Source organism: Schistocerca piceifrons, chromosome 4 (genome assembly GCF_021461385.2).
Source record: "Schistocerca piceifrons isolate TAMUIC-IGC-003096 chromosome 4, iqSchPice1.1, whole genome shotgun sequence".
Taxonomy (NCBI): domain Eukaryota; kingdom Metazoa; phylum Arthropoda; class Insecta; order Orthoptera; family Acrididae; genus Schistocerca; species Schistocerca piceifrons.
Window position 1 is genome coordinate 133,246,390 of NC_060141.1, and position 439,237 is coordinate 133,685,626.

At 42.6% G+C, this 439,237-nt stretch overlaps 1 protein-coding gene across 3 annotated transcripts; it reads right to left on the reverse strand.

Moving 5' to 3' along the window:
- Window positions 1–4,825: 4,825 nt before the first annotated feature.
- Window positions 4,826–318,703, reverse strand: LOC124794852. 3 transcript variants are annotated; one of them, XM_047258519.1, is made up of 3 exons: window positions 318,576–318,703; window positions 294,417–294,511; window positions 4,826–7,323 (listed from the first exon to the last, which is right to left on the reverse strand). In XM_047258519.1, the coding sequence occupies exons 2-3, from the start codon at window positions 294,426–294,428 to the stop codon at window positions 7,048–7,050; spliced, it is 288 nt and encodes a 95-aa protein (XP_047114475.1). In that variant the 5' UTR covers window positions 294,429–294,511; window positions 318,576–318,703; the 3' UTR covers window positions 4,826–7,047. The 3 variants fall into 3 exon arrangements, with proteins under 3 accessions (XP_047114475.1, XP_047114473.1, XP_047114474.1); XM_047258517.1 differs by lacking the exons at window positions 294,417–294,511; window positions 318,576–318,703 and adding an exon at window positions 175,799–175,914; XM_047258518.1 differs by lacking the exons at window positions 294,417–294,511; window positions 318,576–318,703 and adding an exon at window positions 151,458–151,621.
- Between the last annotated feature and the right edge of the window lie 120,534 nt (window positions 318,704–439,237).

The following is a 439,237-nucleotide window of genomic DNA, read 5'->3' on the forward strand; positions in this document are numbered from 1 at the left end:
AACAAGAGAATCGAGGGGTTTGAGACGTTGTCGTGTAGAAGGATGTTGAAAATTGGGTGATAAGAAATGAAGAGGTTCTCCGCAGAATCTGCGAGCATGAAAATATGTGGGAAAAATTGACAAGAGGATGGGACAAGATGAAACGACATCAAGAAATAAAAGAAATACTGCAATATCTGAAATTAAAAAAAAGAAGCCTGAGTAGTGTCAGCCTGCTACGAAAGGAAATTGTTTCTGTCGTCGAATCTGGAGCCAGAACGCCTCAAGCCTCACTCGTTTCCGGATGTGTCTGTAGGTAGGCAGTGGAGTTACTCACCTGGAAGCTAGTGATATGTAGCTGGCTCCTTTGTTGCTGGGTCCCTGGTTCACTTACCTGCGAGGGCGTCTGCTCACCAGTTACCCGCCGTTCGCCTTCTACATGTTGTTCTTGTTGTTGTTGTGGTCTTCAGGCCAGAGGCTGGTTTGATGCAACTCTCCAAGCTACTCTATCCTGTGCAAGCTTCTTCATCTCCCGGTACCTACTGCAACCTACATCCTTCTGAATCTGTTTAGTGTATTCATCTCTTGGTCTCCTTCTACGATTTTTACCCTCCACGCTGCCCTCCAGTAATAAATTGGCCATCCCTTGATGCCTCAGAACATGTCCTACCAACCGATCCATTCTCCTAGCCAAGTTGTGCCACAAATTTATCTTCTCCCCAATTCTATTCAATACCTCCTCATTAGTTATGTGATCTACCCATCTAATCTTCAGCATTCTTCTGTAGCACCACATTTCGAAAACTTCTATTCTCTTCTTGTCTAAACTATTTATCGTCCACGTTTCACTTCCATATATGGCAACACTCCATACAAATACTATCAGAAACGACTTCTTGACACTTAAATCTATACTGGATGTTAACAAACTTCTCTTCTTCAGAAACGCTTTCCTTGCCATTGCCAGTCTACATTTTATATCCTCTCTATTTCCACCGCCATCAGTTATTTAGCTCCCTAAATAGCAAAACTCATTTACTGCTTTAAGTGTCTCATTTCGTAATCTAATTCCCTCAGTATCACCCGATTTAATTCGACTACATTCCATTATCCTCGTTTTGCTTTTGTTGATGTTCATCTTATATCCACCTTTCAAGACACTGTCCATTCCGTCCAACTGCTCTTCCAGGTCCTTTGTTGTCTCTGACAGAATTACAATATCATGGGCGAACCTCAAAGTTTTTATTTCTTCTCCGTGGATTTTAATTCCTACTCCGAAATTTTCTTTTGTTTCCTTTACTGCTTGCTCAATATACAGATTGAATAACATCGGGGATAGGCTACAGCCCTGTTTCACTCACTTCACAAACACTGCTTCCCCTTCATGCCCCTCGACTCTTATAACTGCCATCTGATTTCTGTACAAATTGTAAATAGCCTTTCGCTTCCTGTATTTTACTCCTGCCACCTTAAGAATTTGAAAGCGAGTATTCCAGTCAACATTGTCCAAAGCTTTCTCTAAGTCTACAAATGCTAGAAACTTAGGTTTGCTTTTCCTTAATCTGTCTTCGAAGATAAGTCGTGGGGTCAGTATTGCCTCACGTGTTCCAACATTTCTACGGAATCGAAACTGATCTTCCCCGAGGTCAGCTTCTACCAGTTTTTCCATTCGTGTGTAAAGAATTCATGTTAGTAGTTTGCAGCCGTGACTTATTAAACTGATAGTTCGGTAATTTTCGCATCTGTCAACACCTGCTTTCTTTGCGATTGGACTGAAAGGAAATCATCACAATCATCCACTGACTTGGAAAGAGATCATGTCCGTTTATCAAATCAGTTTCTGAATTCAACAATATCAGAACTAACGAAACCCATGTTACCTTCAATTGTTATTAATGAGCGCTCACTGGCAAAAAAGGTAAGCACATAGAAGGAGAGGAGAGCGTGAAACGCTACTTCATTACAAATGCAAGTTAAATGAACAAGGAAATTCTCAATACGAATAGATTCCCGACCCCTCTGGGCATGGATGCGTGCACTCATTTTGTTGGGAAAATGGCCTACGTTTGTTGTAAATGACCACTGGTATCCTGGATTTTGTCCCTGGGCTGAAGCTGACGTCGTAACTGGTCCCACATACGTACTGTTGGGAACAGATCGGTTAATCTTGTTGCCTGAAGGGCGCCTCGCAACAGCTTGCAAGTAGAACATGGCGACATGTGCTGTACACGGGTGGGCGTTACTCTGTTGTAAAACAGTAGTATGATAAAGTCTCATGGGGACGGAAGATGTCTGTGAGTTAGAGCTGTACCATCAGAGTCCTCAGTACCAGAGGTGATGTGTTCGATCATACCATCACTACACTACGGGTAACACCTGTGTCTCTCTCCAAACCATCTGTAGAATCTCCTTCCATAGGATCCACCCTACCTGACGATTATGGTCATTCAAGGTAGAAGAAAATGACGTTGTATGGCATGAATGGCTAGGAGACACCGAAGGGCAGCTTCAGGCGGCTAATTGGAACGGTTTTCCTTACCTTTCGTGTCTGCAGACAGCTTTCCTTCGCGACGTCTGAGAGCTGTGTGTGGAAATATAGATGACTGTAATAGTGTGTAGAAAGGATAGGGTGAAACCCGGTGCTGGCACATAACCTATTCCTACCAACGAGCTTAGAGAGGACCACCAATCTTAAAGTCTCCACCCAGCGGACGAATCACCATCAGCAGTGTCGCACGCCCTCACTTCGTGAGACACTGAAGGAGAGGGATTTAATCCAGGAGACAGCTGCAAAGTCTGGCGATCAGGGACTTTACGCCACCCCTCCTCCTGTCACGTCTACCCCAAAGGCAAATGGAAAATTATCAACAGCAGGCGGCATACAAGGCCGGTCACCCACCCAATACTGCCGACGCTTAATTTATCGCACGATTGGACCGGGCAGTGGCATGCAGAATCAGAATGATGCTTCTGTTGTGAATTGCTTATAACTTTGTTTCTGGCGAGCACGCAAGATTCACCGTGGCCCTTCACAATATGTACTAATTCATTCTACGCTCATTACATACACTACTTGCCATTAAAATTGCTACACCACGAAGATGACGTGCTACAGACGCGAAATTTAACCGACAGGAAGAAGATGCTGTGATATGGAAATGATTAGCTTTTCAGAGCATTCACACAAGGTTGGCGCCGGTGGCGACACTTACAACATGCTGACGTGAGGAAAGTTTCCAACCGATTTCTCATACACAAACAGCACTTGACCGGCGTTACCTGGTGAAAAGTTGTTGTGATGCCTCGTGTAAGGAGGAGAAATCAGTACCATCACGTTTCCGACTTTGATAAAGGTCGGATTGTAGCCTATCGCGATTGCGGTTTATCGTATCGCGACATTGCTGCTCGCGTTGGTCGAGATCCAGTGACTGTTAGCAGAATATGGTATCGGTGGGTTCAGGAGGGTAATACGGAACGCCGTGCTGGATCAGAACAGCCTCGTATCACTAGCAGTCGAGATGACAGGCATCTTATCCGCATGGCTGTAACGGATCGTGCAGCCACGTCTCGATCCCTGAGTCAACAGATGGGGACGTTTGCAAGACAACAACCATCTGCACGAACAGTTCGACGACGTTTGCAGCAGCATGGGCTATCAGCTCGGAGAACATGGCTGCGGCTACCCTTGACGTTGCATCACAGACAGAGCGCGCTGTGATGGTGTACTCAACGACGAACCTGGGTGCACGAATGGTAAAACGTCATTTTTTCGGATGAATCCGGGTTCTGTTTATAGCATCACGATGGTCGCATCCGTGTTTGACGACATCGCGGTGAACGCACATCGGAAGCGTGTATTTGTCATCGCCATAGTGGCGTATCACCCGGCGTGATGGTATGGGGTGCCATTGGTTACACGTCTCGCTCACCCCTTGTTTGCATTGACGGCACTTTGAACAGTGGACGTTACATTTCAGATGTGTTACGACCCGTGGCTCTACCTTTCATTCGATCCCTGCGAAACCCTACATCTCAGCAGGATAATGCACGAGCGCATGTTGCAGGTCCTGTACGTGCCTTTCTGGCCAGCACATTCTCCAGATCTCTGACCAATTGCAAACGTCTGGTCAATGGTGGCCGAGCAACTGGCTCGTCACAATACGCCAGTCACTACTCTTAATGAACTGTGGTATCGTGCTGAAGCTGCTTGGGCAGCTGTACCTGTACACGCCATCCAAGTTCTGTTGACTCAATGCCCAGGCGTATCAAGGCCGTTATTACGGCCAGAGGTGGTTGTTCTGGGTACTGATTTTTCAGAATCTATGCACCCAAATTGCGTGAAAATGTAATCACATGTCAGTTCTAGTATAATATATTTGTCCAGTTAAAACCCGTTTCTCATCTGCATTTCTTCTTGGTGTAGCAATTTTAATGGCCAGTAGTGTACTCTCGAAACCTAATAACAAGTTCACGAGGTAGCAACGGTGACACACTCCGGTGGTCATTACAGCCGTCACAGAATGCAGTTCTAGTAAACTGTATGCACACTGAAGGAATGCAGAATTGTGTACACATCGGTCCTTTCGTTGTAGGTGTTTATGCTCAATACCTTGCCGGCGTTTATGAGAAGGTTCGAGCATAAGTTCACTAGATCTGTTACCCTCATTACGAATCTGTTATTAGAGACGGAGCACAAACTGTGATTGAGAAAGGAAATCGGCCTCGCGCTTTCAGAGGAACCAAATCGAAATTCACCCTACAAAATTTTAATAAACGTATTCCGTAATATCTGTTTTGCTCATTTTCAGTCAGGCATCTATCAAACTGTAAACAATAATTGAATGAGTACTGTGCATATAAAACAGCTTTATTCAAACAACATACAATATATTAAATTTTCCATATTAAAACAAAGTTTATAAAGTTTCAAACGTCTTTGTGGCAAAAGAGTATTGTACGTTACGCGGATTTATGCCGAATTCCAAGCAGTACGTCTAGAATGTGTGCTGTCATAAAGTAAGATTATCACATTAATCATTACGTTATTTTATCTTACAACGACTTAGCACTATAGAAATGTCTTTCTCTCAGTCTTTTGATATTTGTGTTTCATAGAGGTAAAACCAACGTCCACGAAGAAAGCACATACAAATCTTATGCAAAAAAGTAATAACACGGAATGTAAGCACCATTACAATAACGAAAACATTAACAATAACAAACAATACAACAGTGTTCAAAGTCAGTTTGGTCCCTTCGGAGTAGCTGCCAGATTGGAACGCAAGCTCAGACGCGAGTTGAGAAACGAGACGTGGGTTGTGTGATTTCGCTAGCCTCATATTCCAGTAAGAGAGATCTCAACCGGCTCCGATTAATTTTTCCATGATAGCTGTAATGTAATCCAATTTGCTTCCATCTGCAACATTCCACTATACAGCACCTTCCGATCAGGCTTCCTCTACTACCAGCACAACATGAGATGGTTAAGCAGCAGGAACTAGTTGCAATAAACTGCATCATGTGTGCTCAACCAGCTCTGTGAGGAAGCGAACAGAAGAGACAAGAACAAATAAAAACCTCAGATTAGCAACCACATTTGACGACTAAAACAGACAGCAAATCAGCTGCTGTACCACGGAGCGGCTAGCGGAACGATGTGCTTTGCGTAATAGATGGAGAGTTATTGACAGAAAAAAGGTGAGGAAACAGAGAAGACGAAAATCAGGGAGAAGGCCGAGACGAATGAAAAGGAGGAGAAATGGTAGAACGTCTTCCATAGAGAAAAGCTTAGGCAATAGTTACTGTTTGGTAAATGCAGCGAGGAATGCCATTCATCTTCCATTTAACATCGTTGTGATGTTGGTAGGCGAGAGAGAAACATACAGTTCCTATAGGTGAAATAAAATGACCAATACAACACGAAAAGATCTATTGCTGCACTGACCTGACAAGCAGAAAGAAGTGCTGCAATTTTGTACGAAAGAAAAACATAATTACCATGATCGGACGACGATGCAGTGAAAAAATAAAAGCATGAGAAAAATACGGAAAGCGACGAATGAAAATAGTAAATAACTAGCGTTTGCGCCGAATTTGAAGAAAGTCATATTTAAGAGGTGGCCTGGTGGTCTAGCTTGTAGATCACTAGGTTCCGGCCCTAGATGTCCTGGGTTCGATACTGAATTGGGGGTGGAGATTTTGGATCTTTCCCATGAATAAATGATGTTCGATAAGATGGCCTAATGCCGCGGCGAATAAATGGTGCTCTGCCTGCAGTCAAGCCAGTACCCTGGTCATGCACTTTATTTTTTACCTCATTTAAAAACCACCGTGAGCTGTTGACGAAGTATACTTTTATTTACTATCATTTTCAATCAGCCGATTATCATCAAGTAACATAAAGTTATTTACATAAGGCTCTGGCGTCGAAAAGCAGAACAAAAAACAATCCTGTGTCACGAACTGTCTTTATAATGAAATGAATTTATAGAACTCATAGCATGTATCAGTGTCAGCAGTTTCAGTGACACGGGATTTTTCTTTTTTACGGCACCCTAATGTCGATATCATACAGGCTCAGGTAGACATTTTTTTATATTATTGATCATAATGGAAAGTCTGTTTCATCAGCAGCTCTTGGTGGGTCTTAAATACAACTTTCTTCAAATGTTTACGAGTTTTGGGCACCAGCTGCACAAAATATACTTGCACTGAATGTCTGATCCAACAGTTTTACCTGTAAATTAATTGGAATGTCTCTAACTAGTACCAATGACATCCAACAGTGTTCAAAGCCCATTTCATTTCCTGATTTAGTATGACGGAGTCAACGGATGCTTAGCGAGGTGAATATCGCAGCTTAGACTCTCTGTTGATTGATACTGTGGCTTGTGGAATTAGAATGTTCAGTATTGCTGAAAGCCTGACATGACACCCAGTTCATCTTGCTGATGCCAGCGTCGATGGAGGAAGTGCAGCTTCTCCTCCTGACGCGGAGGAGGATCCCGACTGTTCCGTGAGCTGTGGAGCGACAGATGCAGACGTAAGCCGGGGACAGAGGGCCCGCCGCTAGAAGTAGCCTAGCTGGCTGAGGGTGGTGAAGACGATGACCCAGACGACGAGTATGGCGATGATGGTGGCGAGGAAGACGGTCTTGAGGCGGTTCCAGGGGCTGGGCGGCTGTTTGTGCGGCAGCGGCGGCAGCTGCGTGCGGCACAAGTCGGTGCAGACGACGCCGTTGCTCGGGGGCGGCGCCTCCACGGCCCCCAGCTCCACGCTGCGCACCGCCGCGACGCCGCTGCTTCCGGCTACCGACCCATCCCGCTCGAAAGCCGGGTTCTCCATCTGCGGACACAGCGAGAGCACACCATCAGAACATTAAGCTCGCCACAAAACTCGGAAAAGATCCAGCACTTCAAATGTGCCGTGCTTATCACAACATAAAGGATATATCGTAACAAATTTCTAAACGTAAGATATAAACTGAAGTAATGAATTAAAATTTGTGCCAAGGCTGCGACTTGAACCCAGTTCTCCTGCTCACTAGGCAGATGTGCTAACCAGTACACCATTGTGGCACTGTGACTACCACAGCTGCACGCACTGCCCTGGTCCGATTTCCGCGATGGATGAACTGTCTGTATACATAATTAAGTTCGTACGGAACCCTCAATGTGTGAGTGCTACTCGCACTTGGCCAATGTTTGTCATGCACCTCTTTTTTTTTTCTTTATTGTTATTTCACTCCCCAAAAAGGAGCGGGCTGGCAACGGCACAATACGCCACTCTTCAGCCAAGAGAGTTACAGAGAAAACATAGGCAAATGAGAAAATAATACATAACATAGAATGGTATAAAGTGATGAGTAGAAACGGTAGATTTACAAACAACATAGACGAAAGCGGTCTTGAGGCGGTTCCAGGGGCTGGGCGGCTGTTTGTGCGGCAGCGGCGGCAACTGCGTGCGGCACATGCTGAGAATGAACACTGTGACTCGACACGAAAACAAAGAAGCATCACAGTGGGAACACAAATGAATGACGCTGGCGACACTGCCGGTGCTGGTGGAACGTAGCACTGCACATGGCACTGGAATAACACTGACACCACAATGAAAACGTTAAAAATCACTGCACTGAATGGGACCTACCACCAGGTGAAGGGAGGAGGGGGGGAAGAAATGGGAGGACAGACGGTAGGGGGAAACCAGGAGGGGGGTAGGAGGGGGGCAGTGGAGGGGAGAAGGAAAGGATATGCCCGGGGCAGAGGGGGGGGGGGGTGGAAAGGTAAAAGAAGGGGTGTTCGGCAGGGGAAAAGGAGGAAGAAGGGAAGGGGGAAGAGGGAGGGAGAAAGGGAGCCCTGAGGGGGGGGGGGGGGGAGGCCCGTCTCGTTTTCACTTGACTGATTTATAGAAACAAAAACATACCAGCAATGATGGGTCCATTTACAAGATAACTGCAAATGTGTGATTACGTACAAAAGCGATTAAAGTACAAGGGTTTATACAGGATGTTTAGAGAGAGTCACACAGTCCTAGAGGGGGCTGTTTGGCCAAAACTAGTTCTTATAGTGATACGCAGTCCAGTCGCATTAATGCGACAACCTTCTATGTTCGATGCCAACGTACAATAACCGCTCACAGACAGCAGTTGGCAGCACTAGCAGTCGAGGGAATATAAAGTGTGTCAGACAGACGCGGGAAACAATGCGGTCATTGTCGTAATGGGTAACGAAGCGATTATTTGACGTCCGGGCGGGCATGATCAATGACTTACTGGCCAAGTGTGGAAGCATTTCCGAAACGGCTAAGTTTGGAGAAACTGTTCGTGTGCCACTGTGGTTAAAGTATACCGTGCACGACAAAGGGGCACTATCCAAAATCGGCGCCGAGGGAACTGTGGTGCACCATGGCCCACAGATGAAAAAATTCATGGCAATACCAGCAATCGAACGGCGCTCCTCTGCATAACACCCAGACGCGCTGATCACTGAGCTACAGAGGCGGACAGACATGTTTCGCAAATTCTATTTTTGAAGAATGCTGACTGACCTATGATACTTATTTTTTCTTACTATATGCATATACCGGATAAGTGATGGAACAATTCTGAATTTATTTCTGGCTCATAGTTTATTGGCTTATAAGTTAAAAACAACTTCTTGGGACACAAGCTGCTCTAACTGTTTCACTGTTTTTCTTTCCAATTACGATTGCGTGCGGTCCTTTTAACATTATGCACCGCACCACAATGGATTGCAGTTGTGTGTGTGTCGGGGGGGGGGGGGGGGGAGGGGGGGGGCGCGTGTACACACACTCTCACCTCCCTCTCTCTCTCTCTCTCTCTCTCACACAGACACACACACACACATACATATCTACATCTACATCTATTCTCTGCAAGCCACTGTGAAACACATCGCTAAGGGTAATTCTCTTGCACCACTTATACGGAGCGCGGGAAGAACGATTGCCTAGGCCTCTGTAGCCGCTGTAATTACCCTAATCTAGAGTTCGTGGTTCCTAGGAGAGCGATACGTGGGGTTGTAGTATATTCCTAGATTCTTCACTTAATGCTGCTTCGTAAAACTCTAAGCTGGCTTTTCCGGGACAGGTTTTTCTTATCTTCAGGTGTCTGCCAGTTTAGCTTTTCCAGCCTCTTATGACGCTCTGCCATGGGTCAAACAAACATGTGGCCATTCGTGGTGCTCTTCTATGTATACTTTCAGTATCCTCTGTTACTACTATTTGGTGAGTGTTCCAAACACTTCAACAATATTCTAGGGTGGATCGAGTGGGTTTTTTGATAGCAACAGCAATTGTAATCTCACTGCACTTTCCCTGTATCCTGCCAATCAACCGAAATTTGCTACCTGCTATACCTACGTGTGACCTTGTGTGATCATTTCATTTCATACTCCATCTTACTGTCACAATCATGTATTTGTATCAGTTGACTTATTCTAGTTGTGGCTCATCGAACTGCAGTCATGGAACAGAAATTTTTGGATTTCTTGAATTGCACAATTTTACAGTTCTGAACATTCAAAGAAAGAGGCCAATCTTTGCACTGTCGTGAAATTTTATGTAGAAGTGACTGCACATTTGTGCAACTTTTTATAGATAACAGTACTTCATTATATATAACATTACCTGCAAAATGTCTGATTAATACTATCTGTCAGGTCACGAGTATATATCATGCGCAGCAAGCGTTCCCACGCACGTCTCTGAGGTTTTCCTGAAGTTACTTCAACTTCTTTCGGTGGTTCTCAGTCCAAAATACACTCCTGGAAATTGAAATAAGAACACCGTGAATTCATTGTCCCAGGAAGGGGAAACTTTATTGACACATTCCTGGGGTCAGATACATCACATGATCACACTGACAGAACCACAGGCACATAGACACAGGCAACAGAGCATGCACAATGTCGGCACTAGTACAGTGTATATCCACCTTTCGCAGCAGTGCAGGCTGCTATTCTCCCATGGAGACGATCGTTGAGATGCTGGATGTAGTCCTGTGGAACGGCTTGCCATGCCATTTCCACCTGGCGCCTTAGTTGGACCAGCGTTCGTGCTGGACGTGCAGACAGCGTGAGACGACGCTTCATCCAGTCTCAAACATGCTCAATGGGGGACAGATTCGGAGATCTTTCTGGCCAGGGTAGTTGACTTACAGCTTCTAGAGCACGTTGGGTGGCACGGGATACATGCGGACGTGCATTGTCCTGTTGGAACAGCAAGTTCCCTTGCCGGTCTAGGAATGGTAGAACGATGGGTTCGATGACGGTTTGGATGTACCGTGCACTATTCAGTGTCCCCTCGACGATCACCAGTGGTGTACGGCCAGTGTAGGAGATCGCTCCCCACACCATGATGCCGGGTGTTGGCCCTGTGTGCCTCGGTCGTATGCAGTCCTGATTGTGGCGCTCACCTGCACGGCGCCAAACACGCATACGACCATCATTGGCACCAAGGCAGAAGCGACTCTCATCGCTGAAGACGACACGTCTCCATTCGTCCCTCCATTCACGCCTGTCGCGACACCACTGGAGGCGGGCTGCACGATGTTGGGGCGTGAGCGGAAGACGGCCTAACGGTGTGCGGGACCGTAGCCCAGCTTCATGGAGACGGTTGCGAATGGTCCTCGCCGATACCCCAGGAGCAACAGTGTCCCTAATTTGCTGGGAAGTGGCGGTGCGGTCCCCTACGGCACTGCGTAGGATCCTACGGTCTTGGCGTGCATCCGTGCGTCGCTGCGGTCCGGTCCCAGGTCGACGGGCACGTGCACCTTCCGCCGACCACTGGCGACAACATCGATGTACTGTGGAGACCTCACGCCCCAAGTGTTGAGCAATTCGGCGGTACGTCCACCCGGCCTCCCGCATGCCCACTATACGCCCTCGCTCAAAGTCCGTCAACTGCACATACGGTTCACGTCCACGCTGTCGCGGCATGCTACCAGTGTTAAAGACTGCGATGGAGCTCCGTATGCCACGGCAAACTGGCTGACACTGACGGCGGCGGTGCACAAATGCTGCGCAGCTAGCGCCCTTCGACGGCCAACACCGCGGTTCCTGGTGTGTCCGCTGTGCCGTGCGTGTGATCATTGCTTGTACAGCCCTCTCGCAGTGTCCGGAGCAAGTATGGTGGGTCTGACACACCGGTGTCAATGTGTTCTTTTTTCCATTTCCAGGAGTGTAGCTTGCTGCGTCCTCCCTACCAAGGAATCCTCACTCACTCCTTTCACAAACTTCGTTCGCTACTCGATATCACGTAATGGCGTTAATAACGTTGTTTTGTTACTAATTCAAACAATGTTCAGAAGAATGGAAATATTGCATCTACTTGACTGACTTCGTCCAAGCTTTTCTAGTCAAATGAGAACAGTGCACGGCCGATATTTTTGGAATCTGTACTGGATGGTATGATGGAGGGATACTGTTTCAGATTCCTCATTACGCCTAAGCTCAGAACCTTTTTCCTTCAACAGAAGGATGTCAGTGTGTTGGAGAGTTGGTGAATCTTCCGTTCTTGTAGACAGATGGGGCCTGCGACTTCTTCCAACGACTGGGATTTTTTTTTAGATATTAATAATTTACTGTGGTTAAGGCTGTAGATTCTGTATAGAATTAGATAGGGACTTTATAGGGCTGTGAGGTTTGGTTCTCGATACGAATATATACAGTTTATTACAATGCTGCATACTGTAAATACCACAGGTTGTTACTACAGGGCCGGCCGCGGTGGTCTAGCGGTTCTAGGCGCTCAGTCCGGAGCCGCGTGACTGCTACGGTCGCAGGTTCGAATCCTGCCTCGGGCATGGATGTGGGTGATGTCCTTAGGTTAGCTAGGTTTAAGTAGTTCTAAGTTCTAGGGGACTGATGACCACAGATGTTAAGTCCCATAGTGCTCAGAGCCATTTGAACCATTTTGTTACTACAGGTACAGTCACTGCAGAACTGAATCAACAAAAACGTCACAATAAGCGGCAGACAGGTGGCAAGGAGCCCATCGATAGGTACAAAAATCCCCAACAGCAGTAACAAGTAGTGATGCCAGATACGAAAACTGCCCGTACAGATCAAGTACGGCAGATGCTTCTGCGACAGTGGAAGCTCAGTCATATGGTCCTCGTGCTCAACAGTAATGGTTATGCAAGAGCAGTGTGATCTAAAAGTAGATCATCTATTGAAGAAAGGAATACGTTCATGAGTCTGTGTATGTATTTTCCGCGCAGGTGTTGCATTGCCAGTGCTGTACTTCGTGTTAATCTCGTAAGCATTTTGATACAGCATCATAATCACCGGATTCTCTGATCTACGAAGTCGCTCTTTGCGCTGTTTCACTCGCAGACGCAGGGACAAAGTGCGGGAGTAATCCCAAGCACTGGCTCCGGACACTTGCCTCTTAACGAGATCTTATTGTGCAAAACCGTATCTTATCTTTATTTTCAAACATTCGCAGCAGAATTCGTTAGATCCAATATCTCTCTCGCCGATCAGTTCATCAGAGATAAGAAATAGCTCATGTCAGAATTCACAAGTGCAGTGCTATTTATTGCTCATGAGTGACATCTGTTGCAACAATTGGTACGGAGGCATCAGTAGTGCTACGTTTGTTAGTAAAAAAGAAAAAAAATAATTGGAAGGATAGTTAAGGTATAATATCCCGTCTACGACGAGGTCATTACAGTCTCAGCACAAAATCGGATAGGGTAAGGATGACGAAGGAAGTCCGGTCGTCCGCTTTTCAAAGGGAGCATTCTGGTTAGTTGGTTGATTTGGGGGAGGGGACCAAACAGCGAGGTCATCGATCCCATCGGATTAGGGAAGGATGGGGAAGGAAGTCGCCCCGTGCCCTTTCAAAAAAAACCATCCCGGCATTTGCTTGAAGCGATTTAGGGAAATCACGGGAAACCTAAATCAGGATGGCCGGACCGGGTTTGAACAGCCTTTCTCCCCAATGCGAGTCCCGTGTGGTAACCACTGCGCCACTTCGCACTGTGAAGCGTTCTGCATTTACAGTGCCTAAGTAAGGGAAAACAAGAGAAACTTGCAGGCGTTTACAAATGCACAGCGGTAGCTTGTTATTTCAAAACATTGACGGAATATGTAACGTTGTTCTCGCTCTTGTTTAATGCGACGTTTACGTATTAAAATGGCAAATGTGTATCTGTATACACATGTTACTTGTCTGATTCCTGTGTATTTTATTAACATTGCCAACCCCTTTGCTTTTTGTTTTAACTTTCCGCATTTTTCCGCCATTTTACACTTTAAGTCACCGTTTTATCGCCTGTTTTTCTTGTTTCTTTTCTTCTTCCGTTTTTAAAAAAGTCTGTAGGCTGTAGAGCAGCGTACTAAGCTGCTGCCAGCCCGCCCCCTTCGGGGGGAATTGAAAATCAATAAAGGAAAAAAAAATCTGTATACACCCTCAACGCGTGACGATTTAAATTTATAAATATAATTAATAGTATGTACTTGAAAATGGCAAATAGCCGAAATCAGCTGTAGTGGTTTAAATGACAGTGGTTTTATAAGAGCCAGTGTGAAAATTGTATTGTCTTCTAATAAATTTGTGACTGTATTACCCACACGAAAAAGCCTGTTCTTCGTTGCTGAGTAATGAATATTTCCTTCTTCTAAATATGATGTCGCAAGATATATAGGACCGAAAGTGGCCAAAATAAGTAAGCACTTTTGGTATTCCTCTCACAAAGTCTGTTATTATTCACACTGTAAAGGAAGCGGTTGTTTCAGTGAGCGACGTGTCGCAGTGCTTAAGACACTGAACTCGAGTCCTCAAGGCTTATACTTGAGATCCCTGTTCGACTGTCAAATTGTTAATTTTTCACGTTTCATGTCATTTTTCAATTACTGGGTGCATTGTTACAGATAATTATCGTGTTTGAAATTACCTGGAAATGTCTTTCCAGTTCTCTTTTATCTCGCGGTGCGCTGCAGTGCTTAAGATTTACGATGTTGATCCTCCTGTCTTCCTTCGCACTGCTTTCGGTGCATGAGAGACATAATTAGCGCGTAAATTTGTCGGCGATACTTCAAGCACAAGACAGCGATAACAGTGGCATGGTTCTGTGCTCTGAAATGGGCGTGAAATAAATTTGGGTGACAGGAATTGTACTGTTATTCACTGACAAAGCACACGAACGGAAACGTTTTATTTTGAGACTGAAGTATGGCACACAGGAGATCACGCGAACTAGAGCAACCGTTAAATCTATGAAGTACAGGAAATACATCTACGCTAAGTTTTCCGTTTTGAGTATCAATGCAGATCAAATATATACGTTATTTTGTCCAACATTTTTTCTTGGACACAGGGAATCTGCAAAAATATTACATCAGTATTTATGTCATTTGCAGACTATTAACTGTAGCCATTACAAGTCGTATGTGTTTAGGTTGGCTAGTACCTCTACGTACATGGAACAAAACCAAGCCATAAATGCTTATTTTCCCCTTGGCAGCAGGTTCGGTGTTGAAGTGTGGACGCATGGACCCCAAACGGTTAGTCTATACCGGCACATAGTTCAGCTAGTGGTGCAGTACAACGGTGCAGAAAACAACAGCTCGTAAAGTTTGCCTGAAAGACTGTTCAACGCAGACAAAAACAACCACCATAATGATTTGTATGCATATTAATATACTTACGTACCACATATAAAAATATCTGCTTTTATACCACGTTACACCCGATACACACACACACACACACACACACACACACACACACACACACACACACACCGAAAAATCACAATGGGCACAACGAACTTCATGTGAGTATAAAAACAAATTGAAGAATGTTCTGCCAACGTAATGTGGAAAGAAATTTCTATCAGAAATGCGCGTTATATATCGGAAACTTCATTTGAAACATTCAACAAAATTTTAAAAAATATCATACTGGTATATTTAAAAAAGGAAATAACATTGAAAATTTGCAGGATGGTATCATAAATGTCATTCAATTTTCATAAGTGATCTGAAGATTCTTAAACCGCTGGAGTAGTAAAAAAAAATGTCTTATTCAAGAAAAATGGCAGGAATCACAAACAAAACTTACCATTCAGCGAACGTATGCTTATGAAGTAATCTATCGAAAACTTAAGTGATAAGAGATGCACAATGCAGCAAACATCTCTGTCTCTCATGAGCTATGACGTCATGTGCCAAAGAAGATAAACGTTATAGTACTTTTCCAAATGATTCCGCATGTTACGCTTGGACAGCAGAATAATGGGGTGTGTTCTGTTGCATGCTTCATCGGTATTACACTCAAACATTAATGTGATTAGTAGGACATCGACATGGAATAAATCGTAGTTTCAATGACGCTCAGTAATGGTGAACGAGGCTTAATGAAAAAAAGCAACTAATCACGAAATCCTATTATTGCTTTACAGCGAGGACTATTTTCCTCTTACCTTGCTTGTGAGCTAATCTATTCACGAGTCCCACTGTAAAATAGTATCAGTACTACTACTACTACTACTACTACTACTACTACTACCACTAACAATAACAATAATAATAATAATAATAATAAGATAGGTGGTTGATTGATTAATTCATTCATCTTATTGCCTTGACATCAACATGAAGCAGAGTCTTTATGGATGCGAAAAGAGTCTGCGGCGATTAACTGCATAGCACATTATCCAGTGGACCTATTCTCAATGCACGGCACATCAGGAAATTCACTAGTTCCTCATAAACTGCGAACTGAGTACGACACTGTCCGAAGAAGTGAAAATGATCAAACTGTTTCATAAATTAGGAATCATAAAATGCTATAGATGTTCTCTAAATAATGTTTTTTCCAACGATAAGTGTACAAGGAAACTTGTCGCTGTTACCGTGAGGAATTTCAAAAAAGAAAAGGGTTATTTTAGGGCTGTTCTTTTTCCTCTGCTGTGTTTACGACACATGTCTCGCACTCTTTTTCGAACTGAAAAGGAAAAGTCATGGAGTCGACTTGCGGACACGTGACTTGTTTCTCTACTCATCTGCGACTGTTAACGAAAATGAGGTAATCATGACTGTTTTGACGATGCTAACTCCACAATATGGAAACTTACATAAGTAACATGGAATGGAATTAAAATGTGAATTTAGAAGCGACATAACACCTGATCACTGGATCCGGCGTCGAGGATTTAGGTTTTAAATGCGGAATACCGGGTTAACCAGAGACTAATGCCATGCAGCACCTCAATGGCGTAATAAAACATAGCTCTACAAGCATATATTATACGATTATTTGCGGAATCGTTCGATGCACTTCAGAAGTACAGGAGAATCGCATAAAATAAAACAAGGTACCGATAACTAAAGAAGGACATCACGTATGTAGGTAGCATATCGGATATTCTCGTAAATTTGTTGAACACGGTTAACCATTTCGGTGAATATCAAGGTGAGTTTCGAGATAGCAAATCTTTTTCAAAGCAGATATTCAATGTGAAATCAATAATTTACGACAGGTTACTAAACTCCAAGCATATAGTTGTAGGTACATTTGATTTTAAAAAGGTTTTTGACGTCGTTGACATGATACTTAAAAGAAAAAAAATAGTTCGCGAATTCGAAATTAAATTTAAACTACCAAACCGTTTTAAAATAAATACATGAATAAGGTAAGGTGAGGGTTTATTTCCAGTTCAGTTATATTCTAAGAGAAACATAAGAGTCTGAAGTGATGTAAAATTGTAACAAACCTCCATCAATAATAGTAGGGATGCAAAAGTAAATTTCCTGGCTTTTAATGATGGTTTTGCAGTACTTTCTGAAAATGTAATAAATACAGCGACGCAATTCAATCTCATGGAGGAGGTAGCCAAGAAAACATACTGAAGAACATGTCTGGAAAAATCAGTATTACGAACATAAGAGACTGTCCAAAATTTTTCAGTAATAAATACTGGTCAAATAGAAAGAATGCAAACTGAAATATTACGCAGGAATAATCCATGAAGCTGTTTTAGGAGAATATGATGTAAACGATAGGATGTAAAGGCTGGAAAGAGCTTATGCCAACACATGCAGTGTTAACAACAAAAAATATTTATTCTACACCTTTAATACTAAGCATGACAACACAGTGCAGAAACTAGAATGCCTACATGCAAATGTATGGCTAGTACTGAATTATAATTTAAATGAACTGGAAATATTAGAAAGAAGGACTGTAAGGGAAATACTATTCCTGAAAACTGAGAAATGATGCTGAAATGTATAAGAACATAGAAAATATATCAAAAATAATTAGAAGGAGGAAACACGCTCTTTGGTCGTTTATACCGAATGGGTTACAGCAGATTGAATAAACTGATCTTCAGGAATCTACGTAAAAGAAATCAACGACAAACTGGATTCAATTAGCGGGAAAAGGATTTGCTAAGAAATATACAGGGTGTTAAAAAACTATCCAGTATTTCAGGGAATGATAGTACACATCAAAACAAGACAAAAATATCTTATGACCACGCGTCCTCCAAAGCGTACGTTCTGACGTATGAACACGTGTTCATAGGAGGTGCTCTTGCGATGTCATCCGTGGGAATGCATTACTTGTCCTACTACAGACGACTACCCAATAATTAACTTTAATTTGAACCCCTAGTATGGAATACTGCGAGGTAGGACGGCATCACGAACGCGTGGTTGCTGATATGAGCACCGTTGTTGCATTGGCGCTCCGTGTCGTACCAGGGTCAACAGGGTTCTGGGATACTGGCGAGCAGTATCGATGTAAACATTAGTTGGCTCAGTGGTCTGCAGTGAGTTGTTCCGTTTACGTTGTGCGATTTTACTGTAGTCTTGTAACATCTGTTTACGTTCGCGTACATTTCTCCTAACTCCGGGAGCGTACTTTGATGTTCGCATACAGACTGCTCATGTTTGAAATACATGTTATGTGATGTTTGTGGTGTAGTATAACGAGTTTTCTCTCTTGCAGATACTCTGACACAACACAGTACTGGAGGCCTTTTATTCCACAAGGGAGATGGCAGACATGATTTACTGCTATGGTTAATCTGAGAGCCCGTAACCTGTACACTGAACGATTTCTAGCGCCCAGGGTACAATTTGTTTAGCTGTTCAGCCGATTGTTCCAGCACCCATCGAAGTAGGCAGTGGAAGGCCTCAAAGGTTCAAATGGTTCTGAGCACTATGGTTCAAATGGCTCTGAGCACTATGGGACTTAACATCTGAGGTCATCAGTCCCCTAGAACTTAGAACTACTTAAACCTAACTAACCTAAGGACATCACACACATCCATGCCCGAGGCAGGATTCGAACCTGCGACCGTAGCAGTCGCACGGTTCCAGACTGAAGCGCCTAGAAGCGCTCGGCCACCCCGCCGGCTGTCTCCTGGTGTTTTCCAAGTATACCGCCGTCTCTTGTAATTCTTGAACAAAGTATTCGCTATTACTAGCTGAAATTTATAGCAAAACTAAACTTGTGTTTCTCCTCTCTCATTCCTTTTCCAGTCCCTATTCTCTCGTAGCCCTTTCCTCTATTCGTTCCCTACAACCGCGTTCTAGTTCAAGATAACCATTAGATTTTCAAATCTCATTAGATACTGAATTACTCGTTCAGTATCCTCCTTTGCTTTCTCTATTTCTTCATCTGCTGCTTGCGACGTTCGCACGTATATCTGAAATATCGTTGTCCGCGCTGGTTTGCTGTCGAATCTAATGACAACAACTCTATCACTGAACTATTAACAGTAGCTCACTCTCTGCCCTACATTTCTATTCATAACGAATCCTCCTCCCGCTATACCATTTTTTGGCTGTTGATATTGTCCTATATTCATTAGACCAGAAATCCTTACCTTTTTTCTATTTTGCTGCACGGATCCCCACTACATCTAGACTGCTTTGCATTTTCATTTTTTTCAGATATCGCAGGCCAACGAAAAATTTTTTTGAAAATCTTTTTGTTACTTAGATAGCTGATCATTATAGATTTTTTAGGAGCTGAATCCAAATCTAGCCTTAGTTTTTTTTTGTATCACCCATAGTTTTCGAGCAATATGCTTTTTATTATATAGTATAAAAATCCTATTCTATACGGTAAACGGGGAAATTAATGAAACGCTTTGTTACGACATAAGCATGGTTGGTATTTACAGTAAGATACTTAAAACAATGATATGTGTTAATAGAGGTTTCACTTGTCAGCTGGATTTGTTTCGTATTTTCTTTCTCCTTTTTGGTTTAAAGCTTCTTGTGTAGATTTTTCTACGATAAGTCGCTTGCTGATCTTCTCGGTGATGTGACCAACAGTAGTCCCCCATCATGTTGGTGTTCCAGCGGCCTTAGAAGCGTTTTTTAATCACTCTGATGTCCTGGTGAAAACGCTCTCCTTGCTCCTCACTAACATTTCCCACATTGTCCGGGAAGTAATCAAGGTGACTTTCAAAAAGTGAACTTTCAGGCTCATTAAAAATCTAAAGTTTCAAACTTCTTTCACATTGTAGCTATAATAGAAACATATTCTGGATCTTTCTTGAATAATACCCATGCTTCTTTCTCATTTAAGGTCATTGTGGATTCAAAGTTAACATCAAGCATCAATTTTCTAATGTCAGGTCCGACAAGGACGCCTTCTTTTAGTTTAGCTTCTGAAAGGTGTGGAAACTTTTGGCAGAGATACTTAAAAACATGGTCCATCTTTAGGCAAAGCCTTTACAAACTGTTGCATTAGACCTAATTTTATATGTAGAGGTGGTAGGAGTACGTCCTTTGGATCTACAAGGTTTTTGCGTAGGATGTTCTTCTCACCAGGTTTCAAAGACTCTCTCGCAAGCCAGTTCTTTCTGCACCAGTGTTGATCCCTAGCTCTACTGTCTCATTCACACGAGAAACCTGGAAATTTGGTAAAGCCGCCTTGCTGACCAAGAAGCATGCATGTTACTTTTAGATCGCCTCATATCATCCAACCATAAGCAGAATAACCTATTTTATTTAGCGCTACTTCTAGTTTTCATAACTATCTTTCATATGTATGGAATGTCTAATAGGCATAGATGCATACATGTTACCATTGTGTAATAAAACAGCCTTTAAACTAGTTTCGGATGAAACAATAAACAGCCTCCAGTCTTCCTTTTTTATTCAATACCAAACTCATTCATCAGACCGGGAATGTCTGAACAGTACACTAAATCACCTTCTTGTTGAAAATACTTGGAAAATTGCTTCTCTCTCTTTCTATACATGCGTATGCTGCTTCCAACTGCCAATAAGTTCTTTTCTTTTAATATAGAGCCAAGCAATTCAGCTTTTTCTTTCGTTAAGGCCAGATCCCTAACCAAATCGTTAAGCTCTGTCTGAGTAAACAATTTGGGCTCTAGACTTCATGCATTACAGTGGAATTCATCATCATCTGGTTCCTGTAAATCAGATTGTACATCAGAAAATAGTTCTGTTGGAAGAGAATTTAAATTATCTGGTGGTTCAGGAATTGGCAAATTTGTACCACGCCCTACTGATCGGATGGCGGACGGAAGGTTAGGGTAGCTTATTACCTTCTTGTTTTTCGAATTATGACCAGTAATATCAACACTGCAAAAAAAGCAATCATCAGAATGATTTATTGGCTCCCTCCATATCATAGGAACAGCAAATCTAAAGGCTTTTTTTCTCCTTTTTGGACCATTTTCAACACACACACAACATACCTTATGCGGCGCCCAACATTTATCTTGATCACTAAGTTTAGATCCAAAGTAAACCTTTTTCACAAAGTCGGTAATGTTTCTTTGGTGTTTTTTAATCACAAATTCACCACAAATATAACAAAAACTGTCAGCAGAGTTTTTACAACCACGATTAGACATTGTACTGAGCACATGTACAGTAAATGGGAAAGTGAGGTTAGGTTGACAGTAAACAAAACACCATCTGTTAACACGAAAATAGAATCGGACTTTTTCTGCCAGCAAATGTTTTTCAACAGTGCTACCAATTACACCTACTTTTAAAATTATTTCAACTATTTAAAAGCTGTTAAATTCTTTAAAAATCGCTTAATTTAATAAATTTAACTGTAAAATAAAATGTGAAGAAATGGTGGGTGATACTGTCTCTTAAGTATCACATTTGAATTTCCCCCCTAAAAAACATAAGAATAGTGTATTTTCAGCGAAAAGTTTTTCCATCGTTGGCCTGTGTTTTATGGCTTCCCTACCACGTTCAAACTTCTGACGGTCAGTATTCCGACACGTAGAATGTTATCACGTAGTAAGTTATGCTATTTTTTTCTCATGATCACCTCTCCCTTGGAAGTCCCCTCCTGGAGATCCGAAAGAGGAACTATTCCGGAATCTTTTGCCAGTGGAGAGATCATGACGACGCTTGTCCCGTAGATACACATTGTATGTCTTTAATGCAGTCGCTTCCATTGCCTTCTGCATTCTCATGCCGTTGATCATAGCTCATTCTTCTGCGTCTTATGGGCAGTTCGCAGCCCAAACACAAGAGAGTTCCCTGAGCCTTCGTCCGCTCCTCCGTCCTCTCTGACAAGGCCATTGGCAGCATGAGGGTGACTTCTCATGCCAGAAGTCTTAGGCCGCCGCCACGGCTGAAGATTTTTATTCAAAGTCTAAGCAGTGGCGAGTTTCGAACTCGAGACCCAGGACGTTTTGATTAGTAGTCAAAGACCATACGGTCCTACCACTAAAGTATGAGGAAGAAAATTGGTCGTGTCCTCTTCAAAGGAATAATCGTAGTATTAGCCTTAAGTAATTTAGGGAAACCTCGCAAACCTAATTCTGGATGGGCGGACGAGGATTTGAGTCCTGCTCCTCCAGAAAACGAGGAAGATAAGACTGTGTAAAGACGGCTGTTCATTTCAATTGGATATCTCTGAAGAATATAGGATATCTTAAAATGTGGAACTGTAATTTCCCGGTCCGCTCCTCTAGTCGTAAGAAGGACAGGTAAGGCAGAGAACAACAAGTAAAGCAGTGAAAGAACTCGTTGTTCGTGGGGAGATGTCGAGGAACCACCCCACGATAGTTTTGGCGTGACGGATGTGAGAAAAAATATGTAAACGATATGAATATTTCAGAGCACGCTGAACACTGCAGTTAAGCCGAGGAAGGTCAGTTTTCCGTGCGGAGAGCGTTGCTACCTTATCGCTGTCGGCACATACCGGAAGTCATGGCTGACCTTGTGTGTCCTTTACTTATCTCTACCTGCTCACTGGTACGAAGACAGTGGGAAGACAGGGGGAAGATAAAAAAAACACACACACACATCACACCGCATCGCATCGCAGCGGAGCGTAGCGTAGCATACACGCCGCATGCAATTATTTGACAGTTTTATACGTAACGAATAGTATTTGTATTAGGTCTTGTCTTTGTACCTATGTGATTCTCAACCGCCTTCACTACATTATCTCTCAATGCTACCCATTCGTTTACTTCTGTATTCTTTTCCCACGTTTCAATTCAGCGTTACCTAACGCTCCCTCTACAACTCTGAACAACCTCTGCTCCCTTCAATCTATCCAGGTCCCATCTCCTTAGCTTCCTACCTTTTGGCAATTTCTTCAGTTTTAATCTGCAGTTCACAACCAAGAGAGATAAGAGTTCACTGTGATAAGAGTCCACATCTGCTTTACCAAAAAACCTTCCAAAATTCACAGAAGCTCTCCTGTGAAATTCGCAGAACTAGCACTCCTGGAAGAAAAGAGATGGCGGAGGTATTTCTGAGCCACAGCCTGGGTGATACTTCCAGAACGAAATGCTTGGGTAGCTCATTAGACAGAGTACTTGCCCACGAAAAGCAGAGGTCTCGAGTTCGAGTCTAGCTCCGGCACACAGTTTTAATCTGCCAGGAAGTATTCATAAACATGGAGTTTTTTCGACATTTTTGGCGATAGTAATGTTTTTAAATTTTATTATCGTTTCTGTTCCATTAGTTATGATTTAAAACTGAAGTAATCACTGCATAAAACAAAGTTGTCCTATATTTTGAAAGTTTTACTAGCCATCGAAATGAGCAACGTATTCCATTGAAGCAACAGGATTCTCAGTGTTTCGTCAGAAGAAAAGTTTGGGAACCCCTGCACTAGATTCCCGTTCTCTCTGAGGGCACTACCCCTCATCAAGATGAGATGTCACCCAATACCATCTCCGCCTCCCACTCCGCACACACATAAAGTAGAATGAATAATATTTCGTTTAAATAATTTCACGTGTTATTGTACTTTTTTGATTAAAGCAAGAAAGATTAATTAATGAGACAGTTGGCACGATTTATTTCTAACTACAGTTTTGTTTTTATTTGGCTTGACGTCGGGTAACAGCCAGCGGCCTTGCCGCAGTGGTAACACTGGTTCCCGTCAGATCACCAAAGATAAGCGCTGTCGGGCTTGACTAACACTTGCATGGCTCACTCTCCGGGTCTGCGAGTGCTGTTGGCAAGTGGGACGCACTCAGCCCTTGCGAGCCCAATTGAGGAGCTACTCGGTTGGAAAGTAGCGGCATCGGTCACGAAAACTGACAACGGCCGGGAGAGCGGTGTGCTGATCACATGCCCCTCTGCACCCGCATCCGGTGACGCCTAAGGGCTGTGGAAGACATGGCGGCCGGTCGGTATCGTTGGGCCTTCAACGCCTGTTAGTTTTGTTTGGTGTCGGATAATGCCTCGGTACGTTATGCTGCTCCTAGTGCATTAGGTTCTCGCATTCTTTCACATTGCCACCATAATCGAAAATCTACTTTCTCACCTGTGAGTTCTGGCGAATTAAACTCGTATTTGTACATCTTGCCTTGATTATAAGGGATATTCGTCACCAACCTGTCGCTAAAATTTTTCAAATTTTGTTTTATCAAAATCTAAGTGTCTTCGCAGAGTCCAAGAAATTGCCCTTACAACCGAGACAAAATACTCGTGAATCTTTATTAATGAAGAGTAGTGCTGGAGACTAAGACAGAACGAGCAGTAAAAGAAATAAATGGAAGGAAACAAAGGCTAGCTGTGATTCTGGTAAAATAAACAGGGTTTTCAAAACTAAGCTATCGATAGTCTCATCTGATTGCAATCAGAAGAATATAATAATTCCAATCCCAAAGAAAGCAGGTGTTGACAGATGTTAAAATTACCGAACTATCAGTATAATAAGTCGCAGCTGGAAAATAATAACCTTAATTCTATACAGACGAATGTAAAAACTGGTAGAAGCCGATCTCGGGGTAGATCAGTTTGGATTCCGTAGAAATATTGCAACACGTGAGGCAATACTGACCCTACGACTTATCTTAGAAGAAAGATTAAGGAAAGGCAAACCTACGTTTCTACCATTTGTAGACTTAGAGAAAGCTTTTGACAATGTTGACTGGAATACTCTCTCTCAAATTCTGAAGGTGGCAGGGGTAAAACACAGGGAGCGAAGGCTATTTACAGTTTGTACAGAAACCAGCTGGCAGTTATAAGAGTCGAGGGGCATGAAAGGGAAGCAGTGGTTGGGACGGGAGTGAGACAGGGTTGTAGCCTACCCCTGATGTTATTCAATCTGTACATTGAGCAAGCAGTAAAGGAAACAAAAGAAAAATTCGAAATAGGAATTATAATCCATGGACAAGAAATAAAAACTTTGAGGTTTGCCGATGACATTGTAATTCTATCAGAGACAGCAAAGGACCTGGAAGAGCAGTTGAACGGAATGCAGAGTGTCTAGAAAGGAGGATATAAGATGAACATCATCAAAAGCAAAACGAGGATAATGGAATGTAGTCGAATTAAGTCGAGTAATGCTAAGGGAATTGGATTGCGAAACGAGACACTTAAAGTAGTAGATGAGTTTTGCTATTTGGGGAGCAAAATAACTGATGATGGAAGAAGTAGAGAGGACATATAATGTAGACTGCCTATGGCAAGGAAAGCGTTTCTGGAGAAGAGAAATTTGTTAACATCGAGTATAGATTTAAGTGTCTGAAGGCGTTTCTGAAAATATTTGTATGGAGTGTAGCCATGTATGAAAGTGAAACATGGACGATAAATAGTCTGGACAAGAAGAGAATAGGAACTTTCGAAATGTGGTGCTACAGAAGAATGTTGAAGATTAGATGGGTAGATCACATAACTAATGAGGAGGTATTGAATAGAACTGGGGAGAAGAGAAATTTGTGGCACAACTTGACTAGAAGAAGGGATGGATTCATAGGACATGTTCTGAGGCATCAAGGGATCATCAATTTAGTATTGGAGGGCAGCGTGGAGGGTAAAAATCGTAGAGGGAGACCAAGAGATGATTACACTAAGCAGATTCAGAAGGATATAGGTTGCAGTAGGTACTGAGAGATGAAGAAGCTTGCACACGATAGAGTAGCATGGAGAACTGCATCAAACCAGTCTCTGGCCTGAAGATCACAACAACAACAACATGTATTAGTATCTCTGACTCAAGGAAGCGGGACATGGATTTCAGGGGCGGAAACGAATCAAAAAGTTAAGTTATGTTCTGTTTACTTGCGTCCACAGTCCTGCAATACTTTAAAATAACAATATTTTCCGCCTATTATGCTGTTCCTGCATCAACTGTTTTTTATTTCCATTCTGTGTACCAGACGATTCGACTTGGTAGCCGTTCTCAAGCAAATGTTTAACTCATAATACATATGTTTTCGGTTACAGTCATGTAATTTCATGGGTAAGTACGTAATTGGCCTGGCTTGATAACTGTAGTATGATATTCGGTGCAGTGTAAACAGTAGTACACAGCGGAGCCATTTACTGTTGTGCGAGGGCCCTTAACCGCGTGCAGCTATAGCTCGTGGCAAACAAGTCAAAGTTAAAACCACATAATAGTAAATGGCTTGGCTGACAGCTACTGTTTGTACTGCATCGAATATCATACCTGTAGCTCTCAAGCCGGACCAACTACGGACTGCTCACGGAGTTATATGGCTCTGACCCAAAACACGTGATGTTAAAGAGGTTCAACGTCTGCTTGATAAAGGTTATACAGCCGAAAGGTCATAGCACACAAAATAAAAATAAAATGGGAATGAAAAACAGCCGATACAGTATATTTATTTCTTGAAAGAAGTTCGTCACGGCTGTGGATCGTGTTGCAACTAAATTATTATGACATTATCAACTGACAGCTCACTCTGACGTGTGTTACAGTGTAACAGTTCCGGTGGGAAATAGTGTCTGTTCAAAAAGTGAGGCTTGTTCAGTGACCAATGGAGAGATACACGATGGGAATTATTTACAGAAAGACAAACAAATGGTCCAGAAAACAGACTCTGCAGTCAGGGACTGTGCGGCTGGTCCCGGCGGAGGTTCGAGTCCTCCCTCGGGCATAGGTGCGTGTGTTTGTCCTTAGGATAATTTACGTTAAGTAGTGTGTAAGCTTAGGGACTGATGACCTTAGCAGTTAAGTCCCATAAGATTTCACACACATAATAAAGAAAACAGACTGGAGTTGAAGTCGTAATTATGGCTGTACTGCAAATTAAACGGAAATGGGGGGGGGGGGGGGGGGGGCGGCACGTGTTGTCGGGCTACTAGACTGCAGATGGAGAAACGAATTTCTTGGCTGGACGGAAAGAGATACGGCAACACCGAAACAACGACCTGACGAGAGGTGTGGGGAGGAAATCAGGACAGGGGTAACCTGGATGCGAACAGTTAAAAACCTCTATGACTGAAAATGTCTGGAAGAGTGGACGTTTAATGCCTGATGGCGATCAAGTGTCGCCTCGTAAACGTTTGTGAATACTTACTGTTAATATCAAGGAAAGGAAGGAAGAAAGGGAGAGTCTAGTTCACTATCTCCTAGACAACGACTTCATTAAAGCTGAACGACAGGCTCTGATGGTGGAACCACACAAAACTTAAGTCAGGAGCGCTAGATATGGATTTGAACCTCTGCTCTCCCGAATACGAGTCTAGTGACACTGTACCACCTGGCTTCATGTCAGTCTGTGGTCCTACACACAAAAATAGAAAGCGGCGAAGCAACAACATTTACGCCTCCGGATTGTGGTTCACAGCTTATCATGCTGCAAATGTTGTGAAATACTGGCCCGCACGTGTCACTGATAAACTGCAGACAATGATATTTCACTCTGGATATTGCGTCTCTTCGCGTTCGATAGATAACCGACTCCTGCAATCGCAAGACATGTCTCCGTGCTGGCAGAAAAAGATGTTGTCGATGACCCTCCACGTGCATCTGCAAGAGCGAAGTCCGCCGCTGGCTATTTTCAACATTCACCGTGTACAACTTCTCATTCTGAGCTATATTGTTTCCTGCCCCATTGCCTGCATACGAATCGTGCATGAGAAAACCAACTACCAGTAAACGGCCGTATGAGCTCAAATTTCTCCGGTTTCCTCGTCAGTATCATTTTGGACACATATGTCGAGGAAGTAATATGTTACCTCAACAGTACAACACCGATAAGCAGTACTCAAGAATGAATCTTTCAAGTGTTTTGTAAGTCACATCTTTCGTGGATGAATTACATTTCCATAAGATGAAGGAGAAACAGGAATTAAAATAGCTAGAATACAAATAAATAACGTTATACATGCAGATAATACCATCCTGATGGCAGAAAATGAAGAGAAGTTAAAGATGTTCTTACTGAAGATCAAAGAAGGAGGTGTAAAGTTTGGTCCAGTGCTCAATGTCAAGAAAGCGAAATTTATGGCAACTAAACCTCTCACTCTTGGAATTTAGAGGAGAAACTATGGAAATAGTTTCTATCTTCAATTAGCTCCCAGATTTCTGGTGATAGTGACTGCAGCCATGAAATCAAGAGCTGCTTGTTACGTGATAGTAAGGTACTGTCCAACCTTGACAAAGTTTTCTAGAGTAGAGACATAACCACAACAACAAGGATCCTAAGGTAAGGGCTACAGTCTTTCCATTTGAAATATAATGATGTGGCCGGCCGCGGTGGTCTCGCGGTTCTAGGCGCTCAGTCAGGAACCGCGCGACTGCTACGGTCGCAGGTTCGAATCCTGCCTCGGGCATGGATGTGTGTGATGTCCTTAGGTTAGTTAGGTTTAATTAGTTCTAAGTTCTAGGGGCCTGATGGCCACAGATGTTAAGTCCCATAGTGCTCAGAGCCATTAGAACCATTTGTAATGATGTGAGACTGGGGTCATAAGAAAGGCTGAATGGCGTAGAATGGACACCTTTGAATTTCGGTGTTGGAAGCATCTATGGACCGCAAACAGAACAAATAGGTCAGTATCACAAAAGTAATGGATTCCCATCCGGAACGTCTGCAGGAGAAAGTGCGGTACAGAAAAAATTGGCGTGCTTTAGTTCATGGGGTTACAGAGAGTCGGAATCAACTAAACGAATAGAGAGAGAAATGGGGAGGGAGGGTCGGTTGGAGGGAGGGGGGAGTGAGGTGGAGAGAGAGAGAGAGAGAGAGCAAGAGCGAGAGAGAGATATTCTCTCAGTGAATCTCAAAAAAATGGTTCAAATGGCTCTGAGCACTATGGGACTCAACTGCTGAGGTCATTAGTCCCCTAGAACTTAGAACTAGTTAAACCTAACTAACCTAAGGACATCACAAACATCCATGCCCGAGGCAGGATTCGAACCTGCGACCGTAGCGGTCTTGCGGTTCCAGACTGCAGCGCCTTTAACCGCACGGCCACTTCGGCCGGCTAGTGAATCTCAGCTAGGCGTCTGATTTTCTTGCAATTACCTCTATGTGAGCATTTCTGCTTAGGTAGCTCTGGACGGTAGCTCCCAGATTTTAACTCCTGTTACTGTTTCCCGTTTGTTACTGTTTACTACTGTATAAGCAAGGCGAAACTATAAGCGCTATATTTCCCGAGAACATGCAGCTCCAGGTGTACAGCTTAATGCTGATGGCACCCTCTTGGGTAAAATTTTCCGGCGGTAAAATAGAGCTTTACTCGGATCTCCGAGGGCGACTACACAGAAGGATGTTGTCATAAGAAAAAACAAAATTGCCGTTCTCCAGGTGTGAGCGTGGAATGTTAGATCCCTTAATCGCGTGGTGGGTTAGCGAATTTAGAAAGGGAAATGGCTAAACTGAACTATGTAGTGTTAATTAGTGAAGTGCGTTGGCAAGAAGAACAGAACTTCTGATCAGACGAGTACAGGGTAATCAACACAAAATCAAGTAAGGGTAATACAGGAGTAGATCTAATAATGAATAGGAAAATAGGAATGCGAATAAGCTACCATGAACAGCATAGTGAATGCATTACCGTAGCCAAGATAAACACGAAGCCAAAATTAACCGCGTTAGTATAAATTTAATGCTAACTAGTTCCATAGATGACAAAAAGAACAAAAGAATGTATGGTAAGATAAAGGAAATTATTCAGATCATTAAGGGAGACGAAAATGTGACTGTGATTGGCGACTCGATTTCGATAGTAGGAAAAGGAAGAGATAGAAAAGTAGTAGGAAAACAATCCCTGGGGAAACGCATTAAGTAAGGAGCTGCCTGGTAGAATTTTGCACAGAGCATAATTTAACAGCAGTTAACACTTTTTTTAAGAACTATGAAAGAAGGTTGTATACGTGGAAGAGTCGTGGCGGCAATGTGGGGTTTCAGACTGGCTATATATTCGTAACATTTATAATCCAAATTTTAAACTGTACGATGTTTCCAAGAGCAAATCTTGACTCTTGTCACAAATTATTGGTTATGATCTGCAGATTAAAACTGAAGAAATTGCCAAAAAGTAAGGTACTATGGAGATGGGACCTGGATAAGTTGAAGGAAACAGAGGTTGCTGAGAGTTCAAGAGTTAGCTATAGGTAACGCTGAAATGAAACGGGGGCAAGGAATACAATAGACAGCAAATTGATAGCTTTGAGAGATAACGTAGTGACAGCTGTTGAGGATCACATAGGTAAAAATACAACATCTAATAGTAATACTTGCGTGACACAGAAGATATTGCTTTTAATTGACTAAAGGAGAAAGTATAAAAATGCAGCAAACGAAACAGGCTTTAGGAAATACATACGACTAAAAGCTGACAGGAAATGCAAAACGGCTAAGTAGGAATGGCCAGAGAACAAATGCATGGCCATAGAAACGTGCATGATTGGGGAAAAAAATAAATTTTCCCCACACGAAAATTAAAGAGGCTGTTGGCTACAAGAGAAGCAACTTTATGCACAGTTAACATTTCGAAATGCACTAATTCACGGAAAAATGTTGGTAGAGAGTTAAGACTTGACACTCGTACCTGAAATGGCATTAGGTTTTATTGAAACCAAAAACGAGTGCAGAAACTGGCTAACATATGGGACTGGACAGCAGGGTGCTGCTTTTCAAACTGTCGGCCTGACGGTGCGAGGTACTCCGATATGTAACAGAATCTCATCATCCCTAGCCTCGTTGAGAAACTCCTGCCGGAAGGTACGTCTTTTATGCAGGATGGTGCTCGCCCCATATTGCTACACGCGTGAAAGATCTCCTGCGTGCTGAGTCGCCACTTTCGTCTTTCTTTGCCCCCAGGTCCCCAGACAATCTGTGTGATTATTTTTTGTGGGGTTGCCTGAAGTAGTAAGAGTACCGCGGTCGTTCGACCTCATCTAGGATAGTAAAAGATAAAATCCGATGGTAGTTTGTCACCATACCTAATGATATGCTGTACAGTGCTGTTTACAACACTGTCCCTCGTCTACAGATATTGTTGATGAATGACGGCCGACATGTTGAGCACTTGTCTTCGCTAAAATTCACTTGTTATGCTAACCATCGCTTTTGTATCATATGATGCTCCATCAGTTGGTCATTTTGCGAACTTTCTTTGGTTTCAATAAATCCCCGTATCATATCTCAAGCACTGTATTAATTTATAAATCTCTATCTACATTATTCTGTGAAGTATTGAATTTTCGAATGTTTGCGGACTTCTGGCTGACCCTGCTTATCAAGAGCTTAGATGGCAAACGAGTACTAAGCAAAGAAGGGAAAGCTGAAAGGTGGATGAAATATCTAGAGATATCTGTAGGGTAAACAAACTTGAGGACTGGAGGAGGAATCGGTCAAGGATGAGACAGGAGATATGATATTACGAGTAGATATTGAAAGAACACTGAAAGAACTAAGTGAAGACACGACCCCTGGAGTAGACGACATTCTTTCACGGTTATTGAGATCCTTGGGACAGCTAGCCATGAGAAAAGTACCTTCACATTTCAAGAAGAATGTAATAACTGTGACCAAAGTAGAAGGAAATAAAATGCAAACTGGCAATAGCAAGATAAGAATTTCTGAAAAAGAGGGATTTGTTAGTATGTAATATAAATTCAAGTGTTAGTAAGTCTTTTTGACGGTACACTGAAGATGCAAAGAAACTGGTACACCTGCCTAATATCGTGTAGGGCCCTCGCAAGTGCCGCAACACGATATGACATGGACTCGACTATTGTCTGAAGTAGTGCTGGAGGGAACTGACATCATGAACCGTGCAGGGCTGTCCTCAAATCCGTATGAGTTCGAGGTGTGGAGATCTCTTCTGAGCAGCATGTTGCAAGGCATCCCAGATATGCTCAATAATGTTCACTTCTGGGGAGTTTGGTAAACAGCGGGGTGTTTAAACTCAGAAGAGTGTTCTGGATCCACTCTGTAGCAATTCTGCATATGCGGGGCGTCGCTTTGTCCTGATGGAATTGCCCTAGTCTTTCGGAATGCTCAATGATATGAATGGATGCGGGTGATCAGACTCAATGCTTACGTGCGTGTCACCCGTCAGAGTCGTATCTAGACGCATCAGGTTTCCCATATGACTCCAATTGCACGCGCCCCACACTATTACACAGCTTCCACCATCTTGAACAGCCCCCTGCTGATATGCAGGGGACATGGATTCATGAGGTTGTTTCCATATCCGTAAACGTCTATCCGCTTGAAACAGTTTGAAACGAGACTCGACCGACCAGGCAACATGTTCCCAGCCATCAGCAGTACAATGTCGGTGTTGACGGGCCCAGGCGAGGAGTGAAACTTTGTGTCGCGCAGTCAAGGGAACACGAGTGGATCTTCGGCTCCGAAAGCCCATATCGATGATGTTTCGTTGAATGGTTCGCACGCTGACACTTCTTGATGGCCCAGCATTGGAACCTGCAGGTTTGCGGAACGGTTGTACTTCTGTCACGTTGAATGATTCTCTTTAGTCGTCGTTGGTCCCATTCTTGCAGGATCTTCATCCGGTCGCAGCGATGTCGAAGATTTGATGTTTTACTGGATTCCTAATATTCACGGTAAAATGGTCGTACGGGAAAATGTCCACTTCATAACTAACTCGGAGATGTTGTGTCCCATCGTTTGTGCGCCGACTATAACACCACGTTCAAACTCACTTAAATCTTGATAATGTGCCATCGTAGCAACAATGACCGATCAAACAACTGCGCCAGACACTTTTTGTGTTATATAGGCGCTGCCGACTGCAGCGCCGTATACTGCCCTGTTTACATATCTCTGTATTTCAATAAGCATGCCTACACCAGTTTCTTTGATGCTTCCGTGCATTTGTCTGGATCGTACACTTATACGGTTGTGGAACGTGGAGGAGAAGTAGAAAAGGAAAGAAGATTAGAGTTTAACATACCGTCAACAGCGCGGTCATTAGAGACAGAGCACAAGCTCGAAATACGAAAAGGTGGGGAAGGAAATCGTCCGTACCTTTTGCAAAGGAACCATCGTGACATTAGCCTTCACCGATTTAGGGTCGTTGCGGAAAATCTAAACAGGGGGATTTGAATCGTAGTCCTCCCGAATACGAGTCCAGTGTGCTAACCACTGCGCCATCTCGGTCGGTGACGACAAGCGAGTCAGACAAGAAGAGAACAAAAGCTTTTGAAATGTGGTGCTACACAAGAGTGTTAAGGATTTTATGTGTAATAATGGAAATGTACTGAATCGAATTCGGGGAAAAAAGAGATTTATGGAACAACTTGACTAATAGAAGGGATAAGCTGCTAGGACACATCCTGATGCATCATGGAATTGCCAGTTTAGTAACGCCAAGTGCACGACGAGGATAAAACTTGTAGGGACAGACATGGGCATGAGAGCGGTAGTCAGGCTCAAATCGAAGTAGGGTACAGCAGTTAGCTCAGAGATGAAGAGGCTTTCATAGGACAGACTTGCATGGAGAGCTGCAGTCTTCGGATTGAAGATAACAACAACAACAGCAACAACAGCAGCAGAAACTGTTTGTCAATAGCGCAACAGAAAATTAATGCAGCTCCTCGCATTTGTATATGCAACTTGCTACGTTTATTTACGTGTCATTCACTGCACAGTTCGCCGAACCTCTGCAAATCTTTCAGCATTTCGCTGCAGTCTTCTGGCGTCGCCACCTTATTTATAGAAGACAGTATCGTCTGCGAACAGTTTCATACATCCGGGGGTTCAGCCAAGTTGTGTTTCCATATTACGCACAATATTTAAACGATCTTCCCAGTTTTCTTCAGGTGCTACGAGTTTTGTTGTTATGTGTTCTAGCAATTTATACATACATAAACAATAGTTTTGCATCACCCTTTTATTTCGCAGTTCAGGGCACAGAAAACAAAAATTGGCTCTGAGGCATGCGTATGTTCACTCACAACACGTCCAGATCACCATATCACAATAATTTAAAAATGTGTAATGACAGAATCGTTTGTATCCCATGAGGTTTTCTGACAGCAGTCCTGAGCAATTTCAACAACGTTGGAACGTCCTCTTGCACGGATTCAGGCTTCAATCCGTCGTGTCATACCATCGATGAGATCATCAAGCCAGCCCAGATACTAATTGTTTCACTCTCCAAAGGCGACTGTACGTTAAGTTGCGCAGAGTATGTGGTCGTTGTCGATGTTTTGAAACAGCTCATTTAAATCCATCTCATACATCGATTTGGTTCATCTCTGGGGAACAGGCAGGCTACTCCATTCTGGTGACCCTAGTATGCAGAAGGGACGTGTTCACGAGAACAGTACGATGAGGACGCTTATTACTATTCATCAAAATGAAATTCTCACCAAATGTTGATGATACGATCCTACTATCGATTGCACGATCTTGTCCCTACATCGTAGAGCAGCGAGACTACCATCAACAACCACGAGAAGTGTACGGTTGTCTCACGTGATGCCAACACAGAACGTCGCTCCTCTAGTACCTTGTTGCACATCTGGGACGCAGTATTGGAGGTATTCGATGTTACCAGGTTGTCTCGAAACACGTTGTCTGCGATTACCATGTTACAAACAGATCCTACTTTCTTCTGTAAACAATATCCGAAACCAATAATGCAGCTCCCCTTGTGCACGATTTCTTGCCCATCTGTGACGGAGTCCATGATATTGCTGTGTAAGACCTAATGCTCACCACGGCCGTCGGAGATCCGCATGATGCAGTCATCTCTTAACAATTTTATGCGATGTATGACGTCCTGTCCCTCTTCGAACGCCGAATTCAGTTCTCAAGCACCTAGTCCATGGTTTTTCTGACTCAAAAGTCGTAGGTATCTTCTATCTTGCGCATTTGTTAAACGTGGACAGCCTGCTTGGTGTAAGTCCTCCAAATTTCCTGTGAACTGGAACCGATTCCATGTCCTCGCCGGAGCACTTCGACTCTGGTGCACAGGTCGAGCAACTTTCGTGGCTGACAAGCCTTCTGCGGGTAAAGTGATGATGCCGATTGATCAGTGGTCGCGATTGTCCTTCGCGGCATGATCGATATTGACTCGACTGTTCCACAGAGGTCTCTAATGCGCCCCTACTGGTGCTTTACTTTCAGCTGAAATACTGCGGTCCATTCGAGTGCGGCGTTCTGCCTGTAGGTAGCGCTCATGCCGAATCAGGCGTCCTGGATCAACTCAACGTCTCGCCCTTTTCTTCTATAAGCACAACATTTAAACGCAAATGCTTTCCCACCTAGAGAATAGGGCCTCTGCAAACAAACAGTGGGATAGGGAGCCGCCTCTGCGTGCAAGTCGAGCATGTGGGAGGAAACACCGAGTGACATTAACAATTTTGGATGTGTACTTGGCTAACTTAATGGAAAGGCGATTGCTCGCGGAGAACATCAAGTCCAGGTTCTACATCTACATATATACTACGCTAGCTACCAAGCGGTGTGTGGAGGTCGTGACTATTAGCGCTAAAGTCATATTTACCCCCTCTGTTCCACTCGCAGATCGCGTGAGGGAAAAACGACTGTCTGAACGCCTCAGTACGAGCTCTAATTTCCCTTATCTTTGAATGGTGATCATTGCACGATCTGAAAGTTGGTGTCAACAATATATGCTCTACATCCTCGGCGAAGATCGGATTTTTTAATTTAGTGAGCAGCCCCTTTCGTTTAGCGCATAGTCTATCTGCAAGTGTGTCCCACTTCCAAGTGTGTCCCACTTCAAACTTGCTATGAGATAACGTAACGCTCACGCGATGGCTAAATGTACCAGTCACGAATCTTGCCGCTCTTCTTTGGAACTTCTCAATCTCTTGAAACAGACCCTACTGGTAATGGTCCCATACAGGTAAACAGTACTCTAAGACTGATTCAAATGACTCTGAGCACTATGGGACTCAACTGCTGTGGTCATCAGTCCCCTAGAACTTAGAACTACTTAAACCTAACTAACCTAAGGACATCACACACACCCATGCCCGAGGCAGGATTCGAACCTGCGACCGTAGCAGCTGCGCGGCTCCGGACTGGAGCGCCTAGAACCGCACGGCCACCGCGGCCGGCTCTCTAAGACTGGACGAACTAAAGTATTGTAAGCAATTTCCTTTGCTGAAGGACTGTATCGTTTCAGGTTTCTACGAATAAACTGAAATCTAGAGTTCGCCTTACTCGTTACTTGTGTGATCTGATCGTTCCATTTGAGATCATTTCGAATAGTCACACCCAGATACTTGATGGATGTTACCGCTTCCAAAGACTGGGCATTTATTTTGTACTCGTGCATTTATTTTGAACTCGTGCATTAATGGGGATTTTCGGTTTGTTATGCGCAGTAGGTTACACTTACTAATATTGAGGGATAACTGCCAGTCGTTACACCACGCATTTATTTTCTGCAGTGTGTGTCAGGGCGCTGATGACCTCGACGTTGAGCGCCCGTAAGCCCCAACACAAACACACACACACACACACACATATACACTGATTTGTTCACAACTTTCGTGTGATACTACTTTCCTGTAGACTACAGCATCATCGGCTAACAGTCTAACGACGCTGTCAGTACCATCAACCAGATCGTTTATGAAAATCGCAAAAAGCAGAGGACCTATTACGCTGCCCTGGAGCACGCCTGATGATACGCTTGTTTCTGTTGAGGTCTCCCCATTCAGGACGACATACTGCTCTCTGTCTGTTAGAAAACTTTCTGTCCAACCGCATATGTCATCGCATAGACCGTAAGCGCGCACTTTTTGAAGCAAGCGAACTGGGTCGAACGCGTTCCGAAAGTCGGGGAATATGGCATCAGCCTGGGAGCCGGTTTCTAGAGCCTGTTGTATATCATGCACAAAGAGGGCCAACTGTGTCTCGCATGACCACTGTTTCCTAAAACAGTGCTGGTTTCTGCAGATGAGCTTCTCAGAGTCTAGGAAGGTCATTATGTCCCTGAGATCATTGATTCAGAGGTCACTCTAGATATAACCACAAACTGCCTGAAATTTCTGAAAGGTCGCCCCTTTGCACATGCCTCCCCCCGCCCCTCGCCTGTCTTTTAGAAGTTTAGATTAACTTCACGTACAGGGATTGGACAAATGCTTGGACATAAACGCAGATGCTGCAGGTGGCGCTGTTGTATTTGACCGAGAACGACACCTGTGCAATGTCCTCCGTATATTGCAAATGTCAGTCGTGGTCAGGAGAGTGTTCTGTGTAGTTGTGAGTGCATTGTGTCGGATCTAAGGGAATTCGAAAGGGGACGAGTTGTTGCTCGCATGGTGCGTGCTGCTGAAGCCAAGGTAGTCGAAATGTTTGGTGTTTCAAGAGGCGCCGTATGGAAGATTTACACGGCATAGAGAGAAATCGGAAGAACATAATCCACTAAGTCACAACAATGACGAAAGTATGTGCTGAGTAATCGTGACACACGGTCACTGAAGAGGACTGCGACAAAAAATAAAAAGACGACAACCGCAAAAGTCAGTGCTGAACTGAATGTCGAACTCGAGAATCCTGTCAGTACCAAAACGACCCAAAGGCAGCTCCAAAAGCTGGCAGTTACGGGGTGAGCTGGAACTCCGAAACCACATATCAGTGATGGTAATGCCCATAGAAGGAAAACGTGGTACTGAAGTCAAAAAACCTGGATTATGGAGAAATACAAGAATAATTTGGTCAGATGAGTCTTGCTTCACACTGTTTCCAGCTTCCTGGTGTGCACTAGGTTGTTACGTTGCGATCATCGAATAGTCTCACAGATTTATTAATTATTGGAAACCACTTCGTGATTACCGTCGATAAGGCGCAGGGAAGATTTGTATTCCAGGGTGACTCCTCAGTCTGAGCTGGTCTCGTGGTTAAGACTTTCTAGAGGCGGGAACATCAGAGAAGACGCCTCGTAGAGTGCCTGTCGTTCGTCACATGTTCCACTTGGCGGCGACTGATAACCGACAAGTGGTTGCTGCTGATCAGAGAGATAGTGCAACAAAGTAAGCAGATGGGCGCAGCCGCTGGCTCCCTTGGAGCGCTTGCCACCCTGCGGGCACCTCTGGCTGACCTCTGACCCGTGGCGCACTCACTCCCGGAACAGAGAGGCTCCTTCTACGTGCCTTTAGGTTTCCACAGACCGCTGCCAATAAGTTATTTACACCAATGAACAAAATCATAGCGACACGAGACTGAAATCTAGGAAGAGGCCTGCAATTATTCTGTTCAGCACTTAAGTATTTACGATATTGTCGTCACCTTACGCGGCTCGGTGCGTTCATCGTCATTAGCGATATTTTAATTCTGTGAAATTCTATCCATGTTTATGACAATGACCACATGAATCGCTTGTTTTTTCGGAGTCATCTGTTGTATGTTTGTTTTACAGATTGAGAAGAATGTCCTTTCTATATGATCATTAAGTAGTTTATTTTTAACAGTTTGTATTATTCTCTAACGGCATGTTTTGCAGTTGCACTGTTTGCTTCACAGTTGTATTTGTTCGTGCACGTTTTTCTTCCGTGCTTCGTGTCTTGCTAAGGTCATTTTCTGTACTTACTAATTACAAATATTTTACACTCGTGAACTATTTTTCGTGTGCAGCGAGTTTCACAATTTATAGCCATCTCGCGAACGTTAGGGTGCTTATTTTACGGTATGGCTGATTTTCGTAACCTTCTTTATCTACTTCGACAAAGAGACAAGCTATATTGTACTTTTAGCTCACCTTATGTAATTCTTAGAAAGTGGAATATTTGGTAACATACCTGTCAATCGTCGGAGTGAAATGAAATGACTGTTTGGAATTACTGACCGAGAGACTCGTCTGGGGTTGTTCGGCCGCCTGCTGCAAAGAAAAGTCTTTCTGTTTGGCGCCACTTCGGCAACTTGCGCCTCGATGAAGATGAGATGAAATGATTAGGACGTCACAAACACCCAGTTCACGAGCGAAAAAAATCTCCGACATGGCTGGGTATCGAACGCGGTACCCTACGACCTAGGGGCAGCGGCAGTAACCACCAGACCATCAACTACGGATACCTGGAGTGAAAGGTTATAAAAGAAAAAAAACCTAGAAGGTCAAGGGCATGGTGCAGTTTTACATCGAATAGCAGGACTAATGTGATGGTAGACTGTGACCTCACAGAACAGTTCTCGGATTTCGAAAAATGGCTCTGAGCACTATGGGTCTTAACTTCTGAGGTCATCAGTCCCCTAGAACCTAGAACTACTTACACCTAACTAACCTAAGGACATCACACACATCCATGCCCGAGGCAGGATTCGAACCTGCGACCGTAGCGGTCGCGCGGTTCCAGACTGTAGCGCCTGGAACCGCTCGGCCACCACGGCCGGCGTTCTCGGATTTGTTTACGTCATTTTTCACTATAAACACTATCTTTTGTATGTGGCTTTGCAAGTTCTGCGACGTTTAGAAGTAACTGGCGGAAGTAAAGCTGTGAAAGTGAGCAGTATCTGGATAGCTCAGTCGACAGAGCATTTGCCTACGAAATACAAAGGATTCGAATCTGGTACAATGTTTTCGACTGCAGCTGAAAGACTAAGAATTTCCCATGAAGAAAAAAAATATAGTTTTTCAAAGTCTCTGTAGATAAAAACGTTTCGAGCATTAACAACACCCCAAAATATTTTCATACAATCATTTTTTGAAAACTATGTTCCTACGTTCTGAACCGTTTTATAAAAGTTGAGGTATTATTGGTACAGACAGACGTGTTTCCAAGCTACAAAGAATTTTGCTATTTAATATATGTATCTAAAGTTTCCTAAAACTAGTCAGTGTGCATACAATTTATTATCAGATATACGCGATCACAGCCTCCGCTAAAACATCCGTTCTCCAGGTCTGAAACGAGACTGTGTTCTGTTTGCGTCACAAGCTACGTCAGATTATCTTGGCCTCCTCTGACTGCGGGAGCCATCTTGTGAGGAACCGAGGAACCTAATGAAACAAAATCTTGCCTCTGTATAAGCTCCTCACCCTGACCTAGGCATCTATTTTAACAGAATGAAAGACTACCATTTGTCACACTTTATTTTACACGTGATAGATAAGTAACTACGTAAGTGTCTCAGTTATGACCTGATTAAACAAAGACAGCCATCAGTCAAATTTGTGTACTGTGTATTTGTCACACCGCGCATGGGCTCCAGGTACTTTAGCGTCCTTTCAGTGTACTTGGCACCCCTATCTCAGTCGTTCAACCTGTCCCCCTTTCTCTAAAAAAATTTCTAAACTCTAGATTATGTTGATGGGTAAGACGATTATAGTGTATTAAAGTTGGTTAAGTAAGAATTTTTAAGGTTTAGTTACAGAAAAAAACAGTAGAGTAATGACTAATGGTATTAAAATTATTGGGAGTCAAGAAATGTTAGTGAATATCAATCTGCGCACCTTTTTGTGTGTTTACAGGCTGAGTCAAGAGGAAAGGTATATGCTTACAGTATTAGTGTTTGTGATTCTGAACAAAAAAACGTCATATTCACACATGCCCTATTCCTAATTGTTTCCAAGCTAGAGCACTTATAACGTACACTGTTATTTATTTTTTATATTGTGCAAATATTGTCATTGTTAAGAAACGTACCACAGTAGTGTAAAGGAGGCTGAGATGAACAATTTCGTACCGGACGCTTATGATCTATTTATTCGGGAAACTACCTCCAACTGGCCTCCAAAAACTACCAAATCTACAGCGCATTCGTGTCACGGGTGGTTTTCAATAGTCTCGCTCTCTTCGTGCAAACTATTAATCCTAAAGAAAAATGAACAGGGTTTTTGTAGCAAATTTCATGTAGTTTAAATTTGTACTGCAACACGTTTTCGCGGGAGGGTGCGGTTTACGAGTTATTCCAGAAAAACGTACAACGATGATATTAAACGTGTTCCATCTCTGAAACCATTCAGAATAGGTTGTATGTCCATGTGAAATTCGTTGTTCAGAGTTACTAATACTATCACCCCTCGACACACGTATCTCTCCTCCTGACTCACTCTGTACAACAACAGTGTATAATTCATGTGCAGAGGGAAGCAACAGCGATTCTCAGCGACAGAATCACAATGCGGCACAAATACCTCTCCACTTGCACTTACAGATAACATCATAATTTCCTGTCTCACTTGCTGCTGCACAAAATCTCCATTGCTTTCCACCAACAACAACCAGGTGGAAGACACCTTCCACCTGATAATGATGGTTAACTATTGAAACGCACAAATGTGTTTCCATTCGGAGGTAATAAAAATAGTTTTACATATTATTTTGAATCTGTGTGACTATATTGATGTACGTTAGGAAAAACTTGCAGAGTCAGCAGCCGCTTTTCTTTAATCAAGCCATATTTGCTTTGAGACAAATGCATCAGTTCTTAGGTCGTTGCACTCACATAATATGGCTTCAATGAAGAAGTAAATCTTCATAATTTAGTGACTATTGGCTTTTAATTTTCTTCCAGTATGTAAAAGTAACATTGTTGATGGGCCTTCGAATTGCAGATGGAACTGGACAGTTTTTCATCAATTGTATTACCACACCAGCGTCATTAGTAACAAGTTTAGAGCGAAATACAAGATTTATAAGCCTAATTATCCGGGATAGCACTAAAGCTATTCCGTCATTCATTTAGATGATGTATTTTTGTGCGACATGGCATATAATCGAGTTTTGACTGTCGGAAGAAAACAGCAATCTACCTCAATAGGGTCTGAACCCGTGTAATGGGATACGGGAAACAAGATAATAGTCCATCCATAACAACAGTGATAATAATTATAACCGTTTAATTACTAATATTAAGGTTGGAGGAAATACGGAATCATTACAGGAACTGGAAGCGTTATGCCATGTTATTTAAGATAAGACCAGAAGTGAAGAGGATATTCATCAACTACCTGACGAAGAGGTACTAAATCGAACTGGAGAGAAAAGCTCTTTATCGCACAACTTTACTGAAAAGAAGGTGTAGGGTGATAGGACACAACCTGAGGTAGCAAGGAATTTAATTTGATAATGGGTGGAAGTATGGAGTAAAGACTGTATTTAGACACGAGGACTTGACTGCAGCAAGCAGGTTGAAGTCTTCATGCAGAGATGAAGAGACTTGCAGCGGACAGTCTAGCGTGAATAACTGCATCAAACCAATCTTCGGAATAAAGACCACAACAGCTTGAAGATCAATAAAAGGAGGAGGAGATTAGTGTTTAACGTCCCGTCGACAACGAGGTCATTAGAGACGGAGCACAAGCTCGGGTGAGGGAAGGATGGGGAATGAAATCGGCCGTGCCCTTTCAAAGGAACCATCCCGGCATTTGCCTGAAGCGATTTAGGGAAATCACGGAAAACCTAAATCAGGATGGCCGGAGACGGGATTGAACCGTCGTCCTCCCGAATGCGAGTCCAAAGATCAATAAAAAATGATCTTAATCTGTACGTATTATTTTTCGATGTTCTGTTGACAGTTGTGCATACATGACCGATGCCTGCGAAGCGACAACAAATGGTTTGGTATTATTCTTGTTAGCGTGGAAATTTGGAAATTTGTGGTAAGGTCTAATGGGACCAAACTGCAGAGGTCATCGGTCCCTAAGCCTACACACTACTTAATCTAACTTAAACGAACTTACACTATTGTCAACACACACACCCATGCCCGAGGGAGGACTCGAACCTCAGATGGGGGGAACAGCACGGACCGTGACAAGGCGCCCCAGACCGCGCGGCTACCCCGCGCGGCTTTGTTAGCGTGCTAAGCTGTTAGCCAGAATAGCAAACGTCTATTTGTTAAAATGAAACCCAAAATTTAGTAACCTCCAAGTTTACTTACTCTAAGCCGCTGCCTATTTAGCATGCATGGTGAAGCCGGCCCTGAATGTACGGTTAATGTCTTTGGGCTTTGCTCATCTTCACTAAGCTTTTACTGCATTTCGTAAAGTGAATTTTTGTTATAAGGAACCTCTCTGCTTTTATGTCGAAACATATTATAAAGCTAAAAATGAGGCGCATGTTCCTTCTTCTGTAAAGGCAGAGTGATTGCTGAACGGTAGTTGTAAGAACATGTGACGCTGGGCGTGAGATAAATATTCCCCTTTTTGTATAAAGCAGACCAAAACTAACGTACCGTACATCACCTTCTGAAGTTGGACAAATCCTGTAGCAGATAATGATGTAATCACCTGAAGTGTGGTTGGTTGCTGCCTTATATATAGTGAAGATGCATCTAGACACAACCCTTTTTCAGTTGCACGGACGGTAATACAAATACTAATGGAGAGGACGGAGAGGGACAGCAAGTAAAATGAACTAGTGGTTTTAGTTACATATGATCTTCGCTCCGACATTTAACAGAAAGACAATAAATCTTTAATCTCGTCTCATGTAACTTTGTAGATGTTATACTAATTACTTTCGAAACGATACAGAGATGACTGATGCGGATCAAACACATCTTCTGTCGTAAATTACAGGATTTGTAATTGGTCCTTCAGTTGAAGATCAGTATTTACTCATAATATTAAATAGGTAACACTTTCCTGATATTCTGAAAAATCTTAGTTTTTTTTATCACGAACTGGCTTCCGCTCCTTTGGTCATCTCCAGGTGACAACTGAATGTTGCAACCGCAGATAAAATGACGTGCGATGTGATAAACCTTTTGCATTTATTTTATGTTTTCGTCTTCTTTAAAGGCAAAGAGAAAAGATGAAGCGGTAGCCCATCATAGAGCCTATGCCTACCATGTATTTTTGACTTTCAGTTATTAAAAAACAGAGGACTTTTTCTGGTACCAGTAGGAAGAAGGAAGGATTCGCGCTCAGCTAGTGAACGAGTGAGAAGCACGTCATTTTTAGCGAGTAATTGTAGACCGCCATTTTGGGGTCGCTATGAATAAGTGAGGAGTATGTATTTCATATGTGCACCGTTTAGAAAAATACAGTATTGTTTTATTAACAGAAAGGTCGTGTGAGTTGATATTTCAAATAGTACAATAATTACAATAACTGAAGCCCACCTGTGTACTTCGGAAAGATCCGATAAGTTTAATGGGAACACGGTCAAGACTTCAAAGGTGCACACGGCGACCAAACGTAGCATTATAAAGAATGGTAAGCACAAATCTACAGCGGAGAAAGAAACTACTTCGCCCTGCAAAATAATATGAACTAATACGAACTTATTTCCAGGCATATCAGCTTATTGTGCTTGTCATTCATGCCGAAAAATTAATCTCATTAATTCAATACATTTTAAAAAAGCCATGCATTTCAACGTTTTATTATCATCTATTCCATTATTTTATTATATTATAGCGACTTGCGCAGATCTTACTGGAGAAAATACTGAAAATATATAAAACGAGGGGACACGAAGTGTTTAGAAAGGAACTGATATCTTCTTTATTTTCAGCAGAAACATAAAAAAGTAAAAAGTAATTATTTCTTTTGGAAACGCACTGTATGCCATCGTTTTATGTATCTTGTGCATCTGAGCCAATGATGTGTGTGTAAGTCATGGAGGGACAGTAAAGGCAGACTTACGCTGTACGTTGCTTTGAAGCAGACGCCGCCAAGTTAGAGTCCCAACACATAAGAAGTCTACTATTTAAGACTGCTTTTAGTGTACGCAGCACTTGCTTTAAATAGTAAATGTTTCAGTGTATTCGTTAATAACACAGTGACAGGAAGGCAATTGCAGACATTTTACTGGGCTTGCAAGTCTATACGATTCAGTAATACGTTTTAGGCCTCGTTAACCAACTTCCATTTTGTTACACGTTTCAAATAACCAAGAAGAGAAGAATCGTTATCCAACATTTTTCTTAATGTGGGCTGACGAAATTATTGTTCGGTCTATGTGCTCTTCCCGAAAATGCTGAGAACATATTTTGTTATGTTTGGTCAATTCCCAGTCTTTCCTTCTCACAGCGTTCACCCAAAGAGATTTTAGAGTTTGGCTGAAATGAAATCTAAGGTCAAATGACATTATAAAACTACTACAGTAAAAGTAAACAGCACAATCAAAATTCATATATATATGCTTGAAGAAGTCCACTTACGCACGAAATGTGATTCCAATATACTACAGACTATAAGCAGAACCATTAGTATCCCCGTGAACGACGCCGCCGACATTTTTGATCAATGCACTTCCACCGGAAGCTAATGTTTGCGGCAAGTAACGTCGCGAATGTCGGCTTGATGTATGTGACGTCGTGATGACTCCTCTTATTACACTTCCACGGTGTAAGTAACACACACACACACACACACACACACACATACACACACACTCACTGGTCATACCGGACTCGAGAGTCCATTACCACAGCAACGTATTTTCGCCATCTGTCCCTGTCTTGGGCTATTTCATTCCATTCACCTTCAATACCTAGGCTCCTCAAATCAGCCTTCACATTGTCCTCCCATCTACGCCTCGGTCTCCCCACAGGACGTTTTCCCTCTAAGCGCCCTACCAGTACTCTGCGCGCTGTCCTGCCCTCATCTATTCGAGCTACGTGACCAGCCCATCGCAGCCTACATCATTTAATAATACTGATTATGTCAAGGCTTGAATAGAGTTCGTGAACCTCTTCGTTATGCAGTTTTCGCCGCTCTCCGCTAATGTCATCCCTTTTTGCTAAGAAAATTTTCCTCAAAATTTTGTTTTCAAATACTCGAAACGGCTTTTCATTTTGCACAGTGAGAGACCAAGTCTCACACCCACACAGCACAACTGGTAGAATAATAGTTTTGTATATTCTAATCTTTAAATTCCTAGACAATATCCGTGATGAAAGTAATCTATTCAGTGAGAAGTAGCACGCATTTCCCGCCCGTAATATCTTCTTCAGTTCGGATTCAATCTCATTTCTCGACGTGATGACCACGACTAGATACTTAAATGTGTTCACTTTTTCAAACTGCATGTCTCCAACTCTTAACATTTCCTGATCTATTGCTGTTGACATTCTAGTAGTAAACAGGTATTTAGTTTTGTCTTCACTTATCCTTAGACCCACATCTTCACTAGCCTTGATTAACGCATTTGCTGTTACAGATTCTTTCCTATCGCTAATGATATTTAGGTCATCTGCATACCCTAATATCTTAATATTTCCAATTAACTCCACACCCTCTGAATTATCTGCTGCCATTCGTACAATATATTCTAGGACTAAATTAAAAAGTAGCGGAGAGAGGGCATCTCCCTGCTTACTGCTGTTACAACATTCAGTTGGTATATAACTATGGACTAAGAAGTGGAAAGTTGGTTCGCCATCAAATGAACATTATTTTGCAGAAAATCAGGGAAATGTTTCGTATTTAATATTATTCTCATGTTATGTCAAGCACCGACGGAAAATTCAGTTTAAGCGTCCAGTATTAAGTAAATAAATTTGGACTTCGTCCGGTAGGTAGATACTTGACAAAAGGTTTGACATTAAGCGGATACCACGTTTAAAATTCAGTCTCTGATAGATAGAATGATACTCTGCGCATGCCAGACGGTTGAGCATTGGCCTAAATTTAAACGTTACCACGCTCGTGCCGGGTTGTCCTGCGTACTGACAATCTTCCAGAAAATGATTCACGTGAGAGGCATCCACCCACGTATTGCTGGACCGCTTCCAAGGCGATATAACAGCCTTCGCGCTCTGGTTTGCGACTACTGATGAGACTAGGCTAAAATAGCTGCGTGACGCCTCTTTCCCACACCAGAGCTCTAGAGGCACCGTGATAGTCTTCGTTGAGATGAGGATCTGAGGCACCATCTCAGCACGCCCTACACCGTACCTCACAGTGGACCAAGTTACTGGAACGAATACAACGCTTATACTTGTATCATCGTCACGTCCTGTGTTTAATTGGTGTGGTGTACAGAGAGGTTAAACGTAATACTAGAGAAGCAAAAAGCTGTTAATTTAGGAGATATGGATGAGAAAATACTTTTAACTGCAGAATATTTAGTACCTAGATGGCAGGAGCCTATTAAAGGTGTACGTCATGGAGAACCGCAGTCCAGCAGTAAGACAAAAGTAGAAGAAGTTGATACGGAAAAAATGATTGTCCAGTAATGCATCAGTGCTTGTCATTCCAGTGAATGACATGAGCTGAAAGAAGCAGAAGTCGATGAAATACGAATGGATTTACTAAAGTCAGTGGAAGCTACAAGGACAAAACGACTGTCTGAGATAATGTACACAATATGCAAAACCAGTGACTTAGATTTCCAGCAAACTAGCACTATCAGCAAGCTAATGAAGACTGAATAAATGAGAAAACTATCAGCGGGCCAGACTGGTATCTCACGCTAGTAAACTGCAGAAGAACACAAACAATAATCGAAGTTACGGCGTTAAAGATAAATTCGGTTTCAATTAAGGGAAACATGGCAAATAATCAATTCTGACAAATCGCTCAGTAATGGGAGAAAGAACAGAGACAATTTGAATCTACACTAGCATCTGTGTAAATAAAGGTATACTGACTGGAATGGATATCATTTCTAGCACAGGCAACAATAATAAAATCTAAGACTAAAGTTGTTTATTTATTTAAAACTAACAAAGTGATGAAGCGCAGTAGGAAAGAGAATAGAGGCACTATTAATACCAAAATAAGTAGTTGAAGCATTACCATGTGTCAGAAAAAGGAAGATAGGAGTATGTAAGTGGGCACAGGCGAATAAAACTATCTTCAACAAAACGGCTACACCGGTGTCAAATATTGACGAGGAATTCAGGAATGCATTCCAGTCAGGAGTGTTAGTTATAGGTGTGTGTAGATTCAGGCACTATTTCATTACAACCAGTTCTACATGTATGTATAGTTCGGTAGCTACATGCGTATCAGATTGCAAATCCAATGGTCTGGAGCTCAGTTCCCGGAATTATAGAGTTATTTCTCTTTCTTATCGTTTCATTCACATCTGGCAGAGATTTGATTCACACCTGGCAAAGATATATTAAAACTAAAATGTGCCAAGCTGCACATTGGTTTGAAATCCACATTAAACTGTAGGTTCCCTTTTATTTGTTTGATAAGATTTTGACAATAAGTTCCCTCACATGAACCACAGCCCTTGCCGAGGTGGGGTGGCTTGCGTGCCTCAGCGATACATATAGCATAACTGAAGGTACAACCGCAATGAAAGAGTGCCCGAACAGGTCAGACAAACATGTGGTTCCTGAAGAGGGGCAACAACCTTTTCAGCAGTTGCAGGGGCAACAGTCTGGATGGTTGATCTGGCCTTGTGATATGGGCCCGCCGTGCTGGTACTGCGAACGGCTGAAAGCTAGGGCAAATTGCAGATGTTATTTTTCCCGACGGCATGCAGCTCTACTGTGTGCTTACAATAAGCAGATTCAAATGGATTTAGGTTGCAGTAGTTATTCGTAGATGAAGAGCCTTGCACAGGATGGAGTGGCGTGGAGAGCTGTATCAAACTAGTCTTCGAAATGAAGACCACAACACCAACAACAAAGGGGTTGGGGGTAAAGCAAGGGTTAACGAGCTCCAATACGAGGTGTGGCTAGAAAAAAACCGGACTAGTACTGGTGAAACAATAAAACGAATGCAATAAGGCTGAAAGTCGCGTGGCCTGTCACGTGACTCTCGCTCCGCCTACTGCTCGAGTTTCATCTGCCTCCTGCACTCAGTCTGCCCGTGGCGTCTGTTTTAAGTAGTTGACGTTTTGTCTGTGCGTCGGAAAATGTTGAGTGTACAGTAAGAACAGCGTGTTAACATCAAATTTTGTTTCAAACTAGGAAAATCTGCAAGTGAAACGTTTGTAATGTTACAACAAGTGTACGGCGATGATTGTTTATCGCGAACACAAGTGTTTGAGTGGTTTAAACGATTTAAAGATGGCCGCGAAGACACCAGTGATGACACTCGCACTGGCAGACCATTGTCAGCAAAAACTGATGCAAACATTGAAAAAATCGGTAAACTTGTTCGACAAGACAACAAGTCAACTCCTGTTAACTCAGACACTACTCTGATTGTTATACTATTCCGTATATTTAAAGATGGCCGCGAAGACACCAGTGATGACACTCGCACTGGCAGACCATTGTCAGCAAAAACTGATGCAAACATTGAAAAAAAACGGTAAACTTGTTCGACAAGACAACAAGTCAACTCCTGTTAACTCAGACACTACTCTGATTGTTAAACGGCGATCTTGTCGAACAAGTTTACCGATTTTTTCAATGTTTGCATCAGTTTTTGCTGACAATGGTCTGCCAGTGCGAGTGTCATCACTGGTGTCTTCGCGGCCATCTTTAAATCGTTTAAACCACTCAAACACTTGTGTTCGCGATAAACAATCATCGCCGTACACTTGTTGTAACATTACAAACGTTTCATTTGCAGATTTTCCTAGTTTGAAACAAAATTTGATGTTAACACGCTGTTCTTTCTGTACACTCAACATTTTCCGACGCACAGACAAAACGTCAACTACTTAAAACAGACGCCACGGGCAGACTGAGTGCAGGAGGCAGATGAAACTCGAGCAGTAGGCGGAGCGAGAGTCACGTGACGGGCCACGCGACTTTCAGCCTTATTGCATTCGTTTTATTGTTTCACCAGTACTAGTCCGGTTTTTTTCTAGCCACACCTCGTAGGTGCTTGCCTAAGAAAGCACCACGGTTTTCAAAGCAACCTACAGGTTGAGGAGAAATGTGCTTTATATATACGGATTGTAAGAGATTACATGAAGTAAGCGTTCATTATCTCAGCAAAGGAAAAACGCATATATGGATTGGTACCGATGATGAACCGACTTAATGGTGCGTAGATAAAATGTGTCATTAAGCATACTTGAACGATATTTCCTCACGAATAATAAGATTACTGATTTATTTATTTATTTATTTGCTGGCCACAGCTTTGCCAGTTCATTAGACTTAAAGCATGATGATGGTACAATTACTGTATGAAAATTAAATGGAGATGATTGGGACTTGTAGCAAGAAGAATGCGTGGGAGAAGGATCAAGGAAGTTCTTTGCTGGATTACGAGACGTAAGAAAAAATCGAGGCGGCGAGGTAACTATAAAGAGAAGAGATAACATTAGTTACGTGGATGCGTGTATCTGGAGATCGGAATGCACGTAATGATGATGATGATGATGATGATGATGATGACGACGACGACGACGTTGAAATCTGACGATTCGATTAAGAAACCCTCACTAAGTAGCGGAGGGTATGTTGTAATCAAACAACTGTGCAACGGACTGGGACTCGAACCCAGCAAATTCCTTTCATGGGCATGGGGAGGTAAATTCAACCGCCAGAACGTCAGCACCAGTCAGTTTGCTCTAAATAGCGCTTTGTGTCGCTCTGACGTAAGCGAAACGCAAAACCGCAGTCTGTTTTAACGCCTCATGTTTGTTTCCAAATGTACACGCTTACGCTACATTCTATTTGAGACTAGCGAGACTAGCATCTCTCTCTCTCTCTCTCTCTCTCTCTCTCTCTCTCTCTACTCCCTCTCTCTCTCTCTCTCTCTCTCTCTCTCTCTCTCTCTCTCTCTCTCTCTCTCTCTCTCTCTGTGTGTGTGTGTGTGTGTGTGTGTGTGTGTGTGTGTGTGTGTGTGTGTGTGGTTTGAGGGGGGGGGGGGGGGAGAGAGAGAGAGAGAGAGAGAGAGAGAGAGAGAAATTATATCAACAGCCGAATTCCTAGGGACTGCCTTGAGAGGGGCCGTGCGCTTCATTCTCGAATCATCATTTTCGACTCAATTACAGTTTGGCAGAGCGAGGGTAGCGGTGCTTTACGCTGCTGGTGCCCACGCTCCTAGTCCCCTGGTACCGGCGGCCCCACTGTTCCAGAGAAGCAACACCTCCGCCTAGTGCTGCCACCTAACGGCCAGCCCCGCGTCACTTTAATTTACACACGTAAGCTACGGAATGGAAATACCCTGGCTCTTACGTTCTATTTCGGAAACTTCAAATTTAGGCCGCTATAAACAAACTCCATCAAGTTTCACAGCTCCGCTTGCGCTTTGCGGCAGATGGTGACTCTTAACAGACTTGGCCTACGGAGCGCTGGATTCCAGCGTGTTTTTAGTACCAAAACGAAGCAGAAACACTACGTTACAGTTTGACGGCAATCTCAGTAGAGGAAGCAGCGTTTATTGCAATAACTCCACTCTATACACGTTCTAACTTTGCTTCGCCAAGAAAAACATCAGGGTCAACCACACACGTCTTACAAACTCTTGTCTGTGATATGTTTTTTCGAACGTTCTCGTCTCCTGTCATCTACTATTCCGTATATTTCAAAGCTTTTATTCTCTTTTCAGCCCTTGACTTCTGCTGGCTTTCTTGCAGATATGCTCATTTTCTTTTTTTTCTTTCATAGTTAAAGCCTAATGTCTTCTCTTGAAGAGGTCTGAACTCTGTGATCAACTGCAAACACTACGCCGCGTTATAAACCTGATATCCCTCCTAAGCGTCGCTTTTTAAAGGCGCTTTTATTCTAGCGTTTCGGCAGATACTTGCAATTTCGCTGCTACAATATGTAACTGGAGTCAGCCGAAACAAATGCTGCTCATCACGTCTTTCATGGTATGCCCAGTGCCAACAGAATGAGTCGGTTTGTTCTCAGTTACAAATAGAACGATTTCTCAAGCGCAGTTTTACGCGCTCATTCGATACAGCGGTCCAAAATTAGACCAGTGTGATATTCGTTTCATAGATATTTATAAACAGGAAAACTGAAATAGAAAGAATAACCAGTACGTCAGTAGCGGCTCTCGTGCCGCCTTAGTTCGAGCTGTCCTCCTGCCGCCATGCATCAGCACTACCCCGCGAGGTTTGAGGCGTCATGTCACGGACTACGCGGCCCTTCCCGCCGGGGGTTCGAGTCCTCCCTCGGGCATGGGTGTGTGCGCTGTTCTTAGCGTAAGTTAGTTTAAGTAGTGTGTAAGTCTAGGCACCGATGACCTAAGCAGTTTGGTCCCTTAGGAATTCACACACATTTGAACATTTTTTCAGCGCTACTCAGTCATGACTGAAGTACTGGTTATTCTTTCTGTTTTAATGTCCCTATTAATACAAATCGATAAAACGAATATTGCACTAGACTAATTTGGGACCACTCTATCGAATAGACACATACAATTACGCTTTAAAAAACCATTCTGTTTGTAACGGGATACAACCTACGCTTTCCTTTGACACTGGCCTTCACATGCAAGACGTCATAAGTACTATTTGCCTGGTGTGACTCTATCCACACACTGAAAAAATTAAATTGCTAGTATCTACCGAAACCCCTGACGAATCTTAGGACAGAGACCCTTTGCAGCGCAACGGTTAGGACAAAGTCACCCGACTAGCGGACAGGTCGCCTTACGAAGACTGCATACCTAGGGAATCGGAAACAAACATTCTGTCCCATACAAAATACCCACTCAACGAAAAATTGTAGAAGCACTCAGGCAGTCCACCAGTCTTTAATGCAAATCGTAAAAATGTCCTCAGTTCACTCACCGAGCCTACACAACACAAAAACACTGATACCTTCGTTTCGAGATACATTAAACGTAAATCATATCTCCAATCAAGGTATATACAGGGTGATTCAAAAAGAGTACCACAACTTTAGGAATTTAAAACTCTGCAACGACAAAAGGCAGAGCTAAGCACTATCTGTCGGCGAATTAAGGGAGCTATAAAGTTTCATTTAGTTGTACATTTGTTCGCTTGAGGCGCTGTTGACTAGGCGTCAGCGTCAGTTGATGCTAAGATGGCGACCGCTCAACAGAAAGCCTTTTGTGTTATTGAGTACGGCAGAAGTGAATCGACGACAGTTGTTCAGCGTGCATTTCGAACGAAGTATGGTGTTAAACCTCCTGACAGGTGGTGTATTAAACGTTGGTATAAACAGTTTACAGAGGATGGGTGTTTGTGCAAACGGAAAAGTTCTGGACGGTATCTGGAGATGTTAGAGAATTGGCTGTTCCCTCAGCTCGAACAAGAAGCACAACAATTCATATTTCAGCAGGATGGAGCGCCACCACATTGGCACTTATCTGTCCGTAACTACCTGAACGTCAACTACCCGAGGCGATGGATCGGCCGCCAGGCAGCCCGTGACAGGGCATTTCATCACTGGCCTCCAAGAAGCCCTGATCTTACCCCCTGCGATTTTTTCTTATGGGGGTATGTTAAGGATATGGTGTTTCGGCCACCTCTCCCAGCCACCATAGATGATTTGAAACGAGAAATAACAGCAGCTATCCAAACTTTTACGCCTGATATGCTACAGAGAGTGTGGAACGAGTTGGAGTATCGGGTTGATATTGCTCGAGTGTCTGGAGGGGGCCATATTGAACATCTCTGAACTTGTTTTTGAGTGAAAAAACCTTTTTAAATACTCTTTGTAATGATGTATAACAGAAGGTTATATTATGTTTCTTTCATTAAATACACATTTTTAAAGTTGTGGTATTCTTTTTGAATCACCCTGTATTTTGGTTACTGTCGTTATAGTAACGAAGTACTAATGATTCTTTCACATATTCGGGACCGTGCTGAAAGGTACTGCCTTCGAATTTTTTACGTGAAACTCTTAAAGCTTTTTAAATAAAACGTTATTAGCATTCAGCATATTTATTTTCCATGTCTACACATTTATTCCTGAACACAGTCACTCTGGCAACGAACGCTTCTCTCCCAACGAGACATTCGTTTTTTGATACCATCACTGTAGAACGTTTGGCTCACTGTAGAATGTATGGCTTTCTTGATAGTGCCACAATCTCACCTCTGTTTGCACTGTCAAAGTGAAGTCCTCGAAGGTGTTCTTTAGTGTCGGAAAAGGTGCAATTCGGTTGCCGCCAGGTCGAGACAGTATGGAGGATGATCGGTGACAGTGAACCGGAGGCGTCGAATTGTTGCAGATGTCGCAGCGCTCATGTCTCCTCTGGCATTGTTAGTCTCAAGGAGAGGGTGCTCCCTGGGTGGATAAACTTTCACAATTCGAAATTCCAATAAAACGGCGGTTTGTTGGAAATCGTTATCCTAATGGAAAACCCTCTGAATTACTGTTCATAAATGGCATTCGGAGTGCGAAGGACAGCTGCGAGAGTTGTAAAATCGCTTGGCTCAAGCTGGTCGAAGAATATTATCGCTTCAATGATCTGCTTATGGAATACGGTTTAAAGAGAATATATATCGCGAGATGGTGCGTTTCGCTGCGCGAGTGAAATAATTATTCTGTAAAGTCGCTTTGCTCCATGGCGAGAGAAGTAAGGCAAGAAAATCGGAATGTGACTGGACTTTGTTACGAGACACGATAACGAGAGGATGTGTAGGAAGGGTTTACAATGAAACAGTCACTGTTAGCCGCCATATTATATAATTTGTGTTTTTAAGATTCACAAACAGTATGTAGTGTTAATGTGGAGTTTAGTAACGGCCAGAATACAGTCTGTTGCATTTTAAAGGTAACTGCGCGCATTTAATTTTTATCCGAGGATTCTGTCAGGAACCATTATGCGCTATAAGCTTGTATAGGACTTCGAACATTTGGTGGTCAATGTTTGCGGTAGAACCGGCTTCTATCACACGGTCAAAGCATAGAGAAAATTTTCTCTGATGAAAGGAAATCATTTTACTCGCAGACAATAATCGAATGACCAAATGCGAATGGCAGCGTTCCAATTCGAGAAGATTCTGTAGAAGTTTTCTTTCTTTTACATTTCAAGAATTTTATAGGCAAACGTCGGAGTCGGCAGCTGCTTCTACACTACGAGAGTAACTTGTCTACGTGTACGAAGTTACGTACGCTTTGGAGATCAAGAAAAAAAAATGGCTCTGAGCACTATGGGACTTCTGAGGTCATCATTCCCCTAGAACTTGGAACTACTTAAACCTAACTAACCTAAGGACATCACACACATCTACGCCCGAGACAGGATTCGAACCTGCGACCGTAGCGGTCGCGCGGTTCCAAACTGAAGCGCCTACAACCGTTCGGCCACCCCGGCCGACTGCTGTGGGGATCGTCGACGCCGATAGAATAATGTTCTTCACAGACATATAAGCCGGCCGCGGTGGTCTCGCGGTTCTAGGCGCGCAGTCCGGAACCGTGCGACTGCTACAGTCGCAGGTTCGAATCCTGCCTCGGGCATGGATGTGTGTGATGTCCTTAGGTTAGTTAGGTTTAAGTAGTTCTAAGTTCTAGGGGACTGATGACCACAGCTGTTAAGTCCCATAGTGCTCAGAGCCATTTGAACCAGACATATAAACAGAATACTACACACACTAGTTCAGTAACAACGAGTTTAATATTACCAGCTTGAAAACATTAATTCTTCCTTTGAGCAGAAATATAATAGTCTCTCCTGCTCGCATCCAGGACCATATTCCAGGTGTAGGTGTAGCACACAGACCAGTTGACTGCAGGCCATCACCTTGCCTCCCTTCTAAACAACGAGAACCAGTTTTCATCAAACCTCGATCCTGCCTCCCCCTCCCCCCTCCCCAAATGAACTCCCTATCGGCACCATTGAGGTCGCAAATGACAATGGTGTCAAGCGAGCGTTCATTGGACGGCATGATGGAGATTCGATGAAAGCTGGTTCTGGTTGTTTGTAACGGTGGCCAGCTGAGGGTCTGCAATCAACCGGTCAGTGTGCTAGACACACCGGACGTACACCTGGAATATGGTCTTGGATCCGACTTCGTGTGTCAGCAGAAGTACTCTCGTGGAAATCTCTCGCATCCTCACTGCCATTCATGAAGAGCATTTCAGAGGGTGCTTTCCAACTGGATAACGATTGCCCACAAACAGCTGTTGTAGCCCATCATGTTCTACAGAGTGTCGACATGTTGCACTGGCGTGCTCGATCGCCAGATCTGTCTCCAATCGAGCTCATATCGGATGTCATCGGAAGACGTCTCCTGTGTCATCCACAAACAGCATTAACCGTCCCTGTATTGACCGCCCAAGTGCAACAGGCACGGAACTTCATCCCACAAACTGACATCCGGCATCTATATAACACAACGCATTCACGTTTGCCTGCTTGCATTCAACATTCTGGCGCTTGCAATGGTTATTAATGCACCAGCATTTCACATCTGCAATGGCTTATCCTGCGCTTACGTTAACTTGTGATCTCGCAATGTTAATCACTTAAATGTGTTACCTACACAAATGCATTCCCGAAATTTCATTACTCTACATTAATTATTTTTTGGTCTTGCGATTTCTTTTCCATCAGTGTACGTAGCGAGTTTACCTGGTGTCCCGCCATAGTTTGGTGCACGCAGTGTCGTCATGATACAATGTTGTTCAGTTGATCCACGGGATACCTTCTTAACTTACGGATATGGATGAATGTACTAATGGCTACTACGTTAGACTTACATCTGTAAGTAGGCTGTTTAGGTTTTTATGTTGGTAACGTCACGTAGCGCTCTGTATGAAAATCACTGACTGTGCTGTGTGCAGTCTGTGGCTGGTTTGCATTGTTGTAATTTGTTTTTGTAGTGTTGGGCAGTTGGCTGTTAACAGCGCGTAGCGTTGCGCAGTTGGAGGTGAGCCGCCAGCAGTGGTGGATGTGTGGGGAGAAATGGCGGCGGAGTTTTGAGAGCGGATGACCTGGACGTGTGTCCATCACAGACAGTAAATTTGTAAGACTGGATGTCATGAACTTATATATAATGACTTTTGAGCGCTATTAAGGTAAATACATTGTTTGTTCTCTATGAAAATCTTTCATTTGCTAACTATGCCTATCAGTAGTTAGTGCCTTCAGTAGTCTGAATCTTATTTAGCTGGCAGTAGTGGCGCTCGCTGTATTGCAGTAGTTCGAGTAACGAAGATTTTTGTGAGGTAAGTGATTCGTGAAAGGCATAGGTTATTGTTAGTTGGTTCAAATGGCTCTGAGCACTATGGGACTTAACATCTGTGGTCATCAGTCCCCTAGAACTTAGAACTACTTAAACCTAACTAACCTAAGGACATCACACACATCCATGCCCGAGGCAGGATTCGAACCTGCGACCGTAGCAGTTGCGCAGTTCCGGACTGCGCTCCTAGAACTGCTAGACCACCGCGGCCGGCTATTGTTAGTCAGGGCCATTCTTTTGTAGGGATTTTTGAAAGTCAGATTGCGTTGCGCTAAAAATATTGGCTGTCAGTTTAGTGTTGATCAGAATAGGTAAAGAGTGAAATGTCTGAGTACATTCAGTTCTGCTCAGCTGTTTGAAAATCAAATAATGTAAGAGGTTTATCAGCACAGTAATTCATTAATTTTTCTAAGGGGACGTTTCACATCATATAATTCACAATGCTTCATTCGCATTATGCAGTGAAATCTATCAGTAATCATAGTTCAATGGCGGTTCAAATGGCTCTGAGCACTACGCGACTTAACTTCTGAGGTCATCAGTCGCCTAGAACTTAGAACTAATTAAACCTAACTAACCTAAGGGCATCACACACATCCATGCCCGACGCAGGATTCTAACCTGCGACCTTAGCGGTCGCTCGGCTACAGACTGTAGCGCCTAGAACCGCACGGCCACTTCGGCCGGCTCAATGGCGGTGAAACTGTATTTTTGTAGCCATTTTACTCCACTGCCACACAAAAAGAAACAACAATACAAGATTATCGCGCATGAAGGATCTATGTAGGCCACTGTGAAACCGTACTGCACAGTAAAATAACATTCTGTAGCTAACCGGACTAAACTTTTGCGAGGTGGTTCTTATTTTTCTTATTCATTTCTGGTCATCTATTTCGGCGTCACCATTTTCCCAAGAAATATATGAAGATACAGTCTAGGAAGTTCACTGAAATAAAATCTTCAGAGGTTAAGTCTATCCGCGTTGTCGCACGTATACCCATAGCTCACTTTTCGCATTAAGAAGTAAGAGGAGAGGTGATTCATCACGACGTTTTTGTTCCCATCCAAAAATAGATTTCTGGCTTCTTCAGGACCCCAAACATCAGTGATTAATCGCTGTCAGTGTCAACAGAAATATCGCTGGCAGTGGGTCACTCTCTTCGACTCCGCCACACACGACCGAGTTACCAAGCACTTTCAGCCAGTATTTCGGACGTCACTGTGTCGTGAAGTTCTGCTTTGGGAAATGATCTGTCATGTTCAGCAGTGGTGGTAGTTGATAAGTATTCAGAATAACGCTCGTAAAAAGAAGAAGACTGGGAGCAGAGATTTATCAACATTCTTTCGCATTATTTTTCTTGGGAAGTGTAGGCGATGTTACAGAATCCATTACATTTTTCACTAACGCCAGATGTGTTGTACACATTTTTCCAGTCAGTATTTCGCAAATGCGTTCTAAAATCCTCAATTCTTTTTCTCAGCCTCCTAGTTTAATGATGCATATTTATACTATGCGCTGCAGTCGCGATGTGTCTCTAAAATGTTTTAAGCAGAAGAGCTGCTGGTTGCCTCAACTGTTGTTCTAAATTGTATAAGAGAGAGTTAGATTACAAGAAATGGCAAGAGACTTAAGCATAGCTTTAGAACGAAAATGAGATAAAAAATTTAAATTAAAATCTCCAGTTAATGTTACCTCATTCTGCTTAGACATTTAAAAACATAGATTAAGAATGAATACCTACAAATCACCAGCTTTAGACTTGTATATTGTGATTATTACTATTAAGTCCCCATGAGTATCTATTTTTATGACCTAAGCTTCAAAATGATGATCACCGCAAAATGTGTGGCTGTCTACAGCTACATCTACATCCATACTCCGCAAGCCACCTGACGGTGTGTGGCGGAGGGTACATTGAGTACCTCTATCGTCCTCCTTTCTATTCCAGTCTCGTATTGTTCGTGGAAAGAAAGATTGTCGGTATACCTCTGTGTGGGCTCTAATCTATCTGATTTTATCCTCATGGTCTCTTCGCGAGATATACGTAGAAGGGAGCAATGTACTGCTTGACTCCTCGGTGAAGGTATGTTCTCGAAAGCCGGCCGCGGTGGCCGTGCGGTTCCGGCGCTGCAGTCCGGAACCGCGGGACTGCTACGGTCGCAGGTTCGAATCCTGCCTCAGGCATGGGTGTGTATGATGTCCTCAGGTTAGTTAGGTTTAAGTAGTTCTAAGTTCTAGGGGACTTATGACCTAAGATGTTGAGTCCCATAGTGCTCAGAGCCATTTGTTCTCGAAACTTCAACAAAAGCCCGTACCGAGCTATTGAGCGTCTCTCTTGCAGAGTCTTCCACTGGAGTTTATCTATCATCTCCTAACGATTTCGCGATTACCGAATGATCCTGTAACGAAGCCGCTGCTCTCCGCTGGATATTCTCTATCTCTTCTATCAACCCTATCTGGTACGGATCCCACACCGGTGAGCAGTATTCAAGCAGTGGGCGAACAAGTGTACTGTAACCTACTTCCTTTGTTTTCGGACTGCATTTCCTTAGGATTCTTCCAATGAATCTCAGTCTAGCATCTGCTTTACCGACGATTAATTTTATGTGGTCATTCCATTTTCAATCACTCCTAATGCCTACTCCCAGATAACTGCTTCCAGTTGCTGACCTGCTATATTGCAGCTAAATGATAAAGGATCTTTCTTTCTGTGTTTTTGCAGCACATTGCACTTGTCTACATTGAGATTCAATTGCCATTCCCTGCACAATGCGTCAATTCGTTGCAGCTCCTCCTGTTTCAGTACAATTTTCCATTGTTACAACTTCTCGATATACTACAGCATCATCCGCAAAAAGCCCCAGTGAACTTCCGATGTTATCCACAAGGTCATTTATATATATTATGAATAGCAACGGCCCTACGACACTCCCCTGCGGCACACCTGAAATCACTCTTACTTTTTTAATATTTGTATCCCTTCTTAATTTATGTGGCAACTCATGCTCCTGTTTCACTTTTCAGAGGGGTTCGTGATCATGGCAAAAGTTTATAAATTCTAACGTTAAGTCCTTAGTAAGTGTGACCGTTGCGAAAGAAAACCAAACTGCTCAGGCAAGCGTGATTGCTAGGCTAGAAGGTCGCAGTCAGTCATATTGACACTCATGAGTAATTCATCGGATTAGTTGGTAAATACGAGAGATCAGCGATCCATTGCTGCGATCTGCTATTTGTGTCCTATCGTGCGGTCGAGGGACGGACCGCGCTACTTCTGCAAGCCATAGCTGCGATCCCTCGGTCGTGTGTGGAGCCTTTTAGGCCCTCATCGGCTCACAACAAATACATGAAATAAGCGTACGACAGACAAAGATATTAGATGTAGTTGAATATAAGACACTTCCAACCAGATAATTCATCTCATAGACATTTTATGTAAACAGAAACTGTTACATCAAAATAAAATAAAAAAACTTTAGCTTTGTAATTTAGGCGCTAACAATTTTGCTTTTAACAGAAGGGACAAATGGAAATATTTATGGTCATCCAAAATTAATCTCATGTTTCCACCATTCTTAGCCGGAGAACATTACATTTTACATCATATGGATGGTGTATACTCAGAAAACGTCCATGAAAGGTTCGCAGTTTCTCAGTGTCTAACAACGTAAAGCGAAACTTGAGACTCCAACGCTGTTGTGCAACACATTTCGCAAGCTTCCACAGCTGTGGACGCAGCTTATTATCCTCTCAGCTTACAGTCACAACAGCCAGCTCTATTTTCCATATTTCTTTTTCCATAATTTTCTCTTTTTCTCTTCCCCTCCCTCACTGTCTAGCTTACATTGTAGTTCGTCCTTGCAGCGTTGTTACGTGCTTACATCTTTCGCATTATGCCTTATGCTCACACCCATACCCATGTTCCCAAGAAAGAATTCGTGCACGTTGTAAATGTTTGATTTTTTGGGTGGTAGACTTGGATTCAGCATTTCTACTTCAGATTTACAGTACTTCAGTTAAATTTATCTCTAGATTGTTCTAAGCATTGTAACGTGCATGACTACGGGTATAATTTTCCCTGACCCATTCCTGCTTCCGTATCGAATGCCACTAACGTATACTCAGAGGTAGCCGATTTGAATCCTGATGGTGATAACAGTTTTATCCGGATTTGGCCGGAAAGGAGGGCGAGGTGATGGCGTAAAATTCCTGATCACCAGGCTGCTCTAAAGTCCTTAGTCGAACGTCAAACTTCTCCATGCGCCACGCGGCCATGGCATGTAACATTGTCGACTATGATTACTTCGATGGTTGAGGACATCTAGCTTGACGTTCTCCTAGGTGTCACTCAAGAGCAGCATGCAGTGAATCGGCATCGGGTACTACCCTCTTCCCTCTCTCATCCTCATCAAAAGCACACAAACGCCATTATATTCTACACACACCCATTGCAGTCACTTACATAAAAAAAACAGTTATAATTGATGTACCTGTCATATAAGCTGCAGATACACCATCATCTAGAAAAGGCTTAAAGAGCCCTTGGGCAAACACAAAATCACACAAACTGAACACTGTTGTGTAGGAGGCATGACAATTTATTTGCCTCAGTTATGCGTTAAGGTTATCTTCAGAACCCCTGCATGTGTCGAAGTGAGGAGTTTTCGTAGATGTATGTGTTCGAAATCCATTGTTCCCATTAGCTAATATGCAAAACTCGCTCTCTATTGATATTCAAATAACAGCCGCGCAAATGTGACACACTTCAGTTTCCTTGTATGCTACCAATGAATTAAGGCCTGTCACTCACTTTATCTGCTATTGAGACCAAGTGATTGTTCCGCTTAAGATCCCAGCTAATTGTTAGCACCAAGTAACATGACTTGATTAACTCCCATTGTGACTCATCAATTCTTTACTCTAGGGGTTTCCAACCCGTGTGGTCTGCAGCTCATGGCCTAGGGGCTAGCGTTGCTACCTCTGGATCATGGGGTCCAGGGTTCGATGCCCGCCCGCGGCTGGGATTTTCTCTGCCCCGGGACTGGATATTTGTGTTGTTCTCATCATTTCATCATCATCATCATCATTATACGTTACAGTGGCTAGATTGGACTGAGTACACATAAAATGTCTAATTGTCGTTTTTTTAGAAAAATGAATCATAAATTACAAATTGCTTAAATGTGTCAATTATATACCTCCAACCGATTTTTTTTCCCTCAGTGGATATTGTTAGTGTTAAGTATATTATGTATGGTCCAAAAATTAATCGTCTTCTTGCAATATGGTCCAGGTAAGCTAAAAGGTTGGACACCTGTACTTTAGCCCAAGTCTGCCTCAGTAATGGAGTGCCTACGTTCTATTTTCAAACTTCATTATTTTTCTGATCATCAGTCTTCCTACAGAACGAGCGAGAATTCTGCGCCAGGAAGACAATGGATACCACTAGTAACGCTCGTGTTTCCTTGAAAATTGTAAAAAATACATCACGCCTTCTCAATGGCGATCCGTTTCAAAGGCGACAGGAACTGCTGTTGTCAATGGACGCAGGTCCGGTTCAACCAGTTTCCGAGCCAACATCTGGAGTCGTGTACAGCTGCACGTCTTTAGTGGAGAAAATAACACAGAACATGGACAATTGCCACCTGAAATTCGATTAGACGAGTCGTGATTTTGTCTCCTTTTCGAATGACAGAAAGTGTCGAGTATACCAATGGTCCAATGATTCGTTTAGCCAGCAGCTGATGGTTTATTTCCGTACATAGGTGATGCTGTGTTCCAATCATGACTGGGGCCCACTCATTTAGGTCACCGTGAACAAGAGCCACGAACATTTCCTGTCACCAAATGTTGTCCCTTCTTCTGCATGAGTATACTATGGACACTCTCGTTTTCCAAGATGACAACAGCCGTGTTAGTAGGACTGCACGGATATGTTCCTGTTTTGACGAACACCCAGGCATCTTGACTGGTCCGCTATGTGACCCGATCGCAATCCAGCTAAAAATATCTGGGACTGTTTGGAACAGAGGAATCAAGGTCCCCTTAATTTGACAGCTCTACGGAAGACAATTATCAAGGAGCGTCTTCAGCTGATACGATGTATGTGCTGAACGTTGTTGAATCTCTCCCTCATTGAGATGAAGCCAACATCAAGGCTAGAGGCGGTGTCACTTGGTATCAGCATCATGTCTCGTGGGAGTTACGCATTTTTTGGCTGGTGTGCTTACATTGTCGTAGACTTTCATTTAAATTGCTAGTAGTAGGTTATGGAAAGAAAGATAAGTCTCTGATGTTCCTTTACATTGACTGAGCTGCACACAGCGTAAGATAGAAAAACAGTCACGCACTAATACATTACGTCAGCTCGACCCACGGTTTTACAAATATGAGATACTCTAGAAAGATTGAAGGATTACAGTCCTCACACCGCCTTCATTGGTGACCTTCAGGAAACATTATACCAGCAATGGAGAACGTGCAAACTAAGCTACGTGGCTTGATATAAACAAAGGGGAGTCGTTGTGCACCCTATAACGGCATACACCGTCCGTCGCTTATACGTCAGGAATAAAATCGATCCCGGAACTTTTTGAACGGACATTTGCGCAAAATAAATAAATACAAACCTACAGTCCAATGGCGGAATTTCTTTGAATAAGTTATATATCGTGGTCCCCCACGTACAAAAAATCTAAATTAAATGTTCAAGTCATTGTCCAGAATGTTCTAAAGAAGAGAAAATTTTGTATTAAGTTTATCCCGCACACCTTCACCCCCGAACAAAAACAACGTCGCGACGCTTGCCGCAACTCGATTGAAATTAAACCGCAGACAGTTCTTTCCTAGAAAAAACATCACAACTGACGAGACTTGGTGTTATCAATATTAACTTACCACAAAATGAAAAAGTGCAGAATGGTTCTCTGATGGTTCGCCAAGACCGAAGAAGGTGCAGATGTGGCGCGTGAGTTGAACAACAACCCGAAGGAGGACTTTTCTGGAAGTTGTTCTAATTTATCTTGAAAATTTGGACACCCGGGGTAAGAGGGCGTTTGTGACGACCTTATGCCATCGGCAGGGAAGCACATACAGAAAATGCCGCCCAAGGCCTTCGTACACCTAACACCACCCGTAGCATAGCGTCACTAGTCACAGGGAACTACACTCCTGGAAATGCAAAAAAGAACACATTGACACCGGTGTGTCAGACCCACCATACTTGCTCCGTACACTGCGAGAGGGCTGTACAAGCAATGATCACACGCACGGCACAGCGGACACACCAGGAACCGCGGTGTTGGCCGTCGAATGGCGCTAGCTGCGCACCATTTGTGCACCGCCGCCGTCAGTGTCAGACAGTTTGCCGTGGCATACGGAGCTCCATCGCAGTCTTTAACACTGGTAGCATGCCGCGACAGCGTGGACGTGAACCGTATGTGCAGTTGACGGACTTTGGGCGAGGGCGTATAGTGGGCATGCGGGAGGCCGGGTGGACGTACCGCCGAATTGCTCAACACGTGAGGCGTGAGGTCTCCACAGTACATCGATGTTGTCGCCAGTGATCGGCGGAAGGTGCACGTGCCCGTCGACCTGGGACCGGACCGCAGCGACGCACGGATGCACGCCAAGACCGTAGGATCCTACGCAGTGCCGTAGGGGACCGCACCGCCACTTCCCAGCAAATTAGGGACACTGTTGCTCCTGTGGTATCGGCGAGGACCATTCGCAACCGTCTCCATGAAGCTGGGCTACGGTCCCGCACACCGTTAGGCCGTCTTCCGCTCACGCCCCAACATCGTGCAGCCCGCCTCCAGTGGTGTCGCGACAGGCGTGAATGGAGGGACGAATGGAGACGTGTCGTCTTCAGCGATGAGAGTCGCTTCTGCCTTGGTGCCAATGATGGTCGTATGCGTGTTTGGCGCCGTGCAGGTGAGCGCCACAATCAGGACTGCATACGACCGAGGCGCACAGGGCCAACACCAGGCATCATGGTGTGGGGAGCGATCTCCTACACTGGCCGTACACCACTGGTGATCGTCGAGGGGACACTGAATAGTGCACGGTACATCCAAACCGTCATCGAACCCATCGTTCTACCATTCCTAGACCGGCAAGGGAACTTGCTGTTCCAACAGGACAATGCACGTCCGCATGTATCCCGTGCCACCCAACGTGCTCTAGAAGGTGTAAGTCAACTACCCTGGCCAGCAAGATCTCCGGATCTGTCCCCCATTGAGCATGTTTGGGACTGGATGAAGCGTCGTCTCACGCGGTCTGCACGTCCAGCACGAACGCTGGTCCAACTGAGGAGCCAGGTTGAAATGGCATGGCAAGCCGTTCCTCAGGACTACATCCAGCATCTCTACGATCGTCTCCATGGGAGAATAGCAGCCTGCATTCCTGCGAACGGTGGATATACACTGTACTAGTGCCGACATTGTGCATGCTCTGTTGCCTGTGTCTATGTGCCTGTGGTTCTGTCAGTGTGATCATGTGATGTATCTGACCCCAGGAATGTGTCAATAAAGTTTCCCCTTCCTGGGACAATGAATTCACGGTGTTCTTATTTCAATTTCCAGGAGTGTATTTAGTGCGTTCTTCTCGCTGTGTCTCATGACCTCGAAGATCTTTACTTTACGGAACTGCGTAATATAAACCAACGTCGAGTTCTGAACAATTGTGATGACCTCCTGTGTAGAATTACCACAACATACCTCAATTTTTACAGCGGTATCAGTCGGACTGAATTTGTCACGATATCCCTAAAGAGTGCATCCGGCAACTACCAGTCAGTGCCAAGCCGAATGACTGCTCAATTTATGAAGCTCTTTCTCTTGAATGAAGTATTCATTTTTTCTGAAATTTTAATCATTTGTTTGTCTGTACATGTACTACATCACGTCTACCAATTTCCGTCCCTTTCGAATAATTCTTGCGTGATGTGTCTTTTTTTTGTCTGAAGAGGTATTTGTACTTTTGTGTAAGATTTGTAAACATCGTAGCTCCTAAGGAGCATACCCTTTAGAACTGATATTGTATAGTTTTTAAGATAAAACCGCTTACAGGACACTACTCTACTGTACGAGGTACAGTTGTACAATTTTAAAACGTTTATGCAGTTCTGTTGGGGGACGTTTATGCACTATTTCGCATTAACATTCTAACTCATATACCAGTCGACGAAACTAAGGCAATAGTAGTTGGGAAAGCAATCTAAAAAAATGAAGGCACATGAGAATGAAAGGTAGAAACTGCTAAAAAACCTATTTGAACCTAATTAATGTCAAGTAGAAAGAATTAATTCTATGAAAGCAAGGACTAGTAAGTGGAACAAAGTGCTGAAGGCAAGAAGAAGGACAAATGTGGACAGACCTATTTCCGATACGGTTAACGTTCTGCCCAAAGGCAGGTTTTCATACGATAATTGCCGCCCAGGGTAGCCGTGCGGTCTGAGGCGCCTCGCCACAGTCCGCGCGGCTCCTCCAGTCGGAGGTTCGAGTCCTCCCTCAGGCATGTGTTGTGTGTTGTCCTTAGCGTAAGTTAGTTTAAGTTAGATTAAGTAGTAAGTAAGCTTAGGGTCCGATGACCTTAGCAGTTTGGTCCCATAAAACCTTACCACAAATATCCAAATATCACACGGTAATTCTCCATGCTCTCCTGTGTTCTGCCATCCATTTCAGGTGCGCATAATTTCTGCTTCACTTTATGTCATCTATCATCGTTTTTATCCTTCTTTCCCTCAATCTCTTCTCACGAATTAGTCCCACCAAAGCGTCTGTTGACAGGCATTGCCGTCTCAACGAATGTCCCATCCAGTCCTCCTTGGTTTCTCTTATAACCTCCAAAGTCTGATGAAGAGGATGAAAATTGCCTTTGTATGTACTGCTTGAGACGATACAAACAACCAAAAATAAATCAAGAATGGGTTCAGTGCCTTAAATGTGAAAAGTGGGCTTACGGCGACTGCGCCACAGTACAAAACATTTTCTTGTGTGCATAAATTGCAACTCTGACAATGATGATAAATAAACTGATGTGTTGGTAAATGTGCCAACACCTTGTGGGTAAAGGAGGCCGAAAGGTAAGCTATCTAACGCAGACGGGCGTGAATTCTGGAACAGGATAAGTAGTGAATGGTAGCAAGAAAAGTACGTAGCTGCTATTCTTAACTTTTATATCTTCATCGGTTTACAACGTTCTTGTAGAGACATGCCTTATACGGTAAGTATCAAACTATGTAAGGCTAATGGCGCCTTGCTAGGTCGTAGCCATGGACTTAGCTGAGGGCTATTCTAACTGTCTCTCGGCAAATGAGAGAAAAGCTTCGTCAGTGTAGTCGCTAGCAAAGTCGTCGTACAACGGGGGCGAGTGCTATTCCGTATCTCGAGACCTGCCTTGTGGTGGCGCTCGGTCTGCTATCACTGACAGTGGCGACACGCGGGTCCGACGTATACTAATGGACCGCGGCCGATTTAAGCTACCACCTAGCAAGTGTGGTGTCTGGCGGTGACACCACATAAACCTTTCAAAAATTGCTCTGAGCACTATGGGACTTAACATCGGAGGTCATCAGTCCCCTAGAACTTAGAACTACTTAAACCTAACTAACCTAATGACATCACACACATCCATGCCCGAGGCAGGATTCGAACCTCCGACCGTAGCGGTCGCGTGGTTCCAGACTGAAGCGCCAGAACCGCTCGGTCACAACGGCCGGCCTAAATTTAAGTAGGGCCTATTACGAAGTTTTTTGTTAAGGTATTTGTCTAGAGTGTTGGCATGGAAGTGATATGTCTACGATAAACAGTTGAGTCAAGAAGTATATAGAACATTTGTAATGTGGTGCTACAAAAGAATACTGGAGATTATATGTATATGTAGGAAAACTAATGAAGACGTACTAAATCGATTTTGGGCGAAATGTCATTCACATCACAACTTGACTAAAAGAAGAGATCGCTGGATGAGACACATCCTGAGGCATGAGGGATTCGTTAATTTGGTAATGGAGCGATTGGTCTTTGTAGATTCAAACCGGGGACTGACTACTATAAGCACATAAGCATCTGTTTATCATGTAGATTAAATATTATTGATCTTTTGCAACTGAATATTTATTTTGTTTCTGATCAGACATATTTCACCTTCTTATATTAGGCTTCATCTATGATTTTTCCTAATATTCTCTAAAGGAAACAAAAAAAAAATCAATGATGCACCAAGAAGGAATTGTGCGAATGGGACAGCAGTCGGTAGACGTGATGTACATGTACAGACAAACAAATCAGTACAATTTTAGAAAAGCTGAATGACTTGTTCAAGAGAAAGAGCTTACAAATTTAGCAAGTCAATAACTCGTTGATTCACCTATGGCCCCTATGCAAGCTGTTATTGGGTTTGGCATTGATTGGTAGAGTCGTTGGATGCACTCCTGAGGGATATTGCGCCAAATTCTGTCCAACTGGCGCGTTAGATCTCAAAATCTCGAGATGGGTGGAGGGTGCTGACCATAAAGCTCCAAACGTTCTCAGTTGGGGAGAGATCCGGCGACCCTGCTGGCTAGGATGGTGTTTGGCAAGCACGAAGACAAGCGGTAGAAACTATCACCGTCTGCGGGCGGGCATTATCTTGCTGAAATGTAAGGCCAGGATGGCTTGCCAAAAATGGCAGCCAAACGGATCGTAGACTATCGCCCACTTACCGCTGTTACTAATCTATCACTCTTACCGACGGGCAGTGTGGTGGGTGACAGTCAGGCGGTACCCCATAGCTGCCCAGAGCGTCTCCAGACACGTCTTTGCTGGTCATCGGGCCCTGGAATCTCGTTGAATGGCGTAGAATTGTCTTCAGTGATAAGTCCTACCTCGAACCGAGCCCAAACTACCGGTGAAGACTTCCCGGAGAGCGCAGAGATACCAACCTTACTGTCGCCCTCCATACGGTTCGACAACCAGGAGTGATGGTCTGGGCTGCCACTTTTTTCATAGCAGGACCTCTTTTGTTCTGTTCCGCGACAGCACAGCTGTACATCGACGATACCCTATGCTCCGTTTTGTTGCCCTTCATGGCAAACCATCCTGTCATCACATTTCAGCAAGATAATGCCCGCCTGTACACGAAGAGTTTCTAGTGGTTGTCTTTGTGCTCGCGAAACCATACCTGGGCCAGCAAGGTTGCCGGATCTCTCCCCAACTGACGACGTTCGGAGCATTATGGGCAGTGCCCACCTCTCCTACTGAAATTAGGAAAATAATAAATTCACTCAAAAGTAAAAGCTCACTGGATTTGATGGCATTTCCAACAGAGTACTAAAAGCTTGCTCCCAACAGATACAGTCAGTAGGATTTTCAGCCACATATGCAGTAACTCACTGAAACAGGGCATTTTCGTAGACAGACTGAAATAAGCTGTTGTTTAACCATTGCATGAAAAAGCATATAGGTCTGATGCTAACAACCACCACCCGGTCTCACTTCTGATTGCTTTATGCAAAATTTTTGAAAAAGTAATGTATTCAAGAGAAGCGTCACATATTTGTAGAAATGAAGTACTAACAAAATGCCAGTTTGGTTTTTAGAAAGGCTTTTCAACAGAAAATGCTATGCGTGCTTTCACTGGTCAAACATTAAATGCTGTGAATAACCGAACATCACCCATTGGCATATTTTGTGATGTCTCAAAGGCTTTTGACTGTGTGGATCATGAAATTCTTCTAGATAAGCTTAAGTACTGGGGGGGCAGTGCACAGAAGGATTAATTCATATTTAAATGGTGCGGGAGGATGAAATTAACAGTACAGATAGTCTTAATACATATTAATGACTTGCCTCTCTATATTCATGAAGATGCAAAGCTAGTTCTTTATGCTAATGATACAAGTATAGTAATCACATCCAAAAAAACAGAATTAGCTGAGGGAGTTGTAAATAATGTCTTTCAGAAAATTATTAAGTGGTTCTCAGCAAATGGACTCTCACTACATTTTGAGAAAACACAGTATACACAATTCTGTAGTGTAAAGGGCATAATACAATTGGTAGACTTCGAGCAGAACTCTGCTGCTAAGGCAGAATATTCTAAATTTATGGGTGTGTGCATTGATGAGAAATAGAATTGGAGAAACACTTTGATAATCTGCTGAAACGATTAGATTCAACTAATTATGCTATTAGTATTATTGAAAATTTTGGCGATAAACATGTCAGTAAATTAGTCTACCACGCCTATTTTGATTCACTGCTTTCATATGCCATCATATTTTGGAGTAATTCACCATTAAGAGAAAAAGTTTTCAATACACAAAAGCGTGTCATCAGAATAATAGCCTGACCCCACCCAAGATCACCTTGCAGACATTTATTTAAGGAACTCGGGATATTCACAGTACCTTCGTAATACATATATTCATTTACGAAATTTGTATTAATAATCCTTTCCAACCCAAAAATAAAGCAAAGTACATAGCTACAACACTAGAAGAAAGGATTGCCTTCACTGTTCTAGGTTAAAACTGACTTTGACACAGAAAGGGGCAAATTATGCGGCCATAAAAATCTCTGGTCATTTGCCAAATAGCATTAAAATTCTGACAGACAGCCAACCAACCAACATTTAAAAACAAAAGTTAACCCCTTCTATTCAGTAGATGAATTTTTAGATATAAAGTAGTAACTATATATATATTCTGTATAGATAACTTATATTAAACGGACACATTCCACATCATTAGGAAATGTCGTATTCCTGATCTATGGAACAAGTATTAATGTAATGTAATGACCATATCGGGATTTTGACGATCTAACGCGCCAGACATGTGGAACAAAAATGGAAAAAATTCAGAAACATCGTCCAGTACGCCTTAGATAAGTTCGTACCGACTAAGGTCCAAAGCGAGGGGAAAGATCCACCGTGGTATAACAATCATGTACGAAAGGTATTACGGAAACAAAGAAAGCTTCATCATAGGTTTAAGAGTAGTCGAATCATAGCTGATAAGGAAAAGCTGAACGAAGCGAAAAAGAGCGTAAAGAGAGCAATGAGAGAAGCATTCAACGAATTCGAACATAAAACATTGGCAAACAATCTAAACACGAACCCTAAAAAGTTTTGGTCATATGTAAAATCGGTAAGCGGATCTAAATCCCCTATTCAGTCACTCGTTGACCACGATGGCACCGAAACAGAGGACGACCGAAGAAAGGCAGAAATACTGAATTCAGTGTTCCGAAACTGTTTCACTGCGGAAAATCGTAACAAGGTCCCTGACTTCAGCCGTCGCACGGACGCCAAAATGGAAAATATTGAAATAAACGATATCGGAATTGAAAAACAACTGCTATCACTTAGTAGCGGAAAAGCATCCGGACCAGACGAGATACCCTTAAGATTCTACAGTGATTATGCTAAAGAACTTGCCCCCTTTCTATCAGCAATTTATCGTAGATCGCTGGAAGAACGTAAAGTACCTAGCGACTGGAAGAAAGCGCAGGTCGTTCCCATTTTCAAGAAGGGTCATAAATCAGATGCGAATAATTATAGGCCTATTTCGCTTACGTCAATCTGTTGTAGAATAATGGAACATGTTTTGTGTTCTCGTATTATGACGTTCTTAGATAATACAAATCTCCTTCATCATAACCAACATGGATTCCGCAAACAGAGATCATGTGAAACTCAGCTCGCCCTATTTGCCCAAGAAATTCACAGTGCCGTAGACACTGGCGAGCAGATTGATGCCGTATTCCTGGACTTCAGGAAGGCATTTGATACGGTTCCGCACTTACGTTTAGTGAAAAAAATACGAGCTTACGGAATATCGGACCAGGTTTGTGATTGGATTCAGGATTTCCTAGAAGAAAGAACACAACATGTCATTCTTAACGGTTCAAAATCTGCAGATGTAGAGGTAATTTCGGGAGTACCGCAAGGAAGCGTGATAGGACCTTTATTGTTTACAATATACATAAATGACTTAGTTGACAACATCGGTAGCTCCGTGAGGCTATTTGCAGATGACACGGTTGTCTACAAGAAAGTAGCAACATCAGGAGACTCGTACGTACTCCAGGAAGACCTGCAGAGGATTAATGCATGGTGCGACAGCTGGCAGCTTTCCCTAAACGTAGATAAATGTAATATAATGCGCATACATAGGGGCAGAAATCCATTCCAGTACGATTATGCCATAGGTGGTAAATCATTGGAAGCGGTAACGACCGTAAAATACTTAGGAGTTACTATCCGGAGCGATCTGAAGTGGAATGATCACATAAAACAAATAGTGGGAAAAGCAGGCGCCAGGTTGAGATTCATAGGAAGAATTCTAAGAAAATGTGACTCATCGACGAAAGAAGTAGCTTACAAAACGCTTGTTCGTCCGATTCTTGAGTATTGCTCATCAGTATGGGACCCTTACCAGGTTGGATTAATAGAAGAGATAGACATGATCCAGCGAAAAGCAGCGCGATTCGTCATGGGGACATTTAGTCAGCGCGAGAGCGTTACGGAGATGCTGAACAAGCTCCAGTGGCGGACACTTCAAGAAAGGCGTTACGCAATACGGAGAGGTTTATTATCGAAATTACGAGAGAGCACATTCCGGGAAGAGATGGGCAACATATTACTACCGCCCACATATATCTCGCGTAATGATCACAACGAAAAGATCCGAGAAATTAGAGCAAATACGGAGACTTACAAGCAGTCGTTCTTCCCACGCACAATTCGTGAATGGAACAGGGAAGGGGGGATCAGATAGTGGTACAATAAGTACCCTCCGCCACACACCGTAAGGTGGCTCGCGGAGTATAGATGTAGATGTAGATGTAGATGTAGAACTGGAGAGAATTGGCATGACATCCATCAGACGCGCGTCCAACAATTATCAATCAATCAAAGTCAAGCCGAATTTACTGCTTGCACAAGGGCCACGGGTGGATCAACCCGTTATTGACTTGCTCAATTTGTGCAACTCTTTCTCTCGAATAAATCATCAATTTTTCTGAAATTGTAACAATTTGCCTGTCTGTGCATATACATCACACCTACCGATTCGGACCCTTCCCCCCTCCCCTTTGAACCAACCTAACAACCATCTACCGATTTCCGTTTCATTCGGATAACTCCTTCGTGGTGCGTCTCCTTTTTCTCTTATAGTGTACATTTCCTGATATGAGTAGGTGAAACATATCTCGTTAAAAACAAAATGAGCATTCAGTTGCAAAAGAGGGATGCTGTTTATTCTTATCTAAATAATAAACCTAACTGAAACAGCAACTGAGGAAGAATGGTAATAAATAGCAACACTAATACTATAAGTAGGGGTTCAAACACAAGAAGGTTGCGGAGATGAAGAGCCTTGCATAAGATAGGCTAGCGTGGAGACCTGTGCCAAACCACTCTTCCGACCGAAGACCACGAAAAATCCCAGGAGGGAACATATACGAGTCGATTACAAAAATCTCTAGGCGCTGGAGCAGCGGTCTAAGCGAAGTACGGAAACTGACACCTCATATCGGTCTGACTGGCCAATCATGAGCTTCTCATATCGGTCTGACTGGCCAATCATGAGCTTCTATTCTTACTGACGTTTCAGAGACTAGTGTCGATGGATATAACAGAATGAAAAGAAGCACAGATTGTTACCTTTCGTGTGTCAGTGAGAGTGGAAAGTATTACGACAGCGAAGACACCAACTCACAGTATCTGCATAGCATCCTGGATGATGAAATGTCAGGTTATGTTCCTATCCATTTTCAGTAACTTCAGATTTTCGAATACACTGAATGTTTTTACCATGTGGCGATAAAAAAATGCCGTTTTTACAAGAATTCTGCACCCTGTGTTGCAATTAACAGACATTCTATTTTCAGTACACCACGTGCTGTCTTTAGCCACTATTTTATTACATCATTCACATTCTATTAGTCGTCTTACACAGTGCCCTTTCCTCTGGTACGCATATGTATTATTGGTGGCTAAGCTAGTTGGTCTCCATGTGATCCACTTTAGTTCCCTAAAAGAAGCAGCGCAAACTGGAAATCAGAATCTCTGGATCTCCTGCCTCCAGACTACGTAAAGGTGTCCTCAGGGCTAAGGATGGTTTCAATATTCCAGCGCATAACTAGGTATGGTTCTATTGGAAGTTGTAGGCACTTTCTTACTTCGAACTTTCAAAGTAACTTAGCAAGTCAGTTATAGGGGTAGCTACAATTTAACTTCGACTCTGAACCAAAGTACAACCTGACATTTTTCACATGAGTAAATCATTGCCAGAAGTGATAGATACGATAAATGACAAAGAAAATTCTTGGGCAAATTGTTTATTGGACACTATATTCTTTTATTTGTAATCTCTCACTTATCTGCTTAGCTACCTAGTGACAAGATTCCTGATAGACAGACATCAATTAGGGATAAAAAGATGGCAACAACGGAAGTATATATATCACATTCAACGGTTTTGCATTAGTGACAGTTACATAATGTAAAGAGCATTAACGTTGCAAATCGTGACAACATATGGTCTTACATTCATAGATCTCAGAGCGTGGATATAATGAATACCAATCATGAGGCCAGATGTGTCTGGTCTCATTATTGTGATGTATAAACCAGAACAGCTTATGTAAGTCATAACAGCTGTGCGTAACAAGAAGAGACAGTTGGGTTGCTATCGTTAAAAGTGAGGATGGGAAGATGATGGCTTGTAAAAATAATTTATCGACACTATTGACGGATCCATATTCTTTTGGTCCACTAAGTTGATCAATAACAGATCCAGTAACACGAAAATACACGATCAGTTAAGTAGAATGAATAGAGCTCTTTACAATTTTTTAAATATAATTACACAAAGTGGTAGTTTTAATTATCAGACGGTCACTGGCAAGAGGAGTACCACAGCTCGTACGGCTAAAATCGATTAAAAATGATTTTATGATACGGAGATGCGTGTGTTTTACAACCCATCAAGGTTATTTATCTGTTAAACTCTGCATTTATATACAATCGATCTTCGAAGCTTGACGCATCCACAGATTGCAGAAGACGAAGTCATGAAAAAACAACACTGTGTAACAGACAATCATGAGCAGTAGGATCACAAGAATCATAAACGTAGTATTTGGTGAGAAGCTAAATATTTGCGTGAAACAGTGTGTTCACACATGTAGCATTTGCAGAGTTATGTTTCTCAAAGTAAAAGTTGCTGTGTTGTAGTACCTTCTTCCTTTATTCGTCATCGAAGTGCAAGATCTAGAGTCCCAGCGGCGTGATTAAAACATGGCGCAATTGAACAATGTGCACACCTTACACGCTACATCATTTCAGGTGTATTCCAACTGCAGTAGTCCAACGTCAAAGGCCACAGTGATCACGTAATCTACATCTTTGCTACTAGCTGTTCCAGTCTGTTGTGTTTTTGTCACTTCAAATGAAAATCCACATTTGCACTTCGACGAAGAATACCGGAAGAGCACACGCCAACGGAATAAGTTCTATATTCGGACTTTGTAGTTACGGCATGTGTTGACACACATTATTTCAAGTACATGTTCACCTCTTTGGTAAATTATACATAAATGAGAAGTATGAATATCTGTGAAGGAACGGCAGCCCCTTCTTCCTCAAGAACCGATACCAGATGGGTCTGGAGTGAAGTCGACGTTCTAACTCACCCCAAAGGTGTTCCATCCGTTTCAAACTGGGATGCTGGATAGGCCAGCTTATTGTCTCAAAATGCTGCTTTATGACGGGGTACATTACTATATAGATACTACTGCTACAACTACTACTACTACTACGTGATCAGGCCCAGTGGACCGCACGCATCTACAAGTTTCCTCCTCCACTGTATTCTGTCCATTGCTGCTATCCGCCATCCGTTCACATCTGTTGACACTTGGTTTAAATCTTCATGGAGTCCATCCCTCCAACGCTTCTTGGGTCTCCCTGGCGGTCTCTTTCCTGTAGGTGTGAATTCCATGAGCTTCTGAGGCCATCTGTGATCCTCCATCCGGGCCACATGGCTGGCCCACTGCATTCGTTTGACTTTGACAGTTCCTACTATGTTGGGCTGCTGGTGTAGTTCCTCAAGCTCTTGGTTGTGTCTGATCCTCCATTTCCCTGTATCTGCATCCAGAACCGGACCGAAGATCTTCCAAAGCACTTTTCTCTCAAAAACAAGGAGCTTATGGAAGTCCTGTTTCCGGATACTGCTTGTCTCACAGCCATATAGAACAACAGGCTGGATCAGGGTTTTGTACAGTCGAATCTTGAACTGTCTGGAGAGATATCTGGACCGAAGCAGTTGTGCTAGGCTGTGGTAAGATCGGTTTCCTGCTTGTATTCTGGCATTGGTCTCTGTTTCACATGACGAGTTCTCAGTGAAAAGTGCCCCTAGGACTGGTCCCCAACTTGCAGTGATTGTAGATGATCAGCAGTCTGGCAATGACCACGCGTCAGAACGAGGTACTCTGTCTTGGCTTCGTTTATGTTTAGCCCAAATTTGCTGGCAGCCTCCTTAGTGCTTTGGTCATTTCTCCAACTCCTCTTCCGACCTAGAGAGTAAACAGATGTCGTCTGCATAGGCTAAGTATGCCAGTCTTTTTCCTTCAATTCAGTCCCTTCGTTCCCTTGGAAGGTCTCGCGTACGATCTTCTCGAGGGCAAAGTTGAACAGGATAGGGGACAACCCATCTCCTTGCCTGAGTCCTGTCACAATTTCAAACTCCTCAGTTACGCGATTTCCCATCTTCACCTTTGCACGTGTTTCGTTCAGACAGATCTTTATCTTTATATGTACTATATATATACAATTAGTAATCATCTCCGAACTGTTCCTCTGCTATAAGCAGTACACGAAGCTGTAAAATCCTTCCGCATTTAGCGTTTTCTTAAGAGTAATAAAGGGGACACCCTAACCGCGAAAGAACACCCCATATTGTAAAGCCATATGCTCCGTGCTTCACTGTTGGCGCTACACCTGAAGACAGGTAACGTTCTCCAGCAGTTCGACAAACTCAAACGCTTCCATCGGTTTGCTACAGCTGATTCACCGCTCCACATCATTCGTTTCCAGTCATCCATTGTCTAGTGGTGTCGCTCTCTTACCACCTCTAGCTTCACTTGGCACTGTGACTTGTGAGAAGCTGCTCGACAATGGTACCCCATTCCTTTTAACTCCCTACGCACAGCCGTTGTACAAGCTGGAATGCTGGTAGGACTTTGGAATCACGAATGATTTCTTCCACTGATTCCATGCGATTTTTTACAATCGACCTCCGCAACGTTCGACGGTCCCTGTCCTTCACTACATCAAGCCTGCTTCGTCTTCGTTTAGCTGAGGTCGTTTCTGCGTGCTCCCAGTTCACAGTCCTCCACCATCAGCCAAGTTGGGCAGCTTTAGAAGGGCTGAAATGTCCCTGATGGATTTGTTACTCAGGTGCCATCCAGTTCGAAGTCACTGAACTTTCTTGACCAGTGCATTATGCTGTTACTGCTTCTGTTTCCCCCGTCTCCTTTAATATCCCTTTTCTTGTCACATCTGGTGGTGAAATCCGCATTATACAGACTGAAAAGTATTTAAAAAAGTATTTAAAAAAAGTATTTAAACCGACAAACTCTGGGCGGTTGTAAGGGTCATCAAAACAAATATTCTTCCCTAATGTCATTTTTTCCTATGAGGAGTATTTAAACCGGTAGAGGAAGATTTCTCTGGCAGAAAATTAATTAAACCAACAAACACTTTTCCATTTTTTATGACCAAGAGACAACACATTAACACAACCCAATTTCAATTACAGTAGACTTACAAAAATGCCTCCATTGACACGTAAACAAAGGTCACACCGTCGGATCATGTTCTGTCTGAAACGGGCAAAAACCCCAGGAGTATCCTGAATTGTTTCTGCTGCTACTACTATCCGGGCAACCAGATCCTCTTCTGATGCAACAGGAGTTGCGTAAACAAGGTTGCGCATCTCTCCCCACACAAAAAAGTCCAGTGGGGACATATCTGGGGATCGAGCAGGTCATGGTAAAGGACCACCTCTGCCAATCCACGTTTCTGGAAACAGTCGGTCCAGGAATCGACGCACATGACGACTGAAATGTGTCGGCGCCCCGCCATGTTGGAACCACATGCGTTGTCTTGTAGGGAGCGGGACGTCTTCCAGCAATTCTGGCAATGCTCTGGCGAGAAAATTGTAATAGTGCCTGCCATTTAATGGCCTAGGTAGCAGATGCGGCCCAATTAAACGGTCTCCAACAACACCGACCCACACATTAACGAAGAACTGCACTTGATGAGCGCTAGTAACTGTGGCGTGTGGGTTATTCTCACTCCAAACATGCGAATTGTGCATGTTGAAGACTCCATCACGCCCGAACGTTGCTTCATCGGTAAACAACACAGAGGATGGAAATGTAGGATACATTTCACACTCTTCCAGGTACCACTGCGAAAACTGTGCTCTGGGTGAATTCTCAACTGGTTCCAGGTTGTGGTCACGCTCTAAGTGAAATGGACGTAACAACTGCTCTCGAAGGACTGTTCTTAAATTCGTCTGATTCGTCCCCATGTTACGTGCAGTTGCACCAGTGCTGATTGAAGGATCCCGCTCCACATGCTGCAAGACAGCTTCCTCAAATTGCAGCGTTCTTACCGTGCGACGGCGCCCCTGTCCACGTAATCTGCTAAATGACCCGGTCTCACGCAGACGATGGTACACACAGCAAAGGTCGTATGATGCGGGATACGGCGATTAGGATATTGTTGTTGATAAACCCGCTGTGCAGCTCTTTCGTTGTGGTGCGCTACGTAGTATCCACCAACCATATCAGTGCACTCACTCCAGGTGTATCGCTCCATTAGTAAATAGAGACAATCCACTACTACATTGGTGGACAGCAGTTGCCTACAACTGAAGAGCGTAATACGCCGTCTAACAACTGAAGATCGTAATACGGCCTCTAACAACTGAGGAGCGTAATACGGCCTCCACCGGTTTAAATAATTCTCATAGGAAAAAATGACATTAGGGAAAAATATTTGTTTTGATGTCCCCTACAACTTCCCAGAGTTTGTCGGTTTAAATACTTTTCACCCTGTATACGTGTGTTCGGATTCTTTTGATCATATAGTGTATAAACGACTTCGATGGGTGGTAGAACACACACATTTCCATATTTTAAAATCATTCTTGTTCGGACTTAGCGGCTCGAGCTGCGGTACTATTTAAGTGGGTTATTGAGGCCTCCTGCAACATTGGAATCATTTTAGTTCGTTTACGAAAACGTTTTAAGCATTTCACGCTCTATTGCTCTTTCCAGTGCCAAGTTTATTGTTCCTGGATTCCGTAACCAATGTCCCTTCTCCCGCTAAGTGTATTCCATATACTTACTTTCCTCACCTATTCGTTTTACTACAACTTCATTTAGTACATTTGTCCGCTAAAGCCTCCAATTTTTCCACAGTGTCCTTTCAGTTCCTTCTTCTCCGGATTTCCGAAGTTCACGTTACACCTCTATGTAACGCTAAGCTACAGGCGTACACGTTTATGAACTTATTCCTCACTTAACTATCAATATCTGGTACCAATAGAGCTCTCTTATTGAAAACAGTTCCTTCCGATGTCTTGCTTACTCCTGCTATCCTGTGTAATCTTACTCCCTAAGAAGGAGAAATCGTTCCCTTCTTCGTCTACTACCCCGTTCTTAGGTTTGAAGCTAAGCAAGTCGTTAGTCTTTTTTTCGCCACTCTTTGTCGCCTCCGTCTTTGATTCGCTTATTCTTATGTTGTATTCTGAACTAAGAAATGCTGCCCATTCTTTTCAACACACCTACCTTACTACTAACCCCTGCCAAAACGGCGCCTGCTTTTGCCAGTTTTTTTTCAGTTCCAGAACTTTCTTTCACTTCCTGTACTCCTTCTTCGATATGCAGTTAACAGTGGAGGTGAGCTGTAAGCCTGCCCCACATCCTCCTTAACGCGAACTGGCCTTGTTCAACTTGTACTTCTATTACCCCCTCTTGCGTTCTACAGATATTGTAATTATTTGTCTTTAACCTCGGTCTTCTGGGGAATGTGATCATCTTATTCCACCTCATATTATCAAAAACTTCTCTAGATCCAAATGCTACGATAATAACCTGATTTTTTGTCAGTCGACCTTCCATTACAAACTGAAACGTCAAAATAGTTTCTCTGGTACCTTTCGTCTTCTTGTAACCGGCCTGACGTCTTAAAATTTTATTTCTGTTCTTCTGTATGTTATTCTGGTCTGACTTGTCAGACTAATCAACCTATAGTTTTCACATTTATCGCCTTGTGCCTTCTTTTCTTTGAGAACATGATCATTTTTTTTAAAGTTTGACGCTAATTCGCCTATTTAACAGGTTTTTATCACTAACTTAAATAACCTACTAGTTCCTATACCTACCACAGATTTCATCAACTGCGAAGGAGTATCATCGTTTAGTGCTCAGTCAAACTCTGCCTGCATCACTGTCTCGCTTATTTCTTCCACATTAGCTTCCTCCTCCTTATCTACTTTACCTTCTGTTGCACTTACGGACAGTTTGTCTCCATCTTAGATGCGCTCTGCCACCTGTCGGACTCATTTTTTCGTATTCCATAGAGGTTCTTCATCTGCACCTGACACACTAAAAACGTTTCATTTTAGTAACATTTAACTTTTCTGTGACCCCTGTCGACTTTTCCTGTAATCATCCCTTTCTGAATATACTTACTAGGAGGTAGTTAATATGTAACATCCTGCCAGTTAAATCTGTGCGCCAGCCAGAGACTCGAACCCGGAAACTTGACTTCCAGATACAACTCAGGACCCACCTCCCCAGCTTTACATCCGCCAGTATCTCTCTTCTACCATCCAAAATTTACTGACTTTCTCCCGCAAAAGCAGAGCGCACTCCGCTGCAGAGTGAAAATCCATTCTAGAAACAGTTCCCCGTGCTGCCATGTCTCCACAATATCCTTTCTTGCAGGAGTCCCGCAAGGTATCCAGGAAAACATCCCAGAATTTGGAAAGCAGGATAAAGGTACTGGCGGGAGTACAGCTGTGAGAGCGACAGCGAGTCGTGCCTTGATAGCTCAATCGGCAAGAGCAATGCCCGCGGAAGTCATGGTTCTGGGATCGAGTCTCGATCTAACAAGCATAGTTTTGATCTGTCAAGAAGTTTGAAACAGTGCACACTCCGATGCACAGTGAGAGATTCATTTGAGGAACTTAAAATATTTGCATTCGAATGGATAACTTAATGACGACCTTCTTCGAACAGTAAATTTTAGGTTAATTGCTGAGGACCTGTTTTCAACGAGGATTTTCAGAAAGTATTATCAGGGAGATATGCACATCACAAGATGTCAATAGTATCAAAATACGAACAAGTCATATAAATGTGTTTGGCTCTTCATCGTTACAAATGTGTAATTTCTGATGGAAATGACAACTCAAATCCAGCTAGTGTCGCTATGCATAACTCTTGCAAGAAACTAGCAAACTCTTTGTCATTCGATTGAACTGATAATAACAATGCTAGGTTCCATGGCCGGTATTTGCATCCTTGATTATGCCCATGAAACAAAAGTTACTAAGGAGGTAAAACTAACTTTTTTCTTGGGCATTTTCCGCCCACTAAATTATTCAAGTAAGTGACTAGGTTATGCTCGAAGGAACTTTGCCGGCCGAAGTGGCCGTGCGGTTCTAGGCGCTGCAGTCTGGAACCGCGAGACCGCTACGGTCGCAGGTTCGAATCCTGTCTCGGGCATGGATGTGTGTGATGTCATTAGGTTAGTTAGGTTTAACTAATTCTAAGTTCTAGGGGACTAATGACCTCAGAAGTTGAGTCCCATAGTGCTCAGAGCCATTTGAACCATTTTTTGAAGGAACTTTTACACCGACGCCCTGATGCGGAAAGCTGTCTGTGACATCAGTCCAGCATTTGCCTTGTTATGTAGCGTGTACACAACGTCGTCAGTTAACTAAGGACATTTCAAAGAAATCAATGACTGTGTGACAGTCACAATCTCACAGTTACCTGCTTCGCGCCTGCTGCAAAGGCTCGTAAGTTGTAGCGTATCTGTTTTGTACTCTTCTTCAAACGAACTCTAAGCTAATCGAGCGTGGCAAAAAAGAAAAAAAAGATATCAAAAACTTTCTTTCCCACACGACCTGCGCTTGATTCTACTCGTACAGTAGAGTATTCCAACGCACAGCAGAAAGCGGAGCTCTCCAAATTGTTACTGTGTTGTCGGCTTCCACTCTGTTGGACAAGTGCCGAATTGTTCTGGTGGCGTAATGTTTACACTGATAACGCCTCATGCGGCGGACATTCCACTGGACTCCTCAGATTACGAAGTAAACACTCTGTACAGTCTGTTCGTCTTAGAAATACTCAGGGGGGTGAAATTAGATGAAATGTTTTTGTTTCCGAGAGCATGTAAAGCAAATAACGGCCTAGAAAGTACACGGAATTTCCTTCTTGACGATACTTCTAAATACACTTCCCGAAAACATGTAACGGGGCGGCATCATTGAATCTAGCTTCGTCGCAGTATGGAAACAGGAAGAAGGTGTACTGAACTGTGGTTCAAATTGGCTCCAAGCACTATGGGACTTAACATCTGAGGTCATCAGTCCTCTAGACTTAGAACTACTTAAACCTAGCCAACCTAAGGTCCTCACATACATCCATGCCCGCGGCAGGATTCGAACCTCCGACCGTAGCAGCAGCGCGGTTCCGGACTGAAGCGCCTAGAAGCGCTCGGCCACAGCGGCCGGTTCCGAACTGTGGGAAAAAAAGCAAAATAGAAACAGTAAACGGTCCAAGATCAACATGTGCAACACCGAGCGACTTCGAACGACCGCGGCGTCATGGTTGTGTGGCTATGGTGTTGCTGTGGGGAGGTGGAGATCCGGGTATAAATCTCCCTCGTGCACAATATTTGGTTTCAAAACTTTATGAACGGTCCGTCTACTCACTGACGTGTGTGTTCTGCTTCTGTAGTCTTGGCAATTGTCGTACTGTACACTGGTTATATATAATGAGTCTTAGTATAAGGCTATATTGCCGCCGCAGGTAAATGTGATGAATAGTGGGAGTAGGCGAGATGCCTCCTAGACCTCTCACAGAAATGAAAACAAATAAACGGCTGCGAACAATGTTACAGCGAAGGAATTCAAGAGTCAAAACATCCGAAACGGATCGCAAGAGGCATAGTTAACTTGCGAAGAACGAATAGGAGGTACGTACGTCTGGAGTTCCTTCGTTACACGTCGCTATTGCAAATGGAAATTACACCATGATAAAGGCACAGATTTGAATACAGCGAACAGACGCGTTCATAATATTGTGGAAAAAAAAAATAGGAACGAGGGAGATTCGAACGCGCCCTTCCGGAGTCCGACACCCTGACCATATAACCACGACTCCATTGTCGTTAAGTGTCGCTCGATGTTGTACATATTGATCTTGGGCCATTCACTGCTCCTCTTTTGCTGCTTTCTTCCACAGTTCAGTACGTCTTCTTCCTGTTTTCATGCTTGATCTGTGTTCAGTTTTTTACGGGCTATCCGGTGGACCATCTTACCACTAAATCTGAGGGGTGTGCGATGGGGAGTTTCCCTTGTAAGTAGTTCCATCCTTGACGAGGCGTAGACGTCCAACATCTCGTGATTTCACTATCATTCAACAACTACCAGTATATGCTCTCGACAGCAGCACGCGAACACCGGAGAGCTTCGCCGTTTCCGAGATGTTTCGATATCTTGAATCGTGCAAGGTGCGTGAAAAGTCAGGTGAACGGTCCCATATGCCAAAAACCGCGCTGGTTGGGATGAGGCATCCGCGTATACGCCTTGAGAAACGTGTCAACAAACAACAAGTGCCTCCTATCGCGCAAATCACCGAAATGGAGCAATGGCGGACGCTGCGACCAGGCTAACGGAGTCATCGTGACAATTCGTATATATGACATATTAGGGACTGTTAGTGACTACTTTCAAACGATTGATCTATATTTGTTTATGAAATATAAGGAGTAGCAGCTTCATGTCTGAATTTTCTCTGTTTTTGTTTGGGAAGGCAATGAATGATCTTACCACAGCCACTGTTCATATGCTCTGTCTCATGATTTTCAAGGTCTTTCTCAAACGTTTGCTGGTTCAATTTGTCGAATAGCAAAAACTTAGATATTAGCGATAAACTGCAGTTGAACGTTATTTTCTTAGTAAAGTATCAAGGAATTTATAGCAGCGTTCTTTGCTCCTTTCTGAGTTATGCTTAGTACAACAACGCAAAAGGTACTTTTACCTTCTAGCACTTTATTGTTGAAAGTGTTCGTTATTCTTCTACTGTATGGATCTGTGGAAATTTGGAAATTTGTGATAAGTTCCTATGGGACCAAACTGCTGAGGTCTTCGTTCCCTAGGCTTATATACTACTTTATCAAACTTAAACTAACTTGCGCTAAGGACAACACACACACACACACACACACACACACACACACACACACACACACACACACACACACACACATGCCCGAGGGAGGACTCGAACCTCCGACGGGAGGAGCCGCGCGAACCATGTCAAGGGGCCAAGACCGCGCGGTTTCTCCGCGCGGCCTGGATCTGTAATAAACGCACTGTAAGCCCATTCTTACAATTCATAATTACTTAGAGATATGACAGTTGATTTCTTCTGTTCAATTAATCCTTTGGGCATAAGCCTTAACTGATCTCTGTTGAAGATAAGTGACTGTAAATAAGCAGTATATGGCAACTGAATTCCATATTCAGATGAAAAATTTTAACGCTCAGGGCGTCGCTTATGTCACAAGGGTATGAGCCAGACCCCAATCGAACCTTCATGCCGTACCAATGCTCGTTGTTCTGGTACGCTGACCAGCCTGAATGCGGTTTTACGTGGTCTTCCACATTATTCCAGGCGAATGACAGACTCATGTCCCGCCTTCGTCTCAGAAATACAACATCTAAACGGTTAAAATATTAATAGATAAAGAACAAAGTTTACATGGCTAACAAACAGATGGGGCACATGACTTAGGATAGCATATATGTGGTGACAGGAGAAGCACCTGACCGCAGAATGAGAATAAAAGTAAGTGGCGAATCGTGGGAGGGCGATTGTCAATCATTAGCAAATACTGCCACGGACAGTAGAAATTTGTTGTCATAATAACAAAAAGAAGAAGAAAGGAAGTTGATAAGTCGATCTAGAAGATGTTCAGTCTTCATACTCCACATCATTCTAACCGTTGTGTACTCCCAACATGTGAACAGTGTTTAAGTGCAACAGCTCCTCTGAAAATAAATACAGCAAACAGGGTTCAATGTCCCATTAGCGGTTAGGCCATCACGAACGCGAGCCCCCTTGCCGTACGTACTTCCCATAACGATCGCATTTAATTTCATCCGAACAGTGAGCACACCACTACATCCTCTGGACTGGTTAGCCTACCTGCTATTGATCTATGACGAGGTGTAATATCTCACATTACAAAAGACCTTCCCTCTTTTATAGCGATTCGACTACTTATGACCTGTCACATATCTAAATACTGACTAAATCACTACATTAGCACACCCACCACAAGTTACCGACTTAGATCTTTGTGTGGCACCATCATTTGACACTCTTTCTATTCCACTCACTGACTCGCTGATGGTCGATATCGCGTCGTACTGAGTAAAGCTCTATGTATGTTGTATGTGTAAGAACATACTGTCCTTTGCTTATCAATTTAATGGCCTCCATTACTGACAACATTATCGTAATATGATTCCAGCACAACCATGGGCGCCCATACAATAGTTTGTGGGACGGGGGAAATACCTTGGGTATGGAGTATTTATTATAATTTGGAGGACAAATGGGGACTTTTAAGTAGCCATAAAAAAGTTCCATTTCCGATCCTGTTAAAAACCTGCGTAATACCGACGTTTAAATCATTTTCTTGAAAGAAAAACACTGACTACGCTATGTTTTTTCCTTTCCCTGAGAGTTATAAGGGGCCGCGAAGTCTCCCTTGCCCCCCGGGTTGCCCTTGAGTAGACCCGAGTCGCAGAAATTTTCTGCCTGTGACGATAACAAGCAACAAAAGACATGTTTCACATTGTCATCGACATGGAGATCGCATGTGCCGCAAACGTGGTATGTTTGTTCACGTGAGTCAATCCTTTCCATCGAATCCCCAGTCATTTTCGACAGTCGCTCGCCACGCTTTTCATCGTGGTACTTGTCATATACGAACTGAAGCTCTGCAACAACCTACAACTCATTGGTTCCCTTTTTGCATAATCTTCCGAAACTTCAAATTTTTGTTTGTTGAAGGTATCTTTCTGGCATTTCTCTAGAATAAGGACAAAAAAGTAAAACTCTACTCTCACATCCTGCGGACTCATTTCAGCTCTGAGCATCTTTAAGATCGTCAACGGAGTCTTATACGACTATTTCCGTTCACGATGTAAGTGAATTTCCTGGGTGTTAACCGGAAAGCTCCTTGAGGCCGAGGACGGAAAAAGCCGTTGCGTATTGGGAAGCCGCAATGATAGACCATTGTAACGAAATGCAATATGCCCTGTAGTGCAAATAAGCTTGGTATTGTGAGTAAATAAACAAAAATACAAAAATTGTTTAGATGCACTGTGAAATATCTGTGAGTACGCGACTTTAGCGATTGGAGACGAAGTGATCACATAAAAATAATTCTACGAGGAGCGTTCAATAAATAATGAAACATTTTTTCCTCTGTCAGTTTCGGTTGAAAAAAAGCGGAATTTGTTATGAGGTATTGTGGAATATTCCCGCTTCAGTCCCTATAGTTTCATGAAGTTGGGATTGGTGGCGCTATACGTAGTCTTCAAAATGTCGTCTGCAACGGAGGTCCATTCCAAGCAGAGAGATGTCACTGAGTTTCTTTCGGCGGAAAACCAGAGCATCGCAGATACTTACAGGGGCTTGCAGAATGTCTACGGAGACCTGGCGTTGAGCAAAAGCACGGTGAGTCGTTGGGTGAGACGTCTGTCGTCATAGCAACAAGGTCGCGCAAGCCTGTCCGATCTCCCGCATATCGGCTGGCCGCACACAGCTGCGACTCCTAGTGTTGGAACGTGCGGTCAGTCACATTCGAGTTGATTGTCGGATCACAATCAGACACCTCGCTGCGTAACTAGACGTCTCTGTCGGTAGTGCTAACACACTCGTCCATCAGTTGGCATATGCAAAGGGGTGTGCCCGCAGGGATCGGTGGCACAGCCCGGATCTCGCACTTCCCACTTCCGTGTGTTTCGCTCGCTGAAGGACGCTCTCCACCGGGAACAGTACGTGGCTCATGGGGAGGTTGTTAAAGCAGCAAGACGTTGGCTCCGATATCGGTCAGTAGAGAGTGGTACAATGCGGGTCTATAGGTGCACATAGTAAGTTGGCGAACCTTGTAATTCTGTCAGAGACACCAAAGGACTTGAAAGAGCAGCTGAATGGAATGGACAGTGTCTTGAAAGGAGGATATAAGATGAACATCAACAAAAGCAAAACGAGGATAATGGAATGTAGTCGAATTAAGTTGGGTGATGCTGAGGGAATTAGATTAGGAAATGAGACACTTAAAGTAGTAAAGGAGTTTTGCTATTTGGGGAGCAAAATAACTGATGATGAAGTAGAGAAGATATAAAATGTAGACTGGCAATGACAAGGAAAGCGTTTCTGAAGAAGAGAAATTTGTTAACATCGAGTATAGATTTAAGTGTCAGGAAGTCATTTCTGAAAGTATTTGTATGGAGTGTTGCCATGTATGGAAGTGAAACATGGACGATAAATAGTTTGGACAAGAAGAGAATAGAAGCTTTCGAAATGTGGTGCTATAGAAGAATGCTGAAGATTAGATGGGTAGATCACATAACTAATCAGGAAGTATTGAATAGGATTGGGGAGAAGAGAAGTTTGTGGCACAACTTGACTAGAAGAAGGGATCGGTTGGTAGGACATGTTCTGAGGCATCAAAGGATCACCAATTTAGTATTGGAGGGCAGCGTGGAGGGTAAAAATCGTAGAGGGAGACCAAGAGATGAATACACTAAGCAGATTCAGAAGGATGTAGGTTGCAGTAGGTACTGGGAGATGAAGAAGCTTGCACAGGATAGAGTAGCATGGAGAGCTGCATCAAACCAGTCTCAGGACTGAAGACCACAACAACAACAACAGTAAGGTGGCGTGAGCCTGTCCCATTGAACGAAGATTTTGTTGAAATAAAGGATTTTGTAGCCAAAATAGTGGTGAATACTATGGCATATTGGAATCCTGAATAAAATCGACCTGCTTTCAGGAAAAAAAGATGTGTTGTGTGCTTATTGAACGCCCCTCGTAAATAAGGTTCAAATGGTTCAAATGGCTCTGAGCACTATGGGACTCAACTGCAGTGGTCATCAGTCCCCTAGAACTTAGAACTACTTAAACCTAACTAACCTAAGGACATCACATACACCCATGCCCGAGGCAGGATTCGAACCTGCGACCGTAGCAACAGCGCGGCTCCGGACTGGAGCGCCTAGAACCGCACGGCCACCGCGGCCGGCCGTAAATAAGGTAGGCATTTGCTGAAACAACAGTAAAGAAATACTCAGGCTGTATCATAAGCAATACCGAAAACTAACACAGGTGAAAGTATTCGGCAGTATCAGCAAATCTGCCAATTTCGCGATAATAGCGAACGTGTGACTACGAGCCAAAAGTGATTTCAGTGTGAAGTACAGGGTGAGACAGAAATGACTTTACAACTTTGGATTGATATAAAAATTTATCTCAGTAACTTACAGAATCGGTAGATGTGTTATTTTGTAGCAAACAACTTCAAGTTTCACATGAAAATGTCAAGTGTTATTTTTGTTCGCTGTGACTACCGTCTGTTATGCTGCAAACATCCCACCCGTAATCAATTTCTCCCCACACTCGTTGCAGCAAATCGGGCGCAACTTCTGCAACAGCAGCGTAGATTAGATTTTTCACGTCGGCTCAATTGTTTAGTACGGGAGCAACATATACACGGCGTCCGCCCCCGGTAGCTAAGTGGAGCCGGCACGGTAGCTCAGCGTGTTCGGTCAGGGGGTTAGCTGCCCTCTGTAATAAAAAAAACTGAGTCAATCGACCAACAACGAACATAAAAGGATGTCTTACGACGTCCGCCCCGAGCAGATGCAACGAACAGAAACGAACAAAATGAGATTAAAAAAAAAAAAAAAGTGGTCACCGCGACAGAATGTCCATCGTAAGGGCCTGGGTTCGATTCCCGGCTGGGTCGGAGATTTTTCTCCGCTCACGGACTGGGTGTTGTGTTGTCCTAATCATCATCATTTCATCCCCATCGACGCGCAAGTCGCCGAAGTGACGTCAAATCGAAAGACTTCCTCCAGGCGAACGGTCTACCCGACGGGAGGTCCTCGTCACACGACTTTTTTTTTGTATACACGGCAGTTAATGAAACACCAGAGAAAGAAATCCAGTGGTCTTAATTGTGGGGAGTGAGTGGTAGATGCGATTGGTCCTTCACGGCCAATCCCCCGACCTGGGAAGCGATTATCGAGGAAACTTCGAACTTCCGTGAGGAAATGAGGTGGTGCAGCATCTTGCTGGTAGTAAGCGATCCCATCTCGGTCATCTTCATCCATCTCTGGAGTTAAAAAGTTTTCAAGCATATCCAGACACACAGTACCACCGACAGCGAGCACGCTACGCAGCAGTAAAAGTAGCCATATTTAATTGTGCACTACAGTGGCGCCCCTGGTGGCGGAACAGGGTACTGATGCACTATGTGAATCCAACTTGAGGTTGTTTGCTAGAAAATGGCACATGTACCGATTCTGTAAGTTATCTCAATAAATTTCTATATCATTCCAAAGTTGTAATGTTCTTTTTGACTCACTCTGTGTTGTCCTAGATAGTCGAAAAGTTGATATCGCAAATACGTTTGTACTAAGTCCCCATCTAACTGAGCTCAAATTTCACGTATGACCCGTGGTTGGGGCAGGTGTAGATGAATGATGGGGCAGATGCATATTTTGTTGCTGATTTAAGACGACATCTAACGCACAAATATGGTTCAAGGTGGTCAGGTCGAGTAGTAGTTGCACGTTGACTTCTAGGATCATGTGATCTCAAACCTCTGGATTTTCTGTCTGGATTTTCTGTCTGTGATCATCTCAGAAGTGAAGTGTGTAGCACTCCAGTTGACGCGGCTGAATGACTGGAAGAGTGTAGTGTACATTCTTGTCGAGCTATCCGGGATGGACCGGAGGTATTTGAAAGCTTTCGTAACTTACGACAGAGGCGTTTGCATGTTGTACCCAAACGCGAGGACGACACGTGGAACGTCTCTAGGTACCAGTGTACAATAGTTTGTAACGTGCTGAAGTAGTATTGTATATCTTGCTAAGGTACGCCATGGATGAAATTTGAGGCCAGTTAGATGACATAATTAAAAAGTTTGCATTTCATATACATTTGTGCTACATAGGATAACATTTCATACTGAAGTCAGTGATGGTTCTTAACCATACATTCATAGATATCTCGCGAACGGCACATTTGCGGGCCATTGTTTACTGGAAGTTGTTGCTTCTACTATCGTACACGTTCACCTGTGTCACTTTTCGCTCTCTTTGAAATTCTAAAGTTAGAGGGGATAATGTAAAGGGAGTGAGAGGTTATATGCAACCCGTACAGAAACCAGTCGGCATTAGAAGCGTCGAGGGGCATTAAAGGGCAGTAGTGGTTGAGAAATAAATGAGACTGGGTTGTAGCCTATTCCCGATGTTATTCAACATGTACATTGAGCGGGCACTAAAGGAAACCAAAGAAAAATTTGGAGACGGACTTAAAATTCAGGGAGAAGAAATAAAAACTTTGAGGTTTACCGATGACATTTTACCAGGTGTAGAAATATGAAACCGGAATTTCGTTGTAATAATTACACCTGTTGATCCAACCTTATATATATTATTTTATTCAAAATAATCTCCAATGCTGTTTATACATTTCTCCCATCTCTCCGGCAGGTTACGAATGACACCCCAAAAAATAGTTCTTCTTTTGAAACGAACCAGTCAGCGAGTCATTTTCGTAAATTTTCGTACGAACTGAAGCGTTGTTCAGCGAGTGTGTGTCTCTGTGATGCAAACAGATGATAATCGTACGGAGCCAAGTCTGGAGAATAGGTTGCATGCTCTAGTATTTCCCAACTGAACGCCTCGATCGTTTCCCTGACCCGTTTTGTTGTGTGTGATGATAAATATGACTGTGTTGCCTTTTTCCATATTCCGGTCGTTTTTTACGTAATGCTCGATTTAAATCTATCATATGCTGTTGGTAGCGATCAATGATAACGCTTTCACCAGGTTTTAGCAGCTCATAGTAGATGACACCCATCTGATCCCACACAGAGCATTGTCTTGTTTCCAAAGCGATTTAGCCTTGCAGTGGATGTCGATGGTTTGCCTGCATTCACCCATGATTTACGGCGCTTAAGATTCTCAAAATGTATCCGTTTTTCATCACCTGTCACTATTCGATGGAGAAACGACTTCTTTTGTATTTGGCGAGTAGCATTTCAAAGTTCGGGGTGCACTCAGCCTCGTGATGCCAACTGAGGAGCTACTCGGCCGAACAGTAGCGGCTCCGGTCAAGGGAAACCATCATAACGACCGGGAGAGCGGTATGCTGACCACATGCCCCTCCTATCCGCGTCCTCAACTGAGGATGATACGGCGGTCGGATGGTCCCGATGGGCCACTTGTGGCCTGAAGACGGAGCGCTAAATTTCACAAGTGGTCTTACGATTTGCTTGCTGTCTTTCATTCAGTTCACGCGGAACCAATTTTCCTTCTTTTTTCACCTTTCCCATAGTTTTCAACCGAAGAGAAACGGCTTTCTGTGTCACACTCAACTGTTCCGCGAGTTCCTGTTGAGTTTGAGTACCATCTTCATCCAATAAGGCCTGCAATTCGTAGTCTTCGAACATTTTCGGTGGTTTCCCGCACTCGTCGTTTCTCAAGCCAAAAGGACTACTTCTGAATTTTTTGAACCACTCGAAACAGTGTGTTTTCCCAAGGGCATGTTCACCGAAAGCTTCGACAAGCATTCAATGCGATTATGCGGTAGTTTTCTTCAAATGATAACAGAACACCAATGGTGTCCGCAAATTGTAGCTCGTAGGCTCGATATGTTTACGAGTTTACAGATATCGATGTATGGATTCAAATGGTTCAAATGGCTCTGAGGACTATGGGACTTAACTTCTGAGGTCATCAGTCCCCTAGAACTTAGAACTACTTAAACCTAACTAACCTAAGGACATCACACACATCCATGCCCGAGGCAGGATTCGAACCTGCGACCGTAGCGGACACGCGGTTCCAAACTGAAGCGCTTAGAACCGCACGGCCACACCGGCCGGCTATCGATGTATGAAACTTGGGTTACTGTGTGTTGACATTCATCGTCAGCCGTTACAGGAAGCAGATGGTGTTGCAGACGTGGCCTCACGGACCCAACACTGACGGCTAGCACCATCTGTAGGGGAATTTCCGTTTCATAATTCTACGCCTGGTAATTCTGTCAGAGACGGCAAAGACCTTGGAAGAGCAGTTGATGGGAATGGGCAGTGTCTTGAAAGGAGGATATAAAATAATTTGTATGATTCTGGAAGGCATGACGTCGGCAGCTCTATGATTTAACAAATTATGCAGTTAATCTGAAAGTACTGTCCAAGTTGCAACATTAATTTCCTTTATTACGTGATGACTAGTTCTAAGACTAACCTCATTATCGAATCATCCACTAAGTTACGCAGTAACATCCTTTACGACAGCACATGACTGTTCATTCCAGTTAAACACATCTCATAATTCAGTACAGAGCTGAATTAATTATTTAGGTAAATGAAGTTCAACCCTGTATTAATTTATGAGATGTGGTTAACTAGAATGAATAGTCAAGTCGCAGTCGTAATGGATTTTACTGCAAAGGTCAGTGAATGACTTGATAATAAGTTTAGGCTCGAAACTAGTCATTACGTAATAAAGAAAACTAATATTGCAACTTGGACTATTCCCTGCTATTTATGTTATAATTTGATAGGACGATGTAAGATGAACATTAGCAAAAGCAAAATAAGGGTAACGAAATGTAGTCGGATTAAATATGGCGATGCTGAGGGAATTTGATAAGGAAACGTGGCTGCAGTGGTAATAGATGAGTTCTGCTACTTGGGCAGTAAAGTAACTGATAACGGCCGAAGTAGAGAGGATCTTGTCGAGTCATCAGTCTTCTGACTGGTGCCAACCTCTTCATCTCACAGTAGCACTTGCACCGTACGTCCTCAACTATTTGCTGAATGCATACCAATCTCTGTTTTCCTCTACAGATTTTACTCTCTACCGCTCGCTCTAGTATCATCGAAGTTCATCACCTTAACAGATGTCCTACCACCACGTCCCTTCTTCTTGTCGGTGTTTTCCACATACTTCTTTTCTTGCTGATTCTCCCGAGAACACCCCATCCTTACCTTATCAGTCCACCTAATTTTCAACGTTATTTTGTAGCACATCATCTCAAATGCTTCGATTCTCTGTTTTTCTGGTTTTCCCACAGTCCATGTTCCACTATCGTACATTGAAGTGCTCCAAAGGTACATTCTCATTAATTTCTTCCTTAATTGAAGGCCTATGTTTGATACTAGTAGATTTACCTTGGCCAGGAATGCCCTTTTTGTTAGCGCTAGTTTGCTTTTGATATCCTCGTTGCTCCTTTCGTCATGGGTTATTTTGCTGCCTAGGTAGCAGAATTCATTAATTTCATCTACTTCGAGGTCACCAGTTCTGATGTTAAGTTTCTCGCTATTCTCATCTCTGCTACTTCTCATTATTTTCGTCTGTCTTCGATTTACTCTCAGTCCATAATCTGTACTCACTGTGTTCATGCAATTCAGTAAATCCTGTAATTTTTCTTCACTTTCACTGAGGGTAGCAATATCATCAGCGAATCTTATCATTGATACCCTTTCACCTTGAATTTTAATTCTAGTTTTGAACCTTTCCGTTATTTACATCATTGCTTCTTCGGTGTATAGATTGTATAGTAGGGGCGAAAGACTACACCCCTGTCTTATACTTTTTTTAATCCGAGCACTTCATTCTTGGTCTTGCACTCTTACTGTTCCATCTTGGCCTATTGTATATTACTCGTCTTTCCCTATAGCTTACCTCTATTTTATTCAGAATTTCTAACATCTTGCACCATTTTACTTTGTCGAATGCTCTCCCCAGCTCGATAAAGCCTATGAAAGTGTTATAATTTTTCTTTACTCTTGTTTCCATTATGAACCTCATCGTCAGAATTGCCTCTCTGGTGCCTTTATCTTTCCTAAAGCCAAACTTATCGTCATCTAACACATCCTCAACTTTATTTTACATTCTTTTGTATATTATTTTTGTCAGCAACTTGGATGCATGTGTTATTAAGCTGACTGTTCTCAAGCTTGTCGGCTCTTGCAATCTTCGGAATTCGGTGGATGAATTTTTCCGAAAGTCAGATGGAAGGTTGATTTGAATTTTCTATATGCTGAGTCAGTCCTAACGACAATCATTTCTTTTTTGATTTCTTCACATTTTTCATGCAGTCATTTCGCCTTAGCTTCCCTGCACACCGTATTTATTTCTTTCCTAAGTGATTTGCATTTCTGTATTCCTGAGTTTCCTTGTAAATTTTTGTACTTCCTTCTTTCATCGATCAACTGAAGTATTTCTTCTGTTACCCATGGTTTCTTCGCTGTTACTTCCTTTGTACCTACGTTTTTCTTTCCAACTTCCGTGATGGCCCCTTTTAGAGATGTCCATTCTTCTTCAACTGAACTACTTCCTGAGCTATTCACTATCGCACTGCCTATAGCCTCAGAGAGCTTCAGACGTATCTCCTCATTCCTTAAAACTTCCGTATCACACTTCTTTGTGCGTTGGCTCTTCTTTACTATTCTCTTAAACTTCAGCCCACTTTTCATCATCCGAGTCTATGTGTGCACCTGGGTACGTCCTTACAATTCAGTATCTGACTTCGGAATCTCTGCCTGACCATGATGTAATCTACCTGAAATCGTCCCTTTTTCTCTCTGTCTTTTCCAAGAGTACCTCCTCCTCTTGTGATCCTTGAACAGAGTATTCGCTACTACTAGTTGAAATTTGTTGCAGGACACAATTAGTCTTTCTTCTCTCTTGTTCCTGTTACAAGCCCATATTTGCCCATAGCCCTTTCTCCTGCTCCTTCTCGTACAACCGGATTCCAATCGCCCATGGTTTTCATCTCCCATTACGAACTGAATTACCCGTTCAGTATTCTCATGTAGTTTTTCTCTCTCTTCATCTTAGGCTTGCGACGTCGGCATGTAGACTTGAACTATCGTTGTCAGTATTGGTTTGCTGTCGGTTCTGTACAGTTCACCGTAACTCGCTCTCTCTCGTACCTTCCTATACATGACGAATCCTACTGCTGTTATAACATTTTCTGCTGCTATTGAAATTACCCTGTACTCATCTTCTTTTCATTTCACTTCACTGACATCCACTGTATCTAGACTGAGCCCTTGCATTTCCCTTTTCAGGTTTTCTGGCTTCCCTACCACGTTCAAACTTCGTACATTCCACGACCCGATTTGTAGAGCGTTATCCTTTCTTTGGTTATTCGATCCTTATCTCGCGGTCACTTCCCCTTGGCGGTTGTCTCCCGGATATCCGAATGGGGGACTAGTCCGTAATATTTTGCCAATGGCCGGCCGCTGTGGCCTAGCGGTTTCCAGGCACCTGGAACCGCGCGACCGCTATGGTCGCAGGTTCGAATACTGCCTCGGGCATGGATGTGTGTGATGTCCTTAGGTTAGTTAGGTTTAAGTAGCTGTAAGTTCTAGGGGACGGATGACCTCAGATGTTAAGTTCCATTGTGTTCAGAGCCATCTGAACCTTTTTATTTGCCAATGCAGAGATCATCATGAAACTTTTTCAATTATAGGCCGCATGTCCTGTGGATATACAGTATACGTCATTAATGCAGTGGTTCCCATTGCCTTCTGAATCCTCATGCCGTTGACCATTGCTGATTCCACATTTAGGGGCAGTTTCCCACCCCAAGGGCAAGAGAATGCCTTCAACATCTGTCCGCTCTCCCGCTCTCTTTGACAAGGCCGTTGACTGAATGAGGGTGACTTCTTATGCCGGAAGTCTTCGGCCGCCATTGCCGAAGATTTTTATTCAAAATTTAAGTGGTGGTGAGGTCCGAACCCGGGACCGAGGAGGTTTTTATTAATAATCAAAGTCGCTAGTCCTAGATCACGGACAGCAATGTAGAGAGGATATAAAATGTAAAACTTTAACTGGCAATGGCAAGAAAACAGTTTCTGAAGAAAGGAAATTTGTTTACTACGAATATAGACCTAAGTGTTTACCAAGTCTTCACTGAAGGCGTTTGTCTCAAGTGTAGCCTTGTACGGAAGTAAAACGTGGACGATAAGCAATTCAGAGAAGAAGAGAACAACAGCTTTTGAAATATTGTGCTACAGAAAAATGCCGGAAATTAGTTGGATAGATCATATAACTAATGGGAAGGTACTGAATAGAACTTAGGAGAAAAGAAATTTGCAGCATACCTTGACCGAAAGAGGGGATAGGCTGTTAGGACACATTCAGAGACATCAAGGTAACACCGATTTAGCATAGGAGGGAAGTGTGGAGGGTAAAAATTGTAGAGAGAGAGACGAAGAGATGAATACAGTACGCAGGTTGAAAAGAATGTATATGTTATAGTAGTGACTCGGAGATGAAGAGCCTTACACGGGATAAAGTAGCGTGGAGAGCTGCATCGAACCAGTCTTCGGACTAACGGCAAGAACACCAACAACAACAGCCTGTATTTCGTCTACGAATGACGTTGCTTAGAAGATTCTCACTGGACAAATGGATGATTATTCTTGCTCATCCTGGAACTCTTGCCTTGTAGGATTAATATAGACGACTCAAGAGCTGCGTGTTCCGTCCCAGGTTTGTTTAGCAAGCGCGGCAGCGTCACGGAAATGCTCATTGATCTCCAGTGGCCGACATTACAGAGGAAACGTTCTGCATCGCAGAGAGGTTTACTGTGTGCGTTCCAAGAGCTCAAGTTCCGAGAAGAGTCGTACAAGACAAATTTCTTTCCTCCACGTATACCTCACTAAATCAACAAGCCCCGGCCGCGGTGGTCTAGCGGTTCTGGCGCTGCAGTCCGGAACCGCGGGACTGCTACGGTCGCAGGTTCGAATCCTGCCTCGGGCATGGGTGTGTGTGATGTCCTTAGGTTAGTTAGGTTTAAGTAGTTCTAAGTTCTAGGGGAACCTGCGAACGTAGCAGTCCCGAATCCTGCCTCGGGCATGGGTGTGTGTGATGTCCTTAGGTTAGTTAGGTTTAAGTAGTTCTAAGTTCTAGGGGACTTATGACCTAAGATGTTGAGTCCCATAGTGCTCAGAGCCATTCTGAAATCAACAAGCCGAGAGAGAATTTCGTTCATTCAGTGGGTTAGCTACACTGTTTCTTCCTGCACACCGTTTGAGAGGAAACAGGTTCTCATTCCAAGATGCCTTACGCAATGCAGACACGTAGATGTATCATTTCTCGTGCGCAGCACATAACAAAATGGCGACGGCTCTTATTAGCAGCCGGCCGGTGTGGCTGTGAGGTTAAAGGCGCTTCAGTCTGGAACCGCGTGACCGCTACGGTCGCAGGTTCGAATCCCGCCTCGGGCATGGATGTGTGTGATGTCCTTAGGTTAGTTAGGTTTAATTAGTTCTAAGTTCTAGGCGACTGATGACCTCAGAAGTTAAGTCGCATAGTGCTCAGAGCCATTTGAACCATTTTCTTATTAGCAGACAAACAACCACCTTTGTGTGAAGCAAATCGATTGCTGCGCGGCTACCGCTGCTGACATTTCTCAATGGAACTTCCGTTTGGTTATCAACTCCCGTAGTGAATAATATTCAACAGAAACAAAACTTGTAGTAATAAGAACTATTCAGGGTGCATCGTACTGAATATTGTGGAAAGACACGAATATTATTTAGCGGGCTTATATTGCCAGGCGATCTTCGTTAGAGCCGCTGGAAAGTGACTCACTTGCGAAAGCTGCCAAACACGAAGTTTACGGACCAAATAGGAATACCAGTAAGGCTAGCCTGGCGTGTAAGTTCGACAGTTAGTGGTCGTTACTCGCCTTATCGCTGCTGTGCCGTAAACGATACGGGCGAACCGTGTGTGGACTGGATTCTGGCTGCAGCAGTTCGTAGCGGTTGGTACACTATTTGGCGCAACTCACAAGTTTATGCTTCACATTTATAGTTTCAATCTCGTTTAGAAACATCAAGATAAATCTACATCAGTACATACATAATCACGATTAAGTCAGATATTAGTGAAGAGTTAATTTTAAAAACTTCCAACACATTTTGATGCAATAACTAGCTGTACCCGACCACGTTTTGCTGTGACTCAGTCCCCTTAAATGGAAAAGAAAGAAAAGAAAAAGCACACGTTTCTAATATGTATGGGAATTTGATACACGCCCTAAACTCCTCCTTCTCCCCCTTTCTTTGTCTGTCTCGTTCGCCTTCTGCCTCTCTCTGACCCCCCCCCCCTCTCTGTCTGTCTTCTCCACCCTCCACCTCCAATGTTTCACTATTGTATATTTTATATATTAGAAACTACAGGGTCTTTCAAAATGAGCATACCGGTTTTAAGGCCAGTAGTATTTACTACGTCCTGCCACGATTCGCGCAGCTCCCTCGTCGGAGGTTCGAGTCCTCCCTCGGGAATGGGTGTGTGTGTATGTGTGTGTGTGTGTGTGTGTTGTCCTTAGCGTAAGTTAGTTTAAGTTAGATTAAGTAGCGTGTAAGTCTAGGGACCGATGTCCTTAGCAGTTTGGTCCCATAGAAGCTTACCACAAATTTTCAAAATTTATTACGTTCACCTTACAATTGTAAATAATACACCAAATGAAAGAGCAACTCAAACAGTTTGGTTTGTATACCTATGCGCAGTGGAAAGAATATGGAATGACAAATAGTGACTGATAAACGTGTTGAGCGAGTGCGAGTCTTTCACGCTTAGCGCCAAGAATTATCCCTGCGGAAAGTTTATGGGCCATTCTTTTTCGGTGAATCAACTGTAACTGATGTTTCTTATCTTGATGAGCTTCAGTTATGGCCCGTGCCTCAATGGGAAGAAGCTGAACAACACATCTTTATTTGGGAGCAAGACGGTGCGCCGGCTCACTGGCATAACACAGTACGCGACTGGTTAAACGACGTTGTATCCGACCGGTGGATTGGGAGCAAGGGCCCGGTCGACACAGCATTTTAAGCATGACCTCCACGTTCACACACGATCTGACGCGATCCTGTGTATGTGCCTCCGATACCAGCTCCTCTATCTGACTTTATAAACAGTGTTATTGCAACAATTAATTACTCCTGACACATTGATCAAGGTTTAGGAGCAACTCGCCTATCGACTGAATAATTTTAAGAAAAACTGTTTGTGTTTCTCTTTCATTCAGTGTATTATTTATAATGTAAGGTGAATGCAATATGTGCAACAAAGCCTTAAAACCTGTATATTCATTTTGAAACACCCTGTATATAGTTTATATTTGTAAGCGTTTATTACAGTAACATGTAAAAATCTGAAGTAAATCGGAAGGTACATTAAGATTTTTGGTATATATATATTTTAAAGAATTAGGTGCCTAAAAACACGCCCGTATTTGAATTCAATGTTGTGTCGAAATTTCAAACCAACTGGTCAAGAAATTTCGGAGACGTCCGATTTTGAAGTAAGGAACATTTACATTTTTATTTATATCGATTATTTTTATAATTGTAACATTAGCAAAAAAATGGCTCTGAGCACTATGGGACTCAACTGCTGAGGTCATTAGTCCCCTAGAACTTAGAACTAGTTAAACCTAACTAACCTAAGGACATCACAAACATCCATGCCCGAGGCATGATTCGAACCTGCGACCGTAGCGGTCTTGCGGTTCCAGACTGCAGCGTCTTTAACCGCACGGCCACTTCGGCCGGCTAACATTAGCAGATTCCATTTAAGAAAGTGATGGGATGGGGTTGTTTCTGCCGTTGTGAAACCTTCAGAACTGCGAATCAAGAAAATGTTACTACTGTGTGGGTTTTGTGTCTACCGTTAATTTCATGTCTCGAAGATCGATATAAGAATAGTTTACGAAATGCCTATTGTAACTAGTCCTTGGAATCGAAGCAACAAAAACGCTCAGCGGAGGAAACTATGTTCAGAGACGTCAACCGTTGTACATTGTTTTCCGCAGTGAAACCGCGCCACAGAACTATTTCTCCGAATGTCCATTATAATTGGGAATTGAGACAAAATTCATCAACCGACCACGGCATAACAGCCCGGACAATTATAGTGGACATGATATTTCCGGCCGTGAAAGTCTACATTTTAGTATTTCTCCGAATGCACCCAAAGTAAAAGCCCAATTGAAATCTTTTGGAAAAAGGAATTAATTGATTAGCACAATTTGCCTGCCCGCCAGCTCCGGTTCGTCGTTCAAACCTTGTTCATCAGTATAGTGTAACATAGCTACAGTAAGACAGATGGTAGAATGACGACAAATGGCCATTGGTCCGCGTTAGACCAAAAACGTTTTACCGTATGTTCCTAGCTCAAATAGGAACCGAGCACCAAGGCACTCCGCAAACTGCGATACCGCGCGGCCTTCCCAAACATATTTGTTAGCGCTGTAACGATAGTCGTTTTGCCGTATTTCAGATTAATTTAACTTATACGGAGCAGATGTGTTTGCATTGCTCTGATAACCAACTGTGTTGTCCGACCAAGCTATGTGCATGCGTTGTGATGAGGGCACCGTCGTGTCGTGTTGAAATGTGAGAGGAAGGAGTCGTGTACTGAGAGCAACTAAGAACTCATGCGGCAATTTGCTATTAATAATTTCCATTTAGTATACATTGGTCAACGACATACGTGATGAACCCGTCAGCTGCCATATTAGTATTTTTCCTGAGACATTAGCAAAAATCTCACTTAGCTAGTTGAGCAACAATTCAAGAGACTGGCATGTATGTAAGTTTTCTTCTTATTTCCACGACATGGTAGAGGTCACAAACAATTCACTGTTCTCGCATTACGCTGCATGTTAACAAACGTGCGTAGGCCGTGAGGCATCTCTTAACAAATCAGGCGATATATCAAAAGGTTTTATCATTTATGACAAGCAATATGAATTATTTTCGTTAACGAATTTTCACGATGTCGTGTACTCTATAGATTTCGAGATCTCGTTTGGCGTTGAATCTCTTGAAATAGAAAAATCAGTGCGCTGGTTTTACGTCACAATCGGTTTTGCACTTATATATTCCTCAGTATTATGTGGAATTCTCGTTGCTGGGCGCTCTGGATTTCTGTTCTGCATGAAGGTAATCTGACTTCGCTGACAACTAAAGCCTTACCTCTCTTTTTGGTATAGAATTCTTTGTAGCTGGAAATATTTATAAAGGCTTTGCTCTCCAGTGACGCTAAGACCAAAAAAACCTAGAAAAATTCGTTAAGGTAGTTGATTCATAGTGCTAGTTATAAATGATAAAACCTTTTGACATACCACCTGATTTACTGAGAGATGTTCCACAGCCTATGTACAATGTTGATGTACAGCGAAGGGCGAGAATAGTAAACCCTAGAACATTAAAGGGGGGCATAATGTTGCATTGCTACTAAACGATTGTAAAGTTTAATACTTCACGTTTTATTCAGATGAATTCAGTATGTATAGGTTATGCATTAGTTAATTTCAATTTCAATTCTTAGATTTCGAATGGTATGGTACATACCCAATTAAGTACAAAATGACTTTTTGTAAACCCGACGGCAACCGTAAATTTTACGCGGGTTTAGTAATCTAGGATTAATTACGTATGATTTCTACCATGTTCCTACACAAGTTAAATGAGAGTTTAGCAGACGTCTCTGGGAAAATATTATTATGGTAGCTGAATGTTTCTCGACTTATGTCTTCACATGGAATTTTACAGACCATGTCATTATCATTTCTGGAGAGGAATCCCAAAAGATGAAGTCGTCCAAGACATACAGCTGATCAATTAGTTTCCAACACGTCTCTGTCCTTCCCGATAAATGCTTGGTCGGTCTATTGACTGCTTCATAGTAGAACAGTTCTCACTGCAGCGCTCCGTGTTCGACAGGTTCGTCGCACTGCCGTAACACGAAGTGTTCTAAGCGCCGATAGCCCCTTGACACTGCGACTGCGACCCGACTGCATCGGCGTAACGATTATAAAAAGCACGAGCTGTGTACTCACGCGGTTGAGCGCGGCCGCCATGGCGGTGCGAGGACAGCTGACTGCCGGCACGCGATAACACAGCTGCCTCGCCTCGCGGCACTGTGACAGTTGACGGCGCAGTAAACCGACAGGTCGCCAGCGGGCAGGAGGGGGACGCGTCCTCTGCTTCCCGTGTAGCTGCGCTGCTCGCTGCTCGCTGCCGCCGCTCAGCTGTTTCCAGGGAACGGCCCCCTCCCGCGGCACGCCGAGAAACCTGTCCGCTGTAGTCGCACAGGCAATCCCGCCGTTCGAAATGACGTAACGTCAGGATACACCTCCACCTGTCCGGGCGAATGGGACAGTTCTTGAAATATGGTGAGATAACGTAAACGAAACCCAGTTAGAGACCCATAAATGTAGTTACTAGATCACGCGGTTTATCCGGATTCTACCCGATTTTTAATGCTCTGTTTCAAGACGTGGTTTTATATATATATACACCACTGGCCATTAAAATTCCTACATCAAGAAGAAATGCAGATGATAAACAGGTATTCATTGGACAAATATGTTATACTAGAACTGAAATGTGATTACATTTTCACGCAATTTGGGTGCATAGATCCTGAGAAATCAGTACCCAGAACAACCACCTCTGGCCGTAATAACGGCCTTGATACGCCTGGGCATTGAGTCAAACAGAGCTTGGATGGCGTGTACAGGTACAGCTGACCATGCAGCTTCAACACAATGCCACAGTTCACCAAGAGTAGTGACTGGCGTATTGTGACGAGCCAGTTTGCTCGGCCACCATTGAACAGACGTTTTCAATTGGTGAGAGATTTGGAGAATATGCTGGCCAGGACAGCAGTCGAACATTTTCTGTATCCAGAAAGTCCCGTACAGGACCTGCATCATGCGGTCGTGCATTATCCAACTGAAATGTAGGGTTTCGCAGGGATCGAATGAAGGGTAGAGCCACGGGTCGTAACACATCTGCAATGTAACGTCCACTGTTCAAAGTGCCGTCAATGCGAACAAGAGGTGACCGAGACGTGTAACCAATGGCACCCCATACCAACCCGCCGGGTGATACGCCAGTATGGGGATGACGAATACACGCTTCCAATGTGCGTTCACCGCGATGTCGCCTAACACGGATGCGACCGTCATGATGCTGTAAACAGAACTTGGATTCATCCGACAAAATGACGTTTTTTCCATTTGTGTACCCAGGTTCGTCGTTGAGAACACCATCGCAGGCGCTCCTGTCTGTGATACAGCGTCAAGGGTAACCGCAGCCACGGTCTCCGAGCTGATAGTCCATACTGCTGCAAACGTCGTCGAACTGTTCGTGCAGATGGTTCAAAAATGGTTCAAATGGCTCTGAGCACTATGGGACTTAACATCTTAGGTCATCAGTCCCCTAGAACTTAGAACTACTTAAACCCTACTAACCTAAGGACATCACACACATCCATGTCGGAGGCAGGATTCGAACCTGCGACCGTAGCAGTCCCGCGGTTCCGGACTGCAGCGCCTAGAACCGCACGGCCACCGCGGCCGGCTGCAGATGGTTGTTGTCTTGCAAATGTCCCCATCTGTTAACTCAGGGATCGAGAGGTGGCTGCACGATCCGTTACAGCCATTCTGATACGATGCCTGTCATCTCGACTGCTAGTGAGACGAGGCCGTTGGGATCCAGCACGGCGTCCCGTATTACCCTCCTGAACCCACCGATTCCTTATTCTGCTAACAGTCATTGGATCTCAACCAACGCGAGCAGCAATGTCGCGATACGATAAACCGCAATCGCGATAGGCTACAATCCGACCTTTATCAAAGTCTGAAACGTGCTGGTACGCATTTCTCCTCCTTACATCAGGCATCACAACAACGTTTCACCAGGCAACGCCGGTCAACTGCTGTTTGTGTATGAGAAATCGGTTGGAAACTTTCTTCATGTCAGCACGTTGTAGGTGTCGCCACCGGCGCCAACCTTGTGTGAATGCTCTGGAAAGCTAATCATTTGCATATCACAGCATCTTCTTCCTGTCGGTTAAATTTCGCGTCTGTAGCACGTCATCTGCATGGTGTAGCAATTTTAATGGCCAGTAGTGTATATATATAGACTTCCATGTTAAGTTTTTGTTCCGTGACGGCGGGTGTCCTCTGGCGGATTGAAATTTAAACTGGGCATAAATTGGGAAAGATAAAAGCAGGTTGACAACACTTCATGCGATCGTCGATTGTCACGGCACGGCGAATTGATCTTTAGCTTCGTTCCTGTTAAAGAGCATTTTACCGTGCATCCAATTCGCCGTACTCGCAGCATCGTCGTTAATATTAGCTGTTGATTGTTTGGTTTGTTTGGAGAGTAAAGGGACCAAACTACAGGGTCATCAGTTCCTAACTGTTGAGATTGTAGACAACATTTCGAATATGCCTAAAATGAACTGTAAATGCGAAAAGATTTCACTTGTTCTCAATGCTATGATAACATTATATCCGAGAACTAGCCATTTAAGAAGGTTCGAGGAAGCTAGAAATGATTTTGTAAAGTAATCCATTTTGTTCACGTAAGGATCTTTTGTAATACTCTCCGGTTTTTTCATTCGGAAAATTGGTAAGCATACATAAATTTAAATCACATAACACTTACTGACGTTACTGGAGAACGAAAATCTCCTCTACAAGAACCAAAATGGATTCCACAGAGTTCTTTCGAAAAAAAGCCTGCTCTGTTTGTCCATGAAATGCAAATCGCCGTAGAAAAAGGCTCCCAGATTGCTGCCCTGTTCTGTGATTTCCGGAAGATATTAGATATTATGCACTGTCATTTGGCAAACACAATACGGGCTTACCGGATATCGAACCAGATTTGTGACTGAAGTCAGGACTTGCTGGGAGATAGACGTCAATGTGTTATTCTTAACGGGACGAAACGGACAGCAGCAAAGGCAATTTTTGGAGTACACCAAGTCAATGTTACAGGGCCACTACTGTTTACATCATAGAAACGATGAGTCCGTGATGCTATTACAAACTTTCAGGGATTATAGAGAAGGTAAATGTGTCAACTTGAGGTAAGGTAGTCTTGAAACGATCGAGTCGAAAGGGCCCCAACTACTGAACACTGATCATGAAGTGCAGAATTCCCGCTGAATGCTCTCCAGTACCTTCAGACGACTTCCCCTATTGGACCAGTAACGGTACACGTAACTTATTTTCAGAGAGACCGAAAAATCTTACGTCTACGGTACAGTAATAATAAATTCAATTTACCTGCGTGGGTTTCACAAGCTGCTACGTTTACAACAGTTGTTCAGAATGGAGGCCCCCTGCGTGAAAGCAGGCATGCCATCGTCGCACAACGTTCTAATACTGTCGGCTTCATTTGAACAGCGTCGTGGTCAGTAAGAATTTTTGTCGGCAGATCCTCTTCAGTCTCGACAGATGTCAAGAATACAAGACGCCTCACGTGGTCCCACCAGAAGAAATCAAGTGGGTTGAGATCAGGTGAACGTCCTAGCCACGAAACAGGACCTCCTCTGCCCACCCACTTTTCAAGGAATGTCTGATCCAGGTGTTTGCGACCCCTCAACCCTAAGTGAGGTGGGGCTCCACCATGGAACCATGTACGTATGTTGATGAGCAGCACGTGGAATATGTTCCAGGAACCCTATATTTTAGCAACAACTGTACCGGTACATGTATTTCACTGTAAGAGGTATCAGAAGGCCTTTCGCCTATGATTTTCACCCAGTCGCGTTCAGCCTAGAGTTCTTTACCTCAAATTGATACATTTAGCCTCATTTACCCTTCTTCATCACCCTTCTGTTTGTGTGTGTGTGTGTATGTGTGTGTGTGTGTGAAATCTTATGGGATTTAACTGCTAAGGTCATCAGCCCCTAAGCTTACACACTACTTAACCTAAATTATCCTAAGGACAAACACACACACCCATGCCCTCCGCCGGGACCAGCCGCACAGTCCATGACTGCAGCGCCCTAGACCGCTCGGCTCCTTCTGTTTGTAACAGCGTCACTAAATCACCCTGTGTGAATTATTTAGAGGATAAGGTCGGAAGTTCCATGGGTCTTTCTGTTATGGTGACGACGAACGGATCGTCGCCAATGTGAATGATTGGTGACCAATGCTAAACAGAAACATATAAATCTCTTCTTTACATATACAGCAGGTTTGTCAGTGAAGTCGATAAGGAGCTGGATGCATAGTCTGGGTCTACAACGACTAAAACAATTAGAAATCATTAGTAAAAAATAATATATTGTACTTAACTGATGGTACAGGAGTCTTCATAGTCAGGAGGAATATAATTACAAACAGAGAGCTATAGAGGCATCACGTATGCCATACTTTAACTAAGCGTCTTGTTAGAGGTTGCTTCCTATCAGCTGAAGGCCATACTACTTTCCTACTTGACGTCCCGAGCAAGAGTGGCCGAGCGCACGCTAGAGACTTGTTGCAGGCCGCTGTGCTGCGCTAGTCTCGATTCGCGGGTCCAGCGATTCTAGTACGGACCGCGGTCGATAATTGCAACCCCTAACAAGTGTGGTATCGAACGTTGATACCACACTTTCACCACAGGAAGAGCTGAGCGGTATCGTTGATTTGTGTTGGTACTAGCAGTTGACGTTTAAAGTGAATAAATGTAATATACTGCATCTAAAGATTCTAAAGAGAACCGTTACTGTTCGGTTAAGCCATTGGTAAAAATTCACTGAAGCAGTAAAGACTGTAAATTACAAAAGAGTAACCGCCCGGAGCGACATAAAGAAGAATGGCCACGTAAAACTAATAATAGGAAAAGCAGTGCCGCGCGGCGATTCATTGGAAGAATCTTAAGAAATGTAATTAATCCATGAAAGTAGTGGCTGACGAAAACCTTGCCCGACCGATTCTTGAGTATTGTTTATCAATCTGTATCTCGTACCCAGAAGTATTAATAGAAGAGATAGAGAAGAGTGGCACGTTTCGTCATCGGATCATTTATTAGGCGCGAGAGCGTTTACCCTCCGCCACACACCGTGATGTACCTTCAGCGGTATAGATATTCAGCCACAAGGAATCAGCGATTAAAAGTTCCAGAATAGTATGTCAAACCCCAAACATGCCCTTTACTTCCGTTATTGTCGATCAAAGAGTCAAACAGCGACGACACAATACATTAAAACCCGCTTATACATCTACATCTACATCTACGTCCATACTCCGCAAGCCACCTGACGGTGTGTGGCGGAGGGTACCTTCAGTATCTCTATCGGTTCTCCCTTCTATTCCAGTCTCGTATTGTTCGTGGAAAGAAGGACTGTCGGTATGCCTCTGTGTGGGCTCTAATCTCTCTGGTTTTATCCTCATGGTCTCTTCGCGAGATATACGTAGGAGGGAGCAATATACTGCTTGACTCTTCGGTGAAGGTATGTTCTCGAAACTTCAATAAAAGCCCGTACCGAGCTACTGAGCGTCTCTCCTGCAGAGTCTTCCACTGGAGTTTATCTATCATCTCCGTAACGCTTTCGCGATTACTAAATGATCCTGTAACGAAGCGCGCTGCTCTCCGTTGGATCTTCTCTATCTCTTCTATCAACCCTATCTGGTACGGATCCCACACTGCTGAGCAGTATTCAAGCAGTGGGCGAACAAGCGTACTGTAACCTACTTCCTTTGTTTTCGGATTGCATTTCCTTAGGATTCTTCCAATGAATCTCAGTCTGGCATCTGCTTTACCGACGATCAACATTACATGATCATTCCATTTTAAATCACTCCTAATGCGTACTCCCAGATAATTTATGGTATTAACTGCTTCCAGTTGCTGACCTGCTATTTTGTAGCTAAATGATAAAGGATCTATCTTTCTGTATATTCGCAGCACATTACACTTGTCTACATTGAGATTCAATTGCCATTCCCTGCACCATGCGTCAATTCGCTGCAGATCCTCCTGCATTTCAATACAATTTTCCATTGTTACAACCTCTCGGTACACCACAGCATCATCTGCAAAAAGCCTCAGTGAACTTCCGATGTCATCCACCAGGTCATTTATGTATATTGTGAATAGCAACGGTCCTATGACACTCCCCTGCGGCACACCTGAAATCACTCTTACTTCGGAAGACTTCTCTCCATTGAGAATAACATGCTGCGTCCTGTTATCTAGGAACTCCTCAATCCAATCACACAATTGGTCTGATAGTCCATATGCTCTTACTTTGTTCATTAAACGACTGTGGGGAACTGTATCGAACGCCTTGCGGAAGTCAAGAAACACGGCATCTACCTGTGAACCCGTGTCTATGGCCCTCTGAGTCTCGTGGACGAATAGCGCGAGCTGGGTTTCACATGACCGTCTTTTTCGAAACCCATGCTGATTCCTACAGAGTAGATTTCTAGTCTCCAGAAAAGTCATTATACTCGAACACAATACGTGTTCCAAAATTCTGCAACTGATCGACGTTAGAGATATAGGTCTATAGTTCTGCACATCTGTTCGACGTCCCTTCTTGAAAACGGGGATGACCTGTGCCCTTTTCCAATCCTTTGGAACGCTACGCTCTTCTAGAGACCTACGGTACACCGCTGCAAGAAGGGGGGGCAAGTTCCTTCGCGTACTCTGTGTAAAATTGAACTGGTATCCCATCAGGTCCAGAGGCCTTTCCTCTTTTGAGCGATTTTAATTGTTTCTCTATCCCTCTGTCGTCTATTTCGATATCTACCATTTTGTCATCTGTGCGACAATCTAGAGAAGGAACTACAGTGCAATCTTCCTCTGTGAAACAACTTTGGAAAAAGACATTTAGTATTTCGGCCTTTAGTCTGTCATCCTCTGTTTCAGTACCATTTTGGTCACAGAGTGTCTGGACATTTTGTTTTGATCCACCTACCGCTTTGACATAAGACCAAAATTTCTTAGGATTTTCTGCCAAGTCAGTACATAGAACTTTACTTTCGAATTCATTGAACGCCTCTCGCATAGCCCTCCTCACACTACATGTCGCTTCGCGTAATTTTTGTTTGTCTGCAAGGCTTTGGCTATGTTTATGTTTGCTGTGAAGTTCCCTTTGCTTCCGCAGCAGTTTTCTAACACGGTTGTTGTACCACGGTGGCTCTTTCCCATCTCTTACGATCTTGCTTGGCACATACTCATCTAACGCATAATGTACGACGGTTTTGAACTTCGTCCACTGATCCTCAACACTATCTGTACTTGAGACAAAACTTTTGTGTTGAGCCAACAGGTACTCTGAAATCTGCTTTTTGTCACTTTTTCTAAACAGAAAAATCTTCCTACCCTTTTTAATATTCCTATTTACGGCTGAAATCATCGATGCCGTAACCGCTTTATGATCGCTGATTCCCTGTTCTGCGTTAACTTTTTCAAATAGTTCGGGTCTGTTTGTCACCAGAAGGTCTAATATGTTATCCCCACGAGTCGGTTCTCTGTTTAACTGCTCAAGGTAGTTTTCAGATAAAGCACTTAAAAAAATTTCACAGGATTCTTTGTCCCTGCCACCCGTTATGAACGTTTGAGTCTCCCAGTCTATATCTGGCAAATTAAAATCTCCACCCAGAAAATGAAGTGAGGGCATATGAGCATGTAGACCACAACGATTTGGATTACTCGTGGTGTCTCGTCCTCCCTAAACTTAGGACTCGGACACTAAATCTGAATCTGAAAATATTTCTAACAGTTTCAAAGATATACAAAAATTAAGTTTTTGTGGTAAATTAAAGCTCATTCCGGACCGAAGTTCGAAACTGAGGATGGTTTCTTTTTTTATGCGTGCAGGGATTACGGTATATTCGTCTGGGTGTAACTTGGAGGACGGGTTTCGGGTCTACGTCGGATCATCCAGATAAAGGCTACCTAAATCGCTTAGTGTGACTGTTGGACTTGTACCTACAATAAGGGCCTTTTTGTGTTCATCTGACGCATTGCTTTATCTCTAATGACCTCCAAATCGTCTAGACATTTGCCTAAAATTCACTGACGGAAAAAAAACGCAAAACAAAAAATAATTAATGTAAAGTAATGAAATTTCGGGAGTACATTTGTTTGGGTAACATATAATATTTATGTGGTTAATATTGCAATATCACATGTTAATGTAAGCGCGGGATAAGCTACTGGAAAATGTGAAATGCTGGTACATTAAAACAGATATAACTGCTAGAATGTTGAACGCAAGCATGCAAACGTACATGCATTGTGTTCAACAGGTGTCGGATGTCGTCTGTGGGATGAAGGTCCATACCTGTCGCACTTGGTCGTTAGCATAGGGATGGTTAATTCTGCTTGTGGCTGACGTTAGAGCTGTCGTCCAATGATGTTCCACATGTGCTCGATTGGAGACAAATCTGGTGATCGATCTGGCCAAGACAACATGCTGACATTCTTTAGAGCATGTTGGGTTACAGCAACAGTATGTGGGCGAGCATTATCCTATGGGAAGCACCCCCTGGCAGGCCGTTCACGCATGTCAGCATGTCAGGTCAAGTACAAATTTAGGTCAGTATATGTGGGATAACCACTGGTGTCATAAGAAATCGCACTTCGGACCGTAACTCTAGGTGTGGGTCCAGTGTGTCTAGGCTGTTGACAAGTATGTTGTAGATGCTCACCTGGCCTCCTCCTAACCAACATGTGGCCATCACCGGCACCGAGGCAAACCACTTTCATCAGAAAACATGTAAGACGTGGACATTTCTATTGTCCATTGTCAAATCACAATTTATGAAAGATGTTTATATTTTATTAATAGGATTAAGTAGGAATAATTAATATTTGTCATTTCGTAAATAATTGTGGTAGCAGGGAGTGTCTGCACCAAAGTATCGTTGGCGAGAGAGACCGCACATTGATGTAATTCTAAAAAGGGCGGGAGAGACCGCTTATGGATACATTTTAAGAAAAGAGCGGGAAAGACCGCGCGTTGATACATTTTTTAATGGTAGCAGGGATTGTCTGCACCAGAAAGCATTGTTGTCCACTTTAGCGTTCGTAGGAAGTCAGTAGTAAGCGAGATGTGAAGCGAGACGGTAGCAGGTCTGAAGCAAGAGGTTGAGAGGAGCGGTGTGCCTGCCAGCCACCAGCTATGATTTACAAGAGATTATAAACGGATGTACAGAGACATCAGCTAACTATTATCATAAGAGGAACTAATATTATTGAATTATTTTTTTGAGAAACTCAAAGACTACTGAAGGTATGTTTACGCAATGCAAGTTGTAAGATTATTGTAAAAAGTAAGTCCCATTTGAACGTTCGTAAAATCATTTCATTACAAACAGTAAAAATTTGAAGAATCGTTTCAGAATTTGATTAATTTTTGCCAGCAATATTGCATTACTGATTAAAATCCATCCCAAAAACCATCAACGTAAAACTGCAAAATTTTATTGTTGTCAAGAAAAAGTTTAGCTATGAATTACGTAACTTCAGTCAAATTAATTAAATAATAACGTCAGCTTTGCTATTAAAGAATAACGTCAGCTTTGGTAATAAATACAGCCACTTCTTATGACAGCCCACCAGCAGCTAATAGAGTATAGTAAAACAGCGTAAGTATATTCATGTCGCAGTTCGATGTAGCAGTCAGGTGGCGATCCAGTAGCAGTAAAAAAGGTAAGGAACAGTTTTGGGTTATTGCAGGTAACGACTGAGGGTCACGACGACGACACATTCTATGTTTCGTCGGAATAATCAGAAAATCACTTTTAATTAGCAGCATTTAAATTTGTATGCGAAGATTGAGAAAGAGAATTAATTTCAAAGGGAAGATTTCATTTGTTATTATTGGTGCCAGCTGCTACTCAGATTGCTGCTGCAGATGAAGTACGATGCGTTAGAGCCATAAGACGATTACGATGGTCTTCCCTCTCCGTAGTACCACGTGGCCGTCCGGAGGTCGGTCTTCTTGCGACCGTACATTCCCGTGAACGCCAGCATTCACATACTGTGGTTGCATTCCAGTCAAGTCTTTCTGCAGTATCGCAGAAGGAACATCCAACTTCTCGTGGCCCTGCTACACGATGTCTATCAAACTCAGTGAGATTTTGATAAAAGCGTCTTAAGGGCATTCTTGATCAGAATCAACTCACCACGTCCATTCTCAAAGGTAACTAACGCTCACACCGTTATAGCGTGTATTTAAAGCAAAGCTAATTTGTATTCATAAAGCGACGATACAGGCGCCACTGCTACGCGACTGGTGCGAAATCTGAATAGTCATCATCTTTCACATGCAGAAACACGCCTACCAACTTTTGTTTATGTCGCAGAACTCCTTCTAGGTGCAGCTTTTTTTTTCGTCCGTGTTTGTGATGTCGTCTGGGGAGGAAGTACAGCAAGAGGAAATGTCATGATGGAACCAGAATAGAGATTAGACGTCCCTTAATAGGTAGAGGGAAACAAGTGGAAAGACAAATAACAGGGGAAAAGACATTTTATTTTTGTGAATTACCTTCTGTGCATGAAATTGCTAATTTTCTTGTTCGTGTTTCAGTAAGTGCAGAGTACTGAGAATATACCTGAAGCAATTACCGCGTACTCATAATTTATTTGTAGTCCTTGGGCCTGTTTCGTGAGCCATTTGCGCAACAGATAATGATTTCCAGAATAGTTTGCAGTTATAATTAGCTAATTAGTAGAGGACTAGGAGCAACACTGTTTCTTTCAAAGAGACGCCTGGGAAGGGTTTTATGACTTCTGCTGACTGCAGAAGTTTCCCTATATCCTCCACCTGTAGTAGAGCATCTTAATGCACTGTGAAGCATGTGTAGTCACCTGGAGGTACCCGATTTGAGTCCAGATAGTGGAATAAATTTTCGTTTTCCAGTATTCGGCAGAGAGCAACGGCCTTGCAGCAGTGGATACACCGGTTCCCGTGAGATCACCGAAGTTAAGAGCTGTCGGGCGTGGTGGCCATCCAGGCCGCCATGCGCTGTTGCCATTTTTCGGGGTGCACTCAGCCTCGTGATGCCAATTGAGGAGCTACTCGAGCGAATAGTAGCGGCTTCGGTCAAGAATAGCATCATAACGACCGGGAGAGCGGTGTACTGACCCCACGCCCCTCCTATCCGCATCCTGCACTGAGGGTGACACGGCGGTGGGATGGTCCCGGTAGGCCACTCGTGGCCTGAAGACGGAGTGCTTTTTATTTTATTTTGTTTTTTTTTTTTAATTTTCGGCAGAGAAGGCAGTGGCAGGTGGTAGTGTGCAGTTCCTAATCACCAGAACATGCGTTAGTGCGTGGATTAAACCCGAAATATCTTCACAGTATCACACGAAATGAGGGGGTGTGACACGGTTGACGATGATGCGTCTGTCGCATGTAAATTTTAGGTTCGGCGGGCCACCTGATGCTAGTCGAGAGACATAGGCTATACTCTGCCACCATCAACCTGCGTTTCTTACCAGAAGCACCCAGAAAACTCAAACGTAACACTTCATTTGACACATGAGGACCGGCCGCTGTGGCCGAGCGGTTCTAGGCGCTTCAGCCTGGAACCGCGCGACCGCTACGGTCGCAGGTTCGAATCCTGCCTCGGGCATGGATGTGTGTGGTGTCCTTAGGTTAGTTAGGTTTAAGTAGTTCTAAATTCTAGGGGACTGATGACCTCAGACGTTAAGTCCCATAGTGCTCAGAGCCATTTGAACCATTCTTGAACACATGAAGAAAACAGCGGATCTCTTTCTCAGTATTCATGTTCCCAATCAGTCGTGCAAGTGGATCGGGATGTCAGGGTTCGAACTGACGTGAAGGTACCACGCTACTAACCCGCTTTTAATATTTATACTGCTCATGTTGTGTACACTGACGCTCTTCATATCCGCGGGAAACATTCTGTGTCGTGACCGGTCATCTAACTGGTAGCTGGCACTAAACGCATCTGTGTCCACATTATCCGTAATGTCCCTGGACACGTAAACAACGTCCTTGATGACTGTTTTCGTGAAACTTTTCCACGTATTTTTTTAGATCATCGGATACCATGGTCAAACTCCTCGGGTAAGATTGTGTACTGCATGCGATGATAAATGCTTCAAAGCTGATGACGTTTTCACGGATATCCGCAACACATTCTCGACACGTGTAGGCGTTGCATAGGAATTACAGCTGAAAGCAAAATTCCTCGATGGCAAGATGGCTCTGTATTCAAATGGTTCAAATGGCTCTGAGCACTAAGGGACTCAACATCTATGGTCATCAGTCCCCTAGAACTTAGAACTACTTAAACCTAACTAACCTAAGGACAGCACACAACACCCAGTCATCACGAGGCAGAGAAAATCCCTGACCCCGCCGGGAATCGAACCCGGGAACCCGGGCGTGGGAAGCGAGAACGCTACCGCACGACCACGAGCTGCGGACCGATGGCAAGAACCGTTATTAATAAAAATATGAAATATTTCGATGATACACACTTCCGGAGAACGCTATACATTATCGTGAACTTCTAATCTACATCTACATCTACGTGATTACTCTGCTATTCACAATAAAGTGCCTGGCAGAGGGTTCAATGAACCACCCTCAAGCTGTCTGTCTCTCTACCGTTCCAATCTCGAACTGCGCGCGGGAAAAACGAGCACTTAAATTTTTCTGTGCGAGTCCTGATTTCTCATATTTTATCGTGATGGTCATATCTCCCTGTGTGGATGGATGCCAACAGAATCTTTTCGCAATCGGAGGAGAAAACTAGTGATTGAAATTTCGTGAGAAGATCCCGTTGCAACGAAAAATGTTTTCATGACTGCCACTCCAATTCACGTATCATGTCTGTGCCACTATCTCCCCTATTTCGCGATAGTACAAAACGAGCTGCCCTTCTTTGTACTTTTTCGATGTCATCCGTCATCCCCACCTGATGCGAATCCCACACTGCACAGCAATAATCCAGAATAGGGCGAACAAGCGTGGTGTAAGCAATCTCTTTAGTAGACCTGTTGCACCTTCTAAGTGTTCTGCCAATGAATGGCAGTCTTTGGTTTGCTCTACCCACAACACTATCTATGTGATCGTTCCAATTTACGTTATTTGTAATTGTAGCTCCCAAAGTATTTAATGGAATTTACAGCCTTCAGGTTTGTGTGACTTATCGCGTAATCGAAATTTAACTGATTTCTTTTAGTACTCATGTGTATAACTTCACAATTTTCTTTACGCAGGGTCAACTCTCATTTTTTGCACCATACAGATATCTTATCTAAATCATTTTGCAATTCATTTTGGTCATTCTGATGACTTTACAAGACGGTAAATGACAGCATCATCTGTAAACAATCTAAGACGGCTACTCAGATTGTCTCCTATGTCGTTAGTGTATATCAGGAACAATAGAGGGCCTATAACACTTCCTTGGGGAACGCCGGATATTACTTCTGTTTTACTGGATGACTTTCCGTCTATTACTACGAACTATGACCTTTCTGACAGGAAATCACGAAATCAGTCGCACAACTGAGGAGATATTCCATAGGCACGCAGTGTGGTTAGAAGACGCTTGTGAGAAACGGTGTCGAAAGCCTTCTGGAAGTCTAGAAATATGAAATCAGTTTGATACCCCCTGTCGATAGCACTCATTACTTCATGACTATGAACAGCTAGTTGTGGTTCGCAAGAACGTTATTTTCTGAATTCGTGCTGACTGTGTGTCAATAAATCGTTTGCTTCGAAGTAATTCATAATGTTCTAACACAATATACGTTCCAAAACCCTACTGCAAATCGACGTTCGTGATATGGACCTGTAATTCAGCGGATTACTCCTATTTCCCTTTATGGGTATTGGTGCGACTGGAGCAGTTTACCAGTCTTTAGGTGCGAATCTTTCTGTGAGTGAGCGGGGAGCGGGGGGGTAGGGGGGGGGGGCGGTAAAACTATCCAGTTAATAGTTTAGTCCGATCGTGAAGTATGACCTCTACCCACACTATTTCGCAGGAACTAACTACTTCAATTTCGCTACAAAGTAAACTACTTCTGACATCAACTGCATTTAATCTATCCTTTCTGAACACTGTTAGGTTGTTTGAAAAAATTTCGGCTGAACTTATTTCCGGCTTTAGCCAGCTTTCCGGAACTATTTGAGCTTCAGTGGTTTCTATTGGGGCTTGGAGCTCTGGTTCTTTCCCAACACAGCTACGACAATTTACAACTACAAAACATGTCGTTTCTACAACTAACTTACTGTGTTTTACCTGCCCCCTTTTAGACGGACGCTGTTTCTGTGGTTTCCTGAGACCCTCTAACCTAAAAGACCGCCCAGTCCCTTCCACACAGCCTCGACTACCCATGTAGTACCATTAGTTCTAAAGAAAAAAATGAATCGGACCTTTTTGGTAGGAAATCTGACACAGTTTAATTTTGTAGTGCGACACGTTTTCGCTGGAGGGTGCGGTTTTCGAGTTATTCAAGGGAAACGTACAAGAGTGATATTAAATGTGTTCTGTCTCGGAAATCTTTCGGAACAGGGCATAGTCCATATGAGGTTTTTTGTTCAGAATCACTAATACTATCAGCTCTCAAAGCATGTACCTTTCCTCCTGACTCACCCTGTATACGCCGCTACGCTATATTTTACTTACGTAGGGTAAACAGCACAAACTCAAGACAACTAAAAATTCCTGGCAAATTAAAAATGACGCAGAACCGAGACTCGAAATGTGGACCTTTGCCGTTCGCAGGCAAGTTCTCTCTCGGCTGAGCTACCCAAACACGATTCACGACCCGTTCTCACAACTTTACTTCCGTCATTTCCTCATCTCGGTAGAGCATTTGCCCGCGAAAGGCGAATGTGCCGAGTTCGAGTCTCTGCCTGGCACACAGTTTTAATCTATCAGGGAGTTTCATATCACCGCACGCTCCGCTGCAGAGTGAAAATTTCATCCTGAAGTGCAACTAATACATGAATGCAAAATTTTACAAAATAAGTAGAGCTAAAACACTAAATCTACATGTTATATCTAAATTTAGAATCAATTCAACGGTTGCCTCTCTCTCATTTCAAAGAAATCTTCTAGATTTCCACGTTAAGCTCACCTGCTACATGTTACTGCACTGTGCTGGGTGGCACGATGTTCATTGCCACAGTTATATTAAGAAGATGAAGCCTTTCCCCATTGGTGGAGGCTTTCTGCGTAGTTGCTGCGGGCGGTACAAATCCTGTTAATTGTCTTCGAAGCACGTCGCGGTAATTCCGTGGCGGCTGGCCGTGTACCAGGAGTTGTGAGAGTGCGACGTTCCTCCTGAGCAATGATATACCACGTTTCTGACTTCTTCCTGTGCGTATTGAAATCCACTGGTACCCGCGATTCTGCCAAAATTATGGACGACTGTCTGGATTTTAATAGGCTCATTTTAAGTGCAGGCACATCAGAGTGGGTTATAAGCTAGGGAATTTTAATATTTTTTTTTAATTCCATGAGAAGGGCATTCTGTCTGTGCAGACTTGGTGGCGCAACGTGACAGAGATGGTAACCAGTGAAGAGGAGTAGACTTGATGCCTCCTGTAACGATCCTCATTGCTGCTAATAGCTGAACATCGATTTTCCTCACATTTGAACCATTAAGCCATACGGTACCACAGTATTCGGCAGCAGAGTAGAGGAATCCTAAGGAAGAGCATCTCCCAAGTTTTGTAGCTCTTGCGCCCCACGAGGTATCACGTATGATGTTACTGGGCGATATGAGCGGCGTTTTGTCTGTGTTTCTTCTACGACAACGTTCTATCAAGAGTTACACCTAAATATTTTGGAAAGTTGATGGTGGAGGATTTGACTATTAAAGGTGACATTTAACTTTGCATTGGCTATTCTGTTAAGATGGAAAGTAATTAACTTCGGGCCGGCCGCGGTGGTCTCGCGGTTCTAGGCGCTTCAGTCCAGAACCGCGGGACTGCTACGGTCGCAGGTTCGAATCCTGCCTCGGGCATGGATGTGTGTGATGTCCTTAGGTTGGTTAGGTTTAAATAGTTCTACGTTCTAGGGGACTGATGACCAGAGATGTTAAGTCCCATAGTGATCAGAGCCATCTGAACCATTTTTGAATTAACTTCGGACTTCATTAGATTAGACGTCAACCTGCACTGTTTGAAGTACTGAACTCAGATCTGCAGAGAATATCTCTTCACCAGCTCCAAGGTTTCTCTGTTGAGTGGGCAAAGCCAGATCGTCCGCATAACAGAACTACCACGACTCTGCTACAGAGAGATCAAATGTATATAAGCTGAACAGAACTAGTGCCAAAATTGAACCTTGGGGAATACCATAACTAAGTTTCCTCTGTTTGCTTAATCGATTGCCGAGGACCAATGGAATACCTCTCTCGTACGATTTATTGTAGCTGTAGGTTTCTTATTTCATTTTATTATCAACTGAAATTGTAAAAACAGAAGAAAAATTGACAGTAATAAAACCGGAGTCGATCATTTCAATAAAGAGACCTCAAAATTAAATAGAATTAAATGTAAAAAGGCTTCCAAAATAGAAGTTTTATTGTCCAGATCGCAGTTGATATATCTCCTGATTATCAGTTCCAGCAGAGTTATATTGTCGTCTTCAGATCATTGGATACGTAAATTATGTAAACTCACAGAAAAGAGACTCCCATGTAACACTAAGTACACTAAAACAAAAGCCATAACTGTATCATCCTTACGGAGCCTGTTATCAAAACACACACACACACACATCAGACAGGCGTGGATGTCCTCTATCTGACCTATCTGACATCTGTGTGCCTTGCTCATACAGTTATGGCTTTTATTTTAATGTAGTTAGTGTTGCATGAGAGTGTCTTTTCCGCGTGTTTACCTCCATGTTTTAAATGGCCATATGACATTACGACGTACGCAGGGGCTTTATAAGTCTAGTATCCGCTGATCTGAAGATGGCGACGTAACTTTGCTGAAACTAGTGTAGAGATGATATGTTTCAGCTGCGATCTGAGCAATGAAACTTGACAGTGGTTCAAATGGCTCTGAGCACTATGGGACATCAGTCCCCTAGAACTTAGAACTACTTAAACCTAACTAACCTAAGAACAGCACACACACATCCATGCCCGAGGCAGGATTCGAACCTGCGACCGTAGCGGTTTCAGACTGAAGCGCCTAGAACTGCTCGGCCACAGTGTCAGATAAATAAAGTATATTTCAATTTAACCGAGTGTGCCAGTCATTTCTGGCATGTACGACCGACGGCGACGCTTCATATGACGCAAGGGCTCCTACGATGTTGTTAATTGTTCCGGCGCCTTTTCTGCAGTTGAGATTCGAAGAGAAGTACATGCGCAATAGGAGATTCAACCGCAAACGGTATATTCACACTGTTTTGACTTACACTATATTCATGTAGGCCTACTGTCCACCTTCACTAGTGTCTCCGCAATACGCATTGCTCCGTGGAGGATGGTGCGACCATGTATGAAAATGGAAATGGAGTGCCCACTTCAACACAGAATAGTTAAAGATATCCCTACATTATCCCGATACATTAGCGACCCCAACGTCACTGACCTTACTCTGAAGATTTGTAACGGTGTTACTACTTTATCACGATACTCGACAACCACTAAAATTGTCGCCTTCCGGGATGTTCCGGACATAATAAGCTGATGAATCAGGAGAACCGTGGTTCAAAAGTTCCGTTCGGCCTGATTTGGGTTTTCTGTGCTTTCCTAAATGGCCCGAGGCAAATGCTGGTATGGTTCTTCGAACAGGACGCGGTTGATTTCCTGCCCCATCCTCCCAAAATTTGACCTTGTGCTCCCTAACTATCCCGTCATCGACGTGACGTTAAACTCTTATCTCCCTTACTTGTGTGGACGTGACTAGCGAACCCTTTCGTTGAGACTGTTGTCGCGTGTACCCCTGTGCTCTTAATACTTTACATGTTGACGGTTGTCACGATGCACACGCCCAGCTTGTACCCTCTTAGTAGCGGCCCGTCGCTTCGTTATAGGACGTAAATTCACGCGACCCACCGTTATCAAAGCGACGATGACGCACTGTCTCGCCTTATGCCGATCAGCGTTCCCCCTACGATCTTCCCGAATTCAGCTGACGCATTCTAGCTATCGTTCTACAGTATCGTTCACTGTGTGTCGTCTTATCGCACTACTGAATGGTTTCACATCCTACAGTGCCCCGCGGCCGGGGCGCTTGCTTTGTAGACTGACTGCAGCAGATTTTCCATATTAGATTAGCTGGGCTCCCATAAGGCTGTTGAGTTTACTGCTGAAAAAGATAGCTTTTCTTCAGTGCTTTTTACCAGTAACTTTACGTATGTTTTGGGAATTCTACCTTTTGAGGATTTTGTCAGGGTTGGTAACACGAGTTTTCCCTCGCAGAGAGGGAAAGAGAGAATGGGGTGGGGGAATTAGTTCCCTTCCGCGTAGAAATAATTAAAAACGAAGAACTAATCTTAGTGATGATTAGGGATACCAGGGATAATTTTAAAAAAGAGGCCACTGCAGGAATGCAAATACCATCCACAACTAATCCAAGACCTATTTATGATTTTTAGCCATGGAACGTTTAACCGGCTACTCGTATGATGACTATCAAATCTGTAACACGTTAGCAGCTGTTATTATTACAGGGTGTACATAAAGTCTGAGAACACTTTCAATTATTTATTGCATAAGAACTAAACATTGTACAGATGTCATACCTTTTGCATTTTGTAGAGAAACTCTTAAAGTTTTTTTTATTTTTTTTTACAAACATTCGATATGTGAACCATGAGTGGCGGTACATACACCAGATCTTTAATGTGTCCCCACAGACCTGGTGATCGGGGGGGGGGGGGGGGGCATTTCATGAAACAGCTGTCCCCCTTCTGTAGCACGGCAGATCCATCGATGCGATCCATTGTCCGCTTCTCTTTGCCGGGTACAAGCAACCCATCGTAACGGATTCGTTGTGCCAATGGTAAATGGCCTTCCTTGTTGGTGGCTTCTTATCGTACTTGGTTCTAAACATCCGTTGAACAGCTGTAGCACATTTGTTTTTGTAGAACTCCAACACACAGAAAACTCGCTTCGCACCTGAACTCGCCATGTTTGCGACTAGCGCCGACTATCGGCAAATTACCCAACTACGCCGTGTGGTACACATGAAAAAACAACCACTTTCAGGGTTTCTCTTCAAAATGACAAATGTATGATATCTGTACAGTCTTTGGTTCTTGTGCAATAAATAATTGAATGTGCTCCCGTATACCCTGTATACCAAGAGTTTGTATGGTGGACTTTTTCAATAAAAGGTTATGTTTTTTGTAATGAAGAAAGAACGCGGGAGGAAACTGACTAAACGACTCTCTGACTTTAACGTCTCGATGTAAGCAAAAGATCTAGAGTTAATGTGGAAAAGTGACTGCTTCTTTTGGCAACAGTGGTCCGTGGGATTTTTTCTGTCGGTTAAAGTCACTGTCATACCTGACTATGTGTTGCATATGTGGATATGTCAAAAAAACAAAGCGTTTCATTATTGTTTGCTCATTCAGAAGCAAATATTAATTTTGATAAATAAATACAAACGACTAGCAACATTCTCTTTTACTGTCGCATTTTCATAACTTGTCGGTGCATCTTAAAACTAGGTCATCAACATTCCTGCATTGGGCATTCCTGCATTGCCTGGTTATAATTAAACTTGCACTATTTGAGAGTACAATGAAACTTTGTGGACACATCTGTAAAGATATGCAGAAGAGAAATAACTAATAAATTATTGAAAAAAACGCATTTTAATTTCCACACGAAAGCGCAATGTTTCTTAAATGTGTACCATATTTACGTTCCAAGTTACAAATGCCGCTCAGTCTGAAGACGATCTACATCCACGACAGCCTGGAAACACACTAGAAATTGTTCTATAGCTGGCGGAAACATCTCATGCTCATCTTCAACCTTCAACGTGTCTTAGTGTCCGTTTGAGAAACCCTGTTTTTCAAATAACCCCACAGCCAGAAACAACACGGGTTCAAATCTAGTGATCTTGTTGGCCACGCGGTTTGGAACGATCGGTCGATGATTTAAGTTTACTCCAAATGTGTTATGTAGTAACCGAGTGCCGGCTGGTGTGGCCGAGCGGTTCTAGGCGCTTCAGTGTGGAACCGCGCGACCGCTACGGTCGCAGGTTCGAATCCTGCCTCGGGCATGGATGTGTGTGATGTCCTTAGGTTAGTTAGGTTTAAGTAATTCTAAGTTCTAGGGGACTGATGACCTCAGATGTTACGTCCCATAGTGCTCAGAGCCAGAGCCAGTAACCGAGTGACTTTACGAGAAAAAGAGAGGTGGAGCTGTATCATGGATCTGAATAGTTGCGTCCAAAGCCCCTCTCTACCGTACAGCAGGGATCACATGTTGTCGAAGCAATCACAGTAACGTCTGTCTTTCACGCTGCATGTCCTTGATCTTTGTGGTCCGAATTCCTCCTACGTCGCCGCGCCAGTACTCGCGCCTAACGGCAAGTCATGACACTAACACTATTAACAACGCAAATCCAGCAGCGCATTGTCTTAACATTATTCCTGTAAAGTTTTCCATCTATACTAGCACAAATAGCGAAAGTGTAATGGTAACCACCCTGTATAATATCGATCACGCGAAAGTCTGTCCTAGTAACGTGCTTTTGCTACAGAGCAATCACACAATAAATGATAATTAATTGAAACCCTCAGCTGCCGACAGGTGTTGTTGATATACCTCGATGGGGTCAGCTTCTAGAGGAGCTGCACGGTCATCAATGGTATTTGTTCTTTCGAGAACAGTTACTATCTTCATATAATTACACAAGTTACCAGAAACATGTATCATGGCACATATTGTTGTGGTAACACAAGTAATTATTAAAAAATTCCACGTCAACATTCTTTAATTCGACGAAGCAAAACAGGATGTCAACAAGAGACGTAAGGCACGTTCCTTGGGTGGGAGCTGGAACACAAGCCCGTAGCTGGGCCCGGTTCCAGAACAGGTTCCAGGCGCCTCAGGAGGTCAATACCAACGACCCCACACTTTCGCTCCATGTGTTTCTCCTCCGGGGCCACACTCTGTGACTTCACACAAGCTAGATACTTGTCTGCCGAAGGGGACTGATGACCTCAGATGTTAAGTCCCATAGTGCTTAGAGCCATTTGAGCCATTTGTCTGTCGGACGATGTTAAACTAGGTAATTTTTTTATGCCACTTCCAAAGCCACTCTGCACTCAAAAGGAGCCTGAAGTTTTATTTGTTTTTTTGTTTTATTTCTCATCGTGGGCGTAGCTTACCTCTCGGCATATTCCAGTTGTTCTCCTTCTGGCCATCTCATGTTGCCAGATGAAATAAGTACATAAATAAATAAACGATATATTAAGGTATACTGATCTATTTCAGTACCATGAAAAATTACTATCCCTATGATTTCACACGAACGCGACCATATGTGTATGTTGCGCACATATTGAGGAGACAAAACATTATGACCACTGCCCAGCGCTATACCTAAGCGGAGCAGCGACAAATAGGGAATCATACCCTGGACGAACGCTTGAATTCAACTAGCATGGAAACCCCGTCCACTAACTGTTCAACAGTATGCCCACAATAGACTTAAACCAATAAACTATTAACCAACCGAACATGGAGTTTGAACCCTTCCACGATCCTCCACGTCTCTAAATCCCAGATCCATCCCATCCTCTGCTATACAAATGTAGCGTGCACTTCCGTTTCTCCCAATTTCTGTCGCACCCTACAGGTACTAGGACGTCACACATTCCGCTTAGCCTTTCATATCTGCTTATCCACCACTACATGAGTCAACTTATAAAATTCCTCACTCTCTCTTCCATAATGAACACTTCCGAACGTCCTACACTACCTGTAGGGTTCACACTAACAACCCTCTGGTTTCCCTCCTGCTCTCGATACTAGTACTCTGTTCCACCGATACCAATATATTGCCCCAACAATAAACCTGCACGCTCCACATATCCTCTCTCAACGAAATTTTAATCACTTCCTCTTACACGACCATGAAATCCACCTAGATACATACCTGCCCTAGCATATTTATCAGAACCTATCCCTCCTCCTCTTGTCAGTGCTTCTGTTTTCAACATTTTCCTCTACCCTCATTCTACGGCTTGGCTCGGAATATCATCTCTCATCATTTTCCAGATTTCTCAACCAGACATTCGTTCAGATAAAATTCATCCTAAAAACACTTAAAAATCTGCGAATCATATTATACCCTTACCCGTGGCAGCCTACGTAAAGTCGTCAGTTCATTCATCAGCGTAACACTTTAATTCATCAATAACCCAGCCTTTTATCTTTTAACCAAGGCAGCTCACTATCCGCAGTTTATTTTGTGAAAACATTCGAAAACGTAAACACCTCTCAATCTGCCCTCAAGAGGATGAGTGAACCCCGTTCCAGACCTCCACACCTCAGAAAAAAATCTGAGGAGCTGTCTTGAATCTAATCCGAGTTTTTTTTTTTTTACAGTTTTGGGATATGTTTTATGCTTGCGTGTTATTATATCTCTGGAGACCGAAAGTCGCTCCTGTTGGAATTAATATCGGCTCCGAAAAGAAAAAAACATGTGTAACCCAGCTCGCTCTGAAGACCCAGAAAGCCACAGATACTGGCGCTCATGTCGATTCCGTGTTGTTTGACTTCGATAGAGTTCACCCACAGCCTTGCCGCAATGCTAACACTGGTTTCCGTTAGATCACCGAAGTTAAGCGCTGTCGGTCTGCCTAGCACTTGGATTGATGACCGTCCGGGTCCGCTGAGCGCTGTTGGCAAGCGGGGTGCACTCAGCTCCTGTGAGACCAATTGAGGAGCTACTCGATTAAGAAGTAGCGGCTCCGGTCACGAAAGCTGACAGACCGGCTGTAGTGGCCGAGCGGTTCTAGGTGCTACAGTCTGGAACCGCGCGACCGCCACGGTCGCAGGTTCTAATCCTGCCTCGGGCATGGATGTGTGTGATGTCCTTAGGTTAGTTAGGTTTAAGTAGTTCTAAATTCTAGGAGACTGATGACCTCAGAAGTTAAGTCCCATAGTGCTCAGAGCCATTTGAACCATTTTGAACCAAAGCTGACAATGGGCGGGAGAGCGGTGTGCTGACCACTTGCCCCTCCACATCCGCATTCAGTGACGCCTATCGCCTGAGGATGACATGGCGATCGGTCGGTACCGTTGGGCCTTACGAGGCTTGTTCCGGTACAGTTCCGCACTGGCCGCTAATGAGTAAAATACTAGCGTATGGAATATCAGTCCAGTTGTGTGATAGGATAGAAGAGTTTCTAGCAAACAGAAAACAGCATGTCATTCTCAATGGAGAGAAATCTTCAGAAGTAAAAGTGACTTTGGGCGTATCGCGAGGGAATGTTATAGCTCCATTACTTTTCACAATATATATATATATATATATATATATATATATATATATGATCCCCGAAGTTCCATGAGGCTGTTCGCGGACGATGATGTTTCATACATTTTTTTTTTTTTTTTGGTCAGCAGTCTACTGACTGGTTTGATGCGGCCCGCCACAAATTCCCTTTCGTTGATTATTCAATCTTTTTCTCATGGCAACCTCCCCCTTGACAGTCCCCTCCCGGAGATCCGAATGGGGGACTATTTCGGAATCTTTTGTCAATGGAGAGATCATCATGACACTTCTTCAATTACAGGTCACATGTCCTGTGGATACACGTTACGTGTCTTTAATGCAGTGGTTTCCATTGCCTTCTGCATCCTCATGTCGTTGATCATTGCTGATTCTTCCGCCTTTAGGGGCAATTTCCCACCCCTAGGACAAGAGAGTGCCCTGGACCTCTATCCGCTCCTCCGCCCTCTTTGACAAGGCCGTTGGCAGGATGAGGCTGACTTCTTATGCCGGAAGTCTTCGGCCGCAAATGCGGACATAGAAGTCACAACGCTAGAAAATTGTCGCGAATTGCAAGAAGATCTGCAGAGGGTCAACGTTTGATGCAGGAATGGAAATTGAGCCTCAGTATAAACAAATGTATCGTAATGTACATAAACAGGCAGAAAGACCCGTTATTTATATGATAACACGATTGCGAAACAACCACTGGAAGCAGTGACAACCGTGAAATATCTACGAGTATACATACGAAGCGATTTAAAGCGAAATTACCTCACAAAACTAAATGCAGGTAAGGCAGATGCCAGACTGCGACTCATTGGAAGAATTCGGCGGAAATATAGTTATCACCCACAAATCTGGTGGCTTACAAAGCACTCGTTCGAATTGTACTTGGATATTGGTCGTCAGTGTTGGATCCTTACAAGATGGAGGAGGTAGAAGAGCACCAAAGAAGAGCAGCGGGTTTCATTACAGATTCATTTAGTAAGCGCGATAGCGTCGCGCCGATTCTCAGTGGCAAACGCTGCAAGAGAGGCGTTCTGCATCACGGCGTGCTTTACTGTTAAAGCATATTGCTTCCTCCTACGCACATGGCACGAAAAGACCATGAAGGTAAAATCAGAGAGGTTCGAGGTCACACGGAGGATTACCAGGAATCGTTATTAGCGCGGTATATAAAGTACCCCCCCGCCACACACCGTGAGGCGGCTTGCTGAGTATTAATGTAAACGTAGATGTAGAGTTTAGCTCAGGTGGTCCCACAGAGCCTGACAGTAAATAAATAAATAAAGTATAAAAGAAGAATTAAATTACGAAAGAAAGAAGGAAGATGGGCAAATCGCGTCGAAGGCGCCTGGCGCGCAACTACGGAAGTCAGGAATTTAAAATTACAGTATTTTGTGTTAAGCCGGAAGGTTATGTCCATGGTTTCGTCGTGAGACGGACATAGCTGCCTCTCGAAGAGTGAAGCTCTAACTCCTAGGAAGTATTTCATTCAGAAGTTTCGTCGTTTTCCCCACCTAGTGTAACTGTTACGCGACAGCTAAGGAACACTGACAGAGCAGATTCTGTTGCATTGACACACACACACACACACACACAAGTAGATAGATTGAGAGAGAGAGAGAGAGAGATGTATTACAGTGTGACTGCGGCTGGCTGCTTTAATGCTGTCAGCTGCCTCAGGGTCAACGTCCGCGCCGAATCTTCCAAACAGACGCATAGCTGCACAGCAGACGCGCGCTCTCTCACTTTCACTTCACCTCCCCTTCCCTTTCTGAGAAGTGTCGGCGTTCGCTCACGCTACTCTCCGTAACACAGTTCAGCAACTCATGCTGAGCTAGCAGACTGCCCTGTGCACAAAACTGGTCGCTAAAGCCACTACACCACTTAGCTAGACTCTGGTGTCCGTCCCTCGACTAACGTCAAGTGCTTGAGCCACACGTTTCTGCTGTCTGCTCTCAGAGACTCGGCTGACGTACAAATTAAGTCCTTTGTCCCACTTAGTCGTTACGTAGCGGAATGTATGTTAAGCTAATGACTGGAGACTCAGGTTAATGTAATGCATCCGTGCTGAAATGACAGGTAACCCAAACTACTGTAGAAGCATTTTATAGAAAAGTAGGCTGGTGCCAATCGCACTAGAATCCTTCTGGGTGTACACTGCGTCATCTTGTAAAACAGTAAAAATATTAAAACACTAAAAAGCCGACGTTTCGGTCGTGTTGCAGCGGCCTTTCTCAAGGCAAAGATAGCTGGGTAGTGGGGGCTTCAATATATAGCATACCACAAGATCTTCTGTAACTCTGTAACACAGAAGTGACATTATTATGAGAAGGATAGAGTGCTACTCACGTTATATTGGAAATGCTGAGTCGCATCAGGCATAACAAAATGACTGCCAGACAAGTGAGCGGCCAGAGACAATGGTCATGTGTACGTGAGTTGTCCTTGCGTGAATGTGTGTGTTATTTTAGAAGATCTCACTTGTTTAGCAGTCTTTTTGTTGTACCTGTCTGCGAGTCAATATTTCCTCTATATGATGCGTAGCAATCAATCCTTTTCATAATAATGTCATTATTTCATCCTGGATTTTCCATTGTTTGACAGATGTAACACTAATTTTTTCCAATAATTTTCTCAAATGTTACCCAATCTTTCACTAGCAAGAAGGCTGATTTGCAATTAAAACTAAAATATGTTTTCTTATATGAAATATGTTCTGTAAAACTGAGTAGGACAACACTGTAATTGCATGTGAATAATTATTGCCCTAGGTCACTGTCCTTAGGGAAACAGCGAGGACACGTTAGAGAAAGGTGGATGTTTTTGTGGAACTGGCAAAGAGTAAGCTGTAACGGTAGTAACGCCTCTGTTACGTCAGCGAGTGCGTGCGCTGGACAGTCCAGGATTTCTGTGTTAGCCATGAAAAGGTGTGCAAATGAGCAGCTCATGTAAGACGAGACGTGTGCCGATGTGATGCCGACGTGCTATTTACGAGGCGCACTGGAAGACACGTATGTGGGCAGATAAATTAAGCTGTACAAACATCAAGATCCTGCCCCATATTCTCTTACGACTAATCAGAGTGATCTCGTAATAAGTGGAGCCAATGGAGCATTGTCGCCGACGCCAACACCATTGTCTCAACACTGTTAACAACATCGACGGATGTTTCACATTCAGCGTAGCTTAGAACTTTGCAGTGACACGAATTTAAATATTATTTGTGTAAAACCCTAACTCATTGATCTTGATCTCAACCTTTGTTACCTGGACTAGGGTCCTGTACCATTCTGAATTTAATATATCAGAGTGTCGTTAATCTCTCAAAGAAAATTTTGAAGATTTATGGAAGTTTTGCTTTTTTTGAAAATAATTACGGCCCAATAAGTCAATCAATTTGTTCTTTTTAACAATCGGAGGCAGTTCATATAAACACATTTTGCTTGAGCTAAGATAAATAGTGAAGTTAATTAAAAGTAAGTTAAAAAAAAGATAAAAAGTAAAACCATTCTTTCATGAAACTTGCACTTAAAATCATTTGTGAAAGGATTTCCTGTTTGGCTTGATTGTTCGCATTTCGGCATTGCAACTATACTGAATCTCGAGTTATTTATTTAACTCAATAATCTTTGAATTCCTTTGAAGGTGAACTATAAGTTGTATTTGGGAAGTTAATGAAATTAATCTTTATAGGTAAACGTTACTTTGAATTAACGAAATTTTCATCATAACAGAAATTTCACTACATAAAGATTTAAGTGACAGTCCTTTTGACATCTTTCCATGTAATTACGTCGGGTCTTTCTTTAGTAAATTCAAACAATAGATAACATTTCCGTTTGCTATTTAATAAACTTTTTGTTGGTTACGTGTGCTTTACTTCGGTACACCGTTTGTTCAGATAAGTTACTTAATAATTACCGTTCTGGTAATCTTCTGGTTGACAAAAAGAGCTTGTCCAGTTGGACTGGCGCCTATATTTAAGGATAATTACATTGGTTTGCTGTGGGTTCCTAAAATACATCGTGGTACCTTTTCATGTTTATCGCGTATGACTTCACTACTTTGAAACATTCATTCTGAGTAGTTATAGCCTCTGATGATGTCTCCAGCACTGCAAGACGAAACTACAGGCTGAAAAATATGCCTTGGACGACGGCGTAATAGACATAGAACAGATATCACAAACAACCTAATACCGTCCGTGAAAGTGTACATTCTATGATTTATCCAAAGTTTACGTAAGAATAGAGTGGAGTAAGTTATTTATTAAAAATAATTTCTCGAAAAATTTTTCTTACTAATCGCTTCGGAACGGTTTGCCTTAAATTTTTTGTGATGTGTTTAGACTCATGCGATCATGGTGATTTTGCATAGAGAGGGAGACTGATATCACATTTATTGTATTTACCATTGATGGGTATTAGGAGAGAGCGATAGGACATATGTTGCAGACTATTTGTAGCTTACACGGCTGGCTGTCAGTTCGCAGTCGGCTGCGACTCAGCGACACACTTCTGGGGCCCGTGGTGCCCTACTGCTGGTAGCGGAGAAACGACGCCACTTGCTCGTGCGCTGTTTTGTTTGGACAGTCGCGGCAGTGCCCTGCGATTACAATCGCCGCGGCGGATCGGGAATGCTGATAGCCTTGCTGATGTCAGGCTGCTCCAGGTGTTCAGTCGCCTCTCTCATTTTGCGTGTGCGCTCCCAATGCTGTCTTGCAAGTAATCGAGCTTCTTGAGACTTGATAGCCTGCCCACAATCGCAATGGTGCTCCGCTAGTGTCGATCTGCTGTGCTGCACCAACCAAACACAAGAGTTCCTACTTTGATATGTAGGTGCTAACAGGCCCTCTGGTTTCCTCAATATAGGCCGCAACGCGCTCACAGTGCATCTCGTATACACCCCCGGCGTCGAGGGCCTTTACTGGAGCCCTAGTGCCTAATCCTAAATCCTGCGACCACTCCGGGAAATTGATTTGATGGCCGTTCGCTGAAGTATCTCGCCTATCCTATCACTGACGTCCTTAACGTAAGTAAGCTAAGTACACTACTGGGAACTGTTCTTTCATTCCATTTTCTGTGTCTGACTTCCTGCTGAACTTGTAGTTCTTCTTATTGTCTCACTTCTGTGTTCGTTGGCTCAAATGGTGTCATGCAGCTCTTTCAATTCATGTTTGATACCATTTTTATCACTGATGCAGTGGACTAGGGCGGGCAGCGTGTGTAGAAAGGAACGCTTCTGAGTCGGATGATGATGGGGTTCTGGGTGTAGGTACCGGCTGACTTTGTATCCCAGTTTGCCGTTGGTAGTTCTGTAGACCTCCACGTCCAGGAACGGAACTGCACCGTTACTTTCTTGCTCTAGCGTGAACTGGATTTTCTTCCGCAGTCTGTTAATGTGCTTGAGGAACTTATGCAGCTCTGCTTCTTCATTCGGCCAAATGACGATTGCGTTGTCCACGTATGGCAGCCAATAGCGTGGATGGAACTTCTCGGAACGTAAGGCAATTTGCTCTAACGCTTGCATGAAGATGTCCGTTGTTATCGAAGAGAAAAAGAAAGATAAAGAGAGAGAGAGAGACATACAGATAGACAGAAAGACAGAGACAGAGGCAGAGAGAGAGACAGAGAGAGTGGGGGAGGGAGGGGGCGGGAGATCCCATTGCCACTCCGTCCGTTTACCATTATTTACCACTCTAAGTAAAATCGATTGATAACAAATGTAACCGAACCGGGTCGTAGATATCAGGTGGTGCGTTGATGAGGAGAGACTTTATATCAAAGCGGAACATTGCAACAGTTTGTTGTACGTGCTGCTCCTGTAGCAGATGAACGATGTTAGTTGAAGCCTGCACATCCAATTATGTGTGTCCCACAAGCATTAGCGTTGCCAATAGTATGCCCTTAAATGCTCTAGAACATTATACAATTGGGTGAAAATCTCGTCAATGATGTTTTTTTGCCTGTAGAATCCAGGAAAATTAAATTATTCGAAAATTTTTAAAATTACTCATCTGTGTCAGTAATAAAAGGGAAAGAAAATTGGATGTGTCCCTCTACGATTTTTACCCTCCACGCTGCCATCCAATACTAAATTGGTGATCCCTTGATGCCTCAGAACATGTCCTACCAACCGATCCCTTCTTCTAGTCAAGTTGTGCCACAAACTCCTCTTCTCCCCAATTCTATTCAATACCTTCTCATTAGTTATGTGATCTACCCATCTAATCTTCAGCATCCTTCTGTAGCACCACATTTCGAAAGCTTCTATTCTCTTCTTGTCCAAACTATTTATCGTCCATGTTTCACTTCCATACATGGCTACACTCTATACAAATACTTTCAGAAACGACTTCCTTACACTTAAATTTATACTCGATGTTAACAAATTTCTCTTCTTCAGAAACGCTTTCCTTGCCATTGCCAGTCTACATTTTATATCCTCTCTACTTTGACCATCATCAGTTATTTTGCTCCCCAAATAGCAAAACTCCTTTACTACTTTAAGTGCCTCATTTCCTAATCTAATTCCCTCAGCATCGCCCGATTTAATACGACTACATTCCATTATCCTCGTTTTGCTTTTGTTAATGTTCATCTTATATCCTACTTTCAAGACACAGTCAATTTCGTTCAACTGCTCTTCCAAGTCCTTTGGTGTCTCTGACAGAATTACAATGTCATCGGCGAACCTTAAAGTTTTTATTTCTCCTCCATGGATTTTAATACCTACTCCGAATTTTTCTTTTGTTTCCTTTACTGCTTGCTCAATATACAGATTGAATAACATCGGGGAGAGGCTACAACCCTGTCTCACTCCCTTCCCAACCACTGCTTCCCTTTCATGTCCCTCGACTCTTATAACTGCCATCTGGTTCCTGTACAAATTGTAAATAGCCTTTCGCTCCCTGTATTTTACCCCTGCCACCTTCAGAATTTGAAAGAGAGTATTCCAGTCAACATTGTCAAAAGCTTTCTCTAAGGCTGCAAATGCTAGAAACTTAGGTTTGCCTTTTCTTAATCTAGCTTCTAAGATAAGTCGCAGGGTACCAAGTGAAATCACGTATTTGTTGTGCATAACAGTCGCCATTAAATGGCGATTCGTTGAGTCTCGCGAGTCATTGACTGTCGCTTCCATGCCACGGAGTTAGTTGGCTGCCAGTGTAAGCAGAAGAGAGTCTTCTGACAGGGACGAAATTACTTATGGAATTCCACAAAGCTCAATCTTAGGTCCACTAGCGTTTCTCATAAATTTAAACGGCCTGTAAGAAAGTGCTTTAAGAATAATGCTTGGTGCTCATCCACGATCATCTTGCAAACACTAGCACGAGGAGTTAATCATTTTAAGTAGTGCTCCACAGTACATTTATTCCTTCATGAAGTTAACTGTATATAACTCATTACAGTTCAAAAGAAACAATGATGTACAGCCGGCCGCAGTGGCCATGCGGTTCTAGGCGCTTCAGTCTGGAGCCGCGCGACCGCTACGGTCGCAGGTTCGAATCCTGCCTCGGGCATGGATGTGTGTGATGTCCTTAGGTTAGTTAGGTTTAATTAGTTCTAAGTTATAGGGGACTGATGACCTCAGATGCTAAGTCCCATAGTGCTCAGAGCCATTTGAACCATTTATTTATGTACACAATTAGGCCTATAATACCAGAAGAAAAAACTATATTAATCCACATCAAGGTTGTCTTCAGCACAAAAAAGGGTGCAAAATTCTGCCACCAAAATTTTAGGTGACTTAGCCAGTGATTACTAATTAACAGCTGTATTGTAGAAAATAAAGAAAAAACAACTTCTAAGTGGTCAGGATGTAGCCATATTTACATTTTTTCGAGCTATTGGTGTTCCGACAGGTTCGATGCGGTTCGCAACTAATTCCTCTCCTGTGCCAAACTCTTCATCTCTGGGTAGTAATCGCGCCCTGCGACCTCAGTTATTTGTTGGATGTATTCCAGTTTGTCTTCCTCTACAGCTTTTGCCATGTACAGCTGCCTCTAGTACCATACAAGTTACTCCTTGATGTCTTAAGACGCTTCCTATCACCCTGTCTCGTCTACTTGTTAGTGTTTCCTGTATGTTCCTTTCTTTGCCGATTCTGCGGAGAACCTCGTCATTGCTTATCACAGGCGTTTTTCGTTGCGACGGAATCTTCTCATGAAATTCCAATCACCAACTTTCTCCTTCGAATACGAAAATACTTTGTTGACATCGACCTAATAGGGAGAAACGATCACCACAATAAAATAAGGGAAATCAGAGCTCGTACGGAAAGATATAGGTGTTCGTTCTTTCCGCGCGCTATACGAGATTGGAATAATAGAGAATTGTGAAGGTGGTTCGATGGACCCTCTGCCAGGTACTTAAATATAATTTGCAGAGTATCCATATAGATGTACATGTAGACTCCACTTAATTTTCAATATCCTTCTATATCACTGCATCTCAGATACTTCAATTCACTTCTTTTCTGATTAATTTTATCCATTACGGATGTTTAAGAATCCGTTACTGTTGATTCAATGTAAATACATAAAACTGCAACCAGTCACTTTTTTTAAACAGTTATTTATTATTCCAGGAAACGGTTTTCGAACCTTTTCAGGCTCATCTTCAGATGGTTTTTCCGGAAGTTACATATCTATTTCAAGCATAATGCTGGGTTCTGGCTCTGTGACAAGAAGATGGAACATGCTGTAATGCATCGCCATGAGGATTGTTTATCTGTTGATTTGGATCCAAATTTTAGTTTTGTACTTACTGCGACAGTATGGGCGGCTTTTTTTTTAGTATCTATCTGTCTCCTTCCATTGTGATGGCAAGTTGGTACCACACCACACACTTTTACACAATACGTGTGCGTTAGCGAAACTTTGCCACCATCTAGCATGTGCTACACAACTGTTACTTGTTACAAAGATTTTGACACTAAGATATGACATAGTCCTCCTTCGCTCAGAGATATTATTTGTTTTTGTTTGAATGTATTAAAGTCGATAGATGGACAAATACTTTAATTAAAACTGGAGTTAACATAAGAGCCCAAGATAAAATAAATAAATAAATAACTACAAGAAGAAACTTCAAGTAATCTGATGTCTTATTTCTATTCGTATATTAACTTATAATACACTCAGTTTATGAGCAAATACTTTGATCAAGATTGGTATTAACGTGAGTCCCCAAGAATAAAATAATACAGAGTTGTAGTCTTTGCCATGAACTGCAGCTGTTTGTATGACCATGAACTTAATATTTAAATTTAAAAACAAGAACAAAACTTCAAATGAACTGCTGACTTATTTCTGTTGCTACATTAACATGATCTAGAATATTAGTAAAGGCAAATTCTGTTTATTTCAGCTAGAGGTAGTACCTACATCTGAAGATGAGCCTGAAAAGATTCGAACACCGGTTCATGGTATAATAAATAACTATTTCAATAAAGAGACTAGTTGTAGTTTTATGTTTTACATTGTACTTCTTTTCCGGTTTTCCCGCAGTCCATTATTTACTGGCACACAGTGCTGTGCTCCAACCATACATTCTCAGAAATGTCTTCCTAGGATTAGGAGCGGTATTTGATATAACTTCTCTTGGCCAGGAACGCACTCTTTTTCCTGTGCTAATCTGCTTTCTATGTCCTCCTTGCTTCCTCTGACACGTATTAAATTACTTCCAAAGTAGCAGAATTCCTTAACTCTGTTTACTTTGCCGTCTTCAATTTCGGTGTTAAGTTTATCCGCTAATCTTATTTCTGCTACACCTCATTACTCTCGTCTTTCTACTGTTTACCCTCAATTCATATTTTATACTCATTAGACTGTTCATTCCGTTCAACATGTCCAGTAATTCTTCTTCACTTTACGTACGAAAGTAATATGAAAGTATAATGACTCGCTTCATGTCATTACGATTAACCGTACAAATGGTCCATGGAATGTGTAACTATCTCTGTGTGGTACAATGTACCACAAAACAGGACAGGACAGGGCAATGGAATCCTGGTCCGCAAGCGGGCCTTGACTGTGGGCTCGGCCGGCCTAGCGGTAAGTCCGTAATGAGCTGCTTTCATTAAGGCGAGCCGGGCCTCTGCCAGAGACCTGATCACAGACACATTGTGTACCAGACTGGCGACAGCTCCAGGTGCCGCAGCAATAGCAGATTATTCACCGTACGAACACACGTGAGTGCTACGGCAATGCAATCATAGACTCCTCAACGCTGCAACATCATGTTACACACCTTAGGTCGGAAGAGGATGAGCAATGCAACTAGCCTTGTTTAATACGCAGGTAAAGAAAGCTAACTTTACACCACGAGAAACAAGACAGACTTTGGTGCACCGCATTTATATATAGATTAGATATACTTTTTCTTCCATATGTCATAGCCAGGAGAGCCTTAAGGATGTAGACGGTCATGAAGTAAGAATACATAACACATATGTACGAAAAAAATCAACAAAAGCAAAACGGGGATAATGGAATGTAGTCAAATCAAATCGATTGATGCTGAGGGAATTAGATTAGAAAATGAGACACTTAAAGTAGTAGGTGAGTTTTGATATTTGGGGAGCAAAATAACTGATGATGGTCGAAGTAGAGAGGATATAAAATGTAGACTGGCTATGGCAAGGAAAGCGTTTCTGAAGAAGAAAAATTTGTTAACATCGAGTATAAATTTAGGTGTCAGGAAGGCTTTTCTCAAAGTATTAGTATGGAGTGTAGCCTTGTGTGGAAGTGAAACATGGACGATAAATAGTTTGGACAAGAAGAGAATAGAAGCTTTCGGAATGTGGTGCTACAGAAGAATGCTGAAGATTAGGTGAGTAGATCTCATGACTAATGAGGAGTTATTGAATAGAATTGGGGAGAAGAGAAATTTGTGGCACAACTTGACTAGAAGAAGGGATCGGTTGGTAGGACATGTTCTGAGGCATCAAGGGATCACCAATTTAGTACTGGAACGCAGCGTGGAGGGTAAAAATCGTAGAGGGAGACCAAGAGATGAATACACTCAGCAGATTCAGAAGGATGTAGGTTGCAGTAGGTACTAGGAGATGAAAAAGAATGCACAGGAGAGAGTAGCATGGAGAGCTGCATCAAACCGGTCTCTGGACTGAAGACCACAACAACAACAACAACAACATGTACGAAAAACAGAGGCTAATGTCCCTTCCCCCCCCCCCCCCCCCCCGCATGAACCATGGACCTTGCCGTTGGTGGGGAGGCTTGCGTGCCTCAGCGATACAGATAGCCGTACCGTAGGTACAACCACAACGGAGGGGTATCTGTTGAGAGGCCAGACAAACGTGTGGTTCCTGAAGAGGGGAAGCAGCCTTTTCAGTAGTTGCAAGGGCAACAGTCTGGATGATTGACTGATCTGGCCTTGTAACAATAACCAAAACGGCCTTGCTGTGCTGGTACTGCGAACGGCTGAAAGCAAGGGGAAACTACGGCCGTAATTTTTCCCGAGGGCATGCAGCTTTACTGTATGATTAAATGATGATGGCGTCCTCTTGGGTAAAATATTCCGGAGGTAAAATAGTCCCCCATTCGGATCTCCGGGCGGGGACTACTCAAGAGGACGTCGTTATCAGGAGAAAGAAAACTGGCGTTCTACGGATCGGAGCGTGGAATGTCAGATCCCTTAATCGGGCAGGTAGATTAGAAAATTTAAAAAGGGAAATGGATAGGTTAAAGTTAGATATTGTGGGAATTAGTGAAGTTCGGTGGCAGGAGGAACAAGACTTTTGGTCAGGTGAATACAGGGTTATAAATACAAAATCAAATAGGGGTAATGCAGGAGTCGGTTTAATAATGAATAAAAAAAAAGGAGTGCGGGTAAGCTACTACAAACAGCATAGTGAACGCCTTATTGTGGCCAAGATAGACACGGAGCCCACGCCTACTACAGTAGTACAAGTTTATATGCCAACTAGCTCTGCAGATGACGAAGAAATTGAAAAAAGAAATTATTCAGATAGTGAAGGGAGACGAAAATTTAATAGTCATGGGTGACTGGAATTCGGTAGTAGGAAAAGGGAGAGATGGAAACGTAGTAGGTGAATATGGATTGGGGCTACGAAATGAAAGAGGAAGCCGCCTGATAGAATTTTGCACAGAGCACAACTTAATCATAGCTAACACTTGGTTTAAGAATCATGATAGAAGGTTGTATACATGGAAGAACCCTGGAGATACTAAAAGGTATCAGATAGATTATATAATGGTAAGACAGAGATTTAGGAACCAGGTTTTAAATTGTACGACATTTCCAGGGGCAGATGTGGACTCTGACCACAATCTATTGGTTATGACCTGTAGATTAAAACTGAAGAAACTGCAAAAATGTGGGAATTTAAGGAGATGGGACCTGGATAAACTGAAAGAACCAGAGGTTGCACAGAGTTTCAGGGAGAGCATAAGGGAACAATTGAAAGGAATGGGGGGAAGAAATACAGTAGAAGAAGAATGGGTAGCTCTGAGGGATGAAGTAGTGAAGGCAGCAGACGATCAAGTAGGTAAAAAGAAGAGGGTTAGTAGAAATCCTTGGGTAACAGAAGAAATATTGAATTTAATTGATGAAAGGAGAAAATATAAAAATGCAGTAAATGAAGCAGGCAAAAAGGAATACAAACGTCCCACAAATGAGATCGACAGGAAGTGCAAAATGGCTAAGCAGGCATGGCTAGAGGACAAATGTAAGGATGTAGAGGCTTATCTCACTAGGGGTAAGATAGATACTGCCTACAGGAAAATTAAAGAGACCTTTGGAGATAAGAGAACCACATGTATGAACATCAAGAGCTCAGATGGAAACCCAGTTCTAAGCAAAGAAGGGAAAGCAGAAAGGTGGAAGGAGTATATAGAGGGTCTATACAAGGGCGATGCACTTGAGGACAATATTATGGAAATGGAAGAGGATGTAGATGAAGATGAAATGGGAGATACAATACTGCGTGAAGAGTTTGACAGAGCACTGAAGGACCTGAGTCGAAACAAGGCCCCCGGAGTAGACAACATTCCATTGGAACTACTGACGGCCTTGGGAGAGCCAGTCCTAACAAAACTCTACCATCTGGTGAGCAAGATGTATGAAACAGGCGAAATACCCTCAGACTTCAAGAAGAATATAATAATTCCAATCCCAAAGAAAGCAGGTGTTGACAGATGTGAAAATTACAGAACAATCAGTTTAATAAGCCACAGCTGCAAAGTATTAACACGAATTCTTCACAGACGAATGGAAAAACTAGTAGAAGCCGACCTCGGGGAAGATCAGTTGGATTTCGTAGAAATACTGGAACACGTGAGGCAATACTGACCTTACGACTTATCTTAGAAGAAAGATTAAGGAAAGGCAAACCTACGTTTCTAGCATTTGTAGACTTAGAGAAAGCTTTTGACAATGTTGACTGGAATACTCTCTTTCAAATTCTAAAGTCGGCAGGGGTAAAATACAGGGAGCGAAAGGCTATTTACAACTCGTACAGAAACCAGATGGCAGTTATAAGAGTTAAGAGACATGAAAGGGAAGCAGTGGTTGGGAAGAGAGTAAGACAGGGTTGTAGCCTCTTCCCGGTGTTATTCAATCTGTATATTGAGCAAGCAATAAAGGAAACAAAAGAAAAATTTGGAGTAGGTATTAAAATCCATGGAGAAGAAATAAAAACTTTAAGGTTCGCCGATGACATTGTAATTCTGTCAGAGACAGCAAAGGACTTGGAAGAGCCGTTGAATGGAATGGACAGTGTCTTGAAAGGAGGATATAAGATGAACATCAACAAAAGCAAAACGAGGATAATGGAATGTAGTCGAGTTAAGTCGGGTGACGCTGAGGGTATTACATTAGGAAATGAGACACTTAAAGTAGTAAAGGAGTTTTGCTATTTGGGGAGCAAAATAACTGATGATGGACGAAGTAGAGAGGATATAAAATGTAGACTGGCAATGGCAAGGAAAGCGTTTCTGAAGAAGAGAAATTTGTTAACATCGAGTATATATTTAAGTGTCAGGAAGTTATTTCTGAAAGTATTTGTATGGAGTGTAGCCATGTATGGAAGTGAAACATGGACGGTAAATAGTTTGGACAAGAAGAGAATAGAAGCTTTTGAAATGTGGTGCTACAGAAGAATGCTGAAGATTAGATGGGTAGATCACATAACTAATGAGGAAGTATTGAATAGGATTGGGGAGAAGAGAAGTTTGTGGCACAACTTGACCAGAAGAAGGGATCGGTTGGTAGGACATGTTCTGAGGCATCAGGGGATCACCAATTTAGTATTGGAGGGCAGCGTGGAGGGTAAAAATCATAGGGGGAGACCAAGAGATGAATACACTAAGCAGATTCAGAAGGATGTAGGTTGCAGTAGGTACTGGGAGATGAAGAAGTTTGCACAGGATAGAGTAGCATGGAGAGCTGCATTAAACCAGTCTCAGGACTGAAGACCACAACAACAACAATGTGCCTTCTACAGATCCCAAGTGAAACGGTCTTAATGGATGCGAAATAAGTAAAATAAAAAAGTTAAATGTATTTTATACGACAGGCAATAACAAACTTATAAAGGAAGGAAGGAAGATATAGAGTTTAACGTCCAACGACAAACTCGTCAAATCTTGTAAATGTACAGTACACTGAAGTATACAATTCTTAAGCTAGCACAGTCAGGCAGTATCTAACATAAAATCAGTTTACGTCTTGTACTGACATTGATCAAGTGTGCAGAAGTCAGATTTCACACAACACTTACTTTATTTGACATTATGAGAAATTCACTCACGTCATTTGGTTCTAGTAATAAATTCGTCGGTAGAGTAGTTGCACATCAATAAATCCTTTAGATTCCTCTTAAACTGAGCTTTAACTGCTGATAAACTTTTTTTGGATGCTGGCAAGTTATTTGAAAATCTGTGTTCCTGACTAATAAACACATTTCTAGACCAAAGTAAGTGACTTTGAATCTTATGAAGAGTATTCTTATTTCAACTATTGATTTCATGAAATCTGCAGGGTTTTTATTTGTGATAAATTTCCTTAAGAAATAAATATAATGGTGTGCAAAACTTAAGGGCGAAAGTAAGTTTCGCATGATGTGTCACTACCAAATAAAATACCTCGAAACTTGGACCATCGATTGAAAGAATTGCTACAGTATGGTACAGAGGGTCACTGAAAGAAATAATTATACTAATGTAATCAGGATTTATGTTAGTCCCCTGGACATTACAAAACGGCGGGACATGGTTCTTAATGGGTGTGTAATCACCACAGATGGCGATGCATCCTTTCCAACGTGCTCCCATGCTGGCCGCAAGGCTGGCACGGGGTCCTTGTGGTAGGGCGTTTCATTTTACAATCAGCACGACGATGACTGTTGTATGGTAGTTGGTGGACGTGGACTTGCTGCGTTACGTCTCCCCAATGCGGCCCACACGTGCTCTGTGGAATTCCCAACGATCACTTTCGGGATGCGTTAGGGAGACGTAACGCAGCACGTCCACATGCACCAACTACCATACAACAGTCATCGTCGTGTTGATTGTAAAATGAAACGTCCTAGCACAAGAACCCCGTGCCAGCCTTGCGGCCAGCATGGGAGCACGTTGGAAAGGATGCATCGCCATCTGTGGTGATCGCACACCCATTAAGAACCATGTCCCGCCGTTTTGTAATGTCCATGGGACTAACATAAATCCTGATTATATTAGTATAATTATTGTCTGCGAATAAAATTGTCATTTCTGCTCGTCTCATTCCATATTTCTTTCAGTTACCATCTGTACTATACACTGTAGCATCAGTGCGTGGTCCATGTTTCGAGGTATGATACTTGGCAGACACATCATGCTAAAGTTACTTTCGTTCTTAAGTTTTGGACACCGGTGTATAATAAGAAGCCGTAGTTAATATTAGCAATTCCTTGAACAGGCCTCTGCAAGATATTCTTGATTCCACATCCCAGTGGTCTGTGAAACAGAAACACGGCCATCTGAGGTGACTTGTTCAGCTGTGTTTCTTGAGTAGTAAAAAAAATTATATTTTTTGTCCTTTCCGTGGTTATCTCCAAGAAAAAGACGTTCTTGTAAATGGATCGTGGTGCCTCTTATGCATCACCCCATGGTTCGTGTGGTCATGTGTGGCATCTATAACGGGTTCTCCGATAAACACAAACAGAAACGCGTACTTTAAAAGTACGTACGGACATTTATAGATTAATGCATTTTTTTAATGATTGTTGGTATGTCTCGGCGTCTCAGTGGGCACGGCTGTGCTACAAAAGTCCAGGCTTCAATTCTCAAACAGTCTAGGATTCTTTCTGTCGCACGTTGCTCCTTTCACCTCTGGCAAAGGTTAGTCGTGGTTTTGAGTCCGTGTTTAACAGTGGTTCCGTCTGTAAGTCGCTGGTAAATCATAAAAAAAAAATAGGACGAAGACAAAGCACGCCACCTAGTAACGTTCTGTGGCATTCAGACCAGTCTCCAAGCCGACGACAAGGTTACATTTATTATTACTGTTATTAGTCACCACGAGCAATCAAGTTAGGCGTTGTGCGCTGACAAGACATTCATAACACATTTTTGCGGCTCATCAGCCGTTTGACATCCACTTCATGTCGGCCACCTTTGACTTCCCCGTGCACTAGAGTCTACAGTGATAAGCTCCATATTGCTCCTGCAGATTTTCTAATGTCATTCACCCACCTTCCATTAAGTCATTGTCTCAGTCTTTTGCAATCTAATGGAAGCCAGGAAGGAAAGTGCAAAGCCCGTCCACCATCAATTAGACAATCTGCTTGTCTCGGCAGCATCTATTAGTCATAATTAAAATGGTTCAAATGGCTCTGAGCACTATCGGACTTAACATCTGTGGTCATCAGTCCCCTAGAACTTAGAACTACTTAAACCTAACTAACCTAAGGACATCACACACATCCATGCCCGAGGCAGGATTCGAACCTGCGACCGTAGCAGTCGTGCGGTTCCGGACTGAGCGCCTAGAACCGCTAGACCACCGCGGCCGGCACAGTCATAATTACGACTTCCATTTTTGTCAGGTCCCTGATTGTTTTGTTTCTTTTACTGACCCTCCTACTAATTCTCAACAAATATCTCTCCATCTACAGCTGCGACACCCTCAGTCTTTGAACTATATTAGCATTAAAAGTCGACATTTCACTATCATAAGTCAATATTGGTAGCGCATTATCACTGTAACCTTTCTATTTCAGATACATTGGAATCTTTGTTTGGGAATTTGGTTTAGTTTACCGGAAACACGCCAGGCCATGTTTACTTCTTTCAGACTTTCAAATGTGTGTGAAATCTATGGAACTTAACTGCTAAGGTCATCAGTCCCTAAGCTTACACACTATTTAACCTAAATTATCCTAAGGACAAACACACACACCCATGCCCGAGGGAGGACTCGAACCTCCGCCGGGACCAGCCGAACAGTCCATGATTGCAGCGCCTAAGACCGCTCGGCTAATCCCGCGCGGCATGTTTACTTCTCTGTTAATTTACTCTGCTGCGTATCCAGTCATTCCCGGCCAAGAGCACTCTACTAGTATCAAAGATAGGTCTTAATTTGAAGAAGAAATTTCTAAGAATTTACATTTGGAGGACAGCATTGCATGGTAGTGAAACATGGACTGTCTAGAAAACGGAGCCGGCCGGTGTGGCCGAGCGGTTCTAGGCGCTTTAGTCTGGAACCGCGCGACCGCTATGGTCGCTGGTTCGAATCCTGCCTCGGGCATGGATGTGTGTGATGTCCTTAGGTTAGTTGGGTTTAAGTAGTTCTAAGTTCTAGGAGACTGATGACAGATGTTAAGTCCCATAGTGCTCAGAGCCATTTGAACCAGCAATCGGAACAGAAGATTATTGAAGCATTTGAGGTGTGGTGCTACAGAAGAACGTTGAAAATTAAGTGGACCGATAAGGTAGAGAATGAGGTTCGCTGCAGAATCGGGGAGGAAAGGAATATATGAAAGACAAGAAGAAGGAACAGGACGATAGGACATCTGTTAAGACATCGGGGAATAACTTCCATAGTACTAGAGAAAGCTATAGAGTGTAAAAATTGTAGAGGAAGGAAGAGATTGGAACAAATCCAGCAAATAATTTAGGACGCATGGTGCAAGTGCTACTCTGAGATGAAGAGGTTGGAACAGGGGAGGAACTCATGGCGGCCCGCATCAAACCAGTCTGAAGACAAATGACTCAATAAATAAATAAATCTAGTCTCTGTCTTCAGCTGCCCTAAATACGTAAACTCATAAACTGCCTCTATGACTCTGTGATTAGTTCGTCAAATTTTATGTGTTAATTTAGTCTAACTGGTCATAATTTTTTTCATTATCACTGTATATGTACAAATACACGTTTTCCTATTTCACTATAAAACCCACACAAAAAGACTGATAATGTTTCACCTAATATTTTTGCATATCAGAAGCAAAAGCTATTCATAAAAGGGCATTCATTTGTGCAGTTTATGAAAATATATTGCATTCATGAAGTGACACTAGGCCAGCTTGAATTCTGTGGTCTCACGAGGTTTTTTGTGAGATCTCGCTCCAATTCAATTTTTAGTTGTCGTCTGTTATTTACAAAACGCTTCAGCTTTATGCTTTTACACAGTATCTACGACTGTAGTAGTAAAGCATACATAACCCGTATTCAATTTGAATACGATAGTGTTTTGGAGGCTTGGTACTGGTGGAAGAAGTAAGTCCTTACCTGCCACCGATCTGGGTACCATGTCAGTCATAAAAGACCTAACGTTTAAATCTGTGATATAAGCCTCCTTACAACTTGCAATACACAAAACTTTAACCAAAACAAAAGTCACTTTAATAAACCAAAAATGTTCGTTTGGGAAACGAATCTCCGAGCCTTTCCTAAGGTATTGTATTGTATGTTAACCGGGGGCCTAGAAACGACGGAGAGGCTCCGTCCCCGCCATAGCCGCAGTGGTCCACAGCCCCACAACAACTACCGCAGTCCACTTCACCCCTCCGCCGCCCCACGCCGAACCACTCTTTCAGGGTTATTGTGCGGTTCGGCCCCCGGTGGACGCCCCCAGGGAACGTCTCACACCAGACGAGTGTAACCCTTATGTTTGCGTGATAGAGTAATGGTGGTGCACGCGTACGTGGAGAACTTGTTTGTGGAGCAATCGTCGACATAGTGTAGCTGAGTCGGAATAAGGGGAACCAGCCCGCATTCGCCGAGGCAGATGGAAAACTGTCTAAAAACCATCCAAAGACTGGTCGGCTCACAGGACCTCGATACAAGTCCGCCGGGCGGATTCGTGCCTGGGACCAGAGGCTCCTTCCCAATCCGGAAAGCCTTGTGTTGACCGAACGGCTAACCAGGCAGGCTTCCTAAGGTACTCCGCTTATTTACAAAGCAACGTTTCTCTATACCAAGCAGATATTAAGTGTGAAATTTTTTGCTAACTTTCCAGAAAATGTTGACACTAGAGAAACGCCACATGTTCTGTTGTTCTCCTAGCTTTGTAACAGAGCCACTAAGATGTGTACACAGTGAGACTCCGTGGCCGAAATCATCAACTGACAAAGATACTCTATCCAAAAACAGTGACAACTAATCTAGCTGCGGAAAAAAATTCATTACCGGTCTTTTGCAGCGCACATTTCCTCATTACCAGATAGTAGGTAGAGATTCTTGACAAACATTTACTGTCTACTTGATAGCGATCTGTCTATCTATCAGCTGGCCCTTGGCGCTGTTCAGATGTGAACTTTGTACCGGCAGTACAAAGCAAAGTCACAACTATTGGGATCACGCCAAGAAATTACTGTGTGACCCTGTGCCGTCGCCGTAGTAATATCACAGACTACAGATCCCTTCCTGGCCCTCATTTCTTTTCTTTAAAGCGTACAATCACGGCAAAAAAAGCACCAGTGCCTGAAACAAGCTTTAATAGTCACCGAACAAAACTGACAATGCGGTAACAAATGTCCGTGCCTCTCCGGCTTGTTGCAAGCACTTAAATCCCGGCAAGTTTACTGTATATCAATCGTATGAATGACAAACTAGCTAATCCAGCTAAACAAATGTCCAAGGTTTTTCTGATCTTTGTCAAAGCAAAAGTAATTGCTTTTTTTTTCAGCGGATTCTATTTATCTCACTGTCGAAGGAACAGCGTACCCGTACCTGAAAAACCCGAGCGACTTGATGCAGCGTTTAAGGCACTGCCTCAGTATTTGGGAAGAGAAGTTTTAAAGTTCCGGAGCTGCCATCGTGACTTAAGATTTCCCGTGGTTTCTCCTAAATCATTTTTGGTGAAGCTTCTGAGCAATCCATCATCTCTCATACTATCTACACGACATTCAATCCTAATATTCCTTCTTTTCCCCCGAACAAAATGAAAATCTCTTTTGCTGTCGTTAACAATGAGGCATTAAACGCTGTTCAACAACTCTTGGATGTGAGTATCTTTTAAGCTAGACGCAGACCTTAAGATAATGTTCAGTGCAAGGAGAAGTTTGTGTCTATACTAAAACAAGCTCTATGTACCAGTCCTTGCTTTTGCACGGACGTAAGTTTGAAATTTCCGCAACCGTACAAAGAAAAAGGGACTGAAAACGAAGCGTTACTGAACGAGAATATAATGCATAAATATTTTATATAGACATTAAAGATGGAAAAACTCGAGAAAGGAAAACTAAAATAATCATTCCACTGAAATAATAACTAGTATTTTTAAAAAATGGCATAAGAAGTATAGGTAATTTGGACTGCGATTTATTTGAGACCACAGTCTAGTTCGCTGTATAATTTCCCCTTCAGCTTGAAGATGTGTAAAAACATGGACAAAAGCTTCCTGAGTAAATTAACCGAAACTTGAAGGGTAGATTCTGGAACCAAGAGTAACGTAGTAAAGAAGTCAGGATGATTCCCTGAGATGGGTCTGAAACAATGGGAAGAGATTGCCGCTATGGTAGTATACAACTGCTGCATGGATACAAGATAACAATTGATCATCCGATCCTGAAATGCTGATCTAGCCCTCGGGTCTCTGTCTGACAACATTCATACTCCATTATGCAGAGAAGGGCAACGTATGTGGACATTCATTAATCGGATGACAATGTTAACGGAGGACTGAATAATCAGGAGTGACAGCCGTTCGAAGAAAATAATCGATTACCTAGTCTAAATCTATATTTTCTAAACCTGCTTGAAGAATGTAAGAATATCACTTAGTTACATATAAGGATTTCACGCACGGGTGGCCCCTGTTAGTGAATTCATAGTACATACATATCATCAGTACTTCAGTCTTCAACTCGTTCCTAAATGAAATATTGTCTGTATTGGTAGAGTGAAGAAACTCTTTGTCATACACTCCATGCTTGCTACAAACAAACAGACATCGATGCAGAAGAATTACAAAGGCCAAAGTACACTAGTGGCCATTAAAATTGCTACACCACGAAGATGTGCTACAGACGCGAAATTAAACCGACAGGTAAAAGATGCTGTGATATGCAAATGATTAGCTTTTCAGAGCATTCACACAAGGTTGGCGCCGGTGGCGACATCTAAAACGTGCTGACTTGAGGAAAGTTTTCAACTGATTTCTCATACACAAATAGCAGTTAACCGGCGTTGCCTGGTGAAACGTTGTTGTGATGCCTCGTGTAAGAAGGAGAAATAAGTACCATCACGTTTCCGACGTTGTCGGATTGTAGCCTATCGCAATTGCGGTTTATCGTATCGCGACATTGCTGCTCGCGTTGGTCGGCATCCAATGACTGTTAGCAGAATATTGAATCGGTGGGTTCAGGAGGGTAATACGGAATCCGTGCTGGATCCCAACGGCCTCGTATCACTAGCAGTCGAGATGAAAGGCATTTTATCTGCATGGCTATAACGGATCGTGCAGCCACGTCTCGATCCCTGAGTCAACAGATGGGGACGTTTGCAAGACAACAACCATCTGCAAGAAGAGTTCGACGATGTTTGCAGCAGCATGGACTATCAGCTCGGAGACCATGGCTGCGGTTACCCTTGACGCTGCATCACAGACAGGAGCGCCTGCGATGGTGTACTCAACGACGAACCTGGGTGCACGAATGGCAAATCGTCATTTTTTTTCGATGAATCCAGATTCTGTTTACAGCATCATGATGGTCGCATCCGTGTTTGGCGACATCGCGGAGAACGAACATTGGAAGCATGTATTCGTCATCGCCATACTGGCGTATCACCCTGTGTGATGGTATGGGGTGCCATTGGTTACACCTATCGGTCACCTCTTGTTCGCATTGGCGTCACTTTGAAGAGTGGACGTTACATTTCTAATGTGTTACGACCCGTGGCTCTACCCTTCACTCGATTCCTGCGAAACCCTACATTTCAGCAGGATAATGCACGACCGCATGTTGCAGGTCCTGTACGGACCTTTCTGGATACAGAAAATGTACGGCTGCTGCCCTGGCCAGCACATTCTCCAGATCTCTCACCAATTGAAAACGTTTGGTCAATGGTGGCGGAGCAACTGGCTCGTCACAACACGCCAGTCACTACTCTTGATAAACTATGGTATCGTGTTGAAGCTGCATGGGCAGCTGTACCTGTACACGCCATCCAAGCTCTGTTTGACTCAATGCCCAGGCGTATCAAGGCCGTTATTAGGGCCAGAGGTGGTTATTCTGGGTACTGATTTCTCAGGGTCTATGCACCCAAATTGCGTGAAAATGAAATCACATGTCAGTTCTAGTATAATATATTTGTCCAATGAATACCCGTTTATCATCTGCATTTCTTCTTGGTTTAGTAATTTTAATGGCCAGTAGTGTATATGTGTGTAGCAGAACAACTCTCAATATTTAGGATTATAGCCCTTACATTACTTTATTACCGATGCGGTTCGAGCAACTAGTGCTCCCTATCAGGCATCATTTCATACCCATCATTAACATTATTTACACTAAGAACTATAATATAGCTATTTTTCTTTTTCACGGGTTGCCAGGGTTTTCATTAGGTACAGAGTTTTCCCCATATGGAAATGGAAAACTGTGTGTGGTGTATTTCTTGACAAAAGACTTGCTGTCATGTAAGTAAGTATAGTGATACTACGCCGATGAGTTACTGCGAGTGCGCCCGCAGGCTGCGGTGGTGGACCAGCACCTGTTAGAGATCACCTAGCGCCTGTTTGCACTATTTTCAGTCACGTTTCGTGTCCACAGTATTTTCAAAGCGATAGAGTAGGTGTGTGTGGAAATACAACATACTAATGACTCATAAGAAGTGACGGGAAGTCATCGAGTAAAGCAGAGGTGATTTCTGGGCGTTCCCGAAGGTAGTGTTATAGGCAATCTGCTGTTTCTTATTTTTATAAACGATTTAGGAGACAATCTGAGCAGCCGTCATAGGTTTTTTGCAGATGATGGCGTTTATCGTCTAGTAAAGTCATCAGAAGCTCAAAACCAATTACAGAACGATTTAGACAAGATATCTATGAGTTGCAAAAACTGGCAATTGATCCTAAATAATTAAAAGTGTGAGGTCATCCACAGGATTGCTAAAACGAATCCGTTAAACTTCGTTTACACGTCAAATCAATCAAATCGATAGGTCGCAAATTCAACTAACACTTATTAATTACAATTATGAACTACTTAAATTGGAAAGAACACATATAAAATGTGGTAGGGAAGGCGAAGGCAAAACTGAGACTGCGTTTTATTGGCAGAACACTTAGAAGATGTGACAGATCTACTAAATAGACTGCCGGCCGATGTGGCCGAGCGGTTCTAGGCGCTACAGTCTGGAACCGCGCGACCGCTACGGTCGCAGGTTCGAATCCTGCCTCGGGCATGGATGTATGTGATGTCCTTAGGTTAGTTAGGTTTAAGTAGTTCTAAGTTCTAGGGGACTGATGGCCTCAGACGTTAAGTCCCATAGTGCTCAGAGCCATTTGAACCATTTTTTACTAACGAGACTACCTACACTACGCTTGTCCATCCTCTTTTGGAGTACTGTTGCGCTATGTGGGATCCTTGCCAGACAGGATTAACGGAGTACATCGAGAAAGTTCAAAGAAGTGCAGCACGTTTTGTAGTATTGGCAAATAGAGGAGAGAATGTCACTGAAATGATACAGGATTTGGGGTGGAAATCCTTAAAACAAAGGCTTTTTCGTTGCGGCGGGATCTCCTAATGAAATTTCAATAACTAACTTTCTCCTCCGAATGCGAAAATATTTGTTGATGCCGACCTACATAGGGAGAAACGATCATCACAGGGCAATCAGAGCTCGCACGGAAAGATATAGGCATTCTTTTTTGTCCACAAGCTGTTGGAGAGTAGAATAATAGAGAATTAGTGTGAAGGAGCTTCGATGAATCCTCTGCCAGACACTTAAGTGTGTTTTGCAAGTAGCCATGTAGATGTGTACATACGTATGCTGTGTTGACCTCACATTAGGAATGTTGTGGACATGAAACGGGAATGAAAATACTGAAAAATGTGATACAAGAACAAGAACAGAAGTTGAACCACCGCCGCAGCCAATGAGCGGACACACAGTATGCCACCGGCATAGTATCACCATAAATATTTACATGTTAGCAAGTCTTTTGTCACGAAAATCACTACACACACTTTTCCGTTTATATGTAGGGACACAAATGTGCTGCGCCTAATTAATAACATGCCAACTCAAAATATTAGCGATATTTTAATTAATAGCATAAACAGTGCAAATAATATAAGAACGTAGGCTTCCGCGGCCGATGTCATAGTCATTAAAATTCTTCTGGGTGTTATGCCGCGTCATTGCTAAAAACTAACAACAATAATAAACTAAAACCGACGTTTCGGCCAAATTGCAACGGCCTTCCTCAAGGCACGACTGGTTTTGCGCACACCAGGAGGAAAACTTGCCGACCAGAAGCCGAACGCTGATTGGCGGACAGCTACCAATCTATGACGACATGGGCATTCACAAATAACCTCTTTCCTTCCATCTTCCCTTACGTCATGACTAGCCAATCATATTAGAGGGCCAAATAAAAGTTTTACAACAGTGACGTCAGACATCGACAGTCTGTAATAAACAGAAGCACCTATCCCCATGCAAAACCAGTCGTGCCCTGAGGAAGGCCGTTGCAATTCGGCCGGAACGTCGGTTTTAGTTTATTATTGTTGTAAGTTTTTAGCAATGACGCGGCATAACACCCAGAAGAATTTTCATCACTAGTGCAAATAATGTTGAGTGATTTGTATGCCTTGGTACCTGATGAGCACTACTGGCTGAAAACGCTTCGCTAATAAATAGTCATAATGATTAACAATCCTAAACTTTATGATGGGTTGTGGACCATAATATGGAAAGCCAATCTGCCAATATTGCTAATGATTAATCTGCAGTATGCAGATCTAACTACGTCAAATTTAGGGTAGCACTTGCAAGGACGAGAGGAGAAAAGCACACTTACAAAGCGGGCAGTACCTGAGGACGCAAGTCAGTAGGTGACCCACCTGGCGAGCTGGCGGCAGAGGCATACGAATCGACGCGCCCTCAGTATGCACCTCGGCGGTCACGCGTCGTCACACCCTTAGCTGACTGTGCAGGGTTCGCGCGCCTCGCTCGCTCGCGAGACATCTCCGCGCAAACAGGCTGAACTTGGCTGCCCTCTGGCCCCCGTGCACTGACTCACTGCGTAAACTGTTGCGAAGCTCGCTGTTTAATCACAGGCGCTGCCTTCAGACCGCGTAGGTCAAAGGCGTGCGAGCCGCCATGATTCCAACGCAGAGGTGATAATCGTATGGCATAACTGATGAAAGGAGAAAATATAAAAATGCAGTAAATGAAGCAGGCAAAAAGGAATACAAACGTCTCAAAAATGAGATCGACAGGAAGTGCAAAATGGCTAAGCAGGGATGGCTAGAGGACAAATGAGAGGATGTAGAGGCTTATCTCACTAGGGGTAAGATAGATACTGTCTACAGGAAAATTAAAAGGACCTTTGCGGAAAAGAGAACCAATTGTATGAATATCAACAGCTCAGATGGAAACCCAGTTCTAAGCAAAGAAGGGAAAGCAGGAAGGTGGAAGGAGTATATAGAGGGTCTATACAAGGGCGACGTACTTGAGGACAATATTATGGAAATGGAAGAGGATGTAGACGAAGATGAAATGGGAGATACGATACTGCGTGAAGAGTTCGACAGAGCACTGAAAGACCTGAGTCGAAACAAGGCCCCGGGAATAGACAACATTCCATTAGAACTACTGACAGCCTTGGGAGAGCCAGTCCTAGCAAAACTCTACCATTTAGTGAGCAAGATGTATGAGACAGGCGAAATACCCTCAGACTTCAAGAAGAATATAATAATTCAAATCCCAAAGAAAGCAGGTGTTGACAGATGTGAAAATTACCGAACAATCAGTTTAATAAGCCACAGCTGCAAAATACTAACGCGAATTCTTTACAGACGAATGGAAAAACTGGTAGAAGCCGACCTTAGGGAAGATCAGTTTGGATTCCGTAGAAATATTGCAACACGTGAGGCAATACTGACCTTACGACTTATCTTAGAAGAAAGATTAAGGAAAGGCAAACCTACGTTTCTAGCATTTGTAGACTTAGAGAAAGCTTTTGACAATGTTGACTGCAATACTCTCTCTCAAATTCTGAAGGTGGCATGGGTAAAATACAGGGAGCGAAAGGCTATTTACAATTTCTACAGAAACCAGAAGGCAGTTATAAGAGTCGACGGACATGAAAGGGAAGCAGTGGTTGGGAAGGGAGTGAGACAGGGTTGTAGCCTCTCCCCGACGTTATTCAATCTGTATATTGAGCAAGCAGTGAAGGAAACAAAAGAAAAGTTCGGAGTAGGTATTAAAATCCATGGAGAAGAAATAAAAACTTTGAGGTTCGCCGATGACATTGTAATTCTGTCAGAGACAGCAAAGGACTTGGAAGAGCAGTTGAACGGAATGGACAGTGCCTTGAAAGGAGGATACAAGATGAACATCAACAAAAGCAAAACGAGGATAATGGAATGTAGTCGAATTAAGTCTGGCGTTGCTGAGGGAATTAGATTAGGAAATGAGACAGTTAAAGTAGTAAAGGAGTTTTGCTATTTGGGGAGCAAAATAACTGACGATGGTCGAAGTAGAGAGAATATAAAATGCAGACTGGCAATGGCAAGGAAAGCGTTTTTGAATAAGAGAAATCTGTTAACATCGAGTATAGATTTAAGTGTCAGGAAGTCGTTTCTGAAAGTATTTGTATGGAGTGTAGCCATGTATGGAAGTGAAACATGGACGATAAATAGTTTGGACAAGAAGAGAACAGAAGGTTTCGAAATGTGGTGCTACAGAAGAATGCTGAAGATTAGATGGGCAGATCACATAACTAATGAGAATGTATTGAATAGAATTGGGGAGAAGAGGAGTTTGTGGCACAACTTGACAAGAAGAAGGGATCGGTTGGTAGGACATGTTCTTAGGCATCAAGGGATCACATATTTAGCATTGGAGGGCATCGTGGAGGGTAAAAATCGTAGAGGGAGACCAAGAGATGAATACACTAAGCAGATTCAGAAGGATGTACGTTGCAGTAAGTGCTAGGAGATGAAGTTTGCACAGGATAGAGTAGCATGGAGAGCTGCATCAAACCAGTCTCAGGACTGAAGACCACTACGACAACAACATGCTGAAGCTCCTAGTTTCGCTTCCGCCGAGATCTTTGTTGGACGCCACTTGGGTGACTCGTAAATTCCTCTCCTACCCCAGTAAGCCTATTGTTAAACGTGCCGTCAGAACCGTGTCTCATTGCTGGCGGATTTTCACATCATTTCAGGTATTTTCCGAGACCATTGGTAGCACTTGTTGGCGGACAATATTCGTTTTTGGATTGCAGAGCTGACTTATTCTTACAGTTTACTTCTAAGGTAAGTGAACCTATGCGCGACATCAAACTTATATGAGCCAATTTCTATCTATAGGGGCTCTTTTGGATAATCTTTCTCAATTAGAGGCTTTTCACGGACGATGCTGTAATATACGGAGAAGTTGCAGCATTAGAAAATTGCAGCGAAATGCAGGAAGATCTGCAGCGGATAGGCACTTGGTGCAGGGAGTGGCAACTGACCCTTAACATAGACAAATGTGATGTATTGCGAATATATAGAAAGAAGGTTCCTTTATTGTATGATTATATGATAGCGGAACAAACACTGGTAGCAGTTAGTTCTGTAAAATATCTGGGAGTATGCGTGCGGAACGATTTGAAGTGGAATGATCATATAAAATTAATTGTTGGTAAGGCGGGTGCCAGGTTGAGATTCATTGGGAGAGACCTTAGAAAATGAAGTCCATCAACAAAGGAGGTGGCTTACAAAACACTCGTTCGACCTATATTTGAGTATTGCTCATCAGTGTGGGATCCGTACCAGTTCGGGTTGACAGAGGAGATAGAGAAGGTCCAAAGAGGAGCGGCGCGTTTCGTCGCAGGGTTATTTGGTAAGCGTGATAGCGTTGCGGATATGTTTAGCAAACTCAAGTGGCAGACTTTGCAGGAGAGGCGCTCTGTATCGCGGTGTAGCTTGCTGTCCAGGTTTCGAGAGGGTGCGTTTCTGGATGAGGTATCGAATATATTGCTTCCCCCTAGATCCGACTAGATCACGAATGTAAAATTAGAGAGATTCGAGCGCGCACGGAGGCTTTCCGGCAGTCGTTCTTCCCGCGAACCATACGCGACTGGAACAGGAAAGGTAAGTAATGACAGTGGCACGTAAAGTGCCCTCCGCTACACACCGTTGGGTGGCTTGCGGAGTGTAAATGTAGATGTAGATACTTAGTTTTCCTTTCTTTTATCTATAGGTTCATCTTTCTAGCAGCTCCTTCAAGACTTATAAAGGCCTCTTTCATTGCCTTTGGCATTGTTGCAATTATATCAATATCATCTGCGTACGCTAGCACTTGAACTGATTTATACAGAATTATCCCTCTTGTATTGATGTCCGCATCTCTTCCATACATCTTCAACGCTATATTAAACAGAAGGCAGGGTAATGCGTCTCCCTCTCTTCCTCCAACTTTCTGTGATCACAGAACTTGATAACATATTTTGTATTTTAATTTGACTCCGGGTGTTTTCCATAGTACCTTCCGGTAAGGCAATCAGTTTATTAGGAATGTATAACTCTTACACTGCTGTATACAACGCCCTTCTGATAGTTATTTACAACTTGACGCGGTACAATACTCAGAAAACTTTCACGTTGTACTAGGTTACATTTACGTAAACTGCGAGGGAACAGGCTGTGACGATGTTGTGCAGTGAAGCTGAGCTGTGTAATAAAGGTGGAAGACGAACTGTTCATGGGTGGGCAGCAGAGTGTGGGAAAGGACCTCCAGTGAGCATGACATCAGCTGCACTTCGTGAGTCTCTTCGGACAGTCGTGATGCGAGTTTTTATATGGATGTTTTTGAGATTACATTTTTGGAAGCTGGAGATGAAGATTTTTTAATGTAACGCATGATTTACGCATACTACTTGCAAGTAAATAGCCCAAATGTTAGGTATGCGCAGGTGTTGACCATGAGCTTTCAGGGTCTACCTAGGTTCACCTATCAATGATGAAACCTAAGTTGCTGTTCAGGAAAACCAAAGTTAAGATGTATCAAGTTTCAGTAAGGTCGTTGCGGGAACAAGGACATCAACAAAAAGTTCATGAAAGGCTACTAGATATATTTGAAAGATCTCGAGACAAATTCTTGGGTCATTGGAAGAAAATGGTGTTTGGAGGAGGAGGTTGAACTATGAATGATATAACATGTATACTGAACTAGACATTGTCAGCTATATAAGTATTAAAACTCTGGAACGGACAGGACATATACCGAGAACAAACGACAGTATGATGAAGAAGATATTCAGCGCAGTGCCTGAAGGAACCAGGAAAGTAGGAAGACCAAAGCTAAGATGGGAGGAGGATGTGAGAAAGCACTTAAAGAAAATTGGAATTCAAAATTGGAGGAGTTCGGCATTAAAAAGGGGAGAATGGACTAATCTTCTACAGAAGGGTCGAGGCTCACAGAGGGATGATGATGATGATGATGATGAGATGTGAAGGATAGATTAAAGAGAGACTGAAATATTCCGTGGTCCGATCTGAATTTGATTTCCAGGCATGTAGTTTAACACTACACCACCAGACCCTACACATAGGCTGATGAAGCCCACACAGAAGTGACCACAACGTCGGTTCAGCATCTTACAATATGGCAGTAGTCTCCAACCCAGAAGAATTTTATGGAGCCTGATAGCGCATGGTACCATGGGTGTGTGCCTAAGATGTCGGCTATTTACTTGCAAGCAGTGTGTGTAAATCATGGGTTCCATTAAAAACATTTTCATCTCCAGCTTCCTAAAATGTAATCTCAAAAAGACCCATACAATAACTCGCACCGCAACTGTCCGACGAGACTCACGAACTGCTGCTGATGTCATCATGTTCACATGAGCTTCTCCCACACTCTACCGTCCACCGAAGAGCAGTCGGCCTCCACCTTTACTACAGCTCAGTTTCACTGTACAACAAGGTCAAAGTCTGTACCCTAGCACTTTATGTAAATGTAACCTAGCATAAAGTGTAAGTTTTCTGGGAATGGTACCGCGTCTTGTAGTAAATAACTATCATTGATGAAACCAACGTTTCGCACACGGTTATAGTGGTCTTCTTCTGGGTCTGATGGTGTATTTTATGATGTCCATAGTCACGTGTATTTGGTTATGACTGCTCTGCTGAGCTTTACATTACGTCACAATTTAAAAAAACAGCATCGATATTATTGACGTCTAGCTGCAGAAGGTTCCACCAAGGCAAGATAGATGCTCTGCACACTGCAGTTGTGTACAAGGTAGACTGAGAGCGTGGAGAAGCCTACATCGATAAACAGGCAGACCTGTAGCTCTGCATACGGGAGCACTAGCGCTACATTCGACTTTGGCAGCACAACAAATACACAGCAGCCGTGCACCAGAAAGAGTGCACAAGAAAATATAATTCAGCCTAGCTCGCGTACTTGTCAAGCAACCGGGAGCGGTGAAATGCAAGATGAGAGAGGCTATCGAAGTATTAAAACTCTCTAACATGAATAGAGAGGATGGCCTTAGGCTATTCCCATTCTCGCTGCCAACCATCAGAGCCCAACAAGCCACACTAACTACACGAGACGTGGGCGTTAGCCGCGAGTAACTGCTACCGAGTACCCCACGTCCAACATGAGGAAAACAAGAGGCCACACCACATTCGACGATGACTACAAATTATGTCACTCACTGTGAGATGCAATAGATAAGAGCAAATCTCCACTCCCTCCACCATAGTATACCTATTACAATAAAGTTTCCCAGAGCAATAATATTACCTTTTTTTAAACTTTTTGAGGTTATGTCACTGACTGAGTGACTCTGAACAACAAAAAATATACACCAGTAGATTCAGGAGAAGCCCGCTGTAGACGTGGCCGAAACATTGATTGCATCACTATCATCATTGTTTACGATACGAAGCAGTATCACACCTAGAAATCTTCCATGTCAACTGACTCTGGACACGGAAGCCTTTGAAACTGTATCAACCTGGTATACTAGAAATCTTGTATTTTAAAAACTTCAAATGTTGGTTGATTTTGGGGAGGGACCAAACAGAAAGGTCATCGGTCCCATCGGATTGGGGTAGGAAGTCGACCGTGCCCTTTGAAAGGAACCATCCCGCCATTTGCCTGAAGCGATTTTGGGAAATCACTGAAAATCTAAATCAGGGCGGCCGGACGCAGGTTTGAACCGTCGTCCTCCCGAATGTTGAGTCCAGTGTGCTAAACACTGCGCTAAAAGTAACAGTGGCAAAGTGGCAATACGGTTGCTCAGGCCCCGAGAAGAGATTAACTCTGCTACAAAGAAAAAGCGTCGCGCGAACTGGAGTTTCGTCGTCAAAAATTCGGCAGTTGTCGCGGATTCCTTCTGAGTCGTTTGGTATCAGCGACCTGTGGTCTCTGGTGCCTCGTAACAGAGTAATAATGTAATTATGATTTATTCGATTTATTCTACATCTACATTCATACTCCGCAAGCCACCCAACGGTGTGTGGCGGAGGGCACTTTACGTTCCACTGTCATTACCTCCCATTCCTGTCCATCGGCTGCCGAAAAGCCTCCGTGCGCAATCGAATCTCTCTAATTTTACATTCGATATCTCCTCGGGAGGTATACCTCATCCAGAAACAAACCCTCTCGAAACCTGGACAGCAAGCTACACCGCGACGCACAGCGCCTCTCTTGCAGAGTCTGCCACTTGAGTTTGCAAAACAACTCCGTAACGCTATTACGCTTACCAAAAAACCCTGTGACGAAACGAGCCGCTCTTCTTTGATCCCTATCTCCCACACTGATGAGCAATACTCAAGTATAGGTCGAACGAGTGTTTTGTAACCACCTCCTTTGTTGATGGACTTCATTTTCTAAGGGCTCTCCCAATGAATCTCAACCTGGCACCCGCCTTACCAGCAATTAATTTTATATGATCATTCCACTTCAAATCGTTCCGTACGCATACTCCCAGATATTTTACAGAAGTAACTGCTACCAGTGTTTGTTCCGCTATCATATAATCATACAATAAAGGATCCTTGTTTCTATGTATTCGCAATACATTACATTTGTCTATGTTAAGGGTCAGTTGCCACTCCCTGCACCAAGTACCTATCCGCTGCAGATCTTCCTGCATTTCACTGCAATTTTCTAATGCTGCAACTTCTCTGTATACTACAGCATCATCCGCGAAAAGCCGCATGGAACTTCCGACACTATCTACTAGGTCATTTATATATATTGTGAAAAGCAATGGTCCCATAACACTCCCCTGTGGCACGCCAGAGGTTACTTTAACGTCTGTAGACGTCTCTCCATTGAGAACAACATGCTGTGTTCTGTTTGCTAAAAACTCTTCAATCCAGCCACACGGCTGGTCTGATATTCCGTAGGCTCTTACTTTGTTTATCAGGCGACAGTGCGGAACTGTATCGAACGCCTTCCGGAAGTCAAGGAAAATGGCATCTACCTGGGAGCCTGTATCTGATATTTTCTGGGCCTCATGAACAAATAAAGTGAGTTGGGTCTCACACGATCGCTGTTTCCGGAATCCATGTTGATTCCTACAGAGTAGATTCTGGGTTTCCAGAAATGATATGATACGCGAGCAAAAACCATGTTCTAAAATTCTACAACAGATCGATGTCAGAGGAATAGGTCTATAGTTTTGCGCATCTGCTCGACGACCCTTCTGGAATACTGGGACTACCTGTGGTCTTTTCCAATCATTTGGAACCTTCCTATCCTCTAGAGATTTGCGGTACACGGCTGTTAGAAGGGGGGGCAAGTTCTTTCCCGTATTCTGTGTACAATCGAATTGGTATCCCGTCAGTTCCAGTGGACTTTCCTCTGTTAAGTGATTTCAGTTGCTTTTCTATTCCCAGTTTCGTTTGTTCGCCTGAAAATACTCTAACAACAATGAAATTGCATGTGATATACAATCAGTAAAACGTGCAACATAAAAAAAATGGTTCAAATGGCTCTGAGCACTATGGGACTCAACTGCTGAGGTCATTAGTCCCCTAGAACTTAGAACTACTTAAACCTAACTAACCTAAGGACATCATACACATCCATGCTCGAGGCAGGATTCGAACCTGCGGACGTAGCGGTCGTGCGGTTCCAGACTGTAGCGCCTTTAACCGCGCGGCCACTCCGGCCGGCCGTGCAACATAAAATACAGAATAATGCAACAAGCCTCAAACAGATGTGAAGTATTGTGATGTGCCTGCCGTCGCGTCGCCCATTCCACTGCACTCAGTAAATCCATACATGAAGGCCGTATCAGCCAACATTTTATCACTAAACCTGTTTATGTACAGCTGAAACTGCAGGAAAAGCAAACCCCAGACAGAACCGTCCAGTAACGAACAGAAGGGCGAGAGCGAAGAATGTTGTTGTCAACAGCAAGCAGCGAGAGTGAATGGAACAGGTTTGCTTACAAAACAAGGCACACAGCAGATACCGCTGAAATTTGCAGTGTTATTAAGTTATTTTCACTGCAATTTACAAGATGAACATGAATAAAACCGACAAACTGCAGGGAACTGATTCCTCACTGGAAATGGAGGAAAAAAGCTCCTATGAACATGTGTCCGGAAATGCTTCGTTGCCAGGGTAGATGGCGCTGACAAATGGAACTTCCTCTGGCCATGTGCCGTGTATTCCTTGTGTTTTGCAGCGGAATGGTTCGGTATTCATGTCGGGAACAAGCCGAGATTGTGTTTGTGCACGGCCAAGCAATGGAAACGGGCGAGAGGTAGCACGGTTATGCCTAAACAAGTACACCACAGACACCAACCACATCACACATTTCAAGCGCTTTTTGGGCGTTTAATGTGATCGTGGGTCCTTTCAGACAGACGAGCGTGCAGGGAGGCAGCGGACTGTGGTATACAGCAGATTTGGAAGACCGGGTTCTACAGGATATTGACACGAACCCCATTATACGCTCCAGCCAAGTGACCCGCCAACCAAAGTACGATTATGTGTATCCTGCATGACAACCGCTACCATCCCTATCACCTGAAACGAGTGCAAGGATTAACAGGAGCGGATTTCCCTCTACGGGAAGGATTTTGTCGACGGTTTTAGCACGAGACTTTCACAACTATAGGATTTCTGTCACCAGTCTTTACCGACTAAGCAACCTTTACCAGAAATGGTATCATCAGTTAACATAATCGTCGTCTGTGGGCTGCAGACAATCCTCGGGGAATGACTGAGGTGTCTCATCAGCATCGGTTCAGCATCGTTGTGTGGGCAGGGGTTCTTGGCGACCACATACTTCGATAGGTTATTATTTCACAGCGCCTCGACAGAGTAACGTATCTGGGCTTCCTGCGGAATACTCTGCCGGAGCGGCTTGAGAATGTACCTTTGGCAATATGACAGGTTGCGTGGTTCGCTGACACCTCAACAACGTCTTCCCAGGACACAGAAGTCCTGTAGCATGGCCTACTGGATCATCGGATTTAAACCCCTCTGGGGCGGCATCTGAAAAGCGTTGTGCATGGTGAACCAGTTCCTGATGTGCAGACTCTTCAACGGCGTGTTCTCGACACCTGTGACACTATTCGGGGAGAGGCCGGAACGTGCAAAAAATGCGACAATCCCTAATGCGTATGAACGGGTGTATTGCTTCCCATGGACGCCACTTTGAACATCTGGTGTGAGGTGGATGCGACGCAGCTCTGTACTGTGTTCCAGGACGATTTGCTGTCACTGCACACGCCACATCCATTTCCGCACACATGTGCTAAGGGCCATTTTCCTCCGTTTCCACTCAGGAATCCGCCCCTGCAGTTTGTCGATTTTATAAATGGTCATCCTGTATAGGCAGAGACAAATGGGAGTTAAGAAATCAAAAAAAAGTGTAATTACTCTGTAACGGGTCATCGGAGACCTCGGGTGCCTTACAAAAAAATATTTTTAAAAAATTCTGAAGAAGCGTTGATTTTTTAGTTGGTATAGTTCGTGCTGCTTCCATATATAATACCAACACATTTGAAACAAGGTAACTCATTTCAATTTTTTTTTAATTCTGAAGGTACTCTACACTCAAATTTCCATTTGGAAAGTACCTGTCGGCCGCTGTGGCCGAGCGGTTCTAAGTGCTTCAGTTAGGAACCGCGCAGCTGCTACGGTCGCAGGTTCGAATCCTGCCTCCGGCATGGATGTGTGTGATGTCCTTAGGTTAGTTAGGTTTAAGTAGTTCTAAATCTAGGGGACTGATGACGTCAGATGTTAAGTCCCGTAGTGCTTAGAGACATTTGAACCATTTTGAAAAGTACTTCTGTGGCAACGTCCTCTGTATTACTGAACAGATGACGGTTTCTGTATTGCTGGACACATGACAGTCAACATTTAGTTTGGCGCATCGCCGGTCGCTGAGCCAAAGGAATTTTTCCAGCGGGGTCAGAAAGGAATCTTTCGTTCTGCCTAATTATAAAGATTAGTTTTGGTGTCAGACTACCATCGTCTGAATCATAAGGACTGTCGGTCGTACAACCCTCTTCTTTTTATTAGAGAAAAAGTAAGGGGTAGACTAGCCTTGAGCTATTGCTGATTTTCCCCGTAGAACGGGTTTATACTAAAAGATAATTCCATACCATATTAGCGGATGAAAAGAAATAGCCGGCCGGGGTGGCCGAGCGGTTCTAGGCGCTACAGTCTGGAACCGCGCGACCGCTGCGGTCGCAGGTTCGAATCCTGCCTCGGGCTTGGGTGTGTGAGATGTCCTTAGGTCGGTTAGGTTTAAGTAGTTCTAAGTTCAGTTGACTGATCGCTAGAGTAGTAGTGCTCAGAGCCATTTGAGCCATTTGAACGTAAACCTAACTAACCTAAGGACGTCACACACATGCATGCCCGAGGCGGGATTCGAACCTGCGACCGTAGCAGCAGCGCGGTTCCGGACTGAAGCGCCTAGAACGGCTCGGCCACAACGGCCGGCTCCTTTCATAATGTGTTCGATAGTAAATGGAAATGGATATGGATTTCGTTCATGGTGAATGTCATTAAACCCTTAGAGCAATGTCGTGGTTTTGTACTGTATGGTGTCCTGATGTTGCTAAGACAGCTCGATTAGTCTTCACAAACAGTAACTGAAAAATTTACGAAACTGGAAATGTAAAGAATAAAATGCGCTAACGAATATGAACAGCAACGGCCGAGAAAAATGCATTTAACTTTACGGCAGCGGCAACATGTACTCCGCATGTCACTACGAGGCAGCTTGAATTCGCGAGTCGGGTCAGCCAAGGAAATGTTTTGCGAGAACCACACTGCAGCTCATTTCATCGTTCTCGAAGTTTCCTTGAATGAACAACCTGAGTGGAACGTTTTTCAAAATCGGTTATAGTTCTCCAGACGATGTCGACTAAAAGTGCAAAGTAATGCGATTTTTCTATGCAAAGTTTTGCGCACAAAAGTTTGCAAAACATGGGCAAATCAATCTCTGCAATATGGACTACCGGTCAGTTGAAAATCCACGCCGGCTGACGGAAATGAGTAAACGACATTGGCCTGCCAACCAGTCCCACGGACTCTACAATAAGCGACCAAACGGTCCCAGTATTATTGGTTGGACTCAAAATAGTCACAACTCTGTAGTTCTATAGTTGGAGCGGATCCCAATTATTGTAATGCACACCGTATGGTACCAATATGACGGATATCCCCCCCCCCCCCCATAATTATTTATAGGTCCTATCCGCTTCGGTAGCTGCCGGGTCTGTGCGGCAGACTGCTAACCGAATGAGCCCGGGGTTCGATTCCCGGAAGGGTTGGAGATTTTTTCCGCTTGGGTACTGGGTGTTGTCCTCATCTTCTTGTCCTCATAACTGACACAAAAATCGCGTGCAACGTGTCACATAAAAAGTCTAAGCTTGTGATCTGAGGCTTTCCCGGCGTATATGCTGTTAGGACCCGTTAGAGATAAATAATAGAGCAGAGAGAGGACGGACCACTGCATCAGTACCACCTCATGATGGCGGTGTGGTTATTCGCCTAAATATCGTGGATATTCGACGATCGTATCCGGCTGGACACCCGAGAACCCTTCAAACAATCAAGTCTAAGCCTATGTAACTTCGCAGCAGGGGGTACTGCTTGGTCCTAATGAACATTCAGAACTGTCGAAGCACATTGTTGTGTCTTCCATTGATGAGACAGCTGTATGGGCACGTTGCGAAAGCCGGTTTTTGTCTTATCATAAAAAATTTGGACATTATTGCATCGCTCGTTGGGGAAATATGAATTGGCCTGCACGCTCACCTGACTTAATGCCTCTGAACGCGAGGAAAATAAAAACAAGAGTTCTGCAAGCAAACAGCGAAGACTCCCGAAAACGTGGCATGCCGTAAAAAACGGGCCTCTGCTGCCTGGTGAAATCCAACGTGCAGTATCGTACGTCTGGAATAGCTCTATAGCTTGTATCAGTGCTCACACTTATCCTGATAGCCGCGAGCGCTAGCTTGCCGGTTCCAGGTTTTAGGGAGCCGCGCTGATCCCGAATAGAACCAGCGCGGCGGATTAACGACGAGGGCCAGTGTGCCGGCTAGCTTGGATGTGGGTTTTAGGCGGTTTTCCACATCCGAGTAATTGAATAGGGGATGTTTCCCATCCCGCCCGAGTTACACGCAAACGTTTAACTCAAAAACGTTGACACACCTTCACATGGGATAACACTAGATGCTGACAAATTGGGTTCAAAAATTCTGTCCGAGGGCTGAATGGTTGGGGAGGAGGGAGAGGAGGGGGAAGGAGAGACGAAAGGAAGGGCATCCGGCCACCCTATACCACTATTTCCAAATCCAGATTAACATGATGAATCTGCGAAGACACGGAAAAAGCCTGCAAAATAAATAAAATGATGTATCAATGCTCAAGGTCATTATTTTATGCCCTTGATATGACAAACACTACAATCAACACACGGACAGTACCTAAGTTACACACTGGACTCGCATTCGGGAGGACGACGGTTCAATCCCGCGTCCGGCCATCCTGATTTAGGTTTTCCGTGATTTCCCTAAATCGCTCCAGGCAAATGCCGGGATGGTTGCGTTGAAAGGGCACGGGCGACATCCTTCCCCATCCTTCCCTAATCTGATGAGACCGATGACCTCGCTGTCTGGTCTCCTCCCCCAAACAACCTAATCCCCCAACCTAAGTTACGTGTTTGTTTACACTTGGTACAAAAGGGCATAAAATTGTGGGACCTTTTTCCCCGACAGTGTAACAGTGGTTTGTGGCTCTGTTATCTTCTTAGTATTACATCAACTTCCACGCTTGTTATGTTGATTAAGAACCATTTGAAGGTTCTTTCCAAAACTGTGGAGTAGTTCCAATAAAATACATAACCGGTGTCATAATTCGGCAACTATAAACGTTAAAAATTGCCTGTGTATGCCAGAAAACTGGTGTCATTTCCGCTATAACCCAGCGAAAACCACTTCTCGAAATACGAGGTGCGTTCAGTAAGTGATAAAACACGTTTTTTCCTGAAATTAAGTTGGTTTTATTCAGGATTCCAATACAACATACAATTTGGCTACAAAATCCTGTTTTTCAACATAATCTCCGTTGAATGCGACGGCTTTACGCCACCTTACTGGGAGGGCCTGTGTAACGGCATTGTACCGCTCTACTGGTCTACGTCGGTGCCAGCATCTTGCTGTATCAATAACATCCCCATCATCCACATACTGCTTCCTTCATTGGGTCAAACAGATGGAAGTCAAAAGGTGCGAGTTCCAGGCTGTTGTATGGATGAGGAAGAACAGTCCAACGAAGTTTTTGAGTTCTTCTCGGGTGCACAGACGTGCACGAGGCCTTGCGTTGTCACAGTGAAGGAGAAGTTCGTTTGCATTTTTGTGCTGACGAACACGCTGCAGTCGTTTCTTCAATTTCCTGATGGCAGCACAGCTGTGTGCGGCGGGTGGGAGAACGGACAGGTTTGCGCGACCTTGTTGCGATTACGACAGACGCCTCGCCGAACGACTTACCGTGCTTGTATTCACTGCCGGATCGCCGTAGACATTCTGCAAGCGGCTATGAATATCTGCGGTGTCTAGCTTTCCGCCAAAAGGAACTCAATGACGGCTAACTCGTTGGAAAGCACCCTCGTTACAGCTGCCATTTTTAAGGCTACATATAGCGCCGCCACCTATCGGAACTTCATGAAACTATAGAGGCTGAAGGTGGTAGTTATATCCTCTCAGCTTATGAAGAATTTTGATGTCCGTAAAATTGCTTTTGTAAGACACAATAGTGAAATGTGCGTGCTGGAAGCGACACCTAGCGCCCAAACCTCTTCAGTTGTCTGCACTGCAGCTTCTAGCACAGTATGCTGACAGTCACCCCACGTTACGAGTAATTTGTGCTATTATGTTATTACATCTTTTGACTATGCCTATCCTGTCTACAATTTTTTTTGGTTTTGTGTTCTAGCTTAGGCAGACACATACGTTGACTTTTAGCTGCTTCTCAAGTCACGCACGTTAATGCTGTTCCAGTAGTATTGTACAATACCGTAATACTCTCATTAATAAGCTTTCACATTACTTTTATCCCTTTTAGACGTGTCTGATGATGATGTTGTAGATCGAAATCACTTTTAAAATAGAAAAAAGTTTAGCGACCAACGATTTGTGAATTCTACAAATTGTAAACTTTGGGTCGCTGTATGTAATTATGTCATATGTAATTATACGACGGCCTGCAACAGCGTGTAAACACCAAAAGCAGTTATTTATAACCATCAGTGTTGCTAATCAACACTTAAAAATTGTTTGTTTCAAGTGACTATAATTTTTGATTCTGGTCTATAGAGGGTGTTGTTGTTGTTATCGTCTTCAGTCCAGTGACTGGTTTGATGCAGCTCTCCATGCTACCCTATCCTGTGCAATCCTCTTCATCTCCGAGTTGCAGTAGTTACTGCAACCTACATCCTTTTGAATCTGCGTAGTGTATTCATCTCTTGGTCTCCGTCTACGATTTTTACCCTCCACTCTTCCCTCCATTACTAAATTGATGACACCTTGTTGCCGCAGAACGTGTCCATAGAGGATATGCCGCCGTTTTGTGTCGGCGAGTAATAACGGTTTCTCTTGCAAGGTGTGCGGCTGGTAGGAAACTATACACTTTCAGCATTACTGTGCTCCCTTCATGTGTTCATCTAACACAATTGTTCAGATGACTATAGTCAGTCCACGTTCAGGCTATCACTACCTAATCATTATCGTCTGGATCTCATACAATGCTTTGTGTATCTCTTAAGATTCATAGCATTTGTAAACTTGCTTCGTAGAATTATACATTCCTCAAAAAGGATTAACTTAAGGGATTTAACTGATATCAAAAAATCTGCCTGAGGGCAAAAGGAGACGTTATCCATCATCGGCCATACCACGATGATAATACTTAAGCGGAGGCGAACACAGGCCAGCGACACGCGTAGACGCCGGCGGATGTGTAGACAAGTAAGTGGCCATCCATTCAGCCGCGACCCACAGCAAGGTGGCTCCAAGGTTACAAGAGACGTGCTCTGCAACTGCGACACTCAGCTCCGCATTGCGTGTGCCAACAGGGCACTCCGTTGTAATAAGTAAATGCTAACGATTGTTGTCAGCTATTGGTAACCGTGGCAAGCTGAGCAGAATACGGCGAGGAGGGATTTTCAAGACACGAAAAATAAAAAAGAATCTAGTGAACACATGATTCTAAACAGAAGATATGCCAACATACTTGTATCAATATTACCTTTAAGTTACCGACGACGATACAACGAAACTTGTCACTGTTTTGTTATTTTTTGCCGGCCGTGGTGGCCGACGGGTTCTAGGCGCTACAGTCTGGAACCGCGTGACCGCTGCGGTCGCAGGTTCGAATCCTGCTTCGGGCATGGATGTGTGTGATGTCCTTAGGTTAGTTAGGTTTAAATAGTTCTAAGTTCTAGGGGACTGATGACCTTAGAAGTTAAGTCCCATGGTGCTCAGAACCACTTGAACCAATTTATTTGTTATTTTTTTGTTTGCAGTCAACAAGGAGGGGATTATTGATTGAAAAGGTATATATTTTTTAAGATTTTGAGAATATGCTGCAACCAAAGCCTCCAAATGTTGTGCCCTGGAAACAGAGAAACTAGGTGTCTTCCTGACGCATCTTTATCCGCGTGGTTTGCCTGTACGCCCACACTGCATCCGCAGTTGTTGCCGGTGAACAGTAAAGAACAAATTACCGACTAATTATATCCCAACCACATTCTTTCGACGCATGTTTAGGTGAATGTGCAGGCCTTCGAATAAGGGTCGTGCACATTTCCTCGCCATCTGTGGCTGGGCATTGTTCCACTATGAAGTAGCATCCGCCATGCGCCTTACCGCGGCTTGGGAGTGTCCATGTGACAATTCACCGAAAAGTAAATGCCTAGCGTCGTCAACAGGACACAACAAGATAAAAAACTTCGGTAATTTTGGGACGAGTACTTTAGGCGGCCGATCACAGTGACAATAAGATGCTACTACGGACAATGTTTTCCTTTGCACAACTTTTGCAGTCTGTGGACTTACAATAAAAGCTGTTAATTAGGTTGTTTACTTGAACAAATCCTACTCGCTACTCGTCACGTATCCGGTTCAAATGGCTCTGAGCACTATGGGACTTAACTGCTAAGGTCATCAGTCCCCTGGAACTTAGAACTACGTAAACCTAACTAACCTAAGGACATCACACACATCCATGCCTGATGTAGGATTCGAACCTGCGACCGTAGCGGTCGCGCGGTTCCAGACTGTAGCGCCTAGAACCGCTCGGCCACCCCGGCCGGTCTCGTCTCCGGGAGGTTCACCAACGGACGACTGTACCCTTTAGTAAGATTTTGTTGTGTCACTGGTATGTGGGTTCATAGCAGCAGTTTCGTGTTCCCGTGATCCATATTTTTCAAGCTAGGAAATTTAATCCAATACTAGTTGTTTCATGCCATCTTTGGCTTATGAAGCTCAACGAACACTTTCGCACTTGTTATTAAGTGAAGGTATCATCAACTCGGAGGTTGGTCTGAATACCATAGTGCTTCACTAGATATAGACCTATTAGATGTGATATTCTCTAGTCATCCTTGTTGAACTACCTTACCTACCAATTTGAGGAGAGGGGAATGGGTGGTTGACGTACAGTTACGCATGAGCTCCGCACGAAGATGCAATTTGGATTTTACGTTAACAGCATGTTGCCAGAGGTGAAAGAAACGACAAGTGGTGAAAACAAGCTAAGACCGACTGTGGGTTTAAACCCATAGCTTTATATTTCTGGTCTTGACACTTGCCCGCTGGGTTACCGCAGCATTCTGATCTTCTTTATTAAATGTAAAAGTACATTTTAATACCAACCTGCCTCTTTAGTAAGTTCAGACTTTATTCCACTGCTGTTTCTCAAGGATTCTCCCATGAACTTTGCATGTCGTCTTTAGATGCAATCACGATGGGCACCCCTTGGCAAATTTCAGACGGGTGTTACGAGTACAGCCAACAACGGCACACCGACGATTAACTGTCGTTGGGAGACTTGTTAGTTTCGCACGACTTAATTTAACAGACCACACCTACAATATAGAGCTACTGGCTCCTAATAATAATATTGTGCTATATACTCTGTCCTCTTTTTTCCTAATTTATCAGCGGCACACTACAATAGTGGTTAAACGAAGCCGTTAAGGCCGGCCGGTGTGGCCGAGCCGTTCTAGGCGCTTCAGTCTGGAACCGCGCGACCGCTACGGTCGCAGGTTCGAATCATGCCTCGGGCATGGATGTGTGTGATGTCCTTAGGTTAATTAAGTTTAAGTCGTTTTAATTTCTAGGGAACTGATGACCTCAGATGTTAAGTCCCATAGTGCTCAGAGCCATTTGAACCATTTTTTTGAAGCTGTTGAATATCCGTAGCGTATGGACTGCAAGACGTAATAGGGAAACGTGTATTTCTCTGAAGCGACATTGTTTTGTGAAAATACTAACGCGAGCAAACGAACACCAAATGGGCACTTAGTCGCTAATCACCGCGTCAACTTCCTGCTCGGGTATACCTCTAATACGATAACACAGAGGTCACAAGTATCTCTTGTCGCTTAAGCACTGTCAGTGACAAGGCTAGCGTGAGTATTGTAAGGGTAAATAGGGACTTGGTGTTGAGCACATGGCAACGTTCCTTGTGGAAATATACGACCAGCATTATGGAGTTGAATTTTATTCATCCGGACTGCAACAAAAAATAAAGGTAATTGCTTAACGTACCGACGACGACGCGCAATTAGGGACAGCGGATATAGAAGAAAATCGACAGTCTCCTTTTCAAAGTAACCGTTTCGGCATTCGCTTTAATCGTGTCAGAGAAACCATGAAAACTCGAATGCAAGTTGGATGGACGTGGTCACACACAAATAGCACTACACAGTACACCACGTAACGCCTAGTATTTCATAAACACTTACAGATATGTATACTAGACAAAGGAACGATCTTCTTGCTGCGAGAATAATACGCGTAGTGTTTCTTTAACGAGATACTGAAGCATTGACAGCTTTCTGGAATGGAACGAGCCATGATTTTATTGGCATTCCAAACCCGTTAAGAAGACGAGGGCAGTGATACAACACATAACGAACATAGAAAAAAATTTCACGGAAGTACCCAAGACCGATGACATGGAAGGACAATTTCAGTTGTTATATCATAAACGAAACTCGGCTGAAGCGAATCGGCTTAGTCGCGAAAATTTCGAGCTATCTAATTTTGTTCTAATCCAACAACGAGCGAAAAGTGTGATACTAAAAAAATTGACTGCTAAGTAGCTGCATTGTGGCACGAGCTGACACAACGACCACCCTCGCTCCAGTTGCCAAGTACGGCCTAAGCATCTTCTGCGTCCGTCAGGAAATCTCCTTACGGTGTGACAAACTGCGTTTGCTCCGTTGTTAAATCCTGGGTGGCCCGACAAATCCGCTCTAATATTAAAAATGAACGTATTATCATTTCTGGGTGACTGCGCCTTGTCAAATTATATACTTTGAGAAGAAGATGTGGCAGTGAATCTGTCGTCTGCCAATTGTAGAATTTGTTGAATATTTCCGAATTCCGTGCTGACATCTATGAAGATAACATTAGCTCGTAAGGGCATGTGATAGTACTTTAACATAGACTTATCAGAGGCAATATGGTCACCTAGAAGAACGAGGCCAGTTTTAATAGCCCTTGCCTTAATAGAAATATAACAACGTATAGTTTTCGCCAACTTGCCCACGTGGGATTTTCCCCTTCTGCTAGCTGATATTGTCCAAGTACTTACTGGCCCTTAGAGAAGTACCGGCACTTGGTAGTGTTCCGTATAGTGTTTCCAAAGGTTGATGCTCAAAATTATACGGACGGTACAGGATCCTAAAGAGAGTATTTGGAGGGCAATTAACCAGTGGTTGAAAACGAATATTTCAGACGTTCCGATTCTTGAAAGAGCAATGCTTTTGAAGAACTTGTTTGTAAACCGCTTATGTCTCCTATGAAACAATTGCCTGCCGCATTGACATTGAAAACATTTCGGAACGACGAATTTATCACTGTTTACAATTCATGATTGGGTATCGGATATGGATTATATGAACTTGTATGCACAAATGACAGGTGTAGTTCCCGGAAAATTTGAACATGTGTAAAGATAAAAGAGACTACTGGCGGAGCAGCAGTCTCACCTCTCTCACAAACAACGCGTGGAATCAGCGAGTCCTAATGATTTTGCGCCCCCAATTCTGTCAATGGACTATGTCGAAATGTATGCACTCTGAATGGCAGTCGTAATTTCGAGCTGTTGCTACAATTTTAAGTTTTTTATCTCAATTAAAAAGTAAATACTAATTTCCGACCATCAGTTCCTTATCTGAAACTTCTGAGCTCAGCTTCCATTAACAAGTGTGTAATTTTGACCCTAATGGTTCTTGACATCTTCTGTATAGGAGTTGACATTGTCTCGATACGGCAGACTACGTGAGAAAGGGTCTAGGTAAAGTTGCCATAAATCCACTGATCGGTGTGGAATTCATCGCTACAGATTCCACAGCAGGTGACTATGGAACGCGGAGGGAGGAGCGACGAAGATGATGTGTTACATTTGTCATTCTGCTATACGACTCAATGGCCGTGACAAATGAACGTTTTACTGCCAACCTGGATCAGCCTCCATCACTCATGAATTTTTTTTCTTCGTTACCCTGGAAGCGTGGGCCCTTTCAGTAAGAACCCATTACAGAGTTAGAACTTTTCAGCCAAACATTAGGCAAGCTGGTGGAGAAGGCCGGGGTCCCAACTGGGAAAATTTGGAAGGTGTTTTCCAGTTCCGTAAATCGCCTTACAACCAAGGAAAACCTCCGGAAAATCATTGGTCAGTAGCACGGGATGGAATAGTTTTTAATTTAATACAGGAACAATACGTCGCACAAAAAAACTGAGAGTGCAGCGTGTGTGGAAGTGTATTTGTTTGTGTACATATTAAAGCAGATAACTTGCTTGACTGCTGTGGCCATCAAATTATTACAATAAGAGTCGCCTCCCACGCTTTGGCCTACGAGTCATTTTCAAACTGTCTCTACTCATTATTCTGAGGCCACTTGCTACACAAACCCACCAGGAAAACTTAGATTTTGACCAGTGGACTGGAAGACGACTTCGACTGCCCTATGCACTCATAACTGCCTGGTACTATCAATCAATATCCTCAAGATCTTGGAGAGTAACGACAAGGAATAATGATTAAAGTGTCCAGTCAGAGGTGAAATGCTAATTTCCTTAGCGACAACACTTTTCCATTTCAACCAAGCCTCGTTAAAGCGGTTTCTTTGAAGAAATACTTCTGCGTCCATCTCTAAAGGCTAACACAGTGCATCTGCCAAGGAGACATATCTAGCCAAAACGCAAGCCGTAATACTATGATCATCATGGCACCACCTCCTGCGGGACAATGCCCACCGCCTCCCCCTCCCCCCCCCCCCCCCAAAAAAAAAAGAAAAACCAAACAAGTGAAAACCGCACTCTTCAAAAAGTTTTGTTTGCCTCTTCCAGAGCACCTCCCACTAAGAGTTAGCATTTCAGCCAAATTTGTTTACAGAGTGATTAGCTTTAGATTTAGGAGCAAAACGTTCCTCTCGACATTGCTTCTTCCTCTGCTAATTACATTAATCTATTTGGTTCTGCACTCTGATTATTAATTGTTTACATGCTAAGATTCCTAAAAATCTTCCACTGACGTCATGAGAAACTGGCTGATATTAGGGTAGTCCATAATTATGACAGTGCGAATCTTGCCAAAGGCCAATTACATTTAGCTTAGGCAAATGTACTCTTTTACTACGATGATCCACAAATACGAAAATTATGTGTATACAAGACTCGGAAACACTGCAAAGTACTGTGATTGTAATGTATTACAAAAAGAGCAAATGGATAATGTCGGAAGTTCCGTGAGGCTGTTCGTGGATGACACTGTTGTATACGGAGAAGTCGCAGCGCTAATAAATTATAAAGAAATGTAGGAAGATCTGCAGAGGACCGACACTTGGACGATTGACGGTCGACCCTCTACAGTAGCAAATGTAACGCATGCGTAAATAGATCACAGATCCGTTACTGCATGATTACAGGACTGCCAAACGGGCGTTAGAAAACAGTCACATGCATTAAATACACGGGAGTGTGAATTCTAGGTAATTATAAAAGAGAATAACCACATAAAACTAATCGTAGGTAAGGCAGAAAGAGTCATTAGAAGAATCCTGAGGAAGTGCAGTCCACTCAACGCTGGAGGTAACTTAGAAAACAGCCTTTCGACCGATATTTGAATACTGATATTCAGTCTGTGACCTGTATCAGAAAAGACTGAGAAGATAGTAAAAGATCGAAAAAAATCACCGCGTTTCGTCACAAAGTCGCTTTGTAAGCGCGAAAGCGTCACAGATCCTCATCCACCTCCAGAGCGAGACGTTACGAGAGATCGCTTGTGAAACACGACGTGGTTCACTGACGCAAATCCGGGAACTTGCTTTCCTACAAGAGTCTATAAGTAGATCGCTTCCTTCTATGTATACCTCGTGAAAAGACCATGGAGGTAACATTCGAGATGTTTGAGCTCACGCGGAGGTTTACAAGCAACCGTTCTTCCCACGGACCGTTCGCGACTGGAACAAGTATAGGGAGAAGTGACGGTAATGTACAGAGTACCGTCTGCCACATCCCATAAGGTGGCTTACAGAGTACAGATGTAGACGAAGATCGCTACCATAAGAAGAGGCTTACCGTACGTCCGGGATTGACCCGGATACTCGTGGTATTTCGGTACTTTCCGGCGTAACGTCCAGGGTTGCAAACATATCCGGGATTTGAGAATTTTACGGCTAGCGAGGATTTTTTTTTTAAAATTGAGACCTATATGCTCGACATCGCATTTTTTTAACGTTCCCTTACAGTTTTGTCTCTCTCAGCGGAGAGAGACAACTTTTCGCTTAGTCTTTTGGCAACACAACATGGGCAGTGCGTTTATGCCGTTTTCGTATGTGAAGTAACTTGTCTACACGTTTTTAATCATTTTAGGTCTATTCGTTTTTTGTCTTGTCGTTTAGCAATGGGCGAAAGAAAGTGTGTGTTTAATGCTAACCTGCAACAAAAATGTAAATTTTTGAAGCTGCGTAACGACAATAACAATGGACGCGGTTATTGCAAACTATGTAATGGAGAATTTCCTGTTACACATAAACGAAAGGATGATATTAAAGACGACGTGAAAACAGCTAAACATAGGAGTCCTACTAATTTTACTGCTTCGCCAACATAAGAGACGTTTTTAAATCCGAAGATAGTAACGGGGATGGAATAGCAGCGATTTGGAGTGTCCTGCTAAAGAGGCTACATTTTCATCCCACACTGCTAGACACGTACTCAGTTTCAAAACATCAGATTGTACTTTTGAACCGGCTAAAAATTATATGGCCCAAATGATTCATCTGCTAGAACCAAGACCGAGTCAATTATAGTAAACGTTGTTTCGCCGTATCATGATAATGTCCTGCGTTCTTTCGAAAACATAAATTATGTAACAGGAATGATGGGTAGCTCAAACAGAAGTTAAACTTATTCCGATTGTTGTAAGTCACGAGAAGGGAGTTCAAGCTAAACTGCTAAATATTTAGAAAGTGTCGGGTGAAATTGTTTAAACTTTGAATTAGTATCTTTTGCAATTTGCCAAAAAATACAAACGTGAAGAATAGTTGGTTTGTTAGACTGCTGATAACACTAACAGTAATTTTGACGGTGTAACGTCACGTGTAGTGAATAAATGAAGTTCAATGTTTCAGTAAACTGTTACGCACCCCCCCCCCCCCCCCGCCGCTTCCACCATGAACCACGGAACTTGCCGTTGATGGGATGGTTTTTGTGCCTCAACGATACAGGTACCGTACTGTATGTGCAACCATATTAGAGGAGTATCTGTTGAGAGGCCAGACAAATGTATGCTTCCTGAAGAGGGAAAGCAGCTCTTTCAGTAGTAGCAGGGGCAACAGTCTAGATGGGTGACTGAACTGGCGTTGTAGCATCAGTCAAAATGGCCTTGGTGCGCTGGTACTGCGAACAGCTGAAAGCAAGGGGAAACTACAGCCGTAATTTCTCCCGGTGGCATGCAGCTCTACTGTACGGCATGGAGAGCTGCGTCAAACCAGTCTTCAGACTGAAGAACACCACCACAACAACAACAAGAAGCTGTTAACACTTTTAAGTAATTTTAAAACTGTGTTCTAAGATGGCGAAGGGAAAAATGACATTATGTCTTTGGTTGAAGCGAAAAAAATATTTAAAAAAAACAGTGTTGGTTGGAAAACGGTTGCTGCATCAGCCAGGCAATGGAGTGGAAAAATTTTTACAAAAAAATTTGGTAAGCCTACATTTGAATCATGCACGAGACAGAACTTAGCGTCAATAAACTGTATCTCTATTTGGTGTGCGAGTCAGCGGTTTGCGGCCAACTTTTCCAAGCACTTCGGAAAGAGAAACTGCATCTTGCCGCAGACAGCATGGGAAAATTGTGTTTTTTGTTGGTTGACGGCGAGACCGCGTAGCGTAGCCGCCGGCTGCTGTCGCGGCTAGCACCCTGTGTGCGTTTCGTGCGTGAAGCGCGCTACGTAACGTACGTGATAGAGGTTGTCGCTGTCGTCGTCTTCGGCGTCGGGGAGGCGCCGGTACCAGCGGACGGCGCACATGGGCGCTGCCGCAGGACTCGAAGGACCGCGACGCCCACGCAGCGGCCGCCACGACAGGACAGGACAGCCCGGGACGGGACGGGACGGGAAGGGAAGGGACGGCACAGGATGTGACGCAACGGCCCAGACGGCGGCGGGCGGCCTTGGGAGCGCTGCGCTGCGCTCGGCTGCCTCGTGGGGCCACCAGGCCACGCGGGGAATCCTGGCGAGGGAAAGCTCTTCCGCGAACACCTGCCGTAGCCACAGGCACGTCTAAATCCGGGCCCCGCACAGTGGCGGCCCGTAAGCTCGGCGTGCCTCTCTTTGCACATACTTTCCGAGACGTAAGGAGGCTTCGCTCCCCTGAAAGATATACAGTGATGTGACGAAAGTCACGGGATACCTCCAAATATTGTGTCGGGCCTCCTTGTGGCCGGCGTAGTGGAGCACCTCAACGTGACATGGACTCAACAAGTCATTGGCAGTCCCTTGCAGAAATATTGAGCCATGCTGCCTTTATGTTGTTGTTGTTGTTGTGGTCTTCAGTCCTGAGACTGGTTTGATGCAGCTCTCCATGCTACTCTATCCTGTGCAAACTTCTTCATCTCCCAGTACCTACTGCAGCCTACATCCTTCTGAATCTGCTTAATGTATTCATCTCTTGGTCTCCCTCTACGATTTTTACCCTCCACGCTGCCCTCCAGTACTAAATTGGTGAGCCCTCGATGTCTCAGAACATGTCCTACCAACCGATCCCTTCTTCTAGTCAAATTGTGCCACAAGCTCCTCTTCTCCCCAATACTATTCAATACCTCCTCATTAGTTATGTGATCTACCCATCTAATCTTCAGCATTCTTCTGTAGCACCACATTTCGAAACCTTCTATTCTCTTCTTGTCTAAACTATTTATCGTCCACGTTTCACTTCCATACATGGCTACACTCCATACAAATACTTTCAGAAACAACTTCCTGACATTTAAATCTATACTCGATGTTAAAAAATTTTTCTTCTTCAGAAACGCTTTCCTTGCCATTGCCAGTCTACATTTTATATCCTCTCTACTTCGACCGTCATCAGTTATTTTGCTCCCCAAATAGCAAAATTCCTTTACTACTTTAAGTGTCTCATTTCCTAATCTAATTCCCTCAGCATCACCCGACTTAATTCGACTACATTCCATTATCCTCGTTTTGCTTTTGTTGATGTTCATCTTATATCCTCCTTCCAAGACACTGTCCATTCCGTTCAACTGTTCTTCCAAGTCCTTTGCTGTCTCTTGACACAATTACAATGTCATCGGCGAACCTTAAAGTTTTTATTTCTTCTCCATGGATTTTAATACCTACTCCGAACTTTTCTTTTGTTTCCTTTATTGCCTGCTCAATATACAGATTGAATAACATCGGGGAGAGGCTACAACCCTGTCTCACTCCCTTCCCACCCACTGCTTCCCTTTCATACCCCTCGACTCTTATAACTGCGATCTGGTTTCTGTACAAATTGTAAATAGCCTTTCGCTCCCTGTATTTTACCCATGCCACCTTCAGAATTTGAAAGAGAGTATTGCAGTCAACATTGTCAAAAGCTTTTCTAAGTCTACAAATGCTAGAAACGTAGGTTTGCCTTTCCTTAATCTTTCTTCTAAGATAAGTCGTAAGGTCAGTACTGCCTCACGTGTTCCAATATTTCTACGGAATCCAAGCTGATCTTCCCCGAGATCGGCTTCTGCCAGTTTTTCCATTCGTCTTTAAAGAATTCGCGTTAGTATTTTGCAGCTGTGACTTATTAAACTGATAGTTCGGTAATTTTCACATCTGTCAACACCTGCTTTCTTTGGGATTGGAATTATTATACTCTTCTTGAAGTCTGAGGGTATTTCGCCTGTCTCATAACTCTTGCTTACCAGATGGTAGAGTTTTGTCAGGACTGGCTCTCCCAAGACAGTCAGTAGTTCTAATGGAATGTTGTCTACTCAGGGGGCCTTGTTTCGACTCAGGTCTTTCAGTGCTCTATCAAACTCTTCACGCAGTATCGTATCTCCCATTTCATCTTCATCTACATCCTCTTCCATTTGCATAATATTGTCCTCAAGTACACCGCACTTGTATAAATCCTCTATATACTTCTTCTACCTTTCTGCTTTCCCTTCTTGGCCTCGAACAGGGTTTCCATCTGAGCTCTTGATATTCATACAAGTGGCTCTCTTTTCTCCAAAGGTCTCTTTAATTTTCCTGTAGGCAGTATCTATCTTACCCCTTGCCTGCCTTTATACCCGTCCATAATTGCGGGAGTGTTGCCGGTGCAGGATTTTGTGACGTACTGACCTCTCGATCATGTACCATAACTTTTCTGAAAGGTTCATGCGATAATAGTTGGTGGTGACTTTAATTTAACCTCGATATGTAGGCGGAAATACATGTTTAATTCCGGAGGTACGCATAAAATATCATCCGAAATTGTGCTAAACGCATTCTCTGAAAATTATTTCGAACAGTTAGTTCATGAGCCCACGTGAATAGTAAACGGTTGTGAAAACACACTTGACCTCTTAGCAACAAACAATCCTGAGTTAACAACTAGCATAAAAATAGATATAGGGATTAGTGAACACAGGGTTGTCGTAGCGAGATTCAATATTGTAATCCCCAAATCCTCGAAAAATAAGCGAAAAATACACCAATTCAATAAAGCAAATAAAAATTCACTTGACGCCTTCCTGAGAGACAATCTCCACTCATTCCAAATTAATAATATAAGTGTAGACCAGACGTGGCTTAAATTCAAAGAAATAGTATCGGCAGCAATTGAGAGGTTTACACCAAATAAACTAACAAACGACGGAGCTGATCCTCCTTGGTACACAAAACAGGATAGAACACTGTTGCAGAAACAACGAAACAAACATGCCAAATTTAAACAGACGCAAAATCCCCAAGATTGGCGATCCTTTACAGAAGCTCGAAACTTGACGCGGAGTTCAATGCGAGACGCCTATAACAGTTTCCACAACGAAACTTGGTCTCGAAACCTGGCAGAAAATCCGAAGAGATTCTGGTCCTATGTGAAGTATGTTAGCGGCAAGATACAATCAATGCCTTCTCTGGATGGAGACTCTATCAAAGACAGTGCTGCCAAAGCAGATTTACTAAACACAGCCTTCCGAAATGCCTTCACAAAAGAAGACGAAGTAAATATTCCAGAATTCGAATCGAGAACAGCTGTCAACATGAATAACGTAGACGTAAATAACCTCGGAGTATTGAAGCAACTCAAATCACTTAATAAAAACAAGTCTTCTGGTCCAGACTGTATACCAATTAGGTTCCTTTCGGAATATGCTGATGCATTAGCTCCATACTTAACAATCATATACAACCGTTCGCTCGACGAAACATCCGTACCCAAAGACTGGAAAGTTGCACAGGTCACACCAATATTCAAGAAAGGTAGTAGGAGTAATCCACTAAATTACAGGCCCATATCGTTAACGTCGATATGCAGCAGGATTTTAGAACATATATTGTGTTCGAACATTATGAATTACCTCGAAGGAAACGGTCTATTTACTTACAGTCAACATGTGTTTCGAAAACATCGTTTCTGTGAAACACAACTAGCTCTTTATTCACATGAAGTGTTGAGTGCTATTGACAAGGGATTTCAGATCTATTCCGTATTCCTGGATTTCCGGAAGGCTTTTGACACTGTACCACACAAGCGGCTCGTAGTAAAATTGCATGCTTAGGAATATCGTCTCAGTTATGTGACTGGATTTGCGATTTCCTACCAGAGAGGTCACAGTTCGTAGTAATTGACGGAAAGTCATCGAGTAAAACAGAAGTGATTTCAGGAGTTCCCCAGGGTAGTGTTTAGGCCCTTTACTGCTCCTTATCTGTATAAACGATTTGGGAGACAATCTGAGCAGGCGTCTTCGGTTGTTTGCAGATGACGCTGTGGTTTAACGACTAATAAAGTCATCAGAAGATCAAAACAAACTGCAAAACGATTTAGAAAAAATATCTGAATGGTGTGAAAAGTGGCAGTTGACTCTAAATAACGAAAAGTGTGAGGTCATCCACACGAGTACTAAAAGGAGTTCGTTAAACTTCGGTTACACGATAAATCAGTCTAATCTAAAAGACGTAAATTCAACTAAATACCTAGGTATTACAATTACGAACAACTTAAATTGGATGGAACACATAGAAAATGTTGTGGGGAAGGCTAACCAAAGGCTGCGTTTTATTGGCAGGACACTTAGAAAATGTAACAGACCTACTCAGGAGACTGCCTACACTACGCTTGTCCGTCCTCTTTTATAATACTGCTGCACGGTGTGGGATCCTTACCAGGTAGGACTGACGGAGTACATCGAAAAAGTTCAAAGAAAGGCAGCACGTTTTGTATTATCGCAAAATCTGCGAGAAAGTGTCACAGAAATGATAAGGGATTTGGGCTGGAAATCATTAAAAGAAAGGCGTTTTTCGTTGCGACGGAATCTCAGGAAATTCCAATCACCAGCTTTCTCCTCCGAATGCGAAAACATTTTTTGACACCGACCTACATAGGGCGGAACGATCACCACGATAAAATAAGGGAATTCAGAGCTCGTACGGAAGGATACAGGTGTTCATTCTTTCCGCGCGCTATACGAGGTTGGAATAACACAGAATTGTGAAGGTGGTTCGATGAACCCTCTGCCAGGCACTTAAATGTGATTTGCAGAGTATCCATGTAGATGTAGATGTAGATGGATTCATGTCGGGCTATCTGGGTGGCCAAATAATTCGCTCGAAGTGTCCAGTATCTTCTTCAGACCAGCTGCGAACAACAGCGGCGCGGTGACATGGCGCATTGTCATCCAATCGTTGCTTGGGAACATCAGAACTATGAATGGTTGCGAATGGTCTCCAAGTAGCCGAACATAACGGAGCACACAGTCCATTCTATGTAAACGCAGCCCACGCCATTATGGAGCCACCATCAGCTTGTACACTGCCTTGTTGACAACCTGGGTCCGTGGCTACGTGAGATTGTGCCACATGCGAAACCTACCACGACCACTGAAATTGGGATTCATCTGACCAGGACATGGTTTTCCAGCCGTCAAGGGTCCAAACGATACGGGAACGAGCGCAGGAGTGGCGCTGCTGGTCATGTCGTGCTGTTAGCATTGGCACTCGTATCGGCCGTCTGCTGCCATAGCTCATTGACGCCAATTTTCGCCGCGCTGTCCTAACGGATAAGTTCGTCGTACGTCGCACATTGATTTCTGCGGTCACTCCACTCAGTTTTGCATGTCTGTCAAGACTGACAACTCTACGCGAACGCCGCTGCTGTCGGTCGTTAAGTGAAGGCCGTCAGCCACTGTGTTGTCATTGGTGAGAAGTAATGCCTGGAATTTGGTATCCTCTACATCTACATCTACATGGTTACTCTGCAATTCACACTTAAGTGCCTGGCAGAGGGTTCATTGAACCATTTTCACTACTTCTCTACCATTCCACTCTTGAATGGCGCTTGGGAAAAAGGAACACCTAAATCTTTCCGTTCGAGCTCTGATTTCTCTTATTTTATTATGATGATCATTTCTCCCTACGTAGGTAGGTGTCAACAAAATATTTTCGCATTCGGAAGAGAAAGTTGGCGATTGAAATTTCGTAAATAGATCTCGCCGCAAAGAAAACTGCCTTTGTTTCAGTGACTGCCACCCCAACTCGCGTATCATATCAGTGACACTCTAACCCCTGTTGCGTGATAACACGAAACGAGCCGCCCTTCTTTGCACTTTTTCGATGTCCTCCGTCAATCCTACCAGGTAAGGATCCCACAGCGCGCAGCAATATTCCAGCAGAGGACGGACAAGCGTAATGTAGGCTGCCTCTTTAGTGGGTTTGTCGCATCTTCTAAGTGTTCTGCCAACAAAGTGCAGTCTTTGTTTCGCCTTCCCCACAATATTATCCATGTAGTCTTTCCAATTTAAGTTGCTCGTAATTTTAATCCTAGGTATTTAGTCGAATTGGCAGCCCTTAGATTTGTGCGATTTATCGTATACCCAAAATTTATCGGATTTCTTTTAGTACCCATGTGGATGACATCGCACTTTCTTTGTTTAGTGCCAATTGCCACTTTTCGCACCATACAGAAATTCTCTTCAGATCATTTTGTAATTGGAACTCATCGTCTGATGATTTTACTAGACGGTAAATTAGAGCATCACCTGCAAACAATCTAAGGGGGCTGCTCAGATTATCTCCCAGATCATTTATGTAAATCAGGAACAGCAGAGGGCCCATGACACTACCCTGCAGAACGCCAGATATAACTTCTGTTCTACTCGATTATTTACCCATCTATCACTACGAACAGTGACCTCTCTGAGAGGAAATCACGAATCCAGTCACACAACTGAGACGATACTGCATATGCACGCAATTTGATTATAAGTCGCTTGTGAGGAACGGTGTCAAAAGCCTTCTGGAAATCACATTATTAACACTGTAGATCTCGGTTTATCAAATCCCCTAACGATTTACAAAATGGAATGTCCCATTCATCTAGGTCCAGCTACCAGTGCGTGTTCAAACTTTGTTAATTCATGTGCGGCCACAATCACCACGGAAACATTTTCACGTGAGTCAGCTGAGTGCAAATGACAACTCCGCCAATGCACTTTCCTTTTATACATTGTGTACTCAATACTACCACCATCTCCATATGTGCATATAGCTATCCCATGACTTTTGTCCCCTAAGTGTGTACTTTGGCTGAAGGACATTGAAGACGCCTTATTGACGTGCTTTACATTATAACTTACGTGCCATGAATAAATGCTGTTTCAAAACACCTGCATATTGAGTATGTCTCGAAATGGCGTCCATATTGGTACAATTTGTGCAGTTAAATTTCAGACAGTCACTAAACGGCGTTTAAAGTTTTTAGGTGATCGATGACGCATGTCAAAGTCACAATTTGTAAATCGTTAGTGACGTGCGGTTGGTATAGATGTGGAGTCATGAAACTGAAAGCTGTGGTTCGCATCCTGACAGGTGCAAAAATTTTAATATTCTCCTTCACGTTTCTGAAAGATTCTGGGACTTCTCTTATTAATATAAGTATGTTCTGTAATAATCGATGTTATGTACATATAAAAATGCTCTCTCAGGTGTGAGTTGTCATTGTCAGTACTGTACAAATTGAGCATGAAACTCGGAAATGAGTGTAAATATCCAGAACACGTCGATTATCTGGTAAAACACTACCACTCAGAATAAAAAGAACACAGAAAATACTGATACATACTGTATAAAAAGAATTACAGGGTCACTTAGTTTCAGCCGTCCCGAAAGTATTATGTTTCCGCAACTGGTTGCTACATTCTTTATCTACATCAACATCCATACTCCGCAAGCCACCGGACGGTGTGTGGCGGAGGGTACCCTGAGTACCTCTATCGGTTCTCCCTTCTATTCCAGTCTCGTATTGTTCGTGGAAAGAAGGGTTGTCTGTATGCTTCTGTGTGGGCTCTAATCTCTCTGATTTTATCCTCATGGTGTCTTCGCGAGATATACGTAGGAGGGAGCAATATACTGCTGGACTCTTCGGTGAAGGTATGTTCTCGAAACAAAAGCCCGTACCGAGCTGCTGAGCGTCTCTCCTGCAGAGTCTTCCACTGGAGTTTATCTATCATCTCCGTAACGCTTTAGCGATTACTAAATGATCCTGTAACGAAGCGCGCTGCTCTCCGTTGGATCTTCTCTATCTCTTCTATCAACCCTATCTGGTACGGATCCCACACCGCTGAGCAGCATTCAAGCAGTGGGCGAACGAGTGTACTGTAACCTACTTCCTTTGTTTTTCTTTCTTATTGTTTCAGTTACTTTCAGGTGTAAAGGAAAAAGTTTACTTTTCTGGCATCGAACTGTAATTTTTCGCGCATATTAGAACATAATTTGCAGAACCAGCACCTTTCCTTAACACTGTGGGAGTTTGTTGCTAAGTAATTTTCGTAATATATAACGGTATGTAAATAATGAATATGAAGTTAGCAGGTTCACACTTTCAAACAAAGACAAGACAGCAACAGTTTCCAAAATTGCAGTGAATGCACCAACTGAAGGTATAATGAAGCACTACTTTAATTTGTCTACTGGAATGGCTACCACAGTCACTGCAGTATATTGCAGAGACATCTATTGGTGCGTTCGAGAAAGCCAGAGTATGTCCTTGAAAGGAGTGGTGCCACAGTATCTCTTGTAACATTTGTGTACATAAAGGCAAGCCTCATATGGGGTGCTGTCGGTTTTGTAGGTGGTGCGCTTGACTTGGCTAGCAGGGAAACGGAACAGCTGGCTCACATGTTGAAGCACTCACTCAGTGTAATATTCGACATCGCAGGTAGCTGGCTGGCTAGACAAGTCAATGGCAATGCACGCAAGCCGGATGCTCAACTATCTTTCTCAATCGAGTTTAAAGCATTTGCTAAAAAAAAATTGAATCTCCCACATATCATAGCCTGATTAGCCATTTTCGTGATGGATTGTCTCATCATTCCGCTAATGGTCATAGTTATTGTAATACATCTAAATTAAGTATGCCACTGCGAGAAATTTGAATAATTTTGAATGAAAAATAGGGGTCTCTCTTAGTTTGCATTTGGTGTACATTAGGCCGTATATTGCTGCATATTAAATGTAGCTGACGTATCTAATTATTCTTTAAACTTGGGATGAGTTCTATACCTCTCCTTATTCTCGAGAACATGGATTGTAAATACTGCACTCTGTCCCACCCGTTGCCCAGATGATAAAACGAGAATGAAATATTGAGATAACGAAATGAGATTTTGGCAAATGATAGCATGCAAAGAGGACAGTGGTTTACCACATGGTTAGTATGCGAAACATCCTGATTTACCATGATATACAAGTAACTACTGTATCATGGACAGATCCAAGATGGACTCCAGGGGGAGGGAGGGTGAAAAAAAATTTCTGATCATCTGAAGATTTTAAGTAGTTTGCGGTGCTTTTCATTACCAGTAACCAGAGTTAGAAGATTTATGGCTCATGGAAAAACCGAAAAAGTACATCATTTTTAGGCTGAGTTACGAGGACCCAGGCTTTTTCAGCAGTGGTCCCTGTGCTGCTGGGGTGAGAGGCGAAAAACCCTTTGCCCTCTTCCCCCTAATCCACCTATGGTAATTACAGATTTTTAATGCACTTTTTTTAAGAGTCATTGACAAGGGAAATAGCACCAGGCCTGTCACAGAAAACATGCACAGCTCTCTGCAGGGAAGCTGGCTAGCTTATGATGGAGCCTGCTAGGGAGCCGTCGAGTGGGCCAGCAGATAAGCTTAGAGAAAATCTCACTCCGTGTGACACGGGCTTACACAGTTCTCATGCCATTCTGAAGCTTCTATTCTCACGTAAAATATGGTACCGCACAGTAACAAAAACTGGTATCAGATAAAGTAAGATTTACTGCAAGTTTACTTGGGAAAGGGCTCCCAAAAAATGGCTCTGAGCACTATGGGACTTAACATCTGAGGTCATCAGTCCCCTAGAACTTAGAACTACTTAAACCTAACTAACCTAAGGACATCACACATATCCATGCCCGAGGTAGGATTCGAACCTGCGACCGTAGCGATCGCGCGGTTCCAGACTGAAGCGCCTAGAACCGCTCGGTCACACCGACCGGCGAGGGCTCCCAAACAGGTGCCATCGACTGCTAGGATGTTTGTAAGATGTGAACTTTCGAGCCCAGAAGTGTCGCACGTATTAAAATATCTTCGGCTATTACTCTGAGGTTGATTTCTGGCAGAAACAGAATGTTGCATCCCCATCTGCAAAGGACATCTTCAAGTGAAGTTGTAAGTAATATGAATGCCCGAGTCACATCCTGGCTCAGTACTGAAGCGCTCAGTGTTATGACAGGCTACACAGAGAGGCAATAAGGTTTATTAAGAACGCAGGTAATTGTAATCGGAAAGGGAAGGTGTGAAACTGAATGGTGTCTGAATCGGTCTTCCACTGTACAGTGACTGCAATAACAGACGACTATAACCGATAACGGTGTCACACTCAAGATTCGAAAACATGTGATTTAATGACTCTGTTTGGGGAGAATGCAGATACGTGCTTATAGTGCAGTCAATAGCAGGCCAGCGGACATTCATAGAAAAGTTATGTTCCTCTAAGAAATTCATTAGACCACGAGCTAATAGCCTGGAATATTTCAATATGTGTGCTCGGCTGTTTTTCTTCAAGGTGCTCTACATGACTGCAGGTGATTGCTCCAGTGCCACTTTCGTTGAAAGATTATTTGGATGCATCTGTGCTGGCGAATCGGGAGTCCTCTCAGCAGCTGACATCATCACCTGAAAGCAAAGGCAGCTGGGAAGACTTTGTCTCACAGCCCCTAGTAATTACCACGAATATTTCCACAGTGGACCAAAGAAAGCATGATTGCTTTAATTGATGCTCACAAAATAGCAACGTTCGCTTGTATGAGGCTAAGGGTAAACCAGACTTGACACTGCATTAACTCAGAACACGGAACTACATTCGATACTTTGATGGCACCAAGTTTGCTTGGCTTTGCATGGGCACAGATCGGCGGTTTTACTTCTGCTGTAATTGGCGTAAGTGCTTGAAGAAAAAGAAGGAAGAAAGATGGATACTGATAATTGACAAAGAGGTCATTATTACAAAGAAACCATATCGGTATTTGCATTAAGAGATTGAGACCGATCGCGGAAAACCTACATCTGGAGAGCTGGTCGGGAATCTGAACCGTCGTCCTCTCGGATACGATTGCAGTCTCGTAGCGCTGCGTCGCTTCAATCGTTTTCTATTTGGAGTCTTGATCTTCTCAGCGGGTAACGTTTCTTAAGGTAGCCTCTGAGTCATGGAAGGTCGTGATTAGTTGCTAATAGCAGAGAGCGACAGGAATTAATGATGAATGGTTCCTCGAGGCTCCGCGCAAGTCGCTCTAGTTATTAGTGAGGATTGAGGCAGTGTTTTATGAATGTTAATGCTGACGTTGAAGGAAATGTATTGACATTGAGCAGACTGTCTTGTGGCAATCGTATCTCTCGTGGTGCAAGTGAATTATTTATTGATTTCTGATTTTCTGTTGAACCTAATCGACGAGAGATTGTTGAATTATTTTTGGAGGGATACGACTTTCATGTACTTATGGGGAATGACGAGAGGTGTCAATACCATTATTGACATTCAAGTAAAAGAAAATTTCTTCCATTGTGGTACATTTATGAGAAGTACAATTGTGAATAACGATCTTGTGTGTTTAGCAAATATTGGACATACTGTTGTCTGTTCTCGTGCTGGAAATTCCTGTATTGCTGTACGCTTTGTTAATGGTCGAAATCTGTTTAAGTTGTGTACGGCTAAACTGAAGAGGAAGAACAGAATAGCAGGTGAGGCTAAGTATTATCACCGAGAAACAAGTTAATAATATTAAAGAAGCATATAAAGCAGATACAGCGATATGGAACGGTTCAGAAGGCAGTACAGTTGAAGAGGATGGACGTCTCTAAAAAGGGCAATCACAGAAGTTGGAAAGGAAAACATAGGCACAACGAAGGTAACTGCCAAGAAACCATGGGTAACAGAAGAAATACTTCAGTTGATCGAAGAAAGAATGAAGTACAAAAATATGCAGGGAAATACAAACACAGAAATACAAGTCAGTGAGGAATCAAACAAATAGGAAGTGCAGGGGAGCTAAGGAGAAATGGCTGCAAGAACAATGTGAAGAAATCGCAAAAGAAATAATTGTTGGAAGGATTGACTCAGCATACAAGAGCGTCAAAATAGCAAGGGTGGTAACATTAACAGTGCAATGGGAATTCCACTGTTAAATGCAGAAGAGAGAGCGGATAGTTGGAAACATTACATTGAAGGCCTGTATTAGAGGGAAGATTCGTCTGATGCAATAGAAAAAGAAACAGGAGTCGATAGGGATCCACTATTAGAATCAGAATTTAAAAGAGATTTAGAGGACTTAACGTCAAATAAGGTAGAACGGATAGATAACATTCCATCAGAATTTCTTAACTCATTGGGGGAAGTGGCAAGAAACGACTATTCACATTGGTGTGGAGAATACATGAGTCTGGCAGCACATCATCTGAGTTTCGGTAAAATACCATCCACACAATTCCGAAGACTGCAAGAGGAGACAAGTGCGAGAAGTATCGCACAATCAGCTTAACAGCTGATGCATCCAAGTTGCTGACAAAAGTAATACATAGAAGAATGGAAAAGAAAATTGACGATGTGTTAGATAACGATCATATGGCTGTAGGAAAGATAAAGGTACCAGAGAGGCAATTCTGACGTTGCGGTTGATAATGGAAACAAGACTCAAGAAAAAATCAAGACACATTCATAGGATTTGTCGACTTGGAAAAAGTATCCGACAATATGAAATAGTGGAAGACGTTCGAAATTCTGAGAAAATTAGGGGTAAGCTATAGGGAGAGGTGGGTAATATACAATACGCGCAAGAGCCAAGAGAGAATAATAAGGGTGGACGACCAATAACGAAGTGGTCGGATTAAAAAGGATGTCAGACAGGGAGGTAGTCTTTCGCCCTTACTGTTCAATCTGAACATCGATGAAGCAATTATGGAATTAGAAAAAAGGTCCAGGAATGGAATTAAAAGTCAGCGTGAAAGGATATCAATGATACGTTGCGCTGATGACATTGCTGCCCTGAGTGAAAGTGAAGAAGAATTACATGATCTGCTGAACGGAATGAACGGCCTAATGAGTACAGAATATGGACTGAGAGTAAACCGAAGGAAGACGAAAGTAATGAGAAGTAGCAGAAACGTGGACAACGAGAAACTTAACATGAGGGTTGATAGTCACGAAGTAGGTGAAGTTAAAGAATTCTACTACCATGGTACTAGAGGGAGATTAGAGGGCAAAAACTGTAGAGGAAGACAGAGACTGGAATAGCTCCAACAAATAACTGAGGACGTAGGTTGCAAGTGCTACTCTGAGATGAAGAGGCTGGCACGGGAGAGGAATCCGTGGCGGGCCAGATCGAACCAATGAGAAGACTGATGACTAAAAAAAAAAGTTGTTCGCGAGCCTGTGAGAGGCAATTTGCCAAATGCTAGTTAAAGCTGCACAAAACGATCCACAGGCTGCGACTGCGACAGTTACTTCAATTTGATAACTGCTTAGCTCATAGATAGTGGTTCAGCTTTAAAACAACTTATAACATCTATTCATGCAATTATTGTACTCTTACTATAAGTACTAGGGACGAACAGTACTATGTCATTAGGAGATTTCGTTTACACTCATTCATACTTCTAATTCCCAGTTTTAAAATCCGAAAGTTTCCTCTAGGGCTGCTGAGACCACAGGAAATGATGCTGAATCTTCTTGCCTGAATTCTCTCTTCCGAATTCCTCACTATCTTGATTGACTCTAATGAGAACTGCAGCACAGATACACATATTCTTCAGTACGCTACCATCAGAAGAACCAGTGTCTTGTTTCTCAAAGGTTGTTACTATAGATTTGGTTGTGGCTGAGGCGAAAGCTCTTGCAGCATTTGTTAATTGCAGGCAAAGCGTGCTTTATCGACTTCTAAACCTTGCTTGCACACAGACTTAAGTAAAGGATAACGTGCCTAAGGAGACTGGAAGCCTGTTATAGAATAACAGGATAAATACGGTTGGTGATAATTTTTGTAAATATCTTGTACGTCACAGAGACGAATCTGAAAGGCAATATATATAAAAGAAAGCTATAGGCTTGACTAGTTTCTAGTGAAATCTAATAATTACGTCATTGTTCCATTTCTAGGAAATCATCTTCCCTGTAGATTTCGAAAAACAATGTTGTAGATTCCTTTTGTACTAGTTTGCCTCGAGCTGTAACCATTTCTATTGAAATACCATCATCCCCATGCGCCTTTCCTTCAGTCTTGCTTGGCTTAATACATGTCTTACGGCATTTCTTCCGGAGTGTATTATTTTCTTTGTTCAACTGTCTGTGTTCCAAAGATATCCCCTCAACTATGCAAACATTTAAAGAAGTCTTGGAATGTTTGCACAGTTTTCTCATGTCTGTTAGTTAATGGGACGTTTTCAATGTTAACTGATGATATGTGGTGTTTAAGCAGCAATTTTGTTTGTCTCCTTCATTCTCTTATTGTTTTCATTAAATTATCTTGTCATATCCTTGAAGAGATTTGATCAAGGATGTGTGAGTGTAGACTTCAGCAACCATTGTCAGATACAATAAATCAGTGAGTAAGGCAGTATAACATTGATGAGCCATCTTTATCATAATAATTACATGCAGACCCGGAACTGGGGAGGTGCTCCATCCCCTCCCCACGCCCCGTACAACAATTTATCCATAGCATTCTATTTTTACGTATACCAATTTACAATTTTTTCAACCACGTTTCAGAAAATAATAAAACATGATGAAATTGGAAGGGTATTCTAGACGATTACAGGCAGGACACAAAGTGACACAAGGCAGGAATAAAAGGTTCTCCACTAAGAAAAAATAACAATATTTCCGAATACAGACAGAAATGACTTGAAAGAAACAGTCTTCCCCTCATTAATTTCGCATGCTTCTAGTCTGTAGGTATGCTTTTACAGTCAAAGTGCTACGTGAATTACTGATAATGGTGAGTGTTATGACGTAATGAAAGTTGTAAGAGTTTGATGCTATGCTTCTTAAATGAATTACATCAACTAAGTAGTTTTCAACTCTCTGGACGAAAGCTTTTCAAATTATTTATTTCTCAGAAGCATTTTCTTGGAAATTGTGTCCAAGCGACAGATCAGGCAGTTACCTAAACAAATTACCGTTATATTTAAACATTTTACTTATTAGGTTGGTGGATAAGTTAGTTTTTATTTTTCATGTGGATATTCTGGTCGCTATGGGTTTATTTATCGATTGCCGTTTTGTATTTGTCGTTCATTGTTGCTATTTGAGTTTATATATTGCCATTTTGGCATTTGGAGATAGTGAGTGGATCTGTGGATGCTAGAAAATAGACTGCCAAGTGGAGAAATCGGGACATTTCCGACACATTCTTCTCTTTGAGTTCAATATTGGGGTGACAACAGCAGAGGCGGCCAGTGACATTTGTGCCGTATAGCGGGATAATGCCATTGGACAGAGCACGGTAAAAAAACGGTTTTCTCGTTTTAATGAGCACTTTCGGGAAGACTTCGGGGTACGATTAAGATCGTTTAAACGCATTAGTCCACAGTGATCCATGTTAGTGTATTCGAGAACTGGCAAATGTGATGCACCGTCATCATTCCACCATCGTGCGACATTTGCAGGAAACGGGGAATGTTCATAAATCAGGTGTAAGGGTACCGAATGCCTTAAGCTAAAATCACAAAAATTAGAGGGTGGCCAAATGTGCATCTCTGAATGTTCTTCATCAATTGGTTCGTGAACAGCATCGACCATTCCTATCCTATATGGTTAATGGTGAAGACAAATGGTGTCTTTATGCTAACATAAGGAAAAGAGAGGTATGGTTGAGCCCAAACAAAGCAGCAACTTCCGGTGCAACGACCTGCACGTGTCCACAAAAGATAATGTTATGCATCTGGTGGGACAGCTACGGTGTGGTGTACTACGAAATGCTTCCATTGTAAACCAGTACTGCTTACATTTATTGTCAACAACTGAGACGTCTTGCAGATGCAATCCAAGAACAACGATCAGAAAGACTGCCCGAAGCCATGAGGCCCGCCTGCGTTCCGCTAGACAACAAAAACTATACAGGAATTAGGTTGGGAAGTTGTTCAGCACCATCCTTGTTCACCTGATCTTGCGCTCTCAGATTTTCACCTTTTCCGCTCTCTATTAAAAGCCTTCGATGGACTGACTTTGATGAAAATGCGCTCCGAAAATGGGTCGACAAGTTCCACCCCTCAAAACCACCTGATTTTTACAATTGAGGAATCAAAAATTAACCCCAGCGTTGGCAGACTTGTAAGTAGTGATGGAGACTGTATTATTGATGACTAAAGTCTCTGTTATGCGTATATGTTGTGTTTATTAAACTTATGGGAAAATGCTACGAACTTATGCACCAACCTAATATTTTATTGTTATATTATTTTGCTGGCAGTCAGCTGTGGCATGTTAAGAGTTAGGACAGTGGCAATCTATGCAGGCGACTTTGAAATTAAAGTTGTTCAACACTGCTCTTTTTTTGTAAAATACAATACATACCATTACACACAAATGCCTAGCGGTCAAATAACCCGAAATTGAATTAGGATTGATTATACAGGGTGAAGCGAAATTCGCGCACTCGGGCTTCGCATCGCGACTCCAATGCCAGCGATACAAAAATATCTCTCACAAAATTTCGTCTGGCGAGTACATCTGGCAGAAAAAGGACGTTGAAGAGTAGCAATCTGGCAACACTGTAATTTTGTTTGCTAATTTCATTCTGACATTTCATACTGTAATATACACCGTTTCTTATGTCACATGTATCCTAAATTTACAATATTTTGTAACGCTGAACACAACAAATACGTGTTTAGACAAATAAGAAATAGACAGCTGAAACAATTAATGGGACCAGTGTGATAACACATACAAATAGTAACGGAGTTTGGACATTATTCGCAAAGGACGTTGCTAGTCCTACTGCTAACGCAAGGCTCTAACGAAATGTAGTGGACCTGAACGAGGTAAGAATAATAGTTGGTACTAATCTATGTGACCATTGGAGGAGGGTACTAAGAAAACGGGTTTCGCTTCTAGTAGAGGAAGTGGTGCGAATAAATTCGAGCCCACGACGTGGAAAGGGCATGTTTCAAAGCTGACCAATCTTCCATTTCTACGATTGTCGCATGTAAGTGCAAATGTTTTACAGAGGACCGCTGCAATCGCTGTTGACGATTAAGATGCCAGATATGGTACCATTTGGACTACATTTACCAAATAAAAAGCATATGCTTGAACCCAGGATCGAACCCTCAACCTCCTGCATGTTACCACAGCACCAGCTGCACAGCACTACTGTGTGTTGACAGAGGTAGTTATAATACATGTGGTCACCGTGTTGCCAGATTGCCACTCTTTAACGTCCTTCTTCTGCCGGATGTACTCACCGGACGAAATTTTGTGACAAACACTTTTTTATCGTTGGTGTATGGGGAGCCGCGCTGCGAAGCCTGTGTGCGCGAATTTCGCTTCACCCTGTATAGTGATCACCTTAAAGAAGTTTGCTTTGCGCAGGATCATTAGTAGACGCACAGACACCACAAGCTTATCATTCACTGCGTGTGGAGTTCGCCGGTCCGTGGAGAGGAAGTGTGAATGTGCGGAGCACGCTTTGGCGGCCTTTGATCAAACACTCGAGTTGTGGCAGCCGTTCAGGGGACCGTAACGTACAGCTGCCGCAATAACACATGCCCCACAGTTTTAACCGGGTCAACCGCATTTGTCGGAGGCGTACAGCTAACCGGAACGAAACGACGACCACACGATACAAGGAGCTGGGCGAGGATCACCACACGATAAGGGTTGTGCAGGCAGTAGTAATGTCACTCCCTACACCCGTCCCCCCCCCCCCCCCTCCCCCGCCGCCCGTCCACCATCCCCTCAAGACACTTTTCACTAGAAGCGTTTGCATTTTTAGATGTGTCGATTTCCAAATTTCACAGCCAACTTGTGGAGAATGAATAGCATGAAGGCTAAGAATCTCGAAAATAGCGAGGGATTATGTAAACTATCATATACATTTAATACAGGATACGTTTCACTTGTTTGTATGACAGCCCGCTCACATGAATGACCTTACTGTCTAACCGGTACCGGTAACTTTCTAGCAATGCAATGTCGACCATTCGCAGCCTGACCGTAACTGATATGGATAACTAATCCAACACGGTTCGTAAGTCCACCACACGTAGAAGCGAAAAACCAAAGGACGCTGAGTGGGGGAAGACAGAGAGGGAGAGGTCCACTAAGATGAAGAAAAAAAAAAACAACATAAAAACTGACTTCGCGAACGCAGGTCGAAACAATTGAAAGAGAAAGGGCATCCTCTTACTTACTCGTTCGCATAACCATCGTCTTCAGCCCTGTGTTCAGAGACGTGCTAATTGATGCTGAGGCGCACTTCGATTTTATATTGTGTAAATCACGATGGTCTCAAAACTGTGAGTGTTTGTCACTACTATTGTTGTTAAAATAACTATGTGTCACATGTTGTCGAATTTTCGGACGAATGCTTCTCAAATGCTACATTTCTCTGAACTGGAATTTCTTTTGTTACCATAAAGCGACATGCAGAATGTTATTATTATTTGAAGACATTTTATATATTTGATTGTTACTAATATTAAAATGGTAGGCATGTGTGACATGTTAAATGTGTGGGATGACTGAAAGTAAAAGTTGAAGTGCAAGAGGGGGGGGGGGCAGGAAACAGTAAAAAAATTATGACCCTCACTCCCAGCTCCCACAAGTGAATCTTGAATCCGCCCCTGACAGGACAACACATTTATCAACACAGTAGCTCCGGGACAATAATTTCTGTAATGCCTTTCTGGCATACCCGCGTTGTCTGCACAAACGAATAGCCACTGCTTCATTAATTTCGAGCCCAGCGTTAAACGTCTGCAGAACAATGACATCCTGTATCAGTTTTGTGTGTCGAAGACTTTTATATATACACCTGTCGACACATTCCTCAATTGGGGAACTCCTTCTAAATGGACAAAGGGAGAAGGATTACTGTTTCACGTCCCTTCGACGTCGAGATTATTAGAGACGGAGCATAAACTTGGACATAACACGAGTTGTCAAGGAAACCGGCATTCTTTTAACCGAGACACTGAAACTTAAATCACAATCGTTGGAGGTCGATTTCAATACTTCTCCCAGATACGGGTTCACTGTCCCAATCATTGCACCACCAGCAATGTCGCAGAATGGACAGTCGTTTTGGTGCAAATCCTGTAACTGTAAGATTTCCGAAAGTTGTAGACCACTTGATCTAAACAGTTTTTTAAAAAAAAGAATGTAAAATGAATTAAAAGCGGTCTCGACCGCAACAAAACATTTATTGACAATGGTTACTGGTTTCAGTCTTAATGTGACTATCTTCAGACCATTTATACCGCGATGGTAGGACTGCCATCATGGTATAAATGGTCTGAAGATGGGCGTACTCTGTCCAAAGCAGTAACCATTGTCAGTAAATGAATTATTGCAGTCGGGACTGTTTTTAATCCATTTTTAAAGTACATTTAGCCAGGCCGCTGTTTCTTCACGAGAAATGTTCTAAAAATTACGGTATCTGTTACAGAGCACAACATTTGCCGCCACTAGCAACGAAGCCGCGAGAAAATTAAAAAGCGCAACGTGTTAAAAACGCTAGTTAAATTGTATAATTGTGAATAAATAAAATCCTAAGACATAATCGAAAATTTGGGCATGGTGGTAAGTGTGAAGGGAGACTAATGTTTGACTACCGTAAGCAGGTTCAAATGGGTACGGGTCGCGATAGCTAAGCAGAGATGACGAGGCTTGCACAGCAGAGCTGCTTCAAGCAAGTCTTCGGGTTGAAGACCACAACATCGGCAAATTAAATTTCTAAAAAAGGAATGGTGCACTAAAAGATACCAATCTCTAAAATACGAATTGTTTATGCTTGACTGCCCTTGTCGGATACTTGGCCTAGAAACCACTTTGGTTCTTCTTCTACCTCTGATTGCCACATTTGACCCTCATTATCCATTTAGTGCGCCCATAAACATCCTTACTCAACAAACTCTGTACTGAACTGTGCATGCCCTTCTTTGATCCCCACACTTCAGAAACATAACTATGCTATGAGCACGATTGCGGAAAAAGTTGTATACATACAGGGTGTATCAGAATTAGTGACGTAAACACATACTGTTGAAAGTACACGATACTAGAAGCAAAAAGGTCTGAGTAAACATAGGGTCGAAATGCATACCTTAAGAGCTACCAGCAATGTTTCATCTTCGATACTGTGAAGCAAATCTCTTCTACTGCAAGCTCTTTGCTTTCAACACTTTAGGAAGTAGTAGTAGTACGGACCAAAACAGTAAAAAATGTCCAGTAAACATTTGTTCTAAAATGCATACCTTAAAAGTTATGAGCAATTGTTCATTAGAAGAGTTGAGTTTCCAAGTAGCGAAGATGAGCACGTGTTCAGAGCCCTGAAGGTATGCATTTTAGAGCACATGTTTACCGAACATTTTTTTCTTGTTTTGGTCCATATTACCATTTCCCAAAATATGGAAAGCAAAGAGCTTTCAGTAGGAGAGATTTGCTTCACAGTATCGAAGATGAAACACTGCTGGTAGCTCTTAAGGTATGCATTTTCGACCCTATGTTTACTGAGACTTTTTCGCTTCTAGTACCGTGTACTTTCAACTGTATGCGTTTATGCCATTATTTATGATACACCCTGTGTATATACACTACTGGCCATTAAAATTGGTACACCAAGAAGAAATGCAGATGATAAACGGGTATTCATTGGACAAATATATTATACTAAAACTGACATGTGATTACATTTTCACGCAATTTGGGTGCATAAATCCTGAGAAATCAGTACCCAGAACAGCCACCTCTGGCCGTAATAACGGCCTTGATACGCCTGGGCATCGAGTCAAACAGAGCTGGGATGGCGTGTACAGGTACAGCTGCCCATGTAGCTTCAACACGATACCACAGTTCATCAAGAGTAGTGACTGCGTATTGTGACGAGCCAGTTGCTCGGCCACGATTGACCAGACCTTTTCAATTGGTGAGAGATCTGGAGAATGTGCTGGCCAGGGCAGCAGTCGAACATTTTCTGTATCCAGAAAGGCCCGTACAAGACCTGCAACATGCGGTCGTGCATTATCCTGTTGAAATTTAGGATTTCGCAGGGATCGAATGAAGGGTAGAGCTACGGGTCGTAACACATCTGAAATGTAACATCCACTGTTCACAGTGCCGTCTGTGCGAACAAGAGGTGACCGAGACGTGTAACCAATGGCACCTCATACCATCACGCCGGGTGATACGCCAGTATGGTGTTGACGAATACACGCTTCCAATGTGCGTTCACCGCGATGTCGCCAAACACGGATGCGACCATCATGATGCTGTAAACAGAACCTGTATTCATCCGAAAAAATGACGTTTTGCCATTCGTGCACCCAGGTTCGTCGTCGAGCACACCACCGCAGGCGCTCCTGTCTGTGATGCGGCGTCAAGGGTAACCGCAGCCATGGTCTCCGAGCTGATAGTCCATGCTGCTGCAAACGTCGTCGAACTGTTCGTGCAGATGGTTGTTGTCTTGCAAACGTCCCCATCTGTTGACTCAGGGATCGAGACGTGGCTGCACGATCCGTTACAGCCATGAGGATAAGATGCCTGTCATCTCGACTGCTAGTGATACGAGGCTGTTGGGATCCAGCACGGCGTTCCGTATTACCCTCCTGAAGGCACCGATTCCATATTCTGCTAACAGTCATTGGATCTCGACCAACGCGATAGCATTGTCACGATACGATAAACCGCAATCGCGGTAGGCCAGAATCCGACCTTTATCAAAGTCCGAAACGTGATGGTACGCATTTTTCCTCCTACACGAGGCATCACAACAATGGTTCACCAGGCAACGCCGGTCAACTGCTGTTTGTGTATAAGAAATCGGTTGGAAACTTTCCTCAGGTCAGCATGTTGTAGGTGTCGCCACCGGCGCCAACCTTGTGTCAGTTAAATTTAGCGTCTGTAGCACGTCAACTTCGTGGTGTAGCAATTTTAATGATCAGTAGTGTATATAACCTATTAAAACTTGAATACACAGTGTTAATTTAATGTTCAGCATTAATACAGTGTATTCAAGTTTTTAATATATGAGTGTCCCCCAAAGAACCGACGGAATAGTCCATAAATAAGAGTTGTGATCAAAATGAAATGGGAATTTTTGTTTTTCTAGTAGAATCTTTATTTATTCATCCACATCAACTATGTCCCCTTCAACGTAATTTCCCTTAGATATACAACACCAAAGCTTTTCCCAATCTCGGAAGCACTTCTGGAACTCACTTTTCGTTGTGGTGTTCAGATCTTTCAGCGATTCTGTTGTCTCATCAGTCGTGACAAAAGACATCCTTTCATGGTCCTCTTCAGCCTCGGGAATAGAAAGAAGTCCCAGGGTGCCATGTGCAGTGAATGCGGTGGCTGAGGAAACACAACGGTTTCGTTTTTTGCCAAAAGAACACAAACACTCACTGAGGTATGAGGGGGATGCAATTTCCACGAGTTGTTTTGCCACAATTTTTATCGTTTTCTTCAGATTACTTCACGCAAACGGCGCGTAATTTCCTCATTGCCCGTACGACCATAAGGCAGGAACTCATGATGCGCTATCCCATTGTAATCGATGAAACCAGTGAGAAGAACCTTCACATGCGATCGAACTTGTCGAATTTGTTTTCGGTCTTGGCTCTTCAGGCAATTTCCATTGGGACGACTGGGTCTTGGGTTCGACGTCATAACCGTATATCCGATCGGAATTCAGCAATTTCGGAACAAACTTTGCTGCTACATGTTTTATGCCCAAAACATCCAAAAAAATTGCTTAGCATGAGCCAAAGGATATGCCTACATCGTCAGCAACCTCTGTGATGGTGATCCGGCGATTATCCAGAACGATTTTCGTTACTACTCCTAGATTGTCGTCAGTGATTGATGTGCTAGGGTGTGCAGAGCGGTCGTCACATTCAACGTCTTTTCGATCCTCTCTGAAACGTCTTACTCTTCCCTGACAGCCACAGTCAAGCTTCCGAATGTGGTCTGCACTTTATTCCATTTTTCAAGAAAAATTTAATGCGTACTCTCGGATCCCTCTTTTACGAAAATAAAAATTCGCTGAGCACTCAAAAACACGTATAATCTTTTCAAATGTCAACAGTGAACTAAATATTCAAAACAGTTGAAAATGTAAACATATATCAGGAAAATGTGTACGAACAGGATAAAAAAATATGTTTTTTGATCACACCTCCTGTATGTAACTGCTAGAAAAATTCAATGGTGGTTGTGCCCTTCACGAATAAGTAATAATAATAATAATAAAACAAAGAACAACACGCATCAATTAAACAATCAGAGGAAAACGAAATCTTAAGACAGCCACCAGAACAAGCATAAATAGAACACGAAGTGACACACATGTTAGATATAGAAGAAAAATTTCAGCTGACATATATAGAATACAAAGACACAAATACAGACATTAGACCATTCTTACATAGACCACCAAATAACCCACAAGTCGAAACAACTATAACAACTATCAACACAATCATACACGACAAAATAAATGAAAATACATCTATGGAAGAACTATGGAAAAGTTACAACTACTGGTTTGTATAGGAGCACTCACTACACTAAATATACACACTAGGCAGAGATCAGAACTAACCAACACACAGAAGAAACCCACAAAACCAGCATGGAAACACAGGCTACAGATCAGAATAGAAAAAAAACCTAAGGCTCTATAGACTGAGCTATCGTACAGCCGCGTGGTGTGCGAGTGATTCGCATGTCGTAATTAACTGAGAAAAGACATCGGACAGCTAACACAATTTATAAGAAATGAAATATCAGACAAAAAACGAAAAAGGTTAGGTAAAATCTCACAACAAGAAGCGATAGAGCAATTAGATGAAAAGAAGCAGAAATTACAAGCATTGGCCAAACGACTTAGAAGATACAAAAAAAGTGAAAACAGAAAGAAACAAAACCAAACATTCAACACAAACCAAAAGAAATTTTACCAGACAATGGATAACACACACATTAAAATAGACAATCCACCAAACATAACAGACATGGAACACTCCTGGAGCAACATATGGTCAAACCCGGTACAACATGACAGGCATGCACGTTGGATACAAGCAGAAACAGACACATACAAGATGATACCACAAATGCCTGAAGTGATAATTTTGCAACATGAAGTCACCCGAGCAATTAATTCTACTCACAATTCAAAAGCCCCTGGAGAAGATAAAATAGCAAATTTCTGGCTAAAGAAGTTCACCTCAACACATTTGCATCTAACTAAATTATTTAACAGTTAATTGCAGACCCATACACATTCCCTGGTACACTTACACATGGAATAACTTATCTGAAACCTAAAGATCAAGCAGACACAGCAAACCCAGCTAAATATCGCCCCATAACATGCCTACCAACAATATACAAAATTTTAACTTCAGTCATTACACAGAAATTAATGAGACATACAACACAGAACAAAATTATAAATGAAGAACAAAAAGACTGTTGCAAAGGAGCACGAGGATGGAAAGAACACCTGATAATAGATGCAGAGGTGACATACCAAGCTAAAACTAAACAATGGTCGCTACACTACGCATTCATTGATTACCAAAAAGCTTTTGATAGTGTACTCCACTCATGGTTACTACAAATATTGGAAATATACAAAGTAGATCTTAAATTGATACAGTTCCTAAACATAGTAATGAAAAATTGGAAAACCACACTTAATATCCAAACAAATTCAAATAATACCACATCACAGCCAATACAGATTAAGCATGGAATATACCAAGGAGACTCATTAAGTCCTATCTGGTTCTGCCTTGCTCTGAACCCACTATCCAACATCCTAAATAATACAAATTATGGATACAATATTACTGGAACATACCAACACAAAACCACACATTTAGTATACACGGATGATCTAAAACTACCGGCAGCAACAAATCAACAACCCAACCAATTACTAAAGATAACAGAAGTATTCAGCAATGACATAAATATGGCTTTTGGAACAGACAAATGTAAGAAAAATAGCATAGTCAAGGGAAAACACACTAAACAAGAAGATTACATATTGGATAACCACAGCGACTGCATAGAAGCGATGGAAAAAACAGATGCCTATAAATATCTAAGATACAGACAAAAAATAGGAATAGATAATACAAATATTAAAGAAGAACTAAAAGAAAAATATAGACAAAGACTAACAAAATTACTGAAAACAGAATTGACAGCAAGAAACAAGACAAAAGCTATAAATACGTATGCTATACCAATATTGACCTACTCATTTGGAGTAGTGAAATGGAGTAACACAGACCTAGAAGCACTCAATACACTTACACGATCACAATGCCACAAATATAGAATACATCACATACATTCAGCAACAGAAAGATTCACATTAAGCAGAAAGGAAGGAGGAAGGGGATTTAACGACGTAAAAAACCTACATTATGGACAGGTAGACAATTTAAGAAAATTCTTTATAGAACGAGCAGAAACTAGCAAAATACACAAAGCAACCACTCATATAAACACATCGGCTACACCACTGCAATTTCATAACCACTTCTACAACCCTTTAGATCACATAACATCAACAGATACGAAGAAAGTAAATTGGAAAAAGAAAACACTACATGGAAAGCGCCCGTATCATCTAACACAGCCACACATCTATCAAGACGCACCCAACACATGGCTAAGAAAAGGCAATTTATACAGTGAGACGGAAGGATTCATGATTGCAATACAGGTCAAACAAATAAACACCAGATATTACAGCAAGCATATTATTAAAGATCCCGACACCACAACAGATAAATGCAGACTTTGCAAACAACAAATAGAAACAGTAGATCACATCACAAGCGGATGTACAATACTAGCAAATACAGAACACCCCAGAAGACACGACAGTGTAGCAAAAATAATATATCAACAACTTGCCATACAACATAAACAAATAAAACAACACGTTCCCACATACAAGTATGTACCACAAAATGTACTGGAGAATGATGAATACAAATTATACTGGAACAGAACCATTATAACAGATAAAACAACACCATATAACATACCTGACATCATACTCACCAATAAAAAGAAGAAATTAACACAACTAATCGAAATATCCATACCCAATACAACAAATATGCAGAAGAAAACAGGAGAAATAATTGAAAAATACATCCAACTGGCTGAGAAAGTCAAGGACATGTGGCATCAGGGTAAAGTTGACATTATACCAATTGTACTATCAACTACAGGAGTCATACCACACAATATCCACCAATACATCAACGCAATACAGCTACATCCAAACGTATATATACAACTACAGAAATCTGTAATTATTGATACGTGTTCAATTACCCGAAAGTTCCTAAATGCTATGTAACATATACCGCACAGTTAAAAGGAAGTCACGCTTGATCAATGTCCGCGTCACTTTCCATTTTTAACCAGACATAACGTCTGAGAAAGGAGAGAAATAATAATAATAATAATTTCGTGTGACTCAATGGCCTGGAGCAAGTCGTTCAAATGGACGCCACTTTGGCGACTTGTATGACCCTATCCCACCCGAGCTATCGATTCGGGGAAAGGGGACCTAGAGTTTAACGCCGTATCCGAACCATGTGTCGTTTCTGGCAACTCCTCACATCGTTGAGAGGTGAAGGCTAAAAGCAGACTGAAAAATCCGTGAGCCCACCGGAATGCGATCCTGTGGCCTCTCGGTTTCCGGGCACGCACGCCGCTGCTAGACCACCACGTCCGGCTGGTAAATAAGTGATGAACATCCACTGACTATAGATGGTGTTTTAAATCAAGATTCGACTATTCCGTCTCTATCAGTCACTTCATATAAGCGTATAGACACTTTTCATAACTCCTTCGAGGACTCCACTCACAAATGTAGAAGTCCCGACGACATTTCAGGCACACTCGCAGTCACAAGCTTTCTACTTCCGTTTCATGCATTACGTTAGGGTTGCAGGGCACAGTTTGTATAACCATATTGACCTTGAGTGGAAATCAGTAGTTATCATTTTCTTATAAGGTCCGTCGCTTTCTGCTCTTAACTCAAAAGCTAACAGCCCCAAACGCTCAATTTCAGTGCAGTTTCTGTCATTTACATGCTTCTACTTTCGACACAACCTCATTTATCAAGCTGTACCTTGATATTCTCGTCGGACTTTACAGTAGCGCTCAGATTTTAATTTTACATTTTGCTCTCTTTGCACAGTTTATGTATCTCTTGTTAGTTACTTCAGCATCTTACGGAATGAAATCACCGATGTAACACTGCTGGATTACGATAGCCGTGTGATCACCACCATCAAGAAAGTATACAGAGCAGCATATAGAGTACAGCAATACAAATTAAAGTCTAACTCGTTAGAGTCTTACGTCAGCACATAACTCAAGGTTGGGGCTACGATTTTCTCGACTCAGAGAGTAGTTAACCAACTTAACAATTTATTCTGTCTTACCGTTTTCGAGATTAGGTTACTACGAAAATAACAATATTCTAAAAACTACCAAAGTACTAACACAGAAACAACAAATTATGAACAGAATTGCAGAGAACACGTTCAAAGTTCCGGAATATACAGAAAGAAAAGCTGTCTTTCATATACTGATTGTGTCATGAGATCATTTATTTCCCAGTTTATTTTATTCATTTGTTTGTTGTGTAAATGTAGGTTCAAATCGATACACTACAGTTACAGTACGGGCGACCGGTTGGAGAAACAAGCCAACTTTAAAGTTTGGAATTACAATGGCGGCTGCGCGTTCCTATGCGTTAATGACTTACGCGGCGAGCATTTAAATTAGTTGGCAACGTCAACAGTTGCATGTACAATGCGCTGCAAGCTTATGTGACACACATATGTGGAACTTGAATGAGATTTACTTTCTGCAGCGGAGTGTGCGCTGATATGAAACTTCCTGGCAGATTAAAACTGTGTGCCGGACCGAGATTTGAACTCGGGACCTTTGCCTTTAGCTCAGTTGGTAGAGCACTTGCCCTCGCAAAGGTCCTGAGCTCCAGTCTCGGTCCGGCACACAGTTTTAATCTGCCAGGAAGTTTCATATCAGCGCAAACTCCGCTGTAGAGTGAAAATCTCATTCTGGAAAGATCCCCCAGGCTGTGGCTAAGCCACGTCTCCGCAGTATCCTTTCTTTCAGGAGTGCTAGTTCTGTAAGGTTCGCAGGAGAGTTTCTGTGAAGTTCGGAAGGTAGCAGACGAGGTACTGGCGGAATTAAAGCTGTGAGGAAGGGTCCTGAGTCGAGTTCGGGTAGCTCAGTTGGCAGAGCACTTGCCCGCGAAATGCAAAGGTCCCGAGTTCCAGTCTCGGTCCAGCACACAGTTTTAATCTTCCAGGAAGTTTCATATGTGGAACTTGTCAATTACATCCCACACGTGTGGTATTCAACTTAACGGTGCCTACAGAGAATCGTCGCATAGCCGTAACGTATTATTATACATTTCTAATAACGTAATTAGTCGTGAAATCAGAACCATTCTATAAATTGGATCAGTCCGTTTGCAATAAAACAAGAAACGATATGAACGTTTACAGGAATGTTATGATCCTATGCGACAGTTTGCTAGATTACCGAGGCTCCTGTATAGGACGTGCCCAGTTGGAATCCTACCGATAGATAAAAGTCTGATCGGTGATTGGTGCCGATATTACGTAATTTCCAAACTGTGCATAACACTCTGTGTTACTTTCTGACATCTCCGCTCCCCAGTTTAAATATATCATTTCAAAACAAATGCTGGAGTGATTCCATTAGAACGACAACAATCGATTAGCTTCCTTCATCTTTGTCCACTCGAGCAGTTGACTACCGTACATCCACGACGCTTGCTCCGGTCACCGTCTACAGCACTCGTTTCCTCTAATTCAACGTATACTTAACCACAACGTAAGTCTGGAAACTAAAGCTACCTGCTTGTTTGCAACCAATTTGCTTCAAATATTTAGCATTATCTGTGAAAACAATGTAGAGGGCCCGACCGTTGAAGTTTTACATTATCTCTGCGCCTATGAAACCTGGTTATGAATAATGACATTGAAATCCCGTCGCGTTGTATGGCGATATAAGCGAGGTAACTAGTGGCAACATTATTCACCGCCTATAAATGTTCACACTGAAATCACCTGCAGAGACCGTGCAGACAATAACGCGCCTACTAACCTGCTAGAAAAAAATAGTTCAAATGGCTGTGGGGGGGACTTAACATCTGAGGTCATCAGTCCCCTAGAACTTAGAACTACCTAAACCTAACTAACCTAAGGACATCACACACATCCATGGCCGAGGCAAGATTCGAACCTGCGACCGTAGCGGTCGCGCGGTTCCAGACTGAAGCGCCTAGAACTGCTTGGTCACTACGGCCGGCTAATGTGCTAGACCGATCGGAAATGTAAGGAGTACAGGTTGTTGGGTTATAAACTGGTGGCAAACCCTTCATGTTAACTGATAATTTAGTTAGTAAAATATTGTGACGTAAGCAGCAAATTACGTTGGGTTCTCGCTCCATGTAGTTCAAACTCCTTACTTACGAAGAACACTACTAGCCATTATCTATGTGTGACTGAAACCTGTGTTTTACACATGTGGTAGTCCTAGGGGTATATTAGAAAGCCTTTACTCAACATGCATTTCTCACAATGTATAAAATAAGGGTCATATTTAAGTGACTCACTTTTCAATTCGTCAATATGCAGATTTTTGGCTTTCATTTTCGTCCTTAATTTATTAGCACCTTAAATCAGTCTTTACAATTCGAAGTATGCTATCAGTTTCAGATGTTGTGTTATGTGCCTCATGGACTAAATAGTGTCGTCAAGTCGACGAAAAAACCGTCAGCGGAAGAAAGTAATTATTTTTTATTAAAGTTAATAACTGGTTTTGCACTAACCGCTAGCTTTGAAGTTTGAAAAGAAGGCAAATCATCCAGTTTTGCATTGTTAAACATACTCCATTACCATTTCATGTGCTGTATCAACAAGAAATAATAAATGAAGCATAAAGTTCCCCAAGTTCTTATGTGTGTATATTGCTCAAAACTTAAACTGGGAAGGTCATAATAGCCTTTGTAAAACATTAACTTCAGTTACTTTTGCAATAAAATTAACTTCGAAGTTCGGAGACATAGATATGAGCAACCATAACTTTCAGCCTCATCTAGTCGATGATGAAATCTGTCATCAACAATGCGTTTGAGTTTATCATTCCTAGTCATTAACAATACGTTTGAGTTTATCAATCCTAGAGATATACACAATTGCATTACTATAAGGGAAAATGATTTACTCTACCCTACATCGAAAATAACTGTGGTACAGAACAGTAAAATTATCAGTTACGAATTTCTTGGACGTTCCTTTCACCTCGTCCTACAGGTCCTTCCGTGGCGTTGCGCGAAATGCAACTCGCGGCTAGAGCGTTGTGCAGTGCGAGAGACAAATTCAGCGACATATTGGTACCCAGATTTACTAGATGGTTCTCTGCGCTGCTACATCATTAAATAAGCATAAATAAGGGTCGCTAGCAACTGTGAAGTGCGTGCCAGAGTGCACTTCCCATCGTACCAATTATTGTTTCGCCGGCCGGAGTGGCCGAGCGGTTCTAGGCGCTACAGTCTGGAACCGCGCGACCGCTACGTTCGCAGGTTCGATTCCTGCCTCGGGTATGGAAGTGTGTGATGTCCTTAGGTTAGTTAGGTTTAACTAGTTCTAAGTTCTAGGGGACTGATGACCACAGCAGTTAAGTCCCATAGTGCTCAGAGCCATTTGAACCATTAATGTTTCTACCTCTTCCATTCACGTGTAGAACGTGGGAAGAATAGTTGTTTAAATGTCTCTGTGAGCGCTGTAATTAATCTTGTCTTTGCCACCTGCTGTAGCAATATCTAGAGAGTTGTGGTACATATCTAGATTTCTCTGAAGTAGGCTTTTTGAGGAATAGTTGACGTCTACCCTCCAGCAGTTATGTTTGCATTGGTAGCCTGCAACCATCTGTGAAGAGCATGACAGGGGGTACTTAGCACGGTATCACGTGTTACGGTTTCGAATCAACCGCAAATGGACCGCAGGAGGAATGCTTACTTAAATGCCTGTGTGTGTGCTGTAGTTAGTCTAATTTCGTCTTCGCAGATCGTATGAGAACGATACTTGTGGAACGGAAGAATAACTATAGGTTCTTCGGATAATACTGATCCTTGAAATTTTGTAACACGCAAAAGAAACTCACACACAAATGGTCGTAGTCTCTGGCTGCTGAGGCTGAAGGAAGATTGGAGCTTAAAGACCTGTCGCCAGCGCGGTCATTAGAGGAGGTACACAATCTCGGATTGCAAAAGGATGGGGAAGGTAACCGGCCATGCCCTTTTCAAAGGAACCATTCCAGCAATTGCATGGCGCTATTTAGGGAAATCCTGGAAAACCTAAATCTGGATGACTGAACGTGGTTTTGAATCTCCATTCTCCCGAATGCAGGTCCAGTGTGCTAACCACTGAGAAATCTCGCAGGGTTTGCAAGCAGGCTGTCTTCAAGACGCTGCCAATGCAGGTTCTTCAACATTTCCGTGGCACTCTTCATCGAAACAGACCACCTGTGACCATTCGTGTCAGCCCTCTTGGTATGTGTGTGTATGTCCTGCTAGTCCTATTTGGTATAGAACCCACACGCTTGAGCAATATTCTGGGATGGATTAGTCCAGGCAGCTGCTGGGATGGATCCTCTGAAAAGAGTACGGTCGATTTCCGTCCCCATTTGTTTTGTAAGGAATGCCCTTTGTCGATTCATTGCATTTTCGCAGTATCCTGCGAATGAACGGAAGTCCAACACCTGCTTTAGCAACCACTGAACCCTGTGATAATTCAGATTCGCATTACTACAAATTGTTCCACTCAGGTATTTGTGAGAGCTGATTGATCCCTATATTGACTAATTTGTTTTGTATTCAAAAAGTACATCCTAAGTGTTTATGTGCTTTGCTTATACGCGTTTGTGCAAGTTTATTTATTGTCTTGTGCTTGAAAATCTTAAACAGAATGTTGATTACAAAACAGACAGACAGACAAAACACACGCAGGAAGATAATTTTTCTCATTTATGGCTTTTGACAAATATTTCTGTGATGCATTTGTGACTGTGGGCACTATGGGTGCGTGTTATGGACCGCATGCAGCGGACTACGATGCAGTGAAGAAAGATAAACCCGCTGTGTCCTTTTGGCACACAACAAAATGTTATTCCTGTCACAGTTTTGACAACTGAAGGTATTAGGAAAAGCACCAACGTTATTTGGTTCTCACATTCCTTTCTATTTTTTTTTATTTCTTTTTTTTTCAGGAGATGTGATATGAATCTTTAATAGCACCAGCACCCGTTACTTTTCGGTTTATCTGACCTTTTTTTCGTCAAGCCAGTAAAGAAACCGTGAAATAGCACAGATTTTAAACCATCTGCAGGTTGCAATATCTGCTCAGATAGGCAGTGAGTTATGAGGGGCGACTGGTCTTCCCTAGAGCAGCCCATAACCCGTTCTGTCAATTACATGCCTTTTCCTCCGTAGTCGAACAGTTCAAGGACAATTTACTTGACCTTAGGCTGACGTAATGATATCGGAGCTACGGCTGGATTCCGTGGCCAATTAAGAATGAGGTTGTTGGCCTAGCGTACCGCTCTAAGTTCAGAGAACTGATCATGTTTACGTTTCTCCGTACATCAGAACTGCCAGAAGCTTCAATTATCTGAAGGAAAAGTGAAATGTATATATAATAATTCGTTATCATACAGATTAACATTGCACAGTATACTGTTAACAACAGTACAACGATACCCAAATTTAACTTCGCTTACTATGGCCCTTTAACATTTCCGTACACCCCCAGAAATTGTTCTTTCTGCGAACCATTCGCGACTTTAATAGGAAAAGGGTGAAATGGCTGTGGTACACATAGTACCCTCCACCGCACACCAGACAAGAAAGTGAGTTAATATTGTATTGTCGTCCAGTTCCAAGCTCTGCTGAAAGTTTAAAGTCTCTAGCTCATCTTGAAGTTAGTTTAAAATCAATCTCAAAATTTGTAACAGACAGACAAGATAGTGACCTAATAAAAACGTGGTAATGAAATACGTAACGTAAAGTAAAAAAGGAGAACAAGGAGGACGAAGATCCAGTTCGAAGCCTCTTCCATACACTTCAGCCATTGTGACTGCTGCATTGTGGGACATTGTATTGTCGAGGTGGAGATGCGCCTTTTTGCCTCCCATTCTACACTCCTGGAAATTGAAATAAGAACACCGTGAATTCATTGTCCCAGGAAGGGGAAACTTTATTGACGCATTCCTGGGGTCAGATACATCACATGATCACACTGACAGAACCACAGGCACATAGACACAGGCAACAGAGCATGCACAATGTCGGCACTAGTACAGTGTATATCCACCTTTCGCAGCAATGCAGGCTGCTATTCTCCCATGGAGACGATCGTAGAGATGCTGGATGTAGTCCTGTGGAACGGCTTGCCATGCCATTTCCACCTGGCGCCTCAGTTGGACCAGCGTTCGTGCTGGACGTGCAGACCGCGTGAGACGACGCTTCATCCAGTCCCAAACATGCTCAATGGGGGACAGATCCGGAGATCTTGCTGGCCAGGGTAGTTGACTTACACCTTCTAGAGCACGTTGGGTGGCACGGGATACATGCGGACGTGCATTGTCCTGTTGGAACAGCAAGTACCCTTGCCGGTCTAGGAATGGTAGAACGATGGGTTCGATGACGGTTTGGATGTACCGTGCACTATTCAGTGTCCCCTCGACGATCACCAGTGGTGTACGGCCAGTGTAGGAGATCGCTCCCCACACCATGATGCCGGGTGTTGGCCCTGTGTGCCTCGGTCGTATGCAGTCCTGATTGTGGCGCTCACCTGCACGGCGCCAAACACGCATACGACCATCATTGGCACCAAGGCAGAAGCGACTCTCATCGCTGAAGACGACTGGTCTCCATTCGTCCCTCCATTCACGCCTGTCGCGACACCACTGGAGGCGGGCTGCACGATGTTGGGGCATGAGCGGAAGACGGCCTAACGGTGTGCGGGACCGTAGCCCAGCTTCATGGAGACGGTTGCGAATGGTCCTCGCCGATACCCCAGGAGCAACAGTGTCCCTAATTTGCTGGGAAGTGGCGGTGCGGTCCCCTACGGCACTGCGTAGGATCCTACGGTCTTGGCGTGCATCCGTGCGTCGCTGCGGTCCAGTCCCAGGTCGACGGGCACGTGCACCTTCCGCCGACCACTGGCGACAACATCGATGTACTGTGGAGACCTCACGCCCCACGTGTTGAGCAATTCGGCGATACGTCCACCCGGCCTCCCGCATGCCCACTATACGCCCTCGCTCAAAGTCCGTCAACTGCACATACGGTTCACGTCCACGCTGTCGCGGCATGCTACCAGTGTTAAAGACTGCGATGGAGCTCCGTATGCCACGGCAAACTGGCTGACACTGACGGCGGCGGTGCACAAATGCTGCGCAGCTAGCGCCATTCGACGGCCAACACCACGGTTCCTGGTGTGTCCGCTGTGCCGTGCGTGTGATCATTGCTTGTACAGCCCTCTCGCAGTGTCCGGAGCAATTATGGTGGGTCTGACACACCGGTGTCAATGTGTTCTTTTTTCCATTTCCAGGAGTGTATGTTGCTTTTCATGCATCTCGCGTTTCAAACGGTCTAATAGCAATGCACAATAGTACTTTTTCCAAGTAATCTTTGAGGACTGTCATCAAAAAACAAATGCATGTCATTCTCAATGGAGAGAAATCTTCCGAAGTAACAGTGATTTCAGGTGTGCCGCAGGGGAATCTCGTAGGACCGTTTCTATTCACAATATACATAAATGACCTTCTGGATAAAATCGGAAGTTCACTGAGGCTTTTTGCGGATGAAGCTGTGGTATATCGAGAGGTTGTAACAATGGAAAATTGTACTGAAATGCAGGATGATCTGCAACGAATTGACGCATGGTGCAGGGAATGGCAATTAACTCTCAATGTAGACAAGTGTGATGTGCTGCGAATACAGAGAAAGAAAGATCCTTTATCATTTAGCTACAATATAGCAGGTCAGCAACTGGAAGCAGTTAATTCCATAAATTATCTGGGAGTAGGCATTAGGAGTGATTTAAAATGGAATGATCATATAAAGCTGATCGCTGGTAAAGCAGATGCCAGACTGAGATTCATTGGAAGAATTCTAAGGAAATGCAATCCGAAAACAAAGAAAATAGGTTACATTACACTTGTTCGCCCACTGCTTGAAAATTGGTTACCAGTGTGGGATCCGTACCAGATAGGGTTGATAGAAGAGATAGAGAAGGTCCAACGGACAGCAGCGCGCTTCGTTACAGGATCATTTAGTAATCGCGAAAGCGTTACCGAGATGATAGACAAACTCCTGTGGAAGACTGCAGGAGAGACGCTCAGTAGCTCGGTACGGGCTTTTGTTGAAGTTTCGAGAACATAACTTCACCGAGGAGTCAGGCAGTATATTGCTCCCTCCTACGTACATCTCGCGAAGAGACCATGAGGATAAAATCAGAGAGATTAGAGCCCACACAAAGGCATACCGACATTCTTTCTTTCCACGAACAATACGAGACTGGAATAGAAGTGAGAACCGATAGAGGTACTCAAACTACCCTCCGCCACACACCGTCAGGTGGCTTGCGGAGTATGGATGTAGATGTAGAGATGCCAGCTGACAAAAGTCTTTGGCTTATTTGGCGCGCACTCGGCAGTTATTAATTGAATTTTCCCATGTTGAGAAATGAGGAGGAGCAGTGTATTTTAACCGGCAAAAAAATACTTCATAAAGCTAAGATCGCATAAACAGTCCTCTATTTTTAACAACCAATTTCGACAATGAACACGTTTTACAACAAAAATTTTTGAAAACCTGAAGATGAGAGAAAAATCTGTGGAAACCGGTTGTTGAAAAAGAAAAAGAATTTACACGATTATTGGCTTTAGGAAGTTCTAAAGGGCAGTTATTGCTCCCTGTGTAGACTAAAGTTTCAAATTTTGTCGTACAATAATGGATTCAGATGTCAGTCATAGCCACGAATCGACTCAAAAAAGCCTGCAGATTGCGATTAAACGTTGCCAGTTATTTTTTTTGAAATGTTCCGGTTGCGCTTTTATGGGGAGCTAGCAGTAACGGCAGTCATCGCACACAACAGCTACTTTTTTCCAGTTCTTCGTAGTGATGTACTCGTCCAGATGAGATAATAAAGTCTCTGCTTCCTCCTACATTACGCTATGATGGATTTTTTTTTCAACGTGTTTTGACTTGTGGGAACCCCAACTAGGCGACCAGAGCGGTTTTCATCTTCACATCTACTAAAGCCACACTTAAACTCAGATATTCGAAGTAAAATTTACTTCTGTATTGGTGCAAACGTCCCCTTGAGGCAAAACTCAACAATCTGGTTACGGATAGGCACAACAAATAGTCGTTTCAACCCATGAAACAACTAGCAAGTAACAGTTCGGAACCGCGTTCCTGCTACGGTCGCAGGTTCGAATCCTGCCTTGGGCATGGATGTGTGTGATGTCCTTAGGTTAGTTAGGTTTAAGTAGTTCTAAGTCCAGGGGACTGATGACCTCAGATGTTACGTCCCATAGTGCTTAGAGCTATTTGAATTATTGTAACTAACAAGTAAACAAAATATTACCCCGAAGAACGAATCTCAGTCTAAGCGACTATGGGCGGAATGCGTGATGAAAATATTTGGTAATGTCCCTGAGGATGTTTCGTCAGTGACGTTGTAGCTTTACGTCAACGAGAAGGATGCGGTACTCTGGCACTGAGGCCCGAAAGGTTTATACCAGAAGCAGAAAATACCAGGAACAGACACTCGACAGACTTATGATAGCTTCCAGTACATATTGAGTCAAGACTGGAATGTCAGAAAAGCTTTGGCAGCTCGGTACGATATGGGAATAGGTACCGACCGTCCGTACAAACCAATGTGTATGACAGAAAATGTTCTCATTCTTCTATCTAGAAGTAATATCCATAATGTAGGACCCGGAAGCAAATTTTGCCCGATTAGGTAATTTATGGATTAAATGAATGTACTTGGAAATTTTTCTGGTTTCGGAAGCTTAGGTTCCTTCGGTTTATCAACAGTAAAGATGGCGGAGAGTAACTTGTTTACTTTGAAGTGACAAGTTTAGTACAGCGTGGTAATCGTCTCACAAACGGAGTGATAAAATCACAAGCACACATTAAGAATTCGTTTAACACTTGAGAGTAGTATTGGTGCTATCTGGAGACTACACCTTAATGTCAGAAAGAGACCTGAGCAGTTGACTGTTTGAGCAGTCGACGTCAGTGGGTGGCATCCACAGTTCCATATGTCGTCACTAGCGTATGGTCCGAAGATGATCCACTTCGTGTCGAAACCTTTCACCATTGACGAATAAAAGTGTTTTTCTATGCGATCAAGACTGTTCTGTATAATATTTTCTTACTAAATTAATTGAATCGCTGCTGTTTCCACAACTATTGCAAAGATTATCAGAAAATATTTTGTTTGTTTTTACTTGTTACACACCAGTCGCAGAAATCTGGAGAGCGCTGACGGCTATATAACACGCAGTGCGGGGTTTATGAGGTCGCTGGACGCAATACCTAGGCTGTCGACGGTCATCCACCGCAAACAGAAGCGTGAAACTATACATCACACCCTCCGACGATTATGATCTTATAATGAAATAAATGAATTAGTAATGTATGTAATGTATCTCTTTAAAATGTAGTCAGTCTCCTCGTGGCCTTTCTCGAATGAAGTTCGCTCTTAAGCTATGAGTTAAAACATTTTATTACGTGGTGAACCTTTTTATATCGTCAATAAACGACGTGAAAGTGTTTTATGGAAATAACGCACACTACTGGCCATTAAAATTGCTACACCAAGAAGAAATGCAGATGATAAACGGGTATTCATTGGACAGATATATTATACTAGAACTGACATGTGATTACATTTTCACGCAATTTGGGTGCATAGATCCTGAGAAATAATTACCCAGAACAACCAACTCCGGCCGTAATAACGGCCTTGATACGCAAACAGAGCTTGGATGGCGGGTACAGGTACAGCAGCCCATGCAGCTTCAACACGATACCACAGTTCGTCAAGAGTAGTGACTGGCGTATTGTGACGCGCCAGTTGCTCGGCCACCATGAATCAGACGTTTTCAATTGGTGAGAGATCTGGAGAATGTGCTGGCCAGGGCAGCAGTCGAACATTTTCTGTATCCAGAAAGGGCCGTACAGGACCTGCAACATGCGGTCGTGCATTATCCTGCTGAAATGTAGGGTTTCGCACGCATCGGATGAAGGGTAGAGCCACGGGTCGTAACACATCTGAAATGTAACGTCCACTGCTCAAAGGGCCGTTAATGCGAACAAGAGGTGACCGGGCCGTGTAACCAATGGCACCCCAAACCATCACGCCGGGTGATAGTATGCCAGTATGGCGATGACGAATACACATTTCCAATGTGCGTTCACCGCGATGTCGTCAAACACGGATGCAACCATCATGATGCTGTAAACAGAACCTGGATTCATCCGAAAAAATGACGTTTTGCCATTCGTGCACCACAGTTCGTCGTTGAGTACACCATCGCAGGCGCTCATGTCTGTGATGCAGCGTCAAGGGTAACCGCAGCCGTGGTCTCCGAGCTGATAGTCCATGCTGCTGCAAACGTCGTCGAACTGTTCGTGCAGATGGTTGTTCTTGTAAACGTCCCCATCTGTTGACTCAGGGGTCGAGACGTGGCTGCACGATCTGTTACAGCCATGCGGATAAGATGCCTGTCATCTCGACTGCTATTTATACGAGGCTGTTGGGATCCAGCACGGCGTTCCGTTTTACCCTCCTGAACCGACCGATTCCATATTCTGCTAACAGTCATTGGATCTCGGCCAACGCGAGCAGCAATGTCGCGATACGATAAACCGCAATCGCGATAGGCTACAATCCGACCTTTATCAAAGTGGGAAACGTGATGGTACTCATTTCCCCTCCTTACACGAGCCATCACAACAACGTTTCACCAGGCAGCGCTGGTCAACTGCTGTTTGTGCATGAGAAATCGGTTGGAAACTTTCCTCACGTCAGCACGTTGTAGGTGTCGCCACCGGCGCCAACCTTGTGTGAATGCTCTGAACAGCTAATTATTTGCATATCACAGCATCTTCTTCCTGTCGGTTAAATTTCGCGTCTGTAGCACGTCATCTCCGTCGTGTAGCAATTTTAATGGCCAGTAGTGTACATTAATTGAACAGTACTTAATACCTTATTTATTAAAGATCAAGATAATTTTATCTGTATACAGGGCATCCAAGGAGGAATGATCAATATTCAGTGACACGACAGTAGCGACCATTCGAAGCAAAAACGTCTAGTAAACAAGGCCTCTAAAATTCATACCTTAAGGGCTATGAGCAATTCTTCCGTAGAACAGACGTGTTTCATAGTAGCGAAGATGAATTGCTCATAGCTCTTAAAGAATGCACATTAGAGACCATGTTACCTGCACATTTTAACTTGTTTTTGTCCATACTACCACGATTCGTTTCACAGTACCGAAGATGAAGTGGTCATAGCTCTTAAGGTGTACATTTTAGAGCTCATTATTACCAGACTTTTTTTACTTCGAATGATCGTTCCTGTGATATTCCTGAATATTGACCATTCTTCCTGGGACACCCTATGTATTTTATAATTTTGATTACATGGTTAAATGTATATGAAGAAGTTATTTAATTATTTCTGAGAAGTGCTAAAAGTCATAAGAATGTTTTTGGTCTTTTACTACTTCGATGGCATGAACTTACAAAATAATAATTTGATGTTTCAGGGATAGGACAGATAAGAGAGGATACAAACTGCATGTTAATGAGAAGGACGCAGTCCAGTTACGTGGGAATCAGTCTTACGGATTAATAGTGTTGGAAATATTCTTTCCAAGTCTAACTAGTAGTACACGAGACAACAGTTCAACGATTTTATTGTCTGGTTGAATAGTATCGCTCGCTGGCTGTCTGGGTAAGGAGAGAAATCAGCAACTGAATTTTATAACTGTTTTTAAAAGCGACCATAAAAATAACATTTCTTAACTTTATTCTTTCTCAGCCTCGCCTAGGGTCAACTTAACGTAGAGTCAAAGGAATTATCTACTGAAAATAGAAGTCCCATACACTTATGTTAATAACTTCATTACTGGCCATTAAAATTGCTACACCAAGAAGAAATGCAGATGATAAACCGGTATTCATTGGACAGATATATTATACTAGAACTGACATGTGATTACATTTACACGCAATTTGGGTGCATAGATCCTGAGAAATTAGTACCCAGAACAACCACCTCTGGCCATAACAACGGCGCTGATACACCTGGACATTGAGTCAAACAGAGCTTGGATGGCGTGTACAGATACAGCTGCCCATGCAGCTTCAACACGATACCACAGTTCATCAAGAGTAGTGACTGGCGTATTGTGACGAGCCAGCTGCTCGGCCACCATGAATCAGACGTTTTCAATTGGTGAGAGATCTGGAGAATGTGCTGGCCAGGGCAGCAGTCGAACATTTTCTGTATCCAGCTAGGCCCGTACAGTACCTGCAACATGCGGTCGTGCATTATCCTGCTGAAATGTAGGATTTCGCAGGGATCGAATGAAGGATAGAGCCACGGGTCGTAACACATTTGAAATGTAACGTCCACTGTTCAAAGGGCCGTCAATGTGAACAAGAGGTGACCGATACGTGTAACCAATGGCACCCCATACCATCACGCTGGGTGATATGCCAGTATGGTAACAATCAACCGTGCACAGGCTGGGTGACGACTCCAGCGAGCGACCAAATGGTGTTAATTGCCCTGAAGATGTCCCCATCGCGGGTTGAAACCGGTTGGCGGCAAAATAAATAATGCGATTATGACTGTCATTTTGAATAATAGATTAATGACTTAGGCTCCAGTCCATCGACGTCAGAGTTAAAATTTATTGATCTGAAAGAGACGGTGAAGCATAATAACGATATGGTATCAAATCTCTCAGGCGCAAGCGTTTGATGAACGTGCGTTACGCCGCCTCAGCTGAGTCATACTGGGTGACTGATTGCGACTAATTGTTGAGTCAGATGGCCTCTAATGTGACTGTGTTTGTGCGTCGGGTGGGGGAGGGGATGGTGGCTGGTGGGGTGGGGGGTCGGGAAGCTGTTGCAGTATACGTCAAATTAATAAGTACCGTCCGCCACGCACTTGATGGTGATTTATAAAGGACACGCACACATCAATCCGGAAAACAGACACCGCTTCGACTACACGGGTGTCGTGGTACTTACGAGTCCGCACGCTGCGTTTCCCTGAGTGACGCAGCTATTGGATTCCAGCAGCGCGACTCCAGCCGGAGCGCTTAGTACGCCGGCGGCCCCCACGGCGTCCGCTGCCCACGCAAAGCCACATCAGCCGCGCGGAACAGCAGCCAAGGCCGCGCGCGTGGACACAGGCCCGCTGAATACCGACCGCGGGCTCTTAATGGCCCGGCGCAGCTCGGCTCCAGCGGGCTGTGACGGCGCGCCGCGCCCGTCCGTCACTCGCGCTGCCCGCCTCCAGCTGATGCCTCCGGCCTACCAACGAGGCCAGCCGCTGGAACGCTCCTCTCGTCCCTGCCTCGGAGCTTCCAAGCCGTCGGTACACGGACCGTGCATCCGAACGTTGAGCGTGCCGTGTTTCTGACGTCATAGCGTGGAGCAGCACGTTCGGGAGTCTTTCCGAACGTGCAGAGCAATATCTGGCATGTCAGATATTCTCAGAGTGCGTCTGAGCGTTGACCAATCAGAAGCCACAACGCCACCTACGTCACACGCACGCCATCTCCCTTCAGTGCAGACCTGAGAGGCGCCATACTGGCATTCAGTTCAAGCCTATACGTATATATGCCGTTTCTGAGCCCCAGCAAATTGAGAATCATTCGAAAACCCCTTGATTAACTGTGATTCGTTGCAATAAAATAATTAGAAACGTCAGATTCGTGGCAAAAGAATTATTGTAACTTGCGTATTATGAGAGTATGTCATTTGAAGGTAGCGACACGACGAGGATCCACAAAAAATCCATTGCTCTTGGTACAATTTGTTACAATTAAATTTCAGCGGTAACATAACTACGATTAAAGCATTTAGCATGTGGTAACATATCAGAATTGTCCACAAATGTGTTGTTGCCACGTTAGTGCAATGAGTAGCGTCAACGATCCATGACCAGCTTGGTGGTAAAACGGGGGTTCGTGCCTCGCCAAGCTGCAATATTTTTTTTCCTAAAATTTGCGTATTTAATAGGTTTTGATACTTCATTATTATTTTAATGTAAGTATATACTACATATGTGATGTTGCGTAAATATAAGTTCACCTTCTTTTGAGGAGTGAGTTTGTTCGATTGGCTTAATCTACAGGAGAGCTTACGATAATTGCATAAATATATTTTGTTCCTTTTCCTTTTGAGTATCGTAATTCACGTCTTTTAAAGATTCTGCTGCCGGGTAGGAACAGAGATCAAGTAAGAATGACCTAAGGGTTTGACCAAAATATGGGAAAGATAAAATAATGTTTATCTTATGTTGAAAACTATTGCAAATTTGTGTCGCACTGTTTGTATTGGAACTTTTATAAGCATGTGTCCTTATTGATTGGGCATGGTACTTTCCTTTTTGTCTTAAAACATGTACCGTACATTGATATTGAAGTTCTTGTGTATATTACATATAGAACGACGTGACTAGGATATGGACAATGGAGGAAACATGCATTTTAGTAGAGCTAATGTGGGAATTTTACGAGCGCCCGTTGAGCAAACAGTGTGATTTACGAATAGAAACATCCCACAACTGCTTAAAGCCGCGGCACACGGACCGTGCATCCGAGCGTTGAGCGTGCCGAGTTTCTGACGACATACCGTGGAATAGCACGTTCGGGAGCCTTTCCGAACGTGCAGAGCAATATCTGGCATATCAGATATTCTGAGCGCGCGTCTCAGCGTTGACCAATGAGATGGCACAACGCCACCTACGTCACACGTACGCCGTCTCCCTTCAGTACAGAGTTGTGAGGCGCCATACTGGCGTTCATTTCAAGCCTATATGTATATATGCTGTTTCTGAGCACCAGCAAATTAAGAATCATTGGAAAACCCGTTGATAGTTGTGTGATTCGTTCCAATAAAATAATGATAAACATCATATTCGTGGCAAAAAAATTATTGCAACTTGCGTATTATGAGAGTAGGCTATTTGAAGCCAGCGACACACTGAAGATCCACCAAAAACGCGTTGTTCTTGGTACAATTTGTTATAATTAAATTTCAATTAGTAACATAATTATCTAAATTAACGTTTTTAGCAAGGGGTAACATATATGGTTACACATATAGAGAAAATTGTTGGTTTAGCGTACCGGCACAGTAGCTCAGCGTGTTCGGTCAGAGCCAGTTGGCCTCCGTAATAAAAAACTGAGTGGAAGGATCAACCACCGGACTTGAACAGGATGTCTTGCGACGTCCGCAACGACCAAAAAAAAAAAAAAAAAAAGTGTAATGAGTAGCGTCTGTGTTCACAAATGACATTTTGTAGGGGCTGTGTTTTGCGTATTAACACTTCCAAAAATTTTTTTTTCTAACATTCACGTTTATATTAGGTTCTGATACTTTATTATTAGTTTAATATACGTATATGCTATAATATTTGATGTTATGTAAATATAAAGTTCACCTTTTGTGGTGTCACCGCCAGACACCACACTTGCTAGGTGGTAGCTTTTAAATAGGCCGCGGTCCATTAGTATACGTCGGACCCGCGTGTCGCCACTGTCAGTGATAGCAGACCGAGCGCCACCACACGGCAGGTCTAGAGAGACGTCCTGGCACTCGCCCCAGTTGTACAGCCGACTTTGCAAGGAACGGTTCACTGACAACTACGCTCTCATTTGCCGAGACGATAGTTAGCATAGCCTTCAGCTACATTTGCTACGACCTAGCAAGGCGCCGTATTCAATTGATATTGAGATTCTATTAATGTATCATCAAGAGCGATGTTCTACAAATGTGGATTAAAGTTAAGTATTCCAGAAGCTACGTACTTTTCTTTATAGCATTCATTACGTATCCTGTTTCAGACCTCACGCCAGCCTGCGTGAGTTTAAGCGCGTGCCTTTCGGCGTCCTCTCATTGTGTCTAGGCTGTCTCGTCTAGACACAACACCTTTTTTTGAGGGGTGACTTTGTTCGATTGGCTTAATCAACAGGACACCTTGCGCTACTTGTATAAAGATATTTTGCTCCTCTTTCTTTTACGCTTCGTAATTCACATTTTGCAAAGATTCTGCTACTGGGTAGGAACAGTGATCAAGTAAGACTGACCTTGAGGTTTTACTAAATGATGAAATACCGGTAATGTTTATCTTATTCAGAGAAGTATTTCAAATTTGTACCGCGCTGTTTGTAGTGGAACTTTTATAAGCCTGTGTCCATACTGATTGGACATGGTACTTTCCTTTTCGTGGATGGTGTTGGAAATGTATGTTTTAATAGAGCTAACGTGGGAATTTTACACTCGCCCGTTTAGTAAACTGTGTGATTTACGAACTACAAACATCCCTGAACTGCCGTTGGTGTGTGTCGTCATCGCTTATACCACGTTGGGGCCTACGTACCGTATGCACAATTCGCATCGTTCCTGAGCGTTCAGCAGCGCGTTGAACTTGGTACGCTCAACGTTAACGTTCGACAGCACGGTCCGTGTGCCGACGGCTTAACGCGGAGTCACTCGCGCGGCCGCTGCCTGAATGCACGCACTCCTGGCGACGTGATGTACGCGAGACATATTACGCGAACACAGCTTCGCGGAGTTGATTAGAAACATTAACTGGCGGACCTGGATGAATTCCCTACTCTGCTGCACTATCAAATCAAACTAAATATGGGTCACCAGTCTCTCTCTGACTCGAAAGCGGGTTAAAATTCTCCCTACTATGTCGAAATGTATGCCGCTTCGTACCTGTGGCCGTGGTGGTCTATCAGGTTTAGCACTGGACTCCTGACCTGGTGGTCACGGATTCAGTTTCAGAAAGGGTGATGATTTTTGCTCGGTCCAGTACCTCCAGGTACCCGGCCTGCTATCAAATACGAGGGTTGAGTGAAAAGTAATGCCTCCATCTTCGTAACTCTTCAACGGCGGCATTGGCATGCGGCAGGTGCTGGCTTGTTCTGTAGCTTCTTCTCTACAGCTTCAGTTGGCGGGAAGCCTTAGCATTGAATGGTTGCGTTGTTACAGTGTAAAGTATGGAACCCTGCACAGATTGTCGGTCAATCCGATTTAAGCAACGTGCAGACAGTGAATTCTCGACAGCGGAAGGCGTCACCCCAAAGGAGATTCATCAGAGAATGAAAGCAGCTTATGGTGATTGTGTTGATATGAGCACTGTGCCTCGTTTGGCGAGTAAATTTAAAGATGTTGAGGCGGCAACATCTGACCTGCGTGACAAAGAGAGAGTTCGACTTCCTGTGACAGCAACCACTAAGTTTCACAAACAAAATGTTCAGACATTGATTCAGGACGATCGTCGTATCACTCAGAGAGAAACTGCAAGCGTAATCGGCATTGCACAAGAACGTGTGGGTCACATTATTGCTTTGCTTGGCTATTGGAAGATATGTGCACGATGAGTACCCCGGATGCTGACTCCTGAAATGAAAGCGCACAGACTTGAAATTTGCCAGGAACTCCTCTTGCGTTACGAGAATGAAGGTGATGCCTTTCTCCATTCAATTGTTACAGGAGGCGAAACGTCAGTCTATGGAATATCGGCACAAAGACTCGCCCCAGAAAAAGAAATTCAAGACAACCCTCAGCTGGAAAAACCATGGCCACAGTGTTCTCGGACGCAGATGGTGTTATCCACGTTGATTTTCTTGATCGTGGAACAACAATAAATTCAGAGCGTTACATCACAACACTGCGAACTCTGAAACGACGGCTAACAAGGGTCCGAAAGGAAAAGGGAAATGTTTTCCTGCAGCATGACAGTGCCAAACCACACACTTCACGGGCCACCACAGCAGAACTTCAGAGACTGATTCCCACCACCGTACAGCATCCTCCATACAGTCTAGGTTTAGCACTGTCTGACTTTCGTCTGTTCCCGACCATGAAAGACGATCTGCGGGGTCATCATTATGATTCTGATCAAGACGTTGAGAGAACTGTGAGACTGTGGTTGCGGAAGCAGAGTGTCGACTTCTTTCGTGATGACTTCAGAAAACTTGTTCATCGTTGGCAGAAATGTATCCAGTTGGCTGGTGATTGTGTGGAAAAGTGAATTGGTAATTAAAGATCACATTCTAAGGATTATTTCTACGTTTGATTTATTAAACTATTCCCATCTAAACCCAATTAACGAAGATGGAGGCATTTCTTTTCATTCGACCGTCGTATGTACCTAGCGTAAAAGGCTGGGATTGTAACCCTTCCCTCCCTCCCCCTTCCTAGTGCCAACCTGAAGGAAGGCTGTACTCTACTACAATCAGATTAGTAGCTCTGTGGCCGGCCGCTGTGGCCGAACGGTTCTAGGCGCTTCAGTATGTAACCGAGCGATCGCTACGGTCGCATGTTCGAATCCTACCTCGGGCATGAATGTGTGTGATGGCCTTAGGTTAATTGGGTTTAATTAGTTCTAAGTTCTAGGGGACTGATGACCTCAGATGTTAAGTACCATAGTGATCAGACCCATTTGAACCATAATAGCTCTGTCACCGGATTGTGCCACAGACTTTTAATTTTACATGTCCTATACCACCTCCATGTGACTCTTAGCATGTTCGGCTGATAATCTCCACATAATAAAACTTACAGGGGGTGGGAAAAATATGGAAACACCAAAAAACACAACATTTTGCTATACTTAATACGGTGTAGGAAACATGTTGGCACTCAAGGCAGCTTCCAGTCATCTCTGAATACATAAATACAGATACAGTTTGGTTTTCAAGAGAATTATTCTTTCTGCAAAAGCCTTGTTGTAATTGGGCAAGAAACGAAATAAGAGCATCTTTGACCGGCACGTTCAGACAGCTGGAGATCGACATCCAGATAGTAAAGAGATGGATGAGAATACCGCCCATGAAGTACCACGATTCAGCTAACAATGAGGGAGGTGTGTGGCGATCATGTACTCTTCTCTCCAAAGTAGACCACAAAGGGTGAATAATATAGAGATCTGGTGACTGCAGTGGCCAGAGGCAACGCGAAAATTCATCCTCTTGCTTACAATCCCTGTCGTCCTGGAACACAGCATCTTCATTGGGCAATGAACGTTCTAGCATGGCATGAATCTGATAGGCCAAAAGGATCACTTAATCCTTGGCAGTAATGCGATCTTGCAGAATATCCGGCGATCTCTGTACTACCTGGATGCAGCTCTCTGATCTCAGAGCATGAACTTCAACATGCCATGCCTGCAGATTCTTCTCATCTACACAGTCCGCTATATTGTAATTAGCCAATGAAATTTCCATAGGTCTGCAAGTGGTAAAGAATTCTTTACTTATTTCTGGCTTTGAACTTTATATCAATTTTAAGTAGTTCTAAGTTCTAGGGGACTGATGACCTCAGATGTTAAGTCCCATAGTGCTCAGAGCCATTTGAACCAATAACGTCCATGGAGTACCACGATATTGCTGCGCAGATCATTGCCGAACCTTCGTCATGTTTCACTCGGCCAGAAGTTGCAAACTGTACGAAGCAAGAGTCATCCGACCAAATCAGTGTCTTCCGCTGCTCCATACTCCAAGTTTTAAGGCTTTGGCACCATATTTTCCCGTTACAGCCATTTGCATCACTATATGCGGAGTTCCTGATAGCCCTGCAATTCCCAGCCTGTGTACCTCCTCTCACGGTTTCTTTTTTTTTCTTTTTTTATGCTGACATGGTTTACGAGTGTAGCATTCACTTCTGCAGAGACCTTTGCAAAAGCTGTCGTCCCCATATTTTTCGTCACATACCTCTTCAATGATCCTTCGCCATGATGATCACTGAACACACGTTTCCGTCCACGTTGTCACTTGGAGGACGATATTTTTCCGCCTGCCATGTATGCGGTACAAATCTCCTATACGGTGCCTCCTCAAACACTTCGGTTGTATTGGTTACGGAAGCACCCACCAGAAGAGCATCGACAATCTGCCCACGTTAGAATTATCTCAGCACCGGCGTTGCTACACAGAACGCTGTTCTGGCCACGACTGACACTAGAAACGCATTGCGGTCACTGCGTGCGTGCCGTTTGTGGTCAAATACAACAGCGAAACCTGCAGGCTCCGCTAACATCTGCATTTGTTGAAGGACGGTCCAACCACTGTACCGTTCAGTATCAATAAAGGAGAACGTCTGACGAAAAAACAACACTCAAATTTCCACGGAACGGCTGGAATTTATTTGCTTCAATTAAATCTCGCCAAGTCCGTTTCGTTCGGTGTCTCGACACCTTCCAGCTAGCTACTAGTTTCGCTCTCTGATGTGAAGGCTCTGCCTACCAGGCAGTGCACGCAGACTTGATCGAACCACTCACTGGAAAACCGAAAGTGCTTGAGCAGTATCCCACGCTGACTCGTGGGAACGGGCTGTAGGCTACTTGTCGACTTTCCGTAAGGGAAAAATGACCACCAACTAGGGCTTCAGAAACACACTTCAGAATACTACCTGCTCCGCGAGGATTGTCAGCCGACGCCTCAGGTACACGAGCTCCCAAAACGCTCAGCGAAATTATTTAACATTTAAGCCTTTCAGTCAATCAGATACAGTTGCGCACGCAGAAAATTCTTTGGCCATTTCTCGCTCGCGCTGATCACTCCAGTACAGAATATTTCCGGTTCCCAGAGCTTTTAAAATGTAATTTCCAAGCAAGGGTTTAGAAACACGTGTCGGCCGAGGAAACCTCTCACGCTTGAGCCGGTTCTTTAGGTCTCCTCCACAAAGCCCCTTAGGAAGATCAGTTAAGGACTGACCCTTCTAGTCCAGGCTGAAGGGAGTCTCCTTCCACCAGAAAACGTCGCTGCTGTATACAGTAGGCTCAGGAAGAGCCATAGACGCGGTCTGGCGGTCATACGTTACAACACGACCACGTAGTACTTCATTCGTCTTCCGCGACAGCACTGCCCATTGCTGAGCCCCACCGATTAGACACTGTGGTATAATTATGTTAAATTCACCGTACTTCTAACATTAAACGGTGCACATCAAGCTGTCGATCGAAATCTGATCGATTGTTTCCGACTGAACGTTGTTTCCTTAAGCTAAATTATTCCGTATTAAAAAGTTGATTCCAACGATTACGCTATTGCCGATAAATCAATAGTGAGGGTAACTACGTAGGCATAACTGTACGGTGTACGGAACGACCTAAAATGTAATCTGTTTCAGGAAAAATAGATGCCACCCTGACTTCATCGGTAAAATGCTAAGGATATGTAATTGATCCACGGAAGACGTATCTCACTAAAGACTCGTTCAATTGATTTTTGAATAATCCCTTACCAGATTTGACCAACAGAAGGAACAAAGAAGACTCAACGAAGAGCCGCGCTTTTCGTCTCGGGATCGTTTAGCCGTCACGAGAGCGTTATGGAGCTCAAGAAACTCCAGTGGCAGCTGTTCCATCACGAAGAGGTCTGTTGTTGACATTCCGTGAGTTTATGCACCATGAAGAGTCGGACAACATAATACTTTCTCTCACTTATATCCTGCGAAATGACCACTAAGAGAAAATCAGTAAAATATGACCTCATATGAAGGTTTGTCGACATTCGTTCTCCCCATGCGTTATTCGTGAATGGAACAGGAAATGTGGAAACACAAGTAACTTTCCCGCACACTTAAAGCTGATCTGCAGAGTACAGACGTAGCTCTACTTCTAAACTCCGCCGGCCACCTTTCTGTGTGTGGCGGACGGTACTGCACGTATCACTATCACTTCACCCTTTCATGTCCCTTTCCTGGATGAGACAATGGAGTAACTACTGTTGGCAAGAATCTCTCAGATTCTACCTGCAAGATCCTTTTGTAACATATATATAGGAGGATGCAATATGGTGGTTCTCCTAGAAACACAGTCTCTCGGAATTCCAACATCGCTTATTTTTGAAATGCGTTACCTTGACCAAATCCGATCCATAACCCTAGTCCCGAAATTAAACATTATTCTTTGGTACGCATCATACAATTTTTATTTTTACCGTTTTACTGTCTTTTTTATGGTTTCAGATCTTCTGTCTTAATGTCAATCAGAGTCAGTCAACGTATTATAAAACTGATTTACACGCATACAGAACAAACACTCTGGAAGGAACCAGTGTTTTTGTTGTGATGAGCTGAACCTTATGGGGATGTCAAGTTCTCTGTTATCGTAAGTTTTATGTCTGTGAGTGAAAGATTAAAATTATTTATTGGTAACATAACATCGAAATATCCTCAGAATATAAAGGCAAGCCGCTATCCTACACCTCTAGATAAAACACGGAGCCCGGAGGTCAGATAGATAAATAAATGTTATCGATCTACACACGTATATTCATTGGGTTCAATGGCTCTGAGCACTATGGGACTCAACTGCTGTGGTCATCAGTCCCCTAGAACTTAGAACTACTTAAACCTAACTAACCTAAGGACATCACACACATCCATGCCCGAGGCAGGATTCGAACCTGCGACCGTAGCAGTCGCACCGTTCCTGACTGCGCGCGCGCCTAGAACCGCGAGACCACCGCGGCCGGCTATTCATTAGGTATCGTATATTTGCGAATTAATTGTTGGTAGCATTGATAATATCCTATTGTTTACCACTGCACCGCAAAATCTTTAAAAGTTACTCATTCATCAGTACAGAACCGATAACTGTGTTAAATCTGCCGTCACAGGCGACTTTACAGATATCCTATGAGATCAAGTTGTCGGCGCACACTCAACTGATGCATCCGTGTTAAGTCATAAATCTACTGTTTCCGTGACGACAACGCCCCCACAAACATGACTAGGAAGGTGTGATGTGGCTTTCTGAGCAAATGGATGAAGTATCTCTTTTCCCTGTCCTCCACAATCACCAGATTTGAATGTCATTGAACCATTGCCATCTTCGGGTTTTAAAAGCAGCTCAGCTCTGACTATTGAGACCCGAAGACGGTCTGATGTCAGAATGAAATAGATTGTCTTCAATAAAGAATAGGGGTATAGCTATGTATTTTCTAATACAATTTTTAACATTTCAGAAACAGGTAAACGGCAGAATTGACCTCCCAACAATGCAAAAGTCGATATATTCCGCCATTCTTAACCAGCTGGGTTGAGCAAGACATCTTCAATGCGTTAGGCTCTAATTTCCTTCCTAGGTTTCTTCTTTCATTCTTTACATCGCTTGTTATAACATTTAACTGTCAGATGCGGCTCACTTTGAAAGCGCAGAAAAGTTTCAGCCATGACAATGATGACAACGACAATGATAAACGGTCACGTCTAACCTGATGTTCGTAGGGAAAGCGTAACCAACATAAATAATGTACGTGAAGTTAATGAAAGAAAACAGATAAGTAAAACAACACGCAACATTTTTGGATTCAGCCCACAAATATGTTGGTGGTGGAAAAATTGCACAAAAATTAATCACATAGCAGACCTCATGCTCTTGACGTATATATTCGTTGTAAATATACGAAATTTCAAACACTATTTGTTTCAAGAGGGATGAATCGCTCAAATCTTTTGAATCAAAGCTTTTTCTGTAACACTAACTAATAACCCAACTCATCCGAAATTCTACGACAGTGAACGTTCTCGCCAAAAATTTACAGAGAACTCTAGTGATCACTCCTTGTACTACAGAACAACAGGTCCCATAGACGTTTCCTCGCCCTGTAATCAGTATTATAGTGTGCAGAATAAGATTACGGTGTGAGAACAACTCGAATCTATTCAAAAGGGCTGCCTACTGAAGCGGATCTTGAGAACCAAAACGTAAGCGTGCGGTGGCAGAATTTTCACTGAGCGCTTCAGGGAGGAGAAAGCGGGCCTAGTTGCCTAAGCTGGGAGGCGGGGAAGCATAACACAGCAATCAACAAAAGCACTGGGGCTCTACGCCCCGCTTACGGAAGCTTTCCGTCAATGGGGCCGGCCCAAACTTCAGACCTGCGACATTGGAAGCGTGTATTCGTCATCGCCATACTAGCGTATCACCCGGCGAGATGGTATGGGGTGCCATTGGTTACACGTCTCGGTCACCTCTTTTTCGCATTGACGGCACTTTGAACAGTGGACGTTACATTTCAGATGTGTTACGACCCGTGGCTCTACCCTTCATTCGATGCGTGCGAAACCCTACATTTCAGCAGGATAATGCACGACCGCTTGTCCCACGTCCTGTACGGGCCTTTCTGGATACAGAAAATGTTCGACTGCTGGCCTGGCCAGCACATTCTCCAGGTCTCTCGCCAATTGAAAACATCTGGTCAATGGTGGCCGAGCAACTGGCTCGTCACAATACGCCAGTCACTACTCTTGATGAACTGTGGTATCGTGTTGACGCTACATGGGCAGCTGTACCTGTACACGCTATCCAAGCTCTGTTTGACTCAATGCCCAGGCGTATCAAGGCCGTTATTACGGTCAGAGGTGGCTGTCCTGGGTACTAATTTCTCAGGATCTATGTACCCAAACTGCGTGAAAATGTAATCACATGTCATTTCTAGTATAATATATTTGTCCAATGAATACCCGTTTATCATCTGCATTTGTTCTTGGTGTAACAGTTTTAATGGCCAGTAGTGTACATTCCTCTCCGATTCTAAACAGAACCTCCTCATTCATTACCTTATCAGTTCACCTAATTTTCAATATTCGTCTGTAGCACCACATCTCAAATGCTTCGATTCTCTTCTGTTCCAGTTTTCTCAAAATCTGTGTTTCACTACAGTAGAATGCTGTGCTCCAAACGTACATTCTCAGAAATTTCTTCCTCACATTAAGGCGCTGTTAGATGCTAGCAGACTTCTCTAGGCCAGAAATGCCCAAATTTCTTCCTCACATTAAGGCGCTGTTAGATGCTAGCAGACTTCTCTAGGCCAGGAATGCCCTTCTGAAAGTGCTAGTCTGCTTTTGATGTCCTCCTTGCTCCGTCCGTCATTGGTTATTTTGCTACCTAGGTAGCAGAATTCATTAACTTCATCTACTTTGTGACCATCAACCCTGAAGTTTCTCGCTGTTCTCATTGCTGCTACTTCTCACTACCTTCCGTCTTTCTTCGATTTATTCTCAACGCATGTTCTCCACGCACTAGGCTGTTCATTCCATTCACCAGATCCTGCAATTCTTCTTCACTTTCCCTCAGTATAGCAAGATCATCAGCGAATCGTGCCATTGATATCCTTTCACCTTGACATTTTAGAAAGCATTCTTGACTGGAGCACAGCGATCGGTATAAAATGTTAAAAATCAACAAAAACAAAACGGATCGAGTTCCCTAGAAGTATTGTTGTTACTGCAGTGATAACAATACCTCTACGGATGTCGCTCCGTCTGCTGTCACAAGCAGCCATAATGGTGATGTAAGTTTGAAGATGATCCGAGGAAAGGGCCGAAACCAGTTGCCAACGAATTAAAAATCTGAGAACGCTATCAAAACTGTTTTTACTGATTTTTAACTTTCGTCTAGAATTTTAATTCCACTCCTGAGCTAGTCTTTTGTTTCCGTCATTGCTTCTTCTACGTACAGATTGAACAGTAGGGGTGAAAGACTACATCTCTGTCTTACACCTTTTTTAATCCGAGCACTTTGTTCTCGGCCGTTCACTCTTGTTATTTCCTCTTGGCTCTTGTGCTTATAGTATATTACCCGTCTCTCACTACAGCTTACCCCAATTTTTCTCAGAATTTCGAGCGTCTTGCGCCATTTTACATTGTCGACCACTTTTTCCAGGTCGACAAATCCTATCAATGTGTCTTGAATTTTCTTTAGTCTTGTTGCCTCTCTGGTGCCTTAACCTTTCCTACAGCCAAACTGATCGTCATCTAACAAATTCTCCGTTTGAGCACTAATTTCTCGTATATTTTCTTCGTGGTCCTTACGCGCAATGTATATTGGCGACAGTATAATTGCTTGGCAGTCAGCTTTAAATGACGGTTCTCTAAATTTGCAATGATGAGGAGGACAAGAAAACACTCAGTCTGCGAGCGGAGAAAATCCTCGACTGGGTCGGGAATCGAACCCGGCCCAGCTGCATGGCAATCAGACGCTCGGACCACCCGCTAAAGGGGCGGACTGGCAGCAGGTTCACTAAAGAACTCATTCACAATCATTCACAACATCTACGATTAGGACGAAAGAAAAAAGTCAAAGCTGTCTTGTTTAATCATAAAAAATCCCATTCCTGGCGTTTACAATCTTCTCATAGTTATTTTGTAGTGAAGAGCAAGAGAGCCTTAGTGATATTGGAGTCTTCGTCATACTCAACGTACCAGCTGTCCATCGCTTGTTAACTAACTACGTAAGGCAAATAAACTGCGGTCTTCGAATGCCGCTCCTGAGACACTCTCCTCTACGGTGGGTAGCTACTTTTCCGTGGGCGCAACGCGGGACAAATTACGAAAGTGTAATCAGCATCTTGGAGAATGGCTGCCTGTCTTGTAAAGTTTACAGTACAAACGTCTATATTGATCATCGCTACTGCTAACGGCGAAAACTGTTTGACTCTGCATTCGATGTTACTGGTGACGTAGTCCTGCTAACGAGGTCTCGATTCGGAAATTTTCCATCAAGCTGATACTGTCATGGCAGCAAGCGATCGATGCACGGCCAGTTACGTTCAAATGAGTAATAATCTCTGAGAAAGCATCGTTAACACGGTGCTAGACTATTTTGCAACTCGCTGTACAACAGCAATTCTTAAAGGTGTGTTACCATTACCATTCTTGAAATGCTTCGAAAAGCAGGACAGCACTTCTTCAGCTCGAATGACGGGAGAAATCTAGAAGTTTTCTGCTCAGATATAAAAACGGTACCCAATGTCTCTAAAATATTAAGCAAGTGCTTATGTTCGCTAACGTGCGTCTGCTCCATGCTACGACATACTCTCGTCGATCGGAAATTCCCAAGTCGATTTTTCCATACAAATTTAGAACAACAGAAAATAGTGTCCAGGAAAAAAAAATTTGGAATATTTGCCCGTTCAAGGTTAAACACGATTGTTTTTTAATTCCTTTAAATGACGTGCATAGGACTCCATGTGGACAATAACCTGAACAGGAACGAAGGTCTGAAAATGTACCAGGTGTGTACTATAGGAATTACTACAGGAATAAATGTAGCTACATCACTGTTTTCCACTCTATCGCAGCTGATAGATGGAGCAACGATATAAATTTCGTGTGAAAGGAACATTTTCATGCAACCAACTTGAGTAGCAGCGATGGCCACTCGCTCAGTATGTTTGTGTGATTCTGAAGTGCTATTAGGCTGTGACCGTCCGACTAGGGAGTCTTCACGATTTGGTCTGAATGAGTGTGTGTTATGCTGTGTAACTCAAATGGTTCAAATGGCTCTGAGCACTATGGGACTTAACATCTGAGATCATCAGTCCCCTAGAACCTAGAACTACTTAAACCTAACTAACCTAAGGACATCACACACATCCATGCCCGAGACAGGATTCGAACGTACGACCATAGCAGTCGCGCGGTTCCGGACTGAAGCGCCTAGAACCGCTCGGTCACCGCGGCCGGCTGTTGTGTAACTGTTTGTGTCACAGTTCCTGTAGTGTCGTGTAGGAGTCAATGTAAGTCTTTTAGAAGAAGCAGCAAGAGGTTCATTGCCTAAATTTATGATAAGGTTGTGTAGCGAAGTCCATGATTTTTCTTACAATTTCACTGATGTTTCCTGTATTAGGGAGTAAATGGATGGTTCCCCTAACTGTGTTCTAAATCTTGGGTATTAATAATCACTTCAGCTGTATTTTAATCCTTTATTACTGTACCACTACCGGCTTCGTGGCGTTAAAGCCAAATCTTCGGGTGACATATGATTAAAACATTAGAGCGGCAACGCTCGGAATCTTTTTTTCCAAAATTCGTTGTCTGTCAAATACAAAACACCGTCCTTTCTCGGACAGTTTCTGTTGAAAAATGCGAAATTTGCTGTCGGACATCCTCGAATATTCCCGCTTCAGATTCTATAGTCTTTTAGCGGGGTTTTATATTTGACAGACAACAAATTTAATCATATGTCATCTGAAGATGTGGCTTCAACGCCACGAAACCGGTAGTGGTACAGTGATAAAGGACCAGAATACAGCTGAAGCGATTGTTAATACCCAAGATGAATATGCACAGCTGTGGTTGCCCCACCTATAAGGTTGTCTGCGTTCTAAATGTTGGGGACGAATATGACAGCTCCTGATACTGCAGTGGTCGAACAAGATGCAGTTCATTGGTGGAAGAAAATAAATGACATGCGTAATGTGAGACGTAAATATTTGTTCAAGAATTTCCTGCACGGGCCTGTTCAAGGAAATGAGGATATTGACTACTGTTTCCCTTAATGAAATTTGTTATATATAATACACCTAGTTTACAACATCAACAGTTCTGGTCACGGAATCAGTACTAAATATAAGAATAGTCTTCACGTAGATTTAAAGCCACTTAGCTTCGGTCAAGAAAGGCGTCCATTGTTCAGGAACATACATTTTCAGTAGCTTGCCAGCATGTATAATGAGTTCTAATAGAGTCCAGATTAATATGAGAGTCCACTGACGAATTTCTTAGTTGAACTGTTTGCTGTGTAGATACTTTTAATCGTATCAAATACAAATAGTGCGAATGTTACCGAAAATCTGACTTCTACGCATCCTCAGTGCACTGATGTGATCGGCGTAAATACGAGTTGCAGCGTGATCACTCTAATTAAGAGTTATAAACTGAGTTCTCATTTATGATGCACTACTGCAGTAGCCTACGAATTACCATATGCAGCTCAGTTTATTGTACATTTACACGTTTTGCAACAAGTTGGTTGTTATCTCTTAAATAAAAATATGTTAAATGTTTGACCATTGGCATCTGTGGAAGGGACATTAGCATGTCTCATCTGCATGTCGATATGTGTTATGCATCCTTGTTTTATGACATGCTCTACATCCTTGAGGATGTCCGTATCATGGATCTATGGAAGAATAAGTACAAGGGACGTTCAATAACTAATGCAAATCATCTTTTTCTCGGCCAGTTTCACTTGAAAAAATGCGGTATTTGCTGTGGGACACCCTCGAATATTGCCGCTTCAGATTCTATATTTTCATGGAGTTCTGACAGGGTGCGGCGCTGTACGTGGCATTCAAAATCAGAGAACTGTCGTTGAGTTTCTTTTGGTGGTAAACCAGAGCGTCGCAAATATTCATAGGCGCTGGAGAATGTCTACGGAGTCCTACCAGTGAACAAAAATACAATGAGCCATTGAGTGAGGCGTCCGTCATCATAGCAACAATGTAGTGCAAATCTGTCCGATCTGCCACGTACCGACCGGTCTCACACACCTGTGGACTGCAGTGTTGGAACGTGCGGACACTTTCATCGGTGGTGATCGATGGATCACAACCGAATACCTCACGGCATAACTGGACGTTTCTCTTGATAGTGCTGACACATCCGAGAGGAACTCAGGAACTTCATTGGACTGTTTATCTTCATCCACCCTGCAGCCCGTATCTCACACCTTCCGACTTCCATCTGTTTGGACCAATGAAGGATGCACTCCGCGGGAATCAGTGCACGGATGATGGGGAGGTTATTGATGCAGCAAGACAGCTACTCAGACGTCGACCAGTGAAGTGGTACCATGCGGGCATACAGGTCCTGTCAGTAAGGTGGCGTAAGGTCGTCGCATTGAATGGAAATTATGTTGAGAAATACGGTCTTGTAACAAAAACAGTAGGAAAAAATCTGGTATATTGGAATCCTCAAGGAAAGCAACCTGCTTTCAGAAAAAAAACCATGTGTTACTAAACTCCCCTCGTACATACACTCTACTCTTTTTTTTTTTTTGTCTTATGGGACTTAACTGCTGAAGTCATCAGTCCCTAAGCTTACACACTACTTAACCTAAATTATCCTAACGACAAACACACACACCCATAACGGAGGGAGGCCTCGAACCTCCGTCAGGACCAGCCGCACAGTCCATGACTGCAGCGCCTTACACCGCTCGGCTAATCCCGTGCGGCCACTCTACTCTGATCTACGTTTGGTTTGTACCTTAGCAGTAAGCACTACAATGTACTTCATAAATCTGCAGACCTTGCATAGACCAAAGACTATACTGACGACAAAGCAAGTGCACAACAAACGTTCACTCTGAAAATAATGTATTGATTTCAGAATATTAGTACGAATGTTAGAAATGAACCATTATCGTTTTAAGCAGCTTTTTGTATTAAACATACTGTCGTTCAACAGACTGCTGCTGCTTTTGCATATCAGTAATGGAAGCCGTCTAGGAGCTCTGCAGTAGTACAACCAGTTCTAAAAAGAGAAACAAGATTCAACGATAAATATAGCACACGCTGCAGCGTGACATTGTAAGAGGTCCGAGCAGATGTAATTTCGATGTATTGCTCACGCGCTGCCTGCGATATGTAAGGTATAAGAGAATCTCAGACCAGAGATCAGTGTTGACTGCAGTAGGAACTGTGCAGCAGTAGGAGTTAAGTTGTTGCTAGCGAGCAGTCTGGTCTGGTGTATCGTGTTGGCTGGGCCGGTCGTGGTGCAGCGATGCCGGAGCCTGAGCATTATTGTATAAGGTAAAAAGCAGCATCGCGCATATGTAGTATTGTTATCTCAAGTCCCATCTAAGTGTTTTAAAAATCTCCTAATAATAATCTTTCACATAAAAAGTAACTTTTAACAACCATTCATTTCAATTTAAAGAATTTACTAATTTCTCCAATCCATGATCTCCCCGATTATTGCAAAAGAAAAAAATCAGTTGTTTCCTTTCATAAATGACAAATCTATCGGCCAGCATTGCACAGGGCTGTGCCAGAAAAATTTATTGTAAGAGCAGATATATATGCGTTATCCGGCGACCTTCATTGTGGTAAGAAATTTTTTCCTTTTTTTTATGAGAAAGATTATTATTAGGAGATTTTTAAAACATTTACATTGGGACTTGGAGATAACAATACTACATTTGCGCGAGGCTGCTTTTTACCTTATACAATAATGCTCAGGCTCCGGCATCGCTGCACCACGACCGGCCCAGCCAACACGATACACCAGACCAGACTGCTCGCTGGCAACAACTTACTCCTAGTGCTACACAGTTCCTACTGCAGTCAACACTGCTCTCTGGCCTGAGATTCTCTTATACCTTACATATCGCAGGCAGCGCGTGAGCAATACATCGAAATTACATCTGCTCGGACCTTTTACAACATCATTGAAGACTGCAGCCGTACGACGTCGATGAAGGGTATTGATTATTCGACATGTGTTCCGGCAACTGAACTTAGCAATGACCGACCCAGAGGCATTACGCCATACTGTCTGCATCCGTTCACGTACTGAAGTCGATGTCTATACTCTGGCCCGTGAAGAGAACATCGACAAGTGGAGGATGAAACCATCCTCTGGTAATAGCTGGTCTGCTGGCTTGAAATCAGCACGGCTTAACCCGGCGGTACTCACCACTGAGTCATACCCAGAAGCGGTCTGCGTCAGGTACTCCAGTCACGATGCTAGCGATGGCCGTCGGCATACAAAGTACCAGCAAGCAGCGTAGCGGAACAGGCCTTCCGTCTGGACACAGATTCCTGGGAAGATTGCGCTGCCCTCGTTTCCTTTAAGGTGGAGGAGTCCAGCGTCTCGAATCGACACATTATTACACATCGTTGGAAAGTAGCGCTACGTCCTGATCTGTGGTTGCTGAGAAAGAGAAATACGCTGACCACTCACTCAGTTGTTTCTAACAGGTGTTTTGGCTCAGCTATCGGCTGCACTATTACGTAACGCAAGTGGTACCACTTCTCCTCCATCAGAAGCTATAGTATGCATTTGGGTATTTTTCGAGTGCTCTTTGATACTGTACAGAAACTAAGAGAGAGAAATTCGCTGGTCACCTATACCAAGATATTGCCAGGTAGAGAAATCGGAAGGCCAAAACAGGTACATACACTATAAATCTCCAGTTTGGCACATTTCACTGCAGCCATTACGCAGACTGTAAGATGTCCTTCGCCAAAGATACTTCAAACACACGCTGCTCCATAGGAATGAGCATCGTGTACCGGACCCATCAAACTACAAATTGCCATTCCGCTCTTCCACGATACAGTGCCTTATGCTGTTCTGTGGTACACAGCGTTTACCTTTTATTGAAATAACGCATAGCTGTGAGTCAGCTGTTCCCCACAAAAACAAAACTTGTTCCACTTCATGTGGAATAACTAGTGTTGTAATCGCACAGCTCCCTTTATATTGTAATGTTCCTCTATTAGAGAAGTGACAGATGGCTGGTGATTCCACTGAACAACTACATTCGATGTTCTACTCTCTATGGAGATTAAAATTTAAGATCCATCTGTTTAGGAGGTTTAACCCCCCTGTACATGTGACATGCAACGCAGAACCACTGTGGAAGTCCATGAGCTCCAATGGCCGAGTCATTCGACTGAGGACTACTTCTGTGGCGTTATATATACAGCAAACTATTTTGTCTTAGTCCACGTAATTTACAGGGCGAGTCAAAAAGGATTTTGTAACTTTGGAATGATACAGAAATTTACTGAAATAAATTACAGAATTGTGTCATTTTGTAGCAAACAGCCTCAACTTTGATTCACGTCATGTATCAGTACTCCATTCCGCCACCAGAAGCGCCAGCGCAGTGCAGAATCAAAACGGCTACTTTAGCTGGTGCGAACCGCGATCGTTGTGTGTTTTGGTTTCATGAAACAAACTCTGCGACAACTGTTCAGCGGAAATTTCACTCCGAATACGCTAAAGAACCTCCAAGCCGGTCTACAATTTACTGTTGGTACAAGAACTTTGTTGAGACGGGTTGTTCACTGCGACATGATAAATCAGCAGGTCGCCCGCGTGTTGTTGATCATGTCGAAGAGGTTAGGGAGAGCTTTGCCTGCAGTCCACAAAAACCAACGCGATGTGGTCTCGCGAGACTGACATTCCACAGAAGACTGCATAGACGTTTACACTAGAAAACGTGCAGATTCACAATGGCGCAGCACATTTGTGATGCAGATAATGTTGCTCGTGGGGAATTCCGTACGGAAATGTTGCATCGGATAGACGACCAGGAGACATTCCTGAACACAATAAAGTTCAGCGATGAGTCAACCCTTCATATCAGTGGCGTGGTGAACACCAGTAACTGCAGAATACGAGGCAGCGAAAATCCACGTGGATTTCTTTCTCTGGGGTTTTATTAAAGGCCGTGTGTATGTTCCTCCCCTACCAAACAATTTAGCCAACCAGAAAAATTGAATCTACGCTGCTGTTGCGCAACGAGTGTGGGAAAAAAACTGATTACCGATGGAATGTTTCACAAATGGTAGCCACATCGAACCAGAGCGACATTTGACACTTTTATGTGGATGTTGAGGTTATTTACTAAAAAGTTATGCATCTACTGATTATGTAGGCTATCTCAGTAAATTTCTATACTATTGCAAAGTTGTAAAGTCCTTTTGACTCTCTCTGTATATGCAACGGACTACTTTACTTTATCTGCAGTTCAAGCCACGGAAGGTGTCCAGTGTCTTTGGGCTTGGGATAATAAACACATATATGTCTAACATAGTGATGGCTAGCCTTAGGCATGCAAAACAACCTAAGTTCTTGCAAAGATCTTGTTCTTTTTCTTACGCCAATATCCCGTATCGGCGCAGGATCGGCAGAGTTATTAACGGATTGGACACGGTGAATTCAAAGGATGGCCGGATGCCCTTTCTGTCGCCAGTAAATTCTGCTAAAGATAGGTGACTACTAATTTTGAATGGTGGTTAATAGGATTTTGTACTGCTCATCTAAACGAAACTGATAACTTGAGAGATGATGACAGATGGTAAGCATAAGCACTGCTGCTCTTGCAACAGACGGGCCATTCGGTTCCGACCGACCGCCGTGTCATCCATCAGGCAATGGCCAATGTCACGTGGATGCGGTGTGGAGGGGCGTGGGTGCAGCACACAGCACGCCCGCTGTTGTCGGGTTAGCAGACCTGGAGGCGCTGCTACTCGGCGAAGCAGCTCCCCGCTTGGCATCACGGAGCTGCGTGCTCCTCGTTCCAGTCCTCCAACCAAGGAAAAATCCCTAGCGGTTCTGGGAATCGAACCCAGCTTCTCTGCATGCATGGCAGCCAGCCACGCCGACCACGCAGGTACAGAGGCGGACATGGTGGAGGGCAAGAGGCCGATAATTCATTAGCGCATTCTGATTACCATGGAATGGTAATATTACATGCCACCGATTTTGAAGGCCAGAGAAGATGGTATTTAGATTCAAGCTCATCTTGACAAACTGTGACATTCTTGGCGTCAGAGTGAACGTTTCATCATAGTAGGAACAATGAACATTATCAGCAAAAATGGTTTCATCGGGGATGTAGTATGGTAAAATAGCAGAATATATAAAAATTTAGGACACATTCAAAATAAAAACATCAAATTTTTTTATTATTATTTTGTGATTTACACTGTACAAATTGACTAGTAATCCGTAGTTCCATAGACGTTACCACTTAATTTTCCTTTCAATGTGATTATAGGACGAAACTGGAAATCTCGACATAACAGCCCTAACTGGTACACAGCTACTACCATTTTCAGAGTTGGCAGTATACATGGCGAACGGTACGCTTTCCCAGAAATGCGCCTGTGGTCGGAATCATTGTAAAAGTACACTGGTCGGACTGCATTACTGGGGCTAATTGGTTTCTTTAAGTCTAGGATTTCTGTCCGTTTCACCAATGCATGATTTCTTCATGTATTTCCCGTAGCATTGTTTTAAGTGCACTGTGTTCTCTATACTAAGATTTTCTTCAGCTGTCATATTATTAGAATCCTCTTTATTTCCCGCCTGTCCATGTCAGTGAGGTTATGGTAGCTTCTGTAATTATTCGACTCCGTAGTAAAGCCGCCAACGCACGATTGTATGGTGGCTCCCAAATCGTAGGTAGCCAATTCGATTCCGGTGAGGAAATTTTTACGCCGGTACTCGTATTTGGCCGGCAAAATGGTGGCGTGGAGAGATGGTGAGGAGTAAGGTTCCTGAACAAATCTTCTCGCCAGTGCTCTGGATTGAATTCCAAACCTGTGCGCAGTGTCTCATGGGGTGAACGCATATGACATGGCCGAAGGTGTCGTGTGTTGAACGGGAACGGTAATCCCGGCGGTCCGAGTGGCTTAGGTTATGTGCCAGCACTAGCTTTCAAATTCTCCTTTCTCGCAACATAAACATAACACCACAACACATAAGCACCCATTACATTCAACTACTCTCAGTAGTAACACGTTAGATACAACTGCCACAACAGCGAAAAAAAGAGCCATTGTGCGTGGAGAAAGAAAACACTTTCCGAATAGATGGCTGAACGACGTCTTGTGGGTCAACGATCCAACAGTACCATACGCTTCTTCCTTTCCTTTCCTTTCTACTACTATTATGTGACGCAGATGACATTTTTCTATGATACCATATGCATTATCTCTAGCTATTCTTGTCACATACACATCAACTAAACGGGCACCGACGATTTGTGGCCACTGGAAGTCTGTAAACCTCGACAAGAAGCAAGAAAACTACGACACCGCAAAACGCCTGCAAATGTACACATCACTCTAAGATCTCCTGAAGGTATTCCAGTAAAACGGAAACATTAAAGACAAAGTCACTATATCACAGGTAAGTAGGTAACAAAGCTCTAGAAATAAAGTACACTGCACAACACAGTTAAAGGACCGCTTTTTCGCAACGCCGTAATTGTCTCCTACTGAGGCGTAGAAGATTGAAATTTGGCTCTAAGTTGCCTACAATATTCCTCTGTAACGGTGCAAAAGCGTGGCGCCCTGCGATGTCATCCTCGGATTCGGCGACTCTTCAAACAGCAAAATATCAACACATGCGAGAAGAAAGTCAGAGCTCAGTAGCTGATGTAGTGTGTAAAGTTGATTAATGATGCCACATTCGCACCAAATTTCACAAAAATTTTATCTAACGCCACCGTGGGCGTGTCGCACTATGGGAACTTCGTGACCCCCCCCCCCCCTATTATCCATATTTCACCCCTTCTTTTGATACCTCTGCGGAGGACATTAGAACAGCGAAGCCAAGCGTTGAAATCTCGCAGTTTTCTTATCGGTAGTCAAGGAAAACACCTCAAACACACCGCCCCTTGGAATCGACACGAAAAGACCTCAGGGGGTAGCAACAATGGTGGTAATCAAACCTGTCCTTTCCTTGGGGCGTTTATTCCCACATATGACATGATCAAAAGCGATACTTCACAGTGTGATGAGCAACAGGACGACTTTCTTGATAAATTTTGACACTGCTGACGCTCCCAGACGAATCTCTAAGAACATCACGAACCAGCAATCACAATGATCGCGATCGCACCCTTCTGAAATGCAGTGTGACTGTAGTTTTTGCTCTGGTGCACTAGCGACTGTTGAAACCATTCGATGAAATTTGGACGCGATCCGAAGCAGCAAAGGGCTTTTATGCTTTCTCAGCCCTACTGTTTTGCGTCCTTCTGGGGTGTGATCACAGAGGGGTGTGATATTATCACATGCTTGAATAAAATACTAAAGATTTCCTATTAAGATCCCATGAGTTCGGAACATCCTTGGTGCCACCAGCCCATTTTTATTGAGCACTTTAAAATACAGAAACAAACTGTGACAAGGGTCCTAGGCGCCTGTAGCCAGGCTGCGCTGCTGCCCTTGCGCCTGTTAGTAGGCATGCAGAATCAGTGAAATCTCAAGAGATTAACTGCAAGTGCCTTGGGGTCCGTCACGGTTCATCTCTGCACAGGTACATTTTGAAAGTGCTCAACAAAGGCAGATGGGTGGCGCCGAGGGTGTTGCCGAACTGGAGATCTTGGAGGGACCTTTTGCTGCTTTATTCACCCACATGTCAATGTTGCAGCCCCACCCTACCCATGATCACTCCACAGGAGCGCTGAAAAAGCTTAAGCACCCTTCGCTGCTTCGGATCACGTTCAAATTTTCGTCGAATGGCTTTGGTCCCTAGCGGTTCCACGCTCTACATCAAAGCAAACCTGTTGTACAAGGGGGGTTGCTGGCCCACTGTGTCCTTAGTTAAGGGTTGATTCGTCCAGGGGGTGTCAGCAGTCTCAAAGATTGTCAAGAACGACGTCATTTATTGACCACACTGCAAACTGCGTTTTCGACAGCGATAGGTGTGTGGGAATCAAAGACCCAAGGAAAGACGTGGTTTTATTGACACCGTTCATGCCATCCCTAAGGCCTTTCTTTTTGTGTCGATTCTGAGCATCGGTGTGTCGACTATCTACAAGAAAACTACGTGATTTCAACGCTAGACGTCGCAGTTCTGACCTCCATCACAGAGGCGATGGAAGAAGGGGCGATATGTGGGTAAGAGAGGGTTTCACCAATTTCCCATCGTGTGATGGGCAGAATTTGCTGTCAATATGACATCATTAACCCACCTTTCACTTCACATGAACTTCTGCGCTCTGGCCTTTTTCTTTCGCATATATCGACACCCTGCTCTTTGAAGCTCAGCTAAGCCCGAGGCCGACGTCGTAGAGTACTGGACGTCAAACTACAGCCCGCAGGCCACGTGCGGCCCGTATCAATCATTCGTGTAGCCCGCGATTTTCAGCCGTATTCTATAACAATATGCATATGACAACCAACAGCCGAATCCAAAACGTCAACTCACATTAAGAGCTGTAGTTTTCCTGCTTGGTAACAAAAAAATACTTACACAGCGAGTCACGATTTTAAGATGTGTTTAGTTTTAATCGATGTTGATGAATTCGTCCATGAGGTAAGTAAAGTTGGCCGCTTACCTCAGGGGCATAGGGGTCAAGTAGCGCGGCCACTGCTGTGTTATAACGGGAAACGTTTATTGTTTTGTTTTCTAGTACCGAAAACTCACGTGTGCGAGCGTCTCGTAGCGATCAGATGCTACGGTATGAATTTTGAGACGGAAGTACGAGGTGCATTCAAGTTCTAAGGCCTCCGATTTTTTTTCTAATTAACCACTCACCCGAAATCGATGAAACTGGCGTTACTTCTCGACGTAATCGCCCTGCAGACGTACACATTTTTCACAACGCTGACGCCATGATTCCATGGCAGCGGCGAAGGCTTCTTTAGGAGTCTGTTTTGACCACTGGAAAATCGCTGAGGCAATAGCAGCACGGCTGGTGAATGTGCGGCCACGGAGAGTGTCTTTCATTGTTGGAAAAAGCCAAAAGTCACTAGGAGCCAGGTCAGGTGAGTAGGGAGCATGAGGAATCACTTCAAAGTTGTTATCACGAAGAAACTCTTGCGTAACGTTAGCTCGATGTGCGGGTGCGTTGTCTTGGTGAAACAGCACACGCACAGCCCTTCCCGGACGTTTTTGTTGCAGTGCAGGAAGGAATTTGTTCTTCAAAACATTTTCTTAGGATGCACCTGTTACCGTATTGCCCTTTGGAACGCAATGGGTAAGGATTACGCCCTCGCTGTCCCAGAACATGGACACCATCATTTTTTCAGCACTGGCGGTTACCCGAAATTTTTTTGGTGGCGGTGAATCTGTGTGCTTCCATTGAGCTGACTGCCGATTTGTTTCTGGATTGAAAAATGGCATCCACGTCTCATCCATTGTCACAACTGACGAAAAGAAAGTCCCATTCATGCTGTCGTTGCGCGTCAACATTGCTTGGCAACATGCCACACGGGCAGCCATGTGGTCGTCCGTCAGCATTCGTGGCACCCATCTGGATGACACTTTTCGCATTTTCAGGTCGTCATGCAGGATTGTGTGCACGGAACCCACAGAAATGTCAACTCTGGAGGCGATCTGTTCAACAGTCATTCGGCAATCCCCCCAAAACAATTCTCTCCACTTTCTCGATCATGTCGTCAGACCGGCTTATGCGAGCCTGAGGTTGTTTCGGTTTGTTGTCACACGATGTTCTGCCTTCATTAAGCTGTCGCACCCACGAACGCACTTTTGACACATCCATAACTCCATCACCACATGTCTCCTTCAACTGTCGATGAATTTCAATTGGTTTCACACCACACAAATTCAGAAATCAAATGATTGTACGCTGTTCAAGTAAGAAAAACGTCGCCATTTTAAGTATTTAAAACAGTTCTCATTCTCGCCGCTGGCGGTAAAATTCCATCTGCCGTATGGTGCTGCCATCTCTGGGACATATTGACAATGAACGCGGCCTCATTTTAAAACAATGCGCATGTTTATATCTCTTTCCAGTCTGGAGAAAAAAAATCGGAGGCCTTAGAACTTGAATGCACCTCGTAATATGGGTTTGTGAATGCACGTTACAGAGCCGGCCATCTTCAAATGTGGTACTTACTTGCAGCAAGGAACACTACATTATAGATCTTATAACACAGTGCAATGAGTAGAGGAAAACTGACATTCAAATCACATGCCATAGTGTCTCATATTGAATAATGCTTCGAAATATAAGTACAGTTTCTTTTATTAACCAATTAACCATCCGTTCACACACACAACACAGGACTTCGTTAGGCAAAGCTGTGCTACGACTTTGCGGTCACTGAGGGTGCAACAATCTAAAATAGAGAACAGCTGACACGAAGTGGTCTGAATGGTACCGATTTTTAACGATCACTACATGGGGGCCAGCTGCCAACTTGTCGCGCCCTTGCCACAACTAGTCTACTGGACGTTTGCAACATACCAATTTGTATAGTTTACCAATTAATAATAACATTGGTACATATGCAGCCCGAGGTGTCGTCCCTCAATGTTAATACTGGCTCTTAAGCAAAAAGCTTTGACGACCACTGTCGCAGAGTGTCACTCTTTTACATCATTACAGCGGTCCACCCCCAGTCGCTGAATGGTCAGCGCGATAGAATATCAATCCTTTGGGCCCGGGTTCTATTCCCGGCTGGGTCGGAGATTTTCTCCGCTCAGGGACTGGGTGTTGTGTTGTCCTAATCATCATCATCATTTCATCCCCATCGACGCGCAAGTCGCCGAAGGTGGTGTCAAATCGAAAGATTTGCACCCGACGAACGGTCTACCCGACGGGAGGCTCTAGTCACACGACATTTACGTCATTATAGAGAAAGGTTGTAAACACCTTTGAACCAAATTTCTAACTTCTACACCACAGTGGGAGACAGTTACGGCGTTCCGGAAAAGTGATCCTTTAATTGTGTTGCATAGTGTATTTTTACAAAAATATTTATAAAATTTTAAAATTTTGGCAGGTATAAGAAAAGGTTGTGATGGAAATGGAGCAGTGAGGGCAGGTCGTAAGTCGTGCTTGGACAGCATACTCGGTAGAGCAACTGCCTGCAAAAGGCAAAGGTCCCAGGTCCGAGTCCTGGCCTGGCACTCAGTTTTAATCTGCCTGGAAGTTTCAGATCAGCGTAAACTCCGCTGCAGAGTGAAAATTCATTCTGTCATCATACTTTGTCCGAGGCCTGTACCTACGTCAAACGGCAGATACAATGTGAATGACGGAAGAACAGCCACTATTGCAAATGTGCTGTGCTTTCCTCTTTCTTCGAAACGAAAACCTATCGTGCATGTAACAACAGAAAGAACTATGCAAAAACAAAACCCAGCCCCCATAGTCGAGTCACACCTGTGCGATGGCGCACCACTAGGGAAGTAGCCGGCACGAATCCCGGTGGTGAAAGCAATTTTTACAGTTAGTACGTGGCCAGTAAGGGGAGAAAAGGTGGTGCCGTAAGGTTCGTGATCAGCAGACTTTGCGCCAGGTCCAGATTTAGATTCAGACGACCTCACCGTGTTCCGTGGAGTGAAGGCATGTGAACGCTGTTGATCAGTAGACCGCATGGGGACGTTAACCTCCGTGGCCTCTTTGTGCCGTTCGAAAGCAACGAGGAAGATTGGGTTTAACGCCCCGTCGATATCCAGGTCATTAGAGATGGAGCATGAACTCGGATTGCGTCAAGGATGGGGAAAGAAATGGCGCACCATTAGGGAAGTTGCCGGCACAGATCCCGGTGGTGAAAGCAATTTTTGCAGTTAGTACGTGGCCAGTAAGGGGAGAAAAGGAACCATCCCAGCATTTCCCTGAGGCGATTTAGGGAAATCACGGAAAACATAAAACTAGATGGCCGGCCGTGGGTTTGAATCGTCTTCCTCCCGTGGGCTAACCACTGCGCCACCTAGCTCCGTTTGTGCTATTTGATAGGAGCAGGTTACGTGCCGACATCAGTTTTCACTTCTTCCTTCTCTTACCGTTCATCACAGACATGGCGCAAAATATTGACACAATCCCATAACTGTCATCTATATTCAACACTTAAGACATTGTTCTCCTAAAGCGCGTCGAAAGTTGTCCCCATACAAGGGGAAGAAAACCATTTCCTATTAGGTGTCTCCCACTTAGCAATGGCATATGGCAGAAATAATTTTCAAAGGAAATGGCAATTTCTATACGTAAGACGTGTTGGAATGTATGTTTCATCTGCATTCAAGCATTCGTTGCTCAAGTATCCTTGGACGGTAAGACAACGCTATTGCAAACATACTCTCTCTTCCATTGTTCCCCTTCAGCTTGTCAGAATACCCTTCAGAATTACTGACCACGAAATAAAATGGGTTCAGTAAGTTTTATTTGTCTTAGGATCATTTACTTATATCTGAAGACGGCTGCAAAGCTTAAACGAGCAGAATAGTTTATAGATAAAATTGAAAGTTGTGACTGACACTTATTACTAAACGGTTCTTCTACGGAGTCATAGCAGGAAGAGCAACTACACTTCTCGGTCAGAGACCCACAATCACAGTTCCGTGTTTAGGCCATCTGCCGCTTCGCACAGTTGACTCATCATTATTTTTTCCTAACTGTTTTGTGGTATATTCCATGATTAAGTGATTTGACAGTATCTCCTACTATTATCATATTGATCTGCCTAGTAACTTTACTTCTCTGAACAATTAAATCATGCTTTCTGAAGTACTTGTACATTTTGTAAGGAATCCATGAGCATTGTTCAATCACATGTATGTCTACACGCCTGCAGACCAGACGAAATAAGGGTGTCGTGTGCAGTGCTAGTGTACCTGTCCTTTTTGCCCCAGGTGGAGGCGGTGTGTAGATCATTTAAAGTTGACTATTCTGGAATTCGGTGTTTGTCGTACTTTGCCGTTTGTGTTTCTATCAACAGCTCGACTTCTGTAGAGGCTTAATGTGTACATTGCTGAAATTTTCCCAACATTAAATTTATCTCTTTTAATATGTTGCTTGATATCGTAGATAGCAGCCAGTAATCCTAGCATCTTCTCTCTCACTTGCGGACCATGCTGTGTGGAAGTTAACCCTAATATAAGACACTTTTTGTTACCTAGAGCTTCAGTGCTCATGTTATCTCTCTCAAGGGATTAACGTTAACGAAAAGCATTCTTGAACGAAACGAAACTTCAACCCGAGTAATATTCAGATTCAGGTTTTTAACACTTCTCTCTAAACTCATTAAATACTTGAGGATCAAATATTAAGACCTGAAAACGTACGGTTTTTCAGGGAATGGAATGTCCGCTTTGAACAATCTCTCGTATACACAGAACTGATAAATTGGAAACAAAGTTGGTATCTAGAAATATGCCTTGTGGAGAACAGATATGTTTTTGACGTCTTCTGGGCGAGCACCATAATGTCAGTGTTTTACTAAGCGCTACACGCCAGTTTCGACGGTATAATCACTCTCCACCGTAGAGGCGGATGTGGGTACATCATCCTCATAAGTAAATAACAAAAGTCACGTACCATGCACTGTGACACAGGTCACGCATGACTTGATAGTCAATGGTCACCACCTCGGAATGTATATCCATAAACTTCGCGTTCACAGCTATTTATAATCCAACACATGTTTTCACAAGTGCACGCGGTAAAACTTAAAATTTTGTGATAGTAGTATTTAATGAAGTACTCATTTAAACCAACTGCCTGGAGGAAAAAATAATGTTGTTCATTGAAGAAATATTCTTCTTTCTGATGTTTACTATACTGTGTTTCCGCACAAATGTACCATCTTCAATGGTTACAATATTCAATCATTTACAAACAGAAGAAATTGTGTATCATTTCAAATATTCTTGTTTTCAGGTCTAAACTAGCAAATGCGTATGTCGTTTTCTTGCTGTTTCAGTTTAATGTGTCTCACCCACATCTTGACTTACGGGATGACATGGCTCCAGAGTTTTTTGTGATGGCATCTTTTGTTAATATTCTCTCGTTGTTCACGCTCATACATTTTAATAGAGATTAGAAGCTGACATTGTAGGAACGATTAGACAAGTTTGCTTTTGCTCCAGAAATAAAAATAACAAATAAAAATATTCATGGAAATTCCACAGTTCTAATGGTAGCAATAGCGCTGCACTTCCAAATCATGTCACCTCATACATTAAGACGTAGATGATAAGCACAATGAGGTAACAACAGAGTTAGGCGTGCATGTCGATAATGTTCGAAATCATACAAAATTGTATTGTGCACCGTTCGAATAACATAAATACCAACAGAAGATGTTCGTAGTAACCGAGGCATATCTGGGTGACCGAAATGAAAGAAAATTTGTGTATTTTGTAGAAGGCGTATTAACACACACCAAATTTTTTTCGCAGATATCGATGAATAAAGAGCATCAGCCTTCAAACTATCGAGTTGGTAAGAGACTTTATTCGTCAATAATATATTCTCCTTCATTGTTTACAACAGCTAGCTAACGCTGGGGTAACTTTTCAACTCCGTGGCGTTAGAAACACGTGGTTTTGAGGTGAAGATCTCGTGGAGACATGTTAGGAGCGCATTTTCATCCGTAAATGAAGTTCCTTGAAGGTTGTTCGATAGAGAGCGGAAAAGGTGAAAATTTGACGGTACAAGATCAGGCGAATGAGGTGGATGCGGAATGACTTCCCAACCCAATTCGTGTACAGTGTTTCGTGTCAGTGCAGAGGAATGCAGGCGGTCGTTACTGGGGAGTAGCATCACTTCACACAGTCTTCCTGGTCGTTGTTCTCGCATTGCATCTGCAAGACGTCTAAGCTGCTGACAAAAAATGTCATCAGTGAATGTTGCACGTCGGGGAACCAATATGTTGTACACCACACCGTCGCTGCTCCACCAGATGCGTAGCATTATCTTTAGTGGATGCGCACAGGTCATTGTACGAGGAGCTGCTGCTTTGTTTGGGCCAACCATTTCTTTCTTTTTTTTACGTTACCTAAAGACACCATTTCTTGTCACCAGTAACGATACAGGATAGGAATGGTCGGTATTATTCACGAGCCAATTGATGACGAGCAAGCAGAAATGCATATTCGGCCACCCGCTGATTTTTTGTAATTTTCGCTTAGAGCATGCGGTACCAGTACACCCGATTTTTTAACCTATCCCATTGTCTGCAAAGGTCGTACGACGGTGGAATGATCACAGTGCATCACATTTGCCAGTTCTCGAGTGCGGTGACGTGGATCATTTTGGATTAATGCGTTTAAAAGATCTTTATCAAACCCCGAAGGTCTTCCTGAATGTGGTGAGTTACTAATGACAAAATGATCATTCCGAACCACTTAATACCTGAATAAATTTCCAGATGAAAGATAAAAGTCAAAAATCGTGGCGCTTTAGAGGAGAATGCAGCAGTTGTCAGAAGCACTGGTAGCTTTATACAGAATCAGCACCTACTGGCACTGACGATCGAAAACAATCTTCCAGTTATTAGCATAGCACTGGAGTAATGCGAATTTGCGACACTCGGCATTACCGGGTTAAAACGAGAAAAAAGGTTTCTTGCCGTGCTCTGTCCAGTGGCGTTATCCCTATAAACGGCGCAAATGTTTCTGGCTACTTCCTCTGCTGTCACCCATCTACTGAACACAAACAGAAGAATATGTCGAAAATGTTCCGATTTCTATTCACACTCCATTTTCCAGCGTCCACAGTTCCATTCACCATCTCCAAATGACAAAATGGCAATATGTAAACTCAAATATCAACAGTGAACTACGAGTAAAAAATGACAACCAGAATGCCAACTTGAAAAAAAAAGCTAAGAACTTATGCACCAACCTAACAAAAACAAGGTTTGACGTAAACATAAATAATATATGGATCCAATCAGTCAATGAAAATGATATTAACAAGGTCGTCCTTTCAGTCTCAGTGTTCGTTCTTAATAACTAGAAAATCTGTTGTAAACTCGGCTGCATTTCAAAAATGTCATACAGCGCAGAAGCAACCGAGTTACGCCGCTCCGGTTTACCTGCTTATTGTTCTTGGTTGCAGCGCATGCGCAGAGTACGGCAGGTTGAACAGTTGCGGCGCGCCGGCATACCAGGTGACACGAAGCACAGGTGGGCGCCGACCCGGGACTGGCGTGTTCACAGAAACTGGGCACTGACGCTCGCAGCGCGTTGTTGCTGACAACTCACTGCTGCCTTCTGGAGCTGCGGCGACTGCTCGAGGTCGCGTTCCGTGGCTGCCCCCACCCCGGCTATGCCAGACGAGACCGCAGCACGCTGCTCTTCGGCCTGCCTTCACGTTCGGTATTTACACCGGCTCTTTGTGGGGTTTCGGGAGTTCTTAGGTGCTTGTCCAGAGGTCTCCAGGCACCTGACTAACAGCGCACTGTGTGACGTCAGTAAAAGCAGAATACGTCGATTGTTGTTGTTGTGGTCTTCAGTCCTGAGACTGGTTTGATGCAGCTCTCCATGCCACCTCATCCTGTGCAAGCTTCTTCATCTCCCAGTACTTACTGCAACCTACATCCTTCTGAATCTGCTTAGTGTATTCATCTCTTCGTCTCCCTCTACGATTTTTGCCCTCCACGCTGCCCTCCAATACTAAATTGGTTCTCCCTTGATGCCTCAGAACATGTCCTACCAACCGATCCCTTCTTCTTGTCAAGTTGTGCCACAAACTCCTTTTCTCCCCAATTCTATTTAATACCTCCTCATTAGTTATGCGTTCTACCCATCTAATCTTCAGCATTTTTCTGTAGCACCACATTTCGAAAGCTTCTATTCTCTTCTTGTCCAAACTATTTATCGTCCACGTTTCACTTCCATACATGGCTACACTCCATACAAATACTTTCAGAAACGACTTCCTGACACTTAAATCTATACTCAAAGTTAACAAATTTCTCTTCTTCAGAAACGCTTTCCTTACCATTGCCAGTCTACATTTTATATCCTCTCTACTTCGACCATCATCAGTTATTTTGCTCCCCAAATAACAAAACTCCTTTACTACTTCAAGTGCCTCATTTCCTAATCTAATTCCCTCAGCATCACCCGACTTAATTCGACTACGTTCCATTATCCTCGTTCTGCTTTTGTTGATGTTCATCTTATATCCGCCTTTCAAGACACTATCCATTCCATTCAACTGCTCTTCCAAGTCCTTTGCTGCCTCTGACAGAATTACAATGTCATCGGCGAACCTCAAAGTTTTTATTTGTTCTCCATGGATTTTAATATCTACTCCGAATTTTTCTTTTGTTTCCTGCACTGCTTGCTCAATATACAGATTGAATAACATCGGGGAGAGGCTACAACCCTCTCTCACTCCCTACCCAACCACAGCTTCTCTTTCATGCCCCTCGACTCTTATAACTACATCTGATTTCCGTAAAAATTTTAAATAACCTTTCGCTCCCTGTATTTTACACCTGCCACCTTCAGAATTTGCAGGAGAGTATTCCAGTCAACATTGTCAAAAGCTTTCTCTAAGTCTACAAATGCTAGAAACGTAGGTTTGCCTTTCTTTAATGTTTCTTCTAAGATAAGTCGTATGGTCAGTATTGCCTCACGTGTTCCAACATTTCTACGGAATCCAAACTGATCTTCACCCAGGTCGACTGCTATCAGTTTTTGCATTCGTCTGTAAAGAATTCGCGTTAGTATTTTGCATCCGTGACTTATTAAACTGATTGTTCGGTAATTTTCACATCTGTTAGCTCCTGCTTTCTTTGGGATTGGAATTATTAATTCTTCTTGAAGTCTGACGGTATTTCGCCTGTCTCATACATCTTGCTCGCCAGATGGAAGAGTTTTGTCAGGACTGGCTCTCCCAAGGCCGTCAGTAGTTCTAATGGAATGTTGTCTACTCCCGGGGCCTTGTTTCGACCCAGGTCTTTCAGTGCTCTGTCAAACTCTTCACGCAGTATCGTATCTCCCATTTCATCTTCATCTACATCCTCTTCCATTTCCATAATATTGTCCTCAAGTGCATCGCCCTTGTATAGACCCTCTATATACTCCTTCCACCTTCCTGCTTTCCCTTCTTTGCTTAGAACTGGGTTTCCATCTGAGCTCTTGATATTCTTACAAGTGGTCCTCTTAACTTCAAAGGTCTCTTTAATTTTCCTGTAGGCAGTATCTATCTTACCCCTAGTGAGATAAGTCTCTAAATCCTTACATTTGTCCTCTAGCCATGCCTGCTTAGCCATTTTGCACTTCCTGTCGATCTCATTTTTGAGACGTTTGTATTCCTTTTTGACTGCTTCATTTACTGCATTTTTATATTTTCTCTTTTCATCAATTAAATTCAATATTTTTTCTGTTACCCAAGGAGTTCTACTAGCCCTCGTCTTTTTACCTACTTGGTCCTCTGCTGCCTTCACTACTTCATCCCTCAAAGCTACCCATTCTTCTTCTACTGTATTTCTTTCCCCCATTCCTGTCAATTGTTCCCTTATGCTGTCCCTGAAACTCTGTACACCCTCTGGTTTAGTCAGTTGATCCAGATCCCATCTCCTTAAATTCCCACCTTTTTGCAGTTGCTTCAGTTTTAATCTACAGTTCATAACCAATAGATTGTGGTCAGAGTCCACATCTGCCCCTGGAAATGTCTTACAATTTAAAACCTGGTTCCTAAATCTCTGTCTTACCATTATATAATCTATCTGAAACTTGTCAGTATCTCCAGGATTCTTCCATGTACACAACCTTCTTTTATGATTCTTGAACCAAGTGTTAGCTATGATTAAGTTGTGCTCTGTGCAAAATTCTACTAGACGGCTTCCTCTTTCATTTCTTAGCCCCAATCCATATTCACCTACTACGTTTCCTTCTCTCCCTTTTCCTACTACCGAATTCCAGTCACCCATGACTATTAAATTTTCGTCTCCCTTCACAGAGCTAGTTGGCATATAAACTTGTACTACTGTAGTAGGCGTGGGCTTCGTGTCTATCTTGGCCACAATAAGGCGTTCACTATGCTGTTTGTAGTAGCTTACCCGCACTCCTTTTTTTTTTTATTCATTATTAAACCGACTCCTGCATTACCCCTATTTGATTTTGTATTTATAACCCCGTATTCACCTGACCAAAAGTCTTGTCCCTCCTGCCACCGAACTTCACCAATTCCCACTATATCTAACTTTAACCTATCCACTTCCCTTTTTAAATTTTCTAACCTACCTGCTCGATTAAGGGATCTGACATTCCACGCTCCGACCCGCAGAACGCCAGTTTTCTTTCTCCTGATAACGACGTCCTCCTGAGTAGTCCCCGCCCGGTGATCCGAATGGGGGACTATTTTACCTCCGGAATATTTTACCCAAGAGGGCGCCATCATCATTTAACCATACAGTAAAGCTGCATGCCCTCGGGAAAAATTACGGCTGTAGTTTCCCCTTGCTTTCAGCCGTTCGCAGTACCAGCACAGCAAGGCCAGATCAGTCAATCATCCAGACTGTTGCCCCTGCAACTACTGAAAAGGCTGCTGCCCCTCTTCAGGAACCACACGTTTGTCTGGCCTCTCCGTTGTGGTTGCACCTACGGTACGGCTATCTGTATCGCTGAGGCACGCAAGCCTCCCCACCAACGGCAAGGTCCATGGCTCTTGGGGGGGATACGTCGATATCTATAGATATATATCTGTGTATATTTCCGCGGCGTATCAGTGCAATAAAATCTTAAGGAGTTATCTGCCGCATATAATAGCAATATGAGTGCAGCGTTTCGGAAAACGTTACTCTCGCTTTCCCTCTTCTGGTAAAGAGTAACCTTTCCGAGACGTTTCGCTCACACTGCGATTTTAGGTGGACAGTAACCCGTGAAGATTTTATTGTATCATTGTTGTGTTTGTGTCAAAATAAAACATCGAAAATCATTCATAGGTTTCAAATGGCTCACGCATGTTTTGATACAACGCGAGAAATACTTCACAGAAGTCGTAAGTGTCCATGAACCACTGTTACCTATGCTATTGCGAAGCAGGAATGTAAGAGAATTGCTAAAATCCATCAGCACATCGTCAGACATATTTGTCAAGTACTGCAGGATCTTTTACAGCGGTCAGTGACAGAATGATCCACCGAGTAACTACACTGAGGCAACAAAAGTCCGGAGATACCTCTTAATATCGTGTCGAACCTCCTTTCGCCCGGCCCATTGCAACAGTTCGACGTGGCAAGGACTCAAGTCGCTGCAAGTCACCTGTAGAAATGTCCGCCCCTGGTAGCTGAGTGGTCAGCGCGACGGGATGTCATACCTAACGGCCCGGGTTCGATTCCCGGCTGGGTCGGAGATTTTCTTCCCTCACGGACTGGGTGTTGCGTTGTCCTTATCATCATCCTTTCATCCCCATTGACACGAAAGTCGCCGAAGTGGCGTCAACTCGAAAGACTTGCACCAGGCGAACGGTCTACCCCACGGGAGACCCTAGCCACACGGCATTTCCATTACCTGCAGAAATGGTGAGCCATGCTGCCGCTATAGCTGTCCATAATTGCGTAAGTGTTGCCAGTACAGGATTTTGTACACGATCTGACTTCTCTATTACGTCCCATAAATGTTCGATAGGATTCACGTCGGGCGATCTAGGTGGTCAAATCATTCGCTCGAATTGTTCAGGATGTTCTGATATGACACACTGTCATTCATAAAAATTCCATCGGTGTTTGGGAACATGAAGCCCATGAATGGCTGCTCATGGTCTCCAAGTAACCGAACATAACCATTTCCAGTCAATGATCGGTTCAGCTGGCCCAGAGGACACAGCCCATTCCATGTAAACACAGCCCACACTATTATGGAACCAACACCAGTTTGCACAGTGCCTTGTTGACAACTTGGGTCTTTGACTTCGTGGGGTTTGCGCCACACACGAACCCTACCATCAGCTCTTACCGACTGAAATCGGGGCTCACCTGACCAGGCCACGGTTTTCCAGTCATTTAAGGTCCAGCCGATAGTCACAAGCCCAGGGAGGCTCTGCAGGCGATGTTACGCTGTTAGCAAAGGCACTCTCTTCAGTCGTCTGCTTCCATAGACCATTAACCCGAAATTGCGCAATACTGTCCTAACGGATGCGTTCGCCGTGCGTTCCACGTTGATTTGATCTGATCGTGAAGTGTCCTGCCTTGACAAAACTGCCCTGGGTCAGAGCCAAAAGCCCCTGAGACTCAAGATCACTATATGTTCGAGAAACCTTCGGAGAATATTAGTAAGATTAATTGGGTGACAGCTGTCATCTCAAGGGGGTGTTTACCCATTTTCAGTGCCGGGACAATCATATTTTCTCGCCATTGAGATGGGAACTCACCATACTCCACAGCTGAAAATCGGAAGGACATGATGTTGGCAATCCACTAGTAATTGTTTGAGCATTTGGCTGTTGATGGGGCCTATCCCTGGCGTCATGTCAGGGCAAAGGGCTAGGGCACAGAGGAATTCCCAGACACTGAATGGTGCGTTATATGGTTACAGGTGAGTAGATACATAGTGGAAGGTGAGTGAATTCGCTCCACCTGCTGTCTGAGGATACGAAATTCAGGCTGATAAATCTCAGATACAGAGGCTCAAGCACAATGCAATTCAGATAGTTCAGTGACAGCATCTGGGTCAATATAGACAACAAAATTCAAGGAGACACCAGGTACACCTGTGGGGGACTGCTGTCCATAGAGGTGTCAAACCTCTGCCCAAACCAGAGAAGGAGGGATATGTGATCCAATGGTAGTAACATTCTGTTCCTATCATTATTTTTCTGTCATTTTATTAGATGGTGGACCCAGGCACAAAGCTGTTTAAAGGTACCCCATTGATGGTTGTCGCTTATGGCAGGCAACAGAGAGCCCATTTGTGATCTCTGATCGCCACAGCAGTTTCTGAAGTCCACGAAGGCACTGCCTTCTGACATGGGGATCCTGAGGAATAGTTAATCGCTAAGTCTGTGTGCCAATACAATGGCTGCAATTGTGCTCGGAACAGCCACACTGATACCTCCAAACCAATGGGTGCTGACAAATTGGTTTGCCTGGCGTCTGCTACCCAATCAGCTTTTGCCAACCTGTTTTCTTCAACTTGAAAAAGGCTTATGACACCACATGTGTCATCACATCCTTGTTGCACTCCATGAGTGGGGTTTCTCGGTCCCACTCCCGATTTTTGTACAGAGCTTTTTGTCGCCCCATACTTTCTGGGATCAAGTTGGTCCTGTAAGGCTTTGTGGTGAGTGCGCCCCTTGTACTACTGGCTATCAATGTTGGATCTACAGTGCCAAACTACCTGTATGCTGACGATTTTCACATTTACTGTTGCTCCTCCACTTGGGTTTTGCTGGATGCTGACTGCAGGGCGCCATATAAAAGGCACAACCATGGGCTTTCGCACATGGCTTCCAGTTTTCAGCCGCCAAAACACGCGTCATGCATTCCTGATCCATCATACTGTCCATCCACCATCAGAGCTCTTCTTTGATGACCAATTGCTCAATGTGGTGGAGTCTTAATCCTTTGTAGGACTGGCCTTCCTTTGGTAACTGGTCTTCAATGCCTGGTTGATGTGACTTCCCCATCTTTGCCAACTTAAGCCAACATACTGGTCACACCCCATACACCACTGTGGGGTCCGCTTTTCAGACCAGCCATATGAATCGTCTACTCACAGAGACTAGGGTCTCTCCACTGCAGGTCAGGTGCCACCAGCTGCTCCTCAACTGTGCAATACACATCCACTGTTCTCCTGAACAACGAAACTACCATGTCCCTTTTCCTGATAGGGAGGTCCGCCTCCCCCAACAGCGGCCCAGTCACTGGAGTCACCATTGCAGTTCACATGTAGTGTCTCTGTTCTAGACTCCAGCTTCCCCACTGTTGCCTCTTGTGAGGGAGTAATCACATATGCCCCATGACGTATATCCCATCCTCCAATCAATCTCAATCTAACCTTTAGACTGAAACACTCTGTTTACTGCATGGTTTCTCGATGCCTTTTCCTGGAAATCCTTGATGCGTTACTGGGTTCGAGAATAGTACACACTGACAGCTCTACAGCCGGCAGAGAAACTAGTTTTGCTTACACACATGCAGGGAGCAGTGATCTACACTCCTTGCTATGCAGATGAAGTGTATTCACCGCTGACTTTATGACCATCATTCGCGACCTCAGTCATGTTTGTTCTTGCACTATCCAGACATCCTTAATCAGCAGTGACTCCCTAAGCAGTCTTCAGGCCATCAACCAGCACTATCCTCAAACATTGGTTGTGATTATCAAGGATCACCTTTCTGACCCCAGGTCATATTGGTATCCCAGGGAATGAAAATACAGACGAATTGGCCAACTTGGCTATCAGAATCATTGCTTTGGAGAACTGGGTACAGAACCAGACCTTCGATCTACTCCACACTGTCAGTTGTTGGAAGCTTAGAACAGATTGGTGTGCCCTGATTTCTGAAGAAATTGCGAGCAATAAAGGAGACCACAATCATGTGGCAGTCTTCCCTTCATGCTTTGCAGGGTTTGCTCAAGAGATAGGATTATAGCTGAACAGGAGGAGAAAATTAGAGCCCTTCAGGCTGATTTGGACAGAGCGAGGGAGGAACTGAAGAGATTAAGGGGTGAGGAGGGTAATCAGCGGTGGAAAGTGGTAGCTGGGAACAGGGACCACAGAAAGAGGACAGTGTCTGACAGTTTTCCAATTGGCACAACCAATAGATTTGCCTTGCTACCACAGTTAAGTAAGGGAGAGGCTCCAGTTGAAGTAGATATAGTTAAGATACAACAGAATCTCACTAGGAAACCAACTGTTTCAAAAAAAGTAGGAAGTAAGAGGAAAGTTCTGTTGCTAGGTAGCAGCCATGGAAGAGGTGTGGGCCAGATTTTGCAGGAAAAATTAGTAGACAGGTACCAGGTCATAAACTTTTTCAAGCCAAGAGCAAGTCTTAGCCAGGTGGTAGAGGATATAGGTTCCTTGAGCAAGGATTTCACAAAGCAGGGTCATGTGATGGTAGTGGGTGGAGTGTGAAACAGTATTGATAGGGATCAGGGCTACAGTATTGAGCGTGACCTGGTGAAAATAGCCTCGGCTACGACCCATACCAATGCTGGGCTGGTGCCTGCTTTCGTGATCAGCATGATCAGCCCCAGTTGAACCGCTCTGTCAGGAGGGTAAATATGGAGCTGGATCAGTTGCGTAGGGCGGCCACTCTGTCAGATATTGGACTGGTTCCTGTCGAAGCTATTGATAGGGGGGATTTCACAAGGCATGGCCTACGCCTCAATAGGAAAGGGAAGGGTAAACTGGCAGGGTTGTTAGCGAAATCCGTAAGGGGGGACACTAGTACTCATGGATGTACCTCTTTTTTAGACTAATATCAGTGTCCAATGAGAAGTTCAGGCAGGCAGGTGCTAAAGAGGTCCAAAACTTACAAAATTCTCACAACAGGAAAGTAAATAATGATGTTACCATATTGAACCAAAATATTGGTGGATTAAAGAAAAAAGTAGATTCTCACAAAAGTAAAGTAAAAAATAATGTTACCATTTTTCACCAAAATATTCTGGGATTGAAGAATAAAGTAGATGAGCTCCTGGTTTGTTTAGATGACACTGAATCTAATAATGTAACAGATATACTATGCCTGTCTGAGCATCACATTGTGTCTGATATGGAAAGGGTAAATATCAGAGGTTATAAACTAGCTGCTCCTTGTTTGTTTACATGTCATTGAATCTAATGTAATAGATATACTATGCCTGTCTGAGCATCACATTGTGTCTGATATGGAAAAGGTAAATATCAGTGGTTATAAACTAGCTGCACATATGAGTAGAGAGAATAAGGTGAGAGGAGGAGTTGCCATATATGTCAAAAGTTATCACTGTGTAGAAAGCTTAGATACAAAAAGGTTTTGTCTAGAGCAACATATAGAAGCATGTGCCTGTCAACTTAAACTGAAGGAGGGCTCTTTTATAATTGTAACAGTATATAGGTCCCCTTCAGGGAACTTTCATTTATTCCTGGAAAATTTGGATGCCTTGTTGTGCTATCTGTCAGATAGGAGAAAGCAAATTATTATTTGTGGGGACTTCAATGTTGATTCACTGAAAGAGTGTAATAGGAAGAATGATCTGGAAGTCTTGCTCAGTTCTTTCAATTTGACATCTGTCATTAATTTTCCTACTCGGGTAGTAAAGGACAGCAGCATACTGATAGAGAACACTTTTATAGACCAAGATAGGTTTAAAAGCATAAATTCTTGTCCTGTTGAGAATGGGCTTTCTGATCATGATGCTCAGCTAGTTACAGTATATGACATAGCTCCATTCAGTAATTCAAAACTACCCTCCAAAGTTGCGTGTTCAATTAATGACTCAACAATTAGAAATTTCAGAGAAAATCTTCAGCAGTTAGACTGGGATGAGCAGTACAAGGAACCCAACGCTAATTTAAAATATAACTTATTTCATGTTACACTTGTAAGAGAATTTGAAAACTGTTTCCCCAAGAAAGTAGTTAAACTAAATTATAAGAAACCATGCAAAAAAGCTTGGCTTACTAAAGGAATAAAAATATCTTGCAACCACAAAAGGGAACTGTATCTAACGACAAGAAAGAGTAACGACCCAGAAACAGCCAAATATTATAAAAACTACTGTGCTACATTAAGGAAGGTTATTAAAAATCCAGAAGCATGTGCATCATGTCTGAGATTAATACCTCTGATAACAAAATCAAAACAATTTGGAATATTATTACTAGGGAGACAGGGCAACCAAGAGTAGAGGATGATGGCATCACCATCAAAGCGAATGTAAACTTGATAAACAACAAGCCAGAAGTCGAAAACATTTTGAATAATCATTTTCTAATGTTGTAGAGAAAACAGGATCTAAATGTTCATTAGAAGAAGCAAGGAAGTTAATGGAAGAAGCCTTACCCACACCATTTGATACAATTGAAATTCCACCCACCTCTGCTGCTGAAATTAGGAAGATAATAAACTCTCTCAAGAATAAAAGCTCATATGGAATTGATGGCATTTCCAGCAGAATATTAAAAGCTTGTTACCAAGAAAAAAGTGGGATTCTTAGCCACATATGTAATAGCTCTCTGAAGCAGGGTATGTTTCCAGATAGACTGAAGTATGCCATTGTTAATCCACTGCATAAAAAAGGGGATACGTCTGATGTCAACAACTACCGCCCAAACTCTCTTCTGACTGCCTTATCCAAAATTTTTGAAAAAGTAATGTATTGTAGAGTAGCTTCACACCTTTGTAAAAATAAAGTTTTAACAAAACGTCAGTTTGGTTTCCAAAAGGGTTTTTCAACGGAAAATGCTATATATACTTTCACTAATGAAATATTAAATGCTCTGAGTAACCAGAAGTCACCCGTTGGGATCTTTTGTGATCTATCAAAGGCTTTTGATTGTGTAAATCATGGAATACTTCTAGATAAGCTCAAGTACTGTGGTATGAATGGGACAGTGTTCCAATGGTTTAAATCATACCTAACTGGAAGAGTGCAGAAAGCTGAAATGAGCAGTTCACATAATATGCAAAAAACTGGTGATTTCTCAAACAATCAAGAATGGGGTGCCGCAAGGTTCGGTCTTGGGTCCTCTGCTGTTCTTAATACATATTAATGACTTGCCATGCTATATTCACGAAGACGCAAAGCTGGTACTTTTTGCCAATGATACAAGTATAGCTATCACACCCAACAGACAAGAATTAACTGGTGAAATTGTAAACGATGTTTTTCAGAAAATCATTAAGTGGTTCTCTGAAAATGGGCTCTCATTAAACTTTGACAAAACACATTATATACAGTTCCACACAGTAAATGGAATGACACCATTGATAAATATAGGCTTCGATCAGAAATCGGTAGCTAAGGTAGAATATTCAAAATTTCTAGGTGTATGCATTGATGAGGGATTGAACTGGAAAAAAACACACTGAGGATCTGCTGAAACGTTTGAGTTCAGCTACTTATGCTATTAGGGTCATTGCAAATTTTGGCGATATACATCTGAGTAAATTAGCTTACCACGCCTGTTTTCGTTCTCTCCTTTCCTATGGCATCATATTCTGGGGTAACTCATCATTGAGTAAAAGAGTGTTCATTGCACAAAACCGTGTAATCTGAATAATTGCTGGAGCTCATCCAAGATCATCCTGCAGACACTTATTTAAAGAGCTAGATATCTTCGCTGTAGCCTCACAATATATATATATATATATATATATATATATATATATATATATATATATATATATATATATATATATATACACTTATGAAATTTGTTATTAACAATCCGAACGAATTCAAAAGTAATAGCAGTGTACATGGCTACAACACTAGGAGAAAGGACAATCTTTACTACTCGAGATTGAATCTAACTTTGGCTCAGAAGGGGGTAAATTATGCTGCCACGAAAGTCTTTGGTCACTTACCTAATAGCATCAAAAGTCTGACGGATAGCCATACAGCATTTAAAAGGAAATTAAAAGAATTTCTTAATGGCAACTCCTTCTACTCATTAGATGAATTTTTGGATATAATAAGTGGGTAATGTCCCCAACACCCACCACAAAACAAAAAAAATTAAAAATATTAAGTGTCATGTAATATTTTGTGTAATGTAATATCTTGTATAGACATCTTTTATTAACCTGACACGTTCCACATCATTACGAAGTGTCGTATTCATGATCTATGAAACAAGTACTAATCTAATCTAATCTGTCGCAGGCAGTCTACCATTCTCTGTCGGCATCACATTGCCCACACTTTACTGATCCAAGACCACATCCCAGGATGTGAGGATCCATCCTACTGTCAGTGTGGTGCCCATCTGATAGTGGCCCACATCCTACTGGACTGCCCCGACCTACCTACCTTAAAGTTGCTGACACGCAGCCTAGGATGCTAGTAGACAACACCAAAGCAGTGTGGTGTCACGATTTTTCCTAACAGTAACTACACGTAGAAATCCTTCAGAGTATGTCATTCACAGTGTTATTCCGCCCTAGTGCTATGAAGTTATACGAAACAGAGATGAATGACAGTGCAGTCTCGCATGGTAGCGCCTTTGGACACAATGCGTGCCCGCAATGAATAGTAGAACCACTCTGCTTCGAAGCAAAGTCCAGTTCACCAGTTTACTGTAAGGAAATGCTCAAGCTGGAAGACTGTCATACGTATACATCTGACGCCCCTTGAGAGAGAGCAGGCTATCCCAAAACACGGGATTTTACCACTTTTATCCGCCTAAAGAAGAAACCAGAGTCGAGTGGTTTTTTTTTTCCACTTGAAATGCAAGCCTGCATTCGTTAACAGCAACAAACGTCGCTTAGAGACCAGTGGAGATAATCAGGGGAAGACGGAAAATATTTGCAGTCGAGAGGACTGGAGGTAGGGTGGCAAAGTTAATGTCAGAACTTGAAACGAACCCCACCACTGAGTGGAGACAGAGAAGTGGGAGTCGATAGGACATTTCCACCCCCTGAAGAACTAATGATTAACCACAATAAACTAAAGTGTGGGAAAGAGAAATTTATAAAAGCAGCCCGCGCGAGACGATAAGCTCACACGAGGCAGCTTAATACTTGTAAGTAGGCTGTTTAGGTTTTTATGTTGGCAATGACACGTAGCGCTCTATATAAAAATCACTGACTGTGGTGTGTGCAGTCTGTGGCTGGTTTGCATTGTTGGAATTTGCTATTGCAGTGTTGGGCAGTTGGATGTGAACAGCGCGTAGCGTTGCGCAGTTGGAGGTGAGCCGCCAGCAGTGGTGGACGTGGGGAGAGAAATGGCGGAGTTTTGAGAGCGGGTCATCTGGATGTGTGTCCATCAGAGACTAAATTTGTAAGACTGGATGTCATGAACTGCTATATATATTATAACTTTTGAACATTATTAAGGTAAATACATTGTTTGTTCTCTATCAAAATCTTTCATTTGCTAACTATGCCTATCAGTAGTTAGTGCTTCAATAGTTTGAATCTTTTATTTAGCTGGCAGTAGTGGCGCTCGCTGTATTGCAGTAGTTCGAGTAACGAAGATTTTTGTGAGGTAAGTGATTTGTGAAAGGTATAGGTTAATCTTAGTCAGGGCCATTCTTTTGTAGGGGTTATTGAAAGTCAGATTGCGTTGCGCTCAAAATATTGTGTGTCAGTTTAGTGTTGATAAGAATAGGTAAAGAGCGAAATGTCTGAGTACGTTCAGTTCTGCTCAGCTGTTTGAAAATCAAATAACGTAAGAGGTTTATTAGCACAGTAATTCATTAATTTTTCTAAGGGGACGTTTCATACTTCACAACTTGCAGCTACCTCACGCTCCAGCATCTGAATATATGATATGGTGAGAGCAAACCAGCAGCAACTAGGTAATTTTACTGGACGAGCAATGTTCAATAAGCTTCACTTATTCCAGATTCATTCTTGAATTTTCTAATGACTTGATTTCAATCGCAGTCTGTTCGATACTTTTTCATCTCTGAATTGCGCATAACTTTCAGTTAGTTGGTTTCCACTGTTTTTACAGTCAGTCAGAGGTGCCCATTCAACTTTACAGCCAGATAGCGTTTTTGAGTGTTTGATGTACTTTGAGGTCAGATTGCAATTCGAGAATCTTTAACCTTTCAATGTTAGAATGCATGCCAGAAGTCATTAACCATAATTTAAGGCCAGATTGCCTGTGAGGTACCCCGACCCTTATTGCAAGCACATAAGAATGCATTGATAGTGAGATTTTTGGCAGTTATGTTCTTGAATGGAATTAATGAACAAACATCAGTTTAAAACCATTCTCACCATTCATTTACCTACTAACATCCCTACAGCTGCTGATCTGGTTTTTCATTTTTCTCGTGAAGGTGGTTTCTCCTTCTCTCTGTGAGTTAGGCTACATTGGCCTCGTCGGCCGCTTGAGGTGTTGGAGGGTTGGTGCCCATAGCCTGCTCACACCCAAGGGGTCCACGGCTGCCGTTGCTCGGTGGTACAGCCTGGCTCCTACACCTCCCACCTTTTTAATTCTTCTTATTCTTTTACATCTGTCATTGGTTTACTGTCTCGTCGTCGTTGTCCTCTTTCGGAGATTTCTGTATCTTCGTGTACACGATTATTCTGCAATTTACAATAAAGTGCCTGGCAGAAGATCCATCAAACCATGCACTTATTTTTTATAATTTGTTTTGACACTACCAGTTTCAACGCTTCATTGCCTCATCTTTAGGCAGTCTTTGATGCGGTACAGGTTGATATGATCCCCATGTATAACCCATCAGTTGCCACCATTACTGGATACGCAGATAATGTGTCAGCACTCCAACCATCAACTGAAGAAATTAAAATCATAAGGACGGCTGTGAGTGTTTAATTTTTTGTCACGATAGTAAACGGCCGTCGTCCCAGAGACCTCCTGCTAAAAGGATGGACATACAAAAATGCACTTTCTTCTCCTATTTTATCGTGATGGTTATTTCTCGCAATGTAGGTGGGCACTGAAAGAGTATTTTTGCTATCGGAGGAGAAAGTTGAAAATTTCACGATAACATCCCGCTGCAAAGAAAAACGCCTTTGTTTTAATGACGCACCCCAATTCACGTGCAATGTCCGTGACACTGTCTCCCCTATTTAGCGAAAACGTAAAACGAGGTGCCCTTCTTTGGACATTTTCGATGTCCGTCAGGCACATCTGATGCCGATCTCACACCATACAGCAAGACCAGAAGAGGTCGTACGAATATGGTGTAAGCAGTCTGTTTAGTTGACGGCCGGTCGGGGTGGCCGAGCGGTTCTAGGCGCTTCAGTCCGGAACCGCGCGACCGCTACGGTCGCAGGTTCGAATCCTGCCTCGGGCATTGATGTGTGTGATGCCCTTAGCTTAGTTAGGTTGAAGTAGTACTAAGTTCTAGGCGACTGATGACCTCAGCTGTGAGGTCCCATAGTGCTCAGAGCCATTTGTTTAGTTGACCTGTTGCACTTTATAAGTGCTCTCCCAATAAATCAGTCTTTTGTTTGCTTTCTCCACAATGTTACCTATGTAATCTTTCCAAATTAGTTATAATTCGTAACTGTCGTCCTTAAGTACTTAGTTTGAAGGGGTGCCCCATCGCGTTTAGATTTGTGTGATTTATCCTGTAACCGAAATTTAGCAGATTTCTTTTAGTACTCACGTGGATGAGTTTACACTTTCCATTGTTTAGAATCAATTGCCACATTTCGCACCATACAGATATCTTGTCTAAACCATTCTGTGATTGGTTTTGATCATCTAGTGACTTCACAATCTAGTGACTTCACAAGACGGTAAATGACAGATTCATCTGCAAACAATCTAAGAGGGCTGCTCAGGTTGCCTCCCAAATCGTTTATGTAAATCACAAACAATAAAGCTTCTATAACACTTCCCTGGGGAACGCCATTTATTTTTTGTTTTTGTTTTATTCGATAAATTTCCGTCAGTTATTGGGATCTATGACCTTTCTGACAGCAATGCACAACTGAGGCGATACTCCCTAAGCACGCAATATGATTAGAAGACGCTTGTGAGAAATGGTGTCAAAAGCCTTCTGGAAATCAAAAAATATGAAATTAATTTGACATCCCTTGTCGACAGCACTTATTGCTCTTTTAGAAGAAAGAGCTATGTCTCACAAGAACGATGTGTTCTGAATCCGTGCTCTTTGTCAATAAGTAAATCGTTTTCTACGAGGAAACTCAAAATGTTCGAACACAATATGTTTCAAAATCCTACTGCAAATCGACTTTAGTGATATGGATCCGTAATTCAGTGGATTTTCCTATTTCTGTCTTGGGTATTGGTGCGATTTGTCCGACTTTCCAGTCTTTAGTACGGAAACGAGCGAGCGAGCGGTTGTATGTGATTGTTAAGTACCTATTGTATCAGCATACTCTGAAAGGAACCTAACTGGTACACAATCTGAACAGGAGACCTTACCTTTATTAAGTTTTTAAGCTGCTTCACTTCACCGAGTATATCTGCTTCTAAGTTACTCATGTTGGCAGTTGTTCTAGATTCGAGTTCTGGAATATTTACTCCGGCTTCTTTGTTGAATGAGTTTCAGAAAACAGCATTTAGTAACTCTATTTTAGTGGCATTGTAGAGAGATATATCACCATTTTTAACGAGCAGTTAAGGTACTACATCTAACCGCTGGTATACTTTACATATGACAAAAATCTTTTTGTGCTTTGTGGCAGATTTCTAGACAGAGTTTTATTGTGGAAACTATTAAAACCAGGTCACATTGAAGTTTACGCTAAATGTCGAGCTTCTGTAAAACTACCCCAAGATTGGGGATTTTGCGATCTTTTAAATTGGGCTTTTTTTTCTTCTGCAACTTATTAATTTATGTGGCATACATCTATCAATCGACATCGATATTACTTCTCTGAATTCAAACCACATCCGGTATACGCTTACACAATCAGATCGGAAGGAGTGAATAATGTCTCTTAGAAATGCGTGAAGCTGCTTTTTTTTGGACAGATGTACTTTGCCTTTACTTTTGTTGGGTTCGGATGTTAACGGTATTCAGTCTCATTACAACAGCCTTATAATCACTAACCCCGTGATTTTTTCAACTTGTCTGCGTTGGTAGTCTTCTTGTGGTAATGGAGGGTGAGGGAACACTGATCAGATGCAGAGGGTGTGTCTCCAATCACACAACATCCCGGAGGATTTCTGGTGCTTTCTGGGCGGAGCAACTCACCCTCTTACCCCATTCCCACTTCACTTGTTTCTATCTCTCGGGTTCATTGATTCTCGGTTAAAGTTCGGTTTATAAGGTTTGTCTTCTGTGCCCTGTGTCCTTTCTCTCTGAGGACTCTTCCCGGATTGACAGATCCAGGATGTAGAGGATGTAGGGACTGATGACCTCGTAGTTTGGTCCCTTTAACCCATCAATAACATCAGAGTTGGAAAACTTCGTGAAATTAGGTTTTAACTCCTAACTGGAAACGAGTTCAACACAGAATGTTCACAAGTTCGGACTGGAGAAGGATGGTAGAAGGAACCGGCAATGACTTCGTTGTGGTATCTGCCACGTGTAAAAATTACAGGATACGTAAATCCGTCCTCCCGAATGCAGTAGCTTGAGCACAGGCGTGAGAAGTAGCCTGTTCGCTTCAGTTTTTAGCGCACCCGACGGAAAAGTGCAAATGCACGCAAGTTGGAGAATATTCTCCGTAAAGTACAAAGGATCCTCCCATTTCTGCGAATGACGCCATAAAACGAACATTATATCGATGTTTTCACCAGAAATACGGGTCAACACCCAACGCGAAGCACCATGTTTCACGAAACGTCGGTTCTGCCTGTTCCACGTGTAATTCTTGTGGAGCTCTATCATCAACGCCCATCCTTTCTTCTTTGTATGTGCCATGACCTCATGGCTGCGCAGAAAACAGTAATTGATTTGCAACTGTGATGTTGTCCCGGTACCGAAAAAAACGAAAACAAATGTTTTCTCCCTTCTTTTCATATTATAGTTTTCATTTTCTTTCTTGCATGTCTGCAAGAGAGAAAAATGTAGGTACACATACTTAACAGAAATCTAAAAACAATGAAGCGACGCCGTATACAAAACGTACATTGTTATACACTGTAAGGAAGAAAAAATTACGCCCCACGAAGGATTCATCCGATTGAGATGGAACCCGGTAGATGAGATTTACTTGTACAGACAAACAAATGATTACAGTTTCAGAACAGTTGTGATGATTTGTTCAAGAGTAAGAACTTTAGAAATTGACCAACTCAATAACGCATTGGTCCATCTCTGCCCCTTACACAAGTAGACAGATCTTCGAAATTCCGAGGTGGTTGGGGTGCCCTGCCAGTAATGCTCCAAACGTTCTCAGTTGGGGAGAGTTCCGGCGACCTCGTTGGCCCAGGTAGGGTTTGTCAAGCATGAATACAAGCAGAAGAAACTCTCACCGTATGCGGGCGGGCAATATCTTGCTGAAATATAAGCTCAGGATGGTTTGCCATGAAGGGTAACAAAACGAAGAGTAGAATATTGTCGACGTATCGCCATGCTTAAGGGCGCCACGGATGACAGCGAAATGGGCCCTGCTATGAAATGAAATGACATCATTCCTGGCTCTCGGTCCATATGGTGAGCGACATTCAGGTTGGTATTCCACAGCTGTCCGGGGTGTTTCCAGACACGTCATCGGGGCTCATTTCGAAGTGGGACTCATCACTGAAGACAATTCCACTCCAGTCAATGAGATTCCAGGCCGAATGTGCCCGACACCGCTGCAAACGGACCTGTTGGTGTGTAGAGGTCAACGGCAGTCGGCGTAAGAGGCGCCGTGACCTCAGTCGTCTTTCTGTGAGCCGCCTTTTAATGGTTCTTCTGGTCATTGAAGCACCAGCCCCAAGTCGGATCGATAATAATGATGTATCTGGAGGCCTGAATGCATATCTGACGAGCGCAAGGTTCTCACGTTCTGTCGTCTCTCTAGGTAGACTGCTGGTAGCATCACTCTTATTCAAATGTCGAGCGATTCACCGATTACTCCAACCGACTTCTTTCAGCCCAGCTACACGTCCTCTCTCAAATTCTGACATGTGTGCATATTCTTCACACGCCTTTCTGCGGGACAAGTGTCCACAAAAATTCAGAAAAACCTTGTGCCCTGGTATCGACAAGTAAGCTGCTTGCTATCTTTGCCAGCTGCGCGGTAATGAAATGAGCGTTTGGCGTCATTAGCCGGGAGGCCCCCTGCGGGGCAGGTCCGGCCGCCGTGGTGCAGGTCTTATTACATTCGACGTCACATTGGGCGACCTGCTCGCCGGATGGGGGTGAAATGATGATGAAGACAGCACAACACCCCGTCCCTGAGCGGAGAAATCCCCGATCCAGCTGGGAATCGAACCCGGGCCCGTAGGACGGCAATGCGTTGCGCTGACCACTCAGCTATCGGGGTGGACAGCTGCGCGGTGAAAGTACATTGCAGAGTCACACAGTCATCCAAAGTTTACAAGTCTGCATTTTTCCTCAATATCCGTATCAATATCAATTTGTCGCCAATTTACATAACTCCTTCGCTGTGCGTATTTTTTTTCTTTTTCTTAAGTGTATAAAACTGTACCGATATACTGTAGAAAATATTGAAACGTGCGACGAAAAATCAGACACAAAACAAAGTAAAATGAAAATAGTGAAAAACTATGAAAATGCGCTTGCGATTACCTCTCAAAATGGTAGTTTATAATAAAATGAAATAGTATTGGTACAAACAGACTCTTATAAGATAACTGTATAGCATCTCTGTGCTAATTAATTATTCTTTTAGTCGCTGGCGAAAGAAACGAAATAATCTGCGTTATTACTCACTCTTTGTTCTAGTCTTGAAGCTAACACGCTACGGCGGCCATTGCGCATTGTAAGTTGTAAATTAATGTTGTGTGAAAGTAAAAACTAAAAACTTTCCAATAAGTTCAGATATTGGGCGTTTCTCGGCAAGACGAAGATTATTACGTTAAGAAAAAAGGGAAATACTTTTTTTCAGTACAAGGTTTCTTTTAATTGAATTTCACTACAGTAAAGATATCCTGCAGCAATATTTTAATGTGATAACAGGGCATACAATTCCTGAGATAATGGTTTTTTATTCTTTTGTCAGTATGAACGCTCCACGTAGACCTCAGTTTTAACAAATGCTTAAAAGCGCCTCATGCAGTCCTATATTAACAAGGCGGTGAGTCGCGCGCTGTTGAATAATCAGAGTTCAGAGAATTATTTTATGAAAGTATAGATTCAGGTCGACATACGAGGGTGAGTCAAATGAAAACCTTAAATATTTTTTTAAATATTATTTATTGTGCAGAAGTGGTACATAATCTCCCCCACGCTCAACGCAAGTCCTCCAGCGCTTACAAAGTCCATAAATTCCTTTAGAAAAAAATTCTCTTGGTAGTCCGCGCAACCACTCATGCACTGCATGGCGTACCTCTTTATCAGAACGGAACTTCTTTCCTCCTATTGCGTCTTTGAGTGGTCCAAACATATGGAAATCACTTGGGGCAAGGTCTGGTGAGTATGGTGGATGAGGAAGACACTCAGAATGCAGGTCTGTGATTGCTGCAACAGTTGTACAGGCCGTGTGGAGCCTTGCATTGTCATATTGCAAGAGGACACCTGCTGACAGCAATCCACGTCGCTTTGATTTGATTGCAGGCCGTAGATGATTTTTAGGAGATCTGTGTACGGTGCACTGGTGACAGTTGTCCCTCTAGGCATGTAGTGCTCCAAAATGACGCCTTTTTCGTCCCAAAAGAAAGTCAGCATAACCTTCCCTGTTGATGGTTCTGTTCGAAATTTCTTTGGTTTTCGTGATGTGGAATGGCGCCATTCCTTGCTCGCTCTCTTCGTTTACGGTTGGTAGAAGTGAACCCAGGTTTCGTCCCCAGTAACGATTCTTGCAAGGAAGCCATCACCTTCCAGTTCAAAGCGCCGAAGAAGTTCTTCACAAGCATCAACACGTCGTTCTCTCATTTCAGGAGTCAGCTGCCGTGGCACCCAATTGCAGACGCTTTGTGAAACTGGAGCACAATGTGGTGTGCTGACGCAAGACTAATCTGTAAACATGCTGCAATGTCATTCAGTCTCACTCGGCGGTTTTCCTTCACTATGGCTTCAACTGCTGCAATGTTCTGTGGAGTCACAACTCGTTGTGCCAGACGAAGTCACACCATTTGCGAACTTCCTACTCCATTCATAGACTTCCTGCTGTGGAAAACATGCATCACCGTACTGAACCTTCATTAATCGATGAATTTCAATAGGTTTCACATAACGCTGTTCTTCCTTGGTGCAAGTCGCAAGTGGGGCGGCCATCTTTATACTGATACTGTGACGGTATGTGTGCTCGTTGAGTACACCGTAAGTATACTTAAGACGGTGTACAGACCTGGGCGGTAGCGGCACAAAACCGAAAACTGACCTTGATTAAGTTCGAAGAAGCTGCATTGTCTGACTTAAGTTCTGAAAACCAATGCATTCGTTTGTTACAAGACTCGGAGTTGATGCCTTACATGTGTAAAAGTAACACTGACATAGAATAATTAATTATAGAACAATATTTGTAAAAATTACACTGTCAAGAAAAATAACTCAGAATAATCGAAGTTCAGAGGACATTCCGGATAGTTTACCAGCAATAGGTATTAGAAAAATAGAGTGGTACGGCATGGTTAGCTGAGTGACACTGAAGGGAAGGTTCAGGCGCCTTATTAGAAGGATTTTTCCTATCCTTCGCGCACACCGGCACCATTCATTCGCGAAGTGTGAGAGGTGTCTGTTAAGTGTATCCGATATGTGTAATGATTGCGTGTGCAGGGTGGCGTCATGTTTTCGTTGTATGATGCTGGGAGAAGGGAGAGGGTGGAACCAGGTTCCGACACATAGCCTATTCCTTTCGAAGAACATCAAAGGGACCGCCAAGCTAAATGTCCCCATCGACGAACGGATCACCACGACAGGGTCAAATACCCTTCTTTTATGAGACACAGCGGACAGGTATGAAATGTCTTCCTGGACACTGGCACAAAGTCTAGTAATCAGGTACTTTGCCCCAAAGGGGAAAAAAAACGCTGGTAGCAGAGCGTGGCGTACTATAGAGATTAACCATCAACGCCCGACGTTGGATCTGAGGGAATCGGTGTATTCAACGTGGCAAGGCTACTAGCAGCAATAAGCTTATGGGCTCGCGGAGAAATTCTTGAAGATATACAGCGACCAACCACTTTTTCTACAGCTTTATTTATGCCAAGAAGCGTTTCGGACTTTCACCCATTGTAACATTACGAGTCAAGATAGCTGTAACGGAAATTGAATAGCGTAAAGTTGTCATTAAAAACGCACGCCGCGCGATTTGTGACGATTTGGTTGGTCATAATAGTAGTAACATGCTTTTGAATACAATTAAAATATAACGGCGATACCTGTTTAGTGTTATTGGAAATAATATGTAGTAAATTAATGAGTAAGGTAGCCGATCCTATAAGAAGAGGTGAAATTGGGCATATTAAGGTGTTTTCCTTTATGTCGACTAAGCCGATGATACGGCGTCTTTTTTTCCGTTTACTCTTTAAAAAAAAAAAAAAAAAAACAAGTAACGAAGTGCTAATTGTGCGTTGTGAAAAATACAGGGGCTAATTTTAAATAGCTACAGTGTATAATCAGACTAACAAATGGACATTCAGTTACGCGAAATAGCGGACAGCGAAGTGTGGTCATTAAATTGAGTACACCTACAGGGCGGTCAATTACGGGATAAGTCTATTCGCATCTCACGAGGGACGCGGTATTGAGACCGTTTTTTTTTAATTATATCGCGGAGAGCGGGCTTCAATTTATAAAAAGGAGAAAAGCTGTATCATTATCATTGACTGTTGGTGTTAAGCAACCAAAACTGTTCATCAAAGGGTTTCGGTGAATGAGTGGTGAATGCGAAATGAAACTGTGAACGAAGTTATGTTAAATAAAGCAGAAGAGACAAGACAGTTTGGTCGTATCTGTTATTATTCCATAAACCGTAACATTTCTTCTCGTTGTACGAAGCCTTTATAGACGATCGTTATGACAATTTGCTTTGAAGGGATCTCGTTACGACTTAAGTTTTGGGGACCTGGTCAAGAGGGGATAGTTCGTAGATCTTAACTACTGCAGCTATTCTGGAATCAGGTGCTACCGTGACCGTTGTGTGTTGTCAATGGCTTAAGGTCATCATATCTCATGATCTAAGATCGACGCGCCTTTCCTCTTGGTATAACGGTGTCTCACGGTAACAACGACAACGCCGACGGCGAAGGAAGATACGGTAGACCATCTTCATCAGGCGCAATACCTTCAATACAACATGGTGAATGCTGTGCTGCAACAATGATACCGTTTCGTGTTATGCATAAAAGGCGAAAGATGCGCTACAAGTTTCAGAACAAAAGCAGCTGCAGCTTTCAAAATACGATCGACAAAAACATTGTATTGGCGAAGACGTAAATATATTTCGTTAATTGAAGATGGGTGAAAGCCCGAAACGCGACTTGTCATAACAAAGCTTTATAAAAAAAATGATAGGTGGAAAGAGTACACCGAAGGCCTCTGAGAGGGGGACGACTTGTCTGATCACGTGGTCGAAGAAGAAACAGGAGTCGACAGGAAAGAGATGGGGATCCAGTATTAGAATCAGAAGCGCTTTGGAAGACTTAAAATCAAATAAAGCAACAGGGATAGATATCATTCCAAACGAATTTCTCAAAACATTGGGGGAAGTGGCAACAGCACTGCTATTCACGTTGGTATGAAGACTGTACGGGACTGGCTATATAGCATAAGACTTTCCGATAAACATCATCCACACCATTCCCAAGATTGAAAGATCCTACAAGTGTGAGAATTATCGCACAATCAGCTTAACAGCTCATGCATCCAAATTGCTGGTAAGAACATCATATAGAAGAATGGAAAAGAAAATTGAGGGTGTGTTAGATGACGATGAGTTTCGCTTTAGGGAAGGTAAAGGCACCACAGAGGCAGTTCTGACGTCGCGGTTGATAATGGAAGTAAGACTATAGAAAAATCAAGACACCTTCACAGGATTTGTCGGCCTGGAAAAAGTGTTCGACAATGTAAAATAGTGCAAGATGTTCGAAATCCTAAGAAAAATAGGGGTAAGCTGTAGGAAAAGAGGGGTAATATACAGTATGTACAAGCACCTAGAGGGAAAAGTAAGAGTATAAGACCAAGAACGAAGTTGTCGGATTAAAATGGTGTTAGTCAGGGATGTAGTCTTTAGCCCCTGGTGTTTGGTCTATACGTCAAAGAAGCAATGAAGGAAATCAAAGAGAGGATCAAGGATGGGATTAAAATTCTAGCTGAAAGGATATCAATGACATTGTTATCCTCAGGGAAAGTACAGAAGAACTATAGGATCTGTGGAATGAAACGAAAGTCTAATGAGTATATAATAGGGATTGAGAGTAAATTGAAGGAAGACGAAAGTAATGAGAAGTAGCAGAAATGAGAACAGAGAGAACCTTAACATCGGGATCGGTGATCACGAAGTAGATGAAGTTAAGGAATGCTGCTATCTAGACAGCAAAATAACCTATGACGGACGGAGCAAGGAGGCATAAAAAGCAGACTTACACTGTCAAAAATGCTATTCCTGGGCAAGAGAAGTCTGCTAGTATCAAACTTAGGCTTTACTTTGAGGAAGAAATTTCCGAGACTGTAAATTTGGAGCACAGCATTATATGGTAGCGAAACATGGAATGTGGGAAAACCGAGACCGCAAGAATGGATGACCGCCAACTTTCCCCCGTGGACGTAAATCACCAGACAAGTCAAGTGATGAGGTGCAATGAATAGTAAGACACCAGGCTCCAATTCGGGAAGTAGGCGGTCAGATCCCTGTCCCGACATTTTGATTACGGTTTTTCGTCATTTCCCTAAATCACTTAAGGCAACTGCTGGGACGGTTATTTTGAAAAAAACCGCCGATTTATTCCCCATCCTTGGCCAATACAAGTTTGTGTTTGGTCTCCAATGACCTAGCCGTCGACTGGACCTGTCAATCTTCCTTCTTCCTCCGTTTATAGACTGCACAGTTTCTTTCGCGTTGTCTCGGTACTGGAGCATTGAAACAGGTGTGGAGTGTCTGCTCGACCGACTGACACCGTACACTGCTAACTCACATGCCGTCGCGTCGGCATCCATTGTTCAGAAACTACAAACTCGTCAGGTTTCAACATGCACGTGGACATTGTCGCCGTGCTAAGTGGCTACGCGTCCTGTCATTGGCCGAATCCGGTTCATCCTGTTGTGCAGTGCGCGGATGCAGATGTAGTACGGACACCATGGCGTAGTAGTCGGGAAACAAACTAGAATAGACTGCCCGAGGGGCGGGAAGCGGTGTGGGGTAACAAACCCCATCTCGCTCTCATTGGCTGGCGGCCTATACTATAGTCCTAGGCCTCGCCTATACTCCAGTTCTGTGCTTTTGCGAAAGCAGAAGTGACGCATTGTCGTTAAGGATCGCCGATTCCTTCTGCTGTTGGAGCCGTACTCAGACCTCATATGGACCGGGATTAGTGTTTCCACACATTTGAAAACAAGAAAGGAAAACAACGAGTAACATACAACCCAAGGCAAAGTGAGGTAAACAAAATACCTTTTCGTAACTGCTGCGCAACTGCGTGGTTGGGAAGGCAGTATTGTAAACGTGGAAGTTCAGGCCTGACCTCTGACCGTATCTTATGGAAACACAGTTCAAAATCAAAACACCCCTCCCAAGACTGCCACGTTAAAGTATCTGCATAATATCTGCAGTAATAGTGACTTCACAAATGAAGGCCGCATCGATGTCGCAATCTCTGGCTGTATGTGGTTAAAAGTTCAAGAAGAGTGTGATATAATTCATAATCGATTGTCGAAGGAAAGTCGATTGCGACATTTAGCAACAAACACTTTGACCTTGGCCTAAATTTATATCAAGTTAATTCCATTTTGTCTTGTACATCTATAACAACAGCACAACGTTGCTGACTGCTTGCTCATACCGTAGATACCATACAGTCTTTCTGAAATTGTGTTTTCGTAGTCCTGTAAGAAATCCATATTTCGATTGTTGAAACCAGTTTAACTCATCTTGCTACAATGAACTGAGGATCTATAACAGCTAATGACAGTAATTCATTTGACTAATTCCAAAATTGTATCTCACCTTAACTAAGAAAGACGTTATGGAATTTTAATATTCAATTGAGGCATAAGGACCCAAAGCACAGAAACAAAGTTTCGCAAAAAATACACGCTTGTGAAAATCTGTTTTATGGACAAACCACCAGTCTCAAAGGTCTCACTTGTTTTTTTGTTTTTTTTTTTCACCAGGTCTCAACATTTTATATTTCCTATGAAAGAATAACTAACCACTTTATGTTATGAAATGTTAATTAATATTTAGGATTATATTTTACTGTTAATGTTAATTCACAAAATTTCCGTGTATATGCTAGTGACTGTAGTGTCTTTTGACAGCTGCGAAGTTTGTAATTGGTTCAAATGGCTCTAAGCACTATGGGACTTAACATCTGAGGTCATCAGTCCCCAAGACTTAGAACTACTTAAACCCAACTAACCTTAGAACATCACACACGTCTATGCCCGAGGCAGGATTCGAACCTGCGACCGTAGCAGCAGCGCGGTTCCGTTCTGAAGCGCCTAGAACCGCTCGGCCACAACGGCCGGCAAAGTTTTTAATTAATTTGAAACTGGAATCAGAACATAAAGACTAGATACTAAATGCAGAAACACAATTATGACCTATTCCAACACTTCATGGTCCTCATTATTATTTTGATTAAGCCTATTCTGTGGCTTGAGGCTCAGATAAAACTGCCAATACACCTCCGATTAAGAAGTATTACTACTGCATAAATGGTGTAGACACTAAATTATGTTGTGGATCCTAGATACAACTGAGCAGTGCAGAGCTAAAAAATTATGCTTTGTGCTTCGGGTCCATGAGGAAATGAATATCCGAGATATCGTTGAGACACCTATTCGTAAATGTTCATGTACACAGTGTGAAGCTACAGATGTAGATAAAGTTGGTTCACAACTACAGATCTCAGAAACATGCATATCTGCTACAATCTCAAGATCGATGACGGCGTGCTTTAGGCCCTTATGGTTTTCAGCGCCTCAATTAAACGACTGTTTTGAAAAGTCACATTTATTCTGCAGGTGCTGGAGGACAAAAGTCATCTTTTACTAACATAACTGCAAGCGAAACGTATCAGCTAAGTTAATATTACTCAAATATAAATGATAACATCAAATTCTCCATAACTTCGGAATTATTATAGACTCACAAAATCTAAGACCAGTTTAGGAATCAGTACCAAAATTCCTTTAAGATGAGAGACGTTAAAACTCAATTCTCTGTCATTTTAAATTTTATAAAAATTTCAAAGTCTTAACGCTAAGATGCAGACAGATTAGTGGAGATAATAGTGGGCTCAAGATAGTTGCTACCACATTAGTACAATCTCTAACGAATTTATTACGCAAGGAAAAACTCTAGCACCAGCCTTCCGGCATCTTAATACTCTTATTAAATTCATGTTCATATTTTGTTTTGTGAGCTCACATCCCTTAAACTGGTTGGAAGAAACTAAGCGCCTCTTCAGAGGTGATTGATTTTGTGATAGGTCGTGTAGACCTGCAGTCCTTTTAAGTTCTGTTAATGCCATCCAGGTGTAGGCTGGCAATAGTGTATAAACATGGCCAGTATCAGGTGTTACTGTGAGTGTCTTTTGTAAGCTGTTTATGAAACAAATATTTTCCTGTAATATTTTTTTGACTTACAAATATTTACATGGCAAAACCCGGTGACCTCTGGAACCAGAAACCTGGAACTGGTTGCAGTCATTAAAATTCATGGCATGATATTGATGAAATCCACAAGCTGAATTTGTGGCGTGATTTAATGGGGACTCAGACAGTTTTTATCGAGTCTGAAAGTAGGAAACGTTACAATAATGTAAGTTTTACGATTTTCGTCTTATTCTGCATTACAAGTGATCGATAATAATGATGATTATTGTTTCAGTCATTATTAGTAACCAACCGGAACTGAATGCCTCTGTATTTTCTTGAATGCGCTGTTTTCTGTAGAGTGTAGATTGTTTACATCTGCTAGGACTAAGGATAGCGATTGGTGATCTTCCCGGATTCCCGCACGAATATACGTACAGCCATCGTCCGTCATGTCAGCAGTAGCCTTACGATTGAATCATTCCAGTTTCGTTTACAGTAATTTAGGAAACCTGCTACAAACCGGCAGGAAGGCTGTTCTAGGGCATTCCATCCTTGGGAACCTTTGCTTTATGATCTGACTCTTGGTTATGTATCACATACTATATAAACAATGATCATGAAAGTGGTACAACGTTACATGAACCGTACATACTCTTCCTTCGTAATTCTGTAGGATTCAAAGATATCGAGGACTAAATTCTCAATAAACATAAATGAGTATTTACTTAAAATTCCATCTCTGTACTAGTAACGCCTTTGGGGCAAAAGCAAACATTTGTGTGGACTAAAGCCCACCTTGGAATTTAATGAAATGAAAAAGCAGACGACTTGACCAAGCAAGCTGCACACCATGGGACGCCATTAGCCATAAAACTTCCTTTTGCGGGATGTTGTCACATAATTCGCAAGCGAGCGCTCGTATTCTGGCAAGAAGATTGGTCTTGGACTTCCAAATTTAAGAGCAAGACTTCCAAAATCGAACCACAATTCGCTAGTAGACCTTAGTTTGAGTTCAACTACGGGCCCCAGCGATAAGCAGAATTAAATTAAATCGTGGATCATTACAGTACATGTATTCCAAGTACTTATAACCCTTTCCTCTACCTGCGACTGCGATGATAACGACATTTGGAGGCAAAAAACTGCATTTTATTTCAGTGCCCGAAATATGAAGACACTAGGATCATGCTCTTAACATCCATCAATAACTGCATAATATTGCATCATGTGTTGATTATGTCTCTTTTATATGGAGCCAATAGAAAACCTATAAAATTATAATAGCTCTTTCTGTTGTGCCAACATCAAAATTTAATTGTTGATGCTATTCGACAATGGACATCAAGAAGGAATTGTACCAGAACTACTATTTTGTACTTGCAATGCATATCCTGTTCCATAAAAACGGGTAAATCGTGAATAACCAAAATCAGACAAACGAACAAGTGAATCATCGTAGTTGAACACTGAGGTAGGCAGATCACTGCCCAGTGGAATGTGGAAACCAAAATCGAAGGTAAGTAGACAGCCGAAAATGCAGTGACGAGCGAACTATACGATTACAAGTAACGTCAGTCTGAATCATTACCGACGAACGAAAGCCACAGTCATGTTACACAACAAAACACAGTTCAACCATACCTACTAAAGAGTTGGCGTAACTGTCACTTCTATAACGACACACGAATTGCTCGATCGGCCCGGCCCGTCTTTGTGGGTATTCATTTCCGGTAGATGACTCACAAGCAGCTCTCGAGCCTAAATAGGCAGTCTACACTAAGGTGACAAAAGTCACGGGTTAGATGCACATACACAGATGGCGATAGTATCGCGCACACTTGGTATAAAAGGGCAGTGCTTTGGCGGCGCTGTCAGTTGTAACTAAGGTGATTCAAGTGAAAATGGGAATTAACATACTTTGAACGCGGAATGGTAGTTGGAGCTAGAAGCATGGAACAATCCATTTCGTAAATCATTCGAGAGTTCAATATTCTGAGATACACAGAGTCGAAAGTCTGCCGAGGATACCAAATTTCTGGCACTACCTCTCAGCACGAGCAACATGGCGGCCGACGGCCTTCACTCACGGCAGGGAATTGCGGCGTTTGCGTAGGATTATCAGTGCTAACAGAGTAGGAACACTGCGTGAAACAACCGCAGAAATCAATGTGGGACGTACGACGAACGTATCCGTTAGGTCAGTGCAGCGAAATCTGGCGTTAATGCGCTGTGGCAGCAGATTGACCAACACGAGTGCCTTCGCTGGCAGAGCACGACATCGGCTGGAGCACTCCTCTTGGGCTCGTGACCATATCTGTTGGATCCTAGACGAGTGGAAAACCGTGGTCTGGTCAGATGAGTCCCGATGTGAGCTGGTAAGAGCTGATGGTAGGGTTCGATTGTGGCACAGACCCCACGAAGCCATGGACCCAGGATGTCAACAAGGCACTGTGTAAAATCGTGATGGCTCCATAACGGCGTGGGCTGCATTTACATGGAATGGTCTGTGTCCTCTTGTCCAACCGAACGGATCATTGTCTGGAAATGGCTATGTTCGGTTGCTTGGAGACCATTTGCAGCCATTCATGGGGGTCATGTTCCCAAACAATGATGAAATTTTTATCATCATCATATCATCATCATCATCATTTAAGACTGATTATGCCTTTCACCGTTCAGTCTGGAGCATAGCCCCCTTATAAAATTCCTCCATGATCCCCTATTCAGTGCTAACATTGGTGCCTCTTCTGATGTTAAACCTCTTACTTCAAAATCATTCTTAACCGAATCCAGGTACCTTCTCCTTGGTCTGCCCCGACTCCTCCTACCCTCTACTGCTGAATCCATGAGTCTCTTGGGTAACCTTGCTTCTCCCATGCGTGTAACATGACCCCACCATCTAAGCCTGTTCGCCCTGACTGCTACATCTATAGAGTTCATTCCCAGTTTTTCTTTGTTTTCCTCATCGTGGACACCCTCCTGCCATTGTTCCCATCTACTAGTACCTGCAATCATCCTAGCTACCTTCATATCCGTAACCTCAACCTTGTTGATAAGGTAACCTGAATCCACCCAGCTTTCGCTCCCATACAACAAAGTTGGTCGAAAGATTGAACGGTGCACAGATAACTTAGTCTTGGTACTGACTTCCTTCTTGCAGAAGAGAGTAGATGCTAGCTGAGCGCACACGGCATTAGCTTTGCTACACCTCGCTTCCAGTTCTTTCACTATGTTGCCATCCTGTACTTGAAACCGTCCACCTGTTCTAACTTTGTTCCTCCTATTTGGCACTCAATCCGTTTATATTTCCTTCCCACTGACATTACTTTCGTTTTGGAGATGCTAATCTTCATACCATAGTCCTTACATTTCTGATCTAGCTCTGAAATATTACTTTGCAAACTTTAAAATCGAATCTTCCATCACAACTAAGTCATCCGCATATGCAAGACTGCTTATTTTGTGTTCACATATCTTAATCTCACCGCGCCAGTCTATTGTTTTCAACATATGATCCACAAATAATATGAACAACAGTGGAGACAGGTTGCAGCCTTGTCTTACCCCTGAAACTACTCTGAACCATGAACTCAAATTTACCGTCAACTCTAACTGCTGCCTGACTATCGATGTAAAGACCTTTAATTGCTTGCAAAAGTTTGCCTCCTATTCCATAATCTCGTAGAACAGACAATAACTTCCTCCTAGGAACCCGGTCATATGCCTTTTCTAGATCTATAAAGCATAGATACAATTCCCTGTTCCACTCATAACACTTCTCCATTATTTGCCGTAAGCTAAAGATCTGGTCCTGACAACCTCTAAGAGGCCTAAACCCACACTGATCCTCAACTAATACTCGCACTTTCCGAATGACATATTTTGGGACCTAACCGAGAGGTCAGTTCGTGCTCAACATCTCGCACCGGCAAACCTTTCGCAATTATGGACAGCTGTAGAGACATCATGGTTTGATTTGTCTGCAGTACACTTCCAACGACTTGTTGAGTCCATTCCACGTCGAGCTGCTACACTACGCCGGGAAAAAGGAGGTACGACACGATATTAGGAGGTATCACGTGACTTTTGTCACCTCATTGTACATAGACCAGGGCATGCGGCCCGCATGTGGCCTGAAGCAGGTATGAATGCGGAAAGAAATGAGCTTCTGTGACACGATCGATAAAAAAAATCTGTTTATCTAACTTTGATAAAATGAATGCTTTCGATCTGAAACTCCCGCCACACGATGTTATTCTCTCGCTGATCCATCCTGTTCTTAACATTGCCGCCCGTGCTATACTTGAAACCCCAGAGTGTCGTTATTGTAACCGGCCAATTCGTTCAGACGCGCTGGCCTGTGATCTTGAGGCTACTTCAACTGCAACTGCTAAACTAGGTATTTAGAGGTGTATAATAAAATTAAATGATGGAAATACAAGGAAATTCTGTGTTATTTCTATCCAATTGTGATAAAGAAGTAGTCTGCAATGTAACATTACCATAATTCTGTTGTAAAAGGTTTAATTTGATATCATATCCGCTGCTACAACAAAAGCCACATATGAACATGAACGTCTATGTAACTGAATTTCACGAAATCTTTTTACATTCGTGTGCAATTTCTATCATAGCAGATGATCAGTACAAAAAGATGAGGTTTAATTCAATTCAGTTTCTTCGTTCGACAGTCCAGAGACTATCTTCCTATCGGATTGAATCACGTCAATTTCACGAATTACTCAAAAGTTTGGATAATGAATATGGCGTATCATATATTTTACAGAAGTAAGATACTTCAGTCGAGGTCAGATGCTAAAAAGATTTAATAGCCTAATTAATAATATGAAACCGTACATGATATCAAAAGCAAAATGTGTGCCATAACTTGACGATGCCAAGTGGGTGGCAGTTTTTTTTTTGGTACCTTTAGGTGACTTAACAGGCGTCTTCAAGTTAGAAACCTACTTACCAGTACAGTGTGTCAAACACTAAACGGGTTCCAAATGAAACTGTAGTTATGGCGATCGCAAGTCAATGCAAACAATGTCTTTCATTTCAGCACGTTGGCCAAACATAACCCTAAAAAGGGGATGAAAAACACAGCCATACTTATTTCAGGATTTTCGAAAAATTATCAAAATTTTTTAAATTCTGTATCTTTTACAAATAATATAGATACGTTGCCAGAAGATTTTCATATGGAGGGCATAGAGTTGCAGTCTGACATCCAACTAAAAGAAAAATTCGATCATGTACCTTTGTTGGACTTTTACAGATCGCTCCTGCCCAGAGACAAATCCCTTCGACTGATGATCTTAGCAGTTAAGTCCCATAAGATTTCACACACATTTGAACAAATCCCTTCCTGCACAGTCGTGTATTTTATATGTCTGTTTGGAAGCACGTACGTTTGTGAACAGTTATTTTCAAGAGTAAAGCAAATGAAGAGCAAAAATAGTACCAAAATCTCAGATGAACCCCTTGTGAACACCTTGAGAATTGAAAAATCGTTACATCAGTTTCCAAAATTCAGACTCAAATGTCAAATTAATTCTACGATTTGTAATTACTTATACATAAAATTATGAATGGAATCCCATACATCAAATGTTAAATTAATTCCATCTTGCTTTAATAGAATAAATAATCATAAAGTAATTACTTAAACGTGTTAACTCTATACCTCCGACAGTCCGTTTTTTCTCAGTCGTTATTGTTAGTGTTAAGTATATCATGTGCGGCCCAAAAATACTCGTCTTCTTCCAGTGTGGCCCAAGGACGCTAAAATGGTGCCTACTCCTTCAGTGGCCCCATTTTTTTAACAGACCCCCGGTGGAATGTACATTTAGGTACTTTCACAAGGTGAAATACAGTCTGGGTAATAATTAACTGAAAGTTTTTGGCTAACTTTTAACCCAGATTTTTCTTGGATGTAATGTGAAACACACAGGCAGTTTTGTCAGTGGTATGTCTAGCTTTGGTGCATGTATTGATTGCAGCTTTAATTACTTGAAAATGATCTAAGGTTGAAATTACAATCGTGGAAACTGTAATAAATAGTACAGTCGATGGAGAACGTGATGTCATTTAAAAAAGTATAAGAGACTGTGATACTACCTCAATAAACTGTGTCTATACTGAGTATTTTCTAGGGTAAGTTGTTGGTGACAAGCTAAAAATTAATGTCAGGTTCGGCTTCGAACTGCATCGCTGTCTTTCGCGAGCAGCGTCCTACAAACTATGCTATCCAAGCGAACCTCAGCAGCTGACACACATCTCCAGTTTGTCTTACAAAACTCGGCAGTCTCGCATGCAGCACAAATACAGTTCGTTTGCAGCACATGTCTGACAACAACGGGATCTCGACCCCAAAAAACAGGGCATTGTCAACGCGTTCCTTTGATCTGAATGTCGAACGCAGTACAATATCGTGAACTCATACAGCCGAGGGACATGGCTATTGTAACGCCAACATACACTGTGTGTATGAGAGAGATCGTCACACATATTTATGAAGCCAACAGACCAGAGTAGAAAGCAGAGGTAAACCTCATCTTTGCAGCTTTTCACCGCTGTGCTGGAGTACAGTACAGCACACCTTACGTCTTGTCACGACATCGCTGCTGGCATTACGACAAAGTCAGTCAGTTTAGTCAGGAAAAATGTTCGCGTTTACTTTTCGTGTAGACGATTTCAATTTTTTGGAAAACTTTCTATACCGAGCAAGGTCACAGTTGACTGTATATTCAATCTATAAGCCAAGAAAATGTCATCTTACGGCGTTGCCCAAGAAATCGCTGACTTAAGCCCGAAAGAAAAATAAACTTTTTATTTTACATTAGTTACAGCGTGTTGTTTTTTTGTTACAGGTTTTCAAGGAAAAAAAATGGCCAAATGTGATGTTGTTAAAACTTAATAATCGATCGACGTAGGAATGTGTGTGACTGTGAACGACGAAAGACACCTGTAATTTACAAATGTTAAACAGCCGTTTCCGAAGGAGAACCGAAACCACTGCATGACATTAACGGTTTTAATTATCTTTACATAAATATTCGGTTTGGATTCACAGGTTCAGACACACCTTAGTCATATAATAATATGTACTTTGTAACCAGGATAAATCTAAAGTATGTCACATATGAATTCGTGCTTTGTATAAAGTTTGCGATACGAGACTCTTAAGAAACTGTTATTCTTTGTTGTTGTTAATACCAACTACGTAATTGCTAAAATAGAGCGGTTTTTGTCGCTGTAAGAATTTCTGTCTGTTGCTATAAGCATCGTCAATGCTGGCGTCCACAGACCTGTGTGGACTGTTACATCGAGTTTAAAAGTGTGCAGCGTGGAGAAGTGTTTTTGTGGAGAATAGCTTCCGTCCGACAATCACACAAAACTTGCCATGTGAGTGCTGCTTAACTTAGTTTGCGACATTTTTTTTGGAAAACATTCTGAAGCAGTTGAAGTATCGCAGTCGATGTATGAGGGCGAAATACCTCGATACAGGTAATTTGTCTCAACTATAAACTATATTCTCTTTATTAGTAAATAAAACTTTGGGACAAGATCGTTGATAATTGAAGACTTACTTTGCCTTGGAAAAATTGTGTACAGGGTGACTCAGCTGCCCCAACCGCTGGGATTTATGCAATCCACAACGCCTTCGAATACCATCCACAAGATTTGCACATTCTCTCGCTCACTACGCCCAAACTACCAGTCCTACAGAAAAAAAGGAAGGGGCCTTTTTGTACAAAATTTTATGTAGCTTAATTTTGTGCTGGGATAATGTTTAGTTAGAGGCCGTAGTTCTCGAATTATTCGAGAAAAACGTACGAAAGTGATGTTGAAACCCGTTTTTCTTGAATAACACGAAAACCGGGGCCTACAGAGAAAACACAGCCCAGTACAAAATTGAACTGCATTAAATTTCCTACAAATAGGTTCTGCTCTTTTTTGCTGTAGAACTAACGCTTTGCAGATAGTGAGTGAGAGAATACAAAAATGTCGCATGTGGTTTTTGAAGGTGTTACAGGTTGCATAAAAGCAATAGATAGGGGCATTTGAATTACTCTGTGTATAGAAATCAGATTCTCTTTGATTTTTTGCACTTTTGTTGTGATTTTGACTTTTGTATGTTTCTAGCCCTTTCATCCCTGTACTAAGCCGGATGAAACAATATAGAAGTTACGACTTCCATGCAAACAGAACCCACAATCTATGAGAGTTCCCAAATCCAACTGCGATTCACTGAATCGTTTTGAAACTTTCCTTTCAGTATCATTCGAAAGTGTACAAAAAGTGGTTTTATTCATCATATGGCCCATAATTCTGATGAAGCGCTTGGTTGACACCGTAAGAATGATGACACTTTCTCTCTCCCTTTAGCGTTCAGCTCTGAGGGTTTGCAGCCACAATAATAAAAGAAGCCGCCTTAGCTGAAAGCGTACAGTTCTGGAGAGTTTTCAAGAGATTTGGTGCAGTAATACTAGCAAAGCGACCGGAGCGACAGTTTCAGGCGACACTGGGCGTCTTCCATTCTAACAATTAGAATGGTGGTAACACTGACGACGCCATATTGAAATGCAACAATATGTTTTTATTTAGTGTTAACGATAGTAAACAATCATCACGCACAGTTGTCCGCAGCTCTTGGTCTTGCGGTAGCGTTCTCGCTTCCCGCGCACGGGGTCCCGGGTTCGATTGCCGGCGGGGTCAGGGATTTTCTCTGCCTCGTGATGACTGGGTGTTGTGTGTTCTTCATCATCATTTAATCATCAATGACACTCAAAGACGCCGAAGTGGATTCAGCTGAAAAGAACTTGCAATACGGCGGCCGAATTTCCCCGCATGGGGCCTCCCGGCTAACAATGCCATACGATCATTGTCATTATCACGCAAAGTTTATGTTCGTCATTGCATTTGATTTGCAATATACATATTTATGCCAAAATAGCGAATCATAGGCAGATCTCAACGCCACTCCCACCACTGAGGACGTTTCGTCTCAATAAAACAACTTGTGTGCAATGACGAAAAATGCACAGACGGTACTAAAATCAATAAAATGCCTATACAGCAACTACGAAATCACGGCCACGGAAATGAAGCATTTAAAACTTTTATTATGTAATTTATGTGGACAACATTGCTTACCTCCGTCGCACTGAGACTTGAAGTAAGCTAGTGGAGTATCGTCATGCAGTCTGTGTAAGGAAAAGCACAATCTGTTTTACGGTTTGCCTCATTTAAATCTGTTAGTTCAACTTACGCTTATACCAAGATTTCGTAGCGCCATAGACACAGGACGTGATATCCTGCTGTACCTTTAGAAATTTGTACCCCAATTAAAAGCTCATTTTATTAATCACTCCTTTTATTAACTATTGGGACATCTTGAGTCTGGATTGGCGAGTTATTTGTATATTTCGTAGATAATAATCGTGACTAATCGCAATTGATTTGACTGGTTTACAAACAATACATCTTTTTTCTGTGAAAACATGGCCACAAGTTGACCATTTACATAATTGGACATCTACTTAATAAGATCGGGAAAATGAGGTCCTACCAGAAAATAATGTGTTGTAGGAGTACTGGTCAAGAAGAAATGATCCCATTTTTCTTCCTAGCATTGTATTTGTGGCTGCTGCTACTATTTTGAAACTGCGACTTGTTCTTCATAGCAAACTCCATAAGAGACTAAATGTGTTACGTGGGCTCTTGCTACAAACTCCATAAGAGAATAAATGTGTTACGTGGGCTCTTGCTAGTATGCCAATTTTTTAAGGAGTTGCGTGTGTCAAGGTCTACGCCTAAATATACATGATTATTCTGTAAATCACACTTAAGTGCCTGGCAGAGGTTTTATCGAACTACCTTCACACTAATTCTCTATTACTCCACCCTCGAACAGTGCCTGGAGAAACGAACCACCTATATCTTTCCGTGCGAGCTCTGATTTCCTTATTTTATTAGGATAAACGTTTCTTCCTATGTAGGTCGGCATAAACAAAGTATTTTCGCATTCGGAGGAGGAAGTTGGTGACCGAAACGTCGCGAGAAGATCCTCCCGCAACGAAACACGCCTTTCTTCTTAGAGTTCTACCAATAAAACGCAGTCTTTGGTTTGCCTTCCCCACAACACTTTCTACGTGTTCTTTCCAATTTAAGTTGTTCGTAACTGTAATTCCTAGGAATTTACTCGAATTTACGGCCTGTAGATTTGATCGATTTACCGTACAACCGAAGTTTAACGGACTCCTTTTAGCACTCGTGTGGATGACCTCAAATTTTTCGTTATTTAGGATCAATTGCCAATTTTCGCACTATACGGATATCTTACCTAAATCGTTTTGCAGTTGGTTTTGATCTTCTGATGACTTTACCAGACGATAAATGCCAACATCATCTGCAAACAACCTAAGACGCCTGCTCAGATCGTCTCCTAAATCGTTTATTTAGATAAGGAACAGCAGAAGGCCTATAACACTGCCTTGAGGAACGCCATAAATTATTCCCACATATTATCTTTACATAACATTTCCATGTAATGAATGCTTTATGTCTGTGTGTAGAGTTATTCTAGAAAATTATTTCATATAACGCTAACGCAAGGAAATGCATGCAAAGTAAGATAGCTTTCTGATGCTTTGATCACCCAAGACAGCTGTCATATCTAGAGGTAATCAGGCATTTGGTACGAACTACTGTTTGTGATTTCCAGTTCATGTCTTTATCAGTAGCCAGGAGTTTTCAACATTCAGATTTACAAATTTTCTTTCTCCATACTCTGTTGTCATTGATGATAATGTATTCTGTCGTTTACGGAATTAAAAGAACAAAGATTTTCTTTCTAAGTGAAGTGATGGACAAAGCATCGCGCACCTATCAATGATTTTTCTAAATACTTCACTTGTTGTTGATTCTGTTGTTGCATCTCAGCTAGTGCGTCATCCTGCTTTGCCAGTGCAATAAGGAAGTTCTTTTCTGTATATGGTAAGAATCCGCAGTTCGTGGTCTCGCGGTAGCGTTCTCGCTTCCCGAGCACGGGGTCCCGGATTTCCCGGCGGGGTCAGGGATTTTCACCTCCCCCGAGATGACTGGGTGTTGTTGTGTCGTCTGCATCATCGTAATTCATCTCCATTACGGTCGGAAGAGGGCAACGGCAAACCACCTCCATTAGTAGCTTGCCTAGTAAGGTGGTGCGGATCTCCTGCATCGTTCCCCCTACGCTCTGTCAAGAAGCACAGGACCATATTGCCATGTGCTAAGAACTGAAGCAGTTCGAGTACTCAACCTTGTGGAACAACAGTACAGCTTGTCTCCACTCTGAAAAATATTCATCTTGAAAACTGCATAAGCCATCCGTCACAACCAGTTTACTTCCTCTCAGAATATTGCATTGTGAGCGGAGGAAACTATGTTTACTTTAAATAAACCCCTTTCCATTACCAAGCTGCCTTAAGTGGTAAGCATTAGACTGAAATACGCTACTGGAAAATTAAAACTATACCCTTTGGAAGATGCGACGGAAGAATATCACATATGAATGGCACAAATACAAGGCAGAATGGGCACCAATTTAAAGCACTGCGAAGTAGAAGTAGCAAGAATTACGCGCTGAGCATAAAAACACTTGCTGAAAGAGAGGTTGTTATTTACAGCGTTCAAGTGGTAAAGTAAACAATATAGACGTGCACGGACGTCGTCGGCGAATAAAATTTGTGCTTTTAACTGAATTTCAGAGAGCTTATGCTGTGGCTATGGAGAGATCGTTTGGTGCTCCGATATACTGCCCGCTGGACGTGAGATGTCACCTATGTATCGGTGTAAGAAAAGAACTCGTGCTCTTATTCCTGGTCTTGATGACGGCAGCATGAGGATCTATGACTTGGACGCCGTCAGATGACCAGCCGGTGTTGATGGCACCACGACTGCAGTTAAATTACCGAGAACTAGAAGGAACCGCGTCCTTGACTAAGAATAGAATGTCGTTTGCCAAGATTTTTTCTCGGCTCATCATCGTCGAGTACTAATGAAAAGACTTGAAATAGCAAAATGAAGGGATTAAACATCGATGCTGATTAATACGGAATAGATTAAGAAATCCTAGAATACAGACGTTGTAAGACGTGTATATTTCTATTGTCTATTGTCAAACCGCAATTTATGAAAGATGTTTATATTTTATTAATAGGATTAAGTAGGAATAATTAATATTTGTCATGTTGGAAATAATTGCGGTAGCAGGGAATGTTTGCACCAAAGTATTGTTGGCAGGAGAGACCGCACATTGATATAATTTTAAAAAGGGCGGGAGAGACCGCGTATGGATGTTGTTGTTGTTGTGGTCTTCAGTACTGAGACTGGTTTGATGCAGCTCTCCATGCTACTCTATCCTGTGCAAGCTTCTTCATTTCCCAGTACCTACTGCAGCCTACATCCTTCTGAATCTGTTTAGAGTATTCATCTCTTCGTCTCCCTCTACGATTTTTACCCTCCGCGCTGCCCTCCAATACTAAATTGGTGATCCCTCGATGTCTCAGAATATGTCCTACCAACCGATCCCTTCTTCTAGTCAAGTTGTGCCACAAGCTCCTCTTCTCCCCAATTCTATTGACTACCTCCTCATTAGTTATGTGATCTACCCATCTAATCTTCAGCATTCTTCTATAGCACCACATTTCGAAAGCTTCTATTCTCTTCTTGTCTAAATTATTTATTGTCCACGTTTCACTTCCATACATGGCTACACTCCATACAAATACTTTCAGAAACGACTTCCTGACATTCAAATCTATACTCGATGTTAACAAATTTTTCTTCTTCAGAAACGCTTTCCTTGCCATTGCCAGTCTACATTTTATATCCTCTCTACTTCGACCATCATCAGTTATTTTGCTCCCCAAATAGCAAAACCCCTTTACTACTTTAAGTGTGTCATTTCCTAATCTAATTCTCTCAGCATCACCCGACTTAATTCGACTACATTCCATTATCCTCGTTTTGCTTTTGTTGATGTTCATCTTATATCCTCCTTTCAAGTCACTGTCCATTCCGTTCAACTGCTCTTCCAAGTCCTTTGCTGTCTCTGACAGAATTACAATGTCATCGGCGAACCTCAAAGTTTTTATTTCTTCTCCATGGATTTTAATACCTACTCCGAACTTTTCTTTTGTTTCCTTTATTGCTTGCTCAATATACAGATTGAATAACATCGGGGATAGGCTACAACCCTGTTGTAAGAGGTATGTGCTGCCTGCGATATGTTAGCTATAAGAGAATCTGAGACCAAATAGCAGTGTTGACTGCAGTACGAACTGTGTAGTAGTAGCAGTAAGTCTTTGCTAGCGAGCAGTCGCCTGTCTGCGCTTGTCAGTCCTGTCAGGTGTATCATGTTGGCTGGGCCGGTCGCGGTGCAGCGATGCCGGAGCCTGAGTATTATTGTATAAGGTAAAAAAGCAGCTTCGCGCTAGTAATATTATGTAAACTCACATGTAAATCTTTTAAAAATGTCCTAATAATAATCTTTGTCTAATTTCTAACAAGCATTCATTTCAATTTAAAGAATTTAATATATATATTTTTTAATGCATTATCTTTCCGATTGTTGCAAAAGAAAAATCATTTGCTTCCTTTCATAAATAACAAATGTATAGGCCAGCATTGCACAGAGCTGTGCCGGAAAAGAGCTATTGTAAGAGCAGATAGTTGCCGACTTTATCGAGGTGAGAATTTTTGCTTTTTATTCAGAATGATGTTACAGGGCCATGACGCAGCACTACTGTCGTCCAAATTTTACCAGGTTACTGAATTTATTTTTTATTACTAGGTTTAGGAATTTTTCTGTTTCGAGCTTGTATTAAATGAGAAAAGAATTTTGTGGTTACATTAAATGGTAACCAATTTTGTTCAGAGGTTACACAAAAATTAGAATCATTAACCAAATAAATTTAAAAATTATTTCGTGTGGGGAGGTTACACTGTCTCACTCCTTTCCCAACCACTGCTTCCCTTTCATACCCCTCGACTCTTATAACTGCCATCTGCTTTCTGTACAAATTGTAAATAGCCTTTCGCTCCCTGTATTTTACCCCTGCCACCTTCAGTATTTGAAAGAGAGTATTCCAATCAACATTGTCAAAAGCTTTCTCCAAGTCTACAAATGCTAGAAACGTAGGTTTGCCTTTCCTTAATCTTTCTTCTAAGATAAGTCGTAGGGTCAGTATTGTCTCACGTGTTCCATCATTTCTACGGAATCCAAACTGATCTTCCCCGAGGTCGGTTTTTATCAGTTTTTCCATTCGTCTGCAAAGAATTCGCGTTAGTATTTTGCAGCTGTGGCTTGTTAAACTGATAGTTCGGTAATTTTCACATCTATCAACACCTGCTTTCTTTGGGATTGGAATTATTATATTCTTCTTGAAGTCTGACGGTATTTCGCCTGTCTCATACATCTTGCTCACCAGATGGTAGAGTTTTGTCAGGACTGGCTCTCTCAAGGCTGTCAGTAGTTCTGATGGAATGTTGTCTACTCCGGGGGTCTTGTTTCGACTCAGGTCTTTCAGTGCTCTGTCAAACTCTTCACACAGTATCATATCTCCCATTTCATCTTCATCTACCTCGTCTTCCATTTCCATAATATTGTCCTCAAGGAAGTCGCTCTTGTATAGACCCTCTATATACTCCTTCCACCTTTCTGCTTTCCCTTCTTTGCTTAGAATTGGGTTTCCATCAAAGCTCTTGATATTCATGCAAGTGGTTCTCCTTTCTCCAAAGGTCTCTTTAATTTTCCTGTAAGCAGTATCTATCTTACCCCTAGTGAGATAAGCCTCTACATCCTTACATTTGTCCTCCAGCCATCATTGCTTAACCATTTTGCACTTCCTGTCGATCTCATTTTTGAGACGTTTGTATTCATTTTTGCCTGCTTCATTTACTGCATTTTTATATTTTCTCCTTTCATCAATTAAATTCAATATTTCTTCTGTTACCCAAGGGTTTCTACTAGCCCTCGTCTTTTTACCTATTTGATCCTCTGCTGCCTTCACTATTTCATCCCTCAAAGCTACCCATTCTTCTTCTACTGTATTTCTTCCCCCCATTCCTGTCAATTGTTCCCTTATGCTCTCCCTGAAACTCTGTACAACCTCTGGTTCTTTAAGTTTATCCAGGTCCCATCTCCTTACATTCCCACCTTTTTGCAGTTTCTTCAGTTTTAATCTACAGTTCATAACCAATAGATTGTGGTTAGAGTCCACATGTGCCCCTGTAAATGTCTTACAATTTAAAACCTGGTTCCTAAATCTCTGTCTTACCATTATATAATCTATCTGATACCTTTTAGTATCTCCAGGGTTCTTCCATGTATACAACCTTCTTTCATGATTCTTGAACCAAGTGTTGGCTATGATTAAGTTATGCTCTGCACAAAATTCTACCAGGTGGCTTCCTCTTTCATTTCTTAGCCCCAATCCATATTCACCTACTATGTTTCCTTCTCTCCCTTTTCCTACTGAGGAATTCCAGTCACCCGTGACTATTAAATTTTCGTCTCCCTTCACTACCTGAATAATTTCTTTTATCTCATCATACATTTCATCAATTTATTCGTCATCTGCAGAGCTAGTTGACATATAAAGTTGTACTACTGTAGTAGGCGTGGACTTTGTGTCTATCTTGGCCACAATAATGCGTTCACTATGCTGTTTGTAGTAGCTTACCTGTACTCCTATTTTTTATTCATTATTAAACCTACACCTGCTTTACCCCTATTTGATTTTGTATTTATGACCCTGTATTCACCTGACCAAAAGTCTTGTTCCTCCTGCCACCGAACTTCACTAACTCCCACTATATCTAACTTTAACCTATCGATTTCCCTTTTCAAATTTTCTAACCTACCTACCCGATTAAGAGATCTGACATTCCACGCTCCGATCCGTAGAACGCCAGTTTTCTTTCTCCTGATAACGACGTCCTCTTGAGTAGTCCCCGCCCGGAGATCCGAATGGGGGACTATTTTACCTCCGAAATATTTTACCCAAGAGGACGCCATCATCATTTAATCATACAGCAAAGCTGGATGCCCTCGGGAAAAATTACGGCTGTAGTTTCCCCTTGCTTTCAGCCGTTCGCAGTACCAGAACAGCAAGCCCATTTTGGTTAGTTTTACAGGGCCAGATCAGTCAATCATCCAGACTGTTGCCCCTGCAACTACTGAAAAGGCTGCTGCCCCTCTTCAGGAACCACACGTCTGTCTGGCCTATCAACAGGTACCCCTCCGTTGTGATTGCACCTATCTGTATCGTTGAGGCACGCAAGCCTCCCCACCAACGGCAAGGTCCATGGTTCATGGGGAGGCGCGTATGGATACATTTTAAGAAAAGAGCGGGAAAAACCGCGCATTGATACATTTTGTAATGGTAGCAGGGATTGTCTGCACCAGAAATCATTGTTGGCGGGAGAGACCGCACTTTAGCGTTCGTAGGAAGTCAGTAGAAAGCGAGACGTGAAGCGAGTCGGTAGCAGGTCTGTAGCGAGAGGTTGAGAAGAGCGGTATGTCTGCCAGCCACCAGCTATGATTTAAAAGAGATTAGAAACGGATGTACAGAGACAGCAGCTAACTATTATCATAAGAGGGACTAATATTATTGAATTATTTTTTTGAGAACCTCAAGACTACTGAAGGTATGTTTGCGCAATGCTAGTTGTAAGATTATTGTAAAAAGTCCCATTTGAACGTTTGTAAAATCATTTCATTCAGAATATAATTAATTTTTGCCAGCAATATTGCATTACTGATTATAATCCAACCCAAAAACCATCAACGTAAAACTTTGCAAAATTTTATTGTTGTCAAGAAAAAGTTTAACTATGAATTACGTAACTTTAGTCAAATTAATTAAAGAATAACGACAGCTTTGCTATTAAAGAATAACGTCAGCTTCGGTAATAAATACAGCCACGTATTATGACAGCCCACCAGCAGCTAATAGAGTATAGTAAAACAGAGTAAGTGTATTCCTGTCGCAGTTCGATGTAGCAGTCAGATGGCGATCCAGTAACAGTAAAAAAAAGTTAAGGAACAGTTTTGGGTTGTTGCAGGTAACGACTGAGGGCCACGACGGCGACACATTCCATCTTTCGTCGAAATAATCAGAAAATAACTTTTAATAAGCAGCATTTAAATCTGTATGCGAAGATTGAGAAAGAGAATTAATTTCAAAGGGAAGATTTCAATTGTTATTATCAAGCAAGAGATAGAAATCCTCAGGGAAGGTTTCATAGGTGATTGTAGAAGGGAAGGTTGTGTAACAGAGATATAGAGGAGACGGGAGGGTTTCAACGTCACTAAGACAAAGCGCAGCAACATGTACTTCAGTTGCCCATACAACATGTGCTCGTTTTACGTAGCTCTGGGATTACGAGTACACTGTGGTACGTCTCAGATAACAGGTTCCGGAAATATTGCTTATTTCTTATCGTTCACGAATACGGAAAACTTTTTTGCTGAATATGTCCAAAATTTCTCTTAACAGACTGAGCAACATGACACAAAAACAAAGCCATACCATCTGTGGCATCGCGGCTGCAGAAGTGATCGCCTCTCGGTGCGGTGTGGAATGGCGACCTCGACCCAGCTGCCCGTAACCTCGCACCGCTGCGACTGCAGACAAAAGAAACGCAAAGTGAATCCTGAAACAGCCAGACAAACATCAAGGACAGTTCAGCTTCACTGGAAATGTGGAAGGCTGGACGCAATGGATTTGTGTTGGGAAGCAAGCGAGCATAAAGAACACCACGAGAAATTGAAGTGAAACAGCGAGGCGCGAAACTGAGACTCTCAGATACTACCCTTCACCAAATTTTTAGGGAAATCTCGCGCTCTCTCAACGTGCCAACCCGATGGCAAAATTTTTCTTCCTTACCCAGTACCAGTCGTCTTTAGCATGTTAAATATTCCCTAATGCCCTGACGCTGAATTCGTATATATATTAGTGACAATCTCAATCGTGTACACTGTATAACAGTATACTCACTTTTTTTTTCGAAGTACATATACAATTTCAATCTCCCACTATTCTCCTGCACATGCCTAGTGAATTCAGTGGGTATGGGTTCACCTCCACTGCACTCTCCACCCCATCAGCAACGAAATCCACAACTGTACGCAACTTCTTTGCCATGACAAAACTATTCTACCTGATATACAAGATATGAGAAAAATGTAGTAATTACAGGGTGACAATAATTGAACTACATGAGAAAAACGTAAATTAGTTACAAACTACAGCGTGCACGCACTTTATTCGATATATAAACGTCATTACAGATATTCGAATTTAGGTTATGACATGTTAGATATGCCTGCCATCACTGGCGATGATGTGGCGCAGACGAATAGCGAAATTCTGCATGATCCGCGGAAGTTCGGAACATCGATGCTGTCGATGACCTCCTGGATGGCTGTTCTCAGCTCGGCAGAGGTTATAGGGTTACTGCTGTACACCTTGTCTTTAATATAGCCCCACAAAAAGGAGTCGCATGTATTCAGATTCGGAGAATATGGCGGCCAATCGAGGCCAATGCCAGTCGCCTCTGGGTATCCCAGAGCCAAAATGCGGTCCCCAGAGTGCTCCTCCAGGACATCAAACACTCTCCTGCTTCGATGGGATCGAGTTCCGCCTTGTATGAGCCACATATTGTCAAAATCAGGGTCACTTTGGATAATGGGGATGAATTAATCTTCCAAAACCTTCACGTACCCTTCGGTACTCACCGTGCCATCAAGGAATATCGCACCGATTATTCCGTGACTGGACATTGTACACCACACAGCGACCCGTTGGGAGTGAAGAGACTTCTCGATCGCGAAATGCGGATTCTCAGTCCCCCAGATGCACCAGTTTTGCTTATTGACGAACCCATTCAAATGAAAGTGGCTTCGCCGCTAAACCAAACCATGTATGAGCACACTAATTCCCATCATGCTACGCCGTGCAGTTTGAACGTCCCAACGCAAACTGTTCAGAAGTTATGACGATTTTATTTCGCATAGTTCAATAATTGTGACCCCGTACACTCACATAGAAGATAGATGATGATAGGTGTGAGTACTACAAAACCGCCAGTTTCATAAGTAATGGTTGCAAAATTCTGACCAGAATTATTTACAGAAGAATGGAAGAACTGTTAGTAGCTGACGTCGGGGAAGATCAGTTTGGGTACCGAAGGAAAGTGCAAAGCCGTAGTGAAAAGTAATGCCTCCGAACTTTTATATGTAAAGGCCCTTCAAGTTTTTTAAATAAAAGAAACATTATTAACACTCTACATTTTTAGTCTTCGTGTCTACATAATTATTTCTCCGCATAGCTACCCGGGCGCCAAACCCATTTCTCCCGAGGGACTACTTTGTTGATACGCCACTGTAGAATGTTTGACTATGTTGACGAAGGCACAACGTCTCCTCTGCTTGCACAACTTCATCACTATCAAAATTAAATCTTCGAAGGTGCTTTTTAAGTTTTGGAAACAGATGAAAATCGGGTGGAGAATGATCGGTGACAAAGTATGATAGGACCGTTACCGTTTGCAATACATATAAACGATCTAGTAGAAAGCGTCGAATTCTCTTTAAGACTGTTCACAGTGATGCCGTTGTTCATAACAAGGTAGCAGCTCCTGAAGACAGTACTGATTTGCAGAATGCCCTGCAGAGGATTGGAGAATGTTGCAGGTCCTGGCAGTTGACACTGAACGTAAACAAACGTAAAACATTGCGGATAACAGGAAAAGAAAGCGCTCCTGTAGGACTACAATATTGATAACAAACTTCTAGAAGCCGCATCTACCGTAAAATATCTAGGGAAACTATTCGCAGCGACCGTAAGTGGAAAGACCACCTAAAACAAATAGCTTGAAAAGCAGATGCCAGAGTGAGAGTCATGGAAAGAATCTTAAGGAAATGTAACTCTTCCACAAAGATGTGGCTTACAAGGGGTGGCTCGACCGACTCGTATTATTATCAATCTGGGACCCTTACCAGGTAGGACTCTGCTGCCTCTAGATCACGGAGGCCTGGTTTCGATTCCAGGCCGGGTCGGGGATTTTCTACGCCTGTGGACTGGGTGTTTGTGTTGTCCTCGTCATCTCATCCTCATTTGGGAATTGCCGAGAACGGAAATGGAAAGATTAGGAACTTGTACGGACGCTGATGACCACGATGTTGAGCGCCTCACAAGAAACATCATGACGAACCCAAGGTGTCGGATTGTTGCGGATGTCGCAGAGCTCGTGTGTGGTCTGGAATTGTCATGCTGAAGAAGAGGGTGCTGCATGTGTAGACGAACTCTTCGAATTCGAAACTCGATCACAGCATCTGACGCACCGACATATTTACGTTACACAGCACTATGTTACTCGTTGCAATTCGGAGCCCTCTGGCGGCAAAGCGTTGCATATATGTAGACATGAAAAATGAAGATGTAGAATGTTAATAACGTTTGTAAAGCAATACTGACCTTACAACTTATCTCAGAGTGAAGGAAGGCAAACCTATGTTTATAGCCTTTGTACACTTAGAGTAAGCTTTTCCAAATGTTGACTGAAATACACTCTTCGAAATTCAGAATGTAGCGGAGTAAAACGCAAGGAGGGAAACGTTGTTCAGAGCTTTGTATACAGCTTCTACAGAAACCAGGCAGCAATTACAAGACTCGAAGGGCATGAAGGGTAAGCAGTGGCTGAGGAGCGACTGAGAAGGTTTCAAGCCTATCCCCTATGTTAATCAGTCTATACACTGAACAAGCAGTAAAGAAAACCAAAGAAAAAATTGGAGAAAGAATTTTAAACTTCAAGAAGAAGAAATAAAAATTTTGAGGTGCTGAAAATAGTAAATGAATTTTGCTTTCTGGACAGCAAAATAGCTGATGCAAACAAATGTAGAGAGAACATAAAATACTGGCTGACAATAGTAAGAAAATCATTTCTGCACATGAGAAATTCGTTGACATCTAATGTTAATTTACGTAATAGAAAATATTTTCTGAAGATGTTTGTCTGGAGAGCAGCCTTCATGGCAGTAAAAAATACACCATAAACAGATCAAAGAAGCAGAAAATAAAAGCTGTTGAAATGTGGTGCTGTAGTAGGATGCAGGAAGTTAGATGAGTGGTCTGGATAACTGATGACGATGTATATTGATCCGATTTAGGGACAAAAGAAATTTATGGCACAACTTGAAAGGGTAGAGTACCGCCCGACATTGAAAATAGGTACAACATACTTCATTATTCTTGTCTGAACAACATATTTTTTCTAATAATAACTCAGTTTCAATTAATACAGCCAAGCCGGATACCAGTGTGGGAAAGAATGACAATTTATTTATTTAATTGATCACATGTGCACTCCCACAAAATAAATCCCTACATCCAGTTTGGTGAGATCTGTGAAATGAATGAATGTATGGTCGTCTGCTAACCGCAGATAGTGAATGTGAGCATATGATCATTTTTGAGACGATCCTTTGGCCACTTTTGGTGGAACCAAAGAGATGAAACTTACCAGAGCTTTGAGCGCCTGAAATGTGGCTGACCAATACGGTAGCATGGTCTTCCCCCACCTCGACAGAGATGCGAGATGACCTGAAGAACGGCCATGTTTCAGCACTCTGCCGCCTGATCTTGTGGTGTTAAGACCTGTTTTAGTTGTGCTCCGTAATGACGAAAGAGTGGAGACATGGTATGCATGTGGAATATTTAAGAGTAGTTTGAAATAATACGAGGGCCGTTCAGAAAGTAACCTCCGGTTGATTTAAAAAAATACACCAAGTTAAATAAAAATATTTTAATATATACATCTTACAACTACATCTTTGCACTATTTTTCTACATAGTCTCCATAGCGATTGAGGCACTTATCATATCTCTTCACAAGCTTTGAAATTCCTTCTGCATAAAAATCACCCGCTTGTGCCTGGAACCAGCCTGTGACCGCATCTTTGAGCTCTTCGTCGTCATCAAACCGCTGTGACCCGAGCCATTTCTTCAAATGCATGAAGAGGTGATAATCACTTGGCGCCAGGTCTGGGCTGTAAGGTGGATGGTTGATAACGTCCCACTTGTAGGACTCAAGAAGGGCCGTTGTTCTGCAAGCAGAGTGAGGACGGGCGTTATCGTGCAAAAAAAACGATACCGGAAGTCAGCATACCACGGCGTTTGTTCTGTATAGCCTGTCGTAACTTTTTTATTGTTTCACAGTACACGTCTTGATTAATGGTCGTACCACGTTCCATGAATTCAACCAGCAACACCCCTTTGGCATCCCAAAACACTGTTGCCATCAGTTTTCTGGCAGAAAAATCTTGCGAGGCTTTTCTTGGTTTGGTAGGCGAATTTGAATGTGCCCACATCTTTGATTGTTCTTTTGTCTCAGGGTTCACGTACTTAATCCAGGTTTCGTCACCGGTCACGATTCTGTTTAACAATGGTTCTCCTTTGTCCTCATAACGTGACAGAAAGTCTAATGCAGAGGCCATTCTTTGAGTTTTGTGGTGGTCGGTAAGAATTTTGGGCACCCATCGTGCACAGAACTTACGGTAACCCAATCTTGCCGTCACTATCTCGTACAAGAGAGTCTTAGAAATCTGTGGAAAACCAGTAGACAACTCCGACATTGAGAAACGTCGATTTTCACGAACTTTTGCATCAACTGTCTGAACGAGTTCGTCAGTCACCAATGATGGTCTACCACTCCTCTCTTCACCATGAACGTTTTCTCGTCCACTTTTAAATAAACGTACCCATTCACGGACAACTCCTTCGCTCATAACTCTTGGTCCGTACACGGCACAAAGCTCACGATGAATAGCTGCTGCAGAATACCCTTTGGCTGTAAAAAACCTTATGACAGCACGCACTTCACATTTGGCGGGGTTTTCTATTGCAGCACACATTTCAAACTGCCACAAAAACTAAACTAGCGCAGGTACGACGTTCACTCGACCACGGCTTGATGCCGACTGACCTGTTGAGTGCGTGAACACACAGATGGCGTCGCTACTCCCCCCACAACCCGCACTGTGACCAATCGGAGGCTACTTTCTTAACCGCCCTCGTAATTTCTCTATTTCAGGAACTTTTGTGGGGAGAATTAAATGCCAGGCAAGTAATATTAATGGGATTGTAGTAATCTTCGGAAGTGACCAATGGTCACAATGAAACCACATGTAGCAATAAGTTGAAATACTTCCGTGTGCTTAAGTTAAGCTGAATTACTAGCGTGTGTACAATAAGTTGAAATATTTAAGAAATAGCGTGTGTACCATAAGTTGAAATATTTAAGAAATGGCGTGTGCAGGACTTCAAATTAGAGACGAGTACTTCCACGTGGTGAGTACTGTGTGAGTCTCAAACTGTGTATGAGACAAAGGATAAAGAGAAGTACTCATCCATGGTATCAGTTGAGGACTCGCGTGTGTGATGAATATGTTCTTAATACTACTTTGCCTGATATGATTCCGTGTGACGCTAGATTCAAACTCTGAGAGAGAAGCAAGGTGAGTCGGCCGTCTATCCAGCAACGCCACTTGGCTTGCATTGCACAGGAAGACGTGCAAATATCTCCAGAGTTCATAGTAGGAAAGTAGAATTACAAAGTGGGGCAGTGTCGTGTGAAACTGAGATAAATACTAATTGAAGTGGGAAAGCTGAAAGTGATAATGTTGTGACTATTTAGTGTTTTGTATTTCATGTCGTAGTGTGGTGTATGTCATGTAATTTGGGCATGTGTGGTTTGCATGGGAGAGTAGCAAGGTAGTTTCAGAGGTAGTGGGTTATGCTTGTTCCTTCTGTACCGCTCGATCTGGAGGAAAGTTTCGTGATGATGATTGTGAGAGTCGAAGTGTGAGATATAATAAAAGATCCACCATCCTATCCAGAAAGTGCACTGTAGCGTTAAATAATTACGAGACCATAAGATAGAGAATCACCAATGTAAAGCCATGCCCACTGGGCGGAATTTCTCATGTGTTATTGTTGTAGGTTATAGAATTTGTGTGTTTAGGTTAGAGAATTTATCGGAATAAATAAGATAGTGAAAAGAAAAAGATTGGTGGACTTTTCCTTCGAATTGTATGTTGTCATAATGTCCCGAATTTATAATGTGTGCGCCATTCATATTCAGTGTGGTGGCCACGTGTTGACAAAAGCCGTTAAATAAAAAAGAAAGAAAATGTGGTATTGCCAGTGCGTAGTGTACAGTCAGAGTTCTGTAAATTACTGATAGTCAGATGCGTGTTTCCGTTGCGTATTAATCATATAGAAGGATAACTTGTAACTTAAGTGTGAGTACTAGAGTTCATGTTACTCGATAAATAAGAATGAATCCACTCGCTTGGCAGACCACTCATCTTGCAGGCCTGACTGCTTGATGCCACAGTATGAGCAAGGCATGTGGGTGCCTCTCAAACTGTCTATCTAGAACTATGGATCGGTTGATAGGACACGTCCTGAGGTGTCAAGGAATCGTCAGTTTGGTAATTGACGGGAGTATGGAGGGATAAAAATTGTGAAGGAAAGCAAGATTTAACTACAGTGGGCAAGATCAGCTGGATGTAGGTTGTTGCAGCTACGAAGAAATGAAGAGGCTTGCGCAGGATGGAGCAGTGTTGAGAGCTGCACGAAACCAGTCTTCCGACTGAGCACCACCACCACCACAACAACAACAACAACAATAATAACAACTGGACTCCAGCTCGTCAGGTGCCACCTCATTTGTCCGAGTACGATTATGTTGCCTGTATTTGCGGCAGTACTGTAACGTCAACTTTAGGTCCATGCCCGATGTTTTTGATTTATAATTTTGTGGAATATGCATTCGTGCCCAATTTTTCAATACTGGTAGTACTTTGCCCTCACAAACTTACTTACAAGATAATCGGAAAATTTCAAACATTTTCAACGTGGTTGCCTCATAATCTTTCCGAGGTTTTGGGATATTACTTGAAGTTCACAACCAGTTGTAAAACATATATTTCTCTTCGAAAAAACAGTTGTTTCACTAATATTTCATTACCAGTACGTGAAATACGATGCCTTTCGCGGACACACATCGAATGCGCAACTTTCAGATAGAGAATTCGCTTTGCACCTGTGCATTGTGCGAAGTGTGATTGCCACGAATGTTGGAGGCATGCTGACAGAAACATTAATCCCTCCCCTTTAAAACGAGTCTCGGACGTCGGTGCTATGACTATTTTTAGCAGAGTTACCCAAGTTTGAGATTACCTTGACAAAAACTGTAGTTTATTTCGGCGTGACTGCCTCTGCAAACACGAAATCTATTTTGAAGACGTTATCATGTTAAAGGGGACAAGCTGTTTAGCTAGTTTTAGAAGAAATATCGCAGTAAACTACATCCACTAGAACTGAGGTATGCGTAGTTAAACTACGTCGACGTTCGTCAACAGTATACAAGACTGCATGGGTCAATGTTGGGTTCTCACTTTATAATTTTTTGTACTGCATTGCAGGGTGAACGTTAATACTACTACATGTTCCCGACATATTGGTTTTAGAAACAGTTACTAAAAAAATTGTAAATTGCACTTGTTTCAAAGAAAATGCCTTTTTCGCTTGCTGCACAACGAAATTTTTATTTTTATTTATGCACCCAGACGCGTTTCGCCTTTTTTACAAGGCATCTTCAGTGGGTATCCTGAAATATTACATGATTTGTCAATTTTTACACATAGGTTATGGTTTCACACCTAGGTTATAGATTTAAAAACCACTTCCTTAACGATTTTTTATGAAATGGAAAGGTACTTATAGGTAACTTCTAATTCATTGCATCTAAGCAAACTGTTTTTTCTCATCTGGCAAGCAGGTGGACATCTTACAGTTCACTGTTTACGTTACACATCACTGTAACTGCTATTTCTTAATACAGAATTTCATTTGTTTTTCTAAGTGTTACCAACATTCTCAGTTTTCTGCATTCAACTGTTTTGTGTATGTGTGTGCGTGCGTGTGTGTGTGTGTGTGTGTGTGTGTGTGTGTGTGTGTATTAGAGAGGGAGAGAGATTTCTTTTTTTTAATAAAATAAAAATACAAATAAAATAAAAATTATTTTTTATTCTTAAAAATAATAATAGTAAGAATAATAATAATTATTATTATTATATTTTCCTGTATATACTTATGAGAGGAATCAGATGTGTAATCATTTGTTGGGATTTATGTCTGTTATATGATCAATCAGTGTAAACAGTGAGTTAGTCGTATTTACTTGGTCATTTAGTAGTTGTTTCTTCTCAGCCTTTGTTTTGTATATACGATAATTTTCCTGTAATGTTAGGAGATGTCCTTCATTATTTATTCTAATTATTTTCATATCTTTTGTCTTTAGTAGGTTTGTGGTTATTTTCTCTCAAATGTTCTGCAAAAGTTGAGTGGCTCGTTCCATATTTCCATGCTCTGATATGTTCTTTGTACCAGGTGTCAAATGTTCTGTTCGTTTGTCCTATATACCTTCCATCATATGTGTTGCACTGTAGTTGGTAAATTCCTGCTTTTTCGTAGATATCTGTGTTTTTTGTTATTTTTGGTATGTGCTTTTGGATTGAATTGTTTGTTTTGAATCCTATGTTTATCCCTTGTCTTTTAAAAATGTTTGTTGTTTTTATGTGTGAGTGTTAAAAAATTGTGTTTGCTTTAGTCTACGTTCGCACATTTATTTTCCCAAATGATTAGCGGGTACTGTACCAAACACCATTATCAAAACAGCATAAGATCAGAAACATAACAGTGCACAATTAAAATAGTCTTTAGGAACATTCGAAGAATGGAAGCGGGAAACGTTTCAAGTACCAGAGCTGAAATTAGTTAAGAAAATCAAGAAGCAATGTATCTTTCATTTGTATTCGAAAAACTGAGAAGGTAAGCTGATACCATAGAATTACATTGCCCACTTCGTTACAGCAAAAAAATTAACAGACAAATTAGAAAATAAATAATAATACAACGTCCTAAGTGCAATAACAGAAAAATGATAGATTCTAGGTGCCAATTAAGAATTTTTTGTTCCACGCGTCATTAATACAGAGGCAATGTGTTTTATCTGTTATAATACAAGTACAGAAATACAGCAGTAACATTTTAGTAGAGCTGTAGTCAACAAAAACCATTTCTCAATGCTTTTATTTTTTATTTCTTTGCAAGAGAATAACAAAATTAAACTCACGAATAATACGCCTCAGTGCCGACTTCTGTTTCTTACAGAACTCTGTTCTTGCTATGATATGTTGCGAAGTTTACTGCAAAACTTCCTGTGTTGTCGAGGAAGAAATGGCAACATCGTGACCAGGTCTTTCCGTTTTGCAATCGTTAAACACGGCTGGTCTTTCAGATGAAACACGGCATGGCAAACATCTACCACTGTTTTTCCTCTTTTGAAAACAATGACATTTTTCCATTCTTCTGTTTCAGCGTAAGAATATTTGAGAGAGATGAGTATGAGACACTTTGATGAAACTGCATTTTGAGATCTTACACGCCTGCGTTTAAAGTAATGTTCGAACAGCAACTTTAAAAACAGTGAAGTCAGTTGTATGGATTGGAATTACACGACTGGCTTTATGACTTTAACTGACTCAACAGACTTAGGTAAATCTTGGGGATAAAGGCCTCGCTTACCTTCCTTCTTCGTTTCTCTACAACTGTAAAATCTCTGTCGCAACTCAAAAAGCTGCGCCCATTCACCAAAATCTTGAGTGTTATTTTTTCAGACTATCCCAGGCCAAATGGAGGTGGCTTTGATGCATAGCACTTTAAGGAACTCGCATCTTCTGGTAATGAATGTATGAAACATTTCCTTCATGATTTGGCACTTGATACAAGTCTAAGAACATAAAAAAGACAGCCACTATCACTGGAAACGAGTTTATGAAAAAATTTCTCATAGAACGTTTTTCATTTCTACTCTTCATTCATGAAATATTTTTCTGTGCGATCGTTGAAGTATAGTGCGAAGTGCAACCATAAAATATAAATAGCCCTTTCTCCCTGGCATGCAGTCGCCAAATTCGCTTACCCACGTAAGTAAAAAAAAGTCTGTGCTATGCGTTCATCATTTCCTTCTTACATTCCATGTGTTATGCAATGCCTTAATATTTTCGTATATCTTTTTTAGTATGACTGTACCAAAATAACTCCGTAAACTTCTCGCGGCAGTTTGTATCTTGTTAACACATAGTATTACTTAGTAACATATTGTCACCTACTTCCGTAATCGAGTTTGGCGAATGCGCACCAGGGACATGGGGCCTCACGTTTTTTAATTTTGCTGTTCGTACCATATATTAGCTATCACGCAGAAAAATGTTTTGTAAATAAACCTAAACAATATTTTAATCGTGCACTGTTTCGTTTCTGATTGTAGATCGCTGATAATAGTACTTGGTATCGAACCCAGTACTTATTTAACAAAATAATAGTGCTGCTGTAGACTAAAGAAAACAAATTTTTCTGTTAGTTTTAATAGACATGAGTTTTAGAAACCGTCATAGTCAGAGTGTTAAAATTATTATTGTTTTAAATCTACCATAGCAGTTTCGGTCTTTAGCGTTTCTCTCGCGGAACACAACGAAAATATCGTGTTTTAGTGCATGCCAGAATGTGAAACCGTCAGACATGTAGGCCTATACATGTCATGAAAGTTTTGCTGTGTTCCACTCGAGAATGGCTAAAGGCCGAAACTGCAATAGTGGATTTTAAAAATTAATAATTTCAGTAGTCGAAGGTGACCACGGTGTCTTTTAAAAAGTTTTATTCGACTGCAAACACCACCCAAGAACAACGACTTAATGTTTGTGGTGAAGAATCACTGATCAGTTGATAAGAAACTTTATTTATTGTAAGTTATTATAACCTAAAATATTGCCTTAAAAATCCTATCATGTAAATTGCAACAATTACTACTAGTGCAGATTGTAGAAGGTATTTTCTAATAGCTAAGTTCCATTCTGTAGGGCCTTTCATAAGAAGACTATTAATAGGCAACTGTCCTGTCCAATGTCAATTGAATCTACACTAGCAGAGCAGACTGGGATTACAAGTGTAGTCAAACGAATACAAAACTACTACGTACTGTTTCCAGAAATGAACTGTGGTTGTTGTTCAGTGATAGTGGTTTTAACCATTCAGCGTCGCTATAGACACAGGGGGATAAAAAAACTAAAATTAGAAGTGCACTGTGACAGACAACTGCCGTTGGCACCATTGCGTAACAGAAACCATGAGCGATACACTATTGGCCATTGGGTAATAACGACGCGTTGTAACGTAAAGTACAACGCTTTTCCCAACAAGAAGAAAAGATACAAAAACAACGACTGCTTGCTTGAAAGTTGAACAGAGAGAGTTTCTACTTTTGTAATGCTTGGGTGCCTTTAAGTTACGCAATACAGACGCGGACTGGAGACCTACAGAAAAACTAGCAAAGCCTGTACTTCACACAATATCGAGTATTAAACCACGCGTCAAATGCTTTCAGATAGCAACCAAGTAGCTGCAGCCGCGTTGTCCCAAGAGGGTGCTCGACGAATTATGCACATCAGTTGCAGTTTTCACCCGTACGAATCAGAGCACCCCAAGTTCTGGAATGGAACGATAAACGATTTCCTTTAGCAGTCTACCCAAACAAAATTAGACAATGAAATTCTCCATACGTCCTGTCAGATGAAAAGCTATACAAGTATACAGCAGTGTCGTTACTGAATAGACAGCAACCCTAGAACAAATCACGTAAATCCTCTACACAGCTGCAATGCGACAGTACAATGTGCTTTTCCGTGACAAATATTTAATGCGCATTACTTTCCCGAAAATGAGGCGCAGGTCACAATGAGATGTTACGGTATATTGATAATTTTTACTTCTGGACCGTCTGACAGCAACTGAATAAAACACAATTTTAGTGCCATACGCGTTTCGCCTTTATTTTCTGCAAGGCATCATCAGTGGCAGGTTGCGTGGACAATTTCTTACATATTACGCTCCTGTTGCATTTTTGGTGTTGTTCTTCTTCTTATGATCGCCAATTTGCGGTTTTTTCGATATTCCACACCACTATGCACTGAACGCTTGTTTTAATGCAATGTTTTTGGTTTCTGGACAACAGAAGCCTGGGTCATAATTAAATAAACAAAATACAGTCAAAAGGCAGTGGGTTCATTTGAAAATTATTGTAAGACTGTTGCTCAGCAACATAAAAACCTGATTACTAATGTTGTTGTTATATAGTTTCGAGACAGATAAGACCAGTCGTGATTCATAAAAAATTAATTAAAAATCCGGTTAATTTTCAAGTAAAAAGTTGGTATGTGCACAACAGAGGTCAAATCAGTTAAATGAATGTAAAACTGCCTTTATGTTAAAACCGTTTGAATTTACGTAAACCTGGCTTCATGCACAACACTATGAAAATATATTTATTGTTTTAAAAAGTACATTAATCATCAAAAAGAGTTAGATACTCAAATGCTTGAGAGTGGTAGTTTTGGGCCATATGCATTTACGATGTTAGTTGGTTCTTGGGCTCAGGATAAATAAGACCTGTATGTGACGGATTTAAGGTATTTCTGAATTTTGTGCATTTGTCAACATTGATAACACGGTTATATTACGCCACAATGAGCAAAACTATACAAAAATTAAAATTTAGATTAAATCGACAGCAATGGAACTAGTAGTTTACTTATGAATGGCGCTAAAAAGAAAAACCTCGAACCCTTTTACAGGAAAACATCACACCCTTCGAGAATAGTAGAAGATACATACATTATTTTTTATTCTATTATTCAGACTCCTTTGTTTCATTCCGCGGGCTACTTACTATGAATGGCAGGAAACTGCAAACGTTGCGGTGGTTTTTTTTATGAGAGTGCATTTAAAGGCTGCTAAAATCCAAGATTATTCCTCAAATTTGTATTAAATACAAAACAATGGACCTATTAAATATTTAAGATAGAATGTGCTCACTTCTTGATTCATATCAACCATGAATCGTAGTTTCTCTTGCATGTCTTCACAGACGCACATTCCGCTGCAGAGTGAAAATCTCATTCTGGAAACATCCCCCAGGCTGTGGCTAAGCCATATCTCCGCAATATCCTTTCTTTCAGGAGTGTTAGTTCTGCAAGGTTCGCAGGAGAGCTTCTGTTAAGTTTGGAAGGTAGGAGACGAGGTACTGGCAAAAGTAAATCTGTGAGGACAGGTCGTGAGTCGTGCTTGGGTAGCTCATATGGTAGAGCACTTGCCCGCGAAAGGCAAGGGTCCCAAGTTCGAGTCTCGGTCCGGCACACAGTTTTAATCTGCCAGACAGTTTCATATCACTGCACACTCCGCTGCAGAGTGAAAATGTCATTCCGATCCCCAATTTTTGTTGTGATGTGAAGTAGTACACTTATACCTCAAGAGCTCATTTCTCGCTCGAGAGAACTTGTATGAGATGCGTCCCTGTATGGCTTCGACGATGTACGCTCAAGAGGCAAGACATTATGACCACCTGCTTACTAGCATGTTGGTCTACTTTTGGAACTCGCTATGACAACTTTTCTGTGTGACATAGATTAGATAAGTCCTTGTTATGTTTCCGGAGGCATGTGGCACCATAAGTCTACGCATGGCTCATCAAATTCCCATTATTTGTAGGCCAGTGGTTTGTGGGCCGATAGCATCCGCAGGTGATTTCCATCGGGTTCAGATCACGTGAATTTGGTTACAAAGGCATCAGCCTGAGTTCAGTATCATGCTCCTCTAACCACTGTAACACAATTCTGGCCTTGTGACGCAAAGAGTTATCCTGATGGAAGATATCATTGCCGTAGGGGAAGACAACAGGCACAAAGGGATGCAGGCTATCCACCATTACGTTCATGTATTCCATAGATGTCTTGGTGCCTTCGATTACTGCTTCAGGTCCCACTGAAGCCCGGGTGATTATCCTTCATAGCACAATACTTCTCCCGCGAGCCTACGTATCTGGCGGGGTGCATGTGTCGATCGGCCTTTCGCCCAGATGACGGCGTATTCGGGCACGACTATCGACCTGGTTCAAGAAGAAACGTGATTCATCTGACCAAGTAACATGTTTCGGTTGATCCACGATCCAACCTCGATGATCCCGTGCCCATTGCAATCGTAATTGACGATGTTGCTGGGATAATACGGAAACACATAGGGTCGTCTACTCTGGAGCCCCATGTTCAATAATGTGCGCTGAACGCTGTGCTCCGAGCTACGTATATTTCCCTGTACCAGCATTGTACTCTCTCATCAGACCTGCCGCAGATCGCCGACTATCCTGCTTTACAGAGCGGTCAAGCTTCTGTGATGACGCATGTTTGTCCAACACTTAGTCACCTACTCGTGGATTCACTGTCACTCAATCGTTTCAATGGATGTCTACAACAGTAGCACGTGAACAGTCGAACAGCATCGCCATTTCCGAGATACTGTAGGTTTCAAATCATTCCACTGCATAGAGAAAATTCGTTCTTAAAAATGAATTCTTTTAAGAAAGCGGCACAGAAGAGATTGCTTGGTACAATTATTCAATTATTATTGCTCTGTGAAACAAGACGCAGAGAGTTCGACGAACATTAGCAGCCACGAAAAACGATAAGTTGCCCAGTATGGAGACAACGGAAGGTTAACGAAGAAATAAAAATAATAGTGGGAGTAGAAAGATGCGTGCTTGAAGATGTAGATTATCGTAGGCTCAAATAGTACGACCTGGCACAAGACAGAGGAGGAGAGTAGAAGGTGGACGAGGAGATGGAGGAAGAGGAAGAGGACAACGAGAAGAAGAAGAGGGAGAAGAAGAAGAAGAAGAAGAAGAAATCAAAGACAGGATTGGAAAACATATATTGCCTGAAGGCATATATGTTTCAGATTCTTAGGCGGGCAGCTGTTCCATTGATAATATAGCGTTTCGCCACCATGAATGGCCGGCATTCTCAAATAATTATATCCGATTACTCATGGTGGACCAAACCATTGGTCTGCTAGAAGATCTGTGGTAAGAATTGGGAAAAGAGTATAAAGCTGTAACAAGCTGAAAAAACACTGATTAGTTACAAAGGGACTGAAGGGAGATGAGGGTTTAACGTTGCGTCGGTGATGAATTCGGTAGAAATGTAGAACAAATTCGGGATGAACGAGAATAGAGAAGGAATTCCAATGTGTAACTTTCGAAGGAACAATTCCAGTATTCATCTCAGATGATTTAGAGAAACTACGGAAACCGAAATATGGATAGTCGCGCCTCTCGGATCCGAGTGGAGTGTGTTAATCAATGCGACGTCTCACTCACTCTTACCAGTCCATGGAAACCTATTTTTTGCGGTGGCCGTGGGGTTCTAGGTGCTTCAGTCCGGAACCGCGAGACTGCTGCGGTCGCAGGTTCGAATCCTGCCTCGGGCATGGATGTGTGTGATGTCCTTAGGTTAATTAGGTTTACGTAGTTCTAAGTTCTAGGGGACTGATGACTTCAGATGTTAAGTTCCATAGTGCTCAGAGCCATTTGAACCATTTTTGAAACCTCTTTTGCGCCATCTTGATGCTGCTGGGCCCACAACAGATGACTCTGCTCATCGTGAGTTTGTTGTCTGTGTCTGTTGCTGCGCTTCCTCTCTTATCCCACACCATCACCATCTAAGGACAGCAATCAAGAAAAACTCTCAGACCACAACCAGGTTAGTCGATGTACCTAACGAACGGTCAGTGGTGCGGAGCGCAGATTCAGTCCAGGTCTGATTCACCTCCCTATCTCAAAGCTAGGGCTACATCAAAACAGTCATCAAAATTTCACATCTACATCTACATGGATACTCCGCAAATCACACTTAAGTGTCTGGCAGAGGGTTCATTGAAACACCTTCACATGAATTCTCCATTATTCCAATCTCGAACAACACGCCGAAATAACTAACATCAGTATCTTTCCGTGTGAGCTCTGACTTCCCTTATTTTATTATGATGGTAATTTCCCCCTATGTAGGTCGGCATCAAAAAAATATTTTCGCATTCGGAGCAGAAAGTTGGCGATTGAAATTTCGTGATATGCGATAAACGTCTTTTTTTTGACGACGTCCATCCCAAATCCTGTATCATGTCAGTGACACTCTCTCCCCTATTTCGCTATAATACAAAACTTTCTACTCTTCTTTGAACTTTCTCGATGTACTCCGTTTATCCTATCTGGTAAGGATCCCACACCACGGACCAGTACTCCAAAAGAGGCCGGGCAAGCGTGGTGTAGGCAATCTTTGGTTCGTCTTCCCCCCAAAATTTTCTCTGTATTCTTTCCAATTTAAGTTGTTCTTAATTGTAATTCCTAGCTATGTAGTTGAATTTACGGCACGTAGATTAGACTGATTTATCGTATAGCCGAAGTTTATCGAATTCCTTTTAGCACTCATGTGGACGACCTCAGACTTTTCATCATTTAGGGTCAATTGCCAATTTCCGCACAGTATCAATATCTTATATAAATCGTTTTGAAATTGATTTTGATTTGCTGATGACTTTACTACACGATAAACGACAACAGCATCTGCAAACAACCTAAAGCGGCTGCTCAGATTGCCTCCTAAATCATGTACATGTTAGTCTTCTTTGGTGAAGAAAATCCGTAAGGCTATGTTTAATAACTCTGCTTTAGCAGCACTGTCCATTGCTATCGCGCAAAGAAGGCAATGATTGTGTCTTGCCGCTAGCATACTTTACATATCACCAGAACCTCTTTCGATTTTCTGGCAGGTTTCGAGACAAAATTTCTTTGTGGACACTATTATAAGCATTTCGCATTGAAGTTTGCGCTAAGTTTCGAGCTTCTGTAAAAGATTGCCAGTCTTAGAGATTTTGCGTTCGTTTGAATTTGGCACGGTTTTTTCGTTGATTCTGCAACAGTGTTCCGACAAGCTTTGTGTACCTCTAGTTTTAGTCAAATGTTATTGTTGTATAAGGACTGTGACAGATCTAGCAAATGCTTTGAAAAACGTCAGTTCCTTCCAGCTCCTAAAGCGTTTTCTGGATCAGTTAATACAGTGTAAGTGTCTGAGGTAAGATACATCGGTCTCAAATTCAGTATAAAAGTGTCATCTGTGCAGGCTCGTCCAGCTGCACAGAACTAGCACAGCATATGGACGTCCAGCGAAGGATATCCAGTCCAGTCAGCACCCCGAGTTGTTAATACTTTAGCGTATAATGTGGTTAGATTAGATTAGATTAGTATTTGTTCCATAGATCATGAATACGACACTTCGTAATGATGTGGAACGTGTCAGGTTAATAAAAGGTTACATGACACTCTTTTTTTTGTGGGGGTTGGGAAATTACCCACTTACTATATCCAAAAATTCATCTAATGAGTAGAAGGAGTTGCCATTAAGAAATTCTTTTAATTTCCTTTTAAATGCTAAACGGCTATCTGTCAGACTTTTGATGCTATTAGGTAAGTGACCAAAGACTTTTGTGGCAGCATAATTTACCCCCTTCTGAGCCAAAGTTAGATTTAACCTGAGTAGTGAAGATCATCCTTTCTCCTAGTGTTGTAGCCATGTACACTGCTATTACTTTTGAATTCGTTCGGATTGTTAATAACGAGCTGAATCCGGTCACAGCATCGTGAGGAATACTAACGGAAAACGTGTCCACGATGTAATCTTATAGTGCATGCCACTGTGGCTAGACGACAGACGTCCTTGCGCTTACTATAACGAACCTGTGATGGAAAGCGCTGCTATTGTTTTGAATGTTCTCTATCTCCCACAGTGTCAGCAGTACTCGTGAATCGATCAAACAATCATTGTGAGAGAATTATTCTTGAAATTCTGCCCGTGCTCAGCTGTCAGAAATCAGCCCTTCTGACAACTAGTTTAATGCGGTCGCTCCACTAAAAATTATTGAATATATTTGCAATTGCGAATGTGGACAACCGTCAGCCGTAAAATGGAATGATGACAATGAAAATTTGTTCCGGACAGGTACTCGAACCCGGATTTCCCGCTTATCGCAAGCGGTTGTCTTGACCATTTCGCTATCCGAGCACGACTGAGGCCTTACCCGAACTCCCACATATCGTCAACCATGTACTCATACATTATGTATATTCCCCTACAGATGAGACATTTTACTTGTAAGTCGCTTGCCCGGCGTTGGCGGATGAACAAGATATTTATTTTTGGACATGCATGTTCAAAGAAACTTTACATCGTAATTCGAAATAACACAGGCACTGATGCAAGTCCAAATGAACTTTGCATCGTAATTCAGAATAACACAGGCGTTGCAATATTGTATTTATCCGCTGACACCGGGCAAGCAACGTTAAGTAAAATGTCTCGCTTGTACGGAAATGTACGTAACGGTATGTCAGTACAGGTTGTAGACACATGGTTCAGGACATGTGGAAGTTTGAGTCGGATAGCCAAACGGTAAGGCGGCAGCTCTCGATGAGCGGGAAATCCGGGTACGAGTCCGGAACCGGCACAAATTTTCACTATCGTCACTCCATTATACAGCTGACGGTTGTTCATGTTCACAGTTGCGAATACATTTATTGTATTTCATAATGCTGTAGTCGCCACAATGCCTGTTCCTTTGGACATGCTTGAATGTCCAAAGAAACTTTGCATCGTAATTCAGAATAAGACAGGCACTGGAATACCGCCACTAAAACTTGGTTAACAGGCATATTTAATGGTTGGACGGTTTTGCCAGTGATTCATCACTGGTCGTGTAATCCAATAACAGTTGATATTTTCTCCTGTTTGTACCTAAAACGTTACATTTGTCTTTGTTGGCGGTTGCTGCACGACCGTCATTCTTCTCCAAGTCTTCCTTCATTATTGAACATTTTCTGGCGTTACGACTCTCTTTATACAAGGACTTCATCCGTTAACAACTTCATTTTCGACGTTTGCATCTGCGACTGTATGTTTCCGTTACAGTACCAAAAGTAATTCTTAGGCATACATTGAGATTTTTATTTACAAGGCATGGCGCAATTTGGAGCCTTAGCTCAGTCTTCTGGTGAACTTTGGTTTTAATCGCACATTATTGCGAAGATTGTCATCAGAAGCTCACAGAGCTATCCACAGGCACAAAAGAAACCTTACAAAGTAAAGACAGTATATCGACTATCCAATTTGGATACTGTTGATCAATGTCAGTGGAGGGTTGATAATAAGAACTAAGACCAACAGAAAATAGGCACATACACGACGAGCCAAAACTTTGTGATCACCTGCTTAATACACTACTGGCCATTAAAATTGTTACGCCAAGAAGAAATGCAGATGATAAAGGGGTATTCATTGGACAAATACATTATACTAGAACTGACATGTGATTACATTTTCACGCAATTTGGGTGCATAGACCCTGAGAAATCAGTACCCGAACAACAACCTCTGGCCGTAATAACGGCCTTGATACGCCTGGGCATTGAGTCAAAAAGAGCTTGGATGGTGTGTTCAGGTACAGCTGCCCATGCAGCTTCAACACGATACCACAGTTCATCAAGAGTAGTGACTGGCGTATTGTGAGGAGCCAGTTGCTCGGCTACTATAGACCAGACGTTTATAATTGGTGAGAGATCTGGAGAATGTGCTGACCCGGGCAGCGGTCGAACATTTTCTGTATCCAGAAACGCCCGTACAGGACCTGCAACATGCGGTCGTGCACTATCCTGCTGAAACGTAGGGTTTCGGAGAGATCGAATGAAGGGTAGAGCCAGTATGGCGATGACGAATACTCGCTTCCAATATGCGTTCACCGCGATGTCGCCAAACACGGATGCGACCATCATGATGCTGTAAACGGAACCTGGATTCATCCGACAAAATGACGTTTGGCCATTCGTGCACCCAGGTTCGTCGTTGAGTACACCATCGCAGGCGCTCCTGTCTGTGATGCAGCGTCAAGGATAACCGCAGCCATGGTCTCCGAGCTGATAGTCCATGCTGCTGCAAACGTTGTCGAACTGTTCGTGCAGATGGAAGCCTTGCAAACGTCCCCATCTGTTGATTCAGGGGTCGAGACGTGGCTGCACGATCCGTTACAGCCATGCGGATAAGATGCCTGTCATCTCGACTGCTAGTGATACGAGGCCATTGCGATCCAGCACGGCGTTCCGTATTACCGTCCTGAACCCACCGATTTCATATTCTGCTAACAGTCATTGAACCTCGATCAATGCGAGCAGCAATGTCGCGATACGATAAACTGCAATCGCGATAGGCTACAATCCGACCTTTATCAAAGTCGGAAACGTGATGGTACGCATTTCTCCTCCTTACATGAGGCATCACAACAACGTTTCACCAGGCAACGCCGGTCAGCTGCTGTTTGTGTATGAGAAATCGGTTGGAAACTTTCCTCCTGTAATAACGTTGTAGGTGTCGCCACCGGCGCCAACCTTGTGTGAATGCTCTGAAAAGCTAATCATTTGCATATCGCAGCATCTTCTTCCTGTCGGTTAAATTTCGCGTCTGTAGCACGTCATCTTCGTGGTGTAGCAATTTTAATGGCCAGTAGTGTAATTCTGTCGGAGACAGCAAAGGACTTGGAAGAGTAGCTGAACGGAATGGACAGGGTCTTGAAAGGAGGATATAAGGAGAACATCAACAAATGCAAAATGAGGATAAAGGAATGCAGGTGAATTAAATCAGGTGATACTGAGGGAATTAGTTTAAGAAATGAGACGTTTAAAGTGGTAAATGCGTTTTGCTATTTGGGAAGGAAAATACGTGATTATTGTCGAAGTAGGGAGGATGTAAAATGTAGACTGTCAATGTAAAGAAAAGCGTTTCTGAAGAAGAGAAATGTGCTAACATCGAGTATAGATCTAAGTGTCAGGAAGTCCTTTCTGAAAGTATTTGGATGGAGAGTAGCCATGTATGGATGTGAAACATGAACGATAAATAGTCTAGACAAGAAGAGAATAGAAGCTTTTGAAATGTGATGCTACAGAAGAACGCCGAAGAATAGGTGGGTAAATCACGTAACTAATGAGGAGGTTTAACAGAATTGGGGAGAAGAGGAATTTGTGGCACAACTTGACCAGAAGAAGGAATTGGTTGGAAGACACGTTCTGATGCATCAAGGGATGACCAATTTAGTACTCGTGGGAAGCGTGAAGTGTAAAAATCGTAGAGGGAGCCCAAGAGATGAATACAGTAAGCAGATTCAGAGGGATGTATGTTGCAGAAGTTACTCGGAGATGAAGAGGCTTGCACAGAAAGGAGTAGCATGGAAAGCTGCATCAAACCAGCCTTTGGACTGAAGGCCAGAACAACAACAGTACTGTCACAAATCAGCAACGGCAAAAATTTGGCTCTGGTATCATTAGTTTTAGATTACTTTTATGTGTTGCTCCACGACAGTTTCATCCCACCCCTAAGGCTGCCAGGAGTGTACATTTCCCTCAATAACATACTTTTCCAAGTACTAAGTTTATATTTACCTACTAAGCTTGTGGAAATTTGCATTCCTGAAATGGGATGGCGGGCCCAGACACCCGACCTTAACCCAAAGGAACATCTTTGGGATTTTCGACTTCGCTCCACACCCTATTGGCCATCATTACCTTCTCTGGTTTCGGCTCCTGAGGAAGAATGGGCTGTCATTCGTCCACAGGCATTCATACAACTCAGTGAAACCGAGCGAGATGGCGCAGTGGTTAGCACACTGGACTCTCTTTCGGGAGGACGACGGTTCAAACCCGCATCCGGTAATCCAGATTTAGGTTCTCCTTGATTACCCTAAATCGCTTCAGGCAAATGCCGGGATGGTTCCATTGAAAGGGCACAGCCGATTTCCTTCCCCACCCTCCCCTAATCTAACGGGACCGGTGACTTCGCTGTTTGATCCCCTCACCCAAATCCACCAACCAACCAACTCTGTGAAAGTGTCCGCAACAGAGTTCACGCTGTCATAAAGGCAAAAGGTGGACTCACCCCATATTAATGAGCACTAATAGGCGTCCGGATTCTTTTGATCAGATGGTGTAAGTAGCCATGAGACGATATTAATTTGCCTTGGTTCGGGGAACTGAGAATGTAAGCAGAATGTATGTACGGAAAGACACTGTTAATTGTCTTTGTTCGCACATAATCAGTACCTAAACAGAATATAAATACAGATGAGACTTTAATTATCCGCCCCCAGTAGCTGATTGGTCAGCGCGACAGAATGTCAACCCTAAGGGCCCGGGTTCGATTCCCGGATGGGTCGGAGATTTCCTCCGCTCAGGGACTGGGTGTTGTGTTGTCCTAATGATCATCATTTCATCTTCATCCACGCGCCAGTCGCCGAAGTGGCGTCAAATCGAAAGACTTGCACCCGGCGAACGGTCTACCCGACGGGAGGCCCTACCCACACGACATTAAATTAACTTTCTTAATTGCCTTCTTTCGCATATACTGAGAATCTACATCTACGTCCATACTCCGCAAGCCACCTGACGGTGTGTGGTGGAGGGTACCTTGAGTACCTCTATCGGTTCTCCCTTCTATTCCAGTCCCGTATTGTTCGTGGAAAGAAAGATTGTCGGTATGCCTGTGTGTGGGCTCTAATCCCTCTGATTTTATCCTCATAGTCTCTTCGCGAGATATACGTAGGAGGGAGCAATATACTGCTTGACTCCTCGGTGAAGGTATGCTCTCGAAACTTCAACAAAAGCCCGTACAGAGCTACTGAGCGTCTCTCCTGCAGAGTCTTCCAGAGGAGTTTGTCTATCATCTCGGTAACGCTTTCGCGATTACTAAATGATCCTGTAACGAAGCGCGCTGCTCTCCGTTGGATCTTCTCCATCTCTTCTATCAACCCTATCTGGTACGGATCCCACACTCCTGAGCAGTATTCAAGCAGTGGGCGAACAAGCGTACTGTAACCTACTTCCTTTGTTTTCGGATTGCATTTCCTTAGGATTCTTCCAATGAATCTCAGTCTGGCATCTGCTTTACCGACGATCAACTTTATATGATCATTCCATTTTAAATCACTCCTAATGCCTACTCCCAGATAATTTATGGAATGAACTGCTTCCAGTTGCTGACTTGCTATATTGTAGCTAAATGATGAGGGATCTTTCTTTCTGTGTATTCCCAGCACACTACACTTGTCTACATTGAGATTCAATTGCCATTCCCTGCACCATGCGTCAATTCGCTGCAGATCCTCCTGCATTTCAGCACAATGTTCCATTGTTACAACCTCTCGATATACCACAGCATCATCGGCAGTGAACTTCCGATGTCATCCACAAGGTCATTTATGTATATTGTGAATAGCAACGGTCCTACGACACTCCCCTGCGGCTAAGCTGAAATCACTCTTAACTTCGGAAGACTTCTCTCCATTGAGAATGACATGCTGCGTTCTGTTATCTAGGAACTCTTCAATCCAATCACACAATTGGTCTGATAGTCCATATGCTCTTACTTTGTTCATTAAACGACTGTGGGGAACTGTATCGAACGCCTTGCGGAAGTCAAGAAACACGGCATCTACCTGTGAACCCGTGTCTATGGCCCTCTGAGCACTGAATGTAAGACGCTGTTAATTGCCTCGGGTCATGAGCTCAGACGTCGAGGACAGGGAGGTTTGCGAGGAGGGGGAGGAAGTGTGGCGGTCCGGAAGCTCGGCTGCTCGCTCACTCACCTGTACCGTTGCTGCGTCGCTGCTGGGCCGGCGTCCGGGCACGACTAGCGCTCAGCGCTTAGCGGTAGTGGACGCGCACAGCGGAGAAAGTGCAGAGCTTCCTGCAGACCTGCCGCCAAGGAGAGCCGGTAGGCGGTCGGCGGTCCGCGGTCGGTGGTCGTGCGCAGCGCCGTGTCCTCCGTCCTCCTCTCCTCTCCTCACCAATCCCTTACTGCATTATCCGAGCCGCTCAGAAGCGATCAGCCGGATGAGCCGGCGCTGCAACTCACGTGTTACCTGTTCCGCGCACGTGACGGCTTTGTGCAGGTGTCTGGACGTGCCGCGCTAATACGGCGTGTCTGGCGTGGGTAAACAAGTGGCCACTAGCGTTCTCAGTGCCGTCCGTCCGCTTATACACACCGACCGGGACAGCTCTGTATGCAATTAACAGCACATCGTCTCCACGTATTTTCATTTAAGTGGTTAAGTTACGAGTGTTTAATGATAGTAAGAAGTAAATGTCCGCGCCAGATGACATTTATGACAGTTAACGACTCTTACGACCGCAACTGTGTACTGTAAAATGAAGTTTTCCAAAGCCTCATTTGAATACTATAGCGTTTTACTAACAAGGGAACCTGCCCATCGCACCCCCCTCAGATTTAGTTGTAAGTTGGCACAGTGGATAGGCCTTGAAAAACTGAACACAGATCAATGGAGAAAACAGGAAGAAGTTGTGTGGAACTATGAAAAAAATAAGCAAAATGTACAAACTGAGTAGTCCATGAGCAGCTGCGGAACGAGGGGTCCTTGGTTCAAGTCTTCCCTCGAGTCAAAAGTTTACTTTCTTTATTTTCGCAAAGTTATGATCTGTCCGTTCGTTCATTGACGTCTCTCTTCACTGTAATAAGTTTACTGTCTGTGTTTTGAGACCGCACCGCAAAACCGTGCGATTAGTAGACGAAAGGACGTGCCTCTCCTATGGGAACCGAAAACACTTGATCGCAAGGTCATAGGTCAACCGATTACTCCACAGAAAAACACGTCTGATATATTCTATACGACACTGGTGACGGCATGTGCGTCACATGACAGGAATATGTTGTCGACCCACCTAACTTGTACACTTACCGAATGGGTAAAAAGATTCTTCTACCTTGCACGATTTAGGGTTTCTTGCAGATGTGATAATCACTCCGAAAAAAGAGATGAAAACATAAGAGTTTGTCACGTAAACTGCAACAAATGAATGCAACAGTTTCACAGTCGCAGTTTCCCCTGTGCTCTGTCAAAACATGTTTTTAATCTTTTCAAATTTTTCCGTGTGTAGACCGTCAAATCCTTCATATGCCCAAGCAAATCTGAACATGTCCTGGAATTTTGGAGAGCGAAGTTGATTATGTGTGAGTGCCTGATCTTTGACAGTTGTCTGAAAATAAAAAATTAGATTTTCATTCGAGGGAAGACTTGAACCTACGACCCCTTGTTCCGCAGCTGCTCACGCTAACCACGGGACCACGGGGCTCCTGAGCTCACACCATCCTTGATGTTGCATATCTTGCGCATGGACTACTCAGTTTGTATATTTTGCTTATTTTTTTCATAGTTCCACACAACTTCTTCCTGTTTTCTCCATTGATCTGTGTTCAGTTTTTCAAGGCCTATCCACTGTACCAACTTATAACTAAATCTGAGGTGGGTGCGATGGGGAGGTTCCCTTGTAAGCAACTTCCCTTTGGATGTGGTATGCCCTTTCTTTCCTCCGACCTTTCAACCGCTTTCCTCTTCCATTTTAGAGGAAAGTTGTAAGGGTGTCTTATCGATACTAGCGGCTCATTTCCAGTCGCTGCAAGATGCGCTAAAACACGGTCGGCCAAACTGCACGCGAGCCTCGTCTGTGCAAGCCGAAGCTCGGCCTGTTTCGGCTTTGCTCGGCAGTTCCCGGAAGTACTCGGTACAGCGCGTCATTTCATTCAGCATTGCAGTCCGCCATTTTTCGGTTAGCACGACTTTCTTGAGTTCGGTAGAATCGTGGCGTGAGCGCTGTTTACCCTTCGCTATTTAAGAACTTTCAACATCGCAGCGCGTCAGCAATCGTTGGTTAATATATTAAAAACTAAAAACCCACCTCGATTGCGAAAAAAGCACCTAGTGTTAAGTGTTAACCCAGGTTTCGGCGTAGATAACTACACCTTCTTCAGAACAACAATAGAACCCACAAGTGCCTAAGAAGATCTTTGTCAATGATTAAAAGAACACCATAGCTATAATTTATAAACGAAAAAGAAAAGGAAAACACAAACAGTACAAAGTCAAAACCACTACTTATGGTGTACGCTCCACCTCACACCGGCCTATGTTCGATGGGCCATGATCCGCCATTAACTGCAGTTTATGGCCCATCGAACATAGGCCGGTGTGAGGTGGAGCGTACACCATTAAGTAGTGGTTTTGACTTTGTACATATGTACTGTTTGTGTTTTCCTTTTCTTTTTCGTTTATAAATTACAGCTATGGTGCTCTTTTAATCATTGACAAAGATCTTCTTAGGCACTTGTGGGTTCTATTGTTGTTCTGAAGAAGGTGTAGTTATCTACGCCGAAACCTGGGTTAACACTTAACACTAGGTGCTTTTTTCGCAATCGAGGCGGGTTTTTAGTTTTTTAATACCTTCGCTATTTGTTCGTCGTATAAAAAAAGTTCAGACATGGTCAAGTGGCTGTTTGCACAAAAAGAGGAAGTCTAGCGATCTATCATCACAAGGCTCTAAAATGAATGATAGAAGAGAAGGATAACAATTCTCAATATCTGTTATGCAATGTACAGTCGAATAATCGACAGGCACTGCATATTTGCTGTGAAACGACATTACAACACCATGCAGAAAGGGTTTAACGATTTAGTTGATGATGGAGGAGCAAAAAACTACAACTGCCGTCAGACAGGATTCATTTTTCTGCACATCAATAAGCGGTTTGTGTTAAATTTGCAGGCGTGGTATAGATGATACAAATGCCAAATTATCTAAATTTGTACACATTATTCCACTGTCATTTGCAACAATTTTTAGTGTAACTGAACGACGAGAATGGACATTTTGTTATGTCCTAGCCAGTAATGCCACCCGAGCCCGCTGCCAAAAGGTTGGCAGCATCAAAGTCTGGACGCCGTCCGCATAAGCAGCGCCAGCGAGACAGCAAATCGCCGCCAAGTCTGCGCGCGCCACCGCTGGCTTCTGGCTTCTTAAGCGCTGGAGTCGCGAGCGCTAGGACAGTTCTGTATTCGCCGCTCAGTTGTATACTCGCCACCGAATTGTGTACTTCCTAGTCAGTTGTGTGTTCATCGCAGCAGAGTTGTTGTTTGTCGTCAGCCGACGCTGACCTAGCCGCTCCGACTCGAACTAGACAGATTTCTGTAGATACGGAGTTCACTACTGTGTTTGTGTATCTTCGTAAATAAAGATAAGTACCGACTTTTATTTAATCTGAGTGTTTGGGCTTTCATCTTTCTGTTCACTGTTCCAGCGGACCGGTCGGCCCGCTATTAAAAGTGTGGCGGTGACTTCGTAAGCCATTTCTACAGCCAAGTGTTTGTCGCTACGAACACCGCCACAAAACTGGAGACGAGGACTTCCGAACTCGTGTGCAGGGCTGGTTCAACTTGTTTCTGGTTATACTAATTATAGCGATAAACTTTTGGGGGCTGGTTTAATTTGTGTTCACTATGTCTGCCGAATTACAACAATTGATCTTGTTACAGAGTCAGCAAATTCAAAGTCTGGTGGAAGCAATCGCCAAACATGCGGCTAATCCTCCAACACAAAAGGAACAAGCACAGGCAGCACCACAGTTCCGGGATTTTGATGAATCCAGAGAAGAATGGCGAGAATATTTCGCGCAGTTGCAGGCGCACATGACAGTCTAAAAAATCACAGGTACTGAGCGGCAGCTTTATTTAATTTCCACTGCAGGCGTGGAAGTCTATCGACTACTTTGTAAGTTGTTCCCGGAATCCCAGCCAGAAGCTTTAGACTATGATGTTGTTGTTAACAAGCTTGCTGAGCATTTCGAGTCGCGAGTTCATGTGGCAGCAGCCAGATTCAAGTTCTTCAGATTAAAGAAACTGCCACATCAATCTAATAAACAGTGGTTAACAGATTTACGGGGCCTCACCCGTCAGTGCCGATTTAATTGTGTGTGTGGAGCTTCCTACAGTGATGTCATGTTACGAGACGCTATTACTCAAAACATTGCAGATTCTCGTATTCGTGCTGCTATCTTAAAGTTGCCTGACCCGTCATTAGAGACTGTGATGAACATCATTGAAGCCCAAGATACTTTTGACTATGCTGAGTGTGAGTTAGATCAGCCATGTATTTCTCAAATTGCCTGTGCTAAGCAAGTTCTGTCACGCCCGCGGCCCCACCGGCAGAGTCAGACTGTAAACACTAGCCGGCCGCGTCATGTTAAACACATTCGTCAGCCGCGTGTGCAAAATGATAGAGTTAAGTCTTGCCCTAAGTGTGTTCTTGCTCATCCTCGTGAACGTTGCCCGTTACGGAACGCGGTTTGTCACTTTTGTCAAAGGAAAGGACACATCCAGACTGTTTGTTTGCGTAAACGCAAGAACAATTCTAGTGCTGCCCAGCTCATGTATATTCATGTTCTTCAAAGCCAGCCCGCCCAGAAGGTCGCGTTTAAAGACTCTTCCACGGTTCGTGTGGGTAATAAACTTGTTCGCAATAAGCCACCCACCCAGCCCTCTGCTATGCGACCCAAGCGTAATTCAAACGCTGTAAAAAGTAATGTACAGACTGCAAGTGAAGCGGGAGTTGTTCCACCCGCCCAACCCACGAGTTGTCGTAAGCAGCGAACACGCGCTAAACGCGCTGATTTTGTGTCTTCCGCCTCCACTGCACCGATCCAGAGACAGTGTAATAAACTATTTGTGAAGCTACGCATCCAGGATAAGACCTTCAATTTTCAATTAGACGCTGGTGCGTCTGTGACTCTCATAAATAGTGCTACGTATGCGGCTATCGGCCGCCCTAAACTTTCAGCGGCAAAACATTCTTTGGCTACTTATAGTGGAGAACACATTCCTGTGTTAGGTGTATGTAGCGTGCCAGCCACATTCCGTGGCAATACAAAAACAGTTTCATTCCCAGTGCTCCGCGCTACAGACAGTGTAAACATTTTCGGATTGGACTGTTTTGACTTGTTTGGCCTGTCTATCCCAGACAATGTGTTGCAACTTAATTCTGTTGTTGTTCCTCAAGACAGCATAACCGATTTGTGTAAACGATACAGTGACATATTTAAAGACGAACTGGGTTGTGCTGCGAACTTTGCCGCTCATATTACGTTAAAAGATAATGCTCAGCCTCGATTTTGTCGTGCTCGTCCAGTGCCTCACGCCCTCCGGGCACCAGTAGAAGATGAACTTCGTCGTTGGCAAAACAACGGTGTTATTCAACCCGTTTCAGCGAGACAGTGGGCTTCTCCCTTAGTTATTATAAAGAAACCGTCTGGCAAGTTACGTTTGTGTGCTGATTTTAAGTCGACAGTTAATCCTCAGACTGTCATTGATTCTTTCCATTTGCCTAGACCGGACGAGCTGATGGATAAGTTAGGGGAAGCTCGTTTCTTTTCCAAAATTGATCTCCGTGAAGCATATTTGCAATTGCCCCTCGACGAGCAATCACAACAGTATTTTGTCATAAACACGTCGTTGGGGTTGTTCCGTTTACTGCGTTTGCCTTTTGGTTGTGCGTCAGCTCCAGCTGTTTTTCAGCGTTTTTTGTCACAACTTCTGGCTAATGTGCCATCGTGTTGCAACTATTTAGACGATATTGTTGTGTCCGGTCGGACGCCTGCTGAACATTTCCGTAATTTGGAGTGTTTGTTTAAAGTGTTGTCTCAGGCAGGCCTACGTTGCAACATCGATAAATGTTCATTTTTCCTTACGGAGATGGAGTATCTGGGACATGTTATTAATGCTCAAGGCATTCATCCCTCCCAGTCACATTTAGCAGCTATTCGTGATTTGCCTGCCCCTCGCAATCTGCATGAATTGCAAGCAGTTCTTCGCAAATTGACATATTATATTAGGTTTATCCCTAATGCATCACAGATTGCTGCACCGTTGCATCGTCTCCGCCGTAAGAATATTCCGTTTGTGTGGTCAGCTGATTGCCAATCAGCCTTCCAGTAGCTTAAAGAGGCTTTATTGAATGATCGTTGTCTGGTCCATTACGACCCTAACAAGCCTCTGGTGTTAGCTTGTGATGCCTCTTCTTACGGCCTCGGTGCTGTCGGTAACACCGAACGTCCTATTGCGTTCGCATCTAAATTGCTAAACAAAGCTCAGTGTAATTATAGCCAATTGGACAAGGAAGCGTTGGCTATTGTGTTCGGTGTCACAAAAGTCCATCACTACCTCTATGGTAGACCATTCTATTTAGTGACAGATCACAAGCCCCTGACGTCACTGTTTCATCCGTCTAAACCAGTTCCTCAGCGGACAGCTCAGACTACAACGTTGGGCTCTTTTGTTATCACAATACCAGTATGAGATACTGTATCGCCCTACAGCTCAGCATGCAAACGCTGACGCGCTTTCTAGATTGCCGATTGCTGCGGATGATGTCTTCGATTCCTCTGACGACTCTTGCCATCAGATTGACGCCGATGAGCATCAATCCATCCGGGATTTTCCGATTGATTATCGTCAGGTGGCACGTGAGACAGCTACGGATCCTCATCTGAGTTTACTATTACGTTTTGTTCAACGTGGTTGGCCGTCCAAGGCCAAGGACATATCGGATCCTGTGGTTCGTCGCTATTATCCGCAACGTCATCTGTTGTCTGTTTCGCACGGAGTTTTGCTGTTACGCACCGAGAATGACCAGCTTCGTGTAGTGGTTCCCCAAGTGCTCCAATCCAAGGTCCTCGACTTGTTGTATCAAGGTCATTGGGGAGTGGTCCGCACCAAGCAGCTTGCCCGCCGTCATTGTACTTGGATCGGCATTGATAAGCAGATTACGCAGATGTCTACAGATTGTTCGAGGTGTGCCGAACACCAAGCTGCTCCGCCTCAACGCTATTTTGAGTGGGCACGCCCTGCCGGTCCCTGGCAGCGAGTACATATTGATTTCGCTGGTCCATATTAGAATTCTCGTTGGCTCATCGTGATAGATGCATTTAGTAATTTTCCGTTTGTTGTGCCCATGCAGTCTACAACGTCTGCACAAACTATACAGGCGTTGACTCCAATTTTTTGTATTGAGGGTCTTCCAGAAGTTTTAGTGTCTGACAATGGTCCACAATTTACCTCTGCTGAATTTGAAAGTTTTTGTTCTGCCAATGGCATTCGCCATGTTCTTACTCCGCCGTTCCACCCTTAATCGAATGGTGCAGCGGAACGTTTTGTACGCACATTCAAGGATCGTATGGACCGCCTTCGTGCTACGCACTCTCGTCAGCAGGCCCTCATCACGTTCCTATCGTCGTACCGGACCACGCCACGCGACGGCCCTTCGCCTGCGGAGCTTCTCCACGGCCGTCGTCATCGCACCCTACTACGGTTGTTGCACCCCCCGGAGCGACCCGCCGCTTCTGAGCATCGCACGCGTTTTCAGCGCAACGACGCCGTTTTTTTCAGAGTTTATCACGGTCGCCGTCGTTGGGAACGTGGTACCGTGATAAGTGTCCAGGGTCGCGGTTTTTATACTGTTCAAGGTGCTACTGGGGTGCACAGGAGGCATCAGAACCAGTTGCGCCGCGCTGGCCGCCCGGATTCTGCCGCTCGTTCTTTGTCCACAGATTTGGTCCGCGGCGGGTTCCAGCCGCGCCTTCCGACTTCGCTGCCGCCCCCAGGGCAGCAGCAGCAGCCGTCGCCGCTACCACGCCGACAGCCCGTCCCGTTGATGCCTCCCGCGCAGCTTCATCCGGGAGCGCCCCAGGTGGTCGCTCCGGCGCCTGAGGTCCCTCTTCAGTCGCCACCGCCTTCGGAGCTGATGGACGTCGACCCCTCAGCCGGGCCGCCTTCCCAAGCGGTGGCTGTGCAGCCTGTCCTGCAGCCGCTTTCCTTGGGCACCCCCAAGGAGTCTGACACCGCAGCGCCTTGTCCGGCGCCCACTCAGCAGCCGTCGACGCAGCGTCAGGAGACGCTGCCTCTCTTCGTGGGTCCCGACGCCCCGTCGCGTCCAGTATCAGAAGCTGCGCCCGTGGTCACAGGCGTGCACCCTGACCTCGGTTTTCAGTCGGTGTTTCCCGAGGCCCCGCGCAGCCAATGCTGGGGTGCGGACCGGGGACTGCCACCGACAACAGTCTCCGCCCCGGTCTCTTCTGCTACGCCTGCGGCCAGACCCCTCCCCCGCCGTCGACGCTCGCCACGTCATTATTCAACGACGGTGCGGCGATTTGGGGGGGAGGAGTGTTATGTCCTAGCCAGTAATGCCACCCGAGCCCGCTGCCAAAAGGTTGGCAGCATCAAAGTCTGGACGCCGTCCGCATAAGCAGCGCCAGCGAGACAGCAAATCGCCGCCAAGTCTGCGCGCGCCACCGCTGGCTTCTGGCTTCTTAAGCGCTGGAGTCGCGAGCGCTAGGACAGTTCTGTATTCGCCGCTCAGTTGTATACTCGCCACCGAATTGTGTACTTCCTAGTCAGTTGTGTGTTCATCGCAGCAGAGTTGTTGTTTGTCGTCAGCCGACGCTGACCTAGCCGCTCCGACTCGAACTAGACAGATTTCTGTAGATACGGAGTTCACTACTGTGTTTGTGTATCTTCGTAAATAAAGATAAGTACCGACTTTTATTTAATCTGAGTGTTTGGGCTTTCATCTTTCTGTTCACTGTCCCAGCGGACCGGTCGGCCCGCTATTAAAAGTGTGGCGGTGACTTCGTAAGCCATTTCTACAGCCAAGTGTTTGTCCCTACGAACACCGCCACAAAACATTTGATATACTACTGTTAAGCATGTTGGCTAAGTCAGGTGGCATGCCTAGAACGATTCTTCTATTTAAAACCCGCTATTGTTGAATTATAAAAATCAGAACTTCTGGGGTCGATTAGTCGATTACAGTCCTGACAGTTCAAGTGGACTCGACTGCATACTGCCGACAGTAGGACATTGCAAAAAAATGGTTCAAATGGCTCTGAGCACTATGGGACTTAGCTACTTTGGTCATCAGTCCCCTAGAACTTCGAACTACTTAAACCTAACTAACCTAAGGACATCACACACATCCGTGCCCAAGGCAGGATTCGAACCTGCGACCGTAGCGGTCGCGCGGTTCCAGACTGTAGCGCCTAGAACCGCTCGGCCACCCCGGCCGGCAGGACATTGCAAGGTGACAAACAACGTATTTCTGACTTGATTAAAAAAATGGTTCAAATGGTTCTGAGCACTATGGGACGTTACGGGAGGGGCAAATTCTGACAAGAAACGCCGTCCATATCCATAATCTCATTCACGTTAAAGAAAATGTGAGATTTGAATAATTCAGTGTTTGGTTGAAATAATTGCAGGGTTAGTTTTCTAAACGTTCTGAGGACAGTGTCAATCTTACGTCTGTTTTCGAGACCATTTGCCATTTCAGTTGAAAGTGCCCCTCTGCATGTGCAGATGGAACTGACTGATCTTCATTGTAGTTCCAATTTAAAAGACGAATTCTGTTATATTAAAACTGTCCAGGTGGTCTACATTGTTATCCTCAGGAAGAGTTTCCACGTCCTCGTAATGAGGCTGCAAACGTGATAAATATTTCGATCGACATAATTGCGTGAAACGTTTTTTTCAGTTATGAAACAAAATAAGTCCCAACCAAATAGCAACCTGAGTGAGAAAATCTGTGAAACTGCTTGCATCTGTCCATATGCTGACAGTTTGTACCAGATAAAAATTATAGTAACTCTTCAGCACACCAAAAATAATCAAATATACTGACAATATGTTTTATTTGTGAGCCGTGCTGCGGCTCTCGTTGGTGCTGTCTGTAGGTTTCCACCCTCTGCTGGAGGCCAGACGGTATCGATTAGTTGGCATGATTGCGGTTGTTTGTCTTATTCTTTTGTTGACTGGCGCCACTCGGTTTTGCGAGTGTTGCCTGTCCGCTAGTGGCAGCAGCGGCGGTTATCGATATGCAGCAACTGTTGCCCTATCTTTGGGGCGACGCCGGGACTGCTGGCGGCACCCATGGACTCCGGATGGAAGGGCTGTGGTCACGAGGGTGGACGACCTCGTCGTAAACCGGACCCAGCAAGCTTTAAATGAGTGCATTTCAGTGCAAATAGAGAAACCTCCACCATTGTGATATCTCGCGATTCTCCAGTGACTTGGATTTATGTTGCTGCTCGTAGTGTCGCCGAGGCGAAGAGCAGCGAGTGGAGTGTTTGGGGAAGGCGGATCTGATTAACTTTCCTCGACTTCTTGTTACTATTTACTGCGATCAGCATGTTACACCTTGTTAAGTTCAACCAGCGGTAATTTTTCTTGCCCGGTGGCCGCTAACGCCCCAGTTACCTGCCCTGGTGGTTAGTGTATGTAACGGCAGTGTACGTTTCCTCGCCTTGCCGCTGCTGTCCAGTAAGACGTGTAGTTTTGACAGCTTTCTCAATTGTAGGTCGGTTGGTTAATCTTCTACTCTGGTGGTAGTGGTTCCTTTCTCGTTCCGGGCGCTCTAGACACAGTATTCTTGGGACGTAGTGCAGACCGCCGGTTACGGCTTTGTTGCATTTGGTGTATCGGACATCAGGAAGCTTCAGCAAGATTATCATTAGTCAATCGTTAGACTGCCACTAATCTGAGTTACCATCTTGTGAAGTGAATGCAACTCTTGGCTGCCTATCTCATCGCTCGCGAAAGTGTAGCTGGACCTTCTCAGAGGTCGGTTCCTGGAGTACTGTCTGTGGCCCCTTGTTTCTAGTAAGACATGTGTGTTCTAAAAGGAGGTTTGATGGCCAATAGTTCAGTGTAACGCTCCTTCAGCCCACGCCCTCTGCGGGTATAATCTGCCTCAGAACCCTTTAAGGAACTTATGTACTGGTCCTTGTGTTTTATTATTGTATTATTTATTACAATACCTTGTAATGCCTACATTAAAGGTTATATATGTCTAGCTAATTGTTGTGGATTGGCAAGACAGCCAACGCACTATAAGGAAGCCGAAAGGCACGCGTTTAAGCTCACGCAGGCTGGCGTGAGGTCTGGAACAGGACAAGGAATTTATAGTAGCAAAAATAGTACGTAGCTGCTGGAATACTTAACTTTAATCCATAATTGGTGAACATCGCTCTTGACGGTACATGTTTTACAGCATCAATAGTAACTGGTAATGGCGCCTTGCTAGGTCGTAGCAAATGACGTAGCTGAAGGCTATGCTAACTATCGTCTCGGCAAATGAGAGCGTAATTTGTCAGTGAACCATCGCTAGCAGAGTCGGCTGTACAACTGGGGCGAGTGCTAGGAAGGCTCTCTAGACCTGCCGTGTGGCGGCGCTCGGTCTGCAATCACTGATAGTGGCGAGACACGGGTCCGACGTATACTAACGGACCGCGGCCGATTTAAAGGCTACCACCTAGCAAGTGTGGTGTCTGGCGGTGACACCACACTAATAGTTCTGGTCGCCTTCTGGAATAAATCTAGCAGTGTAGCGTTCATCTTATTTCACCCGTTTGGTGATCAGTTGCTTGTTTTTTTAATTAACCTTTGCTATTGTATTTGCTGTTTTACAGCAGGTTTCTAATTTTTTTTATATTATTGGCGGTTCTGGCGTGTAAGGCCTTCAGCCGTGATTGTAGTCATTTGCCTTAAAATTCTAATTTGGTATTTTATTTTAGCAGTAAGCCTTAAAACCTTATTTGCTGTCATTCCTGGCGTCTGACGCCTTCTGCTGTGTTTGTGGCGACTTACCTTTAACATTTCTATACCCGTAATTTGTAAGTTGCAGCAAGTTTTAAGCAATTCTTAATTTATTGCCATTCCTGGCGTGTAAGGCCTTCTGCCCAGATCACAGTGGCTTGCTTTTAAAACATTATCTGCTGTATCTGTATTTAATGGTGATTTGCTAAATTGTAACTCACTGAAAACACTACTATTTACACAGTTGTTTATTCCTTCATTAATAACGTGTGGTACTTTTATTTATTGTTGAGTCTGGAATTACAGTTTCCCACTCATCCCCCTCCACAAGTTCAGACGGTATGCTGTGGCGGTGGGGGAAGTATGCAGCCATGCTGAACGCTATGGCCCTCGCGCCAGAGCGCGACTCCCGTGCCGAATTCTTCGCCATCCCTGTGCTAGAAGGTTCTGGACGTTACAGTTCTTCATCAATGGTCTACGAATCCCCAGTAGGCTGCACACGCTTTCGAGATGATGGAATTAGTGAAATGGTACATAAGCAGCCCCAACATGGGATGCGTTTCTCATCTTGAAGGACATCAAAAATGGTTTCCCAGTTGGTGCATGCTTCGAAACCAGCTCCTCATCACGATTTGCGACCACAGCAGTCTCCAGAGTCATTCAGCTGCTGTATCTGGCTCGCAAATCACTCAGTTTGTTTACAAGAATGGGCACTCATTATATTGCTAATTAGCTCTATTGGAATGTACATTTACCCCATTGTTGACAATCTATGTTGTTCTGTCTGAAGTAAACATAAATAAAAGATTAACTATCGATGATCATGCTGTAAGGCAAAAAGGAAATTGCAATATTCAATCACTGTCCGCCTCTGCATCTCAGTTGTCAGCATGTTTGGTTCCTATGCATTGGGCCCAGGTTCGATTCTTGGGACTCACAGGAATATTTCCTTGGTAGCAGCACTGCTGTAGATGCACTCAGCCTCATGAGGCACATTTTCTGAATGAGCTGCTGAATGAGCTGCTGAATGATAGCTGAATGAGAAGTAGCGGCCCATAGGTTAAGAAAGCCGATAACAGCCTCCATACCACACCCAGTGACACAGGATGACACGGCAGTCGGTCGGTCCCGATTTGCCAATCAGGCTAGAGCGCGAAGCTTTGGTGTGCTTTGTATGTCCGGTCAGTGAGGATATCAGTTTTCAAAACTTCCATTACCAACAACGCGATACAAGTTTGCAGTAGTCTTCCAAATAAGATAAAAATTATTTCATCAATCAAACTTTTTAGTAAAGCTCTAGGTCCTTCTTACTACATCACTGCTTCTAATCAGTAACAAAATTCTTAGAAGGTGTGAAATACAAGAGACCCGAAACGGGAAGTGCAAAATGTACAAATGAAAGTAGTGCAAGCTCTCTTGGAGATAAAGACAAAATTGAGTAAGTGCGTTAGTCTGACTCTGAGAGAGAGGGTGTGTGTGTGTGTGTGTGTGTGTGTGTGTGCATGCATAACATTTTTAAAAGAATTATGTATCTCGCCATCTGGAGGTGTTTTTTTGGCGAATAAATAAATATTATATTTCGATCGAATCAGGCAGTGACAAGAATGGCAATCCTGCAGTTCGTTGTCTCATTTTCCTGGTGTGCTTATGAAATCAAAGAAACTCACTCCTGGAAGAAAGCGCTCTTACACATACATAATATCGAAAGCTACATAGTACATATCAGATTAGTACGAACATCGCAGCTCCTTGACCACGAACGTCTTCGCATCCCGTGTGAGGACTGTTGCAGTGGTAATGGTGAAGGTCAAGCTGCAATCTGGAAGCTCGGACAAAAGTTTGATTTTGAAGAAAAAAAGTTTGAAAGAAACAAGAAGTAGTATTGGAGTCGTGATAGTAATTGAATATTCATGTGAAAAAAAGAATTTGTAAAGGATAGTGAGTTTTTAAAAGTTTAGAGATCACAAAATGATATTTAAATGGCAGCCATTTGCAGCACATGGCAAACTAATTCCTTTTATTTTTAATCTCTTTATAGGCTACCACGTATAAAAGTTGGATATTGCTAGAAATTTTAAATAATTTTGGGTGAAGTAACTAAATAATTGAAATATTCTTAATGGGAACTAGGTTAAAGAGGCTGACTTATACTGCCAAGCAGGGTAAATGGTGTTGGACTGAATGAGACTGATCAGAGCCACAAAATTTGCTCTATTTGTAAAACACGCTTGCCTTTATCATTTCAGAGCAATTTTTAAATATTTTTATTGTATAGTTCCATACTAGAATAGAGCGCAGTGCACCGTTGGTTTACGCACCACTTCATTCCAATAGCCATTTGCGTATCTGATGTTTGACTCGTCCATCTGCCCAAACGTGACTGAACATTATTATTATTCTCAGTATATAGAGAGGTTTACAACCTACATTGAGAAAGTAGTAATGGAAACCAGAGAAAAATTTGGAATAAGAATTAAAGTTCGGGGAGAAGAAATAAAAACTTCGAGGTTTGCTAATGACATTCTAATTCTGTCAGAGACAGCAAGGGACTGGGAAGGACAATTGAACGGAATCAAGTGCATCTTGAAAGGAAGATATAAGATAAACGTTAACAAAAGAAAAACAAAAATATTGGAATGTAGTCCAATTATAGCAGATGATGCTGAGAGAATCAGATTAGCAAACGAAGCCGGCGGTTGTGGCCGAGCGGTTCTAGGCGCTTCTGTCGGGAACCGCGCTGCTGCTACGGTCGCAGATTCGAATCATGCCTCGGGAATGTATGTGTGTGATGTCCTTAAGTTAGTTAGGTTTAAGTAGTTCTAAGTCTAGGGGACTAATGACCTCAGATGTTAAGTCCCATAGTGCTTAGAGCCATTTGAACCATTTGAACCATTAGGAAACGAGACACTAAAATTAGTAGACTTTTTCACTATTTGTGCAGCAAAATACCTGATGATGGCCAAAAATGTGGACTGGCAATGGCAAGAAAAGCATTTCTGAAGAAGAGAAATTTGTAAACATCGAATACAAGCTTATGTCTTAGAAAGACTTTTCTGAACGTATTTGTCTGTAGTGTATGCAAGTGAAACACGATCGATAAACAGTTTATACAAGAAGAGAATAGAAACTTTTGAAATGTAGTGCTACAGAAGAATCCTGAATATTAGATAGGCAGATCGCGTAACTAATGAGGAGGTACTAAAATGGCTCTGAGCACAACATCTTAGGTCATCAGTCCCCTAGAACTTAGAACTACTTAAACCTAACTAACCTAAGGACATCACGCACATCCATGCCCGAGGCAGGATTCGAACCTGCGACCGTAGCGGTCGCGCGGTTCCAGACTGAAGCGCCTAGAGCCGCTCGGCCACTTAGGTCTGCTGAGGAGGTACTGAATAGAATTGGGAGACAAGAAATTTGTGACACAACTTGACTAAAAGAAGGGAGCGATTTATAGGACACATTCTGTGACAACAAGGTTTCACCAATTTAGTATTGGAGGGAAGGGTATGGGGAGGGGGGAGGAAGACCAAGAGATAAATAAAGTAAGCAGATTCAGAAGGATGTGCGTTGCAGTAGTTATTCAGACACGAAGAGGCTTTCACAGGTCAGAGTAGCATGATGAGCTGCATCAAACCAGTATTCGGACCGAGGACCACAACAACAACCTACAGTTTAACACGGACGCCGAACCACAATAACTTGGCGTTTTTACCTTGTACAAATTATTTTTAGAGAAGCTAGATGCGATAGGCAACAGAGAAAAATTCTAGGACAGACTGGCGATCGGAAAGAAAGGAAGCAAGGTTAGTGTTTAACGTTCCGTCAGTATCGAGGTCATTAGACAGAGAGCACAGGGTCGGATTGTGTGAAGGATGAGAAAGGAAATCGTCCGTGAATTTTCAAAGGAACAACATTGGAATTTGCCTGAAGTGATTTAGGGAAATCACAGAAAACCCAAACCTGGTAGCCGGATGCAGGATTGAACCGTCGTCCTCCCTAATCCGAGTCCAGTGTGCTAACCACTGCGCCCCCTCACTCGGTGTTGGATTCGTCTGCTGCTGAGTAGACGTTAGGGGCCCACGCAGTCCTCTCACAAAGGAAAGTATATTTCCGCTTATCGTCTTTGGCGTACTCGTAAGTCTTCAAGAGATACTGTGACAGCCGTCGTTCCGTGACCATAATAGCACTAAAACGGAAGACGACACAGAAAAGACCGAAATACCAAACGTCTTTTTCAAAACTGTTTTACAGTGGAGGATAGCACCGTAGTGACTCCTTCAAATCGTCGCACGAACGACAAAATGACTGATACCAAAATAAGAAAAGCAACTGAAATGACTCAACAGAGGGATGACCATTGCATCTGACGCTATTATTGCGATTCTATATAAAGTATGCGAGAGAACTTTCCTAGCTGCAGTGTTCCTTAGGTCTTTAGAGAGTCGAAGCGCTGATGATGATTGGAAAAAGCGTAGGACATTCCCGTTTTTATGAAGGGTCGCCGAACAGACACACAAAACTATAGGCCTCTATCTATGACGTCGGTCTGTTGAAGAATTTTGGAATATACACTACTGGCCATTAAAATTGCTACGCCACGAAGATGACGTGCTACAGACGCGAAATTTAACCGACAGGAAGAAGATGCTGTGATATGCAAATGATTAGCTTTTCAGAGCATTCACACAAGGTTGGCGCCGGTGGCGACACCTACAACGTTATGACATGAGGAAAGTTTCCAACCGATTTCTCATACACAAACAGCAGCTGACCGGCGTTGCCTGGTGAAACGTTGTTGTGATGCCTCGTGTAAGGAGGAGAAATGCGTGCCATCACGTTTCCGACGTTGGTAATGGTCGGATTGTAGCCTATCGCGATTGCGGTTTATCGTATCGCGACACTGCTGCTCGCGTTGGTCGAGATCCAATGACTGATAGCAGAATATGGAATCGGTGGGTTCAGGAGGGTAATACGGAACGCCGTGCTGGATCCTAACGGCCACGTATCACTAGCAGCCGACATGACAGGCATCTTATCCGCATGGCTGTAACGGATCGTGTAGCCACGTCTCGATCCCTGAGTCAAGACAACAACCATCTGCACGAACAGTTCGACGACGTTTGCAGCAGCATGGACTATCAGCTCGGAGACCATGACTGCGGTTACCCTTGACGCTGCATCACAGACAGGAGTGCCTGCGATGGTTGTACTCAACGACGAACCTGGGTGCACGAATGGCTAAACGTCATTTTTTCGGATGAATCCAGGTTCTGTTTACAGCATCATGATGGTCGCATCCGTGTTTGGCGACATCGCGGTGAACACACATTGGAAGTGTGTATTCTTCATCGCCATACTGGTGTATCACCCGGCGTGATGGTATGGGGTGCCATTTGTTACACGTCTCGGTCACCTCTTGTTCGCATTGACGGCACTTCGAACAGTGGACGTTACATTTCAGATGTGTTACGACCCGTGGCTCTACCCTTCATTCGATCCCTGCGAAACCCTACATTTCAGCAGGATAATGCACGACCGCATGTTGCAGGTCCTGTACGGGCCTTTCTGGATACAGAAAATGTTCGACTGCTGTCCTGGCCAGCATATTCTCCAGATCTCTCACCAACTGAAAACGCCTGGTCAATGGTGGTCGAGCAACTGGCTCGTCACAATACGCCAGTCACTACTCGTTTATTCGTTCTTCTCTTCCACATGTCCGTACAAATGTTTCCACAACGTTTCATTGTCCTACAGTCATTCGTTTTTCATGTGGGCCTTCTCAAGTAGTGAAAGTTTAGTTATAACCACCCTGTATTTTTCTTACCTCTTCAGGTACCCACAACGCCGCTAGGCGGCTTTCAATTTCGCACTGGACAGTGGTCCCGTTTTGGCTCATCAATACACATATACGAGGGTCACTCCAAAAGAAATGAACACTATTTTTGTAAAAATACAGTCTTCATTCTACATGTGTGGAATTTTTTCAGTGTGTAGATACATCCTTCACGCTTATTTTCAAACTTAGTTCAACCTGTTCCCGTGAGTGGCGCCGTCACAGCATGTCTTCAAGATGGCTGCTACACTTGACGTTCGTCAGAAGCAACGTGCTGTCATAGAATTTCTGCGCTGTGAAAACGAGACAGTGCGAAACATCCACTAGAAATTGAAAAAGATGTATGGAGACGCTGCAGTCGATCGCAGTACAGTTAGTTAGTGGGCAAGCAGGTTACGTGATGAAAGCGGACACGACAATATTGAGGATTGTCCTCGCAGCGGCAGGCCTCGTACTGCACACACTCCAGACAATGTGCAGAGAGTTAACGAATTGGTGACTGCTGACAGATGCATCACAGTGAACGAATTGTCACACTAGGTTGGGATAGGGGAAGGAAGTGTTTGCAGAATACTGAAAGTGTTGGCGTTAAAAAAGGTTTGTGCCAGGTCGGTTCCCAGGATGTTGGCAGTGGCTCACAAAGAAACAAGAAAAACGGTATGCAGGGAACTTTTGGAACAGTGCAAGAATGGTGGAGATGAATTTCTTGGAAGAATTGTGACACGTGATGAAACATGACTCCATCATTTTTCACCAGAGACGAAGAGGCAATCAATGGAGTGGCATCATGCAAATCCACCCAAGAAAAAAAATTAAAAACGACACCTTCTGCTGGAAAAGTTATGGCTACAGTGTTTTTCGATTTCGAAGGACTCTTGCTTGTGGACATCATACCAAGTGGAACCACCATAAATTCTAATGCATATGTGACGACACTGAAGAAACTTCAAACTCCACTGAGTCGTGTTCGACCACATCGGCAAAAGCAGGATGTTTTGTTGTTGCACGACAATGCACAGATACATGTCAGTCAAAAAACCATGGAAGCGATCACAAAACTCGGATGGATAACACTGAATCACCCGTCTCACAGTCCTGACCTGGCTCCATGTGACTATCATCTCTTTATCTCTTTAGGAAACTGAAAGATTCTCTTCGTGGAACAAGGTTTGAAGATGATGACTCCCTTGTGCGCCGGCCGGAGTGGCCGAGCGGTTCTAGGCGCTACAGTCTGGAACCGCGCGAACGCTACGGTCGCAAGTTCGAATCCTGCCTCGGGCATGGATGTGTGTGATGTCCTTAGGTTAGTTAATTTTAAGTAGTTCTAAGTTCTAGGGGACTGATGACCTTAGAAGTTATGTCCCATAGTGCTCAGAGCCATTTGAACCATTTGAACTCCCTTGTGCAAGCTGCCAAATAGTGGCTCCAGCAGGTTGGTCCAGAATTTTACCGTGTTGGTATACAGGCGCTGGTTCCAAGATGGCGTAAGGCAGTTGAGATGGATGGAAATTATGTGGAGAAATGAAAATATTGTTCCTAAAGGATGTATCTACATGCTGTACAGCTTTCAAACATGTAGAATAAAAGATGGATTTAAAAAAAACAGTGTGCATTTCTTTTGGAGTGATCCTCATACGTATATACAGGGTGCAACTAAACTCTCTTTACAGGCTTTGAGTACAGGTTCCCTACACCAAAACAAGAAAAAATGTCTAGCAAACATGAGCTGTAAAAACCATACCATGAGAGCTATAAGCACTTGTTCGTCTGTGATACTGTGGAACACATCTCTTCCACTGAAAAAGTGCTCAGAGATATTAACATGTGCATTCAGAGCACATGTTTATTGAACATTTGTTTTGTTTTGGTCCATATTACCTCCACCCAAAATTTGGCAAGCAAAGAGCTCGCAGTAGAAAAGATGTATTTCACAGTGTCGAAGACGAACTAATGGTCATACTTCTTAAGGGATGCATTTTAGAGCCCACGTTTACTGCACTTTTTGATGTAAGAAATATGTCCTCAGAGCCTGTAAAGAGAATTTAGTTGCACCCTGTTTATAGGTATAAAAAACTACGCACACCCGTTTATAGAGCTATTAGAGGAGATAAAAACACTTTTGTCACGTGACATAGATATCACAAGGGCACGGTTTCCCCGCGAGAGGTCCTAGAAGGATCTGACGTTGGACTTCCCTTAGGTCAACGTTCGTTACATCTTCGCGCTGATAACCTCGCCGTTGAGTGCCCATAAGCTCCAAACACACACACACACACACACACACACACACACACACACACACACACACACACCCTTGTTACTTCTTACTGCTGTGAAAGGGTAAGTTTTCATTACTGCTAGCTGTATCCACGTCCCTGGATAAACAATTACATCATTACTGTCTGTGTTATGTTGATACATGAAGTTTATTTTGATGTTTAGATGTTCTTGATTGTTAATTACACTCTAATAGAGTTAACTGATATGCGTCTCATGTATAGGGAGACACAACACAACAGCGAAGCACTAAGGCGCTTGCATGATCTACAGAGAAATGGTTACCAAATCGTGGAACATTTCAAAGTCTCGATGGGCGTTTTCGTGAAACAGGATCGCTTAGAATAGACCGATGGGAAACTGATAGATCTCGCACTGTGCGTACTGTTCAGTTTGAGGAAGCTGTGTTGCGGCTAACAGGGGAAAACCACAACACCAGCACACGACTCGGAGCGAAGGAACTAAATATCTTCAACGACAATGTGTAGTACTTCCCACACGAGACGGACATGCCCCCATTCAATTATCAGAAGATAAAACGCCTGTCAGCTGATGACTTGGCGCAGTGCGTGGAATTCTGCCAACGGTATCGACACCAAATTGTAAACATCCCAGAGTTCCAAACGTGCATTTTGTTTACTGATTAGGGTGCCTTCGCAAGGGCGACTCGTGTGTTCCACTATCAACAGAGATTTATCACAAATGGTTAGGCTGGTGTTGTTCACCACCATCTAAGACTGGGCCGTATCTTCTGCATAACACGCTCATAGGAAATTACCGTATCCTTCTCCATGAGGTACTAGCGGAATGATGCAGAACATCCTGCTAGCATTCAAGCAAGGGAGTGATAGCCTTAGTAGTTTAGTCCCTTTAAACAACAAACAAACCAACCATTCAAGCAACCATTATCGTTGCAGCATGGGAGGGTCACACCACAACTTTGTCTAAATGTTCTCTGACATCAACGGCAATTTTTCCCAAATTATTTGATTCCGAAGTGCAAGCCTATACTGTGGCCACCACGTTCTCCTGACCGCACTCTTCTGGATTTCTTTCCGTAAGGGTAGATGAAGCGTTTGATGCGCGAGTCGCTGAAAGACACTCAAGAAGAGCTGGTTGTCCGTTCCGCTGAAGCTCCAGCCATCATTCGTGAAACATCCTGTTATTTTGAGCGTATTACACAATCATTACCATTAAAATTATAGAACAGCTACAAGTCGCATGTAACGTTCCTTTGTTTTGACATGTTTCACTCGACCAGCGTGAGCATCTTCAGAGCTACGGAAGTATAATGTGTTACACCACAATACAATGAAATAAGGTTCGGGTTCAACGTAGAATGTGATAATATGCGTTACGTAGCCGATGGCCACAAGAGTATCGGGATGTGTGAGCGCACCCGTCGTGTTTAATCCTGGAGGTACCAATTGTCTATTACTGTAAACGGACGACATTTTTAGCAACATCGCGAAAACAACAGACAACAGTTTGAACACCGTTTCTGAAAATCACTAGAATCAAGAACTTCATGGAGCCCCAGCTGGGAAACGGCGCAATTGGGACATATTTGTCATAGGTGAGAAGTGTTTCTTTTTATCTCCTATAAACACACTAAAATATATATGCGTAGTTTCCTTACACCCTGTATATCGAGAGGCGTCGTTAGAATACAGGGTGGCCACTGAAATTAGAAGCATAAACTGCCGCAATATGCAGGAAATCTCTCTCGTATCCACATGCGATTCAAAAATTTAGTAAAATATTTCCACTTAAAACGAAAGTAGTCCAGTAACTAGTGCAACCCAAATTATTACTACTATGACGTGGTTCAATACGGCATAAATAACGGAAACTCCAGATGGTCTGAATCAGGATGAGAGCTTGCGCAAGTTTTGTGAATAACATTTCATTGTTTGAGCTCATCAGTCCTTCATATGTTCAGAGTTTGTGCTACCGAACAAACGACGTAACTTTCTCACGATGTGTTGTCTTCCCTCTTCCCAAGAACAAATCATACATTTTTTTCACATTGTCAACACTACTCCAGCTTTTGGAAATTTGTGGTAAGGTCCTATGGGACCAAACTACTGAGGTCATCGGTTCCTAGGCTTACACACTACTTAAACTAACGTTAACTACACTACTGGCCATTAAAATTGCTACACCAAGAAGAAATGCAGATGATAAACGGGTATTCACTGTACAAATATGTTATACTAGAACTGACATGTGATTACATTTTCCCGCAATTTGGGTGCATAGATCCTGAGAAATCAGTACCCAGAACAACCAACTCTGGCCGTAATAACGGCCTTGATACGCCTGGGCATTGAGTCAAACAGAGCTTGGATGGCGTGTACAGGTACAGCTGCCCATGCAGCTTCAACACGATACCACAGTTCATCAAGAGTAGTGACTGGAGTATTGTGACGAGCAGGTTGCTCGGACACCATTGACCAGACGTTTTCAATTGGTGAGAGGTCTGGAGAATGTGCTGTCCAGGGCAGCAGTCGCACAGTTTCTGTATCCAGAAAGGCCCGTACAGGACCTGCAACATGCGGTTGTGCATTATCCTGCTGAAATGTAGGGTTTCGAAGGAATCGAATGAAGGGTGGAGACACGGGTCGTAACACATCTGAAATGTAACGTCCACTTTTCAAATTGCCGTCAATGCGAACAAGAAGTGACCGAGACGTGTAACCAATGGCACCCCACACCATCACGCCGGGTGATACGACAGCATGGCGATGACGAATACACGCTTCCAATGTGCGTTCACCGCGATGTCGCCAAACACGGATGCGACCATGATGGTGCTGTAAACATAACCTGGATTCATCCGAAAAAATGACGTTTTGCCATTCGTGCACCCAGGTTAGTCGTTGAGTACACCATCGCAGGCGCTTCTGTCTGTGATGCAGCGTCAAGGGTAACCGCTGCCAAGGTCTCCGAGCTGATAGTCCATGCTGCTGCAAACGTCGTCGAACTGTTCGTGCAGATGGTTGTTGCCTTGCAAACGTCCCCATCTGTTCACTCAGGGATCGAGACGTGGCTGCACGATCCGATACAGCCATGCGGATAAGATGCCTGTCATCTCGACTGCTAGTGATACGAAGCCGTTGGGGTCAAGCACGGCGTTCCGTATTACCCTCCTGAACCCACCGATTCCATATTCTGCTAACAGTCATTGGATCTCGACCAACGCGAGCAGCAATGTCGCGATACGATAAACCGCAATCGCGATAGGCTACAATCCGACCTTTATCAAAGTCGGAAACGTGATGGTACGCATTTCTCCTCCATACACGAGGCATCAAAACAACGTTTCACCAGGCAACGCCGGTCAACTGCTGTTTGTGTATGAGAAATCGGTTGGAAACTTTCGTCATGTCAGCACGTTGTAGGTGTCGCCAACGGCGCCAACCTTGTGTGAATGCTTGAAAATCTAATCATTTGCATATCACAGCTTCTTCTTCCTGTCGGTTAAATTTCGCGGCTGTAGCGCGTCATCTTCGTGGTGTAGCAATTTTAATGGCCAGTAGTGTAACTTATGTAACTTACGGTAATGGCAACACACACATCCATGCTCGAGGGAGTACTCGAACCTCCGACGGGGGAAGGCGCGCGAATCGTGGCAAGGCCCCCTAGACCGCGCGGCACCAGCTTTCGTCATCCTTATAAACATTTGTTTTTTGTTTGATTTTGTTTTTTTAAATATCTTTGACCTATAATGTATCGTGGTTTCCGGGACCAACACACTTCTCCTGATTTGATTCCTTCTGACGTGCTGAACTGCTGCTATGCCTCTCTGTTAGAATATCCTTATTCCCAGTACATAAGGACGTAAAGAGAAAATTACTTAACATGATTTAATTAAGACTGACAGTATTGTAATACTAGACGTTCATTAGTATGTGGTGAACCTGAACTACAGGGTGGTGCAAATAAAGGTGGCCCGGAGAACAGAATTCCAGGGCACATAGGAACACAACAGAGGAAAGGAAATACAGTACTAACCTGACTATAGCAGATGTTGAATTCATCTTTTGGCACTTTTGGGCCCTGGTAAGCAAGTTGCAGAAGGCAGATAGCAGATGGACTGCTGGAATTGCTGCAGTCTCATTCGAAATGTTCTGCTGCAGTTCTTGAAGACTATGAGAGATGTTGCAATACACGTTAGACTTGAGGACCGCCACACAGAGTAATCGCTCACTGACAGATCAGGTGACCTGGGCGGCCGGCTAGGGCCGCGACCCGACTGGCCTCTGCTAACAACCCTGTCAGGCGCGTAGATTGCGTACACGTGCTCCAAGGTTCGGCCAGCTGTACTGGCAGTTGCTCCATTCTGTTGGAAGTAGCTGTAGGTCTTTTCCTCCTCCGTTAAAGCTGCCGCAAATTCACGTCCAATCGTATCCACTTTTCCGGGCCACTTTCATTTGCCCCAGCCTGTATTTCTGAGGTTGTTCAAGGATTTTTTCTGAGCAGCCTGCTGTAAGAGACCTGTGGTCTCCAGTGGCCTATTTCGGAGTAATGGCATAATTATGTTTTATTCGATTTTTTACCCAATAACTTTTGTTTCTATGAAAGTACCTTAGTAACAGTGAAAAAGCCGGCCGGAATGGCCGAGCGGTTCTAGGCGCTACAGTCTGGAACCGCGCGACCGCTACGGTCGTAGATTCGAATCCTGCCTCGGGCATGGATGTGTTAGTTAGGTTTAAGTAGTTCTAAGTTCTAAGGGACTGATGACCTCAGATGTTAAGTCCCATAGTGCTCAGAGTCATTTGAACCATTTGAACAGTGAAAAAGCTTCAAATAGGTAATCATCAGAAAGTGCAGCACAAAAATCAAAGTACCAACCCTCAGTCGAAACACTGTAGTGTCGTGTGTTTGCCGTCTCTACGCGAATGGATCGACAAAGCGTCGTTATGCCGCTCTTCCATTGCATTCAGTGAACCGACACACCAGGCGTATGTCGTCAACTGTACATCAGCACACCTATCCATAGTACTGCTGTGCATGACTGTTAACGTACAACTAACACTGCCGGCAAGACGATACCGAGCAGTACTGAATGCAAACTTCAGCGCAAAGAGTAGGTGGACAGTTCTCTTGTCAGCACCAAGGAGCGTGCGTTAATCTCCGCCCCCGGTAGCTGAGTGGTCAGCGCGACACAATGTCAATCCTAAGGACGCGGTTCGATTCCCGCTCAGGGACTGGGTGTTGAGTTGCCCTAATCATCATCATTTCATCCCCATCGAGGCGCAAGTCGCCGAAGTGGCGTCAAATTGAAAGACTTGCACCAGGCGAAGGGTCTACCCGACAGGAGGCCCTAGTCACACGACATTTACATTATTCATTACCGTGAGTTAATGGTACAAGTTTCTTTCCAATCGAGACACACAGCGTATACTACTGACAAGTGTGCCGTTTTTGCAAATGCCATAGCGCTACAAAAACAAATGGAAGTAAGAAAACAAACGAAATGCAAATACTCTGCAACAGGTGAAACGTCCCCTTAGAAAAATTATAAATGACTGTGCTTAAACTGACACACAATGTTTTTAGCGCAACGCAATATGACTTTCAAAAATCTCTACAAAAGATTTGGCCCTGACTAACATTAACCTATACCTTTCACAGATCACTTACCTCACCAAAAATCTTCGTTACTCGAACTACTGCAAATACAGCGAACGCCACTACTGCCAGCTAAATAAAAGATTCAAACTACTGAAGGCACTAACTACTGATAGGTATAGTTAGCAAATGAAAGATTTTGATAGAGAACAAACAGTGTATTTACCTTAATAGTGTTCAAAAGTCATAATATATATATAGCAGTTCATGACATCCAGTCTTACAAATTTCAAAACTCCGCCATTTCTCTCCCCACATCCACCACTGCTGGCGGCCCACCTCCAACTGCGCAACGAGACCATGGGCGCCTAATACCAAAGTAATCAAAATACGTCCCTGAATAAACTACGGAATTTTCTCGGTGGAATTATAATTCAGCCTGTGTTTCTATTATTATGTGTAAGTCATGTGCTACGGGTATAACAATTTTAACTCACTAGAGATGTCTGGTTAGACAGACGAAAGAGGTTGAAGGCCCTAATCTTGCTAGGTTAACAGCAATTTGGGAATCGTGAGTCCGTCCTGATGCAAAACACTTTCTGTTATTTGTTTACTCATTTCTCCCGCCAACTAGTTTCAGTGACAAATAGCACCATCATCAGTGGGTTCTTTAAATGTAAAACATGCAGAAAATAACATAATTATACAAACACTGTAACACATTATTACATTTTTACTGCTTCTTTTTTTAATGTAGTTTTCTGTCGATACTTTCATACTACCGTATTTATTGTATGTTATAGCATGTTTTTGAAGAATTATTGTGGCTGTTTGTGGCATATTCTCTGTGCTTTTTCTGTTGCCGTTCTTCTCGGCATACATCATGTCATCTGCAAGTGTGTGAGCGGCTGTTAGTAAAAAAAATACTAAAAGTTGAACTTACGTATGTCAGCATCTGTATTTGTTTACTAACAGTCGCTCATACACCTGCAGATGACATGATTTATGCCGAGAAAAACGGCGACAGAAAAAGCACAGAGAATATGCCACAAACAGCTACAATAATTCTTCAAAAACATGCTATAACACACAATAAATTAGGTAGTATGAAAGTACCCACAGAAAACTATATTTAAAAAACAAACAGAAAAAATATAATAATGTGTTACAGTGTTGGGTAACTGTGCTATTTTCTGCATGTTTTAGATTTAAAGAACCCACTGATGACGATATTTGTCGCTGAAACTAGTTTGGGGGAATAACGTAAATAACAAACAACAAAAAGTGTTTTGCATCAAGGCAGACTCACAGTTCCCATTTGTTGTTTTTCTATGCAAACACAGACCAAATGGAAGAGTTCCAAGATAAAGTTATTGTTGTTGCCAGGTAAAATAAATCGACCAGTAGGAACGCGGAACCCACTGGCCAGCTTAGACCCCAGGAACATAACCCACTGCTCTCTACGTACGTATATAGTGCTCCCCCTCAACAGTTTGCTCGTCGTATGGTATTATACCGAATTTTCTTCGAAACAAGATACAACTATTCTTGCATTGTGGACAGGGATATCATTCTACCGATACAGACAAAATCAAACTCCAGCTTGTTGCCACAGTCTGGAAAGCAAACAGGGTCTAACATATTTTCATAAAAACGTGCGTTCATCTTATCACTGACCATCACACGTATAATACTTTCGTTGGTTCGCTACTCGAAAAAGAGACGAGCACACCATTGAAAGAATTTCCGCAACAACAGAAGTGACTTGTGTAGTGTACGATGTGATAAAAAATTTCAAATGCCATAGAAATTTCTCCATGCCGTCCTCGAAACTTTGCTGTTCGGTGCTTAAGCATTGAAAGACACAGAACTGAAAAAAATCTTAATTCATGATCCAGTAAGGAAATTTAACTTTAATTAATTCAGATACTATTATTACCACTCCTTCGACACCAGACAAGACAGAAAAAATACAACCAATTCTCAATTATATAACAATCTATAGAAAGGAAGGCCTGTCCAGAAATCACTACCCTACTAATTTTGAAGTTGTCCTTAGGCTGAAGATAAATGGCAGGACAGAGAACTAACGCTCACATTCAATGAATGTTACAAGAAAAGAGAAAAAAATAAAGAAAATAATCACTTAACAATGAATAAATGAAACTGTACCCGTTAGAGGAGGCGTTTCTCCGTAGTGTAAGATAAATGGCTTGTACAGCTGCTGCTGATGCTAATGGTCATGATTATGTCCAGCTAAAGAGATTTTTATCCTGGAGTAGCTGGAAACAAGCAGATTCCAACCCCTTCATCATTTTTTTCCCACATCAAGCACGTAACAAGTCGAAAAATACACACACAGAAACGTGTGCACATTGCGTTTGGTTGTGTTCCATATGTGTTCAGTAGGACTGAGAGGGGCACAGTTTCACAAGATCGCATGAGGAGTCGTCGTCTTCTTTTTTCGCCTTTATCTCGTATGTACACAGTGTTGGAGTAGTTATTAGCGGATTCAGCAGTGTTAATGTTAGAAGGTAGCCGGATGTCCTCCCTATCGCCACCCCATCATCCCTTGGAACGGAATTTGCGTACCCCAACTGTCTGCATGTAAGGTTATCCATGTGAAAGTGTGTGAATGTTTTTGAAATGTTTGTGAGTAGTATAACTGAGGTGGAACTTGGGTAACAGCCCGGTATTCACGTAATAAGATGTGGAGGACCACGTAAAAACATCTAGGCTGGGCGGCACACCGGTCCTCCTTGGTAATCCGCCGGGCGAGTTCGATTTGGGACGACGCGCCAACCCGAATCCCTGGAAGCCGCGTGCTAACACTCTGGGCTGTCCGGCCGGGCACCGTTCGCATTAGGAGTACTGTAAGCGAAAAAAGTCGTAGACACTTGATCGTACCTACACTAGTTCACAGGTAACAGCAGGCGTATCAGTGACCTTATTTCATCTGGTCTAGTCATTCCCAGTTACCTGTCAGAACACCGTTCTCTAGATGCATCGGTTCATGCGTTCAACGACGCACTCATTCGCCTTCATCGGAGTGTTTCAAGGCCTACCGCGACTCATTAGCCCAAGCGATCTTTTTCCAAACTTTGAACGGCATCCCTGCATCAACTCTAAAGTATGTACCTGTGACCCAAAGTCTGGGGAGCTGGCTCCTGTATATTATGGGAAGTAGGCGTTTCTGTATGTCATGGCTGCTCATCCATTGCTGTTGTGCACCGTTGACCTGGCGAGTGGTATTCTTCAAAGAGGCACGTGTGTCTACCGTTTCAATCATCAATAGTCGAAGGTGACCCTGGTCATCAATACGTTGTTGCGTTTGGCTGTAGTCGTTTTCCGCGAATTGTGCAACTCAAGGAACATCTCAGTAGAGGATAGCGTGCCTATGCAGTAAAGGCTTAGAAAATATATAGTAACACACCCTATTCGTCATGTCTGGTGTAATAGGTTTTTTATTAATGTTTACTATCAATGCAAATGACGTTAACGTTAAGGTTACTCCGTTAATCGGGCTCGTTACGGAAGGTGAGGTTCTAATGTTGCTAAATGAAATAATAATTACTGGATTAATCAAAGAATGGTAGCTACCTCCAACGCAAGATACACTATAAATGCCAAATATTCCTCTAGGTGAATGCTCAGTACATACACTCCTGGAAATTGAAATAAGAACACCGTGAATTCATTGTCCCAGGAAGGGGAAACTTTATTGACACATTCCTGGGGTCAGATACATCACATGATCACGCTGACAGAACCACAGGCACATAGACACAGGCAACAGAGCATGCACAATGTCGGCACTAGTACAGTGTATATCCACCTTTCTCAGCAATGCAGGCTGCTATTCTCCCATGGAGACGATCGTAGAGATGCTGGATGTAGTCCTGTGGAACGGCTTGCCATGCCATTTCCACCTGGCGCCTCAGTTGGACCAGCGTTCGTGCTGGACGTGCAGACCGCGTGAGACGACGCTTCATCCAGTCCCAAACATGCTCAATGGGGGACAGATCCGGAGATCTTGCTGGCTAGGGTAGTTGACTTACACCTTCTAGAGCACGTTGGGTGGCACGGGATACATGCGGACGTGCATTGTCCTGTTGGAACAGCAAGTTCCCTTGCCGGTCTAGGAATGGTAGAACGATGGGTTCGATGACGGTTTGGATGTACCGTGCACTATTCAGTGTCCCCTCGACGATCACCAGTGGTGTACGGCCAGTGTAGGAGATCGCTCCCCACACCATGATGCCGGGTGTTGGCCCTGTGTGCCTCGGTCGTATGCAGTCCTGATTGTGGCGCTCACCTGCACGGCGCCAAACACGCATACGACCATCATTGGCACCAAGGCAGAAGCGACTCTCATCGCTGAAGACGACACGTCTCCATTCGTCCCTCCATTCACGCCTGTCGCGACACCACTGGAGGCGGGCTGCACGATGTTGGGGCGTGAGCGGACGACGGCCTAACGGTGTGCGGGACCGTAGCCCAGCTTCATGGAGACGGTTGCGAATGGTCCTCGCCGATACCCCAGGAGCAACTGTGTCCCTAATTTGCTGGGAAGTGGCGGTGCGGTCCCCTACGGCACTGCGTAGGATCCTACGGTCTTGGCGTGCATCCGTGCGTCGCTGCGGTCCGGTCCCAGGTCGACGGGCACGTGCACCTTCCGCCGACCACCGGCGACAACATCGATGTACTGTGGAGACCTCACGCCCCACGTGTTGAGCAATTCGGCGGTACGTCCACCCGGCCTCCCGCATGACCACTATACGCCCTCGCTCAAAGTCCGTCAACTGCACATACGGTTCGCGTCCACGCTGTCGCGGCATGCTACCAGTGTTAAAGACTGCAATGGAGCTCCGTATGCCACGGCAAACTGGCTGACACTGACGGCGGCGGTGCACAAATGCTGCGCAGCTAGCGCCATTCGACGGCCAACACCGCGGTTCCTGGTGTGTCCGCTGTGCCGTGCGTGTGATCATTGCTTGTACACCCCTCTCGCAGTGTCCGGAGCAAGTATGGTGGGTCTGACACACCGGTGTCAATGTGTTCTTTTTTCCATTTCCAGGAGTGTATTTCATAAATCAGGAGGAAGGTACTAGTTAAGATAGCACACAGGTACTTCTTTATCAATGTGATTATTTAATGTAGACTATTACACATTCGTACCTTCTCCTCAGATAACTGCAACTGAGATCAATCAGAAATACGCGAAAGAAACATTAATGATTTCATGTTTTGTAACTTCGTGATTGGATGAGAAGAGAACTGGAAGAAAGGAGCTGGAAGTGATAGAGGAATTTACCTACCTGGGAAGCAAAATCGCAAGGGATGGTAGAAGCCGGAAAGAAATTGTGAGCAAAATACAACAGGCCAAAATTGCATTTAATCTGAGGAGGAACTTACTCGCCAGCAAGAACATCAGTCTCAAAATAAGGAAACGTATCATGAAAGCTTTCGTTTGGAGTGTGGCGCTATACAGATGTGAAACTATGACAATGGAAAGAGAAGAGAGAAGACGGCTGGAGGCCCTGGAGATGTGGTGCTATATAAGGATGATGAAGATCAGTTGGAAAGACAAAGTAACAAATGAAGGGGTGGTTAGAAGAGTACAGGAAACTGGATCTCTAGAGGCACATCCAATCAAGAAGAGATTGTAGGGCACAGTCTAAGACACAACAAAGTCATTGGAACAATAGCAGAAGGAGCTATTGAGGGAAGGAATCGGTGGGGACGACCAAGTATCATACATGCAACAGATCATGAATCATATTGGATGTAACACGTACGTGGAAATGAAGAGGAAGGCAGACAGAAGATAGAAATGGCGCTCTGCTGCAAACCAACCTCAGGGTTGAACACTAAAAGAGGATGGAGAAGAACTTCGTAATGACAAACGAGTGGAGTTGAGAATTGTACAGATCTCTTGTTTTGCATTTGGGTGTAGACACTATGGATGCACAAACTCCGAGCAAAGAAATATCTCTGGTGCAAAGTGTGCTCGTAAAAGTGACATTACGCGGCGTGTCACCCCTAAGGGAACTCTGAGCTAAGGTGTCGCATTTCTAAAGCACCCCGACCTCAGCGGGCCACATGTACTGATGAAGCTATCTTGGCCATTCTGCCCTAAGCCTCCATGTGCCGTCAGTAAGTACAAGGTCTAACAGACGCGATGCACTGCACTGTCCCATTCACCCTCCCGTCTGGAGCGCTCTCTTTCTCCAACACATCAGATACTCGAATCCAGTTTTTCACGAGTGAATCATGCAGCAACAAATTAATTTAATTCTTTCCCCATACATCACAGGTAGCTGCCTTGTTCTACATTGTTGCCATCGAATACAATTGAGTATATTTGCCCCTAAATTCTGAAGCATTTTGAAAGTTGTTGGTATCATCGAAAAAATTGCTTAAGAATAAATAAATGGAACTGTACCTGTTAGAGGAGACCTTTCACCAACAATGTATGATAGATGGCTGACACTGTTGCTGTTGCTGATGATGATTATGTCCAGCTAAACACAATTTTTTCCTTGAGTGGCTGGAAACAGGCAGATTCCACCCCGTTCGTCATTTGTTTACCGTCATCAAGAATCTGTCAGCCTATGTAATTGTGTAGAGGCACAGTAATTAATACACACTTACAAACAACGTTATATTTTTGGAGCGTGCTATGAGCACTTTTTGTTGGTTTTAATTGTTAACTGAAAGCTTTGGGAGAGCCAGCCCTGACAAAACTCTACCATCTGGTGAGCAAGATGTAAGAGACAGGCGAAATCCCCTCAGACTTCAAGAAGAATATAATAATTCCAATCCCAAAGAAAGCAGGAGTTGACAGATGTGAAAATTACCGAACTATCAGTTTAATAAGTCACGGGTGCAAAATACTAACGCAAATTCTTTACAGACGAATGGAAAAACTGGTAGAAGGCGACCTCGGGGAAGATCAGTTTGGATTCCGTAGAAATATTGGAACACGTGAGACATTACGGACTCTACAGCTTATCTTAGAAGAAAGGTTAAGGAAAGGCAAACCTACGTTTCTAGCATTTGAGACTTAGAGAAATCTACAATGTTGACTGGAATACTCTCTTTCAAATTCTAAAGGTGGCAGGGGTAAAATACAGGGAGCGAAGTGCTACTTACAATTTGTACAGAAACCAGATGGCAGTTATAAGAGTCGAGGGACATGAAAGGGAAGCAGTGGTTGGGAAGGGAGTGAGACAGAGTTGTAGCCTCTCCCCAATGTTATTCAATCTATATATTGAGCAAGCAGTAAATGAAACAAAAGAAACGTTCGGGGTAGGTATTAAATTCCATGGAGAACAAATAAAAACTTTGAGGTTAGCCGATGACATTGTAATTGTCAGAGACAGCAAAGGACCTGGAAGAGCAGTTGAACGGAATGGACAGTGTCTTGAAAGGAGGATGTAAGATGAACACCAACAAAAGCAAAACCAGGATAATGGAATGTAACCGAATTAAGTCGGGTGATTCTGAGGGAATTAGATTAGGAAATGAGACACCTAAAGTAGTAAAGGAGTTTTGCTATTTGGGGAGCAAAATAACTGATGATGGTCGAAGTAGAGAGGATATAAAATGTAGACTGGCAATGGCAAGGAAAGCGTTTCTGAAGAAGAGAAATTTGTTAACATCGAGTATAGATTTAAGTGTCAGGAAGTCCTTTCTGAAAGTATTTGCATGGAATGTAGCCATGTATGGATGTGAAACATGGAGGTCAATAGTTTGGACATGAAGAGAATAGAAGCTTTCGAAATGTGGTGCTACAGAAGAATGCTGAAGATTGGATGGGTAAATCACATAACTAATGAGGAGGTATTGAATAGAATTGGGGAGAAGAGAAATTTGTGGCACGACTTGACTGGAAGAAGGGATCGGTTGGTAGAAGATGTTTGAGGTATCAAGGGATCACCAATTTAGTATTGGAGGGCAGCGTGGCGGGTAAAAATCGTAGAGGGAGACCAAGACGTGAATACACTAAGCAGATTCAGAAGGATGTAGGTTGCAGTAGATACTGGAAGATGAAGAAGCTTGCACAGGATAGAGTACCATGGGGAGCTACATCAAACGAGTCCCTGGACTGAAGACCACAACAACAACAACAATTATTAATCAATCTAAAAGTTTCATAGAATTTGCACTGCTTTCCGCATGGTCATTGGAGCACTGCAGCAGGCACTGATGCCTCGTCGTGTTACTTCCAAATATAACAAGATGTTCTTCTGCGAGGGCGTGTGTCTGGGGAGCGGGACGTCGGATTTGGAGGTGTACCGTGGCTTACGAAGCCAGTGTCGTATGCACTGTTGATCTAACACATCACCTCCACTGCCCACTGCGAAACTTAATGCCGGATGATGGTACTGCGGGCACGTGACGCGGTAGAAAATGTATGGAAGAGGAGCAGAGGCGAATGGGAAGTGATTCTAGCGACGATGTGGGTCGCAAATGGCAAAATCCACTGACAAACCGATTTCAACAAAAGGCAGATTGTTATGGCTTGACGCCTGGTAACGAGTAGGGATGTTGATAAAATATCGATATATCAATATTTTTACAAAAAGTAACGGTACATATCGGCGAAATTTATTACACCGATATCTCGATATTCTAAAGGCAATGTCGAGTGCCGATATTTTTATTTTATATTATATTTTTCTGCAATTTTCGGCAAATCTTTGAAATTGTAGGAGGACGTAATTTTACTTTCACGGTGTGGAGAAGTCTTCCTACTTTTTGAGCTTTCATCAAGTCCAATCCTTTTCTTTGATTGTGTGAAGTAAGTGTAGGTGGGACAAGGAAGAAATCTGATTGCACTTGGGAAGGGGGGGAGGGGGGGGTGAATGGACTAACAAGATTTCCGACGTGAGGAAATAGCACACCAGATGCTTTAAACTAGTGTGCTATTTCTTCTTACCGACATTCTTCAAAAACAGTTGCCGAAACTGAAAAATCTGAATGACAAGATTGGTCTTTGCGGTAGGCGGGGACGTGTGAGGGGAAATGCTGACGTAAATAGCGCTCGGCGCTACCAACAAAAACGGCAACGGTTTTCACCACGAAATTTTGACACTACGACTGCTAGTTCGCTAGCGTTTGCAGAAATGAAAAAACAGGAAAAATATTCCAGATAAATTCGGTATATGACGAAACCGAACGACCGACCCATCGGACACCTTTTATTGTGCCACTTACTTGCAGTTACTATTGATAGCAAAGTGGTTATCGTCAAGCATGAACGTGCATCATTTTCCTTTCACTTCGTGCTCTAAGGGGGATAAATAGGCTAGCTTGTTGATTTACAGAATATCTAATAATAAATATACAGATGTATAAAGATAACATTTGCCAAGTGAAAGTTGGTAATAAAGTTTCACAGAAATTTAGAACAAGCAAAAGCCTTTTACAAGGCTGTCACATGTCACCATCATTATTTAAAACCTATATACTGTAGATATTAGTCTTAGAACGTGGTCTCGTAAATGTAATAATAAGGGATTAGAAATAAGAGATGGAGTTTACCTACATCATTTATTGTTTGCTGATGATCAAGTAGTTGTAGCACAAGATGGGGAGGATGCTAGCTATATGTGCAATCAACTAGCAGTAACATACAAAACTTGGGGTTTGAAGATTAATTACCAAAAAAACAGAATACTTGACTAATGATTCACATGGACTATACATTAAAGGAAAGAATATCAAAAAGATAAACATTTTGTGTTATTTGGTTCAAAAATGGCTCTGAGCACTATGGGACTCAACTGCTGTGGTCACAAGTCCCCTAGAACTTAGAACTACTTAAACCTAACTAACCTAAGGACATCACACACATCCATGCCCGAGGCAGGATTCGAACCTGCGATCGTATGTGTTATTTGGGATCCATTTTATAAATCGAGGGAAAATCAGAGTCAGAAATCAATAAAAGAATTAGTAGCGGGCGGAAGGTCATTGGGATGCTTAACTCAGTCGTATGGAGCAGGAATGTAATGAGCAGACCTAAAAAATTAATACACAAATCTATATTAGAGAGTGTTGTTCTGCATGGAACGGAGACCTGGACAATTAACCTGAAGCACATTAAAAAATTACAAGCTATAGCGGTGGACTTCTGGAGAAGATCGGCAAGACCCTCCAGGAAAGAGAAGATAAGGTACACTGAAATAATAAGGAGAATGAATATAAAAGAAAGAATGTATGACGTAATGGATAGGATGAAATTACAGTGGTACTGGCATGTACGACGAATGGAGAAAACCAGAATACCAAAATTGATACTGGATAGGGAACCGGAGGGGAGGAGAAGAAGAGGACGACTTATGACCACCTGGCTCCAAAATGCACAGCACACAATGAGGAGAATGCGCGCGGAGGAAGAGGACTCACAAGATCGAAACACCTGGAGAAATATTTTGAAAATATAGTTTACGAACTTTTATTCTTTGTATAGTAATTTCCGAGTAAATTTATTATGTTGCAGATAAGCCTCTGTAATGAGGAAAAGCTCAAACTAATAATAAATAATAATATACAGATCTAAAACTAGCAGTATATTTACAATGTGGAGCCAATATTTTTATAGGGCGGTGCGTCGATATTATCTCCGTTGACATATCGATAATTTTTTCGATATAACGAGGTCCGATAATGACACTTCTTTAAACATCGATACATCGGATTCCTGATATTTTTAAAAATATCGACAGCGGTAGTAACGAGTGTGTCGGAAATTCCAAACGTGATCTGCTGTTCGCAAGCTACTTTCATAAATACATATTGCAAGTGGCTGAAGAGTAGTGAAATAAGTAGTAAGTGACAATACCTTGAAGTCCAGGTGTCATTACAGAACATAGTTTTCGGAGCTTGCCCGTTCTGGAAAATTTGGCGGGCGGTCATCTGTGCCAGATCTGACAACAGAGTGCAATTCTGCTGCAGGCACAAGTGTTTCAGGGCACAAAAGGGTTCTGCAGCATTTCTCATGTTGACCCAACGACATCGTTAATAAGATTACGAGATCAGTGGGAACGAGTCACCTGGTCAGATGAACCACATTTATTGTTACGCCAGGTCGATGCTCGTGTCCGGATACTGGTCGTCTAGACGAAAGGCTGTTCGAGAGAGAGGAAAAAAAAAAAGGAAACGCGTCATGAATGCAGGTCGGCGGGGGAAGTATGGGGGATGGGGGACATATCCTTGAGCTTCCATGAGAGCTCTGGCGGTAATCAAAGGCATCACGATAGCTATGGACTACATGAACGTTATTGTGAATGACCCACATCCCCTCATACCTGATGCCTTCCCTGACGGCGATCACGTTCAAAATGGGTAAAATGGCTCTGAGCACTATGGAACTTAACATCTGAGGTCGTCAGTCCCCTAGAACTTAGAATTGCTTAAACCTAACTAACCTAAGGACATCACACACATCCATGCCCGAGGCAGGATTCGAACCTGCGACCGTAGCAGTCGCGTGGTTCCTGACTAAAGCGCCTAGAACCGCTCGGTCACAGCGGCCGGCGGCGATCACGTCTTTCAGCAGAATAACTGTCCGTGTCACAAGGTCGGGATCGTCCTAAGTGGTTTGAGGAGCTTGATAGTAAAAATGCATTGACGCCTTGACAGCCAAATTCGCCTAATCGGAACCCGATCCTATAATCTCTTTTCAAGACACTATCTATTCGATTCAACTGCTCAAATGGTTCAAATGGCTCTGAGCACTATGGGACTTAACATCTCAGGTCATCAGTTCCCTATAACTTAGAACTACGTAAACCTAACTAACCTAAGGACATCACACACATCCGTGCCCGAGGCAGGATTCGAACCTGCGACCGTAGCAGTCGCGTGGTTCCGGACTACAGCGCCTAGAACCGCATGGCCACCGCGGCCGGCGATTCTAACTGCTCTTACGCGTCCTTTTCAGTCACTGACAGTTAATTCTGTTTCTAAATGTCATGTTGGTTTCCTTTGCTGCGTGCTCTGGATGTACAAACTATACAAGTATAGCATCGGGAATAGGCTACTATAACATATGGAAATGTCTAGAGAAGGCCTGCATCTAATGAGTGTGGAATTTCACAAGTTGTAGTTTAGTAACACTTTAACGTATTAGCAGCAGATTTCGTTGTATTGCTCACTTATGCTGCCTACTCTAATTCTCCTTTTCGGCAGCTGACTTATTTATGTAAACAGCTAGCCATCGTTCTTTCCTGTGGGCGCATTTTTCGTTTGTTTCTTGTGTTTCTACTTTAAAGTGAAAGATCGGTTCACTCTGAATCTGAACGCGGCTGTCCTTCTTTAGTACGTATCAAGCTTACGTTCTACAAGTGCCGATAATGTACTAGTCTTCGTATTACAGTTGTTCTGTAATTGAAAGGTGGTTTCCATTACAAAAGTCAAATTAGCAACATTTTTATGTAAACTGTTAACGTTATGTAGACGTTCATAACCGGAATATTACAGTGTCGGAGCAAGGACACCTTTTATCTGAAGTTCTTCCGGCGACCCTCGATACCAAAATGTCAGCAGACCACGTGTGTGTTGAACATTCTGCAGTGCTGTGTAACTTAATGTACGTCGTGGCCTGCCGGTGTGTCTCCCAATATCTGGTCTTCCTGGCACAGTTTATTGCAACACGAGTTGGTTCAGATGACGCCAGATGTTTCACAAGCTTGCCTACTTAACAGTTAAACTTAGATTGTGGTCGGAAATAGTATGTTCCTGAAACTGCGACGTGTGAGCTTCGCCACATGTGTGTCCCACATTCGCCAGCGACAGCAGCGTCCACAGCTCGAGAAAGACGCTGAAATTTTACTCAGGTTGTCGGTGAAGTGAGTATCACTGATGCTGCTCTTCAACTATCAATTTTTAAATACCGGATATTTCAACATGAATATCGAGGTTTTATAGTTTTCTAGCACTTACTGCATTCAGCTTACGGTTATAAATAATCTACATCGACATCATACTCAGGAAGCCACCTAAGGATGGGTGGCGGAGGATACTTTTTGTAACACTAACTGAGTCCGCCAACCCTGTTCCCCTCACGAACAGAGCGTAGGAAGAATAATTGTCGGTAAGCCTCTGTATTGGCTGTAATTTCTCGAATTTTCTCCTCAGAGTCATTACGCGAGACGTGTGGTGTCACCGCCAGACACCACACTTGCTAGGTGGTAGCCTTTAAATCGGCCGCGGTCCATTAGCATACGTCGGACCCGCGTGTCGCCACTGTCAGTGATTGCAGACCGAGCGCCGCCACCCGGCAGGTCTAGACAGACTTCCTAGCACTCGCCCCAGTTGTACAGACGACTTTGCTAGCGATGCTACACTGACAAATACGCTCTCATTTGCCGAGACGATAGTTAGCATAGCCTTCAGCTACGTCATTTGCTACGACCTAGCAAGGCGCCATTACCAGTTATATTGAGATTGTAATTATGTATCAACAAGAGCGATGTTCTCCAATTATGGATTAAAGTTAAGTATTCCAGAAGCTATGTACTATTTTTGGCTACTATAATTACTTTACCTTGTTCCAGACCTCACGCCAGTCTGCGTGAGCTTAAACGCGTGCATTTCGGCCTCCTCTGGCAACACGGTGTTGGCTCTTCTGCCAACACATCAAGACGTATGACGTGGGAAGTAATATGTTGTCCGACTCTTCCCGAAAAGTGCTCTCTCGAAATTTCAATAGTAAATCTCTCCGTGAGCACAACGCTTTTGTAACGTCTGCCAATGGTGTTTGTTGAGCAACTCCGTAACGCTCTCGTGCCGACTAGCCCATCCCGTGACGGAACGTGCCGCTCTTCATTGGACCTTCTGTATCTCTTCTATCAGTCCTGTCTGCTAGGAATCCCATACAGATGAACAGTACTCAAGAATCGGTCGAATAAGCGCCTTATAAGCCATTTTCTTCGCGGATGAGATTTCTTAAGATTCTTCCTATGAATCTGTGTCTAGTATTTGCTTTTCCCGCTATTTGTTTTCTGTTGTCATTCCACTTAAGGTCGCACCGGAGAGTTACTCCTAGATATTTTACGGCAGATACTGTTTCCAGCGGTTCGTCGTCAATAGTGTACCTATACAGTATAGGATTTCTTTTCCTATGTGTGTGAAATATGTTACATTTATTTACGTTGGGTGAACTGTCAGAACCTGTACCATTCACCAGTTCTCTAGACGGAATTCTGCACATCGTTATATCTCCTAGCGTCGCTACTTTGTTACAGACAACCACATTATCCGCGAATATCTTTAGAGAGCATCCGACTCGTCCTACTAGATCATTTACATATGTTGTAAACAGTAACGGTCCCATCACACTCCCCATGGGGTACACCGGAATAACCTTTACATCTGCCGATTTTGTTCTGTTAAGAGTGACGTGTCGAGTTCCGGCTACAAGGAAGTCTTGAATCCAGTCGCAAATCTGCTCCGATACTCGGTAAGCTCGTAGTTTTTTCACTAAACGGCATGGCGGGACGGTGTCAAAAGCCTTCCTGAAGTCAAGGAACATGGCATCAACCTGAACGCCATTGTCTACGGCACTGCGGATCTCGTGAAGGAACAGAGCGAGCTGAGTTTCGCAGGATCTCCTTTTGCAGAATCCATGTTGATTTTTGTAGAGCAAATATTCCTTCTCCAAGAGCGTCATAATTCTTGAGCATAAAACATATTCCGTAATTCTTCAACAATACACCAAATCAAAGAGCAACCCAAACAGCTTTTGTTACAAGTGTTCAATACGAGCACGCTTCGCCATTCGGTACACACGTCGATAGGCTAGTTCTTGGATTGTCTGGAGTAACTGTTGCAACAACTAGTTCAACCCGTTTCTTAAGCCGGTTGATCAGCTGGTAGTGGAGTCACAGACACATGATCCTTCATCGACCACCAAAGGAAAAATTGCATGGAATCAGATCGAGTGAACGTGTAGACCATGCAGTACAAATCCGTCACCGGAGCCTTTGCGGTCAATCCAACGGTCGGGTACAACATCGTTTAATCAGTCACGTACTGAGTTAACACCAGAGAGATGGCGCACCATGTTCCTGCCAAATAAAGTGCTGTCGTTCAGCTTCTTCCAGTTGAGGAAGGAGCCATAGTTATAGCGCATGACGATAAGAAACGCCAGTTACAGTAGCTTCGGCCGTGTACTTTCCGCCGGGATACGGCACAAGATACATCCAGTTTAGATGAGTCTCGAAGCAATTGCACCATCTCGTGAGGATTTGATGGCCCCCAGTGTTGTGGACTGGCAAGACAGCCAGTCCACAGTGACGGGTAACCGAAAGGCACGCGCTTAAACTCACGCAGGCTGGCGTGAGGTCTGAAACAGGATACGTAATGAATGCTATAAAGAAAAGTACCTAGCTGCTGGAATACTTAACTTTAATCCACAATTGGTGAACATTGGTCTTGTTACTGTACATGCTTCATTAGATACATAGCAAAGGATAAATGGCGCCTTGCTAGGTCGTAGCAATTGACGTAGCTGAAGGCTATGCTAACTATCGTCTCGGCAATTGAGAGCGTAATTCTCAGTAAACCTTTCCTAGCAAAGTCGGCTGTACAACTGGGGCGAGTGCTAGTAAGTCTCTCTAGACCTGCCGTGTGGTGGCGCTCGGTCTGCTATCACTGACAGTGGCGACACGCGGGTCCGTCGTATACTAATGGACCGCGGCCGATTTAAAAGCTACCACCTAGCAAGTGTGGTGTCTGGCGGTGACAACACACCCAGGTGTGCAGATTGTGTGTTCACACTTCCACTTAGGTGAAATGCCGATTCATCACTGCACACGACACGGTCCAGAAAATCTTCATCCTCATGCAGCAACATCTCGTTTGCAAAGTTGACACGTAAATCATAGTCTTTAGGCTTTAGAGCTTGTAACAACAGCAAACGATAAGGGCGTAGTTGTAATCGTCTGCTTATAAATCTCCGACAGACGTCACTGGAAATGCTAATTCTCGACTAACCTTCGGAACAGATTTCTTGGGGCTAGGCGTGAAGGAATCTCTCACCCGTTCACCATGTTCTTCAGTCAATCTGATCGTCCCGCACTCTCCCGTTAGCAAAGACAGCCGGTGTCTTAAAACTGATGATACGATCTACGGATGTTATTATCACGTGGAGGATTACAGTGGAACTTAATACGGAATGTATGTTGCACTCTAACAACAAATTCAGTCCTTGCAAGCTGTAAAACTCAAAAAGCGTCCTGTTCGTTAGGAGACAGTGCATGCGTGTGCACACAGGTATACAAACAAAAATGTTTGAGTTGTTATTTCATTTGATGAAGTATTTATAATTGTAAATTGAATGTTATAAATGCTACAGAACCTTAAAATCCCGATATTAATTTTGAAACATCCGGTATATCAGTAATTCGAATCTCTGAATGCTGTAACCAGTGGTACTTAACCAGCACACCTGTAAAAACTCTGGCAATACAAATGAAACCATCTGAGCACTCTGCCCCCATGACTTCAGACGAAATGTGCACAACAATCCTGTCCACCTCACTAAAACTAGCCGGCCGGTGTGGCCGTTCGGTTCTAGGCGCTTCAGTTTGGAACCGCGTGACCGCTACGGTCGCAGGTTCGAATCCTGTCTCGGGCATGGCTGTGTGTGATGTCCTTAGGTTAGCTAGGTTTAAGTAGTTCTAAGTTCTAGGGGACTGATGACCTCAGATGTTGAGTCCCATAGTGCTCAGAGCCATCTGAACCATTTTTTCACTAAAACTATAAGATCTCCAGGATGAACACTCACTCCAGAACTAGCTCGGAATCTCTACCTGCCCACCATAATAAAGAAAACCCTCAACAAAATAAAAATACTAACTGGCCAGACATGAGAACTAAATCACATGATCATTATGTACACATATAAGACCCACAATCCTCCCATCCATGGTCTAGGTGTGGTGTCTTTGGCTAGTAATTAAAACGTCTTGGGTCCTGGGTCCGATCCCAGCCACTGGTTAAATTTAGAATAAAAACATCAGCAATGGCCGAAGGCTTCTGCACATAAGGAATCTCCCTCGTTCTGCCAACTGCCTTGTCGGAGAATGCGGAGGAGGGAACAAAAGTTCGAGGCACCCTCTTGCCTTTGGAGTGGAAACTGCTCCTAAACGGTAGAAGAATCATTAACAATCAACGGCATGAGGACGCAGATGGCTATAGAAACTGCTGCATTAAAGTCACATGTATGCACAGAACACGTGGTCTATAATTGGAAAATTTTCACGATTCTCCCTCTATTTGCAAAAGACCCAACATCAGTCCCCCCATTCGTATTTCCCGGAGGAGATTTCCAAAGTGGAGGTGACACTGGGAAAAATATTGAATAACCACGGTAAAGGTGACAGTCTATGAGTCGGAGGGTGGAGCATCAGAAACCAGATTGTTGTAGGGAAGCTGGAAAATATGAAAAATGAAACTTAAGGGCTCAATCTGCATATTGCACTAAAATAGAAAGAAGATAAGGACTTTTGGTCAAACGAGTATAGGATCTTATTAACAGCAGCAGAAAATAATGTAACGGAGAAGGATTGGTCATGAACAGGAATGTAGGACAGAGAGTGAGTTAGTGTGAACAGTCCAGCGATAGTATTATTCTGATCAGAGCAGACAGCAAATTAATGGCGACGACAACAGTGCAGGCATATGTGGTGACACCTCAACCAAAAGATGAAGAGACAGAAAAAGTATGTGAGGAGACTGAATGAGCAGTGCAGTACCTAAAGGGAAACGAAAATCTGAACATCACAGGCACTGAAACGCTGTAGAAGTATTGTGTTGCGTTTGTGATGTTTCCATTTTTCTCCAACCCATCTGTACGGGCGTCCTTAAGCGTAATAAAAACTGCAACTCATTCTGTTTTGCTTTAACATTCAGCTGCGAAAAGATCTATTCCCGATCAGTTCTGGACAATTAGAGCGAAGCCCAAAAACAGGTTCTTGTCAGCTGCTGAAAGGAAACGTTAAAAAATTCGATCAAGAAAATGCAAAATCCGTGTACAGCATCGTAGCACGAGAGGAAACATGGACATATTCATACTGTAAGTAGGCTGTTTAAGTTTTTATATCGGTAACGCCACGTAGCGCTCTGTATGAAAATCACTGGCTGTGCTGTGTGTAGTCTGTGGCTGGTTGGCATTGTTGAAACATTCTCTATTGTAGTGGGCAGTTGGCTGTTAACAGCGCGTAGCGTTGCGCAGTTGGTGAGCCGCCAGCAGTGGTGAATATGGGGAGAGAGATGGCGGAGTTTTGAGAGCGAATGATCTGGACGTGTGTCCATCAGAGACAGTATATTTGTAAGACTGGATGTCATGAACTGATATATATATTATGACCTTTGAACGCTATTAAGGTAAATACAATGTTTGTTCTTTATCAAAATCTTTCATTTGCTAACTATGCCTATCAGTAGTTAGTCCCTTCAGTAGTTAGAATCTTTTATTCAGCTGACAGTAGTGGCGCTCGCTGTATTGCAGTAGTTCGAGTAACGAAGATTTTTGTGAGGTAAGTGATTCATGAAAGGTATAGGTCATTATTAGTCAGGGCCATTCTTTTGTACGGATTTTTGAAAGTCAGACTGCGTTGCGCTAAAAATATTGTGTGTCAGTTTAGTGTTGATCAGAATAAGTAAAGAGCGAAATGTCTGAGTACGTTCAGTTCTGCTCAGCTGTTTGAAAATCAAATAACGTAAGGGGTTTACCAGCACAGTAATTCAATAATTTTTCTAAGGGGACGTGTCAATACGAGCCGGAACTAGTTGCAGAGATCACCTGGTTGAATGTTCCATGATGAGTGTGGTCTTCCGCGAAGCATTTCCAAGAAAATGACGGCATGTTTCTGTGGTTACCTCGGAATGTTGCGAGCATTACTGTAGAGGATTGAAAAGCAATTAAAACTGAATGAAAGCTGTCTTAAAGCATGGTACTATTTTGAAAGCCGCTACTACCTGTCACACTCATATATTAACCTAAGTTCATAACAAGTCATGATCCCGTATTAACGCACTGAAATGTTGCCGGCCGCTGTGGCCGCGCGGTTCTAGGCGCTACAGTCTGGAACCGCGCGACCGCTACGGTCGCAGGTTCGAATCCTGCCTCAGACATGGATGTGTGTGATGTCCTTAGGTAAGTTAGGTTTAAGTAGTTCTAAGTTCAAGGGACTGATGACCTCAGAAGTTAAGTCCCATAGTGCTCAGAGCCATTTGAACCATTTGAACTGTAATGTTCCAGTTGGGATGAAATTTGACGCATAGATTAACAACAATAACACGATGTGACTAACGTTCATGAAATACGAGGTAGCAAGCAAACTTTCATTGCGTAACGGTATAAATAAAGGGGCCTTTAACATAAAGGAAGATAAATTGCAACACAGATATTCAGCCGTCCTAATATAACGCACCACTATAACTGCTTATCTCCTCATAGGGAAGACACGTACCATGCAGATGTAACTGCACTTTGCGTCTCCTAATTGCTAACGAGAAGAAAATCATTCACTGAAACGCAAAATGTCGAAGTATTCATTGCCGCAGCAGGTGTCCTGAAGTTCTCTACTACTCACACTGATCTTCTTTGGCTGAAAATTGAAGAATAAAATGCTATGTCTTCAGAAGGCAATTTATTTTAAGTTGTATCGCTCGCACCTGTTACTAGTATGAACAAGTGGTGTGTCCCAGGAATAAGACGACACGTGAGGCCGAACGTTTGAAGACGATAATGTACACGGTTTGATGCGAGTCGGCATACTGCACATTAGGAGGAGACCTGGCCCCCTGCTGTTGACGCCATATGTGATTGGGTAATGTTTATGAGTCCTACGACCGATGGTACACGGTTACTACAACTCACATAATGTTCCGTTAAATGTTCGGCACCCAACTAGTGATGCCGCCCCAGTGGCGGCGACAATTTTTACCCAGCTGGACGCAAGGTTTAATAATCTTCTGGGGATGTGATGCAGATGATTTTTTTCTTTTGACTCCCGCCCGTGACAAGGATTGTCATTTTTGTTTCTCTTCGTTGTATTAAAAAATAAAGTAAAATAAATCAGTATAAGGAGTATATATAAAAATAACTTTAACTTCCTTCTTTTATTACTACTGATGTAAATCACTGCCCACAAGCAGCTACATGTCTTAATTCACTTGTATGACCGAGCGAGGTGGCGCAGTGGTTAGGACATTGGACTCGCATTCGGGAGGACGACGGTTCAGTCCCTCGTCCGGCTGTCCTGATTTAGGTTTTCCGTGATTTCCCTAAATCGCTTCAGGAAATGCCGGGATGGTTCCTTTGAAAGGGCATGGCCGACTCCCTTCCCCGTCCTTCCCTAACCTGATGGGACCGATGAGCTCGCAGTTTAGTCTCCTCCCCAAATCAACCCAACCCAACTCTTAATTCGTTTGTGTCTTTACTGATAATGGCTGCAGCATCAGACTGCTGTCTAGTCTTTCGGACATGTCTGAAACAACTGACACCACATATATATTTCATTATTTGACAGAGAAAATATGAAACTATGTGTCATTGCGCCTATTCATCCGATATATCACCTAACGACTTCTTTTCGTCCCACTGCGTCAAAAAAAAATAATAAAAAAATAAAAAATAAATAAACTGCTGTAAAGCGATTTTAATCACATCAAGAAGCTATTGAATCCTTTCAAAACCACATTTTTGATGTATCAATATCAGAGAGGAAAAGACTTTTCCAGAGTTTGTACGAACGCAGGCAAAATGTATAAATTTTAAAGATGAATATTTTGAGAAAGAGTAGACCGATTTGCACCCAAAACAATGGTTTTTGTTATGCCAGAGCTAAGGTAGCCCCTGGGGGCCGGCAACCCATATTACACCACAGAGGACGAGGTTGTCTGTGTCCAAGGCGAACCAAAAGCACCATGGTAAACACCGGCTATTTACATACAAGATAATGGAAACAGACATTCCGAGCACTACTTGCTGCAGGGGGATCTCGAGCCACGGCCTGCAGGAAGTATCAATACGCCACAACCTGACTGGCTGGAGACAGCTATTTAGGGGTTAGAACCAGCCCCGAAGTTCAGTTCACTCTGAATGCCGATCTCGTGTGCTGCGACTGCTGAAGCTTACGTCTTCGTCTCTGAATTGGACTCTTATTAGTGTGTGGTGTGTGTGTATGTGTGTTACCACGAACCTTTGTGGAAAATTGGAAGTGAACTTTTGTTTGCCTCAATTAGGAGACTTTTACTGGCATCGTTATTGTTACCTTTCGTTTGTTATTGTCATTAACCTTGAGAACTTACATTAATAAAAGTTTTGTTTGTGAAAAATTGCGATTTGTCAGTCACAACAGTTTTCTTTAATTGTCTTTGCAAAGACTTAAAAAGCGGTCTTCGCAGTTAGCTAACTTCTGAAGTGACATCTGACTTCTACAGGAATAGTCGAGCAGCTTGGCGCAGTGGTGAAGCCACTGGACGCGGTCGGACTTCAAATTCCGTCTGCCCATCCGGATTTAGATTTTCCATGGTTTGCCTAAATCGCTTAAGGCGAATGCTGCGAGGTTCCTGTGTAACAGATATAGATGACTTCTTCTCCTATCCTTGTCCTATGTGATTTTGTGGTTGTCTTTAATTACTTCGACTTCACGGATTATTAACCACTAATCTTCTTTCCGTCCTTCCCCTAGAAAATAATTTTCTTTTTCAGCATCTTTTGGTCCTGTCCATTTCTTGAGACAACACAGTGGACGAACTCATCTTCATGTGATTAAAAGAACAATCGGGCATTCTCTGACGTACCTTTTACGATAAATGTAACGCCGACCGTTGTGGCCGAGAGGTTTAGGCGCTTCAGTCCGGAACCGCGGTGCTGCTTTGGTCACAGGTTCGAATCGTGGCTCGAGCGTGGGTGTGTGTGATGTCCTTAGGTTAGTTAGGTTTAGGTAGTTCTAAGTCTATGGGATCGATGACCACAGATGTTAAGTCCCATAGTGCTTAGAGCCATTTGAACCATCTGATATATGTAACTGCGCAATAATTTTCGAAACACTCGGTTATGCTAGTTTCTAATTAAAATCTTGCATCTTTAATGACGTCTTTGTTCTTAGACAGTCGTTGTTATTATTTTGGCAGCGTTCTGGAAGATCATTTGGTGACTAATCGCAGTATAAGAAGAATAAGCGGACGATTGTACCAGTCACCTCTGTGAATGAGCTCTCACACTCCTTGGAAGTGCTATCATGACTATTTCTTCTACTCCATACTCTTAACGTGTACCAAGTCCGCACGTGTGCAGCATGACGTCACATATGGCTCAGCCTGTGCTTATCTTCTATAATCTTCACCATGTGCTCCTCTCCAGGTTGTCCCGCTGGGTCGCGTGTAGGAGCGACAACAGCACTGAGTTTCACCGATACAGTGAAGAAGACATTTGTTTTTAAAACTACGACTCCGAGGTTCACCAGTTCGAGCACTGATGGTGCAAGAAATTTTTATCAAAGTAGTTATGTTGTACGGGGAGGTGAGCTGGTGCTCTGGTGCTGTACCGCTCCTAATGACCAGACTTTGTGCCATTATCCCTGGTTCAATTTCAAATCCTTCCTCAGAGTCTCATGGGGCGAGAGCATAGGATGGGGACGTGACAGCTCGGCGGTCCCCGTGGTGCTATTCCAGTGGAATAGGCTATGTGCCGCCATCGGGTTTCACCCTTTCCCTTCTCTCATCATTCAACACAAACACGACACTACAGTACACGCACGTCCATTACACTCACCCACGCCAGAAACACTGAAAGCGCAACGCTCACACAATGCGTAAAGGGGCCCATTGTGCACCGAGGCAGCAAACCCGTTACGATGAGGTGCATGAACCTCACCCTCGAGGTCTCTCATCCAGGAATGCCTTATGACTTTTTTTTTTCTTCTTTTCCTTTTTTGTCTTAAAGTAAGTCAGAGTGCTATCACTTGACTTGCATGGTGAGGTATATTAGGTAAAATGCAGCTTCCACCAGTTTTCCTTTCTGGTACCGACGACATGCAGTTAAGGAATGTGTAACGTCGCGAGTCAAACCGCAATAGCATTTTCTTGCAGTAAGCTACCTTGCAGTACGGGCATGTAGCTTTGGAGTCGGTAGCGTTGACAACCGCTTGTATCTCGGCGTGATTCACTCTCACCTGTCGCTATCACGACCTTCGGAAGCGCTACTTGTGTCAGTTCCAGCGACAGAATATTCAAACCCTTAAGAATCTAAATAAACTATACTAAATCTTATTCAATTTCGAAAAAGCTTTATATTTAGCCTTATGTTATAAAAATAAAGCTGGTTGCAAAATCTCAGCTTTCTGGCTGTGGTACTTTCAAAGTTAGAGAAAATTACCAAAAATACCAGAAACTGACACTAGTAAGATTAAAGTCAGTTCGGATGCATAACAGTTGGTCCTTTGCTATCAGTTGGAATCATTACTGAAATTTACAAAATGCTAGGTCAGTATGTTTGAATTTTTATACTTAAATAACGTTTGCTATTTTTCGTTTCCGTAATAGAGAATTCAGCAAGAATTAGTATTCATTTAATAACTATTTGTTTTGTTGTGTAAATAAATTAGAGTAAATGAGAGTGTGTATGTGGGACATACGTAAAGATTCAATATTGTCTCCTGTTAAACATTATGTAACTTGGTCATGGGAAATTGTGCAACAAGCTGTTGCAACGAAATTCCTCTTACTTGCTGATGACGTATGTCCAAGTGTGCTTGTTTTTGTAAGAAGGCAGCCAGAATAGTTATTTGTTAAGTAAAGTTTTTCTAAGGTTATTTCAAGATGTTTTCGTTTGGTTTGGTTTGGTGGAACATTTTATTAATATTTGCAGCATAAAATGACGTAAATGCATCTGTGAATGTTGACTGGAGTAAAACAGTTTAGGTGCGAAAATGACCTTGAAAAATTGATCTGATTGGCTGTTCATTTGATCAACCAATCAGAGTGAAGTCTTTCCCGCGCTCTATCAAGTGGTATATGCGCGGTGAGCAACGGCATTGAGGCAGTCGTAGTCTCGCTGTCGAACGCGCAGTTCATGTTTAATGGTTCCGAAAAAGTTATATGAACAATGAAGAAGGTACTATTATTTCGCGTTCCGTTTATATCGCCATGAAAGCAGATGCATTTACAGGCAGATTGTGAAAATTTGAGCGTTGTGAAGGAATTAGTTGGAGAGATAAACGCGTGTTAACTCTCGGCCTTTGTGAAGAATTCCGCGTGGCATATTTCGTAATCGTTTACGGAATAGTTGGCGAGCAACTTCTTGTAAAGAAATCCAATGAAAAGGACCGAATGTAAAACTCATGTAGCTGAGTATAAACTGTGAAAATCGCGTAACAATTCGGTTGAACTTTGCTACATCTCTGGCTGTCTTGCGTATGTACTAGATGGTATGAGCTATGAAATGAGAAAAGTGATATTAGCTGTTAGTTTTAAATGCGGGCTAATGGCACCTACTTGACTTGGCATCTAAAGCCGAATTTTGACATTTTTCTAAGAGATGAAACAATCGCCCTCCACCCGAAAATTGTCATAAGTTATTTACATGATATTTGGCTACACAGTTAATGCGGACTGTGACGATGTTTTTCGTCAACGCTGCTTTTAACTTCGTCAGAACAGCATCTATGTTGCAGAGAAGCGGGTTGGTGACCAGACTCCGTACTGAGGTAGGTGGAACTTTTGTGGTTGACAGTACGCCGAAAGACAGTGAACAGTTAAAGTTAACAGAATGCGAATTTTAACCCAGCAACGCCACAAATGGGCGACGAATTTCGTGATCCTGCAAAAATTCTCATTCGTATCAACTGAATTGTACGGCGATGGTTCTGAGAACAGGATAATAACTACACAAGGGGAAAAAGTATTTTCTTGAAGTTCCGTAGCACATTTTTCCTCAGTAGCAAGTTTCGATTTGTTAAGCAATATTCGGATGATGACTGATATTTACAACACCAAATAAAATAACCATAGAGTTTCAACACTAGAAGAAATTTCTGCATATAAAAAATAAAGCTAATCTGTTGTTACAATTATTAGATTTACATGTAGAGCTGCTATACTACATGAACTTGTTGTTTACTAAAAATTAAAGATAATCTGTTGTCAAAATTATCTAGTTTTTTCAAAGATGCAAGCACTAAATCAATAATGAAACGTAATTCAACCTGGAGGAAGAAAGAAACTTTTTTTCATTTTAAAACTAAGTTACTGTTTGAGGATTATCACAATTTGCAACATAAGGATGTTAGAGTGTACTCGGCAAAAGCTGTATCAGTTGTTGTGCAGTAGCCAGCTTCTCTCATGTTCACACGACCCTACTGCCTCAGTTGTACGTCACTGATCGACGTATTTTTATTGTATTTAAAGATGTCTCTATAACGACCACGCCGTTTGAAAGTTTTAACAGTAATTTTATTTACAGTTAATATTTTAAACATTATTATAATTAAAATATTCATGAATCTGTATCTCAGAATTTTTAGAATTTTTTCAAGTATTTCTTAAAATTGTTCTGTTCGTGGTATCAGAATAATAATTTTTTTTTTTTGCTTCTGACCGCGTTGTGGTTGCCAGTATACATAAGGGGCATAATTATACCAATCAGTTCAGAATTGCAGCCAATTCCGAAACCGGTGTGTTTGGTCCTCCGCTGTTCGGTTTGAAAGTCTGATCGGATAATGGAACACAGCTACATGAGATAACGCACTGTGGAATGGAAAACTACACATATGCAGTAGCCTCCTCGGGTTTGCTGCCACATGCTAAAATCAACATGACTCGATATTTCGGCAGTCCACCTGTCCACCGTCTTCAGGATAGACTGTGCTGCTGCTGAGCCCTTAGTAGAACACCAGCGGCAAAGATTTGACCTAATGAGTATATTCCGTCCACATGGCAAGATTAGGCCACTACTCGGCTCTGTCAAGCATGGTTTGAGACTTAAGAAGCCTGGCACATACAACATTCCGTGTCATTGTGGAAAGACTTACACTGACCATTCGATTCGCACATCTCTGTCACTTGAGACTACAACAACCTGAAAAATCACCAGTAGCACAACATTGTTTCAACAAAGGACACGGGATAAAATGTGACGAGTCCCTGACACATACCAGAACATAGGCTTTTGGAGCGGAGTTTATAAGATTGCAGTTGAAATTAGGTTGGGAGATAATTTGATTAACAGAGACAAGGATTTTTCTCCCAGTAGAACGTGGAACCATGCGTTATCTCATGGGCCCGAGGGTTTTAGGATATGGTCTTTGTGTGCCATACATTGTTGTCGCGGGCTTGGGGGTAGTAATTGTGGTGGGCGGTGCATGCGCCGTATGTGGTACGAAGGGCCTAATAGGGTTATTCAGCTGACCCTATAACTGTCGTTTTATGCAAACCGCAGTGTTATAGTTGGCCTTCATAAGCCCACACGCAAGATTTTCATATTCTCTCGCCAGCTATGCGCAAATTATTAGTCCTACGGAAAAAAAATTAACAGGACTTTTTGTAGGAAATTTACTGTAGTTAAATTTTCTGCTGGAATAAGTTTTCGAGTCATTCATGGAAAATGCCCCCCTCCCCTTCCGTCCCCTCCCCCCCCCCCCCCTCCGCCGTTTCACCACACTCATCTCTCACCTGTCCGGATTTCTAGTACGTTGTTAGTCGCATTCCTTTACGACAGCACGAATTATTTTTCACATTCGACCTTTTGTGGTCTTGTTATGCCATCGCCCTAGTCGAGCGCTTAAAAACTGCAAAACTGACATTTGTGTCTTACGTGAATTTTAACAGCATAAAATAAACAACTTCATCGTTGTATTCGTCATGCCATCTGACTAGGAAACTACTGTGCTTGTAAGGGGTAAGTTTGGATCGAATTGTCAACATAATTAGTTTTAGCGTAACATTTACAAAAGACATTTTTCGTTCATTGTACTCATGGGCATGTTTAAATTAATAATGTTACAACTAGCCGATTATGCTGGTGGTATAGCAGCCCAGTCAACAGAGACCAAGAAAGACCGAGTATTGCGAATGGTTCGTGTAGTCGGAAATTTTTGTACAGGGGTAGGAGGGAGTGCCACTAACAACATACCAGAAATCCTGACTGCTGAAGGGTGAGTATGGGGTAGATCCGTACGAGCTCTGATTTCCCTTATTTTATCTTTGTGACCGTTCCTCCCTATGTAAGTCGGTGTCAACAAAATATTTTCGCATTCGGAGGTCACTTCTGTACATTTTACTTCAATAACTCAAAAACGTATCCTGGCACAAAATTTAACTACATTAAATTTCCTACAAAAAGATCGCTCCCATTTGTTCTGTTGGACTAACAGTTTGCGCATAGCAAGTTAAGCAATGTGAAAATCTCGCGCCTGGTTCATGGAGGCCAGGTACTACATTTCGGGCTCCACAAAACAATAGCAGTAAAGGTAGCTGAACCACACTGCCGTAGGACGACGGTTTCCACTCGACATGACTCTGCGCACCGAGCGACAGAATTTATGATCGAACTGAACTCTCAGATGGCGACGCTCGCATGTTAACAGGTATGCTGACTCCGAAACTGGCCAACAGTGCCCAAATACAACGGTAACTTACCCACTACTAACATTTCCTAACACCCAACCATGAACTGTCGCTAATGGCAGCATAAGTCTGCCAGTAGCCCTCCATAGCCGTCCAGACTGTCGCTGAGCTCTTTTCTCCAGCAGCATCTGCAGTGGCATTTTCTCCCCTTTGCTCTAAAACCGCTACTTTTCATTGCTTTCTATCTACTATCTCCCAGATGGGAGCGTATTATTGGATGATCACAGACGACGGACCACACCATAGCCACGCATCCCTTTACTTCTCGATATAATTGCTAACCCTTTCGCAGAGGAGATTGTAGAACTTGTCTTTAAAAAATGAAAATAAAACTCGTCTTGGTATCAGTTTCCAGCGGGACTCAGAGGGAGCACCGTCTCTCCTTTAGACGGCGGACAGGTGTATCGCCGAAATACCGAGTCATCTTGATTTTAGGGTTCAGCAGCAAAAGCCGAGAAGACTGCCAAGATTTATTACTCCAGGAAAGCCTGCGCAGTTACCTGTTTGAAACTTACTGTGAGTTTGAAGAGTTGGAGTATTACTAACTATTTTTTCCCTATAAATGCTAAAGCAGGTAATTTACACTAGCTGACAAACCCGGCATTTTTCGCCGGCCGGTGTGGCCGAGCGGTTCTAGGCGATTCAGTCTGGAACCGTGCGACCGCTACGGTCGCAGGTTCGAATCCTGTCTCGGGCATGGATGTGTGTGATGTCCTTAGGTTAGTTAGGTTTAAGTAGTTCTAAGTTCTAGGAGACTGATGACCTCAGATGTTAAGTCTCATAGTGCTCAGAGCCATTTGAACCATTTTTTTTTTTGAACCGGCAGTGTTCGCCTGTTCATTTTGCCAATTTTCTATTTGAAATGAAAACAAAAAATGAACTGTGTAGAAAAGCATCGCAAAAATTTTGTTTTCACTTATTCGTGAAAACACCTTTAAAACTATGAAATGCACGTAATGTAAAAGTGTATCAGTGCGGTATCCAAATTAAGAAAATGATCTCGGGCAGTTTCTCTAAGCTGGGCGTTGCTGCTTCCCGTGTCTACATCACGATTTTGTAAACATACCTATGATAACACCTGTTCATAGCTCTATAGACGGGTATCGTCTTCGCTTACTGCCATTTACGCTTCGCAGTTGAAAACTGTCAAAAGCGCTGTCAAAAATGGTTCAAATGGCTCTGGCACTATGGGACTTAACATCCGAGGTCATCAGTCCCCTAGAACTTGGAACTACTTAAACCTAACTAACCTAAGGACATCACACACATCCATGCCCGAGGCACGATTCGAACCTGCGACCGTAGCGGTCGCGCGGTTCCAGACTGTAGCGCCTAGAACCGCTCGGCCACCCCGCCCGGCAAAAGTACTGTCAGATGTCAGGGATATCCTTAAGTCGACTCGACTATAGGAACGTCTTAGTAGTAAAGAATAAATGTATTAAAGCTTCATGAATGATGTGGCATTTTTTTCACGTACCTGTATACTTATCTCCTGATCTACGTGCCATACAATGATATAATTTTGTCGGTACATTCAGCGGCATATGTGGATACTGTCTGGCAAATATGTTGCGAATGCAATCAGTAGAAAAGAAGTAATAAATTTAAACATCATGCACAATGCAGCAGGTTTTCACGCATCTCAGTGTTTAAGATGTTTTATCTCCTGAACTATGTGTGGTACTACGATATACTTTCGTATGTGCACTTTTCAGCATATGTGGATACTGTCTGAGAAATTTATTGCAGACAGAGTAAGTAGCACCGAAGTAATACATTTCACGCATCTCACTGATTATGACGTCGTATATTCTGAAGTATGATATTTAGGTGGTTCTTACCCCCACAGCGGTGCTTCCTGACAGTCAGGGATATGCGTACCAAGTTCGGTTGAAACAGGTCCAGTAGTCTAGGAAGTGTGGAGCACACACTCACATATATCCATTTTATAATAAGTATGGATTAACGTTCAATATTTTTTTTGGAAAAAAATCCTAGCTTCAGATTGCATTCAGTTTTTATCATGTTGAAAATGTTAAGTCTTCAAGGCATTATTCCGTTGTTGAGTTGTATCAGTTCACAAGTACAGCTGACCACACACATTCGTGATCCAGTATTTGAATGTAATGTGAAATAATTATCGCTTCGCCAGGAAGCAACAGATTTGGAGAAAACTGTTGTCTAAGTTCTATAGTTCCGTTCACGACTTGCATTTGGCATTTTGTGATGAGTGTGAAATAAGGGGGACTGAAACTAGAGGCTAATGGGAATAATATTTTCTTTATGTTTTTATCGATGATTTTCAAATGACAGGAATTCGGACAGTGCCAGGACATAGGATGGAAATGTGATAAGTCAGTGATTTCATCAAGTGATAGCGTTTTTATTGCTTCTGCATTTTATGTCTGTGGTTTGACTTTTTTATTTATACATGGTCGTTGAAATTTCGTTTGTATGGTTGCTAGAAGTAATAATATCCGGAAGCAGGCTAGTGTGCATTTCTGTGCTGAAGTGTAGAACAGTTGTATTGATATAGCACTATTTACAGCATAGAAAAGAGCATAAAACCAGAGAAAAACTGGAAACTTATTATGGGGAAGCTCCGCCTTCAGTGTAGTAGGGGCCCCTGTCTGCACTCAACTTGTTTATGTAATTCCCTTACCGTCGTTCGAGCATAACTGACGCCGGATGTTTGGAGGGTCAGCTAAACCGACTGTATTATGTTGAACGGCCATAGAGTGAACATTCGCGATGCAGGGAATATTATAAACCTCTTGGGTTATAAATGAACATTGCGGTATGAAGCTGAGTAAAAGTGAAATCATTTTACGTCCTGGCAGTGTTTGCACACGCTCAGTTGTTTGGTTAAGCGCACGCCATATGTGTTATTAAGATACTTTATTACTGTTGACGAAGCGTATGTATGTATCGTTGGAAAGCGAGGGACCACTATATAAGTAGGCTTTCCTTTGCAAATGTGCTTCACGGTTTCTTGATGCGTAACCAATTGATGTTGTCGCAAATGCTACTGAAAAAATGTGACTAATAACTTCTCATTATCAAAATAGATTACCCGCCGAGACACCTGCAGTTAAATATTAACAAATGAACAATTGCGCCATTAACAGATATTTCGTCCACCCCATTCTGCACACTTGTCAGTACTGTCTCTCTGATAACTTAGGGTAATCTGGTGATAAACGGATATTCACTTCGAATTAAAAATGATTTTAATTTTTGTGTTATGTATATAGTTGAGAGTATGTAGAAACCAAGTTTTCGACTTTAAAGCCGGCCGATGTGGCTGAGCGGTTTTAGGCGCTTCAGTCTGGAACCGCGCGACCGCTACGGTCGCAGGTTCGAATCCTGCCTCGGGCATGGATGTGTGTGATGTCCTTAGGTTAGTTAGGTTGAAATAGTTCTAAGTTCTAGGGGACTGATGACCTCAGATGTTAACTCCCATAGTGCTCAGAGCCATTTGAACCATTTTTTTTTTCGACTTTAAAAACCCTCGGGATAACTTTGGTGGAAGAAAAACCAAGAAATTTTGGCATTTTATTCAGGTTTTCGCCTATTATTCGGCAACTGTACACCATACTGAAAATGTTACCTTTACCAGTACGAAAGAGCATTAAATTTTGTGTCGAATGACATACTTAAATGTCAAAATCGTTGCAGTCGTTTGGTCACAATCAATTGTCAAACTTCCGTCATTTTCACCGACTTGGCTAAAAAGTCGGCTTCAGCACCTGTAACTCAAAAACTGCTATTCCAAACGAAAAATGTCACGCTACCAAAGTTGTAGAGCATGAAATTTCGTGTTACGAAAGCATCTAGTCTTTCAGTTTTAGGCACTATTTAGCGTTCATGCACTTGAAAGCAAAGTAATTCCATTTTTTTTACTTTTGTTCGTCAAAGTTATTCAACGAAGCGAAATTTCCAGTTGCAAGTCATAAATTTGTCCCACCTTCGGGTGTAGAGGTATCTATAGATCTCCCTCGATTGACGTTTCGTAAACAGCTGAGGCTGCCAGCTCCTCCGTTCCTTTGTTATTGTTTCTATTTTTAGCCGTGTGTAGTCTTCGTGTGTTGTGCAAGCGACGTGTTCAGAACTTCTTGTGTCTTTCAGAATTCTCGTTTCCTCGTTTGAGATTACTTTCATTGTGCGGTCAGTGCATCTAAAATGAGTGCTTCAGATCGTCAGACGTGTGTTTTATATGCGGCGGCAATTTGGCAGATGGTGATGTGGTTAAAATGAAACAGAAAGGACTGAAAATGCTACTACAATCCACTACGGATAAGAAAATCGCAGCACATCGTAAGTTATTAACTGGAATAGCTGAAGCAGAAGTGCACAGTGCTTGTCAGAAGAAGTACAATAGCCGAAAATTGATTAAAGCATCTTTGACAAAAGGCCCTGCACCGTCGATCACACAAGAAGATATTTCATTTCAATAAGCACTGCTTTTATTGTGATGAGGAAATTGAAGCTGATTGGGAGAAACTTAGCAGACTTCCCTATGAAAAGTGAAGTATTGTTCATAAAGTGATAAAACTTGAATTAAGAGACACTGTTACTGGGTAGCTGAAAGGCGAGGTGATGACTGGCCTCGCGAAGTAACGGAACATATCTGTGTTGAGGACCTTAGTGCTAAAAGTGTTCAATATCATAAGTTATGTCAGAGGGACTTTTACCGGCCAATCAGTAGTGGAGGACAGCAAGGAAGTCCTGAATCCAGACAGGCCGATGAAGCAATGGAAACGGTTTCTTTCTACATCGAACAATCAGAAGCATGCGTTTTCTTTGCAGCAGTTAAAGGACCAAATCACAAATGGTTGGGAGGCAGATGTGAGGACTATAAAAACCAGACTCTCCCAGAAGTATGGTGAAGAAATAATGATTGGTGACAGACTTAAAAAGAACACAATAGTGTGTTTCAAAAGTACAGACTATAAGATACTGTGTGATAGTTTCTACCACGGCAAGCTCTCAGATCCATGAGAAGAGCGTCTGAGAACTAGTGCCCGCTGCTGCAGATGTACTTCCTGAGGACATCGGTACAATGGTCTGTGATACATTACAATACCCCCCCCCCCAAACATAATTTCTTGTCGGATGTCAAATTAGTGATCCCTGAATCACTGCTCCATTTCTCTGAGTCGCTGATTTTGAAAAACAAACGAGTAACTCCAGATAAATGGAAAAAGTGTGTTGCTTTGTCACATGCAATGATTTGCGCAGTAAGGCCACGGTCATTTGTATCTTCACTATTGACTGGGCTCAGTACATTCATGTACAAAGGATTCAGATCAAGAGTTATTGTCGACGCTCTTAGTGCAGTTGGATTCGCGGCTCCATATTATGAAGCTTCCCTTTTTGAGACATCCTCGATTGCACGACCTGTTTAACATAACCAGTGAAGGATTCATCCAGTTCATCTTTGGCAACGCCGATTTTAACATCTACACAATTCACGGGTTGAATACTTTCCATTCCACGGGAGGAATCATGGAAGTCACTCCCTACACAGCTACGAAGTCTGATAAGAACGTTGATTGGGAATGAAGACCTTCAGCTTTTGAATTTTTGTCTACAGTTGCTCACATATCAAAAAGCAAATGATGTTGGCTTAAACAGTATTATTATTAAGGATCTCAATTTCGACGACCCTGTGTCCTTGAAGATATTGCTCTCTTACTTTGTAGAAAATTGAAGAAAGTGACTGACGTGCCAAAGTGGAATCGAACCATGGAAGAATCCACAAACCACAGACAGTCGGTTCATTCAGAAATAATCTGCCTCACATTCTTAAATTATCGTCCAGTTTTGTACAACACAATATTTAAATCTCATCTAACAACATTGAAAAAATGCAGTAAAACATGGTCAAAATTGGTGTTTTGTCACTTTCGGTCAGGCGTTTTATCTGAAGGCGATGGATATTGTAAGAAGCGAAGACATTGATTTAAAGCATGCCATTGTACAATTAGGTGCGTTGCACCCTCTAATGACCTTCTTGGGGTGCATCAGTGTAATAATGCTAGGAAGTGTCTTGAGACACTTATTGAACACAATATTTGCTGAAAACAGTTTGGATAAAGTTTTGAGTGGGCATGCATACACTCGAGCAATATGACCTCATACACGTACATTGGTTTACAACGTATTGTCATATTACAGCTTCCAGGAGACTGAGTTCAAAGAAGATGAAATGTAAGTAACTGAGGAATCCATGAGTAGTGGGATAATGCGACTTCAGCCCCAATTTTGATATCAAACTGATAAGCAAATTAATTAAATTCATCAATTAATTACCCCCACCCCCAGATGACATCACATGTTCTCCCCAGCCGGCACGTGGATCCACGCCCCGGCGGTTTAAAATTCAATTGTCAATTTAGAGGAAGTAATATTAACAGAAATTGTTGGTGTAATTGGTTATATAACGGGGATAGGTAGCAGCAATCGAAAAAATTTCCGAGGGGAACTGTGCACTGCAGAGGACATAATTTGCATTTCGTAGGCCAGGGATACTCTTTATTTATCTTCCGATTGCACTGTGTATTGTGATCGCCCCAATGGGTGCTGCACGCTTATTTAATGTGCAGCGCAGTCGTGACTGTCCATCGAGGGGTCCCGCTTGTTCGACGGTCTGTTGTCAAATGAGCACTCATATGCGCCACGCCACGTGCACCACCACTTGGCGTGGTACCTGGCGTCCCGCAGTGAAACCACGGGAGCCGTCCCCAGGCCAGACCACAGCTACCTAGTATGTCGTTATCAGACCGCAAACTCTGAGCCTGAACTCCACCCCCCACCCCCTCCCCCGGCCATCAGCACTAGAAGATGGCCTCTTCGCAGTCCGCTACTGCTTAGCGCACAGGAAGGCCTGCAATGGCCAGTCAGCGGTCAAAGAGAAAGCAGCACATGATTGTAATGGAAGCGACTGTCCCACGCACAAGGTTTTGGTCATCTACCACGAACAATAGATTTGTTTTTGAGGGTTAGCGTCTTCCTCCCAGATCTGGACCCTAACGAACAACAACACGTATTTCGAGAGTTGCAGCTGATGTCTGAAGTCAAAAATGGCTCTGAGCACTATGGGACTTAACATCTGTGGTCATCAGTCCCCTAGAACTTAGAACTACTTAAACCTAACTAACCTAAGGACATCACACACATCCATGCCCGAGGCAGGATTCGAACCTGCGACCGTAGCGGCCACGCGGTTCCAGACTGAAGCGCCTAGAACCGCACGGCCACACCGGCCGGCCGATGTCTGAAGTGCCAGGCTATCTGTTTGTCCCAGAGTGAACAAAGTGTGTTTTTCTAAAGATAGCAGCTGCATCCAGTTTTCCAGCCACATGCAGTCACTTGCCAGCAAGCAAAGGATGTTTCCGAAAGTTTCCTCTATCTCTTTGTCCCAGAATATTTTTCTCCCTCACGCTAGCACATCTCAGCCACCTGCACCAAGCCTGCTTCATCCTGCTTGAAGAAAAAGAAGGCATTTTGAGTTCCTATTTGCCCTCTGCGAAATAGAAGGTGGAGTCTGAAGATAAATAATGCCCAACCTCCCCCCATCAGCCACACAACCATCATCAGTCTTTGACAGTGCCTAGTTGTGTCCGTGTGTTTCTCACAATATGAAACGGCCAGCCAGCAGTGATTCCAGCAGCAGTGATGATGGGAAATGGCCAAACTTGGAGCGACTGCCATGTAAGCGTTTATAAAAAAAAATTATGAGTTCAAATTGCGACAGTTCTAAAATTTTGTAGCAAAGCATTCAAATTTTTCGACACTGTGATACACTTTCGTAACGAGTGGTTATAAAAATTCTTTTTTCGTGCTATTGCAGGATTCGTTCGCGAAATGCTGGCTGAATTAGAGCGTCAGCTGGAAGTTGAAAGTCGCCAGCAGTATCAAGCCTAAGAGGTTGTGCTACCATCATGCAAGTACATCTCAAAATTCTGCCTGTGATAGTTTACATATTCACAAAATAACTCTTGATGTATTCTAATAGTAACAAGTGTTTATTATAAAATTTTTGATCCCGCTGTTGCCGCATTAGAGTGGCCTCTGGCGAACCTTGAGCGACTGCTGAGGGCCGAAATGCAGCAAAAACGTAAGTACATTTCTAATATATTTTTTCATTGTATACAGTTTTATGGAAATTGAAGGTGTAAAGCGGAAGAAACGAAAGGAAAGGGAGGGGATCACTACTGTCATCTGTACTGGGACATTAAGCGCCATTAGCAGCGATGAATGAAAATGTGTACCAGCCCGGCATTCGAACCCAGGTTTTCCTGCTTAAGCGGCAGGTTGCGGTAACCACTTCGCCATCCGGGAGAGAGTGTTGTCGCAACTGCACAGACTAAGAGATGCATTCAAGTTCTAAGGCCTCCGATTTTTTTTCTAATTAAATACTCACCCGAAATCGATGAAACTGGCGTTACTTCTCGACGTAATCGCCCTGCAGACGTACACATTTTTCACAACGCTGACGCCATGATTCCATGGCAGCGGCGAAGGCTTCTTTAGGAGTCTGTTTTGACCACTGGAAAATCGCTGAGGCAATAGCAGCACGGCTGGTGAATGTGCGGCCATGGAGAGTGTCTTTCATTGTTGGAAAAAACCAAAAGTCAATGGGAGCCAGGTCAGGTGAGTAGCGAGCATCAGGAATCACTTCAAAGTTGTTATCACGAAGAAACTGTTGCGTAACGTTAGCTCGATGTGCGGGTGCGTTGTCTCGGTGAAACAGCACATGCGCAGCCCTTCCCGGACGTTTTTGTTGCCGTGCAGGAAGGAATTTGTTCTTCAAAATATTTTCGTAGGATGCACCTTTTACCGTAGTGCCCTTTGGAACGCAATGGGTAAGGATTACGCCCTCGCTCTCCCAGAACATGGACACCATCATTTTTTCAGCACTGGCGGTTACCCGAAATTTTTTTGGTGGCGGTGAATCTGTGTGCTTCCATTGAGCTGACTGGCGCTTTGTTTCTGGATTGAAAAACGGCATCCACGTCTCATCCATTGTCACAACCGACGAAAAGAAAGTCCCATTCATGCTGTCGTGGCACGTCAACATTGCTTGGCAACATGCCACACGGGCAGCCATGTGGTCGTCCGTCAGCATTCATGGCACTCACCTGGATGACACTTTTCACATTTTCGGGTCGTCATGCAGGATTGTGTGCACAGAACCCATAGAAATGCCAACTCTGAGGCGATCTGTTCAACAGTCATTTGGCGATCCCCCAAAACAATTCTCTCCACTTTCTCGATCATGTCGTCAGACCGGCTTGTGAGAGCCCGAGGTTGTTTCAGTTTGTTGTCACATGACGTTCTGCCTTCATTAAACTGTCGCACCCACGAACGCACTTTCGACACATCCATAACTCTATCACCACATGTCTCCTTCAACTGTGGATGAATTTCAATTGGTTTCACACCACGCAAATTCAGAAAGCGAATGATTGCACGCTGTTCAAGTAAGGAAAACGTCGCCATTTTAAGTATTTAAAACAGTTCTCATTCTCGCCGCTGGCGGTAAAATTCCATCTGCCGTACGGTTATGCCATCTCTGGGATGTATTGACAATGAATGCGGCCACATTTTAAAACAATGCGCATGTTTCTGTCTCTTTCCGGTCCAGAGAAAAAAAATCGGAGGCCTTAGAACTTGAATGCACCTCGTATCTCGGCATGCCTCGCAGCCAATCCACACTCCCACCAAGCGCCACCTGTCCGAAGTTGCTCCATGTTAACTCTCTGAGGTTCCCACATGAGGTCGGACATATTTGTGCATCTGCACTGAAGATGGTCCAGCTAGGCGTATCATACACTCCTGGAAATTGAAATAAGAACACCGTGAATTCATTGTCCCAGGAAGGGGAAACTTTATTGACACATTCCTGGGGTCAGATACATCACATGATCACACTGACAGAACCACAGGCACATAGACACAGGCAACAGAGCATGCACAATGTCGGCACTAGTACAATGTATATCCACCTTTCGCAGCAATGCAGGCTGCTATTCTCCCATGGAGACGATCGTAGAGATGCTGGATGTAGTCCTGTGGAACGGCTTGCCATGCCATTTCCACCTGGCGCCTCAGTTGGACCAGCGTTCGTGCTGGACGTGCAGACCGCGTGAGACGACGCTTCATCCAGCCCCAAACATGCTCAATGGGGGACAGATCCGGAGATCTTGCTGGCCAGGGTAGTTGACTTACACCTTCCAGAGCACGTTGGGTGGCATGGGATACACGCGGACGTGCATTGTCCTGTTGGAACAGCAAGTTCCCTTGCCGGTCTAGGAATGGTAGAACGATGGTTTCGATGACGGTTTGGATGTACCGTGCACTATTCAGTGTACCCTCGACGATCACCAGTGGTGTACGGCCAGTGTAGGAGATCGCTCCCCACACCATGATGTCGGGTGGTGGCCCTGTGTGCCTCGGTCGTATGCAGTCCTGATTGTGGCGCTCACCTGCACGGCGCCAAACACGCATACGACCATCATTGGCACCATGGCAGAAGCGACTCTCATCGCTGAAGACGACACGTCTCCATTCGTCCCTCCATTCACGCCTGTCGCGACACCACTGGAGGCGGGCTGCACGATGTTGGGGCGTGAGCGGAAGACGGCCTAACGGTGTGCGGGACCGTAGCCCAGCTTCATGGAGACGGTTGCGAATGGTCCTCGCCGATACCCCAGGAGCAACAGTGTCCCTAATTTGCTGGGAAGTGGCGGTGCGGTCTCCTACGGCACTGTGTAGGATCCTACGGTCTTGGCGTGCATCCGTGCGTCGCTGCGGTCCGGTCCCAGGTCGACGGGCACGTGCACCTTCCGCCGACCACTGGCGACAACATCGATGTACTGTGGAGACCTCACGCCCCACGTGTTGAGCAATTCGGCGGTACGTCCACCCGGCCTCCCGCATGCCCACTATACGCCCTCGCCCAAAGTCCGTCAACTGCACATACGGTTCACGTCCACGCTGTCGCGGCATGCTACCAGTGTTAAAGACTGCGATGGAGCTCCGTATGCCACGGCAAACTGGCTGACACTGACAGCGGCGGTGCACAAATGCTGCGCAGCTAGCGCCATTCGACGGCCAACACCGCGGTTCCTGGTGTGTCCGCTGTGCCGTGCGTGTGATCATTGCTTGTACAGCCCTCTCGCAGTGTCCGGAGCAAGTATGGTGGGTCTGTCACACCGGTGTCAATGTGTTCTTTTTTCCATTTCCAGGAGTGTATTATATGAATGCGTGATGTCTGTTCTTACTGACATGCCGAAAAAACAGACACCACACAGAATCTGCAGCTGTTCTACATTATATGTAAATTGAAGTTGAAGAGGGGAAGAAAGGAAAGGAGGGGATCATTGCTCTCAGCTGCACTGGGACCTTACGTGGAATCAGCAGCAATAAGTGAAAATATGTACTGGCCCACGATTTAAACCTGTTTCGTTTTCAAAGTTGCATAAAATCAATATCTCGCTGTACACAAATTCAGTACCGATTTTGTGTTGTTGTTTGTTATAATCAGTATCTTGTTGAAGACTACTACTGTGAGATCGATCAGTGGCTCCACAAAAACAGTTCTGGCGAGGGTGAAATACTGAAGGGGGTGCATGAGGATGGCGGCTGCCAAACGTCAGTGCCATCTCGCTCTTTTGGATGAGGAGAAGGAAATATTTGATTTGGTGGGAGAACTAGCCGAAATGTCGACTGAACTGCTCAATCCTGGGATCCAGAGAGTAAATGGTGATTATAATGCAACCGTCGTCATTATAGCATATAATTATTATTCTAGAATGCTGATGTACTTAATTGTTGTTCTTTGTTTACAGCATATATTGAAAAATCTTGAGCACTCTACTTAATTTCTTTCCATTATTCGTATGTTACAGAGTTGCCACCGACATTGTCACCACAACAGTTCGGTGCTGCATGGGTACCTAGAGCAGTGGTTGTCACAGCAGGCGTCAGACGCGCACCTGAGCGGCATGCACGGCCGTGTAAAGCGCTGCTTGTGACTGCGTGAGAGGCAGTGGAAGTACAGTAGCTGCGGCCGCTGCAGTGCCAGCCCCTGCACCGTCGCATGCCTTCTGATGTCCATTGTTCACAAGAAGAATTGATTAATGATATAATAAATCTTCGTCACCAGTTTTAAACCTAGATATTCATCTACCTTTACCATAATTCAGATTAAAAAAAGTCAGTGATCAGAAAAATCGACCACTGAGAAAAACCATATTAAAATAAAAAGCTAATAAAAATTACATGCAATAAATTATGACCATTCCCGCGACAGCTGAAACAGTCTCAAACACATCTAAGACGAATTTTTTTGAATTTATTCAGAATAACAACAGTATTGTTTATAATAATAAAGAAGTTTTATGATAATCGATAAAACGAATAATCCATGGTTTACAGCTAAAGATTTTGTACAGTTTTTGGAGTATAAACATACTGATAATGCAGTTTGTAAACATGTAGATATTTTTAACATCGGTGATTTACCAGGATCAGGAGGTAACGAAAAATCATCAATATTTATCAATGGATCTGGACTATACAAGTTAATATTTAGATCAAATATGCCACTTGGTGAAAGGTTTACTAAATGGGTAACTAAAGAAGTTTTACCATCAAATAGAAAACATGGTCAATACAAACAGCAATCAACAACTGAAAATGTATAAGAACAGATTGAAGATCTACAAATTAATAAGGAAATGGCTACATGTGTTGTGAAGAAAGAAAGGGAAGACATTCAGAACTTGAGGAAAAATTAATGAAAAGATGAAATAATTAGAGAAATACAACCGCAGGTAGTTACACCAACTCAAGATCCTAATCTGAGATAAGTATTTTTCTTTTAAAGTTATTTGATGATGAATGTTAATGTACTTATTATGTAATTAGAACGCAAGGAAGAAATTAACAACAACAGTTATATGAAATTATATATAGACTTCCAAACTGTGAAGAAATGTTGAGACTTGAATATGATCAAAACCCAAAAAAAAAAATTTACACCAAAGAATGAAAGAAAATTTGAGGATTGTTTCTTGACAAATTTATTTCAATATTTTGGATGACAATACACAAGAAGAACTGATTAATGATATAACGAATATGCATTAGAATGAATAAACATTCTGTTTTTTTAAGTATTCATAAGTAATACAAATTTCGTCTTCATAGAGACTACAAATAATTCACACTTTCATCAGTTAACTGATTAATGCATGTAAAGGTCTCGTCATTCGGATAACATACAGCTAGAAAGAATGAAAGTGCAATTTTTTAATTCTTAGTGTTGCCATTTTTACAGAAAATTTTTTATTAAGATTTTTATAAAATAACATTACTTTTATTTATCCAACTGTTGTGTGAATTATCCATACCCTACCACTTAACATATACTTTATCTCCTTTCTTTCTCAAAACTTTTACAAATTTGATATACATTTGGATATTTTGTTTTCTGTAATTCTTGTTCATAAAAATGTCCTTCGATATCTTCCAATTTATATGTGATTGGATTAGAATGAGAAACATCTTCAATTTCAAAAATTTATGTCAATCAGTTGTCAGTAAATCCTTTTTCAAATAGTCATTTATGTTTATTGATATTTTCTTCATATCCTTTTTTAAATTTCACTTTCTTATCAGATGCAATAGTAGTGGGTTTATAATTTCTTTCATTAACTTCTATTGGTTCCATTTTTATTCTGGGATGTTTTGTGTTGCATTCGTCAACTAGTTCATTCTAAACTAGTTCAATAGATTTATAATTTCCTTGAAGACTAAGTCTCTTTCACATCTTTTGCTTCAATGTCCTATTAAATTGTTCAACAACACATGCTTTAATTCGCTAAATGTCGAATAATGATTAATGTTAAATTTTTTCATAGATTCCTTAAAATCTTTATTATAAAATTCTTTACCAGTCTTGAGACTGGTTTGATGCAGCTCTCCATGATATTGTATCCTATGCAAGTTTCTTCATCTCCTAGTACCTACTGCAACCTACATCCTTCTGAATCTGCTTAGTGTATTCATCTCTTGGTCTCCCTCTACGACTTTTACCCTCCACACTGCCCTCCAATACTAAACTGGTGATCCCTTGATACCTCAGAGCATGTCCTACCAACCGATCCCTTCTTCTAGTCAAGTTGAGCCACAAGCTCCTCTTCTGCCCAATTCTATTCAATACCTCCTCATTAGTTACGTGATCTACCCATCTAATCTTCAGCATTCTTCTGTAGTACCACATTTACAAACCTATTCTCTTCTTGTCCAAACTATTTATCGTCCATGTTTCACTTCTGTACATGGCTACACTCCATACAAATACTTTCAGAAACGACTTCCTGACACTTCAATCTATACTGGATGATAGCAAATTTCTCTTCTTCAGAAACGCTTTCCTTGACATTTCCAGTCTACATTTTATATCCTCTCTACTTCGACCATGATCAGTTATTTTGCTCCCCAAACAGCAAAACTCCTTTACTACTTTAGGTGTCTCATTTCCTAATCTAATTCCCTCATCATCACCCAAGTTAATTCTATTATCCTTGTTTTGCTTTTGTTGATGTTCATCTTATATCCTCCTTTCAAGACACTGTCCATTCCATTCAAGTGCTCTTCCAAGTCCTTTGCTGTCTCTGGCAATTAACAATTTCTTCTCCATGGATTTTTAATACCTACTCCGAATTTTTCTTTTGTTTCCTTTACTGCTTGCTCAAGATACAGATTAAATAACTCCCTTCCCAGCCACTGTTTCCCTCGACTCTTATAACTGCCTTCTGGTTTTGGTACAAATTATCTGTTTGTAAATTTCTTAGTTATCAATTTTTAAATATTTTTTCGAAAGAATCAACTACGTTCTTAGCTGTTTTACCCATAGCTGGAATAGACCAAGCAAATTATGAAAAAACCTTCTATAACAGGTAATAAATATTTAAATCCTTTATTTATTATTGAAATCCTTTTAATATTCTGGAGTCCATTTCAACTAAATCAGCTTTCCGTAAATCATCTATACCAAGTGAAACAACATTTCTTCTTTTAAAATTTTTTCACATTGGATGATGTAATTCATTAATAATTTCTTCATGAATATTTAGCCCTTTGCGTACCAAAGCTTTTTTAATGAGTTTACTCTTTTTGCTTCTACATACTGTAAAAACACCTTCAATCCTCTTTCTTCCACTTTAAGTTGTTTCTCTGTGAGGATTATGTGTTTCAGTAAACTTTTTACACTTCAAACAGTAGATGTGATTATGATCATCCATTTATATAGAATAAAAATTTATCAAATTAAATTAGATTTCACTACTTCTAAATCTTTACTGACTCATCTAAATTATTAATTTTGTAATCTAATAACTTAAGATTTCTTCCTAGAAAATCTATTTTATCTAATGTTTGATGAAGACTTGTTTTCTTTATTATGATGTTCCATGCTACCTTGATAAATACCATTTCTTTGTTTTAAATCTGGAAGAATCTTGCTATATTCAGGTTTTGTAACAAGATTTCTTAATTCTTCATTTATTGACATTATTACAGAGTTGTGTTAGAATACTTGTGTTCAGGTTTTGTAACAAGATTTGATAACTCATTCTGTAAATATTGTTCAATCACTATATCTCTTAAATCTATCGGTTCACTTACATTCAGAATTCTTCTACGTTTAAAACCAGTATAAACTCTAATTACTTTCGAAATGACTTTTAATTCTTTCTGAAATTGTTTAATTACATTAATTAATTTGATGTCTATGTATGATTTAATATTTTTGATTGTTGAAATTAATTCATTATTAATTTTGGATCCAATGATTGAAGATCTAACTCGTTATTGAGCTTATTTCCAAAAATGTCCATTTATTACAGTCAAAAATCATTAAGCTTCTAATAGTCTGTTAACTGTTTTAAAACAATTAGGCATATACTGACACAAATTACTTCATTAAAATTTTATATTCTCTCAGCATTGTAATACAGATCGTTTTTTTTCAAATAATTAAGTACTTTACTTGGTATCTTACCACCAAATAAATCAAAAACTAATTTTATATCTTTATTCTTATAATAAAAATCAATGAGAATCAACAAGTTACCTATTCCAGATTCGTATTCTCTAGGATGACCTGGTAATTCATCAGTCATAAAAACGCCATGAAAATATTTGATTCTTAATTGTTTAACTAGTTTTTCTGTATGAAAATTACTTCATGCATTAGAATATAAATGTATTTTTTATATTTTTTCTAGATCCAGTGCCTTTCTTTTCCATTGCTTGATTATGTCTTTTCTGTTCTTCCAATTCTGTGTTGTCTTCTTTCTTGCTTATTACTGCATTTGCGATTAATGCAAAACCAGCAGCAAGTGAACCAATAGTCACTAGATATGCTAATCCAGCGAACAGTAATGGAAGAAATCCTTTGTGTTCCGTTTTATTAGATACTAAATAATCTTTCTCACCTAATGAAATAAGTAAATTCCTGCTAGTTTTTTCTCTACCTTTCTTCTCTATGCATCAGTTAAAAATGGTTCAGTACTATGTAATTGTTCATTATTCAGTTTAAATTTAATTGATTTTGGTTTAGTCTTGGCACTAGGTAGCAAAGTATAATCAACTGAAAAGTTATTCATTTATATAGATTAAAAATTTATAAGATTAATATTTTTTACACTCTCCTACCATTGTCATCCACGCCTAATCCAGCGCCATAAGTCATGGCTATGCACATACTTAATTTTCTCTTTCCATACATTATTCCTCTAACAGCAGTTGCTACTAATATTTCTCTAATGAAGCATCACTTGCATGCATTGTTTCTTTTGCAGCTGACTGAAGTTCTTTATGCGCTTTGTGTCTTTTTTCTAAATCTTAATTATCTCTATATGCAATATCGTGTTCTTTACATTCTTCATCAGATTTATTTATTCTTGGATCACCATTTGCTAGACTTTCTTCAAGGTTAGTAAATGACCTGCAGTAATTAAATCCTGGAAGATGCAGCTCTGGCATTGGTAAATTATTTAAAACTCAATTGACTAATTCTTTACCATGTTTTTCACTTTTTCAAAATGTATGTGGAAGATTTTTCAAAATTCTGATCAAATATGAAATTTCTTTTGGTTTGTTGATGATGAAATCACAAAATTTATTTGTCTACATCTGCATTAGTCCTACGTTTTCTTTTTGGTAATTTTTATTTCCAGCTAATTACTCTCCATCAATTACTGTTAATCTATCAATTAATTGATGGACATTATCCATCCAAACATATTCGATTGGTTTTTCTGAGTATTTTTTGCTAATACTTCACCAGTTATGTCTTCCTCACTTTGTAGGAAATCATCTATATTTTTTGTATCAATGCTGGTAAAAAGTCATCAACCATTTCTTTAATTAAATATTTATATTTATTTTTCTTCTCGATTTTCTTTTATTTGAACTACTATCAGAATATAATGCTCCCAAATGGTCTAATATACCTACATAATTTGATAAATCAGAAGCTGTAAATAGTGTATTCATGTCTTCCATAGTAATGTGTTTTTAGTTAAGAAATTCGTTTATCCATCTGTACCTTCATGTGCCTCTAAGCAATAGTTAATTTATCTGCAACAAATTTTACTTGTAATTTAATAACAAATTTAAATTTCCCAACACACGTTAATCCAAAAACTGTTATTAATATATTCTAACGTTCTTTAATTAACATTTATTTTCTTAACATATTTATCATTTTTTCTATTTTTAATCTCTTCTCCACACTTACTCAACATATATAGGAATCACTAGTTTTTCAACTTCTCTTTTTTCTGCAATCGCTTTTAGCATATTATCACTTAATCCTTCAATGCCTTTTTTAACGTTTTCAATTGCATCGATAACTGTCCTATTTTCTTTTATAAATTTTTCGTATTCTGTTTGTGGCTTTTTTCCATTATTTAAACTCCTCTTTTAATGGTTCTTTTACTCTGCTATCTCACCTAGCTGTTTTAACAACCTATGGATTGTATTTTGCAAACTTTCATTAGAGATGAAAAACTTAACAAACACTTTTTAGCATTATGAAATTCTGTATTTTATTTCTGAACTTACCTTCATTCGGTTTTCTATTAATTTCTACCATAAATAATCCAAATTGATCATTCCAACATTTAATACACATTTCTTCAAAATTATTAAATGTTAAATCAACACAAATAAATTCATGATAAATATGATTTAAGTTTGTATCATCTTGTCTTATTAGATTTAAAAAGTTAAATTTATAACTAATTGCTTTGGTATTTCTGAATAAGTCTGAGTTAAATAAAAACAATCTGTTCCTTTATCTCTTCCCCTGGTAAAATATTCTCTAACTATATCCTGATTTTTAAGAATGAAGTCATCAAGTGCTACTACTGAATTATCTACACATCGATCTAATGGAATAATTTCATCAGTATTTTCAATGAAAGCAGTAATTTTTTGTTACATTTATCTTCAATTTTTTCACATCTTTTTATAAATTCTCGATATTTTGGTTGATCTAAACATTTAGAATAAATGTATAAATGATTAATTTTGTTCCAATTCAACCATTCAGGTGCTAGAATATAATTATCGATCATTAATTTTGTTTTTCCTCAACCACTTGGACCTATGGTTGCACATCCAATTGAATTTGGTAATAGCTTACCATGTTTGTTTTTAATTTCTTTTCTACAATTCTTATTTTTGGTTCACAGTCTATCATTTATTTTTAAAAAAATTTTAGTAGTAAATGAGTAAATTATTTCAATTTCGTGATAAGTCATCTGTTCTCAAAAAAAGATTGACTGTACCTATACGAGATATCTTTAATAATGTTGCACTTGTTGGCTTCGATTCAACATTTTTTTTAACTCCAAATATTACATCGAAAAATAATAAACTATACTGTTATGGAGGGACAATAGAAATTTCTGTAGGTCAATACAGTTTAAAAAATTTAGAAGAATTTACTCAATCACAAAAGCCAAATATTCATATTAAAGCAGATGACATTTTAAATAGAGTTGTCGTTGAGAGTAATGTAAAATTTTATATGGATATAAAAGAAGATAATACTGCAAGTGTGCTAAGATTTAATAATAAAATTATTGAAGCTAATAAAAAGTCTGTTGCTAAAGATGTTCCCAAAATTATCCCATTTGAATTGACTGAAGTAAATTTTAAATTGCAATGTTTGTAAAGCATACTTATCTTTTCATCGAGAAATGAATATTATTCCTTCATTGAAGCCTAATGCAGAATTTGCTGGACCAATATTTCATGAACCACTTTATACTGTATATGTTCCAATTTTTAACCTATTCAACATTTACTGTAACTGATGAAAACGATAAGTTGATTGACGTAAGTGGTGCTTATGTGACAGTAATTTTGGAAATGTTGTAATAAATTTTATCCTTATTAAATCATGAACAAAATCGACATTTATCAGTTTTACTCATTCCCTGTGAATGAGCAGACTAAAAATAATCTAAACCTTCCCAACAAAAATGGAGAGATTAGTATAAATATTAGAGATGGCTGGGGTCATCCTAATCATGCTCAGCTGTATATGAGGTTTAGCATTATTGGACTGATGGCACAGATTTTCCATCATAATGGAAAATCCAATAAAAAATTAACTGATAACTATGTGGTATAGTTGTTTGAGGTCGTCACTATATAGGTAGGAAACAATGTTTTGTCTAGAATGGAGCATCCATTCATTTTGTCATCTCTCCTTATGCAATTAACTTCAATTGCGGATCATGAGTTAACTTTGGAAGGTCATATCCTTAATAATGGTAAGATGAAAAGCAAGGAAAATGAAGTACTTTTTCCACTAGATTTTGTTTGGTCGATTTTTCAGAGTTTATAAAGAAATAATGTGGGAAGGAGATTTAACTGTAATTTTTACTTCAAGTTCAAATGTTGGAGATGTCATTCTTAGATGAGCTGATAAAATCGATCCTGGAATTGAAATAAAAGATACACTTCCAAAAGAAGGTAAAATCGTCGTAGAATCTATGGAAATTCGTGTTCCTGTCGTAAAATATGAACCAGAATATTCAATAGAGCTAGAACAAGAAAGACTAAACAGTCCAACAGCTCCAAATTCTTTCTTTGAGTGAAAAACATTTGAAATAGCTGGATTAGAAGGAAAATCAAATTTTGAACTAGATATTACTAATTATTACAATTCTTGAGAATCTGATATGCCTTACTTTATTTTTGTTGTTTTCCAAACTAACTGAAAAATAAGCAACTAACTGATTCTTCTTTATTTGATCATGTTAAATTACAAAATGTATACATGAGAAATGGAAGAAATGAAAATTTTTCCTCAAGAATTATGAAATCTTTATCTACCAAATAATTATCTGAAAGTGTATGATACTTTCCTCGATTTTAAGAGAGCCATTCAATTGAATGATGATTTCAATGCAAATCGCTTCAATTTTATTGAAAATTATGCTATTTTTGCTATAAATATGTCTAGGAGATTGAATGTATTAGCCACACACAAAAATACAATCACATTAGTTGCCACTTTTAATTATAACATTCCAAAAGATACAACTGCCTACATAGTCATGTGTGGTAGGAAAATTTAACATCTGTTGGTGAGTATAGAATTTTAACTGAAAATTTTCAATATTATTACTTTTTATTGTATATAAATGGATACTCTACTGAAAAAGGTTAATAAGGCAAGCAATTCTAATTTGATTAAAAAAACTAGTGAGCTAGAAGAAAATGAATGGTATTACAATTAGGATGTGAATATTTAAAAACTACATATGGAGAGAAAATTTGTATGGAGCTTGATAATAAATTTAAAATTATTTTGTCAGACATGTTCAATAAAATAATAACTACCTGGGACTTTCAGTTTTTGGAAGATGGTAATATTAAGCTAAAATATAAAGTAATAAAGAGGACTAAAAATAATGATAACGAATTTCACGATTTGGAATTCATTGTGAGAGTAAAATTTTATTGATTTAATTTTTTATATTTTATTTTTGCGAGTGGGTGGGTTTCATCATTAAATAATCGCCTAGTGCACCCTACCTACCCACTTGCTACTCTTTGCTCAAATTTTCGTGAGCTAGCCAGACCTTTTTCAGATATCTGATTAAAATTTCTGGGTCTTGCATGTTAGGAAAGACTAAAATATTCAACATCATAAAATTATGTAACTGAATCTTAACACAGGCTATCTGAAATTATTGACACAGTCCATTATAAAGGAGGGTGAATAAATATGGAATTAGTAATGCATCACACACAGTACATATCAAAAACTATTAAAACAATAATAATAATGAACTGTGTTACCTTGGCCCAGGTTGTGTATCTTGTCATTGTCTATTTACAAAATAGCATCATCAATACAAAGTAAAACAATAGCAAAATCTTTTCTAACAACGTGTCACATCACGATTGCTGCACCCAGCGACACTGCTACTATGAAAAGAACCACGAAAATCCAAAGAAATAAATTACAAGCTGTGCTACCAAGCACAAGAAGTGAAGTCAAGATGGAACCAACTTCAAATGGTACCCTGCAACCTGGCCTGACAAAGCAAAAATATAGGTTAATCTTCATTTAATAACTCTTAATTATGAGATGTGCATTATTATTGTGATTTTTGCTGTATAACTAATGCGATTTGTGTCTTCTGTTTCATATATTATATGTGGGCAACTGTAGCTAAACTAGCCCAATAACATCGTATCTAGAAGCAATAATACTATGATGCAATATCCTGGTCTATGTATCCTGTTATTGCTAAGGTAAGGATGCTTATATCTGTGGCTTCTTGCCTTCTGAACTGAAATATTACCACACAAATATTTCATTGTGTTACGAGTGAAGATTTAAGAAAGAGTTTTCTATTAATTTATTGATGGTGATTTATTGATGGTGATATCCCCTTCCGGGTTTGGCCGCCATATTGCAAGTCTGTTTAGTTGACGCCACTAATTAATTGTGATTGCATTTATTGGTTACACCAAGGCAAGATCTTGACACATTTTACTATTATTTTTTGTGGGTGACATTCTTTTGTTGTGTGAATATAGGTGTTAGGTGAGGAAGTGATTTTTAGTAGGAATATAGTTAGCATCTGTGTTCTAAAATCGTTAGCTTTTTCTTGAAAAGCTAATACGGGTGAAATGGTGAAAAAAATTCATAAGGCAAAAATGGAGTCCAGAATGTATTAGACAATGGGTCTCAAGACACTCATAATGAACTGAATAGTTTGGATGTCGAGATTTCACCAGTGGCTGATCAGACAGGAATAGCCAATGTAGAGGATTCTGCATCATAGTTAGATAAAAATGATGATGCATCTAGTCACGTCTTGTCAGATTTTCTGGAACACTCGCAGGAAAAGTCTGAAGCAGTAGAAACTGTGACGTTTGGACTAGATACCGGGATCCATTTTCCAAGTTCTTGATGAAGTTGAAACAAAGGGATCAGAAATGAGACACAAAATTTGTGACTCTAGACGCTGAACGTGAAAGGAAACAAGTGGTTTCAGAAGCCAAATGCGAAAGAAAACTGGAAGAGCGAGATAAAATGATTTTAAAAGACCTACAGCAAATCACATCTCAATTAAGTGAGGTAAATGAGAAGCACAAATGCATTGCTGATTCAGTAAATCAGCTGAAAGGCAAAGTACAGAAAATTAAATCAACTCAATCCACCACAAAGACTACAGTAGACACTATAAATACCCACTTTAAATATCTCTAAATAAACAGTAAGAAACTAATTGATGATTATTTGGTCAATCAATCTAAGAAATGGGAAGATGAAATGTCTGAGTTGCTTGAAAATAAATCCAATGAAATAAACCAATGTGTTACTGCGGAAATTTCTTCTGCATTACCTCAAACCATTAAAGAATCGAAGCAAATGGTGAAGAGTCTGCTGAAAAAAATCAGACGAGAATTTCAGCAGATGAAAGATAAAGTGCTGAATGGAACCTTACAATGGCAGATAGATATTACTTTCCATGTTAATAAAATCGAAAGATTGAAACAGATACTCATCATAGAGATGTGAGGCAATGTACTGCACTATCCTTTAATACCACTAACTCATTGGAGATATACTGTATCTACAGGCTCTAACAGCACTGCAATACATTGGTGAAAAGCAACGTCAGACAATGTATCTCACTCTTGTAAGACTACAATAAGTTGTACTGACAAGACCTTGCCTACACTCAACGTCTTAATCTATGCGCCTTGAAACAATCGCCTGTACGAACACGACAATGTCACATTAAGATTTGATATTCAACTTCTCACGCTATAAATCACACTACAGGTTGCCACGACGTCAATATCTGTGGACAAAATAACACTTTTAGTGTTATAATGGGGTCAGTGGTAGCTATGTGGATATAATTACGACAACACATCTAACTATCAGCGTTCAATAGGTACGAAAGATAAGCTACCAGAAAAGCTAGTATCAGTCACCAGAAAAATACTAAATGCGACAGTCTGTGGGGAGTAGGAATAATGTATTTAATTTGCCAATAACAGCAAACAACAGTTAAGCTTACTTTGCGTATTCTGACTACATAAGTAAACACTTTCTCAACAACGTAAGTACCAGAAACGATAGTTTTTTATATAACTGATGAATACATCATATAGATCCATTGCCTCTTGTAGTTGCTCCTCTTTTAAAGCTTCAACAAATAATCGTGTATACACTCAATCAGTGGGAACGTTATAAATTTTTACTTAAATCGGAGAACAGTTTTTGTATTGTTAATCTATTGTTGTCAGTCAATGATAACCTCTATAGGTAGCACCTTGTTACAACAACATCCCTGACTCTATTGAAATGTTATCATACTAAACTGTTTCATTAATCTCAAGCTTTCAGAATTAAATGGAATAACTTTTCCTTTATAATTAATCACTTTTAAATAACATGCAAACGTGCTTTCCCTGTCTAAAGATTTATTACCTTCCTTGTCATTGCAAATTTCCTTCAACTTTGCTTTTAGCAATATTCCAGTGTTTTACTTTATTGGCCTTTGGATTTATTTTATTCTGCAAAGACGTATTCAAGATATTAATCTGCTTTCAAATAAGCATTTGATTACTTTTTTCTTGTAATAGTTTGAGGGTAAAGGACAAGTCAGGTACTGAATTTTTAAGTTTAAAACCGTTTTCTTAATTTCCTGCAATGAAATCACTTACAGGTACTAGTCAGTGCTTTATTTTACGAGTGCTAGTAAACCTGAGTGTCACCACCACTTTTCAGATACATGAACTTCAAATAATCAGACAAAGGTGAACCACTTCAGCTGTTGAATTCCGCAACCCACTAATATTTGAAACTCGAAACACAGCACTCGATGAACTCTTTCAGCAAGGATTAGCGTTTTCTCTTGAAATGATTCTCGATTTGTCGTTTAGGGCCAAAGGGAAAAGCTATCACATTCTCAATAAACTTCCGATTATTTCTCAATAAATAACTGTTACACAGGACGACCCTTCCGGTCATATAGACTATACGTTCAGTGCATCCAACGAGATTTCCTGAATTTACTATATTGCGACGCTCACGCCGAAGTCACACAATAAATCCTAACCCAAATATCACTAAGCCACTACTCCTTAGTGCTTGTGTACACCTATACAGTCACAATAATACAATGCAACGCTACTATCCTCTAGTACGTATTTTAATCCTCAACCACAAAATAACTAAACTACCTCGCATGGACACAGCTCTTCACATACACCAAGGGGAAAGCTCATGAAAATATTGAATTACCGTTAGCCTACCATCGCGTGGCTATTAAGCAGCACATCGCCCCATTAATCACTACTAGGGGAAACTAATCTCTCGGTTCAATAAATCGGAGGTTTTTCGTATATCTGGCGAATCTACACTCTACCAAAATCGGCGAAATAATCATTTTCTACACAAGTCGATAGTCTTCTCAAAATACCTTTCTAAATGACTTAGAATTGCTTTGAACACATTTGAGTTCTATCCCCATTGCAGACTAATTCACGTATCGTACTTGTGAGCCGATCACATCACACTCTTGAGATAATCTCTCTCAAGGCTCACGACTCGAATAACACTTGGATACTACTACTGAAATTCCCAAAAGAACAAGCCAAGAACCATTCTATGCTAAGAAACAATTGTGTTCTCTCTTTAACAATAGGTATTTATTCTTAGCAGTCACCAGTAAATGTTCGTAGTGGCCGGCTGCATCGTAGCTGTTATCTTTGCCGTGCGCCGCGATTCAGCAGTCGTCTTGGCGTTGCAAACTCGCTGACTTGACAGGACACAGCTTTTCTCGACCATCAGGTATCATATATTTTTATGTAACTCAAAAATATAAGAAAATATGGTCAAAATGGCAATGATAACGGAAGTGATAGCTGTAACAACAACGGTAATAGCAATCCAAACAATATTAGCAATAATTATTCATGAAATAGAAACAGCAATGGAAATATTCCTTTTGCTCAAGGGCACAATAATAACTACAGTAATGATTACCAGAATGCCAACGACAATACCAGAACGCCAACAACAATAGCAATAGCAATCATGTGAATCGACCTAATAATTCACAGAATGGTAGCTGTAAGAGGAAATGTGATGGCAAATTTAATCCAAACTCTGATTACCAACAAAATGGAAAGCCATCACAAAATCAGCAGTATGGCCACCAAGCAGCGAATGTAAATGCAAATTCTTCGCAATCACCCACGCTGCCAATTCTAGAGCCAGGAGCAGAACCAAGTAATGACTAAAATGCGCATAATGTCACAGATTGCCATGAATGCTGCTGCTAGACCTATGTTGAATAATTTTTTTTCTTTTCGTTCTTTTCTTTTTATACGTGTAAGCTGTATGTAAACTGAATGACTTATAGACCACGACAAAGATAAATTAACAAGTTGTTTTGTGGCAAGGATAATGTTTTGATACATTGCATGAAAAAAAAGGAAGAAGAAATATGCTCTTCAATTTATTAATTTCTGTATCTTCACCTGTTTGTTTCTATAAGTAGTAGCTGGTGGACGTATGATTAGACCTGTCGAACCAGTACTGTTTGAAAATGTGTATTTCAACCATACATTAAAAAGTGTTATAAAAAGTTATTCGGAAAGCAAAGTTTGTTAGTACATTCACGATGACCACACCTGCCTGCTCATCATTTCACCCGCTGCCGAGATCCTGCATCAGGAGGTTTGGAGCAGACAAGAGGAATTTGCATGAGCAGTGGAAGAGCGATCCTGCATCAGCATTGCCGGCCCTGGTGGCCAAGCGATTCTAGGCGCTACAGTCTGGAACCGCGCTACCGCTACGGTCGCAGGTTCGAATCCTGCCTCAGGCATGGGTGTGTGTGATGTCCTTAGGTTGGTTAGGTTTAAGTAGTTCTACGTTTTAGGGGACTGATGACCTCAGAAGTTCAGTCCCATAGTGCTCAGAGCCATTTTTTTTTGCATCAGCATTGTTATAATCCAGACTATGCACAATGGAATTAATGTGAAGCAGTATATAACTCATATTATGGACATCGATCTTAAATGTATTGACATTGAAGGTCTGTTGACATTGGTACCAGTTAAAGTTCACCCAGTATATGTGCACAGATTCATAAATTACCTTCAAATTTCTTTGAACTATTCTTTCCAATCAATTTTTCTTTGAGTTATTCAGTTTTTCAATTATTCAAGCAGCAATTATTAATCAGTTTCAATTATTTGCCCATCCACATATGCCACTGTTCAATGAGACATGGCTTATACCTACATTGCCAGTGCAAAATTGCAAGGTACAAACTGCCAATGGTCAGAAATTCAAAGGAGTCAAAATACAAGCCTCAATTCCCGTCCAATAAGGACATTTTTCTGTGTAATGCAATTTTTTGATAGTAGAGACATTAATAGTTGGTTGTGTAATCGGTATGGATACATTTAGGACATACCAAGTACAAATTGATATAGGAAAGGGCCAATGTCATTTCACTGTAAATAACCAATTATTTGCAGTAGATTTAATCAGAGGGAATACTAATAGATGTAAAACTAAAGTACACATGACTTTGAGTTTCAGTTGGTAACTCCCATAGTTATGTTTGTCAACACTTACAATAACGAATGGTCGGCAGCAGAAGAGGTAAACGTCGACACAATAAACACACAGGTAAGTGAATCAATGTGCGCGAGTGAATCAAAGTGCTTGTCTCAAGAACAAGTGGAACTTAGGGAACTGATGCTAAGAATTTTGTGTACAAAATGGAAGTATATCCTCACGAAACTTTTTGTTCCACTGCATACCCTATACCCCAGACAAAGGTGGAAGCAGTAAAAAAAGAGATTAACAGGATGCTTGAATGTGGGATAATACAAACATCATTTTCCCCTTATTGTAGTCTTGTTTTGGCCGCGAGTGAGCCAGATGGCAAGGTGTGCTTGGTCCTCGATGAACGTAACGGTAATAAGATTGTTGTACCAGTCTGAACACGTCCAGACAATTTAGAGCAACAGCTTATGAAATTACATGACGCTAAATGTGCCGCACCAGGTAGCTGCGGGGTCTTAGGTACCTTGCCACGGTTCGTGTGGCTCCCCCTGTCTGAGGCTCAAGTCCTCCCTCGGGCATGGGTGTGTGTGTTGTTCTTAGTGTAAGTTAGTTTAAGTTAGGTTAAGTAGTATGTAAGCCTAGGTACCGATGACCTCAGCAGTCTGGTGCCGTAGGAACTTACCACAAATTTCCAATTTGCTAAATGTCTTACTATAATCCATCTCCAGTCCTCATACTAGCAAACAAAACTACATGAAGAAAGTCAGAAGTATACCGCCTAGATCTTAAATGTATTGACATTGAAGGTCTGTTGACATTGGTACCAGTTAAAGTTCACCCAGGATATGTGCACAGATTTATAAATTACCTTCAAATTTCTTTGAACTATTCTTTCCAATCAATTTTTCTTTCAGTTATTCAAGCAGCAATTATCAATCAGTTTCCATTATTTGTCCGCCCACATATTCCACTATTCAGACCCTGGCCATAGCAAGAGCACAGCATTTGCGTTGTTGACAGGACAAGCGAACACCGAAATGAAGCACCTTGTTCAACAAGCTAACTCCGGCCAATCTCAGCCTTTCTTGGCTGGCTGGTAGATGAGAGGAAAGTAAAATTACGCAAAGTGTTGTTAGGGAGCTCCATTGTAATAACAGGAGAGATATTCGCAAGGAGCTAAGCGATAAATTACAGCCCTGCAAACCTGGACAGCAGGAACTAGTGGTATACAGTGGAATATGGACAACCATAATGAACCAGTCGTTTTTTAGGTCAAGCAATCAGAATAGAAACTTTCCAACCTTGCTGATTCAGAACTGTACTGTTACAGGAGCCCTAAAGGTGCACTCAGAGACTGTCAATTTTCAGGCTGGTGTGGACGTAATAGCAGGGAAGGAAGACCTAAATGTATCTTTCTTATAGTGCCTAAACTGTCCACTGCCTTTATATGGGGATGGGATTTCCTGTGTGAGAGAACAGCAATAATTAACCTTTCCACAGGAAAGTTAACGTTAAACGGTGAATATAATAGAACAGAGCTGGACCTGGTAAAGGTATCAGAACAGCATGGTAAATACTGCTCTGGCCTAATAGTAGTGCACTTTGAACCAATTATTCTGCATATCAGGACTGATTGCGACCCTGGAAAAATAACTCAGGAATTAGGTAGTGATGGTCCAGCATTAACTGAACAAAAAGTAGCTGAATGTAGTTGTTTGACAAAATATCAAGAGAGAGACTTATCAGAGTTGTTGCACAGGTACTTCCAAGTATTCAAAGAGTAGCCTGGTATCATTAATGTTTGTGTATACCACATGAAAGTATACCCTCATAATAAGTTTTTCTGTTCCTCCTACTAGATTCCTTGGACAAAGAAGGAAACAGTGATCAAGAAAATGTGCAAGAAGTTAGACTGACCAATTATCGAGCTTGTAGCAGTCCACTATTAACAGGAGCAAAGGTCAATGGCTGCGTCAGACTCGTTCTGGACGCCATGGATACCAATAAGATCATTGTTTCCATCTGAACATGTCCTAAAAATTTGGAAGAATTACTGCAGCAGTTTAATGGTGTGAAATTTCTCATACTGATAGACCTGTGCTCACCTTTCTGGCAAGTCATACTGTCAGAGGATTCTAGGAAGTACACCAGTTTTATATTTTTGGGACATAGTCATCAATTCCGAGTACTACCTTTCAGTTTATATGTTACTGGTGGAGTATTTATTGCCACCCTAGACACAGTTATAGGACCAGAACTGTTAAGTGGAATCAGGGTAGACACAGACAATCTTTTAATCATTAGAAAGACCTGGGAAAAGTGCCTCAAAATTCTCAAGGAAGTGTGGAATCAATTGAAGAATATGGTGTGACAGCTAATGTAGTAAAATCAAAATTGTGTCATGAACAAATTAAGTTTTTTAGGTCACTTGATTCCTTCAGCAGGGGTTAAACCTGACCCAAAGAAATTAAATACAATAAAAAACTTGCCACATCCTAGTATGAAAAAACAGCTAAAGTCATTCCTAGGTTTAACTTCGTTCTTCCGATGATTTGTGGCCAACCATTTATTAAACAATGATCATTTGCTAAATCTATTGCACAAAAACATACCTTGCAATTGGACACCACAGTGTGCTCAGGCGTTTGATGAAAAAAAAATGCTCTTATTAATTTGGATATTTTACACCACCCGGACATGAGTAAATAGTTTTGTCTATCTGCTGACGTTTCTTCCATGGGTCTTGGTGCACGTCTTTTTCAGTGGTACACAGCAGGAGATAGGTAAGAAATTAGAGTAATAGGATTTGCAAGCTGTGTCCTTTCTAGCTGTGAAAGGGAGTATACAGTATCAGAACTAAAAGTGCTGGCAATTCAGTGGGCTTTGGAAAAGCTTCACTATTTTTTATATTGAAAGAAAGTCAGAATTTGCTGTGACCATCAGTCAGTAAGTTTTTTGTTGTCTTGTCAGCTGCTGCTCGTAGGACTTGCCCATTGGGCTATGGTGCTGCAGTCATATGGCAATGAAATTAAACACATCAGAGAGCAAAGTAAAACAATGTGGTAGCTGATGCTTTGTCTCACTTGCCACAGGGACTGACAATGTGCCCAGACATTGTAGAGCAGATCTTAAAGTTCAGGGTGATACTGATAAAGGACTCACCCTTTAAAAACGATTATTTATTCATGTGCAGAAACATGTCAAGACTACAGAATGGGGACCACTGTGGTTTCCAATTTAACAGGGTGTATAAGCAGACAAGAAAAAAAATTCCCAGACTTCCCAGTTAAAAATACATTTTCTCCCAGGTGAAAATACACTTTTTCCGTGTGAAGTGAACAGTATACTTTCACTCGAACTATAAAAGTTATCAATCCTTTGAATGGCTATGGTTTTATTCACCGACATAGAATTTCTCGGCACTTTAGAAAACGAAACTCCGGGTTGGGGGGGGGGGGGGGGGGGGGGGCACGTTATGGAAGGATCTTTGAAGTTTAGCAACATGTAGCTGCATGTTTTCGTATTACAAAAGTATACATGCGAATTCCACCAAACACCACATGTTACTTTCCGCAGCACTGAAATAGAGATTGCGATGCGTTTTTGTAAGCCAGTCACAGCTCAAGTCACGTAGTCTCACCAGCGGATATTCAGAGTATAGAATACGTGATGTAGTCCGCCAATAGCAACATCACTGTTAAGAGTAGCGCGAACACACAAATAGGGAGAGTTAATGGTTTAAATTAATATACGTAGTGTTGCTACAAGAAAGCGACACTTTCACATATAATATTGGTCTCGAAGATTTGTTGGGACGTAGAACCACTGGCTCACCCCCTAATAACATCTCTACCCTACCGCAAAGAGAACAACTGTATCTTTGTCAGATCAGTTCTCTGTAGTACGCGCTCTATGCTACACGCATTGTATATACGAAGCGAGAATAAAAGGATTCATAGTAAGTGACCACACCCGCTCTCCACTACCTGTACATTAATAAGCTGCAAGAGAAGCTATGCTTTCACATATAATGTTGATTTTATTTGCGCGTGTTACACTTGAAGATATATCTCATAAATGTGCCAGTAAAATGTTTAATAACTACATAAATGTCTGATCTCTTGGGCTTAAAATTCTTCTAAATCGCTCGTCCTCAAAGAGTTGATTTTTAAATGAGAGTCAAACGCTCTGTGATTTAAGAAATTCATCGTACATTCTCGCACACAGTTCACCTTGGGTAAAAGGAAATTTACTTTGAAAGTAAAACTTAGTTTACACGACGACACTAGGGTGCAGGCAACTGCGCGTTGCGGGCCGCGCATTTGTCCAACATGCTGGTGAAACACTTTCGGCGTGTTCCAACTTTAGCGACACTAGTTGCATGAGGTCTGAGGTTATGTGAGTTCATAGTGTGTGGACAAACTGAGATATGAAGTGGGGAACAGAGAACAATGTTCGCTTTTTGGATATCGATGCTTTGCATAGGTGTCTGTGGGATTTCAGCGATGCTGATTACAAAAATAAGCAACATATTGCTGCTCCTGAGACCGTCATGTGCGATCAGAACATAGATGGTATGACAATATCTGAGCTGCAGGGCAAAATGTATTCAATTAGGAGCATATATACAACTGAATTAAGAAAAATACAGGCAAGTACAATTCTGTCTGTGAAAATGCTCTCATCTACAAGACTAAAATCCCATCGTTCGAGTTGGCCGACTCTTTTTTAAGGTATATTGTTGACAGGAAGGAAGTGTACACAAATCAAGAAGCTGCATTATTTATTCAATATTCATCTATTTAAAACGTCGCAGCAGTGCTCCATATTCACATATGTTTGAATTTTGAAATATTACCACTGTACGGATCTATCTTCAAGACAGTAGTTTGCAAACCATTCCCTTCTTAATGCGGTCTGCTTAGAATAATGATTGCTGTTAATGTTAATAATTATTAGTTAATGTTAATAATTATTGGTGTTAATGAAAAAACGTTATCACCAACTAAAACTGCATCTTCTAGTGCACCGAGTGTTCTCGATTGTAAACCACGCAATATGTAATGTCAGTTCTGGCGACAGCGCTTCATGCATTGCAGTATCTTTTCCTTATCGCACAATTAACGCTATTTAGAAGAAAATGAATAGTTCTGGTGACATTCTAAGATAATCAAAAAAAACTTCTTCGATCTTCCGTTATAAATTATTTCAGCAAGGCTGATGAGCAACCGAGCTGACGTCTTTTCTTCATCCAGTCATGAATCGAAACACGTTTCTTATTTTTTTCTTATGCAGCGATTCCATGCAACAAACTTTAACTCTATCACAGCTCGTGCGACGTGCAGCTGCCAAAACTTTCATTTCAGACACGACTCAGGAACCCACAAAACAACGAAAGTGAAAAATAGGCTCTACTAGTGTCGTCGTGTCTACGGTCATATTTGAAACCATTTGCGTGCAACTCATTCCACACAACGAGTGGCGCAACCCAATGTCGTCGTATAAACTAGGCTTCACGCTTTTCAAACCACCATTCACAATATTTTCCCGCGACCTGTTAGAAATAGGTTCGTTTCAGCAGTTGGCAGAGAGCGCCAGATAACAGGCGTCTCCGCGCTTGTACAGCTACGATGACGTACGAAGCCCGTATGTTCGTACATTAAAAGATCTCACATTTTGTCGTGAAAGAAACAAGACATCAGAGGATACTCCAAGAGAATCGGAATTTCCTGAACCACACTAAAAGGCATAATTCGGCTTATAGTGCACATTTGCATCTCCAGATTTCCAATGAAGTAGGCCTCGACCTGATATTAAGCTTTTCAGTGTGGTTTTCGGGATGTAAATTTTCTTGGAGTACCAGTACTGTATTATCTCATGTTTGATTCTTTATTATGGTATAATGCCATACGTGCTAGAAGATGAAAACGTGCACTTGAAATGCAGTGAACAGTTGAAACTAGTTAATAGCGTGGAATTAAACACTTCGTTTCAAATAGGTTGATTGCCTCAGCGGAAAAGATTAATAAAAGCCAAATTTCTTTAGCAAACCGACAAAAATAACTTCATTGTTCTACAACGCGATTAATGCTTGACTGTCAGAAAGGTGGAAATAAAATAAGATCTGAAACGAATAACATTTTAGCCCTTCATAATTATGGCACTGTATTTTAATTCACTTGGTAGCTCCCGGCCACAGAAATCCATTTTGTTTTCGTTTGACGTGAGAGTAATCAACTAAGAGGAAACAGCAAAATCAGTAAACGTAAACACAGGTCACATGGAGACTACCTGCATACGCCTCCCCACTACAATTCCGACTGCTGTGCGCATCTGCCCCGGCTACGATATTTCCTAACACCCCTCCCCCCCCCTCCCCTCCCCAAGTGTATAGGAAACCAAAAATTTAAAAAAAAATGACTTTTCAAAAAATGTTCATTTTGTAGTGCGCATGTTTCTGAACAGTCTGATACATGAAGCATATATGTTCGAGAAAATGTAAGACATGTTATTTGGTCTTAAGTGTGCCAAAGTGCAGTGCCACGTCTCTTCACACAGCATTCTTCCATCGCACGTCACTGTATTTCGCTCTTGGAATTCAAACGTGTATATTTTGTAATGGACGCCATCAAATTATATTCACGACAGTGGAAATCGAAATGTCCTGTGGTTGCTCTCCTGCACCCAGTCGGCCTGTTTGACATCCTGCCCCTCTTTACAAAAAAAAAAAATCTAGCAATTAATACTGGATGGGATTATTTGTAACCGGGAGAACAAAAACTCTTCAGAAACTTTGCACTCTTTATTGCCTATTAGCTAGTAACTTGCTGTTTTGTGTGACATAAAATTAAATATAGGATATATAAAACCATAAAGACAAGAGACAAGAAAGACAGTACACATTTCTTCAATCCTTAGGTCCTAGCATTTTTGCTCTCTAATCTTGCTACAGCTTTACATGGCGTGCTTTCCTTTCTGCGAAAGAATCTATTACCTCATCAAAGTTCGTCAAACGTTTCGCTACATGAAAAATGTCGTTGTCTAATATTGAAAAAGCAGTTAATACAAATAGTACTCAAGACTGGTGTGATTTCTCGATCTGATTACGTCTGTTTTGTCACTGTCTGCTAGATGAAAGGAAATAGGCCTGTCTAATATTGCAGCAATTGTAACACACACCAAATAAACGAGACTGTTTTGGCACAAATGATCATTTTTATAGCACGACAGAATATAGTTCGCGGGATACCAATATCAAATACCTATTAGGCCTAGTAAAGGCAAAAGGGAAATAGTTTCACATTTCATTCATACGCTTCAGTTTCTCAAGCATGAGATCGAAATGTAGTAGATCGAAATTTTTGTGTAGATTTGGAATCGTCACACTCTTCCATAATTTGTGTGATGTTCCCGTTTCTTCTTCGTCCTCGTTCCAACAAACAATCTTGTCATCACTAATTCTGTAACTATTCCTGCCAGTGTCGAGATCCATTCTCTGGTTAACTCCACCAACCCTGCCACAACCCCGCGTTTATTCTCCGGTTAGGCGTTGTTACGTATTCGTAGAACGCGTTTTTGCGTTACTCCCAGAACTGAACTTAACGCGGCTGCTAGTCGGGGACTGTGCAACTGGCCCATACTAGTTTAGTGGTCTGGCCAAATTCATATTCTTGGAGACACCGAGAAGATAATACGTGTTCTTTCTTATCTGTTATTTCTGTTTGTCGTTTATTTCCACTCTGGTAGTCTGAATCTATGGATTTCGCTAGTAACTATAACAAAGATGATCTTCGCAAACCCCGTCAATCCCATAACAAACAGTGATTGGCATTCACCCGTTCGGCTTTATTCCGCTTAGCTCGTATAGCCCTGTCCCCTTTAGTCTGCAGAAAAGTTTATTTTTAGATGCGACCGGGATTCCTCTGGCAGAGATATCACATACACTATGCACCCATTAAAAATCAGCTTATGATTCATTCAGAACTCAACTAGGAATGCGTTCAAAAATGTTAAAAAATCAACAGGGATGCGTTTCAGAATCATATGAAATCAAATGAAATTGCCGCCTAGGGCAGACACCCCGCAGCCCCCCCCCCCCTCCCCCCCTCCCCACTCTCCTTCGCCGGCCTCTAGATTCGGGCCTGCTTCTCATGTGTGAACCTGGCAGCTTGGGCGCACCAGTAATATTTTTCCCGGTAGCATCTGGCTGCTTGCTGCTACTGCTTATACAGCTAACAGCCACACTTCTGTACCCAGAAGCGGGAGAAGGTACTACTCATACGCGACTCAACTGCGCATGCGCATGAGCCCGCTCGCAGCTTCTCGAACGAATCTAATGTAAACAGTTGTGACGTCACGCTTATCGGAGGCAATTTGTTGTTATGAAGCATTGCATAGTTTTCTTCCTTAAGCCTTTGACACATTTTTGCTGTTGGCAAATGCTTATATGAGCACTGTGTTTTGTATATGGTGCATTTCCTTTGCAACTGAAGTTTTATTTTCGTTTTTTTCTCTCGTTCATGTGTTATTGCTGCAGTATTATTCTGCAGTAGGGGGATACAGTAATATCCTTTGTTAGAGTATCGGTTCTTACATGCCAAAATTACAAAAATTTAACTGAAAACTAAAACAATGAAAAATTCCCGGGTTTTTCCGCTGTTTTGTACCGAATGAAAAAGTTCCCGGGTTTTTCCCGGATCGCACGGATGTCCCAGGTCGTATACACCCTATTAAACAATCGCTAATACAAAAAGGTGACAACTGCCTCAATGTTCTCAAATACCAGCTGTTTTCTGAGATATTGTTTGTAAAGATGAATATATCACAGAGAATTGGCGTGTGTGTGCTCCCGAACAATGTCTGGATTAGTATATCTGTTTTACACATTACGCGTGGGAACCTTTTGGTGCTGTGAAGTGCAGAGAAAAAATGTTGTGGCATTTTTATCTTCCCAACCTGAAAAGAAATGAGCAACAATTGCTTAAAAATTGCAAGTTCTGCCAGAAGTCCAAGTCATTAAGTCGATGTAGTAAAATCGCATTACATCCAATAGTATCAACAGCCCCACTACAGTTGGTACCTTATGATATTTTCAGGTTCCTCCCAACAGCAAAAGGAGGTGCAAAATATACACTGGCTGTCTACGACTTATTTCCGAAACACCTTAGGCTGTATCCGCTGAGGTCAGCGGCTATTACCAGGAAGTTCAAGCATGAATGTTTATGCAAGCAGGAAAGCCTATATTGTCATTCTGACTGATAATGCCTCCAACTATGTCGGTTGTAAATGGAAAGAATTTTTAACAGATCAACGGATAAGCGAATTTTCGTCTCATTGTTTCACCCCAAAGCAAGTCCCGTTAAGAGAATTTTTAGGGAATTAAACTGGTTTCTCTGGTCATATGCTGCAAACCATCAAACAAAATGGATGGACTAGTTCCCATATTTGAAAATATTCTCAACCCTCTTCCACTTTCCTCCAGTGAGCATACCATGACAAAGGTGATGTCAGGAGCTGAATAAAATGAATGTTTAAACCCACTTCCTAAAATCCCAGGAGATATTTATGATAGAGACACAAAGAATGTGTTGACAGAGCTAAGAGACAACGCCCAGGGACGAAAAATTAAACAAGATAGGCGATTAGGTGAACCTATCCAGTATAAAATAAGTCCTTATAAGTTCTCATACAGAAGCCTCCTCGTTAAAAAGACTTAAAAAGAAATGGCACAGCTATATAATGGACCATACAAAATAAGAAGCATTTCCCATGAGAGAAGTTATTTACTAATAAATCCGGATACTGACATAGAAAATGAACGCATCCTCATAAAGATGTGAAAAAATATTTTGATTGAGTTGGGCTTTTTTTTAGTAAATATGTGTTCTTGTTTAATAGTAGCATAACTGTTTGTCTAGAGAGATAGTTAATGAGTTCTAATTGTGTAAAGAAATCAATGTTTCAAATAGAGTAGTTATTGCTTTACACTCTCGAATATAAAGTCATTTGGAGGTCAATTCTTGTAGTGAATTAATTACATTCAAGTTTCTGATTAATGAGAAGTTCTCAGTTCCTTATAAAGGAAACAATTTAGTTAACAATTCTTTTTCAAAGCAAGATGACAAGTTACTAACAAGGGAACCTCCCCATCGCACCCCCCTCAGATTTAGTTATAAGTTGGCACAGTGGATAGGCCTTGAAAAACTGAACACAGATCAATCGAGAAAACAGGAAGAAGTTGTGTGGAACTATGAAAAAAATAAGCAAAATATACAAATTGAGTAGTCGATGTGTAACATAAGCCACATCAAGGACCATGTGATCTGAGGAGCGCCGTAGTCTCGTGGTTAGTGTAAGCAACTGGCGTACTAGAGGACTTTGGTTCAAGTCTTCCCTCGTGTAATTTTAACTTTTTTATTTTCTAGCAATTGACGTGTGTCAATTATCAAAGTTCAGGCACTCACACAATCAACTTCGCTCTCGAAAATTCCAGTTCAGATTTGCTTGGACGTATGCAGGATTTGACGGTCTACACACGGAAAAATTGGAAAACGTTAAAAACATATGTTTTGACAGAGCACAGGGAAAACTGTGTGACTGTGAAACTGTTGCATTCATTTGTTGCAGTTTATGTGACAAACTCTTATGTTTTCATCACTTTTTTGGGAGTTATTATCACATTCACAAGAAAACCTAAATCGGGCATGGTAGAAGAATCTTTTTACCCATTCGCCAAGTGTACAAGTTAGGTGGGTCGACAACATATTCCTGTCATGTGACGCACATGCCGTCACCAGTGTCGTATAGAATATATCAGACGTGTTTTCCTGTGGAGGAATCGGTTGACCTACGACCTTGCGATCAAATGTTTTCGGTTCCCATTGGAGAGGAACGTACTTTCGTCTACTAATCGCACGGTTTTGCGGTGCGGTCACAAAACACAGACACTAAACTTATTACTGTGAACAGAGACGTCAATGAACGAACTGACAGGTCATAACTTTGCGAAAATAAATAAAGTAAAATTTTTATCCGAGGGAAGACTTGAACGAAGGACCTCTCATGTCGCAGTAGTTCACGCTAACCACGGGACCACGGCGCTCCTGAGGTGACGCTATGCTCGATGTTGCTTATCTTGCACATGGACTACTCAGTTTGTATATTTTACTTATTTTTTCTGTAGTTCCACACAACTTCTTCCTGTTTTCTCGATTGATCTGTGTTCAGTTTTTCAAGGCCTGTCCACTGTGCCAACTTATAACTAAATCTGAGGGGGGTGCGATGGGGAGGTTCCCTTGTAAGAGCTCATGAAAGTGACTCAGAAACTAATGACAGTAACATTTATGCACTTCTGGGTTTTCACAACCTATTTCAAGTGTTTCTAATTATGTCTATTCGATTTTTCATGCAAACGACTGAACTGGAGGACAATGCTGAACCTGAACAGGCCTGTGGGCAGGTCCTTGCTGCCTAATTCAAGATATAGAGCCGTTGGATCTCGGCCTCAGACAGAAATAATTGTGAACAATATAACAAAGAACGTTGTAAGATATTTAAGGAAGCAATCTCGTTAGAGTATAATATTGCAATGACTGAATATTTTTAAGATACAATAAAATATTTAAAGCTAAAATGAGTTATTTAAGATCTTGTAAAATATTTAGTGAGCACTTGTCAGGGTCACAGTCAAAATGATTGGAAATATTTGAGTCTCGATTTTCTTCATTTAATTTTTAATTGAGATACTTCAAAAATTTGATTCAAACAGATTCCAGTCTGTAGGCCCAATTAGCACTCAGTGATTATCGAGATTCTTACAGGCTAAATGTTATTGTAAACTACTTAAGTGACAGTGTCGATTGTCCTCTTGGACTCTGGTCGTGGAATACACTTTTACGTGCACAGCCATAGTGATGGGGGACTGTGATGCCACTCTCACATTTTCGTGAGGTGTAGACGACATATTTTAACCTGTCTTTATTTTTTAGCGATAAAAAGAGATATTTAAGTCTAATATTATTTAAATACAAAGTAGACTCTAACATTACTAAGTAAAGGCATGAAATGAAATAAAATGTCGTGTGACGAGGGCCTCCCGTCGGGCAGGCCGTACGCCTGGTGCAAGTCTTTCGATTTGACGCCACTTTGGCGACTTGCGCGTCGATGGGGATGAAATGATGATGATTGGGACAACACAACACCCAGTCCCTGAGCGGAGAAAATCTCCGACCCAGCCGGGAATTGAAGCCGGGCCCTTTGGATTGACATTCCGTCACGCTGACCACTTTTTTTTTCACCAGGAAAAGGGTAAATGAAAAAAAGATCTTTATTGGTACAAACTTAAATACAACAGAAACGCCATCCTTCCGGCGAAAATAACACAAGACAATATACTCGTACAAGGCGAGGATTTTTTTTTATGAACATGGTGTAGGGAAAAAAAGAATAATAAGTCTGATGTAATCTAAGAGGTGTGAAGCAATATACAGTGGAGTGAGGGAAAGACCAGTGTTGTCTGGGGTAGTGCATTAAAGAAAGGAGGCGCGTGTCCATGCGCCTATTCCACTGTGGGTTACAATGTAGAAAGTAGCGCGGGGAGTCTCAGATGTCAGCAGGGGGGGGCGGGAGTGCTGTCGGCGTGTGGCACCATCCAACTGAGCGGGGGTGAAGTAAAGATCGCGTGTAGGTTGGCGAAGAAGGCGCGGTAGCGCGGTCGCTGTTCGACTTCACTGTGGGCGGTTTGTAAGTATTGCCAGAAATCAAGGCGTGATTTGTCGCCACCATTATACATGTAGGTGATCGTCCATCCCTTGACCCATACAATTGCATGATTTTTGGAGGCGGGGAAATAAGTATTCTCAGGATGGATAAAAGTCCGTGGGTCAATCGAGTCCGGCGGAACGCGGAGGTAACAGGCAACGAACTGTCGGGCAAGTTTCCAGACGTCACTGGTGGCAGTACAAGTCAGTTGATGGACATCGTCATCCACGAGGTGGCAAATGGAACAAAGTGGAGAGTCCTGTAGTCCGATGGCGTGAAGGCGATGATTTGTGGCGAATTTTTCATTTGCGACTTGGTACCATGTTGCCCGGACGTTGGAGGGAAGAAAAGGCTGGTGGATGTGACGCCAAACCGTTGGCCACCGCGTGGACGGATGTCTCAGTTCGATATTGTTGCTGGATATGGAACGAAGGAGAGGGGTGTAAAAATCTTTAGGTCGAGGAGAACGCGTGGTCGGTAAGTGTGTGTGAGCATAACTGAAGTCGACGATGAAATCAGAAATGTGCGTCAAATGGTGCTTGATGTGTCCGACTGGTACTGGTGGTGTTATGGTCGCGGGCACAAGAATTTCCAGCAAGCTGCGCGTAAGGGAGGTGCCCCCGTGCCACTGCTTGTGCATGGTGGACATGTACAAGGACGCCGCTCGGAGTCGCACATTGACAAGGCCGAGGCCTCCTGCTCGCGGGGGAAGGGTGAGCGTGTCGCAGCGGACCTTAAAGATCGTACCGGCCGTAAGGAAGTATCCGAGGGCAGCCTGAAGGCTGCGTCCAATAGTTGATGGCAGCGGGAGGACCTGTGCGATGTGGACCATTCTGGCCGCCACATGTTGATTGAGGTATTGGACACGTTGTAAAGAATCGAGTCGTCGGAGAAGATTTTGTCGCACCGTCGTGCGGATAGTTTGGAGTGCACGCCGAAAATTGATGGCAGCGGAGCGGCGCACGGTGGAGGTGAAAATGATACCAAGATATCGTAGTTGATGTACACACGGGAGAGGTGCTAAGTCTTCGTGTGAGAGACCACGTCCAATGGGCATCGCCGCGGATTTAGCCACATTCATGTTACTGCCCGCTGCAGTGCCGTACGTTGATATCAAATCAAGTACCGTGTGTGTTTCACTCCGTGAGCGGATCAAGAGGAGGAGGTCGTCCGCATACGCACGAATCGAAAACTGTGCTGTCGCAAAGTGAGACCAGAAAGGTGGCTCGTCAGACTCACGATGAGTGGCTCCAGGCTTATCGCATACAGTAGGGTCGAAAGTGAGCAGCCTTGCCGTACGGAACGCCGGATCGCCACTGGTCCCGCCACACGGCCGTTAACCTGAATCAGAGATTCGGCAGTGCCGTACAGGCGCCGGATCACGTCGATGAAGGCTGGTGGAAAACCCATGCGGTTCATCACTGAGAACAGAAAAAGATGCCGCAATTTGTCGAATGCGCTGTCAAAATCAATGGCAACCACTGCGGCGCGGAGTCTGCACGCCGCTGCCAGTGCAATTAAATCGCGACATTCTCCTGTGGCCGTTTGTATATTAACTGAGCCGCCCGGAGTTGTCTGTTCCGGGGATAGAATGCTAGGCAGGATCTTGCGGCATCGCGTTGCCAGTAGGCGTGTAAAAATTTTACAGTCTGCGTTAAGCAGAGTCAGGGGACGGTAATGTGCTGTCGTCACACCTGGTGTCGGTTTGTGGATGGGTATAATAATTCCCGTGACGAAGGACGGCGGTACGGCGTTCCCTATCGTCAGCAGTTCATTAAACATCGTTGTCCACCGTGATGCCATTAGTGTGAAGAAAGCGCGATAAAATTCTATCGGCAATCCGTCGACACCAGGTGACTTATTCAGAGCACCTTTTTTGATGGCATCGTGGATTTCGTCACGCGTAATGAGCTCCAGCAGCTCGTCCGCTTCGTCGCTGGTGAGGGTGCGAGTTACGTGTGGTAACACAGACTCCTCAGCGTGGTTGTTGGTAGTCTCCTCCTGATACATTGTGCGGTAGTGGTCGACAAAGGCACTGACGATTTCGGCCTGGCAAGTGACGTGCTGGCCGCGACAGGTGGTGATCTCGGTGATGAGTTGTCGTCGTCGATGTTTCCTATCGGAGGCGATATGATGCATGGTCGGATGTTCTTGTTCCGCCGAATCTTGACGTCGGGTTCGCACCATAGCCCCCTGCAGTCTACGGCGTGTCAAAGTTACAATTTGCGCCTTAATCCTGCTGCGTTCCCTCTGGGTGTCGGGGGTGGGCGGTTGGGCGTCCAGGTCGCGGAGAACGGCGTAGAAATAGTCGGTAGTGTGCCGGCGCCACATAGCAACTTCCTTTCCATACTGAATCAAAGTACGTCGAATGGCAGGTTTGGCACATTCTAGCCACCAGGTCAAGGTCGTGCAGTATTTAGGTAAGCGACGTTCACAGGTGGTCCATGTCTCGGTAACACGTTGAAGACATTCGGGATCATGAAGATGGGAGGTGTTTAGCTTCCACGGTGCACGACTACGCCAGACCACTTGCTTGGGGAAGAGAATGTTGCAGATGTAGGCACAGTGGTCCGAAAAGGCCAGGGGCCAAAGTTCTGCACCTTGGACTGCAGGTGTGAGTTCCCGAGAGACTTAAATTCTATCAAGGCGGCTCGCGGAGTGACTCGTCTGGTAAGTATGTCCAGGCGCGTCGCCGTGCCGAACTTCCCAAGTGTCGCGGAGCAACAGATCTCGGACGACATGACGCAGCTCTTGACAGGTGTTGTAGTGGGGCACTTGATCTTTAGGGTGCAAGACACAATTAAAATCACCCCCAAGCAAGTAATGGTCGCAGCGTCCAAGAAACAAATGAGCGATTTCTTCTGAATAGAAGAGGGCCCTGTCGCGTCTGCGGGTGGAGCCTGACGGAGCGTAAATGTTGATGATACGCGTCCCCATGACGGTGACGGCCATGCCTCTGGCAGATGGAAGGTATGTGATATCGGCCACTGGAATGCCTTCTCTGGCGTAGATGGCTACGCCGCGTCCCAGGTGGTCACCAGGAGAAGGATAAGTGTTATATCCTGCGACGTCTGGTAGTGTGGCCAGGTGTACTTCCTGTAGTAGTGCGATATCGACGTCCGACGCCCATATCATCTCTCGCAGCAGTTGAAGTTTCACGGGTGAGCTAATGGTGCTAGTGTTGATCGTCGCTATTCGGTAGGTTTGGAGCCGTAACCCGCCGTGGAGGGGAACTCCACCGGCGGAGGATGAAGAGGGACGAGGCAACGGCGAGTCGTGCCGTACGCCACCTGACGGCGTTATCAGCGGCGTAACGATGCTTCCGTCTGGGGTAACTCTGTCCCCAGCGTGTGGTCCGGCTCCTCATCGACGTCCTCACTCCACACCATTGAAGGCGTTGTCGTTGTGATGGTCGTACGTTCCACTTCGGTCGTAGGGGCAGAGGACGTCGCTGCGGCAGTCGCATCTGTGGAGTCCATTGGTTCAGGAGCACCTGAGCGAGCCAGTAGAGTAGGCATCGACGTATCTACAGTCGGCGTCATGTTGTCGTCATTCATATCGTCGTGTAGGTTCTCCGAGGCCTCGTCGGGTCGGACGGCCTCTGGAGCATCGGGGGGTGGTGATCCGTCTCGTTCCAAGACCGCCTCCTCTTGCGCCTCTTAGGTGAACGTTGTTTGCGGGTTCGTCCCTCCGTGTCGGAAGACGGGAGGGAGTCGCGTCGCTCTGAGAGGAAGGCCGTCGCGGGAACGTCAAATGAAGGGGCGTCCATATGTTCAGGCGGATGGGTGTCGGAAGTCGTCGCTGTTGGTAGTGGCGCCGGAGTAGCGCCAGGCTTTGAGCGCGACGCGTCAGCCCCAGCGGTATCCGTAGCAGCTGGAAGGGTCACCGGTGCATGGTCCGATGGGCGGCGGCCGGTGGGAGGAGAACAGAGCGCCGATGCGTAGGTGATCGGTAAAACCGTCGTCGGAGCCGGAGGTGCCACGGTAGCGGCTGGCAATTGGGTGATTCGTCGCTGAAGACACTCAGATCTGAGGTGGCCTTCTTTGCCGCACCCGGAACAGGTCTTGGGTTGGCTGTCGTATATGACAACCGCGCGGCACCCGCTAATTTGCAGGTAAGATGGCACGTGGCGATGGAGGTCGATGGTGATCTGCCGTACACCGTTAAGAACAGGGTACGTTTGGAATTGCGCCCAGCGTTCGGCAGTGTGGCCATGTACAGTGCCATAGGGGCGGAAAGCCGTGATAACGTCTTCCGCTGGAAGCTCGAACGGGAGTTCGAAAACTCGTATGGTGCGCATTCCTAAGCCGGCATGGTCGACAGTGACCGCTCCGACATTGCCGTCGGCGTGGCAAAAGCGTAATCCATGGTTGGTGTCACGAAGTATTCTTTCACATACCGCGTCATTGACGACTTTGACGTACACAGTACTGCTTAATGTGGACAAATGGATGCCCAAGATGTCAGAAGCTGGGATCTTAGCAACGTCGCGTAGGAAGCGTTCCACTTCCAAGGCCTTTGGTCGTGCGTAGTCGTTGCAGAAGTTGAAACGTAAAGTTGATTTTCGAAAACGGTTGGCCATGGTTCTAGTGCACGTAAGCGACACATAAGTGACGGCCGCTGAAATGTAAACAACAGCGAGCGCGCGCGCTCCGCAGGCGGAAACAGCAACGCGTCCGCACTGCACGGCGGCGAAAGCCGGACTGTAAACCTAACTAACCTAAGGACATCACACAACACCCAGCCATCACGAGGCAGAGAAAATCCCTGACCCCGCCGGGAATCGAACCCGGGAACCCGGGCGTGGGAAGCGAGAACGCTACCGCACGACCACGAGATGCGGGCATTGCCACTCTCACATTTTCGTGAGGTGTAGACGACATATTTTAACCTGTCTTTATTTTTTAGTGATAAAAAGAGATATTTAAGTCTAATATTATTTAAATACAAAGTAGACTCTAACATTACTAAGTAAAGGCATGAAATGAAATAAAATGTCGTGTGACGAGGGCCTCCCGTCGGGCAGGCCGTACGCCTGGTGCAAGTCTATCGATTTGTCGCCACTTTGGCGACTTGCGCGTCGATGGGGATGAAATGACGATGATTGGGACAACACAACACCCAGTCCCTGAGCGGAGAAAATCTCCGACCCAGCCGGGAATTGAAGCCGAGCCCTTTGGATTGACATTCCGTCACGCTGACCACTCAGCTACCGGGGCGGACACTAAAGGCATGAAAGTATGTTACATCGTACATGATTTCGGTCTGTATAAGCTGCTAGATGGCATTGTTAGTTCACTTCTTTTTCTCGCTTGCTGCACTTATCGTTCGCTCTTGTTGCTAGTATATGGTTATTGATTTGATTTCTGGCGTTTTAATTGAGACTGCGGTAAAGTTTTATTTATCTGTGCTGTGTAAAGAAGGTACTAAAAATACAACGAAGTTGATTTTACACAGTGCACGTTCTTTAACCAAAAGATATCTCTCTATCGCTCCGCCAAATCGGCGCTAATTTTATCTTATGAAATAAGTATTTCCCAAAACTATGGAGGAGAGAGAGAGAGAGAGAGAAATTAAATCAGAATTCATTAACAAATGACTGTCAACTAAATAGGATGGAAGAGTAATTTTGATCCAAATTTTTTAGTATCAATAGTTTGCAATGAACCACAAAGATACTAACAGTGACAGTTGTACGTTAACTTTAAAGTTCACCACGACCACAGACATACGTTACTAGACTGGCAATACTGTGTAGCGTATCACAGGTGTCACTGAATCTAGCAGTTTAGAATAGCAATATAGCAAAGGAAGCGTAAACAGCCTTTTATTTACTGACAAAACACTCACAAGAAACGGAAGTAAACTGGTACGTTACCTTTAGAGTTTTGACATAATGGTCAATACATGCGTCGTGAAACAGAACGAAATTTTCACTCTGCAGCGGAAAGCGCACTGATATGAAACTTCCTGGCAGATTAAAACTGTGTGCCGGACCGAGACACGAACTCGGGACCTTTGTCTTTTGCGGGCATATTTTTGCTTTTGTACTCTGTGTAACCCTAAATTATTATATTACAGTTTGTCTTATCCGAAATAACCGCAGTGTTTCAACAGTTTGTCTATTTTAGGGGGTTTAATAATCTAGTATTAACAGATACAGGTTAATGATATGCTTTTAACCAGTTTTGTTCAACTTCGGCTTTTCTTAGAACAGTACGCTCGTTATGAAACTGCTCCTATAAGCAGATCGTACTATTTGTCGTCGATAACAAGTGTCTTTAATCATTTTAGTGTTCTTACGAAAACTACAATCTGCTTTAAACGTGTACACATGTAAATTGATGCTCTTCTCGTAAGTCGATTGTATGTGTTGAACTCACTAGTACACAAATTACTTGCTCAACTCCAGAAATTCTTTAAGGCACCTTGTAAAGTCTACAACGCCTTTTCATTTCAGAAAATCGTGTTAGTACCACATACAAACTTCCTAATGCCGCCAACTTACCACACCAAATGTCAGCCTTCTATGACTATGAATAAGACGCATAAAATAAAATACCTATTCAAATTTTAAGTGAACTAGCCGGAACTTTTTCTGATATTTAATTAAATCATATTTCTGGGCCTTGTATGTTATTTAACTGAATCTTAATGCTCGCTATCTTAAATAATCGACGCAGTCCGTTATATAGCATACGAATAAACAGTGCATTAGTAACGCATCACATGCAGCGCGTATTAAAACTATTAAAACAATATACAGTATAATAACGAACTGTATAGCTTGAGGCCAGGTTGTGTATCTTGTCAATCTCTAAATAAGACCAGAGTAAATATTTACAAAATAGCGTCGTCCTTACAATGTAAAACAACAGCAAGATCTTTTCTATCAAAGCGACGCATCAGGATCGCTACACCCGGCGACACTGTTACTACGGAAAGAACTAGGAAAATCCCAAGAAACACATTACCATACTTACAAGACAAGATGCAACCGGCTTCATTTGACAAGTCCTTCTCGATAGTCTCCTTTGAGGGATCTATACTTGGTCCAGCGTTCCTCCAGCTTTTTCATCCCATCGGAAAAAAAAGATTCAATCAAACTCTGCAAAATACTTGTTGACTGCCACTATCAGTCCAGCTAGCCGAAGTTCCAAGTTAGGTTCAAATGGTTCAAATGACTCTGAGCACTATGGGACCTAACATCTATGGTCATCAGTCCCCTAGAACTTAGAACTACTTAAACCTAACTAACCTAAGGACATCACACAACACCCAGTCACGAGGCAGAGAAAATCCCTGACCCCGCGGGGAATCGAACCCGGGAACCCGGGCGTGGGAAGCGAGAACGCTACCGCACGACCACGAGCTGCGGACTCCAAGTTAGGTAACAGGAAGAAATCACTTGGCGCTAAATATAATGGTTGTCTTTGTTCAGCCAATGAATGTTTCAAACGATCCAACAACAAAACATATTAGGGTCTGGTTGTGGTTACTACTTTTTCCAGGTAATCTATGGAGATTATTTCATGGGATTTCTAAATAACAGTGGCCATCAGAGTTCCATCGTACAAAATGGAATTTTCCTTTTTCGGTGCACTTTCACCAGTCTTCGTCCATTGTTTTGACTGCCGTTTTGACGCTTCATCAACAGTCGCAGATCAGCGCAAAACGTCTTGCGGATTGGATTAAACATCGCTAGGCACTATGTTGAACAGTTGTGCCGGATGCAGTTTTCGTCAATTGTGACCAATTGTGGCACCCACTTCACACAGAGTCTCTGTGCATGTTGGTATGCAATCGTGCAGTTGATCATACCTACAGTCTCTGCAATCTCACGAATTTTTATTTGGCGGTCTTGTATTTTGTCAGTGGTTTTCTTTGTGGTAATCTCAATTGGACGGCTGGAGCGCGCTTCGTCTTCGGAACTTGTCCAATCACATTTAAATTCATTAATCCAAAAGTAAATGGTCTTCCATTATGTTGTATACTGCATGTGAACTTCATCCTTTTCTGTTCTGATTTGTGTGGGAGTCCAACCCCTCAAATGAAAACGTTTAGTAACTGCACGAAAGTCGGATTTTTCCATTTTCAATCACAGTCGATACATTGACCAATTTAGATGGCTGTCGACAATCCTGTCTGAACTGTATGTTGTACATTGTTGAAATTTTTTGTATGGTCCTTGAATTAATCAAGCTTAACAACCATGAAGGCGCAACAAAAATCTTCCATTCTTTCATGGAAATTTAGAAGACTTATCAGACCAACCTAGTATGTCTGTCAGGTTAAAATAAAAGATAATGAACCATTCTTTTGTATACCGCCTCCTGTTCCATTAAGTTTATTACTTGCAGTTTACGACTTGCAGTGAACGGAGAAATAAACAAAATGGTGGAAAATAAGATGATAGAAATATAAGGATATATAACAATTCCCTATTATAAAACGTAAACTTTCATAGCCGGAAATGTCAAAAAATATTCGGGGCAATTATGCAGTGGTCGAATGGATTTCACCTTAAAACTCGACGTTTCGTCCTCATTTGTGAAGGATATTTTCAAATGTTCTTCGCAGATGGGGACGAAACGTCATGTTTTAAGGTGAAATACCACTGCATAATAGCCCGCAATACATGATTAATCGTGAATCCCGTATTAGCAATAAGGAAAACTACAGGAGGGGTGCACTTGTTATTAGACGAACAACTGTTGCCTAAATTTGAACAGGGGGCTATTTTAGCTCAATGGATTTGACTATCGGGTCCTGGCAGCTAAAACTTCATGAAAATTCGCAAAAATATACTACATCCATTAGAACTACTACGGCCTTGGGAGAGCCAGTCCCGACAAAACTCTACCATCTGGTGAGCAAGATGTATGAGACAGGCGAAATACCCTCAGACTTCAAAAAGAATATAATAATTCCAGTCCCAAGGAAAGCAGGTGTTGACAGATATGAAAATTATCGAACTATCAGTTTAATAAGTCACACCTGCAAAATACTAACACGAATTCTTTACAGACGAATGGAAAAACTGGTAGAAGCCGACCTCGGGGAAGATCAGTTTGGATTCCGTAGAAATATTGGAACACGTGAGGTAATACTGACCTTACGACATATCTTAGAAGAAAGATTAAGGAAAGGCAAACCTACGTTACTAGCATTTGTAGACTTAGAGAAAGCTTTTGACAATGTTGACTGGAATACTCTCTTTCAAATTCTAAAGGTGGCAGGGGTAAAATACAGGGAGCGAAAGGCTATTTACAATTTGTACAGCAACCAGATGGCAGTTATAAGAGTCGAGGTACATGAAAGGGAAGCAGTGGTTGGGAAGGGAGTGAGACAGGGTTGTAGCCTCTCCCCGATGTTATTCAATCTGTATATTAAGCAAGCAGTAAATGAAACAAAAGGAAAGTTCGGGGTAGGTATTAAAATCCGTGGAGAAGAAATAAAAACTTTGAGGTTCGCCGATGACATTGTAATTGTCAGAGACAGCAAAGGACCTGGAAGAGCAGTTGAACGGAATGGACAGTGTCTTGAAAGGAGGATGTAAGATGAACATCAACAAAAGCAAAACCAGGATAATGGAATGTAACCGAATTAAGTCGGGTGATTCTGAGGGAATTAGATTAGGAAATGAGATACTTAAAGTAGTAAAGGAGTTTTGCTATTTGGGGGGCAAAATAACTGATGATGGTCGAAGTAGAGAGGATATAAAATGTAGACTGGCAATGGCAAGGAAAGCGTTTCTGAAGAATAGAAATTTGTTAACATCGAGTATCGATTTAAGTGTCAGGAAGTCGTTTCTGAAGGTATTTGTATGGAGTGTAGCCATGTATGGAAGTGAAACATGGACGATAAATAGTTTGGACAAGAGGAGAGTAGAAGCTACAGAAGAATGCTGAAGATTAGATGGATAGATCATATAACTAATGAGGAGGTATTGAACAGAATTGGGGAGAAGAGGAGTTTGTGACACAACGTGACAGAAAGAAAAAAGAAGGGACCGGTTGGCAGAACATGCTCTGAGGCATCAAGGGATCAAAAATTTAGCATTGGAGGGCAGCGTGGAGGGTAAAAATCGTAGAGGGAGACGAAGAGATGAATACACTAAGCAGATTCAGAAGGATGTAGGTTGCAATAAGTACTGGTAGATTAAGAAGCTTGCACAGGATAGGGTAGCACGGAGAGCTGTATCAAACCAGTCTCAGGAGTGAAGACCACAACAACAACAACAACATACTATATCCTTGCTTGACATAGGTTGTATCAGTTTAGAGCATTACCTTTCGGTCTCGGTGTTTATATGAGCACTGGATGAACCCTAAGGTAAAGATTTACTGCGAGAATTAATTATTTATGCAGATGATATTTTGCTAGAGTCAAAGACATGGAACGAACAATGCATATTTATTGCTAACTCGGTTTTACGAAAAAGGCATTACTATCAATTTATCAAAATTCACAAAAGAAGAACTAATGTTTTTAGGGTATCTAATAGGAATACATGGAAAAGACCGGATCTGGAGAGAATAAGGGCGATTAACGACTGGCCAGGATATTTAAAGGGGCTTGTCTAACAAATCTTTACTGATCTTCTGACAAGTTCCATCATATGCAGTGCGGTGTGCCGTGGTTTGTTCGTTGTCAACTGGACTGGATATACCTGGATTGAAAAGGTGGATTTTTTTTTCTGTCCCCTGTGACACGAAGTGTTACTCTATTGTGCACTGCGCATTACAAAGTAGTTCGTTCCGAAAATTAGCAAAGCTCTGTACCTTTTGTTTGTGCAGCTATCGACAACACAGTGCATCTGCTTTCGGTGAGTCGTCTCCGTTATTCCTAAATAACTTGTAATTTTCAACCAGAACTTTCTGTCCAGTATTATATGCAATCAGTATTAGTCTAAATAAATGAAAAAGTGCTATACAACCATTGGGTCCCAGACATCCCAAACTATTTTTTCGTTATTTTTGAAGTGGGTGGAGTGAGGCCGCTTTGATAATAAAAAAATAGATCATTAGCAAATAACATTTGGTAACATGTTCATGAGTGTTACACATAATAAAGGGAAAATTACGCAGAAAGGATGACATGAGAAAAGGAGTGTGAAAGAAGCAATCAGGAAACATGACATTTAATATAACTGGGTAAAGTCATATACTACAGAGAAACCTCATCATTGGAAGATATAAAGGTAAGGGTCAGAGGCTGGGCACTTGATTAAAAAGTTTAAGATGGGGTGGAACTGATCTTATAAAGGTATGGGAAGACGAAGGGTAAGCGAACCCAAGGAAAGGATGACCAAATCCTTGGTCAGGTGAATCTATGGAAGGAATACCTGAACAATTTTTGTATTGAAGAATAAAGGAAGAGACCTGACATCGCAAAGGCGACAATGTATTTACAACGTATCTGTTTGGAGGATAAGGTGGAAGTGCAGCTCTTACAGAAATGGAAGATGTAAAGAGATTTGAGTCACACTAATGAAGTATTATTCAAAATAGTTAAAAGAAAATAAGACTTACCTGGGCAATGACGATTCTTTGAATCTTCGTTTCCATACATGTTTCATTGAAAGCAGGCCTGGCATTTGAAATCATGGAAATTAAGAGTAGATTCTAAATAAAGACTTAAACTTTTTACCCCTCAATAAATTTAAGAATCTTATACTGTTACAAGCTATTCAGATGTACTGAACAAGAACATTGTAATCATGATAGCGCCTGATCAAACAGGGCAAATATCTTTCGTGGGTTTTTAAGACGTGCAAAAATTTGTGATCAAAGTAGTTGGAGGGTAATAATAGTGCGATAAAATTTGAAACGAGACAATCATTTACGATCAGAATACAAGAAACAATCTCATGGTTAAATGAAAATTCGCTAGTAATTTGAACGAGTGATGTTAAGAAAGAAATAATGAAATTAAAAAGACACAGCACCTTTTTGTCCAAGAAGCTGAATTAATGGTTGTTCATTCAGAGTAACATGTTACACTTCTTCCTCTCACATTAGGTTCACCTCTTACTTTAACAACGGACAACAAAAGGTCATTATTCCCAGTGTTGAGAATGGCTGTGGTGTGGGGTCTGAGTGGGATACGGTCAAATGGGCGGTGCCCTAGGGAATAGTGTTGGTGCCACTTCTGCTCCTTACCTATATAAATGATATGCCTTCTAGTATTATTGACAACTGTCCGACGTAACTCCAGATGTCGTTTTTTTAATACGCCGTAATACTGGTTTAAACTAATCACTTTTCACTGTCCATTATTCATGTACTTACTTAGTCACTTAAAATGTTTAAAGGGTCAATCAACTTGCATTAATACACATTGTATTGTCCGTTTAATGAGTTAGGCGGCACGTAAGATTTACCTTTTGACTCAGATTTTATTGTTCTTTCTGTAATTAATTGTTTGTCCCTACAACACACGCACACCGATATGTCATTCAAGATTAAATTCTGTTCAGTTCAGTAATCGTGACGCTGACGACAACTTTTGACTAGTCGGCGTACTGGTCTTTCTTCGTGTCTTCGTTTTATTGTGTCCTACTCAAGACTACGAATTGTTTTTTCTGTCGTTGATCCATTTCTCTCAAGGTTTGTAATTGTTCATCAGTACGAAGTCTAAGTCCGATAAACCAATACCACTCAACTGAAGTGAAACACTCGTATTACTATACCGTGGCGTTGAGAACGGTAAAGATTAACTTTCTTCAGTCGAATGACTGAGCTATACTTCAATCTCTATCTCACAAATTATCAAACTTCCAAAACTGAAATAATCTAATAGCGTTTTCATCCAGACAACTATCGCAAAAGTACTCTAGAACGACTCAAGAGCAACTAACTAACTAAACATTTCCATATCTGAGTTGCATTGTAGTCGCATTGAATTTCCTTTTCGATGCGGCTACAACTCTCTTCCATGGTAAACGTTATCTTTGACTGAATTACTTTCTTGGATTTAACCTTCGTTCATATGATTTTGAATTTATTCTATAGATGTTTGATAAAGAATCTATGATAATCCTTTACTTTTATCACCCCTTTTTGTATGCTATTTTCAGTATTTGAATGATATAAGTGTAAATCAAAATATTACCAGTGTAGATTTTATCGTCAATAGTTGCCGTCACTGTCAAGATGAGTCACTTCCCTACTTTAAGTTTCCACAAACTTTGTTAACTGGGGTTTTCTGTCCTAGGGGCGTTACAACATGAAAAAAAATAAATCACCACACGTATCTTAAAATGGAAATGCATACTACGATATTTGCTGCTGGTAAATCAAATAATAATTAATTGAATGCTAATCATCAATTGGTGCGGTGTGACGTGTTGTTCTGAATGAACAACATGTTACACTTCTTCCTCTCAAGCCAACGAAATATATGCGTGTAAAAACATTTTTATGTAATACGTAAGTAGAGAACTTCCCACTATACGCTGTGGTTTGATGCACATGAAGATGTGAAAGTAGCGTGAGCACAGAACATCGTCAAGGTGCGACGGCGATAGAATGTCTCCACCTCCAGTGGCAGGGTTGCTTATACTTTGGCGTTGCAACTTGATGACGCCTTAGAAGGCATAGAGCAAGAGGTGCTGCCAATAATGACAATGTCCAGGAGCAGTTGTAGAAAGCTTATCAAAAATTTCACTCTCTTCCGAAATTCTCCACGGAAGTGATTACATGTAACAATTTATGCGAGATACGAATTGAAAAGTTATAAATGTTCTTATACTTTGGATATGAAATACGTGAGTTGTTGAAAATCATTTACGTCATTTAGTAGCCTGCATAGTTGGAGCTCTCTTACAGCCCTCGACCCTCTGTGCAAGGTACAAGTAACACGGCACTGCGTAGCAGGTCCACTAATCAAGAAAGTTTGAGAAAGATAACCGTAAAAAAATAAGATATAATTGTTGTTGCGGTCTTCAGTCCAGAGACTGGTTTGATGCAGCTCTCCATGCTACTCTATCCTGTGCAAGGTTCTTCATCTCCCAGTACCTACTGCAACCTACATCCTTCTGAATCTGTTTAGTGTATTCATCTCTTGGTCTCTCTCTAAGATTTTTACACTCCACGCTGCCCTCCAATACCAAATTGGTGATCCCTTGATGCCTCAGAACGTGTCCTACCAACCAATCCCTTCTTCTAGTCAAGTTGTGCCACAAACTTCTCTTCTCCCCAATCCTATTCAGTACCTCCTCATTAGTTATGTGATCTACCAATCTAATCTTCAGGATTCTTCTGTAACACCACATTTCGAAAGCTTCTATTCTCTTCTTGTCTAAACTATTTATCGTCCACGTTTCACTTCCATACATGGCTATACTCCATACAAATACTTTCAGATACGACTTCCTGACATTTAAATCTATACTCGATGTTAACAAATATCTCTTCTTCAGAAATGCTTTCCTTGCTATTGCCAGTCTACATTTTATATCCTCTCTTCTTCCACCATCATCAGTTATTTTGCTCCCCAAATAGCAAAACTTCTTTACTACTTTAAGCATCTCATTTCCTAATCTAATTCCTGCAGCATCACCCGATTTAATTCGACTGCATTCCATTATTCTCGTTTCGCTTTTGTTGCTGTTCATATTATATCCTCCTTTCAGGACCCTGTCCATTCCGTTCAGCTGCTCTTCCAAGTCCTTTGCTGTCTCCGACAGAATTACAATGTCATCGGCGAACCTCAAAGTTATTATTCCTTCTCTATGGATTTTAATTCCTACTCCAAATTTTTCTTTTGTTTCCTTTACTGCTTGCTCAATACACAGATTGAATAACATCAGGGAGAGGCTACAATCCTGTCTCACTCCCTTCCCAACCACCGCTTCCCTTTCATGCCCTTCGACTCTGATAACTGCCACCTGGTTTCTGTACAAATTGTAAATAGCATTTCGCTCCCTATATTTTACCCCTGCTACCATCAGAATTTGAAAGATTATTCCAGTCAACATTGTCAAAAGCTTTCTCTAAGTATACAAATGCTAGAAACGTAGGTTTGTCGTTCCTTAATCTATTTTCTAAGATAAGTCATAGGGTCAGTATTGCCACACGTGTTCCAACATTTCTATGGAATCCAAACTGATCTTCCGCGAGGTCGGATTCGACCAGTTTTTCCATTCGTCTGTAAAGAATTCTTGTTAGTATTTTGCAGCAGTGGCTTATGAAACTGATAGTTCGGTAATTTTCACATCTGTCAACACCTGCTTTCTTTGGGATTGGAATTATTGTATTCTTCTTGAAGTCTGGCGGTATTTCGCCTGTCTCATGCATCTTGCTCACCAGATGGTAGAGTTTTGTTAGGCCTGGCTCTCCCAAGGCTGTCAGTAGTTCTAATTGAATGGTGTTTACTCCCAGGGCCTTGTTTCGACTTAGGACTTACAATGCTCTGTCAGACTCTTCACGCAGTATCATATTTCCTATTTCATCTTCATTCTCTCCCATTTCTATAATATTGTCCTCAAGAACATCGACCTTGTATAGACCCTTTATATACTCCTTCCAACTTTCTGCATTCCCTTCTTTGCTTAGAACTGAGTTTCCATCTGAGCTCTTGATATTCATGCAAGTGGTTATGTTTCGTCTAAAGGTCTCTTTAATTTTCCCGTAGGCAGTATCTATCATACCCCTAGTGATATGTGCCTCTACATCCTTACATTTGTCCTCTAGCCATCCCTACTTAGCCATTTTGCATTTCCCGTCGATCTCATTTTTGAGACGTTTCTCTTCTTTTTTGCCTGCTTCATTTACTGCATTTCTACATTTTCTCCTTTTATCAATTAAATTCAATATCTCTTCTGTTACCCAAGAATTTCTACTAGCCCTCTTTTTTTTACCTACTTGATCCTTTGCTACCTTCACTATTTCGTCTCTCAAAGCTACCCATTCTTCTTATGCTGTATTTCTTTCCCGCATTCCTATCAATCGTTCCCTAATGCTCTCCCTGAAGCTCTCTACAACCTCTGGTTCTTTCAGTTTATCCAGGTCCCATCTCCTCAATTTCACACTTTTTTGCAGCTTCTTCAGTTTTAATCTACAGTTCATAAACAATAGATTGTGGTCAGAGTCCACATCTGCCCCTGGAAATGTCTTACAATTTAAAACCTGGTTCCTAAATCTCTGTCTTACCATTATATTATCTATCTGACACCTTCCAGTATCTCCAGGCTTCTTCCGTGTATACAACCTTCTTTTATGATTCTTGAACCAAGTGTTAGCTATGATTAAGTTATGCTCTGTGCAAAATTCTACCATGCGGCTTCCTCTTTCGTTTCTTCCCCCGAATCCATATTCACCTACTGCATTTCCTTCTCTCCCTTTTCCTAGTATCGAATTCCAGTCACCTATGACTATTAAATTCACTATCTGAATAATTTCTTTTATCTCATCGTACATTTCATCAATCTCTTCGTCATCTGCGGAGCTAGTTGGCATATAAGCTTGTACTACTGTCGTAGGCAAGGGCTTCGTATCTTTCTTGGCCAAAATAATGCGTTCACTATGCTGTTTGCAGTAGCTTACCCGCATTTCTATTTTCCTATTCATTATTAAACCTACTCCTGCATTACCCTTATTTGATTTTGTAATAATAATCATGTATTCACCTGACCAGAAGTCTTGTTCCTCCTGCCACCGAACTTCACTAATTCCCACTATATCCAACTTTAACCTATCCATTTCCCTTTTTAAATTTTCTAACCTACCTGCCCAATTAAGGGATCTGACATTCCTTGCTCCGATCCATAGAAAACCAGTTTTCTTTCTTCTGATAACAATGTCCTCCTGAATAGTCCCCGCCCGGAGATCCGAATGGGGGACTATTTTACCTCCGGAATATTTTACCCAAGAGGACGCCATCATCATTTAATCATACAGTAAAGCTGCATGCCCTCGGGAAAAATAATTAAGGTATACATTATCACAAACAGCATCGGCGTGACACAATTTGGAAGGTAACACTTCATTTTGGCTCAGTCAAGCTACATAACTTGGCTGTTACACTTCATTTGACAGGCAAAATATATACATTCACACACTGCACATCGCACAATGCATCACCACCCACATGTAATGAGCAAAAAACCATATATCCATTAAGTAAGTTCACAGGTCAGAGGAAAACAAGGGCACACCACCTCCGATAACACAATGCTTAGCATGGCACTGTGACATTAAAACAAATTCAGCTTGTAGATTTACCTTTGTAAGCATGTTTCATCTATACTTTCCATCTCTAACAAATTAAAGAGCTCAAAAGAACAACTTTGAGATTGTTTAGGTGAATGAGCAATGTGTCACTGAAAACACGAGCAGGTGGTGAAAGTTTATGTTCTAGTTAAGGATAGTAAATGAATGTGTGTAACCTGCACCTTTTATTTGAACAGTGCAACCAGACAGATCCTGGAACGATAAAACTGCATCAAATTTCCCTAGAGTGTCAGTTCTTTTCTCTCGTGTATGTCCTACCCACTTTCCTTCCAATTTGTAAGCGACAAGGCGCAAAACCTAAAACAGTGTGCGTTTGGGCACGAGTTGGACAGTTTACAGATAGATGAATTTGAAGACTTACCTGTAGGCTTGACTAAGAAAGTAATGATGGACCAAATTTACATCTGTAGTTGCCACTGGAAAAAAACAACACATTGTGTTATCCCGTTGACCATCATCCGCTTGCTCCTATTTTAGTTAAAGCACACTGGACAATGTTTTGACATGAAAGTAACACAGATTTAACCATCATTTATCGATATATACGAGGGGGTATCCAAAGAAACGGAATTATTTTTTTAAGGCTATACATTTTCAAATTGTGTATAAAACAACCTTATCCCCTTCAAAAATTTCTCCACTACAACTAAATACATTCGTCCGACCGGTGCTTCCACAGTTCGAAACATTTTTTGTAGTCATCTTTAGAAATGGCTGCCGCTCCTCCCTCTTTTTTTTTTTTTTTTTCTTTGACTTCTTCAATGTTGTCAAATCAGTGTCCTTTCACGTCTCTTTTCATGATTGGGAATAAGAAAGAGTCGCTGGGAGCCAGGTCAGGCGAGTAAGGTGCGCTGAGCTGCGGAACCATTACATTTTTAGCCTAGGGCTATCTACCAGAGACGGCTGTATGTGCAAGTGTGCTGGAAGAAACAGTCTCCTGTACTATTAAAAGTTGCTGAACCGAGCTCCACAATAACCCACTAATCTCTTGGCAGTTAATCAATTGTGTGTCGACGATCTACGAGCACAAACTCTCGAATTTTTTCAGTATTTTCGTCGATTCGGGCAGTTGATGGATATCCAGAACGAGGTTTGTCATCAATCGACATGTCGCCATTTTTAAATCAAACTCTTACACTTAAGATTTTTCCATAGTGTCATCCTGGTAAGTCGCTTTCAACATTAAAACAGTTTCAGCCGCATTTTTAGAACAAGCCAGGTCGGCAACACAGGCGGCAATGAACTGGCAATGTGTTGCGCTATACACACCTGTAAGCAGAAATGCGTACTACACAAACTCCGCCCCCGATAATGTTATTCCAGTTTTTTGCGGGGGGTGGGGGAATTCGTATTTAAGGTTTATACAGAGATTTTATGTGAATATTTCATTGTGAAATCAAATTTATTACTTTCTTCACGGCACATTAAATGGAAGTGGAAGTTGATCTACTGAGTTTATTACCCACTGTGCATGATGTAGCTCAAAGTTTCTTGACGACACAATTTAACAAGGTTCTCTTCCCTTGCCTCAAATAAGTTGTTGCTGCACAAATGTTAGTGAACTGACTCTGTTAAAGGTCTTCCAGAAGCTTCAAGGTAGTTAAGATAAAGGCACCAGTAGTTGACACATTAAGAATTGAAACTACTTTAATTTGGTATTTATGAATACAAGTGGATGTTGGGCGCAAACACAATTAATCTTCAGGTTCTTTGATCTTTTGTGATTTGATATTTATTGTAATTCACTATGTTAAGGTACATTAAATGGTAAATAAAAATTATAACAAAAGAATAAGTGCAGTCATCAGTAGTTGACAGCAATACTGTTTTGGAATTCATGTTTCAAATGTTCATTAGTGATATTTGAGAGTGGTAAAGGAAGCTTGTCAATAACCTGTGTTGGACTAATAACACTAACATCATTTTCATCAACATAAAAAACTTTTTTTCTGACAGTTGCAAGATTTTAGAGCCATTACTTCTATTTCACCATCCTCAAACACATGCTGAACAATACGAAAATATTTGAAATCTCTCTTCTTTCCAGGAAAAGAAACAAGAAGAAATTCGCCATTTTTATAAAATTTATTCCTATTTTCTTCTTTGTTTGCTGTTTCTTTTTCTGTTATAATTGTTTGATCAGAATTGTCGCCTTTCTTGCCATCAGACGTCTGCGAATCACTATCAGGGAACACGCTAATGTCATCCACACTGCTGCCTGACTCACTCCATTCTTCATCTTCAGAATCTGAGGTCACTGAAATTGTTATTTTTCTTGTGCTCTTTTGGCTTTCTACGATTCCCTGTTTGCTTCTGAGTTTCTTAGCAATCTCAGACTGTCCTTTCTTCAGTTTTCGTGATTCTACTCTCTCAGCTTTTAGTCTTTCTCTTTGTAGCTTCAGTTGTTCCTTCTTATGATGATATTCCTGTCACTGGTTGGGTGTCACACCACTTGGAAGTTTTTATCTTCATCTTCTTTTCCCTTGTTTTTCTGTATTCTGTGGCCAAAATAATGCACGTTTGAATGGGGAGGGGATTAGTTGGTCCCAGATTTCCTATTAATATTTCCACTAGAAGCACACTGAGGAAAATCAGAATTTTTCATTTAATTCTTGGGTGTGACACACTGGTCTGTTACATTAGTCTCCTCTCTTTCTTTATTTTGTTTGTTGCCTGCCAAGCTTTTCATGTCTTCCTGTTTTTTTAATTTTCTATTACTTCATAATTTTGTTTTTCATCTGGATGGACATTTCCTTCCACCACTTTTTCATTTTGATTTGCGACACAGTTGTTTGTGTCATCAACAGACCAGGAAAGGATAGAATTATGACAATCATTTTTAATTTCTTTCCAAAGCAAAAACAAAGGCTGGTCATTTATATTTCCTTCCCACACATCACTTGAACACTCAAAACACGAAAGTTTATCTTTCCCAACGTATGTTTCTAGAACCTCTAATCCAACTCTTAAGTTTAATTTTTCAGAAGTGGCAGTTCTGTGAGTAGTAAATATAACATCACTCACTGATGGAATTTTTGAGTAGTCTATAGCCTCTGGATTCCATGGAACAAGTGCAGTTCTCCTGGATCCATTCTGCAGAACAGACAGTTTAATGAACTCATCCAAAGTTTGTTCCAGTAAGGATGCAAAATGGACCTTCTTAAGCACTGGTTGATCCAAATGTTCCAATCTCTACTGATGTACCTTGTTTTTCCAACTTGTTTTTAACAAATGAAAGACAGCAACATCCATAGGTTGAAGATGATGTTTAGAATTTGGAAGTAAAGCTACGAGTATTATCCCAAGCTCATTACAAAACTTACTAGAGTGTAAGGTGAGATGTGACACATGGCCATCAATAAATACAATGACAAGCAGTGGTATTTTCTTTTCTATAAGGTAAGGATGGAAAACATTCGTTATAAATTCAAAGAATAATGGACCTGTCATCCAACCTGTTTCAGATTTACCTATTCCCCAACGTTTTGATACACTCTCTGCTAGTTCCTGTGGAATTCTAATGTATTTAAACACTGTCAATGGAGGTGCTAAATCACCATTTGCATTTCCAGTCAACAAAACCGTCAGATATTCTTTCTCGTCACTATTCACTTGCTGGTACACTTTTTTTTTCTCCTTTCAGGGCCAACACTTTGTGTCCTTTGGGGTTCAGAAAGAAAGCATTTTCGCCTAAATTAAAAACACTTTCGGGACTTTGAAGAAATGACCTAAAATAGTTCTCTGTTAAATATTTATCTATCTCATCAAACCAGTTTCTTATAGCTTCCGGCTTTACTGCCCTGCTTGATGTCAGATTTCGTGACATTCTAATCCCAATATTGGGATGGCGCTTCAGAAAAGCATTGTACCAAGTTTTACCTGAGCGGTCACAAACAAAGAGATTTTTACGTTTCAGTTGTTCAATCAGGTGTTGCACACTGTCCTGAAGTTCGAGTTTTGTTATGGGGAATCCAGTCTTAGCCATAGTAGAAATCCAGTGTACTAATAAATCCTCCTCCTCTTTGGTAAGAACTGTATCAGGACCCATGCGACGATTTCTAGGCGTCTTCCCTCTGGCTTTGTACATTAAAGTAATTCGAGGAACTGAGAAACTTTTTGCTGCTGTAGAAACAGGCACTATTCCATTAAGTACGGCATCGATGGCAAGCTGCATTTGTTCCTCTGGATAACTGAGCATCTTCCCTTTTACTGGTGGCATTATAATGACCTAAATAATATAAGACATAATGTCACATTACTTGAATGTCAGTAGTTGACATGGTATGAAGTAGTGGTTGACATAGGGTGTCAACTACTAAAAATAAGGAACATATTATCACCAGTACTTGACACCTGATCCCTGACCATACCATAACCTAAATTCACAAATTTGCTTACTTTGTTTAATACTGGAACCATCTCAAAAACTATACCCAAAAAATAATATGTTTGCTTTGCCACATCAAAAAACTTACCTCCTTATCGATTTCGAGAAGAAAATCAACAAAAGCAGAGAAACACAAACACACTCTTACAAACAGAAGCACCCACTTCAAGATGGCTGCTAGAAAAATATGATAGTAATCAAGTTACACTGTAGATGGCACCACTATACAACAGTCAAAACTATTTCTGAATAAAGCGATTTACTTATTTCAAAAACTTTTATGTGAAAGTGTCAACTACCGGTGCCTTTACCTTATAGGAAAGAACATTAAACCATAGTGGCTGACCAAACTTGTCCTTTCATTGTAGATCAACAGGTCATAAGTGTGAGCAGCACTTCACCTTGCAGTGATAGTTATTTCCAATGTTTCAGAAATTTAAAACGATTTCAAAAGGACCTCCTCTCAGACAAATGCACAAAAACAAGTCAGAACCTACGAAAATCTCACTACTATGACTAGTAGTAAGAAGGCAGTCAATTTAGCTATAAATATTCCTGCTGTGCAGTATCAGTGTTTTCAACTGTCATTTCAATCTACATTTATCACTGTTAAGTGCATGGCAGAGGGTACTTCCCATTGTAATGCCTATTGGTGTTTTTTCACGTTCCATTCCAATATGTAGTGTGGGAAGAATGTCTCAAGAAATGTCTTTGTGTGCACTATAATTAGTTTAATCTTGTCTCTGTGGTCTCATACATAGTGAGCTGTGGTATATTCCTAGACACTTCACTTAATGCTGGTTTGTTCACAGGACAGTTGGTATCTATCTTCAACCATCTGCCAGTTCAAGTTTTTCAGCATATCAATGGGCATAATTTTTTAATAAAAATGCATTTCAGTAAGAGGTCCATCAGTGAGTCATGAAACTGGTCTTCTGTACTAGTCTTGTTATTAAAACATAAAAGAATTCTATAAACCTCCACTGAATAAGTAACACATTTCACCTAATAGGCTCCAGGCAGAAATGGGAATGTCACCGATGACAAAATATCATCCTTAGAAATATCCCTTGTGAAAGGAAATAATCATCCCGAAGCAAGCCTTCCACTCCCCTTGGAACAGACTGTTTATTAGGAAGATTTTGGTATTCAAAGTACCTGCCTTCTGGTAGAGATACCTTTGTATAACATTTACATATACATTAAGAAAGTACATTTGAGTCAATCTACAGTGGTGGAAGCCACTTATGATTCATATTCTCTTGTTCAAGTATACCTGTATTTCAATTTCTGCTACTTAATGCCTATACATGAAAGACTCAATAAAACTGTCTCAGAAGGAGCTGTCTTCCTTTTTCATCACTATGCTCTTACATTGCTGCAGTGATGTACTTGGTTATTTGTAAATAAAATAATTGTCAAAATGCTAATTGTGATTTAAGTAAACTACTACCTATTTAATCACACATCAGCTTAGAAAAAATACCTACAACTTCTACAAATTAGCAGTGAGCTTAATTGTGTTAAATTAAACTAATTAGTACGTTCTTCCTTAGTTATTGTCTTAAAAACATCCTGAAATGGATTACTATGTTCTTTAAATAACTGAAGACAAGAAACGTAAAGCAAGCAGGAAACTATTCCTATGTATCCTATGTGGTATTGCAGAACTATGCCACGCAGCGAGCGAGGAAGCCATTCTAATGAAAGACAAATCTTTGGCACCCCAGTGACATAGAGGCTATTGAAAAAAATGCACAATTACGTTGTTAAGTCATATGCCGATCACCATCAATCACGATGTGCAGAGCATTAATGCTTGTTTACAACTACTATCGATTTTGATCAACCTTCACAAAATTCATTACAGAACAGTAACGAAATTCTGGTAAATCAATTACAAACAGTATTTTCTGATAGAGATTAAGAACCAAAAGCTGAATGAAGTGATTCAATATATTGATGAGATAAGCATTTACGAAAATTTTTAAAAAAAATATCATCCAAAGAAATTTACAATTTTACACAGCGTGTTTCTTTAACACTCAATGTAAACAAATTCTACGTTAAGTTCTGAGTTTTAATAACAAAATATGTTAAAACAATAGTTATGTCACATTCTGATATCCCTATCTAATTCAGCTGTGATTTGCAAAAACTAAAGGAGACCCTCGTACAAATTGTAGTTTTTATTTAAGGGGTTCCTGTTTGGTTTTTAAAATTATCGAAAAGAAAGATTATCTAGTAACTTTAAAAGCGTTTCAAAGTGAAAAGGTCTACAACTAGTGCACTAAGAATTATTTGTAACACAATGTGGGCTTTCATGGCTGGCATTTACTTCAGTTAAAACTTCCAAACTGAAAAGTCTTCATTGAAGCACACATTCAGTGCCATTTTGTCCCCATCTCTGCGAGATGTCTTCACATATCCACTGTCAGTTGCGTTTCTCTCTGCAGATGAGAATGAAATGTCAGTGAATAGTTTAATGCTTCAACCACAGCCTCACAGCCTGGGTGTTTTAACTGAAGGAATAATTTGTAAGTATTATATATCAGAAGCCCTGCGTGTTACTGTCACCCTACTCCACTCTGAAAAAATACGAGGGTGATTTGCTAAGTCTGGTAAATTTCCATGAAAGAATGGAAGATCTGTGGTGCCATCACGATTGGTAAGCTTGATTATTTGAAGGATCGCACAGCAAAACTTGATCAAAGCAGATCGTGTATAATGCGGAAATCTGCCAAACAGTACAAGTATTTCGGTCTCGACGCTTTCAATACACTTTTATTTGCTACTTTCTTTGCATAAACCGGAACGTGCCTAAGGCATGGGTGTCTGTGTCGTCCTTAGCGTACGTTAGTTTAAGTAGTGTGTAAGCTTAGGGACCGATGACCTCAGCAGTTTGGTCCCATAAGACCTTGCCACAAATTTCCAATTTCAGGAACGTGCTTAACGCGGACACGGAACGCAAATTTTAATAAACAATAAGTTGTATAACGCAGAACAGCTTATACAGTACTACTGTGTTTATAGTGTACATAAATTATTCACGACTCTAATAGGACGCTACTTTTAACACAAAGACTGTACAGCCCTGACAATGCTGTTAAGTGGCGCAAAACCAAGAAAAAGAGAATGAGATTTTCACTCTGCAGCGGAGTGTGCGCTGATATGAAACTTCCTGGTAGATTAAATTGTGTGCAGGACCGAGACTACTCGGGACCTCTGCCTTTCGCGGGCAAGTGCTCTACCAACTGAGCTACCCGAACACGACTCACGCCCCTTCCTCACAGCTTTACTTCTGCCAGCTGTGAGGACGGGCGTGAATCGTGCTTGGGTAGCTCAGTTGGTAGAGCACTTGCCCGCGAAAGGCAAAGGTCCCGAGTTCGAGTCTCGGTCAGGCACACAGTTTTAATCTGCCAGGAAGTTTCAAGAAAAAGAGGTTCGGCGCAACGCGACGCTGCAGGTGTGGACATCAAACCGCGCCGCCTTGTGCAACAACGTAGTTACGTACAGTGTCGGTAGATCAAAGGTAACGGTTCGTTCATGACGGCTCTGTCTGTAGGCAACTCGTTTTCCATTATTACTCATGCGCCCGGGCGCACACTGAAACACTGCTGCGCACCTACGAACACGCTGCTGAAATAGTGTTCCCTTAAACAATGAATGGTCTTACTCAGCGAAGTCAAGCATCCCAAAGAAATGCACTACTTGTATTATTTGGCGCCAGTTACAGTTGACTGGAAGCACCTTAAGTGATAACATTACGCCGAACAAAAAGTATAAGTCGCTAAAAATTAACGAAAAGATAAAGGTAATCGAGGTGAGTGACAAAGAAACAATTCTCTCTGTACACGAAATAAGGCTAAGTTTCAAATGCGGTAACATAAATTTATGGTACCTTAAGAAAGAAGGATAAGATACAGGACGAATGGATGAAAGGGAACGAGCAAACGAAAAGAAAAGCGAAGAAGATAGGAAACGAAGAAATCAACGAGATACTTTAGGAATGGTTCGCAAATGCGCGAAAAAAAAAGAAAGAGAAAAAAGAAACTTACCTCTGTCAGGACCTGTGTTGAACTACGCACATGGTGTGGAGTGAAGTATGTGGGGAAGCTAAGGATGTGTAGCAACAGAATGGCAGACAATGCTGTACAACGTATTTGTGAATTATGGCCCGTAAGACGTGTTCAATGCCGATGAATCTGGACTCTTATCGCGCACTACCTTCAAAATCTCTAGCAATTCGAGGTGAAAAACACTCCTGCGGAAAAATTTCCAAGGAAAGACTCACGGTAACACAATGTGGAAACATGTTAAGTGAAATGGAGACGCCACTGATTGGAAAGGTGGAAAAACCGCGTTCTTTCAAAAACATACACGCAACTAAGCTTCCAGTCACATGGCGAAGCAATAAAAAGACGTGGACGGTGAGGGTCTTACGGAAGAATGGGCTCGACTATACCACTGCCAAAATGAAAACAGTAAATCGCCAAGTTCTTTTTGTAGGTAATGCATCCCATCCCACCACCCAAAAGTCAAGTTAACAAAAGTGGGCAGGTTCAACCAGCCTCACATAAGCAATGGGCCAAGGTTTTATTTAGCCATTTGATTCCATTATAGGTGGTTATTGACGCATTCTCTTATTCGTAGTGTTCAAGTCGAAAGTGCATTTGCTCTTAAACGGACAGTTTCTAACCTGGATGTGATAAATTAGATTGGCTTGGCAATATGGGGGGGGGGGGGGGGGGGGGGGGTAAAAATACGGAAACGGTTACCAAGTGCTACAAGTAAGGGGGGTTTGGAGGTGAAGAACAAGACGCTTCTGTGGACATTGAGCCTCAAAGAAATGCAGCAGCAATTGCTGAATTACTTAAAATGTGAAACATTTCAGGTAGTGAAGATGACTACATTCGAAGTGACTATCTGACAACTCATTCCAGTTTTACTTCAGCAACAGATTTAATAGACATCCACAACACAGAAGATGATCAGGAAGAAATGAAGAAGAAAAAGAAGGAGCAAAATGATATCCATACGAAAACTAATAAGCCCGAGGAAGCTATTGCATGCCTAAACGATGTTATGCAGTTTGCAGCATGCACAAATTCTCGCAAGCTATTGAAACTATTGTACAGAGCAAAAAACTGAACTAACAACAATTCTGAATAGGAACTTGAAACAGGTTTTCCTCTTTGATATGTAGCAAAAAAAGTTAAATGTAAAGCAAATTAAATTTGGGAATAAGATGTGTGTACATAGAACTATAAATGAATTTAAAGTTGGAGTAAAAATATAGAAATGCCATTTTATTTATCATTAATGTAATAGTCTGGTGCTCTGTTATACAATATACAGTAAATGAACATTACTGTGTGGTAATGAAGCTACATAAATACATGCATAATTACAAATTTGTACTTTTGTGGATGATACCTGACATTTTATGTGGCATAGTGAGTTTTGTGTAATCCAGAAACTTGTCCAATTCAAAAGATTATTTTAATCCCATGCAATTCTCTTTTGAGGGGTTTTTACTGTATAAAGAATTTCAACAATGTACAGTGTAAAGTTCATTGTTGACAGCCATTTGAATTGGTCAGCGTGTCAGCTGTGATTGAAAATTTAGACAATTTAGTTTCATGGTGCTATTAAATATTTTCATTTGAAGGGTTGGACTGTCACATAAATCAAAACAGAACTCTGATGAAGTTCACATGCACTGTGCAATATAACTGAAGACCATTTACTTTCGGATTAATGAATTTAAATGCGGTTGGACGCGCACCGAAGACAAAGCACGCTTGAGTCGTCCAATTGAGGTCATCAGAAAGGAAACCATTGACAAAAAACAATGATATGGTAATGCAAGACCTCCAAATAAAAATTAGTGAGACTGCAGACACTATAGGCATCTCAACTGAGCGAGTGCAAACTATC

Excerpts from the sequence above, each read along its gene's own strand:
- LOC124794852 (XM_047258517.1), bottom strand. The coding sequence starts at position 175,867 with ATGTGCGCCGTCCGCTGGTACCGGCGCCTCCCCGACGCCGAAGACGAC. Across the intron at positions 7,324-175,798 it reads ACAGCGACAACCTCTATCAC|ATGGAGAACCCGGCTTTCGA; the intron begins GTACGTTACGTA and ends CTGTGTCCGCAG.